The 576,716-nt window shown below is 42.1% G+C and overlaps 2 protein-coding genes across 6 annotated transcripts; one reads left to right on the top strand and one right to left on the bottom strand.

Moving 5' to 3' along the window:
- Nucleotides 1-116,929: 116,929 nt before the first annotated feature.
- ADARB2 (adenosine deaminase RNA specific B2 (inactive)) lies at nt 116,930-558,997 on the top strand. Of its 3 annotated transcripts, XR_007772813.1 has the most exons (11): nt 116,930-117,341; nt 400,727-400,813; nt 409,429-410,336; nt 467,231-467,345; nt 495,056-495,224; nt 502,558-502,709; nt 524,312-524,480; nt 540,242-540,423; nt 551,392-551,570; nt 554,982-557,799; nt 557,834-558,997. XR_007772813.1 is itself a non-coding variant. In XM_050942240.1 (10 exons), the coding sequence occupies exons 1-10, from the start codon at nt 117,242-117,244 to the stop codon at nt 555,156-555,158; spliced, it is 2,238 nt and encodes a 745-aa protein (XP_050798197.1). In that variant the 5' UTR covers nt 116,930-117,241; the 3' UTR covers nt 555,159-557,838. The 3 variants fall into 3 exon arrangements, 2 of the variants coding, with proteins under 2 accessions (XP_050798197.1, XP_050798198.1); XM_050942240.1 differs by having other exon boundaries at nt 554,982-557,838; XM_050942241.1 differs by lacking the exon at nt 400,727-400,813 and having other exon boundaries at nt 554,982-557,838.
- On the bottom strand, nt 159,886-163,604 carry LOC127045761 (spidroin-1-like). 3 transcript variants are annotated; one of them, XM_050942245.1, is made up of 5 exons: nt 163,403-163,604; nt 163,206-163,349; nt 162,204-162,519; nt 161,415-161,519; nt 159,886-160,887 (listed from the first exon to the last, which is right to left on the bottom strand). In XM_050942245.1, exons 1-5 carry the CDS (start codon nt 163,591-163,593, stop codon nt 159,964-159,966), a joined length of 1,680 nt encoding a protein of 559 aa, XP_050798202.1. In that variant the 5' UTR covers nt 163,594-163,604; the 3' UTR covers nt 159,886-159,963. The 3 variants fall into 3 exon arrangements, with proteins under 3 accessions (XP_050798202.1, XP_050798204.1, XP_050798203.1); XM_050942247.1 differs by lacking the exons at nt 161,415-161,519; nt 162,204-162,519 and having other exon boundaries at nt 159,886-160,519; nt 163,101-163,349; XM_050942246.1 differs by lacking the exons at nt 162,204-162,519; nt 163,206-163,349 and having other exon boundaries at nt 161,415-161,556.
- Nucleotides 558,998-576,716: the final 17,719 nt, after the last annotated feature.

Raw genomic sequence — 576,716 nt, 5'->3', positions numbered from 1 at the left:
CACATTTTTGAGCTCCACAGAGCTTCTTTAGGTCTGGGAAATGTACTCAGAGTATCATAGCTAAACATCAGGTGGAAACAGATTGTTCAGCATAAAAGTTAGCACATATTTCAAGGCACCATGCCGGTGAAGTGGCCCCTTAACCGCTGTCCAATCATAAGGGGAAAAGGGAAAAAAAGGCTGGGGAGGGAGGTTAAATTAGCTACATATTGTCGTAACAAGTCATAAATCTAGTATCTTTGTACAGTCCGTGTTTTTTGTACCTAGTAAAGTTATTAATTTAAGCTCCCAGGCTCATCTTTTCAAGGTATTGTGCATGTTTCCTTTGAGGATAAGGACTGTGAGGTCAGATATAGAGTGATTGCTTTGTGAAAAGTGTTCACCCATTGGCGATATAGTGCTTCAAAACAGGAATAAACCTTCGTCTGACCGCACATCTTTAGTTGTCATCTACAGCCCCACACTGGAACCCATATAGGGTATCATCAAAAAATTACAACCCATAGTCAACCCATCCTGAAAGAAATCTTTCCTGAACCCCATCATCTGGCCATCAAACAACGCCCAAACCTCTCCAAACTCATCATCAGAAGCAAACTCCCCCCAGACCAGGACACACCAACTCAAAGCAGCACCAGACCTTACTAGAACAGATGAAAAACCTGCAGGCATATCTCCACTGCTACAATGATCAACTGCCCCTGCCCAAAACACACCTTTCAAGATCATGTCTATCACAAATGTGGTGTACCTCATCCAGTGCACTGAATGTCCCAATAACAGCTATGTGAGTGAAACCAGACATCACTATGCTCTTTAACGAACTCTCACAGAAAATGATAAAAGACAAAAACACCCTGTCACCTGTGGATGAACACTTTTCACAAATCAATCACTCTATATATGACCTCACAGTCTTCATTCTCAAAGGACACCTGCACAACGCTTTTAAAAGATGAGTTTGGGGGCTTAAATTAAAAACTTTTCTAGATACTAAAAATCATGGACTGAACAGAGAGACTGGATTTATGGCTCATTACAACAATCTATAACCCACTTAACCCATCCCCCATCTTCTTATTTTTTCTATGTCCCCCTATGACTGCAGAGGTGTTAAGAGGCCACTTCAGAGTGCACAGTCCCTTGAAATATGTATTAACTCTTTTGCAAGGAGGCATGGATCAGCATTCACGTTGCACTCTCCATTAGTACCTGACCCACGCTAGGGAAGCTAATGATTCAACCAGTGGACCAAATTTGATGATGAATCCTGGTCACATGCCACCTGAGGCAGGTGGCACATATGCTAAAAAGATTCTTATGCTGTATCTTGTCTTTAGCTGTGACACTTTGAGTACATTTCCCAGACCTGAAAAAGAGCTCTGTGTAGCTCAAAAGCTTGTCCCTCTCAGCAACAGAAGTTGGTTTGTACGAGGAGACTTTGGCAAACCAGTAAAGTGCCTAAAACCACTATGGCTTATTGTTAAAAGCAAACTATTAAACAGTCTCAGATTGACCAAGGCAGGAGGGGGGGGGCGAGGAGTTTTGGGTGCCACAGAAAGGGCAGCTTGACCCCGTGTCCGTCCTGGTAAGAATTGTGTTGAAGTTGCTGATACATGCATTTTAAAAGAGCAGAATGTGCCCCAAGAATGTCTATTGGGGTCTCAAGGCTGCAAACTCTGGAAAAAAAACCCACCTGGTTAATCAATAATCAGAAGGAACCTCTTGCTTGATCATTGAAACTACTTACTTAACAGGGTTTCTTTAAGGGACACGTCGTTCTATTACTAATGTATAAATAAGAGGAAAAAGCTTGAGATAGTGGGACTCATTTGGGGACTCTTTTTGGACTTTCCCTCTGGATACATCTTGTGGTCCCTGCAGGCAGACAGAAGATTTGGCCACCGGAAGCCTGCCGCTGTGTCACTCGAGAGCCACACTCAGCTTTGGTAATTATCAAGGGTTGGGGGTGTTTTACTAATCTTGTTGCTGACATGTGTAAGTGCTTGAGACTACGTAAAGTTTAGCTTAAAGTGTAAGCACTCTTGTGTTGTCCTGTTTGTGCCAGCCATCTATCGGTCAGACAGTCGTGTCTCCCCTGATTTATTTCCTGACACCACCTCGCACAGAGTTAAAGTTACCAAGAGCTTTGGGTTGAAAGAACCCCGGGTAACAGTTCAATAAAAGATATTACCTTACCCACCTCTTCTCTCTAATATCCTGGGACTAACACAGCTAAAACAAGCCTGCATATTTTATAAGCAAAGATTGACCTGAAATGCAGGGGTCAAACCAGATCCAGATTTTCCATCCCTACGTCTGAACTTAATGGGCATTCAGATCCAAGTTGTCAGTTCAGTCATTACAGAAATAGAGATCAGCCATAGAATCTTAGACTCAGATCAGGGAGATTTCCAAACCATCACTCTCAAATTCATTGGTGGGTTTGACCAAGGTGATCTTTACCAAAAAGTCACTTCCATGAAAGGTTTATTACTAAGGGCTTCTCTTCACCTACAGCACTGCAGCAGTACAGGTACAGTCTGCACCAGTGTAGCACTTTAGTATAGACACTCCTATGCTAATGGAAGAACTTCTTCTGTCAGGATACACTGCACTCAGGGTTGTGAGTCCAAATTTCTATGTGTCCTGGGTGCGGCCAGAGAAAGTGGGATTTTCAGACTGAGGTGGAGTACCAGGGAAGTTATGTCAGCTCAGAGCATATCTTCACTAACAGGCACTCATCCAAGATTCTCTTTGGTGCCATGTTGCTTTTATAGATGCTGCTTGTGGAGGACATCTGAGTACTTCTGTTGACAGAGAAAATGACTAATGAAAGAAACACTTGACAAATGAATGGGATGGAGATATCCAGTTTATTTAAAAAAAAAAGTATATTGGGACCCGGGAAAAAAGTGGAAATGTAATGGAGAAGAACGTAATGCTAGGTGAGTGGGAGGTGCTTTATTTTTTTCTCAGATGTTTGAAACTTGGTCCTGAGTCTGGCAGAAACTATGTCTGCATTGCTATCCATTATTTATTATTTATTATTATTATTAATTATTGTTATTATTGCAGTCAAATGAGGGGCAATAGTCACAGATCAGGACCTCATTGTGCTAGACAGTGTCTGACAAGGACCTCACATTCAAGATACAATAGCTGGGTGACACACATAAATGGGTGGGAGGCACAGGGTAGGAAGAAGTGACAGTATCTCATGAATGTTTTATACAATAACCAGAGGTCCCAGCTCACCAGAGATGAACTACTGACTATTGAAGTAACAAGAGTTTTCTCGTGAACTTCTAGAAGTCAGAATTTCACCACAGATATCTAGCCATTGATAGAAGGCTGCGCTCTTCAGCCCTCACAGAAGAGATAAACTGGGAGATTCGGCAGCCAGGTTCTGCAACCTGCTGACTGGGCAGGGGCACAAGCCTGGGGCCATATCTGAGGGATGAGGGACAGGGGATTGAGCGCGTTGAATGGGAGGGGGCAGCAATTGACAGAGGTCACTTTCATAGATGACATTGTAGGAAGAACATGCCAATCTAGGAATTAGGCAAGCAGCTGACTGTCTGACTCCACTAAGGATTCTCTTGTGTAGTCAGCCATGCTACTCAAGGCCACAATTACAGGCTCAGAGAGAGCCATTGCACTTCGATTCTCTGTACCTGCCATTTGGTCCATGCTTTGTGCTGATGCCTCCTTTCCTGATCTGAAGAAGAGTTCAGTGTAAGCGTGAAAGCTTGTTTTTCTCACCAGCAGAACTTGGTCCAATAAAAGGTATTACTTCACTCACCTTGTCTCTCTAATATCCTGGAACCAATATGACTACAACACAACATACAGCCTTTAAAATGTGTGTTTTAAAAGCCTGAACACAATGTGCATGTGTTAATTAGACAAGCTGGAGACATGTGATGTGTATTTACCCAATCAGGTGCAGACATTCAAAAAATCACCCTATTAGCTGGCAACACATCATGTTTCACATGGTAGCCCCTCTGCGTGTCCTCCCACACAGCATGGTTTAGTGTTAATTGCTGCACCACCCAGTGCTCTCTGAGCTTTCAAATGACCAATATATGGGTGTCATAGAAGCAGAGATCAGCCAGATTTGCCAACTCACTGTCTCACTTGCTCTTTAAACACTGGTACAGTCTGCTGCCTGCCACACACAAACCTTTAACTTTGACTAGGGCAGTGGGTTCTCAGTCTTTCCAGACTACTGTACCCATTTCAGGAGTCTGATTTGTCGTGTGTACCCCGAGTTTCACCTCACTTAAAAACAACTTGCTTACAAAATCAGACATAAAAATACAAAAGTGTCACAGCGCACTAGTACTGCAAAATTACTTACTTTCTAATTTTTACCATATAATTAGAAAATAAATTGATTGGAATATAAATATGGTACTTACAATCAGTGAGCCTGTTTTTCACTTGTGAGCCTTGTCTGAAGCCCAAGTCCCATCACCCAGAGCTGAAGCACATAACTTAGCTTTGCAGGGCTCCTGTGGCGCTGAGTAATCATCCAGCTTGCTGCCCCCTACTGCCAGCCCTGTGCCCTTGCAACCCCCCTAAACCTGTCCCAGGATGCCCCTGGGGGCTGCAACCCCTACATTGAGAAACAGTGATCCAGATGAGTTGAGCACCCTCTGGAACACCTCTGAGTAGCTCCAGGGGTACATGTACCTCTGGTTGAGAACCACAGGACTAGAGGACGCCAAGGTGGCAAATTGTTTTTAACAAAATTGCAAACATGAGAAAAAAAGTGAGAGAAAAAGCATCTGGGCTATAGCATGGAAGAACAGGGTCAAGCCCTTGCTTCTTTCTCTCTTTACAATGAATTCCCACTCCAGACAGCTTGCTTTCAAAACACCAGAAAACTAGCTGAGTCTGCAGCAAAAAACAGGGTGTTAATAGGGAGCACCAGTAAGAAGAGAGAGAAGCAAAGATAAGGAAAAGAGAGAAGCAGGCTCAAGGACGAGTGAGGGAATAAAATGCCTGATGTCAAATCCAGTGGGAAGGGAATTCAGGGAGTATGTGACCCCCTCACTCCCCACCAACATTCAAAGAGCTCATAAGATAAACCAACCAAGATACTAGTGTGGGGCTGGTTACTGTTCATTTCAATGGGAACCTGCAATGTCTCTTGCTAGCAGCAGGTGGTGCTGTGTCAGGTTATAAAAAACAGCACTGATAAAATGGCCTCTGCAAGCAAGTACTGCTTGCTGGCTTCTCCTGGACCCAGAGAGAAAGTCCTCCCTTCAAGTAAGAGACACTTTTTCTTATCCTATAGAGGCAAGAAGAAGGAAGCAATTTCTGCAGCTGATTTCTCCTTATAGTTTTAATGGGGCTTGATACTGGTTTCAGTGAAGGGTAGCTATAAATTACATTTTATTTGGATTAAATCCTGAATAACTCTCCCCTGGGGGCTGTTTCATCCTCATTCGTGAATAGTTCAGTCAAAATCCCCTTGTACATTTTCTCTGCACTGTGCTGTGAGCACAGCAAACCTCTGTTAGGTATCCACTGCAGAGTATGACCATTTTTCTGGACAATGGGTTAATGGGTGGAAAGTCTAAGGAAACAGTCTAAGAAGAATGGGTCACTGCTAAAAGGAGGAGTACAGAGGAGCAATTTTTCTAGCTGTCATTTTCCAGTCACTCAGGGCGAGTGTAATGAATTTCTCATTTGTCCAGGCCTCTAGAGCAGCCAGGAAGTTTTCAGAAAGCCCCTTTCAATTCCATCCCACCCTCTAAATGACCCTTCTCCACAACTCAGTTGTCTCAATGTGTGCTCAAGCAGCTCCATGATTGACATCTTGGGGCATCCTTTAACTATTGTGAAAAGCTGATCATGATTGGCAAGAAATGTTGAGGAGGGTCCTGGTAGGCAATTGCAGATCACGGATGTCTCTAGTAGATTTGCTGGTCTGAAGGAAGAGATAACTTGAATGATGTCTAACTCTGTGCTGCCTCACCATTTTCCAAACACTCTTGCCCACGCCTACAGGATATATTACTGGACAAAGCAGGCAGTACAGTGAAATTTACTATAATACTGACAAGGTCTGTTTTCCAGTTCTGGGTTACAGCTCATCCATGAGACAATTACACATATGTGTGGGAAACTAAATCTCTGCAGAAAAGCAACATTTTGAAGTAGCAAATCCCACCCAGTAAAATTATCTCCAAGAAGATTACTAACTTTGTAACATTTCAACATTAAAAGAATTAGGGTAGGGGTAGGCAATTATTTTTTGTCATGATCCAGATTTCTTAATAAAGGTATAATCACGGTTCAGACTCCAGAGAAAATAATAATAATAATAATAATAATAATAAATAATAACAATAATGATATTAAGTAAAACAAAAGATTTCAAGGTGTATTCAAAAGCATCTGGCAGACCAAATTTTGCCCACGGTCTGCCTATTGATTTACCCCTGAGCTAGGGTAATACTTCAATATTCCCCAGCAACCAGTAGCTCCCTTACTCCCATCCTAACACTCTTCACTTTCAGGAAAGGTGTGCCCTGGAAATCCCAACTCTCCAAGCAGAAGCAAAACCCTTGGGCCACTCAACTTTTGTCACCACAATTCTCACACTACATTTTCAGAAGATATAGGTGCCCACAAAAAAAGATCATATCTGAAAAAGCATATACAGACCTGAGCTACCAACATTAGACTTTGACCATATTTTTCAAAGCAGCCAAAGTAACTAATATTTGAAGGTGACTATCATTGTGTCAGAAGTTAGAGTTAAATATGTCAAACAGTGTCAGAGGTGGATTAAGGCAGCATCCTTCTATCTGGGCCTGGTAAAGGAGACTTTTGCGCAGCACTCAGTGACTAAGAAATAGGTGCTAGAAGGAATAGATTAAGGAGTCATTTGTGGGATGGGGGACAGGGATGAGGAATCTGCACATTGAAGCAATAATTCGGAGGACTCCTGACCCCCAAGGAAGCATCCTGCAGAATGTAATAGAAAATGCAAAGTGTTCTGGAGATATTTTGAAACTATAGAATTGAATAGAGGATTATGTCCTTTTTTTATCAATTTCTATAGAATGATTTAAGAAATGTACAGAAAGGTTTTCATTTTTCTCTTAGTAGTAGTATTATACTAAAATCTGTGGGGTTTTGAATAATTTCTATAGAACCTTGTTGGTTTAATCTCCATTAAATTCAATATGGATTATTTCCAAAAGAGAAGATTTGATTTCTCCTGGGCCCATTTAACACTGGGAATCCCTCTGTTCCCTACATTGCATTTCTAAAGCAAAGCAAAACAAAACATAACAGGAAGGTACATAATCTAGGAGACCCTAATGATAAACTAACAGGAGTTCAATTTTACCACTATTTTCATCAGATGCTAATTTTGCATTTACAGACTACAATTTATTGGATAGTGGTCTGTTTTCTTTCTTTTTTTATCATGAAAAAAGGATTTTGTAGTCACATTTATGATACCAAATGCTCTCACATTTTCTAATTAAGAGCTTTGTTCAGCAAATTGTCGACGTTTGCACATGGCAACCACAGGAAGAACCGTGTTGTGCACACATAGAAAAGGCTCAAAGAGTGGTGCTGCAGACTGTTACCATCACATAAACTGAAATGTGTACAGTAAGATTTTTGGGACACTTTCTGGAACATCACTGGGACTTCCTTCAGCAAAACAGTCTTTCATTAGAACATCCACCTCAGAAGTACCAATCCAATTCTTGCTTAATTTAACATTATAGCCTTGTTGTTCTGGTGGTTGGAATTAGCAAATTTTCATGTGTAGCAGGAGTAGTGGGGGCATCCTAGGAACTGGGTGAAGTTTTGCACATGAAATGAAAGTGACTTTTCTATAGAATGAAGCACCCACAGCGAAGGAAACAAATTACTTTTAGCCTGGTACTACCTGTAACTCTTGCTAATGGCAAAAATTTTCACTAAGTAAATCCCAAAGTACAAGACTGGAGGAGGCTGGTGTACATGTGTTGACTGTACAAATAATGCTTCTCAGAGTCCTTGAAAAAAAATGAGGGATGTGTTTCTGAGCTGTGCAGTTAGAGGGAGCTAATGCTCCTTATGTAGCCTTTTTTGTAGTTTGTGCAAGCAGAACTCATGAATTAACCCCCCAACACACACACCGCTGCACATCTCCCAACATGGAGATATATCATTGGCTTCAACTGGAGCATTATAGTAATGGAAAGCAGGGAAGAGCCACTGATGTAAATGAATCGGTTACAGTAAAGATTAATACAGAACTTCTGTTGGCGTTGCTGAAACATGGAAGAAATCTGATTTAACCGGACGCACTTATGGAATAACATTCTTAAAGATGTGCTCAATGGTGATTTTGACTACTCAGCTATATCTACAGCTATTATATTGCTGGAATGGTTATGGGTTTTGGGGTGAATTTGCAAAGTGCCTCCTTTCCCTTTTTGCTGTGTTTGGGTACTACAAAACAAAAATCACATAGCAAAAATGCTGAGTTCCAATTCCTCTTTCCTTGGTCACCTCTGCTCTTGCCCCTTGTGTGGCGGCAGCATTCTAGAATTGTAGTTTGGTCATCTCATCATTCCTTTCCACATATTCTCCTGTCGGGGCGCCCCAAGGACAGCAGGCAGGCTGCCTCGGGCGGTTTGCCTGCGGAGGGTCCGCTGGTCCTGCTGGGCCTGCGGGAGGTCCATCGAAGCTGCAGGACCAGCGGACCCTCCGCAGGCAAGCCACCGGAGGCAGCCTGCCTGCCGCCCTCGCGGCGCTGGCAGAGCGCCCCCCCCCCATGGCTTGCTGCCCCAAGCACATGCTTGGCGTGCTGGAGCCTGGAGCCGCCCCTGTCTCCTGTGCAGTTTTGAAGTATTTCAATTTATAGAGCTTTCACTTCCCTTGGGAGACTACTTCATGGTCTAATATATCTCACTATTTGGGATTTTTTTTTTTTGGCTGTCCAGCCTAAATTTTCCTTTGCTTAATTTTTGCTCCTAGTTATACTTCTTTGTACCACCCTAAAAATTAATGGATCCATTTATGCCAAGGCCGGAAATGATGATTGTGATCATCTAGTCTGACCTGTAACTCAGGCCATTGAACTTCCCCCAAATAATTCCTAGAGCAGATCTGTATCTATATATCTCTATCTCAATAGATAGATAGATATTAGAAAAAACATCCAATCTTGATTTAAAAACTGTCAGTGATGGAGAATCCACCACGACCCTTGGTAAATTGTTCCACCGGTTAATTACTCTCTGTGTTAAAAATTTATGCCTTTTTGCCAGTCTGAATTTGTCTAGCTTCATAGATTCATAGATTCATAGACTCTAGGACTGGAAGGGACCTCGAGAGGTCATCGAGTCCAGTCCCCTGCCCTTATGGCAGGACCAAATACTGTCTAGACCATCCCTGATAGACATTTATCTAACCTACTCTTAAATATCTCCAGAGATGGAGATTCCATAACCTCCCCAAGCAATTTATTCCAGTGTTTAACTACCCAGACAGTTAGGAACTTTTTCCTAATGTCCAACCTAAATCTCCCTTGCTGCAGTTTAAGCCCATTGCTTCTTGTTCTATCTTTAGAGGCTAAGGTGAACAAGTTTTCTCCCTCCTCCTGATGACACCCTTTTAGATACCTGAAAACTGCTATCATGTCCCCTCTCAGTCTTCTTTTTTCCAAACTAAATAAACCCAATTCTTTCAGCCTTCCTTCATAGGTCATGTTCTCAAGACCTTTAATCATTCTTGTTGCTCTTCACTGGACCCTCTCCAATTTCTCCACATCTTTCTTGAAATGCAGTGCCCAGAACTGGACACAATACTCCAGTTGAGGCCTAACCAGCGCAGAGTAGAGTGGAAGAATGACTTCTTGTGTCTTGTTTACAACACATCTGTTAATGCATCCCAGAATCACGTTTGGTTTTTTTGCAACAGTATCACACTGCTGACTCATATTTAGCTTGTGGTCCACTATGACCCCTAGATCTCTTTCTGCCATACTCCTTCCTAGACAGTCTCTTCCCATTCTGTATGTGTGAAACTGATTGTTCCTTCCTAAGTGGAACACTTTGCATTTGTCTTTATTGAACTTCATCCGGTTTACCTCAGACCATTTCTCCAATTTGTTCAGATCATTTTGAATTTTGAATTCATAAAATTCTCTTCCTTCAATGAGGCATTAAAATTCTGATCCCATGCTGCTTCTCATGCAGAATTTAAGTAGGAACATGAAGTGGAACAAATGACTTTCCTGTTGTAAAAATAAGAGAATGAGAAAACATGTATAGAATGGGTTAAGCCCATATCGCTCTAGGGAACTTACATGGTGTCCATTACTGTAGTATCTGAGCACCTCACAGTCTTTAATGTATTCATTTTCATGACACTTGTATGAGATATCCCCATTTTACAGGTGGAAAACTGAGATGCTGAGGTTACATACCTCACCCAAGTTCATACAGGAAGTGTGCGTCAGAGCAGGGAATTGAACCCAGATGTCCCTGATCCCAGGCTAGCACTTGAACCAGTGGACCGTCCTTCCTCTTGTTTAAGAATATAATTTTGTGCTTCTCTGTCATCCTGTTATTTTTTAAACACACATATAGCAACATCATTAAAAAATACATAATCAGTTTGTAAACAACATGTTTCTATTAGGCATGATGTGAAATGCCTGCCCATGATCTTGGATATTACCCATTTGCTAGTGGTACTGTTTTCTCCGTGCCCTAAGGGTTACGCATAAGGATCTATACAAGACATTCTGGCCCAAGGATCAATTCAAATCACACCTGAGAAATACAATAACATAAATAAATAGGTGAGGAGTCAGACCCCTTGTCTTACTGGAGAAGCCAAGGATAGGATTGAATTAAACTGCTGTCTTCTATAAGTGGTCTCTTCAGTCAGACACATTGGCTGGGCAGTGGGGGAGATGTACAAAAGATACCTATGTTATACTTCTTCGGTTGGTAAAGCGCCTTTGTCTCTAGAAAAGAACTCAGCCACTACAGAAATAAACTAGAAATCAATTCAGATTTTGTCAGTCTACTCCAGCACTGACTGGCATCAACAAGCATAAGAGTAAATGATTTGGGGGCAAAAAGTATTAAGAGAGAAAAAGGCCAGTTGAGAGAATTAAATATGTTAATATAGATAGTCCCATTTAGTTTATTTGTCTAATACTTAGTGTTTAGTAGTAGGCCAATATCTGACTCGGTTTAGGAGTAACAATTGGGGGTGGAGGGTTGCCATTTTTTAAGATTCTTTTCTTTTGAAATATATTGGAAATTGACCCCTCTGAAGCCCTGAGTTTCTGGGGCAAGCTCTCTGTGAGAGTGTCTTCTGGTAAATCCATATACAATTTCCAACCCTGCAGAAATATTACATTTCAAGTATTTTCAGTATATGAAAACCTGTTGTCAAACAACTACTACTACTTTGGGATTTCATTGGTTTCAACATAAAACTGGAAACCCTACCCACTGTTAATTCTGAACAACAAAATTGCTCAAGTGCGTAGAGTTGTAATAAGAGCGCTGCAAAGCTAGCTTGTGGCGTGAGGCTGGCTTCTAAGTTCTGAGATACATCTGAATAAGATTAATTCACAATATAATATGACTTGTATTATCTTTATTTGTTTCAACCCTTGTCCATTCCTTCCTTTTCTTTTCCTTTGTCTTTTTTCTTCATTTTTACGATTTTCTAATATGGATTTATAAACTCTTCAGGACCATTTCTTTTTCTCTACAGATGTCAAATTGCAGAGTTCCACATAAATAGTGAATAATGTTAAATTCATATTATTATGATATTATTATTATACAATGGGACCATGATCTCCCCCAGCATTTTTCTTTAGATTTTCTTCAGAGATGCATGTAAAACTCATTCCAGACTAGAAGGGGAATGGTGTACATCAGCAGTTCCCTTTCCAGACATTCCTGTGGAAAACGGTTATGGTTACTTAGCTGGTTATGTTACCTTTATCTGTAGAACATCACTGTAACCTCCCTCTCTACATTAGGGTAAACCACCAGAACATGTTAAACTGAATTGTGTAGCAGATTCAAACTGAACTACAATTTTCATAACAATACCTGGCCCAAATCTTTGAAGGAGTCTGATTCTGCAGTAGTGTATATTGTGGAGGTTACAGGAAAAGTTATGTATGCTGTCATAGTTCTTAACTACAGATGCTTTGGCTTATCAAGGCCAGGTTGTGGGCAGCCAGAGCTAGTGGTCAGAGCCTGAGTCAGGAGTCAAGAATCAGCTGGGTCAGGATATCAGGAGATCAGAAGCAGGAGACAAACTGGACATCAGAACCACACAGAGGTCAAGAGACAAGCCAGGTCAGTATGCCAGGAAGTCAAGCAGGAACAGAAGGCACAAGGTACACAGTCCAGGGCAAGGTTGTTCCCAGTTGTTCAGAAAGCTTCCTGTTGCTGGCTTAAGTAGGGTCAGTCTGGTGGGCCAATTGGCTTCTTTGAGACTCTGCCAATAGGGCATCAGGGTGGACCCTCAAACTGGTTAGAACTTCCTGGGTCTGCAGTTGTTAACAGGCTGCCATGTGGAGGGTTGAAGCATGCCTATTCCTGTGGATGTGGGTTCAAGGGTCATGATAGGGCTAAAGTGAATATAACAGGAATAAGGTGGCTATGCACGATTGTTTGGGGCTGATGATCCTTAAAATAGTCTAATAACTGCTTTTTTGGCATTTGATACTGCTGGAGTGGCATTTGCAAGGCTCTCATGGCCAAAAGTGGTGGATCCAGCAAAGAGTAAGAGTTTTTTGTACTAAAATAATTCAGACATTACATACTCTCTTTGTGTACTGTAAGTAGTGGGGCGTAGGAGGCATCAAGATGATTTCCAGTAAATATTTTCCAGTACAATTATTCTGTTATTTTACTCCCACCCACCACTATCATTTTCTGAAATTTGTTTCATTCTGCAAAAAACCAGCTTTGTCGCGTCTTTTCATTTTCCAGTGTCAGTCCTCTGTTTAATAGTGTGAGCTAGTGGGTTGGGGTAATATACCCTAGGGTTTAATAACTGATATAGATGTAGTCTTCTAGAATATCTAATAATTTGTCTACTTTGTGTGATAATACGTTTGTACTTCATTGAAATTTATATCTGTGTATTCAAAAAGGAAGTATAGCTGCTCTGAAAAAAGACGCTGGACTTTCTACCTGGAAGACTTATTTCTTTGGCCTCAGTTTCTGCAATCAGCACTTAAAATAATTGTCTCTTAAGAGTTTTTTTTATCTTTGATAATGCATAAAGCATCACACTTCACCAAATTATTGTCTAATAAGCTTGTTGCAAGAACCTGCTGTATGTGCTAAGAAGTCTCATTAGTCATTGTATAATAGTTTGATGTCCTCTGTTGCAGAAATCACTGTTTAGAATTTTACCTTCAAGTAGCAAGGCTTCAAGTTGATGGTCTTGAAAAATGCTACATTCTCCACATTTTTAAAATGAAGAGTAATTTCTCTAAATAGATAGGTTGTTTTTATATTTCTTTTCTGGATAATTTCATTCTTTCCCCCTTTGTGCCTTTTTTCCTCCTTTCATTGATGGTTATCAAGTAGTATAACACTTTCACGTATTTTCCTGAACTCTGAATTATTTGACTACATTCTAAAGCAGGTGACTCAAACTCAAGTGACCACGAGGGCCACAGGAGGGCTAGTTCATTGGCCCGAGGGCCGCATCACTGACACACACCCTCTCCCTGGCCCCAGCCCTGCCCTCTCTCTACCCCTTCCATGAGGCCTGCCTCTTCCCACCCCTTCCCTCCCCCCATTCCAACCCCTTTCCTGATGTCCCCACCCCAACTCTGCGCCCTCCCTGGCCCCAGAGGGTGCATGAGGGGTGTGGCGGAGGCTCAGGGCAGGGAGTTGAGGTGCAGCAGGGGGTTGGGGTGCAGGCAGGGGGCTCAGGGTGCAGAAGGGATATGGGATGTAGCAGGGAGCTCAGAGCAGGGAGCCGGGGTGCAGGGGGTTGGGGTGCAGCAGGGAGCTGGGGTTCAGGCAGGGGGGTCAGGGCAAGGAGTTGAGGTGCAGCAGGGGCAGGGGGCTCTGGGCAGAGGATTGGGGTACAGAAGGGGTGCGGGATGTAACGGGGTTGAAGTGCAGGCAGGGGGCTCAGGGCAGGGGATTGGGGTGCAGAAGGGGCGTGGGATGCAGCAGGAAGCTCAAGGCAAGGAGTTGGGGATGCAGTAGGGGGCTCAGGGCAGGGGATTGGGGTGCAAAAGGGGTGTGGGATGCAGCAGGGTGCTCAGGGCAGGGGATTGAGGTGCAGGCAGGGGGCTCAGGGCAGGGAGTTAGGGGGCAGGAGGGCTTCAGGCTCTGGAGTGGCAGCGGCACACACCAACGCCAGGGCAGGCTGCCGGCCCCAGCCCCAGCCCCAGCCCCACTCCGGGAAGTAGCTGAAGCCATGTCCCTGGGGCCCCTGGGGTGGGAGAGATGCAGGGCTCTGCGCACTGTTTGCCGCACCTCCAGGTACCTCCCCTGAAGCTCCCATTGGCTGCAGTTCCCTGTTCCCGACCAATGGGAGCTGTGGGGTGGGGGCAGTGCCTGGAAGCCAGGGCAACACACAGACGGAGCCCTCTGCTTCTCCCCCCAGCCCGGCCACAGGGACGTGATGCCAGCTGCTTCAGGGAGCGGCACAGGGCTCAAGGGGGGCAATCCTGCGGCTGTAGTTTGCCCGCCTCTGGCCTAGAGGTAGTCCAGGGGGGCAGGCGCAGGCCGCTTGGTGGGCCACAGGAAATAGCCTCATGGACTGTGTGTTTGAGGCCCCTGTTCTAAAGTGATGTACAGAGCCATGCTAAAACTTTACTAATCTCGAATTATCAATCACCCCGTGATGGCTCAGTCTCCATGATGGCACAGTAGGGTATTCTAGTACTCTTCTTGTATTAAAGCAGGCAATAGATGTATGGCATTGTTATCTAATAGAACTCCAGTTCCCATGATCTTGGACATGAAAGCTTATACTTCATCCTCTGAAACTGCCTGTGGCTTTAGTAAATAGTTCTAGCTTAGGGTTTGTCTTCACTACCAGGATGAATTGCCCTAAGTTACGCTACTCCAGCTACGTGAATAATGTAGCTTAGGTTTACTTACCCTGATGTCTTCACTGCACTGCGTGGATGGGAGACGCTCTCCGGTCAACTTACCTTACTCTTCTTGGGAGCTTGAGTATCGGAGTCAATCAGAGAGCACTCTGCTGTCGTTTTAGTGGGTCTTCACTAGATGCAGTAAATTGATACCCGCTGAATCGATTGCAGCAGTGTTGATCTCCCCAGTAGTGAAGACAGGCCCGTAGTTAGCCAAAGAGCCTACAATGGCACGCACATACTTTTTGAGCTCTTTCACCAACACCTCTTGTTGTCTGATATCCGTGTCTGACCTTCATATTTTTATTGTACCTGCATCATTTCCAGTGTATTTTATTTATTAAAATGAATGTTGTATGATGCTTTGTTAAATGTTCCCCCAAAATTAGCTACAACTTTCATACTTATTACTCAAGAGCACTTTTGCATATGTTCTAAAATACTTCTTACTATTTGTATAGTATGCAGAATAACTGTCAGACCCAGAATTATTGCTTGTTGAAGGTAGTATTTTGTGAAGTGATGCAGAGATCCCACTGCTGCAATGTAGTACAGTTATTCACCCACGAAAACTCATACTCCAAAACGTCTGTTAGTCTATAAGGTGCCACAGGATTCTTTGCTGGTAGTACAGTTGGGACTCTGGAGGGCCAGAGCCAAAAGCATGGAGGAGGAGTGAAAGGGCAATTGCTCTCAGCACCTTCATACACCCTTAGTTCAAGGCAGACTTCTAATAGAAACTCTGCTCAGGAGCTATCACTAGTGGAATCCGTACTAAGTTGTCCTTTTGTGCTTTCAAACCCCATGTTGTTTCGGAAGCAGTGCCAGCAGAAACTTCCTGGCAACATGTCTAGTGAGATGGCTGTGCTACCTTCAGGAATCATAGAATACCAGGTTGGAAGGGACCTCAGTCATCTAGTCCAACCCCCTGCTCAAAGCAGGACCAATCCCCAGACAGTTTTTTGCCCTGATCCCTAAATGGCCCCCTCAAGGATTGAACTCACAACCCTGGGTTTAGCAGGCCAATGCTCAGGGGAACCCAGAGAGCAGTGGTTCTTTGCACTGTGTGTTTATAGGACTGAACCCACAAATTGGAGTCGGGAAAACCTATCTCCCGTGGAATAATCAGGAAGAAACCATGTTGAAACACCTTATTTCCTGTGCTAGTTCTATGGGATGTCTCCTCTTTTCTGTCTGTGAAAGGAACCAGCCACAACAGATAATCTTTGTGATACAGAGGCCGATTGGTGCAAACTGGCAAAGGGATCACTACTCTGTCAGCAACGCCTGAAAGACCTGACAAACTCACTACACCCAACAGATGGCTTTCATAGCATTTATCCATTAGTAGTGTCTTGTGGGGTGTCAAATGAAAGCTAGTCTCACACGGGTCATTAATGGCATTGTGAAATGTATGTACTGATGATATTTGAACAGCTATGTATGCATGCTGGAATTATGTTTTAAAATCTAACCAGGCAAAGCTGACAAACAGGGTTTTTTTCCAGAGAGGAGATCAGATGCCTAACTTTCTGTCAAATGTTAATGAAGCATTGTAAGGCAAATCTGTATATGGCTTAAACAGGGATGGGAAGATAGCGGACATTAAACCACAAGGGTTGACTTGTCTCTGGGATGCAAAAACAATTAACTTTAGGGTAAGATATTATGTTATCTTGCTCTTGAGGCGGTAACCAGACAGTGCATTACTTATGCCCATGAAAACAGGATCTTTACTAACTTTGGTTGAAAAGCTGAAAAAAAGGTCTAGGTGAGAAATTACTTGGCTTATTATAGTTAAGTCTTAGGCTAGTAGAAGCATGTGATACTTTTGGTTTATATGTAACCTGTAGTTCTTATTATTCTTGCTCACAAGCTCTTAAAATCTTAACCTCTATTAACAAACGTAATCTTGCTTTCACTTAGCTCACAGTGCTGTGTTGTTATATTGGAGCTGACCCTCAGTTGAATCAAACAAGCTGGTGGTATATACTACTTCCCTGGTGCGTGTCCAGTGACAGGGGCTGAGCACTGCAGGAGGACACTTCTGAGATGTTTGGGGACTAGGGTGAACCAAGTGTTCACCTACAAGGCCAAGTGGGGGCTGGCAGAGCCCAAAGGAGAGTGCCTGAGTAGCTGAAGTGCTGGCAGTGTCAGGGAGCTGACATCCAGCTATCACAAGAAAGAACACCTTTCACTGGCGGCAAGAGGGTAGCACAGTGACCCACGTTGTGGGCACCCTGAAAAAGTCTCACAGCCTTAAGGCTCTATTATCAGAGAAAATTCTCCAGTTTGTACTTTGTATTTCTGATCTCCATTTTGAATAAGCAAAAATCACTCCACCCTGAGCTGGACACTGCAGACCCTGAGCATGCTCAGTAAGAACTTAGGAATTCTTTAAAAAAAATAAAAAATAAAAGAGGTAATCTGGCAAAGAGCCAAATGGCTGTGGGTGTGGCTTGGCAGAACTGCAGCTCTTGCGCATGTGCAAGATTGGCAGCTATTGAGCATGTGAAAAGGCATGTCAAAAGCAAAGACCAAACATCTAATAGTTAGGAGCCTACCAAATTCGCGATCCGTTTTAGTCAATTTCACAGTCATAGGATTTTTAAAATGGAAAATTCAATGATTTCAGCTATTTAAATCTGAAATTTCATGGTTTTGTAGTTGTAGGGGTCCTCACCCAAAAGGGAGTTGTGGGGGAGGGTTGCAAGGTTATTGTAGGGGGGGTTGCAGTACCGCTGCCGGTGGTGGTGCTGCCATCAGAGCTGGGCAGCTGGAGAGCGGCAGCTGTTGGCCAGGAGCCCAGCTCTGAAGGCAGACCTGCCAGCAGCAGCGCAGAAGTAAGGATGGCATGGTACAGTATTGCCACCCTTACGTCTGCGCTGCTGTTGGCGGTGCGCTGCCTTCAGAGCTGGGTCTCTGGCCAACAGCTGCTGCTCTCCAGACATCCAGCTCTGAAAGCAGCACAAAAGTAATGATGACAATACCGCAACCCCCTAAAATAACCTTGTGACCCCTCTGCAAATCTCTTTTGTGTCACGACCCTCAATTTGAGAAATGCTATGAAATCTGCATAGTTTAGGGTAAAAGCACACAAAAGACCACATATCACTGGGGGTAGGACACCAGATTTCACAGTCCGTGATGCATTTTTCAAGGCCGTGAATTTGGTAAGGCCCTATCAATAGTACAGTACTACTGATCATGTGTAGTAGGGGTGACAGAGAGGTCAGGCAGTTAAGCCTCTAGCTGGTCAGAACCCACTCATACCAGTCACAGCTTGTTTTACAGGCCAGAACTATCAATCAGAATTCTGTGGGAATGGTCAAGATTGAGCATGTGCAAGTGAAGTAACTGGAGCTAAGAACAGGAAGCTACATGAAGAGAGTTAAAATGTAGCATAAAAGGCCAGCTGCCAGCAGCACTTTCGGAGTCCAGAAGTTGCATCTGAGAAGGAGAGAGCCCTGCAGGAAGAGCTGGGAAGCCAAAGAAAAACTGCTGGAGAGAGAGAAAAGAAAGCTGGAGCTGACTCACCGGGAACCAAACAGCAGCAGCAGCAGTAATTGGATTTTTTTTTTTAAAAAAAGCAGCAATGGATTTATAAAGTAAGCTTAATATTCTTGCAATTATCATTTAAAGTCAGTTTAGGATAGTACATAGTATTTAATATGTGTGTGTTTTGAGAGTGTGTGTGTGTGTGTGTTTTAATTATGTTTTACTTTAAAGCAACTTAAGAGCTGCTATCAGCAATTTCTTGCAAACTGGCCATTTGCAACAACTTGCTTCACTTAGTGTCATTAGGCAGGTTAGTGTAATCGCGACCCAAAACTAATTTTTTCAGGATAACAGCTCCGTCTGTAAGAAACAAGAAGGCAATAGAGGTATACAGTGCAAAGCTATGGCCCAACCACTACTCCAGTCTTCTATGCTCCCCTCTTGGTTAGGGTTACCATACGTCCAGGTTTTCCCATCCTCCCTCCATCCAGGCGGATTTTTCAGGCAATGTCTGGGATTTCTGTGGAGCAGATATTGCAGCTCAGAAAGAGCTGTCTCCATGTCCCAATTGGTCCCTTTCCTGCAGCTGCAGCTGCTGGATCCTGCCCATCCAGGCCCTGGCTCCTGTGGAGGAAGAGAGGCGCAGACTGATGATCTGGCGCTTTGTCCCGGGCATGCATCAGCCATCCTGCCACCATGACAGGGAACGACAGTGCCACCATCTCAAGAGTGAGGCCCCAGGTACTCCTCACAATATGTGCACACATCCTCCAAGATCCTCCAGATACTTCCTTCAGCACCCCCAAATGCCCCTCCCAGTACACACATACCTCTCTGCACCCCCAAATACTCCCTCAAGGAACCCAAATACCCTTCCAATACACATACCCGCATCCCACACTCCAAATATCCCCTCATGAACCCCCCAAATACCCTCCCAGTACACACACCCCCTTCCTATATCCTCCAAATACCCCCTCCCAATAAACAGTCCTTCCAGCACCCCCAAATACCCCTTCCCAGTACACACACTCCTTCAGCACCCCCACCTCACAGTACACACACCCTCCACCCCCCCCAAATAACCCCTCCAACACCCCCAACTGTACCCCCCTCTAGCAATCCCCAGACCCCCTCCGGCAGTGCCCTCTTTTTGTGAACCTGAAAGATGGTAACACTAATCTTGGTGAAAGTGCAGAGTCTATGCCCTTTGATTCCTCTGCTGACTCCTCAGGACTGGAGAAGGAAAATGAGAAAAGGAGGAGGAAAGGGAGAAGAAAAGAAAAAATACAGTCAGAAGAGGGGAAAAGTAGTACCAGTGAAAGTTGGTTCCAGACCAATGGATGAGTCCCCTAGTAGTGTATCTCCCCAGCTCCTAGTTTCTGGGGTAGGATCTGCCATTAGTCATTTCCCTCCATGATCTCTGTCTCCCTTGGTCTTCTTGTACTCTGAACATTAAGGAGACAGATTCAGAAATTGGCCATTTAGATGTTGTGTTACAGATTGCTTTGACCTCCATTTAGTTTTACCTCGTTAGAAGAGCATGCTTTGTTTAAGTAGCAATGAGGTTATTCATAAGTAATTCAGTACCGCTGAGAGAAAAAACAATTGTAAGAACATTAAATTTTCATTAACCATGTTAAATGTAACCTGACAGTCAAATAGTCTCCAGTTGTATGGGTTTTAGAGCAATATTACTTTAAGTAACAGAAGAAAGCAGGATTAGGCAGTAAGGAATACTTACATTGCTTAAGATGAAGGATAAAAATGGAATCTTTTTAAGTTAGCATGCTCTCAGCGGGGGTCCTTGATCACTCACAAGGCCATCTGCAGCTCTTGATATAATGTAGGCTTGGCATGAATACTCCATGGCAGAGAGCGAAGCAGTAGAACAGTAGTTTGGACAAAAAATAAGGTTCCTTGTTTCTCTGTAAACTAGAGGGGCACACACTTTGTACCTTCTGTAGGTTGAGCACATTGCAAATATCAGGGACTCCTTGCATTCCTTAATGTCCATGACCACCACTCCGCAGGTCCCCTGGGTGCCACCATCCCATGCCTCTTTATTTCAGGGACTCCCTGCAACTCTCCCAACCCCTCCCTGACACCAGGGGCTCTGTATGCCCCCATTTCCCCTCACCCCCATGGCCGGGGCATTGTGTTCCCTGCATACCCCTCTCCCCATCTCCCTCCCTGCATTTACCAGGTCCCCAACTATGTGTGTATGGTATGTTTAGGCAGCAGTGAGGGGAAGTAGAGAGATTCTTCTGCCTGAAGCAATGAGGCAGTCTGGAGGACTTGATTTTCCCTATGAATCAGGCTCTTTTGGTGTTCCAGTTTACACCAAAATCAATAGGCTTGAGCCCATTACCTAGTACATTCCCTGTGCTATTGGAATTACTTGGCTGCCACCAGCTATCACATTACAACAGGCAAACAGAATTATTCCTGAGGGAATTCTGCATTGCTGTGCGCATGCATATTTCATGTGCCATGCATATTTTTTTTTTTTGCAGAAAATAGCTTCTGCTGAAAAGTTGCTGTAGGTGGGCCCTGTGACACTAGAACACAGCAGCTGCTCCTGGCAAGCCTCAGCCAGGATAGGGAAGAGAAAGAACCTGCCTTCTTCACAGCACCTGTCAGGCCAGGTCAGGAGATGGACAGTGTGGGGATACTGGGAAGTCACAGATAAGGGCTCATAAGGGCTAGTGGGGCAGGACAGACTGGGGCAGGGGCTGAATGGAAGTGGAGGCACAGGGCCACAGGGGGCAGGGATGTGCAGAGCTACATGGGCAGAGGGGGAGGGGGTTCAGAGCTATAGGGGAAAGAGGGATGGCTGAGTAGGGGCACAGAGACACATGGGGACAGGGACAGATGTGCCTGACTGAATGGGAGAAGCTAGGGGTCAGCCAGGGTCTGCATGGGGATGCTCTCTAACAATCTCTCCCCACCCCACCCCCAAAACCTGTTCCATACTTTTCCCACCCATACCCAACAACCCCTCAAGTTCATACCCAGGCTCCATCCCAGCAATTATTACCCCTTACTCCCCAAAACCTTCACACTGTCTCTGAAGGGTGCGGGAAATACAGCTCTGTACTGTAGTTTAAATTAATTATTACTCAAAGTTCTTTATTAATATGCCTAGTAAGGAATCTATTTGTCAGAAAAAATATATATCCTGAATATTTTCCAGACATACTTGCTGACAGACATTTGAAATAAATTGCCAAAATAATTGAAACTGGTGTGATTATATTTGACGAATACAATATGCAGAATTTTACAGAATTTTAAAATATTGTGTGCAGTGTTTTTAATGTTTTGGTGCAGAATTTTTAATTTTTTGGCATAGAATTCCCCCAGCAGCAAGAGAATACTGTTGAGTGTAGGGCCTTCCTTTGCTTGGCAGACTAAGTTTCTCTTTGTTACCCTGTACACCTCTACCCTGATATAATGCTACCCAATAGAGCACGGGTTTGCATACAACACAGTAAAGCTCTGACACACTGCTCTGAGCAGCATGTTAAGGGTGTTGGGCCAAGCCGGGGTTGAGGGGTTTGATAAGGGGCAGAAGGTCTCGGGGGCAGTCAGGGGCTCTCCCCTCCCCCAGGGTCTGGGAGGCAGGAGCTATGGGAGGGCACTTTTGGTGGCCCCACAGTCCCAGAGTGGCCCGGGGGATTAGCGGGAGGCTGGGAGCAGCCCGCTCTGCTTCCCTCGCCCTGGCCCCAGCCGTGTCGCTCCACTCTGCCAGCTCCCAGCCACAGTGCTCTGCTTCCTGCCGCCGGTGAGTGCAGAGGGCATCCTTTCCCCAGCCGCCCCCCAGTGACACGACTGGGGCCGGGGCAAGGAAAGCAGAGCAGGCTGGGGCCGCGTCGCTCCACTTCCCGCTGCAGATGAGTGCAGGGGGGCATCCTTTCCCCAACCTCTCTGTACTCACCGATGGCGGGAAGTGGAGCACCGTGGCTGGGAACTGGCAGCATGGAATGGACTGGGGCCAGGCTGCTCTGCTTCCTGCCTCTGCCGATGAGTGCCTGTCAGGGGGCTGGGAGGGGTGGATAGGAGTCGGAGCAGTCACGGGACAGGGGGGTTGGGTAGGTGGTGGGATCCTGGAGCGATTAGGGACAGGGGTCTCTGGAGGGAACAAGGAATGGGTGGGGGCAAAGCAAGTTTGATATAATGCGGTCTCATCTATAACGCGGTGAGATTTTTTGTCTCCCGAGGACCGCGTTATATCAGGGTAGAAGTGTATTTACTCTTCCATTCAAATCCCTGAAATTCTGGTAACTATTTTTCAAAATGGGGTGCATATATAACAGATGTGTGTGTCCCGACTTAACCGATGCTCAATATTTAGCATTCACCCAGGTACAAGTATGGAAAGAACTAACAGTTCCGTTATTACTCTTGCAGCCAGTTTTTATGGTACTGATTCGTCTGCCTAATTATAGAAAACAATGTTATAAAAGTCCCAAAAATGTGACTAAATGTATTATCACTTTGACTTCAGTCACAGATAACATGCATCCAACGAAGTGGGTATTCACCTACGAAAGCTCATGCTCCAATACATCTGTTAGTCTATAAGGTGCCACAGGACTCTTTGCTGCTCTTACAGATAACTAGACTATGATGCTAAAAGCTTTGAAGGTGTTCTGTTATTTACCAGTTCTTCCTTTAAAATACAGCAAATAATGGCCGTTCAGAATTGGTTCATGCTAAAGTTTACACCTGAGTACAAAAGAAGTCAAGCAAAATAAATAATCTTCAAACTGTATATAGTATAAAAATGCTGCTGGCTGAAAACAAGCAGAATTTGCCTGCATATGGCAAAAAAAACAGCCTAGATTGTCAAAATTAACTGAAAAACCTTCATTCCTCACAAAGAGCTACATTCAGGTTCTGACGTAATCGAGGCGAACTCCATTGACTTAAATGGACCTGCATCAACAGATACCAAGTCTGCATTTGACCTACAGTCTGCTTTTCTGTTACTGAGGTAGCTTTAAACTAGGGATTGTCAAATGGGCTTGATCCAAACCCAAATCAGCTTTGAAATATTCTAAAGTTCAGTTACAAGAAACTTGCAATATAACAAAAAGAGACTGTGGCCACTAGGTCTATTGACTTTCACTTCTTTGCAATTAAAGGAAATGAGAGGGCCATGTTTCAAAATGTGGCCTCCAAATTTGCTTCAACGATGTTATGAATCACTTTTGGATACCCCAAAATCTATATTTGTGCATGTACAGATACAATAACTAGACAGTTAATGAAATCACCAGGAAGTCTGTGTGGCCCAGAAAGACAGAGATGTACAGTTCTTTAATCCTGTTTGCCTGCCACTTTCCCTTGAGAAATTCAGAATCCCAGCGGTTTCTTTGAAACTGAAACCTGGATATGAAATAGGCTCCTCCAATCAGAGAACAATAAGAAAAGCATTTGCATCATGTGTTCAAACACAATCAACAAACAACTTGAATATTGAATATCAAATATTAACAATGAACTGTCTGCATAGAGGTTACTGCAGCTGTTGGGAAGATGTGAGGAACTGATACCTTTGAACTCTTAAAATGTATGTATTAAATGAACTGTGGAAGGACCAATATGAAATGATTTTCATAGTAAATACAACTATTTTTAAATACTGAAAAACAATAATTAAGTTTACATGTTGGTTTAAAAAGCTTTTAGTTTCAAGGGATGTGGGTGGCTTGGACTCCTCCCATTCTGATTAGTTCTGACCCTGCCTGAGATTGTCTAACCCTCATGTCTACACTACAAAGTTAAGTCATCTTCATATATATTGACATCGAGTCTCCGATTTAAGCAAGTTGATCTTGCATGTTCACACTATGCTTACTGTGTCAGCGGAATGCATCCTTACTAGCAGGGTTTGCATCCTTCCATGGAGCACTGCTCTGTGGGTGGCTATCCCACAGTGCACGTAGCTGAGTGAAATTTTGGGTTGGGCTTGCAATGCCTTATGGGACCAAAATATTGGCGCAGGTGATTATGGGAACATGGTGTTAGCCTCCCATAATGTGCTTACTTCCCTCCCTCCGTGAAATCAACGGCAAACAAACCAAGCCTTTTTTGATCCTGTTTTCATAAGCCACAGTCACTACCCTTTACACAGCCAATACATGTGATGCCAGGCAAGGAGCCCTGCTGGAAGACATAGAGCGGAGCAATTTGCAGGTGCTGGCGATAGTCATGCATCACCTTGACATGGCTGAGTGCCATTTCTGGGCCCTGGAAACAAGCACTGACTAGTGGGACCACATCGTTATGCAGTTATGGGGTGATGAGCAGTGGCAGCAGAACTTTCAGATGCATAAGGTCACTTCCCAGGAACTGTGTGAAGAGTTTTCTCCAGTCCTTACGCACAGCAATATTAAAATGAGAGCTGCTCTGACAGTGGAGAAGCAAGTGGCGATAGCTCTGTGGACGCTTGCAATGCCAGACTGCTACAGGTCAATGGGGCATCAATTTGGAGTGAGTGAATCTACCATGAGATCTATTGTGATCCAAGTTTGCAGGGCAATCAGCAGATTTCTGCTAAAAAGGGTAGTGACTGTGGACAATGTGCAGGACACAGTGGATGGTTTTGCCGCTATGGGGATCCCTAATTGCGGTGGGGCGATAGACAGAACACATATCTCTATCTTGGCACCAGACGACCTTGCCAAAGAGTACATAAACTGAAAGTGGTACTTCTCAATGGTATTTCAAGTACTGTTGGTTCACAGGGGCCATTTAATTGACATCAACACGGAATGGTTGGGAAAGGTGCATGATTTGCACACCATTAGGAACTCCAGTCTGTTCAGAAAGCTGCAAGCAGGGACTTTCTTTCCAGACTGCAAAATAACCGTTGGTGATGTTGAAATGCCAGTTGTGATCTTGGGAGACCCAGCCTACCCCTTGCTCCTGTGGTTCATACTGGACAGCAGCAAGGACCAGTTCAACCATAGTATGAGCAAGTGTAGAATGGTGGTAGAATGTGCCTTTGGACATTTAAAAGATCACTGGCATTGTTTGCTTACTAGGTTAGACCTCAGAGAAAGCAATATCCTCATTGTTATTGCTGCCTGCCGTGTGCTCCATAATATCTGTGAAACAAAAGGAGACAAGTTTTCGCTGGGGTGGGGGGTTGAGGCAGATTGTCCAGCAGCCAATTTTGAGCAGCCAGACATCAGGGCAATAAGAAGAGCACATCAAGGGGCTCTGCATCTCTGTGAGGCTTTGAAAACCAGTTTCAGCAATGAGTCAGAGTAATCTGACACTTATCTGTGTTGTTCCTTACCAAACTGTCCCCTCCATTGCATTTTCTCTCCTGTAAACTCCACCCTACAACCACGCACTGTGTGTTGAATGAATAAAGAGCCTTTTCTCCTCAATCCATTACATTTTTTGTGCACATAAATACACAGACAGCAAAGAAAAGTAAGACAACCTGAGGCAAAAGGGCTGATAACACTGTGTGGGAGAAACAAGGAAAGCTTGCTTACACATGTACTGCAATGACAATCAAAGGTGTGAGAATGGGTGCCTTCTGGTCCTTTTACCCTCCCCTAGTATTGATTGCAAGGATACTGAACTTCTCCCCACCATAGGACATTTGGGGGAGGAGGATGTAGAACTGGGCGATGATGGCAGCAGCTTCAGCATAGGCTGCAGAGGGATTCTAGCACCCATGTGCCTTTCTTGAACCTCAACTGGATGCCTCAACATGTCTGATTGCTCCCTCATAATCCACAGCATCTCTTCCTGTGAGGCATGTTCTTGTTCCCTGCATGGTCTCCTGTCCTCTCTGTCCATGTCTAGGTTTTTGGACAGTGTAATGCTCCGTGCTCTGAGCTACATCTTGTCACTCTTGGAGGCACCCATTAACTCACTGAATATGTCCTCCCAGGTCTTCTTTTTCCGCTTTCTAATCTGGGAAAGTCTCTGTCCCAGTGTGGAGGATGCACTGACAGACAAGGTTTCAGCTGCAAGGAATACAAAGCACAATGTTGACAGTGCATACATTCTTTCTGGTGCAAGGTTAATTTTTTTTTTTTTTATAAAACAAACAATCCTCAATACACTTCACTGCAAGCCACAATGTAATCACAACTGCTGGCTGTTGCAAGAATCAGTTTGTTGCTCCAGCCATGGTGATTAAGGCCACAAGGCATGGCCGGAGGTCTTGTGCTGCTGCTTTTGTGAAGACATCCTTGGGATCACAGGTTAGAACTTGAGAAAAGCCCCCTTTCCTCTAACAACCTGGATGGTGCAACCTGGATAGTTTGTTTTTTACAAAAGTGGCACCGGGTTAGGGGGAAAGGAGACAAACACACACACCCTTTTTTTTTCAATGCTGTTTGCAATACATGGTGATCCCTTCCAACCACAACCAGGGCATGTTTGGGAAAGCGTGGTTGTGTGATCCAGATTTCTTCAAACAGGGGCAGATTACTTATTAAATGGTTTGCGGTTTAAGGGCTAGCATTGAAAATTTCCCCCATTCCCCCTAGGTTACCTTATGCAATATCACTCTCCTGAGCATAACAGAGGAGGCAAGGGAGCAATAATGCCAGCAGAGTTAATACTGGAGTGGCGTGGGAATGTGTCCTAACGTGGTGGACGAAATAAGGCAGCCCTTCCCAGATACCTTTTGTAAAGGGTTGCAAAGTACCTCCATGAAAGCTTCCTAGAGATCTCCATGGAGGATTCCCAAGCCATCCGCATGCACGTAAACAGTCTTTTTCAGAGCGCACCCTCTGAGTAGCTGGAGTGGCCACCAATACCCACTACCCCTACTTTTTTGTTCAGATTAAATATAACAAATAATAGCATGTAACCCCTACAGTTTGATTGAAAATGTGTGCTTTCCAGAGATGCCTTCCCCAGCATCATGCTCTGCCACCAACTGGTCTTGTGACGTGATGGGCTCTGGGGTTAAAAACAGTTCTTGGCTGTCGAGGAGGATGGATCCTCTGCTTCCCTGCCTCTCATGAATCTTTAGCGCATCTGGCATGTAAATATCTTGGAACGCCAGCTACAACAGTGCCATGCAAATGTCTGTTCTCACTTTCAAGTGACATGTAAACAAGAAGCAGGCAGCATTATCTCCTGCAAATTGTAACCAATCTTGTTTGTCTGAGTGACTGGCTGACCAAGAAGTAGGACTGAGTGGACTTGTAGGATCTAAAGTTTAACATTTTTTTTATTTTTGAATACAGTGGTTTTTGTACATAATTCTACATTTGTAAGTTCAACTTTCATGGTAAAGAGACAACTTGTATGAGGTCAATTGAAAAATACATTTTTTTTTGTTTTTTACGGTGCAAATATTTGTAATAAAAAATAAAGTGAGCACTGTGCACTCTGTATTCTGTGTTGTAATTGAAATTGATATATTTGAAAATGTAGTAAACACCCAAAAATATTTAAAATAAATTATGTTCTACTGTTGTTTAGCAGCGCAATTAACTGTGATTAATTTTTTAATTGCTTGACAGCCTTAGTGTAGATACATGCATTATTAACTCAACCTAATGCAGCTTATGTTGACCTAACTTTGTACTGTCTATACCAGGCCTAAATAGCTATCACAGTGTCAGTTTGGGAGGAAAAAGAATTTCTGGGATTATGGAGATACTTAAGATGCCACAGCAGGTTTAATCTTCCCCAGCTTCAGAATATGTTATGAAATTGTGAGGGAAGAAATTTCAGAAGATGAGATCATATTGTCCACTATGGCATTCCCTTAGTTTGCTTTTAAGAGCAGTGGAAGATAGGAGCATGTTCTAAAAGAGGTCGATGGTCACACATCCTGCCCCCATGCATTGTTGCCCTTGTGCTGCTCTGGTGGTGCAAGAGGGATAGAGCTGCCCTAACCATTTAGCTAGGAATCCCTCTGATGGAGTTCAAACCCAGGTGGTGAGTGAATCCAGGACAGTTGCCTCAATACCTCCTGCTTACCTCACCATCTCTAGCATTGGAGGTAGGGTTGCCAAATTTGGTTTGATGTATTCCTGAAGATTTCATCACATGAAATAATCTTCGATTAAAGATTAATCTTTAATTCCTGGTGACTCCAGGACAATCCTGGAGGGTTGGCGACCTTAATTGGGTGTGTTCCTGGATGGGAGGACGTGAGTTAGAACAAAGTGCATTTCAGTGACCTCCTACCAATAGAAAGGCTGTTAGGGGCCGCTCCAGTTGGCACAATTTAGAGCAGCCTAGGGTCTCAGTTAAGCTGGGGGCAATGAGGGCCACATCATTCCCAGCAGGGCCATGGATCAGGATCAGAATAGTGCCTTCAGCCATTTTCACATACCCCCAACCTGGGGTCTGTGCCAAGTACTATTTGGTCTGACACAGATATCTGGCCCTTTGTCAAATACTATGTAAATCTTCTTTTTCAATATATGGTCCAAATCCTGAGGTCCATGCATTTTTCAATCTGTGCCTATTCTGGTGAATTCTTATTTGTGTCAAACTCCTGTTGACATAAATAGGAGTTTTCATGGGTATCAAGTGAGTAAAATCCAAGTGAAGAACAATGTTCCCTCTAATTTTTTACATTCATGCGTGGAATGAATTTTGTTATGTGCACAAATATGGAGGTGATGTATGGCAGGGGTGGGGTCAAGGGGTTTGGAGTGTGGGAGGGGGATCCGACCTGGGGCAGAGAGCTGGGGTGCAGAGTGGTGAGGGCTCTAGCTGGGGGTGCGGACTCTGGGATGGGGCTCAGGATGAGGGGTTTGAAATGTGGAGAGGACTCAGGGCTAGGACAGAGGGTTGTGGTAAGGCAGGTGAGGTCTCTGGAGTGGGGCCAGGGATGAGGGTTTTGGGGTGCAGGAGAGGGCTCAGGATTGGGGAAGAGTGTTGGGATGCTGGGGGTGAGGGCTCCAAATGTGGGTGAGGGCTACGGGGTGGGGCCAGAGATGAGGGTTTGGGGTGCAGGCTTCCCCATGGCTACAGTGGGGAGAGAGGACTTCCTCCATCCATCTCTCACTGCAGCAGCCGAGGGCTGGGGGAGAGGTGCCTCTCCCTGACCACTGCAGCCCCGGGGCTGGAGCCAGGGGAGAGGCACCTCTCTCCTCTTGCGTAGCTCCTGCACAACTTAGAGGGAATTTAGGTGAAGGACCTCCCATTTTGAATAACTAATTAGCTACTAAATCAACTTGGAATTTTAATTTGTGGATCGTTAGCACTTAGAATACTTTTTGTTAAACTTACGTATTAGTAGTGACGTTTTAGAGAGCACATTGTATCAGTTGAAATATCTACATATGTGAGTAATGCAGAAAACTGAATCATAGAATCATAGAATATCAGAGTTGGAAGAGACCTCAGGAAGTAATCTAGTCCAACCCTCAAGTAAATCATCCCAGCCAGGGCTTTGTCAAGCCTGACCTTAAAAACCTCTAAGGAAGGAGATTCCACCACCTCCCTAGGTAACCTATTCCAGTGCTTCACCACTCTCTTAGTGAAAAAGTTTTTCCTAATATCCAACCTAAACCTCTCCCACTCAACTTGAGACCATTACTCCTTGTTCGGTCATCTGGTACCACTGAGAACAGTCAAGATCCATCCTCTTTGGGACCCCCTTTCAGGTAGTTGAAAGCAGCTATCAAATCCCCCCTCATTCTTCTCTTCTGCAGACTAAAAAATCCCAGTTCCCTCCGCCTCTCCTCATCGATCATGGGCTCCAGCCCCCTAATAATTTTTGTTGCCCTCTGCTGAACTCTTTCCAATTTTTCCACACCCTTCTTGTAGTGTGAGGCCCAAAACTAGACTCCAGAAGAGGGCTAACCAATGCTGAATAAAGGGGAATGATCACGTCCCTCGATCTGCTGGCAATGCCCCTACTTATACAAATCATACAGATTGTACATTTCTGAATACATAAAGCATGCCATGAGTAGATGTGTTTGTATACAAATATGTCAGCAGATAAAAGCTGATAATGTTCTGAATCATTTCAATACATATATCCTCCAAATCATGCAGCATACCTGGATGTATCAAAATGAGGTCGATGACAATCATTTGCTCCCAAGTGCAATAGAAATAAGATTTAATGTTTTGCCACTTGCTGAATTCTGAACCTTTCTCTTTTTGGAATGAGAAGGATGTTCAAAAGAATGTATATCATATTATAATCTCTGTATACTCTGCAGTTCACATTCACTACATAAAAGCCCACAAAACTAAGTAACCTCATAGTTAAGGGTGTAAGGGTGCCAATCCTGCAAGGTGCAGAGCACCTCCAACTTCCGCTGATTGCAAATGATTGCCATCACCCTTGTGTTGTATACAATGGGAGCTGGCGATGCTCAGCAAATTGCAAGAGGTACAAGGCACATTGCAGGATAGAACCCTAAAACTCCCATTACTTATACACAATAGAATTGTAGCTTAATATTATCCTAAGGTCAGTCACGCTGCTGAAAGGTTTGGGTTCAGTTACTAACTAAGAATTCCTTTGCCTTTGCAAGTTTGTTGCATTCTTACTGTACATTTGAAATAGGTTTCACAGTGAAAATTAAATATTTTTAAAGTCCCTTTTTAAAAGTAAATCTATTTTCAATTCTTTATCAAAAATGATGTCAAGATAGAGTTTAAGGTTGAGAATACATATGAGTGACTTAAGGGTGAATACAGTGACACTGACTCTCCCCCAAAAAAGCCCTGGGAATTCAGAGTTAAATTAAAAAGAAATCCAAACATAATGAAACATATGGAAATGCACAGCCAAGGCATCCAAAAGTCTTAACTTTGCCCTTTTTATGACATTTTTGCAGTAACCATTCAATTCATGATCAGTGCATTTTGGTGTTTGTAGTTCCACAAACTGTAAACTTCACTGGCTTCTATTTGCTACCCCAGGTGGAGTTCAAGGTATTATTTTAATTTATAAAGCCCTTAACAAGCTGGGATCGGATCTCCCTCTCACCCAATGCACTACAGGTTCTCCAGCTGGAACATCTTCATTATAGATGGAAAAGTGTCCTGGGAGGGCATTTTCCAAGAAGGAGTCCTCCTTTTTCCCCTCTGGTCTGCTGTAGCCGAGAGTTGATAACATTCTGATCATGTTTCAAAGCTCACCTTTTCTTGTGGGTATCTGGAGAGGAGTTGGGTTTATGGAATGAGATAGCAGGATTTTTTTATGAGAAGTGTTGTTTATGGGGTAATATTTTGTATTGTTTGTGAGTACTTTTACTTCCTTTATTTCACTGTGTGAAATAAGAAGGTAAATTTTGTAGAGCTCGCTTAGTTTAAGATGACAGCTCAATTTAAATAAGTGGATAAATTATCTTTAAACATTCTTACTCTGGACCTGCAAGCCTGCTAGAAGCTCCATTGGATGGGAAACCAAAGGATTATTTTATGAAGAACGAAGTGACAGTAAAATATCTGTTAAAAACATGTTTTTGTTATTAGAGGACTAAAAAATGTAACTGTTGGCAATTCTTCAGCTCATTCTATTTCCGTTCTTCTTTTTCATTCTATTGGACAGTGTTGTGACATAATTACAGATTGACTTCAGCACATAAAAACTTTCCAATAAATTTCAGTCTTGTTTCAGATATTGGCACAGTACTGGAACTGCTCTTGTGAGGGTTTGTAATGATGAAGTGTTGCTTCAAGCTAACTGAGATATGCTTTCTTTTATTGTCTTACTTGATTTATCAGCAGCCTTTGATACAGTTGAGCATCGGGTCCTATTATGTTGCCTTTAGCACCTCATGAGCTTTTCTGGCTCGGTGCTGGCATGGTTTACTTCTTATTTAATGGAGCACCATCATTACAATTATGTATCACGTCTCTCTTACCATCTTGATGCCTAAAGCTTTATTGTGCAATTGGATTTTGATGATGCAATTTGCCATGACAATGCTGCAACAACTGTAAAATCCTCACTATTGTGTGTTAATTTTTGTTATCTATAACATATGCACGACATGAGTGGAGGTGATAGATGTGTGAGAAACTGTGGAACTATGCAATACATTTTATGATAATATGACCTATAATGAAACCTGGAACTTGAATCTAGCCCTGAAAGGCTCTAAGATATATATAGCATTACAGATGTGATTTTTTGTGTGTAGAAAAGCTATTTTAGGCTATTTAAAGAGGTACTTTAAAATGTATTAGTTTTATTTTTCTCTCCTCTGAGCCCTGTGTTGGACACATGGTAGTGAAGTACTGTTTTTCAATAACATATATGGCACCTACCAAATACAGTGTTTATATACTCATTCATCCTATATATATAGTATGTATGTGGACTAAGCAATGTGTTTGTAAGGATGAATGTGTGGGGATCAGCAGGGTAAGGTCTGCCACATCCCCAAATCTAGGGCTAAGATAGAATGCTATTGAGAAGTCCTCTGTGCCTGGTACTTCAGCCTACTTTCAAGATGCATATTGATAACCTGGAGAGCGTTCAGAGAAGAGGCACAAAATGGATTGCTGTATTTTGAACCCATTGCCTCTTGTTCTGCCTTCTGTGGCGAGAAACAACTTTTCTCCATCTTTTTTCTGGCAGCCTTTCATGTATTTGAAGGCTGCTACCATGTCCCCCCTTAACCTCCTCTTTTCCTAACTAAACGTACCTAGTTCCTTCAGCCTTTGCTCATATGGCTTGCATTCCATCCCTTTGATCATCTTTGTCATTTGCTTCTGGTTCCTGTCCAGTTTCTCTTCATTCTTGCTATATATTGGTGACCAAAGCTGGACACAGTACTCCAGCTGAGGCCTAACCAGCGTCTGAATAGGGTGTGAATAGCATCAGGCCCCACTGACTTGAATTCATTCGAATTGGTCAGAAGATGTCTAACGTGTTCTTTACTTATCCTGATCTGCATCCCTTCCCCTTTATCGTCTATGGTAACTTTGCTAGTCGTCCAGTCATGTGGTGGTGGTTTTTTTCTTTTCCATTACCAGCTCACCTTCTCCATTGAGCAGCGGACCCACACCATCTCTGTTCTTTCTTTTTTGTCTGACATATTTGTAAAACCCCATCTTGTCATCTCTAACATTTCTTGCCAGCTGTAACTCGTTCTTTGCCTTGGCTTTCCTGATTTTGTCCCTACACATTTGCTCTATTCCCTGTTTGTCCTTGGGGACACAGTCCTTCTTTCATTTCCTGTATGTATCCCTTTTGGTTTTTAGATAGCTAAAAAGTTCCTTGTGCAGCCACATGGGCTTCCTGTGACTTTTCTTATATTTCCTCTATATATCCTGGGACCAACAGGGCTACAATAATGCAGCATAAGAGCCATTATACTTTATTAATAAGGAGAGTCATAATTTCCCTTTTGAATCACATCTTAATATGCCATTTCTAGACACAAGTCCCTATTATTCATTGAGAGATCTGGGTACATATTTGATTCAGGTTCTACTGGGCAGCTCAGATGATGTTGGGCACCCTATAAAAACTTGGATATATAGTCAGGCTGGAGAACCTATTTAACTTCCTTACTCTCACTTACTTGGGGGACTTTATATTCATTCCCACCTCCCCATCCCACAAAACATCACTACGTTGTACTACAGTATATTAGTTAAAAGAAAACAAAAAACAAACCTCCACAACCATTGTATATTATAGTACCAAAAAAGTAACTTGATTTTTTTTCTTAGCCTTTTCTTCTCACTGTTAAAGGAATCCTGCAGGAATAGCAGCCAATTCCAATTATTCAGTGAAGAATTACCTAGTATTTCAGACAAATCTCGCTCACCTACAGTTATTGGAGAACTTACTATCTTTAAAAAAAAAAGGGCTAGTTGATTAACTCAACACAAATGTATATGTAATTAACCCATGGAACTCATTGCCTCATGATGCTATTGAAACAGATACCGTAGTAACATTCCAGAGTGGGTTAGACCTTTAAATGCTGAGCAGCAGCATTTTCACTTACACTGAATCTGAATCCTTCTGATAACGACACCATGTATCAGGTGTCACTAACATGAACATGCTCCTCCATCTCTTTCTATTGAGCTACTTGCCAGGATGGCCACCTTGTTGTGTCTCTGAAATTAAGCACCAATAGGTTGTTGACTTATTGCTCAACCTCTAACCTGGAGGACCAGTGGACTGTTTTTTGTCTGAGCCATGCTCTTTGACCTATCCTTGGGTGACCCTACCGGGATTTAAACCTCCTGCCGGCATAGCACACAAAGTCATTGGAACACACAAGCCTTTCACCATGTCAAGGTGCAGTTCCCAGGGAAGTTTCACTTACATTTGTGAAATTAAATATGACGAGGGATATCAGTCCTCATGCTTCAGAACATAAAGTGATCATGGGCTCAGGCTAGGTAAAAGGTACTTTCACAGATTAGTAGCTCACAACTGAGTATGTTAAGGCAGTTGTTCTCAACCAGGGACCTGGGGCCCATAAGCAGGTTTCAGGGGGTCCACCAAGCAGGGCCAGCATTAGACTTGGTGGGGCCAAGGACAGAAAGCCGAAGCCCCACCACCTGGTGCTGAAGCTCAGGGTTCCCAGCCCTGCCACCCAGGGCTGAAGCCAAAGCCTGAGCAACTTATCTTTGCAGGGTCCCCTGTGGGGTGAGGCCCCGGACAATTGCCCTGCTTGCTACACCCTAACACTGGCCTTGGCTTTTATATGCAGAAAAAACAGTTGTTGTGGCAAAGACAGGCCATGGAATTTTTATAGCAGGGGTTGGCAACCTCTGGCACGTGGGGTAAGCACCCAGGCAGGCCAGGCCAGTTTGTTTACCTGCCACATCGGCAGGTTCTTCTGAGCACAGCTCCCACTGGCCGCAGTTCGCCGTCCCAGGCCAATGGGGGCGACGGGAAGCAGCACTGGCCGAGGGATGTGCTGGCCGCAGCTTCCCGCCATCCCTATTGGCCTGGGACAGCGAACCGCAGCCAGTAAGAGCCGCAATTGGCCGAACCTGCCAGGTAAACAAACTGGTCTTGCCTGCCAGGGTGCTTACCCTGAGGAGCCACGTGTCAGAGTTTGCCAACCCCTGTTTTATAGCATGTTGGGGCGGGGGGGTTCAGAAAGAAAAAGGTTGAGAACCTCTGAGTTAAGGGGTTGCAGTGCCTTCCTATGAAGAATATGGCATTGTCTACTCTTGTAGACAGGATACTGGACTAGAAGGGTCATTAGTCGCTTACAGTAGTAATCATAACATATTGTAATGGCAATATGTCAAGTCTCAGGATATATTTTCAGAGGGACTTTTGCAGTTTTTCTAAGATGCAAATTCTGTCCCTGCCTTTGGTCTAGCCTATATTATACCAGCATAGCTGTGTCGGGCAGATGTGCAAAAAACCACACACCCTAGCGATATTGCCAGGCTGACGAAACACGGAGTACCTATAATGGCAGTCATTTCGAGAGGAGATGAATTCAGCCAGCATAGCTAACATAATTCGGGGAGGTGATGTTCCTATACCATTAGAACCCCTCCTTCTGTCATTGTATGCTGCAACTACACTAGGAGGCTATGCCAATATAGGTTCTGTAGTGAAGAAGTGACATAAGTGGCTACATAGGATTCCTATGTAATAGAACAAATATATATCTGCTGCTTGGAGGAAGAGGGGGCTAGATGTGGGTGGTCGAAGTAGGGGTATATGAGTCCCTCTGCACATCAGTGGTTGGGGATAGAGCATGGGTTAGCCAGGGAATGAAGAGAGAATATCTGTCCTTCACAGACTTGCTCCATGGCCTGTGGGGGAGGGAAGGAGAGGGTGCTTCCTTCAGCACATCAGTGTAGCACCCAGCCTCGCTACTTGGGCGGTTTTGAATTTTCCCCTAAATTATATTTTTATAAAAATATATGGAATGAACATAACATTTTCCATCACCATCACTATGATCATTCTTCTTGTGCTTTGTGTCCCTTGCTTCCATCTTTAGTCCAGCACACTAAGTCTCTTCTCTTGGGTGTTGGATCTAGGCTCTACTGTGACATAAATAACAAGAAGTTAGATGAGGTTATCTTGTGTGATAGGATTCATGAACTCAGATTTTAAGCCCAGAAAGCACCATTATGGTCAGAAAATCTAGTCTGCAACCAGTCATAGGATAAATCTGCTTCTCTCTATTCTCATTAGAGATGGGCTAATGCCATAAAATTCAGCCAGATTTACAGGGTATTTGGATCAAGAATTTTGGTATAGGTTTGTCTGTGCTTCTTCATACTTCCCGGTTTCCATTAGTTTGTTGAAATAGATTTTTAAAATGTGGGAAGAAGCCCCTTTTGAAAGGACTAGCTGTTATCCTTGTGAGGCCCATATTTCCAAGTGTAGCAGGGCAAAGCAATGTGGAATCCATTCATTAAATGACACATGAAGCGGCAAGAGCCTTTTCTCTGTATTGCCTGCAATAAAATATATTCAAATCACTCCATATTTCATTAAAATTATCAGTGAAATGATTTTCATCTAATGTTATTTCTGCTTTTAATAAAAAAAAGGCCGCACAGAATGAATAACTGAACATTTTTTCTCCCTTTCTTTCTCTTTTACAGCTATGATATTGAAAATATCCCACAAGTGAGGGAATGACCCATAAATTGAGTTATGAAGGTCATATTCTATGAAGTGCAGCTATTTTCCATATTTCTGCAAAGGTATGATCAGTCCCATTGGGTATAAACTATTTTAGTTCATGGTAAATGTGAGGACTATGTGCATTGAGCTTGATATAGAATTGTTTACAGTAGGCTGTATTGACTTTGAAGTGCCGGTTTTGAAAGCCTGTATGTTCTTGGTTCTTGTTTTTTCAAAGTATATGAAGTATATTAAGCCTTCAGCAATAGGCTTTACTGAAATTGTCAAGTTTAAAGTAGTTTTGAAAGCTTTTTTTGGATGCCAGAGCCGTGACAATTAGATTATCTTACTGTGATGCTGCCCATTGTTTGCTGATTAGAAGAGAAGCTTTGAAACCAGAGACATGATTAAATCAGAAATGGTCATATGAAGAAAAATAATATTTGGGAGACAGATTAATTTTATTTCTTTTGATCTTAAGCTTATTGTGAACATAGATAAATGTAAGCTTTGCTGCAAGTATCCCAGATGGGTGTCAGATACCCTAAAGAAATTGGGAGGAGGTGTGTAGCTAAGCAAGAAGAGATGAGTATTGCCTCCTGGTTGTGTACTCAGAAACAAAGGTAATTTTTAGGAATATGTATAAAATAATTATAATTACAGTTGAGGCAAAAATAGTTGTCAAAATAGTACAGCAAACAAAGGCTGGTGTCATGATGAGACAGGCACCTTGAAGGCTCTTTTTTACTTGTAATAAAATAATCGGTCCAGATTCTTTCTCTTTTACTTTTGAGCATTAGCATAATAAAAAACAGGACATATCAAGGAATGGGCATCATTATGAACTATTCCCTGCAGTAGAGTACTGGGAATTAATATAAAGCACAGGGTTGATCACATAATAATGCCCATGTGCATTTTTTTTCTTAACAGCTTAAATATGTGCTTAATTATAAGCTTCCCTACTGCAGAATTAGTGAAGAATACAAAGATAAAGAAAATAGAATTATTTAATTTGGGTCAAAAAGTTTAAAAGAATAAACACAAAGTACAGGCACTTTTTACATACTACTGTGATTTGAAAACTCATAATCATAGTACATTTCTGTATCCGCTACAGATGTGTTGAAAGTAAAGTACAAAACTTAAATAGCATAGGAGAACTCAAGCTGTGGATGAAATGCCACACTGAGAGAAATTATTTTAGTGGCAACTTTTTTTCTAATTTAAACTAAATGTTAAGCCTTCGATGATCCTCCTGAACTAAAAAGTAATTCTGTCTGTGTTGAGATAAAGTGGAAGCGGAAAATAGTTCCAGATTTTCACAGGTTGTTGTTGATTTAGATGCTTTAGTTACCTTGCTTGTTCTGTTTCAATGCCGTTTATCAGAATTCTTTACAAACCACCTTAATTGCTTTCTCTTGGATCAGCCTATTTAGTTACTGCCCCTCACACGCTGCAGGTGTCGCCTTAGAGATAGCAGGGTTCTGGCCTCATCAGTGCCCTGCCGAGACCTTTATCAGTTGCAGGCAGTGAGTTTTCTGATTGGATTAAAGATTGATTATATTCTAATCACGCCATCTAGACAGGCAGACAGGCAGCTTGTGGTCAATGGGATCTTGTAATCAGTGCTGGAATAATGAGATGCATACAGCTGGGTTTGTTGAACATCAGATTTCGGCCCACAGCCGCTGCTGTGTTCAGAAAGAGACCATTTACATCAGAGACGTATTTGAGAAGAAATGGGATAGTCGGTTTGCCAGTGGGAACTTTACTTTAAAGTATTTCCCAAAGCATTCAGGCTGCTGTTAGAATGACAATAAGTGCCTTAATTTCCAAAAGCTATCTGCAAAGGTCTCCCCGCAAAAAGTCTGCTAAAATGGCTGCAGCCTCCAAGTTGTGTACGTAAAAGAGCCTAGAAGACATCAGAAATGTGCCATATCCCACATACAAACACAAACAAAACACATGTGTCAGACAAACACAAAACAGGGTTTGTTATGTTGAGCCAATTCCATTTTACCTTCCTCATGAAAGTAGCCCCACTGAAATGAATGAAGTCACCCTGGGGTGAATTTGTCACTGATGTCTCAACTCATGAGAGAACCATGAAATCTTGAAGTAGATTTGCAAAGAATAGAGTATATGTAAACATAAGATATTTGGTTTTGTCTCCAATGATGATTTATGCATTGATGTGTGCTCAGTGGTATGTATTCAAGGCAAAGATTTCTCCAAAAAAGGAGTCTACAGCTTGGAAACTTTGTTAGCTGCATATTGTTTACATATATGTTTCTGTGACAGTGAACTATGAGTGTCCAGTAGCTAGGTTCAGGACCACCTCTTGTTTGTTTACTGTATTAAAATTAATTGTCTAAGTTTGTTTCACCATCATCTGCCACTACTTCAAACAGTGATTCTGCTTTGGGTGATCTTGGTTTTCCAGTTTTGGGGAAACCTGTCTACGCTATGAATCCTTTAGGGCAAAAATCAACAGGTACATGGACCAGGAACCACTTTTGAAGAAGATTGATACATCCTTACACTCTGTTGTAAATGAATCAGTAAAGAGAGTTTGGCAGAAACCTTGCACTTCTCTTCCCCTGTTCTGAGTGGCTGAGAAAAAGTATATCTTACCTGCGTCTGACGAAGTGGGTATTCACCCACAAAAGTTTATGCTCCAATACATCTGTTAGTTTATAAGGTGCCACTACACTACACTACACTAGCCAATTGCAAAAGCAGTTTCTCCTCCCTTGGTTTTCACACCTCAACTGCTAGAAGAGGGCCTCATCCTCCCTGATTGAACTAACCTCGTTATCTCCAGACTGATTCTGGCCTGCATATTTATACCTGCCTCTGGAATTTTCCGTTACATGCATCTGACGAAGTGGGTATTCACCCACGAAAGCTTATGCTCGAATATATCTGTTAGTTTATAAGGTGCCACAGGTCTCTTTGTTGCTTTTTGCAGATCCAGACTAACACGGCTACCCCTTTGATACTTGACAGGACTCTTTGTCACTTTTTACAGAGCCAGACTAACACGGCTACCCGTCTGATACTTTACATCTTACCTTAGGATTCAGGCAGCTGTGTATCTGTCTCATACATACAAATGCACATGAGAGCTTTAGCAGTCAATCAATAAAGCACATTATGGTGAGCAGTACTTCTAGAGGAAAATTCACTGCTGGGAATTCAAAAATCCAGGACATCAGTACTACTATATGTAAGGTTATATACTTCTGGAAATGGCAGTCCAAGCAGTGATGTGATATCATCTTTACTTGCCCCCTGAATAAAGATGAATAAATATTTCTGTATACAATATGGCCTGAGTGGTATCCTAATGTTCAGAGATATTTACCCAAACTTTGGAGAAACTGCACAAGAAAAAAACTTAGGAAAAGAGATTACACAGGATCACAAAATAGCCCTGTATTATACTGATGTACATTGTGTCAGAGCATGAACTGTTTAAATATAGAGTTTTAAAACTGTATTTCAGCATTTGTTGTAAACATCAGCACTTATTGTAATCTGTTGAAGGTAGTGATTATCTTGTGCACTCAGTTTGCACACTATAATTACAGTACCTAATCCTAATCATGAAAGGAGTCTGTTACCTGCCAGAAATTTAATATTTTATTTTTAAAGGTGCGTAACTGCAAAATCTTAGCATATCAGTAAAATGCACAGCAAATGGATAACTTCCTCTAGATTTCTCACTATAGAATAAAAAGGTTCACTTTTACAAGTTTGTCATAAACTCTGCACTATCTTAATTCAGCATGCCATTTAATTCTGTGGATTCTGCCCTTGATGAATAACAAGCATGAAGTCAGTTGGCTAAATTCTGAAGTCCTTTCTCAGACAAAATACCTTTTGGCTTGAAGGAGTGATTGCTTAAGTAAAAACTGAGCAACAACCTCAGGTTTTGGTCCCAGGATTGGGCTCAATAGATTCTTGTTTGCTGTAGAAAGCTTGAATGCAATATAATCATAACCATCATCCCCCACCACCCGCTTAATATTGATACTGATGGACTAATCATTGTCATAACATTTCTTCCCAGATCTGAACCTTAGCGTCCAAAATATGGGTGTTAGCAGGAAAACCTCCAAGCTTAGTTACCAGCTTGGACCTGGTATCGCTGCCACCAGCTAGGAATTATACAGTGCCTAGCTCACTGTGGTCTCCCTAAAACCTTCCCTGGGGGACCCCCAGACTCAGATGCCTTGAGTCTTCAACAAAGGGAAATAACCCCCTCCCCTTGTTTCCTTGTTACTTCCTCCCAGGCTCCCCTCCCTGGACGACCCTAGGAGATTACCTGCTTCCAGTCCTGGAAACACAAGTACCGAGAGATCTAATCTCTCTTCCCCCTCACCCAGAGGGTATGCAAAGTCAGGCTTAGTAAATCTAACACAAAGAGATTTTCTCCCTGACTTCTTCCTCCCACCAATTCCCTGGTGAGCTGCAGACTCAATTCCCTGGAGTCCCCACTAAAGAAAAACTCCAACAGGTCTTAAAAAGAATGAAAAAGGACATAAAAGGGTCTCTGTATCTAGGTGACAATATACAGGGTCAATTGCTTAAAAGAAAAATGAATAAACAGCCTTATCCAAAAAGAATACAATTTAAAACATTCCAGCAACTACACACATGTAAATACAAAAGAAAACAATATAAACCTATTGTCTTACTATCCTTGTACTTACAACTTGGAAACAGAAGATTAGAAAGCCAGGAGATAGAAAGATCACTCTCAGAGACGAGAAAAAGAACAGACCAAGAACAAAAGACTCACACCCAAAACTTCCCTCCACCCAGATTTGAAAAAGTCTTGTTTCCTGATTGGTCCTCTGGTCAGGTGTTTCAGGTTACTGTTGTTACCCCTTTACAGGTAAAAGAACATTAACCCTTAGCTATCTGTTTATGACAATCATTCAGAGAAGAAATTAGGGGGGCATTTTAAATATCTAAATGTGAATGCAGAATATAACATTTCCTAATCTTTGTTCTTTTTAAACTTGAATAACCTGGTACAGACTTCATGTGCTCTCTTTGCTGAGCTCAGCTTTTCAAGCAGAATAACTTGAACTGTATTTTACAATAGCATCTCTTATTCAAAGAGGTGAATTTTTTCCCCTGAATTACATGTGTGCAATCCTACTTAAGATCATGAGATTTCTTGCCTGTGACTGCCAGTGGAATTTGGTCTAGTATATTTTAAAACAGTTTGAAAAGCAATAAACTAGACACTGCAACTAAGGTGGCTGTAGAGGCAAAGGTGGCAGCTCAGCTACTAAGCAGTCATTAAAGGTAGCAAACATTTCGCCTGGGACAGCAGGAGCTCTTTCACTGAGGAGGGAATCTTGTACAGAAGAATATCACTCTTTCTCCTTTCCACCATGGGAGTTTTGGTAGCCAATTAGCAAGGCTGACCTTTCCTGGCTTTCAAATGTGACTCCATTATTGAGAAGACCGTAGCTCACCCAGATACTTTTGTGGTATTAACATGCTATCCATGCTGATTGTGCTGCTTGCTGCCTGTGCTCTGCTACCCAGTGCATGGTTCTACACAGCGTGCAAAGGATAGGTTGAAGATTCTGTCACTTTGAGATGCGCCGTCATCGATAGCCAGCTGTCTCTGAGGTGAAGACGAGAGCTGCTGCTGGGAAGAGGAGGAGGAAATAGACTGTGTCACACTCTCTAACCTGGAGATGAGGGGCAGGAAAGCCACTTCATCTCAAATGATCACAGGGGAGCCCATTTCCCAGAACCTCTCCAGCACTTCTACTACTTTTAGAAGGCATCCACGTGAATGTGCCTGTGTATTGGCACAGTCATGTAGGGAGGAAAGTAATGGATCCCCCTGATGGCACTGGCTGCTCGAGCAGATTCCTGAGGGGAGTGCATCAGCAATGACAGCTCCATGCTATCCTCTTTGGAGAGTCATAAGGAAGGAATGCTGTAAGCTGGACTTTGAGTTAGGAGCTCTGGGGGCAGTGACATTCTCTACCTCTACTCTGAAACAAGCAGGATCTGTCTTGATTCCCACTGCAGGCAGGAGCACAGCTGGCAAGGGTTCTTGGTAGAGCAGAAGGTTGTGATTTTATTCTTATTTTCAGAAACTTTGACAAAACTTCCTGGCAGCTGCTTTGTCTTTTGAAGGTAATCTCTAGAAAGAAAAGGTCTAGAGTAGGGGTAGGCAACCTATGGCACGCATGCCAAAGGTGGTATGCAAGCTGATTTTCAGTGGCAGTCACACTGCCTGGGTCCTGGCTACCCATCTGAAGGGCTCTGCATTTTAATTTAATTTGAAATCAAGCTTCTTAAACATTTTAAAAATGTTATTTACTTTACATAAAACAATAGTTTAGTTATATATTATATACTGATAGAAAGAGGCCTTCTAAAAATGTTAAAATGTATTACTGGCACGCAAAACCTTTAATTAGAGTGAATAAATGAAGACTCAGCACACCACTTCTGAAAGGTTGCCAACCCCTGGTCTAGAGACTTTGGCCTTTTAATGAAAGCTTAGGATTCTACCAGTTATCTGGCAGATTAAAAAGTGTATTGGGAACCTCTGGGCTGTTCTGACCATCCTAATAACTTCCCAGATGAGGCTTTACTTTTTCAGAACTGTTCCTGTGTGCTAGAGCTCACCACAACCTCATCAAATAAACCTCATTGTGAGATTTTAAAGATAACCTGGTTTGTCCCATCCCCCCAAATTAGAAGTTTCGAAACACAAATTACACTCTATTTTATTGAAGTTCCACCCAAATCAAAGCCTGTTGTCCAAATTACCTCAAAGCACTCTCTTCTGTCTATGGACCACACATACAAAATTTGAAATAGAATTGACCTCCTCTAGGGACTTTTGGAAGGGTTCTAGAGTGACAAAATAGGTCCAGTCTTTAATTCTGGAGATGCAACTCTCCATAATATATAGCATATACAAGATTGGACAGACTGATTCTAGTATAAGAACATAAGAACATCCTGTATATTTCTGCTGTTATATCCAATGACAGGGCTTTTGACATCCTGGGAAATAGATCACAAAATTAGAAAGAAAATCCATCTGGTGAATTGTCAGTGGATAGTTCAAATGTCTGAAGAAAATGATTATCATTCATTGGTATGAAATAATCATTCAGTGCTAGTAATGATCAAGACAAAGAGGAAGTAAACTTTAGCAAACTGCTATGACAGCCATTGGCAAAAATCTGATAGTTTGTTACTGTGCCTTTCACACCCTCCGAGAGTGAGTGCCAACCTCAGGATAGAGACCTCAATCTGGTTGTGTGTTCTATAATTAGCTTTTACCAACCCAGTAACAAGTCAGAACTCCTAAAGCACTATACCAGTCTTACCATGGAGTCACAGACAGTCCTCTTCGGCATTCCAGTCTATCGTGCCATCCAGGCAAGCTGTACTAAGAGATAGTTGGTTGTCTTACACCAAAGATCACAAACAATACAAGTTGCTTCCAGTCCTAAGAGACCAGTCACTTACCCTAGACCAATCTGTACCACAGAACTCATACCAAAGGTGACATTTGTAGACAATCCTATAGTAAATTAACTAAGGTTTTATTAACTAGGGAAAGGAGGTTAGAGAATTATTTACAGGTTAAAGCAGGCAATATGAATACACAAATGAGTTACAGTCTATCGTTCCAAAGGTGACAGAGCTGTAGTAATTTCTCAGCACTGAATGTCTTTTAGAGCTAACTCAGGTTAACCCAGGATCTCTGCCCTGTTTCCTAGCTCCAGCCCTGTAAGAGTCCAAACATCAAAGAGAGAGAGAGAGAGAGGAAAATTTTTTTTGTCATCTAGCTTTTTTTCCTTCTTTCAGAATTCAAGCTGATGGGATGAGCCTTTTTGCCCCTTTCTCAGTGTGATGAGGCAATTGACAAACCTTTGTGTTGTGTTGTCCCGCGATGCCCCATTTGGATTTAGTAGTCTATCCTGATGGGCAGGAGATAACACCTTTTGTAAGAATTCAGTGTTTTGCATTAGGTGAAGTGGTTTCCCTGTTTGGTGAGTTCCATAGTTCCGAACAGACATTTTACAGTTATGGAGCAACTTAAGTATTACCTTATAGCATGGGATATGGACATTACAAGCAGAATTAATACATGCAGCAACTTACAAGCATTTCATGAAGTCTAAACACACTTGTAGAAGTCCAGTACTCATTTTAACCATGCTAACACTTAAGTGAGCTGGACTGGTTTCCAGCAATGAATTTGTTAGTGCTCAACTGAAGCCTAAAGCCTTGGCAAGAGCTGGCACGTGGTCTGCCAGTGTCACAATACCTTTGGTGGTGGGAGGAGGGGCAGGGATCATGAGAAATTGTAGCAGAAAATAAAGAATGGTCTTGCTGAACACACATTTTGTATTTAATTACAATCTTCTCAAGGACAGAACACACATCCATTGGATTCCAGGAACAAAAAAAGGACCCGGTTCTGCTCCATCATAGTGTACAGTTTAAAGCCTCATAATGAAGACATATACAGCACAAATTTTCTTTAAAGTTCCACCTCTTGGAGTAAGAAGCATCTCAGAATGAACATCCACAGATAGGTCATAACATTCTTTTATAGAGGGAAACCACACACACAAATGTACATTACTTATTTTTAGTTGTTATTCCGCATAAATCAATACACATTTTGCAATGTAACTTAGGTTCAGAAGAAATGGAATTGGAAGTCAATGCAAGATGTGAAAATGTGCCATAAAAATGATATTGGTAGTGATCACTAACCCCTAATAGCATAGTTGAAGGTTAATCTAAAGGTTGTCAAGAAGAGAAAAGTTGCTCATCATTTAATGTTCTGCTGATGAAGTCACAAAGTAATAATATCAGTGGGGATTCTGAAATTGGTACAAAGCATTAGGCAAGGCGGAAGATGAAATGATATGGAAGAAGTTGTTGAAGATAATAAAGTAGCAGTTTCGCAGCTGAAGGAGGAACGGTGGAGACTTTCAACTCAATAGATAATAGGACTGAGCTAGACTGTAAGCATAAAGCATGAACAACCAACCTGCTAGAAATAAAACTTGGAGTTAACAAGGCAGTATGCTAACAAGTACTGAGAAATCATGTGAAATGCTTCAAGGCATAATAGGATTTGCAGAGAGGAAGTGAATAAGGTAGTGAAGAGCTCTGTTAAAATTTCAGCTGAAAAGAGCTCAGGATGCGCATTTTGTATTATGAATGGAAAAAAATAGTAAAATATTAAAGCTAGGTAAGGTTTTGAAATGAAACCACAAAACCAGTCACGATCTGATTTAATGTGGTGCATCCGGACTACATGTATCCGACGAAGTGGGTATTCACCGACGAAAGCTCATGCTTCAATACATCTGTTAGTCTATAAGGTGCCACAGGACTCTTTGTTCTATTCTGAGTTAAGTTTCTCTAAACCATCTTAATTATGTCCTGTCCAACATAACCAGTGCAGTATGCAATATTAAGCTTATCCATTGTTTCCATGTTAACATTTAAATATATTATGGCAACTGTGGTGCTGGTGAAGTAACCCAGACTGATGTACAGACATGTGTGCAGGTATGGTTTTCCTTGCATGATTTAATTTGGACACAATCTCTCTATTCATTTTCACGGATCAAGGCCTCTCTGATTAGAAAAACAGCTACTATGCATATGCTTACAAGGAATTTGGTGTGTTTGGATTTTGGACTTCATTTCTTGCAACTGATGGAATTTGATTCACCTTGATAGGCAGTGCACCAGAAAAATATTCACCCCTCAGAGAGGCCAGGTATAGCTGAACCAAACCCACCAACTAATCTCAAGGCCATCTCACTACTGCTAGTTTCATGCTGCCAGTGGTTCCTTTTTCTTCTAGGAGCCTTACGCCTTCATTCCCTACAAGACCCATCAGTTCCTTTACAACCTGTGCTCTGGACATCTGTAGTTTGATTCTTGTCTGGACACTGCACTCTTTCCTTCACTCATTTTTTTCTGGCTGCATGCTTTGCAGATCAGTTCCACTAGCTTGTACAGCTCAATACTGATTTTTTTCTGTACTGTATTGTACTTACATAGTTTGTTTTTTTATTATCCTACTTTATCATATGTCATTTCATTTGCTGGTTGCAACTTACTGCTCTGAGAGTTGGTGTGATAAATAAGCCCACAAATTTACCCTTGTTGTGAGCTCAACTAAACAGTGAGTGCAGGTTCATAAGATGTCAAAGTAACCTATAACCACAAACATTGATGGGAAAAGGTATGAAAGGGAAACAGACTGAATTAGTACAAACAAAAAGGCCTGCTAATATAACCCAAGGATTGTGTAAAGAAGAAATGTTTGGAACTAGAATGCAGCGAACCAAAATTGATATGTTAGAAACTAGGACTAATTGGTGGACAGAATAATGTGGGGATGGGCTATGCCACCCATGACTCCCTTTTGAGGTCCTTAAAGAAAGAGACTTTGCGGAAAATTGACTACTGGAGTGAGGTTCACTATCTTGACTGCCACCACCACTATCTCCTGGAACCCTAGACCTTCTTTGTCCTTATCCTGGGAGATGTCCTGACCAGATGGGGCCTTGAAGAGATATCCAGATGACATCACCTCCTCCTAAATCAGGAATATCAACTGGTATGTGAGGCTCTGCCCCTCCCCATGTGTCATTTTTCTTCCCCCACCTTATTTCTTCTTTTTCCTATCCCTCTCCTTTTCCATTTTGTTTAATAAAAGTCTGCCTTAGCCAAGACTGTGTATTTTGCAAAACTGATATAAGCCTGTGACCAGGAAGAGGCAACTAAAAACAGTGTCTTACACAGCATAGGCGCAGACTCTGTGGGTGCTCTGGGGCTGGAGGGGCCGTGTAGCAGAGTGGGGGTGGAGCACCCCAAGGGGAAAGCTGAAAGTCAGCACCTGTGCTACACATTCCAATGCTGGTATGTTTGCTAGGTCTCAGTGTGACTGGTAGGACCATGTGCTCTGCTGATGTTTCTCCAGCAGTGAGGTTGTAAATGACAGTCAACATCAGAGACAGAAGCTGCATTTTCTATCTTTGCTGTTCTTTTCTCTCTCCTTCTGAGTGTGTCTTGTTTTGTCTTCTAGGATACGGAATCAGACTTTGACAATAACAGCAATGACAGCTCCAGACTGTCTCTACTAACTTCTTCTCTTTTCCTCGAAAGGACAGCTACCACCATTTATATGCCATATAAGAGTTTGTCAAACAAGGGGTTCATTCTTGCTAAAAACTCTTGCCAGTTAGAGACAAAAGGAATAGGGGATGTTGTTAAAATGAAAACTTTCTTTAATACTTTACATTTTAAATGTTTTACTGTTTTCCTTTTCTGTATCTTCAATAAAAGGTTAAAATGGTTTTTAATGGTTGCTTTGCTATGGGTGCTAAGCAAGCTGAGGTCTGTGAATACCAAACCCTAAACCTTGTTTAAAACAGTTTGATGTTAGACAGCAACTGGGTTATGTTAACATCTTTGGGCCCCTGTATTCCATCTAAATTAATACATTAACGTCATCTTCACACTTGTGTTATTTCCCAGGTTCCTGAGAATACTTTTTCCTCTTCCAACTTCCCTGTCTATTCCCTTCTTCATAATACTGCCAGAATTTATTCTGCCATTGATCCTTTACCTCTGTTTGATACCCTGATTAATGCTTTTATAGCTTCCCATTTTAAGTGTTTCCAATGGGCTGAATCCTGAAGTCCTGATGCTGTCAAAGTCTCTTTGAAGTCAACAGAACTACTTGAGTGCTTTTGTGCTATTTCGGATGCATAAAGTAGCAGAATCAGGCCCTTTGGAATTCATTCTTGGCACTTTTGTATCCCCATTGACTTGCCATTCTTTCTCACCTTCCCTCTGTCTGAGCCAATGATTTGTTTCCTAGGGGTACATTTGCCAGAGAGTTTGGGATGCTGAAAACATCCCTGCTTACCTCATAAATGCCTGGTGCCCAATCAGGCAAAAGCATAAGCAACTTACTAGACAAGAAGAAGGCCAGAGGATGATCTCTATCAGGGAAAAGGCATGTCTGCTATGGTCAATACAGAAAAAAATAGCAGTACTGTACTTAAAAATAAATTATATTGTAAGACATGAAACTAGATTGGCATAACAGCTGTTTTCTCTCAAAGATACAGTGATGTGTGTAAGAGACAGCAAGATCTGGAAGACTGAGCCTGGATTTTCTGCCACCTTAGTATTTTAACTGAATAATTTATCTCACATCACTGCACTCTTCAGAGAAAACCTTCCTTTCTGAATTGTTTTGAAAATCCCTCCTGAATTATTTTAAAGGAGATCACAAAACAGAGAGATATAACATGGCACGGAGACTACAGAAGGCAAAGAAATATTCCTTCTTTAAAACCACCAAATAGAATGCTCATTACTTTTCCACAATAGAATTCCACATTTTGTCATCTGCTTTTTATTATACAGTAGGCATTGAACTTAGTTTAATAATTCCAATTGTTACTCTAGATGAAAGCTATCTGAGGTACTGACTTTCCAGTTAGAATAGTTTAGGTGATATTAAGATGATAGAGCATGAGGGATGACTAAAATGAATTATAACTTGTTCAAACAAAATCCAATTCATTACTAGAAACAGGACTGTGTGGAAAAGCCAGTTCACCTCACGTCTTAGTGTTAAAATGGAGACAAGTTCAACCAAAATGTCACACTGAGTTCAGAATGAGAGTTTAATATTACTGTTTTCAGTATAAAATGTGCATAGAAGCTCAGTAGGATAACATGAATTTTTGTTTAAAAGGACAAGTTTTCTAAGGCAGTAGTCTAAATTGTTCCTCTCTGTTGTGGTTATAATAGGATAATCCATAAGAGCCATCAATAAAGATCTAGGACAACTAAATGCAATGGTGAAATTTCATTATAGAAGCCTAAGACATGACATATGTAGTGCTTATTGGTTTTGGAGCACAGTGCTTACACAGCAAACATAACCGACAAATTAATCTAGGAATTCTTTTTTTAAAGCAGTTATGACACTTAATTATGCAGCGTGCTCTCTATTCACCACTGCCATAAATATTGCTACTTGTCCTACAGCATGGCACGGCCGTGTGTTGCTAAGCAATTCTTGACATTAATGGAGAGAAGTTAAATAAACATATAGGCTGCATAGAAATGCATGCATATGTAATCATGCAATCAACAAGAGTCCTCCTTAGCTCGCAACAACAGCTTAAAATAGTTGCTCTATATTTTCTTTGCAGTAGTTGGTTTTTTGCTTATTTGGAGCTCCATTCTGTACTTACTCATGCTGAGCAGCGTGTACTCACACAGATAGTCCCATTGAAGCCCAGTAGGGCTTCTCTTACATGAGTGCAGGTTGAAGAATTAGGCTCCTATGGAATTATTTTACATGTTTCCTGGCAAAATATTTTCAGTCTCATCCAAAAACGTATGGAAAACTGGGTTTCACAGAAGAGACAAAAGTATCAGCTTGTGGGTACAGCAATCAGTGCTATTAACGTCCATGTGTAATGTATCCTAGAACCAGATTGTGTTTGGCACTTCTGTAGTGTGCAGTAGGGGTGAAGTACAAAGGAGCCTTCCTCTTCCCTCAAGTAGGCCCTGTGAGGGCCAGGCAGAATTTCCATTTCAGCAGTTTGGGCAGGGGTGACTCTAGGCATTTTGCCGCCCCAAGCACGGCAAGCTCCCGCCCCAAGCCTTTGGCAGCTTGCTTGCGGGAGTTCCCCGGTCCCGCGAATTCGGCAGCAGCCTGCAGGAGGTCCGCCGAAGCCGTGGGACCAGCGGACCCTCCGCAGGCATGCCACCAAAGGCAGCCTGCCTGCCGTCCTCGCGGTGACCGGCAGAGCGCCCCTTGTGGCTTGCACTTGGCGTGCTGGTGCCTGGAGCCGCCCCTGAGTCTGAGGTGCACAAGACTGCTTCCTTCTTGCCTCCTGGGTTCACAGCAGGGATGAGGAGAAACCATGCTTCTAGCTTCTAATAGGCAGGCCACAATCTGACCCTAAGTTAATTTACTGTTTTCTATTGAACTTTTTAAAAGTGTCAATGGTATAAATTGAAATTTCCTATCATAGGTAGAAATCCTTTTCCTGTTATGTCTGGCATGTAAGGATGAAGTCAAGCAGTAGGACACCACACTACTATCCAGTAGAATCAATGAGGTAGCCACTGTTTCAACAAGTAGTTTGCTTGTTCAAGACAAGAACTGCCAAAAGTGACACATTTCTGAGGATATTCAAAGTTCATTCTCTTTATTCCAGCATAGAATTGGTCCCTAAAGACTAGCTAGTGCTATTCTAGTTCATTCCTCAGCATCTGGATCACTTAAGACCATTACACACCAAGGTCTGTATGTTTTCTAACACAGAGCTTCTAATGTGCAGTAATTCCACTTCCAGTTAATATCTTCTCAACTTCAGAATCTTTAAAATCATGCAAGTTCTCCAGTATTTAATGAGGACACTGTGCAACCCTGAATAGGAAAATAAAGTCAGGAGAAAATATATGTATATAAAAACCCAGACTTTCAAAAAAGCTGCTCATGACTGTTACCAAAGAAAATGGAAATTATCACCTGGTTTACAATATTATTTGACCAATGTGTTCATTCATTCTTTTCGACAAAATGAATGTTCTGTTTAGTGGAAAATTGCATGGCCGGCAGGAATGAGAATGATATCAGCTCAAAATCTGGCCTACTATATATCAGAGCAAACACGAACCACTTTCGTATTTAAGTGAAAGGCTGGCAAAATGATTTAAATGCAGTTTGCATTGGTTTTAATATCACAGGTCATCATAAACATTTGCCACCATTTGCGTGAATTTTATAAAATGCTAAATACATTACCTCATAGTCTTATACTGTATATCACTACACTCTAGGCCACATACTGGTCTCAATTACACCAGGCTAAATCCTGAGTAATTTCTTTGAATTTATTCCTGCATTCACAGCAGTGTAATTGAGATCAGATTCTGGCCCATAGCTGTACCACAATCGTGCCTCAAATACCAAATTCTACCTCCAATTGAATGTGGTTACACCAAAGGCAACTAGATTAGGAAAATTTGCACCTATGTGACTACACTGGAGCAATCTGTTAATACAGATGAAATGAAGCTTGTTCCAGTATAATATCTGTCCTGGCCAGGGCTCTGCCTACCCTGGAAGGAGCCAACAAGACAGCACTGAGTCAGAGGGCAGGCATTGCTTTTACAGGCAGTCTGATAATAAAGTGCTCAGATACTGTGGTGTGGTGGGTGTGAATATACGAACTTGGAGGGATGGATGGATGGATGGAGAGGTAAATAATGCTGTAGCCAATCCATTGCCTGACAGTTCTCTGCCCATCGCCTCGCTGAAGGTGTTATGCCTCTCAACATATTGCACCTGAAAGAAAATCCTACCCTAGTGTTTTGTGTGCTTTCTATGGTAAATGTGAATGGCTAGCCAACTACAAAAGCAGTTTCTTCTCCCTTGGTTTTCACACCTCAACTGCTAGAAGAGGGCCTCATCCTCCCTGATTGAACTAACTTCATTATCTCTAGCCTGCTTCTTGCTTGCATATACATACCTGCCTCTGGAAATTTCCACTACATGCATCCGACGAAGTGGGTATTCACCCACAAAAGCTCATGCTCCAATTCGTCTGTTAGTCTATAAGATGCCACAGGACTCTTTGCTGCTTTTACAAATCCAGACTAACACAGCTAGCCCTCTGATACTTCTATGCTAAAGACGTTAAAGTATAGTATATAAAGTTCCATGTCACTCTATAGATCAATGAATTCGTCTCAAAATTGCAAAGATGAAAGACTGCCATTTCACGCACGCAGATTTAGCCCAGCAAAAGATGCTTTTAGCTCTAACACCTAATATCATATAGAAAATATGTATTAATTGCAAACCTCCCGCCTCCTATATATTGGATTTGAAGTCTTCAGTGCCCTAAAAATTCCAAATAATTTTGTCTCTGAAGCTATGGCACACCATATGATCAATTGATTGATAGATAGATTAGATAGAAACAGAATGTTGCTTAGTGTTGGTTCTTTTATTCTGTTTTAAAGATATAACAATGAAATACCCTGTGCCCAGGTAGCTCAGAAGAAGTAAAAATTCTCTGTCATGTTACAGAGATTTTCCCAAAATGCAGAGACAGTTTGTCCTGCAGTTTCTTACTGTCTCCGGGATCAAGGAAGAACTATGAGAGGAACTGAGCATGTGTCTGACTCTGTGCTACCTGGGGCTACCCCTGTAATGATACAGAATCAGATCATGGTAGTACCCAATGTTCTAGAGGCTTTCCAGGCACAGTCATCAAGACGATTCATTTCTTGAGATAAAGTAGGACTCGGGTGGTGGTTTTATTGGTTGCAGTTTCTTCTTTCCTAACATTTCTTATAAGAATGCAGAAAATTGGAGCTATCAAGCCTTTCCATTTGTAAAAATGAACATGTAATGTGTTTGTCATCAGGATGTGCCTTTGGGCAAGGGTACTGTCTCCTAGAGAGCAATCTTTAGGCTATATATAGGAGACATGGGTTGCTGAAGTTCATGGGGACTCTCCAAGGAGATAAGTCTTGTAATATATTAAAGGATCTGATGTGCATACACCTGGTAAAACAGTCCAATCACTCAGTTCAAGCTTTAGTCTCCAAAGGAAACTTTACAGGGAAACTCAATGGGAGTGATTTACACTAGTGGGAGTGATCTGAGGTGTCAGTAAAACACTACAGGACAGTAAAATGACAGGAGTGGGCAGTCCATCCTTAGGGACTTTATTTGAACTAACAAGGTGTAAGAAACTCTAAAGGGAACTTTAAAAAAAAGCTGGTTAAAAATGTATGCAAATTGACTAACAATATAAAACCCATAATCTAACCTTCGCTCCTCAAAAACCCTCAAAATTCGATATGTTTTCCATAAAAGGTGTGTGTGCTTCCTAACTTGAATCTGGAGTAGATGGATTTGCTGGTCTTGAACATTTATAAGTCAATTATTTGTATTTGTTTTCAAATGGCATTGCAGCAATCTCTTTCAGGACTGCATAGACTAGAGTTGCTGGAGGCTCACTCCTTTTCAGACATTGGAGCAGAAAGAAATCATGCTTTTCCGTTTGGACCTGGAATAAAAATACTGTTCTCTCTCCTGACTGAGCTCTCCCCACCATTTTAGATGTTTGTTGATGCTGCCAACTAGATAATCACAGCCGCTTTTTTCCAAGCCTTTATTGTTTTTCCTTTTCAGGATTTCAGCAGCTAATTCTAGAGGCAGGTTACTCATAAAATGAAACTTCCTTAAAAAATAAAAAAAGCTAACACGCTGCTTTTTGTCATGCCGTGAGGTTAAATGTACATGAACATTCATAAACATGTTGTGAATAGAGCCTTCAGCAGTGAACCAGTTTCCCAAGACTTGTCTTGTCAGCCATGTGAAATACTGTCACACTTAAGAAAAACACTTGTATAATTTTGTTCTGAAAAAGTCTTCAGATTTAATTCACAGATTCCAATGAGTAAAAATTCTCTTCGACTTGTTACAGTAGCTATTCTTGTATAGTACTTCAAATATTTTCTACACTGAGAAAATGCACTTTCCTTTAGAAGTTAGGGGCAAATTCCTGTAAAAAATTCCAATAAATGATGGAAATACATTTCCTGCTGTTATATGCAATATGTAAACTAAGGATCTTCAATTTTAAACTAATCACACTTTTCATGCTAGTGATAATAATATGTTTTTAAAAAGCAGTTGATACATCACCTTGGAGTATTGCAGGAAAATAGTTTTACAAAAATTGCAGTTTCAGAAGATGTCTATCATTTATTGAACTAGCAAAAATAGACGGCAATTCAGCCTATTAAAAACCTCTGTAGATAGTGGTATTCTGTGCTTGTAATGAACCCAAGCCTTTGCTGCCACTCCACCATGCATAAACCTTGGGCAAACGAGGAACATTTAGAAATTTAATTTATCTGATATGAAATTAACTCCATGGTATCTGGAGATACTAGGATGGGTTACAGTGCAAGTTTTTTCTTTGAAATCATTGTTGACCCCAGTAGTTTTAAACCTGTGATCCGTGGACTCTTAGAGGTCTTCAGACTATGTCTAAGGAGGCCATGAAAAGTTGTCATTACCATAGAATAGTGGTTTTCAACCTGGGGTCCGGGGACCCCTGGGATCCAAAGATTATGTCAAAGATTTCCAAAGGGGTCTACACCTCCATTCAAAATTTTTTAGAGGTCTACAAATGAAAAAAGTTGAAAATCACTGGTCTATCCTAAGCTAAAATTGGTGATAGTACCAACAATATTCAATAACCAAAGTCAAAAGTGAAAGAGAAACTTAAAGATTAAAAAGACAGGCTTATTTGGTTTGCTTAAGAGTGAGAATGGTTTAGAAAAAGCATATATGTTACAGCAAATGCAACAATCCATTAACTCAGTTAATATTGTCCTAAGGACTCCAACTAGGGTGACCAGATGTCCCGATTTTATAGGGACAGTCCCGATATTTGGGGCTTTTTTATATTGAGCTCCTATTACGCCCACCGCCTGTCCCGATTTTTCACACCTGCTATTTGGTCACCCTAACTCCAACTGAATGCGAATCTGAAAGGTTACCATGTATATTGTTCAACAAATCTCCAAAAGAGCGTTCCCAGCTTCTTTGTATAAGCACACATTAGTGCAAATGTGTGTGTTTTAAAATTTGTGCTAACATCTATTCCTTTTTCTCCACTTAAACATTAACTCCATTCATTCATTGATTAAATGAAGTAGTCAAGAGTTAAATGAAAGGGTTTGCTTTCTGTTGAGTGTCATAGAATAAGATTGCCTCAGTTATTCCAACAGATTAATCCTGTGCAATTCTCTCACTGCAGGTAAAGCAGTTGAAAAATAAAATCATAAGAAGGAGACATGATCACAATTGACAGAGGAAGGAGGAGGAGAATATTTCTTTATGCTTCAGAAAAAGGTGCAATGTTATGTTGGGAAAGGTAAAACTTATCTTCAGCACAGCTTCTTTTCTAACAGTCCAAATCCTTAGTCCTGGAACCAGTGCTGTGTTTTGACCTGCAAAAGCCTGCAGCTATATTTAAAATATGTAGTATTTTCTTTTCCTGATTTTCTAGGTCCCACACTCTCCTGAGAGCTGATTCCTTCTAGCCTCCCTCATGGGATTTGGAACTGTTTAAAATGGAATTTAGGCTGAAAGTGGGAATAGACTGTAGCTAAAATAATCAAATATTGTACTTTAATGTTGATATTATTGCAGAATTTCTGATATTTCTAGATAGACCTGTTGAAAGGTAGTTTGGCCACCGAGGATGGGCTAGGAGACTCAAGGGTTCTTCCCTATGTTCCAAATTTATTTCACATAGACCACTAAAAGTCTTTCAGAGGGTAACAAATTATGTTAATAATTATCCTGAACTGGTGAGCCTGTATTGGAATGTTGGAAATGCTTTGTAAACATTCTTAGAATTTTAAGAGTATAATTTGGAATTATACTTGAATGGATTGTCATTTTTATTACACTTCTCCCACCCACCCCACCCCCACTATCATCACTAGAGCTATGTCAATAACTAACTTTTTTGGCATGTTGGCAGTTCCAGGAATTTTTTTTTATGTAAAATAAATATTTTTTTTCTGAATTTTTGGAGTGTGACACTGACAGGCTATCCCATAACAAAAACACAGATTAATTCACTTGTGTGTGGATATCAAAGAAATGTCAATGTTTCTGTCTTCACTTACTTATAACCTATTGTTTAATGTCACATTACATTATTTGTACCCAATAATTAGATAACCCTAGATTAAAATGTATTGTGGTGTTAAGATGTAAATGTACTGGATGTGTAAACTTCATGAAAACTAATGAAGGATTGTTTCTGGCTATCACATTGTGTTTGCATTATGTTTACCCGTCACATGAGATTGGAGCTTTGGAAATGTAAAAGATTGCTAACTTCAATGCATGAGTTGTGTTCAACAGTGGAAGTTCACAGACTCAGTCTGCATTTAATCAACAAAGGAAGAGGACATGCTGTGATGAAAACACTTGCCCCATTGCTTTCCATGGAATGCGAATATAAGAATGGATCCAGGAATCAATCCTGTATCTCTGAGCTGTTTAGACACTTTCAAGGAGCATTCCAGGTGAGATCCCCAAAGCTATTTTGGGGAACCCTGACGGACTTATGGAAAACTAGCAGTTCATTACATCTCTGCTTTCATTTTGGACTTACAAACTTTGACTGTCCTGCTAATGCATTTTACCTGCTTTAACCTTTGAATAGGGTTGCCAACCCTCCAGGATTGTCCTGGAGTCTTCAGGAATTAAAGATTAATCTTTGATTAGAGTTTATGTTATGTGATGAAATCTCTGGAGTTCATCCAAACAAACTTGGCAACTCTACCTCTCAATAACTCTCATTTCTTTTCTTAGCTAATAATCCTTTAGTTAGTTTACTAGAGAAATTGGCTACCAGCATTGTTTTTGGTATGAGATTAAGAGTATGTGATATTTGATATTAAGGACACTTATCATAAAGTCTAGTTTGTCTGTGTGGCAGGGTAGGCTTTAGAGCCTCAGAGGGACTGTTTGTGATGCCACGGTAAGATTACAATATTGATCCATGAGTGCACTTTTGTTACTGACTTGGTGAAGTCTCAGAATAGAATATGCCACCAGTGTGAGGTGTCTGCCTTGTTTTCTCACAGTTAAACCCAAGATTGGCACTCGCAGTTATGGGCCGCTTCAGACAGCATGATGTGGAGAATCAAAAATAATTTTTTAAAAAATTGTTAAAGGTCAAATTAAATGTTTTATGACTGGGCACTTTTAACCTTTTTTAATAAAAGCAAAGGAAATGATGGGTTAGCTCTGCAAAACTAGAGGGGTAGTTTCCTCCTTTATACTCAATAGCTGAGGATGTGGGAGACCCGAGATTAGGTGTCTGCTCTGAATCAGGCACAACAGAGACGTGAAGTTGGGTGAGTGCGCTAACCACTGGGCTACTGCTTATGGTCTCTCTCAGTTGAAGCAGTTCAATGTTGTAAAAATACTTAAATATGCATTGGGCCAGAGAGAGTAAGTGAGAATGACTCTAGGTAGCCTGTCAGTTGGGCCTTTGATCTGAGATGGTGGACAGCTGGGTTCAAGTTCCTGCTCCAGAGTGGGGATTTGAAGCTGGGTTTCCCACAACATAGGGGAGTGCCCGAATTGCTGAGTAATTCAGTAAAATAGCACAGCATTACCTTCTCCTCCAGTTTTGTGAATGGTTCCTGAGACACCTTGGGAATCTAGCCAGAATTTTATTTTATTTTATTTTTTTTGGCTGAAACTATTTGGCAAATTTTACCGAATTTGAGAATCGCTTCAGTCTACTCCAAACTGCATTTTTCGACAAATAAACATTCATCCGAAAAATTTCACCCCACTCTAATCTTCAGCATGTGTGCTGCTTTGCAGAGGAGCTTTATCTGATTCTTTTACAGCTGAAGTTCAAATGGTTCCAAACTGTAATCTCTCTGCCAGTTGTTAAAAGAGATATCTGTATATATCTCTCCCTCTCACCTTCACCTCCTCCCACCTTCTCATGCCAAGTTTCTGTATCTCCCTGGATAGTAAAATGCTGTCAAGATGAAACAAACAGTACCCTGGGCTCACAGCAGCTTAAAGTTTGACCCATGCTGGGCAAGAGGCATCAAACCTATATAGGGCACTTCAAACAACTCTTAAAGGAATGTATAATAAGCATCAGCAACTCCCTCAATGACGTGAGCCATTTCTTTCCAGCATCATAAGGCAAAAAGGAGCCTGTTATAATATCACCAGTTAATTATATGGCTCCTCTCCTCAACAGACACATAAAAGAAACAGTGAAGAGCAAAAAGAATAGACTGCAGCAGTGACAGATTGAGACTCTTCTTGTTAAATTAAACCTGTTCGAAGATACAGTGTATTAGAGTGGACAGCAGTGATAATGGGCACTGTTTCTTTAGTGTGTCTATGTATAAATTAGCTACCTTCAATTTCTATTTGGCCAATAAAGCTTCTGCAATTTTGCTTCTAGTTCCCTATACACTACAGTAATTACACTTGTGATTTTATTTACTTCTGACGGCAAATATGAATAAATTGTGTCACATCACTTTGCCCATGTTCTGCCTGGTCTCTCGTTCCATTATATGTTGTGTCATGTCCTATACTCCAATGATTCTAAGCAACATGATGCCTGTGGCGAATGTGTCTCTCTGTGACATATTTCCCTTTTGATCAGGTCTTTAAACATTAGTCTACTGTGATAGACCCAGGCCAGTTGGGTACAGCAGAATAGCAGAAGGCAGATATACTGGCCACTGGATTAACAGTTTTCTGTTCCCTGACTAACCAGAGCAGGGGCTGCTCCAGGCTAGTGAGAACACCTGACTCTAATTAACCTGCAAAGAGTCAGGTGAGGCAATTCAGTTAATGTGACCACCTGACTCTAAGGCCCTGCTGATACTATAAAAAGGGCTCACTCCAGTCAGACAGGGAAGAGCCAGGGAGCCAGAGGTGAGGAAATGCGGCTGAAGGACTGGTTACTGAAGACACCGTCAGACCATCATTAAAGGAGCCCTAAGGTAAGGGTGAAGAAGGGAGAAGCAGAAGAGCTGTGGGGAATTGGCCCAGGGAAATGTAGCAACTCTGGCAGTGAAAGGTTGGCTGCCAACAACTGCTACCATTAGGGTCCCTGGGCCGGAACCCGGCGTAGAGGGCGGGCCCGGGTTCCCCGCAACCCACCACTACAGGAACATCTCCAGGGAGGGGAAGTCAGGCCCCTGTCAGGACAGGAGGCTGAACGGAGACTGTAGGAGTTCTCTCACCAACCTCCTTGCAGGCCTGTGATGAAAAGGGCTCAGAGAGCCCTGTCCCTAGAGAGAGAAGGGCTACGTGGAGGGTCACAGTGAGCCACTGAGGCTAGCATAAACCGCCTAGAAGCGCAGGACCCACGGGAGCAAGGTCAGAGCTCTGCCACACTACCTATTTTCTGAAAGAAGCTTCAAGCCCCAATAGAAATAGAATATCTATAGTATCCATAGAATGTAATGGTGCTTTGTCACTTCCAAAATTACTTTTGTTTGCAGTGTTGTTAGAACGATGTTGGTTCGAGGATATTAGAAAGACAAGGTGGGTGAGGTAATATCTTTTATTGGATCAAATTCAGTTGTTGAAAGAGACAAGCTTTCATGTTTACACAGAGCACTTTAAATCAATTTGGAGTGACTTAAAATGTTGTTAACTATTACCCCTTTGTACTTTTTATAGGGCTCTCCTTTCTTAATCATAGCACCATGCCATCATTACTGAAACTAATTCTTCAGTGGCCCTTATGCTTTGTAGCTTAATTGATTTTTCTCTTCCTAATTCCTGTTTTTACTTCCATTACAAAGCCCACCAGGATTCCCACATGGGCAATGGATCAGTGTTTTCAGACAGCTGTGTAAAAGAACAGAGCATTCTCAGGGCTTTCAAAAAGTAGCCTAAAAGTAACACAAAGATATCCAAAGACAGCACAAAAAATAGGATACAAAGCAAACAAGAAATTTCATTTTGCCAATTGAATGTAAAAATTGTGAAATCCTGTGGTAAGTATATTTATATTGTACCTCCTTTTCTGGAACTACATTTTCAGAATTAATTCTAACAAAATGTACAAAATTATTACTTTTGGCAGATAAAATTTTAAATAAAAAAAATCATTTGAAATATATGGTAGTTTCAAAAGTCATAGAACATAGTGTGAATCTTTACATAAAAGTATTATGTTAGTTTTTGTTTGTTTTAAACTTCTCTTTTGAACCTTTGAGCAATTTTCAAACTGAAGGAAGGTAATTGGAAGAGCAATATGCAATCATTACAAACACCAGGCTCTTTTTTTTTTTTAAAGACGCTTGAACGCCTGTGTAGTAGACACAAATGAACATATTTCAGAAACATTACACTTCTTAAGATTCTGACAGTCCAACAAAAGCACCTTCCAATTTTTAAATAATTAGCTCTCCTAGTCTGAGATGTGAACATCTGGAAATCAGAACTTTACTCAGCAAACATCAACCTCCTTGTGCACCTTCAAAGCACAAGAACAGATGCTGCTTACCATTTCTACGTAGTATAGTTTGGAACATATTATCAGTAAGTAATACGCTCTTTCTGAATTGGAAAATACAAGTAGGGCAAACTAATGTGAAATGACAGAGGGAAATGAAATGCCATATGAACAAAATTGTTAATGCATAAAGCTCGTCTTAACAGGAAGAATATACATATGTGGTGTGTGTGTGCGTGTTTTCTATTGCAATCGTTATTGGGCAACTGGGCACTGTTTTTTATTCTTTCCTATATCATACGAAACAGTCAATTAAATTAATAGGCAATAAATTTAAAACAGATGAGGAGCTATAAATCCAATGTATTATATGTAGAATTCACAGCCAGATGATATTGAGGGAAATCGTTTATTAAGATTCAAAAGACTCAGACTCTTCAGCTCAAGTCTGCAAACTCTGAGCACAGAACTCAGTGAGAGGTATGTTTGTGGAGGGCTTCTAAGACTGAGCCAAATCCTGAAGCCTATATTAATCTTTACACAGCAAGCTCCCAGTTTGCCTGGGTTTTGTTAATCCCACCAAATCACTTCTCTGATCCCTGTTTTATATATTTGGCTTTTCTTTGAGGTAAAAGAGATAATCATTTCTAAACTGAAAAAAATGCAAGATTTAATCCTAGTTCTTCTGCATGTACAGATTCTTCTATCTCCAGCTTTGGTGATCCTAAAATTACTTATGTTTCAAAAAAGAAAAAAGAGAGCGAGCGAGAGAGAGAGAGAGAGAGACCATTAGATATGTAACAGCATTGGATTCTTGTCACCTGAAGTCAATCAGAATTCTGTCCCTAACTTCAGTGAACAGACAATCAAGCTCTCAATGCCCACAAGATAATCATATGACAGGATGCATCCCTTTTATATTTTGTTAATACAGTTAAATAAATTTTAAAATGGGGATTGGAGTCTTGGTGTATTTCTTAATTAGTTGGTGAAAACAATTCATTCCTATTTAAAGTTCTGGTTCTGCAAACACTTAAGCATGTGTTTATCTTTAAGCATGCAAGCTATTCTATTTGCATGTTTAAAGCTAAGCAAGCTTGTAGGTATCTGCAGGATGAGGCCTTAATTAATTCTAATATTTCTTTATTATTTCTTATGTAATTATATGAAATAGCGAACTTTGTATCCAAGTATATGACCTTTAAAGAAAAAATAGATCTCTGCCTCATTTATATAGCAACATTCATCTGAAGAGAATTCCATCTGTTCAAAATAGGAATATTACTGTTTTCATCATGATTGATATGTGGGTATTTTTAATATTATTTCCTAAAACTCAATAAAAATAGTATATTATTATTTGCTAAAATGCAATAAAAAAAAAAGTTGATGGATAAATCTCCATCTTCCACAGGCCACTCATTATGAACTGTTAGTTTCTAGGTAGGTTGGTTTTTTTCTTTTTCTTTTTTTAATATAAGCTAATTTCCAAAATCTCAAAATAAATGACTATGAGTTGATTTAAAAGTAGCACGGCTCACATATCTCTGTGTCTGGATCTGTATAGGTTGTTCTCCAGATCTTCAATAAGAAAAACAATTTTTGAAGCTAATTTAGTGCATATGAGTAGTGTTATATTGACAGCACTAGGGACTAAGGTCTAATCCACAGAACAGGGAGTAGCAATGCAAGTTACCGCAGACCACTTAATACAATTTTGCTTTGACTTAGAAGAGACTACATCTCTGGTTTCTGTGCCTATTCAGTAGTACACCGCTACCTCGATATAACACCACCCGATATAACACGAATTTGGATATAACGTGGTAAAGCAGTGCTCGGAGTGGGGCGAGGCTGCACACTCCGATGGATCACAGTAAGTTCAATATAACACAGTTTCACCTATAATGTGATAAGATTTTTTGGCTTCCAAGGACAGCATTATATCGAGGTAGAGGTGTATTTGTCCTCTCGGGTGAGGCTACCAACTGAGGTGCCTATTAGTACCCATTGTAATTAGGTTTGTGTTATCCATTTGGATATGTCAGAAACAGATTGATATCATCAACTCATTTTATGGGCCTCTGTCAGCCATCAGATGTAGCAACTGACCAAGGTCAGATTCATACAGGTGATGTTAAAACAGAGAGGAATGCACCTTCTCCCCTCCTCTTCTCCCCTCCCCAAGAGGTAATACAGATTCAAGCTCCGTGAATCTAAAACAGAGGAATTCCACCTTCCTCCTCCCTTCTCTCTCCCTTTCTCCCACCAATTCCCTGCTGAGTACAGACTCAATTCCCTTGAGCCTCAACACGGATAAAAAATCAATCAGGTCTTAAAAAAGAAAAGCTTTTAATAAAAGAAAGAAAAAAGTAAATGTTGTCTCTATAATCAAGATGGTAAATGTTACAGGGTCTTTCAGCTTATAGACACTAGAGAGAAGCCTTCCCCCCAGCACAAATACAAATTAAAATCCTTCCAGCAAAATACACATTTGCAAATAAAGAAAACAATCAAAAAGACTAAACCGCCTTTCTACTTGTACTTACTACTTGAACAGAAAATTAGAGAACCTGTAGGTACGTCTGGTCACTCTCAGAACCCAGAGAGAACAACGGACAAAGAAAAACACAAAAACAAAGACTTCCCTCCACCGAGATTTGAAAGTATTTTTGTCTCCTGATTGGTCCTCTTGTCAGGTGTTACAGGTTCACTGTTTGTTAACCCTTTGCAGGTGAAAGAGACATTAACCCTTAACTATCTGCTTTTGTCAGGTGTTCCAGTTCACTGTTTGTTAACCCTTTACAGGTGAAAGAGACATTAACCCTTAACTATCTGTTTATGACACACCCCCTAAATCGCAGACAGTGGGGAACCTCACTGGCGGTGATTTCTTCCTAGAACTTCAGAATAAACAGATTAATACAACACATGCACCTTTACATATACTACTAAGAATGTAAACTACAAGACTTTCTACATTTTAAGGACAATTTTTAACCAGTGGATTCTGGGAAACTTTCACGAGAGAGTGCATTAGCTACTTTGTTAGAAGCTCCTGAAATGTGTTGAATTTTAAAATCAAAATCTTGGAGAGCTAAACTCCATTGAAGAAGTTTTTCGTTGTTCCCCTTGCAGTATGAAGCCACTTTAGCACAGCATGGTCGGTCTGTAGCTGGAACCGCCGTCCCCAAATGTAGGGGCGTAGCTTTTCCAGGGCGTACACAATGGCATAGCATTCCTTTTCACTGATGGACCAGTGGCTTTCCCTCTCAGTTTCTTGCTGAGAAACACAACAGGATGGAAGTTGTGATCCGGTCCTTCCTGCATGAGAACTGCTCCTACACCACGCTCAGATGCATCTGTGTTTACTAGGAATGGCTTGTCAAAGTCCGGGGCCCTTAGCACAGGGTCAGACATGATCGTCGCCTTAAGCTGGGTAAAGGCCTTCTGACACTCATCAGTCCACTTAACTGCATTCGGCTGGGTCTTTTTGGTCAGGTTGGTCAGGGGGCAGCGATTTGGCTGTAGTGTGGTACAAATCACCTATAATACCCGGCCAAGCCCAAGAAGGATTGGACCTGTTTCTTGGACTTTGGGACAGGCCACTTTTGGATAGCATTCACCTTGGTCTGTAGGGGGTTTATGGTTCCTTGACCCACCTGGTGTCCCAGGTAAGTCACTCTGTTTTGGCCTATTTAACACTTTTTGGCCTTAACACTTAGTCCTGCCTGCCTGATGCGCTCAAAGACTTTCCCCAGGTGTTCTAGGTGTTCGGGCCATGAATCCAAAAAAATGGCCACATCATCAAGGTAAGCAACTGCATATTCTCCCAATCCTGCTAGTAGACCATCTACCAGCCTTTGGAAGGTGGCGGGTGCATTTCGCAGCCCGAAAGGAAGCACATTAAATTCATACACTCCTGCATGGGTGATGAATGCTGACCGTTCCTTGGCAGGTTCATCTAGCGGTACTTGCCAGTACCCCTTGGTTAAGTCTATTGTAGATATGAACTGGGCACGTCCCAACTTCTCCAATAGCTCATCAGTGCATGGCATTGGATAGTTGTCTGGACGAGTTACCGCATTTAGCTTACGGTAGTCCACGCAAAAGCGTATTTCCCCATCTGGTTTGGGTACCAGACCCACTGGAGATGCCCATGCACTGGTAGATGAGCAGATTATACCCATCTGTAGCATGTTTTGGATCTTCCGTTCTATAGCAGCTTGGGCATGAGGAGACACCCGGTAGGGTGGGGTTCTAATTGGGTGAGCATTACCTGTGTCAATGGAGTGGTATGCCCATTCAGTCCATCCTGGGATGGCTGAGAACAATGGGGCGAAGCTAGTGCACAGCTCCTTGATTTGTTGCCGCTGCAGACGTTCCAGGGTTGTGGAGAGGTTCACCTCTTCCACGCCACCATCAATTTTTCCTTTGTAATAGACACCTTCAGGCCACTCAGCATCATCTCCGCCCTGGGCTGTAAACTGACAAACCTGTAAGTCTCTGGAATAAAAGGGCTTGAGAGAATTAACATGGTACACTCTGGGCTTTAGGGAGGAATTCAGAAATGCTATGAGGTAGTTAACAGCTCCTAGGCTCTCTTGGACCATGAATGGCCCTTCCCATGATGCTTCCATCTTATCGGCCTGTTGCGCCTTCAAGACCATAACCTGGTCTCCTACCTTGAAGGAATGCTCTCTGGTATGTCTATCATACCAGGCCTTTTGCTCTTTCTGAGCATGCTTTAGGTTTTCTTTAGCAAGGGCTAAAGAGTGTCAGAGGGTGCTTTGTAGGTTGCTTACAAAGTCCAGAATGTTAGTTCCTGGAGAAGGCGTAAACCCCTCCCATTGCTGCTTCACCAACTGTAATGGCCCCTTAACCTCGTGGCCATACACAAGCTCAAATGGTGAAAACCCTAAACTGGGATGTGGTACAGCCCTGTAGGCAAAAAGCAGCTGCTGCAACACTAGGTCCCACTCATTGGAGTGTTCATTCACGAATTTACGTATCATGGCCCCCAAAGTTCCATTAAACCTCTCCACCTGGCTATTGGTTTGATGGTGGTAAGGGGTGGCAACCAAGTGATTCACCCCATGAGTTTCCCACAGTTCTTTCATGGTCCCTGCCAGGAAATTTGTCCCTGAATCTGTAAGGATATCGGAGGGCCAACCTACCCTGGCAAAAATGTCTGTTAGGGCCTGGCACACAGCTTTATCCCTGGTGTTGCCTAGAGCGACTGCTTCCGGCCATCGGGTAGCAAAGTTTACGAAAGTCAGTATGTACTACTTTCCTCTGGGGGTCTCTTTTGGGAAAGGACCCAGAACATCCACAGCTACTTGCTGAAATGGGACCTCAATTATAGGGAGTGGCTGGAGAGGGGCCTTGACCTGGTCCTGGGGCTTTCCCACTCTTTGCCCATCTCACAAGACCGGACATACTTGGCAACGTCCTTGTCCATCCCCTCCCAGTGGAAGGACTTCCCAAACCTGTCTTTGGTTCTGTTCACCCAAGCATGGCCACTGGGATGATCATGGGCTAAGCTTAAGAGCTTTCCCTGGTACTTAGTTGGAATCACCAACTGTTTTTGCGGATGCCAGTCTTCCTGGTGTCCACCAGAAAGAATCTCCTTGTATAAAAGTCCTTATTCTATAACAAACCGGCATCGGTGAGAAGAGCTGAGAGGTGGTGGGATGCTTCGTGCCGCTGCCCAAGCTTTCTGAAGGCTGTTATCCGCTTCCTGCTCAGTCTGGAACTGTTACCTTGAGGCTGGAGACACCATTTTTTCCTTAGACTGTGGACTTCGGCTTGGTCCCTCTGGAAGCGATGTAGGTGATGGAGTTGCTTCCGTTGCTGGTGAACCACTCTCCGCTGGTACACCAGGTGGTATTTCAGCCTCTGGCTGAGCCTCTTGAGTATGGTTGTCTGCTGCTTCTGCCAGTTTAGGCTCGCTGGCGCCCTCTGGCATTGGGGTTGAAGATGCGTTTGCAAGCGCTGGCATCAGTGCTGGCAACGGTCCTGGTGCTGGTTGCTTTTCCAGTTCCTGATCTGGGACTGGAGGCACTGTGGCTGTTGCAGTCGTTGGCAGGGGATCCGGGTCCATTACCTCTGTCTGGGTCTCTGATAACACAGACGGGGCCTCTGTGGACGGCTCAGGAACAGGGCTGGGTCTGGAAGCTTGCTTGGTTTGGCTGCGTGTAACCATTCCCACTCTCTTGGCCCGCTTCACCTGGTTGGCCAAGTCTTCCCCCAGTAGCATGGGGATGGAATAATTGTAATAGACTGCAAAAGTCCACATTCCTGTTAAAGCGCTGTTAAAGCGCTGCTGCAGTAATGCTTTAATGTGGCTGTGTAGTCGCGGCACTAGCGCTGGGAGAGAAGTCTCCCAGTGGGGAGAGAGGTCTCCCAGTGCTATAGAAAACCCGCCTCTGTGAGGGGAATAGCTGCCTGGTGCACCATCTACACCGGCACTTTACAGCGCTGAAACTTGCAGCGCTCAAGGGGGTGTTTTTTCATGCCCCTGAGTGAGAAAGTTGCAGTGCTGTAAAGTGCCAGTGTAGACAATGCCTTAGTTTCTCCAAGAGAAGGTTAAGCAGTGATTGGCTCACAATCTACAAGTATGTACATGGATGAAGAGATTTCTGATAGTTGTGGGCTGTTTAATGTAGCACGAAAAGTCATAATAAGATTCAGTCATTGGAAGCTGAAGCTAGACAAATTCTGACTAGAAATAAAGCTCACATGTTTAACAGTGAGAGTAATTAACCATTGGAACAAGTTACCTAAGGACTTGGTGGATTCTCCATCACTTGAAGTCTGTAAATCAAGGCATGTTATTTCTCAAAAAGGAATTGGAATTGCTGTCTGAGGTTCTATGGCCTTTGTATACAGAAGGTCAAATTAGATGATTGTAATGGTCATAAGATCTTTTCTGAGCTTAAAATCTATGAATCTATGCACAATAATCCATTACATAATGAGGACTCCGGTGGTACCTTAAAGACATCAACAGATTAATACAGTACTATATTTAAAGTCAAAATTATATTCCATTGTATTCACAAGGAATAGGGGAAGAGAGGCCCTCTAGGGCTCCATGTTAAATAGCTGTGAAGTTATAGCGTTAAATAAAAAATGTAAAATGACACTTCCCAGGTGTTACAATGTGGTTGTGAAAATGGAGATGTTTCACTCCAAATAACTGTGAGTGACATTATACCCTTGATTTTCAAACAGAACTCTCAGTTCAGTGGAGACATGTTCTACAGAGCTGGCAGCATAATATGGCCCTTGGACTTGTCTATACTTACAGCACTGCACTGTAGCAGCGCTCAGTGAAGACGCTCTGCTGTCAGCATAGGTACTCCACCTTCCTGAGAGACAGTAGCTATGTTGACAGGAGAAGCCCTCCCGTCAACATAGCCTGTCCACACTGGAAGTTCGGTCAGTATAACTATGTTGCTTAGGGGTGTGGAAAATCCACACTCCTCAGTGACACAATTATATCAACATAAATTTGTAGAGTAGACCAGGGATTAGTTAACTTATTTCTTATCTCACACCAGTTTTTCAGTATTGTCACTCTGACCTTAGTTTAGTTGTGACTGATTCTCATCGGTTAGTGACAGAAGAATCAGGTTTGCAGAGCACATCTTTAAAAGCTGAGAGTTGCCTGGCACAGTGCTGATTGGAAGATGAATGAAGGGTTAAAATCCATGTGCATCTTATATAACAACCTGGTATATGGATTGTTCCAGCTCTTTTCCAAACCTGAAAGAGCAGAGTTTGGTCAAGAGACCAGAGGCCTAGCAAATAGTTATCAGCTAAAAGAAAGCTGGGGAAAACAAGATAATTGCCTTTGCTAAGATATGCTTGGTCAGTAGAAATGCCAGATATTGAAGCAATAACTGAATAATTATATTTCATCTAATGTTTCAGATTGAACAAAGGATCCCTTTTCCTATTGTGTCAGTCTCTTCTGTAGGGAACGTTCTTCCCACAGATCCAACCTTGAGTTTATGAAAAGTTGGCACATGTCAGTATAAGATATGGCATTCTTCCACCTCCCTTCCCACGGACCAATGCCCTGCCTTAAAACATAAAGGAGACAATCTGTATTATCCTATACTTTCACTGTTTCTTTGCTTTAACCCCTAGGAATGTACCTGTTGGACAATCAAAGGAGTTGCTCCATTCCTATGGACCTCAAATCAGAATTCAACATATATATTTTATACTAATAACATTTTATCAAAGTATTAATGTTAACTTGCTAACTTGAGACCATGGGCAGAGACATTATGTAACCTTTTAACCATTGGCTTATGTATTATCTTGTCTTGCTGCAAAACCTATCCCGGGGTGTGGAACTACCTACCCTGTCATTTTCCCCCACTCATGGAAAATCTATGTGTTCTATTGTAATCAATTAATTGACAGTGTCTCTGAGCCTAAAAAGCAAGATGACACTCCGCTAGCGCTGTGCATAATAAACTCCTATGCTTGACCTCTACACGGTGTGGATTTATGTCCTTCAATGAATATTCAGTCTCAAAGAGGGTAGTGTTGATAACTATCACGATTTTTTGGTATTTTTCTCAGCTATTGGAGTCATTTAATTATACAAAAAATTCAGCTTTCTTTTACTTTAAAAAAAAGTATCTAGCCCTCGTTGTTGTGGACCAAAGCTTAAAAATGTGAACCCTAAAGGCTCAAACACCAGAGGGCAAATAAAAAGACCCCCCGGCTTCAAAATCATGACATTTAAAAAAAAATTAAAAAAAAATACAATCTCATTTTATGGGGCTTGAATTTGGTTGGAAATACAGAGATGTCAACTGAAAGCAACACTAATGTTATAGAACAACTGTAGGGTCCTCAAAAGGGATTTAGTTTCTGGTTGACGTGTGCTGAACATAGTACTTTTGAAGGCCTTCTAATACTTTATTTTACAATCCAGTGTGAAATCTAAATTGTACTTGTTTCCTTAGAAAATTCTCCAGTGCTATTCATAAGAAATAATTGCTAAGTACCGTATTTGGGAGCTCATTTGAAAGAGTTTACAGCAGTTGATTAATTTGACTTTTCCAATATTACCATCTGTGGCTAAACTTGACTAGCAGTCCCATGGTGAGCTCTTATCAGACATGCATTCATGTTTTCCTGGCCCATGGCATTTTTACTGAGGACCAGAAGAAAAGTTTCCATATGCATGGGAGAGATTTATATCTCTGGGAAGAAAATGCAAAGAAAACTGGTGAAAAGTAAGAAAGGGGAGAAAGAGTAGTTAGGAGAGAGAGAAATATAGGTTTTAAGTTAATACGCTGGGACAAACACTAACCCATTTCTCATGTCATGCAATTAAGGAAGAGTTTGCTATGTATTTACAGAGTATACAGTAAGAGAGACAAACAAATACCTTGGAAAAAGAAGGATCAATATTACATACTGAAGTAACTGAAGATATTATATCAGTAGTCACCTACCAAATTTTAGCATATACTAAGCACATAATAACTAGAAGGCCATATCCTAAACCAGAGTAAACTAGTGCAGCTCCATTGACTTCAATGGAAGGTATGGTATTAGCCAATGTAAGCCTTTCTGCAGAACAAACCTAAAGATGCTAATCACCATGATATCAAACCAATATTTTACTGTCGATGCATTATTAATGAGGCTGTGTAAGTTTCAAACTTAAGAGTGGTGACAAGAAAGGTGGCTCTACCAGAATGACTCTGCTATTGAGAAGAGAATTAGACAACAGTGGAAAGTTCATTCAGAAGGAAAGAAAATTAACTTCCATGTTAAGAGCCAGTTTCTTAGTGCCATGATGATATTTTAGGGAAAGACCAATCTCTCTTTGTGACTTTCCAAAGTGTCCCAGAAAATGAAGTGAGTGCGGGAGAGATTGATAAAGAAGAACTGGAGGGAAAAGTGAAATCTGAAGATAAAGGAAGAAGGAATATTACAGATTTAAAAAGAGAGAGGCAGACAGAGACAAAGTTTTGATGCAGAACTTCACCGTTTTCAGGTTGTCAAAGTTTTCCAAAATATGAATTCTGACCATGACCATGAGCGCTCTTCCGCCAACAAACCTCCCGGAGCTGGATGTACCGAAAAAGAGCATTTACACATGCTTACTTTTAGCAACAAGGCTGTGTACACAAGCCCAGAGCTAAATAAGGCTCCATTAGGAGCCTTTTGTTTTGTTAAGTGCTCGCTAGAGCTGAAATCACTTGTGGTAGGGCAGCGTTCTGCCCTGGCTGCTTCAGCAATGAAGTTCACCCACTAGAAGCTGCAAATTGCTGAGAGCTGAAAATCACTGAGATCTGGGGGGAACCTCAAGAAACTGACCTACAGAAGTCACAATAGAGAAGCAGGTGGCAGCCAGAAAGTGACTGTGTGCAGTGCAGCAGCCAGCAAGGCGGCCGGCGGAGTGGAACGGCAGCTGGCAGGGTGGCCAGTGGAGTGGCGAGTGGCTGGCGAGGCACCCGGCAGAGTGGAATGGCGGCTGGCGGAGTGGAATGGTGGAGCTGAGAGTGACTGGCGGGGCAGCCAGCCAGAACAAGTGCTCATATGGTGGAGCAAGCAAGGTGCCTTCTTCCCCCTCCTCCCTCCGCCAGTGGGAGGTGAATTTACAAGATGCACCTCCGAACCCTGGGTCCTCACTGACCAAGGACAATTCCTGTGAGTGGAGTGTGTTGAAGGAGCAGAGAGAGGCATTGTAAAGGAACTCTTGGTTGTAAAACTCAAGAACATGAAGCAGAATACACTGCTGCATGCATCCTGGGGTGGGTGTCCTCCTCACAGTTTTATGTTTATGAATCCTGCATGTGGCATTTTTCCTAATGTTTGTGAGACCAGTTTGGGGAGAATCACAGTGAGATCCAAAGAACTGCAGCCTAAAACCCCAGTCAGATGGCAATGGGCTGTGGGTCACTTCCTGCCCTGAGAGATATGATGGCTAGTGGCCTGAGACCAGAGAGGGCATTCCTTGAGCAGGCCATGGGTGGCTGGTAAAGGTACAGTTACCCTGAAACTGTGACACATGAGCTATTACTGTGCAGAGTAGAACTTGCTCTATGTTTACCAGCAAGATACAATTCAGTGCAACAAGCGTTCAGTACAATGAACAGTGGGGGGTGGGGTGAAGAGAAAAGGCAAATGAAATAGATACTATCAAAGCTGTTCTTTTGCTCAAAGTGAACAATAAGATTTGTTCTGTGATTCATAAGAAATAATAGATTTATTATTGTATATATATCTCCTCACTATATGTTCCATTCTATGCATCCGATGAAGTGGGTTTTAGCCCACGAAAGCTTATGCTCAAATAAATTTGTTAGTCTCCAAGGTTCCACAAGTACTCCTGTTCTTTTTAAATCTAGGAAAGATCTACTTCCTGTAGCAGAAGCAGCTACTGTGTAGTCTGCTACCAAGGAGAGAAACACACTGTGCTCTCTCATTGAGACTTTTGTTCATTCGTGTTTTCCTTAGGGCTTGTCTACACTGGCACTTTACATCACTGCAACTTTCTCACTCGGGGGTGTGAAAAAACTCCCCCCGAGCGCTGCAAGTTTCAGTGCTGTAACATGCCAATATAAACAGTGCACCGGCACCACGGCAGCACTTTAATGTTGCCAGTGAAGACGTGCCCTTAATCTGACACATAGGATTTTACAGCTTAAGGTATGTGTGTATGGAAACATAACAAACAGCACTGCAACATCCTAGAAACTGTGTCTCAGCAATTTTAAACTTTATAGTTCTTTAATACTCAAAAATAGTACTTCTTAAAAACAAGCTAAAAACAGTGTCAAATTCCCGTTAAATTAATTCTCTACTTTGCATGGTATAAAACCTATTGGGGAATGCATTTTTAAGACACTGCTGCATCTGATTATTAGCTTAAATTTAAGAAGATAATATATACTTCACCAAGTGTTACTTTATCACTTGTTTAGTGCTAAAATATAATCCTATTCTATATAAATGGCCGGATTATAAAGTAGATCTGCTCCTGAATTGATCAAACATATTTTTGTTCCTCTTTTAAAACACTTGATTTGCTTTATTTATGTTGTTGTAAGGATGGTGTGCATTTCTGAGTTGCAAATGTTTCTTTTTAAAGTTCTTCCTTTGGACACTCTGAAGGGGCAAATGGCAGATTAGGTTTTTTGTTGTTTGTTTGGAAAAGAAGTTTTCCATGAATAACAAAGCAAAAACTGTAGCATGAAGAATGTCTTGAATGGCCTTCTAGCATTGTACAAACAAACCATGAAAACCTGAAATAAAAGAAAATAGAGTAAATCTGTTCAATCTGGCTAAAATCAGGTGTCGGATCAGTTTAATGTCCAATACATCCTCTGTGGGATTATATGTGTCATCATTAAAAAGTCAGTTATGCCCATTCTATGCATGGCTGACCACATATAGTTCACATACCATGGAAAGGAAATTGTTGGCAAATACTGACTTTGTAATGGCAAGCAGTATTATATTCTGCATAGTGATGATGGATTTGCTAATCTAATAAAGTTTTTCCATAGTTAAGATTCAGGAGGAGGCATAGTGACAAATCATTACATATTTTATCACTGCAAAATCTGCCTTCCAGATTGTAAAAGGTATCTTAACAAGGGAGTATGGTGAAGTATGTAATTAAACAGATTCAGCAACATTATTTTGCTTATGTCCATGTGTGCATTCACACAGTCTGACATTCTCCTGAAGTTTCTACCTCCCTGACCCCTGGTTCCCTTTTGTCCTTTTAGTGGATTGTGCTTGTCAGGGAAATAAATACTCTGTTACCACCACAGTACTGTAATGCTGTAAAAATTTTTCCTGACAAGCCACCTTACTGATGCTGAGTGCTACTTACATCTGGAATGTATAAAATAACAAAAGAAAACAACTTCGAAAAAACACACTGTATACAAAAGAAAGAGGACTTGCCTGTACCCTGTGGGTCAGTTCCTTCTGCCAGCAAAGCTTTCCAAAATCTCTTGATTTCACAGTGATGCATTCTGGAGGCTAACGCAATCATACTAGAATTTCTCAGACCTGGGGCTCTCAAAAGAATTCTTACAAGGTTAGGTTTTTTGTCAAGTGCTCTGGTTGAGGACTCGGAGGCATTTAATGTACACAAAGAGGATACTGCCATTTTCTTTACAACGCACCTTGAAGGCCTGTATTTGTGAACTTCATTACTACAGCCTCTCTTACTCTGATTTACATATACTACAGTCGCTGTTTGAAATTGCTTTCACAAAATGACTGCTTCTCTAGTGGAGCTAAATTGTCAATGTCCGTAAGAGGCTTCTTTATTTAAAGGGCAAGCCTCACTCTGTACCCTTACACAGCCCATTATCTCCCACCTCTTTTCAGTTAGTTATATAACCAATCTTTCTAAATCCATCGACACTGCAAAATGTTACCAAGTTATCTTATTCCCCCACATGCAATTAGCACACTGAAATCACTGCAACTGAGGAAGATGTTTCTTTTGTTCACTTTTGTTCATGTTCTTTCCACAGGTACTAATGCGAAGAGTGGAGTAGATGGTACATCTGAGAGAAGGGTACATCTGAGAGAAGGGAGCAGAAGGAGACTCCACCGATTGAAAGGCACGAGATGCATTGTCCTAGGGATGGGGGTTCCACAACCACCACTCCCAAGAGGAGGAAGAGGGTGGTGGTGGTTGGGGACTCCCTCCTCAGCGGGACTAAGTCATCTATCTGCTGCCCTGACTGTGAAAACCGAGAGGTCTGCTGCTTGCGAGGAGCTAAGATTCATGATGTGACAGAGAGACTGCCGAGACTTATCAAGCCCTCGGATCGCTACCCCTTCCTGCTTCTCCACGTGGGCACCAATGGTACTGCCAAGAATGATCTTGAGCGAATCACTGCAGACTACGTGGCTCTGGGAAGAGGGATAAAGGAGTTTGAGGCGCAAGTAGTGTTCTCGTCCATCCTCCCTGTGCAGGGAAAAGGCCTGGGTAGGGATCGTCGAATTGTGGAAGTCAACAAATGGCTACGCAGGTAGTGTTGGAGAGAAGGCTTTGGATTCTTCGACCAGAAGGAGGAGTGCTAGGCAGAAATAGGCTTCATCTAACGAAGAGAGGGAAGAGCATCTTCGCAAGAAGGCTGGCTAACCTAGTGAGGAGGGATTTAAACTAGGTTCACCAGGGGAAGGAGACCAAAGCCCTGAGATAAGTGGGGAAATGGGATACCGGGAGGAAGCACGAGCAGGAGAGTGCAAGAGGGGAGGACTCCTGTCTCAGACCAAGAAAGCAAGTTATCTTAAGTGCCTATACACAAATGCAGGAAGCATAGGAAACAAGCAGGGAGAACTGGAAGTCCTGGCACAGTCAAGGAACTATGATGTGATTGGAATAACAGAGACTTGGTGGAATAACTCACATGACTGGAGTACTGTAATGGATGGATATAAACTGTTCAGGAATGACAGGCAGGGCAGAAAAGGTGGGGGAGTTGCACTGTATGTAAGAGAGCAGTATGAGTGCTCAGAGCTCCGATGTGAAACTGCAGAAAAACTTGAGAGTCTCTGGATTAAGTTTAGAAGTGTGAGCAACAAGGGTGATGTTGTGGTGGAAGTCTGCTATAGACCACCAGACCAAGGGAATGAGGTGGACGAGGCTTTCCTCTGGCAACTAGCAGAAGTTACTAGATCGCAGGCCCTGGTTCTCATGGGAGACTTTAATCACCCTGATATCTGCTGGGAGCGCAATACAGCAGTGCACAGACAATGCAGGAAGTTTTTGGAAAATGTAGAGGACAATTTCCTTGTGCAAGTGCTGGAGGAATCAACTAGGGGCAGAGCTCTTCTTGACCTGCTGCTCGCAAACAGAGAAGAGTTAGTAGGGGAAGCAAAAGTGGATGGGAACCTGGGAGGCAGTGACCATGAGATAGTTGAGTTCAGGATCCTGACACAAGGAAGAAAGGAGAGCAGCAGAATACGGACCCTGAACTTCAGAAAAGCAGACTTTGACTCCCTTGGGGAACTGATGGGCAGGATACCCTGGGAAAATAACATGAAGGGGAAAGGAGTCCAGGAGAGCTGGCTGTATTTTAAAGAATCCTTATTGAGGTTGCAGGAAAAAAACATCCCGATGTGTAGGAAGAATAGTAAATATGGTTAGCGACCAGCTTGGCTTAACAGTGTAATCCTTGCTGATCTTAAACACAAAAAAAAGCTTACAAGAAGTGGAAGCTTGGACAAATGACCAGGGAGGAGTATAAAAATATTGCTCAGGCATGCAGGACTGAAATCAGGAAGGCCAAATCACACTTGGAATTGCAGCTAGCAAGAGATGTTAAGAATAACAAGAAGGATTTCTTCAGGTATGTTAGTAACAAGAAGAAAGTCAAGGAAAGTGTGGGCCCCTTACTGAATGAGAGAGGCAACCTAGTAACAGAGGATATGGAAAAAGCTAATGTACTCAATGCTTTTTTTGCCTCTGTCTTCACAAACAAGGTCAGCTCCCAGACTGCTGCACTGGGCAGCACAGTATAGGGAGAAGATGACCAGCCCTCTGTGGAGAAAGAAGTGGTTCGGGACTATTTAGAAAAACTGGATGAGCACAAGTCCATGGGGCCAGATGCGCTGCATCCGAGAGTGCTAAAGGCGTTGGCAGATGTGATTGCAGAGCCATTGCCCATTATCTTTGAAAACTCATGGCGAACAGGGAAGGTCCCAGATGACTGGAAAAAGGCTACTGTAGTGCCCATCTTTAAAAAAGGGAAGAAGGAGGATCCGGGGAACTACAGGCCAGTTAGCCTCACCTCAGTCCCTGGAAAAATCATGGAGCAGGTCCTCAAGGAATCAATTCTGAAGCACTTAGAGGAGAAGAAAGTGATCAGGAACAGTCAGCATGGATTCACCAAGAGCAAGTCATGCCTGACTAACCTAATTGCCTTCTATGAGGAGATAACTGGGACTGTGGATGAGGGGAAAGCAGTGGATGTGTTATTCCTTGACTTTAGCAAAGCTTTTGATACTGTCTCCCCATAGTATTCTTGCTGGCAAGTTAAAGAAGTATGGGCTGGATGATTGGACTAAGGTGGATAGAAAGCTGGCTAGATCATCGGGCTCAACGGGTAGTGATCAACGGCTCCACGTCTAGCTGGCAGCTGGTTTCAAGTGGAGTGCCCCAAGGGTTGGTCCTGGGGCCGGTTTTGTTCAATATCTTCATTAATGATCTGGAGGATGGCGTGGACTGCACTCTCAGCAAGTTTGCTGATGACACTAAACTTGGAGGAGTGGTAGATACGCTGGAGGGTAGGGATAGGATACAGAGGGACCTAGACAAATTAGAGGACTGGGCCAAAAGAAACCTGATGAGGTTCAACAGAGACAAGTGCAGAGTTCTGCACTTAGGACAGAAGAATCCCATTCACTGTTACAAACTAGGGACCGAATGGCTATGAAGCAGTTCTGCAGGAAAGGACCTAGGGGTTACAGTGGACGAGAAGCTGGATATGAGTCAACAGTGTGCCCTTGTTGCCAAGAAGGCTAATGGCATTTTGGGCTGTATAAGTAGGGCACTGCCAGCAGATCGAGGGATGTGATCATTCCTCTCTATTCGATATTGGTAAGGGCTCATCTGGAGTATTGTGTCCAGTTTTGGGTCCCACACTACAAGAAAGATGTGGAAAAATTGGAAAGAGTCCAGCAGAGGGCAACAAAAATAATTAGGGGTCTGGAGCACATGACTTATGAGGAGAGGCTGAGGGAACTGGGATTGTTTAGTCTGCAGAAGAGAAGGATGAGGGGGGATTTGATAGCTGCTTTCAACTACCTGAAAGGGGGTTCCAAAGAGGATGGATCTAGAATGTTCTCAGTGGTACTCGATGACAGAACAAGGAGTAATGGTCTCAAGTTGCAGTGGGAGAGGTTTAGGTTGGATATTAAGAAAAACTTTTTCACTCAGAGAGTGGTGAAGCACTGGAATGGGTTACCTAGGGAGGTGGTGGAATCTCCTTCCTTAGAGGTTTTTAAGGTCAGGTTTGACAAAGCCCTGGCTGGGATGATTTAGTTAGTTGGAAATTGGTCCTGCTTTGAGCAGGGGATTGGACTAGATGACCTCCTGAGGTCCCTTCCAACCCTGATATTCTATGATTCTATGATTCTAGATGGACCCTGGGAGAGTAGATCACCAGAAACATCAACAATGATTAAGGATAGTCTGACAAAACCTCCTAAAATTCTAAGTACTCTGTACTGTAAACAAACAGAATCAGACCTCCCATAAGGATATAGCATGGCCACAATTTTCCATTTTTTCCCCTTGAGTCTAGAGTTTGGTTATGTGTATTAGTTCATTAGCTCTTCTTCTGTTGTATTTTGCAAGCCAGAATGTGTTCCTTACTGCCATGGGACGTGTACTCAGGAAAAACCTCCTCTCTCCCACTGTCATACTGCTGCATAGGCACTAAAATGGAAATTGGAGTTGGATCTCTTTGGTATAAAAAAGCAGAGATGCCAGCAGGGCATTTTCCCTGATGGCTCCAGGAGTCTGGAACCTACCACCCGCTGGATCTGAAATAGCACCTGACTTGTCAAACTTCCAATCATACTGCAAAAGCCATCTATTTGATAGGTTTGGGGGATAGTGTTGAGGTTATATATCCCTGAGAAAGAAGAAAAACATAGATGCTGACTTCATGGGTGCTCAGAATGCACCAGCCACCCACTGATCAGCTGTTTGGCGGGTGGGGAGGGGGCAGGAAGAGGCAGAGTGAGGGTGGAACCTCTGAGGAGGGGGTGGAGCAGGGGCAGGAAGAGTCAGGGTGAAACGTGGGGCCTTGGGATAAGGGATGTAGTAGGGGTGGGGCCTAAGGGTGGAGTATCCACACAGAAAAATTAACTGTTACAGTGCCTTTAGTTGTGTAGCTGATGGGTTAGTTGCCTCTGGTGGGTGATGTTGATGGTGCCAGATAGTGCCAACCTGTCGAATCTGTGCAGAACCTCAAATAGCAGGTTTTGGAAGCTGGGACAGCAGGAGAAATATGAGAGAGCAATGAGAAAGAGGACAAAAAAGAAGCTGACAGAGGATCAACTGGTTAACTAGTATTTTTAGTATGATGCTGTTTAAATGGCTAGCAAGCAGCTCTGGTTCTTGCTACTGCTGAGCAGTGTTCTTGCATAGACTTGTTAATAATACTATCTTTGTTTTATTACTTCAATTTCTTTTACAAAGAGCTGTGGATTGCACTCTCCCTGACTTTCCCTGATAAGCCTGTGTGCTAAAAGGAGTACAATGAGACTATTGGTGCAAATTACTGAGCAGATAATGTTGTCTGACATTAAGGTCAGTAGTGTTGTTTGCAATGGGGAAGGTAGTTAAATTTAAATAAAAGATTGTTCAAATTAGAGAGACCCAGTATTATTGGCCAGTCACAAAGGATAAAATTATAAATATGGTAATAAGTCCTTCTACCACAGTATGTTACTTTGTTGTTATTGAAGTACTGGAGAAATGTAATGCTGGTTAAATATATTAAGTTGTTTTCAAATTATTGTCTTATGTTTTGACTTATTTTAAATTTTTATTCATGCAGTGTGCCACACTGGAGAAAATTTCAAAAAAGATGTCAATTTTTTTTATTATATAAGTAAAATGTTTTGCTTTTTCTTAGAGTTTCTCTTGAGAATTTTGAGAAGAAATTTAGAAAGTATTTTGCATTCAACTCATGCAAAACAACTTCCTGGGAGCAGGTCAAGTTCTTCCTATGCTTCTGCTCATTTGGCTTTGACAGTGGAATGTACGTGCAAACCCCAAAGTGGAGGAGGTAAGTCCTATTTCACTGGGTTTCTTATTAGGCAACTTGAGAGACAAGTCCATTTTGCATGAAAGTCTAGGACTGAAACAGTCTTACTCTGGCCACGATGAAGTTTTACAAGATTTAGAGGGACATTATAGTAGTGTCACTCTTGGCTTCCCTGGTAGCATAGAGAACAGAACTGTCACATTGTCTATCCTAGGCTCCTATAATTCCCCGATTATGACTTTTCTCCTTCCTTTTTGACAAATGAAACAAAAATGAGGTTTGATGAATATTGCTTTCATATTTGTGTGTGTGTAATTTAAGTAAAGGTTTAGGAGCAAGATACACACCCACATTTAATAAATCCTTGTACTGCAGAAAACTGGGGGGAGGGGAGAGGGGGAGACAGATAAATCAGAGAAGTGCCGAAACAAAAATCCCTTTTCTGCTAGTTCTCAAAACTCAGGTCTCTAACACTTGGCCTAACAGAGCTGTCCCTTAGCTGATGGCACTAGCAGCTAAAGGATGACGTTACTCACACACAAAGCCTTAGACCTTATATGTTACAAGAGGGCTGAACTCCTGTGATACTTTGCCTGACATAGTTCAGAGAATAAGCCATGAGATTGAGAAGTAAGAGAGCAACGTTTTAATTCTGTGTCTGCCGCTGACTTGCAAAGTGATTTGGGGCATATTACTTCGTCTCCCTGTGCCTCAAGTTCCATATGTGGAAATGGACACAATGATTTCCAAAGATGGGCAAAGTGCTTCCAAGATCTAAAGGTGAAAGGGGCAGAGCATTATTGGAATAGGGACACTGGGGGTCCAAAGTCACAATCTGACTGGACTTGTCTGATATCTCATCATAGGGGAAGGAAGGAAAGGAGGGCGTATAGAGCTGAAATATTTAGATTTCTGTAAATTGTTGGACTTTGTCCCACACAACATTTTGATTAAGAAACTAAAATGATACAAAATCAGCACGGCACACATTAAGTGGATTAAAATTGACAGGTCTCAAAATATCATTGTAAATGGGGACTCATCATAGAGTAGGTGTGGTTCCTGCGGGATCCCTTAGAGATTTGTCCTTGGCCATACACTATTTAACATGTTTATCAGTGAACCTAGAAGAAAACATAAAATCATTGCCGATAAAAGTTTGCAAATGACACAAAGCCTGGAGGTGTGGTAAATAATGAATCAGATAAATCACTGATATAGAGCAATCTGGATTGCTTGGTAAACTTGGCACAAGCAACCAATATGCATTTTAATGTAGCTAAATGTAATATGTGTAAGTGTACACATCTAGGACCAATTAATGTAGACCATACTTACGGAATAGGGGACTCTGTCCTGGGAAGCAGTGACTCTGAAAAAGACTTGGGAGTTATGGTGGATAATCAACAGAATATGAGCTCACAGTGTGCTGCTGTGGCCACAAGGGTTAACATAATCCTTGGATGTATAAACAGGGAAATATCAGGTAGGAGTAAGGAAGTTATATTATCTCTTTATTTGGGAATATTGTGTCCAGTTCTGATGTCCATGATTCAAGGAGGAGGTTGAGATGGTTCAGAGAAGAGCCACAAGGATAACTAAAGGATTGGAAAATGTATCTTACAGGGAGAGATTCAAGGAGCTCAATCTATTTAGCTTAATAAAGAGCAGGTTAAGGGGTGACTTGATCACAATTGATATGTATTTACATGGGCAGCAAAACTTTGATAATGGGCTCTTCAGTCTAGCAGTCAAAGGTGCCACATGATCCCATGCCTGGAAGTTGAAGCTAGACAAATTCAGACTGGAAATAAGACATATCTTTTCAACAATGAGGGTAATTAGTCATTGGAGCAATTTACCAAGATCTGTGGCAGGTTCTCCATCACTGTCAAATTTTAAATCAAGATTGTATATTTCTCTAAAAGTTATGTTCTAGTTCAAACAGGAATTAATTCAGGGAAGTTGTATGGCCTGTGTTATGCAAGTAGGACTAGGTGGTCTTAGTGGTCCCTTCTGACCTTAAAATCAGTGAATCTGTTAATCTCTCCAACCTCAAACTGTTCTAATTTATATTGGTTATGGAGCAGATTGAGAATCAGGGAGCCATAATCTGCTCCCTGATGGCCATCCTTCTACTGTGCCAAGAGTTTGGTCCATATTGTATGTATATAGGTTGACTAATGTACTATGTGCTTTTATTTTTGAAGTTTTATTCTATTAATGCTGAGTGTATTTATTCATACTGTAATACTAAGAACAGGCCAACTGTTATGTAAGTTTCAGTATATGTATGGTTTATTTTAGGTTTGGCAGACATTGCTTTCTTCCTACCAGCATCACCTCCATCATGCACATGTTTAGTATTAGCCAGCTAGTTTCTTATCTCAGTGCCTTTTATCCAGAGGGGTGGCTGGTTGAGAGTATTTCCATGTGTGCACCTTATGCAATTGAATCTCATCTCCAAGACATGCATAGTTGTGATCTGAATGATGTTTGAATCCCGAACCAATAGTTTTCTATATATAAATCCAATATTTGTATATTGTTCTGAAATAAACTTGTAATTCACATACCTGTGCTTCACTTCAATATGAAAGGCTACTTATATTGACTTCTCTATTTATATTGTTTGTGTAGCCTGCCGGAATGACACTTCTCAGCTCGTTTGCAATAATCCATCAGAGTCTTTCTTGGAAAGCAGGAATTTATTTTGGAAAAATAAATTATTTTCTTATGCATATACTTGACTATTTAAGAGGTGCATCTTGTTCCTGCCTCGTGATCTACATTCCAATTCTATTTCTCAGGTGTTTGAAGTTTAGTGCGTGTTAGTCATGCCAGTCAAGTAGAAGGGAAAATACACTGAACGGCTCTTAAGTATGCTCTCTGTCCCATAAGATATACTAAAATGACTTACATAGCTGGATACTCCTAGCTAGCTTGTAATCATTTGGAATACACACCTTTTATTTATGTCACTTATTTAGGCTAAGAGTACAAAAATTGATATAATTTCTTTAAATTTTCAATAGACTAAGAGCTATTTGATTATATTATTATTATAATATATCCCTGTTTTAAATGCCATGTAGAGCTAAGATATTTTTAACTTTAATTACTATTTAGGTACAATAAAATATACACAATTATTATTTTGTGACTTTAATGAATTCGATTTTTCTAGCACAATTTGAATAGGCCATTGAACAACCATACACTAAAATACATTAACACCAGGTCATCTGCTTTGCATTTCTAACAATAAGCCCACATTTTCGTAAAGGGTAATCTTAAACCACACTTATTTCAGTATTACCAGAACATCTTTATCTTAAATTTCCAAATGTTACAACAGTAGAAGATGGTTAAGAATTAGACAATAATTCTTCATCTCTCAGTGATTTATAACACAAAGAAAGACCTTTCCTTGAGACACTGTGAGCGTGAGGGGGAAGTGGTTTAAGAGGGCAGCTTTTCCCCTTTCTCTTTATTTACTCAGCAAGGCCATCATGTTAGAAAAGGTTGAAGTTTTATGATTGGACATTTGGCTGTGTGTATTCAACACACACACATGCATACACCTTTCTGTATATTGCGCGTGTATACACAGGTATAATATAAAATAAAATGTATGTTCTTGGAGTTGTTAAAATAGAGAAATAAAAGGAATGAAAGACTAGGATTTCCATAGTTCATATGAGTTGAATTATTTATTTTTAGTAGCACCCAAAATGTGCTAGATAATTCCCAAAAATAGAAGAAAGCACACTCCTTGTTCCAAAAAACACACACTTTAACCATGGGTAAGTAAACGGCCATAGGAAGAAGGGAAGGAATAAATATACAGTAGTGTTAACAAATACTTGAAATTACACGCATGTGAAAGAACAACTCCTTGGTCTTCGGCCTTTGAGTTTATTTGCTAAAAATTTTACTGACTTTGGCTTTGGGGTTTTATTTAAGGCTGTAGCTAATACTGATTTAACAGGAAGTACCTTCAAGTTGTTGCTATTATAGTGTGTAACTTTAGCACCCTCGTGGCCAAGATGGAGTCCACTCTGCAGGCAGCTCTGGCCAAGAAAAGATGCATGCAGGAATGCAGCAGAGAAAGTCTCTTCCACTCCAGGGTCACCTGTTCCAAACCCCTGGGGTGAACTCCCCTTCCCCCTCCCCCCCCCATGCCAAACTATACAATGAATATAGGAAAGGGAAATATTTATTTACAGAGGGATGAAAATAGGAAACCAATAGGGAAAAAGATATGAGGAGTGGTAAAAACTTGGGCAGCAGTGACCATGACATTGTTGAGTTCAGGATCCTGAGAAAAGGAAGAAAGAAGAGCAGCAGAATACAGACCCTGGACTTCAGAAAAGCAGACTTTGACCCCCTCAGGGAACTGATGGGCAGGATCCCCTGGGAGGCTAATATGAGGGGGAAAGGAGTCCAGGAGAGTTGGCTGTATTTTAAAGAAGCCTTATTGAACAAACCATCCCTATGTGCAGAAAGAATAGCAAATATTATAGGAAACCAGCTTGTTTTAACAGAGAAAATCTTCGGTGAGCTTAAACACAAAAAGGAAGCTTACAAGAAGTGGAAATTTAGACAGATGACTAGGGGGGAGTATAAAAATATTGCTTGAGCATGAAGGACAATGCACAACTGAAGTTGCAGCTAGCAAGGGATGTGAAGAGTAACAAGAAGGGTTTTTACAGGTATGTTAGCAACAAGAAGGTCATGGAAGGTGTGGGACTCTTACTGAATGGGCGAGGCAGCCTAGTGACAGATGATGTGAAAAAAGCTGGCATACTCAATGTTTTTTTTGTCTTGGTCTTCACAAACAAGGTCAGCTCCCAGACTGTTGCACTGAGCAGCATAGTATGGGGAGGAGGTGAGCTGCCCTCAGTGGTGAAAGAACAGGTTAAGGTCTATTTAGAAAATTTTGACATGCACAAGTCCAGGGTCCGGATGCAATGCATCTAAGGGTGCTAAGGGAGTTGGCTGATGTGATTGCAGAGCCATTTGCCTATATGTTTGAAAACTCGTGATGGTCAGGGGAGGTCCCGGATGATTAGAAAAAGGCTAATGTAGTGCCCATCTTTAAAAAAAAGGAAGGAGAATCTGGGGAACTACAGCCTCACCTCAGTCCCTGGAAAAATAATGGAACAGGTCCTCAAGGAATCCATTTTGCCTTAAATGGGGCCAGGATTCCACTTCAAATTGGTAAATGAAAATAGAAAAATTTACCAAAAACACAAATTGCCTGTCAACCATCGGAGGAGATAACTTAAAAAAAATAAGTGCTAATATTCTGTGGGCTTCCTTTTCCCATACCATTATATCTTCTCCTCTTTTCTTGTTCCATGCCCTTGTTAACTAAGTATTCGACTCTAGTGTCTGGCCCAGGATAAGGAACTATCACTTGATGAAATCACACTGTAGTGCTAAGTAGTAGTGCTTCTGAAAATCCTCAGTTTGCTCCCTATTAAGAGCATGTAGTGTTCTGCATGGTGCTAGAACCCCAGCACCTTAGGCTCTGAACACAGACCTTTATTACTTTGAGTTTAAAAGGGCACTCTGTTGGTTGATAATATTAGTATGTATTCAATCCATATGCAGACTAGCCACGAGAGAGAGAGCAACAGATTTAATCAGTGTTTTTCAGTGGAGGCTTGTCCCACGTATCTGAGGTGCACTGTACTCCAAATACCCATAACACCATGGATCATCGCTGGAGATTGAAGCTGTGACAATCAGAACCAGAAACCAATTCCATTTCCCAATGAAGTCAACAGGAGTCTTTCCACTGGCTTCATTGGACTTTGGCTCAGACTGGAAGTGAAGGAATTTAACTCGAAAGTAGAGATTCTCGTGAGGTAAGTCCCAGGTTCTAGCATCAGTGATCGTTAAACTAAGTAGTTCAGAGCACTCGTGCCACAGGAGTTTTTCCCCACATCTCACAATTGTGCCTGAGCACCACATTTGCATGTTCTCATCCACCATAGTGAATAATTGTGCTTGTATTGTGCTGTAATTTTCTGGGAAAATCTGTGACCTAAAAGCTCCTGTTACTCTCTTGTTTTGTTTTATTCAGAATAGCCAGAAACCATTTAAAAAAGGGAAATAAGATGGTCTGCTGTTCATAATGTTCTGTTACCTTCAGATCAGTGAGTTGAAAGAGCTAAAACCAGGATAAAAATTGAGTAATGTCCTGCCTCAGCACAGAAGGATGGACTAGATGAGCCCTGATGATCCCTTCCAGTCCTATAGTTCTATGATTCTATCTTCCAGTTCTATAGCAGTCATTCCAGATGGGGGAAAAAAAGGTATTTTCTATTGGTTGGAAAGCTGCAGCCTTATCAGGCAGGTTTTCAGCAAATTTTGATCTCTATACATTAAGGCTGACAGACAGGCATCCCAGTTTAGATACTAAAATAGCTTTATGTAGCCATGTATTCCCAGCTGACCTTTAATCACTTTGAGATATACACCTTTTATTTATAGGCATATGAAATGCATACAATTCTTAAATAGTATTAAATGGACTAAGAGTTATCATTATTATTATTACTACAAAAAAAGCTTTTATACTTCTATTTTTAAACTATGTAATTCTGTGATGCTTTGCCATTTAATTAATGTGCCAGTACAATAAAATAACACACAAAATCATTATTTCATGACATTAATGAAGTCTACTTTTCCAGCACAATTTGAATAGGCAATTGAACAACAGTGCACTAAAACACATTAAAACCAGGTCATCTGCTTTGCATTTCTAACAATAAGCCCACATTTCCATGAAGGGTAATCTTAAACCACATTTTTTTTACAGAACAGCCAGTACATCTTTATCTTAAAATTCCAAATGTTTCAACAATAGAAGATTGTTAAGAACTAGACAATTATTTTTCAGCACCCATTGATTAATGACTTAGTCTATGACACAGAGTGAAAGTGTAGAACAAAGGAGTCCATTATAATAATGCATAGGCATTAAACCATCTTCATTAATAGGGTCTTTTTGGATTCTGCTTAGCATAAAACAAAATATGCCATAAAGAAAGTGAAGTATTAACTTTAAATATCTCTTTAAACTCAATGAAAGGGAGGCCTAAATAGTATTCCTGCAATAGTCTTTAAAATGTTTTGTTTGCTTCTGTTCACACATGCCCTCCAAGTTAGAGTAACTGAGGAAGAGAGCCCAGATTTTAGCATCGTCATGGGTAAGATGTATTTTTCAAATAAATTTACAGTTGTTAAAGTACAATTTTTTTTTCATTTTGGGATACAGTATTTTAGAATTAAAAGCAAGATACAATAATAACATATAGTCAGATTGTTCCATGTCTAGTCACATTAATTAAGTCATAATCCTTACTTCTTTGTGGCTATTGGATGCTGCTACTTAACTTTAATACAGGTATCAGAATATGGGCCATTAAAACAATTTACTTCCTGTGATTCAGTCATCTAAAGTACCAAATCTGGAATAATCTGGAAATAAATCACAATAATTCAAACCATTTTAAATAGATCAGACAATTGTGCTCTTATTCAGATGCACCCACATGACTCCAGGAGCTGTCTCTGGCCACCACTTGCGCTATGTTGGCCCTACCTAGCTACTTACACATAGGCTTAACTTTAGTATCGTGAATACTCCTATTGACTTCTGTAGGATTTCTCTTCACAGCAGTAAACTTAAGCACATGTGTAAGTGTTTGCAGGATCGAGACCTCACACTAATTAAATATATTCATTCTTCTTGTTCTGTTACAGCAAAATCCATGGTCGATCTCTTCAGACATTAGGATAATTTTTATTTACATATAATAGTTTTGTGCTCAGTTCTGTCCTGACTCTGTGCCCCGTGTTTTTAGTAAATATTTTCTCTTGGAGATTCCTCTGAATCTTCCCAGGCCAGGACCTTTGTTGTAACTTTGACCAATGTTAACGGCAAGGCACTGATAATCCTTTGAGAAACATCTCCAGAGGATCCCTTCTGATATTCCCAAATTTCACAATCTCTAGCCCTTATGAAACGGGGCAGGATGGATATAGAGTAGGTCAACCTAATGTGACAGCTTCCAAGGAGATTTGGGGAACTGCCAGGGAGCAGAGAGGGGGAAATAGTTTGATGTCACTTCCTATGCCTTTGTGATAGGGGGTCAGAGAGATAATGTTCTCTCCAGTCCAAAGAGGTGAGAGCTCCTGAGGTGGAGGGGAGTTATGGAAGGAAAAGGCTTTACCACCTCTGTCCTTTATGGAAGGGTTGCTTTAAGGCACTTGATTAGTCTATCCAAAGTATGTGAGATCACTTTGGGTGATTTGGAGAGTGATAGGTGGCCAAGAAGGCGATGGAATCCCTGGCCTTTGTAGGGAGGTGGAAAAGATATTGATCATTCTGGAGAGGCGAGGAAATGTTTTAGGAACTGATATGTATAGGAGAGAGAGGAAGGGACTGTTCTCTTATGAGAGTCAGAGACTTACAGAAGTGGGTAATTTTTTATGGCAAGGGGACGTTTTGTAGATACTACAGGAAGGAGAGTTTTGAATTCTGGATGTTGCAACTATGTCATGTCTATATGAAATTCTTACTACTTTGAGATTGGTGACTGCACTGTTTTTAGCAGGTCAGAATTCTGAGTTTATAGTTGGCAGTCACGGAATAAAAGGCACTTTGACCTATTTTGGTTTTGACTAGTTTTACTGGGAACTAGTTTTACCTAGGACTCCATTGTGCTAGGCGCTGTACAAACACAACTATAAAATCATTGGTGACCATATTTAATATGGATTTCATACCAGCTTTTAAAGTATGTTTCCTTCTTGATTTTTAAAATTTTGAGTGCCAGATTGACAAGCCTGGAAACTGTTTATCCACAGAACACACACTTCTGCAGCCTATGCTCTGCTGCCCTGTTTTCCCCACACAGCTTTCCCATCTATAAAGTCAGAGAGTAGATGATTCTGAGGCTGATGCAGGGAGAAATCCTGGACATGGGTGAAGCCACAGTAAGGAGCTACAGAAACTTAGTATCATTGATTTAGATACCTAAATACGGAATTTGGTGTCCGACCTTAAGCACTATTGTTGTTATTACTTTATTATACATTGGGGTCAAACACTGAGCAATCATAAAGTAATAGGTGATCCCTGCCCCCCAAGGGCTTACAGTCTAACTACATGTGACAGTCACTTAGGGAAAAAGAGGCATAACATATAAGCAGAGTAATCAGAGTAATAATTTGTCAAACAATAGTTTTGAAAAGATTTTCGTCTTATACGCAATTGTTGTAGACTCAACGTAGAAACTGGTTCCAATTGATGAAGTTTTTATTTTAGTTTCATTTGGGTAAGGAACAGCCACAGAGCATTTTGATTTTCTGACTCCAGTTTCATTTGGTATTATGTCATATACTGTACAATACTGTATATCTAATAATAGTAATTACTGTTATTTTTGTTATCTAGACAGTTCTAACAATGCTTTGATGAACTGGTTTTTGTTGTTGTTATTGTTGTTTCTTTTTTGCTTTGATTGCATTTAAATAAGTGTAACTGATAAAATATTTACTGACAGCTTACCTGGCAAGGACATACATGGTTCAAAAAACATGAGTCACTGTGTAATTTGTACATATTTAATAACATTAATTTGTTGGTCAATGTTTAACAGCATAATGTTATATTATGCATCTGTTAACTTATTCAGAAACAGTCATGCTATAGCTTCTAAATTATCAGTTGGGTAAAAAAATAACAACAAAAATATTCCCCAACTTTATTAGGTTGAAACTGATGCAGAATAAAATTAACATTAATTAAAATGTATTGATATCACAGAGCAACCCATTATTTTGGACATGAATACAAAAGAAAATTCTTTTTGCTGCAAAAGTTTTATTTTCTTTTTACACTCCCTCAAATGCAGTAATTAAATTGTTTTAAAAATAGCAGAGAAGCTCATTGTCATGGGTAACTCTGCACTCTTTCCTCAACTGTTTTGGTGGTTATTGTTCTGAGCAGATGTCTTTTAGGTTTAGATTTTCTTTTCTGTTCTGTTCTTTTCCATGGCCCCATACTCTACAGACACTGTAGCATGTGCATAATTTTGCTCTCATTTGAATCCTCTTTGTGCTCCAGGGAGGCACAAAGTTATATGAGCAAGTTAAATATGGTCTCAGGTGTTCAGAGGATTGACACCTGTGTCTGTACATACCACATTAGTACAGGGCAAACTGGGAAAGGTTCAATTCAGATAAGTAAAATCAAGTTCAGATGTTTCTCTCTACTATCCCAGCTGCTTAAGGTAAGACTGGAATTGTTACAAGAATTCAGGTATTCACCAGCTTAGGTATATCTGAATGTGGCTCAAGACGTGTCTCTCTTCTGGTATTTTGACCCTTCTTTTTCCACTCTAGTCTGATCAGCACTGAAAAACAATAGATCTTTGTAAACCTTAATCTTGGTTCTATACACATTTTATTTAAATTTTGATTGGTTTTTGTCCTTCTCAAGCTAGTCCTCCTGTCTTTAGTACATAATAGAAATAGACAAACTGGATTTAAAACATTATGAGCTTTAGGGTGTTTCAGATCTGAGTCTATTTCCAGGTTCAAACTTGTGACCATCTCCAGTAGATAACTCTTGGCATAGAATCATAGATCATTAGGGTTAGAAGGGACCTCAAGAGATCATCTAAGTCCAACCCCCTGCTCAAAACAGGACCAATTCCCAAATGGCCCCCTCAAGGATTGAACTTACAACCCTGGGTTTAGCAGGCTGATACTCAAACCACTGAGCTATCCCTCCCCCTCCTTAGCATATTGTAACTAAAAGGCATTTCCAATAGGAACTGGATCTTACGTATATTTTGTATGGAATGTTAGCAGATGCAGGGTCATGCTTTTATGTTTTGCTTTCGTTTACTTACATTTTTGTGGTCAACAGTACAGTCAAAGTGCATAGAACAGGTTGATCCTAGACAGCAGCCAGCATCCTCACAGTGCCCCAATCCAAACCTTGAGGGGCTACTTCTATATCCAGTCTCTATCTCCATTTGATCATCACTTCTTTGCTAATGCTGTCAAACAGTCTCTCATTTAGTGAGACTTAATTTTGAAGCTGTGGGGGAAAGCTGTTGCTTTTGTGTTGAGGTGCAGCCTTTGACATTTTACAACATTCCTCTACTATCTAGAAATAGGCTAATTGAACAACAGCAAGAGCCACACTCAAAAGAGCTGACCCAGGCATGTGTACTTTGATTTCAGCACCTTCAAATCTTAGGCTACGTCTAGACTACCCGCTGTATCGGCGGGTTAAAATCGATTGCTCGGGGATCGATATATCGCGTCTCATCTAGACGCGATATATCGATCCCTGAGCGCGCTTATATCGATTCCGGAACTCCACCAACCCCAACGGATTTGCGGAATCGACAGGGGGAGCCGCGGACATCGATCCCGCGCAGTGAGGACGGGTGAGTAATCCGATCTTAGATATTCGACTTCAGCTACGTTATTCACGTAGCTGAAGTTGCGTATCTAAGATCGATTTCCCCCCGTAGTGTAGACCAGCCCTTAATGAAAGACAGAATTGCCCTGAAATCTTTGTTTCGGTGTGTCTGAAGATTCCTCCTGTCTTTCACCAAGTTACACAAGAAGCTTTTCTTCTTAAGCATTCATATTCACTACAGATGACCTACTTCTGCAAGCTGTCTATGCCTCCTCTTCCAGAATGTTCTCCTCCTGACACAGTTCAGTGCAGGTGTCAAGAGGATGCCCTCACCTGGTGCCCTTATTCTTCTTTTGTTTATTTTCATAGTAGGCAGAGAAAGGCAGAGATTTTTTGTCTTGGTCTATCAACGTAAACCAGCTTATGGTATCTGAATTATTGAATAGATGCAGGCAGCAGGGCTTTATTATTTTTTTCTATTGCAATAGCACCTAGAGATCCCCAAAAGATTGGGACTCAACTGTGCTAGTTGTATAAATGTAGCAGAAGAGACAGTCTCTGACCCATAAATCTGCAATCTAAATTTTAATCCTTATTGATTAACTTATACATTTTAAGATGAGAAGGGACCACTATAGTAATGTAGTGTGGCCTCCTCCATAGCACCGGCCAAAGACCCTCACACAGCAATTTCTTCATCAAGCCCATAACTTCTATTTGAGTTACAGCATATCCTTGAAAAAGATATTTAGTCTTGACTTACAGACTTTAAATGATGGAAAATTCTATTACTCTCCTACTGTGTGTTTCAAGTTATCCCAATACATAATTGCAATATGCTTTATTTAGCACTAAAACCACCATATACTAAAAGGGAGGAATACGCTTGGAAAACAAGCAATGCTGAAAGAAAGTAGAGGTGATGGTGCACAAGTGATGGAAACTAGAGGTGATGGTGTAGTCGTGGGCTTACAGTCTGATGTGACAGTAAAAAAAGGCTAGTGCTATTTCGGGTAGCATATGAAAAGGCGTCACACAGCAAAATAGGAAGCTTACATCACAGGACTTGGTGTCAAAAGTTCAGGGGTTTAGTTACCGTTTGAGCAAGTCACTCAGGGCCTTTGTGGTAGGGGGAATAATACACATAGGTATTACTAGAAGTGAGACCGAATGAAATATAACATGGGATATTTATGCTGAATGTAAAGGAAAAAATTCTTCATGGTGAAATGTATCAAGCTATGGAATAAGGAAAATGGTGGAAAGCCAATTATTTGGGACATTAAAACTAGACTGACAAAAATTCTGGTATTATACAATAGGAACAATAGTGCACTGGCGGAGAGATTGAATGACTGAGCTAATAGATAGATCTGCTGGGTTCCCATCCTGCTCTTACTGAAGACTGGCCATAACTCCTGTTTACTTCAGTGGGATCAGAATTGGCAATTAGTAAGCTATGGGAGGGCAGCCATTTGAGGGAGACATGATCCCACATCACAAAGTCAGTGTATCAGGCATGAATATTTTTATTTTCTTTATTAAAAAAGATTAAAACAACATTGGAAAGCCAATAGAAACAAAGATGTCTTGTCTATGTTTGGTCAATTCATTTCACATTTGCTTGTGTGTGAGAGAGAGCGGACAAGCGGTTTTTACCCCTTTCCAGTAGACTAGTTAGAGTTTGAATAGAATCTGAATCTCTGAAATAAAAGGCTGATATGTTATCCTCCAACAAATAGAATCAGGACATCATAGGAAATTCTCAGATTACTCCTGTTTTGTCTGGAATACATGCCTACTGAAAAAACCAAGCAAACTGTAAACCAATTCACAAAATCCTTATAATTTTGGGTCATATCCTAACACAATAACTACATTTGACCTTAGCAGCTTTACCCAGCACAAGCAAACAAGTCTTGAATTATTGCTCTCCTGCAATGTAACAATTCCATTGCTATGACCCCTGGTGTCTTGCAAAATACAGTAGAACAATAATTGTCAATCCTTCCTATACAATGTGTTGCATTTGACAGAGGTTAGCATTAGCTACCTGACCTTTGGCTGGTACTCAACGAGGTAATATCTCTTCTCCAGTTCAAGTGATAAAATGTTAAACAGAATCAATTTTGGCCACGCTTTTCTGCAGATAGAGACAAACCCAATTTTTACACTAAAGCATGCTTTTAACAGACTGAAAAGAGATGACAGTATTTCTCAAACTACATTGGTAAAGACACTATTTAAATGTAAAAAGTTTAATTTTTCTTAAGAAAAGTGGCGTCATTCTTCTTTCCAATTTGTGGTATGATTAATTTAACAAAACTTTGAAGTATACAGGCAACGAAGGAGTTTGTTACAGATCTTATATGAGTAATGCATAAAGAAAAAAGGAAGGCTGACTCGGTATGGATTCACTGTCAGCTTGTGAGAACATAATCAGACAAGGAAAGAAAATACATAAGCATGGGGGGTTGCACCTTTTTTTGGACTGTGCAAGGTCAGCGTTTGCAGTTTCCGTTCCAGGCTCTGAAGGGTAGTGTGTTGTAGTGGGCACACACTTTTCTATCTATCCCCTCTCCTCCCAAGTTTGACCCCCTTCTGCTCCTTCCCTTCCAACCTGTCTCTGTCCCACTCCTCTCTCTTCCTCAGTCCCATTCTCCTTGCCTACCCAGTCCCAGTCTCCACTTCTCAGGCTTCTCATCTCAGTCTCCTTGTCCCACCAGTCCTTGTCTCTCCCTCCGAGCTTGTTGACCAAGTACCAATCACTCCTGACTTCCATTCTCTCTCTTCTCCACACCGGGTCCTAGTCTTATGGCCCAGCAAGTCCCTTTCCCCCTCACCCAGCTCCTCATCTGATCTGTCTCTTCTCTACTCTCCACTGGCTCACAGTCTTTCTCCCCAGGCTCCTCGTTCAGTCTCAGTCTCCCCCACATACACATCCTCTCAGGCCATTTGTCCCAGTCTTTTTTGCCTGCTCCATGGCTCCTTTTCAGATTTGTCTCTCCTCCTCCTCCATTCCCACCACTTGCTCCTAGTCCCAGTCTCCTTGTGCAGCCAGTCCCAATCTCCCTCACTCATGTCATCCAATCTCAGTGCTTCCCCAGCCACATGGCTGCAAGTCCTCCTTCCCTTTTCTCTCATCTGCTCCCAGTTCCAGCCTCCCTGCCCAATCAGTCCCAGTCATGCCTCCCCCTCTCAAGTCTCACCAGACTCCTTGTTCCAATGTACTCCTCTCCTCGGTTGTCTACCTTTTGTCCCCTTTTCATTCAGATCAGATGACTTCCTTCTCCGTGCAGCTTGGGCAATAGCAAGTGGGGGTGGCAGGGACGGGGGAGGAATTTTTCAAAATAATTCAGTTTGAGGCACAGAAACCTCAACCCATATGATTACAGTGTGGCAAAGTTATACAGAAGTTTATAATGGGAAGTATCCGACGACCTGAAAAACAGGCAGTGCTCCAGCCTCACCAATAATAATACATGTATAAAAGTACATGGTTGTGGAGAAAAGCTGGGAAGCATGATCTAGGGGTACAATCAGAACATAAGTAAAAGGAATGCAAAATATGTTGGTTTGTTTTAAAGCTCATTATTTTTAAGCCAATATAATGTTATAAAATCTATTATCTTGCTTGCTTTTATTTATTAATTTTCTGGGGAGACACCTCAAGTAAATATTTTTTTTTACTCAATCAATGAAACAAAATGCTTCTCTTTAAAGTATTTTTATTTCAAGTCTTCATAAACATATTTTCCGTTTTAGGTTGATATCCATCTCTAGCACCTACTTGTTAAACTTTCAAATTAGTACCTTTGTGCTTTGTTCTTGCTACCTTTTATTCTTAGGAGCTCCCTGTAAACATCCGCAAAGCTACCTCATGATCCCCCATAAAACTCTCCTGTACTGTGATGCCTGCACAAAACTTCACAACAGCTTGGTGCTTGTGTGCTGAGACCACTGTCTGTCATGCTGACCAGTAGTGTCTTATTGTTTCCTTGTGCTCCCCTGTCTGTTGTATCCACCTGTTATCTTTTGACTTACACTTAGATTGTAAGCTGTTTGGCACCTGGTCCATCTATCTTTTGTGCTTGTAACACCCATTGAAGTCAGTGGAAAGACTCAGATTTCAGTGGGGTTTGGATCAAGTCTTCATTAAATGGTAAACATGCCTAATATAGAAACCAGCCTAAGCAGAAGAATAGCTGTTATGGGTACTTTGCCTTAAAAGAGCTTTGGATCAGGCCAGATGTGAAGTAGCAGTTGTTATGGCAACTACTCACATTTCTTACTGAATGATTCTGGTCTGGTATTCATGTGTTTAATGCCTATTGACGGCAGGCCCTTAGTAATACAATAAACTGTAATACATGATCTATGCACTGTATTTGCTTGTATATGCATGCCCAATCCTACCACATGACAAGCACCATCAGCTCATATCATGGGTAGTGGGACTTGAAAGCATTTAGCATCAAGCAAGAGGAACATTTCACCTTGCAGGATTGGGTCTTAAAAGTAATAACATGTCTGGGATATTACAACTTCAGTATCATAGAAACCAACCTTTTTGTCTATTCTTTTTTGATCATGTGTTTTTATTTTGTTCTTGGACCTTGCCCTGTTGAAGATCTGGGGAATGTGAATGCACAATACTGTTACACTGAAGGTTGGGTGAAATCTTGTTGAAGTTGGTCGGTGTCACAGCCACCCTTCTTTCAGGAGAAAGGTAAGAAGTCGTCAGCTCCTTTTTAGAGCAAGATAAATGAAACGATAGGAGCCACCACTTAAATGGACCACATGCAAGGCCAGTCAGAAGCTGAGCTATGTGCACAGAGGGGTTTCCCTGGGGACTGAATGCAAACATAGGGGGCTGGATAGTGTTTGTGGAAAGGCGTTTGTCTGTGTGCAGAAGCAGCTAGAGAACAAGCGGAAAGAAAGCCAGGAGACATAAGAGAAGCACCTGTAGAGTGACCATGAGAAACAACCAAGAGAGAGGGGTTTTGGGGTAGAGAGCTATCTGGAAAGAGATTTGGAATTGTGAGCACAGAAATGATATCCTGTTGATTGAATCCTGCTACGTTCAGTGGAACAGGACTTTGATGTAATCCTATTTATTTACATAAAATGTACACACAGAAATTCCTGACTCCATCCTCAGTTTCTCCTCTTAAAGGAAACAACCACAAGAGCACAAATATTGGCTAAGCGCTTGGATTGAAAAGGGGTAGCATTATTAATGAACATTTGGTGCCACTTAAGGCATGGGAGAGGGGTTGGTAGTCAACAAAAGATATAAGCTGTCCTTTTTCGCAATAAGTTTCAAGAAAATTATGCAAAAAACAAAATAACTATTTTCATTTTCAATTAAATGGGCAGCTGGAAATTATAATTTTGGATAGTTATTTCATTTCTTTTATATGTTATATGTGAACCCCATAATTGTTCATCTTTGCTGCATTGGTGTGTTTGAAGGCATTTATACAATTTAGGTCAGGGATCGAAAACCTTTGGCATGTGGCCCACCAGGCATGTGGCACATGGCCCTGGTAGGCCGGGCCAGTTTGTTTAGCTGCCACATCAGCAGGTTCGGCTGATCACAGCTCCCACAGGCCGCAGTTCACCACTCCAGGCCAATGGGAGCTGCCAGAAGCTGCGCAGACCGAGGGATGTGCTGGCCGCCGCTTCCCGTAGCCCCCATGGGCCTGGAAAAGTGAACCGCAGCCAGTGGGAGCTGTGATCAGCCAAACTTGTGGTCATGGCAGGTAAACACACCGGCCCAGCCCGCCAGGGGGCTTACCCTGGTGGGCTGTGTGCCAAAGATTGCCGATCCCTATTTTAGGTACATTTATTTTCTTCTACAAATAAAGAAGATATTCCTAGAAATAGGAACTATTTTGTGGAGGTACTATGGCTTGTATTATGCGGGAGGTCAAACTAAATGATCACAATGGCCCCTTTTAGCCTTAGAATCTATGAAAGAGAAACCTTTTTCCATGGTCTGTGCTTGGTATCAAAAAGCAACCTCCCATTGTGTGCACAAAACTTTACAAGCACAGGAACTCCTGCACATGTGCTCTTGGTCTAACACATGTAAATTTTGATCATCCATGTGTACATAACGAAGAAGTGTGCTAGTATTTATGCTAGAAAAGTGTGTACACTGATTTGTCACAGGCAAATTTGCACACACACAAAAGGATACCCCTTTGAAAAGCCTGAAACAGAAAAGGTATTAACCAACAGAGGTAAGTGTACACAATTTAATGACAGATGAACTATAAAAAGGCTTAGAGTTTGAGTTTCATTCAGGAAAGCCCTCAGATACTCAGCCATTTATCTAAAACATGTCCAGACTATCTGCACTTCTTGAGCCTGCAAAGCTGAACTGGAAATTGGACAAGACAGGCTTTTCTGAGAGATGTCTAGTCTTTCCTGTTTCTGATTTAGACAGCTAGACCGTGATACCATCTTTCTTTACGCTACTTTGACACTTCAGTTAGCAGTCCTGACTGAAACTGGGAAGTGCAGCAATGCACAGAAATGATAATGGAAGCCTGGGATTAATTTGGGGGAGCATTCTATTTTATTGTAACCAGAGCACTATCTTGTTTTCATAGGGCCAGATCCTATACCCATTATGTATTCCGGGTAACCAGGCTCTGCTCTAAAATCCTTTCTCCCACTCAGCTATGGAGCAATAAGAAAGCTGCTCTACAGTCTTTACTGCAGTCTTAGGGCTGTCATTCTCCCACATTGCTGCAGTCCTCTGTAGGGGGAATGACTAGCAGATTTCTGTGTTTGTTGATTCCGCAGCCTTGATCCATTTCTCCCGTGACACATCTCCAAAAAATAGATGCCTAGATTTTAAGGGCAGAGGCACTATAATGATCAACTAGTTTGACCTCCTGCATCACACAGGCCAAAGAACTTTACTCAATAATTTCTGCATCAAGCCCATAACATATCTTTTAGAAAGAGATCCAGTCTTGACTTAAACAAGAACAATCCTGTGAACTTGTCCAAAGCAAGCTCTGTGCCATATCACTGGGAAAGCTTCTCAAATCCTATAACCTTGTGCAATGCATCTGTCTTGGTTCTGCTGAATCTGTGGGTCAACCAGGCCAAAAAATAAAAGAGGTCATGCTTTTTAGAAAAGAAAGGAATGAACAGCCTGGATTTACTTTTCTTGAATTAATTTAAATTTGTAGCTAGAACTATCAGTAAGAAAACTAATTGCATTTGGATTTTTTTTTTAATGGTGAGACTATACAACTACAAGAACTGATTGAAAACTAAGTCACAAAATAAATACTGATCTACACCCACAGCTCACTAGTAAAGAAATTGAGAAAGTGGCCCATTTAATGTATGTTTTAAATAAATGAGACAAATATACATTCTTATGGCTAAGATGGGTGAAGAAAACTATAAAAAGGAACACCTGACATTTGGAAGGGTGGGAAAAAATATAAATGGCAGAAAGTATTGATCGCTGATAATGAAATATCAACTAAGTTCACAGAATGCTTTATGTTACCTCCTCCACTTTGATCAGGTTCTAATGTTAAATTTAATCTGTAAAGCTATAAGTGGGACTCAGACAAAAAAACTCAAAGACCTGAGGTTGTTGAAAATAACTGCTGATGCTTGATTCAAATGTCAGAACAAAATTATAGAAAGGTGCCTCCAACTACCGTATTCCAAAATGAAATTGAAAATCAATGGATACACTCTCCCCAGGAATTTTAAGGGAATAATATTCTGTATAAAAACTGTATGTAGCAAACAGCCACATATATTCATATTTGTTGGATAACCATAAATTATAAATACTAAATAATGCTCACATATCTCCTGTGAGCTCCTGGGGCCTATTATCTTTGATCCTTTTGCTTTCGGAAAGAAAAAACATGTTAAGCTCCCTACAACATACATATTTGGTAGGGACGAAACACAAAAAGTTTTAACAAAACATTGAGTTTTTAGGTTCCCTTTATGGGACTGGTCCAGATGTTTGGGGTTGTTTCAATGATAGCCCTCTCAATTCCTAACAAAACAGAGTATTGGTATTTTCCTTGGTATCTTGTCCACTTGGGAAGTGGTCACTGACACTATAGATCAGCTGTTAACAGTGCGAATTGCATTGTAATGCAGAACAAATGAGGGTTGAATACATGCCCTCCTGGTATTTAGCAAGGCACCGCTGCCACTTACAATTACAAAGGACAAGAGCAAGAGACACTTCAGCAGCGGGAAAGCATGACCTGAGAGCTGCAGCTCATTTTGCACTGCACTTACTCAATACAGCACTGCCCTATAATTTCCTATAGCATTGTTATCTGTTAGCCGTTTACACAGTCACACTTTCATTATGTCCCTAGTTGCCAACATCAGCCGCTTGTCACATCTATTGATTGCACTCAAACTCCAATTTACATGGATCACTTGGGACTGTCTTCAGAAAAACTGATATCCCTTCAGATGAGTCTGCAGCTTTCTACCAGGTACCTCTAAGGCACAACAAAATGTCCTGTGGAAACCAATGTGACTTTAAGCAGCACCAGCAGCAAGTATGCCAACATTTGTCAAAATCCAGGCTGCTCCTTGCTCCCGCTAAATGTCAAGGTGTCATTCTCTTCTTGCTATGTGGTATATTAATTGTGAAGTTGCTTAAGGCCATGAAAGGTCAGCAAGGTTATCAAGCATGTGGTTTGTAAACTTCCTATCTGCCATCAACAATAATGTGACTAACTTATTCAAGTAGTCTGGGTAAAGAATTAAATGCAAATGATATCATTACAAAGAGAAAAATGCCCAAGTGTTGAACTGCTGTTATTAGTTGTTTGTATTTCAGTAGCACCTAAAGAATCCCATCAAGTATCAGGTCCCCAATATGCTAGGCATTGTACATACACAGAACAAAAAGTCAATTCCTGCTTTAAAAAATCTTATACCTGAACTACTGGATGCATTCAGGCAGTTGTGATTGCCACCAATGTATCTCCAAGGAATTCAGTATTCAGATGTGTGTGTCATTTACTTTGTTTTCATATATAGCACTATTGTGTGCAATAACTTAGGGATTTCAGGAGAGACAGAGGCATAAGGAATGTAAAGGAAAAACAATTTTTGGCAAATCTCAGTCAGTATTGAATTATCTTGTGTATTTCCCTCCTGTAATCAAAGTGCAAGTACAACAGAACAAGGATACAAGTTTGATTTCTGAATCTGAGGGTCTCCCACACTACAACCAGGTAAAGTGCTGACTATCACTAGGTGAACATGTGATCAAGATACTGTTGCATGTCTCAGGTGTGATGCTTGTTCTGAATCTGTAATACACTGTGCATAATGTGTGTCCACGCTGGTAGAGTTGCGGGTATTTCACTAGTAGCCTAAGAGACATAATTTCTGAAGCTGCTCATATTAAAAACAATGTCAAAACTCCTGTTGTCTTCAACTGGAAAGAGGATCAAGTCTATACATGGTAAGCAAATGAAGATATATGCCAAAAGCACTATTTAAAAGATTGCATTAACAAACCACTATGACACATGCAGGGCCGGCTCTAGCCATTGCACCGCCCCAAGCACGGCGGCACGCCACGGGGGAGCGCTCTGCCACTCGCTGGTCCTGCGGCTCCGGTGGACCTGCCGCAGGCTTGCCTGCCGATGCTCCACCGGAGCCGCGGGACCAGCGGACCTTCCGCAGGCACACCTGTGGGAGGTCCACCGGAGCCGCCTGCCGCCCACCCGGCAACCAGCAGAGCGCCCCCCGCGGCATGCCGCCCCAAGCACGCACTTGGCACGCTGGGGCCTGGAGCCGGCCCTGAACACATGAATTGCAAGTGTATTAGGAGGTAGGAGGCTGAGAGCTGTTTTAAAGGCTAGTAATTCACTTGCCTTCTCCCTCTTGCACCATATATTTCAATGAGTGTATTGTGAGATTTAGATTCCAGAAGGACTAGGAGGAATCTGAAGTGTCTGACCCAGCTGGATAACAGAATCCTCACTATGCCAAGCAGGCAATAGATGGTGTAGGCAACTACACAAACCTTTTCAAATCATCTCTACAAGGATGGAGTGCTGATAAAAGTTTGCAGTGAAATGTTCCTGAAATTATCTGTGATGGAGTAAAATCATGCACCGTTTTGCAAGGGACATTGAATCAATGCCTATTACTAACCGGTAAAATGTTAAAATCTTTCAGTGGTTATAGTAAGAACAGAAAGTGAAGGAGGAAGATTATAGTGAGCCTGGTAAATTTTAACATATAAGATTACAATCAAATAAATTCATCCTAATAGTCTGGCCTGTTTTGAACAGCACAGATATATTCCTGACATGTCGCCATGCCTTCCCTTCAATTTATTACATTGATAAACATACTGAACCATTAATTCCATCTGTTTTTTGTTTTCTGCTTTTTCTTCATGCTGTCACACATAGCTCTGGGGATATGACATTAGTGGTTAAGAACGTCAGTGCTTGCAGGGAAAAAAAAGGCCCAATCCTGCTAAAATTGAGAGTCTTGCCATCATATTTAATAGGAACAGGATCAGGGACAAAGACCTAAAAATATTAACCCTTAGAACAGGATTAGATTAATTCTCAAAAAGGGCAATGGGAACAAACATACTCCAGTGTAGCTTTAAGTAATTATACTTTTTTAAAAAAGGTAGTATATTAAGGACTCACCTTTCAAAAATTAGAAAAAAAAAGTCTACATTAAATGTGAATGATAGTAATACATTATGTAGTGGATCACGGTGGATTACAGTAAGCCATTACTTCTGAATTCCTGCACAAATATATTGGTAAAGTATTATACTTCTCTTCCCATTCAGAAGGTCATGAAAGTCATCAAATTCTGAACCTGGACACTTTCACTGTTCCTGCATTATACAACAGCACTGTGCTGCTTTAAAAATTTACAGCTGAGGTCAAGGCCAAAGGAATCAAATAAGCCCATGCAAGTAGTAGAGTATAAAGGTTTATGATGAGGGGTCAGTTATGACAGTTGTACTGTATAATGCCAGCAGGCTAAACATGGGCTAGCTGGTTGCCCTGTACATTTGAGGTCCCATGTAGCTGATATTAAACATCACTTCCTGAACTGTGGCAGACAAATTTTTAAAAGTAAAAAAGGTCAAAAAATCCACCTTGGTAATCAGTAATATTTGATGAATGTGCATGTGCTGGGGGTGAAATCTTAGCCCCACTGGTCAATGTCAAAGCTCCCGTTGACTTCAGTGGAGCTAGAACTTCACCTTGTGTATATGAACAGAGCAACACAGGCAGATAAAAATAAAATACAGGGAAAATATTGTAGGAACTACTGAGGGCCTGACTGGGCTTTGAATCAAGCCCTCAGTAAGAGACATATTTTCCATCCAAATTCCCTTCCAGTCTCAAGGAAGCCAAGAGATTTTTATCACCTTTCTATCACAGTGTGATTAAGCATGCATCCAATACCGTAAATGTTGTCCAAAATTATGTTTTTTCAATATTTGTAGGTTTTAACTGAAAGTTTTTATGTGAGTTATTTAAATCGAAGAACAATGGTGAAGATAAAAGAGCAGAAGATCTTTTTCACTGTTTGCTGAAACTAATAATTCAGTGTCATAAGTGATGATGTAGTGAGTCAGCAAACATGAAATATTTCTAGGGAGCCCTTTGTTCTGCTATTTTTTTCCCCACCCAGTGCCTCTGGTTGTCAACAGGAAAACATAAAATAAATTTTCAGATTCTAAATAAGGCGCCTTTAGGTATGATCCTAATACATCTCCTTGCTGAAAAATTGAAGAAAATTAAGTCAAGCATTGATGTAGAATTTATTTTTCTTGAAAGAGTTTAGCTTGGAATCCTAGGCATTTAAGAAAGATGATACTAATGAAATTGATTCAGTACCAGGGTAAAATAACGAGAGTCATGTTGCACTGAAAGATTTTTGGTTTTAGGGGTTTGTGGGAAGCTTTTATTGTTTCCATTAATTTAGATTCACACCCTTTTTTGTCTTGCTTTGAGTTTGGAGTTCTAACAACCTCAAAAAAAAAAAAAGGAAGAGAAACTCAAAGACAGTTTGTTTTGCTGATGGAAGCATTTAGTGGTACCTGATGTCAGAGCACTTTGTGATAAGAGTAAATATAACTGAGTTTAAGAAACTCTGAAAAATTAGAGATAGGCCTGAGACAAAATTCAAATTCAGATTCAGATTAAAATCCTCCCTTGCTGCCAACCTGGGAAGAGTTCATCCCCAGAGATTTGGATCAGGCCCGTCTCTATTGAAAGTATGCAGCATGTAAAGAAACATTAATTATTTTAAAATAAATGGTGTCAGCTTCACGAAGGTTCTTTCTGATACTTGTGCTTTGGTAGCTGGTTGTCATTATCTCAGTGCAGAACTGTGATTTATCACTGGTTTGACATGTAGACTTTGTTACGGGCTGAATGCTGATCCAGTGAACAAAGCTCAAGTAAAAGAAGTTTGGATAACGGCGCGGGGGAAAGAATCCTCAGCTCAACGTAAACTTCAGCCTCCTACTTTAGCCTAGGAGATGGACATAGGCCCCTATACAACCAGCAAGCCATTGCAGCGCATTCACGAGCCATGTCTGTGGCCCTCCCACATCGCCTTTCTCCTCTGGAAATAGAGACCAGGATTCTCCATTGAATAATGTTATTTATGTGGTTTTAAAATAAAATGTAAGGCTTTCGTCCAATTATTGAGTTTTGGTTAAGGTGATTGATCAGGTTTCAGGGAAGTGTCTTTGAAGTGACTTGGAATTTTCAGGTGATTTGTTCCCTCTCCCTCTGACTTTTGGAGCAGGTATGACATGGAGCTGGATTAATCTTGTTACTTGATGATCTGCTTTTATCCATGCACAGAAGATAAGTGTCCTGTTTCATTATTTTAGACACATCGTCAGCCTTTGATACTGCTGGGATTTTGTTGACCTGAGTGAGGATCCTGGCTGGGGTGAATGGAATTGCTCTGGAAGGGTTTAGCTCTTGAAAGCTCCCAAAGGGTGTTACTGAGCAATAGGTCATCTGCCCTGAGTGTTCTGTTATGCAGGAATTCTGTTATCCCTCCTGTTCAACATGCCTCTGGGGGAGATAGCGTGGTGATTTGCGATGCAATGGCATAAGTATACATATGACAAGCAGCTCTAGGTCTCTTTTCCTACAGACACAGATGGTGCAGTGTGTTTGCTTTCCTGATGCCTCGCTGAGATCAGATTTGGATAAGAGCAAATTAGATGAAGTTCAGGCCAAAGAAAATCCAGGTGACACTGATGTGGTAGGGAGTAAAAGAAATATCTAAAGAGTGTTGAATGAGCTGTGTTTGCCCACATTTTTGAGGCTGTGTGTCTGCATGCTCTTCAAGAGCTTGACAGTTTAGGAAATCTTCTTTTGATCTCCAGTTTCTCCTGCATTCTCAGTAGTGTTGGTGGCTGAAATCTGCATCTGGTGAGGTGATTGCAGTCACTTATCTCTAACGTTTGTTTATTTGTATTATAGTAGGACCTAGAAACCCCAAGCAAGATTAAGGCTTCATTGTGGTAGGTTCTGTATGCACACACCGAAAGAGACAACCATGGCCCTGAAGGGTGTATAGTCTAAAGCAGGTGTCTCAAACTCAAATGACCACGAGGGCCACATGAGGACTAGTATGTTGGCCTGAGGGCCGCATTACGGACACCTCCCCCTGCCACCCTTGGCTCCACCCCCACTCCACCCCTTCTATGAGGCCTCACCCCTGCCCTGCCTCTTCCCACCCCTTCCCTGCCCCCATTCCAACCTCTTCCCCGAAATCCCCACCCCAACTCCGCCCCCTCCCTGTCCCCAGGGGATGCAGGAGGGGTGTGTGATGTGGCAGGGGCTCAGGGCAGGGGGTCAAGGTTCAGGATGGGCAGGGGGCTCAGGGCAGGGGGTTGGGGTGCAGGAGGGATGCAGGGTGTGGCAGGAGGTTAAGGGCAGGGGTCAGTGAGCGGGGTGCAGCAGGGGGATCTGGGCAGTGGGTTGGGGTGCAAGAGGGGTGTGGGGTGCAGCAAGGGGTTCAGGGCAGGGGGTCGGAGTTCAGGAGGGTTGGGGTGCAATAGGGGGCTCAGGGCAGGGGGATCAGGGTGCAGGAAAGTTGCAGGTATGGCAGGGGGTCGGGGTGCAGGAGGGGTGTGGCAGAGGGCTCCACGCAGTGGGTTGGGGTGCAGGAGGGGTATGGGGTGCAGCAGGGGGTCGGGGTGCAGGACGGGTGCGGGGTGTGGCAGGGGGCTCAGGGCAGGAGGTCGGGGTGCAAGAGAGGTGCGGTGGGGGCTCAGGGCAGTGGGTTGGGGTGCAGAAGGGGTTCGGGGGGGAGCTCTGGCCCAGCGTGCACCAGGGGCAGGGTGGGCTCCCTGCCTGCCTGCCCACCCTGCCCCCACGCCCGCGCCGCTCCGGGAAGTGAACATGGGGAAGGGAAGGGTGCAGGTCTGTGTATTGCTGCTGCTTCAGGCACCGCTCCCAGCAGCTCCCATTGGCCGGGAACAGGGAACCGCAGCCAATGGGAGATGCTGGTGGCAGTGTCTGAAGCAACAGCAATATGCAAACCTTGCGCCCCTCCCTTCCTCGGGTTCTGGCTAGCGCAGGGGCAGGGCGGGGATGCCCTTCCCCTGGTCCACGTCGGGCTGGAGCCATTCTATGTAAATGCTGGGGGAGAGTGTGGAGGGGCCGCAAGGAGCTCGCAGGCTGCAGAAAATCACCCTGTGGGCCGCATGTGGCCTGCGGGCCACGTATTTGAGACCCCTGGTCTAAAAAGACAAGAGACAACGGCTATGTCTACACTTGCCATTTAAAGCGCAAAATGTCCCTTTTTTGTACTAAAACCCTGGGAGTGTCTACCTTGTTAATGACTCAGAAGTTTCACCGCAAAAAGAAAACCATTTTCACGAGAGGCATACGGCTCTTACTGCTGATCTTTTTGTGCTGTTGTGAAAGTGAAGACACATTCTACCAGCATAAACACTTTTTGGTCTCCAAAGGATATCCCACAGTTCCAAAAACAACCACTCTGGCCAGCATCTCCGCTGCTCTGATGCCAGGTAAATGGACATCCACCCCTCCCCCTGTAAGCCCTGGGAAGTTTGAAACTCTCTTTCCTTTTGCTTGTAGGTGTGGCGGGGAAAGCAGCCAGACAGCAGGGCTTTTTAAAAAAAAATGCCACGAAAGAAACAAGGAAGTAATGAGGCTGCTGGGACATGAAACAGTGCAGCATGGGGCACTGAGCAGGATCCCAAATGCCTTCCGCTCACCCCTCCTCCCCTTCCCACAAGACCTATTGAGAGAGCTGCACTGTGGGATAGCTTCCCTACTACACTGCTCTCATCAGCAATGGAAGTGTTGCTAGTGTAAACACTCTCTGACGCCTGAGGAATTAAGTGAGTACACAAACCAGCACTTTTCTTTCACTGGTTCCCTATCACTAGTGAAATTTACAGCTCAAAAACTCTGCAAGTGTAGACATACCCAAAGGTTGGGAGAAAGGAAATATTATTATCCCCATTGTATAGATGGGGAACTGGAACACAGAGATTTAAACTACTTGCCCAAAGTCATGCAGGAAGTCTGTGGCAAAACTGGGGATTGAACCCAGGTTGAGAGCCTTCCTTTAGTTATCCGAGCCTTCTACTATCTACTTTACATAGGTCAGAGGATTTCTGCTATCTACTTTACATGGGTCTACTACTGAAGACCATTCAGAAGCTACAGCAGTTGCAGAATGCCTCTGCTTGTTGGTGTGGGCAGGAGGACCCAAAGATGGCATTGGTTCTCTATTCTTGAATCAGTGCAAGTTGTTGGCTCTGATCTATAAAGCTTGACATGTTTTGTACTCTTTTTGCCTGAGACATTGCCTTTCTCTTTTGAGTTACCACAGAGAGCACCTGTGATCAGCTGGGACCCTGACACTTTTCAGAATGAACATCTAAGAGCTGGTGGGAAGGCATTTACATTGGTGGGATCTCCGTTCTGGAACACGATTCCTTCTCAGCTCTGTCAGAGAGTCTTTGGCATTCAAGGCACAATGTGAGGCTCATGTCATTCATTATTAACTGTCATTATTATTAATTTTGTCTTTTCTAGGATGATTATGTGGGTTGAATAAATTCTACTGTGATCATTTTTATAAATTAAAATATAAGAAAAAACAAGGCAGATGGTGATGGTGGTGGTGTTTAATCAAATAATCTGTGGGCAAATATGTGTGCCATCCAGTTTGCCTTTAACTTTAGGACAAGTCTACAATAGTTCATTATTAAAACACAGTAGAGATATTTATATGAGATGCTGTCGGTCAAATGAAACCAGTCCAAATTAACCCACGTCTGATTCTAAACTATCCAAGTGTGAACAGAAAACAGACACAATAGTCCAGCTTGGCAATCAAGAGACAAATTTTCTTATACGAAATTTACACCAAAATGACATAGCCATTTAACAATTACAGGATAACTTTCCCAGATCATCACATGGAGAAATATAATACACTGAGATTGTTTACTAAGTAGTACTCGTCTCCTTTACAGTCCTTTGCTCCTGATTCTAGACTTATCCTGTGGTGAACTTGACCAATACTTGTGCCGCATGGAGCCTCTCTGAAAATAGATTCTGCTCATGGGGAAATCATTGCAGGATCAGGGCCTGAATCACTTTATAAAATTGCCATGATATCATATAGATGTACAAATGGTGAATAGTACCTGCATACAGACACATCATATCATTTGCACGTATACTTTGGATGTGTGCGCTCTCTTGCATACATATTTCTGCTCATGATTTTGTGGTGGCTCATATACTAGCTCTATCTGAATGTTTTATTATTACAGCGTGTTTCCAAAATTCTTGTTTTTAAATAATTTTTAAAATAAGCTGGCAGATCGTAATGGTTCATTTTATTTTAAGTAATAGAACATCACTACAATAGCATGAATCTGGCAGGGAGTCTCAGATGATGTTATTGCAGTTTAATATACTTCAATCATATTCTTCTTAAATATCAGTCACTAACAAAGTTAAAACAAATATGGATTGAAGAATAGTGACAGGTGCAGGAGGTCTGAACGAATCATTTGTGATACTGAACATATGCCTTACTCAGGTCTGCAGACTTAAACTTTGGAGAGGGATATCCTTACTATAATAAATACTGCAAACCTAAAACATCACATGCCTATGATTTGGTACTACATTTCTATTACTGCTATTGTACAACACTACATTATCTCTGCAAAACAGATAATTTATTGCATGATTTTAATATAAAATATTTCTGTGGTTCAAAAGAAATGGTTTGCTATTGTAATCTGTGCTAGCAGCATTTGGTTTTGTAGATGGTAAAATACTTTTCTACCAACTTTGCAAGACTGGTTTTCATTCATATATTAGCAAAACTGTTTTGTTTTTTTTCCGGGGGGGGAGTCACGGGAATTCCTAGTCTAATGTTTACAAGATTTCCAAAGCAAAGATATTAGGAAAAATAAAATATTTTACACTTAAATGGCACTTTCATTATCCCCATGTGGTAGGTTAGTAATCACATCCCTATTCCACTGATAAGGAAGCTGAAAATTAGAGAAATTAAGGCTAAGATTTCAAATGTTTTCCAGTAATTTTGGATGCCCCAGTTGTCTCAAAATGAACATCCAAAAGTTGAGATGGCTAACATGAGTAGACACTTTATCTTTTCCAAAATTGAGCCTAAGAGAGTTGCCCACAAATTATCTATGGCAGAGACCATGCTTCATCTTACTATTAACGATTTCAAGAAATTGGCTAGTATTTACATTAGAGAAACAAGGTGGGTGAAGTAATGTCTTTTATTTGACCAACTTCTGCTGGTGAAAGAGACAAGCTTTCAAGCCACACAGAGCTCTGCAGGTCTCTGTGTAGCTTGAAAACTTGTCTCTGTCACCAACAGAAGTTGGTCCAATGAAATATATTACTTCACCAAACTTGTCTCTCTAATATCCTAGGACCAACTCGACTATAACACCACTGCAAATATCATTTATATGTTCCACTGCCCTCTGCTGGATACAATTATGAATACCTGGCTGCATGTCATAGACTAACAGAGATTCATTATACTTTAGTTCCACTGGTAGGAAGCTCTCTCTCTTTATGAAATTTCTGAATGCCCATACTGTGCAACACTTACACCAGGTGGACATTTCCAGCACATGATGAATTTGGAGGATTTAGGAAGACAAAAATGATTTTATGTATTTCAAGATTCGTAGCTGTTTGTTACATACTACTTTTCACTGAAAAAAGAATAGGAGTACTTGTGGCACCTTAGAGACTAACAAATTATTGTAGCATAAGCTTTCGTGGGCTACAGCTCACTAGCCCACGAAAGCTTATGCTACAATAATTTGTTAGTCTCCAAAGTGCCACAAGTACTCCTATTCTTTTTGCGGATACAGACTAACACGGCTACTACTCTGATACTTTTCATTGGTCACTCTCAAATCCCGTTACAAATTAATATAAGTATTGCTATCCCCCTTTTTCATATGGGGAAACTGAGGCACAGAGGTAAAGTGATTTATGAGGTCACATAGCAGGTCTGTGGCAGAGCTGAGAATGGATCCCATATCTCCTAGTTCAGCATTTTACAGTGCCTCCTCATTAGCCAGAGTGATGATGATGACTGTTAAAATAGACCTTTACACAGATTAAGCTGCTCAGGCTAGAGACTGACTAAGACAGTAAAATTTGGATCCAGAACGAGATTTCAAATGTCCTAAAATTCAGGAGCGTTTGAGCGCAGGGCTTTGGTTTAGCATGTTATAAAGAGAAGAAGTATTAGCAAAGTTGAAGCTGATCTCTAGTAGCAATTTAGTTACCCACAGCCCCAGTGGTGGATAATAATTTTGCTGCCCCTAAGTCCTGAAATAATTGCTGCCTCTGGCCCCATATGAACTTATTAAACATCAATATTTTGAATATCAACAATATTTTCACTTTTTCTTCACTATTACTTTCAACTTTTTTTCTGTCTCACTGTCGGCACTAACTGATACAGCAAAGGAATCTATTTTGCACATTTTTGCTATAATTTCATTTTCCCTTTCTTTTGTATAGCATTTTTTTTTAACTGAGAACCGCTTAATTTCTTGCTTCCAGTCATATTATGAACGTTTAGGATTCTTGCAAGTATGTTTACTAAATGGTGTCACTCTGTTTTTGGTGGTTTCAGTATGCGCTATGATTGGTAGAATTGCGGCGTCACTGATGCTATGATTACAAAAATGCTGCTATTATAAATTTGCTGTCCCTGCAAATTTGCCACCTTAGGCCTAGGTCTTGTTGGCCTAGATGATAATACTCCGCTGCCCAGCCCCCAGATTCACAGCTGTTGGAGTAGGGGTAGATCTCTGTTTAAATGTTTAGAAAGTGTTGGGCCTATCCCTAGCTGTGGCTGTTGTTTCATGGTCTCTTTTACTGCTCAAATTGGCATTTATGTAAACGATAACTGCGGTTACTATTCATGATGATTTGTAACCTTTGGGAACTAGGTACTTTCCCCATTAAAGAGACTATGGTCTTGAAAATTGGATCTCTCATCAGGCAGATCTGACTCATCTTGCTCCCTTGCATGCTATACTATATACTGTTAGGAACCTGTTTTTGTATAAGCCATGGGGCCTTTAGGAAAACCCAGCAAAGAAGACAGTCACAAGCATAAGAAGGAAGGGGGAGCTTATTGTGGGAATTTAAACTAGTGTGTCCTTGCTCCCCAAGCCAGAAGCAGCTGTGGCTATACCCTGAGTTCTATTCCCTTAGGTTAGTGAAGGGTCAAAATCCTTTAAACACAACCTCCACCCATCTGAACCCAGTATAGCTCAGATTTCCTAATGTTCTTTTAATATGCAAATCAGCATAACATGGGGACTTGTTTGCATTGAAACAGTTACCTACAGAGTGACTGGCAACCTGTAAACGTTAAATGTGGATCCTCACCCCTCTTTCTTCCCTCCCACTCCTTGATGTCTGGCCTCAGACTACAGTGGCTTTCACTGCAAAGAGTCACGCTGACAGGCTTTTCAGGTGCTTGTAAGTAGGACAAGAGTGGATTAGAGCAAGCATTTTGCAGCAGAAGGCTCTGGAGTCTCTCCTGTACAGCCTTAGGATTGCATTTTGTCCTGTTTCAATGCCCTTGAGCATCTTTTATCTTCCAGTTTCTAAGGTCCTGATTCTTCTTTTCACCTTCATAGGCACAAGGGAGCAAAAGCAGGCAGAAATAGGAGGGGATGGGAAGCATAAAAGAGAGGGAACAGCAGCTCTGATGCATACTTTCCCCCCCTCCCCAGGAGTCCTCAGAAGCCCTCCTCTGCCTCTGAAGAGGACACATTGGGAAGCTGTCACTCTCTGCAATCTGTTGACCTTGGAACCACACAAAGATCTCTGTAGGAGCTAAGGAAGTAGCATTCATTAACTCTCACTTTGTGTCTGTGTAACCCACATGCCTTCTGGGTGTGGTGTTCTGTCCCATCTAGTGGCACTGAGACCGCCTAGAGAGAGAGATAAAATGAGTCTGCTTTACCGCTTTAGCTAACAGGCAGTTGGCTTTTAGCTCATGCAGTAGAGCTTCATGCACTAAGCTCCAGAGGGCCCAGGTTTGATCCCACCGACGACCAGGGTCTTCTTGTCATTACATCTGCACCCCCACATTGGAGCTGGAGTTTGCGTAGAGGAGTCATAGTCAGTCATGAAGTGGCTCAAGAGGGATCATCTAGTCTTCTCTCACCTTCAAAGCCACCAACATCCTAATGCTAAACTTAGCAATCAATATCCACTCCACACAGCTTGTAAGAAAGGGAAGGGAAGCCGAGGTGAACCATAGAGAGCCAGCCATAGTACAGAAGTAGGACTTCATTCCTGTGCAGATTCCAGCATCTACAGGTTTTGGAGATTCTGCCCCGCTTCCTCTACCATTCATTCAGACTCTTCTTCACAGAGGGGAATGCCCAGTGGAGACACTGCAGACATGGAGGGTCCAGGAATCCCCACCATGTGAGTTTTGCCATGAGAGGGAGCCCCAGCCATTGGAAGCACTTGCCCCATACATTATTATAAGGGTCCGTAGTAACAGGGTGCAGAATTTTTCTGGTTTTTTTTGAAAACCAAAAGCTTTTCAAATTTCAATAACCAAAGAGCTTAGACAAAACCAGATTTTTTTCCCCTCACAAATATTTTCATGTAATCAAAAAAAATCATCAAAAAATTAAACACAAGATTTCTGACCAGCAGAGGCAACATGTGGCAGGGGATGGGGGCAGCATGAAGGATAATGTGCTCCCCAAGATTGGCCTGCCAAAGGCAGGGAAGGAGAGGGGCTCTGTCCTTCTCTTCCTGTGCCTCTTCCCCGCCATGTTCAGCCGCTCTCCCTGGCAGCCAGGCAGGGAGCAGGACAGAGCGACTTCTGCCTGAGAAAGCCTGGCTAGGAGACAGCGGTAGCCTGCCGGTCTTTGCTGATGGAAACAGGCCTTAGCATGCTGGCTCTGTCCCCAGCAGCAGGGTCTGGGTGGGGGGCAGCCTGCTGTAAACATGCCGGGGGGGAAAAGGGGCTCCAGCTTGCTTGGCCTCATCCCCAGCAATTGTGAGTCATGATGGTCACACAGAGTCCTGCTAAGATGCAGTCAAGATCTCTCTCTCTCATATTTTAGCTATTGGTTACTGCCTACTGGCAAATAAACTACTTGGTCTTTTCTTCAGTTCTTTTAGTTTGAGAGCCCCTGTGTGAAGAGGTGAATTGCATCACATCTAGACTGTATTGAGGCTTTGGTTTGTTGCGGTCACTGTTGGTGGGTCATTCCCTGTGCTGAAGGAATGCCTTATAAGAATTTGAGGCTAAGCTCTGTCAATCATGTGTTGTACTGGCTGCAGTCAACTATAGAGATGGGTCACATAGGGAGTGGCTGTCCTTCAGATAACATGATGCTGACGATGAAAGAGCATTATATATGAGGACTGGCACCTTGAAACATATCCTTCAATCTACTTCAGCTTGTGCAGGTTGCAGTGCCTCTGTGTCGTGTGTAGGTTTTGTTTTCCACATGAGGCATGCTGAGGTGTGGTAGATGAACTGCAGCTTCTTGAGAGCTTTGCCTTTAGCTCCAGATAATGCAGTCTGAAAGAGTCCAACCTACAGGTAATGGACAAAAGGATCACTGTAGTTGGGCCCTCATCTGAGAAGAAAAGACAGTCTCCTTGTTAAACAATGGAATCTGGTGTTACTGGTAATTGCCATTATTTGGGTGTCCAGTAACAGGAATGATTTCAACAGAACCCCAAGGCTGCATACTGCATTGACCATTCATGGGCATGAGACCGCAATTGAGAGATATTGTATTTACAACATTCTCTATTTTGTACTAATATTTCTTGGGTTTTTCCTGGGTTGAGCCCAAGTTACTTGACTTTCATCCAGTGGGATATTATCTGTCTGGGATGAGAGAGAGAGAGAGAGAGAGAGAGAGAGAGAGATGTGTGTAATTGCCCTGGTACATGTCACCTCACAGTTTCACTTATAGGTTTCACATAGAAGTTAAATAGAAGTGTGGAGACAAGATTGAGTTTAGCTGGATGAGGAGCCGACGCCATCCACGATAACATGAGAAGAATGAGCATACGCATTTAAGGAATTCTGTCAATTCTAGCAAGTTGTGCAACACCCTGTAATAATGGTGTCAAAGGCAGATGGTTGACTGATGAATCTTCACTTCCATCCATAGCCACAAGGAGGTCGTCCATCAGTATAACCAGAGCTGTCTTTGTTCTGTGATCATTCCTGGAGTTGCCTGGAAGGGAACTATGTTGTCATTAGCAGAGCTCAGATGTTGCTCAAATTGGCTTGCTGGTGCTTTCTTGATAACTTTGCCCAGGACTGAAAGATGAGGTAGTGAGTAGCAGTTCACGGGTTTTTAGGACCAAGTGACAGCTTTCTGAGAATGGGCCAGACTGTCACCTTTTTTGGGTTGGGTTGGTAGAATGCCCTCCCTGGAGACTAACAATACCACAAAGACAGCCATTCCCATAGCCTGGCAAAACTCCAGTTAGAAGTAGAATAAAATTGTGTAAAACACTTTAGAACCTTAAAAGAATTATTCAAATTTGAATTAACTCTTAGAAATAGATGACTGTCCAAGAGTACTCTTTTTGTTTTTAATTAGGATGTGCCTTTCTTTTAAAGCTCATAACCAATATTGCGCACATACAACATTTAAATATGGAAGGTAATTGAATGCTAATTTTTATTTGTCTATTCACGGATCTGATTTCTACAGTGCTCTAAAGTGCTGTGTGTTAATTGGTCCACATAAACCCTTCTGGTGTGCGCTACATGTTCTCTAGTGTGCTTTAACATAGTGCTCTTTCAAAAAGTGTGCACCAGCAGGGTTTACATGGACTTATTAACATCCAACATGTTAGTGCGCTTTAGAAATCACATCCCCATACAGAACATTATTGTATCATGATAAAGTACTTATTTTCACCACATTAACAGAAGAGGACAGCACTGGTCACGACTAGAATAACTAGAAGAGAGATTAGAGAAGGTCTAGAGTCAAAGCCAAAAAGACCAAAAAAGTTACTGGTTACTCCCACGTATTTTCCATGTGCCTCCAGATCCAGAACATGGAAGTAAGTTGTTTAGGGACTTGTTTAGCTGAGCTCTCCAAGAAGCCAAACAATTCACTGCCCTTGCATGGTGGTAGACGTGTGTATGTGTGTTTTCTGCATCACTTGTACAATATCCTGCAAAAGGCTCTATATGCGTGGACCCATACTTCCACAAAGAGACCCTTTCTTTGACTTCAAGGCAGTATTGGTCCAAACTTGCAGACCCTTTCAGAGGATCAAGACTTTGGGTTGTAAGGCCATCAGGGCAGAGACTGTTTGTTTTGTGTCTTGTGCAATGTAGATTACACTGTCTGTGGATAATCAATACTTTTTACGCAGAATGCAAAGCCCAGCTTTACAAGACCTGCTTTTAGAGGATCAGATAGAGGGCTTGTCACATTGCCTAGGCACATGTGAATCAAATTAAGACCTTTACACAGAATTTATTTGATTTTATTAAAGGTTTAAATCAAAACATTAGTATCATTTTATGTTCTCTTTATATATTTAATTTTAAAAAATCTATGTAGAGTTCAACCTCGTCTAACCAAAAAGTTTCAGGGGCACAAAACATTTGAATATACAGGGGTCTGAATAACAGGGAGTGTTACAAGCTAAGCCTGGGGTGTAACCTAGACGCAGACAAGAGGGAGTTTGAGATTAAAGAGGTTCCAATAAGCAGGGCTTTACTGTACTCCTATGGCTTACTGCAAATGGAGCAGACACTAAGGACATTAATTATTTAGCATAACTTTTTCTCTAATATTATTTTCTTCTGTGTTAGCAGTCTAGGGTTCCAGATTCATATTCTTTAATCACATGACAACTAAGAAGGGAAATGCCCTTAAGAAAAAGGTTCCTTGTCACTTAAATGGGCGATCTACCTGCTGTGTAACCTTTTATTTTCTTAAGAAATATGCACTGTTTTGTGGTCAAGCTTTTCTAAGGAACGCTGTTGCCGTCTTTCTCCTCCATATGAGCCCCTCTCTACCAGTTATCTTCATTGCCTGGTTTCCTAAACGAAGTGCTGCAGAGTGTAATATGTCCATTTTGAAATCAGACTGAGTTCCAACACACTCATTTCTTTGCTACACTCACAGGGAAGGGCAAAAGAGCTATTTGCCCTTCATCATGAATTTAGCAAACAAATATGCCTTTAAATAACTAAACATGCAATGGGAATCTTGCATAAGATTTGGGGGTACAGTGTTTCTTCAACAGTAACCCAGATTATTCCCCTGGAAGCAATAATCAGTGCAATAAATGAACTAGTTAATAACTATTTGGTTAGGGGAAATAGTCCCAGCATTTCTGTGAAGCATAATATTCTCTGTCCATATGGTCTATAGCAAAAAAAAAAAAAAAGCCTTGCAATCCCTTTTGTAGCATCCCTTCTTGTAAACTGCCCCTTAGGCTTTTCCCAGATAAACTGGCAGTATGTTTTTATTCCCTACAGTGCAGTTCTCCCTTCCTTTCTATCAGGTTCTAGGCATATCCGTCAGCCCAAATGGGAGCTGAGTTTGCAAGCTGACAAGGGATGGAGAGGGCTGGTGGTGCTGATGTCAGAGCCAAGAGACAGTTGTGATTGGATCTAATTAGACTTTGCAGCAGCAAATAGACAAGCTCCCTGCATGATTGGCTTCAAAGTGGCTGGTGCCAAACAACTAGCAGAGGTGCAAAAAGTAGAAGCAGTGCATTTACAGCCCTGATAAAGGAAGGCAGCTGGAGTGAGAGCTACCGGGCTCTTGAGCAGCTTCAGTGTATACCTTTCCTCAGTTCTCACTACAAGCAGTTAAGCATGTTAGCTCAGAAAATCAGAGACACTTAACCCAGCTGATGCCAAGCGACAGAGAATAATTAGAAGTAAACACCAGTCAGTACTAAAAAGTGAACCTTATCCACAGATCTATAAAGCAGCAAGAACCAGAGGTGAAAATATACAAGAAAGAAAAGACTCTACATTCTTGTTTACTGAACTACAGTTATGACATCAGTTCTGGGGAACAACAGAGCTTCTGGAGGTCCAAGTAGTCAACTAAAATGCAAGTCCAAAAGGAGGAGAAGAAGGAGATCAAAGAGGAAAGGTAAGGTTTGCTTTCCCTCTGCCTTTCTTTTCTTTCATTCTCTCTGTTCCTTGTTCTCTCTCTCACAAGCTCTCTGGGCTGCTGCTGTTTGTTGTCTTTTTATTTTGGATAGATGCACTTTTTGTAGCCTCCAGTATGCTGTCTACACAGAACGCTGGGTACAGGGGTTGAGAAATACCCCACAATTTCATGTAGGCTGTAACAAAGAGAGCCTTGCAATTGCTGGAAGTAAGGGGATGCCTGTAAAAGGGGAGGGATTGTTATTTTGTTAAAGGAAAAGGGAAGTGTTTTCTTTCCACCTTTCTTTGTACTGGATTGAATCAGTTTAATTATCCAGGTTCTGCAGCGCAACTCAACAATCCATGGCTAGTGCTTCCTTTGACCCTGTGAGAGGTAATGTTATCACATGATTCTTAATGAAATAATACATCAAGCAGTCCCAGAAATTAAAAAAGGGAATAAAAGGAAGCGAGACTTTTGCCACTTCTTTTTTTCTCCCAAATACAAATCACCTTCAGGTTCAGAGTTGTTCATACAACTGACACTGGCTTTCCAATAACATGGGACCAGTTTTTATTTATCTGAGCATTTCTCCTATGACAATTATGAACTGCCTAATAAAACTCACTTGCACATATCTTATAAAGCAGAAATTTAGTATGTAAAAGAGGAGAGAGGATACACCATCTTGTTGGTAATGAAACAAGCTGGAAATCAGTGTGGGGAGAAAAGCAGTTTTCTGACAGGTTGTACTTACAAACTGTTATTTTCCTAAGCTTGCTGTAGTAAAGTTAATAAATGCATTAATTCTGATCCACTTCTCTAACCAAACCTGCATTATAGAAATGCTAGATTAGTAATTACTCTAATCCAAAAAAAAAGTGAAGCTATAGAATGTCATGGCAAACTGTAAGTATGCCTTGGATAAAAGCTTTTCCCAAGACAGTCTTGCTTTCTCGTAGAGAGGGAATAAGACACTACTGCCATATTCCTGGTGCTTTGCCTGAGCAGTTAAAGTTAAGATACTGTAAGTACTTGAAAGTAAAATGAAATTGATTTAATAAGCAGAATGTCAGAAATGCCCAACTGCAATTTGTTAGACTATAAAGATGCTAATACAAAAGGATTTACCGGAGCTGTAAATTCCACCTAATACGTAATTGTCATTGCTTCGGAGGCCTAAGATAAGTTTCTGTCAGCTAGCTCATCAGCTCAAGCTGTTCTTTTAAAGCGTTTGAGTACATTATTTCTTCTTCAGATTCTGGAAATTAACCAGACAGTTTGGAAGCCCTAAATGTCAATTATCCATGTGTCTTTTAATTATTGCCTCACATGAAAGCCATTGGGCGCGCATCCTGATAACTTTCTAGAAAGGCTTCAAAACAGGCTTTCTCTGGCGACTTGCAATAACTAGCCAAATGCTAAAAGGGGAACTCTGCATAATTGGATTGTCACTATTATATGTTTACCAGAAACTCCATCTTTTTGTTCAAAATTTTAGTAACAAATAGTGCCCTAAAAGTACCGGTAAGTAAAACAATCAAAAGTGTACGTGAATGTGTACTTGAAATAGAAAAGCAACCCTGACATATTTCAACAAATCTTTAATATTTTCTAATAGCTCATGCCAAAGGGGCTTCTCCAGTTGTGCTTTATGCTGTGTCACAAAAGAAATATTATCTAAAGTACCAAGCAAGGGAAAAGTCCACCCCACAATTAATGTGGACTAAATCTGTTAGTTTGTCAGGCTCTCTGTTTTTACCTAAACCTAGCTCTACTGACTTTGTAATAAGTTATATGTGCTTAAGCAAATCTACTTATCTGGACGTTAAAATTTGGCCACAGACTGTTATCCTAAACTTGGGTAGAGAAATGAATCAATAATTTATTTAACTATAGAAGGTTCAAAGCTAATTACACTTGTTAGTTTTGTTTCTAAGACAACAGAAAAAAGTGAAGAACTTTAATAAGGTGCCGTTTCCTATAAACTCTGTGTTTTTGCTGAAATAATATGGAAGTTAGACATCTTCTTCAGACAGCAAAGTTGCTAAATGATAACTATTTGCAGAATGCACAACTGGAATTTGATAGAATTCCTGAAAGGATTTGATACATTTGTCCAATAGTAGATAGACAACTTTCAGGATCTAATTTCTGATTCCTTGGAATATGTACATTTGTAACGAGTTTCTGAATATTTTAACTGGTTAGCATATGAATTGTGTTATTATTCGAATTTCCCTGCCCATAGGCTCATAGTGCACACTCACAAAAATTCATATGCACATGAATATATGATGACAACTTAAGGAAAACCCAATATTAAACCTGTTGGATCTGTTTTTTAGGTCACACCAGTTTCCATACTGATTATATGTTTTTTCTTTTACTAAGACTAGTCAATTGCTGATAAAGGTGTTGTTAAATGCATCAGATACATTGAGTATTCAACAAGAAAAAAAGAACACATCTTTTACATGATTAAATATGGGTCCCACTGTTTTTCAGATACTGCGCACAATGTAATCTATTTTAATCAATTGAGAAAACCTTTTAGAAAGGATTATACCAAAGGTTTATGCATTTAACTATTTTCCAGGGTGTGTTTTACTATCTACAGTAGGTACAGTTTTGGCAGGTGTTATTGAAGAAAATAAACGGGGTCTGTGACTGTGTGCGTGCGTGTGTGCGCATGTATGCTTGTGTGTGTGCATGTATGCTTGTGTGTGTGTGTGTATGTGTGCACACAGAGACACTCACTTCAGTGATAAATTTTAATTTAGTAGAAATTAGTGTGAGAAAATGAAATATATCTGAAGACACACACTCTTCAGGGGACATTACAAACAGATCATTTATTGAAATAAATTCATTATGCCAGCTATATATTACATATATGATGTGTTTATATACCAGGTTAGTAAGTTGTACTACTTTATAAAACACTTAGACATGCTTTGGAATAGAAGCCAGTATTACTCTCTATTTGATGCCATTCTTCATCTCTTTCTGATTTTACTTTCCAGGTTTTTGTTCACTTTCTTACACTGATTAATGTGCATTTTAATGCAATGCCTTATAACCCTTTGCTGTGTTTTTCATTGATCCTGGCACCATGCTTTAGGAATTACATTACCTCAGAGACAGTTACATCTGAGGGAAACAAATTCCATTCTACAAAAGTTAAATTTCTGCATTTATTTAGGATAAATATAGTGAAAGGGACATACTGTCACAGGGACAGGCACTATTTCTGTATATGTAAATCAGGCAGTGAGGAATGTAACTACCATCTACTGCATAGTTTCAATGTTCAAAGATATTGTTCAGTTATTATTTAATATTCCCTGTATTATGTTTATAGTGAATGAGTCTCAGGGCTTAGTTAAGACCCTAGTATTAGTGGTATAATCAAATGTCTATGCAGTGTGTATCACATTACAAGTATATTTACATAGAAATTTAATTTAGTTTTGCACTACTTGCAGAAAGTGTATTGGAAGGCTAAAATATTTTGATATTCATAGCTATTTTGTAAGCAATTATGGTTAGGAATAGTTGCAGTATCATTCAGAAAATAACAATTTTAACTCTTAATGGTAAGTAAATATCATAATTTCTCAAAGGGCAGATGTAAAATAAAGACAGATATTTGCCAGAATATCAGCATGCTAATTTTCTGTAAATTACTAATGGCAGGTCTGTAGCAGTATTAATTTCAATCCTTTAATCTCTGTCTCTTAAGTGAAATATGCTTAATAGTTTGGATAAATCCATGTTAACAATTAGCAGCTTGTGTCCCTTTGCAAAACAACAAAAAACACCTTGCATATTCATATGTGTACAAGTTTGAAACATAATAGATTATAAAAAGATATTGGTAAAATTCACTTCAGAGCCCTGAACAAATTCTGTGCAGAAATAGGAAGGGAAGGGCAAGAACTTTAAAAAGAAAGTTTGTTATCAGATGAAAATACTTTAAAAGGGACTAAAATAAAAGAGTTGTAACATGCTGATCATGCTGTAAAAGGCCAAGCTTTCCTCATCTTGGTGGAAATCAACATTTGGAATCTTAACATGAAGTTGGTGGGTTGGAATGTACCATTGCTTTGTTATTTTCCAGTACACGACAGCAATTACATTTACTCATTGTTTGAGTGTGATTTCTTCAAAGCCATTGGTTAAACTTAATCGTATAAAAATGGAGTGAATCACATATAAACACAAAGTGAAATGCTGCAATAGAGAGAGAGAGCTGAGCTCAGTATTGATATTGAGGGGCAAGAAATAAAAGTTGGCAAAATAAACCCAGTAAGTGCAGCGGACGGTGAGAGAGCCAGGATTATGATGCAGTGAAATTCCAGAAAAAATTAATGAAATAACAAGATTGTGCTAAGGATGGAAAGAGGAAGTCAGCTTGATTCTTCATCACCCAGCAATGACAAAGTAATAAATGAGCATGTTTCATCTTGGTTCAGGGACACAACTCCTTCTCCACGACAGGATTGTGGCATGCTTCAAGATGCGCTCTGCTTATCTCATACCCTGACAGCTCAAGAGGAAGGGACTGGATTTTGTGATAAAATTAAATTGATTAAGCCTTTATCCATCTAATTTTCAACCTTTTTTTTTTTTTTTTAACTATTACCTCCAATTTGTAGTGATCCGTGTAATGACAGCAATTTGAGATTGCATCAAGGGCATTAGCTACGATGGCTGAACTTAAATTTAGAATAAAAATATGGGATTCACGCGTTGATATCTAAATAGTGGAGGATTTGGTTATAGCAGAATTGCCTCTTCCTAGCAACAGCATGTAAGTGAGGGGACAGTAAAATTGAGCATTTTACCTTAGCAGAGAGAGCAAAATATTTTGGATTAACATTAAAATGTTTATGTAAAGGAGAAAAAGTACTAGCATATAAATCAATAATATATCTACACTGTACCTGTGCACTCCCTGTAAATAGCTATCTTCATTTTTTCGAACAATTAGAAATTAATTCAGGGGTTTTGCTTTCTATTATGGCCATTCAAAATCTCTTAAAGACACCCACAAAGCATCACAATGCAGAAAATGACTGTATGTCACTTAACATCTGTCATTCCTCTTTGTGAGTTGAGCAGGTGAATTTTCCCACGCAGTTCTCCACACCCAGGCACACAAATTCCAGTTTGTTAAGCGAGATTAGTGCCATTTTTAAAACATTTACGACAGCCCTTTCTGAAGTTCTACTGATACAAACGGGAAACACTGCACTAAAAATTAAAGGTCAGTTGAAATTGCCTAATGAAATATCAAAGCCACTAAAGGTCTGTACAAACAGTTTTATTAGCTTTACTTCCATTTATGTCTGTACGTGATAGTAAAAGAAAAAGTGAAACATTAGAATATCTAATATCCACTAATTGAACTACTTGGAAACCCTCCTGGCCAGTATTCTATAGGTTTTGTGAGTAGTAATGAACCTAAATTGATTCCTACGTTTAGAGCCAACAATCTCTACAACCTTCCAGGCAGTTTACAGTCTTTCCTTTGTAAACTATTAGTTATCCCGACAATAAAGCTGATATGCATCAGCAGATACATCAGTCTAAAAGGGTCCATGATAGACTTGACATTTTTTATGTATCACAGCCTGATTTCCCTGTAAATTACATAAGCTCCAACAGTAAATAAAGTGCTTATATTTCTTCCCTATCTAATCTTCGTTCCCTGTTGGCTGCATTGTTTAAAATTCAGACAACCTAGCAGAGTTTGCAAAAGCATGTTGTAATTGTGAATGTAACAAAAGAGCACTTTGTTACCTCGTGGAAGCAGCTTATCAACTCATAATAGTGACTAAGCCCTTGTAATTCATAAAGTAACCAAATGTGATACCTTTAGTGTACAAGTGATCTGATGGCTTGTTGTTAAGTTTTCTTAATATCTTTAAAAGGTGTATGTTTTTCTTTTTTACATGAAACAAGAGAAAGCATTTACTATTTATTTGACTCTGAATTAACCATAAAGTCATTCAAGGCTAAGAACTGGACATCCTTGTGAACAGCTTAATGAAAACTTGTGCTGAGTGTGCAGCAGTGGTGAGAAAGGCGAACAGAAGGTTAGGGAGAAAAACGAACAGGGTGGAAAATAACACTTAAAATATTACAGCGCCATTATGTATATGAATGGAACGCCCTCGGCTGGTATGCTGTTTAATTCTGGTCATCTGGTTTCAAAAAGATATCACAGAAGTAGCGGGATCTAGAGATGTGTAACACAAAGAATTAGTGATGTGGAAAGTCTTTCATCTGAAGAGAGGAAACATGAGACGGGAGATGACAAAGATATACAATCAATGAATGGTAGTAGGGAAGGTAAATCAGGTGGTCCTCTTTGCGTATTCTTATAATACAACACTGAAACTGAAAGACAACACATTTAAAACTGATAAAAGGAAATATATATTTTATATAACACATAATGAACCTGCGGAACTCACTGCCTCCAGATATTTTTTACTTCAAGATCTTAATAAGATTTTTTTAATCCTATGTATATGGATACTGGGCTTGATCCTGCACAACTGAAATCAGTGAAAAATTTGCCATTGATTTAAGTGAATGCAGAATCAGGCCAGAATGAGAGCATCCATTGATGAATTAATAGGATTTTTTTTTTAAATAGGAAATATAAATCCTTGTTTTTGCAAAGCACCAGCCACTAACTAAAGTGCCTGGATAGGTTAGGAGAAAACTTGCCCTACAGGAAAACTATTCCACACCTGTTCACTGTAGTGTTTCTTTCACCTTACTCTGGTGTCTTGGCCATTGTCAGCAATAAAGTACTTCAGATTTTGGTGTTGTGGAAGGTTTAAAATGCCAACAGTAAAATAGCTAGAAAAAACATATGGTTAAAATGACATGTGTGGGCAGATAATGATTTCTTTTTAAGCAAAAGAAAACCAGTGATATGAAATGACAGCCAGATATTAGTATTATTTCTTTGTATTATCATAGTACCCAAATACAGTAAGTCTTTTATAATCTGTATATTTACATCAGTGGATTAGTCTTGCAACCCTTAAATAGTCTTATTTATGCAAGTGGTCCCATTGAACTGAGCATTGGGACCCAAAGTAGTTTTAAATGCATCTAATTTTGGATATCTCACACCTGCTAATATTGTTAGGCTGTCCTGAGAGTAAAGGAGGTTGTTGGTTCTTTTTCTTTCCTGGGGTTCAACAGTGGTTCACAACTAGATTTCAGTCTGAAATTCGCAGAACAAAGGAACTTTACCATCTTTAGATAATCTTTGCTCTCTGTAAGAGAAACTTTGTTCAAAATTATTAGTGGAGTCACGGCTCTCTCACTGTTAATGAAACACCAGCATGAAGAGTCAAAGGTGTAGGAGGAAAAAAATGTTGAATGTGACAGACTTTATATCTCCATCCTTGTGGAAAGAGATTTACACCAAATTAATTTAACATAATTGCCTGGTTCTTACCTCTTCTTAGAAGCTGAAAAATGGCTGTTTATCCTTTAAATGGTGATTGGAGGGGAAAGGGGGGGAAGGCAGTTAGATGCCATGGGAAATATGAACCAGAAATAAATATCAAACAATGGCTCTGACATCCGCACTGATGACACATCACCCTCATACCAGGCCTTAAGCTGCCACACTGCTTGCATTGTAATCTCATAGTAAGGTCCTGCTCAGCATGAGCCAGGGTAGTAGAATTGTGACTACTGTGTGTGTGTGTGTGTGTGTGTGTGTGTGTGTGTGTGTATATATATATATATATATATATATATATATATATAAAAATGGTCTCCAGCTGCTCTAGACGTCTAGACATGCTAAATTGATGGGTATCATAAACCCCAGGTTGTATTAGGAAATAGCTCTTAAACACGGTGGAAGCCAAACAGTTCTTATTATTGGTTTGTATAATATTATGTTTAAGAATTTGATGTATACCTGTAGATATAGATAAAAAATATAAATTCACACATAGAGACATAGTGTGTGCATATATACACAGACATGCATATCTATAATAATCCCAAATATATTGTAGTTAAAACAAATACGTGAAACCATCCAAAGAAAATAGCAAATAGAAAAAAAAATGGAGAAATAAATAAATGGAAGGAACTCTTTCTAATCACAGTTTCCAAATTCTATCTACAGTATATGAAATGAGTACATTTGCTACATGTTTTTTATACTGGGTTACTAGAGACGATAGCTAATTTAAACAGGTTTTTTTCTAATGAACCCAAATTTTGCAGACCCAGAAGTTGAATGAAAACATTTAACTTTAAAAATTAGAGGATCTGGTTTAATCTCCTTCATGTGCTGATCTTGTTTCAGCTGCATCTATGGCAAAATGCACACTTCAGTGGGAACAGAAGCAGACCCTAAGATTGTGTTTTGTATTACATTCATCCTATATTCATCTTCTTATTACACCTATTATACCTGCCACAAAATACATATAGATTCCTGAGTAGTTTATAAGTAAAATAAACTTTCCTTTAGCTGATATCCAGGATGTATCTTCCTTTCCCCTTGTCAATCACTTCTATTCGGATGTTGAAATTTGTACAAATGGTAAGTTAGGGGTGGAGGGGTCACAGCTGTCTGTATTCTCTCTATCCATTGTTAAGCAGCAGAGACAGTAATTAAATTGCAGCTCAGCTCTTGCTGTTTATATCTTTAAAAGTTTAAAAAGAACAGTGTGAGCAGAAAATGTTCCCTAATGTCATTGACAGATTTCCTCGAGCTACTAACTGCTACGCAATGTATTAATCGATCTGTGGCACAGCATTTATTATGCTAAAGCATCTGATATATTTGTCTCTAAAATCTGTTACTTTAAAATCATGATATTTGGCTCATTTTCATCACAGATCACTTTAAAATGACCAATTTTACAGGCATCTGCCATACTCCACAAAGATTTATTTTATTGACTGCAGTAGTCACAGAAAATACCTTATGTGCATTTGGCTGAAAGCCATGAACGTAGTCACTTGATGATAAAAAGCAAAAAAATCCTCATAATACAAATTCTCCAGTATTCCACACATGCTGAAATGGGAGGTACCTAGTATTCAAGTATACACACTACTTCAGTTCTCCTAGCACAAGCCAAGAGCAAGATTGCTTACATGAACTTGTGTCTTAGCAATAGTGTATAGTAAAACCATACCTTTCCTCTATATTCAGTTACTAAGAGAATGGTGAATTTGTAGATCTAAGCATGTCTGGGACAAATTGTAAACTGTGAGGATGAAACGCAGTCAGACACCACTTGTCATGAGTATCCTGCTCTCAATGGATGACAATTTATTCTCAACCCAGATGCGTTTGTTAAGGTCTTCACCTACTTTGATTAGTGAGAAGTGAAATTGAAATTAGGAGTCTTTGCTTTTATAAGTGTGGTTTGCAAGAGTAATAAGACTAATAACGGCTTTTACAGAACACACTTTAACAGATGAGTTAGTGCACATTTTGTTAGCCAGATGTTATGTTCTGAATAAATGGCATCAGATTCCAAAAAATAATATGCAGTGATATGCTAGAGGGCTCGTGGCAGGACTCCTGGGAGTGCCTTGTTAAAATTGCACCCTCAAATTGGAAGGCAGGTTGGAGTGTTTTCCCTGCCTGACACCGAGACTATCCTCTTTCTTTAGGTAATTCCAACTCATCCAAGCCAAAAAGGACTCTTACTGCCATGGTTAATAAAAATGCATCATCATCATCATCATACTCGGTACCTGTGCTTTTAATATTCAAAGCACTTATGCAAAAATTATCAGATTAAGTCTCACAATTAGAGAGGCAGACTACCTAAAATTCACAAGTGAGGAAACTGAGCCAGAGTGGTCCATGGACCTCAGGGCCTGGATCAGGTTTAGAATTCAGGAGTTTAAAAAACACTCAGTTCTGTGCCCTAAACCCTTATTCACATTTCAGAAGCAATTTTTTGCCTTTGAAATGAATCAAATTGCACCAAATTTTCTCCATGGAACAGCCATTTCAAATTAATGAAGTTGACCAATGTGCCATACTGCAGTATCAATATTCACAATACAGGAACAGAGTATAAACAAGATCAGCAAATAGATATATTATATTTCTTTTTTAAGCAGTGTTGCCTTTGTCTTTGGTAGTGCTTACACAAGTGATTTTTTTTTCAAATGGGAAAACAATGGGTAGGGGGCCAGATCCTCAGCTTGTGTTATATTAGTGTAACTCTTTTAATTAGGGTGTAGCTAACTTTTTCCCACAATCACTACTGCTGTACACGTGGGACAAAGTTTATGGAAAGCTGAGAGAGAAGATATTGTTGGGAACCACTTCTTCAAATACTAGTAGCATATCACAGGCTTTTTGTAAGACTAGTATATTTGAGTAACATATGTTTTCCCTTTTCTGATGTTAAAGGGGAATTTGTATACAGGACTGATTGAAATGGTTAGAGATTTTTCTAAAACACATTGAAATGAAATGATTAATTTAAAAGGTGTAATGACTCTCAAGTTTATCTAATTTTGTGCAACATTTATCAGAAATCTTCATAATCCCTACATTTCTTCTTTGCCAGCAACTCACTCTGCCTATGTGTGCCCATTTCCTGAAAGATCACTAGGTTGCTGGATTGTTAAGAGCAGTTTCCATTATAAACTGTGTACACTTCTTAGTCATAAATAATTGCTATGAGCTAAAACATGGCAGGTAATTCAGAGATCAAGAACAAATTTGAAAAGAATAAGCACGCTGATTTTGTAGGTTACAGGACTAAAAAATTACTAGTATCTGCTGTTATTTTTCATTCTGAAAACTGAAAAAAAGTCTTTTTTTTTTTTTTTTTTTTTAAAGACCAGAGAAGTTGTGGTTTCTTAGTTAGTGACTTTATTTAGGAACAAAAAAAGGCATAAAAATAAATGTCACCAACAAATTCCTTTCCTTCATTTATTTAGACATATTCTCAAGAATTTGTAGTATGCTGACTTGAGCTGCATGTGAATTCGCAAAATAGAAACTGTCTCAGTCTTTCGCAGTAATGACTGAAAAATAAAGTCGAAGGATAACTGTAAAGGCTGCAAAGAAACCATTATTGTCACAATATATAGTTATTAAGCAAAGCCTATGTAACCCTTCAGACACATAAACTGCATGATTTTATTGTCTTTCTCTTCAACCAGGCTCCACCAAAACATCATTCTCTGTCATCCCCACCTCTTGTTCTTGTCTTACATGTCTACAGGTCTGTGGGACCAGGGTTTGTGGACTCAATATTTCCAAACCTGTTCTTGAGTATCCACATTGCATGTAAAACTGGGTTTACAATTGCTGGACCCAGGTCTCAGAGCCACATCAAAGTGTCCAAACTGCGCTATGCAGACCTTTTGACTTGGGTCTGCGGCTTGAGCTGTGTCCATACTGCAAAATGAAAGAGCTAGCCCCTTCTCTCCCCAAAGAGTCTAAGGACCTGGGTGCTTGCTGACCTGAGTCAGACTGAACTGTGGATGTGGATGGAAGGGGAGCTTGGGCTCAAACCTGAATCAGAGCCCAGACCTAGTGTGCCATGTAGACATATCAAAGTCCAGCCATACAAATCATTACTCACGGAGAAAACGTATTCAAGCAAATATTGGGAGTACTTATGAGTGATTCTTAGATTGTTCAGTGTCTTCAGGGCAGGGATCCTGCTATCTGGTTTTTCAGTGCCAGACTGTTTCAAGCCATTATGACCCTGATTCAGAAAAACACTTCAGCATTTTCTCAAAAATCCCATCCTTATTTAGCAAAGTACTTAAATACTTGCCCAAACCCCTTTGAAGTCAATGGGACTTAGCGCAAGTTTAAAGTTAAGCATGTACTTAAAAGCATTGCTGACTCAGGGCCTGTATAGGTAATAAATCATAGTGATTGTCCTTTTGGTAAATAATTCAGATTTTTAAATATTCAATATATATATTTAATAGTGTATGTTTTAAAAGGCTCCTTCATACAAATTTTCCCATTCATGCACTTATACTACATGAAGGATTCACTTTTCCCTGAAAACCTACTCTTTACAATAACAAAAGAAAGATTGAAATAGTTCCCAATAAAAGCAAACGAATTGCAAGACAAGGGGCTGACATTCCTTCCTCCAGCCTCCCCCGTCTGTGTCTGTTATATAGCCTCATATTTGCGTATATGCAGCAATAGTGAGACACAACAGGGTGAAGGATGGTTCATCAAGTTTGACTTTAAGCCACCTCGCTGTTGGTGGTTTGCAGCATTACATTATTATTGCCTGTGCTGGTTTGGTATGGTTTTACATAAAGGTACGCTTGTCCACCTGTGCAGTCAGACACAGACCTACAGACAAACAGTATCCTTTTACTCTAGTATACCGCAGTGCATTGTGATTCAGATTATGCTGATTCACTGCATGAGTTTAAAAAAGAGGCTTTTCAGTAATCTTCAGTGTATGTTTTGTATGTTCATACACATATAGGTAGACAGACATATTATACCATATACTGTTATGCATGCAGTCAAGCATGCACGCAGTCACCCAATCTGTACACACAAACATACTGTGAAGTTAACAATATTATGGTGCCCTGACTGAATATAGGAAGCGGGCTTCATTCAATTCCGAGACAGCTTCTCTGTGCTGAATATTACATAAATTTCTCCACAACAGCTTGTTTCAGAAACTTTCTCTAATAATGTAGATTAAATTTAAATTGTTTCTGCTGCTTTAAATGGATATTCATCAGATAAAAGCCCAGACAATTATTATGATAGTTTCTCTAGCAGGTGGAGTATGTTTTAGGATTTGATGGACATGGGATTTGATGGAGTAATCTCAGTGAAATTTTGTGGATTATTTTCATGATGGGGGTTAGCATAAAAAGTGAGAATGTAAGCAGATTTTGAGGTGATTTCATTATGTTTTTACATTTGTTTCCTTTTATCATTTTAAACCTAGAATAAGTTCATGCTTTGAACAAATGTAAGTCTTTTAAGGCAAGCAATGAACCACACAAATAAATATATGCCTAAGCAATATATTATAAAATAACATTAATCATATGCAATAATGTTTCTAAAGTAATTGATTTTATTGCATTTATTTTCTTAAACAGTAGGAAGACCCCAAAGAAAATGTTATTTTATACTTTTGCAAACGTTACATTGTGTTATATGTGCTTGTGCAGTATGCATATTACAATACATATTTTAGTTCATAAGAAGTCGCTAATACAATTGATAACATACACATCGTGGTCTGTTGGAAAATGCAAATAGAAATCAAAGCACAACTTCACTTTTTTTTTTTAATTGAACAGAAAAGAAAAAAGAAAAGAAAAGAAACAAAAAGATTGGTAGCAAAACTGAGCCAAAGAGACCTGAAGTCTGATCCCATTCCCATTGAAATCAGAGTTTTTCCACTGGAACAGGATCAGGCTTTATTCCGATCAGGAATCCTGTCCCATAGATCATGCTCACAGCTAGTCGCATTGTTTTCAATGCAAATTGACTTCAGTGGCAATACTTATATAATTAGTGTCAAATAAACTGGCATTATAAATAATGGGTCACTGCCAAATTAGAGTTTCCAAAAGAAACTGGAAGTTAGAATTGCACACGCAAGAAAAGCCCTTTAGTCCATCTCTAAAATGTACGGTTAGAATTTAACATTCCAAGGGGTTCAAAAATACCCTTGGATAACACACAAGAAGTTCTCATACTAGACTCCACATCTGTTAATTGCCTTGTTGCCAAATATCAGTAGTAGCGTGGTATCTGATTTAACAGAAGTAGACATATTAAAATGCTATTAATTTCTTTACACTGTTTTGTTACCAATAAAACTTCAGAGCTATGGATGCATGTTTGTAATTAATTTCTATTAAAACTCTTATACAGAGACACAGTAGTAATGTGCATATTAATATACACAACAGCATGTGCCCCAGCAATGTTTATATTAACCTACATGCATATTCATTTACAGGGGCTGAACTCAATGAGAGTTTTGAGATTGGCTTCACTAGGAGCTGGATCAAGCATATACTTTTTAATTTACATTGGGCCAAATTCCAAGGGTAGAATTTGGCTCATCAGGTTTTAATTATTTACCATTAAGCATATGTGATGATCTTCCCCCTCTGATGTTACTACTCTCACACTCCTGCATTGTATGAGCTCACCTCCAGCTGCTTTGCTGTGTCTCCTATTTTGTTTTTTAAAGCTTGCATTTTATTTCTTTATGCAGCTATGATAATTGATAGATTAATTAACAAACCTTCAGTTCAGAATTTTCCTATCATTCTCAAGCCATTTATAACCTTAGCCGACAAGTCGAGATTGAAAGTCAGCCTTGTAGTTAATCTCGTCATATTCTTCCTGAATATTGTTTCTGCTTTATTATGCTGGTTATATTCTCTTACAATGAAAATCACCCTGATGTGAAGTCCTCCCATCATGAGGCCCTGATCCTGCAATTAACTCAGTGCAGACAGACACCTAGTGGAGCTCCATGCAGGTACAGGAGACATGTGCAGACTAAATTGCAGTGTCGCTGATCTCAAGTGTTCAAAACCCATGATGGAATTGGCTTAAACTTGTGAGATTGTAAATAAGTAATAGATTTGGGGTTGGTTTTCTGCCTTCGGGCTTTTGAGGTTTTAGGGCATACTCACAGTTTTCAAGATTTTCTCTGAAAACACGAGGACTAGAAAAAGGAAAGCTGTGATTCTCACCTAATCACATGCTTCCAGTAGGTGGAGCTTTAAGGAAATCACCAAAATTTCAGTGAGACTCCCAACACTACTGGGAGAGTTGGCAACACTGAGTTTGGAGCCTAAATTGTCTCCCAGTGATATGAGATGGTGGGAAAAGGCAGGACAGAAGTAGGGCAGCGGGGGAAGTGGATCTCTGCACCACTGCACCCTGGAAGAGAGAGCTCCACCATGACTATGAATATCAGGATGCATGAAGGGGAGCACAGCAACCACTATTCCATCCCACGGACAGCAACTGTAACCACAGAAGGACTGCCCTGCATCTAAACGACTCATGCCTAAAAATAGTGTGAGGGGCAGAGTGAGGGCAGCCAGCTTCAGCAGTGTTAGTGAGCATGCTCAGTCCCTGTGAGCATGCTCAGTACAAGCCAAGCAGCAAATTGGGGGGGCACATGACCCTCCATGCCCCGCCCAGTGCTTCCCCTCATTCACCCCTACAGAACTCGCCTCCATTAAACTTGCTATATAACTTCTTTGAAACAATCGTGATCTAAAGGCTGGGTGTTTCAAACCACTGGTTGCCATTGTGTGTTTGCAGTTGAAAACTGTGGGACTGGAAACTCTTCCTTCTGATCTTTTCCAGCTCACTGCACAAAGGGAAGCATGCGAGGTAAATTCTGGCAAGATGCTGTACATTCCTATACAAATGGAATAATGATGGAAAAAATATTTATTTGCCTGTCCCTTATTCTGAACTAGTCACTGTTTCAATCTGCACCTAGTAACACAGAAAGGATGTATTCCTCTGAAAGTGACCAGCTGTCATCAAGCATCCCATAATTTATATAGCAATTATTGTTTACTCACCACTGAAGCGAATACCCTCATGGACTTGCCAGTCCAAGGGACTCAGTCCTTCATTTCAACATGACCTGGGTCAAATGTGTAGCAGTCAGACTTTTTCATAATAATTCTTAAGTACAAATAGAAAAGACATTGATAGCAGTTGTGATACTGCCAGACAGCAATCCACTGAATTATTTTGAAATGATTCCTGTTTTGTTATTCATACAGTCTGAGCCTATAAAAATCTCTTGTGATAGTCTGTGCTACTGTGTGCAGGAGAGTTCACAGAGGCAGCCTGGTTCCCCGGCTTCAGCTGAGCTCTACACAGCAAGGGAGGGGAGAGCAGGCCCTCCATGTGCCAGGACTGCGCACTGCTCTGATGAACTCTTGCACATAAATTCTGGAGAGCATTGTGAATTTTAAAGGGGCAGGTCAGGGGGCATCTCACTGAGTGGTTACTGGGTCTTACTACAAAAAGAATGGGGTAGTTTCCTGAGAAGTTTCAGCAATACTGGTTGTGGGAAAGAGGGGACCAACAGGCTGTCCCCCAAAGAAGCTGGATGCCTAGAGGTGGGTGAGATATGTGGCTGTGTCCTGAAGCTGAATTTATGACACTGTGAGTGGAACACCCTCCTCCTCAAATGAATGATGAAGAGAATCAGGAAATCCCCTCCCTGTCCCCCCACAATCCATGTTTATCACGTACATACACACGTCCTCTTCACTTTGAGCAAAAATGACAACAGTGGCAGCATAGCCTCACAATGACACTTCTGTGTTCTTAATTCCACCCAACAGAGACAGTTCTCAGTGCCTGTATTTCCTATGCACAGGGGAAAGCTGTTTTAACATTATACTTGCAGAAAATAAGGATAGTTATTGTGAATTGAGACAGAGGCATTTTAAAATCAATTAAAACAATTCCAACATCCTAGCTGAATTCTTTTCTTTCCAGTTTAGAGATACAGGTGTATTCACATAATACAAAAAACAACAGGGAGTCCGGTGGCATCTTAAAGACTAACAGATTTATTTGGGCATAAACTTTTGGGGGTAAAAAACCTCACTTCTTACCCACAAAAGCTTATGCCCAAATAAATCTGTTAGTCTTTAGGTGCCACCGGATTCCTTGTTTTTTTTTGTGGATACAGACTAAAATGTTTACCCCCTGATACTTTACATAATACAAAGATACATAACTACCCTCTTTTACAATATTGTCCCAAATACTGGCCTCGTCATCCCCTCTCTTCGTCCTTCCCTCCCTCCTGTAACATGCAAGGGCCTGCTCTCCGTGCACTACTGTGTAGAAGTTGGCTAAAGCAAGGCAGCCAGGCTCCCTCTATAAAGATTGTGGGTATGAGTGGAGAGAAAAGGCTACACAGTTGTGGTAGAGTCTAAATCTCTCAATTTCCACCGAGAACAACACGAACACCAGTTATAGCTGGAAGCCAGTTACAGCGCCATCAATTTCTGCACAGATGATTAGAGCAGCCTGGCAGTTGCTCTAACTTGTACCAGTTAAAAGTGACCCCTAAAGAGTGGGACCATGCGGAGGGAGGTGTATTAGCTAGATCTCCTGCTCTATTCCCACATGTACCAGGGCAGTGGTTTTCAATCCTTGGGGGTCTGTAGACTATGCCTAGGGGGGTCTATGAAAGGTTGTCATTACCATAGAACAGTAGTTTTCAACCTGTGTTTTGCAGACCCCTGAGGTTCTGCAGACTATGTCTAAGATTTCTATTCAAAATTTAGTAGGGGTTCACGAATGGAAAGAAGGTTGAAAACCATTGTCCCGGGGTTATCGCCAGCTGGAGAGTTAAGCAGTCAATGCACCTTTTCCGCCACCTAGTGGTGTAAGGGGAGCAGAATATAATATCAGTTCTGCTTCATTGTCCTTTTAGATTACAAACCCCTTCAGCCTGTAACATGTCTTCTTCAGTTTTTCACCTAGTGCATTGCTGATGCTCACTAAATAACTGCGGTAGGCTGGTGTAGAAAACACGCCAGCGGAAAGGATCCAGGTGTGTCAGGAAAGGAACTTATGTAGGCAAAGAAGATTGCAAAGTACCCACACTCTGAAGATGGTGAAGTTTGGACTTAACGTTATATTTCCCTCCTTATAAGGGTTATCTCTAATGTTAGGACCTAATTTATCTCCCAACCGCACAATTCTATTGCTTTCCCACTGTTGTTGTTATTTTCCATTGGTTGTTTCCCACAGAAATGCTGAATCAGGAAAATGATGGGTGGTAACTGCTATTTATGTTAAAGAAATAAATCAAACTGCATACAGGCCATGAATATAGCAAAAACCATCTCGGGAGGGAGAGAAGGAGGAGATAGTACTTTGTTCTTTTCCTGTATTTCTTTTTTTGCTGACATGATGCAGGGGTTATTTACAAAGTTGGCATTCCCCAACAAGTATCACGCACTGGATTCTGAGATACCAGTTTCCCTCATGACTGTAACTGTGGTATCTCAAATACAACTATATCGTACCTGTAGGGAAATGTGACATTTTAATTGAAACCACTGACATATATAAATAATGTGACCACTGTTTATAACTTTGAAGTGTAGTAGCACAGTAGAACCTCACTCATGCATGCTACATACCAAATTTTATGAATTAGCAAATAAACAATATTAAAAACCCAACAAGGATACAGTGTCACAAGTTTATTTTATTTACTTTAAAAAGTGTAGGTATAGTTCTTTATACTGTTGACCGCTCCATGTGGTGGAAGGTTGGATGTGTATGCCATCTTATGCCATATATTGGCTGCAAACACATATTTACGTGTCTGTTTAGTTTCTGTGCTTTCAGATGTCACCATCCTTTATTAATTATTTGTAGTGTTCATGGTATTCTTGTAAAAGTAGAGCCTGACCTTGCAACCCTTAATCTCAGTAGTAGGTTTTACACATGTAGGCAGTCCCATTGAGTGGGATTATTGGATGAGCAAGCATTGCAACAACTGGCCTCTTACCATAACGTATTTTGTGAAAGTAAAATATGAGATCTCTGCTATTAAGCCTGGGGTGACACCTCCACATTCTTGGTTGGAATGATCTGTTTTGAGTAGTGAAATGAGACCTAAATTATAAGCTCTTTGGGGAAAGGACCATTTTATGGCCATGTGTATATACAAGATCTAGAACAATGGAGGTTCTTGGTGCTACATCAATATAATTAATTACTACTACTAATGAAAGAGTTATATTATGCCACATAAGAGACAGGCAATTATCCAGCTAATGAAACCTTCAATGATTATTTTTTATTTAAAATATAATAAAGTCTCTTACTCTCTGTGCATACTCTGCAATTTAATGTGATGAGCCCAATAACTACTGAAGAAGAAAAATAGGGAATTGGGGAAAGTTGTACTTGATACTTGTAAATTAATAATGCAAAAATAAACAGAACATTTAGAACATGGAAATCAAATCTGCTCTTTGTTTTAATTTGTTGTATTTGCTAGAAATGGCTAGGATTGGAAAATGATTACTAAGAAGCATATTGGTATACTGTATATTTCAAATCACAAAAGAATGTTTAATTTAAAATAAAATCATTAACAAAAGAATGCATCAATATATTAATGAATAGGAATGAAATGTTTCTGATGATGCAAAAAAAATAATATAGTGAGTCATTAGCATTGGTGCAACTAGCTTCTTTTTATAATTCACAGTTACATATCCCTATTAACTGTAAAATATTCCCAGATTTAGGACACACTGTCCTCCACAAAATGCTTAGCTGGGAAAGGTTATTAACATTGAATGGGGACTGTTCTCTCAGGATAGCTGCAGCTAAAATGACCAGGGAAAGAAATAGCACAACTTCTCAAATTAGCATAATTAGTAATTATCTCTTAATAGCCCCACTTGGCTTTGGAGACTTGGCACTTGAAATTCCACTTAAAGTTCAGTGAGGAAAAACAAATTTCACGCTGAAATGTCTCAATAACACAGCTGAGCTGCTGAGGTAATCGTCTGGTTTAGGTAAAGGGAAGAAGATGAACATATGGATAGCTAAGATCTTTTCTGTAAGTACTGTGTTTGTGTTTGCATATGTAAAGCACTCAAGACTTGATTGTAGAGTTGCGTCCTTCTCTTTTGTGGAGGGAGTAGGGATGAGTTAACTTTTCCATATTTCTCTTTTAAGAGGAAAAAAAGATTAGAGTAATAACAAAGTAAAATGAAGTAACCTTATCACTTCGGCATTTTGCAGAGTTAACTGGAAAAGATAATAAGCTAGGACAAACAAACTAAATGGTGGAAGAAAACAGCAGGCTTTATTGTAGCCAGTGGCAGAACTAATCCCTTCCCAAAGGGCAGTGTTCTTGGACATTTTACTCAGGACAAAGTCAAATAAGCGATAGTAACCCTAAGACTTTTCTTTTTGTGGCAAGGAAACAGATGTGTCTCTTAAGATGCTTTTGGCTGAAAGAAAACAAACGCTGAAGAAAAATATTTACAATTTTTATATAGTTGAAAGCTAGTCCTCTTTGTCTCCAGGCAAGGAGTAATTTATCAGCTGATTCTGATCTGAGCAATCCTTTGTTATTATTAATATGTGTTTGATTTACATGCTGCACAGCTGGTTTGGAGCCCCTAACGAGAACAACATGTACGCAATCAATGTGGTGCTGTAAACTAGTTGTGAATACGAAAATAAGTTTCCTCACTTTAGCCTCTTTGACAGATGGACAATCCATGTTAGGAGCCATCATGCTGATAATGGACCTATCTGGGTTTCTTTAAAAAAAAAAAAAAGTGTCAGATTTTGCTGAGTTTAAATTGCCTGGATCTGAACACATATGGAAGGTGAATTGCGCTTTCATTTCTCAGCAGCTCAGCCTCCTCCAGGTGAGTCTGGATTTGCCTTTGAGAAAAAGCCTGAACTCTGCAACGCCTATAGAACAAAAGGCTCCTCCATTGCTCAGAAATAACTCTCCCTTACTGCCAAATCGACAGAAAACTAGAAAATGTGAAGATAAACTAGTCAGAAAAGGCTGACAGCTGTTATAAAACTGATAGGCTGACACTCTTGTGACCAGAGGAGGAAAGAAGGCTTGGCTTGGAAACTCTAATTAAGCCTGGCCAAGGTCCATTAGCTCATCTTCACTTGTAGCTTCTCAGCCTCACACCCAGTGGATCACCCTTATTATATAGGGTGCTAGGTGAGAAATGCGATTAAGCAATCTGCTAGTCCTGTGTTTCAGAGGAACAGTCTCTGAAAGTGTTTCAAATCCTTTATCAACCAATAAAATTCATTTCAAAATTCAGAAAGTGTATGAAAGGCGAGAAAAAAAAAAAGAAATGGAACTGGATCAAAAGAGATGAAATGACATTTTAAAAGTATGGAAATAAGGGGCTTGTTGAGTCTGAATTAACAGCATAAAGAAATAAAAAAAAAATGCAGAAATCTGGTAAAGGCAGATGAAATATTTGCAGTCTGAAGAAAAGCAGGAGAATATAGACAATGTCGTAAGGAGACAAGCACATTCCCTTCCTTCTCCACTCACATCCATTCCCCGAATGGGCACTCGACAAATAAATTAAGCTTAAGCACTAATTATGGAGAGAGACCAGACAAAAAATCTGATGGATATCTGAGATTTTGCAGAAATATCTTCTGATATGCTATATGTGGGCCGCAGCTGAGAAGAAAATCCTACCAAAGGAAAGTGCCCCCTCCTTGAAGACAAGCCTCTTTGTTGAATGATTGATGTGTTTCTGCTTTCTATCTTCTTTATGGTATCAGGAACCGGAGGTGTTGTTTCAGGACCAGAGCTATTAAGAATTAAAAAAATAAATATAATCTGTTAACTCCAGTTTGACGTAGCACATGATTCTCTTTACTCCCCAAAAGAGGATTTTGTGTGCCCAGTTTTCAAAATAGGCCTATTTCATGGTGACCACTTCACTTGAAGAACCCTCTGTGCTCAAAGTGGGTAATGGTCGGCACATCTTGGTAGTATGTAAATGCTCATTTGAAGGCTGGCCTTATGGTTAGGGTACTAGACTGGGGGCCACAAAATCTGGGTTTAATTCTTGGCTCTGCTACACACTTCTTGTTTGATCTTGGGTAAGTCACTTAATCTCTCTCTGTCTTTGTTCCCTGTCTGCAACAAGGAGATAATTAGGGTCCTACCAAATTCACCGTCTATTTTGGTCAATTTCATGGTCATAGGATTTTAAAAATCGTAACTTTAATTATTTCAGCTATTTAAATCTAAAATTTCATGGTGGTATAATTGTAGTGGTCCCGATCCCCCCCAAAAAGTTGTGAGCGGGGGGAGGAGGTCGCGGTACTGCTATCCTGGTTCTGCGCTGCTGTTGGCGGTGGCGCTGCCTTCAGAGCTGGGCAACTGGAGAGCGGCGGCTACTGGCCAGGAGCCAGTTCTGAAGGCAAAGTCACTGCCAGCAGCAGTACAGAAGTAAGGATGGCCTGGTATGGTATTGTCACCCTTACTTCTGTGCTGCTGCCTGCAGAACTGGGCCCTCAGTCAGTAGCACCACTGTCCAGCCAGCCAGCTCTGAAGGCAGCAGAGCAGAAGTAAAAATGGCATGGTACGCTATTGCCACCCTCACTTCTGCACAGCTGCTGGTGGGGCACTGCCTTCAGAGCTGGACACCTGGCCTACAGCCACCCAGCCTGAGGGCAGTGTAGAAATGAAGATGGCAATACTGCGACCCCCCTAAAATAACCTTTTACCCCCCTGAAATTCCATTTTGGGTCAGGACGTTCAATTTCAGAAACACTGGTCTCCCCTGGGAAATCTGGATAGTATAAGGTAAAAGACCAGATTTCACAGGTAGGAGACCAGATTTCATGGTCTGTGAATTTGGTAGGGCCCTAGAGATAATATTTCCTTTCTCCCACCCTTTGGTGGCTACCTGTCAAGGCTTTCTCTACACTACAGAGTTTTGTCAACACAAACTACACTGATGGTCAAAAACTGGTATAATTACGTTGCTTGTGCATATTCACACAACGCTCCTTCTGTCAGCAGAGTGCATCCGCAGTAGGTGCTCTAGCATTGACAGAGAGAGCAATGTATTGTGGGTACCTATCCCACTGTGCTACTCGCCACCTTCTGCAGTTATGGTGGAATGGGTGGCAGTATATCATTGGTGTGGAACTGTGTGTGTGGAGCTTGCCCCAGCACTGTGGCACAAAGACACCAAAATGAGGGCTGCCCTCTCAGTGGAGAAGCACATGGTGATTGCTGTGTGGAAGCTGGCGACTCCAGACTGCTACCAGTTGATCATGAATCAGTCTGGAGTTGGGAAGTCCACCACTGAGGCTGCATTTTTGCAAGTGTGCAGGGCCATTAAGTGCATCCCACTCTGCAGGACTGTGACTATTGGAAATGTGCATGAAATAGTGGATTGTTTTGTGGAAATGGGATTCCCTAACTACGGAGGGAAGGTGCTTCAATTTTGGATCCAGACCATCTTGCTGCAGAGTACCTCAATAGAAAGGAGTACTTCTCTATGCTATTGCAGGCCTCTGTGGATCACTATGGCCATTTCACTGCCATCAACGTAGGGTGGTCCAGAAAGGTGCATGACACATGTATCTTCAGGAACACTGACTTGTACAGAAAGCCCCAAGCAGGGACTTTCTTTCTAGATGAGAAGATTCCAGTGGGGGATGTTGAAATGCCCATAATGATCCTGGGAGTAGCGTACCCCTTACTCCCATGGCTCATGAACCCTTACAGAGGGAACCTGGGTAGCAGGAAGGAGTGCTTCAACAGTAGGCTAGGCAGGTGCACAAAGACCACAGAATGTGCCTTTGGCAGATTAAAAGCATGCTGGCACTACCTTTATGGCAAGTTAGACCTAAATGAGGAAAATATTCCCAGGGTCATAGCAGCCTGCTATGTGCTCCATAATATTTGTGAAGCTAAAGGTGAAAAGTTTCCCCCAGGGTGGAGTGCGGAGGTGAATCACTTGATTTTGAGCAGCCAGATACCAGGGCAATTAGAGGGGTACATTGTGGAGCTATTCGAATCAGGGAGGCTTTGAGGCACCATTTTGACAATGAGCTCCGGTAATGTGGCTTTCTGTTAACTTGCTGCCTCGCATAAAATTTTCATGATACCTGACCATGATTTGTACTCCACAAATGATCAAATTGCCACTGTGTATTAATTACAGCAGCAACCACCATGTGTAGGAGATAAATAAAGATTGGCTATCTTTCAGAGAGTATGTTTTTATTAAATACCAATTAGCAACAAACACACACAAAAGGCTTGATGGGAAGGAAGATAATGAAAGGCAGTGTAGGCTCTCATAGCTGTAAGTCCAGCTATCAGTTTGGAAACTGGCCGAAGGAGTGGAGTGAAAGGGATACCGAAACGGGTCAGGAAGTTGCAAGGAATATGTGGGCAGAGTTTGGGAAGGGCATGGAAAGCAGTTCTGTATTGGCTGCTGGGGGGGGCGAGCATGTATGAATTCAGTCTGCAGTATGATAAGGGACTTAACATTTCTGTTTGCTCCTCCATCACTTTTATCATCTGCTCTTGGCCCATTAAAATATGCTCCTGGCTCTCCTTTCTGTCCTGCCTGTCTATTTATAAGTTTCTTTTAAAGTCTCTCTCCATGCTCTGCATTCTTGTTTTTCAGTGTCTGATGATTGGAGCACCTCTCAAAACATGTCCTCCTTTCTCTTTGTTTTCTTATCTGGTAGAGGCACTTTGCCGGTGCGTAGGGGGTTCCCCTGAAGGCCACATCTGCAAAAGCGCAAGAAATAATAAACAGAAGCATGATTGTTAGTGCATGCACAGCATCGAATCATTATAGTAAAATGCACCTTTTAAAAAATATGAATCAGTTTCTCACTGTCCCTTGGAAAGCGCACAGCTCGGCAAATGCCCAAAACATGATGAGTTGGGCACGGGGGCAGGGAGGCCACTCAAGATGAGGCAAAAGATCTTGGTGTTTTTTCAGAGGAATCACTGCAGGCAACTAGGGACAATAATGTAAATTCTGCCACCATTTTCCACAGGCAGGGGTCAATGAAGCTGATATCTCACTCCTGAGGGTAGGCAAAGCTGCAAGGGCTCATCTCCTGCATGTGTACAGCTTCAGACCGGGTCCCTATGCTGCCTACCTGTGTGCCACTTTGGTCCCTAAGTAAATGATTGCCGATTGGCATGGAAAAGTTTCCTACGGGGGAGTAGGGGGGAGAGGAGGGGAGAAAGTGGCACATGACTCCATGTAACCCCCTCACACACACACCTCGCCTCTGTTTGTGGAGGCAATGCCCCCCGCACCCTAACAAACTTTACCTAGGCAGAAGCCAGTGTATCTGGGTGCAGGGCAGCAGAGTTCAAACTGCTGACCAGAGCGGTCAGCAAGGTCATTGTGGGACACCTTCTGGAGGCCATTTACAGTAACATAACCAAGCTCAGTGTCTACACTGGCATTTTGTTGATATAACTTTGCTGCAAAAAGCTCTACACCTCTCATCAAGGTGGTTTTATTTTGTCGGCAAAGCAGGAGAGTTTTGTCGGCAGAAGGAACATTGTTGTTTGTACACCTCCACTGTTTTGTTGACGAAAGCTGACTTTTGTTGACAAAACTCTGTAGTGTAGACAAGGCCTTAGACCAGGGGTAGGCAACCTATGGCACACGTGCCGAAGGCAGCACACCAGCTGATTTTCACTGGCACTCCCACTGCCCGGGTCCTGGCCACCGGTCCAGGGGGCTCTGCATTTTAATTTAATTTTAAATGAAGCTCCCTAAACATTTTAAAAACCTTATTTACTTTACATACAACCATAGTTTAGTTATACATTATGAACTTCTAGACAGAGAAATGTTAAAATGTATTACTGGCACACAAAATCTTAAATCAGAGTGAATACATGAAGATTCAGCACACCACTTCTGAAAGGTTGCTGACCTCTGCCTTAGACTGTAAGCTGTTTAGGGAGTGGCCCATTATGTGTATGAACAACACCAAGTACAGCTGGGTCCCGGTGTCATTTAGGAGCAGTAGGTGCTATTGTAAATAATAATAAATAATAATTAGCACATTACATCTGACTTCTGAGCATTCAGGAAGATATATGTGTTATTTTGCAAGTGTAGTTTCAGAGACTACTTCGATATCTGGCCCCGAATGGCAAGAATTAGTTATATATAGCACCATTCTGCAAAGTGCTAAGCATCTTCAAGTGAGGTGCTGAGAGTCCTCGCCTCCTACTGGGATCAGTGGGACTTGAGGGCACTCAGTAGCTTGTACAGGATTGGACCTTTAAAACTGGGATGGATTTGAGGACAGAACCAAGAAGAGGAGAAACACACAAAATTACATGAACAGAGAAATGCCTAAGGATAATTTGTTCTTTTAAAAAAAAATGCCATTGGGTCATACTGGCTTTGCAGGAAGCATTTAATTGCATGAAGATGATGCTGGCAGTCTCCTCGTTCCAATTCCCTTCTCCAACTCCGAACTATCAATTCTGGCTTATTTTGAATTGCTAGTAATTCAGCACAAGAAGTGTCAATAAGAATATACTGTATATTACTTTTGGTCTGCTTTCAAACAGAGTTAAGTACAAGCTATATTTTCTGAAAAGACTAAGAAAATATCAGTATTTTAACTGAGAAAGTAAATTAGGAAATTGAATAGACCCTATAAGGCCTACTCTTCTTTGTCTAATAAAAGTAGGTCAATGTTTTATACTGTTCACATTAGTGTCATTAGTTTTAGTTCTACTAATAAAAGCTAATGGCTGGGTAAGCATTAGTGGGTAGCAGAATATCAAATAAGAAATTATAATAATAAAAAAAAAAACTGAATGGCAATTTTTTTTAAAAAGCACTACATTGTTGGAATGTTCCTATACAATAACTTACATTATACCTTCTAACACCCTGATTTAGAAATTCCCATATGCACCATAATGAAAGTGCAAATGAACTGGAACATGATAAAAAGTCTTGTATGTCTTAAGCTTCAGGTCAGCCATCAAACACTCAGCAGATGCTAAACACCAGCTTTATCTTGCAGTCCTTTATACATAACTTCCATTAAATTCATGCAGAGTTTTGTCAGCTGTAAGACTACAGGATCTGCCCATAATTTCTATGGTACTGTTCTTGCCATAAAGTAGTTCCTCTTATGGCTCCTCTTCACATTAATGGTAGCCAAGTGCTTGTGTAATGCTGACAGACCCCTGACCGTTGGTGGGCGGGATTGAACCTGGGACCTCGGGAGTTTAATGCAAGAGTCTCTGCCACATGAGCTAAAAGCCAACTGCCTGTTAGCTAAGGCTATGGAGCAGACCAATTTTATCTGTCTTGTTACGTGGTCTCAGTGCCACTAAATGGGACAGAACACCACACCCAGAGGTGTGTGGGTTACACTTGCATCAAAGGAAGAATAGCACCATGAAAATTTAAAAATGCTGGATGGTAATTGTGAAATGTGTACCTGAAGTTGATGAACATAAAGATGAGTGTAACAGAAAGTCAAAGGGAAATGTACTGTTAGTATGTTTTGGTTTTTTATATATAATGACATTGGGCTTCTTCCTGAAGTCAGACGAGTATTACACCACTATTGCTAATTTCAAATATTTGAAAATCATGAGTCTGGCTCAAAAATCATGCTATTTAAAAGAAAAAAAGCATTGGGTTCTTTTTACTTAGCTTTTGAGCCTTTAGATATGCTTGGGTCATGTTTTCAAGATTTTTTTTCTGCCGCCATGAGGTCTAGAAATTTACTTTTTTTAAGAGAAGAAGCAGCTGAGATCCTGCTGTCTCACAAGACTCCAGGAGCTGAGGCTTTAAACAAAGAATCAAGTATTGTGGAACTTGCAATCAAATCATGAGAGCTGGCAAAATGGTTACTTCTGGTCTGTATATTAGGAAAATGAGGTATGGAGGCAAAGACTAACAAATAGAAGCCAAAAGTTAGACTCCTAAATCCATATTAAGACACCTAAATAAATGGCCTAGTTTTCCAAAATGTTGAGTAAGCTGCAGCTCCTGCATTGAAGCTGCTGAATACTCAAGATTTCTTATTTCTGAATCTAATTTTCGGTTGTTCTTTTTAATATTGGCTGGAAATATTAACTTAAATGAGCTGCTCAAAGTCACACAGGGACTGTATGAAAAAGCCAGGACCAGGACCCATATTTCCCGACACACAGCCTTGTGTCTTAACTGTGAAAACCATCCTTCTTATCATCCATTTATCATAATTACTGTTTTGTAGTACTATGTCTATGACAAAAGCCCAAAGGTTTATGTAAAATACATGTTGTTTTCTCAATAGAAAATAATAATGCAGTAAAATACATACATCTAGTTGTCCAATTGTTAAAATGCACTTTCTTTACTAAATAGATTGCTGTTGCTCCTGGGGGGCCATTATAATTTATTGTGCCAATATTTGACTCTTTCCTCTTGCTGGTGAGCTGGTACCTTCCCACCACTGGGCAAGACAAACTGGATATGTAATATCTCATCCTTTTCAGTACTCTAGAGTAGCTGTGGGTGTATTTCAAGGACATAGAGTCTTCTTGACTGATGACAAAAAGAGACAACTGTTACTGAGCCAGGAAAGAATCTTCTTGGCTAGTGGAAAGTCTTGACCTCTAAGAATGCACAAAATATATTCCAAAGTGATCCCCAGATTCATTTGGTCCCCATATCAAGAGGATAATTGTATGACATGCCTAAATCTGTACATAAATAATTCTTCATACGCCAAGGGAAACATTTGTCCTCAGTTCCTGTTTATTCTTTCAAAGTCACACAAATTCTGTATTACGTACTGAGATAAGGACCCCCCTTCTAAGTAATTTAAAGCCTTATTAGCAAGTGGAAGGGCTGTGCTTGCTTTTTCCTTTCAGTGATAAATTCAGCTCAAGCCTTCTAGGCCATGAGATTCAGAATACACCCAAGTGGCAGAGGAGTGTCAAAGTTAGAATCAGGACTCACAATTTGTCAGACCACTCTGTTTATTAGCGCAGCGCTCCGCCAATAACATTCAGAATATGTGAGTGGCCATGCAAGGCCCAAACAGTCTTATTTATACAGATAAAAGAGCGGGAATTTAGACAAAGGGACAAAGAAATCAAAACAGTAAAATTCACCTGGGGCACTGCATGCATATCCTATTTCCTTACTAACTGTTATCGATCTAAGACTAATGCTTCACCAATTGTCCTTAAACGGTGCAATTGTTCTATGTTAATGTCTGTATTCCTGACACCTGGTTGCAACATTTCAACAACTTTGCTTAAAGGTACAGACAGCATTTCTTTAATCCTTTCTATTCTTACTATATAATTCATTCTACTTTCACAATCCCTCCTTTTGGTCAGGCGTACGCCATGACCAACCCTTACTGAGTTCCACAAATTAACCGTTCCTTATCTCTTAGTTCATCAGCGATATTCAAAATCATCATATTAGCACTCTGTTTTGGGGCAGCCATCTGGGTGACACAATTCTGGATACAACAGGAGATTAACGGAAAGCATACAAAAATCACTAAGATTCCAAACAGGATAGTTAGGGCTCCCTGAAACAATCAGTTTCCTATGCCAGAGAAATTGAACAGGTTACTTAGCCACTTCCATAAAGAACTCAGCTCTTCATTAGGAAGATATGCGATTTGTTCTAAGTTGCTAGCGTGATCTATTACCTCATTGGTATTGTCAGGTATAAACACACAACATTCTTTTCCAATGAGAGCACAGGTCCCTCCTTTGGCCGCCGGCACCATGTTTAATGCTTGACGGTTTTGGAGGGCAACCTGTCTGATCACCCCTGTTTCTTTGGCCAGGGTTTTTAAACTTTCTCCGGTTTCATTTGCCATCATTTCAACCACTGCTTGTAACCTTAGGAGTCTCTTTGCGTGGTGTATTACTCCCCCAAGTGGGATAAAGGAACTGCCAATAGCCTCTTCCCAGGTGTCATTACTGTTCCATATTATGTTAAACGGACAAGGTCCTCCAGTGAGGTCTGGGGAATTGAGTGGGATAGCTAGGACAGGAACACCAGTTTGAGAGTGGACTGGGACATGGCTGCAGACCCAGCATTTAGAAATAATAAGGGTCTGAGCTATCCACACTTGCTGCTGGATAAAAGAATTGTCATTGTGGACTCCCCAGACCTTAAGACACCAGCAGCCGAAGAACAGGCACCACCAGAGGCGCATGTTGGAGGCAGGGCCCTTCTGGTCCTGACAACCTCAACTGAGGGAACTGCAGTTACAGTTTTATGTCCAGCAGGCGCTAGGCTCACTACTGCTTCTTCTTGGGCCTTGCTTTATGTAGTCATCTGCTTCTGGCAACCCTTACGAGAGCGTAGATTGTAAGGTATTGCAGGCTGTTCCTCTACGTCTTCTTCTGGAGTCAAAAAATTGACTCTGCGTGGTCCTGAGGTGGTGTTTGGTTCAGTGGGGGTGGTGCATTCTTACACTGCGAAGCATGTATCCACTCTGAGATGCCAGACAGTTTAACAGCCGTCCCTTGACTCTGGCTATAACAATGGCCTTCACACCTTTTCCTGATGCATACATTCCTCATTCACACAAATAGATTGAGAATACAAACAGTAGTATTTTATATTGAACAAAAAAAGCATTGCAAATTAAACCTTGCTAAGTTTTACAATTGATAACTAAGACAAAGTACATTGAGACCCAGGCCTTCAATGTTTCTCTAATTTACTTAACATAGACACAATAGAGAATCCTGTCTCTTACTATCTAAATTTTAAAACAAAGAGTTAGAGGGGGCCCAATTTGTAATGCATATGGGAAAACAGAATCTTATAGTCCCAGGGGGTCATTTATTTCTGCTATTTAAAAAAAGTGGCTAGCAGGATGAAATCAAATTATACTTTAATTCTTATGGGACATTATAAAATCCTGCTCCTACATATCCCCCTTTTGACACTAAGATTATTAATCGCCAGTGTCACTTCTTATTTAGTCCACGTAATAGAAAATACTGGGAGATGATTTGGGCCTGTGGCTTTAGCTTTGCACACATTTGTTTTATCCATCAGCACATTGTAAACATTTCAATTACACACATACAATTTAAAACCAAAAACACAATTAGGGGTAGTAACATTAGTATGCCAGTAGTTGTGGGAAACCATCCAGAAAATATGTTATACCAATGGTAAGCTATGATGTTTTTCTGTAGTGGCAATTCTTAACATGTCCCCATTTGTGTGTATAATATGAATGGTCCAGTAGGTTGCTAACACTTTTTAAACACTTTTCCCCAAGAATTAACACATACACATAGCCCATTATACAGTACTTTGGATTATCTGAAAGACAAAAATAACATTTTTCTATCCCTTTTGGGGTGGCATTGATTATTACTTAAAAGATTCCTTTCTTTTACAAATACCCTTGCTGATTGCAGGCAAAACAGAGGAATTACCCCATTTTTTTTTTTTTTTTTTTTTTTTTTGTTCTATAGGCAGGCCGGGTTTTAATGGCTTTTACTTTTTAAGGGTTATGCGGAAATTATTCCACTGTTTAGTTATTAAATTCATGAAGTGGTGTACCTCAAGTTTTTCCTCTTATATAGCAGACCAGGTTTGTAATGTTTTTTCCTGCTGTGTTAAAATTTAAGTTTATTCACAGATAATAGCTGAGAAGCATCATTACCATATTACTTTAAAGGATTTTTCCAAAAATCATACACTCTAACTTGTTACAGGGGTACTTACTAACATTAAATTTATTTCAATGTTTAATATTAACAGTAACATTAGCATCAAATCTATTAAAGGTATCTAGTTATACCATGCTTTTTATGTAGGCAGTTTGTTTGCTGACCAGGTATGTTATTTATTTGCAGCTTCTTTTGTGCTGGCAGTTCTCACCTTTCTTTATCAGTTAGGTAATTTGCATCAACACAGGCTTGACTTTTGGATTCAAAGCCATCAGCAGAGCTCAGAGACTCTGGGCTTGTCTACATCAGAAAGTTGCAGCGCTGGTGAGGGAGTTACAGCGCTGCAACTTAGGAGGTGTACACATCTGCAGGGCACCACCAGCGCTGCAACTCCCTGTTTGCAGCGCTGGCCGTACTCCCGTTTTGTCTCGGGTGTAGAGGATCCAGCGCTGGTGATCCAGCGCTGGTAATCAAATATAGACACTTACCAGTGCTTTTCTTGACCTCCGTGGAATAAGCAGGTATCCCAGCATACTTGAGGAAGCCTCTGGTAATCAAGCTGGTCTCCTTCCCCGGTTTGCTCTCGCGTTCCCCGAACAAGCAGGTCTCCTTCCCTGCGGTTTGCAGGGTGGTTCCGGGAAACGCGAGAGCAAACCGCGGCGAAGCTGGTCTCCTTCCCCGGTTTGCTCTCGCGTTCCCCGAACCCCCGAGCAAGCAGGTCTCCTTCCCCGCGGTTTGCTGGGTGGTTCGGGAACGCGAGAGCAAACCGGGAAAGGAGACCAGCTTCGCCGCGGTTTGCTCTCGCGTTCCCCGAACCACCCTGCAAACCGCAGGGAAGAAGACCTGCTTGCTCGGGGGTTCGGGGAACGCGAGAGCAAACCGCGGCGAAGCTGGTCTCCTTTCCCGGTTTGCTCTCTCGTTCCCCGAACCCCCGAGCAAGCAGGTCTCCTTCCCCGCGGTTTGCTGGGTGGTTCCGGGAACGCGAGAGCAAACCGCGGCGAAGCTGGTCTCCTTTCCCGGTTTGCTCTCGCGTTCCCCGAACCCCGAGCAAGCAGGTCTCCTTCCCTGCGGTTTGCAGGGTGGTTCGGGGAACGCGAGAGCAAACCGGGAAAGGAGACCAGCTTCGCCGCGGTTTGCTCTCGCGTTCCCCGAACCACCCTGCAAACCGCAGGGAAGGAGACCTGCTTGCTCGGGGTTCGGGGAACGCGAGAGCAAACCGGGAAAGGAGACCAGCTTCGCCGCGGTTTGCTCTCGCGTTCCCCGAATCTCCCTTGAAGCCGCCCAACAGCACTGCAGTGTGGCCACATCTAACACCACTTGCAGCGCTGGTTGCTGTAAGTGTGGCCACTCTGCAGCGCTGGCCCTATACAGCTGTACTAATACAGCTGTAACAACCAGCGCTGCAAAATTTTAGATGTAGACATGGCCTCTGTCTTAACACACAGGGATCTGAAAAAGAAAAAAACAGCCTATTGTGGCTCTTTTTGGAGCCCTAATAGGTTTTTAATTCAGCAGCATGTTTCATTTGCATTTCTTTTACCCCTTTTTACAATATACACCGCACATGTCCGAGGGAAAATGCACATTCCTTCTATACTATAACTTTTTGAAAACATTAGCCATATCAATTTTTACATAAGGTGTAACTGTTTCTTTTGTTCTTACAGAGTTTTCATGTATCCTTATCAAAGTGATAGTCTGATTCCACAGAGCCATTTTAAGGCTCAGTGTTTTTAACATTGCTTCTTTTTGTTTTGTGCACCTGACCTCTGCTGTTGCTTCAGAGGGTCACTGTTAATTTCTTATTCTTTCACTACAGCTCTTATCTGCTATTGTTACAAAAAAAAAGAAACCAAACAAACAAACAGACTCCAGAATCTTTACCTATTCTCCTGATTTTGACTGCCCTATTGCAGCCATGACTTGGTCTTTATTTAAAAACATTTTAATTTTTGTAAAGAATGAAGTTACTCCTTAAGGGTTAAATGCTAAATCCCAAAGCCAAACAACACTAATTGCCTGTGTCTTGCAAAAAGGTCTGTCAGTTTTGCAACTTTGAATTAGAGTCAAATGAATTTGTAGTGGCATTAAAAACAAAAACAAAATCAATTTATCTTACCCCTACAAAACAGGAGTTTTACAAACCAGATGTGCTGGTTTAGATTCTTAGAACTTTACATATTTTCACAGACAAATAGATACATACACTTTTTTTTTTTCCTTAACATTTCTTTACACTACTTTGTTTTTACATAGCTGTATATATATTTGGATGATTTACAGGCATTCTTCTGGAAAAGGGCCCATTTTCCTTTCAGAATGGCTGCAAAGAAAACAAGAATTCTCTCTTTAACATGGTCCTTTTTAACATTTTCCACAAAGTTTAACTGCTTAATTCTCTCCAGCCTCTGTAGAGTTAACTTTTTACTCTCTTCCCTTAAATCACTTGTTTATGTCCCAAAATGACACCTTTATCACCTCAGATTTCACCATTTTAAGTATTGTTCCAGGGATTCATGCCTGCACTTACTGCTTTTCTTACTCCTGACACTATGCCCTTAGGGCTTCCAACCTGTTTTTCAGTTTCTTTATCTGTTGCTTGCCTGCTTTTCTGGGCCCGATCCTGCTTTTTTTTCCAATGAACCGTTTGTGAGTGCTATTGTGGTCACTTCACAATTTTGAAAGAAGTGTTCAAGGAAAGGGACCAGGAAGGGTGGGGGCTAGTTGAGGAGTCCCCCCTCTTGCTGAATTGGTAGTGGAACACTAACGAATCAGTTTCTGAGGCAGAGAAAGGGGAGCAGAACAAGGAGCTTTTTGTCCTTTTTACAATGAGATGGGAGTATGAAGGGGGTTGGATCGATCCGAGGTTTGGAGAACGGGGTAAAGAGGAGCGCTCGGTCTGGTGGTGAGAGAGGAGGCTTTTAATAAAGCTTTTAACTTATTATTTGAATAATTGAGAGAGGCCAGTTTTGATTTTGTCCACCTATGATTTGCCTCTTCCCACCACTGCATGAAACAATTAACCTCTCCTTTAGCCAATTTAGTTTTAGGTTGGCCGAGTTTGTCCTTTAAGACGTCCATTCAGTCTTTGTTCCAAGATTTTAACAGTGGCCACTGAGTTTTGGGATCCCCCTGAGTTAGCCTAGACCATTTTCCCAGAAATTTACAGGAGTCTGGACCCTTTTTACAGGAGTCTGGACTCATCCTAAATACATAAAATGAGCCGGCGTTCATTTAGGGAACTGTCCCGAATTAGACGTCTGGTTACTCATACAGGAGGACTTCACACACCAATCACACAATTAGAAAATTCGGGTTCGTCAGAGCGATGCCCAGTGCAACACACAAAAGGAGCCCACAGACTACTGCCTCAATCGCCCTTGCTTTCACACCAGGGGTTTTACCCAAAGTGCGGTGCGGCTGCAATTGTGCAGATTCCACTCACTCAGACCGCGGGGACAGGAACCCCTTGGTCGGCCGATCCCCAGACAGAGACGGCACCCAGACTCAAACACTCCACAAGAGGACAAATAGACACAGAGACAGGACAGTCCTCAGTCCGGACAAAAAACAGAAATAATTACCTGACCAGATTGCTAATGTCAGATCCCGGGATCCCTACCAGAACAGAGTGGGAACCAACAGGTTCGATGGCGTAGACCACACTGTGGCTGTGCGCCTTTCCGCTCTAGTGGGGGACCGCTTGGGCCAAATGCCCAGGTACCGGCTGCCACAGTCATCCTACAAAAACAGTCAGGAATCACACAGCCCCAGTGAAGACGGTTGCCATCTCGGTGGAACCTCCAAATTGTCAAAGTTAGAATCAGGACTCACAATTTGTCAGACCACTCTGTTTATTAGCGCAGCGCTCCTCCAATAACATTCAGAATATGTGAGTGGCCATGCAAGGCCCAAACAGTCTTAGGGCTTGTCTACATCACAAAGCTGCAGCGCTGGTGAGGGGGTTACAGCGCTGCAACTTAGGAGGTGTACACATCAGCAGGGCATCACCAGCGCTGCAACTCCCTGTTTGCAGCGCTGGCCGTACTCCCGTTTCATCTCGGGTGTAGAGGTTCCAGCGCTGGTGATCCAGCGCTGGTAATCAAGTGTAGACACTTACCAGCGCTTTTCTTGACCTCCGTGGAATAAGCAGGTATCGCAGCATACCTGAGGAAGCCTCTCTGGTAATCAAGCAGGTCTCCTTCTCCGGTTTGCTCTCGCGTTCCCCGAACCCCCGAGCAAGCAGGTCTCCTTCCCTGCGGTTTGCAGGGTGGTTCGGGGAACGCGAGAGCAAACCGCGGGGAAGCAGGTCTCCTTCCCTGCGGTTTGCTCTCGCGTTCCCCGAACCCCCGTGCAAGCAGGTCTCCTTCCCTGCGGTTTGCTCTCGCGTTCCCCGAAACCCCGTGCAAGCAGGTCTCCTTCCCTGCGGTTTGCAGGGGGGTTCGGGGAACGCGAGAGCAAACCGCGGGGAAGCAGGTCTCCTTCCCCAGTTTGCTCTCGCGTTCCCCGAACCCCCGTGCAAGCAGGTCTCCTTCCCTGCGGTTTGCTCTCGCGTTCCCCGAACCCCCCTTGAAGCCGCCCAACAGCGCTGCAGTGTGGCCACATCTAACACCGCTTGCAGCGCTGGTTGCTGTAAGTGTGGCCACTCTGCAGCGCTGGCCCTATACAGCTGTACTAATACAGCTGTAACAACCAGCGCTGCAAAATTGTAGATGTAGACATACCCTTATTTATACAGATAAAAGAGCGGGAATTTAGACAAAGGGACAAAGAAATCAAAACAGTAAAATTCACCTGGGGCACTGCATGCATATCCTATTTCCTTACTAACGGTTATCGATCTAAGGCTAATGCTTCACCAATTGCCCTTAAACGGTGCAATTGTTCTATGTTAATGTCTGTATTCCTGACACCTGGTTGCAACATTTCAACAACTTTGCTTAAAGGTACAGACAACATTTCTTTAATCCTTTCTTTTCTTACTATATAATTCATTCTACTTTCACAGGAGCGAACTGAACCACTCAGCTCAGACTGAGTCAGGTGAAATCGGCACGTAGAGTTGTAGGCAGAATGGCAAGAATTGTTCCAGTACAGGTATTTCTGAAACTAAACCAGAAAGGGCAGTCTGCAGTGGGGAAAGTGTGTGCATATTGGTGGGATTGTTAGCTTGAGGGTGACCAGATGTCCCGATTTTGGGGGCTTTTTCTTATATAGCCACCTATTATCCCCCACCTCCATCCCGATTTTTCACACTTGCCCTCTGGTCACCCTAGTTAGCTAGCATTTGAAATGGAGATGGTGTCTGGTGGTGGCTGAAATGGGACAGGGATAGAATCTCTGCAGCAAGCAATGGTGTAGTGGAAATGAATACATGGTGTTAGTGCTCTAGAGCTGGAGTACACAACTCTGCATGCAGACAAATGGAGACTCGATCAAGACCTCTGTGGAAATTGGGCCCTATTTCCATCTCTTCCAACCCTGCCATTGCAGTGGAACAACATACCCACAGTCTAGCAGAGACTGCAGCGTAGCTGGAGGGCTGGCTGGCTGACAGCCAGACAACATGGGGTTAATGTTTGTGGGTCTGAGGAAGCCACTGAAAGAAATGGATGAGATTATTTCAGCACCTCCTTGATTAAAAGGATGTGCCCACTATTAGTAGTTAGGGGTCACAAGCTGGGAGTCTTGACTAATCCCTCAGCTGTTTATGGATATCTAGGTAGCAGTGACTGCGAAGAGTACATTTTACCGCCAGCGCTTCTGGCAAGAAGGTTGAGGTGCTTTTTATTTCTGATGTAGACTTCACCATGGGTATTCATTCCTTTGCCACCTGAGGCTAATTTACTAATGGGTTCTGCTAGGAGCTACACAGTCAAACTATTCAGAAATTGTATATAGAGCAGACTGTGACTGCCCCTTATTAAGAAGTATTTCCAATGGTGAGCGTGTTACTCCTCAACTCTGGTTTACACAATCTCTTTGATTTCCAAATGACATTTAAGATGTTGGTTTTGTCCCCCAGTGATGGGATAGTGTGCCATCAAGAGCAGAACTCCTTGTGATCACTCCACCCCACCATCTGGCTTTGTTCTTTATGGCTTCAGAAGGGTGCAGTAGATACATATAGAAACTCCAGGGTCCTGGGATTGAATGTTGATTGGGGAAGGAATTTGGAAACTGTACTTTAAAGGGCCTGAAACCTTGCAAAGCAGACATGGCAAGGCTCCCCTCACCCAACCGATTGGGAAAAAGTTGGAAGAAGGGGAACAGCATGAAGGCTGCCTTTTCCCTCAAAGTAGACAGACACTGACAGTGGAAGGCTGGCCTGCAGAGCCTTCCAGATTGGAAGACTAATTGGGAAGGGTGTTCAGCTGAAGGGAGCTGGCAAAAGCCTTACAGCTGACTAACCTAAGGCAGGAGGCCTGAGAGACAAACCCCAGGCCCAGAGAAAGGGCTGAGGGGGAACTCCTGCTCAAAAGAGAGAGAGATTGACTGTCTGAAGGTAAGGGGCACAGAAAACTGCTAGCAGTACAATCCCACTGCTCCAGGGAAGATCTGAGACTCCATCTGGAGAAACAGCTCTCTGTAGCTGGCCACAGGAAAAGCTGGGAGGAACCACCAATTTCGAGGCAGGGAAAACAAAGCCTGAAGATCTTGTGAAGATGCTAGTGTGTGAGATAAAGGTAGGAGCAGCACAAGAAAAATGGCAGAGGGATTGAAGGATCAGTTAGCCACCTACACAGGATCCCTGGTCTGGAATCCAGAGGAGAGGGTGGGCCTAGAGTCCCTTGCCTCTCCCCCAGACCAAGAGGGGAAGCATGGCTGTCAAGAATAAAAGAAGCCAAGAACAGGAAGTACCAGATAGAGACTGATTTGAAGGCCATTCGTTGTTGAGTTTCCTATTTTCTGGATTTTTCTGTTAATCCCTGGAAAGGTAATGGACAGAGCAGACCTGGCCATGTACAATGACAGGGCATTGTGACACCAAAACAACTACAAGGAGTGCTAGACTACAAAAAGTGCCACAACACTGCATCTGGTCACACAGAAGTCCTGTGGAGCTGCGGGGGGCATGATGGAACCTACCCTCTCCCTCATGAGCCCTAAATGATTTGGGTCCTGATAATATGGAGAATGACTCTCTCTCCTTTTGATACTGGTATCAGCTGTGGTGTACAAATTAGCTGTCCCCTGGTTAAAATGAAAGGGGACCAATGGCAGTGTGTTCTCAGTGAGGGTCCTCAGCTTTGGAAATATCCCCTTTCAGCCGTTGGTCTGTCAGATATGGATGTTGATAACCTTCCAACCATTCTGGAAAAGGTGCTGGTTTCCCAAGAGCTTTTTCTGGAGTAGAGGTTTGATTGGCTGGGAATCTCTGCTTGGGACATAAGGCTACAGTGATTGAAAATAGAGGATTAGGGTGCAATTGTTTGTGTTTCTGAGGCCCAGATCCTCAAAGGTATTTAGGTGCTTAACTCCCATTGATTTCAATGTGTGTCCTCAATTCCTACCGAAACCTCATTGGTTTGCCAGGCAAGTGCCTTGCATCTCACTGCATCAGCCTTTAAAATGATGGCACCAACCCAGTCCATGACTTTGGGGTGGAATATAGAGAACCAAATCCCTTATGCACCCCTTACGCATTTCTGTTTGCTGGCTACATGCAAATTAAAAGAACACAAAGGAGGCCACATTTAAAGTTATTGACTCATTTTTGCAAGTAATAGTAAACATTGCATAATATAAAGGTATTAAAGAGATTTGTTGCCATATCAGCTGTTTGAGACAATAAACCTCTCTAGTGAAATTACCTGCTGGACATGAGACCCCTTAAACTAGCTGCAGGAAGCATAATCCAAGCTTTTATGCAATGTATAACAATATGGAGCAAAAGTGAGAACACAAATAGATCACTTTTTCTTAGGTAAACATAGTTTCACTTAAAAATCTGTTCAGGTATATGATTCTGGGTTGTGTGCGGTTTTTCGTAGTGACCTAAAAATATTGGAATTTGAGAAGAAAAATCTTATCAAAATAATTGTATATTCCAGGATAGATCTTTCCTACCCTTCTGCCCCAAAGTGGGTGAGGAACTGAATTGGGATCCAGGACAGCTGGATTCTATTATTGGCTGGCTCTGCTGCATTCCTGTATACATTTGGTCAAGTCTTTTTGCCTGTCTGGATTCCTATAAGTAAAATGGGAATAAATCTATTAATTCTTGTGAACTGCTCAGATGCAGTGATGCAGGCTGTTGAAAAGTTAGTCAACAACAACAAAGCTAGCTAAAGTGCAGGTGTGTTGTGAGTTGTCTTTGTAGGGGGAAAGCAGCAGTGAGATCCAGCTATGGTTCCGATAGTGGGAGACACCCATATTCTCCAGGGTACTCAAGTTGTTAACCCCATAGAGCTCCACAATTAGCATGAAGGCGCTTACAACACATGGTATTGCAGTATACAGTAAGTAGTAAACCATACACTATCATTCCAGCCTGTTGCTGGGGAAATGAGTAGAGGTTTAGGCCCTATAAACGGAGTCGGGGGATGTGGGGAATCATGTGCAGCTGCGGTCTCAGCAGCATTGTCCGAACCAATCATTGCACAATATGCATTTGGAGCATGAACGTTGGCTTGCAAACAACAAAGAGTAGTTCAGTGTATTTTAAATGGGCATTTTTTGCTTGTGTTACTCAATCCTTTTGGAAACTTGACACTGACATCTGTTTCCTTATCAAAGAATATGGATGTGTGTGTGTGTATGCGCACACATATATATATATATACTGGTTTAATAAGGAAGGTTTGTGCTTTGTGGGCCCGATTGTCAAAGGTCTTTATCATCTCCAGTTCCCATTGACTTCAGCTAGATTTGTAGGTGCTCCGTTCTTCTGAAAATCAGGCCTTACAGGTTCTAGCCTTCTGAATTTGATGCTCTCTCTTTAAGGAAACAAACAGCACTGAATCCTTTATTTTGCTGGGGGGAAATACTCATTTGGGTTTAAACTTTCAGAAGGGTGCTCAACATCCTGGGAGACTGGGCCCAAAGTATCTCAGCCCAGGGACAAACACATTCTGTAGAAGTTTTTAAACAACTGGTTTGCTACAATTATGACTCTATAAATCATGAGTGGTAGTTCACTTTGCAGCACTATGAGTTTTCAGATCTCAATAGAAGGAGGAACTGATAAATACTTCTCTGTTCCAACGTATAGTCCATGTGGTAAAGGGCAATTGTGTGTGTATATATAGACACACAAGTTAGTGTATTGAAGTATGCCATTTTTAAGACTCTGTAAAAATTGGGCAACAGTTTCTTACATAGCTCAGTAAAAAAAAAAATTTAGACATTTTGATTCAAGGAAGTGGATAAATCCTGAGGCAAAACTCAGGTGAGGACATTTTCTCCTGAGGTACAGTTCTCAAATTATCATCATTATGAATCTGCCTGTACCTAATTCCTGTATTAACCAAGGATCATTGGTGCCTGGTATCTTGCAACAAATATTCACATCTAGACTGGGTATCCCAATATGAGAAGCAAATTGGTTGCATTTAATTTGGCATAAAAGTTTGAGTTATGATATCAGAACTCTGATGTTAATCTAGTTAACAGTCAATGTTGCTCCAATTGATATGTGCTCACAATTAGAAATCATAGTGTTAGCTGTAAAATCTCAATGAAAATCTTACTTTGCTCATTTAAGACCCAGTTCCCCTTCCCATTACTTAAATGGGAATTTTCCTACTGATTTATATAGGATTTGATCCTGCAAAGAGGCATGCAAATACTTAACTTTACATGAGTAGTCCCACTGAAATCAGTAGAACAATTTGTGCTTAAAGTTAAGCATCTGCTTAAATGCAGGATCTAGTTATTTTCTGTATATTACTGTAGATAAACATTTTAGGTGAATAATAATTAGAGCAACTGTAAATAATGATATAATGTAAATTACAATAACTTTAAGAGGAAATACCTTACTGATAGTGACAGTACTTCATATATAACTATGTAAGCCTTTTTAGTTCTAAATATAGTGCATACAGTAAGAACAAATAAACAAGGAATTATTCATAATACAAGGCCAAATTCTGGCCCTCTTTGCTTATACCCTCAAAATGGATGCAACATAATATTGTAAAAGAAACTGGAGTCATGTGAGTGTGACAAGTAGTGTAGGGACACAGCTCAATCAGGGAGCTTGAGCTGAGGCTTTGTCTACACACACAACTTGCACCATTTTAACTAAAATCAGTTTGCAAATGGAGTTAGTAAAACTGTTGCAAATTCTTGTGTGGACACACTTTATCAGGTTCTCAACTGGCATATACAGATTTAGTTTAATTCTCTACATTGATATTAAACCAATTGAAAAACTGATTTAAGTGTGTCTGCAACAGTTTAACTGAATCAATTGAAATGCTGATTGCTGTGAATCTGGTGCCAGTATTGAGAATAGGCCTTTAAATGCCTGAACCTCATACTCTAAGGGCTTGTCTACATCAGAAAGTTGCAGCGCTGGTGAGGGAGTTACAGCGCTGCAACTTTGAAGGTGTACACATCTGCAGGGCATCACCAGCGCTGCAACTCCCTGTTTGCAGCGCTGGCCGTACTCCCGTTTTGTCTCGGGTGTAGAGGATCCAGCGCTGGTGATCCAGCGCTGGTAATGCAATGTAGACACTTACCAGCGCTTTTCTTGACCTCCGTGGAATAAGCAGGTATCCCAGCATACCTGAGGATACCTCTCTGGTAATCAAGAAAACTCCTCTGCCCTGTGCTCACCTGACCCCTCCTTTAAATCCCCCGGGAAATTTAAAAAATCACCTTCCTGTTTGCCAGTCACAGCAGCTGGAAGCGGACGTTGATGAGGAAGCTGAGGATCGTGCTCGTGGTAAGTAGATTGCAATGCTCTGTCCGTCCCCCACCCCCCCCTTCCAAGCGGGAAACCTGCCCTGCGGTGTGCTCTGTCCGTCCCCCACCCCCCCTTCCAAGCGGGAAACCTGCCCTGCGGTGTGCTCTGTCCGTCCCCCACCCCCCCTTCCAAGCGGGAAACCTGCCCTGCGGTGTGCTCTGTCCGTCCCCCACCCCCCCTTCCAAGCGGGAACCGTGTCCTGCGGGGTGCTTCTTCCTCACCGATCCCCCCTTCCAAGCGGGAAACCTGCCCTGCGGTGTGCTCTGTCCGTCCCCCCCCCCCCCTTCCACGCGGGAACCGTGTCCTGCGGGGGGCTTCTTCCTCACCGATCCCCCCTTCCAAGCGGGAAACCTGCCCTGCGGTGTGCTCTGTCCGTCCCCCACCCCCCCTTCCAAGCGGGAACCGTGTCCTGCGGGGTGCTTCTTCCTCACCGATCCCCCCTTCCAAGCGTCAAACCTGCCCTGCGGTGTGCTCTGTCCGTCCCCCACCCCCCCTTCCAAGCGGGAAACCTGCCCTGCGGTGTGCTCTGTCCGTCCCCCACCCCCCCTTCCAAGCGGGAACCGTGTCCTGCGGGGTGCTTCTTCCTCACCGATCCCCCCTTCCAAGCGGGAAACCTGCCCTGCGGTGTGCTCTGTCCGTCCCCCACCCCCCCTTCCAAGCGGGAAACCTGCCCTGCGGTGTGCTCTGTCCGTCCCCCACCCCCCCTTCCAAGCGGGAACCGTGTCCTGCGGGGTGCTTCTTCCTCACCGATCCCCCCTTCCAAGCGGGAAACCTGCCCTGCGGTGTGCTCTGTCCGTCCCCCACCCCCCCTTCCAAGCGGGAAACCTGCCCTGCGGTGTGCTCTGTCCGTCCCCCACCCCCCCTTCCAAGCGGGAACCGTGTCCTGCGGTGTGCTCTGTCCGTCCCCCACCCCCCCTTCCAAGCGGGAACCGTGTCCTGCGGGGTGCTTCTTCCTCACCGATCCCCCCTTCCAAGCGGGAAACCTGCCCTGCGGTGTGCTCTGTCCGTCCCCCACCCCCCCTTCCAAGCGGGAAACCTGCCCTGCGGTGTGCTCTGTCCGTCCCCCACCCCCCCTTCCAAGCGGGAACCGTGTCCTGCGGGGTGCTTCTTCCTCACCGATCCCCCCTTCCAAGCGGGAAACCTGCCCTGCGGTGTGCTCTGTCCGTCCCCCACCCCCCCTTCCAAGCGGGAACCGTGTCCTGCGGGGTGCTTCTTCCTCACCGATCCCCCCTTCCAAGCGGGAAACCTGCCCTGCGGTGTGCTCTGTCCGTCCCCCACCCCCCCTTCCAAGCGGGAACCGTGTCCTGCGGGGTGCTTCTTCCTCACCGATCCCCCCTTCCAAGCGGGAAACCTGCCCTGCGGTGTGCTCTGTCCGTCCCCCACCCCCCCTTCCAAGCGGGAAACCTGCCCTGCGGTGTGCTCTGTCCGTCCCCCACCCCCCCTTCCAAGCGGGAAACCTGCCCTGCGGTGTGCTCTGTCCGTCCCCCACCCCCCCTTCCAAGCGGGAACCGTGTCCTGCGAGGTGCTTCTTCCTCACCGATCCCCCCATCCAAGCGGGAAACCTGCCCTGCGGTGTGCTCTGTCCGTCCCCCACCCCCCCTTCCAAGCGGGAAACCTGCCCTGCGGTGTGCTCTGTCCGTCCCCCACCCCCCCTTCCAAGCGGGAACCGTGTCCTGCGGGGGTGCTTCTTCCTCACCGATCCCCCCTTCCAAGCGGGAAACCTGCCCTGCGGTGTGCTCTGTCCGTCCCCCACCCCCCCTTCCAGCGGGAACCGTGTCCTGCGGTGTGCTTCTTCCTCACCGATCCCCCCTTCCAAGCGGGAAACCTGCCCTGCGGTGTGCTCTGTCCGTCCCCCACCCCCCCTTCCAAGCGGGAAACCTGCCCTGCGGTGTGCTCTGTCCGTCCCCCCCCCCCCCTTCCAAGCGGGAACCGTGTCCTGCGGGGTGCTTCTTCCTCACCGATCCCCCCGTCCAAGCGGGAAACCTGCCCTGCGGTGTGCTCTGTCCGTCCCCCACCCCCCCTTCCAAGCGGGAACCGTGTCCTGCGGGTGCTTCTTCCTCACCGATCCCCCCTTCCAAGCGGGAAACCTGCCCTGCGGTGTGCTCTGTCCGTCCCCCACCCCCCCTTCCAAGCGGGAACCTGCCCTGCGGTGTGCTCTGTCCGTCCCCCACCCCCCCTTCCAAGCGGGAACCGTGTCCTGCGGTGTGCTCTGTCCGTCCCCCACCCCCCCTTCCAAGCGGGAACCGTGTCCTGCGGTGTGCTCTGTCCGTCCCCCACCCCCCCTTCCAAGCGGGAACCGTGTCCTGCGGGGTGCTTCTTCCTCACCGATCCCCCCTTCCAAGCGTGAAACCTGCCCTGCGGTGTGCTCTGTCCGTCCCCCACCCCCCCCTTCCAAGCGGGAAACCTGCCCTGCGGTGTGCTCTGTCCGTCCCCCACCCCCCCTTCCAAGCGGGAACCGTGTCCTGCGGGGTGCTTCTTCCTCACCGATCCCCCCTTCCAAGCGGGAAACCTGCCCTGCGGTGTGCTCTGTCCGTCCCCCACCCCCCCTTCCAAGCGGGATCCGTGTCCTGCGGGGTGCTTCTTCCTCACCGATCCCCCCTTCCAAGCGTGAAACCTGCCCTGCGGTGTGCTCTGTCCGTCCCCCACCCCCCCTTCCAAGCGGGAAACCTGCCCTGCGGTGTGCTCTGTCCGTCCCCCACCCCCCCTTCCAAGCGGGAACCGTGTCCTGCGGGGTGCTTCTTCCTCACCGATCCCCCCTTCCAAGCGGGAAACCTGCCCTGCGGTGTGCTCTGTCCGTCCCCCACCCCCCCTTCCAAGCGGGATCCGTGTCCTGCGGGGTGCTTCTTCCTCACCGATCCCCCCTTCCAAGCGGGAAACCTGCCCTGCGGTGTGCTCTGTCCGTCCCCCACCCCCCCTTCCAAGCGGGAAACCTGCCCTGCGGTGTGCTCTGTCCGTCCCCCACCCCCCCTTCCAAGCGGGAAACCTGCCCTGCGGTGTGCTCTGTCCGTCCCCCACCCCCCCCTTCCAAGCGGGAAACCTGCCCTGCGGTGTGCTCTGTCCGTCCCCCACCCCCCCTTCCAAGCGGGAACCGTGTCCTGCGGGGTGCTTCTTCCTCACCGATCCCCCCTTCCAAGCGGGAAACCTGCCCTGCGGTGTGCTCTGTCCGTCCCCCACCCCCCCTTCCAAGCGGGAAACCTGCCCTGCGGGGTGCTTCTTCCTCACCGATCCCCCCTTCCAAGCGGGAAACCTGCCTGCGGTGTGCTCTGTCCGTCCCCCACCCCCCCTTCCAAGCGGGAAACCTGCCCTGCGGTGTGCTCTGTCCGTCCCCCACCCCCCCTTCCAAGCGGGAAACCTGCCCTGCGGTGTGCTCTGTCCGTCCCCCACCCCCCCCTTCCAAGCGGGAAACCTGCCCTGCGGGGTGCTTCTTCCTCACCGATCCCCCCTTCCAAGCGTGAAACCTGCCCTGCGGTGTGCTCTGTCCGTCCCCCACCCCCCCTTCCAAGCGGGAAACCTGCCCTGCGGTGTGCTCTGTCCGTCCCCCACCCCCCCTTCCAAGCGGGAAACCTGCCCTGCGGTGTGCTCTGTCCGTCCCGCACCCCCCCTTCCAAGCGGGAACCGTGTCCTGCGGGGTGCTTCTTCCTCACCGATCCCCCCTTCCAAGCGGGAAACCTGCCCTGCGGTGTGCTCTGTCCGTCCCCCACCCCCCCTTCCAAGCGGGAAACCTGCCCTGCGGTGTGCTCTGTCCGTCCCCCACCCCCCCTTCCAAGCGGGAAACCTGCCCTGCGGTGTGCTCTGTCCGTCCCCCACCCCCCCCTTCCAAGCGGGAACCGTGTCCTGCGGGGTGCTCTGTCCGTCCCCCACCCCACCTTCCAAGCGGGAACCGTGTCCTGCGGGGTGCTTCTTCCTCACCGATCCCCCCTTCCAAGCGTGAAACCTGCCCTGCGGTGTGCTCTGTCCGTCCCCCACCCCCCCTTCCAAGCGGGAACCGTGTCCTGCGGGGTGCTTCTTCCTCACCGATCCCCCCTTCCAAGCAGGAACCAAGGCATCCCACTAACATAGGAGAATTTTAAGCAAAAGTACTCACCCCATTGCTAGACATGTCTTAGCTTTCTTGAACTCTACAGTGTTATGTGAGGTATGTGAGAGGGATGCTACCTACAGTTTCCAATGTCCTTCAAAAGTTGATAATAAACAATGATGCCCCTGTGTATTACATGTCTCTATCTCTATTTTTTCTAGACAACTCGAGTAATGCGGCTGTGTCACCGGCCTCACGTAGATTGCAGAATTTGAGGCGCAATCCTAGGAAATCAAAAGAGGAGCTGATCAAGACCGTTCTGAACCACTACAACAGGGAAAGTAGGAAGACTGAGGAGTGGAGAAAAAGTGTACAGGAATGGAGGCTGACTGAAAGCAGGAGACAGGAATTGTCTGCCAAAAGAATAGCCAGGCAGATGATGAGACTCCTGTCTCGCCAAACCAAGTCTTTTGAGTCTCTTGTAGCCATGCAGGCAAATATATACCGTGATAACCCACAGGCTTCCAAAAGCAATGTTCCTTGTCCCCCTGTGTATCCTCAAAATAGCTTTATGCAGCACCCAGTTCCTTATTATCATCAGCTGCCCCCAACACCTATAACATCACCTAGTAACCAAGATATGTTTAATTCTTACCCAGTGCACTCCACCCCCATCATTCTGCAGCAAAGTAATGGTGAGTTGCATCAGACGGTTACAATTGAGTAAAATAGGAAATAGTAAAACCTCTGAATGTACTGTGAACCACCCATACCCCCTTACCTGTTTTTTACTGTATGACAAATAAAAGGTTTTGGTTTGTATTTCTTTCCATATGTTTTATTGGTGATAGAAATGGTTAATTATACACAGCAAGGTAAAGCAAAGCACAACACATGCACCAAACATTACTGCTGGCTCTCAGCATCAAATTGCTCCCTTATAGCATCCCTAATCCTTGAAGCCCTTTCCTGGGCCTCCCTATTAGCCCTGCTCTCTGGCTGAGCAAACTCATTCTCCAAACGTATAACCTCGGAGGTCCATTCCTCACTGAACCGTTCACCCTTCCCTTCACAAATATTATGGAGGGTGCAGCACGCGGATATAACTGCGGTAATGCTGCTTTCCATCAAATCTAGCTTCCCGAACAGACTGCGCCAGCGAGCTTTCAAACGGCCAAAAGCACGCTCCACAGTCATTCTACAGCGGCTCAACCTGTAGTTGAAACGTTCCTTGCTCCTGTCAAGCTTCCCAGTATATGGTTTCATGAGCCATGGCATTAATGGGTAAGCGGGGTCTCCCAGAATCACGATGGGCATTTCCACGTCCCCTACTGTTATATTGTGATCTGGGAAAAAGGTCCCGGCCCTAAGCCTCCTGAACAGGGCACTGTTCCTAAATATGCGTGCATCGTGCACCTTTCCAGGCCATCCAGAGTAAATGTCAGTGAAATGCCCACGGTGATCCACAAGCGCTTGCAGAACCACAGAGAAGTACCCCTTGCGATTAATATACTCCGATGCCAGGTGGGGTGGAGAGATAATAGGAATATGCGTCCCATCTACTGCCCCTCCACAGTTAGGGAAGCCCATTTCTGCAAAGCCATCTAAAATGTCCTGCACGTTACCAAGAGTCACGGTTCTTCTTGTCAGTGTTCGATTAATGGCCCTGCAAACTTGCATCAGCACCATTCCAACGGTGGACTTTCCCACTCCGAACTGGTTCGCCACAGATCGGAAACAGTCTGGAGTTGCCAGCTTCCAGATTGCAATAGCCACCCGCTTCTCCACAGAAAGGGCATCTCTAAATCTCGTGTTCATGCGCCGCAGGTTGGGGGCGAGATCATCACAAAGTCCCATGAAAGTGGCTTTCCTCATACGAAAGTTCTGCAGCCACTGCTCGTCATCCCATTATTGCAGGACGATGTGATCCCACCACTCAGTGCTGGTTTCCCGAGCCCAAACGCGCCGGTCCACGGAGCAGAGCACGTCTGTTATTGCCACTAGCATTGTACTGTCTGCATATTGATGCGATTCAGTACCATCGTCCGACTCCTCAATGTCAGTCACACGCACATTTAGCAGCCTAAGGATTAGATCCACAGTAAGGCGAGATGTGCTGGCAATAGTCATTAGTAAGGTATTCAGTACCTGAGGATCCATTCTTGAAAGATAATGCAGAAAAACCGCTTTAGAGTCACAATGCTGCCACAGTGCTCCGCATGTGTACCAAAGCAACGCTGGCTGTTGGAACAGGAACAGGAAGCAGAAGGAAAATCACACTTCCTTCCCCTTCCCACAAGCCCCAGCGCCGCTGTGGGACGAGGTGCCCTGTGGGATAGCCGCCCACAATGCATCACTCCCAACAGCGCTGCAGTGTGGCCACATCTAACAGCACTTGCAGCGCTGCTAGCAGTAAGTGTGGACACTCTGCAGCGCTGGCCCTATACAGCTGTCCTAATACAGCTATAACAACCAGCGCTGCAAAGTTTTAGATGTAGACATGGCCTAACTTCAAAGCCTCTACACAGTAGAAGCAATGGAGCGCAGAGAGCACAGTGATTCTGTGGGTTTCAGGGAGAACCAGAATAAAGTGGACTGGTTTGTCCTGAAAACAATAAGGAATCCAGTGGCTGGACTCCTTGTTGTTTTTGTGGCTACAGACTAACATGGCTATCCCCTGATTCTTGGTTCTTCCTGAGTTTCTTTTCCTAGATGTGGCTTTTCTAGTGTATGCACAAGACTAACTCACGGGCCAATATTTCCTACTAACCTAGGCAGTGAAATTCCACTGACTTCCCTGGAGCTGCATCTTGTATCACCAGGAAATTTGGCAATAATCTTTAAACTGTCAGTAAAGTGGGGTTTTACAAATCTTCACAAAGGGACTCTGCCTCTTCAATTCTACTGTTAACTTCTATCCTTATGCCAGTGGGACAGAGAGGCCTATTTGTGCCAACTGCTAATGGGTTCACTATTCTTTACAAACGTCTCAGATCTGATAAACTCATTACACCAAATACACCACTTTGGTGGGTTTTATCAATGAATGGCAGCATGTGGGGTCACTACTGAAAGCTTGTAACTTATCGATGCTCATAATCATTGTGAGATGTGATTTAAGGAATAATGTAACTATCTTGAAAATGGTCTTAGAATAAAAGTGAGTTACCAGGCAATCGTATGCCTCACTGATGACCCATTCAAGCAGGAGAGAGTTGTCACCACTCACTGGCTAGCTGATCATGTCAATGAAAGACAATGGAAAGCAATCAAAGACAAACTATAAACACTGAAACCACATGAAAGTGAAGAGGAATGATATGACAGCGAGAGGATCTCCCTGTCTATGAATAAAGACAAAAACCGGATTCAGTATATCACAGACACTCTGTATCCATTCCCTGAGGGGAAATTCCTGAAAGACTGGCTCCATGGCGCTAGCAAGTGCTGCAAAAGACTAAACTTTGGGGTGAGACTCTATTAGTAGTTAGGAAAGATTAATATTAATAAATGTAGACCCTATTAGGTAACCATTTGTTTCCATCACTCTCATGTGTTTCTATTTGAATCTCTTTTCTGTCTTAAATACATTTCTTTTTGTTTTACTACAATAGAACTCAAGTGCTGTGTGTGATACAGGAGCGATGGCTGGTAAACTGGGGTCACTTTTCCTTTTGAAATGGAGGAGCTGGGATTTCTGTGGGTATCCAGTTCTTGGGGGCTGGATGTCACAGGGGGACACTTCAAATGGATTTGGGGGCTGAGGTGCATCTATTGTCAATCTGCGGGGCTAGTGTAGCCCAGATGAGAGTGCTTGAATGGCTGACTGGCTGCTTGTGTTAGGGAGTTAGCACTCAGTTGGCATAGGCATGACTCCCTTGTTCTGAAGGCATGTGACAAAAAGGTGACTCACAGCCCTGGGTGGCCTGAGAAGCATCGCTGCCACATGTTAGGTGTGCATGAATTCATTCTGTCATGGTGGCAAAATCCTTTTTATTTGTAAATTTCCCATGGATATGGGGTAAACATAATGAAAACTGTTTTCTTAACTTCCTTTGTTTACTGCCCCAACATTCCATGTAGGGAAAATATACCTATTGCCCATGTAGATGTAAGATTTGAATCACTACAACATTTATCCGGAAAGGCCCTTAGAAATCAGGGGCGAGTGATGCAGTTGCTGTTCTAACATGACGGATTGCAGTGTCAGGGGACCTCTTCCCATGTAAGTGGCACTGTATCCAATTATCCCAATAACCTAACTACACTGCAAGTTTCCATTACTAATTACAGGAATCTCATATTTTGAAACAAAGGGTTCGTAATAAAGCACTTTATTTTCAGACAATGTAGATCAGACTCCGGTTATTAAATATGAGCAGCAAATAGCACCTGGCAACATACTTGCATCATTAGATACCATTATATGCCTCATTCCAGGACATTTATGCATGTGCATAGTCCTGTTGAAGTCAATAGGATTGCTCATATGTTTAAAGTTACACACATTGCTGACCAGCTGTCCTGGATCAGGATGTAGTGACCACCATTGTCCACAGTGTGGTGATAGCTAATGGATGTATGGGCTTGGCCAGCATTAGTTCTATATGAGCACAGTGTAGGTCCCTGAGTTCCTCTCACTCAGGCCATGTCTACATCTAAAATTTTGCAGCGCTGGTTGTTACAGCTGTATTAGTACAGCTGTATAGGGCCAGCGCTGCAGAGTGGCCACACTTACAGCAACCAGCGCTGCAAGTGGTGTTAGATGTGGCCACACTGCAGCGCTGTTGGGCGGCTTCAAGGGAGGTTCGGGGAACACGAGAGCAAACCACGGGGAAGCTGGTCTCCTTTCCCGGTTTGCTCTCTCGTTCCCCGAACCCCCGAGCAAGCAGGTCTCCTTCCCTGCGGTTTGCAGGGTGGTTCGGGGAACGCGAGAGCAAACCGGGAAAGGAGACCAGCTTCGCCGCGGTTTGCTCTCGCGTTCCTCGAACAAGCAGGTCTCCTTCCCTGCGGTTTGCAGGGGGGTTCGGCGAACGCGAGAGCAAACCGGGAAAGGAGACCAGCTTCGCCGCGGTTTGCTCTCGCGTTCCCCGAACCCCCGAGCAAGCAGGTCTCCTTCCCCGGTTTGCTCTCGTGTTCCCCGAACCCCCGAGCAAGCAGGTCTCCTTCCCTGCGGTTTGCAGGGTGGTTCGGGGAACGCGAGAGCAAACCGCGGCGAAGCTGGTCTCCTTCCCCGGTTTGCTCTCGCGTTCGCCGAACCCCCAGCAAACCGCAGGGAAGGAGACCTGCTTGCTCGGGGTTCGGGGAACGCGAGAGCAAACCGGGGAAGGAGACCAGCTTCGCCGCGGTTTGTTCTCGCGTTCCCGGAACCCCCCTGCAAACCGCAGGGAAGGAGACCTGCTTGCTCGGGGTTCGGGGAACGTGAGAGCAAACCGGGGAAGGAGACCAGCTTGATTACCAGAGGCTTCCTCAGGTATGCTGGGATACCTGCTTATTCCACGGAGGTCAAGAAAAGCGCTGGTAAGTGTCTATACTTGATTACCAGCGCTGGATCACCAGCGCTGGATCCTCTACACCCGAGACAAAACGGGAGTACGGCCAGCGCTGCAAACAGGGAGTTGCAGCGCTGGTGGTGCCCTGCAGATGTGTACACCTCCTAAGTTGCAGCGCTGTAACTCCCTCACCAGCGCTGCAACTTTCTGATGTAGACAAGCCCTCAGAAGATTATATTGGAACATACACACATCCTGCATTTCCTGTTTAGCCATATGGAGAGGGCCGGGTAATTGTGACCCCAGGCTGAGAGCCCTGGGGGTTGAATGGATGGTACGGCTTGTGAAAAGGGTAAATATAAACACCCAAGGTTGAAAATCAATGGGAGGACGATTGGACAAAGCTGCCCTGGCAACTTAAATGTTCCCTTACATAGAACAGCTGATTTCCTTTGTGCTGTGGGCATTCTTGTGCCATCCTCTGAAAAAGTGATGTCAGAGCTTTTCCATGACATCATCCTCTGCTGCTTCTCTTAATTTGCTCACGTGTTCCTGTGATCTTTAAGTGGCAGTGTGGCTTTATCCAAAAGAGTGAATGGACCTGAGAAGAGGGGCTGTTTCCATGTTATAAACACAATTACACTCTTGCCATTTCAAACTGCATTGACCAGCAGACTCATCGTAAGGGCACCCTCAAAGTGAGAGAGATCTGCTCTTGCACCTTTGCCGTAACTGTGCCAGCATTTTTTCCCATCACACACTGATCCACCAAATTTCTCACTACCAGCTTTCATAACAGTTTGTGAGTGTAACTCTAAACCAGACATCTTGAGCATCAGCTCCAGACTTCCCTTATTATCCCAACAATGTTAAACTTGCTCCAAGTTTCATACAAATTAGCAGCTCATCAACTCTGTTATTAACCAAATGCGGAGCAGCTGCAGTGCAGTAACCATGATTACTGTAAAACTCCTTCAACTTGAACGTTCTTGCTCTTCTTCCTGTCATTTTACTCAACTGATTAGCTCCGTCCAGCTTATACTATTCATTTACTTTAACTGTCGTCAAAGGCCTCATACGTTTCTTCATGTCTGCATCTTTTGGACTTGGCTGTAACTAGCACTTCTTCAAATCATATATTTAACTAACTCCACTTGCCTTAATAATTTAGAATATCATCACTAGGTAATAAATGTCCATTAAAAAGAAATATTTTAAAAGATATACAAACCACAGAGTCTAATAGCAGTGAAACACTGTGGATTATTTCACTGACTCCTTCTGGTCAGATTCAGTAAAAACTGAACCTGGCTTCAAAACAAACCCAGAAAGCAGTGTTTGTTTTTTTTTTTGAAGCTTAGGCAGCCTTGAATGGGTTTCTGAGGGTGTGGAAACCAGACAGAGTTTATAATGAACCTCACTTCCTTTATCTCACTCAGGCATTATATGAATGTACATGGTTCAGACCACTCAAGCCAAATGATGTAGTTTTCACTCGAGAGAGCAAAGCTCTCAGTTCATCTTGGATTTAACATGGATGTTTGACATTTGATAATTAATTTGCTTCTGTGTTATGTCCCCCTCCGCTAGCCCCCCATTGGATTGTGCCTGTAGACTAGAAGCCCTTCAGAGCAGAGATTGTCTCTTATCTGTCTTTTTAAGGCTCTCAGTAAAATAGGGTCCTTGTCCTGTTTACGCACTGTCATAATATACATGTTGACTACCATCGATTACTTATTATTGATAACTAAATAAAAGTGTGGAAAGGCCACAAAAGTTCCTTCAAGGCAGAGGACAGGCTGTGGTTCAACTATGTAAGAGCAGGAAGTGGCAGGAAAGGTATGCAGCAGATCTAGGCTCCAGGCCAACTGTGCCTAGGCCACTGTGGAAGAGGAGGTTTGAGGGGCAAGCTATAAGACCTGTGGACTTGCAGTTGGGGAGATCCAGTGGCCATGAACAGACATGTCTGGCTGCATAAGGAATGTTGGTCATAGAAGGACTGTGGAATTGTCCCATGCACTGTCCACAGATTGAAAATGCTGGATTTCATACACAAAGCCCATTAACTTTGCCTTAGATTGGGGGTGGAAGGAATTTTTTAAAATCAGTCAGTCAATGAGTAGCTTGTCCTCAAAAGGAGCACATGGTCATTTAGCTTGTATGTTTAAGCTTGTCTCTGACTGGCTGAAGCAAATAATGTCTATTCTCTAAGCCAATCAGAAATTAATAGCAACTAATGGTACTATAGCACCTCTCCATCTACTGGGCCAACATCTGTTACAAAGAATGTTGAAATCTGCATCATTTAGTATAATAGCAATTAAATCATTATAATCACATTATTAAAGGCTCAGTGTCTCCTACTTTGAAACAAATATCTTGGCTTCACCTCTATATTTTTATTCTAGCAGGAGACCATTTCCTTGTTACAATATTCTGTTACAATGGTATTACCTCATCAGGTAGAGCTTTAATAAATCATGCAAAGGACTTTATGGGGAAAAAAATAATCTTTGGAGGGTAATTAATGTCCAGATTAGTTAGAAGGTGGGGAAGATGCAAGGAGTCTTCCTTTCCTGGGGTGTCATCCAACTCTAAAGGAGAGGAGAAGAGATGGAGCCACATACCAGTCCCTTGGGGTGCAGCTACACAGCCTGTGACAGCCTGCAGCAGCAAGCCTCGTGCCTGGGTTGACAGACTTGGGTTTGTAGGGCTTGTGCTACCACAATAAAAAGACCTGTGTAGACAACACTTTGAAGTCGTGGCTTGGGCTGGATGCTCAGGGTCTGAAGCCCACCCTGCTCCCAAGGCTTCAGAGCCCAAGCTCCAGCCTGAGTCATAATGTCTACCAACTAGTTCTAGAGCCGTAGTGCAAGCTCTGCAAGTCCCAGTCTGCTGACCTGCGCTGGGAGGCTTTTTGCACCAGGCTGTGTAGACGTACCCTCTGCTCGTGGATGTTTGCCCATCAGCTTCACCCACCCTATGAGTACCTATAAAGCAGTAGTCATTGAGACCACATGCCTGCCCTGTAGTGGATCTTAATGTTTGTTATAAGCCCCAATGGCTTGTTCTTCCTTTCCTGCCACAATAGCAATGGTTCTTGAAGTCATCATTCACTGGAAGAATGCCAGACCCAAGGGCAAGTGTGTATTTTCAGCATAGGAGGGGAATGGGTAACACAATGTGGGGGCTTTTGTGGGGGATGAACTCTCAATTGAGTAATGTATTTGTTCTTGGTTTATGGCCTGTCATGCTCCCCTTGAATTCAATGGTAACTTTGCCATTGACGTTAGTGAGTAAACCGCACAATCAGTATCTGGTCAATGTTGTTAGCAGGTATCAGGCCACACTAATGGAGAGTGGTGGAGGTATTTGTCTGGTTTTTTCTTTTTTTTTTAAGCAAAACATATTTCTCTTTCGTATTCAACAACTGGATAAACTCCTCCACCTGTTCCAAATTGAACTAATCTAAACCAGCTGAAATGGTGACAGTATGTGCATTTCACAGGATAATATCCACTGTTGGATGATGCAAATCTTCATTTTCATTTCTGTCTTTGAAATAGAATGGAATTATTAGTCAGTACCAACAGGGAATCCATTGATGCCTAAACTGCCCTGCTCTGACTGCTCTATTTTGTCACTGTCTGTCTGTGCCCCTTTGCAGTGTGGACATTGACCTTCAATGGCCTGCCCATTAGAAGTAAAAGTTCCACTGTGCTGATCCCATGAGCTGCCTTCTGTTCTCATTTACACCACTTATATGCTGACTTCATTGGAGCCAGTCCTGATTGATGCTGGAGTATGAGAGATCTTATCCCCTTTGGGTAGCATTAACTCATTCTACATCTGAGATGCAACCAATTTTTTTTGATATTTTTTTGAACCAAGCCCGAACGTTTATCCTTACAATGAGCACTCACTGTTTTGTGCTTGTCTGTCATGCTAGTTGCTTACTGTGTAGGATGCTGTGCATCCCCTAGGCCAACCCCTGAGAAGCACTTGGCTGCAAGATACTGTCGCTCTGGGTCTTGTAGGTGCAGAGGCAATGTGGGGGGGGGACACAGGAGGGCCACTTTCACCCCTAGATTTGCTGCTTGGCCTGTAATGAGTAGGCTCACACAGACTGGGCATGCTCCGTAATATCTGCTGAAGTCCCTGTCCTCACTCTGCCCTCACCCCCATTATTGGCAGGTACAGGTTGTCTCTGCATGGGCAGTACATCCTGCGGCACCTACTGTCCACAGTGCTCTCTGGTTGGATTTCTGCAGGGTGTTCTAGGATCACTATGGGAGCATCAGCAGCTCTAGGCTCTGCAGAGCCAGGTTCTAATCCCCAGGATATTATGCAATAGAAATTTGTATATAGACCTCAATGTGAGCAGGATTGTTTTTTTTTAATAATCAGTTAAGTAATTTCATTACATATTATTGTCCATATGGTACCAGCAGAAAGCAATGTAAAAAGTTTTTCCCAGTTCTGCCAATAATAAGGAAAGGATTAGCGTAGAAATGTAGGACTCAATGGTACTTGTAATGCACTGGGTTTAAGAAAATTGCAGATGGTGAGGAGTTGCACAGTGAGGTTGTGGGAAAGGGAAACTATGCCTCTCAGACACTTAGGTCCAAAGGCACAGCCCTAAAGGTTATATACTATCTAGTTCCCTTTTTCATCAGCCAGCTCCAATGGTGGATGCAAGGGACAGGGCAGCAGAGGTTGTGGGGCTAGAGCCCCACTTCTTCCTCACCTTTCCCTGCCCTTGAAACAGTCCTTTGTGCAGCTCAGAGGCCTGCAATTATGTCCTGCAGATGGGGAGCAAATTATAGGGGGCTCCTTCTACCCATATGGGGATGGCCACCATCTGTCCTCCACAATAATTAGCAAGGTCACATATAATTAATCTTGAAGAGGTCAAGAGTTCCACTGTGTATTTCCTAGTCACCTCGATTTTAACCAACCATGCAATTCAGAGCGCAGATCAAGCAACAATAATAGGAAATGGGGGAGGAGAGGAAATCAATAATTTAAGCTAGGAGAAATCATAATCAGTTTTTTGTGTAAAGCAGCTCCACAGACATGTAGCCCCAGAGGACATCTGAGTATATGACAGATCTCTGAAACTCTAGGCTCCTTATCTATATGGGATACAGATCATGTCTCATGCATTATGTGAATGAGATGTGCAGGTAATTCTCTTTCTCCCTAGGGGATTGACTGGGATGAGTTTTCATTGAAATGATAGGGTAGCATTCTCAGACATTTGTTTAAAGATTGGTTTTGGTCTCTTATTCCCAGGTATGGTAAGAAAATGTATGCAACAGCAAGGCTTTCATATCTGTAGAAGAGCATGAGAGAGAGCAAGAGAGGACACCTTTAGTTACTTATCTCCCCAAATCTTTATAGCTGCTCTCCTATCACATTATGCCTGAGCGTACGTTTGTTTCTGTATTGGATCCAATGATAAAATATTTTGGTGCTCAGAATATTGTGTTGTGCATCATTATCTCTCTCCATTCCTGCTGGACCTTAAAAATAATTTCTTACAAACTCGCTTACTCTGGCTTCTCACTCTCTTGTAATAGACAGTGACCTTTTAAACCGCTATGCCTATGGGTGTGTGTGTGTGTGTAAATTATAGCGTTTAGTTCCCTAGATGCTCCTTAGCTGTCATAAAGAAGGAAGTTTACAATGGGAAAGTGAATGAAGCAAGCATGTTTTTAACCATATGGTAATTATCTGCTATCTGTGCAAAAGACATAAAGTGTTGTTTACCGGATATGAAAAGAGCATCTGAGAAGGGATTCCCTGGGGAGGGAGTAAGGGAGATTTGGCACAGTGGCTGCTCTTCAGATGGCTTGTAATAGACCCTATAAATTTGAAATAAGCTGTTGTTAATCAGTGAAGATTGGAGACGGTTGGCACATAATGTTTCAGCGTTAAGGGGCAGGTGACTGTCTTGCCAAGCAGGCATTTTCTAAAACTGTAATTGAATTATGCAGTTGAGCTTTTAAAGTAAAAATGAACAAAAATGTGTAAAATGAGGTTCTAACTCTTTGAAGTGAATCGTGCATTTAATGAGTAAGAAGAAAAATCCTTAGTGGTGGATTTTTAGGTGTCATAGCGCGACAGTGAGGAGAGCTTCCTAAATTATGGGATCTGATTTTTACTTTTTTCTTTCTTCCAAATGAGCTTAATTCAGCTTCACATCTCTCCATTTGCCCATGATACATACTTATGCAATATGTTTCTGACAACTTTACTTAAAAGGGAGGGGAAAATGAGTCACGCTTATAACTATAACTGCAATGGCACAAAATTCAGAATCATTTAACTTCAGTACATTAAGTTATTCAGAAAAATTGCCAAGCCTCATTTGAACAAATCTCCTTAACCCAGTTTAGCATTTTAATACCAAGGAAAATTAGTTATGAAATTCCAGCAGCACCATTTGCATTGCTACATTTAAGGGGGTCCTTTAAACTCTCCAATGTTGCCTACAATACTTCTCCATTAAAAATGCACTCAGTGATGAAGTTTAGCATGGCAGGTCTTAGCCACCGGGCACTTATTTCCTTTTCTTCTTCTCTTTTTTTTTTTTTTGACTTGACATAAAAAAATAAGTTATTCTGTCACATGCCAAATTCTGTGAACATTTACTATTGATTGTAGTGCTTGCTACTGTGAGTTGTCCCGTTGAAGCAATGGGAATACACACTGTAGTAAGCACTACATTTGGAAATGAGCATTTGCATGATCAAGTCTGAAGACACTTTTTCATCTGGAGGTAACTCCAAAATGTTTTATTTAGAAAAAAATATCATCTGCAATCTATTTATTGTTAATAATATTTATTGTATAGATGATGATAGCATCCATAATGTATATGTCTGAGCTTGTTAAGTTTACGTTCATTGAGAGATGTCCGAGAGGCACAAGTTATGTCTACACAGCATTTTGGAGAGAGCCTCCCATCTCAGGTTGACGGACTGGGGTTAGTGGGGCTTGTACTTGCACTCTAAAAATAGCTATATAGACAACACTTTGAAACTGAGGCTTGGACTGGTGTATGGCTCTGAAGTCCACCTCTGTCCTTAGGCTTCAGAGCTTGAGTTCCAGCCACAGCCACAACTTCAAAGCACTGTTTATATAGATATTTTAGAGCAGTAGTTCTCAAACTAGGGCCGCCGCTTGTTCAGGAAAAGCCCCTGGTGGGATGGGCTGGTTTGTTTACCTGCCACGTCTGCAGGTTTGGCTGATTGCGGCTCCCACTGGCCACGGTTCGCTGCTCCAGGCCAATGGAGGCTGCAGGAAGTGGTGCGGACCAAGGGACATGTTGGCCATCCTTCTTGGAGCTCCAATTGGCCTAGAGCAGTGAACCATGGCCAGTGGGAGCCGCGATTGGCTGAACCTGTGGACATGACAGGTAAACCAACCGGCCCGGACCGCCAGAGGCTTTCCCTAAACAAGCAGCGGCCCTAGTTTTGAGAACCACTGGTTTAGAGCACTAGCACGAGCCACATTCAGGACCAGATTAACCTTTTGTGAGCCCCTGCATGTGGACTGTGGCCCCACCCCCCTGTGCTCTGCCCTAAGGCACTGCCCCTGCTCCACCTACGCTCTGCCCCGAGGCTCTGTCCCCACTTGCACAGAGGGGAGGGGCCAGAGAGGAGTGAGCAGAGGTTAGGATGGAGAGGAGCAATGGTGGACAGGTCCTCGGGGTGGGAAGAAGCCGCTGTAAACCCAGAACTGGCCCCATTAGTCTCCTAGTCTGGGAGGCTTGCTCCAAAATATTATGCAGAATGGGATACTGGAATGGTTTAAAGGAGACAAACGAGCTCTACATCTCCATTCCTAGCCTAAGCCATCCATCTGAGCAGATGAGAAAATGGTATATAGAGAAAAAGAAGAGGTGGGAACCCAGGACAGAGCCTTGTGGGATACCATAGAAAGTAAGAGAAGGGAAGAAGATGACCTACTGAAAGAGACTAAAGAAAGACTCGAGAGGTGGAAGAAAAAGTAGAAGAAGGAAAGGTCATGGCAGTTAAAGCAGGGCAAGATGTTGAGCATGAGGGTGTGATTGACAGTGTTGAACGCAGCGGAGAGATCAAGAAGCTTACAGGTGGAGCAGGGGGTGGGAGATTTGGACAGGAAGAGACCATCCCCTCAATATTTGTTACCATCCCTCATTATGTCACATCTCAGTGTTGAGTCAGATCCTCAAAACCCTTATTTGTACAATTAGTCCCATTGACGTCAATAGGGGACATTTACTTAGTTGAGGATTACTCACAGGAGTAACTGTTGTCAAGACCAGGCCCTAAAGATGGACCAGACCTTCCATCAAGCCCAGTATGCTGTCTTCTGACAGTGGTTAATGCCAGATGCTTCAATGGGAATGAAAAGAACAGGGCACTTATCAAGTGATCCAACCCCTGTCATCCATTCTCAGCACCTGGCAGTCAGAGGCTTAGGGACTTTCAGAGCATGGATTTGCATACCTGACCATCTTAACTAATAGTCATTAGTGGACCTATCCTCCTCGAGCTTATCTAATTCATTTGTGAACCCTACTATAGTTTTAGCGTTCACAACATCCACTGGCAATGAGTTCCGCAGGTTGACTGTGGGTTGTGTGAAGAAGTACTTCCTTATGTTTGTTTTATATCTGCTGCCAATTAACTTCCTTGGGTGGCCCTTAGTTCTTGTATTATGTGAAGAGGTAAATAACACTTCCTTATTCACTTCTCCATACCATTCATGATTTTATAGACCTTTATCATAGCTCCCCTTAGTCATCTCTTTTCTTGTATTATGTGAAGAGGTAAATAACACTTCCTTATTCACTTCTCCATACCATTCATGATTTTATAGACCTTTATCATAGCTCCCCTTAGTCATCTCTTTTCTAAGGTGAACAGTCTCAGTCGTTTTAATCTCTCTTCATACAGATGCTGTTACATACCCCTACTCATATTGTTGCCCCTTGTATCTTTTCCATTTTTAATATATCTTTTTAAAGATGAGGTGACCAGAACTGCATGCAGTATTCAAGGTGTGGGCATACAATGGATTTCTATAGCTGCATTCTGAGATACTGTCTTATTATCTGTCCCTTTCCTAATGGTTCCCAATGTCCTGTTAGCTTTTTTGACTGCTGCTGCACATTGAGTGGAAGTTTTCAGAGAACTATCCACAATAACTCGAAGATAACAACTAATTTGAACCCCACCATACTGAATGATACTTGGGATTGTGTTTGTCTGTGTGCATTGCTTTGCATTTATCAACAATGAATTTCATCTGACATTTTGGGGTCCAGTCACCCTGTTTTGTGAGAGTCTTTTTTAACTCTTTGCAGTCTGTTTTAGCCTTAACTATCTTGAGACATTTTGTATCATTTGAAAACTTTGTCACTCACTGTTTAGCTCTTTTTCCAGCTCATTTATGATTGTTGGACAGCACTGGTCCCGTAATAGATCCTTGGGGGACACCACTATTTACCTCTCTCCATTTGGAAAACTGACCATTTATTCCTACCTTTTGTTTCCTGTCTTTTAACCAATTGCTGATTCATGAGAGTACCTTCCCTTTTATTTCATGACTATTTAGTTTGCTTAAGAGCCTTTGGTGAAAGACCAGAAAGCTCTTGAAAAGGAAGTCCAAGTACACTATATTCACTGGATGACCCTTGTCCACACGATTGTTGACCCCCTCAAAGAATTCTTATAAATTGATGAGGAATGATTTCCCTTTACAAAAAACATGATGACTCTTCCCCAAAAAATCATGTTCATCTATGCGTTTGACAGTTGTGTTCTTTATTATAGTTTCAACCAGTTTACCCGGTACTGAAGTTAGTCTTACTGGCCTGTAATGCCAGGATCACCTCTGGAGCCTTTTTTAAAAACTGGCATCACATTAGCTGGCCTCCAGTAATCTGGTACAGAAACTGATTTAAACAATAAGTTACATACCACTGCAATTTCATATTTGAGTTCTTTCTGAACTCTTATTAGTGTTTAATTTATTCCAAAACCTCCTCTACTGATACCTCAGTCTGGGATATTTCCTCAGATTTGTCATCTAAACAGAATGGCTCAGGTGTGGAAATCTCCCTCGCCTCTTTTGCTATGAAGAATTCATTTAGCTTCTCTGCAATGGCCTTGGTTCCATGAATGTTCCTCTATCACCTTGATCATCCAGTGGCCCACTGATTTGTTTTGCAGGCTTTCTGCTTTTGATATACTTAAAACTTTTTTTGATAGTTTAAGTCTTTTGCTAGTTGCTCTTCAAATTCTTTTTGGCCTGCCTAATTATACATTTGCACTTGATTTGCCAGATTTTATGTTCCTTTCTATTTTCTTCAGTAGGATTTGACTTCCAATTATTAAAAGATGCCTTTTTGCCTCTAGCAGTCTCTTTAACTCTGTTGTTTTAGCCATGGTGGCATTTTTTGGTCCTCTTTCTCTTTTTTTTTTTAAATTTGGGGTATACATTTAATTCAAGCCTCTATTACTGTGTTTTTTAAACGTTTCCATGGACCTTGCAGGCATTTCACTCGAGTGACTGTTCCTTTTAATTTCTGTTTAACTAGTTTACTCGTGTTTGTGTAGTTCCCCTTTCTGAAGTTACATGCTACTGTGGTGGGGTTCTTTGGAATCCTCTGCCCCCACAGGGATGCTAAATTTCATTGTGTTATGGTTGCTACTACTAACCACTTCAGTTCTATTCACCTTTTGGACCGGATCCTGTGCTCCACTTAAGACTAAATCAAGAATTACCTCTTCTTGTGGGTTTTCAGGACTAGCTGCTCCAAGGAGTAGTCAATAATTGCTTCTAGAAACTTTATCCCTGAATCCCATTGTCAGGCTATGCCGAAAGAATGACAGGAGACATTAGATATGGGTTTAATCAATCCGCAACTTTATTATTGATGGATATTTGGGACTAACCGGCGGATAAACTGTGTGCAGTGCAGGTGCAAAATTTATGTCCCTCCATCAGATTCACTGCTGGACCTTGCCAATTCTTGGGGGGTGGGGACTTCCACAGCTCCTTGCCTATTTATCCAGGTCCCTCCAGCGATTTTCTTGCCAGGACCTTACCAACCATGCCCCCTCATAGAGGGGATTAAGGTGGACTATAATGATGTGGGGGTTGGCTCCCTGCTGTACCAGTCATAGGAGTCCCCAGCTGCTCCCAGCTTGCTCAGTTACCAAGCACCACTCCTTAATTGCTTTTACAAGCAATTTTTTCATTCTTTTGTGCCTTAAGTTATGGAGTACCTGCATTGAACATCCGCTATACACTTAAATAAAGAGTTGTGACATATGGCATACCACCTGTCATGCTATACATGAACAGAGCCCACCTGAACCTGCTGCAAGGAAGGCGAAACCCTCCAAACTGCACCTGGCCAATACAATGGTAAGGGAAAAATTCCTTTCCAGCCCCACTTCATGGGGCGGCTAGCGTAATGCCCACAGCAGATATAGCTAAACAACCGGCATATTTGTTACCTAATTAGGGAGGGAGGGTAGGTGCTGCCCAGCCTGTTCTGAGTAAAGAAGGCGGGGGGCAGGCCGCCTGACCTTTTAAAACCCCACATTCCTATGTGGTGAGTTATCCACCATGCTGACTGCTCTTCCAGCAGCTTTATGTCTTCGCTTCCGGCCAGCCAGCCAAACTCCTCCCTGCTTAAGTGCAAGGTGGTGATCCTGAGGTAACATGTTCCCAATCAGTACGGGAATAGTTGAAATCCCCTGTTATTATTGAGTTTTCTATTTTTATAATCTCTCTAGTCTCTCTGCACTTTTCATAGTCACCATCACCATATTGGTCAGATGGTCAGCAGTAGTATACTCCTACTGCTATTATTCAAGCGTGGAATTTCTATCCATAGAGGCTTTATGATACAGTTGGATTCACTTAAGATTTTTACTATATTTGGCTCTGCTTTCTTTCATATATAGTGCCACTCCTACACCAGTATGACCTACTCTGTCATTCCTATATGTTTTGTACCCTAGTGTTTACTGTGACTCATTGATAGCCATCATTCCTCCAAGTTTCTGTGATACCTATCTTATCAATGACTTAATTTAATACCAGGCACTCAAGTTCACCCATCTTAGTATTTAGACTTCTAGCATTTGTATACAAGCACTTATAAATTTTTTAGTTGTGATGTGATGTTCATGTGATGTAAGTGAATAGGACTCTTTTTTTTTTTCATTTGATGGTTTCTCTTCAGTTCCTATCTGTACTTTATCAACTTCTGTCTTCTCCTCTTTACTGGGATATAGAGAATCCCTGTTAATAGATCCTCTCAAGCACTGCACATAAGTCTGTCTAAATGTTTCAAAGAGATCTGCAAGTTTCGTATGCCTCTCTCTGAACCTCACTCCTCGCACCTGTCAGATTTCCCCCAGCCCTTAGTTTAAAAATTGCTCCATGACCTTTTCAGTTTTACATGCCACCAGCCTGGTTTTGTGTTTTTGTGGAGCCTGTCCTTCCTGTATAAGCTCCTCCTTTCCCAAAAGGTTACCAAGCAAAATAAAATAAAACACGCAAATCTAAGCCTAGTACAGTAGGAAAACTGAATACAGATAAAACCTCACCCTCAGATGTTTCAATAAGCTTCTATCACAGACTGGACGCCTTCCTAATCTGGGCACAATCCTTTCTCCTGGTACAGCCCTTGTTCCAGTTCAGGTGGTAGCTAGGGGATTTCTTATGATTGCAGCCTCCTTTGTTCTGTTCCACCCCCTTATATAGCTTTGGCACAAGGCGAGAATCTTTTGTCTCTCTGGGTCCACCCCCCTCCCAGTTCTAAATGGAAAAGCACCAGGTTTAAGATGGATTTCTGTACCAGGTGACATGGTCACACGTCCTGTGAGAGCCCAAACCTTCATTCCTCCCAGCCTGACTCACAGGAAGGCCAGCCTGACAAACAGAGCCATCCACAGTCAATTGTCCTGGTTGATGGGCTCCATCAAGATTCCAAACCACCATTAATGGCCCACACTTACAATAGGTCCTCAAGGTTCTATTTTATATTTCTAGTTTCAGATACAAGAATGATACAAATAGGATGACCACACTCAGTAGATTATAAGCTTTGTAATGATACGTTACAAAACACCTTTTGCATGAAGCATATTCCAGTTGCATTATATTCACACTCATTAGCATATTTTCATAAAATCATATAGAGTGCAACATCGCAATGATGTCTTTTATAAACTTCCTGATTGCACTTTTACTCAGTGTCCTGTACAATCTGTTGAATCATTTATCCACATCTCAAAATAGGCCACCTTCTCGGTCTTGATAAAGCAGCAACAAATTGCACAGAGCTGTTGCTATTTCACCAAGTACATCTGTTAAGAACCATGTGTCTTTACCTAATTTGGGGAATAATATTATTTCATTGATGACATGTCAGCTTACACATTATTTAAGGTGTAACAGCGTTCAAAATTTTCTGTTTTCCACAAACACATAGCAAACAATTTCAGTTCTCCACAGCTGCCATTCAAAGTATTTTCAGTCAAATGCATGAGGGTTGAGCTCTTCTGACACTTCTCTTCACTTCTGAGGAGAGATGAGATGCATCACTGCTATTTGTGAATTATCCCCCTCACTCCCCTCATATCTGAATTTTTTCTTGTATTGGGATTCATTGTCTGAGCTCAGTAGTGTCATCTAGTAGCGAGAGTCTGTGGGGCTGGCAGCAGGGGAACCGGGACCCTCCCTTCTCCACTAGGTTCCAACCCAGGGCACTGTAACTGTCAGGTTGGGTATGTGTCCTGGGGGTGGACACCACCAAGCCGCCTTCCTGGGTCACTTCCTCCCATGCCCTCTCCCCTCCAAAGTCACAACAGCATCTGCTTATGTACTTGCAAGGGGGCAGGGTTCAGCCAGGCAGTGATCCGGAGGCTTTTCTACTTCAGTTTCAGCCAATTGTCCCCAGGCTCCATGGGGCCTTCGGCAGTGGTGACTAGTTCCGGCGGCATGAAGCTCCTGCAGGAGCTAACAGTGGAGGACTGCTTCCTTCCTCCGACTGACTTGGGCTACTCCCTTTTGAGCTCTGCTTCCATTGTGAGCACAACCAGCGGATGCTGCTGGGTGGGGCTTCTGGACCAAGATTTGCTTCTGAACCCTTGGTTCCCTGGTCTGGGGCTTATATACCCCCATCTCACCTTGATAAAGGCCAAAATGTGAGAACCTGTTCTGGTTTCCTACGGACAGGTTGCAAATTTTTCCTTTCTCCCCCATTCTAGGTATTCTATTGCTTATATCTTAGTATAATGAACCAGAAGCAGTGTTTTAATGTAGGTGAATATTTTTGTGTACAACACGTTCCTGCATCTGACGAAGTGGGTATTCACCCATGAAAGCTCATGCTCCAATACTTCTGTTAGTCTATAAGGTGCCACAGGACTCTTTGCTGCTAACACATACATAGCAATCCAGTGCTCTCTGGTCCAGTTCCTCAGCTGGTGTAATTTGATGTCAATAGAGCTATTTATACAAACTAGCTCTGTTTGTCTTAAAGCTGAGAGGCAGCTCCTCAGCTGATATAAATTGGGATACCTCCACTGACATCAATTTACAGCACCTGAGGAACTCCCTCTTAGTTTTTAAGACAGAGTTTAACAGTAAATGAAAATGCACTTTTGAGACCATTCACTTATAAGTTCTTTAGGTTATTGGATTGTTCTGAAGTGCTGTGAGATACTCAGGGGTGAGTTCTTCTGACAGGCCAGGCCAGCAGCATATTCTTCACTCACCCCTTGGTGAGAGAGAACATCTTGTTTTAAGCAGTGGCCTGTCTCTCATCGGCTCTGGCTGTCTTATGAATGATATGAATAGACACCAAAGAGAGTCCCATTCTGTCCTGGGGTGGAAGCAAGTGTGAACAATGATGGGGAAAATTGTGTGCGTATGTGATGGCTGGCCTGTTAGCTAACACACTAGGGATGGAACTGGGAACCTCCAAAGCTAAAAGCACAGGTAGTAGGTGCTTCTGTACTTGTCCGTCTATGTGTAAATTGAGTCTTGTATATTTCACAACAAATGTGTATTTACATCTGAGCAAAAGGCCAACAAGTTATTGCAAAGCCCCCGGAGAGATTCTCATAGGGAAAGCAAGCAGCAGCTGTTGCCCTTTTACAACTGAAGACAGGGGAGTGCTGGAATTATATATGGGAGTACAGAGGTACAACCAGTTACCCTTCACTAAGGGGACAAGCTCCCAGCTGGCTTGTCTTAGGAATGGAGGATCACAGCCGATCTAGCTGTTTGATGCTGGGAGAGAAACTTTGGGTGAGCTAACTTTTATGAGACAGGAGAATGTCTTGTTTAGTTACACTTAAGCTCTAGAAAGCATGTCATGATTTTATTTTATGTGTAACCATTTGTTTTCCTTAATTCTACTTGCTTCTTCTCGATTCTCTGTTCATTGTTAAATAAACTTCTTCCTGTTTTTCTATAAACCTATTTAAGAGAAGTTGTGACCTAAGGTGTAACTGTTAAGCTGAGGTGCATGTGCTGTTCCTTTGAGAACAAAGGATCTGGGAATTCCGTGAGAGTCTAATGGATCAGGGGCTGGGCACTTCGCGGGGTGCTCAGAGTACTCAGGGGTTGTGTGTGGCTATTACTAACCTGTACAGAGAGAGCGGGGCCTGCGGAGGCCTGGGAGGCAGTCCTTGTGTTGCAGAGGCTGGTGTAATTGGGGAACTGACCTACAGCAGGCACAGACAAGACTTCTTCACACTAAGGGCAGTTGGTTTTGAGGTGCATCCCAATCCTGGGTACCCCTAGGAAGCATCACATCCTCCCTGTTTCACTTTCCCAGTCTCTTACCATCTTTCTCTGTGCATTTTCTGTTTAAAGTTGTGCTCCAATTGCTTCATCCAAAGTCCACTAAGCCAGTGGGAATCATGCCACCTATTTTGGACCAGGCCCTAGAGTCTTACAATAAGTCCAGTATTCAGAGTAATCTCTAGGCTGTGAGATGGTAAATGGATGCACTCATTGCTTAACTTTATACACATCGGTCGTCTCACTGAGTTCGGTGGAACTACTCATGTGCAGACAGTTAAGATTCAGAAAAATGGCAAAAATCATTGTGGAAGGGTTCGTTTTTATCCTTACGCTGTTTGTTACCAAATGCTGGAATGTTCATACTCTGTCATTCCTGTAAAAAGAACAAGTGTTTGAATATACAGGATGGAAAGTGTGTGATTTTGTTTTGCAGTAGTATGTGTTAAATATGGTTAAGGCGAATTCCATCTCTTCTTTGCCAAGATTTGAATGCAGATGTGGGGCATTAACATAGTGGATAATTGGATATTGCAAATGAATTATCCAAATGCAGTGACTAATGAGATAATGTCCCTAGTTGATACATTCTCTACTCTTCTATCTCTAAGCAGAAAAGGGAAGGGAAAAAGTGGTTTTAAGAAGTGTTCCCTTGAATTTATGATTTACATGATCAATAGCTGACTAAATTATTTAGTCACTAAATATGTACATATATGTATATGCACACACACAGACGATACTTACATGCTTATAATGGATGCATGATATATAATAAAATAGCAAACTGTACCAATAGAACATTAACAAAGGGGCTACTGTCCCAATTACAGAATAAAATGGAATTTTTCCTGGAAGAGTTTTGCTGGTACTGAGATAAGATTTTTAAAAAATCAAGTTAATGAAAATCCGATTCAGCTCTCTGAAATGAGATCCTTAGCCAGTATAAATTGACCTACCTCTTCTGCAATTGGGGGAAGCCTTGTCAATCTCCAGGAACCAAGGATCCGGACAAAGATTGACAATATATCTTCCCTTCACTTGTGCTATCCTCTTTTGGTGTCTTTCTGCACACTCTTGGTTTTGGCCTCCCTTCTCCCATCCCATTTATTCCTTGTTTATGTACGTATGTATTATGGTAAAGGGACCTTCTCACAGGTATTTTGATCAGTAAAACCTTATTATCTACTATAGTTAGTACAGAAGATGTTTCTGTAACTTCTTCCATGTTAATGCCAGATTTATAACAAAGGGTAGGATTTTCAGTAGCTCCTCACTGTGTTTAGACGCTTAACTTCCATTGCTTTCTTCATCCTGAGTGGCAAGGCATACTCTCCCCACTCCCTCCCAAATTTGCAGCAGTTGCCAAAATTATGGCTGCAAACATAGGCAAAAGAAAGAGTAGTATTGACTTCATATGGTGTAACCAATAATCCTGTTTCTTATTTGTCTATAATGCATATTAACAAAAAATTCTTGATATATTTTGTCAAAGATTCTACAATTGCAGTAAACATTACTTTAAATCTTCAGCTGTGAAAACTAGTTGTTTTTTTGTCATCAGAGATATACAAACTGCTTAGTTTGCACATCATTGCTTCTAAATATGGAATATATTTTCCTGTCACCATTATTATCAGAATTAGGATGTTTCCACTGGTAAAGATGTTTCTTAAGTGCTTGACATGTGATCATGTGAGCTGTTTTACTCACAGTCAGTAGGAAGTCTGGGTAAAATTTTAGACACATTTTCCCTACATGAAAAGATTTTTATAGTAGATATAAAGCAGGTGCTTATACTTGGCTTATCTAAGCCAAAAAAAAAAAAAAAAGCAGCTTTGGGGGGGTTAGTTCTGAACTACCTGTACTTCAGTAATTATGTGGCTTCTAATTTAATGTTTGATTTATCAATGTGGATCTTCAGATCAGATGGTTCATGTAATCTGTGGTATCAAATTAAATTCTCCTTTATGGGAATTTATGCAAATACTTTCTATGTAAAATTTGCTTGTCCCAGAATGTGTTTAAAAACTCCTGGAAGTACCCAAAAAAAAAAAGTTTACTGGATTTTGGGCATCTTGAAAATGATATATAACACTGGGTATAAAAGTCCTAACAGTGTTAACTATTTGAGTTCACAGGACGTACAAAGCACAGTAAATCTATCAAAAGACTCTCCTGGCAGACTTGTGTATGCCAGATGGATGTACATGCTGTTACATTAATTTTAATGAGTCTGCCTTAAAAGACGTGCCTAGGTGTGCCAAAGGCATAGTGTTAATATGCCTTAGAAAAACAGTAGTGCTTTATTTGAAGGATTCAGGGGGAAAGAGGGTAATGGTAACAGAAAGCTGTTAGATGCAAAAGGATATTTAGAAGGGTGATGGGCCGTAAAATATATATATATATATATATATATATATATTAGTAAGACTATTGTATCTTTAAACACATTGTGAACACAATATTCCAAAACTGAATTTCCATAGAGATTTGTAAACTGAGCCAGCAACTGGGTAATAGTTGGAAATGTATCTAGTAATTCTTTCTTAGGGTTCTTAGGTAAGTAACCAGATGCCTTCTCCTGAGCGTTTAAAAAAGAAGAGTGATTTTAAGTTTCTGGTACATTCACTGAGCTGAAAAGTAAATGTAAAACTATGACCCAAGAGAATGTTCATGCCAGAATTGATTTCTTTATGGCTCTGTTGTGTCACCTATGCCCTATTGCAAATCACTAATCCCAATCCCATTAAAATCAAGTTTTGCCTTTGTCTTCAATGTGAGAAGGTTTGGACCTATAAAATAAATAGATCATATCCCATAAGGCAGGTGCCATAAGATTACTGCCATGTCCCACAATTAATTTCTGAAAGAGGTAACATGATCTTGTGTACAGGTTACTGTTCTGGGAGTCAAGACACTTGGGGATTATTCCTAATTCTTCCACTGAATTTGGTCACTTTGCTGCTCTTTTTCCGTCTTGTCCATTCAGATGGTAAACTCTTTGGAGCAGCAATTGGCTCTTATTGTCTGTCAGCTCAGTGCCTAGCAGGATGATATTGGATGAAAGCTCCAGGTGCTACTGTAATGCAAATGATATCTTTGCTGGAAATAACACTCAGTAATTTAATTATGTTGAATCATGTTGAAAAAAAGCTCAAACCAAGATCCAAATGACAAATTTTACCTAAATTTTACTTTCATCACATCCTAAAGCTTGTAAAACAAAATATTAAATATGCAACTTCCATGACTCAGTAATGGGCTCTGAAACCTTTGCAGTCTCAAAAAAATGTATAAGAGAACAATTGATGAATTTTATCATATTACACAAAAGTTGCCCAATCTCTCAAAATATGCTTAGAATGGAAAGAGGAAGCAGTGTTGCATGCGGGAAATGTCACATTGAAATGAGTTCCATTAAGAGAATGTCGTGAGGCACATCTTGGAGAGATGTAGTGACTGCTGCTGCGTTGCTGCTATAGCAGCAAGGACATCATTATGAAGGATAATGTTGCAATTCAAGAAATATGCACGTTTAAAAAATTTGCACACGAAAACGAACAGCAGATACTTCGGTGTTGGCTTGACAAGAACCAGTCACAGGATTGGTTGGGATTATGAAGAAATGTCATCCTCCTCTAAAGAATATTGATTACCCCATTCATACTGAAAAGTATCAAAATATATTAAATGGTCTGGTCAAAGTAAATTATTTCAGGAAACCATTACAAAAATGCAATTTATTTTTCAAGAACATGACTGGTATTCAAGGCACAACGGTTCTCTATTTCGGTAGGGGTAAGTAACATATCTGCCAGTTATGGTTTGGGGTTTTTTGGTTTGGGTTTTTTTTTAGTATTTCAGCACACTTATTTCTATATAAAATAATGGGATCCCAGTGTCATGGGAGGATAAGAAGAGCCATATTAGAAAACTGGCAAAAAAATCAAGAGAAGGAAAAGAAGTCCCCCAAAATGCAGAGACTAAAAGAGCTATTTAGAGCATAGATTAAAGTAGGAGTGTCCCAACAGAATTTGGGAAAAGGATACGTCTAAGCTGATTTCTCCCTATAAAGAGAATATTATGAGCCTGATTCTTTTCTCACGTTTTTTTTTTTTTTTTTTTTTTTTTTTTTTTACTAGACGGATATATATCTGTGTAATTACAGAGACAAAGTGAGTGAGGTAATATCTTGCATTGGACCAACTTCTGTTAGTGAGAAAGAAAAGCTTTCGAGCATACAGAGAAATCTTGTTCAGGTCACTTCTGTGTAAGCTCGAAAACAGTAGCTGGTCCAATAAAAGATGTTACTTTACCCACCTTGTCTCTCAAATACCCTGGGACCAACATGTCTACAACAAAACAGCAAACAGCTTGTATTAGTGTGAGAGAAGAAGGATGTTTTGTGTTCCATAGTAAATACTGTGCAGATGTACTGAACCAGCTTTGTGTGGCTGAATACATTATCATTAGTCATTTTCACCAGTTGCTCTTAATGGTTCTAAGGAGCAGTTAGTAAAATTAACCAGCAGTACTGCATGCAAAGCCATCACAACTGAGATACAACTTGGCATCATTAGTGTCTGGAAAAACAAAAGAAAGGAGTAGGGAGGAGAACTCATGGTGATAAAAGAAATGTAAAGGTGTTTGGAAATGAGAGAGAAGCGATACACAGGCTCTTGTTTCAGCTAATTACAGAAAATAACTCCGCTTCTTGCTCCAAAAAGAATTTGGGGGCTTTGATTTACACAATAAGTGCTGGGTGTCCCTTGCAATGTTTGATTAATTAAGAGTGTGTGCATGGAAGAGAGAGCTTTAGAAGACCAATTCAAATAGTATATCATTTTGAAAGAAATGTAGAAGTTTGTCACTTGTCTTTAGCAATAATCTTAGAAACATGAACATACCTGGCATTTAAGAAAGGAGTTCGCATTTGGCACTTACGTATTATTTCTTCCAGAAAGACAATTATGACTTTTTTCTATAATAGCCTGTAGAGTACTTACACTTCTTGGCTATTACTGTTAGTTACTTATTCTTTACCTCATTTATTGTATTTTAGTAAACACACAACAAGTGATGTAGATTAAAACCCCTGCAGACTTCAAATGTGTCTGAATAAAATGAACTATGAATTTAAAAATGGTTGCCAATTGGGGTGGTATGTAAGTTTTGTTTTCCATTGGCATGACCACATCATTGAGTTATAACACTGGGGGGGAAATGATCCCCCTAATTACTAAATGCATGTTTATCACCCTAAAAGAAGGGGATGTTTTTTACACTTACACACACACACACACACACACACACACACACACACACACACACACACAGAGCAAGTTGTGGTCTTCTGTTGATAAAGACAGGATTTAAGTCTGATTGGCAGAGGAAACCCTGGGGCTAGCCACTGAAGATGGCCATTATCATTTATTAAGCAGGTGTTGAGATGAATTGGTCCTTTATCGTAATGCAGATTTACAGTGCATTAGGCAATCCATTTTTCAATTTAGTGTACTGCCTCTGATAAATTAACAGATGTCGATTGATTTTTTCCCTTCAGTCCCCCTGTTTACACCTGACAGCCAGTTCTTTATAGCTGAGCAGTTATTTGAAGTTATAAACATTATAATTAGCAATTTTTTAATTAGGCTGACAATTAACAGGAGACTTGCAAAGCTGCTAATTTGACATGTCATACTCTCCACAGTGTTTATGTTAACCACTACTTGAGTGAATTCAATTGAACAGAACCATAGTGTCTGAAAAATCAATCTCAGAAGAACCCTTTTTCCCACTTGGCTAGCATTATGGCACTTCAGGCAGAGAAGTGGGACTCAATGAAATTTTATAAGATGACAATTCCAACAATTGAAGTTTAAACAATGTGACCCTGTTAACTCAAAGCTGCTAGTAAGCACAACACCCCAAGCACAGGAGCACACTCATTTGTTTTAATCCCAGTGTGCTTCAAAACATTTTTTTAAAAAACAAAACAAACAAACAAACAAACAAAAAAGCGAAGATAAACCTGGTCTCTGTGATTAAAACAGAGTAAAACAAACAAAAAGAAAAAAGAAGAAATCATGCATTGCATGTTATGAGTTTCTATGGTCATTACTAATGTCTGTTGTAGTTTTGAGTTATCTTATTGGAACAATAGATGCATTTCCATAGGGCAACACCCGCGCAAGCACTCCGCCTTATGGCATGGTGTGGCATTTTAGGCTGATTGCCTTCTCCCTCCACCCCCCACCCCACCCCCACCCCCGTAGGTTTAAAATGATTTACTAAGATCTGGGACTGAGAAGGATGTCAACCCTCCAGGTTTGTCCTGGAGTCTCCAGGAAGTAAAGATGAATCTTTAATAAAAGATTATTTCATGTGATGAAGCATCCAGGAATATATCCAACCAAAATTGGCTAGATGCCCCCTTTCCGGGGTGTCATTTATTAGCTCCTTTTCCATAGTACAAGGAAAACCCCTCCTTGATAGCCCCTCAAGTCCAGCCCCTCTTTTGGGCTAATGCTGACAAAGTCCTCTCCCATTGACGGCAGGAATAATAGGCCAGGAGAGGCTAAGCCTCCCCTAACCCAGGCCCTGGCCCGGGCCACACTCCACACTGAGGCCTTGCCCTCACTCCCACTCCCCTCCGAAGTCTGCAGGGGCTCAGTTTGGGCTGGCAGCCTGGAGCTTGTGGCTTGGCCGGCTGGTGGCCCAGGCTGGCCTGGGGTCAGAGCAGCTCCTCCAGCTATGGTGGGAGGCTCAGGAGTCTGGCAGGCAAGGGGGGCAGAAGGGGCTGGGTGGGGGGTCCTCAGGCGGAAGGGGCAGGTCCAGGGGACTAGCCTCCCCAAAGGGGTGGGGGTTCATGCACTGCCCATGTCTTCTGCCAAAGTCAAGAGTTCCCCAGCCTTCGTCTTGGAACTGTGTTATGATTCAAATGTCTTGCTCTCCTCTCAGAGCAGGGTTAGTCAGAGAGTCCTCTAGCTCCTTTCCTGGAGGAGGGTTATTCTTCAGGTCAGCTGTAGCCCTTTGTCAGCTTTTCCCTAGCAAGACCCTTTTTACTCATTCCTTTCACCTGCCAACCTGGAGAGGCTCAAAGACTCTTTGTCCATCAAGATATTCACTTAAGGAATAATTCTTCTCTAGGGTCTCAACTCTTACAAAAGTTTCCATCCTGCCACCATCTACAGCATGAATTCTGCTAAAATCTAGCATAATGTTGTGCAAATTATTTCAGTTTTCCAACCTTTGGAATTGTGGGAAAGCAATGTCATTGATGTGAATTGTTTCTTTGAGGGAGAGGTATCAAGTGGTTTGTAAGACAGCATCTTCACTTAGACTTAGGCCCAAAAAAACTGGAATGAATGTACCCATGTGTCCATTTCTGTGAACTAAGTCACATTTTTAAGGCTCACTTTTAGTGTAAATGGGTCTGTTTTGACTGAGATGTCTCTTAGTTCCTAGAGATAATCTCCTTCCCTGTTACTTATACACTCTCTCTCTCTCTCTCACTCTCACTGCACCAGTGGTTCTCAACCTTCAGCCTGCGGACCACTGGTGGCCCAACTGGCACAGAGCTGCAGCTCATGTGACATCTTCAAAGACATAGAGGTAGGATTCAGTGTGGCCCACATAACACACTGTGGGCCACATATGCAGCCCACAATGGTAAATATGTTGAAAACCACAGCTTTAAACAGTTGAGGTTTTTTTGCCTCTTCAAGTCCTGCAAATCCAGATGGTTACTGCTTCATTTGCCAGCTGCTTCATTTGCCTTCCTATATTAGCTACTACTCCTGCTCCCCTGGTCCTTGCTCCTAGCAAAATATATGCTGAGTTGGACTCCCACACCTACCTTGGGTGGGGGTGAAGAGAGGGCTCCAGCAGGAATTGAATGCACAGCCTGCCACTACTCCCTTTAATCACGAAGTGTCATGGGACTCACTGAATCCAGACATCCACAGGATCTCAAAAGAAGGGGCTGGAAGTGACACACTTACTGATGTTAGGCCTGAATAAAGATATAGCAGACAAAACCAGGTATGCCAATCTGACCAAAGTTAGGCTAACAGAGGTTTGTGGGTAATCCCTGAGTGGAAAACACTGAGGCCTTGTCTACACTACAAAGTTGCAGTGCTGGTGAGGGGGTTACAGCGCTGCAACTTAGGATGTGTACACACCTGCAGGGCATTACCAGTGCTGCAACTCCCTGTTTGCAGCGCTGGCCGTACACCCGGTCGTGCCTCGGGTGTAGAGGATCCAGCGCTGGATCACCAGCGCTGGTCATCAGGTGTAGACACTCACCAGCATTTTTGTTGACCTCCGTGGAATAAGCAGGTATCCCAGCATACCTGAGGAAGCCTCTCTGGTAATCAAGCAAACTCCACTGCCCTCCAAGCAGGTCTCCTTCCCCGCGGTGTGCTCTGGCGTTCCCCGACCCCCCCTCTAAGCAGGTCTCCTTCCCCACTGTGTGCTCTGGTGTTCCCCGACCCCCCCTCCAAGCAGGTCTCCTTCCCCGCGGTTTGCTCTGGCGTTCCCCGACCCCCCCTCCAAGCAGGTATCCAGCCCCGCGGTGTGCTCTGGCGTTCCCCGACCCCCCCCTCCAAGCAGGTCTCCTTCCCCGCTGTGTGCTCTGGCGTTCCCCGAGCCCCCCTCCAAGCAGGTCTCCTTCCCCGCGGTGTGCAACAGCGCTGCAGCGTGGCCACATCTAACACCACTTGCAGCGCTGGTTGCTGTAAGTGTGGCCACTCTGCAGCGCTGGCCCTATACAGCTGTACTAATACAGCTGTAACAACCAGCGCTGCAAAATTGTAGATGTAGACATACCCTGAGAAGCAGCAGCATGTCTCACAAGCACTGGGAAAAAGTGAGATAAGAGAGAAGCTGCATTCCTGGCATAGTACTAGATGTGCTGTGTTAGGGCAGCTCCTTCGAAAAACTGATAAGAGCCCTAGTTTCCCAGCCTCCTTGTTTTCACTCCCTGGTTTTGTTCTTTGTTTGTTTTTAACTGCCCTACATTTCTAACTTTAGGCATGCATGTATACTAAAGGTGTCTAGTTTCTAGTTGTTAAAAGAAGGGGGTGGGTTGCTCCAGTAAATAATTTATAACGTGACGAAACTGTCTATATAGGCTTATACTAAGATGTAAAGAGCAGGCTGGTTCTCTCTGGAGACGAGCTGCTCTCTATTGATGCGTGCACTTGTCAATAAAGAGCTTTTGATCGGACCTTGCTGGTGTTGCCTGTCTCTCTCGCGATCAGACAACTAACTTTGCTGTCTGGGGGTTAGAGTCCCTGACACTGACATTATGTGGACTATCATGGTGGTGGAAGGGAGAGCTTCTACCATGGTATGTCTGTGATTTTAGTCACTTTCTAATACTTGCCTTCCTCCTAGAGGGGCTTGTGAGGCCTGGCAATTGAGGGACAAATCCTGAGATCCTTATTCATTTAATTTTATTTATTTATTTATTTATTTATTTATTTATTTTTACTCAGTCCATCCTTCGTCATACTTGACAAGGAAAGGCTGAATAAAAGGCTATGTAAAACATCTCAGGATTTGACCCAGAATTTCCGAAGCACTTTGTGTGAAATTCACCCTCTACACAGAGGGCTACTGCAAGACCTATGCCTCACTTAAATTCTGCTTAAGACCTGTGTTGAGGCCACTGCACAGGGGAAGATTTCACCCTTTCAGACTCTTGCATGAAAAGTACTGAGGAGCTGATGTCAATTGTCATTGCTGCACAGGACAAGCTCCAAAGGAGCTATGGTAATTGGCACCAGCTGAGGATCTGCCCCTAGTATAAATATCATATTTTCTCACCTGCCAATAATGACTTTCTTAACCGCTTATATTTCTGGTCAGTGACTAAACAGAGAGAGTTTTGACTTCATAGCCCAATACATTTTATAACACAGAAAATGTCAATGCTGCTTTCTCTCTGAAGTAATTAAACAAATAGTATGTCTTATGGTTCTATTGGAGTAAATGGAGAATCAATAGCAAACGAGTTGTAATTAAGTATGTGCAGTGATAGTATTAGCATCTTGCTGCTTACCATTTTTCAACACAAATGGGCTTAATTAGTAATGTGGAGAATCCTGTGTTTGACATGCTGAAGAATTCATTTTATGTGAAATGTTTCTTGTTCAGTCCACACAGTGAGTCAAGCATTGAGGCCAAAGAGGCGCCCTTGCTGTATCAAATACTTGAGTTTCTTCTCTCTGGACAAATAAGGTATCAAGAACCGCAACTAAATACCCTTTTAATGAACAAAACAAATGATCTCCCTTGAGACAGAGACTCAGGAAAAAAAAAATCTAGGGCTAGGCAAATGCGAAGAACCTATTGGTGAGAAAACTTGTCCTCTTTCTTTTCAAATGTTCTCCAGGCTAGCAGGCTTCATTTAAAGTTAATGAAAAATAGAATTAAAGCAGTTTTCTTTGGGAGCTCAAAATAATTTAATATGCTCAAATATGGGATATATTCAGTTATTTGATGCCGTATTTCCTTTTTGTTTTTTGTTATTTTTATATAATTCAAGTGCCATCTTTTGTCTCTTTTGCTGTGTATTTTCTGAGCCAAATTCTGTTACTCTGTACTGTAAAGACAATCTAATGCCATTGAGATCAGTGGAGTTACTTTGGATTAGCAGTGTGAGAGAGCAGAATTTGACTTTCCCCCTATACTTTTTTTTTAAATCATTCTTCTGCTGAAATCAATAGAATATTTGTTGTTTGGGGGCTCAATATTTGGTTCCTCCTCTCTTTTTCTTTCTCTTTATTCTCTTTACATTTTTGTTTTGTACAGTATTTTGGTTCGAGTGCACCCTCCTCTTATTCGTATCTGTCTGACTTCAGAACTGTCTTAACACACTACAGAAAGCAGAGACTGAGACTAACTCAAACTGCTCCACTGACGTCCATACTTAGAACACGTTGGATTCCTGGTAATTTATGGAGCACTTTTTTCACTGTTTCTTCTTTGAAAACCTAGTGGGTGTGTATAGGCTCACACTGTACAGGAAAGCCAGCCTCAAGGTGAGTCAAGGAGTCTTCTGATCTCAGCTTCAGTTGGTGTGGTTTTTTTCGTACTTTCACCTCTGGTATTCCCCTCTAATTGTTCCAAAACACAACTGTCAAAATCATTTTCCTTTTCTATCATTCTGAGCACGTTTCCATCTCTACTTAAGTCTCACCAGCTCCCATCCTTCTTCCAGATCAGACTGAAGCATCTTCTTTGTATCTTTGAGTATCTCCACAAGTCCATTCTTTCCTGCATCTCTGCTGCCACATCTGCCTGGAGTAGCCTCCTTATCAATATCCACCAAGCTTCTTTCATTTTCTTCAAGAAACTTTTTTAATAATCCAACTCTTCCATGAAACATTCAAATTGTAATGACTAGACACTTTGAGTCTAATCTGCCTTGTTTTTGTAGACAGAATGGAAATGAAGTTCTAAATTTTGGAGATGTTGAAAAGAAAGTAATGGGATTTGGAAAGTTCCAGATGTGAGATGAGAAGGAAGCGGAGGAGACAAAAATAACTCTAAGGATGCAAAGTTTCACTACTGGAAGGATAGTGGCAGGAATTAAGGGAAGGGAAGAAGTCTTAGGAGGGAAAATCGGGATTATTTTTGTGCCTGTCTGAATTTAAAATGGTGTCTTTTCATCTAAGAAGCATTATCAGAAACACAAATGGACACTGTTGGGGTGGACAAACAGAAATGGGAGCTTAGACCATAGCTGAGTCTGTGGGAATAAAAGTCACCCAGGGAGAGAATAGAAAGTGAGAGAAGAGCACTGAAGAAGGAGTCTGAGAGCACTGACTGAGGGAGGGGGAGGTAGGCCTTGGAGGTAGATGAAAGCAGAGAATCAAAAGAGCCCATTGCGTTGATGGCCCAACAAGGAGAACTGGATCAATAGTGCTAAAGGTAGCAGCTAGGTCAAGGAGCTAAAGAAAGAGGATACAATAGTAATACATATGTCACTGGAAGAGCTTAACCCCTAGTGGGAACAAACTCTACAGCCTTAATGCAATTGTATACACTGAGAGAAAAAAATTATTTTTTCCCTATAAGTGCCAACAAGTATGGGGGATATTGATGGGGAGAGGGAATGTTTGGACCTACTGCACAGAACAAACTGATTAACGTCAACACATCCTTCTCAAGTTCCTGAGTAATGTCAGAGAGGGTCCTGTCCCACTGGTAAAAAGGAGATGGAGTAGACTCTGTCTGCTAATGCATATACCAAGAAAAGGATGTGAACAACACGCTAATTGAGAAAACTATTTATTTTGAGCTGTTTATTTAAGCACAGGAGGATTCCTAATGGAGCCATCAGACCCCGCTCATTGGCTAATAGTTTAATTAGGCCCATCTGGTGGAGGCTGTGGAGAGAACTGTCCCAGCTCTGATATTGGCAGAGAGGTAATTAGTCATTCTATGGCCCAGTGACTGGCACGCTAACATCTCTAAAGCCAAACAGAAGCTCAGCAATCTGTCTCACCTGAGAATAGCTGAGAGCTATTGGAGGCATTTGTGTGGCTCACCTTGGCACACCAAGGAGAAATGACACTGTTCCACAATATCCTTGAGATAACCTCAACGAAGAAATTGGGGGGAGAGTTTCTGAAAGACAAGTTAATCTTGCCTTCATCAGCCAAACTTAATATAATGAAAATCTCTCTCCCCGCTCCCCCACCTCCCAAAAATGCATGTAAAGGGTAACAGTGTTCTCTATCAGTGTTTGGTAGGGAGCAGCCTTACTTCTGAAAACTTTCTTGCTATGTAAAAAGAATCCCTGCAAATAGAGTAAGGGGATACAAAGGCTTCACACCAATGTGACCACTGTCTTTAGCTGAGTTGGTGGTGGGGCCGGCTCTACTGCTTTTGCCGCCCCAAGCAGCACGCCAAATTGCTGCTGCTGACGGCGGGGGCAGTCCGTGTGCCGTTAGGGCAGCACGCGGGTTTCCGTGGCTGCGGCAATTCGGCGGCAGCTTCTGTCTTCAGTCGGAAGACAGAAGCCGCCAAATTGCCGCCACGGGCAGCTGAACATAGAAGCTGCTGCCGAATTGCCGCCGCCACGGAAACACGCATGCCGCCCTAACGGCACACGGACTGCCCCCACTGTCTGGCGGCAATTCGGTGCGCTGCTTGAGGCAGCAAAAACACATGGGCTGCCTCCCCTTTCCAATTGCCGCCCCAAGCACCTGCTTGGGATGCTGGTGCCTGAAGCCGGCCCTGGTTGGTGGGGAAATGTGTGGGTTAATTAAATTAGAAGCAGAAAGCACTTTAGAGTAGTAAATAACAACTACTGATTTAAAGACTGAAATCAGTGTTTCCTTTTTAGCCTGGTGTTACAGTAAATATTACTGTCTGAGGTGGTAAGATGATGATATGGCCACCATTTTCTATTCAGTGGGTGTACTTGAGAAAACATGGTTTAGTGCATAAAAAAGTTGTATTTCATGCCCGTTTTTCCAACATTATTTATGAGAAACCATTCCTTATTCTTCAGTTCACTCTAATATGACCCTCTCCCTTTACTGAAACCTGTAAAAAGCAGTTAATTTGTCAAATATTTTATCAACTTTTTTTACAGCCTCGTAATGTGGATGCTGACTAAACTAAAATCAAGCACAAAGCCTGCTCAGTGCAAACTTAGCAATTTCCACTATAAATGACACTTAGAGAAGCTGAGTAGCCTCAGAGGAGATATCATAAGTTTTAAAAAAAATAGCAGCAAGTCAATAAATCACCCCCTTTAAGAGATGTCAGTTCTCTAAGCTTTATATAAGAAAAGAAGGCAAATACTCAAAGAGTAAAAGAAACTCATGCTTACGAGCTTTAAATGTATTCTGCTGATGCTGTATCTTCTCTTCTGGATCGAACAATACATTGTGATTTCTTTTTAGAAGATTGTTTTAAGTCATAACCTAGTATTATTTTTTTCTAAACACCCTAGAATTCATAATGGAATATTTTTGTTCTTATTAACATTTACCCTGTGTTCCTCCCTTACAGTTACAGCCTTTTGATTATATAGACTCCTGAACTTGATGGTCTAGAAAGAACTGTTATAATTAATGTTATTAATTGGGCCTCTACTCTGTCTTGGCTTGGACATGTATGGAATTGTTGGTACATATTACACACTTCACAGGTGCAAACACCTATGTGTTTATTTTAAAAATCACCTGTCATCTATATGTGCAAGCAGAGTCGTCTGTAAGGGGTTGTGGGGCCCGGGACATAGGCATTGAGTTTCTAATCTGCCGGGGGGTGCTTCCTGCCAGCTCCGTCCAGGCCATGACCCCACTCCACCCCTTCACCCAAGGCCTCGCCCCTGCCCTGCCTCTTCCCCACCCAGCGGTAGGTGCTGATCGACAGGTCCCACCAGCGAGCAGGAGGCATGGGGGAGATTCTGGTAGGGGAGCTCCCCCCCCCCCCCCCCCCGCTAGCCATTCTCCTCCTCACCCCACCCACCTCCCACCTCACCTCCCCACACACCTTCTCACTATTCTATAGAAGCGTTGGGCCCTCCAGAGTGTGGGACCCGGTGCAGTCGCCTCGATACACTGTACCCCAGGGATGGCTCTGTGTGCAAGCATAAGAATTGGCACCCATGTACCCAGTGATTCCCAGTGGGTTTGCATGTGCAAACTGTGCACTTCATGTGTAAAAATACAATCAACACAGTTTTGCAAAAATCCATTAGTCCAATTGCCTGGGCAAGCAACCTTTTTATTGGGCAAGTAAACATCATTCATTTTTAGCATTCTTATTAACAACATCCTGATAAGAATCAACAAGTAAATTTTGTGCTTGGTCTAATAAATTGTTAGAATGATTATGCAATGCTGAACAAACTCACCCAGTGCAAATATTTACCAAAAGATTATCTAGTCTTAAAACAAATCTGACTAATCTATTCTGAATGTGTATGTTGAGTAAGCTAAAAGCATAGTAACAAAAATGCTTTGAAATGCAGGAGTCATACTATTCACTGCAACCTCTAACCAATGTTCTCTTGGAAGTTCACTCTTCTGTGTCCTGCTACATTGGGAAAACAGCATTGCTTACAACAACATTCTCAGCTGATTTACAGGATGTCTGATAGAAGCATTCTGACTACTAATTTATGCAAATTGTTTTGTCTTTACTGTTATCTTCTCCTCCCGTTCATTTGTCTGTTTATTTACTCTTTGCATATTGTCAAAATCCTAGATTGAGAGCCCTCTGCAATAGGGATTGTCTTTCTGCTACTTGTCTGATTTTTGATTTGGGACCTCAACTGCGACTGAAATAGAAATTCTTATTAATAATAACTATAAATGAATACAACCGAACTTTCCCAGTTTGTTACTTATAAAGATACTCCTGGGGAATTCTGTGCCAATACGTGTGTTCAGAATTCATGTCCTCTGCAGATTTCTTTGCTTCCTCACAGAAAAATGATTTTCTGACAGTGAAGCAAAGGGAAGCTGCAAGAGCTATCACACACACCCTCCCTAGCAGCACAAGTGCATCATTTTGGGCACCTATAGGAGATGACAAAGAGGTAAATCATTGCGGGGCTGGGGTCACCCGAGCTGGTGGCTCATACTTGCACCAGGATCAGCTACTAGTCCCGGCTAGGCTGGAGGTGGAGAAGGACAAAACTTCCTCTTCCCCTGCAAGGATTGGATGGGCCTGAGTCACACCCACCCCAGAAATCTCCCCGTCTGCAGAAAGCTCAGCATCCTACCCTGCTTCCTGTCCCCATTGCTGCTCCCCCATCCACTGTGCAGTCAGACCCTGACCCCACCACCACCATCAAGCCTCACCCTGTACATCCGGAACCCACCCAGCCATCCATACCTAAACCCCACCCTGATGAACCTCAACCCCTGCATCTAGAGCCCCCCTGCATCCAGACACCACTCCTGCACCAAGACCACTCCCCACTGAGCCACCTGCACCCAACCCCCAATGATGAGTGACACCCCTCTGCACCTGGATCAGCCCCACAAACCTAGACCCTCACCCCACTGAGCCCAAATAGCTGTACCCAGGCCCCCACCCCCTCAAGTCCCACTCCCCCAGCACCCATACCCCCTCATTGAGCCCCACACACCGTGCTTAGCCCCAACCACCGTCACCACGAACCCCTTGCAAAGTCCCATTGCCCCTACACCTAGGAGCCCTCTCAATGAGCCATTTTTTTGTATCCAGATCCCCCCCCCCACCTGGACCCCCCATTGAGATGCCCACACCCAGATTGTCCCACACAGAACCCTCTCAGCCCCACACCTGGATCCCGCCCCCCACATAGAACTCCACCACACCTAGATCCTGGGTGGCTGAGTCTGCCTGCTCCACACCTGGTACCCTTGGTGTGGAGGGGCAGGGCCCCAGGGTGTTTCTGGGGCAGGCCCAGCCCTTGCGCTGCGTCAAGGTTGGGTACAGCCTCACTGCCGAGTCCCTATCTTGGAGGGGAGGAGGGCTGCAAAGTGATCTCCTACCTCTGTTCAGCCAGTGGCCTGTGCTCTCCGCAGCCAGGCTGAAGCCTTCACATTTATTTATTGACAAATAAAACTTGCAGAATTTTAAAATATTGTGCACAGAATTAAATTTTTGATGCAGAATTTTTATTTTTTTGGTGCAGAATTCCCTTAGGAGTATAAAGAGCATAAGCACCACATCTGACTTGCAAAACTTGTAGCAGATTCCATCTGTCATCATCTTTACTACAAATGTGGTGACTCAGAGATAACAGATCCCATTATCTTATCTAAAGATAATTAGGGTAGCCAGAAGCTACATTGTAGAAATATGGGTATGTCTGCACTGCAGTTAAAAACCCAAGGCTGATCCTTGCCAGCTGACTCAGGCTCTCAAACCTTGAGCTAAGGGGCTATTTCAGGGATGGGCAACCTTTGGCATGCAGCCCGCCAATGTAAGCCCCCTGGTGGCCCGGGTTGGTTTGTTTACCTGCCGTGTCTGCAGGTTTGGCCGATCGCATTTCCCACTGGCTGCAGTTCACCATCCCCGGCCAATGGGGGTTGCTGGAAGCGGCGCAGGTCGAGGGATATGCAGGCTGCTGCTTCTCGCAGCCCCCATTGGCCTGGAACGGCAAACTGCAGCCAATGAGAGCTGCAGCTGGCTGAAACCTGGAGGACCATGGCCCAAAGGTTGCTGATCCCTGGGCTATTTCATTGTGGTGTAGATATGCAGGCTCGACATCTGGGACCCTCCAACCTCACAGGTTCTAAGAGTGCCCAAGCCCAAATGCCTAAACCAGGGGTTCTCAACCTTTTTCTTTTGGATGCCTCCCCGTCCCCTAACATGCTATAGAAACTCCAGGGCCCAGCAGGGGAGAGGGGGTCTCGGGGCTCTGGGCCGGGCGGGGGAGGGAGTACCCTCGAGCATAGGGGTAGTTTGACTTCTATTGGGGGGCGGGGCAGGAGCCAGCTGGGCTCGAGCCAGCTCCGCACAGCAGGATCTGGGGAGGGAACACCACCTGCATCCCATGACTCACCTCAGTAGGTCCCCCGGCCTTTCTGGGTTGTGAAGGGGCAACCAAATATTATAACTCAAAGGTAGGGGGCTCAGCTCAAAAAGTTTGAAAAGCTTAGGGTGCAGGCAGGGTGGGGAGGGCTGGCAGCTGTGGGCAGGCACAAGAGTAGATCAGGGTACAGGGAGGAGGTGTCTAGGGGCTGTGTGCCAGGAGGGCTTCCCTATGGTCCCTATTGCCAGAGGGCTCTGCCAGCCACAGAACTGGGTCCCCCTGCCCAGGGGACTCTTATCGGCTGTATGAGTAAAGGGGACTGGGACCTAAGGAGCAGCTTCAACCCCGGGCACCAGCAGCAGCAGGAGACGAAGGAACTCCATGCCTGCCTGCGCCACGGCACCAGCAAGAGGAGCAACTGCCTTGCTCCAGCTTCCTGTCTCCGACTTGGCCAGGGGGCAGGGACAGAAGGAGGTGGGGTTGGGGTGGAGCTGCCCTAAAAACTGCCTTGTTCTGTACTGCGATTTGGGGGGAGCAGTACCCCCCCCATACCACCCAACTCTACCCATGGGCTTAGGGCTTCTGCCCCACGGAGAGCACCGGGGCTCAGGCCTCCAGAATTCAGCCTCATGGCTTCAGCCCCTTATGAGGTGCTGGAGTTTGGGGCTTCAGCCCTATGAGGGGCACCAGTTTCAACCCCATGGCTCCCAGCTTCAGCTATGCAGGGGACAAGCCCTGCAGGGGCACACCGAGAATCGGGGTTTCAGCCCCGAGGTGGGAGCTTGGGCTTAGGCTCTGCGTTTCCGCTGTGGGACCCGCCTGAAAGGGCTTGCGGATCCCCCAGGGGGCTGCAGACCCCTGGCTGAGAACCACTGGTCTACTCTACAATTAAGGAGCCCCTTAGCACTATCCCAATCCCAAGTCAGCTCACAAGGGCTGGCCACTGGTATTTAACTGCAGTGCAGACACACCCTGTGTGGACTGTGCTAGCCACACCAGCTCGCTTCTTGTGGCACAGGCGTTAGACTGCGTGGGAGTATTTTCTGTACTTTCAGACCCTCTGAAGTCATTGCAGTTTCACATGTATCTCTTTGCAGAGTTGTCTGTAGCAGCTAATTAAGACTTTGCACCCCAATATAACAGTTGTAGATTGATAATGGATTACAGTAGTCTGTCCCGTAGCAGCAACTGCTCCAAAGTAGAAAGGGAAACCCTAAGTAATCTAACTTTGAGTGTTTTTCTTCATAAGAATATGAGAAAGGAAGACTTAAAATGTGTTCATTCAAAAAAAATGTAATACAAAAGAAAAACCCCTCAAACTATCAATTTATCTTTGTGACGGACTATATGGTTATTTATCTTTTTTAATTATGCGTCCAAAGGAACATGAAGTGGCAATAAATAACATTAGGCAACAAAGGGAACAGCCTGGAGAGCTGATTGTAACTTGCTCACCCCACCCTTTTTATGTTAACCTCTATAAAAGTGTGTGTGTTGGCGGGGTGGGGGGGGCGGTTGCTGGTACCATTTGATATATTCAAGATGCTATATTTCTGGAATCAAGTGAAACGCAGCTGCTTGCTGGTAAAGGGTATGCAGGATACGGCAGGATTACATTAGTATGATGCATGGGCTGTTACTCAGGGACCAGCTAGTTCTCAAATTTAGTACCAGATACACACATGGTCACACCTGAGCACATCTAAAAACACTGCGCCTCCACCTTAGCCTGCGATGATTATATTAGCATTTGTGAATATTCTCTGTTTTAGTTTTGTGGAGTTGATGCTTCTTAAAAATAAATAAATAAATCCCTATAACTTTAAATTTTAGAGGCTGCCAAGCGCGAAGAACATTTAAAGCTGCAGTATCTTTGCTTTAGCGTGTGGCAGTTTGCAGAAAATCTCGCCAAGCTTTCCAAAAGTAGTGCGTCATTTTGTGTGCTCCAATTTTTGGGTGCTCATTTGGGGTGGGGGTGGGGGACTCACAGGAGCTGATTTTCAGATGGTTGAGTGCTTATCACTTTCTGAAAGTCCAAGTGTCACAAACTGAGCACTTCAAATCACTAGTCACTCTTGAAAATCTTGCCTCCGGTGTTTGGGAGTGCGGGGCCAAAATTATACCATCAGATATGCCTGTGAAAATACAGCCCAACTCCACTGACTTAAACAGAGTTAGTTAATATATGCAGTGAAGTAACCAACAGCAGAATTTGGCCTTAAAGCCTTTCAGTAATCATGCTGACAGTAATATGACAATTTATCATGCAGACAAGTCTCACAACTATATCATAATTTCAAAAGCTTAGCAGTCCTTCATATTTAGTTCAGCAGTGAAGAACTGTTGAGATTTTCATGTGTGTTTTGTCTTTGCAGAAATGGAAGTAGGAATATGGAACATAGATCATCCTCCACATTCATTAGCATTTTAATGGCCTCTCAATCGTTAACAGATATGATGTAGCTACTGGAAAGATAAGGCTGCACTTTGATTTACTTCCACACTTTCCAGTCCCTGTAGTAGTCAGTCATATTTTGTTTTACTAAGTGTAACATCAGGCCTCTGAAATAAATTCTCAATTCTTTGAGAAAAATAATAATAAAGAAAATTTGAGGCCAAAAAACACCAATTTTCACTCTCTCCAGTTTTCATTGCAGAATGAAAATTCTAATCTCAATTGATATTTTTGTAGCATTCATTGAAAGTCCCTGTGGAACAAAAATAGCAAAGCAATCTGAAAATTAAAGTTGAGAAACTTTTGCAAAATATAATATGAAATAATAGCATAAAGTAGCAGTTGCTGTAATGATTTGTATAATGACCCAAAACAAAGACTAATGTAGTAAAATAATTGTAAATAAAAAAAATCACATCATTGTTTTTAATGTATGCCTCATCTTATTTTATTAGGAACTGAGACTATTTGAGTGGGTTTAGTGCATAACAAACACCTTTAAATATGGAGATGACCAACTATGATATAGCTATTTACTATTTGTATCATTGCAGCACCTGGGAGCCAAGTATTGGCTCCAAAAAGTGAGGCAGAATCAGAAAATACCCGAGCATCGTACTTGGAAATGCTTTTGGCATCAAAAATGAGGGGAACTACTTAAAGTGAGCTACAGTCCCCGGAGTCATGAAAATGAATATGTTTTGGAGTTATATACTGGCAATAGATATTTGCCTACCATCCCTAGTTTTGTTGCCTTGACAATCCAACATCCTCTCCCAGATTATTATTATTATCTTTACTGCAGTGGCAACCACAAGCCAGAAAAAATAATATCACCTTCTCAAGGACTAATAGTACCATCAAAACAGTCAATGGGAGTTTTTACCGTCCACTTAAGAGGACATGGGTTCAGGACCAAGACCTGTACAAATTCTTGAAAAAGAGGAAAAACAAATAATAGCATTACACTGGCAGAACAAACTAGGTTGAAACTTTTCTTCCTGTTTCCCATCTCCTTTCAGGCCATTGCCCAAGGACAACAGGAATTAAATGGCCCAGGAGTTTTGTAATGGGATAGGAATATGCTATGATCTAGTAGCTGTTTTGTTATCTAGTCCACCTTCAGTGGGAGTTGAATTAGACTCCTGTCTAGCTGGTGATATCTCCGCCCATTTCTCTCTGGACTGGTATGTGCATCACCAAAGCACCACTGCTTGTGGTTGGGTAGAGTGCCCTTGTAGCCATCTTTGGAAAGGGATGTAAGTTTGAATGCTCAGAGAGAGAAACTAACCCACAAAAGGTCCTTCCAGTTTGAGGTGCCAAGTAGCAGGTCAGGCTGCAGAAGGTTCCAACATCATTACCTGTGCTGTGCCTGTTCTGTGGTTAAAGAGAGGATTTCAGTTTCCAGAAGTATTGATGCAGCATTATCATGGCAAGATCCTGTCAAAGCTGTGGAGGGGAGGGGATGGATGGCGTGTGGAATAGGCACATTTTTTCTTTAAAAAAGCAAAACAATGAAACCAAGCAGCCTGAAAAGTCACCTTCCATGGCCTGTGTTGTACAGGAGGTCAGACTAGATGATCTAATGATCCCTTCTGTCCTTTAAATCTTCTTCATAACTCAGCAGGTAACTCTAACACACTGGTGACCTTAACACTGGATATCTGAGTCTAGACAACTTTTCACGTTTACGTCTGATATATTCAACCCCTGGTTGAACTGCGACATCATAACTGTCTAAATCAGCAGTATTATGTTCCCACGGTATGATTGCTTTCTCTGCAGTGGCGGCTCCAGGCACCAGTGCTCCAAGCACATGCCTGGGGCGGCAAGCTGCAGGGAGTGCCCTGCTGGTCCCTGCGAGGGCGGCATCAAGCAGCCTTTGGCGGCGTGCCTGCAAGAGGTCTGCTGGTCCCACGGATTCAGCGGTAATTCAGCAGCGGGTACGCCGAAGCCGTGGTACCAGTGGACCTCCCACAGGCGAGGCAATCTGCCGAATCCGCGGCACCGGGACTTCCCACAGGCACGCTGCCAAAGACAGCCTGCCTGCCGTGCTTGGGGCAGCAAAAATGCTAGAGCCACCCGTTTCTCTGTAGCATAATGGGTCAAATTACGCTAGCTAACATATTTTACAAAATACTTATCTTAAGATGGTATCAGTTAAGCGCTGTTAGAGAGTACCCGGAGTGCACCATTCATCATTTGGAGAGTGAGATCTCCTGTCACAAATTTAGATCTTAAAAATGTAAAATGCTTGTGATGGAGATTTCCACTGGTCTACAAAATCCTCACTTTCATCAGGAGAATAATTTCAAATGCTTCACAACCATTGTGAAAAATATGGGCCAATAGTGTGTCTCAAAACTCCATTGAGCTGAGCCACTGAAGACAAGAAAAATTGCATTTGTATTACTATGAACATTATCTGTCCATTCAGCACTGATACTTTGCAGGAAAAGACAAAGCTGCACTGACAGCTCTAGGAGCAGCCTGCACATTTCTTTGTCACTGCTTGTGATAACCCATGGCACCCCACGCATATTGTGTGTGTTTTTAAGGAAAGACTTGTGTGTTTCTTCCCTCTGTCCCTCTCCCTCCTTTCCCTCCCCGCACTGACCCCCAAAGCTTTGATAGAAACTTGCCGTGATAGATGCAGGTGGCAAAAAATAGTGTGTTTTGTGTGTAACATACAAGCAAGTGAATAATTTTCTTCCATAAGCAAGATGCCAAGGGACAGCAAAAACCTGATGGTAGTAGTAGCTAAGGTACAGTGATGGAGTGCTGCTCCCAACATACTAAATCATTGGCAGAGCAGCTTGGCACACTTGCAAATGCTGCTGCAGTATCAGAAAAAACCCTAGAGAAATACTCCCTGCATTTAAAAATTATACTTTGGATATATGTGTTTCATACAGGGAATTTGATAATTTATCCCTGCAGCGTGAAAACAGTGCAGTAATAAATGATGGCCTTGTTATATTAGCTGCCTCTATTTCTGTCTCTTGGATTAGTCAGATTTGTTCGCTCTAGCCAGGATTATACCATATATCACCACACTTCTGCACTCTGCTTGGGGTGTGGGCAGTTAAACAATTAAATAACCAGTGATTAAGTGCAGCACTAGAAAGCATCTCATCTAGTTCAGGTTTTACTAGTGACAGCATTAATGTAACAGCCATTTCTCTCTGGAAAGAGTTTGTAAGAGCATGGCAAATAAGGCAGCTCTCTCCAGAGTAGAGCTTTGACTTCTGTGGAAGTAGTCAAGGCATTGCAGAGTTTCCTGTTTTACTTCTAGAATAATGTAAGCTTTGTTATTTTTATTGTCCTTATGACCACAGTCACTGTTACCAGCAGCTATTTCAATAATCTGTAATGAAAGCCTGGCCCCATTTAAGTCAATTGGAAAATTCAGATTACCGCCCTGGATCTTTGCAAGATCATAAGTCACTAGCTAGCCAGGTCCCTTGACTATGTGCCTTGCTCGCCAGGTGACCCAGTTTACATGCTGACCTCAGAAATGCTGCTCTTGGGATCAGAGGACAGTAGGTGGAACTGGAAAGAGGGAAGGTGGGAAAGGTCGAAAGCGGGAAGTACTTGTTGGGTGGAGTTTCACAACAGGTAACTAGTGCTAGAAATAGAATCCCTTCCCTGGAAGGCATGAAATGTTGTTTGATTGTGGGCAGCAGCCAATCATGTGGAGGGGAAACTGAAAGACACAGATAACTAACGTGTGGTCTAGTGGATGAAGCCCCACACTGCGAGGAGAGTGGTTGAAATCCTGGCCCCACTGACGTCAATGGGAGTTTTGCCATTTACTTTGCTGCCAGGCTTTCACCCCTGAACTCCAGCATTGCTCTGTTATGGAATCATTTTGTCTTACTGCACACAGTTGTGTTGTGACTGAGGATATGTCTACACTACAGCCAGGACTGATGCTCTGAGATCGATCCACCAGCAGTCGATTTAGCGGGTCTAGTGAACACCCACCAAATCGACAGCAGATCACTCTCCAGTCAACCCCTGTAGTCTACCCCTGAGGAGAAGAGTAAGGTAAGTCAACGGGAGAGTTTCTTCCATCAACCCCCCTGCTGTATAGACCCTGTGGTAACTCAACCTAGGATAAGTCGACTCCAGCTATGTTATTTACATAGCTGGAGATGTGTAGTGTAGGTCAACTTACCGCGGTAGTGTAGACATAGCCTTAGGGAGCAAGGGTGCTGTGCAAAGGACACAAAGCAATCTCTGCTGCTGGTGTGATGCTGCTCATGCAGTGCAAAGAGAGGGGAGCAATCAAGGGAGACTGGACTCGGAGATGCAAAACGATATTAACAATACAATCAATGAAGTTTAAATTCTGAAGTTAAGTTCATCCATTGACTGTTAATTAGATGTCCTAAGAGGACACACTTATAACCCAGTAGGTTTGTTTCCCTCACGCCAGTGAGAAAACCAGATTTGGGGGCTGCTTAAATCTTTTCATCTGGATGATGATTTGCAGTCTGTAGCCACACACTCCTTCATTATGTAAATAGGTAGGACAAATGTTCCCTCTTTCCCGCTCCCACCCCTATTTAAATGCACTATTGTGAACAAAGACCCAGTGCAGTTGCAGGACTGGTATTAGATTGTTCACACCATTAGTTTAAATGAGATTCAATTGCACTCCATTCAAACCTTGTCATTGCCTTTGCCAAACTTAACATCTCTTTTAAGGCTATTTGTCTGCATTTCCAGACGATTTAAAGACACCTTGCTGCCTGTAAAGGATGAATTCAGATTTCATTAATTAAACATTACTCTTTGCTGGGCGTTTAGGTCAGATTCCTATTCCATCTTATTAGTGCTTAAACCTGCACCTTTGAAATAGGATGCCAAATTTTGGGTTGTTCTTTTTATAAACATTCATCACTTGGCATCATCCTTTGAAATTAGCTAATCTTAGTGTTTCTTTCTGTTATGTCTGACAAGTGGCGACCAGATATTAAAGCAGAGATCACCAATTAGCAGAGTGCCTCATCCAGTTGCTGGATTTGCTGTGCACACTTCGAACTCAAACCAAGAGCCCTGTAGTCCGTTGGCAACAGCTCCACCAATTGATCCAAACTGGAGCCATGTCCTACCCTGGCTAGCATGAGCTGTGCTTTGCTTATGTGAGCTGGAAGCTGCATTTTCCATAGCTTGAATTCTCCACTTTAAAATCTAAACTCTGTCCACCATTATTCCCAATGTAAATTCACATCTCGTATCCCTCACAGTACCTGCAATCTTGTGTGATTCTTTTTCTGAAAATCCAGGCTATAAATAGTGTTGTCCTGTCACTTTGATTAATATCATTATAAAAGTATGGCCCATCCCTTTCCTAACAGACCCTTGTGATGGGGGTTGTAACCCACACTAGCATGAAAGGGGTTAAGTAGAGCTAGAGAGCTCAATTAAGATGCCTGATCGCACATGGAACGTCGGCCAGCCCCAATTACTGATGAATCCTAGGAGAGTTGGTGGGAAGGAAGTTGGTAACAGAAAAGAGCTAGGAACTGCAGTTGCTTTCTGATCAGAGAATGGAAAGAGCCTGAGGACAGCAGAAGGGTGTTTAAGTTTATACTTTAAGTTAAGGATTTTGGTTAGTGGGATTCCAGGGAAGAGCCTTGAGGGTCCTGGCCCTGAAAAAAGGGTGAACCTAGAGAGGTTGTGAGGGAGAAGCCAGTGAATGCTGGGTAGGAAGAAGTCCATGGAGGCAGGAGCAAAGAGATGGAGCAGTCCTTAATTGATGTTTTTAGGATGCCTGGGCTGGAACTCTGTGTAGGGAACCAAGGCCCTCCCACTATCAGCCACTAGTGAGGTGGTGTTGAGTTGGAAGAGAAGGACAGAGAGCCCTGAGAAAAAGGAGTAGTGAACCCAGGGACCAAAGTCAGGGCTGAAATGCTGATAGAAGTTCTTAGAGTCTGGTTTGTTGGACTCTTTCCAACCCCAGAACGGATGGAGTTAAAAGTGTGACCTGGGCAAAGAACTGAGTCACAGGAAGAGGCAGACCACTGAGAACTGAAACAGCCATCAGCGGGAGATGTTGTAATGAGGGTCAAAGCAGCCATGCCATGTCTCGACCACAAAGAGGCACTCTAGTGGTTAATCCAACTCTTCTATGTGCATTCTACTTTTAGTTATATAGAGTGGAGTTCAACTCCGTCACAGAAGCCATAATCCATGCCCTGTCTGCATACGGCAGGAATGAAAAGTTAGCATGTGTTATGCTGTGATTCATCGAGCAGCCGCCACCACCACTTTGCTTTTTTTTCAATCCTTCCTAAAGACTCTTCCAACAGTAGTGCCAAGTGTCATGTGTTTGGCAGCCTTGCTATGTGTTCTCACATCTCAGCTTGATTTTCATGCAACCAGCTGAGCTGTTGAAAGGCTGTAGGCATTTGCCTTTTGGCTGCTACAGACATCTGTAATAGTTGATGATTAGGCAGCCAGGAAACTCCTCTCCTTGCCCCCTCTGTTAGATGAAAGCCCAGAATAAGCAGCTGGGAGGCAGAGGTGGTGGCTTAGGCTGGGAGAATGTAGTAGGTGCAGTTGTACCAGGTGAGGGTCTAATAACACTCCCAAACTCCCTCCTTCCCCACTTCAGCTAGCTATGCCAGGATCTCCACCTCCAGGAGTCCCTGTTCTCACCATGAGTCTGAGCACCACCTGCTTCCCCCTCTGCCCTAGAAATCCTACTAGCTGGTTGGGACTCAGGAGAACTTAGTTCCATTTGTGGCTCTGCCAAAACTTTCCCATTTCACCTTTTGCCAAGTCATACGCCTCATGGACCTCCTTTCCCTAGAAATAAACCAGAGGCAATACCAATTCCTTTCTCCCATCCTTTGTATGTCTCTTCTACTGAGATTGTAAGCTTTGTGGGGCAGAGACTGTATTAACCGTATGTATATACAGTGCCTAGCACAATGGGCTCATGATCTCATATAGGGTGACCAGATGTCCCAATTTTATAGGGATAGTCCTGATTTTGGGTTTTTTTTCTTAGACAGACTCCTATTACCCCCGCCCCTTGTCCCAGTATTTCATATTTGCTGTCTGGTCACCCTAGTCTCATATAGGCCGTGAGGTATCACTAAAATACTAGTAAATAATACAAATTCAGTGACTCAGTGTTTTCTGTGGAGGTAGCTAAAGAGCTCCTTAACATGGTTTGTACATGTGTCAAGGTTTTGAATTTATGCTTAGAATGTCACACAAATGTTAGTGCGTCACTTCTGCTGACACAGAGTGTCTAATAAAATGGATTTTATAGAGAAACAAGGCAGCCTGGGAAATAGATGGCATCTGTCCAAATTCAGGTCTCAAGTACAGAGGCTGGTTTAAGGGTGACTATGGGACCTTCAGCTATACTTGCTACAGCTGTTGTACAATTTGAGTTAACTCAGTGTCAAATATATGAAGATGCATTGTTTTGGGGGGACAGAAGGGGGAGGTTTTTTGCATCTAAATTAGTTTTCTGCCCTAACAGCCTACCTAGGAAACTGGTCGGCTTTTTCAAACAATCAAGTCTCAGTAACAATTAATACAAAAAACAAAAAATACTACACGTTTGAAGTTATTTTCCTATGTTTCAGTGTACTTTCTGCACCACTCTTACCTTTATGAATGATTAGACATCTGTTTGGGTTTTTTTAAATTTAGTTTCAAGTTTAACATAGTGCTTTCAGAATCGTAATGGCAACTAATGAGACTTGTGAAGAAAGTCTTTTACTGTGGCAAAGTGCCAGTATAGCAAGGAGTGGAAAGCTGAGATTCCTTTATCCTGTTTATGACCTGACTCCAAATGATACACTCTGCTTGAGAGATGGTAGTTTAATGGCCATTATTATCAAACAAGCCCGAGCCTCCTTTGAAGCTGTCAGCTTCAAAATCAACTCCAGTCGTGTATCTTCATTTGAAATCTTTGCTGAGCTTTTTATCAAAGCATGACCCAGACCTGCTTTCCAAACACCTTCCTTCTCTTGTACCAAGCGAACTACTACTTTTCCCCCTCATCTAGCATGCACAAAAAATGCTTTCAGGCTCAGAGAGAGGCAGTGGATGTTAAGAACATGGTGCAGCGAGAAGGAATATGCTAATTAAATTACTTATGCGCTTTAAAGGGATTTGCTTCCCTTGTAGAGTGTGCATCTCTGTTGGCATGTTAATTCAGTTGTAAAGTAAATTATTTACACTAATTATTAATAAATCATTAACAGCACATTTTTGAAGTATCCAGTTCAGATGCTAAAACCTAAATCTCTGATCTGTACAGAAACAAAATACTGCTGATTTATTTTGTGAAATAGCAGGACTTGGCTATTTCTGTCCCTCACTCAGAAATATAAATGCTGTGCCCTGGGGTTGATGACACGATCTACAAGTGTCCTCCAACCCCAGTCTTTCAGCTGCTAATGTTGGAACCTGATGCACAGGCATGCCTAGCAGCCCTCTCTCCATACTTGACTACAAAGGACTGAAGTGCTTGTAAGGGTTTTGCAGGCTCTGAGAATTTGGTATTTGAAATAACTTCTTTGTGGAAAAGGGTTAGGGAACTTTTTAGGAATCCCTTACTTTTTAACCCTCTGAGTTTTAATGTGAGTTAGATCAGTCCTCCCTGCTTCTAAACTACCACAATTGGTATGTTTTTCTCTCTGCACTTTATTGTCTAGCCCAGCTGATGGCAGGATATTTGTGTTCACTTACCACCTGATCCTGCAAGGTGCTGACCATCCTCATCTCTTGCTTGGCCTGCTCCCATTTGTTTGCTGTTTATCATCCCCCCTCCCCCAGCATAAACTTTGGTAGGTGCCTCCTAAAATAATATTCCTGTGCATAGAGCTTGCAGTAGGGAGGAAGTCGGGGGAGATAGGACAGAGCTAACATCAGAAATATGGGGAAAGGTGGTGACTTATGGGCCCGTAGAGGGAATTAAGGTGCCCCTTAAATTCCATGTGCGAACACCTCATATTGCCAGGCTGTGAACAGGGGGAGCTGTCTATGGCATTTCTGCTCCCTGCCCACACATGTTGGAGGAGAGTGGGTGCAAAGGGGCATGAAATGAATGAAGCCTTGACCACACACATGCTGTACCCCAACATGCTGGGCAGCAGAGAGGATCTGGTGCAAGTAATCATCTGGTGGCATGGGCCAGACACAAACTAACTCTCTCCATCCCCTCCCAGGGGCAATGGGAAAACTAAAGACAGAAACGAGTCTCTCAGCCTCATAGTTCCTTCTCTATGCTGCTTTTTAGTGATAATAAATGAAGGCTCAGTCTTCCCATTATGTGGTAACTCAACAGGGACTAGAACACACAGACTGGCAAAGTAGGCCTTTTTCTAATTAATGGAATAAAATAAATAATGTATTGGGTTAATTTCTTGTTAGCTTCAGAGAAGTGGGGCATGGGGAGGGACTTCAATGAGGAGACATTGTAACAATGAGAGCTGCAAGGGCTTGGTACCTCATGGCACTTGACTGTCCATTTGTAGCTCACCGTGAACACTACCCCCCAGTGAGATACCCACACAACACTGCTGTAGTCTGTAGGCAACAGCTCCACATGGTTAGCTAGAAAGGAATCTTCTTTTGGCTGAGCCCAGAGGAGCGCTCTCTAACTGGGCATCACGCCTTGCAGATCTTACACGCACAGGTACGTCTAACATTAATATGAGTTACACTTACACTACAAAGGAAGGATGTTTCCTCATATCAGATCCCAGATCTGACTTTCTAATTACTGGAGCTAGTGGAAAAGGAGGAGGTTATCTATTATACATGATAAACAATTCTAATCTGTCCCCAAAGGTACAAGCAGTAAATGATTATAATTGTTCCTAGGCAATGAAAACAAGGCAACTCCAGATTCCCTCATAACCAATGTCAAACCCTGGGCAACACGTATCATTTATACAGAAATTTCTGATTTGCAGAAAGACAGGGAGACAAGTTTCTGGAGAAACTGTATGGAAATGGGGTATTTGGGGGGGTGGAAATAGATAGGCAAATCACCAATAGATGGATGTTAAAAAGTCACTAGAAATGCCAACCTAAAACTACAGTACTGAATTCTGTTAGGGTACATTTACACTACCCACTGGATCGGCGGGTAGTGATCAATCTATAGGGAATCGATTTATCGTGTCTAGTGTAGACACAATAAATTGATCCCCGATCACTCTGCTGCGACTCCTGTAGTCCACTGTGGTGAGAGGCGGAAGCGGAGTCGATGGGAGAGCAGCGGCAGTTGACCACACGCCGTGAGGACGCAAGGGAAGCTGACCTCAGATACGTCGACTTCAGTGACGCTATTCTCGTAGGTGAAGTTGCATATCTAAGATCGGTTTCCGCCCACCACCCCCACCACCCCCCAGTGTAGACCAAGCCTAAAAGAGAACATACTTAGACTCCTTAGAAACCAAGTAGGATGTAGGCTCACCAGCAGACAGGATCTGAGAAAAGAAATGTAAAAGTATTTGTTCTTGCCTGATTAGACATCAGACTTTTCTGAGCTGTCCCTAGTTTTCTAGTAATCAAGACTACATTGGGAAGTCCCAATATACCCAGTCCTAGGACTGTAGTGCAATAATCCAGTGCTTCCAAATTTCAACAGCCCATTAAAAAAAATGAGGCTCGCATGATTGCTAGGGTTCAGGCCAAAACCAGTTATCTGAAAACAGTGGGAAGATGACAACCCTGTGATCCAAATGGAATTGAAAAAAGCATGAATGGAAAACCTGCCTGTGAGAGGTATGCACCCAGAGGACAAATACAAGGACTGTGGCAACCATTCTTAGACATTAATTGAAAAATAGAAATTAGAGGAAAAAGAACACCTCTTACGTCCCTGCATACCGATGAAGAACCAATTATTGGTTCTGAGCCTGTGAGTTGCTGAGTGCCTCCAGCAATTAGTAGGCAGCCAGGGTGCTCAACACTTCACAAGAGCTGTTTAAAATCTTGAAAGATCAGGCTCGTTATTAATATGAAACTCCTCATCTTAGAATATTCCTTCAGCTACAACTACACTATTGAGGTCAATAGGAAGGCTTCAATAACTTCAGTAGAAGCAGATCAGGCCTGTGTATGCATTGGAGTTGACTGTCACTGGCCCTTGCATGCATATTTGTAGTCTCCTCCTTATGTGCTCTGTAAGGGCCAGCCACAACTGCAGACCATTTGTCATGGGCAGCACAGTGACTCAGAGGTGGATTAAGATTTATCAGAACCCTATAAAATTGGGACATCTGGTCACCCTAGAGTGAACCAATGTGGAGTGTTGTGGCCACTGAGGCTGAGCAAGTAGCAGTGGGAGCTGTGCTGGAGGAGCCCTCCCTGTCTGGTGCCTTGCTGCCTGTGACCTTCCCAGGGCTCCCAGCCATCTCTCTTCCCACAGAGGGCATCTGCAGGCCACTGGGGAGGGGGCAGGAAACTGGACTGGAGCCCCCACCCCTGGGTTTCACTGACAGCAGTGTGCCCTGGGGGCAGAGACATGTGCTGGGGGCTGCTCTCAGGCACCCTGACCCCCAACCTGGGACAGGTGGAGGGTCCAGGGTTCCCCACAGTGTCTTGGGTATCTCTTACCCCACTGCCTGGCTCCAGCTTCTGGCCTGGCCAGGAAGCAGGGCTCTGGGGGAGAAGAGGAGGAGCAGGGTCACAGTTCCAACATCTGTGGCCCCCCTACTTCTACCCAGGTTCTGGCTCTCCTGTGGGGGACCCCCAAATTGGGCCCATACATTAATCCCCCACTGCAGTGACTGCTCCACGCCTTGTGCCTGGAGGGAACAGAGAGGGAGAGCAGGAGGGGCCATGACCTAGTTCCTCTTCACCATCCTGGAATGGGACTGGGCAAGGATGCTGAACCATTCAGAGCCACCAGGAAAACACAATCTCTCCTCAAGTTCTTCATGGGACAAGATGGCTCCATCACACTGACTGCAGAGCTGGGTCTTAAGGTCATAGTCTAGGCCAGTATATATAAAAAAAAACACACCAATTTGCAAAACACAGATGAGTGTTATGTATGAGAGTGAGGCACTGGTTAAAATCAAAACCTCAGAGCCAAACACCCACAATGCTGGGATTTTCAGTAGTCACACCCAGTTCTCATACATAAACACTGTTCTGTATTTCTGTAGAACCCGGATCAGGATGTATACACAGTTACAAAGTACAGTGATATTTCCCTTGCCAAAATGCAGCCGGGGGGGAATTGACACTCATAACAAAATATTTTACATTTAAAACAAAACAAAACCTCCAAGCACGCCTCCCAACTCCAGCTTGTGTCGCATACACTCACTTGTCCCTGAACGCTTGGCTCCAAAGCACTGAGTTTCAATTCACATAATCTTCAAGGATTCAACCTATCAAGAGGAGTAAATGACTCTGCAGAGGAGAAATGATCCTGCTTTGCTGAAAAAGTCCATCACATTTTCACACAAATGTAAGTTTTAGTAAAAACAAAAGAAACCAAAATATAGTGTTTACAGGTAATATGTATTGATCGGCCTAAATATATTAGGATTTGGTATGCAAAAAATGCCATAAAACTGGCACTGTACTGTATTGGTTTCAGTAACAAACCAGTTTCAGTTAACGTGTATTGGGTCCTAGAGAAATGTTTAAACTATCCTTCAAGGGTTTAAATGAAATTGGCTTCTATAAATACGATTTGGTTTACTTAAATGCATCCAGCTGTGACAAAGAACTGGTGGGAGCACAAATAAATCAGAAGGAATTAAAATGCATTTGTTTTGAGAAGTGACTACTGGCTTCAGTGAAAAGCTTTATTGGGGTTAGTGAAAACAGTGTTTTTTAATGAATCTTTGCTCATTTATTTAAACTATATTGTTTCCTTGTATCTGTATTGGTTCCACTAGTTAATGAAATGAATTCAATTAAAGGGATTCAGCAAAACCAACTCCATTAGAAAAATTAAATTGACATCAGTTGTGTAACACCTAGGTTCATGATGCAAAAAGAGTAATCCCATTGAAAATAAAATAAACACAATATAAATCCAATGTATTGGATAAAATATAAATTAATTGAAGGGATACGCTTTGTGCATATATTGTGTGTTTATACTGGATGGTATCTAATCCTAGGCATTGATTCAGTGTGTGGTACTTAAGCATGTGCATAACTTTAAGGATGCGAGAACATACGTGCTTAAGCGCGTTGTTGAATCAGAGTGGGAAATGCACCCAACCTTCTGCACTGGAGTTTGGGTTCAGAGAGGCATTAAGGAGAGGAGGAAGATAAAACAAGAGGGAAACAAATGGTAGTTGGCAAAGGACAGTTATGCAGTGAGATGTGTTCGTGTGATGTTCTGTTTCATTTTTTTAAGGTAGATTTAAAATCTACGAAGAACTTGTTTTGTTTGGGCCAAATCCTGTGTTCTCCTCTCAGTTTTTATTCACTTGCCCTAGCTCTTATCCAAAACAACTCACTCTCTGCTTAGAGAGGGATCTGGTGTGTTACTTTGCAATGAATTGATAGGCATGTAGCAAAAGTCTATTTGTGTATATGCCTTGATGCTCGTTTAGGGTGTGACCCCCTCCATCCTTGCTGTTTGCCCTCCTCTGGATTTATAAAACTAAAGACAGTTCTTCTGGACAGACATGATACAAGCTCTACAAGTATTAAACCTGAATAGCCATAATCCTGTTGATACCTCATGGAGTTGCTTTGGCTTTTCCTTTCTGAGAGAGGAAGGGACAAGGGGTAGAATCTTCATCCTACTGAAATCAATAGGGTCTTTGCCATTGGCTTGAATAAAGCCAGAATTTTACCTACAGAATGTCAGAAGCTTAAATCTGAGGGCTGAGATTTTCAAAGCACCTCAGCTGTAGTGAAGAGGTAAACCAGTTTAGGTAATTAGGTTAGCATTGAACACGTTTAGCTCAGTAGCTCTGTAGCTCACTCTCCTCACACTCTGACGGTCTCCAACCCCAAGCCCTGTTGCATGGTGGTTGTCTGAAGGCACTTCTGCTGTCTCTGGAGAGCAGCAGGGCAGGGGAAGCCTACTGCAAAGATGCCTCTTCCTCTCACTTTGGGGCTTTCCTGCCCCACCTTTCCTTCCTACACACCATGTAATTGAAAGGGACTCAGTGGTCTAGAGCTGTCAGAATTGGAGCACTTTTATTTCAGACCGAAGAGGTCTCTACAGCTCTCCAAAGAATTCAGGGCTGCATTTTATACATTTGAGATCTTTTCAAAAAATACCTGGTTTGGCTCTGTGCCCGTTTTCCCTCTCTATTTTTAACCATTGGCTACACTGTTGCTAAACCGTTAGATATCTTAATACAGAAGATAATGTCCTCAGAAAGCAGCAAAGAATCCTGTGGCACCTTATAGACTAACAGACGTTTTGGAGCATGTGCTTTCGTGGGTGAATACCCACTTCCTCAGATGCATCTGAGGAAGTGGGTATTCACTCACGAAAGCTCATGCTCCAAAACGTCTGTTAGTCTATAAGGTGCCACAGGATTCTTTGCTGCTTTTACAGATCCAGACTAACACGGCTACCCCTCTGATACTTAATGTCCTCAGAATTATCATCATTACTGCTTTTTTCCTAAATATATGTGTATCAACTTCTCATTCTGACTATAATACTTTATTCTAAAAATCAGCAATCTTTCAGCACAGTTATTTTTCATACACTTGCACTGTATATAGATTAATGCCTAAAACCCTGAGTTGAGTTACTTTCTCTTCCGCTGCTTTCATGTGGCTTGGGTAGTTAGCAATGATTACAAATTTATGTTTAGATTTGATAGCCAGAACGTTGCTGCAGCAGTGAGCTGGTGAATGTCCTTCAGGCCCCCAGAAAAAGAATGAAAGGGACTCAGATATGATATGCTCCATCATTTGTGACTGGTGAATGCAGTTGCATAAAGGTGTATGCCTCATTTTCCATTTAAAGAGGATTTGTCCACATCTCCCATGAGATGTCCTGATGCAATTCAGTCTGCACCAGTCTTTCTGACATAATCAAAACCTGGTGGTTTCTTGGCATGGTCATAGAATATCAGGGTTGGAAGGGACCTCAGGAGGTCATTTAGTCCAACATCCTGCTCAAAGCAGGACCAATCCCCAGATTTTTACCCCAGTTCCCCACTCAATGGATTAAACTCACAACCCTGGGTATAGCAGGCCAATGCTCAAACCACTGAGCTATCCCTCTCCCCCAATGACAAGCTGTTTGTTTTGAATGGTCGAAACGCTCCATGTTGCTCTCCATTGAACCTCAGCATTGAAGTTGAGCGTAAGGGTCTTGATGCAGTTCCATAAAGGGTTGAAGGATTTTAATCTTGTCTTTGGTGGGTTCTGCGGGTCATCTTGCAACGGAATCCATGTGTTTGCATCGACATGGTTGAGAAAATGAGATGTCTGGACAGCTCTTCTAATCTGTTGAGGCTGGATATGCGATATGCTGAGTGGACATCACAGATACCATAGCACTTCCTATAAAGCAGGAATTTATCCTGGCATCCCTAGCCAAAATTTTTCCTCCTCATCCCTCTTGTATAATGTGCCGTGGACTAATTGGTTGTTCCTCCCATCCGCCAAGTCAGTATTTCAGTGGTCGTGTATGTATATAAAGGGTTCTATATCAAGGGTGCCTATGTTACCCTGTTAGGTGTAAATTATTCAAATAAAAAAAAATTGAATAGTGCCACCTGATCAGACGGTAACTAGAGGAAGCCCTAGGAGTCATACTTGCATTAATTGCAGATAAGCTTAATTAGACTCTCACACCCTAAGAGAGGAGGAAGAAAGTAGGTTTGCTTGGAAGCTTGGTAAATAAGTTCCAGAAACACAAGAGCTGTCATGTTTGTTTTGTGGTCTCTTTTGTTTGCTATCAGTGTCTTTTAAAGACTGTTCACCTATTTAAAGGAAAAATGGACAAAGACTCTCCAAGTTTTTGATTTTGGTTGCACCAAACAAATCTGTAAGTAGATTTGAAATGCCAAACTGTTCAAAACAGGACTCTTGTTGAATTTTAATCAGCTGCATGATTGGTAACCCTGGTTTGCCATAAGTACTCCACAATACTTTGTATTTTTAATATTTTTCAATAGACTGACTTACCTTGTATAGTCTCATAGGTGGATTAGTTCATAAAAGATTCTTATTCTTAGTAATATTATATCAGCCATATAAAGACTTAAGGTACAGATAGTAAAACTGTAGCTTTACAGAATTTTATTTCATGTTACTTGGTTTTATTCTATATCCACTAAAATATTTATCAGGTGTCTAAAACTAGAAATCCACACATAGCGTAAAATTCAGGCCGTATTAAAATCAAACGGCAAAACTCCTGTTGACATCAATAGAGACAGGATTTCACCTCTGAAATATATACCAAGGAGGAAGCCTATGCTAACGTTTTATTCTTGTTCATGGATGAGAGCTTGGTTTGAAGATAAATCTACCAGCCAGTATTATACAGCTGGAACATTTAAACTCAGAGAATGGCATTCCCTTCTTCCTAGAGAAGTTAGCATAATCCCTGCATGACCAGGTGCCTGGAATGGGCCTCACTGCCACAATTAGGGCAGACTGCAAAAAATAGGGCAGACAATCCCAAGTGGTTTACTCTATAATCTATAATCAGATTAACCAAACCAACAACTGAATAGCTTCTGCAGTACCACACTTGTTAACCAGAAGCCAAACACAGTCCCACTTAGGCATTCCAGCCCTTGGCTCCCATCCAGCTAAATGGGCTTAATATGGTGAGGAGTTATTGAAAACCTATTTCACCGTATATGAGGTTCTTACTGATCCCAGAGGATTAGATACACATCCCTAGGTCAATATGAATTTTAGATCTTTCCCAATGATCACGTGATGCCAGTCCTTTAAAACTAAAAAACTAAAGGTTTAATAAGAAAAGAAAAGTTATAAATTGCTATTAGATCGTACAGATACAAGTGATTTTTCAGTGTTCATAGATCAGGATCATAGCAATATGGAATAAACTGCTAGCTTGCAAAAATCTCTCTGGAATTACCCAAACAGATTGAGGATCATCAGGCCTTGGTTAGAGCTTCCTTGTTAGAAATCCAGTCCAGAGAAATGAAGACAAAATGAAGATGTCTCAGGTGCCTTTTTATATCCTTTGCCATGTGTATGGAAATGTACTGTCCCAAGCAAAGTCCACAGCCCCTGTTTGTGGAAATTACTGGCCCAAGATGGAGTCCAGGGTCACATGAGCATATCACATGTCTTCACACACAGTTTACTGAATCACAGGGAGTGGACATTGGCCACTTGGAGTCTGAGACATCTGCAGAAATACCTAGTGGGCAGGAGGAGTTTCTTCAATGGCCTATTGTTAGAGTGAAATGTTCTTAATGGGCCATTAACACATAGCTGTCTAGCTTTGTGTGATAGGGTGGAGAGACCCTGTCCAGTGCAGGGTGAGTTCATCCTATCCTTATGTCATAAACAGATAGCTAAGGGTTAATGTCTCTTTCACCTGAAGCACCTGACCAGAGGACCAATCAGGAAACCGGATTTTTTGAACTTTGGGTGGAGGGAATTTTGTGTCTGAGGTCTTTGTCTGTCTGCCTGCTGTCTCCGAGCTTTGGAGAAGTAGTTTCTGCTTTCTAAGTGTAAGGACAAAGAGATCAGATAGTAAGTTATATGGTTTCTTTTCTTTGGTATTTGCATGAATATAAGTGCTGGAGTGCTTTGATTTGTATTCTTTTTGAATAAGGCTGTTTATTCAATATTCTTTTAAGCAATTGACCCTGTATTTTGTCACCTTAATACAGAGAGACCATTTGTATGTATTTTTCTTTCTTTTTTATATAAAGCTTTCTTTTAAGACCTGTTGGAGTTTTCTTTTCTGGGAAATTTCAGGGAATTGGTGGGAGGAAGAAATCAGGGGGAGATCTGTGTGTGTTGGATTTGCTAGCCTGATTTTGCATTCCCTCTGGGTGAAGAGGAAAGTGCTTTTGTTTCCAGGACTGGGAACAGAGAGGGGGAGTCACTCTGTTTGGATTCACAGAGCTTGTGTCTGTGTATCTCTCCAGGAGCACCTGGAGGGGGGAAGGGAAAAAGGATTATTTCCCTTTGTTGTGAGACTCAAGGGATTTGGGTCTTGGGGTCCCCGGGGAAGGTTTTTCAGGGGGACCAGAGTGCCCCAAAACACTCTAATTTTTGGGTGGTGGCAGCAAGTACCAGGTCCAAGCTGGTAACTAAGCTTGGAGGTTTTCATGCTAACCCCCATATTTTGGACGCTAAGGTCCAAATCTGGGACTAAGGTTATGATACCTTAAAGCTCCCCTCAGTCTCCAGACCATGAGACTTAAGGGCAAGAGTCCATAGAGATGCCTTGATCTGCAAGGCTTTAGGACCCAATGGCTGGAGTGTATGGAATCACGTTGCTCCAAAGGACAACAGGGTCACTTGACCTGCGTCCAGGGGTAACCCTTCTCTGCTGGGCAGTAAATCCTAGCAACCAGAGTCCACAGGGGTAACCCGGGGTTTGAAAAACAGTAAGGTCTGATGGCCAAAGTCAGTAGAGATACTCTAGGTCTACAGGGAAGTAAGACCTAGCAGTCAGAGTCATTAATGATACTCTGGATTCACCAGCAGCCAGGTCTAGTGGCCAGAGTCCATAAAGTCACCCTCTGGGTGGGGCTGTATGGCCTCACAGCTGGAGCCAATAGGGTCACTTTCTGAGTGCGGCTGTATGGCCTAGCAGCCAGTCAATGGAGATGCCCCTCTAGATGTGGCTGTACAGCCTAGCGGCCAGAGTCAACAGAGATGTCCCTTCAGGCGCAGCTGTATGGCCTAGTGGCCACTTGTAGGGGTGTGGTGGCCAGGTAGGGGGACCCAGGCCCTCTCTGGCAAGTGTGTCCATCACTGGGTCACCGGGGATCCGTCTGTAATACGCTGACTGGCCTCAGGACAATGGCTTGTCCCCCGCCCCAGGCTACTTCCTACCTTTTCACTCTTATCGGCAATCTGTGCATCTTCAGGGTCTCTGGGTTCTTTGGCCAGTGCAACCCCCTGTAGCTCCAACTTCCCTGGGGTGTCCACAGATAGCTGGACATCTGTGTGGGTCTCAGTGTCTCTGGCTTCCGGGAACTAGGGCTCCAGTGGTTCCTGGGCAGGACCTGGCCAGCAGCATCCTTCCTCTCTGGCACTCAGCAAAGACTGAACCATGCTGCTCCCTCTTATATGGCTGCTACACTTGGAGCATGCTCAGTAGGGACATGAGGGAGGGGCTTCCTCTGCCCACAGTGAAGAGTCAATCCTTCCCTGTCCAGTGCAGGGTGAGTTCACCCCGTCGTCACACCTTGATGTAAATATATTTGGGGGCTGTCACCCACAAATACAACCGATGTGTAAGATACAAATACATAGCCAATATTCATAACTTTGGATATAAAATAATAAAATGAACAGGATAATCATACCTAGCAAATCATAACTTTTCTATTGACATACTTTGTACAAGATTTGTTACATTTGTATAACAATGGTAGCAACAATGATACAAATGGTCATCTTTCATATACACAACATCACACCCTGGTGTTCACAGATTCATAACATTTAAGCCAGAAAGGACTTAATCTCCTGTATATTGCAGGCCACTAAATTTCATCCAGTTACCCCAGTAGTGAGCCAAATACCTTCTTTGACTAGAGAATAACTTGTTTGGTTAAAACATATCTCCACTAAAACATCCAGTGTTGATTGATCTAAAGATGACAAGAGATGAAAAATCTACCATTTCCTTTGGAAGTTTGTTCCACTAGTTTATTACCCCTATTAAAAATGTCACTTACGTCTAATTTGAATTTATCTGGCTTCATCTTCCAGCCACTGGTGTTGTGGACTCAGAGACAAATGTCTTGTAGGCCTTGCAATCCAACTGTCACATAACTGATTTTCATGAACAGAGCAAAGTAATAAAGTTGTAAATTAGCCCAGCTAAGAATTGAAGAAAAATTCAGGAGCAGGAAGTGCTCTTGAAGATAAGAAGTAATTTTTTATCCTTCTGTTTATTCTATTATTTCTTACTGATCTCTGCATCAGGCTAGCGGATACAGTTAACTGTGACTTTTCTCTAAGGCAGCACACTGGTGATGCTAATAGTGAGAAAATGTATTAATCGTTTGGCCTGTGGCACACTCAGCACTCATTCTCTCTAGCATGCTTCCCTTTTTCTCAACTGGATGGTAATTGACATATAATCTTAGTATCTCTACGAGGTTTAACACATAATCTCACTGTCTCTGCTCCATAAAGATGTACCTGTAAACCTGATGTCTCTGTTGCAGTAGGCATAGTTTACGTGCAGCTACAGCTGCCATGTTCATGTAATCTCATTGTATCAAAATATGTGTGTGTGTGTATGTATATATATATATATATATATATATATATATATATATATATATATATATATATATATATATATATATATATATATATAAATAAATTCTCTCTGGCTATGCATCTTCATTTGCATACTTTACTTCTCTTTAAATATTTTCTGTATTGCTCTGGTAGCTCTTCCAATTTGGAACTGACTAGAATTTGTTGGACCAAAAAGAAGGAACAAAAACCAACCACTTCCAGATTCTTTCTCCTTCAATGTTACTTAACAAAGCAGTAGCAAACTTTGACTTGGGGCCTGATGTGAAAACACGTATCTTTTCCCTTCCCAAAATATTCAAACTGGCTTTTAAAATTGAGGCGTTAGTGGAATGTATTAACTACCAATTTAGAATTTTTCCATGCCGTTTCATAGAGCCAAAGACAAGAAGTAACTCCCCCAAATGTATATTTATTACTGAAATGAAGATACCATAACTCAACAATCTGATATTAAAAACTAAATGGATGCTGCACTTTCCCACAAAGAACATGATGGGAGATGTTTAACTTGTTGGGTACATAGGAAATAAATCACTCAAGTCAGGCCAACCAGTCTGGATAGGATAAGTACTCACCCAAACTTTTGTTCAGAGTAACGCAATGTGACCATCTTAAGAGCTTTGAATAAATATGGATGCCGTTTTTTTTCTTCCACACACACTTCTTAGTTCTGAGATTGGAACTGCTGAATTAGAAGAGAGGTCTGTCACGATATTTCTAGCTTGCCTGGAAGCAGCAAGTAATGAAAATATTACCCCAAAAATCTTTTCTCACCACATTTCCAGCCCAGTTTGCTGACTTTTGAAGTTCACACAAGGCTTGGTCAAAAGCCCACTGTAGTTGATGCAAAGACTCCCATAGACTTCAATAGGCTTTTGATCAGGCCCAGGGTACTATATGATGAATGTGAGACTAGCATCTGAATTTTGGGGTGTTTATTCAGCTAAAGTGAATCTCTGAGTTTCACTCACCCCTCAGTGTTTCAGTATTCCCAATACTTTACTTCACTACGGTACTTATTAAGAAGATAGATTGAGGACTGTTATTTAGGAAAAGATTGTCACTCATCTTGTGTGGGCTACCCACAATGCACATGACAGCATGTGGTGGGTGGAGGAAGAGAAGCTTCCTGCATGTGGACTGGAAGTAGGTCAGGGGAGAGAGGAGGATTGATTCCACTTCCTAATATGCTTGACTACCTCTCCTGCTGCATTGACTCAGTGGTGCTAATCTTGTGTTGGCATAGACTATCTGTACTAGTAGCAGATTACTTCTGCCATGTCCCCAGGGGCAACAGGTAAATGGAGGACTATATCTTAGCTCCTCTGATTTACAATGTGGCCCCTTGGCTGCTTCTGGGCAGCACAATTGTGTCCTACCTCACCTGGGGCAACTTGTTAAGGGCTAAATTGTCAGTTAATTTTTGAAGGTAGTTGAAAAGCTCATTAAGGGTGACCACTGTAAATAAAGCTACATTGGCACAAAAGTTGTGTGTGTCATGGTAGAGTTAGTGTTTGAAGTATTTAGCCAGTTACAAAATAGAATGACTGGCAGACCTCATTAGCAAATTGGCCCCTTTTCTCCTAGTTTTGGTAACCCAATATTTTCTGTTTTATGGAAAACATCCTGGTTTCTTAACTTTTGTTAAAAAGTTCTGATTTTTAATAATAACAATAATAATTAATAATAAAAACTCATGAGGGATGCTCTAACAAATTTTGACTAAGAGTGCTATACCAAAAACCTTGAAGTATGAATGCAGCCCCTTTCACCTTGCTCCCTTGTCTTGTGCACCCTAGGGGTCTGCTCTGGGTTTAGGTGGATTAAAAAATGACTTTTGGTGAAGGCTGGATACGATGTTGAAATCTGTCACCATCTTGGAAGCATTTTTACTGTCAGTGATGGCTTGTCAAATCTTGGATACAGCTAACTTATTCTAAACATCTTAATGAAAGTATCTGTTTGTCTTTCCTTTATGGAGCAGCAGCTTATTAAGTTCTTCTCTATGCCATTACAGGAGCAGAATTTGAAAATGTTTTGAAAACATCCCTTAGAGCCACACAACAATAATTAACAGCATAGCAAGTGCTGAGCAGCAAGTAGCTGATAATGACAGAGTCTAATGTCGACTGAATGCAATTAATCATGGATACTACCCATAGAGCTTAGGATTTATACTCAGTTATTATGAAGCACTGATGAGGTCCCTTCTCGATCCTTCATAATGTATGTATTAAGAGTATCTTTTCTCCATAAGCAGAAGAAAGCAGAAGGAATGCTTTGAGACTTGTATTTTTTAATGTTTACTATCTCTCCATTATGCAGTTAGTCACTGCTATTCTCATAGGATGGTGGTATCATGGAGAGGCAGCAGCAGCTCATCCTTCTAATCTTTCCAGCAGACATGACAACAGGCAATATATAGCGCAATCCCAATGTGACTAATAATCACCAGCATTTTGGTTAGGAGGCTTTACCCAACCTAGAAACTGAGGCAAAACAGCTTACCCCCAGTACCTGTTCATCTTTGCTGAGGTTAAGTCGTCGTGATCAAATATTCTACAATGCGTATATGAGTGGCTTCATAATTTGTATAAAAACTGCATGATTTCTCTTGCTCTGTTACAATCATCATATTCCACTAGTACAGTGCAGCATTATAGCTAGAGCCCTACCAAATTCACAGCCATAAAAAAGGCATCATGGACTGTGAAATCTGGTCCCCACCCCCGTGAAATCTGATATTTTGTGTACTTTTACCCTATTCTATACATATTTCATGGAGGGGACCAGTGTTTCTCAAACTGGGGATCCTAACCCAAAAACGAGAGGCAGGGCAGGTGCAAGGTTAATGTGGGGAGAAGGAGGTGACAGTATTGCCGTCATTACTTCTTCACACCTTCAGAGCTGGACAGCTCAAGAGAGGCAGTGGCAGGCCGAGAGCCCAGCTCTGAAGGCAGAGTCACTGCCAGCAGCAGCACCAAATAACGGATGGCATGGTATGGTGTTGCCAGGACCGGCGCCAGGGTTTCTCGCGCCCTAGGCGCACGGCCACTTTGCAGCCCCCCTGCGCTGATCCCGCGGCTCCGGTGGAGCTGCTGCAGGCATGCCTGTGGGAGGTCCACCGGAGCCGCGGGAGCAGCCGACCATCCGCAGGCATGAGTGCGGCAGCTCCACCAGAGCCGCAGACCAGCGGACCGTCCGCAGGAACATCTGCGGCAGGTCAACCAGAGCCGCCTGCCGCTGCCCCGGCAAAATGCCACCCCCTCAATAATCCTGGCGCCCTAGGCGATTGCCTAGGCTGCCTAAATGGTAGCGCCAGCCCTGGGTATTGCCACTCTTACTTCTGCGCTGCTGCCTTCAGAGCTCGGTGGCCGGAGATTGGCAGTTGCTGGCCAAGGGCCCAGCTCTGAAGGCAGCAGTGCAGAAATAAGGGTGGCAATACCATACCTTGCCATCTTTACTTCCGCGTGCTGCTGGTGGTGGTGCTGCCTTCAGAGCTGGGCTCTTGGCCAGCAGCCCCACTCTCTCTCTGCCCAGCTCTGAAGGCAGCACTGCTGCAAACAGCAGTGAGGAAGTAAAGGTGGCAGTAGTGCGATCCTCCTACAATAACCTTGTGCCTCCCCACCTCCCATTTTTGAGTTAGGACCTTTATAGGTACAACACCATGAAATTTCAGATTTAAATATCTGAAATCACAAAATTTATGATTTTTAAAACCCTATGACCATGAAATTGACCGAAATGGACTATGAACTTGGGAGCGCCCTAATCATAGCTATTTGGCATTTGGCAATTGACTAGAATCTTAATCCCAAAGTGAGTTCATAGCAACGCAAAGGAGACTAGAGCCATCATGTTGCAAAGCACTCTCAGTAAGACTCAAAATACTGTATGGCTGGGTAAAGAAGATTCTCCACAATTTTAAAACTGTCCAAACCTCATTCATACCTAGTTTCTGATTTATTGCCCCACCTAATCTCAGATTGTTTGTTTGCAAATTACTTTTGCATTCAAAAAAGAAAATAGCATAGAGCAATGGCTCCCAAACTGGGGTATGTTTTCCCACCAGTCCTTGTACTGTAAGGTTTTTTTTTTTTTGGAAATGGTATCCAAATCCTCTCCTGTCTATTTTTCACTTAATTATAAGGCTGGGATTTGGAGCAGCCCAGACTCCCTTACTAGTCAAAGAGTGCAGAGAGCAGAGTTTAATGGGAAGATGTGGGCTTTGGTACAGCAAAGATCTCAGGGGTTGTTGATGTAAACTATTTAACCATTTGACTACTGTATCCTGCATATGTCTACTAAAACTCACCAAAAGTTCCACTGCTTGAAACACATCAGCTATAGCAGTGGTTCTCACACAGGGGTACGCATATCTCGGGGGGAACACAGAAGTCTTCTAGGAGGTACGTCAACTCATCTAGATATTTGCCTATTTTTTAAAAAGCACTAGCGAAGCCAGTACAAACTAAAATGTCATACATACAACGACGATTGTATGCAGCTCTATATACTATACACTGAAATGTAAGTACAATATTTATATTCCAGTTGATTTATTTTATAATTGTATGGTAAAAATGATAAGCAAGTTTTCAGTACTAGTGCGCTGTGACACTTTTGTATTTTTCTGTGATTTTGTAAGCAAGTAGTTTTTAAGTGAGGTGAAGCTTGGGGTACGCAAGACAAATCAGACTCCTGAAAGGGGTACAGTAGTCTGGAAAGTTTGAGAACCACTGAGCTATGGCACAGGTATCATTCATTCCACCAGACTGCAAAAGAATTCAGTAATGAAGCTCCTGTGATGAAAGCAATAACCTACAAGTCCAGCGAAGAGAGGATTAGTAGAAGATAATGGGGCTAGAAAGAATTAATTCTGTTTTGATAGTTGTTGATGGATTCTCTAGGACTGATTCTGAAGGCATGGGGATGTTGAAACTGCATTGACATTAATGGGAGTTCCACATGTGGCTGCAGAATCAGACACTCTAAACACATTACCAAACTACCTACTGAAAAAAAGGGTTGTTTTTTTTTACCATGTACAGTTGGCCTGTGGAACTCATTGCCACAACAAAGGTTGGGATTCTTTTAATTGAAAGGAATATACATACTTGTTCTTGTAGGAATAAGCCAACCTCCAACTGAGGGTTCTAGGAACAAACTTCCAATATGGTCAGTTATTCATAATTGTACACCTGAGTTTTCTTGCACTTACCTTTGACATATCTAACACTATCCATAGGCAGGGTACTATGTTAGACAGACCAATAGTCTGATGTGGTATAGCAACTCCTCTGTTCCAAATGTATTTCCTAAGTAAATCAACCCCCAGAAAAAACAAAGGTGGCTAACAAAATTCCTACAGTAGCTCTAAAATGTATAATACTTATTCATGGTAACATCATCTTAGAGTTCTTCTATCACTCTTTAGAGAGTGATAGATGGATATTGCTATACTAATGCAGTGCTTTTAGAGAGGAGTGATTCCCTAGTGACTGATTTCCACAGCTAAATAGAAAAATGCAACCCACAGTAAATCCAGTCTTCAGACGAGATGTAAAACGGAGCTTCTGAGAGCTTGTAATAATTAAAAAGTCCATAGAAGTTTTTAGAAGAGTAGAAGGTGCTTGTTCCATTGTCCTGGTCAGCTTTCATGCTTGAATATTACATTCCGGATACCTAATTTCCCCAACATTTTTAATTGGATTAGCTATGTTATTACTGTTGCAAAGTGTGGCTATATGTTATGAAAACGCCAGAGGTGGCTGTATTTCACTGGTGAGTGGTATACGTTTTTGGCTGTGAAGTGAATTCATCTCAAAGCACTATTTAAATATCTTATTTTTTGGTCATTTGTAGTAGCAGCCAGTTAAACTGCTAGCTATTTGGAGTGGAACCATTGTTAAAATAAAAAGTCAAAGGATCCACTTGCCAAGCTGTGAAAGTTGGGTTTAATGGGGTGGGGGTGTTTAAATCTGTCTCGTTGCTGGGCTCAACACACCGCTACACTAACAACTTTGATGTTGTGCTTGCTAGTGTTGTATGGTGAGATCACTATTGGGCTTTCATCGTTAAAAATAGTTGCCTTTTTTTTCAGATCGACAGATGAAAAGTGCTGTACTGTATGACAGAATCAGGTGGCTAGACCTGGAGATCTCATAAGTCCTAACATCTTTAAATTCATAATTCAGAATAACATAAATGTAAACTCTTAGTGCTTGGTGCATGAAAATGAATCCAAAAGCAGAGGGCTTTCACTGCGCTTAAACTCCTCCACATAGAGAGTTTTATGGGTGCAGTACTTGTTCTTGGGGCTCTTTGAACCTCCTGGGTTCTGTTCATTGCTTCTTTTTATTAGATTTGAATAGACTGGTACAGCCAGGACCAGCAGAGCTGGCCAATGGCTGGGGTACTGTATCCATGCTGATGTGGATCCCCGCACTCCAAGAAGAAAGGTGTGACCTGACTTCTCCATTTTGGACTAGGTCTGTAGGAAGCTCTTGTGGGACTTGTAGAGGTGGATGTTATGCCTATCTTTGTGTCTGCCTTTAATAAAGCTAGAGACCGTTCTGGGGGCCATAGTAAAACTTGTCTCTAAGTCAAAACAAACTGGAAACTTAAGTTCTCACTATCCCTTCTCTTTCTGTTTGATGTTCATTTGATGTTCCCCTCCTTTACTTTTACCCTGTGCTTTAGCCCATTGATTAATACATCACTGCAAATAAGGATTCAGCAGAAGAAAGAAATAACAGTAATTTAAAAATGAAACTTTCTTCAAAGCTGTGTACAAGATTAATTTTTGTACATTTCAAGCAACCTGCTCCATAGTCAAGCTACACATAAATTGCAATAAGAAACTAAACACAGACCTCCACACTACTTACCTCTGAAAATGCAATGCTTTGCCTTTTATTCACTGAAAACTATGAATCAGTGTTTTCACAGTTCTAAAATAACTAAAACCTGCTAGTTCATAGCACTAAATGTATCTAACTTGAGATAACTGACATCCATGCACATAATAAACACTTGTAAGACGTGAAAATGAGCTTACACAGTAGTACAACTGCAGGTTTCCAACAGCCATTTTTAACAGTGCAGCTATGTTAGACATATTAGTGGTGTATAGATTTGATGTCTGTTGCTTAGCTTGTTAATTTGAGGCCCAGTCATACCAGAATTCAAGACCCTGTGAGTTGTGCCATAGGTTTTAATGGGAGAAAGATCAGGCCCATAAATGATATTTGTGTAGACTTATGCCACTTGCTCAATTTGCATTTCACATCTCCTTTCCAAACTGTGGCTTTCCTGAATGTTCCTGACCCTTTACACAAGACAGTATTTAACCCTTCTGCCATCAGATGCTACTCTTCTACCACTAAAAAATTGGCAGTTCCCCACACGCATTCTGTGAGAAATGAGCTTTTTAGTTTTGAAGACCTGTGAAAATTTCAAAGAAAAGTCAAACTTTCAGTTTTTACAAAACAGTTAAAAATATCCATTTTTTGCTAGCATTGCAGATTTTTACACCTGTTTGTACTCTATAGTAATCAAATTTGTAAGCCTGGAGAAATAACTACTTGAATATACAGTGTTCCCTGTGCATGCTTAACCACTTCTATGCTGTTCTCAAAGTACCTTTTTCCAGTATTGAATAGGAGTGGCAATCTATGTTTTACTCTTATCTCAGTTATTAGCTTTGTACATGAAGGCGTAACACGTTAATCATAAAACAATAGTTAGTAGGTCGTGTTTTCTGATTGCTTTGGAAAACTAAACCAAAAGATAGTTTTTCCAATAAAACATCTGCTTCTGGTCAAACAAGATTACATTATTGTAAACCTAATGCACATACATGTTAATATTTTACTAGAATCAAAATAATTAGAAGGAACACCTGCTTTTAAAAGTTATTGTTCTGGATGACTGGGCATTGTATTCCAAAAACATATATATATATGAAGATTACTCCTGAGTGAAAGCTATAAGGGGCTCTTGTCTCAAAATGAAATACTGTTGATAAAAATTCCCCTATGTCCCCTGCGTGACATGATGGTCCAGCACAGTTGCTGTTCAGCAAGGTGTGATGTAAAGATCACCACAATCTTGGAAAGTCCCAATGAAGAAGAAATGCTCATCTTTATTATTCTTTACTTGAGAAAAGAAAATCTTGTCTGCTTTTTTGAATTTAAGATGAGCTTCTATTTTTTTTTATTATAGCACTTTTATATTGGCTAGAATATAAGTTATCAAACAATAATACAATGGTCGAGAGTTGAGAGTGCTAAGTAGGCCAGCCAGTGTTAATTGTTCTGAGGGCTGCTAGGTTGTGAACACTTGTCTACTACACAATGGACTGACACAGCAACTATAGGTACCTAGTCTGGAAACAACACCTCTTTGGTCATTGGTCACTGGTTGCCTAGGTCGAATGAGACCCAAAGTTGAAAATCCTTTCAATTTGTTTTGCTTGCACTTTCCACGCATACAACCTATTAGCCAAATCCTTGCTCAGTCCCTGCTAGGGCAGAACTCCCATTCTAACTTCAGGAACTGGCACTGTAACACTTATCCATTGTTCCTGACTTCTCCATTATTAAGGCACAACAGAATGAGATCCTTACCTCCACTCTAAACACAACTCTGCTACGTATTTCACCTTATCAGAAAGGTCAAGGATTTAATGGTTACGGAGCCTGAAATACCTACTGTGACAAAGTTCCTCCTCTACCTTGGTGGGTCCTGCTCTTATTGGCAGGTTTGCTCACCTCAGTGATCTTCCCCACAGTCTGGATCAACTCCTCCTGTGTCTGATCAGGAATTGGGAGGTTTGGGGAGGAACCCGGGCCCGCCCTCTACTCCAAGTTCCAGCCCAGGTCCCTGTGGATTGCAGCTGTCTATAGTGCCTCTTGTAACAGCTGTGTGACAGCTACAACCCCCTGGGCTACTTCCCCATGGAATCCTCCGAACACCTTCTTTATCTTCACCACAGGACCTTCCTCCTGGTGTCTGATAATGCTTGTACTCCGTAGTCCTCCAGCAGCACACCCTCTCACTCTCAGCTCCTCACACAGATTTCCTCTCCTCTAGGTCCTCCCCACCTGACTGGAGTGAGCTCCTTTTTAAACCCAGGTGCCCTGATTAGCCTGCCTTGATTGGCTGCAGGTGTTCTAATCAGCATATCTGCCTTAATTAGTTCTAGCAAGTTCCTGATTACTCTAGTGCAGCCCTTGCTCTGGTCACTCAGGGAACAGAAAACTACTCAGCCAGTGACCACTATATTTGCCCTCTACCAGACTCCTGTACCACACTGGCCTGGGTCTGTCACACTACGCACCTGTTAAAGAAATTCCTCCAGGTTAAAGTTGTGGAACTGCAGCTTACACTGCTACTCTCCATCTTGCATCACTCTGTGAATAAAGGACTTTGATCTCTTGGAATGTCAAGCCGGTCCATTTCACACTCACTAGAAAAGGAACACTGTTTGCTTATGGGGAGCAGCATCACTGAAACAAACAGGACTAATTCTGGAGTAATACAGCACTCAGCATGAATGAGTCAGAATCTGACCCAAAGTATAAAAACATCTTTAAAATATCCATATTGATTTCTGTCTCATGGTGGAAACATCTAGCCCCACTTGGTGCAGCAAACTGACCTTGCACTGAGCCCTATCTAAGTCAGGCACTGCGTGCTCCAGTAGCCTACCAGCAAGAAGCCGCACGATTAGAGCCCTGGGCATTTTGCTGAATAAGAGTCCAAGTCATGTATTGTCTATTTGCCCAACATAATAACTTCTAAATGTACAGGGGGAAAAAAATCTTTAAAATGGCCATACCTCTTTGGTTGTACATGAAGAAATATAAGCAATTTGAATATTAAATCAATTTATTTATTAAATCCCAAACTTGTAAACTTTCCATTCTTCATAGGCTTTTTCCTTTTACCTGCAACGTCTTAGAAACAAGCAAACCAAGTATTGCTTTTGTTTAAGCAAAGGCAGTTATTCCAATGCCAACTTGTTGTAGGCTAAATGTCAGCCTGGAGCAAATAGTAACAGCCAACTTGTGTCATCCCTTGAAGAAAATGATTTAACTGGGCAACAAACTGTTGTAGTCATGCTGCACAAAATTGGTACACATTTTAAAAGGAGGGTGTCATCATGAGTGTAATTATACCTAAAGTGGCATGACTTCACATTCATATCTGTGGTGATGTCACAACCATGTCAATGGCACATGAGTGCTGAAAAATGGAAAAACATCCCATTAAGAACCAGATGTCTATGTTTACCAGATAATCTCTTTTCTTGTTTAAAGGTTTATTGTGATGAGATTGTGTGACCTGCAAAGTGGTAGGAAGAATTTAATGGTAGACTGAAAAAAGGGTGTGTGAAGGAGGCAATCCTTCTTCCTGTAAACAAGGAGCAAAGTGACTTTCTAGGTCTTTTTTGAAGGAAATCCCTCTGTTTTGAGCTAAACCGTGGAGCAATCAAAGTAAATCCTGTCTCCAAATAATCCATCCCATATTATACAAATAATCTATCACAGGTTCTGCGTGGGGAAAGGGGACTGTGGAAGTCTTGGTTAACTCTCTGTAGACCTTGAGCCAACCCAGATATGATTGATTGACCAAACTGGTGTATGCCGTTAATGTACTATCATGACTGTTAATTGCACTCTGAGTGGTGCAAGATTCTGTATCTCTGCTTGTCTGCAATAGTATGGATCAGTTTAATGATGGTTGCAACAGAGACATTGGGGTGGGATGGGGAATAATAAAAGTGAGGATCCTCTGCTCAGTTTAGCCTGTTGGGCTGCCTAGGCTCCTATTCTTCATTCACTGCTAGAATCTTTCACTCAATACATTACTGAGGTCATGTGGTATTCTGGCCGTTGGGAACAAAGCATCTTTGTAATGATGATAAACGTTCAAAATACCTTCCCATTTCAGATGTTCTTATGTTCATCAAACTGCAGTTACCCATGAATTCTTTCCTGGTTATCCCACACTTTGTCATAGCTGGAACACCATGTGACACCCCTCACCCTTTAGCTTGTAACTCTTATATTTCTTTTGCATGCCCAGTACTGTGAAGGAGACACATAATGCTGCCATAGTCCACCTAAGGAGGATCCTTGATTAAGTGGATTGTAACTATACCCTGATGGCCAATCATGGCATTCTGCTGGGGTCTCTCTGCAAAGAGAACGTTAGGATCTTGGTAAAATACACTCTACCCCATATATCTTGCTGTCTTCACTTTTTATCTCATTGCTCAGTGGTCATGAGCAGCAGAACTATTGCAGCCTGCTGTTACAGTCATAATTTGTGTTTCTTCCAAAAGAATCACACTATTTGCTGCTACATTGCATGAGCCTCTTTTCTTAAGAATCACCAAGAAGCTCTTGTACTATTCACATGATCCCCATGTAGCAGTGGAAAAGAGCTGGAATCCCAGGCTTTAGTTCTGATGTCTGGAAAGGTCTCCCAGATGAGAACTTGGCAAAACTTTGGGTGTCATTGATGAATGAGCCAGGAGTGTATTCTCAACACTCCAACCATGGGCAAAGTTTATCTGGAAGTTCCTAAGGGGAAGAGTATAATAACCTACTCAAGATAGTGAATCAAAAAGTAAGACCATGTACATCCTAAAGTATATTGAGACTCAGAAGATCAATTTTTTAAAATGTACTCTTCTTATAGTTTAACAAGGGCTGTGTCATTAGAAAGTCAGATTGATTGTGTAAACATCAGTTAAGCTTGAAAGAACATACTCAATGAGCGTGAAATTCACAAGGGCATAAATCTATAACTCTGTGTAAAGTAGAAGCTGATGATTATTTCTACTCTTACTAGCCCTAGAGCTAGCGAAGGAAAGATCTGTGAATGGTTCTGGGAAAAACTAAAAAGCAGGTGCTAGGAGTATAAAATTTGGGACGTTATTGGAAAAGTAATCACAGGGAACTAGGGGCAGGCATGCCTACAAATGCTTTTCCAAGATGGAGAATTTGGGAGACTTTTCCTCATTCCAAATATTCACCCCAAAATCTGAAAATTCAGAAAGCAGCACGAGATGCCAAAATAAAACTGAAGAACCTGGGAATGTGAAATTTCCAGAGTCACTAGAGGAAATGAAAATCTTCAAGGTGCCTCTCACATTGCAACACAACTTTTTATCCTGTCAGCTTGATCTTCCCCTCTTGTTCCTGGGGGTGTAGTAACTTACCTGAAACTACCACCCTGTCATGCTCACTGGGCTGTGCTGGCCAGCATGGTGAAAGTCTTGAGCCAAGGCTCTGCTCATTCCTCACCCTTCCCTGTCCACCTATTTGCAGTGGCTGGGAGTGAAAGTAAGCAGTCATACAGCACCTGTTAGCCCTTCCTGACAACACCAAGGTCCAGCTAGCATAAGGGGCATGGGGATGTCAGGTGTCCCTTACTCTGCATGAGCATGCAACCCACCTCAGTCATATATTCAGAACTTACACCTGTTTTAAATATCCTGCACATAGCTTTAAATCTCTTCCTATGTAACTTCTTAGCTTTTGACACATGATCTATGTAGTTCTTTGTATCCATCTTGCTGCCTGCATTAAAAGCAGTGGTCTTTAAGCCTGTGCTATTACAGAGGGCCCTGCACCTGGACATCCAATTAGAGAGTAGCGTGGAGCCAGGATGGTCACAGATGAGGTTGTAGAAACGTAGGGCCCCATATAGACTGAAGGCAAGTCCACTTTATAATGTTTCTCACAACAGCATTGACCAGCTCGAAGATGAACAGCCAATGCTGTTAGCATGAAATGGAACAACCCCTTTACAAAGTAAGGAGAAGGGCAGCACTCACACCATCAAGTGGCTCTGCTGCTAATTGCTTGCCTTTAAAAAGACTGATGGATGGAAGGAATAATGCAAGTGATGTGTATTTAAACCAGACATGAAATCACCTGGTTATTTCCTAATTGCATTCATTTGTATGACTGAAAAAGTTGTTCTCAAGATTGCAGACAGCATTGTATAAAACTCAGCAGTCAATTTACCCCTTTCAGAAGGGCACAGGTTCCTGCCACAGCGAAGAGTGAACATTAAAATAACCATTGTGTAGGCCTAGGAAGAAGGTGTCACACGCTGAAGTAAAACATTTCATTGGAGGAATGAAAAGACAAATTCCCGCTCATCCAGAAACTCACTCAAATGTCATATTATTATATGTGCTTCTAATCCTTGGGATCATGCAGGTATTACTAGCATAAGGACAATCTGGGAAGCACATATCCCAGCTTACATGCTTCTCAGAGAGAGACAGATTCACAAAACAGAGAGGCTAAAACAAATATCAGGGAGGAAGGTGTGTGTGTGTGGGGGGGGTAGTAAGGGGGATGAGTCCTAGCCTCCCATGCTTTGATTTTCCTATTCCAGTTGTATATTTATATTGCAACAGATGGACCACAAATGGTTAACAGTCAAAGACAAAACCCACTGTGACCAGCAGGTCTCTGTGCAATCATCAGTAGAACTAGCTATTCTAGCCAATTTAATAGCTTGAAAATGAACTCATTAGTGGTCTTTTATCAGTGGAAAAAAGTCTATTAAATCCGGATGTGTGAAGAAGCAGTACAGAGGCTCATTTCCATCCCACTTGTGACCTGAACAAATCAGAGAAATGCTTTTCAAGGAACAGGGTCAGGCTTGACTGCAATAAGATATTTTCTACACACAGCACCAAACTTGTCTCTTTCCTTCAGGTTTGCAATGCAGTTAATTTTAATTTACAGTCTGTTGTTTTCCCCTCCCCCCATCTGACTCCACCACCATCACCATCATCCATAATTATGCAGGCTGTTTACACTTAGTGAGGAGAAAATGCAGTTCAGTCTGCTGGATTTCTGATATACCTGCATAAAACATCCCTCTAATAAATCTGCACTGCACATTACTTCTTAATGACCAGGGCTTAACAGAAAAGGCCAGATCCTCAGCTGTGGAAAATGGGGATAGCTCCATGGGAGTCAATAGAGTGATGCTGATCAAGGTATTTTTTGGTATGTTTAAGGAAGGAAGTTCAGTGATCAGAACCAAACAAGCTGAGCTTGGCGCCATGTGATGCACACCCATGTATATTGCATTCTTCTTGCCTCCACACCTTTCAAGCTACTAATATCCAATTGCGGAACACTCTGACAAAGACTCACAATAAGAGACACATGTCACATGGGAAGCTTAACATGCTCAGGAATTCATTTCTTTAGTGTAAACAATTATTTCTAGAAAATGTCAGTTTTGTGATTCTTTATTTCTGATTTAAGCAATTTTCAAACATAAAAGTGGTGGGCGCCCCTTATTTGTGTGGGACACAGGGAGCTTTGAGTCTGAAATGAGTGATATCCCTTGGAATAAGGTACAGCGGACGGGAATTGCTGTCTCAGAGCTGGTCTACACTAAGGGAGGGGATTGATCTCAGATATGCAACTTCAACTACATGAATAACGTAGCTGAAGTCGAAGTATCTTAGATTGAGTTACCTACCGTCCTTAAGGCGCGGGATCGACATTCGCGGCTCCCCCTGTCGACTCCACTACCGCTGTTCGCATTGGTGGAGTTCCGGAGTCGACAGCTTAGTACTAATGTAGGCACGAGGACGAATGGGTACAAACTGGATATAAGGAAGTTTAGACTTGAAATTAGACGAAGGTTTCTAACCATTAGGGGAGTGAAGTTCTGGAACAGCCTTCCGAGGGAAGTAGTGGGGGCAAAAGACTTTTCTGGCTTTAAGACTAAGCTTGATAAGTATATGGAGGGGATATTATGATAGGATAGATTAATTTGGGCAATTGATCTTGGATTATCACCAGATAAGTCTGCTCAGTGGTCTGTGGGGAGATGTTGGATGGGATGGGAACTGAGTTACTGCAGAGAATTCCTTCTTGGGTGCTGGCTGGTGAGTCTTGCCCACATGCTCAGGGTTTAGCTGATCGCCATATTTGGGGTCGGGAAGGAATTTTCCTCCAGGGCGGATTGGCAGGGGCCCTGGAGGTTTTTCGCCTTCCCCTGCAGCGTGGGGCATGGGTCACTTGCTGGTGGATTCTCTGCAGCTAGAGGTCTTCAAACCAATTTTGAGGATTTCAGTAACTCAGTCCTGGGGTAGGGGTTGTTATAAAAGTGGATGGGTAGGGTTCTGTGGCCTGCCTTGTGCAGGAGGTCAGACTAGATGATCATATTGGTCCCTTCTGACCTATGAGTCTATGAGTCTATGAGGAGCGCGTTCGGGGATCGATATATTGCGTCTAGATGAGAAGCGATATATCGATCCCCGAGAAATCGATTGCTACCCACCGATATGGCCGGTAGTGAAGACGTACCCTCACATCTTTCATTTAGCAGCTGTCCACACTGAGTTTTGAGACATTAGTACTTACCACAGAGAAAGGTTTAAACACAGGTCTTAGTAGAAAGCTGGTAGGTTTAAATAAAATACCTGTGTATGAGACTAGTGAATATGTATGTCCACTTAAAATATTTCTTACATGTAGTACCTCCACAACTGTGTTCTAGTTTATACGTATCTATATAATATCACTTCATCTTGGAGACAACATTATTTAACTGTGCCTAGAATAGGCTTTTTCCCTTTTTCCTTACAATTGTTTGGTCAAAAGTTAAATTCATAATGGAATTGGATTATTTTTAAGATTTAATTCCAAACACTTTATTCACATGTATTTAAATTTATAGGACTTAATAAACTTGGATTACTTAATGGCCTCTCAGTCCTGCTTTGCAACATAACCCTATTATTCCAGTCTTTTGGTCTCCCATGAATTGAAAATCCCAGCCATGGTGAATTCCGTCCAGAGTATGCTGTGGTTTTGCAATAAATCTGTGAACTATTTTGAGACCACCAAACTCATTTACTCTTGTTTGTTAAGCCAGGCATGAATTGCAGCTCTCCGGGGATGAAAAGTTACTTTCTTAACCCTCCCTATCACCTAGCGACTAAGGCAACGGTTTTGCTATAATGAGTAACTCTATAACAAAACCATAAGCAAGGTGTAATCTGATTCCCTTGATTAGTCAAGTGATAGGTGGACTCAGAATGTGTTTGAATGTATCCCCAAAAAATCTATATGTTCAGGTCTTAGATTAACTGTATGTGGAATACTTTCCTTATCTGTTCTAATTTCTCCCCATTTTTTTCTTCCTGCAATTCCACTGAAAAGCTCCGCAACCCTTCCCTCCACTGTCAGCTTGCTCTGGACCCAGTGACACATATAAACGATTCTCTTCCATTGTCTTGCATGCCACTCACCTAGGAGATATACAAAATCCATGAGATCTGGTGTCATTATTAGCTAGCATGGTAGACAGCGTAGAGTTGCTAAAGGCCTGTTGTAGATTTTATGGTCTATCAGCAAAGGGGACTTGCAGTCATTTACTTGTCCAAGCTGACCTAAATGTATAACAGTTTGAGTTTAGGATTTTTTCTTAACTAAACTGGTGTCACCTCTGCCTAGAATAGAGAATCCATCTTCTTGGCTCTTAAAAGGTACTTCTGCCTTCACATGTGTCCACTAAAGGTGAGACCTCAAGTGATAAAAATATAGCCATTGATTGCAATGAGATTTTTCCCATAGTATACATAAGGCACTGCCTAGTTTAAGCTGCTTAACTTTGTATCTCATTGCACCAGCATCTGCATCACAGGCTGTTGTGAAGCATTGTTACCTGTATACAATCACAGTAGAGCATTGTTCAATCTTTTTATTCACTGTAAATCTGTATGTAAAATTCCACTGTGCATTGTATAGCACATCTACAGACCAGTAACTGCACTGAATGTATTTGTTGCTATGAAGTAATTTTATGTTATCTGAAGTCCTATTTTTATATTACAAAGTCTTTTTCCACACATCACTGGGAATGTTAAACTTTCACAAAGCAAAGGGGAAAGAGGCATTAAAATAGCATGCATACTGATAACGTGCTGCCTTTTGTTCCATTGCTCTCACACAGTATGTACTGTACAAGGAAAGAACATGGTCACCCATCCCCTCGCTAGAGAAACTGTCATTCCTAATTCATTTCTACAGAGTACTTCAGCTGCCTTAAGCAAACTAAAACAGCTTTAAAGCAAAATTAATCTAGTTTGACTGTAGCAAACTAGCTTTTTCTAGAAATATAAAACATCCTTTTATTAAGAGGAGGAGGAGGTCAGGCTTCTTCTCTAGGCCCATTCAGGGGGTCTGCTGGTAAAATCTTCCCAGATCCCTCAGTCTCACTTGTGTTGAGGGGAAAGCAGCTTGGACAGCTATTGCACATGTGCATGAATAAAAATGACTGGTCGAGCCCTCTCAGCTGCTATTCACAATCTGATTGGGTCTCAGTCCAAGTTAGCATAATCTTACATAAAGTATTGTATATTCCTCCAGCTGCAAGTAGAAGTCTGCAATTTTCTCCTTGCTTGCAAAGGAGAGAGACAGGAGCCAGTCAACCAATCAAGGGCTGGGCAGCCATGCCAGTCCTGGGCGCCTCCTTTACAAGCAAGGGAGATGACAGGAGCCATTCAGTCCCAGCATGGGAAGGCTGCACATGCCGAAATAGTGGCTATGGAGAGCTTGTACCTCAACTGTCTCCAAGTTGCAGGATGGATTTAATTTTCCTCATCTCCACAATTCCCGTTGTGACTCTACAGACCTTCACCCTTTAGATACTTAGCACATATGTAAATTAACATTTTAACCACTTCTTAGCACCCCAAATAGACAGAGAGTGGTGTTCAAAATTATGCAAAGTGATTGTGAATGCATCTTTCTTCCTTAGCATGCAGGGAGTTCTATTAGTGAAGGCTTATATTTTGCTGTCCTGTAAAGATGGTTTAGAACGGTGTCAGACATATCGGTGCTTTAAATATATATCCATAGAAATTACTATAATAATCTTATGTTAAATTCATATGTGATTTTATTTTGTTTCCAATTTCTTCAAGAAAAATTGCAACACTGCTTGTATGTGATGATGCTCATTACGCATTACTGTGTATCAGCTTGTTGGAAATGTCAGTAATGCCATCAACCAAAATAATAGTAATAATTAGCCAGTGGCTAATGTTTCAATCACAGATCTTATTTTGGCATCTGATACACTTACAAATAATTTATAAATCTTTTGAAAGATCACAGTTTGTTTGTTTTTTGGATGTTGTGTAACGGAAATCTGCTTCTCTTTGCAATATTTTTTGCTTCTTTTAAACCAAGTGAAATACTTAATGTCAAATTCTGAAGTCCTTACTGATTTGGACTTCATGAGGAACTTTGCTTGAACAAGAATTGCAGGATTTGACCTTAAAAATGTCTGGAAAAATGAATAGCCAAAATCACTTTTTAATTTTTTTATTAAAAAAGATGACTCCCTTTTTCTTCTTTGTTTACATTACTTCTGTTTAAAAGTGCTAAACTGTTACACTGCATATATTTAAACAGCAAAGAAAAGGGATTGGTAGAGAAATGGCTGCAGCAACTGTAGCTATTGCACTTGCATATACAGCCATTAGAAGTGAGGTGAACCGGGTATCCAAAGGCTTGAGATGAAGAATATTTTTAGTTACAGATTAAAGAGAGATTTCACCAATGAAACCGTGCACAGGTGAAGAAAGTAGTTTTCTAAATCTTATATGTACTCCATAAAAATGATTACAAAAGAACTATTGCTCAAATCATATGCATCTGAAGTGAGGATTTTTACCCACGAAAGCTTATGCCCTAATAAATCCGTTAGTCTTTAAGGTGCCACTGGACTCCTTGTTGTTTTTGGGGACACAGACTAACACGGCTATCCCCTGATACTTCAAATCATATACTTCTCTATAACTTTAGATAACCATGTGTAGAATCTCGTAATACGTATACTGATTTTATTGTCATAGGGCCTTGTATATCTTTTCACTTGGACTTTTATATCAGATCTCTTCTGTTTAACATAATTATTTGAATAATTATGTATGCAACCCTAAGCCAGACATTTTCAATCTGCACCACATCCTCCCTTAGGTGCAATGCAGGAAGACATCTGTCTCTGAAGTTAGTTAGCTGTACATGCCACCAAATGTTCACGGTTGCTACATATTAAGTTTACAAAACATCCAGTGTGTCATGTAAGAACCATTTACTGTGTATTTTTGATGTGAATGTCTTTCAAAGACAGAGTGCTACAAGATGCTACATTTGTCTAGAGGTTGGAGAATGAAAAGTATGATTTTATATTTAAGAAATCATATGTGATCATATCCTCAAAAATTGTTTTGTAATGCATATGCATGAGGGGGGCAGGCTTAGGGTTCAGCCTTCAAGTGTTTGTTTAGTTAACCTAGTGTCAGTTTTGTATCTTTTTTAATTGTTTTATTTTTAGTAATTCCAGATAACAATAGGCTGGACTTCAAATACATTTCTCGAATATTGACTAACCAATGGATGCCAGTGAGCAGTCCAAGTATGTAACATAGTGTCAATATTTAAGGAAAAGTATTACTCTTACGCATTGGGCTGGATTCATGAGGGACTTAGGTGTGGCAATGCTCAGCATTGCAATGTCTAACTTCTAGGTGCGTAGAAAATCACTAGTATTCACAAAGCCTGACTTAAGTGCTCAGGCTTCCAATATAATGAACGAAGGGAGCTAGGCATCTCAGAATGGGGTTCACAAATTATACCATGCTGAGTGGGGAGCTGCCAAAGCTAGCTAGTAGGAAAGATGTGTCCTAAGCCCTAGAGTACTCACCTGCAATATGGGAGTAGGGGGACTGGATCCTGGATCTTCTACATCATGGGTAAATACTCTCACCACCAAGCTATAGAACAGAGTTTCTCAAACAGGCATCACCACTTGTGTAGGGAAAGCCCTTGGTGGGCCGGACCAATGTGTTTACCTGCCCCGTCTGCAGGTCCAGTCGATCGCGGCTCCCACTGGAGCAGCGATCCACAGCCAGTGGGAGCCGCAATCGGCTGGACCTGTGAACAGGGCAAGTAAACACACAGTATAGTTGTTCTTTAAAATGGGGCAGAATAATCCTAGAAATCGGAAAGGAAAACACTAGATTCTTCAACAAATTAGAAGCTTAGCGAGGGAGAGGAAAAAAATCTCTGTCTCTCTCTCCCTGCTCCCTCAACACGCTGCCTTTTAGGCAAGATCTTTCAGTGATATACTGTCCCCTGGTTGTTTTCACTTGCACTATGGAGAAGGAATTAGGAGAAGCTGAAGGCAATATTATTCTACCAATCTGCAGATTACTCACTGTAAGTATTAATATGGCCATGTATAGAATCCTAAATATCTTGCTATGATACTAACCAGATGACAGCAGCATCTGATAATGACTTACATTTCTTAGCTTGTCTAGTGTCACAATTTCCTTATTCAGATATATGAATTTCATAAAACTACCATAGATAGGACAGTAAATATAATAGCTGTGATCTTGAGCTGCTACTATCTAACTAAATGGAGCTTTGTAGAAGTCAGTGCATGATGATTTTGATTTACAGAAAGAGAGAGAGCATAGTTTTCCTATAAAGACTTTTGTTCAATGAAGGATATATTTAGATGTTTGCTGCACCTAAGGATCAGGACAGTATTAATGTTATATTGCATCTGTTGAGTGTGTTCCCTGTTAGTCTTTTATTAATTGGATTGGTCACTGTGTTTCTGAATGTTCTTCTAGTTCCTGCAAATGATTTTGGCATAATTGGTTCACTCTGATTTCATCCTATTTGTTTTTTTTTATAACAGCTTGGATGTCTTGGATAACAGTCTGAAAGGCAAGATGTTTAGTTCACAAACATTTATTGCAGCACACAAAGAACATGGACAAACACAAAAGCAAACTTTAAAGCTTGTATGTATCTGATAGTAAATTACCCAGGCTTTACCCAGGGCTGTCCAGAGGATTCAAGGGGCCTGGGGCAAAGCAATTTTGGGGGCCCCTTCCATAAAAAAAAAGTTGCAATATTATAGAATACTATATTCTCATGGGGACCCCTGCGGGGCCCAGGGCCTGGGGCAAATTGCCCAACTTGCCCACCCCCTGGGTGGCCCTGGCATTACCTGAGCCAGATCTCTGCAACCTTTTTTGTATCATTGTCCTGTGGATAAAAATCAGCAGTGGGAGCACCTTTCCCTCAGACATCCTTCTGATTGGCTGGCTGCAGGCAAGATGACCTGCTGCAGGGTTATAAGAGAGCTACTCTCTGATTGGCTACCTGCAAGTCAGGTGATCCATTTATGGGGCCTTAAAATTAAGCAGGGGTGGAGGTCCCAGGCCTCAGTTAAAATGAACACCTGAATCGGACTCTAATGCTGAACTGTTTATGGCAAAGTGAGGCTGTGATGCTAATGAGTAACTGAGAGCTGGCCTAAATGAGCTGTGTAATTCCTCCCTGCTCCCTCCCACACCATTTCAAGCTCTTTATTTTTTATTTTTATTTCATTTTTTTTTTGCATTTGTCTGTGTCCTGTTGCCCTCCACAATAAAGATGAGGGTAACAATATTCCGCATTGTGGAATTGTATACAGGTTGCGAGGATTACCTCTGAGTTGCAGTATCATATATATGTAAAAATGCACCTCTGAGAGGATGCTTATTAGCAGTTTTTATAATGTGAGACTCATTATAGTGTGGTTCCTTTTATACTGGAATTTTTTTAATTTTTTGTCTTTTAACCAGAGGTTTGAAATCTGTTAAAGAATTACATCTTTGCTCGTGCCATTTATTAACTGCATTTAGCCTATGAAGTTTGCTATGAATAACAAGACTGAAAATAATGTGGGATGTGTCATTAACCAGGCACAGGAAAGAAATGGGTGGAAGATGTGGCCTAATAATAGTTTTGGTTTGGTTTGGTTTTTTGTTTTGTGTTCTAGTGGTTTCTCAGGAGTGTACTAGTCAGCTTGAATAGAATATGAACGAACCTCAAACATCCCCCAAAATTCAAATTGAATTAGAACTGGAAGCAGAAATATTTAGCAGTTCCATAAACACATAATATTGACAGGTGTCAGCTGTTCCACATGAAGTGGCTCCAAACTTCAAGGCTGGCAGCAGCATTAGTGCTCAACTTTCAGCTCTTTCAAACATCATCCACTACCATTTACACCAAAGGAAAATCCTCATTTGCTATAGTAGAAATAAGGTTTATTGTTGCGTTCCATCCAGTGGAGAGTGCCAGTCAAATCATGTGAGGTGAGTATGACATTCAATACAGCAGAGTGTACTGGTACACATATACACTACTGCACCATCACTGTGTAGCGTGGCCTGTATTTTAGAAGTCCTAAAATACCATGTTGAGAGTCTGTTACTTGGCATGCTCCCTTCTAAAAAAAAGAGCCAAAAGAGGGAGCAAATTAAAGTGAAGGAAATCCATGTGGTGTATTTGTGAAAAAAAGAAGATTCAAAACTGTGGCATGGTCAGAGTATTGGATCACAATAGGAACAAAATGGTATTGCCAAAAGTGCTTGATTAATGGGTAATAAAATAGCAAACATAATGACAACGTCTTGATTGTCAGAGATGCTAAGTACCCGCAGCCCCTACTGAATCCAGAGCTCTTATGAATTTGTCTTTTATGGACTATTCTTATCAGAGTTCCCTTGATGCATTTTTTTCGAACTTCTCCCTATTCTTATGTGTTGTTAAATAACCTCCACACTTATTTTGTGTTGAAGATGTTCAGCACGTTTCTGGAATCACTTACGACCTTGTTGGATTGGGCCCCACTTTTGTTGCTGATCCCAGTCTCCGTCACTTTTTTGTTTCGTCACTGAGTCATTCTATCAGCTATGTAGTAGTTACAAGTTGTATCTACTAAGTACTCTGAATCTTCTCAGTTCTTGGATGGCACTCAGCATCAGCATTCCAGAATCTCATCTACTCTACTTCACACATATTCTCAGAGCAGCAGATCTGGTAGTGCCTAGAGAACTGTTCCTATTTAAAAATATGTTTGGATACTGTTTTCAGTCCTTTTACCATACATAACTTTATGGGGATTTTTAGTAGTGACTGACTTGACTATTTTATTTTAATTGAACATATGCATGTTTGTGTCCCGATGTCTTTCTTATTGTAGGTTACTATCTAATGAGCTCTAATTGGCTTAGGAGCTGTGGTAGGTAGATACTACCTCCTACATTTAATATGTGTTGCTATGGAGATAAGTTCTTCTGTATCTGACAAGTGACAAAGAAGCCAAAGAAGGCATTGGCAAAATAGTTCAAAGCCTGGAAATGTAACATTAAAAAATCTTTTGCCACTGCACTAAATAATTTATTTTGCTCCCATCTTGCTGTATTGTTTTATCTGTTTCTGCTCTTTGCTGGAACTACTATTTTTACATCCTTACTCCAGATGCAAGAGCTGGCAGGCAAATCCTACTGAAACCTACCCCAGTTCTGCTCCATGAATTTGATTATACATTGCTCACTGATGTAGCTGGCATTTGGCTCCCTTCTCTCCCGCAGTGCTCCCTAGTCAGCAGAGACTGAAAGGTTTTTTCCTTCATCATCGTCCTAGCCACCAGTCACTTAGACTTTCCTGATTCCCCCATCTCCCAGCCCAGTGCACGGTGCTCTGGGAATTGTATCTCCTGGGCTCCTGTAGTTTAGAAGCTTGTCTTCTTGTGGGGGTTGGAGTCTCACTATTTCAGCATGTCCTTGGTGCTTCTCTGAATCTCTCAGTCCTTTGCTTATGTAACTGGATCAGTTTAGCAGTTTAGGTGTTTTTTGTTGTTGTTGTTTGCATTCAGTCTGATTGACCAGCTAAGCCATTTTAAGTGCTCTCTTGCCTTCATTGTAAAGGGTCAGACTGTGACCAGTTCTGCAAAAGTGTTTGAGAGAGAACACAAGAATCCTTTCCTGATCATCACACCAGCCCACTGGCTCTCACCCTGAATGGGACAAGGGACACTGTACCCTTGAAAGATTGTTGCTGAAAGATGTGCTCTCGCTTTGCAAGAGCTCCTGCTAGTATGTGTCTCAGCAACTGCTGTGGGCTGTGGCTTAAAACTACAATTTATCCCTAAGTTTAACCTTCTTTCCAAATAGTGACTGGCTTAATTTTAGTACAATCATATTTGATATTTCTCTTCCCAAATATAGCTTCCTTATTGCCTGTTAATATTAATTTAAGATGCATGAGCCAAAATAAAAAGGAAAAAAAATGCTAGGATTGCATCTAAGTTTGACATATGTAGAATGCAATCTTTCAACATGTTCAAAATTTCAGCCCTTGGGTTGCTCACAAAGCAGTTACTATGAGCTTTGAAAGATAATTTTGCACAATTTCAGGGTTTCTTGAAAGCATTTTGCATAGGGAAATAGAAATATGAAAAAGGTATTGTGGAACAAAAGTTCTAAACATTTCAGTTTGGAAATATCAACACTTCAGATTAAAACAGTGTTTTGACAATCCTTAATCAAAATGGATTTTTTGGGTAGGTTTTTGTTTTTGTTTAGGGGAGGTGGGGTGGTTTATTGAACAACATTGAAACATTGTGGTTTGAGTCCATTCAACATTACACAACATCTGCCTTCGGTGCTCAATGCCTCCAGGGAGTTGTAGTTTGGGGGCAAGAGGCACCTGTTCCCTGCATGGGGCATCACCATAGTCAGACTACATTTCCCATGTTTCAGCTGCAGTCCTGTGAGTCCATGATGCACACCCAGCTTCATTTCAATTTTGTGGAAACTGCATTTTCTGTGAAATCATTTCAGTGGTAAATTCCTGACCAATTATAACACTGGGACATATTCACACATGATATAACTCTTTTGGATTTTGGAATGCTTTTGCCCCATTACCTGCACGAGCAGATAATCTATTCATCTACAGCTGACAATACTAAATCATTAGCAGGAAGGTTTCACTTCTTGCATTGAAAGGTTAGAACTTGATGACAAGCAAATGTATTTTTATAAGCTCTGCTAACCAATCAAAGTTATGACTTCTTATTCATTTCAAAAGATTCTTCCCTTGCAGTAGACTTCTTGATTATTAAATTATCAGCATAACTTAGTTATAAGAAAGCACCTATGTGAGTTTTTTTAAAAGCAACACAACAGAAATGAATGCTCATGATGTCCATATTTGAATATACTTACTCCTAAAGGGACACATGGAAACCCGGCAGGAGCTGATGCAAATCCCAATAGAGTCAATGGGAATCACATCTGCTTTCACCTGGGTTTATATCATCTATTCAGTATCCTTCAGCAGTTGTCAGCATCATTTAATTCGGTAGCTGGACTTGACTTCAATGGGGTCAGGATTTCACCCATCGAAGGGAGTTTTATAATTGACTTCAATGGGACCAGGTGTTCATCCAATATTTTTGGTAGCAGAAGCTCGCAGAGAACAAGTGCAGTCAAAGTAAGCCGGGGGAGATGGTTTTGTCCACATGTGAATGAAGCACTCCCGGAATACTTGACATAAGAAACAAGGCAAAATTCCTCAGGTATGTGCATGTCACTCCCATTCACTTCAGTTTGGTTTGTGTGTGGCTATTTGGGAGCCAGGTTATCCCTAAAATGGAATGTGGCTATTTGTAAAAGTGCCCAACATTCTTCACTAGAAGAACCTAATCTCAGAAACAGCAAGGAAGGCCAACAGCTGAGTGGGAATAATTGCATTTGTAATATCCTTCCTTTCCACCCTTGGGAGGATGCTAATGGCTAACGAGTGTGCTCTAGAAAGTGAACATTGTTGTTTTCTTCACATTTTTCTCTCTTTATTTCACTTCTCCATCACTTCCTAGCAGCAGCCAGGGCCGGCTCCAGGTCACAGCACGTCAAGTGCGTGCTTGGGGCGGCACGCCGCGGGAGGCGCACTGCCGGTTGCCGGGAGGGCGGCAGGCGGCTCTGGTGGACCTCCCACAGGTGTGCCTGCGGAGGGTCCGCTGGTCCCGCAGCTCCAGTGGAGCATCTGCAGGCACGCCTGCAGGAGGTCCACCGGAGCCACGGGACCGGTGAGCTGCAAAGCGCCCCCCGCGGCGTGCCGCCGTGCTTGGAGCGGTGAAATTGCTAGAGCCGGCCCTGGCAGCAGCCATGTCCTTGGTATTTTACCATTAGCCAAGAGGGCAAGAAACACCTTCCACTAAAACTATTTGTAAGTAACTAGTTTGTGAAGTATTAGACATACAAGTAGCTTCATCCAACTTGCATGTTTTCTGCTAAGACTTTTGGGACAGTGGTGGTGATGGAGTTGTAATCTACAAGGGCTGAGAAGTTATATACAATTTCCACTTTGAGTTCTTATTGCTTGCTAATTACAGCAGAGGAATTGATTGACTGAATGCTTTAAATGATCCTGAAGACCATTAATCAGTTTTGGTTCCAGTTTATTGAATCTTCTGGCAGCTTCCACATGCATGGATTGCCTGGGAGATTGCAGCAGGTGGGCTAATCCCTTGTTTAAAATTGGCTCAAATCCTACTATTGCCATTTTGTCATCTTGGGTAACTTTGTATACAGAGAGCTGGGGAATTAGTCCATGATGCGATTTCCCAGGGTTCTATTTTGGTCCCTCTGCTATCTTATGTCCACCTGCTTCCTCTTGGAACTGTGATTAAATGGTACAACTTGATCTTTTGTTGCTCTGCCAGTGATAATTTAACAGTGAGCTAGTCATACTCTTCTGATTATGCCATGGCTGCTTCTGTCCTCTCCTTATCAGATGTTCCTTGATGGGATTAGGATTCAGTCCAAATAAAGATTCTTTGGGTTTCAACAAACTTGAGTAGAAACCATGGTATATTCCTCTCCACCCACCAACCCACTTTGAATAGCCTTATAAGTGTCAAATATCCAAGATATACTACCTTGATGTTTTGATAATTTGGGGCTGGATTGTAGACTTCTTATGTCGAGGTGCACTTAGATGAACAATCCCATTTCGGTCAATACTCAGCCTAAGGACTACACAATCTAGTTCTGTGCTGGGATGGTTTACCCACTCCACGTGCCTATGGATGGAGGTACATGTGGGGAGTTGCAGAATGTGAAGAAATTAGCATGGTGCTCTTTATTGAGGTAATTCTGCAAGGTGTTTATAGTAACTATGGAATGTAAAGTTGGCTGCTGCCAGATATTCAACTCAGTGTTTGAGCCAATGAGATGTCTATTATTTGATCGTTGACTATTAGAGGTAAATATGCCCAATGGTCTGTGATGGGATGTTAGATGGAGTGGAATCTGAGTTACTACAGAGAATTCTTTCCTAGGTATCTGGCTGCTGAGACTTGATCGCCATATTTGGGGTCGGGAAGGAATTTTCCTCCAGGGCAGATTGGCAGTTTTGGGGGGTTTGTTTTTTTTTTTGTTTGTTTTTTTTTTTTTGCCTTCCTCTGCAGCGTGGGGCACGGGTCACTTGCTAGAGGATTCTCTGCACCTTGAAGTCTTTAAACCATGATTTGAGGACTTTGATAGCTCAAACATAGGTTAGAGGTTTATTACAGGAGTAGATGGGTGAGATTCTCTGGCCTGCATTGTGCAGGAGGTCAGACTAGATGATCATGAGGGTCCCCTCTGACCTTAAAATCTTTGACTCTATGATCTCAACTCCCACTGACTCCATAGGGACATGGGTGCTTATTAGGGTGACCAGATGTCTCAATATTATAGAGACAGTCCCAATATTTGGGGCTTTTTTTATATATGGGCTCCTATTACACCCCACCTCCTGTCCCGATTTTGCACACTTGCTATCTGGTCACCCTAAGGCTCATGACACCATACTGCAAGATGCTGTCTTAGCCCTAGTCTAACTACAAGGTTAGCTGCGTTAGGTCGATCTTATAAGCAATGTGTCTACACAACCAACACCGTTCCATCAACCTAAAGGGCTCTTAAAATCAACTGCTGTACTCTTTCCCGGTGAGGGGAGTAATACTAAAATCGACCTTGCTGGGTTGAATTTGGGGTAGTGCAGACGCAATTCAACAGAATTGGCCTCCAAGAGCTATCTGAGAGTGCTCCAATGTGACTGCTCTGGACAGCACTTTCAACTCCGATGCAGTAGCCAGGTACACAGGAAAATCCCTGGGAAATTTTGAATTTCATTTCCTGTTTGGTCAGTGTGGTGAGTTCAGCAGCATAGGTGACCATGTAGTCCCAGAATCACAAACGAGCTCCAGCATGGACCAAACAGGAGACACTGGATCTGATTACTGTATGGGGAGAAGAATCTGTGCAGGCTGAACTCCGATCAAAAAGAAGACATGCTAATATATATGCCAAAATCACACAGGGCATGGTGGAGAGAGGCTACAACAGGGACACACAGCAGTGCCGCATGAAAGTTAAGGAACTCAGGCAACCCTACTAAAAGACAAAGGAGGCAAACGATAACTCTGGGTCAGAGCCCCATACATGCCACTTCTATGATCAGCTGCATGTCATTCTACCATTATCCCAACGCTGTCCATGGACGCCTGCAAGGGGGAATCTCACACAACAGGGAGGAGGATTTTGTGGATGAGGAAGAGAAGGAGGAGAATGCGCAGCAGGCAAGCAGAGAATCCATTCTCCCTGGCAGCCAGGACCTGGAGCCAATACCCTCTGAAGGCGGGTTCCCGGACCCTGAAGTCAGAGAAGGCACCTCTGGTAAGTGCACATTTGTAACTACACTACAGGGTTTAAAAGCAATAGTGTTTAATGTTTGATTTACCCTGAAGAATTGGGATCATTTGTGGCCAGTACAACTACTGGAAAAGTCTGTTAATGTGTCTGGGGATGGAGCGGGAATCCTCCAGGGACATCTCCATGAAGCTCTCCTGGTGGTACTATGAAAGTCATTGCAGAAAGTTTCTGGGGAGGGCTGCCTTATTTCGTCCTCCACAATAGGACACTTTACCATGCCAAGCCAGTAGCAAGTAGTCTGGAATAATTGCAGCACAAAGCATGGGAGCGAATGGTCCTGGACTTTGGTCACATTCAAGCAACATTCAGTCTTTATCTTTCTGTGTTAGCCTCAGGACAGTAATATCATTCATGGTCACCTGGTTGAAATAGGGGAATTTTTGTAAGGGAACAGTAAAAGGACCCCATTCATGCTGGGCTGTTTGTGCTTGACTAAAAGGGATCATCCCTGAGAATAGCCACGCGGTGGGGTGGGGGGAAGGGGCGTGCTACACATCCACCCCAAAACCGCAGCCCCTCCTTTTAAATAGCAAACCCAACCAGCTTTGCCTGCTATGGGAAAGGAGGGTGCTGCAGTTTGATGCCATTCCCACATGTTATGAAGGCAGAAGAAGCCAACCCCGCATACCCTTTGGCTTGCCATGGCTGCCTGGAAACCAAATTCTGTTGCCTAGCCGTGTGTGATGTGTCACCATACCAGCAGGCATTCAATATTAAAGGCAAAATGCGACCTTGTACCTAAAGCAGATGTGCTGTCTCCTGTGAATTGCTTGATTCACTGTGAAAGAATCTCCCTTTTGTTCTCAGAAATGTATCATCTTAAATTTTATTCTTCCTTTTTATCCCCCTGCAGGTGCAAATGTTCCTGTGCTCTCCCTATCATCTCCGTCCCTGAGGTTATTGCAGATTAGAAGGCAAAAATATAAATGCAGACGCAGGAGGTGATGCTGAGGCTATAGGGGAGCAAATGGACATGATCAGGCATCTGGTGGAGCTGAAGGAAAGGCAACAAGAGCACAGACCGCTGCTGCATCCACTGTGTAACTGCCTGCCCTCCTCCCCAAGTTCCATATCCTCCTCACCCAGATGCCCAAGAACACCATGGGGGAGGCTCCGGGCACCCACCCACTCCACTCCAGAGGATGGCCCAAGCAACAGAACGTTGTTGTTCAAACAGTTTTGATTTGTAATGTGGCTACAATAAACAATGTGGCCTTGTCCTTCCCTCCTTCCCCACCCCACCCAGGCTACCTTGCCAGTTATCTCATTTTTTAAAAAAATTAATAAATAAAGAATGCATGGTTTCAAAACAATGGTGATTTTATTTCTTTTGCCAGCTGTTATTGAAAAGGGAAGGGGGGCTAGCTTACAGGGAATTAAAATCAAGGAGTTTACAGGGTTTGCATCAAGGAGAAACACACTCAACTGTCACACCGTAGCCTGGCCAGTCATGAAACTAGCTGTGCTCTTCTCATTGCCCTGGTGTCTGGCTGCTCAAAATTGGCCTCCAGGCAATTTGCCTCAACCTCCCACCCTGCCATAAATGTCTCCTCCTTACTCTCACGGATATTATGGAGCACACAGCAAACAGCAATAACAATGGGAATATTGGTTGCACTGAGGTCTAACCTAGTCAGCAAACAGTGCCAGCGAGCTTTTAAACATCCAAGGGCACAATCTACCACTATTATGCACTTGCTCAGCCTATAGTTGAACTGCTCCTTACTACCATCCAGGCTGCCTGTGTATGGCTTCATGAGACATGGGAGCAAAGGGTAGGCTGGTTCCCCAAGGATAACTATTGGCATTTCAACATCCTCAGCAGTAATTTTCTGATCTGGGAAGTAAGTCCCTTCTTGCAACTGCTTGAACAACCCGGAGTTCCTAAAGATGCAAGCATCATGCACCTTTCCTGGCCATGCCACGTTGATGTCAGTGAAACGTCCCTTGTGATCCACCAGTGCTTGCAGCACCATTGAGAAGTACCCATTGCGGTTTATGTACCGGTTGGCAAGGTGGTCCAGTGCCAAGATAGGGATATGCATTCCGTCTATCACCCCACCACAGTTAGGGAACTCATTCCAGCAGAGCCATCCACTATGACCTGCACATTTCCCAGAGTCACTACCCTTGTTAGCAGAAGGTCGGTGACTGCACTGGTTACTTGGATCACAGCAGCCCCCACAGTTGATATGCCCACTCCAAATTGATTCCAACTGACTGGAAGCAGTCAGGCATTGCAAGATTCCACAGGGCTATCGCCACTCACTTCTCAACTGTGAGGGCAGCTCTCATCTTGATATTCCTGCACTTCAGGGCAGGGGAAAGCAACTCACAAAGTTCCAGGAAAGTGGCCTTATGTATGCGAACGTTTCACAGCCACTGGGAATCATCCCATACCTGCAACACTGTGTGGTCCCACCAGTCTGTGCTTGTTTGCCAAGCCCAGAATCGGCATTCCACTGTATCAACCTGCCCCACTGCCGCCATGATGCCCAATTGCCACATCCCATACTTTCAGGAACATCTGTGTCCATGTCTTCCTCACAATCATCCTCCTGCTGGTGGCTCCTCGCCAGGCTATGCATATACTGCAGTATAGTGCGTGAGGTGTTTACAATGCTCGCATCAGCAGTGGTGAGCTGAGCGGGCTCCATGCTAGCCGTGCTATGGTGTCTGCCAGTTCATAAAAAAGGAGCGAAACGATTGTCTGCCAGGGGACTGGGGGATAGCTACCCACAGTGCACCATTCCTTGAATCGATGCTAGCCACAGTATTGAGGATGCACTCCACCGACTTAATGCACTTAGTGGGGACATACACAATTGACTATATAAAATCACTTTCTAAAGATCGACTTCTATAAAATCGTCCTAATTTCTTAGTGTAGACATGCCCTTAGGGTTAAAACTAGTTCAAAATTCTACTATGTCACAATGGTGGTGTTTCTTTTCTTATAGTAATTGCTAAGAACTGTAAAATGGTTTCTAAGATGGAAAAGAAGATTAGGGAAGAGGGGTGCATCTCTGATGAGGTTGAGCACTATTGAAGGAAAAGAGTACCATAATGTTGATATATGTTTTGTATCTTACATGGAGGTCCTTCATACTTTCATAAAGTACTTTCTCCAAATACCTCATCTCTAGCCATTATTTGCTGATTAAGTAGGAGCACTTTGTGTGGTCTTAATTCACCATCCCTTTGAAACAGTTTTCCTCATAAGCATCAGAGAATCCTGTTCATGCGTTTAAATCAAAATAAAAAACACTCATGGGCCTGCTTCTCCTTCCGCTTATGTAGGTTTTATGCTGGCATAAGTGCACTGAGATCACAAGTTACTTCTAACTTACGCCAGAATAATCAAAAGTAGAATCCAATGCCTATTTTTGTTACTACTCTTTTATTAGCAATTTTCTCATTTTTCTCTTTTAAGGAACAATTCATTGGCATTTTGCTCTGCATTTTCTGGGGCAGCATGTTTAAAAAGTGCATTGCAAATATTTTCATTATTGGCTTCTTCATTTTCACACAGCTGTCACCCTCCTGATGGAGCATGGCAAAGTAATTGCAGTTCTTCAGATGGAAATGCTCCAGGAATCGTATTTGTTTATTAAACTTCTTAAAATAAATGAAGGAATATTAGAGCTAATGAAAGGTGCCATATTCAGTCCTGGAGAATTAAGTCTTTTATCCACAGAACAGGTACACTGTAGACCAGTGAAGTATCTCCATTCTGGTCTGAGGAACTACTTCTGTGAATGAGTGAGTGAGTGTAGTCTAGTATCTATATCCATTTTTTTTTTAATTTGGCTTCTACTTGCACTGTCAATTAGTGCTGGTTTTGGTGGTGGCTTGTTGATGTTGAGTTGGATTTTCAAAAACACCTAGTTGAGTTAAGAACAAAAGTTCCTTAAACTTTCAATGAGACTTGGAGTCTTCAACCACTTAGGTGCTTTTGAAAATCCTAGTAGTGGACCTCTCTCCTCTAAGCACCATGCTGAGATCATCAGCAACTCATTTAAGTTTAGTTAGAACAAATTTTTCTTGATGTGAAAAGATAGCAGGAGGGATGGAACAAAAATTATGGGCCTGATGTGCTCTTGATCCTTCCAGCTTCATGGAATCTGACTTCCAAGAGGTTACTTGGGCTCGACATTAGCATGAGAGAAGAATCTGATTATATAGCTGATTAAGGGGTCAGATTTTATACATTTCAAATCTTGGAAGGGTCATATTTTTAATGCATGAATTAGGAAGATATGAAGTAGAATAGAGCAGCTATAAGTAAACCCTGAACATTTAGTAGAACAATGAGTTTTAAGATGCATAAAACATCTCTGTTTAGGCAAGTTCAAACTAATTTTATGAACTGTTCACCCAGCTCTACTTTCTGTTTCTATCTCATTTTATTTACCAGCTAAAAACAAATATAGCAAATATCTATAGCAGTAGATATCAGTAGACCTTGAAAAATACATTAAAATTGTGCCCATGGTTCCTCCTTCTTTCCATATATCACAGCTAAATTGAAACACTGCTATATTTTTTGAGCTGACAGCTTTAAAGAAAAGATGACATGAAGTTGAAACTTTAAGAAACAATGTATTTTGGTTCTTTTTAAGAAGTTTCAGCAAGAATATACTCTAAGCTACAGCCCAAAGCACTGATAACAAAAGCCACCTTCAAACTCAAGAACCTATTTATACCAAATCCCTTAACACTGTGTGTTGCCTGTTTCTGTAGATACTAATTAAAGTTATAAAACTCAGAGCACATATGGTCAAGAACACTCATAATGATTTCAGATTGAAAGTTGTTGTGATGGGGTGTTCACCCCACACCAACCTTGTAGGAGTTAAGATGGCTCAGAAGGGGCTAATTAACTGTATACATGGGGAAAAGTCATGCTTGATTGATAAACCCTAATTGCAGATGAAGCACAGCTGGGAGAAGGATTATAAAGAAAGGAAGTTGTAAGCAGGAGGGAGTTCTGGGGGTAGGGAAGTGTGTGTGCGCATTCAGTTGCTCTCTGGGCACAGAGAAGAGAGTAGAAGGAAGCCCAGTGAGGAGCAAAAGCCCTGGGATCCTGTCCTTGATGGAAGGACTTTGTAGGGAAGAAAACCTGTGAAAGACAGAGTAGGAAGAAGCCCAGTCAAAGAGCAATGAGGTTTGAGACTGTGTAGGCATTGGCTGCTGGTATAGGGTCACTGAGCTGGAACCTGGAGCAGTAGGGGGCCTGGGTTCACCTACCAGTCACTGGGAAGTGGCACAGGACTGCTGAAGGTAGGATCTGGACAGTTGGTGTGGTGGGATATAGAAGGTGAAAATTACATAGTGACTTGGCTGGAGGGATGAGTCCTGAAGAGAGAGCATCCCAAGTCCTGAGAGTGAGCAATGAAAGGAGTTAGGAGGGGAGGCTAGATCAGAGGAATGCTGATCCCCAGACCAGCCACAAGGTACCCCCTTCCAGCCATGAGTGAACTAGGTTGCAGGTGTATTGTATTTTTATGAACTCTTATTTCTCTTCATTCCCCCTCTGTGGTTATGAATGGTACTTTAGTCCTCTACAAGATGGACAGTACCAAATTGTACGTTGGATATATTGGACTAAATTCTGCTCTGTGGATAGCAGTGGAATAGCGACCAGCTCCAGGGATTACAATGGATTTAGTCACTATTTCTACAGGTCTATCTGACAATGAAATTAATCCTACTGATTTTTAGCTAGATGGGCCCATGCTACAAAGTAGGGCTTTGTGTTTGAACCTCACCAAAACTTGATGGCATGTGGATCCAGTATTTTGATCAGGCCCATCCATAATCGAATGGCCTTTCAAAACGTGCAAGTGAACACCAGCTTCAGAGAGAGACCTTGGCTGATGGTGTATTTAAATGTGGATTTCCAACTTACAACAAGAAAAGTAATTGCCTCCCTTAACCAAGTCAGCAAACAGCAGCTGTTCTAACAAAGACCAATGCACAGGAACTGTTTGAAATTATTAGGAACAGTTGTTAGAACTGTCTCACAGCAGTTTGCTTATGGTGTCGATTTTATGGCATTGTTGTTGGTGTCAAGATAGCTTCTTGTTCAGAATCCTCTGTGGCTGGTGCCAATGTTTGTTTTTATGGAAAATGTGCAAGGACGCACTTTAGATTTCCTGGGTCAGAACCTTATCTTAAACTGAGCTACCATAGGAGAGAAAAGCCACCAACTGTATCTGTTGCTCTATGAAAAATTCAGATTCATGCGGTGTGAGCCTTGTTGCACACTGCAGCTTATGTGGAGGCTCTGGATCTATTCAAGTGTGTTGCTATTGCCTTCAATAGAGCCAAGATTTCACACTTTTTGGGCCCTTGGTGACCAAGCGAGCGTGACCCAATGAGCAGTTAAGTGAGGGGCAGGTCCGCAGCTGGTGTAGACACACTGAAGTCAGTGGAACAGTGCTGATACCAGCTGATGAACTGAACCTGAAACTCATCATCCCTTTTCTATTTAGGGATGGCAGTGCCTGCTGAGCCCTTTCGAAGCTGGTGCTCTTGTGTGTGGTAATGAGTACAAACTTCACTCCGTTTTAGAATAAATAAATTAAAATTAAAATATGAAAATGCTCCTGGAAATCCACATTTAAATGCACCATCAGCCTGGCCCCTCCTCTCAAAATCTGCCCTGCTTTTGTTGAAATGCTAGCAATTTAACCTGTTGCACACAACACGAACTATCTGCTCATCTTCTTTCTCCTGTCCTGATGTGACAGGTTTGCAATAACAATGCAGCAAGAAAAACTGGCTTGATACCTCACAAAAATGGACTTTTATGCAGGATTTCTAGCACTTCCTGACTTTTGACATGAATGGCAACCCCCCCAAAAATACAAAACAGCTACCCAAATGGATTTAAAACCCTCACCAAAAAAAGGCTGAGGTTTAGCCCAGCTCCATGTCGGGGAGAAGATCCAGGCTGTTTCTTAATCTCACTGATAGCCATTCCCTCATTGTTATGTGAACTGGTAACTGGCCAACTCTTCTAAATTGCTGCTGCATGCATATCCAGGAAGATTTTGCTGCCATTCCTGAGACACTGGGAACTCTTCTCCCAAAAGCTGTTCACAGGGGAAATGTCAGTATCATAAATGCTAAGAGGGTAATTCAGGATACAAAATCTTTCCACCTTAGTTCAGTAGCTTGACTACATCCCTGCTTGATATTGTGACATAAACTATCACGGCTGATGGCTTTTTGGTAATCTATATGAAATTAGAGGACCTCAGACTTGTTTCTTAAAGACAGAGATATCTGCATTAAAATCACAGCAGAGACTCTCACCTCTGAATCGTGGTCTGTCCAGGTCAGATTTAAGACACTTCGCTAGGGCCAGCATGAGGAAAGCATATCCTAGTGCTGCCCCCTTTGTGTCTGCTGAGTAGAGAAATTCAGCTTCCTGTGCTACCAAATACCTTTGCAAACATGAGCATTCATTTTAGAATGTAAGTGTAACTAGAGAATGAAATGCTAAATTGGCTGAATTTGTAAGTCCCGCAAAGCACTGATGTCTGCAGAAAATTGGTAGAGTTCAGTTTGGAAGGTGCACTGTACATTTCAGTTGCTAATTACAGAACTATTTCCTGTTTTTGGAGTTAGTGTGAGTTCAGCAACAGTGGAGGACTGAAGACAGGGGAAATAAATTCTTTACTTTGGGACCTGGTCTACACTGGGGGTGGGGGGGCCTCTATGTAAGATACGCAACTTCAGCTACGGGAATAGCGTAGCTGAAGTCAACGTATCTTATTTCGACTTACCTCCCATCCTCATGGCGCAGGATGGACAGCCGCGGCTCCCCTGTCAACTCCGCTTCTGCCGCTCACCCTGGTGGAGTTCCGGAGTCGATGAGAGCACGTTCGGGGATCGATGTATCACGTCTAGATGAGACGCGATATATCGATCCCCGATGGATCGATTGCTACGTGCCGATCCGGTGGGTAGTCCAGACCTACCCTGGATCTAGATTGACTGAGTTGTTCTGTAATCAGAGTATCAGTTCTTTGAACAGTAAGATTATGATGAAATATCACTGTTAGTGCACTAGGGATGTCACTATCGCTATTGATTTTAAGACTATGGTAATGGGCAGCAATACAAAAAACCCTAAGATAGATAGGGAAGGTAATGTGATGTGTTTTGCAAAACTATATGTATGATAATGAAAATGTACTATTACTCTTAAGTACAGTTGATGTATCTTCCTTACACAAGACTTTAATGGATTCCATTTATCTTATCTACACATAGTAGTACTGTGCAATACAAGATGCGTTGTATGTGTATCAGAAGCCATTAGGAAAAAAAAAAGTAGGTTATATCATATTAATTAGATGTATGTGATGATGCAACTGAATTGTAATAATCATACAAAAGCAGAGTTAAGGCTGTGCATTCAGCCTTACTGCTGGTATTTCCTGACTTGAATGCTTAATCAAACATCATTAATGCCATTATTATTATTTGCATGTAATTGTCTAGTAAATCTAGACGCCAGCTCACAGAAAGTATTTTAATTTCACCCCTTTCTCCAACACTGTTGAGCTAGTGGCTGTCGATGAGCGCACTTATATACTGTACATACTTAAGAAAAACATGTTGCTCCTTTATATTGTTTAGAAGGCATTTTATATCTAATAGAAATAATATTTTGCATAATTCCAATTCTAGTTAAAAATGCAGTGGTTTATATACTGATTCTTTTCACCAGTGTTTCACTATAGTTATATAACTCATTAAAATGGTAATAACAATAGAAGAATCATTCAATTTATGCCTCTGTTTTACAACTGAACAAAAAACACTTGACATGGTAGTCACATCTACTGGAACCTTTTCATTCCTGCTAAAATCATTTAGACGCATTCCTAACTTTAGCCAAATAGTTGGGATGTGCCAGTAAGGCAAGGCCTGCTTCTGTCTAGAAGTAGCATTCGGTGGATGATAAGAGCAGATACCCATTCTGAGTGGGAAAGAGAATCCTTAAAGCACAATGAGGAATGCCTCATAGAAAACCCAGCCCTCCGTGGCCAGCTGACCCCATCACCACTGAAACATTGTCACTGCATTTTTCACATTCTCACTTGAAAACTTATTGGATTTCTAAAAGTTGTATTGGACAATATCAAATACATACTAATTTGTATTACAGGAATGCCTACAGGCCCCAACTGAGATCAGAGTTGCATTTAAATTCCATTCATACCCATAGTAAGAGCCAGGCCTTGCCCTGAAGCATCTACAGTCTAAACAGACAATGGGTGGTAGAACAAGGACATTATTCCCATTTTGTAGATGGGAAACTGAGGCACAAAGATTAATAGACTTGCCCAAGGTCACAGAGATACAGTCCAATGCCTTAACTGCAGCTGAGAGGCAGATGCATGATCACAGACTACTCTTCACTCTCACATCTGCTCCCTGTGGGTTCTCTCCTGCCCCCCAACTGTCTCCTCAAAAATAAGGTTATCACTTACATTGAAGACTTGTAACAAGCTACATGAGCATATCCACATGATGAATTAAAAAACAATTCATGGCCACAGTTCCTTGCAGAGGACACTTCAACTATTTGGAAATCCAGATGCTTGAAGTTGCTGTCTCTATTTTCTGTGCCTCTGAGAGATTAATTACCATCTATTCACAATCAATAATTAAATTAAACTACAATGGAGTTATTTTGCATCACATCTTTCATACATACTTTTCTCCAAATGCTTTACACGTTGTGGATTCAATTACAGAGTAGAGTTGGTACAATAATTATATACAAATGTTTTTCTCTGTGAATTTGAGCAATATTTTATGGAATAGTTGCTCATGGATAATGATTTTTTTTCATTGCTTGGTCACCTGTATAAATACTTGATGTATATTCTTAGAATAACACTTGCTGTGAATATTGATGTTTTTAAAAATTGTAAAATACTTTTTCATAACTTGGCTATCACTGACAGATATTGAACCATGAAATTGTAGCAGGAGAGAAAAAATGAGGGATAGTCATGGGGATTTTCAGCTGAGGTGTGAGTTGAGGGAGAGTCAGTAAGACAGATGAATAAAGCAGAGATTTCTTCTGACAGCAGGAGCTGCAGTGGAGAAACTGTCACCAGCAATGGTGAGATTTTGCAGAAGGACAGAAGAATCTATATTACTAGATGAGTGGAATGACTAGGGAGGGGAGTAGAGAGAGTCAAATTCCATGACATAGATTGGAGGAAGATGTAATTTTTAATTGGATCCTGAAATGAAAAGAGCTAGTAGAATTTCCCAAGATGAGGAGTGATGTGGTTGTGAGCTTTTGAACATGAGGAAAGGCAGAGAACAGCAGTCTACACATGCAGAACAGCTAGTAATTAGGCAAGTCATGGAGAAAGAAATTGTACTAGTCAAGGTAGAAAGAGATGAAGGCATGTATGAGAAATTCAGATGAAGTAGAGTCAAGGTGGTTGCATTGGTGATGCAAAGAGAATTGTTCTACAATAGCATGCAGGAAGTAGAGCATAGTGCTTTGTTTTGCTTCTTTAGTAATCCTAGAACATTCTGCTCTTAGTGATGGGAAGGTAAATGGTGAGAAACTGGTTCATTTGGAGAGAGTTCGGAGTCCCATCGTGGTACAATGCTGCAGTGGAGTCGAAGGCAATCAGGTGAAACAGAAACTTACTTTAATATTAGTGAAGAAAAAAGCTTTCCTACCTTAACATCGGAGAAACAAAATCTGAATGGCTGACGCCAATAAACAGTTCCGCCTTTCTCTTTCTAGGATATGATCCTGCATGGGGTACAAATTTAATTCCAATAATAATAATTAATGTTTACATAATGCATTAGATGTTGAAACACTGTACAAACATTGGGTCCATTGTGCCTGGTGTAACTCCAGTGACTTCCACAGAGTTACAGAAGGTATGAATTTGATCCAAGAAGTAATTTTAAGTCTACAGGTTATTGCTGGTGTTTGGGGTTTTTGTGGTAGTTAGGCCCTGGGACAGCAGAGAAGGTTCAAAATATGTTTTGTCCTTTGGGATGAATTGGTTTGGACAAACTGTTCCTCAAAGCTCTTAAAAATGAGATTAAGGAGTGGAGGATAGAGGTTTTTACCCGTAATGGGGGAAATATTCAATGACACAGATGGGAGTTAGACACCTGACTTGCATTGAATTTCAATGACAGTTATTCACCAAATTGCCTTTTATGCCTTTGACAACCTCCTCTATTGTGTTTATCTTGAGTACAGCTGGATGTACCTGGAAAAACATCCCCAGTAAGGAAATGTGGTCTCTTTTGGGGAGCCTAAGCTGGTCGAGTTTCAAGGTTGGGCTAAGCATAGTTAAAGCTAGAGAATCGCCCAGTGGAAATTATATGCATTTTTAACAGGCTGTATTGCTTTGGTATGTCTTGGGAAAACTTTTGTTCTCTTCCTAATGAAACTAAGTAAGGGCCCAACCCTAAAAGGTGCTAAGCCTGACTTACTCGGGAATTGAAGGATGCTCAGGACCTCAAAGGAGATGCTCAACACCTTGTAGAATTGGGGCTTAAGGCTAGAAAGCCCTTTTATGTGATTCTCTATGCCACTTCTGTTTCTCTGCCACAGTCGCTAGTCTGGCCTCAGGCTTCTCTTACACACCAAAGGAGGAGAGAAATTACTTTCTGAACAGGCAATGATGCAGTGATCTTGCTCTGAATGTCACCTAATGCATCAACCACTTTGTAGCGTCTCACGCATGGATCAGTTTACACTGCCCACAGGCTTAGTGGCAGAATTTTTTGCCATTTCTTAGGGGACTCATTCTTCATGGCAAGCCTAATGAGCACGTTCAGGCTAGTGATGATGAAGTGGGAGCCTAAGGAGCCAGCCTGCAGAGCTTGGCTTACGAGCATTCAGCTCTCTGCGACCAGGTCAGTCCAGCTCTCACACTGACGGAATATTCACAATGCTCTCTCCTGACATGAAAATACAAAAATACTTACCAGCCATGATATCGCACTGGTGATTTTTAGATAACGGATTAGTCAGCCATTAACATAAAGCAACATATATGCTCCATCAGTGGATGTACCATGTACCTGATATATCATGTTCCAGTGGGAAGTCAGCACTTCAGAGGAATGGCTGTGTTCTGCTACAGAACGGAGGCTGGAACAAAACCCAATAACAAAAGGGTTAAAGAATGACTAATTTTATTCAAAACAATGGATGAAGAAGCAGTTGTACTTGCACTATACATTTAGGTGCGTGTTGCACTGCCGTGTAAGGGAATACTGTGCAGATCGGTATGCTGTGGCTAGAAGAATATGATGTGAAAGAGAACCTGTGAGATGAGGGAGCCTTACTATGACTAACCAAGCCTGTTCATGAATAAAAGTGGGGTGAGCATCCAAGGAGGTGTGCTATATACATGCATATGGAGAAGGGCAGGAGCTTTTGTTTGCTCATTCTCTCTCCTATGTCCTATGACACTCCTGTGTGCCTCCACAGTGTGCTCCCTGGTTGGAGAATGCCAGAATCATTCATGCTCCTATACTCACAATAATGGAATTCAGTTAATTCCCTGTGGTAGCTAAAGGATCCAGAATGTAGACAGGCTCCATCACTTTCTTTTTGTCCCAAGGTGCTAATCTACTATGTAATCTATTTCCACATCTCATCCATCATATAAATGAAATGTGGAACAGCCCCATGTTTCTTCAGGAGGCTATTAGACTGCTAAGGCAAATATTTCAGACGTGATTAGATTAAGTATGTCTACATGGACCTCAGATTACAAATGTACTCTTCACTTTACTTTTAACTTTGAATGTAGAGAAACCTGATGGACCATCATCAGTGATGAACAGAAGCCTCTTAAAAATATTACGCAGTGTTCTCACAAGGCCTGACATAGTAAGGTCACTAACATGATACAATAATGCTGTTGTGTCAGTATTTCTACTTACTTCTATTTTCAGGGGCTTATAAATCTCTGATTTAAAAAAAATAATTATCTGAGCTGACACCTGGTAGGCAAAGTTTTGTGTGAAATATAAGGGTTGGTTTCAGTTTAAATAATTTTTTTGTAGTTTCCAATATTTTTTTAGTTATCTCAGGCAAAAAAAGAACAAACAGTTAAACAATACTTTCAACTTAGCAGGCTAAGGGATAAATGTTAGGGCTCAGTTCTGAGAAACTTTACTGATGGGGAAGCTGTCATTATTTTTGTGAAGACTAAGCTGTGATGGAACAATTTGTGAGTGTGAGGAAGAGCTTTCAGGATCCAACCCTAAATTAATGTGCTGATCATCTCCTGCAAGGTTCTGATGGTCTTCAACTCTCGCTGAAGCCATAGTTTATAGGGTATGTTTGCAAGAGGTTAATATGCTTTTTCTGCTTGTCCACATATTGTTTCTTTGCAAACTGACAGATGCCACACACTGGTACACGTTCCGATATTCAATGTCACAATTAATTATGCATAAGGAAAAAAATATGCAGACTTTTGGCTAAGTGCTGAAAATTCCTGTAAGCCGTTTTTATGGTATTGAGCAAGCATGCAACTGCCAAAAGTAGTTCTGTAATATATAGAAATATTTAGTGCATTTTATATTACTTGATTATGCAGGTACTGTCTCTCTCCTCTCTCCACCCCCACTGTTCTTTTCGAGTGGCATCTTTAAGACCAATTATTCTCTATCATTATTGTCTGCAGGAAATCCATCTTACATTCCCCCACTGTAGAAATAATCAGCAGTAACTATGCAATATTAAGCTGCTACCTTTTTAATGAGCTAAGCAGCATAACCACTAATTTTGGTAACTTCCCATGTGACAATAAAAATACATTAACTTTTATTTTTAATAAAGGCAATACAAAAACAGCAGAATTACTGTACGGATAGAGAATAATCATAAGCATATGTGTGAATGAATTAACATCACCTGTTAATTTTAATACTGTTGATTTGCATTCATACAGTCACAATTTTTTTTTTACTTGAGCCTTTAATTGGAACGTTACCTGCCAATGTTTAAATAGGTGGGGTGGGGCCACTCGATAAAATTTTTATAAGTGGCTAAGTCCCATTTTCAAAAGTACTGTGTAGACTAAGGACCCTCAGTCATGGAGGGCCAGACTTGCAAAAATGTTTAGGCACTTGATTGATGCAGGAAGGTGCCTAGGTGCTTTTGAAAATCCCCCTAACTTTTTTTGAAATCAGTAGGCGTTAAAAGCTTTTTGGAAAGCTGACTAAACACCTAGCTGCCTCATTAGGCACCTAAATACCTTTGAGAAACTGGCCTTTAGAAGCTTTTTTGAAAATGGCCCTTGTAACCTTTATGTTGAAATTTTCCCAATTAATATCAAGTTGTTAATGATAATAGTGCAATAAAACCCACCTTAGTTTTCAGGTTTGAGCCTCTAGGTTGGTTACAGAAAATTTACTTAGAGGGCCACTAGGTGACACTTGAAATGATAAAACCAAACATTTTTTTAATAAGGAAAATGATTAGTTAAGCAAACAGGCATGCAATTACTGTGTACACAACACTACAATTATAGTATCAGAGGGGTAGCCATGTTAGTCTGGATCTGTAAAAGCAGCAAAGAATCCTGTGGCACCTTATAGACTAACAGACGTTTTGGAGCATGAGCTTTCGTGGGTGAATACCCACTTCGTCAGATGCATGTAGTGGAAATTTGCAGGGGCAGGTATATATATGCAGGCAAGCTAGAGATAACGAGGTCAGTTCAATCAGGGAGGAGGAGGCCCTGTTCTAGCAGTTGAGGTGTGAAAACCAAGGGAGAAGAAACTGGTTTTGTAATTGGCAAGCCATTCACAGTCTTTGTTCAATCCTGAGCTGATAGTGTCAAATTTGCAGATGAACTGAAGCTCAGCAGTTTCTCTTTGAAGTCTGGTCCTGAAGTTTTTTTGCTGCAGGATGGCCACCTTAAGATCTGCTATAGTGTGGCCAGGGAGGTTGAAGTGTTCTCCTACAGGTTTTTGTATATTGCCATTCCTAATATCTGATTTGTGTCCGTTTATCCTTTTCCGTAGCGACTGTCCAGTTTGGCTGATGTACATAGCAGAGGGGCATTGCTGGCATATGATGGCGTATATTACATTGGTAGACGTGCAGGTGAATGAACCGGTGATGGTGTGGCTGATCTGGTTAGGTCCTGTGATGGTGTTGCTGGTGTAGATATGTGGGCAGAGTTGGCATCGAGGTTTGTTGCATGGATTGGTTCCTGAGCTAGAGTTACTATGGTGCAGAATGCAGTTACTGGTGAGAATATGTTTCAGGTTGGCAGCTTGCCTGTGGGCGAGGACTGGCCTGCCACCCAAGGCCTGTGAAAGTGTGGGATCATTGTCCAGGATGGGTTGTAGATCCCTGATGATGCGTTGGAGAGGTTTTAGTTGGGGACTGTATGTGATGGCCAGTGGAGTCCTGTTGGTTTCTTTCTTGGGTTTGTCTTGCAGTAGGAGGCTTCTGGGTACACGTCTGGCTCTGTTGATCTGTTTCCTTATTTCCTCGTGCAGGTATTGTAGTTTTGAGAATGCTTGGGGGAGATTATACTTACGCTGAAAGATGAAATAGTATATCAATGGGTCATCAGTCCCCTGCCAACAGAGTGAAGTTCAGTTTTATAATCCTGGAACTTAATGGCTACCTTTTCATGTTAATTGGAGCTCCCCTGCAATTTATGAAAACTGTTCCTTTTATAATTTATTAGAATACTAATTAACATTAAATTGCCCTTACTGTAAATATATTTCCACCTCCTCATTGACTCTATTCATTACACATTATTTAAATAAACACCTAGACCAATATCCTTTCCATACTATCAATATAGGTAGCATTTTAATAACATTCACCATTCTTAAAAACACTCATTAAAAATCTGCAACAACCAGTTATGGACATAACCTAACCTTGGGTCACATCCTTACTAACTTCAGTTTTCTTACTCTAGCCTTGTTCTTACATCTTTCTCAGTTTCTCACACTCGCAAGCTCAGTTTCTAGTACTCGTCTACACTTAGGCTGAACTCCTAATTTCTATTTACCATAGGCTACAGATTTAGGCTTCTAAGTTACCTAGGTAATCTTAAAATTTCCCCCACTATGTCCACTCTATAACTTGTTTTTAACACATACTTTAAGGGCAAGATTTAAAAAAAATGGGGGACTAAAGTTAGACTTCTAAATTTAGGCTTTAAAATAAGTTGATTAGATTTTCAAATATTCTAAGTCAGTAGTTCCTAGACCTTTTACTAACACAATCCACCAACTGCTTTTTGTCTCTGTGACCTAGCACTGGCACTGCAATCCCAGCCCAGTGCCCAGGGGAGATCCCCTGAGGCTGGGACTGGAGAAAGAGCCTGTCCCACATTCACCACACAGTTGTGGTTGCTGTCCTTAGGTGCTGAGCCCAGCTCCCCATCCTGGGTGTTGTGACCTGGCACACAGGGTTGCAGCACTACTTAGGTTTAGTCCAGTTCCCACACTAGGCCAAACCTGAGTGGCTTTGTGATCCTGTGCACAACACCTGGAGTGGAGAGCTGGGCTCAGCCCCATGGGACAGGAGCTACTGCTATGGAGCAAGTGCAGGTTGAGCTCACTCTCCAGCCCCCACATCCAGGGCCTCCCCCAAAACTGGGCCTGTGAAAATGTATGTTTGCCTAGGCCAGGACTCAGTGGTGGGTTAATTTGGCCCTGGATGTGGCCATCCACTGTCTGGTTGGGACCCACCATTTGGGAAACAATGTTCTAAGTAGTTGGTAGCTCCCACCGAAGTCAGCAACTTTTGAAAATCAGGTCATTTTTCTTGAAGTCTAAATAAAAGAATTTAGGAGCTCAACACCCCCCTTACCGCCACCGCCCCCACACCACCACCACCAACCTTTTTAGATAATCATACCCTAATAACTTTTCAACACTAACTTCCAGTACGATAAACTTTCACCCAAAAGCAGTCTGACCCCCACCCTTCTCCCCACCATAAAGTTGGACATTTGCTGTCTTAGGAGGTCTTGACACAAAATACAAGTACAGCTGCAAATGTAAAATTCAGTGAAGACCATCTTAAAAAAATACTAAACAATAATTCAGTTTACAGGTCTCTTAATGCAGACCTACAGTAGAATACTCAGTTCTCACACTTATCATTCCACTGGTAGCACATGCTGTAGCATATTGGCTTCTTGAACATAAACTAGCAAGAAAAATCTTTAGACCTTGAAACAATGGAAACAAAATTCTCAACACTTTTTTGTCAATTTGTGTACCTTGGAAATTCCATTAAGGCTTTCACACAAATCTGTTCTGTTTAGTCCTGCCAATACACACTTTAAAATGCCTCTGACTACACAATAAGCTGTGATAATACACAACCGTCTATATGATAGACTGCAGTAATTCCAACCATGATTGCCACCATCTCACACTCCCATGAGATTTCATTTTCATCTTTGCTAATGCTACTAGAAATAATGGGCATAAATCCTGAAGTCTCAAAGCAAGCACAAATCCAGGTGAACTATATGGTAGTTTTGACTGCATTAGGACTCATCTTCCCATTATATTCCTACAACAGATGAACAATAAACCTCATCATTTGACTTCCAGTCACATGGTCTCGTCAATTACTGAGACTCTTTAGGAGATGATGAAATTGATGTATAGAGAGCTTAAAGGGCCATATTAACTTACAATTTTCATCTTTTTAAAAGTTCCTTTAAAAATGGTAAAGAAGTTACTTTTGGGTACTACGCCTGCCCCCTGGTGACCCTAACAAATTTTGTAGTTTTTAACAATTGCATCGAGACTGTACATAAACTGCTCTCAAATACCCTATTGAACAAATTGAAAAGATTTCAGAGATTCTCAAACCTCATTGCACCTCGACCCCCTTCTGACAACAAAAATTACTACAAAACACCCACAGTGGGGACCGAAGCCTGAGCTTCAGCCCCCAGGTGGGGGGCTTGTATCCTGAGCCCCGGGCACCAGGGCTCAGGCTTTGGCCTCAGCCCTGGGCCCCAGCCAGTTTAATGCCAGCCCTAGTGACCCCATTAAAACAGGATCACGACCTGTGGTCCCTCTAAGCTGCACAGTTGCATGGCTGCCCAGGAGTGAATCAAGTGCTGTGCACTTGATTAGCAAAGCTGCGCATGGTGGCACATGTGCAGGTGCCCCTCCCCCCGCTGCTCTGCAGCCAGGTTGCTCCTATCCTCTGCCCTGGAGCCCTGGCCAGCTGCTCCCGGGACCCTCCTGCTTGCTGTGCCGAGCAGGGGTTGTGGTTTAATGTCAGGGTGTCCCCCCCGACTCCCCCTATCCGTGTACCCCATCTCCACAGAGCGGGGAGGCGGGGGGGAGAAAGGACACAGGGCTCAGGAGCAGGAGCTCTCAGCTACTGCAATCTGAGCCTTCTGGTGTGAGTGCCTTAAAGAGACGGTGCATGGTCTCTCATGGACTTCCCCAGCAGCCAGCACACACACACTCTCTCATACACATACACACAATGTCTCTCATACACACACACACTGTGTCTGTGTCTCACTCACACACACTGTCTCTGACATGCTCACCTCCCAACACATTCTTTGTTTCTACTGATGGTGCACATCTGCACATTACCTCGATACTGGTGCACATAATAACATTCATTCCACGCCTGGATGGAAAAAATTAGAGGGAACACCGGTCACGACCCACTTTGGGGTTCCAACCTACAGGTTGAGAACCGCTGGATTAGTGAAAGCAAATTTTCTCTAATCATTCAGTTATAATATATTAGGAGTTTCTTGTAACAATACTAGACAACATTTTCAGTTAGAACAGTACAATTTGGTTTTTCACTTGATGAGGACACTGCAAGTGACGTAATAAAGATTCCTCATGAAGTTGAGAACAAAACCTCAATCTCCTGATGATGCAGCCCTGGCTGGTAGGCATGAGACCGCCCTTTCCATCTGACAAGAACGAAGGGGTAGATTGAGGACAGCATTTCAAGCTTTTCCCCTGAAATTCCATTCTTATGTCCCTCTAAGTCCAGCCCTTAGCATTATTTGAACCTAGTATTTTGCGGTCTAAGTGATACTGCACTGTAGCGTGCCAGCACAGTGTCCTTTAATGGATACAACACTGAAAGAAATTGACTCCATTAAACTGAAGTACGGCCTTTTAATTCCCTTTGGTTGTGAGCGTTCACTTATCACTATCTCACAGCATCCTACATCCAAATCAAACCTGCCAGTTGCTTAGAGCTCTAGTTGTATTTAATTTAGTTAGTAAAAAACAAAACAAAAAACTCCTAGACTTTTCCCTCCCAATTGCAGACAGTTTCCTTTCAGGCGATGCTGAGTAGGCGTGTTTTCTTCTGATATGAAAGGGCAGTCAATTTGTAAAGGGGAACATTAAATTTAGGACACTTAGTTAGTATGACTGAAAGCAAAATGAGGGCGGAGAGGCAAGGATCTGACATAGAAATGTCAGTATATACAGCGTAAAGCAGGTCATAATTCACCTTCTGTGTATGTGTGCATGTACTCTAGCAGAAGTGATACAGATATTGTCAATTAGAAGCAATTAATAATTTTCCAACACTGAGTTAACAGTTAAGGTGTACTGGGTTTTAGCATTTTTTTTTTCTGGAAAAATTCAGGTTTTCTCTTCTCCCCTTCCTTGGCCAAAGTTTTAAATCTGAAAAACACAAGGTGAGAATTTTCAGACTGGAACACGGGGGATCTGGGTTTAATTCCTGGCTTTGCCTCAGAGTTTCTTGACCTAGAGCAGGGATCAGCAACCTTTGGCACATGGCCAGGCACGGTAAGCACCCTGGTGGGACGAGCTGGTTTGTTTACTTGCCATGTCCACAGGTTCAGCTGATCGCGGTCAATGGGAGCCGCAATCGGCCAAAACTGCGGACGCAGCAGGTAAAGAAACCAGCCCGGCCCGCCAGGGTACTTACCCTGGCTGGCCAGTGCCAAAGGTTGCCGATCTCTGACCTAGAGCAAATCATTTAATTCATGTCCCAGCTTTCCTTCTGTAAACTAGAATGGAGGAAAGGGAGACATTATTTATCCCTTTCTCAGTCTTCTCTATTGCGATTGTAAACTCTTTGGAGTAAGGACCTGTAAGTGCAATGCCTAGCATCTTGGAGTCTCCACATGCTGCTGTAATTCAAATAACTCAACTGTGAGGTCTATTTTCCCCTTAGTCTGCTTGCATGGTCACCATTAATACTGAGTAAATTAGGCACATTTACAGAGGAGGGAGGAATAGGTCCTTCAAACCTCAGACACCCCAGGAGAGGATTGCATTAGGCATTTAACAGAGGAAACAGAAGACTATGTGTTTAAATAAGGGAAGATTGACAATGCCGCAGGGGAGCAGTTATGGCTTGTCACCTTGAGATAACCAGATAAGTGGTGGTGGTCTAGTGTAGGAAGGATAGAAGGGTCTTGAGGAAGTTCTGCCTTCCAAGATCTGTACACCAAAGCCTGGCACTCTACCATGCCTTTGGGAGCAGTGGAACTGAGCATTTGCATGGGAGATCATCTCCATAGTGGAATTCAGCACCAGTGCAGAGGTCTGTGCATTATTTAATTCCTCTTAAGCCCTCAAGGGAAACAGTGCATGCATATAGGATTTAAGTGCATAAGCTTTGTGCTGGGTCTCGGCCTGGGTGAAAGTTTCACCTTGTGAATTTACTACAGATGCAAAATGCCAGACTGATAGCTCTTCATACTGGAGTCCTGTCTTCACCCAGACAACAGAGAGAACGCAGCCAGCAGCAGTTCAAGGATCCCCTGTCTCTCCCCAATCAACTGGCTTAGTGATCTCATGCGGAGATCACCTCCAACAATGAGAATCTAGGTCAGTCTTCCTGACCACTCTCTCCTCGCCCTCTCTGCTGAGATGCCAACAAGGAAGGAAGTTAATACCAGTATAGTGATTTCCCCACACCTACATACGGGCTGTGAAGCATGCTCCTGTTCTAGCAAAACTAACAAATCCTTAAAAATAACTAGTTTGGTAGTTCTTAGAGGCCCCAATTGAGAGCAAGGCCCCGTTCTGCTAGGTGCTGTACATACACACAGTAGGAGACAGTTCCAGGCCCAATTTACTGTCTAAATAGACAAGGCAGACAAAGACTGGGAGAAAAGAAGTATTGTCCTCATTTTACACATGGGGACCTGAGACACAGAGAGAGTGCGCCTTGCCCAGGGTCACACAGGAAGTTTGTGGCAGAACCATGGAACTGAATTCAGGTCTTCTGAGTGCCACCCTCACTCCTCCCCCTTTTCCCCAGTGCCTCTTGCATGCTGCTGAACAGCTCATCACCGGAGGTCAGGAGGCACTGAGGAGGAGCTGATTGGCCTGGTCCGCTGGCAGGTGGGAGGTACTTGTGGAGGAGCTGATCTAGGGGCTGCCAGTGGGTGCTGAGCACCCACTATTTTTTCCCCATGGGTGCTCCAGCCCCAGAGCACCCCCGGAGTTGGCGCTTCTGGTGCTGAGAGTTAGAAACTTGTTCTACCTATTACCTGGGATGGCTCCCCAGATTATCTGATTAGGTTTCAGATGCCTCACAAGCCCTTGGGATAATCAGTATTCTACCAAATAAGGGTGGAAAAATTCAGACTGCAGTTTTGATGTATGAGGACAGAAAACATTAAAGAAATTATACACACCAACACTCTGTTTGGCATGGACTCTTTCTTTCCCCACGATTGATTTGCAGTGGTGTCTTGTAATTTATTCATGCGAGGAAACTATGATGGATGATATAAATTATTCTGTCTTTCCCTTTTGACTTAAATAATAATTGTCACTATCTTAGGGCAGTATGGAACTATAGGGATAAGACAATATGCTGCATTGTGTTGTAAATTATGGGTGTGGGGGGGGGGTTAAGGAAATGACAGTTGGGAAACAAAAGCTCACTATTGAGCAAGGATCTCCTCCTGAAGGAATGAAAATGTTAGTTTAAGAAAATTATTTGCCCCCCATATGTTAAATCTGTATGGTATGGAGGGATTATATCAAATGCACATTAAAATAAAAGATGATCAAATTTAGACTCCAGTGGTCCTATTTCAAACTTTAGTTCCTTGCAAGAAATTAAAAATCCATGGGTTTGATTTTGAAAATACCAGTTTTGGAATAAAACCATGTTTCCTAAGGCTATCTGCTCTGCAGCTCACTAGGGAGGGAGGTTTAGGAATAAAATTAAGAACTGGAAAATAGAATATAAAATAACACAGAGACAACCACTCTGTATCTTACTGCACCCCAGTTCATCCTGGGTATAAACTAGCTCTCTGCAGTGGTCACACCAATGATGAATTTGTCCCATTACATACTACAAATGACATGTATTTATCTTATTTCTAAGGAACCATTTCCATGCACCATGTTTTATGATGTACAAATAATAATAACAGTAGCACCTCAAGGTTCCAGCAGTGATCCCGTTATGCCAGTCACTGTATGCACATACAATAAGAATCCCTGCTCCAAAGAGTTTGCAATCTAAATAGACAAGACAGGAGGAAAGAAGCATTGTTAATAGGAGAATGAGGCACTGAGGGATTAAGTGATGTGCCCAGGTTCAAATAGAAAGTCTATGGTGCAGCTAGGATTTGAACCCATATCTCCTGAATCCCCTTCCAGGGTCTTAACCCAAGATTAGCCTTTGTCTCTGATTGGACTCTGACAACATATGTTCCCAAGGAGAGCCAGGGAAGAACATGCTATAGGCTCATAGTGCTTCCTCAAGCTAAAGCTTCTTCCTAAAGCTACATAAACACTCATTCTCTGTGAACATCTACTCCTAGGATACTTGTCCAACTTCAGATTTTAATATAGCAGATTACATTGTATGTTTCATAGGACAATGTTTTGGACTGCAAATCTTTCATGCATACTCCAAGCAAAATGTGGTCTCTGGACGGGCATAGGTACGAGACTGGCTCGGGTTCTTTCATTTTGGTTTGTTGTGAAACTTGTCATTTGGTACGCCAAACAAGTCAATGTGCATAACCCTGACACTGAGGAAGTTCATCCAAACCCATGCATGTTTGAGATGGCTCTATTACTTCCCACTGCTCTGTTGGTCAGATAGCTGATGGGTTGATGATCCTCTCCATCACCTGTGTCTCTGTTACTCAAAGCATCAATGGCACTAAGATTCTCATTTTCCTTCCTTACTCCTCACAACCCTTCCAAGTGACCTAAAGATTCAGTTGCTACTGCCACTGAACACAGATCCAGTAACTTAGAAATTTACTCTCACTGCAGCAATCTACCAAAGGCACCACCGTGTCAGCCTGACTTGCTCATTCAAGGCACTTCTTAATTTACCACGTTGTCCTCTGCGGGGGCTGCCAGCTCATTATCAGAGGTGGAGGTTGTCAGGGAAGTAATGGCTTTTCAACCCAGTGCCACTGCTGTTGAAATGGGCTTCATGCTGAGTCACAAGAGCAAATGACCTTACCTACAAGATCCAGGTAGAGAATTGAAGTGCTTTGAGGGATCTATAATAAGGAAGAAGATAAAATTAAAATACCTTTTAATGTTTTTGGCTGAAGTAGTGCCTCAGGTGCCCAAAAGACAGAACTGCAGCTGTTTTAGAAGAAGCTGCCTGTCAGCTAGGAAATGGACATTGTTACTGCTGCTACTCATGGAACAAAGAACGCCATTGGAGAATCATAGTATGTGTTGGGAGGGGGGACACAGGAATTAAGGGGAAGAGGCAAAATTCTTCATATACTCCCTGACTACCTATAATATCCAGAATCACTGTCTGTGATGTGAAGGGTCCCTTTGGCCCAATTCTAAGGGCCAATTGACCAGACTCCAACATGTGAAAGAAAAATCCATGTTCCAATGCCTAATCTGTGCCATGAAAACAGAGTGCCTACTAACAAAAATACACCAAAATTGTCTATAATAACAACATAGAAATGGACTGTAAAACCACTCATGATTTATGGGGAACCTATTCTTATGCTAGTGCAGAAAACATGCATATACTTTTACAGTAATCAGCACACACCAGGGGTTTCCCATAGTACCTGCAAACTGCTCAAGCTGATTTGCACAAAATTTAATTTGTGCTAATCAGCTCGAGGCGAGGGGAACGCAAAATTAGCTTGACATGTTAATTTTGCATTTTTGCAGCAATGCCTAATTTGGCTAACCCTGCTAGACCAATTTTATATATGTGGGATGTGGAGTGTGTGTGTGTGTGTTTCAGTTGTCTCAAATAGAAGTACCATGCTATGAGATGTTTCCACTTTTCCTTTGTATGAGAGGCAATCCTTTCTTGTGTCTCACATTTAAAGTATCATGCTTTCTTTTAGCTACAGTCTGCTGATGGTGCTAATGTTTAGTGACAGTTACTCAGTACTAATGATCACCTCTGGGGATTTTCAGAGTGCTTGCTTCTTGCTGGTCATTGGTGAAATGTAATCAATAAATCTGCCAGACATGCTTTTCATGTTGCCTTTCCTGTTGGAATTGAATGAGCACCACTGTTAATGATTTGTGATGGAGTCCCCTTCCCACCAAAAGTGATCCCGTATGGGAAAAATGCCAGTTAAATTGGTCTATGAAACATTGTAAAATGGTAAATAAATGAAGGGGAAACAAATGAGTATTACTTACCTTGGGGTTGTCCCTGGGTGTAATTCTTGCCTTAAAGGAGGAAGGAATAAAACTTATTTTAAAAATAGCTGTTCCAGCCTTTTTTCCTTTGCTTTTTCCTTTTCTGTTGAGTTGTTCCAGTCTGTGTCTCTCTCTTTCTAACTCATACCAATACACAGATGAGATATTTTCAATTTTTGTATTCCAGCAGCTATGTATGCACATTTTTCATTTAAAAAAGAAAGAAGCTTCTATGTGTTTTCTCTGTAAGTGAGCTCTGTAAGAATGTCTTCTGTCTTTATTGTGAGTGTTAGCAATTAAGAGTTAAAAGTAAACCATGTGTGATTTTTTCATCTGTCAGTTCATTATATAAATCACTGTACCTAGTAAACTGACATTTATTTTTAATTATTGATTAGAACAGTAATTTTCCAACCTTCTGACATCAAGTAATAAACAACATTTAGTCAGATGCCAAATGGCTTTCTAGAAATGAGTATACTGTGCCTATGATTAAAGCATTATTAACTTTGGGTCAGATCCTGAAAAGAACCATGTACTCACTACTCCCATGAGAAGTTAATTTTGTCTTCAAATGTCAGTAGGCATTAAGGGAGCTCAACAGTCAGAAGAATGGATCCTTATTTATGTGTTAATATGCCATCTAATTCCAGTTTTGCTTCAGCTTATGTTTCAGTGCAAAGGCTAGATGCATCTTCTGCTATCCTCTTGCTGCAATAGGAGGAGGCTGCCTGCATATATGTCCTTGTAACACCCGGGCAAACAGGCTCCAATAATTTTAACGACACATATGGTTTCAGCCCATTGATTTGTTTACTCTACTGCTTCTTTGGTTCATAAATGGTAGACAGGAAAGGCCATGCCCTTGTGTAATTAATTAGACTCTTTAAGGGTTAAACCTGTTAAAAGTCTGATTTCTGCAACTAAATCCAAATGTCAAAAGTAGTTAAACTTGAAGAAATCATGATTTTAAAAAATTTCCCCACGTGGCCAGCCACTATCTTACCTTGAATGATTGCTGCTGATGTTACACCCTGGACAATCAGAAGACAATTGACTCATATATTCAATGATGCTTTCAACCAGCTTCCTAATAAAAAGCTTTCAAATGGCTTTTTAGCATTTCTCTCCTCTCTCTCCCATAATAGCAAAGAATCCATTTGGAGTGTCTGGCTCTTGTAGGTTATTGCAGATCCTGCATGAAGCAACATGCATTGGCGATGTCTGCTAATTTGAATTAGAAATATGTGTTTTACCACCCTGACAGTTAGGAACTATTTTCTAATGTCCAGCCTAAACCTCTCTTGCTGCAGTTTGAGCCCATTGCTTCTTGTTCTATCCTTAGAGGCTAAGGTGAACAAGTTTTCTCCCTCCTCCTGATGACATCCTTTTAGATACCTGAAAACTGCTATCATGTCCCCTCTCAGTCTTCTCTTTTCCAAACTAAACAAACCCAGTTCTTTCAGCCTTCCTTCATAGGTCATGTTCTCAAGTCCTTTAATCATTCTTGTTGCTCTTCTCTGGACCCTCTCCAATTTCTCCACATCTTTCTTGAAATGCGGTGCCCAGAACTGGACACAATACTCCAGGTGAAACCTCAAGGTAAATTAGAACTGCTTTAAAAATTAGATTTATTGAATAACCCTCCCATAAAGAGATCATTTTAATTCTATAAATGAAAATATTTTAACCCAGACATCTGTGAAATCATTTCAAAATAATCCATTGAGGTAATGCAACCCCAAATTTAACCAAAAATTGAACATGAAAAGCAGATGGCCCTATGTATGAGGAAATCTTCACTTAAACTTAACTATAGTGATCAATAATAGGCTACCTTATGAAATATGTAACATCTGTATGTTCTAAATCCCTCATCACTGCAGTATATAGGTGTGTTTGAGTGTATATATATAGCATATTATTGTAAATAATTTATTTGATGGTTTTTAACAACTATTTGTATGGATATTTAATGCTGGTTGGGAAATGAGGATTTTTCTCCTATGAAAAACTTCAACTTTTTTTTCAGCTTTTCCTCAAAAATACAAAAACCTATCTAATTTTTCAATGAAAACTCCAACATTGTCAACAAAACCAAAAAATTTTCACCAAAAAATATCCATTTAGTTGAAAAGCTATTTTCCTTTGGGGGTGGGGGAGAGGCAAAAAGATGGGGGAGAGGGAGAGAGAATTGCCTAGTGGTTAGGACAATAGCCTATGACTTGGGCAACCTGGATTCAAGTCTCTACTCCCCCACAAACTTCCTGTATGGTCTTGGGAAAGTCTCTCTACTTCAGTTACCTCACCTATGAAATGTAGTTAATAGAACTTCTCTGTCTCACAGGAACATTGTGAGGACTGATATGTTTAGAAGATTGTGAGGTGCTCAGCTATAAAATTTTAAACCAGCTCTAGCTGCCACATGCTAGCTCCCAACCCAAACCTTGTAACAAACAGAGGATATCCTTAATCAGCAGTTTTAACAGCAAAAACAGTTATAAATAAACTGTGTTTGACTTTCAGCAGTGAATTATGCTACAAAGCACTATAACAATCTGATGTGATGGCATCTAATTTAACACAGTAGTATCTGGGTGCTGACAGAACACTTAGATCCACTGGAAGATTTGCTATTAATTATATGAAGAGCAAATTATGTGAAAACAAATCTTCCAGCTGGCTCTAAATACTCTGTTCAGATATGATGGTGCTATAAAAAAGCTTTAGATAGAGAACATATAATTTTTCTGAGACTTTCCATTCCTCACCTGGCACAGAGGTCCTTTTTAAAACATGTGGTAGATTTCTAGGCCTCCAGGTAGAAACAACCTTGTGTTTCTCCTGAGGATAACTGGTAAGAAAACAAACATGCTCTGCTATGCTTGGGGTGTTTCTGAGCAGCAGCAGAACTGCACAAGACCTCTGTGGCAGGTATGTGATTGGCAGGGGCACTCTTTTCTGTTCTGTCACATTTCCTTTTTCTATGCAGGGATCAGTGTTGCCAACACTTAAGACCGGGCATAGTAATACTGAAGTCAATGAGACTGCTCATGGTAGTAACCTCTATGCTCAGTAGAAAGTGTTGACAGAATCAGGCCCTGGGACAGCAATTTATCATTTAACACTCTCTTTTGTTTTTTATCATTCACATTTCAATCGTGGCACCATTACTCGTGTAACTGGCACAATTAACTTCAGTTGCTCTACTCCCATGAGTAAGGGTTACTCATGTGGGTAAAGGTTGTTGGATCAGGCCTCTGCATTGGATTTATTCCAAAGCACTTTACTTTGGTTTGCATCATTTAAAGAGCCTTTTAGACATGATAACGATTATAGCATTTGTGCAGACTGATAACACTTGCAATACTGCAAACCCCAAATTCAATATTTCCTTCAGTGTTATTCCAGTTTTCAGTAATTGCACACACACCAATGTATTTTGAATAGATTCCAACAACTTTTGCACCATGCAACTTGAGGAAATGTAGCAATTACAAAGCATTAAAGCTGAACAACATATAACTTTCACATGCCAAATTGACAGAAATCACTGCATGCATTTTATTATCAAACTGACACATATTGTGTAATTAATAATTAGAACAGTAATTCCTCGAAGCTGCCTGCCACTACAAAGGACTAAATTGTGTACTTCACGTCTCTGGAAGACTGTTCTTCTCATTGTTCTACACGAACAAACTGACTAGTTAGTTAATGGACACTGGCGGTGGATTCTGTAGGAGACCTTACGAGCAGGGAAGGATGGTGGCCATGACACCGAGTCTTAAAGATGAGGTGAAAAGTAGGAGGGAATATTTCAAACTAATTGTTCCCATTTGTACCTTGATATATTGTTTTTTTTTCTTTTACTCCTATTAAAAGTTGAACTGAACTTTTCTTTACGATATAGCCTTCAACTGGATTGAGATGAAAAATAAAAAAGTGAACAATTTTAAAATATGTGGGCAGTCATCATTAATTCATTTGGTGCTTGTTATGGTACCATTAATCATGATTAATATATTGGGTAATAATATAGACTTCCACTGATAATCTGGTTTGCTTCTAATTTTATTTCAAGAAAAATAATTGACTGCTTAAGACTTGACCTATTCTCCCTTGTTCCTCAGTCTTTTAGAAGCGATGGCCAGGGGAAAATGGATCACTCAGGTGGTTGGCAATGGCACATGGAGCTTTTTATTCCCTAGGTTACACATTGAATGTAGGCCACAGCAAAAGTGATAATAGTCTAATGACTCTGTGAAATAATTTAGTGGTCTCAGTCCAGCTGCTGGCAAGCAGGTGTTCATGTCACAAAACTGCCTTAACAATACTTGGCATCCTTGCTGGCAGTTGCAGCAGAGGGTTGAAGAATAAAATGCAGCCTGGTAATAGAACTTACTTCCGGTCTGTTAAGATAGGCACTGCACGTCAGGGTTGATACACTCTGAATGGAGGGCACAAGATTGAGAAGCTTGCATTGTTACTACTGAGAATGTGTCTTTTATGTGAGTAAAGGATTTCAGTTTCCATTGCTGCCAATCCAGTCCTTTTCATGAGCACTATTATTTTCTTAAGTGATGGCCAATTTTATTGCAATATATGGTGTCACATGTATTGGCAGCAAAGAAGTTTTATTATAAAGGCTGACTCTTTTGGCTTGGTGTGGTTTTGGAGTTTCATCCAGTGCTATCTTCCATCATCATGGAAACCATACATTTTAACATTGCTCTGCAGTTTGAGCCAGCAAATTAAACTGGAACCTCTTCCCTAAGCATACTGATAATGAATGAAAGTTCTCAGTTGCCAAAAGCTGGGAATGGGCAACAGTGGATGGATCACTGGATAATTACCTGTTCTCTTCATTCCCTCTGGGGCACCTGGCATTGGCCACTGTCAGAAGACAGGATATTGGACTAGATGAACCATTGGTCTGACTCAGTATGGCCGTTCTTATGTTCAGTTACTTTGCAGAGTATAAGCATGAAAGTTTCTGTCTCCTGATTAATTTTTGGTTGGATCTATGACTTTTTCATTGTATTCCATATTTCAAATGTTTGTCTTTATTTGTTAGAAAATAAGTTTTGTGTTGAAATAGATCTTTCTCCTAACAAGTTAATGTTTCTCTTCCCCCCCACAAACACACTTCCATATGAAACGTATATATGCAAAGCTTTTTGTGTGTGATGTACATGGTTTGGGAGATTAAATATATTTAACAAGGGGTAATATCTGTGGAATACTGCAGTGCTCAATCATCCCTCAGTTAAGATGAAGAACATTACAGAAGCTTTACCTGATCTCTGTTTTAGATATAGTATATTACTAAAAACTGAAAGCAAAACCAGAGTTCTGCTTGTGGACACTACTTAAGTAGCAGCTCCTCTCCACCCGGTTACTTTCTTTAATGCCAGTCTGCTTACAGGTTTCGATGGACAGGTCTGGGTTCTTCTGGATCCTGCCACCCACTCAGCAGGGTGACTCTTCTTTATTTTTTCCTACAAATTTATATGGAGGTGCCTCCACCCCCTCACTCCTTTCTGGCAGAGTCACCAGGGCAACTTGGGAGGAAAATTGTAACCACAGGGTAATCCCCACTTACTTGCCACGTAGCTGGAGACTTCCCAGACATAATACAAACACATACAATATATTCAACACAATAATTATATTAAACAGGAGACAAATATAACTTAATAGGGTAAAACACTGTTCTTAGGGTCATTTGTGCCTATGTTGATAATACCCGTGACTTTCCCCAGTCACGTGACCTGATGTAGCAAATGTAAAATCAGTGTCCCATTGGTAGGTATACTTAGTTGGGGCCCCTGATGACTTATGACCACAATATCTTCTCTGCAGTGGTTTAGCAGTGTGGCTGACTGAGTTCAGTACAGCCCAAAGGACTCACAAATGGGAGAAGGTGGTAAGTCCCTCCACAGGTTTAATACACAGCAGGTTATAAAATCCCCAAACGCATACTCCCTGGCTTGAGGACACAGTTCAGGGAGTAGGGGGTCCCCAAAACAGTTTTCCTGGTGCACTCACAAACTCCATGAATGATCCTCAGGTTCAGAAATGACTCTGGATTCCTCAGTCACTGCAGAGGGCCTGATCTCTGCTTGCAGGGATCCTTTTCAGGCAGGAGTCAGGCTGCTTCTGGTCCTAGGATTTCCCCTCACCACAAAGGAGTGCAGGGCTCAAGGTGCAGGTTACACAACTGTACTGAAATCCAAACTGTAGTCTCCTACCCCAGTGTCCAGACACACTCACAGCAGGCAGCAGCCCTGGACTAGCGGCCAGAGCAGAGCTGACCATGTGGTGTCTGGTCTCAACTAGGGAGCTGGAGGGCTAACTCAGCCTGGCTGGGGAGGTTTCCCAGGAAAACTCTACAAACTGGGAGCCATCAGTGGAGAGGGAAAAGCCCAGCTGAGGGATCTTGCTTTCAGGTCCCTAGAGGCCAGTTCTCAGGGGGAACCCTGCATGCAGACCTGGGACTCACCAGTTCCTCACATAGCCAGTCCTGCCCTTGCCCTGGCTGGCTCCAGACTGATTCAGAAATGGCTTCTCCCCTTTCCTGAGCTCGCTGGGAAGGGGGATCTCACTCCCTATTGGTTGCTGGACAGACTGAGTCTGCCTTGGCTCCCCCTCCCTACCAGGGACAATGTGCCTTTCTCTGCCAGCAGACAGAGCCCCAGGAATCTAGGTAATCTCCTTGGGGGGTACATTTAGGGTATGTCTACACTACCCGCCGGATCAGTGGGTAGCAATCGATCTAGCGGGGATTGATGTGTCGCGTCTCATCTAGACGTGTTACATCAATCTCCGAACCCGCTCCCCGTCCACTCTGGAACTCCACCAGAGTGAGGGCTGGTCCACACTACGGGGGGGGGAAATCGATCTTAGATACGCAACTTCAGCTACGTGAATAACGTAGCTGAAGTCGAATATCTAAGATCGGATTACTCACCCGTCCACACCGCGCGGGATCGATGTTCGCGGCTCTCCCTATTGATTCCGGAACTCCGTTGGGGTTGATGGAGTTCCGGAATCGATATAAGCGCGCTCCGGGATCGATATATCGCGTCTAGATTAGACGCGATATATCGATCCCTGAGCAATCGATTTTAACCCGCCAATACGGTGGGTAGTCTGGACGTAGCCTGAGAGGTGGAAGTGGAGTCGATGGGAAACAGCAGCCATCAATCCTGCACCGCAAGGATGCAAAGTAAGTCAATCTAAGTCGATCTAAGATACATCGACTTCAGCTACACTATTCTCGTAGCTGAAGTTTCGTATCTTAGATCGATCCTCCATGCTCTTTAGTGTAGATCAGGTCTTAAAAATAGGAAAAGAAAAAAGAATTAAAAGGAAGTGGGCTGCTTAAATTTTAGTCCAACCAACCCAGTAGAGAAGCGGTGTGGTTTTGTAGCATTAGTTCATTTAGTAATTAATATTTAATAACTTTCTGTGCCAATTGTATTTAAGTGTTCTATCAGCAAGATTTTGTATCCTGAAAAATTAACAAAGGTGCTGATATAGGGGATTGAATCACCCCTATGAGTGCAAGATGCATTTTTCATATACCCCTCCTGGGGCCAGCTGTTCCTGTGCCACTCCAAAAAATATCCACCTAGGGAGGATGGTGCTGCCACCTTCCCCAGACCGGGGCAGCTTTAAACTCTGCCCAGGGTTTGATTCAGTAGGAGCCCCACTAATGGAAGATGCTTGGGAAGGGTGGTGAATCAGACGTACCCTGTACCAATGGGAACCATAGGTAATGGCCTGACGAGCCTAACTGATGTCACTCCCCATCAATACTCCAGTCCTATTAGGTTGAAAGAGGAGTGTGATGCTTCCTCTCTACTCAGAGTGCCCTGTGTCCTGCTCACTGCTTCTCCAGTACAAGTTGAGCTGGCTCAGATTAAATGTGGTGTAGGTGGACTCAGCATGGGGAGAGTAAGATTGTTCCTTACTTCTCCCTTGCACATATGAACATCTCTAGCACCGGATTGGTCTCATTGTGACACTGGGTTGTGAGTGAGGGGCAAGAGCCCAGGATAAAAAATAACATTTCTTCCTTGTTATTGAAAATGTGTTGGGGTGGGGTCGACTTTTATTTGGTCCCTACACAACAACAACAACAACAAAAAGTAGTAGCTGCCACTGCTCAGATTAAATCCAAACTGCCTGTTAAACCACTAATTATCAGCTTGCCTTGTGGGTAAAATGGTACTGTTCAATGATTGTTTTTTGTTCGCTTGTCAGCTGCAAAAAACATATTATCACAGCTTTTCAAACCAGCCAAAAGAAGAGAAATTCTGTAAATTGCTTTCTAAACGTAGTTACTTTAGACCTAATACCTCTCTGCAGAGTGTCAGAAATTATATAATGCTATGTTGCATGCAAATTGTAGTTAACATAGGTATTCCAATTATTTGTTTTACATTATGTAATTTTATTGAAACGATTTCCTTTGTCGCCACTTTATATGTGGCTCAGTTTGACACATCCAACCTATCATGTAAAAAACGCATTTTATCAAGGCACTGTAAATAAAAGCAAAAGTTGTCAAATGGTGCTTAGTGCTCTGATACCATTATGAGATGAGAAATAGAAACCTCTTTCTAAGGAGGGTAATTTCGAGATTGACTGACTATATTTGACAAACATTTTTTATTTAATCTCTGTGGATAAAGGTTCAGGAGATCCTTCATCCTCATTGTGTCAGTTACTGATAACATGCCACCAGACGGTATCGGAGCTCACACCCTGGAATGCTAGTGCAGGTATCATTATGGTTATAACTGTGTTATAGCTAGAATGACTGAAGCACCATTCCTCCCATGCTAAAACTAGAGAATACATTTAATACTTAACACATTTACTCAGACACAGCTGTTGGATTTTTGGTTACAGTTACAGTTCCTTTGCTTTCCATTTTGGAAATGATATCATCATAGCATCATGTGAAACCTAGTCTACCAAAGCAATGGGAGCATAGGGGAAAGATTTCCTCTGGTGACTATTAAAAATCTGATTTTTATCCTCTCTTCCCCTCTAACTCCTTTCTGTATGCAAGAACTGCATAATTCTTGAAATAAACAGTCTTTTGTGGGCCAGTTGGTCAGTATAATCTACAGTAAATATATGTGACTATTTTTGAACTACTAAGTCACATGCCATGCTCATTTTCATCCCATGACTGCTTACCTAGACATACCACTGTTTTACTATTTCCTCTAGGTCTTCTTTTGCCATGTCATCTGCATATAGCATCTATTGACCTTTTCCTGGTGAGACCGTCCTGCTGAAAAAGTCTATCATATACTAAACAGCAGTGGAGTGAGGGCTGACCCCTGATGCAGAAGTAAAATTACACACATGCAGGATCAGGACTAGCTGTTCTTTGTAACAATTATATAATGATTTTAAATATATTTGACGTAATCTGGAATTGTCCTTTAACCCAAACTTGGAAAATTACCATGAAAATTTACCAGCCCATGGAACTAAATGTTTGCACATGCCAAAAAGACCTTGATGCTTTATTTGCCCATCAGAAAATATATTTGCCCTAGGTAAGTGAGTGAGTAGGATTTTACAAAGCTGCTCTAATCTGACTGTTGACTTCAAGTAAGCTCTCTTTATGATGGTGTGTGTCGTTCATTCTTTTCCTCAACAAAAGCCGACAAAGGCAAGGCATTCACCTTGCGAGTTTCCCAAAGTTCTTCCAGCTCTAATCATTGCCTGTCCTTACTCAGTGACAAATTATGACTTGGCTTCTATTGACTGAGAAGGGACCACAAGGGGTCAAAGGCAAGGAGATTCAGTGAGGCCAGTCATCCAAGAGAGGAAAGTCACACCTCATTAGTAGGCATGCAGGTAGTGGAGCTTTAGATTTGTTTCAGGCCCCTTGCAAAGGTGCTTTGACAGCTTGAGTTATGTTGACAGCCTCCCCTCAAAGGGGAAGAGAGTGTCAGGCAGAAGAGATGAAACATGTTTCACTGTCACCCTCCACACAGAATAAATGGATGGCCTAGAATCTTGCCATCAGCGACATTCCCATCTGGGGAAAAATGGAAGAGTTGAGTTTGATGTTATAAATCACCATAATTTGTTACAATTTCCAAAGACAAATATGACAGGGTGGAATTACTTTGCGGTGCTGAGACAGTCATTTGCAAAAGCCATAAAGTGCCAGTATAAATCTAAGGATGAGATATATTTAATCTGAGGAAACAGAGCACAATATCACCTCAGTATATTGTGTTTACCAAGAGCTTAGCTGCACTGATGCTATGGTATTGCGGGTTGTTCATTTCATTTTACCCTTTGAATCAAGCTGACTCTTGTATAAACATTCCAATGACTATAAAGAATTTTTCTATATATTTTTAAATTTGCTCTGTTGAGTGAGGGAAAAATTACGGTTTTTATGTCACCTGAGAAAAATGTCTGATGATCAGTTTTGACAAAACAAATAGTTTCACAGGTTTATAAGCAGGATCCAGAGAAGGCAGGTGTTCATATTTTCATAAAATGAGGAATGTCTCCTCACAACTATCCTGATTTAGTGGCTCTTACAAAAATAAACCCTCAGTTATATATTCTTGTGTTTAAAAGTGCATCTGAATCACTTACCATCCTCCCCACAGCCATAGTTTTGAAACTGGCTTTATTTACACCATTGTTAACAAACCACGAGAAATATTATAAATGGTCCTTCCAAATTTTGACCATTCAAAATTTGGGGGCTAGTGAGAGGTGGATCTTTGGGGTTATTTTCAAATTGAAACCTGTTTAAGAAACTTTTGAGGTGTTATTCACCTTGTGTTTAAACTTCAGAACCTGGAGCCAAAAACTTCTATTCCCAACTTCAGTCCTTACTGCTGGTGAAGTTGCTTAACTTCCTGTGCCTCACCTGTAAAATGAAGATGATGTTTACCTTCCTCACAGGGGTATTTTAAAGATTAAGAAATGAATTCCTGTAAAGCACTTTGATTACCTTAAATGGAAGGTGTTCTAAAAAGTACTGTCCTATTTAAATGAATTTTCTTTTTAGTACCATTGTTTCCTTACATTTCCCACATGAGAGAGCTCTGGCCCATGTTATAAAATGAATTTAAAAAAAAAAAGAGACAGAAAGAGAAGGATTCTCAAATGCTGATTTGGCACTTTCAGCTAAGCCCTGTCTGAGCCCCTGATTTTTACTTCCATAAATTCTGATTTTGGTATGTCAGTGAATAGCTGATGATCTGTTCCTCTATTCCACACTTGGGCGTTACCAAGAGAAAGGCGAAACATGTTTCACAGTTACATTCTATACAGCATAAATAAAATCCCAATAATGAAATGTAATACTCTGAAAATCCCATGGTGTGTAAAATAAGTGATAAGTGAACTCACCCACCTTAAAATATTCTCTTACCTGGAGCTTTCAATGTGTTAGCCTCCAGAGGAAACTATTAGGTATTTTAAGCATGCTGAAATGACAGTAACTTTAGTAAATGCTAACAAGAAAGGGTTTAGTGCCTTTTGCCTTGCACCCTACAGATCATGCAGCATTCTCCGTGGTCCCAGCATTTGAAACTGAAACCAAGAATGAGCAAGGGAATGAGAGAGATCACAGAAAGAAAGGGTGGAAAAGTTTGAAAGTAAAATGTTACCAGAGTGTGTTGATCTTCGTTTGTAACTTTCCTTTAAATCCCCTCATTTTCCTGCCCAGTGCTGACCTATAAGTCATGTCGCCTCTCCTAAAGGGTCTTCAATCCCTTTTGCTCTGATGCACCATCTTCCTTGTGACAGTGTGCCAGAGAATTCAAAGGGCCATTTCTACACACAACAGGAGGGAGAAGTAATCACCCTGAGGTGCAGCAGAGGTTTTAATGGCAGGAGATAAGGGCGCAGGTGGCTTTTTCCAACACAAATGGAACTCTGTAAGTGTCACCTGGCCCGTGCACTGCTGTGCAAACTGCTTTCCTGCCAAGCCCACCTCTCTACCCCCTCAAGACTCAAACAACCTTTAACTCGATGTTTGTTTAGGTTATTTTGTTAAGTCTTCAGTATTTCAACAAAAAGAGCGAGAGACAGAAGTACTTGAAATTCTATCACCCTTCACAGGCTGTTGCCACGCAGTGTAAAGCTGTGTTCAGTGTGGAAATGGTTTGGGGGCAATGTCAACAAGAAGGAACTCTGAGAGAGACCTGGGAAAAGTACATGAGCTGCTGCAAGCTCTTTCCTCTCCAGTCAGTCAGGATAAGAAATGTGTGTGATGTGTTGCTAGTAGGCGAGCGTGTGTTTCCAAAAGTGGGCTAGATCCACTGGCGGCTGAATCAGTTTACCTGCTCAGTATCCGACCTAGAAATCTATAGAATTCTTATTTCTAAATCTGTGCAATATTTTCAGTCACACAGCTCGTAATTATCTGCTCTGCTCGGTCTTGATTTCCCCCTCGCCCCCAAAGCTTGAAAACATCCCAGGGTTCAGGAAACGAAGAGAATAGCCAGTGTATAATTTCTTTAAAATTAGTAACATTGTAATACTGAAACCTGTAACATTGTAATTCTTTTTTGGGTGAGTGTGGTCAAGTGGATTAAGCAACAGGCTGGGAGTCAAGAGACCAGGGTCATTGTATGACCTTGGGTAGCTATTTAACCATTCTGTGTCTAAAATGGAGATAGTAATGCTTACCAACATATGCAAAACACTTTGAGTTCGATGGGTGAAAAGTAAGGCTAAGATTTTGTCATGGTTATTTTTAGTAAAAGTCACGGACAATAAACAAAAATTCACGGAAGCCATGCTCTGTCTGTGACTTTTGCTTCTGCAGCTCCATGGTTTCCCCTGCCATTGTAATGGCTGGGAGCTGTGCGGTTTCCCCTTTGCCTGTGGTGGCTGGAAACTGCAGCAGGCAGCCCCCTTTGCACAGCATCACGGAGCTGCAGGGTGACCATATTTCCCACAGAGAAAACGGGACACCTCCAGCCGCTCACCCGAGGTGCCCCCGCTCACCCCCCACACGAGGCTGTCACCAGTCATTGGAACCCTGAGGAGAGCACCCTCAGGAGTCTGTACCCTGTCACTGGAACCTTGCCAGAAGCCCCGTGAGGAGGCTGTTGCCCATTGCTGGAAACCTGCCAGGCCCTCCTGGCTGCCAGTTCCAGTCCCTGGGCCCCTGGGGTTGAAGCAGAGAATGTCATGGAGGTCTCTGGAAGTCACAGAATTCCATGACTCCGTGAAATAAACATAGAGTGCTATGGAGAGGGAACCCACCTCTAAGCTCAGTGCACCATGTGCCTGAACTCTCTTTTTGTCTGGGTGGTGATAAAAGAGCTAGTGACCTCAGCAGCAGTGTTCCACTTGTCCTTGGCACTTTGCAGCTGGTGATGATGGGGAAATGGAACCCAATGGAGAAAAGCATTATCCCAACTCAATATCGACTCAGGGCAGAGTTGATACCACCTAAGCTGCTCTGTACCTGAGTCCTTAGAGATGGCCTGAAGAAAGCCAAAATGTGTGCAGTTTATGTGGATTCAGTAGTCTGATTGTTGATGCCTCTCTTCTAATTAGTATACTTTGGGTTGGGTTCCCAACTCCACCCAAGCTCTGCTTGGGTGCAGAGGAGAAGAGAGGCTTTCAAGGAGCTAGTTACAGATCTCTTATCCAGCAACAACTGGAGCCAGTGAAAGTTAAAGTTGCAGGGGACCTGCTGTAACTTAAACCAGTGATGTAAGATCCTAGTGGAGAATAGTGTAGCCTCCACCCACACACACAGTACAGCCCTTTTGTCCCCTGACATGCCTCCTGCACTGAGGGTGAAAGAGGCTGCTCCATCCCGTCCTCCAGCCTTAGGCCAATACTCTCTGGAAATTCTCCTCTGACCCTTTAAAGCCAGAATCTGTCCTTGGTGTGCAAAATAGATGGTGCAGACCAAAGAGCCTGGCCCTTTTGTAGGTTCAAAGACAAAGATGTTTAACTTTGTGATTCTCTCTGAATGGATTACACCCTTACCCATGACAAAGCACCCCGAAGTGTGCCTGCTGCCTAGCCTTTAAAACAATGAGGACAGCAGGAGCAGGGAGGAAAACAATGAGAACAGGAAAGGCTTGGTCTGAAAGAGCTGGTAAGTGGGGAGTAAGAGCAGGCAATCTAGTATAGTGCTTGGAACTGGCAATCAGACTTCAGATACTTACTTGAGCACAAGGATTTCCATCATGTTAGGCTGCTGTGGAGGGCAAGCAAGTGGCAAAAAGTCCTCCTTGCAGCCCTTTCTCTCACTGACTCAATCTGTCGCATGCTGTTAATTCGAGACCTAGAAGTTGTGTAGCCATTCTGAGTGTCGGCCAGCTCACACTGATCAGCTCAGTACTAACGGGTGCAGTCTGCTGTACAATATGAGCTAAGTTAGTGTTCATTTTCTTTGGGGAATACCTCTCCCCCTCCTCATTTAGCAGTTCATTGAAAGAACAGTTTATTAGAAAAGAGTATGCAGGAGCTAGACTACAGACAGCAGATCATATCATAGTAGGTGTTTTAAGCATGCTGAAATGACGGTAACTTAGTTTTAGAATTAAAACAATAGTTTTAGAATTTCAGAAGAGGACAGTTTAATTGTATCCTTGGTCAGCATGAAAGACAGCCCACCAGTGGCCAAACCATTGTCATATTTTTTGTAGGCATAATAGAAAATGTGAGTATATTCTGGATATATAAACACAATAGTTTTAGAATTTCAGAAGGGGACAGTGTAAATGTATCCTTGGCTATTCAGTTATTTTCATTTGTGTAGCATGTTTCTCATAGAATCAGACAGCTTATATACAGAAAAGACCTCTTAGGTCAGCATGTCCATTCCAACCTCCTCCTCCACCCCTGTAGGGCTGTTTCTTACAAATTCTTCTCCGGTTTTCAGTGTCTCAAAAGGTGAAGCTTCCACCATTTCCCTTGGGAGATCATTCCACAGTCCAATAGATCTCCCTATTAGCAAGTGTTCATTATGCTCAGCCTGCGGTACCATGGATCATTACTCCTTCACTTTCAATTTGTTTGCCAGGACTCTCTTAGTAACAAAATATTGCATCTCAGAATAATTCATTTATTCCTTCTTCACATACTTTATATGTTTTTAACAATAAATCTAAATTGCAAAGCATCTTAAGCAACAGAGTTGTTTGCATTGCAATATTTAAAACTCATAACAGCACTGCATGAGGGGAAAAATAGATCCATGTTATACTTAATATAGTACCATCCTTGAGAACTGGGCATTGCAGAGACATTGATATATAACATAGGTAATAAAAATTGGGCTTTTATGTATTTGGGAGGTGAGGCAGAGGCGTATATCATCAACAGTGGCAGACCCCTCTAATAAATAAGGGTGGTATGTATTCAAGAGGAACATTTAAGGGAAAGGAACATAATCTACTGTCTGTATTTTTTAAGTGAATGTAGTGCTCTTGAAAGGTGCCAGACTGAAAGTCCTCTATCTGTCCACAGAACAGATACAGCACGGGCAGCTGCAATGCAAATTCCACATTGTGTTGGGGTATATTAACTACACTCTGGCTATGACAGGGTTAAGGGGAGCCAGAGAGCTGAATTAGCCCACTATACGGCATCTGAAGGAGAGATAGGTAATTAAGGATTAGACCCAGTTGGGGTCTAAAGAAAGGCTTGCAGGGCAAGAGGGAGAGGAGAACCAGGAGAGAGGTAGTTGGGAGTTTCTACTCTCTGGGAAAGGAACCACAGAGGGGCCTGCAACAAGTAGTTAGTACCCTGGGACTGTCCCTAATGGGAGAGGACAGCTGAGGAGATGTATATTTCTAAAGCAGGCCTGTAAGAAGAGAGCCTCCAGGGAAGAATCCCTGAGGATTGAGTGGCCTAAGAGGAGCTGGGTCTCCATGGGTTAAAGCCCTGGGAGACAGTGCTCTGTAATAGAGTGGAGAAGAACTCTGTGGCGTCCAGGAGATGGATAAAGAGTCTGTGGAAGTTTGAGCCCAGAAAGGGAGGAAGAACATAAGAATGGCCATACTGGGTCAGATTAATGATCCATCTCACCCAGTATCCTGTCTTCCGACAATGGCCAATGTCAGGTGCCTCAGAGGGAATGAACAGAATAGGTAATCATCAAGTGATCCATCCCCTGTCACCCATTCCCTGCTTCTGGCAAACAGAGGCTAGGCACACTTCAGAGCATGATTATATTCCTTTAAGTTTTGAGTTGAGGCATTGTTCCCCAGAAGGGTTGGGACCATCAATGTGCCAGCACTGAAGGGCCAAGTCAATGCACAGATCTCTGAGCAGGAAGGCAAGGCAGAGGGCTACGATGCGAGGTCTTACCATGGGGAAGCATTCTGAGATGGTGAATCTGTGAGACATACACTGTAAAGAGATGGACTGGATGATGTCATTCGTCTTCCCCTTCTCTAACCTCTATGTGTCTACGGATGTCTGACGTGTCTAAGTATGTGCTAGATACTGTACAAACGCAGAACAAAAAGGTGGTCCCTTCCCCCAAAAAATTACTGTCTCTGAATAAGACAAGAGATAACCAATGGAAAAAGCCAGACATACCAACAGGGAAGTACAAGGAAACAGTGAAATAATATTGGTCAGCATAAAAGACAGCCCATCAGTGGCCAAACTGTTGTCACATTTTTTGTAGGCATAATAGCAGAGATGAGTTTTCACCTTGCTTGTATTCACTCCAGGGCATGAACAGATATAGTAACTAGCTGGTGTGGTGTAAAATGTTTGGGGAGGATGAGCCTAGGAATTCCTATGACTAGCAGTAAAAAGGACTGCTTCCTTTACTGCCATATTTGCTAAGGCAAATGTATTTTCTAAAGCACATAAAACCCAGGTAAGGCTATGTTAACCTTATTAATTCATGTTGTATTTGGGAGTCCTGAGTAACACTCTCAACAATGATTACTCCTGATGTAGAAGTATTGGTTCTGCCCTGCCCTACTTGTGCTTTTTTTCTCGCATTGTACCTATCTAATTCTAGGAGACCAGATGTTCCCTAAAAAGTAAGAGAGGCCCAAATCCTCAATGTTATTTAGGTTCCTATTGTAGCAGAATTTAGGAGCCTAAATAACTTTGAGAATCTGGGCCTAAATGTCTATTTAACCCTGGGGCAATAAAACAGGTTTTAAGAACACTTGTAGGGACTTCACTATTGCTATCAGTTTTACATGGAAGGCACTTGGGTACAATGGTGATGGACGCAACAAAACCCTAGGACAGGTAGAATTTCAGAACTTGCACGGCTCAGTCACTATCCTGTTTGGCCAAAAAGATTTACTGCATATATTTCATCCTGCCTTCTATGTGGAAATGGATGCATTGCTGAGGTTATGTATGGATTAAATTTACAATTCCAGTACAAGGGGGAAAAAAGCCAAAGAGAGAAGCAATTTTTCTCAAGGGGAATAATGAAGAAGGATAAATAATTACAGCCCACATTTCTGAGCTCTAGAAGATTAAGGCTGCTGTACATATGACTGTATTGAGAATAAATGATTTTAGAACAATTAATTACAAGAGCCAACATCTCAAGAACAATGATGAAAGCAAAAAATACTTTGAAAAGGATACAGGGCTCGCAGTTGCAGCTGAACAAGCCAAAGAAGTCGGTAAATACGATTCCTCCCAATACTGGTACATGAATGTGGAAAGACACACAGAACAAGGCTGTATGTGATATGACAGGCTTTTCTTTGTCAAAAATAGAAAGCAAAGTCTAAGTTTCATAGAGCTTGAGGCCAGAAGGGACAATGTAATTTCACAACATTCCCCAGTGGTGGTACATAGACATTGCATGGAAGTGGTGACCAGTCTGAGACCAGTGGAAGTCTGTATATGGGATCTGTTGAGGAGCTCTTTTCATTCTAATCCTTTGGATTAGAAATCAGTATAAATAGCCCAATGGGTGTATCATATAATACACTATCTGTTACAGGCAAAGATCAACTTAAGAATCAAACAGTGCAGACAATGACACTTTATCCACAAATAATGTAAACACGTCAGCTACCTTGTTCTTCAGTGTAACAGGATGAGGTACAATACACTGGAGACCATTCAGAAGTTTCTCATTTCCTCGCAGCCACCTGACAGCTAAACAATATAATCTACTTTGCAATATATTGCCTTATCGTGGGAATTGTATCTCAGTATGTTGCAGTAAAAAGGAATTATTTGAATGGTCTACATCTCCATTGCACATATCTGTCACGTTTTAGATGGCCATTTAGATGATGTTATTGCACTGGATGAGTTAACATAGGAGACTGCTACAGATTACTCTTTTAGTCCAGCCCTGAAACTGACAGCAGCTGAAGACTGGCAAATGGTGCCTTGGGACTGCAGAATAAGATCCCATTATTATGACAGAAGTGAAGATCTTTCCGAGGATGGCACCCAGCCGGCAAAGGTGACTGAAGAGAGATCCCAAAAGCATTTCACTCTAGTAATGCAAAACTGCAGTAGGACAGATGCATTTTATACCATGTGATTTCCTGCTTAATCCATTCTGGCTAAACTCTAAAGATACAAGAGGCTGCTCAAGAATAATTTCTCCATTTCTGACAGAGGGAGAACTGTTTGGAGAATCTGAATCCTTTGTGGTTTAATCATAAAGCAACATTCTCAGGTAATCCAGAGCATAAAAAATGAGTGGACCCAACTGCATAAAAAGAACTGCTGATTTGACAAGGACTACAGAAGGAAAAAAATAGATTTTGAGTCATGAGACGGTAATGAGTACATTAAATAAAAAAAAGTCCAAAAAAGTTATTTTGGTTTCAAATACATAGATTCAGATTGGCAGAAGAACAGCCAGAGCTTCTGTCCAAGAGGCTGGGTGGTCCAGTGGCTAGGGTGCTACCTAAGAGCTTAAGATACTCAGGTTTGAGTCCCTGCTCTACTGCAGACTCCCCGTGTGACCTTGGGATAAGTCTCTTTGTGCTTCAGTTCCCCAGCTGTAAAATATGAGCAATTGCACTTCCCTACTCCACAGGGTTGTTATGAGGGAAAAATACATTAAAGACTCTGAGGTGCTCAGCTACATGGCCTTTTTCTCCATAGTAAGTACCATAGATAGGCATGGAAAGAGATATCTAATCGCACTCTTTGGTGGATTTCAGAACGTCATAAGGATTAGGAATCTAACTTTTTGCCCATTGACTTGGATGGCAACACTTCTGTGGGTACAAGATTTAGCCCTTGACCCAATCACTAGATAGTTAAAAGCTTATGCAAAGAGGTTAGAAGGAAGTGAAGCATTTTGAGTAGACTTTGCGTGTTTGTGTGTGGTTCTTTAGTGAGAGGAGTTCTTAGATAATTAGAAATATGGGTATAGATTACATATATATCCACAGTAACTGTTTGTAACTGGCTGAAAAAGTGTTTGCGAATAAGGGTATGGCTACATTTGGAATTTCAAAGCACTGCCCCGGCAGCGCTGCGGGAGCGCTGCCACGGCAGCACTGCAAAGTGTGAGTGTAGTCGGAGCGGCAGCACTGGGAGACAGCTCTCCAGCGCTGCATGTAAACCACATCCCTTACGGGTGTAGCGTGCAGCGCTGGGAGCCGTGCTCCCAGCGCTGCCGCCCTGATTACACTGACGCTTTACAGCGCTGTATCTTGCAGCGTGCAGGGGGGTGTTTTTTCACACCCCTGAGCGCGAAAGTTGCAGCGCTGTAAAGTGTGAGTGTAGCCATGGCCTCAGTAAAGTTTTAGGTTTAGATTTTCAAAACCACCTAAGTGACTTAGGAGCATGTTTGAATATCCCTCCCTTTAACCTTATTTCTGTGTGTAGATGACTTCTGTTCATGCTGTCTCATAATACATATGGGTGCTCAATGCAGCAAGTTCAAAATGGATTAAAGGAAATACCACTTCCACACAATGCAATGTTAGCCCATGAAGCTCACTGCCAAAAGATATAATTGAGGCCAATATATAGGATTTGATATTTCTGTGGATAATCAGAGTAACCAGAGTTATTCTAGCTATATTTTTTTTCAAAAAAGAAGAGTTTTGCAAATAATACAAACCCTCATGCTTTACAGCATAATTCAACCTCTAGTGGAGGTTAGGAAGAAATCTGCCCTGGTCAGAAATATGCCATAGCTTTCTGTTTTCCAGGCTTCCAGTACCTTGCTCTGAAGCATCTATTGCTGAGATAGGATCCTGGACTAGATTGGTCAGTGATCTGATTCCATGTAGGATTTGCTATGTTTTTATGTTCTTTTGTGCTCTTCTAATCCAGTGACTTTTATCACATCACAGTTAAGACCCTCAAAGAGTAGTTCTCTTTTGCTATAATTCTGTGATGACACAACACATATTATTGTTGATCAAACAGTACTGTCTTTCAGGAATATCAATGGGATCTTGAGTCTTGCTAATTACACAGCCCAGATGTCTTTATTATGACTAAGATCAATAAATACTGAAAAATGTAATTATAGTAGATGGAACCTGCTTTGAAAAAGTTGCCAAGTGAGATGTTTTCCCAGATTTGGTTTTTAAAAAGAACTTCAATTTAAAACATTTCTAAATATTGATGTTGATTTGATTCTTTTTGTAATCCAAAGGAAAATAAACAATTTCCAGCTACAGTGAGCGGTGTTTTCAGCTCATGCTCACAGCTGTCTTTCACATTCATAAAACCTGTACAGGACATAAAACTCCTGCCCCCTCAGCCCAGATACCAAGTAAATATCTTTGTGTAAAGTAACTACTGTGACAGACCCAGGCCAGTGTGGTACAGGAGTCTGGTAGAGGGCAAATATACTAGTCACTGGCTGAGTAGTTTTCTGTTCCCTGAGTGACTAGAGCAGGGTCTGCACTGGAGTAATCAGGAGCCTGCTAGAACCAATTAAGGCAGACAGGCTGATTAGAACACCTGCAGCCAGTAAAGGCAGGCTAATCAGGACACCTGAGTTTAAAAAGGAGCTCACTCCAGTCAGGGAGGGAGGAGCTAGAGGAGAGGAAGTGCATGTGAGGAGCCGGGAGCAAGAGGCACAAGGAGCTGAGAGTGAGGGTACGTCTACACTACGGGATTATTCCGATTTTACATAAACCGGTTTTATAAAACAGATTGTATAAAGTCAAGTGCATGCGGCCACACTAAGCACATTAATTTGGTGGTGTGCGTCCATGGTCTGAGGCTAGCGTCGATTTCCGGAGCGTTGCACTGTGGGTAGCTATTCCGTAGCTATCCCATAGTTTCCGCAGTCTCCCCCGCCCCTTAGAATTCTGGGTTGAGAGCCCAGTGGCTGATGGGGCAAAAATCATTGTCGAGGGTGGTTCTGGGTAAATGTCGTCAGTCATTCCTTCCTCCGGGAAAGCAATGGCAGACAATCATTTCACGCCCGTTTTCCCTGGAGTGCCCTGGCAGACGCCATAGCACGGCAACCATGGAGCCCGTTCACCTTTTTTTTTTTACAGTCACCGTATTTGTACTGGATGCCGCGGACAGAGGCGATACTCCAGCGCTACACAGCAGCATTCATTTGCTTTTGCATGATAGCAGAGACGATTGCCAGTCGTTCTGTACCGTCTGCTGCCGGTGTAAATTGGCAATGAGATGACAGTTATCTGTCCTTCTGTACTGTCTGCTGCTGTCATGGGTGCCCCTGGCTGAGATCGGCCGAGGGCGCAAAGGCAAAACTGGGAGTGACTCCCCGAGTCAATCCCTCCTTTATGGTTTCTAAAAATAGAGTCAGTCCTTTCTAGAATATGGGGCAAGTGTACTAGAGAGACAGTGTATCAGAGAGCACAGCTGCTCCATGTCAGATCCCACAGAAATGATGAGCTACATGCCATTCACGCGGGGTGCCCCTGCAACAACCCCACCCGTTGCTTCCCTCCTCCCCCAACCTTCCTAGGCTACCGTGGCAGTATCCCCCCCGTTTGTGTCATGAAGCTATAAAGAATGCAGGAATAAGAAACAGTGACTTGTTAGTGAGATAAAATGAGGGGGAGGCAGCCTCCCGATGCTATGACAGTCCAGGCAGGACATTAAGCGGTGCGCAGGAGAAGAGCCCAGCATCCCGCTGCTATGATAGTCCAGGCAGTACAGAATCTTTTCTTTACACAGGAAAGGGAGGGGGCTGATGGAGCTCAGCCCCCAGTTGCTATGATGAAGACGGTTACCAGCCGTTCTGTCCCATCTACTGGGAATGACCCAGAATCATTCCTATTTTTGCCCAGGCGCCCCCAGCCGACCTCACCTGAGGCAAGCCAGGAGCACTCACGGGCTGATGGTGATGACGGATATCAGGCATATTGTACCATCTGCCACCAGGGAGGGGAGAGGAGCAGATACTGCTCTTTGCTGTTGCAGCATCACGTTTACCAGCAGCATTCAGTAGACATAGGGTGACACTGAAAGAAGTCAAGAAACGATTTCTTTCCCTTTTCTTTCACGTGGCGGGGCGGGGGGAGGGGAGTAAATTGACGAGCTATTCCCTGAACCACGCCGGACAATGTGTTGGAACCTACAGGTACTGGGAGCTCAGCCAAGAATGCAAATACTTTTCGGAGACTGCTGGGGACTGTGGGATAGCTGGAGTCCTCAGTACCCCCTCCCTCCCTCCATGAGCGTCCATTTGAGTCTCTGGCTTCCCGTTATGCTTGTCACGCAGTACTGTGTAGCCTGTAGATTTTCTTTTCAAACGCTTTGGCATTTCGTCTTCTGTAACGGAGCTCTGATAGAACAGATTTGTTTCCCCATACAGCGATCAGATCCAGTATCTCCCGTATGGTCCATGCTGGAGCTCTTTTTGGATTTGGGACTGCATTGCCACCCGTGCTGATCAGAGCTCCACACTGGGCAAACAGGAAATGAAAATAAAAATTTCACAGGGCTTTTCCTGTTTACCTGGCCACTGCATCCGAGTTCAGATTGCTGTCCAGAGCGGTCACCGTGGTGCACTGTGGGATACCACCCGGAGGCCAATACCATTGATTTGCGGCCACACTAATCCTAATCTGATATGGTAATACCGATTTTAGCGCTACTCCTCTTGTCGGGGAGGAGTACAGAAACCAATTTAAAGAGCCCTTTATATCAATATAAAGGGCCTCGTAGTGTGACGGGTACAGCGTTAAATCGGTTTAACGCTGCTAAAATCGGTTTAAACGCGTAGTGTAGACAAAGCCTTAGAGGCTGTGCTGCTGGAGGACTACGGAGTACAAGTGTTATCAGACACCAGGAGGAAAGTCCTGTGGTGAGCATAAAGAAGGTGTTTGGAGGAGGCCATGGAGAAGTAGCCTAGGGAGTTGTAGTTGTCATGCAGCTGTTACAAGAGGCACTATAGACAACTGCAATCCACAGGGCCCTGGGCTGGAACCCAGAGTAGAGGGCGGGCCCGGATTCCCTCCAAACCTCCCAAATCCTGATCAAACACAGGAGGAGTTGATCCAGACTGTGGGGAAGATCACTGAGGTGAGCAAATCTGCCAATAAACGCAGGACCCACCAAGGTAGAGGAGGAACTTTGTCAGACTACATAGAAGTTTCAGGGGAGTGGGATTGTGAATCCATTCCCCAAATCCCAGGCAAGAAATCCCAGCAACCTTCTTGGCTGGAATAAGGCCCCAAGCCTCTGTGCACCGCTGTGGGGTCAAGATTGGGGTCTCTGGGCCTGCATAAATTTGGATGTAGTGACTACTCCACCTCTATGATCCTGCCTCCATCTCCCTCTGCACTGGTGTATGCAGACCTGGAGTTAAGCCCATCGCTTAAAGTTACACCCATGTTTAAGAGTTTTCCTGAATAGGCCCTTGAGTCATTCCATTTCAAATTTAGGCAAAGTAACCCTTGCGCTGAAAGCACTTTGCCAGCTCTAGTAAGAACTTCATTTATACAGGATCCACTAAGATGCAATTTCCTTTAGCATCAGCGGTGCAATCAGAAATGGGCTGAGTCCAGCTTTCAGAAAAATGTGTGTATATATGTACCATGGATGTTTGTTACATGGTGGCTTAGCTGCCCAGAAAGAAGGAGGAAGAGGAGTGAGGTAGTGGCAGGGGGAGAGAGGCCTTTTTTTTCCAGTTTTTTTGTTAGGGATATGTATTAACTTTGTGGAATCACTGAAGCACATTGTAACTGATGTATGAAATGAGAAATCTTTGCCCACTGCACAGAGAGAGAGAACATGACAGGCTGTGCATTTTCTACTGGGTTATTTGCTGTGCTAATCAGCTTAGACATAGCCACAGAACCCCACCAAGCTCACAAGTTTCAGCCAACAGACACTAACAAGGCAAAACTCGAGTATTTGATTCTATGGGATGACTTGGTGGTTTAAGCATCTGATCTGAAATACCAAGAATTCCTGGAACTACAGGTTTAAATCCCAGCTGTGGTCAACTCAAAAGCATTTATTTTGAAGGAAATAAATTGAGTAGTGGGCAGTTTAGCGTGAGGATCTCTTACAGATGAGACCTTGAAAATAATGGAGATCCTGGCTGATCTGTATAGAAAATTAAGTCCATGGTATTTTAAAACAAAAGAAATCCAACGACCTTGGTTTACTCTTGTTGCCAAAAAAATGTCTTCTCATGACCTGAGCTTTCCCTGTTCTTGCTACTTGTGTGTGGTTTGGTTTTACTTGTGTACTTACTGACCCTGGAAGGTGCCTCCCCCTCATTAGCCATTGCCTTGATTGTGTGCTGCAAAGTAGGTATCATTTTCTGTCTATCCATCTTGCTAAGGACCAAAATGTGATAACCTGTTGAATAGCACCCTAATCCACAGGCAGCCCCACTGTTTCCACTGACCTGCTCTAGAAATGAGCAGCTATTCCAACTCAGTAGGAAGATGAGCATCAGAATGTTGTGTTCTCTTCCAGAAAACACAGTAGTGACTTTCTACTATCTAATGCAGGGGTGGGCAAACTTTTTGGGTGGAGGACCACATCTGGGTTGGGAAATTGTATTCAGAGTCATGAATGTAGGTCTGGGGCAGGGGGCTGGGGTGTACAAGGGAGTGTGAGGTATGGGAGGGGGTGTGGTGTGCTGGAAGAGGCTCAGGGAAAGGGGATGGGGTGCAGGAGGGGTGCAGGGTGTAGCAAGGGACTCAGCACAGGGGATTGGGGGCTCAGGGCAGGGGGTTGGGATGTAGGAGAGGGTGTGGAGTGTGGGAGGGGCTCAGGGGGTTGGGGTGAAAGAAGGGTGCAGCAGGGGGCTCAAAGCAGGCGGTTAGGGGGCTCAGGGCAGGGGTTGAGGTAGGGGTGCAGGAGGGATGCAAGGTGCGGGCTCTGGCCTGGAGCTGCTTACCTCAAGCGGCTCCCAGGAGGCATCAGTGTGCAGTGGGGCTAAGACAGGCTCCCTGCCTGCCCTGGCCCGCACTGCTCCCAGAAGTGGCCCGTATGTCCAGCAGTGGCTCTTGGGGGTGGGGTGGGGTGGGGCAGGCTGCTTCGCTGTGTGCTGCCCTCACCTATGGGTACCACCCATGAAGTTCCCATTGGCCACAGTTCCCCATTCCCAGAATATGGGAGCTGTGGGGGCTGGTGCCTGCTGGCAAGGGCAGCTCACGGAGCTCTCTGCCTCCCCACCCCTCACAAAGAACTGCAGGGACGTGGTGCCGTCCGCTTCCGGGAGCGACGCAGGGCCAGAGTAAGCAGGGTGCCTGCCTTAGCCCCACTGCGCCACAGGGCTGGCAATCTCGCGGGCCGGATTGAAAGCCCTGATGGGCCAGATTCAGCCCGTGGGCTGTAGTTTGCCCCCCCCCCTCTGTTCTAATGGTTGAAAAACAGGAGATTGTGGGGGGAAATCATGTCAGTTTTTTTCAAAAATGTTGAACGTCATCAAAAAAGGGAATATCAGAGGGGTAGCCGTGTTAGTCTGGATCTGTAAAAGCAGCAAAGAGTTCTGTGGCACCTTATAGATTAACAAACGTATTGGGGCATGAGCTTTCGTGGGTGAATACCCACTTCGTCGGATGCATGTTGTCATTCACCCATGAAAGCTCATGCTCCAATACGTTTGTTAGTCTATAAGGTGCCACAGCCCAGATTGGTAGGAAATTATTATCCCCCTGCGCTAGCTCAGCTGCACTAACTGGCACATTGGTGCAAGAGCAGAACCAAGGTTCCATCCGTTCCTCACCCCTCCCTGCAGGAGTATCAGGCGCCTAGCTCCTATTTAATGCCTCAACACATGCAGTAGAATTGGAAAAGAGGCCACACAGAGGCATGGAGGGCTCTTATTTTCCGACACATAGTCACGGAGGTTGGGGCATGATCTGACCCTAAGCAGGACCCAAGCTAGATATGACTTAATAAGTTTTAAAAAAACAAACCTGTCACAGAATTCCAACTGGACATGACCAGGAAACCAACATGGACAGGGGCACAGGAGTGATGTGCCCCACGAAACACAATAGGTCATTACATTTTGAACTAGTTCAAGTGGTCTTTTAGGTCTAGCCCCAGTCAATAATAATAATAATAATAATTCAGCGGCCCTAAGTTGTGCAGAAATGGAGTTCCAGACTTTAGTCCTTCAGCTCTTAGTGTCAGTTCTATGGGATGAAGAATCACCACATTACTGAAACCCCAGATTATCTGAACCTAAAGTTTTAAGATGGTTTGGAATGGCCTCTAATGCTTCAGGAAATCAGACAACACCTCCACTGCAATTCAGTGGGACTACTGAATTGCCCCTACTTATATAAAGGAAAGGCCTGATCCAACTGTCATTGGAATCAACGGGAGTGTTTCCACTGACAGACTGCAATGACAGCAGGCTCAAGGCTTGAAGAAGACTTTTCAAGTCTGATTAGAAATAGTACCTAAGTAGCCAAACAAATATGTTTAAATTGTTGCTGACTTTGGCATAACTAAAATGTAGTTCTTTAGAGACTATCAGGCTACTCTGTATTACATTTGTCCTTTAAAAATGAGAGTTTTGATGCTCTCTACAGGGCTTCACAAAGACTTTGCTCAAATAAAATCTGTAGAAGGAAAAATGTACAGTAGTTTTTTTTGTAATGAAAATAAGGAGCTATCTAAGTGGCAGAAAAGTGGCACAATTTTATCCTTCTGAAACAGATCAATTTGTAACTGAAATTATTTAATTTCTGAAATGATTCTGTTTCTATTTTTAAAGTTAGCTGTTGCTTTTTATCTCACACATTTTTTCAAGCCATAGCTGTGAGTGACAGGATCTCTTGTGCACTCTGTGTGGATGACTCAAACTTTGAATTTAAAATTTGGAGATAGAAAATCTTCCTCGAGTGAGATAAGGAGCTGAGAGCTTGAATCCTCAGATTCAACTTTTCACTCTTGCACAGAGTGGGCTTTGAGATGTAAAGAGGAGAGAAGCATAAACCTCCAAGTGCTGGTTTTACTTACCCATTGTAAATTAATATTGACTGTCCAAAAACTCAGCCAGTATCAACTGGACCGTTGAACAAATGTTTTACAAAAGCATTCTCAGATGCAGTATTTAGGTACCATATAATGATATTTTAATACAAACTCCTATGAATTTGAATTTAATATAAGTTCTTCTATCATCTCTTGTATTAAAATTCACACCATTTAACATGTATTTCTCATAACACAGTTGAGAAAGTGGAATGTCTCTGGAAGGAATTTTTTGCTGCTGAACTCAGAAGATGTTAATGTTACTGGAGATGGTTTTAAACTATAGTCATTGATTCCAACCCTTCTGACTTTGAAGGTCAGATCTCTGTAGAGCAGGTTGCCTTAGCTGTGAATTTTATAAGCTGTACAACATGTACTGTGCTTGTGTTGAACAGCAATTTTCAACAGGCTGAAAATCTGTCAAATGCAAACCAGCATTTGCTAAATACTTAATAGTGCTTCATCACAAAGAAGGCTATTTTCCAGGCCAAGTTTCAACCCTCAAATGTTTTGACTGTTCACACTCCAAAAGGCTGTGAGAATATTTTTATTCTAAGGAATATATTTCTCACGCTCTGCTTGGGGAAGGTGTCAGACACACAGGGCAAAACTCCTTTTGACTTCAATGTGAGAGTTATCAGACTCAGATTCTTCCTCAACTCTTTTTAGCTCCAGTGTGTGTTTGCCTTTTTACGGCTCTGTCCGCTCTATAGCGATGACTGAAAGAGATCCCAGTTACAGTGCTGCCATTTTGTAGCAAAGACGAAACCTCATCTTTCAAACGTTCTCGTGGTTGCCATCTTCTTTGGTGGAGGCCTGATCCAAAATCCATTTAAGTCTATGGGAAAAAAACTCCTCTTGGTTTAAACAGTCATTGGATCAGATCAACATAAGGGGGAAAGAGAAGCTGACTGGCAAACTTTTGATGAACTAGTTAATGTTAAAGCAGCAAAGAATCTTGTGGCACCTTATAGACTAACAGACGTTTTGGAGCATGAGCTTTCGTGGGTGAATACCCACTTCGTCGGATGCATCCGACGAAGTGGGTATTCACCCACGAAAGCTCATGCTCCAAAACGTCTGTTAGTCTATAAGGTGCCACAGGATTCTTTGCTGCTTTTACAGATCCAGACTAACTAACCCGGCTACCCCTCTGATAGTTAATGTCAAGGTGCATACTTTCTGGATCTGATAGACTCATAGACTTTAAGGCCAGAAGGAACCATCATTGTCTTCTAAACTGACTCCTGGCACATTTGCAAGCCACAGAATCTCCCAAATATTCATTTATCATCTCTTCTGGTTTCCTTTCATTACTTACTCCCGTATCTTCATTTATCCTGTTCTACAGCTGAATCGCAGCCAGTCTTATTCCTGCTCATGTTTTCTTTCAGCATAAAAGCTGATTCTCAATACACTTTCAATATCCCCATTGCTCTTGGGTAGTTAATGGCACCATTGACATGACAAATTGGTTTTCTGTGGCACCACCCTTGCTCGGCTTGCATCATCAAAGAGCTGTCCTCACAGCATGAAATGTGCCAAGAGACAGAGTACAGAGAAGAAATTCCAAACCCATGAATTTCTAAGTTCCAGGTGATCATTATTACCCATTACTGTCTCTGTTGGCAAAAGGTGATCCTCCGAAGCTGATGCTTAGCTTAAAAGATTTTTCAGTTAATAGACATAAGGGAATAATAGATGCAGTGCCACATTATTATACTTTTGTTTAAGGTCTATAGTAAGAATAAGGTGAATTGATGATTGGATGCTGATATGTTCAGATCATAGATCTCAGAGGTGGACAAGACACAGTAGGCTATTTAGTCCACCTTCCTGCAGCCACAGATTTCTCATTACTGAATGTTAATGAATGTCGTAGTCATTCATTTGCTGAACATTTCCACTAACTTGAACATTCACTAGTGATGAGTGAATCCCAAAAGGTTAGCAAGCTCATTTTCCTTTTGGTTAAAATGCTTCTCTGTACCTTTTGTGTCTGCTAAATTGTTCTAGAATTCTCATGAGACCAGGCTTCCCTGGGAGATTTCCATAAATAACAGGTTCAGATTGAACTGGAAATACTGGGAGAATAGCATTTTTCGGCAGTTCATTCCCTCCCATTTGGATTCAGGAAGTGTTTTGCAACTAATTTTACCAAATCCCAATCTAAAAATGTTTTGACCAAACTGAGCATCATGCACATGTTTTTCTTGGGTTTCCTTTACTGAAATTGGTTCACCTTGAATACTGCATGTAGATCTGTTTGGCCCATCTCAAAAAAAGACATCTTGGAATTGGAAAATGTACAGAAAAGGGCAACAAAAATGATTAGGGATATGGAACAGATTCCATATGAGGAAAGATTAATCAGACTGGGACTTTTCAGCTTGGAAAAGAAATGACTAAGGGGGATATGATGGAGATCTATAAAATCATGACTGGTGTGGAGAAAGTAAATAAGCAAATGTCACTTACTCCTTCTCATAACCTAAGAACTAGGGGTCACCAAATTAAATTAATAGGCAGCAGGTTTAAAACAAACAAAGTATTTCTTCACACAATGAACAGTCAGCCTGTAGAACTCTTTGCCAGAGGATGCTGTAAAGGCCAAGAACAGGGTTCAAAAAATAACTAGATAAGTTCATGGAGGATAGGTCCATCAATGGCTATTAGCCAAGATGGAAAGTGATGCAAAACCATGCTCCGAAGTATCTCTAGCCTCTGTTTGCCAGAAGATGGGAATAGGCAACATGGGATGGATCACTTGACAATCACCTGTTCTGTTCATTCCCTCTGAAGCACCTGACACTGGCAACTGTCGGAAAACAGAATACTGGGCTAGATGGACCATTGGTCTGACCCAGTATGGTCATTCTTATGTACCTGCTTCCCTGCATCCTCAACTGAGACAGGAAATGAACCTCATAACAGTTACTGTAACTGCATTTGCTGTGAGTGAAGTTTAACCTTATGTAGAAAGCCAACACAAGTTCTGTGCTCCCGTTACAGTCCATTAGCCTTGTGCTGGTGCTCTTGGCACAGATATGAAGTCTTTGTGAGCTTGGGCATGTTACTTAGTTCCTTCATTCCGTAAGGATTTAGGCACATGCTTAACTCTATATACTATCCCTTTAAAATCAATGTCTACAGTATGTCAAGTTAAACAGGTACATAACTCTCTGTAAGATCAAGGGCTATGACCTCTCTGAGCACCAGTTTGCCTCTTTTTTGAAATGGGTAAATATTAATGCCTATTTCACAGGGCTATTATGAGGTTTAACTGCTATTCATTAAATGTTTTGATCTCCTTTGGGAGGTGGGGGGAGGGGGCAGAGGGAAGGAGCTATAGAATTGCAAAAAATATTGTCTTTCCACAATGATGCTTAACTTCCTTTGGCCACAGTCAGCCTCATTAAAATACACCCCAGGAAATTCTCCCTATTTTTTCTTTGCTTGCCAAGATTTTATATTTGACTTTAATCTCAGAGGCCTGGAACTGCAGTTGGTGCAAACTGACATAGCTCCACTGAAGCTGAGCTGATTTACAACACAGCTGAGGATCTGCTTCTAAAATTTATACTTAGAAACACGTCTCTTTCTCTACCCTTGCTAAAACGAAGCCAGTCATACATTTAGGATGAAAAGAAACACTGCAAATTAAATTTAGTCTGTGGCCTCTAACATCAGTTTTAACAAGTTCAACTTATTACAGGTTTCAGTAGGGGGAAAATCACTGGGAGGAGGAAAAAACAAATTCCAAACTTTGACAAAAGTAGTTCATAAACCCTGTGGCATCCAGTTGTTTCCATGGTTTCACATCATGTGCATGAATTTTTAGGGTGCCGTATCACATGTGAAAGCAGCCTAGAAAAAAATCCTCCACCCAAAGGCCTTTATTTCACTTCTCTTTTCCCTTTTTCAGCTGCTACAGCTGAAAACCTCTTGAGTTTAATTTGGATTTGAGCACTTCAAAGACTGCAGAGATCCAGGTCCTGATCCTGCCCCCACAGATGTCAATAAAGAAACTTGCATTGACTTCAGTGGGAAAAGGAGCAGGCCCCTGATATGAGACTGAGTAACAATGGCTTGGTATGATTCACTTTTCCCCAAACTCCCCAGAAATAATCTAACATATCCACTGTGATGCAACAAATTTATTAAAGGCAAATAGTCATCTAGTGCTAGAAATCCTTCAAAGTACAGTGTTTTGACTAAATGACATTTAACAGTGTTGTAGCTCTAATGGCAAAGAAAACAGTAGCAGCTCAGTACTTAAACCTCTGTCCCAGGGTGAATATCACTTTCAATATCCCGTTAAATTTCTTTGAAGTGTTTGTACCTAGGCAGCCTCAGTGGATTTACTCAGAATTAGTTAATAGTGAGAAAGCATTGAACTAAATTTATCGGTTACAGTCTCTCATGATCGCATAAAAAATAAAATTAAAAGGAATCCTCTATAGAATACTTTATCAGGCTTGGTAATGGCATCATCTCTGACAGTGAGGCAATAAATGCATATTAGTGACCCCCAGATGAAACATGTTTACCGGTGAAGTCAAAGAGATTGATCATTCTATCTGTGAAGTGGCATTTTAGTTCTATGTACTGTTACTGTTAGTCACAAAAGCACATTGGTCTGCTAATGTATGGTGAAAAATAAATGTGTGAAACAGGATAGAATTATCAAGTCCTTCTCACTCCTTCCAGGAGACTTGAACCCATTTTGCTTGCAGACTGGTCCAGATCACACAGTCACCTGTATTTCTCATATTTATTAATAGTATTTGTATTACAGTATGGCTGAAAGACCACAACCAAGATCCAGGGCACCATCGTGCCAGCCACCATCCAGACACAGTCTTTCCCCCAAAGAGCTTCCACTCTAAAGAGACAGGACACACAAAGGGTGGGACAGGAAACAGAGCCACGAAAAGGAGAAGTGACTTGTCCAAGATCATATAATAGAGCAGAGGCAAAGAACCAATGTTTCCTGAAGCTCAGCCTTGCACTGTATCCAGAAGACCATGTCATGACTTGTTTTCTTCAGGATTGCTGAAGTCAATACAAAATCTTGGGATGTTTTTGATTTTATCTTCTCATGCCACTGACACCCCACCTGAAGTCACAATCCACAGTGGCATAAGCAGAGAGACAAAATTCCCTTTCTTGTTCCCTGTTTGGAAGCCCCTTTCCTCCAGCAGGTCCTCCTGAGATCCAAATGCAACTCAGGATGTATTGTTTAGAACATAGAACTCCCATTCTCATTGTTAGTGGTATGTAAATGGCACTTGGCTCTTCATCATGCTCATCTCAAAATCATTGTCCAGCAATCTCAGCACCAGACTATAATAAACTCCTGGAAGAAATTAATCCCAAACCAGACAGTGGTGATGCTGATGAAGGAAAAAAATGCTCTGAAGAAACCGTCAAGACCAAAACATCTCCCTCAAGGTGAGGCATCTGCTGTCTGAACATTAAGATGGTTTGGGATTCAAAGGGTTCTTGGATGCTTTGCTGCTCCTGGACATCAAAATGGTGTCAGTAGCCAAAAATGCCTGCTGCCATCTTTGGCTGACCAACCAGGAGGCGATACTTCTTCTTCCTGTCATCTGAGGATCAGCAAGACATGTATTTGTTACCTCTAGTCTCAATTATGGCACAACACCAAACCTGGATATTACAGAAAACATGATGGGAAAAAAAGCTCCCAGTGGCCTAATCCATGGTGGGTCATCACCTCAGGCACACAGAATGATAAGACCATATCAACCCAGTGCATCACATGCCATCTTTAGCTCCCTGTTTGCTACTATGTCTAGGTTTACATCCTATGGGCTAACATACTGATCTTTAGGACTCTCAAGAGACTGAGTCTTGGCTATTGCAGAGACTCCCATCTCTGTCCCGCAAAATTATCTGAACATAAGAATGGCCATACTTGGCCATACCAAGGGTCCATTCAGCCCAATATCCTGTCTGCTAACAGTGGCCAATGTCAGGTGCCCCAGAAGGAGTGAACCTACCAGGCAATGATCAAGTGATTTCTCTCCTGCCATCCATCTCCACCCTCTAACAAACAGAGGCTTGGGACACCATTCCTTATGCATCCTGGCTAATAGCCATTAATCTGTCACATTAATTGCAGTCACCAGAGATAACAGAGTTAGCAGTTGCAAGACCAAGATTCAAGTAGATGGAGACAAGGCCTTATCAATGGTTGGCCCAAGTATGGATGCTTTGGATTGACCCAAGAGTTCAGTGTCCCACAGGGAGAGGTAAAGGCCATGCTTTTAAACCACCTTTCCTGTAATAACACTTCCAAGAATAACTCTGTGTGGGGAGCAGGAAAGAAGAAGATACAAGTGAAGGAGGATAGAGGAAAACAAATAAAATTCAAGTAGCCATCAAAAGGATCTTTAGGAGGAGAAAGCACTACTTCTGGCTGCTTAAATGTTTTGATGCACTGGTTGTGATCAGTTACCCCTATAATTGGTGCATAATAAATATCCAGACAGATCCTGTGGGAGGGAGGTGCAAACTCAATCCATGCTGGGAAAAATTAAAGGAAACTCCACCTTAGTAACAATATCTGGAGAGAGGAGAATTTGGCTCAGACATCCTACTAAAGAGCAAGGGTAGAGAAAGAGACATGTTTCTAAATATAAATTTCCCCCACGCTTCCATGAGGCTTCTGCTTTAACACTTCCACTGCTGTAGAAAAGTGTGGCACTTCATAAAAGCATTTCACCCTTTACAAGGGGGAGGAGAGATTTGCTAGCTCAGACAAGTGTCACAATCAAAGACAATTTTTCACAATGAATGCAAAAGCTTCATTTAGTTTCTGCCTGACAATAATATTGGTCCTACTTGATTCAGGTGCTGGAATTCAGATCCTTACCTGTCTGTGGTTTTAGGTTTCTACATCAAAGATCCCTTTTTAACCACATTACCTATTTATACACTTCTTATTGCTTTGCAGAGAAGGGTCAATGTGGCTTAAACATTAGATTTATAACTGATCTAAGTGGCAGAAAACCCTGGCTTTCCCAATACAAAATGATTTTCAGATTTTTTTAAGCAGTACTGGAACCAGAAAATAAATGAATCATTTAGCTGGGACTTGTTCAACCCAAAGAAAGAAGCAAGGGATGGATAAAGGCAAATCAGGAACTCTATTTAAGACTCCAAGTCAACAAATCACGCATTAAATTCCTCAGTCCTCCCATTTCCCAGAAGAAGGTGACCAGAAATTAGAGAGAGAGCTCAGTAATGTTCTATGTTTCTCTCTTTAATCCAAAGTGATGTTCAGATCTAATAGCTGACACAGTGGAAAGCTAGAAAATGTCTAAACTGGGGTTTTCAAAAGAACCTAAAGGAGTTAGATGCCCAACTCCAAATTAATCTCAGTGGATTTGGATGTCTGGGCACTTCAGGACTCTCTGAAAATCCCAGTCCTGGTTATATTTCAGGATGAACCACTATATATGTTTTGTGTTTGGCCTTGGAAAAGTCACTTAACATCCTTATGTCTCTGACTGTCCAAGCAGGAACAGATTCCTTGGGAAATGTGTGGACCTGTCTTTTCAGTGAGTGAGAAAACAAGGGTGGGTCCTCTAGGGACAAGAAAGGGGAGACAAAGAAAACCAGTGAGAATCAGGGGATAGAGGTGAAGACTCTGAAGGGAGAGGGACTGGAGTGGAGAGATAATTTTGAACATCTGAGGAGGAAGGTCAAGAAGGAAGTATGATTTTCTTTAAGAAACACTGACATTTTGTTGGATCAGGACTTAGATTATAGCAGTGGCGGGCAGCCGGCAGGCTGCATGCAGCCCATCAGGGTAAGCTGATTGCAGGCCGCAAGACATTTTGCAGATATTGACTGTCCACAGGCATGGCCCTCCACAGCTCCCAATGACCGTTGTTCACCTTTCCGAGAAGTGGCGGACCACCACTGCATTACTTTCTATATGGAGAAAAAACATGGAGAAAAAACAATATAATGATGGACTCTTCAGTCCATCACAGAAAGGTATAACACAGTTCAATGCTAGAAGTTGAAGCTGGACAAACTGAGACTGGAAATAAGGCATAAATTTTTAACAGTGAGAATAATTAACCATTGGAACAACTTACCAAGAATCATGGTGGATTCTCCATCATTGACATTTTTAATCAATAGTGGATATTTTTCTAAAAGAGAGATGCTCTAGGAATTATTCTGTGGGTTGTTTGTTTTTTGTCCTGTGTTATACAGGAGGTCAGAGTAGATGATCACAATGGTCCCTTCTGTCTTTGGAATCCATGAATTTATTGAACTCTTTATTCTACACTTAAGGATAATATCACATAATAGACTCTTGCATATTTTAGCTCATTTCAGAATGCAAGAGCCGGGATTCTGTCCCCACTGAGCTTATGTTTTGCCTCTAGATCAAAAGACTTTTCTTGCCTCTTTTCTGTTCTGGGTTTTATATTTACTGAAACAGAATTTTAAAAAAATGTAGTCGTATCTGATTTTTCAATCTTTCTCTCACCATCTGACATTGTGTAGTAATAATAATACTGTGCATATCTTAAGATCCTGAATAAGAGGCACTAAAGTGCTTTTTAAAAGGCAGATAAGTATAAGTGTTGTTCCTTGACTTTAGCAAAGCTTTTGCTACGGTCTCCCACAGTATTCTTGCCGGCAAGTTAAAGAAGTATGGGCTGGATGAATGAACTATAAGTTGAATAGAAAGCTGGCTAGATCATCAGGCTCAGTGTGTAGTGATCAATGGCTCCATGTCTAGTTGGCAGCCGGTATCAAGTGGAGTGCCCCAAGAGTTGGTCCTGGGGCCACTTTTGTTCAATATCTTCATTAATGATCTGGAGGATGGCATGGACTTCACCCTCAGCAAGTTTGCAGATGGCGCTAAACTGGGAGGAGTGGTAGATAGGATACAGAGGGACCTAGACAAATTAGAGGATTGGGCCAAAAGAAATCTGATGAGGTTCAACAAGGACAAGTGCAGAGTCCTGCACTTAGGATGGAAGAATCCCATGCACTGTTACAGACTAGGGACCAAGTGGCTAGGTAGCAGTTCTGCAGAAAAGGACCTAGGGGTTACAGGGAACGAGAAACTGGATATGAGTCAACAATGTGCCCTTGTTGCCAAGAAGGCAAACGGCATTTTGCGCTGTATAAGTAGGGGCATTGCCAGCAGATCAAGGGACGTGATCATTCCCCACTATTCAACATTGGTGAGGCCTCATCTGGAGTACTGTGTCCAGTTTTGGGCCTCACACTACGAGAAGGATGTGGAAAAATTGGAAGAAATACAGTGGAAGGCAACAAAAATATTTAGGGGGCTGGAGCACATGACTTATGAGGAGAGGCTGAGGGAACTGGGATTGTATAGTCTGCAGAAGAGAAGAATGAGGGAGGATTTGATAGCTACTTTCAACTACCTGAAAGGGGGTTCGAAAGAGGATGGATCTAGACTGTTCTCAGTGGTACCAGATGCCAGAATAAGGAGTAATGGTCTTAAGTTGCAGTGGGGAAGGTTTAGGTTGGATAATAGGAAAAACTTTTTCATTAGGCAGGTGGTGAAGCACTGGAATGGGTTACTTAGGGAGGTGGTGGAATCTCCTTCCTTAGAGGTTTTTAAGGTCAGGCTTGAGAAAGCCCTTGCTAGGATGATATAGTTGGGGATTGGTCCTGCTTTGAGCAGGGGGTTGGACTAGATGACCTCCTGAGGTCCCTTCCAACCCTGATATTCTATGATTACTATTTCCAATATCGAGAGCTTTGGTATCTGATTGTTAGAGCTCCTGAGCACCTGGAGCGCCTACTTAAGTCAATAGCACCTTCTGAAAATCAAGCCTTAAGTAACTTATCAGATGAGTCTTTGGGAGAACCAGGGCTAAAACATGCCAGTCATAGGCATTAGCCACTAGACCATGTATCTCACATAAAAAACCACAGGCTAGTTCCTTATCAGCAGTTACTTGACAGAACTGCTTTGATTTCAGTTAAGCTACATCATTGTATTTCAAAAAATTTAATAGTTGGGTTCCACCCTTAATGTGCTTCAGTGCAACTAAAGACATCAGTGGAATAATGTGTTTAAGGGAAACTATTGTCGCCCCATATGGTGTTGATGCTACACAAAGAAGCTGAGATGCTGTTAGCAATGTTCACTGACAGATCATCCTTCCTCGTGTGTTTTTGAATCAACATTTCGCCCCTCATTTTCCAAGATGCATTATAAACAATCTTGCATTGTCTTTGATTTTGTTGATTGTTGTTAAGTAGAATGCCTGTAACAGTTGCAATGCAATGGGGAATGGGAATGGCAGCAGCAAAGTTGATGACACAGTGGAAAGCTGCCATAACTGATGTAGCAGTGATAATCCACTGAAATGACACCAATTTATTTCTCTGTTTTTCCAAGAGTATTATAAGTCTGGCTTTTGCTACAGTATGTGAGTAAAACAACCCCTCACTAAAAGTCCCCAGGACAATATGTTTGTGGCCTTTACAAATCATAAGTCTAGTTTTGTTTTCTTCAGCTCAGAAATAAACCTAGCATAGCTTTTGTCAGCTAAAGGTCATCTGTCAACTAGAGGTGCTGGGCCTTTACTTTCCTGTCATGGGGAGAGAAATTAGCATCCACAAGGTAGGTCATTGCAAGGATGCACAATATTAGGGACTATTTTCCTCAAAGGCTGGCTGAGAGGTTGTAGAATTTCCTTTCAATATTTGGACGTTCCCACAGTTAGGATAGCTTTTGTCACCTCCAAGCTAGATTACAGCTATGCATTCTGTCAAGCGTTTGCCCTTGATGGCCACTTGGAATGCACAACGCAGGTTGGTTTTAGGTAGAGTAGGCCAACATAGGCACATTACCCCAGTGCACTAACTATGAAGCACAGAATAGCTGTTGCATGACCAGTGCCCAGTGCAATAGTTGCAGTTTGCTGAGGACTCCTTCTGTCATTCTCCAAGGTTGAATAATAGTTGCTAGAGGCTAGTTGTTCTATTTGGAGTGTTCACCTTTGTTGTTAGAACTGCTCAGCTGTGTGTCGTAGACCTTTTACTGCTAGAGGCTTGCCTTAACTCATGTAGAAAGGTCCTAGGCTTTTGGATGCCTGCAGGGATCTACAATGCCATGGCCTACAATTCTGTGATAACTCTGAAGCCTCCAAGTGGTCATAGATGTCTAACAACAAATGACTTTCTTTAGCATCTGTAGATTGGTACTGATATTAAGGCTAAATTAGTGTTGCTCAGTTTGTTTTCAGCTCATGAGGGCTTAGGGAAAAACACAGTTTTATAAAAGCTCCCCTTCCCGTTTGGCATTTTATTTCCTTTGTTGTTAGACATAGATCAAGTTTCCTTCTAAAAATACTGATGGCCAGAAGTGAATAAATATTAATAAAAATATGCACACTATTTATTGTATGAAGAGTTCTGTTGAAGCAAAGTGTCCTCTGTAAAGAGGGAAAATATCAGAGGCATGGATTCTAAGGTACCCATCACTGGGGTATCAAAGTGCTGAGTTCAGGATAACCAGCTTGCATAAACCCAACACACGCTGCTATAACAATGGTTACAGTACAGAGAGATCTGCTCTGAGGCAACTTACATTGTCAACATTATAGTGTTACTATCTGTCTCATAAACAAGAAAATCTTGGTTTTCCACAGGAATTGAAGTTGTGAACCTGTCGTTATTGGGATTTTCTATTAAATAACTGTTCTTTGGGTAATCAATCCATTAAGCCAATTTCTAAACATCTGACAAACAGTTGATACCTTCAGGGGAGTACCTTACTTCCTCCATCTTTTCTGTGGGGTTTGATCATGACATCTAGCTGACTGGTGAGGGCACTCAACTGAAGAAGGGGGTCCCTTTGTTGACTCCAAAAGGCTTTAGATCAGGTCTGTTGACCTTTTAATGGAAGCTTAAAATTACTGTCTTCCTGTTTCTGTTCTAATGACAATCTACATTGATGCTACCATACTTGTGCTTTTCAAAAAAGTTAAGAACCAGGACAATTCTCTGACAATGATTTCAAAATGGATGGGAAATGTAGTTTTGAGAAGCGCTTATAAAACAGGAGTGCTTTTTCTTCTCCTAGAACTCACTGAGCTGCTTTTCTTAGATAATTTGTATAGTATTTTATTCCTCTATTGTACTCGTCTGTTTGTTTGCATGGGTTGCAGTGCAGTCATATTTTTCAGGCTACGACTTCCTTTCTCTTTTGAAGAGGAATAAATGGCCGCAAGGAATAAAAGCAGGTTTTTCTGTGCTAATTTTCTGACTATTTAAATGTAAATGCATGCCACTTAAAATAATTCCGTCTTATTCCTGCCAATGTGTTCATATTAAAAGAATAAATATATTTTCCAAATGACAAATTTAGGGAAAATGTGGCTATTCTTTTAATGTAAATACACTGGCACTGCTAATACGGTTTGCCCAAAGTTAGTTTTGGAGGAGATGAAGTACATTCAGTTACTTGGATGGATTAACAGGTAGATTTTGGTAGCTGGTTAAAACTCATTCATTCATTGTGCTGGTACAGACCAAATCCTTCATTTGTATTGGCAAGAAACAGCCCTCAAAAATAAGTTCAACCAAAATCGCTTCTTGTGGGATGGTGAACAAAACCAGAAAAAACATGGCTCCAAAGCAGGCCTAAGGCACCTTCCCCATAGAATTGACTCCAAGTCCTCCCTCCAGTGGTGAATAAAGAAGGCTGATGAGTGTTACAAACAAAAATCACTTTCCTCCTTTCAGAGGTCAGGACTTAGTTGCTTATGATAAAACTTTTTGCATTTGTATACTGCCTCTAGCTGAGCTTTGCAGTATGCTTTACAATCATCAGTTAATTTAGCTTCACATCACTGATGTGGGTAGTTTCACACCTACTCCCATCCAGTAGAGGGCAATGGCTTGAATGTGGAACTTTCTCTCCTTCCTTCTCAATTTCTGTTACATTTTAAAGCCGATGTGCAATAAAACTATTTGCAGCAGGCAATATATGCCGCCTCCTCAAAAGGTGGCTTGAAGTAGAAGTATAAATAATACACAGATTTTAAAGCCTTGTGTTTATTTCTTTAGTACATCATGTTAAGAGTTAACACTGGAAAAGTGTATCAGAAAATCGTCGATGTGCATGATACAAAAATCATATCACATACTTTGAATATAAAAGTGGAGATAAAGGAAGAGGAGAACCAAACGTGTGTGTGCGGGGGGAGTATCACAGCTCAGTGGGGTGCCAGGAGGAATACAAAGTTGAGCTTTTGGGATCTTTTAAACTATTTTGTTAAATAGCATCACCCCAAATTTATTAAAATAAGTCAGTGATTCTAATATAAAGGTTCAACTGTCATAGTCAAAGCACTTGAAGAAGGTGCCTGGGACTAAGGGGCCAAGGCTGCTGGGGAAGAAGAGACTAATACTGATGGGGAGAGAGTTCCTTTAATCCCCTTGGGTTTATATAATCCACCCATTAATTATTCTTTTCAGTGACACCGGGGTTCTGTCTGTGCTAATAGAATTCCTACTTCCCCAAAGTTTGTAGGAGTCTGGAATAAGCTAGCAAAAAGGCGGGAGTTTCCACCACACACAGCCTTTTAACATGTTGGGGGAGAGGACTTAATTCCTTAGAGTGTGTCTTGTTGGGCCCCAGCTATCCTTTCTGCTACCATGAGTGGATGAGCAATGGGCCTTACCTGTGCCAAGCTGGGGAGTGCTGATTCTTCGGCAACTGTTCCTCCAAACTAGAACTAGTTGCAATTTTCCACTTCTGGTTCTTCTGTGAAATTTTTATTTTCAATAAGAAAAGTCTTGAAAATAAATTGGCTTCTTTTTGTATTGTCAATCAGTTCTGAAGCTGGTCTGTATTGTTTTTTTGGTTGTCAAAAGATGGGGGCCAATTGTTTTTCTAATTTAAAAAATACATAAATAAAAATATGAATTTTTGTACGTTTTTTTCCAGAACCCTCCACTAGAGCCTGACCGAGTCTGGACTTATGAATTTTGGGAGCGAGGTTGGTGGTTACTGGATGTGGAGCAGGGGACCAGCTGCTGTGATTAGCACTGTCCCTTGCTGCTTCCCATATTTCCATTTGGAAACTGCATTGGGATTTAACAGTATGTCAGGCACCATTAATTCCTGCTGGGTTACCCAGGCAGCTGCTTCTATCAACTTTGGGAGGACACAACCATTGGTACTGTATCTCCCTCTGGGGCCATTTGAGAGTGGAGCCAGCAGAGCAGCATGGAAAGTCCCCCACCTCTCTGCCCCTTCCCACATCACTACCTCTGTCTCCATGGAACTCAGGCTTCCTTTTCTCATAGTTACCTAGGCTTTGTGGGGTTGAGAAGCTGTGGTCTATCCCGTCTTCCTATCTCATTCTCCCAACAAAAGCCCCCAACCTGAAATCACAATAGTTAGGAAACTCCTGTAGGTCAAGTCTGCTGACTCCTCTGCCCCCTCTGTCCATGGGTTTTTCTGTTAAAGGGTATGAGTTGGCCCTTGGTCATGTCACATCCAAGAATTACAGGTTAGTGTATTATGGCTTGACCACAGGCTTCATCCTTCCAGCTGGTCACTTCCGACTGGTAATCATATTTCAGACATACACTGCAGCTCATAACTGTGCAAATGCAATTTCACAGTGCAGTCCTGAGGGCAGGTGCCACTGAATTCAGATTGTCCATTTCTAACACTTGTGCAGAAGAGCTATTGTCCAGACCAGCCTTAAGATATAAGATGGCTAAAATGAAACAATTATTTTACTGCTAATCAGAATCCACTGATGATAAAATGATGAGTGAACACAGCTACCCATGCAGAAAAATGCTAGCACATCTTTTCTTTAAAGTCTATACTGGCAAGAAAGGGACAATCTCTATAAACTAAACCCATATCTTGTGGCATCTTCGATAGTACGCAATATTTCTCACCTAAGAGAGAACACAAATATGTTTATAAAGCTAATAATATAGTGTTTGTGTCATTATTAAATCACTTGAAAATTGCACACTACTGTTGTTACATGGTTACTGTAAATTTGCCATATTTAAAAGGAAACAGAGCTTAAGGGTAACATAGGGTTGGGTGATCTGCCAAACTGAAAAGAGCATTTAACAGGCTTTTAATCCATTTCATAGGTTATTGTCCCCATGAGTGCTGTTAGAGTTTGCCAATAAGAAAAATGAGAACAAAGGATTATTTTCACTTACAATTCAGCAGCTCATAGTATTACTATGTCATTGGTAAACAAACACAGGTGCACTAATAATTGTATCCTTTAAACATGCAGTGTGCAGTAAATGTGTGTTAATTTAAAAGTAAACAGGCTATAGGAATTAGAATGCTAGTCCATCAAAGGTAGCAGATTAAATACTCACAAAGCTGAGCCCCACCAAGGGACACATGCTTGCCATTTGTATGTGGTTTTGTTGATCTCTGCTAGATTTCTCTAGTCTGCTTGTACTGGGGAAAAAATGGATGTTTGAAGTAAAACTATAATTAAAATCAAAATTAAATCTCATCCTGTTTCCCTTTTGAAGCCTAATCTGAGGATGGTCTATAATACTAAATATCCTGTTTCATACCTTAGAGATAGGCAGCTACAAAAAATAACCTGCTACTCACCTCCACTTGTCTCGCTCTAATTAATGGAGTGCACAATGTTATCCATAAGAGAGAAATTTTATTTTTCTGCTCACTAGCTCCATGCAGGATGGATGGATGGATGGATGAGCAATTCCTTTCACACTGTGATAGACGGACAGATGGTCCAATAGGACACTTAAAGTTTTGACTCCAGAACAATGTCCTCTGGTGTTAGCAATGGGGAGCCTCTAGCGTCTCTGTTATGCTTCATAGGCACAAGACATGCAGATATGGAGAGAGAAACTTCTAAAATTAGACTGTCCCCAGGAGTCATTCCTGCCTTCAACCGTGAGATGATTTCTGCTCTGAGGTGATGCAGGAAATGCTGGTTAGTTGTCCTCATTCTCACTTATCAGAGGGGTAGCCGTGTTAGTCTGGAGCTGTAAAAGCAGCAAAGAGCCCTGTGGCACGTTATAGACTAACAGATGTTTTGGAGCATGAGCTTTCGTGGGTGAATACCCACTTCATGCTCCAAAACGTCTGTTAGTCCATAAGGTGCCACAGGACTCTTTCATTCTCACTTGTATCTGAAAGCACTTTGAGGCCCTGGGATTGGGGGCCAGTTGTGCTAGGCACTGTACAAACATATAGTAAGTGACAGACAAAGGTTGGGAGAAAGGCAGTAGTACTATTATCCCCCTTTTACACATGGGGAACTGAGGCTCAGAGAAATAAGGGGTAACAATTTCAAAATGCCTAGACTCATTTTCAGAACTGTCATAGGCAATTATGAGCCTACGTTTCATTGAAAGTCAATAGGGCCTAAGCTCCAGAATGACTTAGGCACTTCTGAAAATGAGATTTATGCTTTAAAATCACTTTGGCCTTTTTGAAAATGTTACCTAAGGGACATGCTGAAGGTCCTTGAGGAGTTTGTGGCAGAGCCAGAACTCACTTCTGAATCTCAGTCCACTGGTTTAACCACAAGACCATCCTTCTTTTCTAAGGAGCCTTTGAATCCCCAAGTTTCTTATCCCTCAGACAGAAAGGGCTGGATTTTTTTTTTTTGCTTAGGTGGTGTTTTTAAATATTCTGAGCCTTTGAAATTGGTTCTGAGTGGACTAACCATCCAAATATTTTTTTTCTGAACAATAAAATTCAATGCCAACCTTCAGCCTTGTGTCCCAAGCTGATTTCTGTGGCTGAGGAACTCAGGTACCATAACCCACTGTTTGTGCAACAAGAGACATCCAAGCACTAATAAAGAAAATGAATCTGAAAAGCTGGTTGGTGCAGAGGCATCTCTGCCAGACTCTGAATTGTAGCAGCTTCTGCTGATGCCACTATATTAACAGGGTCATAGCTCTGGTGACAGAACCACTGGGTGAAGCTGAGTAATACTGATGCTAACATGGCAAATGATTCAATACAGATCATTACATATACTGGATGATGCTCACACCAGATAAGTGTAAGCCTTTGTGTGAGCCAGCTCCCCTGTTTGTTGTTGTTTTTTCCGGAGAGGATTTAAGTGATTGAATGCTAGAGATAGGGAGGCTCAGACGGAGTTCTGGATCAGGTGAGAGTGGCTGATCTGGTAACATGACGGGGTCATACTTGTGTTCTCCACTTAACATGAAAACAGCAGCTCTGCAAAGAGGGAGAAATGGGTCCAGGGGGAAGTGAACTGGGTTGTGAACTGGTATGCCTGGAGCTTAGTTTTCCCCTCATGCCATTTACTGGACTATATGTTGTGGTCTGAGGACTCAAGTGCTTTGCAATTCTATAGCACCTTTCATCTGAGCATCTTAAAGCTCTTGGCAACCCTTAAGAACCGAGCCTTGCATCACCACTTTGAGAGAAGCAATATTAACTCTGTTTTAAAGATTGGGAAACTGGGCTGCAGGGAGACGAGGTAACTTCCCTAAGGTCACACAGTAGGTCACTGAAAGAGCTGGGAATAGAAACCAGGCATCAGCTTGTCTCCCTGCTCTAACCACTAACCAGCTGCCTCCATGACTGAGTTACATTACTTGTCATAAGGGCCGGTTCCAGGCACCAGCTTATCAAGCAGGTGCTTGGGGCAGCAACTCTGGAGCGGGGCTGCACTTTCAGGTATTCGGCGGCAATTCGGCAGAGGGTCCCTCACTCCCGCTTGGAGCGAAGGACCTCCCGCTGAATTGCCGCAGATTGTGATTGCGGCTGCTTTTTTTTTTTTTTTTTTTTTTTTTTTTGCTGCTTGGGGTGGCAAACCCCCTGGAGCTGGCCCTGCATGCCAAGTGATGTTAACACAGAGATAGGCCCAACCACTTCAGACACCCTGAATGCTGAGGATTAGGGGAGTATACTCCAACAAGCAATTTCTATGCTAAGAAGTACTATCATTAGAGCTATGAACAGAGGGGCATTCAAAATACTATGTACAAAACACCCATTGAGTGTTATGAGCCCAATACCATATGTGCACAAAGTTAGTGTTTAAGTACCCTGCTGAACTGATGCCGTATTGCTCTATAGGCTCAGGTCAGATCCTTAGCTGGTGTAAATGGGCCGCATGCTGTTGACTTCAATAAAACCGTGCCACTTTACTCCAGCTCCGGATCTGGTTTGTAGCTCTCACAGTAGGGTTCAGCTTTTTAAAAGCCAAGGCTTTTCTGCTTGTCAGAAAAGCAGACAAAAGCGCTGTCTATAAGCAGAACTCTCTCTGAGCTCTGGTAGCTAGTTCAGTTTTGTTTTTCTTCATGGACAGAGACATATTGTGGAGTTGGGTGGGGAGAACTCATGTCTAAAGCTTTTAAAAAGGTATTTTTAAAGTATTTTTCAGCTTCAAAATGTAAGCGGCTTATCTAATTAGTGGAAACTGAAATGGGCTTTCCTTATCTTGGTATGTAAGTGCCCCTTGGCCTGGTACTAAAGAGTGCTTAGCTGAGGATGATGAGCTAGCAGTTTTAGCTCATCAGAAGTGTCAACCTCATCGGGCAGCTCTGAGGCCTATGTTGGAAATGTGCTGTGAAGCACCAAAGAGGAGCCACATTGGGGCAAGGCGATGCAGTGACTCAATGCCCTTTTCTGCTTTCTGGAGTCATCATGGCAGATCACCAGGGAAAAATGAGATTTCTGGCTTCAACTTAGGCCCTCCCTGTGTACTCACAGCACAGATCCTTCAAACACACTGGCAGTTTCTGATGTGGGAGAAAAAAGGCCCAAGTCTGGCATCATGAGGTGTTGCAACTGAGGAGTGAGGTGCATTGGCAAAGCTGAATGGAGATGTTTGTATACCCTCTGCCAACACTATGCCTGACTCTAGCCAGGGATATTAGCCCTTTACTTTCATTATTTTTAAATTCACTCACAAATTCCGTTTTTGCCTAGCCAAACACGCCCAGATGCCACTGTGTTCTGTGTATGAGGATTATTGATGAATGCAGGGCAGACACCACATGTGGCTAGATAATTAGAGAGAGCCAAAAACAATGAAGATACGTGGGCATGGATAAAGCTGATGAATAGAGCAGCAGGGGTCATATTTTCAACACTTCAGATTGGACTTGCATCTTGCATTAAAATTTTAATGGGAACTAGGTGTCTAAGTCCTGTGCATTGTGCTGAAAATCTACCTCTATATGTTTTAAAAATGAATTGATTTCTGAAGGTACCCTGCAACTCGCTGGATATTAGCAGCAAATAATAATCTTTGGGAGAAAACATATATTTCACACCGTTCCACAGCTATAGTAATGCTGTTAGGCATTTGTCTATTTTTACACCAATTCTGTAATGCAATCCCTGAAGGTCACTCTTTAGGAAAGGCGTTAATTAAGATTTCTGCCTGCAGCAAATTATGGGAACTATAATATATCATGCTGTAGCAACCCAGATACAGATCATTGGCTACCCTGATCCAGTCATGTGCTATGAACAAATATTACCATTTTCATATAGCTGAGGATCATTTTGCAATGCGCTTAAAAATGCAGTGTTTTAGTTTTCTTAAAACATCTATGAGAAGACAGAAAAATCTTTCTTTCAGGCCAAATACATTGTTCAGTTTATGCGTGAAAGTCAAATGTAGACATGTATACATAGCTGGCTAAGGCTTTTTTGCATTATAAATATTAAAAACAATACTGTTTAAAAGGTCTAATCTGTTTTTATTTAATTACTTTCCTTCCATCTGTTTTACTCTTCCTTCCCTCTGGACCGCCAAGGTCTGCTCTTCCTAGTCCAAGGACAGATCCTCTTTACCTGCCAGACCTGGGCATTCATGACTGATGTGATTCCAAATCAAGACTTACAAATTTGGGGCCTGATTTTCAGAGGTGCTGAGCATCCATAACTCCTACTGATGCCAGAGGGCTCAGCACCTCTGAAAATCAGACCATTAGTTTCCAGGTGTTTGTCTCTGCCTGCTTTCGGCCCTGATCCTGCAAGTGCCCGTGTGTGGGCAGACCTCTGTGCTGACGCAGAGCCCCACTGAAGTCATTCCCGGATCCACACAGAAGTCATTGCTGGATCAGGGCCATATTTAGTGACTGCTCTGACACCCTTTTTTTTTTTTAAACAAAAGAATATCTCAGCTGAGATATTTCTAGCTGTGGATCTTCTGTGAAATTAGAGGTTTTTACTTTTCATTGTACCAATATCAAGATAATTTACTTGGGATTCTTCAGTCTCTAGTGGATAAGGGATTTACTACTCAGATAACATACCTGGGAGGATAACTTTGAAAATATCAGTGCACTTATCAGTAGCCAGGGATCATGGGTTTTGCTTGAGAAATTTTAATCATGCTAATATAGGAGCAGAAGGGGGGTGCATATTAATAAGGATGGATCTGTGCATTTGAGTAACATATGGACTAAGCCTTCCACCTGAAAACCAAAGGGTTAGCTTGCACTGGGCCCTTGAGCTGGGTGCATAGGGGACAAAAGGGTGCTTTCCTTCTCCTACATATTCTGTGCCCCCTTGCCTTCCTCTTCCTCCCTCCCCCCATCCTCAGGCTACATTGACACTGCCCCACATATGGCTTCATCTGCTATTGGAGCTAGGGGCGTGATTCCCAGATCACACAGAGTTACGTGCCCATGGGGTTCAGGCAGGTGTGTACTCTGGGCAGCCACCCTATACTAGTGTTCCCCGATGCTCATGCTACTGCAGCAATACTACTGGTTTTAGCATGGTAGGTCAATGAGTGCTAGTACAAGTGTGTTGGAATTGCACTGTTAGCTCCAAGTGCAGATGTAGCCATTCGTGGGCCAGGCACAATCAGTCTCGGAGTCAAGACACCATCCCCACTCTTCCCACACACGGCCTGGGGCACAAAGAAGGGAACGTGGTAGTATTCTCCTGAGTGTCAACACTGAGTAGCTCCAGGAGGCTTCGTGCTACCACATGCTTGTTCTGGAGTGATGTGAGTCCCCACACTGCACCCAACTTGGGCCTGTGTATGAATTATCTCCCATCTGGCCCAGTGAAAAGAAACCAAGCCTTCTTGTAGGCATGAAAGGTTCACTTATCTATTCCGACCCTCGCCATCTCTTATTTCATTTGCCACCTCAGCACAGCTGGGGCCAAAGCAGGCGTGCTGAAGGATTGAGGGAGAGAGCCTTTTCTTGCTGCATTTCCTCCCTAACTAGAAGCAGAACCCATCCCCAAGAGTCTGTTCATTCGTGAGACTTCCATCCCAATGTTTTCAGCTTCTTGCTCCCCTTTTCCTGTCACCATCACACTGCAATAGTTTTTTCTCTGTTGTTCCACCACAATATCCATAAACATAGAGAGGCAGCTGCTACAAGACGAATCATGCTGCACTTCCTCAGGATATCCCTAGAAATCTGTACAAGGTATATCCATTGGGTGTATGGCTGTACAGCTGGATCTTTCTGCTTCCATCACTCCTTTGAAAATCATGGATCCCACCCTATTCACTGTGGCCTTGGGTATGCCAAGAGTATTGCACTCCAGAGGTTCAACAAAAGAGAAAATGGTTACAGCTCCCTGCCAGGGCTCCTAAAACATTCCATATTGCTGCAACGTAGTAGTAGCGCTGAGGGTGTACAGAAAGGGAAAGTCCATATTTCTATCCAAATGAAGTCTCACTGCTGCTCTTCACAGCTAGATCACTGTCTACTGCCTTAATCTCAAAGATCAGTGCTTGCCCAGCTGCCTAATATATACATTTGATAGGGATACTGCCTTCCACCAAAAAAAAAATCCGCCTCATTTTTACGTTAACTAGTTCTTTAAAAAAAAAAAAAATCTACCGCTGATCTTGAAGAGGTTTAATTTTTGTATTTTATTTGAGATCAAAGCATTTTTCATTACAAGCTGACAGTACAGCAAAGAACAAGTTAGTGTTTTAGCCTTGTGGCTTATCGGAGGCCAGTAATCAACTGCCACTAATAAGAGACTCGATATCATTTAATATCTTGCTTTTATATAGCGTGACAGCATATATGGCCTTGCAAGTCCATGAGTGAAAAATGGCAGTAGGCCTTTAAAATATACATGCCTTCTGGTCTGTATTTAGAGGTATCCTTCCACTCCCTGTAAAGAAGGTATCCTTCCCCTTCCCTGTGTTACATGACAGTAACAGACGATGGTGGCATTTCAAAGCAATCAGGAGTGCACCAGGCTAACTTGCCTGCTTTCCCTTCTTTATTTTTATTCCACTGTGATGTGTTCAGGATATTTTTTAACTATAATGATGTATTGCGAAAAACAGAAAAATATAAAATCTTCACATGAGCAGGAGGCAGTTTACCTATGACTTTCTTATGTCACTTTTCAAACAAATTTTCTAGGGTTTTATTTTTCCCCCTCCCTTTACAGCCAAATGAGAGAAATATAGCCTGCACATGAGAGATAATATTGTCCTGGGAAATATCCAGTGGATTAATGTATTTCTACTGAAGCTAGCAGGAAATTGTGTTTCAGTTTGTGCTTATGGGCTTATTGTGAATACGTCATATTGAGAACAATTTGCTAACAAGAAATATAGGGTGTTAAAAAATAGGAAGGAAACATAAACTGAGAAAGTCAGATTCTATAATAGGCTTGATGTGTATCTGCATTGTTAATAGTCCAGGTGCCACATTGCTGACTCACTTCATTCTGGTGAATAGCCCTATATTTCATAACGAAACAAAAACCAGTTGTAGTCTCCAAGTTATTTATGTTCAGTATCTCATGCTGTCTATATACATTATTCCAGTGGTGTTAATTTGTAAGCACCCATTTAATGACATAATTATGGGTAAATAGCTGTATAGCGTGGTTAAGTGGTAATGTCTGTATGATACGATGCAATTAAACTTAAAACAATGTCTACCTTTAGACACAGGAAACCTCGGTGCATGGAAGAGAGAGACTACAGATAGGTCTGACTCTGCGACATCATTGCACAATAAATGGATGATCGCAGTGAAGCAGAGCCAAAAGTGAGCTGTGAAGGGTCATCAATAACTAGAGGGAGTAAATGATGTATCCAGAGTCAGCCACTTGTATGTGCCATTTATACAGCAGTGGCTTGGATTTTGATGGGCAATGAGGTCATTTTTTGTCAATTTTGATGGAGCCACGTTAGTGTTCACTTGCTGGGTGTGATACATACTATTGATAGGGTATTAAACGTAGTCATTACTGCCACAGTGCAGTGAGAGACTTCCACATCCACCTCCTATATCACGTACCCTATGAGCAGGAGCAACCCAGGGATTTTGTCAGCTTGTCCAGCAGCAAAGTGATCGGTGTGGCTCCTAATTAAAGTCAAACTGCTGCGCCTAGAGACAAAGCTCTGCCCACACACAACAGCTTGCAGAACTGGGACCTAAACTATATTGTAGTGTAGAATTAGGCCAAGATTCTCAAAAATGACTAGGGCCTGTATATTTGGGCCTGTATATTTGAGTGTCAGCGTGAACCACCTGAAAAGAGCCTGATTTACAGAAAGTAGTGAACACTGTTCCTCTGAGAACCAGGCCCCTAATCCCAAGACATTTTTGAAAGGTGAGGCCTGTTTGTATTGTCTGTTGTAAACCAGTATGAGTTATTTCAGCTGCCGTGCAGTAAGAATGTGCCATCCCCTTAGTTCAAGAACATGCACAGCATAATATAAAATGGTACTTAAAGCCTCTTGGGATGTGTGGACTAGGAAGGGGCTAAAGTTCTCACTGCTTCACTCTATAGGTGAAAGCCTTGAGTAAGACTTCTAAGTGTTGGAGGCTTTTCTGATTCTTATTCCTTCAAAACGGAGGTCAGATAACAGGAGAGAAGGTCAGAGCAAGTTATTACAAACAAAGTGTTTTTAAACATCTTTATCTCCCCTGATATGATGCCACTTTGTAGGCAGGAAAATGCCAAAGAATCCCACCACAGTAACAATTAACTTCAAAAAATGGAATGACACAAAAATGAGGAAGCTAGTTAAATTGAAATGAAAAGGAACAGTCACAATAGAGAAATGCCTGCAAGCTGCATGGAAAATTTTTGAGACACCATAATAGAGGCTCAAACGAAATGTATGCCCCTAATAAAAACAAAACAGTAAGAGGACCAAAAAAATCCACCATGGCTAAACAACAGAGTAAATGAAGCTGTTAGAGAAAAAAAGACATCCTTTAAAATTTGAAGTTAAATCCTACTGAGGAAAATAGAAAGGATCATCAATTCTGCAAGTCAAGTATTAAAGGATAATTAGGCAGGTCAAAAAAGAATTTGAAGAGCACCTAACAAAAGACACACATTTTTTGCTGTTAGTTTTTGTGAATACATTAGAAGCAGGAAACCTACCAAAAAATCACTTAGACCACTGAATGATTGAGGTACTAAAGCGATATTCAAGGAAGAAAAGGCCATTGCAGAGAAGCTAAATGAATTCTTTGCATCGGTCTTCACTGCACAGGATGTGAGGGAAATTCTCACACATGAGCCATTCTTTTTCTGAAAGCCAGCAATAGTTGATGTAAGAAATTCAGTATCTACACTGACACTGCATCAATACAACTGTGTCAACCTAACCAATACGTCTCTCACAGAGGTGGAGATAAGTCAGCATAGCACACAAGTTACATCAGTGGAGCAACATTTTAGTTTGGATGCTTACAGAGTTAGGTCAACATAAGCTGCCTTGCATTGAGAAACTGGCTCAGTGTCTCTGCTAATAAAAGGTGGAACAGATTGTTTAGCATAGCATCATAGAATTGGAAGGCACCTCAAGAGATCATCTAGTCCAGTCCCCTGCACTCAAGGCAGGACTAATGATCTAGGTGTTTGTCTAACCTGCTCTTAAAAATCTCCAATGGTGGAGATTTCACAACTTCCTTAGGCAATTTATTCCAGTGCTTAGCTACCCTGTCAGTTGGGAAGTTTTTCCTAATGTCCAAACTAAACCACTCTTACCGCAGTTTAAATTCATTGCTTCTTGTCCTATCCTCAGAATCTGAAGCCCAGTAAAGTCAGTGAGTTTGCTCTTCCTCTGGGAGTATTTGACTGAGATTCTACTACTGTAATAGGATCTTTATTCAAATTTGTCAGCAATGTAACTGTCCACACAGTATTGGCTGTGGTAGCGCTTGCCTTATGTGTCACTATAATGCTGCTAGAGAGTATTGTGAAACAGTTTTCATTCTGACTTTCACCATTCTATGCTGATTAAAGGCATTGGAAGTTTTCATCATATTCTTTTCCTCATATTAGGCAGTTTGGAAAATCTATTTTCATACAATTATAGAGATGTAGAATTGGAAGGGACCTCGAGGGATTTTCTAGTCCAGTTCCCTGCACTCAAGGCAGGACTAAGTATTATCTGGATCATCTCTGACAGGTGTTTGTCTATCCTGCTCTTAAAAATCTCCATTGATGGAAATTCCACAACTTCCCTCGGCAATTTATTCCAGGGCTTAATCACCCTGACAGTTAAGAAGTTTTTCCTAATGTCCAACCTAAACCTCCCTGGCTGCAATTTTAACCCATTGCTTCTTGTCCTATCCTCAGAGTAAAAGAAAAAAATTTTTCTTCCTCCTTCTTGTAACAACATTTTACATACCTGAAAATTGTTATCATGTCCGCTCTCAGTCTTCTCTTTTCCAGACTAAACAAACACAATGTTTTCAAACTTCCCTCATAGGCCATGTTTTCTAGACCCTTAATCATTTCTGTTGCTGTTCTCTGGACTCTCTCCAATTTGTCCACATCCGTCCTGAAATGTGGCACCCAGAACTGGACACAATACTCCAGTTGAGGCCTAAACAGAGTCGGGTAGAGCAGAAGAATTACTTCTTGTGTCTTACTTACAACACTCCTGCTAATACATCCCACAATGATCACCTTTTTTGCAACAGCATTACACTGTTGACTCATATTTAGCTTATGGTCCACTGTGACCTCCAGATCCCTTTCCGCAGTGCTCTTTCCTAGGCAGTCATTTCCCAGTTTGTATGTGTGCAACTGATTGTGCCTTCCTAAGTAGAGTACTTCGCATTTGTCCTTATTGAATTTCATCCTGTTTACTTCAGACCATTTCTCCAGTTTGTCCAGATCATTTTGAATTTTAATCCTATAAGTGCTTGAAACCCCTCCAGCTTGGTATCATCCACAAACTTTATAAATGTACTCTGTATGCCATTATCTAAATTACTGATGAAGATATTGAACAGAACCAGACACAGAACTGATCCCTGCGGGACCCCACTTGTTATGCCCATCCAGCATGACTCTGAACCACTGATAACTACTCTCTGGGAACTATTTTTCAACCAGTTTTGCACCCACCTTGGAGTAGCTCCATCTCTGTTGCATTCTCCTAGTTTATGTATGAGACGGTCATGTGGGACAGTATCAAAAGCTTTACTAAAATCAAGATATACCATGTCTACCACTTCCCCACTATCCACAAGGCTTGTTACCCTGTCAAAGAAACCTATCAGGTTGGTTTGACACGATTTGTTTTTGACAAATCCATGCTGACTGTGATATATCACATTATTATGTTTTAGCATGAGTAGTTAACACATATTTCAAGGACCATTTAAGGAAAAGTGGTCCGTTAACACCTCTCCAGTTACAGGGAGGAGAGGAGGTGGGAGTAGCAGCTAAAGGGAGGGCTGTAAGTGGGTTATAGGTTCAATTTATGGCTCATCTCTATGCAGTCCATGATTTTTAGTGTCTAGCAAAGGTATGAATTTAAGCTCCCGGGCTCATCTTTTGAAAGTCTGATGCAGGTTTCCTTTGATGATGAGGAATGATAAATCAGATATAGAGTAATCGCTTTATTAAAAGTATCAGAGGGGTAGCTGTGTTAGTCTGGATCTGTAGAAGCACCAAAGAGTCCTGTGGCACCTTATAGACTAACAGACGTATTGGAGCATGAGCTTTTGTGGGTGAATACCCACTTCATCGGATGCATTCACCCATGAAAGTTCATGCTCCAATATGTCTGTTAGTCTATAAGGTGCCACAGGACTCTTTGCTGCTTTGTTAAAAGTGTTCACCCACAGGTGAAGTCGTGTTTTTGTCTTTTATCATTTTTCTGTGTGAGTTCATTTAAGATTGTAGCGATTATCTGGCTTCACCTATATAGTTGCTCTCTGGCCATTTAATCCACTGAACAAGATGCACAACATGTCATGATAAGCATGTGTAGAACCTATAATTTTGGGGGGGCATTGATCATTGTAGCAGTGGAGATATGCCTGCAGGTTTTGCATCTTTTGTTTTGGCAGGGTCTGATGTCACTTTGAGTTGTTTTGTCCTGGTCTGTGGGGTGCTTTTTTCTGATGATGAGCTTGGAGGAGTTGCGGGAGGTTGTCTGAAGGCCAGAAGATGAGGTTCAGGAAAGATTTCTTCCAGGATGGGGTTCCCACTGAATATAGGTTGTAATTGTTTGATGATATCCCATGGGGGATCCAGTGTGGTAGAGGGTGACAGCTAGGGGTGTGCAGTTGGAGGGGGTTTCATTTCTGTAAAGTGTATTTGGATAGCCCATTCCATGTTTCAGTCTATTCTCTGATGGACTGACCTTGCTTGCTGAAGGCGGTTTTGAGTGTGTTATGGTATGTATCATGGACTTCCTTCTCGGAACATATTCTATGGTATCTGAGTGTTTGGCTATAGGTAACAGATTTCTTGGTGTGTTTGGGGTGCTTACTGGATCTATGAAGGTAGGTGTGGTTATTCATGGGATTCTTGTATATAGTTGTCTCTGTGGTTCCATTATTGAAGCTGATTGTGATGTCCAGAAAGTTGATGCTCGTGTGGGACGGTTCCAGAGAGAATTGAATGGAAAAGTGATGGTTGATGAAGTTGTGGTGGAAATCTATGAGGGAGTTTAAGTTGTCTCTTCAGAAGATGAAAATAGCATTTAGGTATCTCAGGCATTTGTCCAAAACTACTTCTTCACGGTGGCCTATGAAGAGATTGGCATGTTGAAGAGCTATTCTAGTACCCACAGCTGTTCCCAGGTTTAGAAAATGTTTGCTGTTGAATGTAAGATTGTTATGGGTGATGATGAAATGGATGAGTCTGGTGATGTGTTTGGGGTGTATATCTGAGAGTTGTCCATAGTTTTGTAAATATTTGAGGCAGGAAGATATGCCGTCATTGTGAGGGATGTTGGTAAATAGGGAGGACACCATGCCATGGTGGCAAGGATGGTAGTCTAAGGGAGGTTATTAATTTTGTGGAGTTTTTGGGAGAAAGTCATTTGTGTCCTGGAGGAATCTGGCCCTTTTTGTGTTGAGCAGTTTGAGGATGGTTTCTGTGAGTTCTGATATTCTTTAAATAAGAGTGCCTGGCCACATATGATGGGTATGCCTGGATTCCCTTGTTAGTGTATCTTGGGAAGCATATAGAAGGTCCCTGTGCAGTGTGGGTTTGTGGGGGATGAGTTTTTAGAGTTTCTCTTGGAGTTGTATGAGGAAGGATTTGATGATAGCCTTAAATTCCTGGGTAAATTGTGATGTAGGGTCTTCTCTAAGTTCATTATAATAGGTGGTGTTGGACAGTTGTTGGTTGGCCTCATTAACATAGTAATCATGGTTGAGGTCTAAATTAGCTGTTACCACTCAAGAAAGAGATCTTGCAATCATTGTGGATAGTTCACTGAAAACATCTGCTTTGTGTGCTGCAGCAGTCAAAAAGCTAACAAAATGTTAGAAACCATTAGAAAAGGGATAGATAATAAACCAGAAAATATCATAATACCACTATGTAAATCTATGGTACGCCCACACCTTTAATACTGCATGCAGTTCTGGTCATCCCTTCGCTCCTTTCCTCCTCCCCAAGAAAAAGGTATATTCAAAATGAGAAAAGTGCAGAAGAGGTAACAAAAATTATTATAGATGTGGAAAAGCTTTCACATAAGGAGAGATTAATATAACTGAGACTATTCAGCTTAGAAAAGAGACGACTAAGGGGGGATATGATAGAGGTCCATAAAATAATGAATGGTGTGGAGAAAGTGAATAAGGAAGTGTTATTTACTCCTTCACATAACACAAGAACCAGAGGCCACTAGATGATATTAATAGGTAGTAGTTTTAAAACAAATATAAGGGTGCACTTCTTCACACACAGCAGAGCCAACCTGTGGAACTCATTGCCAGGGGATGTTGTGAAGGCCAAAAGTATAACTAGGTTCAACAAACCTACGTTCAAGGAGGATAGGCTCATCAATGACTGTTAGCCAAGATGGTTAGGGATGCAACGCCGTGCTCTGGGTGTCCCTAAGCCTCTGGCTGCCAGAAGCTGTGACTGGATGACAGGGGATGGATCACTTGATAATTTCCATGTTCTGTTCATTCTCTCTGAAGCATCTGGCACCGGCCACTGTTGGAAGACTGGATACTGGGCTAGATGGACCATTAGTCTGAACCAATGGGACCTCTACTACAATTAGTATATGAGAAACCAATTAAGTTGACCTAGAGTGTCAAAAAGTAGCCAGGCTCTTAGCACTCAATGTGGAGACAATTTCATGGCAGTCAATAGCAGTAGAGCTCAAAATGAGCTAACAGGGCAAAAGGAATGAATATAACAGTGCTCAAGACTCAGCGCTATAATTTCCTTAACTTTGCAACCAGCCTAGGGAACAGTGAAGCATAACAAGCAGCCTACAACAGGCTGGTACCATCTATCTGTGTGGCTTCCTGACTGTAAATTCTTTAGGATAGGGACTGTCCTCGTGTTTACCATACGGCACCAAACGCATAGTCAGTGCTAAACAATGAAGCATTGTTCACTGGCATGTCTATTCTGATGGGAAAATCAGTCCAGTTATGCTAAATTGAAGGGATGAGACTTTCTTTGTGCCTTGTCCAAGCTCAGTACACTAACAAGGGCAGGAATATATGGACACAGTCACAGACAACAACCGTGGCTCAGTCTATAAATGTCTGTTGGCAGACTGGGGACAAGTAGCAACCGTATGTGTTTCCCTTTAAGAATGATGGACTGTGAGGATATGTTGTCAGTCTGCCCAAGAGAACCTGCTCTTTGTGTTGGTGTTCTGTCAGAAAAGTCTCTGCTGAGTCAATCTTCGATACAAGGGAACTAGTTAAAGGGGTGCCATCAGAGCACTGAACCACAGCACTGCAGTAAAACCTTTTGTCTGCTGAATTAGGATTGGGCTCGGTAGGAGCCGAGCCATGGAAGCATTGCAGAGAGCTTTTAGTGACAACTGTATCAACTGAATTTTGATCTACTTCATTAATTGACAGGATTTCTCCAAGTCAGACACTCCAGCTTCTCAAAGGGGTTAATTATGAGGATTTTCAAGCTGTTTTCCATTGTTATTAATGTTTATTTGTACTGTGGTAGCAACTAAAAGCCCCAAATGAGAGCAAGGCCCCATTGTGCTTGGCACTGTACAAATACATAGTAAGAGACACTGCGTGCCCCACAAAGCTTGCAGTCTATATAGAATGAGGTGAAAGGAAGTAGTATTTTCAGGACTCATTCAGTAACCAGCAAAGGACCTAACTGCAAAACAAATATGTGCAGTGAATATTTTGACTAGCTATAGAATGGACTAATCTGGTTGGCGCTAGCAGAAGCCCCAATGGTGGAATAAACCCAGCTGTATGGGTCATGATTAGTCATTCAACGATTATTGTAAAACTAACAAAATCATTTTATTAGAGAAACCGCACGTCAAACCGTGGCTCTGAATTAGGTAGCTGTGCTGCTTGAGTGATCTAAAGAGCTTCTCCTTTGGCTTAGTGTCTTCAATGGGCCCACAGTACACCAAGAAAACCTGATATTTAGCTTTACCACACTAGACAATTGTCCATTGTTGCCGACGTACATTGGCTATCCTGATGTTGCCCCTTACCCTTACAGTAAAACAGGGACTAACGCTAATGCTTAGTGAGCAGTTAGTACATTTCACAGTATCTTTTTTTTTACTGTAAAACTCTAAGCTTTAAAAAATATTTACATTTTCCAGTCACAAGCCATTATAGGGAGACTGTGGGGGTGGTTGGGGAGGGGGGAAGAGAATTGTTTCTGACAGCCATACTATGCTGACATATTAAAAACATATTGGCTGAGAAGTGACTATTATAAATAGCTGGCATTGTAGCGCAATACATTAGTGGGCTAGTCTTTTGATTCCTCTATAATTATAGAATGAAAGCTTCAATTCCTGCAGTGGGTGAGCATTTAAAATTACAGCTGAGATGGTAAATTACTGGTCCTCAATGTCTCAGTCAGACAGATTGCTTTCAGTTCATGAAGAGGAACTCAGCGCTGTGTCAGAGCCAGATTCCCCCGGTGAGCTTAATGTCTTCTATTTAAAAGTATCAGATGAAGTAAAGGAAGTAGTAGAAAATCTTACAGTTCACCAGCATAAACACTCATTTTTATTTTCATAAACATGCAGTGCTGGTGTTGCCTCAACAACGCTTACACTATTTGTATTGCTTTTTGCTTCACACATCCTTAGGAACAAAGCTTATCAGCTAAGAGCCTGGTTTTATTAGTTTCACTGGACGCTGTTTCAGTAATGGGTTTAAGTCTCACATGAAGGTACTGTGATGCCTTTTGTACCTGTCAATAGAGCCTAGTCTCAAAAGCGCCTCCTACCAGTGGTTATGCTGTTGGAGACTACCAGACAGAAAATTGCAACAATAGTTTCTAATTCTTTCTAGCTGTAATCTGAGCAAAGGAGCAAGAATGGATGTCAGTTTTCATCTACCAACAAATGATTGTCCCTTAAAGGTTGACAACACCAAATAAACAGACATCAGTCGTATGTGTCAGAATCACAATTTCAGAGCAATAGAAGATTTCTGAATAAAATACTGATTTTTTTTTCTTGTAGGGCCAAACTTGACAACTATGTAAGCGAGTGCAACTTGAGTGACTTCAAAGGAATTGCATCCATTTTTACCACAACAGAATTTGGCTCATAGGCCAACATTTTCAAACCTGGATGCCTCAAGAGATAAGCATCTAAATAAGGACCCAATCCAAAGCCTAGTGAAGTCAATGAGAATCTTTCAAGTGGGTGCTGGAGAAGTACCATAAAAGTGGTTTGATTTTAAGAAATGCTAAACAGCCACACAGCCCACAGGGAGCTGCAGGTCCTCAGCACTTTTAAAATCCAGCCAGAAAAATGTAGGTGCCTAAATTTGGATATTGGAACCTGACTAGGTTTGAATCTTTTGGAGTGTGTTTAGACAGGTGATCAACTGCACGTGTGTCAGCCTGAAATAAATCTATTATTGGACTCTTTGAGAACAAGCAGTTTTGATATAAACGTGGAAGGCTACAGCACTCAGGGTATGTTTGTGAAAAAGTTAGTCACACCTCGTCACTACTGTTGTTCAGTTTCAGCAGAGAGGCCAAGGATTAAATGAGAATGGTGACCAAATTACTTTCTCAAACATCTAGGTCAAGGCTGTGACACACTGGCACAGCTCCATGGGGAAAATTCCTCTGTCCCTGACTATGTTGTATTTATCACGTGTATAAAGAGGAGCTGACACATTACAGCTTTTTATTACATTTGCTTCATATATATAAAAGAAAAAAAACAGTGACTTCATTCTAGCCCTTCAGATTGTGGGAAGCATTTTCAAAAGTGTCTAAAGCCCGGATTTTTACATGTGTTTAGGCACTGCTTCACTCTGTGTTGCAAGGCCTGACTGAATCAGGAGCCTGCATATTATTTTCAGAAGTGATTTGGGGCCAGTCCTATTGATTTTTCAATAAGACTAAGTTCCAGATTTTCAAAGGCATTTATGTACCTAACTCCCACTGATTTCAATGGAAATTAGGCAACCAAATACATGTTTGAAATCTGGCCCTAAATCACATTCAGAAATAGGACTTTGGCTTCTATGTAATTTAGGCACATTTGAAAATGTTATTTTGTCATCTCCATAGTCAGACTTCTACTTTGTGAATGAGCAGCACTTAATTATATTTAAACAAAAGCTTGGTTGAGGACGCACACTTTCCAGGATGTCTTTAAGATTTTCCCAATAATCTGTGTTCATATGAATCTTACGTAGAATATCTAAGAGTCACAATGCCAAATTACTTATTAACCTGGATATTTTATCAGAATGTTTCGGGTTTTTTTTTTAAATATACATGCACACAAAAATGATACAGGACACAAATATGGGGAGTAGGGGAAGATCCCTTACCTTCAAAATCTAGAAGATTTCAAAAGTAACACTATAAATAGCTGGATGCAGCCTTTTTCCATAGGGAAACACCCTCTTTTGCACAGAAAGTTTATAGAATTGTGATGGCCAAATTGTTGCCAAATCGTCTGAGACACAAAGATCGCATGCATGGATTCTGATTCTAGAAGCATAACTCCCATATGGAATAACTTGCCATACATTCCTCACTACCCACTACAACTAGCCAGACTCACATTTGAGACCTGATTTCCAGCAGTGTCCTGGACACCTATTTAGATGTGCACAAGTGCATGCCTGCTTTACTTTACATGTGCACTATTTGATGTGTGTGTGAGGTATAAGGCCCAAAACACATGTCAGGCTGACCTAAAAAGAAGCAATATCTTCTTTTGTAAACATTTTACTTTGGCTATTTAATGTGGCAGCATTTTTCTCTTTTGCTATAAAAATGTGTGCTACCAGGACAGCCAGATTATCGGCAAAGGGAAGCACACACTGCATATATGAGCCCAATCTAACAACAAGAGATAAGCCCCAAAGCCTGTATTAATATATTGAAAAGCAGCTGGTACATATTTAAGAAGCACCTGAGAGGCTTTTTTATTTACATTTAACATTTTCTATTTTAAAATTGTCAAGGTTTTTTCCCCGCTCCGAACTTTATTATACAAATGTGGGGGACCTGCATGGACCCTTCTAAGCTTAATTACTAGCTTAGATCTGGTATGCTGCCACCAGCCAGAAATTCAGTGTCTGGCACACTCCCTGTCCCCCCCTCAACTTTCCTCTCCCTGGGCTGCCTTGAGAGGCTTCACCAATTCCCTAGTGAACACAGATTTAAACTCCTTGGATTTTAAAAAAAGGAGGAATTAACCATTCCCCCTCCTTTCTCCCCACCAATCCCTAGTGAGTTCAGACCCAATCCCCTTGGATCTTAAAACAAGGAAAAATCAATCAGGTTCTTAAAAAGAAAGCTTTTAATTAAAGAAAGAAAGGTAAAAATTATCTCTGTAAAATCAGGATGGAGAATGCTTTACAGGGTACTCAGATTCATATAGCCCAGAGGAAACCCCCCTAGCCTTAGATTCAAAGTTACAGCAAACAGAGGTAAAAATCCTTCCAGGAAAAAGAAACATTTACAAGTTGTGAAAACAAAAATAAGACTAATCCGCCTTGCCTGGCTATTACTTACAATTTTGATACATGAAAGACTGATTCAGAAAGATTTGGAGAGCCTGGGTATACGTCTGGTCCCTCTTAGTCCCAAGAGTGAACAACTCCCAAAACAAGAAGCACAAACAAAAACTTCCCTCCACCAAGATCTGAAAGTATCTTGTCCCTCTATTAGTCCTCTGGTCAGGTGTCAGCCAGGTTTACTGAACTTCTTAACCCTTTACAGGTAAAAGAGACATTAACCCTTAACTATCTGTTTATGACAAAAATGCTAGGAGTTTTAAAATGTAAACTAATCCTCTCCTCCAACAGTAACATTTTAACGGCCCTTCAAGTTTTCCAAGATCATCTCAGCTGGAAAATCTGTTTTCTAAAAGAAGGGTGTCTAAATGTTCCATCGCTCAGCAACCTGGGCATTTAAGAATTCAGAGAAAAACTGTTTAGAATTTCCAGAAAACCAGAGGTACCTGGAGCTAAGGGAAAAATTAGTCTTGAATTATTCCTTCAACTAATGTTATGTTGATGCCTCCTTTCTGGAGCATAAAATCTACTTTTATGAAACCAAGTGATAGGAATCATAGAAGCCTGATATTCCCCGGTCTGATGTGTATGCAAATATGTGTTTGCTTTGCAGGTGCATCTCTATTTGCCCACACTTCACTACACATTCATCTCACTGGTTTTGTATCTAAATCAGGCATTTGTACATACACATCTGGTAGTGCACATGTAAAGTGAAACAGGCATGCATTTGTGCCCATTTAAATGAGAGCTTAGGATACTGCTGAGAAATTTGTAGTGATTTCATGAAACCACAAGTGGAATTTGCTAAAGCTTCATACTGGCATTTTTCTTTTCACTTATATTTTGAAGTAAAGCTGTGAGGAGAGCATCACACACACACACACACACACACACACTCTAAAACAATTGAATAATCAAATTTTTGCAAGTCAAAACTTTTTCCCACCCAACCTTTTGGTTTCCAGTTTATTTTTTTGTTATCGTTTGTTTCTCTTTTTTTCATTTTATTACAGGCAGAAAATCCATTTTTCTGCAATTTTTATGGAGTTAGTGAGGGGGATGAAAAGGACAAAATCTGCCAATCAAATTAATGGCTTTTCACCTGGTGAAAAAGTTGCCAGTTTTGCTGCTAAGAAGGAAAAAAGGTTGAATTCTTGTTTAAAGACAGTAGAGCTCCCAAATGCATGAAAGTTGTTTATGGACTTTTGCATCAAGGAATTCTAATATATGGAGATATACCTAGATCATAGAACTGGAATGGAGTCCAGTCCTCTGCCTTCACTAGCAAGACCAAGTACTGATTTTGCCCCCGATTCCTAAATGGTCCTTTCAAGGATTGAATTCACAACCTGAGGTTTAGCAGGCTAACACTCAAACCACTAAGCTATCCCTCCCCATCTCCCTGCTCAGACACAAATTCCTGTAACTAAGATAATCCCAAGTCACAAAATGTGAACAAACCAAAATTTGAAGCTGTTCAGATCTGGGTTGCTGTTTTGCCGCATTATGACTATGTGGGCTATTTGAAAAATTTGTGTCCACATCTGGTTTCATATTTCAACTCGTCCCACAGGTCTGGATATTTGGATCAAGAATGTTGCTTAGGATCCATCTCTGCTATGCACTGTGCTTGTAAAAAGGAATTTCTAGATCCTTTTTACAGCCCACCACCAGTTTCATATGTCAGGAACATTTTCATAAGTTTCAATCTCCCTGACAGTGAATGGGAAGCTTTCCCTGGTGAGTGAAAGGACTTATTCTAGATAGCCTTCCAAGCATGTATGGGGTGGAAAGTGGTGATGCTATGGTGCCTTCCTGAGTTTGCAGATAAGCAGTGTCTGTATCATCTGCTACTGAATAGCTTTCAAAGGCGATAATAGCATGAAACTGACTAGACAATGGTCAGTTTCACTACTGATATTCAACACCCTGTGGGCAGCATGAAAGTAGGCCATGCCATTGGCCTTGGCACTGAAGCTGCTGCCCATAAGGTTCACCAGTGGTCCTTCCACAGCCCATTCTTTTGGATTGACCTCTATGTAAGCAGGTTTCTAGTAATTTTTTAATCTTTGTGATGTAAACATTGGAAAAATAGCACTCCTCTTAATCTGACTCATCTCATTTTAGAGAAAGTAACTTGATTTCTTATTATCATTGTTCAGATTTGACTTTCATTTTATCTAATTGGATACCTATGTTTAAAAATCACAAAAAATTGATCAGTAAATATCCAGATACACTTTATTTCAATGTTTTGAAGCCAGGATGGGTAAGGAATGGTGTCCCTAGCCTCTGTTTGTCAGAGGATGGAGATGGATGGCAGGAGAGAGATCGCTTGATCATTGCCTGTTAGGTTCACTCCCTCTGGGGCACATGGCATTGGCCACTGTCAGTAGATAGATACTGGGCTAGATGGACCTTTGGTCTGACCTGGTACGGCCATTCTTATGTTCTTATGTTATGTTCTTATCACAAACCACACAAAAATTTCTTGTAGATTGTGATGTGTCTAAAAAGTTTAATGACATAACTTCATTATATTAGATTAATGTATTGTCCATCCCGTCTATTTTTTCCTATAATGATTAAAGCCTTCTCCCACTAAGGTCAATTAGAATTTTGTAAGCGACTTCAATAAGAGACGGATTGACCCCATAATAGTATTTTACACCTAAGAGATGGTGATTATGCAAGACTCTCCATAATATATATATAAAAGTTACATGTTTCTAAATCTTAACACAACCAGAATTTTATCAGACTGTCAAACTTTAAAAAGAAAATGTTAATTATTTTCTCTATTAATCATGTCTGCTTACATGTTTCAAATCTATTTTTGTCCTAGTTTAGAGAAAACACCTGCAAACACAACAAAGCTTGGTTATCTGTGAAAATGTAAAACAGGAGCTGGGTAAAACTATGTGAACTTGTATAAATTTGGCACTTCTGTGGGACTTTCACTTATATGCTTACAGTTCATTGTTGCTAGCAGATTTATATTGAGCAGGAGGTTAGTACAAAATTCTTGCTTTGTAGATTGGATTGATTTGGGAGAAATCTGAGTATAGGCACACTCTGTTCTTGCTGTGGAGACTTGCAAAGATTCATATATATCTGTCAGAGGCATAACAGAAACTCTTGCAAGGCAGTTATATATTTTTGTGTATGTAGGTTAATGAAGTGTGCCTTCTATCCTGCAGCCAGTTGAGGTTTCTTATAGTGGCATTAAAAAAAAAACTGACCTAAAAAATGAGCCTGAAGCTATGTCAGTTCTTCATAGCTAACTCAGAAACACTGTAGGATCAGCTTTATGAGCACTTCAGCATTTGCAACTTTAGCTTTTCACATCCTCACCTTTCATCAGTGGATGATGCCCCCATTAGTATTCTCAGGCTCCTGCTAAGACTTTTACTTTCTTGTGATCCTACAAAGAAAGTATCTTTCAATAAGGCATGTCCAGAGGTGCAATTCCAGGAAAACCCTTAGGGACGAATCTGGCCTAGACACCAAGCAAAACATGTGCCCTTTACTGAGTCCCAAAATCCTGGGATTTATAAGAGACACGGTGCTATCTTCTTTAGTGTGGAGCAGCAATTTCTCCTTTGCTTTTAGGAAAGCTCCATATAGAAAAGCTGAGCCTAGAAATAAAACCCATGGCTGACCTTTCTTCTTTTTCCTTTTCCTCCATCCTCGCTATGGTTTTACATCCTGGAGGTCTGAGTGTTCCCGTAGCACAGTGCAAGGGCACTTCCAAAGCTACAGCTCTTAAGCAATAAACAGGAGGTGTTGTTTCGGAAGTGGCAGTCATCTAGAAGGGCCCAGGCAAAGAGGAAGGAGAGAGGACCTCTACATTGAAATTTGTTGTGAGTTGGGAGCCTGGGGTCACCCAAGCTGCCATCCCTGCTATCATGTCTTGTTAAAGAAGTGAAAATAAAAAAAAAACACTTCCACAGGGCACATATGACATAGCTAGATATTAAATGGGCATGACAATGTCTACAGATTGTCAATTAGACAATGAGAGGGAGGCTCAGAAACAAAAATATCTCTCCCTTTATTACAATTAACTTTCCGTTCATAAAGTACTAAGTCAATAAATTAGAGTGAAACTCTCTTGATCTACTAGTAATTATATATTTGAGGTTATCCCAACTATTAATTATCCAAGAAGAGGCATATTAATATAATAATCAGAACTGAGTTATGCTCTCTGGGAACTGAATCTCCGTATTATAAATGTATTCTGTTCCTGGACATTCTAGTGTTTTACTATTACCGATACATGGATTCACATCACTCTTCTAGGAAGATGTGACTGTCAGATTTTTTAAGAGGACAAGAAAATTTCCACCATAAGTAAAGGGCGTTATTTTATTGCAATTCAAATACCTTAATAAAAAGAGCAGTTTTAATTGCCTTCAGTACTAAAATGGTCATCCTTTTCTTTGTATACAGAGTATATTCCAAGATGGGTTGCATGGTTCGGAATTGTTGTGCCATGCCTAGAGATTTGCAAATTCCCTATCACAATAACCTTCTTCTGTAGTTATAATAAACTGGGGAAAGGACAAATAGCTTCATTAAAAAGAGCACCCAGTAACGTAAAATGCAGGCATTATGAATAATTCCCATTAGAGATGTTTAAAATGTCACATTATGGTGAGAGAAAATTTTAGCACAAAGAAGCCCAGTGCTTTCTGAAGCTATTAACCAGAGCTTAACTTTCCATATAGAGCCAAAATTCAGCTCCATCTCTGTTACCTAGAATCAGCCATGTATTTTATTTACCAGCCAATTTGAACTGGGTTTGTTTTCATCGTCTCAGGACGACAGTAGCTGTTTACTTTATAAATGTATAAAACTAGTCAAATATTGTAACCACTGGCAATACCAGTCACAGTAAATTAGCCATTGTATTTTCTAATCTATTACCTGTTCTTTAAAACGTTATAAATTAACATTTTAAATACAAAGCATTGCTATTTTAAAGGAATATTTAATGATTAAATTCCTTCCAGGTGGTGCTTGATATGCATCTGGCAAAAGAGTATGGAAGCATCTGCTCCTTAGCAAGTAGCTGCCTTTTCACCTGTACGTCCTTACTAACAAGCATCTGTTGGCTGGCTGCATGTGTAACCAGGACTTGGATTTTGCTTATAAATAAATTGTATCTGTGAAAATCGACAGTGTAGGGATCCTCTCCACAGAGAGCCGAGGGGAAAAAAACCTTTACGGAGTTTCTTTATGCCTCTCTTTTACAAGCAGCAAATGACAGCCCTCATTTAAACTTCTGCTGCTGCTTCTGGGTTAAACTAACAACACCCTTTGTTTAAAAAAGTTTTGGCAGTAGTGAGCATCAGAAAATGCATGCAAAGCATGACTGCAAGTAGGGGAAACAACGGGAGCAGGGGGGTTGGTTTCAACGTGTCCACAAGCTGTCATAAACAGATAGTTAGAGGTTAATGTCTCTTTTACCTGTAAAGGGCTAAGAAGTTCAGTAAACCTGGCTGACACCTGACCAGAGGACCAATAGTGGAACAAGATACTTTCAAATCTTGGTAGAGGGAAGTCTTTGTTTGTGCTCTTTGTTTTGAGGGTTGTTCGCTCTTGGGACTAAGAGGGACCAGATGTCAATCCAGGCTCTCCAAATCTTTCTAAACCAGTCTCTCATGTTTCAAAATTGTAAGTAACAGCCAGGCAAGGCAGATTAGTTTTATTTTTGTTTTCTCAACTTGTAAATGTCCTTTTTTGCTGAGAGGATTTTACCTCTGTTTGCTGTAACTTTGAACCTAAGGCTAGAGGGGGGTTCCTCTGGGCTATACGAATTTGATTACCCTGTAAAATATTTTCCATCTTGATTTTACAGAGATGATTTTTACTTTTCTTCTTTAATTAAAAGCTTTCTTTTTAAGAACCTGATTGATTTTTCCTTGTTTTAAGATCCAAGGGGATTGGATCTGGACTCACCAGGGATTGGTGGGGGAAAGGAGGGGGGATGGTTAATTTCTCCTTGTTTTAAGATCCAAGGGGTTTGGATCTGTGTTCACCAGGGAATTGGTGAAGTCCCTCAAGGCCACCCAGGGAGGGGAGAGTTTTGGGGGGACAGGAAGTGCTCCAGACACTGACTTCTGGATGGTGGCAGTGTACCAGATCTAAGCTAGTAATTAAGCTTAGAAGTGTCCATGCAGGTCCCCACATTTGTACCATAAAGTTCAGAGTGGGGAGGGAACCTTGACACAAGCATAATTAAAGTTATATGCAAATGGGTGAAATTCAGCCCTACATAGAGATCCAGCACAAAGTCTATGAATACGTTTGTTTGGTACATGGTGCCTTCTGCTGGCCCTCAGCATGGGGCTGAAGCTCAGTTAAGAGGGATTCAGTGAAATGTCCATGTTTAAGCCCTGGAGCCTGTCCCATAGTCACCAAATGCAGCCATACCTGGGCTTGTGCATACGGCTAGAAGTCAGAAATGTTCCATTCTCTTACTCCTGAGTCTGCACTCATACATGTGAAATTGCAGCCCCTGGGGGATAATGTCTGCATGTGGAGGGGCCAGAAACCCTACATGCAATAGGCAAAAGTAAAGGGGAGGAAATGTAATGAAGTAGTATCAATTCCTTCCCCCTTTTTTCCCCGCTTGAAATCTGTGGATGCTCCGATGCCACATTTACAGATCCTTGAGTTCAGTCAGAGCATGGGGTGAGAGGCACGACCAGTGGGAGGTCATTCGTCTGTGGTTTTCCCCATCTTTGACCAGGTTATTTATGCTGAACCCTTCACCATGGTACCTGAGTGCCTAGTCTGATGCTGTCAGCACTATCTCCCCCGTCTGGAAGATACTAGAAGCAGAGGGCCCAGCTATGGCTGCAGGCCAAGTTCTCAGGACATCACACCTCCCAAAGGGAGTCATTTAATCAAGGGGTTCGGGGAGTACCCCTGTGCTTCCTCTGTTCCTCCGTTCCCTGGAGCCTAAGGAGTGAGGTGCTCCCCCATCTCTCTGATGGCCTTTGGAAGCCATCCTTTGATTGTTATGCAATCTCTCCCCAAGCAGTATGACAACTTGGGAACACCGGGATGATATCCTAACCTCACGGAAGTCAATGGGAGTTTTGCCCTGGACCTCAGTGGGGCCACGTTTTCACCCTAAAGATTGAAAGTTTCCAGTTGCCCCCATGTTTTATTTTCCTTGCAGATGGAATGAATTGGGTCCTAGTCAACTTTGTGTCATGAGTGCAGAGGAGCTAGGTACTCAGCTACTACCCTGAATAGAATAGAAGAGGCTCAACAGAATGCTTAGCACACACCACATACCCACAAGGGAGTGAAGAAAATGCCTCTTGCTATCCTTAATGCCAGTGCATGTGACTCCAGTGTCCCAGAGCTGACCATCCATCTCATTCAACCCACTTCCCCTGAAATCTTCTCATTGCTGCATTTTGATTCTAGAAGCCTTGGAAACAGAGCAGTGCTTAGAAACCAGGGCAGCAGGCTTCTAATATGAGGCCATGTGCTGCTCCAGTGGGAGCTTTCATCTTCAGTGCATGACACTTCCATTTGTACTTAAGTAAACAGAAACCCAGCAAAAATAACCGGAACAGTCCCATGTGGGCTTCTATAACATGGCATCATCACTAATGTCTAGCATCAGAGTAAACTGCTTATAGTCAGCTGAATGGGAAACCGTTTCATTCAGTCATTGTTTTATTAAAGCAGTTTGTGGGGGGTAGATTTGTGTTATCAGTTCAGCTCAGCACAGATAAGCTCTGTCAATGAAATTGACAAAAGATATATTTGGATTCAGAAATCCGGTATATCCTTTCCTGTCTTTTTCCTTGATAATATGGCCAGCGTGCTCTTGTCTTCATGGCATGTGAAAGTTGAACTCAGGCTGCTGGTCTCCAAAACATACAATAATACAAATATTTACACTAATAAATAGAAACAAAACAGATAAAAATCTAACCATTCTCATTACCAGCATAACTTTCTTCCCCATGCTAAATTCTATTAAAGCAAAAGTACATACTAAACCTTTAAGGTTACTTTAAAAAATAGATTATTTAAATGCAAAAATAACATCTTTTTTGTTAAAGAACATAAGGACATAACAATGGCCATACTGGGTCAGACCAAAGGTCCATCTCGTCCAGTATGCTGTTTTCCAACTGTGGCCAATGCCAGGTGCCCCAGAGAGAATGAACAGAACAGGTAATCATCGAGTGATCCATTCCCTGTCACCTATTCCCAGCTTCTGGCAAACAGAGGCTGGGGGTGCCATCCCTACCCATCCTGGCTGATAGCTGTTGATAGACCTACACTCCATGAATTTATCTAGTTCTTTTTTGAACCCCGTTATAGTCTTGGCCTTCACAACATCCTCTGCAAGGAGTTCCACAGGTTGACTGTGCGTTGTATGAAAAAATACTTCCTTTTGTTTGTTTTAAACCTGCTGCCTATTAATTTCATTTGGTGACCCCCTAGTTCTTGTGTTATGAGAAGGAGTAAATAACACTTCCTTATTTAGTTTCTCCGCACCAGTCATGATTTTATTAGACCTCTATCATATCCCCTTCTTAGTCGTCTTTTTTCGAAGCTGAAAAGTCCCAGTCTTATTAATCTCTTCTCATATGGTAGCCATTCCATACCCCTAATCATTTCTGTTGCCCTTTTGTGGAACTTTTTCAGTTCCAATATATCTTTTTTGAGATGGAGCAACCATACTGCATACAGTATTCAAGATGTGGGCATACCATGGATTTATAGAGAGGTAATATGAAAATTTCTTTCTTATTATCTATCCCTTTTTTAATGATTCCCAAAATTCTGTTCGCTTTTTGCTGCTGCACACTGAGTGGATGCTTTCAGAGAACTATCTACAATGACTCCAAGATCTCTTTCTTGAGTGGTAACAGCTCATTTAGACCCATCATTTTATATGCATAGTTGGGATTATGTTTTTCAGTGTGCATTACTTTTCATTTATCAACATTGAATTTCATCTGCCATTTTGTTGCCCGGTCACCCAGCTTTGAGAGATGCTTTTGTAGCTCTTCGCAGTCTGCCTGGAACTTAAATATCTTGAGTAGTTTTGTACCATCTGAAAATTTTGCCACCTCACTGTTTACCCTTTTTTCCAGATCATTGATGAATATGACTGGTCCCAGTACTGACCCCTGGGGGACACCACTATTTACCCTCTCCTTCCCACCCTTTGTTTCCTATCTTTTAACCAGTAACTAATCCACCAGAGGACCCTCCCTTTTATCCCATGACTGTTTACTTTGCTTACGAGCCTTTGGTGAGGGACCTTGTCAAAGACTTTCTGAAAATCTAAATACACTATTTCCACTGGATCTCTCTTGTCCACATGCTTGTTGACCCCCTCAAAGAATTCTTCTAGATTGGTGAGACATGATTTCCATTTACAAAAACCATGTTGACTATTCTCCAACAAATCATGTTCATCTATGTGTCTGATAATTGTGTTCTTTACTATAGTTTCAACTAGTTTGCCTGGTACTGAAGTCAGGCTTACCGGCCTGTAATTGACGGGGTCATCTCTGGAGCCCTTTTTTAAAATTGGCATCACATTAGCTATCCTCCAGTCATTTGGTAGTCCTGCAATTTCACAGCTGAGTTCCTTCAGAACTCTTGGGTGAATACCATCTGGTACTAGTGACTTATTACTGTTTATTTTATCAATTTGTTCCAAAACCTCCTCTAATGACATCTCAATCTGGGACAGTTCCTCAGATTCATCACCTAAAAAGAATGGCTCAGGTTTGGGAATCTCCCTCATATCCTCAAACACGAAAACCGATGAAAAGAATTCATTTAGTTTCTCCGAAATGGCCTTATCATCCTTGAGTGCTCCATTATCATCTCGATCGTCCAGTGGCCCCACTGGTCGTTTAGCAGGCTTCGTGCTTCTGAGGTACTTAAAAAAAATTGATATTAATTTTTGAGTCTTTGTCTAGCTGTTCTTCAAATACTTTTTTGGCTAATTATATTTGTGTACTTGATTTGCCAAAGTTTATGCTCTTTTCTATTTTCCTCACTAGGATTTAACTTCTACTTTTTAAAGAATGCCTTTTTGCTTCTCATTGCTTTTCTTACTTTGTTGTTTAGCCACTGTGGCTCTTTTTGGGTTCTCTTACTATGTTTTTTAATTGGAGTATACATTTAAGTTGAGCCTCTATTATGGCATCTTTAAAAAGTTTCCATGAAGCTTGTAGGGATTTTGCTTTTGGTGCTGTACCTTTTAATTTCTGTTTCACTAACCCCCTCATTATTATTTAGTTCCCCTTTCTGAAATTAAACGCTATAGTGTTGCACCACTGTGATGTTTTCCTCACCACTGGTATGTTAAATTTAATTATATTATGGTCACTATCACCAAGCAGTCCAGCTATATTCACTTCTTAGACCTGATCCTGTGCTCCACTTAGGACTAAATCAAGAATTGCCTCTCTTCTTGTGGGTTCCAGGAATAGCTGCTCCAAGAAGGTGTCAAGAAATTTTATCTCTGCATCCTGTCCTGAGGTGACATGTACGCAGTCAATATGGGGATAGTTCAAATCCCCCATTATTATTGAGTTTTTTATTTTAATAGCCTCTCTAATCTCCTTGAGCGTTTCACAGTCACTATCACCATCCTGGTCAGGTGGTTGGTAATGTATTCCTATTGCTACATTCTTATTATTCGAGCATGGAATTGCTATCCATAGAGATTCTATTGTATAGTTTGGTTCATTTAAGATTTTCATTTTATTTGATTCTATGCTTTCTGTCACATATAGTGCCATTCCTCTCCCCGACCCAGCACGACCTGTTCAGTCCTTCCAATATATTGTGTACCCTGGTATTACTGTTTCCCATTGATTATTCTCATTTCATCAAGTTTCTGTGATGCCTATTTTATCAATATCGTCATTTAATACGAGGCACTCTGGTTCACCAATCTTATTATTTAGACTTCTAGTATTGGTATATAAGCACTTTAAAAACTTGTCATTTTTTACCTGTCTCCCATTACATGATGTAATTGAATGAGACTTTTTTCATTTGACTGTTTCTCATCAGATTCTGCCTGTATTTTATCATCTTCCATACTTTCCTTCTTGCTAGGACATAGAGAATCTCCATTAGTAGATCCTCCCCTAAGGGATGTCTCTGTCCAAACCATGTGCTCCTCTGCACCTGTCTGCTTTCCAGCCCTTAGCTTAAAAACTGCTCTACGACCTTTTTAATTTTAAGTGCCAGCAATCTGTTTTCATTTTGGTTTAGGTAGAGCCCATCCTTCCAGTATAGGCTCCCCGTTTCCCAAAAGTTTCTCCAGTTCCTAATAAATCTAAACCCCTCCTTCCTACACCATCATCTCATCCATGCATTGAAACCCTGCAGTTCTGCCTGTCCAACTGGCGCTCCATGTGGAACTGGAAGCATTTCAGAGAATGCTACCATGGAGATCCTGGACTTCAATCTCTTACCTAGCAACCTAAATTTGGCCTCCAGGACCTCTCCTATCCCTCCCTATGTCATTGGTACCTACATGTATTGCGACTATCAGCTCCTCCCCAGCACTATACATAAGTCTATCTAGATGTCTCGAGAGATCTCCAACCTTTGCACCAGGCAGGCAAGTCACCATGTGATTCTCCTGGTCATCACAAACCCAGCTATCTATGTTTCTAATCATTGAATAACCCATTACTAATACCTGTCTCTTCCTAATAACTGGAGTTCCCTCCCCCAGAGAGGTATCCTCAGTGAGAGAGGATACCGCAACATCATCTGGAAGGAGAGTCCCAACTTATTTCCCTCTGCTCCAGTTGGATGTTCTCCTTCCCTGAGACTTTCATCCTCCTTAACAGCACAGAGGTTGTCAGACTGGGTATGGGACTGTTCTATTGTGTCCCAGAAAGTCACATCTATGTACCTCTCTGTCTCCCGTAGCTCCTCCAGTTCAGCCACCTTGGTCTCCACAGCCCGTAAACGGTCTAAGGGTCAGGAGCTCCTTGTACCAAAGGCACTCATACGCCACCTGCCCAAAGGGCAGGTAATCATACATGCTGCATTTGGTGCAATAAACTGGGTAGACCCCACTATGTTCCAGACTTCTGCCTGTATTCTTGTTATTCCTGCAGCTTGTTCCTTTGTTGTTGTTTTGTTTTTATCAGGGAGTGTTTTTTGGCTTAAGTTTAAAGAAGTTTAAGGAATGTTAAGTGTATGTAGCCCCCCTTCCCCACACTCCGACCATAAACTCCCTCGCAAATCTCCCCTGTTAGCCGCTCCTGTTTGTTAGCATTTTCTTTTTGTTTTGTTGAAAAGAGCACATATCTCCAGGATGGGCTGTCTTTTCCTCAACACTGTCTCAAGGCACATATCAAGGTCACCAACATTTCAAAATGTCATTCAGGGTCTATTTGGGCTGCTTTAAATCCCATATATTTGATCCGTCTGAAATTGAACCAACGACTGCCTAAAAACTAATAGAGCTTGCACATCAGTGATGAAATAATTTGAGTTTGAGTTGCTGGGAAGGGTATTTTTAGTTTGCAAAATAAAGTCTCAACCTGTGTGGGGGAATGCAGAGTGAATACTAAAAGGTGTGGTTGAGGATTTGGGGATGTTGTTACCTGACTGGGTGAATGTGTCTGCAAGTTACACCGGAGAACTAGAAGTGAGGGCTCCCTGGAGCTAATTCTTAACTCTGCCACTGAGTAAGTGAGTGACCTTTGACAAGTTACTTAACCTCTCTGGGAGTTGGTTTTCTCATCAGTAGTACGGCTATATTATGACCTACTTCATAGGGGCATTTTAAGACATTGAAGTCAAAGGGAGTTTTGCCATTAACTTCAGTGGGGCCAAGATTTCACACATCATACTTTTGAGACCTTTTGGATTAAAGGTATTATGGAAGCATAAAGTAGTAGTAATAGTCTATTTGTAGATGTTAATTATCTCTTTCTTCTGATGCACTGTTTTGTGCTAAATCTCTGGGCTGTAATCAATCTGGACACGCACGCTTTCTTTCAGACAACTTTGATTTTATCTTTTGTTAGAAGGAGTGCTTCGCTGATCTAGAGCAATGAAATTTCCACTCTCATCATTCTTAACCATGTATTGACTCAAAGGTCTTTCCAGGCTTCTGAGTGAAATATAAGTACACGGTTATACAATTAAAACCTTTACAAGCTTTTTAACTCTCTGGGAGTTATTTTAACTCTCAGAGAATTATTTTCAACCTGTGATCCGCAGATTCCTGGGGGTCTGCATACTACATCTAACATTTCCAAAGGAGTTCACACCTCCACTTGAAATTTTTAGGGTCTGCACATGAAAAAAGGTTGAAAACCACTGACTTAGAGTGACCAAGTCATTCCATGTATGAAAGAAAATACGACTATGAGAGTCTTTGTTACTCATCAGCTAGAACTGGTATAGATAAAATTTGCCAGCTCAGTTTGACACTTTGTAATGTCTGGTCTCTCGAGACAGGTAGGAACTTCAGTTCAAAGTAGCATGGGGTAAAGGTGGCATTACAAATTTTGGTCTTTGTTGCTGTGGTCTTATCATAGAGATTTAATTGAAAGTGAGTGAGCAAGTTGCTGGATCTCATCTCTTATCAGTAGGAGTCCTCAGAGGCCAGGTGACAGCTCTAGTTCTCATTTTCTTGTCCCAGTGCTTTCAGTTTGTGAGAAGCACATTGCTGAAGCCATCGTAGGCTTTCTGTTCAGATTTAGAGTGTTACATCTCATTCAGAAACATGATTTCACGTTCCACAGTGCCAGACTGAGGAGATAACATTTCTACCTCATTGGGACTATATCCACTTTTTCATGGTAACTTAGATGGTCATGAGTCAAATTCTCAGCTAAAGTAATCGAGCATGGCTCTGTTGATTTCAAACATGTTATACCATTTTACGTGAGCTGGGGATCTGGCCTTCATACCTGGCAATTTGTGAGGAATCCCTTTCTGGTCACAGCTTAGCTACTGGCCATTATTTTATGAAATAGGAGAAGCTTGTTTTTGTCTACAATACTTCTTGGGTTTGTTTTAACAGAAAATTCCAGAAGTCCAAACCTTCTCTCCCAGAGTCTGTTGAGAAGATGTGATTTCATTATCATAAGGTTTGCCTTCCTGTTGCTTGTTTTTGTGTATTTCAACCGGAGGAAGCTTTGACACCCAACACACAGTCTGGGTCAGACAACTCCTTTATCAGAGGTTGTGCCCCAGTCCACTTTGTCCTTCGGTTTTGAGTCCTTGTTCTATAACAGGCTAGCTCAAACTGTACAGTTTGAATTTTACTTATGCTAGATTCATTATTATTTATGAACTTACAATGGCATAACAAATATAAACATATAGTAAAAATCTTAAATGAATCAACCAGTATTATAGAATCTCTTCGGATAGAAATTCCATGCTTGAATAATAAGAATATACCAGTAGGAATGACCAGGATGGTGACAGTGACTGTGAAATGCTTAAGGAGATTAGAGAGGCTACAAAAATAGAAAATTCAGTAATAATGGGGAGGGTTCAATGATCCCTGTATTGATGGGGAATATGTCATTTTAGGATGGGATGCAGAGATAAAATTTCTAGATGCCATTAATGACTGTTTCTTGGAGCAGCTAGTCCTGAAAACCACAAGGGGAGAGGCAATTCTTGATTTAATCCCAAGTGGTGCACAGGATCTGGTCCGAAAGGTAAATATAGCAGAACATAGCTTAGTAATAGCGACTATAATGTAATTAAATTTAACATCATTGTAGGGGATAAAATACCAAAGAAACCCACCACAGTAGCATTTAACTTCAAAAAATGGAACGACACAAAAATGAGGAAGCTAGTCAAATGGAAATTAAAAGGAACAGTCACAAGAATGTAATGCCTGTACGCTGTGTGGAAACTTTTTAACAGATGCTCAAATTAAATGTTTACCCCTAAATGAAAAAAACAGTAAGGAGGTCACACACAGAAATGCCACCATGCCTGAACAATAGAATAAAAGAGGTGGTCAAAGACAAAAAGACATCTTTGAAAAATTGGAAGTCAAATTCTACTGAGCAAAATAGAAAGGAGCATAAATTCTGGCAAGTCAAATGTAAAAGTATAATTAGGCAGGCCAAAAAAAAATTGAAAAGTAACTAGCAAAAGACACAAAAACTAATGCCAAAAAAATGTTAGTACATCAGAAGCAGGAAGCCTGCCAAATAATCACTGGGGCCACTTGGTGATCAAGGTGCTAAAGGAGCACTTCAGGAAGATCAGGCCATTATGGAGAAGCTAAATGCATTATTTGAATCAGTCTTCACGACCCAGGATGTGCAGGAGTTTAGGTGACAAATCTGAGGATCTGTCCCAGGTTGAGGTGTAAATAGAGGAGGTTTTGGAACAAATTTGTAAATGTAATAGTAATTAGTCAACAGGACTAACTGGTATTCATCCAAGAGTTCTGAAGGAACATGAAATTGCAGAATTACTAACTGTGATATGTAACCAATCACTTAAATCAGTTCCTGTACTTGATGTCTGGAGGATAGCTAATGTGATGCTGAGATTTAAAAGAAGCTCCAGAGGTGAACCTGGCAATTACTGGCCAGTAAGTCTAACTTCAGTACCAGGCAAACTGGTTGAAATGTTAATAAAGAGCAGAAAAATCAGACACTTAGCTAAACACAATATGTTGGGGAAGAATCAATGAGCTTTTTTAAAGGGAAATCATCCCTCACCAGTCTATTATACTTTTTTGAGGGGTCAGCAAACATGTGGACAAGGGTAATCTGTGGATATTGTGTACTTGGACTTTCAGAAATCCTTTGACAAGGCTCCTCACCAAAGGCTCTGAACCAAAATAAGCAGTCGTGAGATAAAAGGGGAAGTCCTCTCATGGATCAGTAACTAGTTAAAGGAAGGAAACAAAACATAGGAATAAATGATCAGTTTTCACAGTGGAGAGAGGTAGATAGCAGAGTGCCCCAAGGATCTGTACTGGCACCAGTGCTGTTCAACATATTCAGAAATGAACTGGAAAAAGGGGTAAACACTGAAGTGGCAAAGTTTTCAGATGATACAGAATTACTCAAGCTAGTTAAGTCCAAAGCTGACTGTGAAGAGTTACAAAGGGATCTCACAAACCTGGGTGACTGGGCAACAAAATGGCAGATGAAATTCAGTATTGATAAATGCAAAGTAATGCACACTGGAAAACATAATCCCAAGTATACATACAAAATGATGGGGTCTAAATTAGCTGTTACCACTCACCAAAAAGATAGTTCTCTGAAAACATATGCTTAGTATGCAGCAGCAGTCAAAAAAGGCTAAGAGAATGTTAGGACCCATTAGGAAAAGGATGGATAATAAGACAGAAAATATCATAATACCACCATGTAAATCCATGGTATGCCCACACCTTGAATACTGCATGCAGTTTTGGTTACTCCATGTGAAAAATACATGTTAGAATTGGAAAAAGTACAGAGAAGGGCGGCAAAAATTATTAGGGGTTGAGAACAGCTTTTATATGAGGAGAGATTAAAAAGATTGAGACTGTTCAACTTTGAAAGGAGACAACTAGGAGGAGATGTGATAGAGGTCTATACAATCTTGAATGGTGTGGAGAAAGTGAATAAGGAAGTGTTATTTACTCCTTCACATATCACAAGAAACAGAGGTCAGCCGACAAAATTAATAGGCAGTAGGTTTAAAATAAAAATACGGAAGTACTTTCTCACACAAAGCACAATCAACCTGTGGAACTTATTGCCAGGGGATGTTATGAAAGCCAAAAGTATAACTGGGTCCAAAAAAGAATTAGATAAGATCATGGAGGCTATTAGCCAAGATGGTCAGGAATGTAACCCTGTGCTCTGGGCATACTTAAACCTCTGACTGCTAGAAGCTGAGACTGGATGAGAGGGGTTGGATCACTTGATACATTTCTCTGTTCTGTTTACTCCCTCTGGCACCAGCCACTGTCAGAAAGCAATATACTGGGCTGGATGGACCATTGGTCAGACCCATTCTTCTGTTCTTAACTCATCTCCGATAATATGTCAACATCTTAGTTATTCTAGCACTATTTTCTTATACAATATCATGGTCTTGTTATTATTTTACCTTTAAAATATAATATCAATCTGTCCTTTGGTTAGCCTGATAAATATTCTTAGTTTTAGGACTGTCCACTTTAGAAAGTATGGAAATAGAGATGAAGAGATGAACAAAATATTTCACAACTCTTTATGATTAGCGGCATTTACCTCAAAGGAAGACTGTGGAGCTTCTTTTAAGCAAGATTGTCCTATTTATGATTTACGGGTCCGGTATCCTTGTATTCTTATTTTTATGCCTCCGGTGTTCACGCAGATAATGGGGTCAGTGCATATAATTTCAACTCTTTCAAAAGAATTCATAACCCCTTTCAAGCTCTTGTTCACTGCAAGTCACTTGCATGCCAGTTTTGGTAATAATCAGCAACCTAACTTGACAATATGCTAATATAATTGTTGTTTGTAGCTTAGTAGCTGTTATATCCTTTCACCTTGAGGTCTGATTCTAGATTCAGTTGAGGCTATTAAGAACTAGCCCTACTTACTACACATAATCGTACAGTGAGCAGTGCTGTAGGTAAGGGTGTTTGAGGGTTTCATAATAAAAACCTGTTTACAGAGGTCTATAAATTGTTGATGTCAATGTGTTGCAGCTTGATTGTTGTAAAAACAAAAGTGAATGGGAGGCTGCACCCTGTGGCATATCTTTTAAATAAAGTTTTACAAAATCTATTAGTGTTTCTTTTTTAAATGGCAGCACTCTCACTGATCTTCACTTTTTTATAATTTGCAACCCCAAATCGTCCACAACTAAGGTTGTACAGCAAATGTTAGAGTGAAGTCCCATGCTGATAAACATAAGCATTTTTACAAAATGTACCACAATGTACATGATTCATGAGGTAGTAACACGAGGGAAACAGCACCTGAGTGTACACGTGTATTCTGACTTTTTTGATATGCATATTTGTATACAAATGCTGAAAGTTTGAGGGCTACGTAAATTAGCATAACTCCACTGATATCAGCCAAGCTGCTTCTCTTTACACCAAACTAAGGTTCTGGGCCTCAGTTTCCAAAGGATTTAGAATGACAGAAAATATGTTATGATTTATTGGGCCAAGTTTTTATCTGGTCTTAAGAAAGTTTTATTTCTATCCTGTATTTGTACTGTACCTGGGTGAAAATAATTGCAGGTGGAAGGTAGATGCCCACTTATCTAACTGTGCACCTTTAATCAGGTATGTAACTATTGAGACAGGTGAAATTGTGCCCATAAATAACTGCAAAAATTTCAAGGGCCATGTCAGATCATAGTCACATGGGAAAAGGCATACAAAGTCATCAGATCCATCTCTGTCCTCCAAACACAAGGCCTTGTAATAGTGAGTTGTTATGAATGGGAGTGACTCATATGGATCATGAGGATATGACTGAAATTTGCTCCAAAGGGCAAGTATGTGGAACAGTTTGGTATGTATAAATAACTGGTGTTTGCATATTTATGTCAGGCTCTTAAGTCACTAGAATTTTGTTTTTGAAGAACAGAACTAAGAGAAATCAAATGAAATCAAATGGGCCTGCATGATCTCTGTATGTAGAAGTCCTATGGAAGTCAGTGAGGGATCTGCATGATGAGGCCTTGTTGACTCTGGCCCAATATAAGTACCCAAATTATTAATAACCAATCCAGCTTCCAAATCACACAGGTCAACAGAAACTCTCTTTGTCTGACCTGGAAGTCAAATGAATTCTTTATTGAATCTGGCCCTGTATGTCTAAGATACCACATAATTTGTAATGTACATTTCTAGATTTAATCATAATAACTTGCTTTTATACACAATGCACAAGCATCACAAATTCAGTGCATTTTGAAGTGTATTTCTGATTATGTAGGTTGTGCAGGAGTGCATCAAGCACAGGGGTGGCTCCAGGCCCCAGCATGCCAAGCAGGAGGGCGGCAGGCGACTCCGTTGGATCTCCCGCAGGTGTGCCTGTGGAGGGTCCACTGGTCCCGCGGCTCTGGTGGACCTCCCACAGGTGGCACGCCTGCGGGAGGTCCACTGGAGCCGCCTGCCGCCCTCTCGGCGACCGGCAGAGCGCCCCCCCGCAGCATGCCACCCTGCTCGGGGCGGCGAAATGTCTAGAGCCGCCCCTGATCAAGCAGTCCTATTAGTGGCATAGCTGACCTGTGACATGTAACCCGATGAATGTCTCCTGCCACCCAACCTATTTAGTAATGGGAGAGATCAGGTCAAAGCACTTCTCTCAGCTATAGCAAAATTAGAATCATTAGACTTGAGGAGGAGAGGGGACAACTTAGGATTCCAGGATGCATACTAGTCATCAGCTAAACTACTTTTGAGATTGAGAGGCTTCTTCAAAACAGGACATGAATTTAAATAAGGATTTATTATCTGAGGAGTCTTCTAAAAATAAGAATTGTGTAATAACAATAAATTACAAAAAGCAGCCTCTAAAATCACTCATCCAATGCACAAAAGTTCTAACTATCTTTGCAGACACCCTTTTAAGTAACTGGAAAAAATACATTAAGTAGTCCATTGTAAGAAAAACAAAATGGTCCATGTTTTGTAGAGGAAATAAAATAAGCTGCCGGGGGGTGGAATGGGTGGGAATGTATGTGGTTTTTCACTCTTCTTCAGAATTTCTACAAATATATGGATTACCTTCCCGGAAAAAGTGATATATGGGGCTAAGATTACTAACTAGTCTGTAACAAATGAAACCAGGTAAGAACTGCACAGATTCAAATGATTGTCTGTTAGGCTTGACAGTTTGTACTTAGCAGAGTGCTTCCACTGACACTACCAAGTGAGCTTAGAAACTAGGCTGTCACGCAATGTAGGGAGAAGTTTTAATCATTAAAGATCTGTACAGAAGGAGCATTTGTAACCAGTCTGCCCTCTTCAGCATTGCCTAACTGACATCATTTGGCTTGTGTTCACAGTAGTAAAATTCCTTTTTATAATATTGCATCATTTTATTAACACAATATTATAAAATGTTTACATTTATCCTTAAACACCATGATTCAATATAGGCTGCGCTAGGACACATTATATTATGGTGGTGCTAGATTAGATACACATTTCTGTGGTAATAACTCAAATTTTATAAAAATAAGAAGAAATGGAAATTGGTGCAATGACTTTAATCCATTGATACAACAGTGTTTTGCCTCAAAATGGTCTGTGTTTAAATTACATGCATTCTCAGGGAAACTTTTCTTATATATTTAGATGCTAGCCTTCACATGCAAACACCAAAAATGTTTCATTTCTAATTTTGTGATATTGTTATTTTAAATGGTTGCTGCAATTTATTATTTAAGGAGCTGTAATTTAAAGATATGCTTTCTGAGAGGGTTTTTTCTTTGTTTTGATTTGATTTTAGTTTTTTAAAATTAAGGCCTTTATAGGGCAGAAGAAAAAACACCCTATGTCATTGGTCTCACCCCCCCTCTGAACTTTAGGGTACAGATGTGGGGACCTGAATGAACACCTCTAAGCTTAACTACCAGCTTAGATTTGGTCTCACTGCCACCATCCAGATTTCTGAGTTATCTGGAAAACTCTCTTCCCCCACAGAACCTTCCCCTTCCTGGATAGTCTTGAGAGACTTCTCCACAATTCCCTGGTGAGTCCAGATCCAATTCCCTTGGATCTCAAAAACAGGGAAAAAATCAATCAGGTTCTTAAAAAGAAGGTTTTTAATTAAAGAAAAGAAAGGTAAAAGAAAAAAATCTCTGGGAGACAGCATACAAGCTGATCTCACAGACAACAGATTTAAAACAGGATGTTCTCCTGGGCAAAAACCTTAGTACACACAAGAATACCCAAATTTGATTACTCCCCTAACTGCACAAAGACAAGTTACAAAAGAAAATAAACATAAACCTATTTATTCCTTTCTAAAACTTACTACTCTGATAAGAGCCTGGTTCCTTGATCTTTTTCACTCCACCTGAAACTGAAACTGAATCTGACTCTAAACGAAAAAAAACTTCCCTCCTTCCTTTTGAAACATCTTGTTCCCCCATTCGTTCCTCTGATCAGGTGTCAGCTAGGCTAGGTGAACTTCTTAACCCTTTGCAGGTAAGAGAGACATTAACCCTTAACTATCTGTTTATGACACCCTACGTGTTAATATAAACAGGAAATCTTTTTGAAAGCTTGGTTCTGATCCTGCAATAATAAATAGTAAATCCCTGACCACTATAATCTATACAGATCCATGCAAAATTGGGGCCAACTACTCATAGAGCATAAAGAAACTTTGTTATCTGTTTGTGTTATGGTTGCTCACAAAGGTACCAGCCTTGACTGGACCCTGTTGCGCTAGGTGCTGTACAAACACATAGCGGGCAGAGATAGGTCTCTGCAGGTGCAAGAGTAAGCCTGTTGTCCAGTTAGGGAGCATACCGTTTAAGGTCCTTGTGCTCGGAAGCTACTAAGTTACGGCTGGGCTTGCTGGTTGTCTTGTCTTGTTACACTCACAATTAGCTTTGTTGGAAATTGAAAATGTGCTTGTCAAGTTTCCAGTGAACCCTTTTGTTTAACAGTTTGAATTTTCCCTCACACGGAAAGGCCCTCCCCAGCACTCAAGTCCTACATTTGCTCTGGGGGAGAGACTTCAGGCAGCCCATTCAGGGTCCATTTCTCTGCATTTCTTGGGCACAGAGAGGGATGAGCTTGGCTTCCACCCAAAGAGGCTGGTACAGAGGGTGCTGTTTGAGAAGGGGCTAATGGATCAGCAGTCTGGGCAGATCCAGTGTCCCTAACATTAGGTGTAAGTGGTGCAGGGAGTCTTACAGCCATTATTCCAGCCTCTACGATGTAGAAGCAGGCACAGAGGGTCAGTGTTGCAGCCCCTTGGCCCTGGGTGGTAATTGTTACAGTAGAGCCATTTCAGAACCAGACACCCATTTCTAGACATTGTGCAAACACAGAGGAGGACATGATCCCTATTCTGGAGGTCTCTCCCCATGTGCCTTGTGCACATCATTTGCACGAGCCTGACTGTTCTGTAAATTTCACCTTATCTTCGCTCTTTGTGGCTGCTGCCATGTACCAGTTCCAAGCAAGTTTTGTTGAGTAATATCACACAGCCTGGCATTTCTTCTGTGTCCCAGATATCTGACTCCCCAGGTGCCAGCAAACTAAGGGTCAGTGTGTTATTCCAGGACACCTGTCATACTCTGGAGGTGGCTGGCTGGGGTTTCCCAAGTGCCCCTTGTTGAAATTTTACTACTGACCTGAAGGGAGGGCTGAAGTGATTTTCCTGCTCATAACAAGGTTCACCCTACCTTTAAAGTATAAACATTTCCAACAAAGTGCCCTAATAGAATCTAACTCATGCTTACACAGTGTGGTTGTCTGTCTGCCTTTAGTGGCTGGCCCACATGGAGGTTTATGAGTCTGTACAGTCTTTTTGACAGATCTTGATCTTTTAGCTTAGGCACTGGGGACTCATGGTCTGAAATCCAGAAGTCCCAGACTCCATCCCTAATGACAACTCACAAAGAGGCATGAGATTACATACTGTACATTTGTTTTCCAAGTGGATCTGCTGCTCTTCATCTGGCCCACCCCCCTAAGTAGCCTTCCTGTAAAGGTTGGAACAGAAACCAAGTGCCAAGCACACTCTGTGACCATTAAACCAGCTGATATTCTTGCACAGTCCCTAGCAGGCCCCTTAACTGGCGTGGTGGGCCTCATGCTAGCTGGCCACAATGAGAGGGAATTTCATCTCTAGCACACAGGTCAGTGCAGAAATGCTTTGGCTGTACATTAGCAATAGAGTAGTTGATATCTGCATGTTTAAAATGAGACACAACCATGGCGGCCATGCTTGCGTGGATACAAAGACGGGCTTTCCCATGCGAACGCTGTATGAATTTATGAAGTGCAAGTCACACGTGAACCGAATTGACGTTACATTTGGCAAAATGCTGTGCAAAGCACTATTGGGAGAGTTCATCCAGCTTTACTGCACAGTAATCTTTTTAAACCATATTCATAAGAGGGCATAGAATATTACAGTATTCATTTTTAAATCTAATATAAAAACTGTGGATAGAAAGCTTTTACTTTCCTAAGAAGCAAATGTCAAGGCTCTTAGCAAAAGAGACTATTTTTTTCTTCTTTCTGAAGACTGGTGCCTTTTCTCCAAAACTTAGTTGCATTGGCAGTGAGTTATAGCTTAGGAAAAGTATAAAATGAATCTTGAAAATTCCTTCATTTCTCAATTTATGGGAAGTGAGATGCTCTTTTGATAACTTTTCCCTTAACATCTCTAATAGCAGACAATACAGTTGTTTATTCAAATGAACCAAAAATAGTCAGTCCTGCTGATGTATTTATCCAAATATGTAATGACCACATTTTCCAAATTGCACCAACACAAATATGGTGAGATTATTACAAAGTGTCATGCAGCAAGAAATATAAGGCTTGGTGTAGAACATCTTCTATGACATCCTTCTCCAGTATATAGTCAATAATAAATCAATGTACTGCAGGGTTACATGAAGCAGCTGCATTTTCATCACAGAAAATAAGATCTTTTCACTTAGATGAAATTGGTGATTTAAAGGAAGAATGTAAAACTTGAAATGACATTTAAGGCACATCCCATCCCCTGGGGAAATTTAGATGTACCTGGGTGCATGAAGAGAACTAATACTGATTTTTTACCCCACAAAGCTGTTCCCAATTCTTTGGGAGGCCAAAATTAAGCGTTAGGTCCTATTACCATATTTATTGTAAAGAGTTGGAGTGAAATCCTGGTTCCATTGATGTCAATGGCAAAACTCCCACTGACTTCAATGAGGCTAGCATCTTGCTCAATAGCAGCCTTGGGCCTATGCACTTTCATAATGGCTCTGGCACTTAATAGCCCTTTGGCTGTCCTCTTTACCTGAAAGTGTGGACATCTGCTGGGCATGAAAAGCGGAAGGCTAGTCATAAGTGGAGAAGGAGCTGGATAGTTGCCCACATGTTTTATTTCACTTAGTGCTTTTCAAAATCTGAGGCTGCCTTGCGTGTTAACAGAACCAACTAGTAAGTCAGTAAATACCAAATGCCCTTTGCCCAAGATTGGGATCAATGTTAGATTGCTGATTAAAACCAGACAAATCTTAGGATAGCAAGCAGCCGAATGTTATCCTTACTGAATGACAACTGCCATTTCAGCAACCGGTTTTACCCACCGGTTTGTGTGACTTTTGAAGCAGAAATAAATACCTTCACCTACAATCTGTAATAAAGATCCTTCAAAAAGTTGGTTTTAGACTAATCTCAAAAAATAATGAAAAGTGCTACTGGAAAATTGCAGGTTGCTTACTATTGTTCCCTAGTGTTAAAAATACTCAGTAAATGTATGGACAGTTCATAAATGTAAGTGGCTTCTGAAGAGCTGCTTATATTTGCATAAAAGTATTCATTCTGTTCATAAAAAATGCTGAGAATTTTTAAAGATTTATTTCCATTGTAAAAAGATGTTATATTACAAAGGCTTATGATTGGTGCAATGAACCTAAAATATCTTCTTGCCTTTTCCTAGTTGATAAATCATTCTAGCCAATTCAGCTAACATTTACTTGGTTAATAGGACATATATAACCAAGCAAAAAAGTGAACTCAGCAACCAAAATGTAACAAAATAACGCACATAGAGAGCATTTCTAAGCTACTGTGGAAGTTACCCATTCTATCAGGCAAAGCAAACTGTTTCTTCTGTGTGTGTGTGTGTGTGTGTGTGTGTGTGTGTGTGTGTGTGTGTGTGTGTGTGTGTACATAAATTAAAATTTTGCTTCAGAGTGCAGCTGAAAATGACATTGAAAATATAACCTCTTCACAGGTCAGATTAAAAAGTCACAGATCGATTCTCTTCATTGTGTGCTTTCCATTTGTCCTTCAGACTTTGGCTAGATTTTAAAGAATTAAGATGTTACAGAAGAAGAAAGGTCAGAAACAAAAAACAAAAAAAAACCCACATAACTCAGTTCTTCCATCATGCACCAACTTCACTTTGCAGTACTTTTATCTTTCTTTCATTTTTCATGGAGATCTAATGGCAACTACAGAAGCAAAATAGATAATTTCCATACATGCTGTGGTCTTATTTTTTGCAGCAAGCAGAGATTTATAAAAAAAAATCTTAGCACACTGATTCCCACCCGAAGTAATCCCTGAAGAAATAAAAGGTTTGCAAAAAAAAATCTGTCACAACAATTTTGCACTAATGCAAACACCAGTAGAGAAGTAAGGAATTTTCAGATGAAGTTTTATTTGGTTGACCCGGATGGAGTTTCTGTATGACATTAAAAAAAAATGTGGCCAGGGTTGTGATGGTCTATAAAGTTTAAATCAAATTGGTCCCTTGATTTCTGCTGTGTGAATATATGTCCCCTGGATGTTGATGAAATACCAGCTCATTGCATGTAGGTCACTGTTAAACTATCAGACAGCAATGTCAATCTGTAAGTCCTGACCTGGATTGTGCCCCAAAACTATGGGGATGGGCTCCTTTTATATACTTATAATAATTTTCAAACCAAGGTCAAGAAGTCAAAGATTCAGTGTTAATCTTTTTTGGGGGAGGGGCAGGTGGGGGGGGGGTGGAAGGAAAGTATCTTTTTTAAAAAGTTGGAATAGTAGCATTGGAATAGTAGCATTTTTGTAGGAAATCAGTGTCCTGTACAACTCTTCTGTTCCCTGCAACAGCTCTGAGTGTCCACTGAAACTATTTTCTGGAACATGATATCATTTAGCACACATCAAGGCTATGTGTTTAGCAGCAGTCTGAAAAGTCTAAATTGTGTGAGAACAGCTCATTATCAAATTAGGCCTTCTGTGAAATGAGCCACATTATGGCTTGTCTAATCCTCAAACCGTTCAGCGCAAAATGTGCTTTGCAGTTGTAGAAGGGTGTCCTCATTCTTAAGGCTTCTTTCAGCATATCTGCTGTCGGCTTATTATGCAGCTTGATTTTTTCTTTTTGTAAACAGAATAAAAGACTTGTCTACAATATGCAACATCAATGTAGATGGTAGACAAGAAATGGGTACAGGAATGGACGGCACATTGGTAACATGAATGTATGTTCTAATTTATGTATTGGCAGTACTGAAGAAAATGTTTTTCCATAGCGACCTTTTGATTGCAAATTATTGGCTTGATTCTGCAGCCCTTATTCACGGAAAACAGCACTGATTCTTCCAATATCATCTGATGTCATGCTACTGCCTAGAATTCTGTTGGCTATTGCTCAGTATCTTGCTGACAAAGCTGTGTGAGAGTGAGTCTTGGAAATCAGTCTAAACTAGATTTTGCTATTTTCCTCACCCACTTCCTTGTGTAGTTTCAATTAAGTTGTGCTTAATTTAATTCTTTACAAAAATCAGTTGTTACTTTTCTAACTTGCCTCTGGATTCTTTAAACTGAGGTTTTCAAAGCCACTGTGGTAACTATGTGACTCCACATTGATGAGGTAGCTTTGAAAATCTCAACTTTAAATAACTCTTATTTCAAATATTATAGTTTGCTGTCATCTATTGGATATAACAGAGGACTTAGAATGGGGAAATTCCCAGAGGAACTCAGAGGGCCAAATCCCTACCTGGTGTAAATCAGCATATATTGATTTACAGTAGCTGAGAATCTGGCCCAGAATGGCAATCAGTTTTATTTCCAGATACCCAAAAACCTGGTAGGCTTTTTGAAAGTCTTTTTTCAGTTATTAAGGTGATAAGCTAGAGCAGGGGTAGGACAACTATGGCACGTGTGCCGAAGGTGGCACACGAGCTGATTTTCAGTGGCTCTCACACTGCCCGGGTCCTGGCCACCAGTCCGGGAGGCTCTGCATTTTAATTTAATTTTAAATGAAGCTCCTTAAACATTTTAAAAACCTTATTTACTTTATATATAACAATAGTTGAGTTATATATTATAGACTTATAGAAAGAGACCTTCCAAAAAACATTGAAATGGCACACGAAACCTTAAATTAGAGTGAATAAATGAAGACTCGGCACACCACTTGTGAAAGGTTGCCGACCCCTGCGCTAAAGTGAATACACAGGGCTTCTCTAGTCTACACTGTCTCACAGTTTGGAATATGGGGGTGTGAATAGCAGTGTGAACCAAAGTGATGGGCTGTAACTTCCCTGTGTGGAAGCTGCAGGCATGAACAAAAAGGTTCCTAGTTCACATTAATGTAAACCTAGTAACAGGATTAAATTACTGCAAACTAGGAACTGTTTAGTGCGCACCTGCTTATTTAGAATAGCTTAAACTCAGCTTCCCCACTGTATTGGATTATTTCAGAAGATCAAATCATGATGACCCAGCTCAACTCTTTAAAAAGCTTTTCTGAACTGTCTGCTTTATTGCCTTTTGAATACACATTTGCTATAGTAACTAGTTCAATAAATCACATTAGAAGTATTCAACTGTAATAGATTAAAGTCTTTAAAATACCCCAAACAGAATATGTTTGAGAAGTCTGTCCCATTTTTTAAGAGATAAAGTAAAAATGATGACTCCAGTCAAGATCTGATTCAGAAAGTAAAATAACATTCAAAGTAGTCAGAAAAAATAGGATAGATTGCGGAGAGACAAGTTGCAAAATTGAGAGCTAACACTGTAAATCTTGTATGATAAAAAATAAATAAAATCAGAGTGGGAAAAGATAATATCGAACATTTTGATTCATTGAAAAGGGAGTCAAGGTAAAATGAACATAAAGCATACGTCACAAACTTTTCTTTTAAACAGAACAAGGAACTATAGAAAAACACGTCTAGCAGTTTAACATTTTTAATGTACTGATCAAACACTATTAAACTTTGTGCTTCCTTTATGCTTACTGCTTCTTTCTGACAAACTCATCTAGTCATGTTATGGCTCCTGTTATAACAAACCAAACATACTGGTGTCAATTTTAAAATACAAAGGAGCAGAGCAACATGTTCATTTCCTGTCCTTTGACTCCTAGCTCTATGGTCTACCATTTCAAAGAATACTCACCTGGATGTAATGACAGTTGGGTACACATGCATGCAGAGTTAAGATAAACAGAGTGCCTTCTACTCAGGTGATCTGGTTTCTTCTTGCAAACACAAAATATCAGAGGGGAGATTACACTGAAATTTCAGCTTGTAAAAAAAAAAAGCAATCAATCCACTGTTGATGATACTTGAGAACAGCTGGTGGTTTCCACCAGTTACTCCCAAGTGGCCAGCAGTCGCAATTTGTGACTAGCCTTGTCTTCAAACATCTCAGGGCAACCAAAATGTGACAGGATGACAGATAGTCCTCTCAATAGATACTGACAAACAAATTAGTGCAAAGATGCTTTTCATAGCATACCAGATGTGTTGAGTTCTATCATATGGAACAAGCAGTGAAAAACTGTCTATGTCCCATCTGTGCTTTTTTTAGTAATCACCGATGCACTAGTTGTGGAATATAAGGCACCGTAAACAGTTTGTCTGTGTTTTACACATGAAATAAATGGACAAATCCAGGTCTTGGCCTCATCATCAATGTTTAAAACTTTTGTATTTGCAAGAATATCTTACATGCCCAGGAGTTCTATTCAGTAGTTAGGGAACTGTCCATTGGCTGCAATTAGTTGAAAAATTATGCCAGTACCAAACAAAGGTTTATGTAAATCAGTTAAAGACTACAAAATTGTGCTTTGTAGCTGAACAACATGCTAAAAAGCTCTAACTTAAAGAACTGCTATTTGGATTTACATCATTTAGTGTCCCAGACTTCTCTCTCCTCAGATTGTTAACCTAGATTTAATTGAGAAGGGCTACAACTGAAGCTATATTAACAGCGTTATAATAGACATGATGGGAGCGAGGGGTCTTGATGTTTAAAGGACACTGGGAACAATAGCATATACATTGCCAGCTCTACTATAAATGAAACCAATATCCTCTCATAAAAATGCACTCTCTGTTGGGCATCATTCCATAAAGGGTCACATGCATTGGGATTGGAGACGTGTAATATAGGGCAGGATTGGCTCCAAATATCCACAGTAAAACAGCATATATGTATGATTAGGGTGACCAGATGTCCCGATTTTACAGGGACAGTCCCGATTTTTGGGTCTTTTTCTTATATAGGCTCCTGTTACCCCTGACCCCTGTCCCGATTTTTCACATTTGCTGGTCACCCTACATACGATGGAGGTGCCTAGGTCTTGTGTTCTGTACAGGTGAATTTCACCCACTATTTATGCTGAAATAAAAATATTACATATCCTCACCCTACCCCCAAAATAGTTTCTTATTTTTAAAATATTTAAAATTAAGAAGACACACTGTAATTGTTGGAAGAGCCTCCCCAGCATCCTGACATCATCATTTACTCAGCTCTGACACTTGGACTCTTAGGTCCTGGTTCATCTCTGTGCCAGAGTTAAACCTAGCACAGGGAGCATGAGAGGAAGCAATGTGCCTGCCTGATTCCTTGGATTGCACTAACTTTTTCCTTGATTGCAATATCTCTTTCCGGCATTGTGACAGTTGGGAAATAGCTGGGACACAGGAATGCCCTGGCTTACACTGCCTACCCCAATGTGCCTTCAGCACTGGGGACTCCTTGAGACTCCTTGACTCCTTTGCATCAACCACAGAGCACTGAAGAATTTAGCCCTTAATATCATTTATCGTTGGCTGTATTGCCATTGGCTGTTGGTCTCACTTCATTCCATCCATCGCCACTTGCAGTCCCTCAGCCCCAAGAGACACCTCTTTCCCTTCATGGTTCTTAGCCTCCTTTTTGTCCTCACTGCTCTTCTCCATCTCCCTTCTGTTTCCACGGATCTTCTGAGGGGCAATAGCCCATTTGTCTAAAAGATGCTTTCTTTTTTCTTATCCCTTTTTGATGGGCATTGGTTAAACAATTGCAAATCCACCTCCAGTTCATGAAATAACCACAACTGTAGTAATAAAGTCAAAATATGATTCTCCTGTAATATAGTATAATCACTCCCTTTTCTTTATTCCTTGCAGATGGTGCACCTCTTAGCACAGACAGTGTGTTAGCATGCTGATTCCAGATGAATAAAATATATTGACATCTTTGCATTCTCTCTCTCTTTATACATAAGTGTGAGTTTGGGCGTGTGTGTGAATGTGTGTATGTAACATTATCCTTGCCATTTAATTTTCCCTGCTTTTCATTTTGATTCCTCTTTTAGGAGAACAAGGACTTGTCATCCATCTGGGATTTTATTCTTCATCATGTAAAAATATTGCTTGAAGGCCAGTTTCTGCTTGGCATTAAGAGACTGAAGAGCAGCCTAAAATAGAATTTTATAAACCTCTTATATTGAAATCCCCTCAGTTGTAAGTCTACTGTCTCAGTAATTAGATCAATACACCAGAATAACATAGGAACTAATTATATTTTCCATGTGGTATGAACATCCCGTATCAAATAACATGCGTCAGTATCTGTCATTCTCCCATTGTTGTAGATAACTGTAGATGTAAAATGATTTATAACAGCTCCATGAGAAGAAAAAACTACTTAAACAAAGAAAATCTAGAATGATGCTGTATGGACTAAGGGATAAATTGAAAGTATTTTCCAGCAATAGGTAAGGGGTTTTTTAATTCTCATTTGATCATTGACAGAAAGCTTCTGACTTGATTGTGAAATGTTTTCTCTTGTGCTTAAATTTCATGCCAGAGATTATTAAAAATTGACTTTGCAGTATTTATTTTATTTATCTACCCCAGCCAGACTGCGCTTAACCTGTAGATTTTGTGAATTATTAAATTATAAAAGCAATTTGTATTGGATTTTACACTCCAGCTAGGTCTGCAGGGATGTGCACCTCCATCCTAATCCTGGAGCTGAAGCACTTTGATTCATCTTTAATCTAAAGACTTTTTAAAGTGTGTGTTCCAAAGATGTAAGACATAACGATAATCTCCAGTGTAATGCTTAACTAACTGCTTGTTAGTTTTAACATTTAGAAGCATATAATAAAAAAGAAAACTAGTTTCAATAGGTTAACCAAGCCATAATGCTGCAAAACATAATTCATTAAGGCAGATAACAAGAACTATTTTGGAACATAATGAAAAGCTAATAAAGGTCACTGTGCCTACAAACACATATATATCACTATTAATTTAACAGTACCAGTGCCAAATACATATGCATTTCAAATATGGATTGGAGTCTTCTTAACTGAAACCTGTTGGAGTTGCATAAATTTTAAAATGTACAGTCAGTTAAATAAATCTCACAAGTTTAAATTAAAAATGGGCCCAAGCTACAAATTTTGAATCCAGATCAAGATCCATATTTTGAAGATGGTCATATCTGGAGTGCTTGGATTGGCCATTCTATTGATAAGACCATTCAGTGTCATAAATGGGTCCAAAATTTTGACCACTTCACTAGAATTTGAGGTGTTTGGATCCTGATTTAAGTTTTTAAAAATATATAGCCAAAATTTTCTCAAGTAATGTTTGAGTGTCTCTATTTTGGGGTGTCCAATTTGCTGCACCATGAAGTAGTCTGATTTTCAGAAAGCTGTGAACCACTCTCTTAAAATCAAGCCTTTCTAAGGTGTGTCAAGTTTGGAACCCCAAAATTCCAGCAACCAAAATCAACAATCACTTTTGAAAATCTTGGTCTATAGCTGTTCATGGAACAACAACAACAACAACAAATCTTGCACTTCATTTACATTGAAAATAAACACTAATTTTGTTTTTGCTTAAACCATTGGATTTCTAAAATATGTTTGCTTGTCTCAATAATTTTGCCAAGAATCATGCAATTGAGATGAATCATCACATTTCCCAAGGCATGCAGGTGCAGGAACAGAAAGAGGCATTGAGTAATAACACAATGAATGCATGCATATAAATGATAAACATTCAGTTAAATGACAACATGACTGGAAAGACCCCCACATCAAACCACTGTATTTAGCTACTTCCGTAAATGCATGTTAAATGCTGAGACCTGTCAGTGTTCTGTCTTGTCGGACACCCCAGATTTGAGGTGAAGTTGGTTTATTCTTAAAGAGGCACAGGCAAGGTGAATAGATTCAATGCTTGACCTACCTTTTTTGCTGCTGATTGCAAGATCCATGTAATTATTTATGTGAAGTACTTTTAATGCATCGCCGCTTTTTCTTTCCCTCTCCTTTCTACAAAACAGAACAATAAATTCCAGCAGCCCTCATGAGCACCCTAAAATAACTAGTCTGTGTGTAAGCACAATAAAGGGAAAGCAAGTGTAGATAAAGAAACCTTTCAGTTTCAAGCTTCTAAATAGTTCAATGGGAAAGCGGTAAGATTGTTACTTCGCCTTGAGAGCAACTGAGAAAAGAAGATGTACTAAATGCCACTGGCTAAATCCTCCTGATCATTTTTAGTCTTTACAGTCAAAATGGGTTGTCTTCCTGAAAGAGATGTTCTTGTTCATCCATAAATTACTGAGTTGGATGAAGGAATTATTGGGTAAAATTCTGTGGGCCTTTGTTATACAGGAGGTCAGATAAGAGGATCATAGTGGCACCCCCTTGAGTTAAAAATCTGTGAATTTCCCCTACTCATGTACCATTTATGCCTCCTGCCCTTCTAGGCACAACTCTACACCTACTATCCTTCTGGATGAGGAGGACTGACTGATACACTGTCGGTGGCTTTTACTACTTAGCCATTCAAGGGTGACACAAAGCACTTCTGCATCCTATACTTTAGGGAGGGAACATATTGCCTGAACAGTAGACCCAGCACTGGCTAATGTAGCATACAAGACAATGAAAACAATAATATTTAGATTGTCAATTCACAGTACTGTTACTGCTAGCTAATTTGGCAGGAGTTAGAGCCTATGTTAACCTAAGGAGTGTTTTAAGTTTATTGTTAGATCAAAAGCTAAGACAAAATGCTTTTTCTCTGACATTTTACTTATTGAAAACAATTGTGAAGGGTCTGTGTCATGTATAGGGGACCTGTTCTTGAAATTTTGGTTTATAAGGGCAATCCCAGAAGGCAGATGCGTGATTTGGGTATTAGTGTTTGAAATCTGCACCTACAGCTGTACATATATTAATTATACAGAATAAACCTACCTCTGTCATAGTCCTCATTTGAATCAGAACTGTAAACATATCCACTCAGGTCAGCAGATAGCAGCCCTTTCATGTGACAAAGAAATAACTTTTGATAACTTCGTGAGCTTTATTCTTGTGGGGTGACTGGAGCCAGATTATGGTCGAGATGTTTTAAAACAGTGCAGGGGATTTCAGACATGTTTATTCCACTAAAATGAATAGAAGATCTGTGGCTAAATCCCTTGGTCTGCTTTGAAAACCTCAACTCAGGCTAGCTCTTCTGTGAGTTTTATTAGAGGAACCAGTCTACTGCATCTTGCTGTTGACAATGGTGTACATTGACAGGACACATCTACACAAAAGTTTATAGATATTATCATTCAGATTAAGATATTACAGAAAAGCTGCTGTCAGCATAGTTCTCAATGGAAAAGTTGCAAAATGACCTCCCTCTGCACTTAAAAACAAGTGTTGCTTCATATTAGCATATAAAAACTCTTATTTATTATAATCTATCTAATAATGATGATGATTTTATTACAGATACTATATCATAATAGAATATTTTAAGGTATATGCTTTTTGAGTCAAAATTGCCATTTGCTATATGTTCATACAGTGCCGAGGACAGCATGTTCCACTATCACAGTATAAATCTTTAATAATAAATAACACAATTAATAACATATGTTGCTTATAAGAATGTCAGTATTACAAATGTATCAAACCATTTTAGTTCAGGAACAGTGGTATAGTCCTAAATCTGAAGCTACTGGAAAGTCACTGACTAAAAGGGGCAGAGAGCAGAGGAATGAGCCTGGGGGAATGGCAGAGGGGGTTTTAGGGCAAAGCGTGGAGGCTGTCTAGGGGCTCAGGCTAGCAGTGTCCAGTGCAGAGGGTGAAAAGGCTAGGGGAGTACAACTATTGTCCAGGTCACATTTCCCCAGACAGTTAACTCAGAAGGACCTGGAGTCCTAGGAATGTTTCTCCCATTTGCTCCTGGAAAGTGATGCCTCCAGCTCCTGGCTTAAATTTCAAAGGCACCTCAGCTACCCTCCCTTTACCTGAGAGGTTGGGGCTCAGTGGAGTGCTCACTTACCAATGCAACAGCTTGTGCTGGCTGTGCTACAACTCAGATACATACTATAGATGCCACATGTCTAGAGTCCCTGCCCTGGCCAGGAGGAGTAAGAACCCAGGGACCTAGAACTGGGGTCTGTAGGGCTTGAGATAGGTGCTGCTTCATCTTCGCCACCAGGGGCCCATGCAGGGGGACCACCAAGAAGAACTAAGAAGCTAAGCCTTGCAGGAAGGCCAGCCCTAAGGGGTATGAGCAACAGCACTTTGTGGTGCTTTAAGTGCCTGGCACTCCTCATATAAATCAGGAAGCCATTTCTGAGAGTTGTCCAAACAACACAGACCTCCCGTGTATTTCTGCCTTAGATTCCACTCACTGCTTCTTACTGTGACTTACTTTGATCTGACTTCCAGCTCCCAAACCTGATCCTGGTTTACTGTCTCCAGCTTAAGATCACTGCTGACCCTGATGAAGGACCTTGGCCTAGTCCGACCCTGATTCTCACTTCACACTCTCAATTTGGTAACAGACTCTGACCTTGTGGTTTTGAGCTGACCTGGCCATGGGCTGATTCTTGATTTCTGGCCCCAGTGCAGCTCACTCTGTGCCCACAGGCCACCTACAATCCAGCCATAACAAATTGCTTTGACCACCTCCAGACTTCCCCCTTCTGCCAATCCCTCTACAGATGATGGAAGAGGCAGGTCCATATCTCACCTGAGTTTCCCAGGGGGACAGGGGAGAAATCCCGAGAAATGAGCTGCCTGCTTGCAGATGGAGAACCTCTTACTGAAGGCCCAGTTAAGACAAACCATGGCCAAAGTGCTGGTCCTATGTCGGCAGCTGGCTCCTTCACAGACTCGTGATATGCAACTCATGTCAAAAGTACAGACCATTTTTGAGAGCAACCCACACATTCACAAGGAGAGGCACCTGCACTGCAAGCTCAGGTGGAGCACTCCCCTCCCGAGCAAGGCCCTGTGGTGCTTCTACCGGAGCAATTTGATGGGGACCACTGGAAATATCAGAGTTTCCTAAACCAATGTCAGCTGCTTTTTCTACACCCCACAGACCAATAAAAGGCAGAGCCAGTGATTATCCTGCTTATGGGAGAAGTGTTAGATTGGGACTCCTCGCTGTTACAACAAAACAGGCCAGTACTCCAACTGTTTTCTGCCTCTTACTAGACTGTGTGCAAATGGCCAGGATTTTCATGAAGCTGGACCTTCCAAGAGCTTACAGCTTACTGCATGTAAGAGCTGCAGATGAGTGAAAAACCACCTTTCATACCTGGTAGAGACACTTTGAATATTTAATAATGCCATTTGGCCTCACCAAAACCCCTGAAACTTTCCAACACTGTGTGAACGATGTGTTCAGGGACATATTAGATCAATATGTCATCATTTATCTCGACAATATCCTAGTGTTCTCAGAGAACCAAGAACAATACTGTTAAGTCCAGTCTGTTCTAGAAAGGCTGTGGAAGCATGGGCTATATGCAAAACTGGAAAATACCACTTTGACCAGTCTTCTTGTGAATTTTTGGGCTACATCATCTGCCCAGGGAGCATTCAGTTGGATCCCCAAAAGATAACAGCAATCTGTGACTGTGTAGCTTCCTGGAACCCCTGTGAATTACAGCACTTCCTGGACTTTGCCAATTTCTATCAGCACTTTTATTGCCAACTTCTCAGGCAAAATAGCTCTCCTGACTTCACTTCATCACCTGAAGCCCAGCATGCCTTCATCCAGCTCAACTCCATCTATAGGAAGGCCCCCATCCTAACACACCTTGCCCAAGATAGTGGAGGCTAAGGTAGTAGTAGGATATTTGTATAATCTACCTCCCCTTACCTGGTAAGAGAATTTCATAAGGCTTGTCCTGACAAGCCTGGCCCAATTCTACTCCAGAGGAAATAGCCCTAAAGAGAGGGATGTAAGGATCCATGGGCCAAAAACCTGGGTTAGGGGGGATTAGAGGTAGCTGCTGTTTCCTCATTGCCAGCAGGGGCCCAGGCAAGGTTGCCAAACAGGAGGAACTGAGATGCTAAGCCCTGCAGGAAGTCTCACCCTAAGGGACATGAGCGACAGCCCTCTGTGATTCCCTGATTGACTGGCACTCTCCATATAAACCAAGAAGCCATTTCTGAGAGTTGAGACCTGTGGGGCATAACACATTATTCCTCAGAGATGCCTCAAACTTGATCTGGAGGGTAGTTCTGTTTCAGTGGATACTTCTGTTTCAGTGCTCAATTGCTCCTTAAACTCTCTGGCCTTGTCTTCACTCAGGAAAAAAGAGTGTGTTCTTAGCCTGTGTTAGCTAACACAAGCACATATTCACATAATTGTAAAACTCACTTCCAAGATTATTCTTGCAAACAATAACAAAACACCCTGTAAGTATACATTCACGTGAGCTTTTTATTTTATTTTATGTTTGAAAGAATATTCAATTATGTGAATGTGTGTTTTTGTGAAGAATATCATGGAAGCTTTCCTCTTCCTATATATTTCAATGTCTCAGTCATCTAGCCGGGGATGGAAAAAAATACAGTGTTACTTAGGTGACCAGTTATGCAGCATGGGTAGTGAACAGTTAAAGCAATTAGTTTGCATATGGTAAAATATGTTTGCCCAACACATTGAAACAAGTTCATATGACAAATACATCTGGAAAAATGAAAGTCTGTTTGCAGAAAATTTGCAAACAGAAAAAAAATTATGCTACCAAACAAATCTTTAGCAACAGTTCTCCCAGTTCTAGCCACAAGACATGCAGTTCCATAGCTCTAGATATTTTAAAAACATGCACAAGCTGATCCAGCCATGTGGATCAGTTTGCAGGATTGGGGCCACAGAGAGAAGGGCTTTGAGTTCATTGCTTCTACTAGAGGAGTTGAGGAGGGTTTTATTCAAGAAATATATTCTTGCTAATAAGTCACTTAGAGATGTTGCTGAAGTCAGATTACAGCTTGTAAATTTTGTCACCTACTGCATGAGGAACAAGCAATGAGACTGTTTGCATATAAATCATCCGTGCTAGACACAACTGCATATAGCTTGTAAACCATTTATGGAGACTGAAAACATACTAGACCCTGAAAGAGATCCCTGAAAGAACCCTTCCCCTGAACCTTTGCTTACTTGAGATTTATTGTACATCTACTTCTGGAGACAGATTGCCATCTTTTTATGTTTCAGTTATTTAAATTAATAAATAAAAAGCAAATCTGTCCATTAAGTGTCAGCCAAGGCAAAAGGGTTTCAGTTTCCTTGGGTTTTGAATGTTCTGAAGTATCAAGTGCCTTGGAAAGGTCAATAAACGTAGTGCTTCCCATGGCATTATAGCCATGATCCCATAACTCTAAGTAGGCTGCAGTGCCTGGGATTTTAAATTCAAACCAGCATGTTATAAAACAAAGCAGTACGTAGCCTCTCTTCCATGTTCTAAGTAATAAAAATGATAGTAATCGTCAGTTCTTTTACATTTATATTGTGGCAGCAGCCAGAGGCATCAATCAATCATTGTCCTCAGTACTGTTCAAACATATAGTAAATAACGGTCCCTGCCCCGGAAAGCTTATGCCTAGAACTGGGTGACATTTCCCAGATAAATATTTTTTTGACAAAAAATGCAGTTTTGATCAATCAAAAACTATTCATGAATTTGACACAAATTGTTGTGGTCATTCACCAAATGCAGCAGAGGAGTTGGCAGTAGTGGTGGTGTTGCTACCCCTCTACAAACCCTGCTAAGCTTTAGCCTGGTGATTTAGGGCCCAGTGACCCAGGTTCAAATCTCCACTGTAGAACAGAACCACCATGGACTTTTTTTCCAATTTGCCAAAAAAAAATTAAAAGTTCAGATTTGGTTCAACCCAAACAGAACATATTGATTGATTGATTGATTGTGATTTTACAGAACTACCACTGAATCAAAAAATCGCCTCTCTGTACAGCTTCTGGCCCCTTTAGACCATTCTGACAGTGTGACGCATTTGGAACTATCTCAGCTTATAGATTGCATGAGCTAGATATTCAGCAGCTGGTGTAAATCAGTCTAGCACTGCTGACGTTCATGGATCTATACCAATGTACAGCCGCTGAGGAGCTAGCCCTGTGACTGAGATACAACTCTGAATGAGCTAAGATGTACTCATTGGCACTGGTAGGGTGTTCTCCATGAAGACTGACATTCCTTAGTCAGGAGAGATGGTTCAAGAAAGACGTTTAGTTTAGTGTCAGTTTACAATATCTTTACCATGTATAAGAATCTGACATATTTTAATTAGTACACTTGGAGGCCAAACTATGCCTTTGTGAATATGATGGCTAGATATATAGTACAGTACAGTACGAAATATAAAGTAATGATTTGCACTTTAAGTGGATTAGTACAGGCTTTTATTGGTCGCAGCCTGGAGGGCCAGGGTGACTGTTGTTTGTTATTGTTTCACTTACATTGATGAGTCGCTGTTATAATTGAGAGGCTAGAATTTAGATAGAAAAGCAACTGGATCTTCAAGTGGCTAAACTGCATCACAAGTATTACAAAATCTGTGGTGTTGCCATTGGCCTGTGGATATTAAATGTATAGAAGGTTCCATCTTTTGAAGTCAATGTAAAGCTGAGGTTCTGATCACTTGTGATCATTTTAAAAGCCCGTGGTATATTTAGCAAGAGTAGGGTTGCTAACCTTCATGTCTTGGACAAATTCTAACCTGGCTAATTATAGTCCACCTCCCTGTATTTCCCCTTGTGTTTAAGACAGATTCAGTATTGTCACTTTCTGTTCTAAACTGCTTGTTTTATTACAGTGAACTGGTAAATGTCTGCTGCTTTCCAGAGGTGGCTGCATTTCAGTGCTAGGGGAAGTGATTCCTATACTGTTATAGCTCCATATATAGGAAGGCTAAGTACTTTGATTCTATGGTGACGCGTACTGTAAAAAACCCTAAAACAGATAGACATGAAGTAGGAAGGGATAGTGGCCTTCCAGATTAATTCAGGGAGGGCATTTCATGGAAGAAAATATGGAGAGGCTTGTGGGAGGAGCAGACATATGGGTATGAAAGGTTGCCGCCATTGGCAAAGCAAATGGGATATGACAGTAGGGCGGGCAGAGTTGTGAAAAAACTGAAGATGAGAGTATTAGAAGCTTGAATTTGATGGAGTTGCAACGAGTCCCTTTTTTCACAAGGAGGTGTTTGTGTGATGTGAAACATGTTTATTCTGGCTCAGGAGAGAGCTGTCGTATGGTACATCCAGTCCACATGTCAGATGCATCCCCTGTCAGCCTCCTCACTGACAGGGGATGCATTAGCTACCAATAATCCAGTTTTGTGTCTGTGCAGATCATAGTCAAGTAACTCCTGGCATGACAACAAAGCAAATCTTCTTTTCCAGTGAGGCAGAGGGAAGTTGGCTAGTAAGAGAAGAAATATATATTCAGCATATGATTCATACAACTAAATATGTTTGAAGACTATAAATTATACATTTTCCCTACTCAGGGGTATTTTCCGTGCCTGAGGGAAAGATGCTTGAGAAACTTTTGGTGCTTTCAAATGAAAGAACAGAACTTTGGAGCTGTCTTTCAATCTCTAGCTAAGTTCAAAAGAGAAGTGATAAATATGTACCGGTGCCGCCCCAGCTATTAGTTGAACTAGTGGAGCCTCTAATGAAGCAAAGTCTGGGTTGAGAGTCTTCATCTCTGTTATGTATGAGACGTCCAAAAGACTCATATAATTAGCAATGGATGAAATGGTTTTGGGGAGGATGGAGGTGGACAGGAAATAATTATCCCCCTCCCACTCCCCCTTTCCAGAAATGGCCCTGATCTGTATTTCTGAGTTTCTTCCTCCTTCATCTACCCCCAATTTGTTTTCACTTCTTGTTTCTAGGTGGAAATGGGATTGGAAATGTCAAAATTGCATGAAAAGGTTTGTTCTTATGGCATTCTTTTCATCATAATCTTGAAGAACTAAGAAGTGTGAATAGTCTGTGTCATGGTATAATTCCCCACTCTGAACCTTAGTGTCCAAAAGATGGGGTACCAGCATGAATTCCTCTAAGCTCAATTACCAGCTTAGTACTTGTAGCACTGCCACCAACCAGGAATTCCAGTGCCTGGTACACTCTGGTCCCCCCAAAACCTTGCCCGGGGACCCCCAAGACCCAGACCCTCTGGATCTTAACACAAGGAAAGTAAACCCTTTCCCTCACCATTGCCTCTCCCAGGCTTCCCCTCCCTGGGTTACCCTGGAAGATCACTGTGATTCAAACTCCTTGAATCACAAAACAGAGAGGAAAATCCACCTCCCCCGCTCCTTCTCTCTCCCCCTCCCAGAATCTCCCTGAGAGAGAAAGTAATCCTAACACAGAGAGAAAATTAACCTTTCTCTCCCCCAATTCCCTGGTGAATCCAGACCCAGTCACCTGGGGTCTCACCAGAATAAAAAAAAAATCAGGTTCTTAAACAAGAAAAGCTTTTAATTAAATAAAGAAAAAAAAAACAGTAAAAATGATCTTTGTAAATTTAAGATGGAATATGTTACAGGGTCCTTCAGCTATAGACACTGGGAATACCCTCCCAGCCTAAATATACGAGTACAAATAAAAATCCTTTCAGCAAAATACCAATTTGAACTCCTTCCAGCCAAATACACATTTGCAAATAAAGAAAACAAACATAAACCTAACTCGCCTTATCTACCTAGTACTCACTATTCTGGACATATAAGAGACTGTATCAAAGAGATTGGAGAGAAACCTGGTTGCACATCTGGTCACTGTCAGAACTCAGAGAGAACAACAACCAAAAACTAACAGCACACACACAAACTTCCCTCCCTCAAGATTTGAAAGTATCCTGTCCCCTGATTGGTCCTCTGGTCAGGTGACAGCCAGGCTCACTGAACTTACCCCTTTACAGGCAAAAGAGACATGAAGTACACCTGTTCTATTAACCCTTAACTATCTGTTTATGACAGTCTGTTTAAGTTTATAGGATCATAGGATTAACTCATGTAAATCAATATAGTGCCACTGACCTCAGCAGGTATGAATCTACATAGGTCCATTGACTTCAGTGGATCTACACAGTTTCACACCAGCTGAGGGTCTGGCCCATGAAATTCTAGAGCAGGGGTCAGCAACCATTCAGAAGTGGTGTGCCGAGTCTTCATTTATTCATTCTAATTTAAGGTTTCACGTGCCAGTAATACATTTTAACATTTTTAGAAGGTCTCTTTCTCTGTCTATAATATATAACTAAACTATTGTTGTATGTAAAGTAAATAAGTTTTTTTAAATGTTTAGGAAGCTTCTTTTAAATTAAAATGCAGAGCCCCCCCGGACTGGTGGCCAGAACCTGGGCAGTGTGAGTGCTGCTGAAATTCAGCTCACGTGCCACCTTCGGCACCCATGCTATAGGTTGCCTACCCCTGTTCTAGAGGCTTATTCAAGCCAAACTGAGCTCCAAATCATTTTAAGTTCTCCTACTGTGAACCAGACTTCTAGAAAAAATAATTACTAATTCAATAGCTCCCACTGCTTTTACTTCAGATGCTAGCAATGCTGTGTTCCAGCTAATCATTGGTTTAACTACTGAATCAAGAGTTTTCAAACAGTCTCTGTACACAGAATATTCGAGGTGCAAAAGAAATTTATTCAATATACTGTATGGCAAGTGCTTCATGTAGGCTTGCCCATGAGTCAATGCATGAAGCAACAATGACACGCTCTGGAGGAAGCTTTCGAGCTAGCCATGAGGTCCTAGCTTCCTAACAGCTGCTACTGTAAATGGTGAAAAAAAAATATCTATTTTAGTTGAGAGTCTAAATGGGGGAGAGATAGCTCAGTGGTTTGCACATTGGGCTGTTAAGCCCAGGGCTGTGAGTTCAATCCTTGAAGGGGCCATTTTGGGTAAAAAATCTATCTGGAGATTAGTCCTGCTTCAAGCAGGGGGTTGGACTAGATGACCTCTTGAGGGTCCCTTACAACATTGATATTCTATGACATACACTCTTAGTCCTCTAAAATGCAGAATCTGGGTTTAACAAACTAGGCAACCCAGTCCAGAGATCACCATTATGCTCTTCTTGTAGGGAGCTGAGCAGAAAAGAAAACAATAAAAAGTAAGTCGTGCTTCCCTGCTAAGCTAATCAGCCCTTTTCAAGAAGGGAGGGCTGTGCCAGCTGCAAATCAATGCACTAAATCAACTTGGTGCTTGTGTGAGTACTGTTACAGTGACAGCTGCTAACGAGGGAATAAAGAAAACTGTTACTGGATATTTAGTAGACTTTTAAGTGCTTGTGTAAAATAACATTTAATTTAATGTGAAGTTATAAATATAATTGAGCTTTATGGACATTGCAGCAGGGAAGCCAAGAATGGTCTATCCCCTTCCTCAGCTCAAAGAGCTATTTAACTCTTGTTGAATCTTAGAATGTCCTTATCAAACTGCAACATTAAAGAACTTTGGAGGGGGGAGGATTTTCCTTTTGTAATTCATTGGTTGTGGCCACTTTTCCCTGAACTGTACCACAGCCTGTTTGAGAAGGAGCAAACATTTACTCATTTATCAGAATAATAATTAAATACATGGCATATTATATAGTTTTGAACATGTTCAGATCATGGTACCATACAAATTCACATTCCATTGCGAGTTAAATAATTAGTTAGTACTATCCCTATTTTGCATCTGGGGAAACTGCACTAGAGGAGCAAAGTGACTTGCTCAAGGCCCTATAGGGAATCAGTGGCAGAGCCATTATTAGAACTAGGGACTTCCCTCTGTTTTACATTCCTCCTTTTAACATGCACTGTACAGCAAAACCATAAAAAACAGGACTCAGTCCAAAGATAATTAAATTCTTGTGTTGTGGCCCAGGCTCATATTTTCCTACTGGGTGATGTCAGAAAAGTACTCTCTTAAAGGAGACAAACTTAAAAAATGGCTGTTCAGGGGTTAATTTGGGATTTTGCTCATCTCCAGTACTATCAAACATATCTTCCTAGCCCTATTATCTTTCATTTGTGGCTACTCCTTCTGAGAGGCCCTTCATGAATGCACTAATCTGGAAAACAATGGACAGGACTTTGGGCTCCATGAAGTCAGATAGTGTTACAAGTGGGAACTTGTCTGGGGTTTAAACTGGGAAGTCTCTGAAGCTCGGGATGTGCTTCCTCAGGTAGGGGAAGCATGTTACCCACATGCCTCCTGGGTGTGGTGCTCTGGCCCCTCTAGCGGTGCCAAGACCACAGAGAGAGAGAGTAACGTTCAGTCCTGTCCACCAGGGTCTGTCAGTGTTATACACAGTCCTACATTCACAAGGGGTTGGACAAGATAACTTAAACTGTCCTATCCCTAAATTTTCTGTTACCCATCGTTATGACAGTCCTCCAGGAAGGAGGACTCCCCCAGGAAGTTCACCAGTGTTGTTTTCAGATTACATATTAGGTGGTTGCTATTAGTCACACTATTTTTCACTGCACACCTCACTTTTTCAGCCTTCTCAGCCCTCCGCCAGCTTAGGACGTAAGAACCTGGGATCCCTGCAATTCACACTCAGGAGCATTGCACTGATGCACATGACACTGTCAACTAACTGTAGCTACCAAACCAGCCCAATGTTGTCATTTAAACTGTAGCCTTGCACTGAAACACTTTATATAAAATACATATGGGCAAGCAGTGGAGTTCCTCCTCTTTATTTACATCAATCTCAAATCACTCCAAAGCACTGCCATCCTTGAATGTGCTAACTCTGACATGCAGCACTTCTGGGAACACCATAAAAATGCCAGCATAGAAGCCGTGGCACAGAAATTAAGCTACCTTATCTTTGGAGAATTATTAGAGGGTGCTAACTTTCAAGGGTATGTTGTCAGCACTGTGCAGAAGGAGTTAGATGTACAGCCTCCATTATTATTGTTAATGGGAATCAGGTGTCAAACTTCCTATGCATCCCTCTGAAAATTGAACTCTCTTTGTAAGGCTTTGCAAACTTTTCTCTTGCTTCTGTAAATTAAGTAACAGATTTGCAGCCATCTGATGATATGATGAGTAAAGATAGAAGTGGTGTGATTTGCAAAAAAAAAAAAATACAACCAGTTAGTAGAATCTCATAATCAAGAGGCAAAGAACCTAAAACTTCCAAAGAATATGCAACCTGAGACAAGAGCATCGATAACTATTAAGAACCAGATCTTCAGCTGGAATAAACCAGCACAGCTCCTTTGAAGTCAGGTTTACGCTATCTGAGGATCTGGCCAATGATCTAGCCTAGAATAGTCCAACAAAGTTATAGCTTCATGTTCTTCCAACACCTGTAAAGTAATTGTTTGCTCTTAACAGTTTTACACTTTGTGTTAAAAATATGTCTAGAATTTAGCAGTAAAACCATTAACATTCTGTCCTTTAAAAGAATGAGCAGCAGAAGATTCTCTCATGTTAAAGAAAAGGTCATGACAAGACCAGGTTAGGGTTAAATATGCATTACTGCAAAAATACGAGAGAGAGAGGTCGTACCTTCCTGGTTTGTAGTAGATAGGGGATTAAACTGAGAGCCTTTAATCACTAAACTCTTACTGTTCCTTTCTGAAGCAATACAATCATTACATAGCACACAAGTAGTAACAAGCAATTTCTTTCCTGAAAACTATACTAATCAGAGCAGAAATGAACAGCAAATGCAATGGCAGGGAGTCATCTGCCCACAGCTGGGTCTATTGGCAAGTAGTGGAAAGGTGCCATTTCTCAAGGGTACCGTAATCATTTAACAGTATGAATTGGTCATCCAAGTCCCTTAGGTAGCTTGGAAAATACAATGTTAAAAGTCTATTTTACAAGTTAGTAAATAATACCTTTGGGAAACTAGACAAGCAAAAGCGACTTTAATCCAGCTGATTCCCTCCAGTCTCTGACAGCATAATGCCTGTGTCAGTCAAGTTTCATTCTAAACAGTGAGAACTGTGGCTTTTTAAAGAGTGAAACAAATACTTGTCCACTCATTAGGAGTGTAGTGGGGTTCACTTAGGGGCTGTCAGGCCATGGGTCAACAGTTTCCAAAGTCCTGGGAGGCCTTGTTGGCAATCTGAGGCCCTGGTGGCCAGTCTGTTCTTTTCCAGATCCCTCCTTCCCTCCCCCCAGTTGGACTAGGGAGATAGGGATGGGTAGGGAGACCTGGGCTCTCCATCTCCACCAGGTTCTGGCCCATGGCCCAAGAGAGAAGGGGTGTGGGGTGTTTCTGTCCCCTCTAGTTGATACCTCAGACCAGCTTTCCCATGACCACTTCCTACTCTCCCGTCTCACCCATTAGTGCTCTCTTGGGCTGTGACCATGCTCCAAACTTCTATTTCCATTCTCATGGAGGGTTGTTTAAGAAGTCTCAGTGATTCAGATAGTCAGCTGGGGCTTCCCAGCTCCTTTTGGAGTATTCAATGATTTCCCCCTTGTCAGGGAGAAGGGGAGAGAAAAAAAAGGGGTCAGGCTCTGGATGCCTGGTTGGACCTTACCCGCAGTCCATGTCCTTCCTCTGTGAATTCCTCTGTCCAAGAAGGTACTAACTGGTTTCCTTCCTGTAGACAATCTTTCCTTCACTCTCTCCCGCTTGGTTGCCAGAGTTACTTTTTAAGCAGGTCCTCCATTTGGAGCATGCTGTACAGTTGCTGAGAGGTGAGGCCTTCTTAGCCCAGTGCTGCTCCATAATTCCTTTAATCTTAGTGAGGGGTCTGTAAACCCAATCACATGGAGTAATTGGTGCCTCTTCTCCCTCCAAATGCATCCCGTCTGCTCCTTCACCATTTATCTGAGGAGTGTTTTCTTGTTTCCCCATTTATTATTACTCTTTATGTGTATCATTATTTGAGTGCTATCAGTGTAGGCTCTATACACATCAAATGAGAAGTGGTCCCTACTTCAAAAAGTTTACAATGAGTCAAAGACAATGTCGTTCACACAGACTGAGAGGAAGTCTAGAATTGAACTAGTATGGCTATCCTGGGGGAACGACTGAGTGGTGGTGGTCCTTGCAGATTGGAGCAATGCCTTCTGAATGGGTTTCATTGCCTGTGGAATCAATTTATTGTTGAACTGTCCTATAGTTCCAGGAAGGCAGGTTTGGGAGTAGAGCTATGCCAACCTAACCCCTAGCATAGACATAGCTATATAGGCAGAAGACAAAAACCCTTCTGTTGCTGTAGGCTGCATCTATACTGTGGGGCTTTGCCAGCATAGCGACAGCACCATAGCTCTGATGATCTAGTCTCCGTAGTGTAGACATGGCCTTTGTTTAAACACAGAGTTGCATTGGTTGAGCTTAAGATGCGTTTTTAAACCAGTTTAGTTAAACTGATATTAAAAGCTTGCATGGACACTCATTTCAGTTTAAGGCAGCCTTATTTCACATTAGTTTAATTTGATTAGGAACAGGTTTAAAGTAGCCTGAAATAAGCCACACACAGTGCCAGCTCCAGCTTTTTTGCCACCCCAAGAGGTGGAAAAAAAAAAAAAGATGAACCCGATAGAGCTGCCACCAAAGTGGAAGACAGTGAGTGAAGGACCTGCCACCGAATTGCTGCCGATCTGGAGCGGCCTGATTGAGCCGCTGAAGTGCCGCCGCCGCCGCCGATCCGGACGTGCTGCCTCTTTCTATTGGCCACCTGAGGCACCTGCTTCCTTTGTTGGTGCCTGGAGCTGGCCCTGGCCACAGTTAAAGCAAATTAAGATTGACCACACAGGAGGTTGAAACAATTTAACTAAAGCAGTTTAATGCAGACAGTGCAAATTTGCGTGACAACACAACCATGTGACTAAGAGATTCCAAGATTAGCCTAGTTAACCCTAACATTGATCAAAGTAGTTACCACAAGTAGGGTAATTATGTAGTGATTTGCCTGCTCTGTATATACAGATGCCCTTCCCTAACACTGATTGATATTCAGCTGGCTCACAATCAAATGATATTAAGTAGTGTTAATTATGCCCCTTTTTTATGTGTTTAATAAAGCTACTGTCCCTCTTTTGCTGTTCATGACATGGCTCTTGCTTGCAGAGTTTGGAGCAGTGATGGCTTTTTAACAATTGTTTGCTCATATGCTCTGTCTGCTTTAGAAAGGGTCTGCCCCCTAAAAGGAAAAGAAAAAAAATGCTCACTTGCCATATTTTATTCCTCAGCTGCACAGAATGCAAAAGGAAAATATTTTTAAAAGAATGCTCAAATAAGGTAAGAACCTTTCAAAAACTTATTTGTAAACTGCCACTTTGCAGCCAGAGTCAGATCACTTAGAAAATACCTAATACTGTGTAATCCTTATGCAGACGAAGGTACACATACACTGATAGTAATGCAGGGTATTTTATCTCTGTGTGTCCCCAGGCTAGGCATCAGAAGAGAAAAACACTCTGAAAACAAAATTAAATAGTTTTAGATCTAATTTTACTAGGCTGAACTAGATTTCAGATTGATTTCTGTAGAATTTAATAGAGCAGCACACTCTGATAGAAAATCCATCTACCACATTGTGCTTTTTACTTACTTTGCTGTTTACTGGAAGTATAAGAAACTAATATTTCACAGTGCAATGTGTTTCATTCTGTAAATGGCCTTTCATTTTAAAGGCGTTTGGAATGGCTGTTATGGAAGGCTGAAGTATAGCCACTGAGATTTGTCTACTCAAATGCCTATTAATATTCATATGGTGAAACTGCTGCTAAAACTACCTTTGTCATTCTGTGAAATGATAAGAACTGCAGGACAGGCCATCATAAAAAAAAATACTATTCCAAATGCTGTATAGTTAATAGTTTTCTTATTGTGGTCGGTATTTGGTTTGGCTAGTCTTCTCGAATCACTGGCTAGGGGCCCATTATGTGAGGGGATTTAATCAGTAAAGCATATCCCAGTTGAAGTTATTCTACACTTTGAGTCATATTTGTACATTCCATTTTCCAGATTATCATGGATTGTTTGCAGGATTTGGTTGTGGTGCGTCTCCACTTTCTGCATATCTAACTCCTAATTAGAATCATAGAATATCAGGGTTGGAAGGATCTCAGGAGGTCATCTAGTCCAACCCCCTGCTCAAAGCAGGACCAATCCCCAACTAAATCATCCCAGCCAGGGCTTTGTCAAGCCAGACCTTAAACACCTCTAAGGATGGAGATTCCACCACCTCCCTAGGTAACCCATTCCAGTGCTTCACCACTCTCCTAGTGAAATAGTGTTTCCTAATATCCAACCTGGACCTCCCCCACTGCAACTTTAGACCATTGCTCCTTGTTCTGTCATCTGCCACCACTGTGAACAGCCGAGCTCCATCCTCTTTGGTTGCTATCCTGAACACACAGTGAATGAGCATTGGTCCATGGCCCGAAGCTGAGGCCAAGGTGCCAGTAGTGGTTTCCTGTCATGCAGACACCAGGGCCCAGAGCCTCAGCTGCAGGTAAATAGCAGTCAGTGAAAGAAAGTCGAGGGGATGCAAAGGTTTCCTTTTGTGCCCCTTGCTCCTGAGACTGTCTGGCAGCTAGTCTAGTTGCTGCTGACTGTTCTGACACCAGGATGTGCAGCAACACTCCAGCCGCTCCGCTTGTTCCCCAGCCCCACTCCCTGCCTCAGGAGGGTTTGGCATGTCTCTGCCACTTGAGGATTCCTCTAAGCAAAAAGGAATCCTCCAATGACCATCTGAGCCAGCTGAACAGCAGCCAGAGTATAGGGCAGCTCTTGTCTACTAGGGGCTGGATTTTCCCATAGATTATCCAACCGCTTATTCAGATGGTAACAACTTTTGGCTTTGTAGGGCCAGATTATTAAAGGTGTTTAGGTGCCTAAAGATGTAGATAGGCACCTAATTGGATTTTCCAAAGCTCCCATGGGCTTTAGGTGCCTAGGTGCTTTTGAAAATCCCACTAGGTGCTTAACTGTTTCTTTTGGTGGCTAAATATTTTAAAAAATCTGGCCCTCTCTCTGCGTATACAGTGTGCCCAGCCATTTGATAGCATTATCAGTCAGGTGAAGAGCCAGTAGCCTGCCATCAAAGTAACTCAGCCGGCACTCATCAAGGTTATGCGACATAGTCTGAAGTTGGCCACGTCTACATTGTAGGTCGTTAGAGAAACCCCATTTGAAGACATTAGCCGCATGATTGTCAGCAGCCAAGCACAGCATCATTAATTGGACCCTTAATGGACAGGACTGGAAGCCCAGAGGTAAAAAGCTTTGTTCCTTTACCTGTTTCCAAGCCATTTGAAGTTATACATTTAATGTTCTTAACAGCACTGTCATACAACAAACTGTTGCTTATCTGTATTGCAGTAGCTCCTACCTGCCCCAGTCATGGGCCAGGACCTCACGGTGCTAAGCACTGCACAAACACAGAACAAAAAAATAGGCCCTTCCTCAAAGAACCAAATACATCAATAAAAAAGCAACAGTTCCTTTTATTTACACCAAACTGCTGTATTCAATCGACCAAAGTGGAGTTCCAGCTGAGGGAGAGGATAGACCCTTTTATGCACTGTGATGCATATTGAACAGCTTCTAGCCCCTACTTCATAGGAAACCTTCACAGCTTTGGCATTCGATCCTCTAACTTCTGACTTGAAAGGGAGCCCTCCTAGTACAGTCAAAAACCTTCCCCTGAAATGCTGAATATCAAAATGTGCCACAGGTTTGTCTTCCCTTTGATAACCAGATGAGACAAAAATGTGTTCTGCTGTTTTATGTCTTAATTTCATATCCCTGCTGAAGCAGAGGGGGAAACACATCACAGCTGATGAATTTTACCTTTTATAAAGTTCCATTCCTAATTCACAAAATTCCTTGGTTTCCTTCCAGAGAAAAATGTCCTAGGCAAAGGGCAGCAGAGTATATGTCACTGAGGGTTTGTCTACACTGGACCTGGACGTGTAATTTCCAGCTCAGGTCGACATAGCCACTCTCATTCTAATCAAGCTAGCGTGCTAAAAATAGCAGTGTTGCTGTTGGATAGGTGGCAAGACAGAACAGTCCAATCTGAAACCCTGGGTACATGCTCAGGGTGGTGAGCCCATTCCACTGCTCACACTGCCATGGCTACATGGCTCATTTTAGCTCACTGGCTCAATCAGAGCTAGCATGGGTATATCTGCTTGAGCTGGAAATTTCCCTTCTAGATCCAGCGTTAACCTGCTTTGTATTTCTTTATCACCTCCTGGAAAAGATTTCCCTCCAGTTCTCGCATCTCTTCAGCAAATGTGAGAAATCAGTGCAAATACGCTAGATTTAAAAACTAATGATTAAAAGCAGATCTTGAGCAAATTTATGCACAGATGGCCAACTTCTCAGCTGTTGCCAAGCAGCTTTCAGTGTGTCTGAGGGCAAGGATAGCAAACTGGCTTCTAGCCACCTTTGTACCAATGCAGTGCAGAGGCTATTTTTCATTGGGTTGATCCATCAACCCCAGTTAGAGCATAATAAGCGTTGGCTGCCAGTATCCCCAAGGCATCATGTCAGTCAGGGATTACCAGGGAAGTATGGATGTCCTAGGCATGCCATCTTTCCCCACTCATACCCTGTGTACTAGCTGAGAAGGAGCTGCTATAAGGATCTAGACTCAATACTGAATTCACTGATTTCCTGCAGCAGTGAATTCCACAGGTTATCTATATATTATGGGCCAACCCTCACTTTTCTATACCAAAAAGTGCTTATAATTGAATACTGGAAGAATCCCCCGAAATTATTCAGTTGCTCCTATATTAATGTGCTCTGATTCCAGCACATAAGTGCCAGAAAACATGTCAGTCACAGGACAGGATTATCTGCGAACCATATTTGCCAGTTTCAGAGGCGTGCACGTGTTTCAGAGGCATAGGGTCCCATCTTCACTGGCTGGTACATTGGGGCAGCAGAGACACAGACAATGCTCATATGATGAAGGGTGCATTATTTCAGCTTGTAGCCCAAATGTTATCTGGCTGCATCACATACACACACGGTCTCTGGGCAGAACCCTCTTGATGTTGCCCTGGCTTTGACCCACAATCCCTTGTTAGGCCAGAACCTTGCGACATACACAAAACTGGCCATGGCTGTTATTGTTGTCACATGCTGTGACCCATCTCCCCCGGTGTTCCAGGCATAGTATGCGTATTCTGTCCTTGCACAGTGGTATGAGGCATCTCAGAATCTGGCTCTGTGAGGGGAATTTTTTCCTTCTATTTGTTCTGAATGTGATGGACATTAATTTAATCGATAACTCTAAAGTCTTTGCATGGAACCCAAATTTTTGTGTCCGCACTCCCTGTGCGTGTGTCAGATGTAGCGCTCAAAGGGTTAATCCATTCTTTCTCAGCTGCTGCTAAATTCCACTCTCTGACCACTTGGTGTATGGGACAGCAGAGTAAACTACTTGTCTCTCTCTCAGCCTCTATGAGCTTGACTGTGAACTTGTTGGTCATATTATTATGGTCATTAATGATGTGTATTACACTAGCACTTAGGGACTGCAAAGCGGGATTTAGGGACTCGCTGTGCTAGGAATTGTACAAACAAATTACACAGTCCTTGTCTTGGAGAGATCTCAATCTAGGATTTAGCAAGGTGCAACTGGTGAATAAGCAGACAAGCAAAGGGAAGGACCAGGTAACAGTGAAGAGAGGTGTGGGTGCATACAGTAGTAGTCTCAATGGTAACAGAAAGACAGCAGTCTGACTGGTACTAAATGGCAATGATTTGTAGGCACTGCAGTAAAGGTGAGTTCTAAAGATATATTTAAAAGAGGATAACGTGGTGAGCTGCTACATGTAGTGTCTGTGAGACAATGGTACCTGGGCGATTTTACTGCAGCAATCTGCGGGCACAGTCTGGCAGTGCATACAGAACAACTTGCAGCTCAACAGTGGGGTTCTGAATTCAAATTTAAAGGTTGAGATCAATGCCAAGTGATGCCAATCCCTACCTAGAAAACAGAGTGAAATTCCCATTGCAATAAGAGAGGCATTCTGGTGGCTATGCAAGTTGCAATTTAGAAAGCTGTGAGCCTCCTGTAGTAAGCAGTGTAAGTTTAAAAGAGATTGCTATTTCTCCTGCAAAGTTTCCTCTTGGTTTTTTTCCTTTTGGTAAGGACTCAGCTCTTTCTGTCAATCACTATTAGCTCATTCAAGTCTGAACTGACTGAACACATCAGAAAAGAGGAATGAAATCATCTCCTGGTGTGTGGGTTTATTTTATTTTATTTTCAGAAATAAGTCTAGGTTAACATGAATGTAGCAATGTGAATATTTGATTTGCTGCATGTGCAAGTTAAGAGCAAAAAGTTATCAGCTGTCTTCAGGGGGCTTTACAGCTGAGTTCACTTTATTGTATCAAAGTTGACCCATCCCCACTAATCTCATACTCCGTGTGAATCGAATGCATTACGGTATGGTTTTTAATGTCCAAATTGTGTTTTTTAAAAGAATCCTATTTAAGAAATCTCCAACATTCAAAGTAGCTTATGGTAATCAATTAGAATATGAAAATGGAACTAATTCTGTAAAGCATGCTGAACTGGCAAACTACTGGTAGCCATCTGTCTAATCCTTGTTGTGTATTCAAAAGTCACATTTTAAAACACAATTATTAACAGTGGTCATTAACTGCCAAGCAAAAGAGCACACCACAAATTTCCATTTGGAGATTAGCTCCCAAATACTTAGGGAGATTTGGAGTAAAACTTGCAGTGTGTTTCCATTCCTCCCTTATTGCCTCAAGGCAAGAGCAGGTTTCTCTCTGCTTAGGTAAATAAGGCCTGATTTTTTAGAAGTGCTGACCCCGCCCCCAGCTCCCATTACCTTCATTCTACTGCCTGTGGGGGCAGGGTGAAAGTAACATTAAGCACTTACCAATATGGGGGCAGGGCCTCAGGCAGAGGGGTGGGGCTGGAGGTCAGCATCCCCCAGCCAACCCATCTTTGATGCCTGGCCCACACCGCCCAAGGCTCCAGCGATGATTGAAAGGGCCCGGGGTCCCTGCCTCTGTCACAGCAGTGGCAACCAGGAGCCCCAGGTCCTTTTAAATCGCCGGCCCTGGGGCAGCTGCCCCTTACCCGCCCCCACACCCTCCATCAGGAGCCCTGCCAGTGGGGAGGGGGGGAAACAAAAGGGGCAGCGATGTTAAAGTTGGCTGCATACAGGCTGGTACCAGTGACCACTTCTTACCAGTACCCCATACCAGCCCATACTGGCTTACTTGCACCCCTGGGAGGGGGTCACAGTAGTTCTGAAGATCACACTGTCTTGGCGTGATTCACGATTATCAGTGCCAACCATAGGGCAGACCATGAAAAAAGAGAGCAGACACCCCAAACAAGTGATATGTTCTATAATTAGATTTCACCAGCCCAGTGAACTCCTGGATCACTGTAAAAGTCTTACCATGGAGTCACAGATGGTCCCCTTGCACACTGCAGTCTGTCTTGCCACCCAAGCAGGCTGGATGTAGTGATAAATGGTCACTTACACCAAAAATCACAAATTATTCTGGTTACTCCCAGTGCCACGGGACCAGTTACCTATCCCACATCAATTTATAGATCGCACACCAAAGACAATGCTAATCCTATAGCAAACTAAGGATTTATTAACTCAGAAAAAGAAATGAGAGAATAATTTATAGATTAAATCATGCAACATATAAGTGCAGATGAATTACAATCTGTGGTTCCAAAAGGTGACAGAGATGTACTAATCCATTCACTGAATGTCTTTTAGGGCTAACCCTGTTTGACCCTGGGGATCTCTTCTTTTGTTTCTTAGCTCCAGGCGTTGTGAGAGTCCAAACATCAGAGAGAGAACCATTTCTTCTTATGAGCATCTTTGTCTGCCCTTCCCCCAGAGTTCAATCCAATGGGACTCTTGCACATAACTTCTTGGGACAATCAACAGATTTTGTCCTACAATGGCCCATTTAGTCTTGATAGTCCTTATTGATGAGCAGGGGACCCACTCTTCCTGCCGAGGTTCACGAGTTCAGAGCAGGTATTTTTACAATTATAAAGCAAAACTTTCATAATACCTTATAGCGGGATTACAGACATTACAAATAAGATTAAGGATGCAGCAACTTTAGCATTTAGATTCTATAAAATGCTTTAACATATCTTTTCAAGTCTGACTCCTGTCTTGAAAAGGCGAGCTGGTCTGGCTTCCAGCTATGAATTTGTCAGTACTCAGCTGGCGCCTACAACCTTGGCAAGAGCTGGCACTTGGTCTGCCAGCATCACACATGCCATATTGTGTGATACCCTTTAAAAGTGCGGCTGTGTTAAGAGTGTGAATGCTACCCTGCAACCAACTTTTTGCTCAACTGGTACAATGACATCATACAGAAAAAAAAGAAGATCTTGAGGTCCACACATCATTGCATTTACACCTCTACCCTGATATAACACCTCCCGATATAACACAAATTCAGATATAAAACGGTAAAGCAGAGCTCCAGGGAGGCGGGGCTGAGCGCTCCGGTGAATCAAATCAAGTTGGATATAACACGGTTTCACCTATAACACGGTAAGATTCTTTGGCTCCCGAGGACAGCGTTATATCAAGGTAGAGGTGTAGTTTGAGTGCAATCTAACCAAATGTGGGTTGAGTCACTAAAGCACAACCTATTATACATCTCTGGTTGTATCTACACTAAAATTTTCCCTAAAACTTCCAACCAGTGCTAGCAAAGATGGAAGCTCTAGTGCAGATCAGTCAACTGTGCCTTATCCTTTGTGTTATCCAACCTTTCTCGGAATAGGTCTAGACAATGGCAACAACAGGGCTGAAACGGAAGAGATAGCAGACAGGCATGTGCCGAGAGGAAAGGAAGGAAGGGTCAATAAGGACTGATGGGTTGGGAATATGTTTGATGTGTTCAGTCCTGCGGCCACCAGCAAGTGGCTTCTAAAGATTTTCAGGGAAACACCAAAACCCTTACACATTTTTTTAAAGATATGACTTTAAAAAATATCAGATCATTCTGTTTAAAGGCTGAGTTGTCAACAAATTGAATTATTTTAAATTAGCTAATTGTGAAACCATTCAGGTTGACAATATCCCATTAAATGATAACATTCTTTGCAACTGTCTATAACTCTAACCCTCATCTTATTGGCTCAGCACTAAGCCTGTATTTATGAAGTGTGGATCGACAAACCACAGGGCAAAAGCCACATTGCAAAAGGACAGAATCTAGCAGAAGTTTGGCAGCCCTTTGTGATACATTAAAATCTGATGAAAAGTTTGGATTAAATGCTGGTCTTTTTCAAACAAGCAAAAAAAATGTTGGCTCATAGTTTTTGGTTTGTTTTTTGTAATTTAAAAGGATGTTGTCAAAACAGTTTGCATGATTTTTTTAAAAAAATAATAACTGCTACTGTTGGGAAATATCTCTCAAGAAATCTGAGGAAATTGAAATCTGCTTTCTTTCCCAAATAATTTTTTTTTTTGGTTTGGTTTGTTAGTTTTTTGTTTTTTCTTCCATCTTGCCATGCACATGGGATTTACACTGAGAGGGCAGATGGTTGTGTGGTTAAGGTCCTGGACAAGAGCTTTAGTCATTTAGCTTTGTGTGGAAGGATGGTTGTGGCAGATGCAGTTCTATTCCTGGCTCTGCCCCAGATTTCCTGTGTGACATGGGGCAAGTCTTATTACCTTTTTGTGTCTGCATTCCACCTCCCACCTTTTGTCTCTTTTGTCTATTCCCAGTGTAAATGCTTTGGGGCAGGGACTGTATCTTACTGTGTCTGCCCAGTCCCTAGTACAATGGGACCCTGATTTCATTTCTGGGGTTGCCCCTGTTTGACCTGAGCAGCCAGTTAAAGTCTGGGGAAATAGGGATGTTACATTTGGAAGTAAAAATTGATGGAGTCTAGTAATTTCTTTGATGGAACCTTGTTTATTTATAAGCCATGTACAGAGTCCTGCTTTTTCAATTGCAGGAGGAACCAAGAACAGAAGCTTAAAGCCCCAAGCCTCTTTAGCCCAAGGGACCCAAAAGTTCTCTCCCTAGCTTTCCCCAAGGTCACACTGGATATGTCTACATGGCTATTTATCCTTAAAGTTATGTTAATTGAAGGGTGAGGTCACACCTATCAATCTCAATAAGGTTTTGACTCAACCCATAACAAGGTTTCACCCAACTCATAACAAGGATCTTCTAGGTTTTATTCTAATGCAAGTAAATAACTTATTTTATGGACTCTCATGAATGTTCAGTTGCTGGTGCTGCATTCTGTTTTTGTTCTATGAGGAAAGGAAAGTTAGTTTTCTTTTTTCTTTCAAAAATAAAGAATTACATCAGCTTTACAGACAAACCTAAAGTAAAAATAGGAGCTCAAATTTTGTGCTTGCAGATCTTGAGTCTCCCTTTGAAAGGACGAGTAAGAGCAGAAGAAAGTGGAAAAAGATAGGAAGCTTTAATGGTATTTCTCTGGGGAGCCAAGATACTTTTTCAGATCCAGCAGCCTCCTTTATTCTTATTCATGAGATTTCTTCAAACTGCCAGAGATAAGACTAATTGTGATGGACATTAAAATATATGAGGACTTTAAAGTGTGAATGCCCAATTCCCCTAATGTTGTTTAGAAACAATAAACAAGAATAATACTGAATTTAGCCATTGACAATAAACCTAAATTAGTGTTACATGGCACATATATGGTAATAGGCAATAACTTACAAGAGTTGGAAGTGCATGATCATACCGTAAGATATATCTCCAAACAGATTATTTCCTTGTAAGCACCTCAATTTAATTATCCTGCCATCCGTCTCCTCCTCCTTCACAGACTGAGTAATTTGTCTGCATTAGGTGCACATAGCAACCCTTCCTTTCTTACATCTTTCATTCAAGAAACCTCCCCTTCTTCTTTTTCAGACACATAGTAAATCTTCTGTTCCTCAGCCAATGGGTTTAAATCCTACATTCTAATCTTTATCATCTTTATTGATTGAACCATATTCTTGTGTAAATTGGGGTCAAGTTGTATCTGTGATATAATTAATCCTTCCATTCTGATCGGCAGCTCTAAGATTGGTGGCATTGTCACAAACCACTGCAGTAAGGCTCTGTTTTCAGCTATGCAAAAGTGAAGAAACAAGGAAGATCTTTGGGGAAAAAATATTAGAAATCTGAGATGGCTAAGGGGTCTATTAAAATAAAATGTGGAATTTCATGTTATATTACAAATCAGGCCCATCAGCCAAACAAATGCTTGGGCAAAAGAGGTGTCACAGAATGCTGTCTCATATAATAATAATGCATTAGAAAACTATACTTAACCCTTACATAAATACAATGAATTAGCCAGTGCAACTGGATGGGGCTTAGGACAGTGGGGTCCTGCTCTGTGACTGGAGCCTTTAAGTGCTATTGCAATACAAATAATAATGAAGCAGAGATTCAGAGTTATAAACTAAAGGGGCTGCAGCTTCAGGAATGCAGCATCGCAGAAAGAGAGCTTTCTAGAATAGACATGGGACATATAATTTGGCATGATTGTCATCAGTAAGGATAAAACCTAGAATCTTCAGCATCAGTGTCACATGCCCTTAGTACCTGAGCTAAAGGAATAACTCCATTAGCTGTGAGTAAGAAGCAGCCTTTATTCTCAGTGGAGGCACTTTGATTTGGTGTACGCCATCCTTTCTATTAGGCAAGCTGGTCCTGAATGGCTGAGGTCCACCAGAGTTAAGTCTCAGCAGGGATGCATTTTATAATGAACCGTTTCTTCATATATACAGCATCACACTCATTGCTGGAGATCAAATCAGAGAATTCAACACAAATGGGCTTTGGATCAGCTGCAGAAAGCACAAGCCATTACCTCTTGAGTTAAAGAAGTTACTCACTCGACTCAGGTGTGAATGCCAGCAGGTTTTAGCTTCACCAGGGCCAGGGACCAGAAAGAGGGACAGGATCTCACACAGTAAGTGAGTGTGTTACAGAAATATCACATTTCTCCCTGATATCACAAAGCAGAGTAACACCTCAGCACACATTATTCCATTTGGGGAAGTTTCTTGGCTAAAGCATGTGAACTTTACTCTCTCACTTCATCACATCACTGCAATCCCTTAATGAAATTACAATTCAAGCTGGATGTTTCATTATAAATTATAAATTAACATAGGCTAAAAGGTTCATGGACTGAAAATTCTTATGTGGAGAGACTGTTTAGTGCTCTTAAAGCAAGAAAGAACAGTCATCTTGTACTTGTAGCTGAGTTGAGCAGCTTTGCTGGTTACAAATGTCTATATGCAGTTTATTTTGGAGTCTGATCACACCTTTTAATATGAGACAAGATTGTTTGCAAACCTAGGCAAAACAAGGCTGACAAGCCAACAGAATGAGTTTAAAGAGACTCGTATGTCAGAATACACTGTGGAATGGTAGCTAAACAAGGAATCATATCTAAAATTATTAGCCTTATGTTTCAAGGAAACTCGTACTAAGAAAAATAAAAGTTTAGGAAATGTTTCCTCTCAAAAGAGAAGTTCACATTCAAAACTATTTTCCAGGCCTACTTAGACCAAGTTATTCATTATTCAGTTTTTGGTGAATTTCAAAACAATATGGTACAAGATATAAGTAAAACGGCCCAATATGGTGTACAGCACCATTGATTATAATACTGTAGATGCTTCAGTGAATAATGAGCTTTGATACGTTTGACTAAATAGCATACACATCTGCAATGTAAGCAGGTTTAATGTGTCTCTATTAGTAAAAGTTCTTTTCCAATATACGGATATGGAAAGAGATTCTCAGCATAGCAATGTTGTTTTTATTGAAAGTGCCCAGTTGCCATAGTTTTAAGATGGAGCTTGATAAATTTATGAATGGGATTATATGATGAGGTTGCCAGTGATAGCAGTCAGTATAAATGAGACTATGGGGATTAGCAGGATTCAGACAAGGCTGGATGTTTGTTTGGATAATAAGAACACCCAGAATCACAACAGGAAGGATTACAAAAATAAAAATATGATTTAGGGAAGAAATATAAACCTTCATGCACTGGGGTATGAGTCAACCTCTCAGTAAGAAAATTTCCCTGTAGGTGGGTCATTCTATAACTTCCTTTAGCAGGCTCTTGAAACCTACCTCCTCTGAAGCAGCTACTATTAGCTAGTGTCAGAAATAGGAAACTAGACTAGATGAAGTAATGGTCTGATCCAATTATGGCAATTCCTATAACCCTATTCCTGCAATTGACTCCTATTAGCTGTTTTTTTTTCTCCAGGGAGAAATAATAGCAGCCCTCTGTCCCAACTCCCAATCTCCTTTAATCAGCATAGAATGGTGAAAGTCACAATGAAAACTGTTTCACAATACTCTCTAGCAGCATTATATCGACACACGAGGCAAGCGCTACCACAGCCAATACTGTGTGGACAGTTACATTGCTGACAAATTTGAATAAAGATCCTATTAGAGTAAAACCTCAATCAAATACTCCCATAGGAAGAGCAAACTCACTGACTCTGCTCACAAAACAACACTGACTTTACTGAGCTTCAACTTCTGAGGATAGGACAAGAAGCAATGAGCTTTAACTACAGTAAGGGTGGTTTAGTTTGGACATTAGGAAAAACTTCCTAACTGTCAGGGTAGTTAAGCATTGGGATAAATTACCTAAGGAAGCTGTGAAATCTCCACCACTGGGGATTTTTATGAGCAGGTTAGACAAACACCTGTCAGCAATGATCTAGATAATACTTAGTTCTGTCTTGAGTGCAGGGGACTGGACTAGAAAACCTCTCGAGGTCCCTTCCAGTCCTATATCTCTATAATTCTATGAAAATAGACTTGCCAATATGAGGAAAAGAATACAATGAAAATCTGAATGTTTTTGGCTTTGGTGAAACCCTGATTTTATAAATATATTTCCTATTTTTTCCCCTTTTGTTCCAGAAAAAGTAAGCATATTGTCAACCTTCATCACGCCCTTCAAGTATTTAAGTCCTGGTGCCACCAATATGGAAGATGAAGACAATTTAAGTAAGCAGCCTCTATTCTTCATATAGAGATGAATGAGAAAGTGAATTGAAAGAACTTTAGAGTGCTGGTAATTTTGGGAGCAAGGTGATTTAGCAAATATGCAACTGCTGAGACCAATCCTGAGATCAGTGCAAACTTCCCTGGTACACGGGGCATGACCTGGTCCCCAATGAACATGGGGTTAACCTCAGCTCAGCTTCCCACTTCTTGCACAGATGCTGAAGGAAGGGCTTTACATTGGGTGTGTAGAGATGGGAGAAAATTCCTATGGGAAGGAAGTGCTGGGTCATAGGAGTGGGGAGTTCCTTTGTTTTTTTTACTTTTATTAATTTGCTTTGATTTATTCTTATATGCATTATCCCTAAAGGAAAAAACTTCATTGACTGACTCTGTTTCCCCTCACTGCCTTGCACTCTCAGGGATTTCAATGGGAGTTGTGCCTGAGTAAGATCTTCAGGATCAGGGCCTTTGTCTAAAACCTTGCTCTCTCCTTTTCTTTTTGTTAATATTAACTGAAAAAGAAAACAATCCAAGTCTAATTGAATGGGGATCATTCACTAGATTTGGGTTCACTAGATTCAGCTGAGTGGTGGTTACGAGGTTCTCCAAGAGCTAGTCTTGCTCCTGCTTGGTGGTGTTGAAATATGCTTTACCAAGGACTGTTTGGATATAAGAATGTCAGCAGCCACTATGTACTGAAGGGGAAGTGAAGTAATTAAAATGTGAATGAGGCTGGGGGGAATGTGTGTGGTTAGAACTGAATAACCTTAACCCGCTCTTTACGTTTAACACCTAGCAGGGATTACCGCATATCCTCCAGCCGTCTTGTTGTAACATATTTCGAGGCACATAAAACAGAAAGGGAAGCTTTCCAAACCAAATGAACACCTCTTTGCCTTTAGAATCCCCTACCAGATGGGTACCTCTTCCAGCCAGAAACAATGAAGAGTTGCCCTATTATAACCAGTGGGTGGAAAAAATGGATGATTCTCCATATTGTAGCTAATCTGCCTTGCCTTGGACATGAGGCTGCATGGGCTGGAATATTTACTGAAGGAATATGACCCTTTATTGTGCACTGCTGAGGAACACGTGTACATCATATTGTGCTTGCTGACTGTTGTTAGCACCTTGACTGGCAGGTATAACATAAACCAGCAAAGGCCAAAAAGTCTAGAAAAGCCTTTAAATCCTGGTCCTAAGGAGGCTACATTTCTGCAATGCTGTATGAGAAGTGCACACAGAAAACATACTATGCACACGATGAGCTGCTGCAGGAATCTCCTGTGGAACGTTTCCTAAATGTGCTACTCAGTTATTTTTGAATAACATAGTAAATTTGTACAAGCCAAACATTGAAACCCCATTTTCTCATTCTGCAGCAGTACCCAGGCCTGCTTGCCGTTGCACTGGCTTTAAAATTGATGTTATGGACAACATAAGCTTTGCTTCCTCAAAGAGAAATAGCAAATTTCATCTTGTCACACACTAGTCCTCTCCTGGTTCCAATATCCTATAATAACATTGGCAATCACAACAATTTTGTGTATTCATATGAATTACACACCATTTACTGATAGGAAAAAAAATGCCACCTACCCCAATCAAAGAGCCACCAAATGAATTAAGTGACTTGTTCTGAATAGGAGGTTTTATATTGTGCCAGTACTTCCACTAAATGGCTGGGGGGTGTGGCAGGGGAGATGCTTTAGGAAGAAATAAATCTATCTTGCAATGATGTACGGTGGTGGTCTGGCTTGCCCATTATGGCTCTTTCAACCTGAATATCCATGGGCCGTATCAAACTGCTCAATCCAATCCAGCTACAGTTGCAGTCAGCGAAAAGATTCCCTTTGGCTTCAACAGGAATTGCAACAGATCCAAAAAGAATATTCCACATCCATTTGGGCCTTGTTTACACACAAACTTGCACCAGTTTAACTAAAGATGTCTTTAAACTGGTACAAGTCTGTGTATAGATACTCATACTTTGGTTCAAGGGGTGAAATAACCTGATAGAAAAACATCTTCAGGCCACTGGCTCCTTTAAAATGCCATCTCTGCTGGACTGAATGTCAGTCCCAAAGGAAAATTAATCTGAAACCTTATGGCAAAAGTCCATCCTACAACATCATTCCCATAAGCCAGATGCCAATGTCATCTACGGTATCCAGGCTCCACACAGTGTGATCCTGCCTCTGGGAAAATGGCTATGCCAACATAATACCATTGCCCTGGATCAGGGAGCTAGCTTTTTGGTTTTTGTCATAGAGATGCACAGACCTTCTCTGTGCAAGCAGCAATGGATACATTTCCTGTTGGATCAGGCCCTATCAGACCATGATACACATATATTTTTGGTGATTGTGCTGGCACTAGAGTCCCGAAGGACACTGAAGCACATATTTAACTATGAGCATATTGGCCAAGATTCTCAAAAGTGTCTAGTGATTTGGGGTCTCTCCATTTTTTGGATGCCCAGTTTGAGACATCTTAAAGGAATCTGATCTCCAGAAAATGCTGAGCACCACCCTTTGAAAATCAGGCCCCTTTAAAGCATCTCAAGCAGCCCAGCATGGAGGAACCAGAATCACTGGTCATTTTTGAATATTTTAGCCATTGACTTCAATAGCCTTTCTCATGAGTATGTATTTAGGCCCTGATTCATGAAAGCACGTAAGCATGGACCTATGCCAAGCTCTATTCAGAACAGCACTTAAATACACATTTAACTTTATGCATGTGCTGATGTGCTATTCTGAACAGGGATGCTTTCCTGGGTCAGAGCCTAAATGCTGCGCTGGATCAGGGCCAAAACTTATGTAAATAAATTACCTAATTGGTAAGAACTATACTAGTGCTTAGGCACGTTGTAGTTATTACAAACAATAGATGACTCAGTGGTAGGAAAATTTTCAGTATGGAGATGCTAAAGGAGACAACTTTCACTTTTCACAAGTTCCTTCATAATTCTCAGCTTTAATTTTAAGCAGAAAACTGGTATAGTTATCTGGGAAACAATAGGGGACCTTTTAAAAGGATTTTTTAAAACTGTAGGTGCAGCCATTCTACCGCATATTGTTATAATATCATTTGGGGTGAATTATAATATGCTTTTAAACCACCTACACCTTACACGTTAACAGGAAGGTTTTCATCATCAACAAAGAGAATATGTATTTTTTCCCTCTGAAGCATAGTTCCTCATATATACATCTAACTGGTAATTAAAAGTGTGTGTATTTTTGATTTCTACAGTTAGCTACAAGTTTATTATACCAACTTCAAGAATATGGATCTGAATATAATTGATTTCTGTAAATCTCCAGCAAAATAATTCCTGTTTCTTTTTTTTTTTTTTCCTTTTTTTTTTTTTGAGATTTGGTAGTTTATGAAAAGGTTGTTTGGTTGGCTGGGGAGATTGCCCTATAGTGCTGTTGATATACTAGTTGACTGGAACACAGGGGTTTGACCTCCAGATCATCCTTATTGTTTTGCTGTGAAATGCCTCATTTTCAAGTATGTCAGAAATGATGGAGGTGAATCCCTTTAACCTCTGTGGTCAATACAATGGAGATGGACAGCAAATAACATGATCTATGTGAGGAGGTCAAAAGGGAGGCAGATATTAAAATGCAGACAGCAGAAAATTAAAAATAAACCTAACCTTCACTGTTCAAAATGCAACAGTAGCAATCTTAGGATTCCTAAACATTTCTAAAGATAATATTGACTTGTGGCCCTCTTGTACCTAGGCAATCGTTCCTTATTCCTTAGCTCTTGATATAATAAATATCTTGCAATTATCTCAGATGTTTACTTATTGTGATTTGTTTTTAAAAGAGGTTTTCCATAGTGAAGCTGCCACATTTCCCCCACCCACCCACCTCCCCCCAAAAAAAAGTTTGGCAGCAGAATAACCTTCAACAGGAACAATATTATCTCTTCAAATGTAGCGTGGAGTATCGGATGGCTAGTTCTTCAGAGCCCTTATGACCCAGAGACATAGGCAGTGTCATTATTAGTGATGCATTGTAGTTCCGAAAAGCTCTTGATGATGCAGACTCCCCAGGTTAACTCTACTGTGCATAATGACCAGAAAGGAGAAAGAAATTAAACGAGATACAGAAAAGTGAGAGAAATATGCACAAATAAATACATTTGATAAGTGCTCTCTTTTCTCCCATTCAATTGTTGAAGCAAAAATAAGATTGCAGTGTAAAGGATAAAGGCCTTCGCTTGCTTGTGCAGTCTGAAAAAGAACGATGAGTAAAGTTATCTGAGGGGATCTTACAAGGCAAACTCAGATTTTCTTTTTATCTTTCAGAATAAAGTAAAAATTATTACTATAAATCTCTATTTTTTTGTTTCTCCTTTTCCAAAAACCGATAATTCCATTATGCTGCAAACCTTTCAACTTAGGAGCACTATATTTGATTATAATTTTTTTTATCAAATATAGATAATGTATTTTGGAGACTCAAGAGCCAAGTCATTCTGAGAGATAACACGGATGAAAATGATCCACCATTTTGCATTTTTCCCCATGTGCAACCTCTGACTTGCCCCTTTCCTTTTAGTGCTCTTCGTTTCCAAAATTGCTTGTGATTGTTCTATTATGGCTGCTTACAGTATTTATCTAATGTAGTTTGGTGTCATTTGCCTGCTTTGTCTGATTTTCACGAGAGAAGTACATGTGCCACCATTAGAGATGTAATCTTGTGTCTGCTGCACAGAGGTCTCATGAAAGCCGCATTTCAAAGATCTCCTATTTCAAAGGTACCTGAAAGTATAAAGTAATTTAGCTTTATCCATCTATTGTTGGATGTCATGCAAGTCCATCAGGCATATGGTCTTTCTTAGAAGCTTTACTCCTTTGTAAGAAATAAAGGAACTTTCTGATTGAATTTAGATGGCCACTAATTTATATGACATGAATGACAACTGGCCTGATTCTGCTCTCTTTGAAAGCAATGGGGAATTTAGCTATTAACAGGAATTTCAGGATCAGGCCCTCTATGTGATTTAAGTTTTGTCTGGCCTAAGGTAATTTGCATCACCAGCTACCTCAGTGTTAGTCCATAAGGTAGACATACTGCACCAGTGCTAAACAAGGTCTGTGGGCTGTGCTAATGTCAATCACTCCAATAATTTTTGGGGCCAGCGCCATCTCACACTGCTGTCACACAACTACACTGAGGGTTTGCACTGACATCACTGAATTTTCTAGTTGCACTGGTGAAAAAAAAATCATAACCCACTACTCCACAACCAACCCACAACCCAGGATAGATAGTGCCAGAGACAAAACTTTTAGAGCAAGCAGAGAATGTTTATTTTTGGTTCATTGCGTTTGTGAAGGTGAAGGACAAACTGTGTCTGTTCACAAACCCATGGAGCAAGGATTATAAAATAAAAGAAACAAACAAATGGGAAAAGACAATATGAATTATAAATACAAATAACCCTCTGAATTTTCCTATTCAGTGGTGCATAATCAATACAAATTCCTTTCAAACCTGTATATAGTGTGAAACAAAAGCTATCTTTCTTTTCATGCCTCCTGGATTCAATATCATTATGTACAGTAATTGGGTCTGTAAAAACCCTATTAGGAAAAGAGAGAGAAGAGGTGTTAAATACAGAACCAACCCTACTTCTCTTAGAAAAGCATATCTGAGACAAAATGTTTCACAGCTTTTAAATAAGAAGGAATCTTCAAAGAAGGATAGCTCAGCCTTAGGAAGGTGGTGCTATCTATGGAAAACCAGCCATGGTGGGAAATGGTTAGCTATTTCAGTGGTCCAGGAAAATAAGACACAGTTAAGACTGACTTGTTCCCCCTCCCCAATTCAGAGCTTCCATAAATGAGTTTGAACTCTAGGAGAAGAGATCGAGTTATCTCAGATCATCTCTTATTAACATGACCTTTTCAGTGGCTTGTTTCCAGTGAGGCTGTTTTTGTAGCTATCATATTTTATATGGGTGAATTTTATATGGCAAGATTTTTCTTTTTCTAATATGACTCTTTTTTTTCACTTTAGAAAGTAAAAAAGGAGCTAATCACTAAGGCCCTGATTTAGCAGCCCATGCCCATCCCTACTAAGCAATGCACTTAAGCACCGTGATGAGACTTAAACATAGGCTTGAAATTTAGCATGTGCTGAAGTGCTTTGCTGAGTTGCAGTCATGGTTGTTGTGCACATAGGGATGTTGTGCAAATAGAGACCCCTGCACGCACAGTAAGTCCCATTGGCCTCAGTGGGTATGTCTATACTGCAATTAAAAACCCATGGCTGACCCGTGTCGGCTGACTCAGGCTCACAGGGCTTGGGCTAAGGGTTAATTGTGGTGTAGACAGATGGGCTCAGGGACCCCACAAAGGGGAAAGGTCCCAGAGCCCAGGCTCCAGCCTGAGCCCAAATGCCTATAAACAGCGCAATGAGCCTGAGCCCTGCAAGCTTGAATCAGCTGACACACGACAGTCGTGGGTGTGTAACTCAGCTGTAGGAATACCCAGTGGGGCTCCACACAGCCATCCACCCTCACAGAACAACCTGCAGGATTGGGACCTTATTGTTTTGATGGAAGAAGTTGTTCAGTGTTTAATCAAAACACCAGGATTTGATCCACTGCCGTTTTGAATACGAAGCAGACTCTGAGGGTTCATATGTGTCTGTAAGGCACAGCCAGAGCTGGGGGCGGTGCAAAGTTGCAATGCTCCAGCAGAAGTTCCTCCTCCCCTTAGCAAACAGCTAGCTTCCCACGCCCCTGCACAGCCTCACACAGTGCCGTAACAAGGGCAAGGCGAGTGAGGCACTTCCTCGGGCGTGCAAAGTGGAGGGGTGCAGCTCTACCACGATTGGTGAATCTTCGGTGGCAGCTCTACCACTGCCGCTTCTTCAGTGGCAATTCGGCGGCGGGTCCCTTGGTCCCTCTCGGAGAAAAGGACCCACCGCCGAATTGCCACCGAAGAATGAATGAAACGGTGGCAGCAATTCAGCAGCAGGTCCTTCCCTCTGACAGGGACTCAGGGACCTGCTGCCAAATTGCTACCAAAGAGCCAGGAGCCGGCCCTTGCTTTGAGCGCAGAAATTCCTTGTTACAGCTCTGGCCTTACAGCTCTGTCGTCCAGAGTTTAGTGGAGGCAGCATCACGGCCACACTCCTTTGGGGTTGTCGTGCATCTAGCGTACGGTGAAACTTTGGAAAGGCCTCCTTGTGTAACACTAGCGGAATCAGGAGGGAGCGGTCTCTGCACTCCCCTGAACACAAGGACTGTAACTGAGCCTGGTCCTTATGCAGATTTCCCATGAGCCACAGCTGATGAAATACGGACAGCCAGGCATAGAGATGCTCTGTTTTGTGTCAGGGATCAGACTGGCAGCTGGACAGCCCCTCAGTCTGGTCCCACAGTGAGCAAACTTCGACTGGACCAGGGAATATGGCCCACTACATTTTGACTCCTAGGGGAAGAAGAAGGGAATAAATTTAAATGTACTAGTCAGAGATGGCAGCAGTACAGTGAATCGCTTCGTGACAGAGCATATGTTTTTCATTGTTGCTTGTTTTTTCAGTTTGCTACCGACCAAGCCCCAAGGATGCTTAAACTTGATTGGGTCAAACTTGGTTCTCAGTTACAGCGGCAGAGCATGAGCGCAACTGAGAGCTGAATATGGTTTGTTGGCTCTGCAGTTAGAAAATGCTCCCTCTGTCTTCGCCATTGCCCCACCACCAACATTGCTTCATTGTAGATGCTCCTTCCTATTGCTTTTCTTTGACATAGCTCATCCTTTACATCAGTAATTACTGCCAACGTGCAGCTCTGGTTTCTCCAAGCCTGATTTGCACTGATCTAATATTTTTGCATTATTAGTTATTGCTGTTGCAGTAGCAAAGAGTACCTGCTATTGAACTTGACAGCAAAAATCTCACTTATTCAAACAAGGATCTTAGCCCTGGAGAATAGACTAGAACAAATGATAGCCTCAAGTACTGGAAAAGGATGTTTGATCATCTCTTCGGCTGGGTTTGTGATGTAAGTAATACAAAGGTCTCTGTTGTGGCTAGAGCTGATCAATTTCTTCACTGAAAATAAATTATTCAGTGAATTTTCCCATTTTTCTGTTTGTGAATCATTTGTGAATCAATTCTGATCTGTAGCAGCATGTTTGCTGTTTGTAAGCATTGGCCTATGTGGCTAATTTGAACAGATTTCAGCACAGGGGTTTTTTACAAGCTATTCACGTGTACTATTAATTATCCATTTTGAGTGTTTATCTAAGTAACATGGCAGAATTTATGCTACCTCATTGGATAAGAGAAACTTTTTTAAAGGTGGCTATGACTAATACACGTGAGGAAGGAGTTATTGGACCAATAATCACTCATGACATTCTAGGAATTCATCAATATTGTAATAGATAAACCAGTCACCATCCAAATACTCATGAAGAACTATTAATGTGATCATACAAATATCAGCCTAGTGAATGGGCCATGTTTATTAATGAAAACATCTGTGAATCTCTTTTCATGCTATTGTGCCAGCTCTAGCTTGACATTGGATTCCTTGATGGCAACAGTAATGTGGGTTTTCTGTTTGTTTACTGACAGGTACCAGCAGCGCAGAAGTAAAGGAAAACCGAAATGTTGGCAACCTGGAGGATCATCCGATATCCTCTAATGACAGGTCAAGAGTGGGCACACCTAGCATTAAAAGGAAAAGACCATTAGAGGAAGGCAACAATGGCCATTTCTGCAAACTCCAACTCATCTGGAAGAAAGTCTCATGGTCAGTGACACCAAAGAATGCCCTGGTCCAGCTACATGAACTTAAACCAGGTTTACAATACAAAATGGTTTCCCAGACAGGCCCAGTGCATGCTCCAGTCTTTGCTGTTGCTGTAGAAGTAAATGGGCTTACATTTGAAGGTACAGGACCCACGAAAAAGAAGGCCAAAATGCGAGCTGCAGAACTAGCGCTGAAATCTTTTGTTCAGTTCCCAAATGCATGTCAAGCTCACTTTGCCATGGGGAACTGTTTTAACCCATCCACTGACTTTACATCTGACCAGGCAGACTTTCCAGATACTCTGTTCAAGGAGTTTGAACCGTCTGCACACAGCGAGGACTTTTCGGTCTATAACCCAGTTAATAATGAATTGCTTTCTACTGCTTATCGGCATGGGAGGTTACTCTGCCACACATTGGATTTAATGGGCCACACTAAGCAAAACAAGCACAAGATGGCATCCACAGCTGAGAGCGAAAAGAACCCAGTGGTGTTGCTAAATGAGCTGCGATCGGGACTGAGGTACATCTGCCTTTCAGAGACTGTGGAGAAGCAGCATATCAAGAGTTTTGTGATGGCAGTGAGAGTGGATGGGAGAACATTTGAAGGCTCAGGACGTAGCAAGAAGCTGGCAAAAGGCCAAGCAGCACAAGCTGCGCTGCAGGCCCTCTTTAACATTCGGCTGCCCGGTCACATTCCCAGCAGGAGTAAATGTAACCATTTGCCACAGGTGAGAGTTCTCAGGTAGCTGCTACTAAATGGAAGGAATTCTTAAGATTAATGTGATTGTTAATGTTCTCGCTGTAGTTCATGAGTGATCGTACATACCATTCTTCCTAGTTATCGAAATACCATATTACAGCAAACCCCTTTCTTCGCAGGAACAGCCTTACGCCACACACAAAGGCCTATGTGCTTACCTGAAAATCATTAGGAGAAATTTACAGGCTTTTCCATAGAAAGGATGGACAAACATGGAGAAAATAGAGGGAATGTCAACATTTTATCTTACCAGAGATAATTATTGTATTGATACATGTAACGAAGGTACTTTTTGTAATGATGCAACATTCTTCTAAGAAAGGAAACCATAAGTAAAAGCTAATGGGATATCTTGTTTCTTTTCTATAAAGTTACACTTTCTGGAGAGGAATACCATTCTGCAGAGTTGCTGGTGATGAGGAATGTGCCTTTTCTCAAGCCTGATCTTTAGACAATTCTGCCACTTGCAAAGCAGATAGATAGATAGATAGATAATGTGTATATATAGCTATATAGAGATAGATAGCAGCTGTGTTTGTCAAGCTTCTAACAGAGAGGATTGCAAAGATTCATACTTTTTTGGAGGTAGTAGAGATATAGAGATAGATGGCAATATATAGATCAGAGGGCTATGTCTTGTGAATCAAACTGTGATGGTTTGTCACATGCTAAAGACCATCATGGTGCTATATTCTCATACTTGTATGAGTTTGCTGGGTTCAAAGAAACTGATGTTTTCTGGACATGGAGAAGCCCTACAGAGGTCCAAGTGATTGCTTAGAATTGTACCAATAGTTTTACTGTACCAGTGCTAGAGTCCGCTGCCTGCATTCACTAATGCTATGGAGAATGCTATGCTGTGCTACATGAAACTGTCTGCATATAAAGGGAAACAGGGAGTTGTTTAACCCTAGAGGTTAAAACAGAGGATTGGGAATCAGGAGACCTGAGTTTCATTCCCCAATCTGCTGCTGGTTTACCACTTAATGCCAGTTTCCCCATCTATCAAAAGAGGATGTTCCTTTGCAAAATTTTTAAGACTCTCAAGAGCTACGTAGATGAAAATTAGTAGTAGTTGTTATCATTAGCATTGGTAAATGAGAATGGCTTTCCAAAATAGACCATGATTTCCATGCCAGTATACCTTCTAATTTATACCAGCACACTGCACTCTTGTGAAAGAATCACTTTATTTCAGCAATATAAATACAGAAAACCACACCACCATCACAAGCATAATAAATAATTGGGCTTACACAGTGTTTCATGTCCTTTTCAAAATGTTTGGCAAACATTTGCTGTGGGATCTTCCTCACAGCACTCTTCTTATTAGGAAGAGTCTATACTTCAGTGCTACTCAGATTCCAGTGCTCAGGCTAGTGGCATGGGGCTCTTCTGCACACAGGTGCAGCCAGTGATAAGACTAGCATCAGCATGGACTCCGAGGGTATGTTTTTCAGAATCACTCAGTGTTGGTCTAACTCTGCATCCATTTGAAGTCACTGGGAGGATTACAATTCTTCACATGCATAGCAAATCTCCCCTACACAGTGTCCTACGCTAACCACCTTTGATCACATGTATAGTAATGTTTACTTTTCTGAGGCATCAGCCCTGGGGCCCATCCATACTTTTTCAAGGATGTTTCCTTCTTGTCAATAGAATATGAAGAATAATCCCAGATGCCTTTGTGCTTCTGGTTATAGATGACTTTGCTACCCACAGAGAATTTTGCTGGACTATCAAATATCTGCTGTGTACTAACAACTCCACTGGAGGCAGGAAGTTGATTTGTCATGTTCAGAAATGACACCAGCTTGCATCATTACCTGTCAATACAACAGGGTGTACCATTCCCTAAGTAGCTGGCCCCATGAGCATCTTCCAACCCGGAACGGGTGTGGGCCAAGGGGCCATGGCCCTCCCACTTTTGAAAGTGCACGTTTTGCCATAGGCCTGCCCCCTGCCTCTCCTCTTTCCCCCAAGACCCCACCCCCGGCCAGGACAGAAGCTGGAGCCCAGCCCAGGTAAGAGCAGCCTGGGGAGCCGATTGCCTGGGTGTAGCCCTTCGGACCCTGAGGCCTACTGCCTGGCCAGGCTGGAAGTCAGAGCCAGGTCAGTGTAAGAGCCGTGTGGGCAGCTATGAGGAGCCATGGACCCTCCACTTGCTCTGAGTGGAGGGTTTGGGCAGGGAGGGGACAGGAGCACTGGCCAGGGGCGGCTCTCCAGCCCTCCCCTGGCCCCGGGCAGGTGGAGGGGCCTAGGATCTCCAGCCCAGCTCCAACCTCTGCTTTCTACTGCTTATCAGCTCCAACCCCTGGCTTGGCCAGGAGGTGGGGCCTCAAGAGGAAAAGGAAAGGCAGGGTGGGACCACAGAGGGGGCAGGGCCTCATGCACCCCCCCCCCAAACACACACTTTTAGGACAAATACGTCACCACTGCTTTCCACCTGGATTGTACATCTTGCATGGCTCGGGAATTATATATCTTCCTCTTGTGTCTTTTCTTCTTCCTTAGACCCACTCCAACCCCCCCCCCCCAGCTTAAGCTTCTGGAAGGGAACATGGTAATGAAAAGGTGTCAGTGAGCTCTCTCTGTCAAACTTTCTTTTGGATTGTTATATACTGTGCCGCCAATAGACTAGTCTGGCACTTTTAAGCCAACATTCAACATGTCAGCTCAAGGTACCATTAGTACATTGTGAATTTTTCTAACATCCCACTAATCATGTCTACCAGCAGTGACTTATACTGTTCACTAAGGGCCTGATCCAAATCCCACTGAAGTCAATAGAAACAAAAACAATGAGGAGTCCCTGTGGCACCTTAGAGACTAGCAAATTTATTTGGGTATAAGCTTTCATGGGCTATAACCTACTTCATCAGATGCATGGAGTGGAAAATACAGTAGGCAGGTATAAATACACAGCATCTGAAAAGATGAGAGTTGCCTTACCAAGTGCAGGGGTCAGTGCTAACGAGGCCAATTCAATCATGGTGGATCGGCCTCGTTAGCACTACAAAAAGTAATTTCCCCTCTGTTGATATTCATCCCTTCTTGTCAACTGTTGGGAATGGGCCACATCCACCCTGACTGAATTGGCCTTGTTAGCACTGATCCTCACACTTGGTCAGTCAACTCAAAGTACCAGCTATTCCCCTAACTCACCAATCACTCTTTTTCTGTGCTTTATCTTTTTTTGTATGGAGATCAGAAAACTGACTCATTGATCCTTGGGATGGGCAAACCAGATCAGATATAATGAGAATCAGCTACAGCGGTCACCAAAGAAGTCATATATTTTGTGAAATTCAAATATAAATGGTGCCCCACTGTATTCCTTTTTGCATGTCTTTGCACTACAAGCAAAATTCTGCCGTTGAGTTCTCTGGGACCTTGATTTTTGAGCCCTTCGTGTCTGCAGCCTGTCTGGAAGCAGGAAGTGCCAGACATCATGTGAGTCTGTACTTGTGCTATTTCTAGCCCAATTCTGCCACACCTTGTGCAGTGGTCCCCAAACTGTGGGGCACCCCCCCAGAGGGGTGCTGAGGAAGGTTTTGGGGGTGCACAGCAGGTTCTGGACAGCTCCCACTGGGGGTGGGGAGAGAGCACTGTTCTGCTCTGCTCTTCCCCCCAGCCCAGCTCCGGCCCTAGATGCAGCTCTGCCCTCATTCCTTCTCCTCCCCCAGGCCAGCTCTTCCTCTAGCCCCAACTCAACCTCCATCCCCAGTTCTGCCCCCAACTGCGCCTTAAGCCCAAGCTCCTCTGCTGAGCCAACTGTGCCATAATTGAGGGGGAGCACGGACAGATTCCATTACTGGAAAAGGGGAGGGTGCAACAGGAGAAGTTTGGTCACCACTGCCCTAGTGGTTTGCAATATTTTATCAGTGTTTGGAGAGAAGCATCAGAGCTTTCCAGGCACTTAAGTGAATAGAATCTCAGAATCTTTTGAAGTTTGTGCCATTCTCTGGCCACTCACTGAACAAATGAGCAAAGGCACTTCAATGTAAAAGGTGTCCCTTAGGGCCTCCTGGAGCCACATTCTTCAATCTGTACTATCCTCCTTTCTCAAGGCCTGATCCTAATAGGTGCTGCACGTACTGGAAGCCACCAGAGTTGTGGGGATTTGTGCTCTGTCAGGATCAAATTCCCTAGGCTGAGCACTGAAGTCTAGTCCTGCTGTTCTTGATCAGCCCATTCTCAGGCAAAACAATTAAGTGCCAGAATAAAGAAATTAGGGCAGCAGAAATCCTCAGGAGCAGTCATGACCTAGCTTGCCTCAGCAGCTGCCTGTCCTATTAAGTGTCTGCAGAGACTGAAATGTGCCTCTATTCTCAGCAATGGCTTAAACCTTATTGGTTAACCTGGGCCAAAGCTAAATATGCTGCCTCTCCACCTAAGGGTAGGACATAAAAGCAACCAATAGTCTGAATCTACATGGAATATGTTGGTCATGGTGTCCAAGCAACCAGAAAGGATCCACTGAATCACCCAGCAGAGTCAAAGTAGGATGAGAATGGAAACATTTCATGAAAAAATAATTGTTTCCTTTCTCTCAATCACTGAATGTTGCCCCTTGTTTACTATTGTGCTTGGTCTTGACTCGTATGGCCCATAAATGAAGATCACTCCTTGGACTATCAACTTTTATGGGAGCCTGAGGCTTGGTTGTTGGGTTTTTTTTCCCTTTAAAAAACTGTTATTCCTACTCCAAAATTGGAGTTAATAGTGAAAAATGCTGATATGGCATCACCAAGTCTGCACTGGTAGAACCCAGTATATTCCCTGTCGAGAAACTGTGGGATACTTGTAGGCTTTTGTAGCGCAGTGTGCTCTTTTCAGAAACATCAAGGTGACCCCCAACTGCACCTGACCAGTTTCCAGATTGTTTTTCTAATCTTATACTCCTCCTAATCTATCTCACTCAGTGTAAACAGCATTCAACTGCTGAGAAGCAAAATCATTAATTAATATTGCCATAACAAATTAGTAATAGAGGGTGCTCAGATTTCAAATGGACATAAATTAAAAATGAATAGGTGTGAAAATCGCATTCACTCTGCTTTGAAATTGCTTAACTCTGCTCCTGCTGGTTTATATCAAGTGGAGTCCAAAGGATGAACTGCTAGTTTATGTGTTTAAACATAACCTCATGCGACTGTGCATTGTCTGTGTGTCACTACAGAGAAGCAGAGAAGACTGGTTTTCATTCTGCAAATGAGGTTAACAGTTTGAATCCGGTTAAATCCCATGCTTGCCTAAAGCCTCATTTACAGTCCAGAGCAATCTGAGTATCCCTTTGTACTGATCCTTTACACTGTGCAGGTCAGAGATTCCTATTAGTCAACTTAAGTAACATCTTAGCACACAGTGTCATGTGGAGAATAATCACTGTGTATGGAAAAGACCAATTGCTCATTCCCTCTGAGTCATTTCCTGATAAAGGCCTGTTTCTCTCTAAGCTGCAAACCGGACTTCTTTTTCACATCGGATCAGTTGTTCTCTATCCCGCTCCATTATTTCTCTAACCATCCTTGCTGCCAGCTTTCTTGCAGTCATGCCCTCACACCAGTGGTGCAATGAAACCAGGGCTCAGGTTGTCAGTGATAGATTTGATTCTGGTGCAAAGTGAGACGGCATGTAGCTGGCAATGTGTTCTCCGAAACTGTGCCAATGTGCCTTAGATGAACAGCTTTGTCTAATCAAATGATCAGGCAGATATTTTTAACCTTCTCCACCCCCATTCTACACAAACAAAGGCAGCAGATAAGGACTTAAGATGCTCCTAACAGAGAGGCAAAGTGGGTAGGGAGGACTGGAAGAATGCTGCTTGAGTTTCAAGCTCCTATCTCTGCCTGTCATCAGCACACACACTCTGTGGGGAAAGTTGCACAACCGTGGCCAGTTGAGACATTTATAGGATTACAGTTTCTTAATGTAGAGCAACTGAAATGGAGCCAACTTGGTGACACAGCAGTAGTGGACTAGGTATTAGTAGTAGTATATTTGTGTTGCAGTGATACCCCAGAGCCCCCCTCATAGACCAGGACTCCATTGTGCTAGGAGCTGTACAAACACAGAGCAAAAAGATGGCCCCTGCCCCAAACAGTTTACAATCTAAGTGAGAGGCAAGGTGGGTTAGTATCAGAGGGGTAGCCGTGTTAGTCTGGATCTGTAAAAGCAGCAAAGAGTCCTTTGGCAAGGTGGGTTAGGTAATCTCAACTTTTTGATCCAGTAAAAGATATCACTTCACCCACCTTGTCTTTCTAATATCCTGGAACCAACATGGCCACACCTGCAAACACTTTAAGTAAAAGACAAGAGACAACAGGTGACAGGGACAGAGAGACAGGGAACATGAGAACAATGTAGGAGAATTAGATGAAGAGAAGTGAATGCTGAAGGGTATCTAGGGAAGAAGGACATCTCTGGGCATGGCACATTATCTTGTCAGGTAGCAGTGTCAGTTTTAGGGGGGGAGGGAATGTGTTTTATATTGTAAGTGGCAAAAAGGTAACCACAAGCTGCTGAATGAATTAAAGTAGCCTGGTCAACAAAGCACCTAGGCCAAGAATGTCCAGCCAAAGCAGCATGTCAAAACTCTACATAAACAGAGGTAAATATGGCCATGGAGGTCTGGTTGTCAAAGGAACCTGTCCATGCCGTTTGTGACATTTAAAATAGCATTCCATAGGTATCACCCAGACAAAGTGGTTTTTCAGGTCCAGGAATCCATTTGCTGCACCCCCTGATGGATAGCTGCCTCACTGCCCATTCTGTTCATGCTTTGGGCACTCCATATTCTCCCATTTTCCTCCCCACTGGGTGTATGTTTCCTTCCTACCACCTATTTCCCCAGTCTCCTTCCCCAGATGTTCCCTGCCATGGTTCTCTCCCCCAACCCTCTGCTGCCACTATTTGCACAGAGAGGGAAGGACTGCAGCAGTAACCTGTAGAGCAGAGATGCTATAAACTCTCCCCTGCTCATAGCACCCTCTACAGGAGAAGATTCTAATTGGGCTGCTAGTGTGCTTAAAGTTAAGCATCTGTGACAACTGTAGCACCAGCTAGATGTCAGACAGAATGCCACAGGGCAATTAAACCAACAAATGGGGACAGACGCGTTTGGAAGAGTGAGATAGCAAAACCGAACAACTTAACAGAGAAGCACAAGTGTACCACTTGCCTAACTAATGCCAGATGGTTAGTGATTTGTAATAATAATAATAATAATAAATAATAATAAATATTTAAATGTTCATGGGCATTTGTGGCTCTTTATAAATCATATTTTTATCTTCCAGGGGAAAATGTACATGAACTAAAGGAATATTTTTCTCAGATATAAAGACCTTACCTTACTAACTAGCAGAAAAGATCCATAGCTTTCTACAATACACTGGTAAAATGCTGGATGCTCAGTTTTTCTTTGATAATTAAACTGACAAGTGCTTTGTGATGGAAGCATATGTAGAATTGTTGTCAAATGACTCGTCTGCCAGTGAATGCTGGGTGCTGGCTGCTCTTGTAGTGTAATTTTTAAATCATTATTCCATCCATCCATCCCAGCAGCCAGCATTTGCTTTCTTCTCCTCAGAATGTATATTATTTATTAAGTGAAGATAGTAAGACACAGTATGGACCCTGCTAACTTTCACGATTTACTAGTCGGAACCAAACTCTCCTATCCGGGGAGCTGATATTAGAGATTACCTGATTTGCGGAGAACTATTATTTGTATGAAGCATTGTGGTGAGAGAGTTTGTTGAGAATGATTAGGTCTCGGGCAATGAGCTGGGCTAGTTATTGCATAAAAGCTCAAATCCCAGTCCAGTGTCATCATCACATAAAACTTCCTTTAAAAGCAGCCACTCTTACAGCTGTCAGAGTCCAAGTTGTTGCTTTTCTGGCTCTGTCAGTGAGCAAGGGACACGTCAAAAAGCTCCTGGCAAGTTGGATCTCATTAAAGCTCCAGCTTCCTCTTGGACTTGTGTCCTTTACATTGTTTATGATCCTTCATTATTATCTATTTAGCGGAAGCTATGATCATTTTGCTCCACTAAATGGGAGATGTAATAACTAGCGCTTGTTATGAGCCTCTCTCTGGCTTGGTTCTATACAGACCCTTCTCTGTTTGAGATAGACTGTTACAGTCATTCCAAAATTACATTCTTTATCTGTTTATCACTGATAGTCACCTCTCAGAAGCCTTAATTGTTCAAACGGCTTCTTCCTTCCAGAATGCAGAGTAGCAATTTGAATCAGGCAACCTCTTGTTTTATGATGACTGACTCCCTCTTGTGGCACTCCTGCCAACTGTATGCAATGCATTCTGCTGCTTTGTAATGAGACTGATTGAGAAAACAAAATTACAAAGCACCTAGGAATGTTCACCCTCTAAGATCATTCCAATACGTGAATATTCAAATAACTTTCTTTTTAAGATGACGCGTAGTCACGCACAATAGTAATTGTGGATCGGTTCATTGTTACAGCCTGGTAGGGAACTTTCTTAATTGTTTTCTTTTACAGTCTTTTACAGTAGAGTTCAGATATTAGAGTGTCATTCTTTCATCATTTTGGACAGCTCCCCGACCCTTTGGCCTCAACCAAACTACTCATGCAACATTACAGTATAAAAAGGGCTGTAATTAGGAATATATACTGTAGATCTATCAAGAGATAGACCCTTTGGGTTTATAAGCCCATAAAATATACATTCTATAGCATATATTTATAATCCTTATTTTTAGGAGGATTGATCGCCAACAAACCCAATTAACTTTGGAGGTGAGAGTGCTCAGCCCTCTGAAAGTGAACCTTGGGTGTAGAAATATATTGTATCCAGTGTGATCAGTCTATGTGCATATGCACAGCTGCAGATACATTTGTTCAGCTAACCAAAAGTACAGAACATATTATCAGATAGTGAAGTCTTTTGTTGTTCAGCAAATGCTTTCTTTATCTGGATAACCTAGGAGTGGGCACACAGTTTCAAGAGACAGAAAATTAGATATAAGTAGTTATTTTCTTTCTCATAGATAGATTATGAGAACATTCGTTAAAATAAAATATTTTTCAAAACTATTGAAAAAGCTAGATAGGAAATAATTTTGTATAACCTCTAATTTTCAAGTGGAGCAAGAATTCTGTTACTGGGATTGGAATTTAGTTGGCTTATATGTATGCTTTTTGTATGCTACACCATTCAGTTAAAAGAATGAATATTCTCAATGCTACCCCCCACTATCACATGATACAAAGCAACTTCTTTGAACTCTGCTAAAGAAACACATTAATGTATACATCAACCTTTGTTCCTTCTGCAATGTTCTCTCCCTCACTTTAAACACCTCCTCGTTATTCTGAGCCAAATTAGTATGTTTTTTTCCCTTTGTTCTTCTTATTGAAAAGTTAGATTTTTGCTTAAAGCAAAAAAGTGCTGAGCCTAGACAACTGTCTCCTCATTCAGTGTAGAGGGTCTGGTAAGATTGCAGCCTGTGGTAATTGCTCTTATCCCATCAGATCCCGTGCAGACTCTAGCCAAGTAATCAATTCTGCTGAAGGCAAAAGAAGCCATTGTCATTATTTGTTATATGGGGATTCTGCCTTGAAGCCAAGTAGGAACCAAAGATGCCAGCCACAACTACAGTTCTTCCATGGGGAAGCGGAATACATCCCTTGGTATAAATTCACCATATACTTTTTCTTTTTTTTTCTTCTCATTTTGAAACTAAGGATTGTCTTCACCTACCTGACTTATAAAAGAGAGAAAAGGGTGGAAGGAGTGTATAGCTGGAATATATGTGTTCAAGTCAAATGAACCGTGAGAGGTTATTTCTCACCGGTCCCTATTTGTTCACAAGATCGGTCAAAGAATTACCAGAATTTCTAGTTTCTCTGCATGTGGCACTTCATTGTTCAGCTGCTATTATTAGATGCTCTTTTATGAACTGACAGTGATGAGCTGCCAAAATCCTAATAACCGATTCCCTACCGGGTCTTCGGCAGCATTTCGGCAGTAAGAGGTCCTTCACTCGCTCCGGGTCTTCGGCAGCACTTCGGCAGTGAGGGATCCTTCACTCCCTCCGGGTCTTCGGTGGCACGTCGGTGTCCGGTCCTTCAGTGCGAGTGAAGGACCCACCGCGGAAGTGCCGCCGAAGACCCGGAGCGAGTGAAGGACCCACCGTGGAAGTGCCGCCGAAGACCCGGAGCGAGGGAAGGACCCACCGCGGAAGTGCCGCCGAAGACCCGGAGCGAGTGAAGGACCCACCGCGGAAGTGCCGCCGAAGACCCGGAGCGAGTGAAGGACCCACCGTGGAAGTGCCGCCGCAGACTCGGAGCACCGCCCAGTGAATACAAGCCCCATGTGCCTCCAAAAACAGCCTGCCCCCCCAATCCGACCTCCACCCATGTCCTGCCCCCAACTGCCCCCTCAGAACCTGCAACCCATCAACGCCCCTGCTCCTTGTCCCCTGACCACCCCCTCCCGAGACCCTCCCCACCCTAAGTGTCCCCCAGGACCCCACCCCCTACCCAACTCACCTCGCTTCCTGTCCCCTGACTGCCTCGACCCCATCCACCACCACCCCGACAGACCCCCAGAATGCCCACGCCTACCCAGCCCCCCTCGTTCCCCGAGAACCTCCGCCTCCTCCAACAGCTCCCTGCCCCTTATCCAACCCCTCCTCCCAGCCCCGTCCCCCTTACCGTGCTGCTCAGGGCAGCATGTAAGGACGCTATGCCTCCCGCTGGAGCTCACAACCCCACCCCCTTACCATGGTGCTCGAAGCAGCAGGAGCTGCAGAGCTGCCCAGGAGCAATCCAGAACACTAGCACCGGCGGCGTGGCGCACTGAGGCTCTACGAGAGGAGGGAAAACGGGGGAGGGGCCAGGGGAGCCTCCCCAGCCAGGATTTCAGGCGGGCCGGACAGGACGGTGCCACGGGCCAGAGTTTGCCCACCCCTTTAACAACCGGTTCTAAACCGACTTCTAAATTTAACAACCGGTTCGCGCGAACCGGTGCGAACCGGCTCCAGCTCACCACTGTGAACTGTGCTCTGTTACTCATGAAAACAATTATAATCAACTCCTTCCCTTCCTATGCTGGTCACTGCTTTATTAGATTAAATATGATGAATAATGTGCATCTCAAAGGCCTTGTGGGGAGAGTAGAGCCGGCAACATTGGCCTCATTTCATGTCTGATACTTTTTATCTGAATCAACAGCATTATACTTTTTAGGTACTCCCAGCATCACAGCTAAATGCAAGGTGGAATGGATTGTTTAGCATAAGTAGTTAGCACTTATTCTAAGGGGCCATTCAAAGTAGGGTGGCCTATTAACACTTCTACAGTCATGGAATAGAAAGAGGGGATTAATGGGTTGCAGAATGTTGTAATAAGGCAGAGGTGCCCAACCTACTGTGTACATGGCCCATCAGAGCATTTCATAAGGCCTGCTGCCTGCTTCAACACAATATCCTAACAGTCAATTCATTAGCATTCTGTGTTCTTTCCTTTTTGTTTCTGTTTTCTGTCATTCTAATACGTTTTGTGCACTGATTTCTTTATATGTTTTTAAATAGATAATACCGTATATAGAAACAACCTATCTAAATACATACAAATCAAGCTGAACTTAACATATAAATCAATACAGGTGACTTTAAATCTTACTAAAATATGTAGAATAAGTTTGGCCCACACAAGGTTATGCTTAGGTTTATGTGGCCCTTCTATGTAATAAGGTTGGGCACCACTATAATAAGCCATAAAGCCAGTGTCTCTGTTCAGGCCATGATTTTTGTCTAGCAGAGTTATGAATTTAAGCTCCCAGACAGGCTTAAATTCCCAGACGAAAGTCATCTACATCCATTGTACGTGTCATCAAACCCATGCTAAATTGACAGATGAAGCATGAACTACCCAAAGAGCAAGATAATGCCCATGACAACTTCTAACGAAGGATAGTTATAATAATAATGGTGGTGACATTATTATAGCAAGGTGAACTATGTGTGACTCATGCCTGAGAGGTCACCATATTGATACCTAGCCACACTTATGTCCAGGACCATTATCATCCAAGACAAAGCTATGCATCTGGTGCATGCAGGTAGTGACTTGTGTAACATATGTCAGTAGCCTCAGAGCCCACACCCAAGTTTTTGTTATCCCCTGCCAGGGTTGGAAGCACATAAAAACACAGCTGTATTTTGCTGCCATGTGTGGCAAAAGTTGTTCTACCTGCTGCGTTTAACTGCCCAGCAGTCATACAAAACACAGTCCTTACCCTACTCGTACAATGGCACTAATGTTGTCTTATTATTATAGGCTGGTATGAGAGAATTGCTGATAACAGTCCAGTATCTCACTGTCTTGGAGAAAGTCTCCCCTGTACCTGTACTAGTTTGCCTTCACTCTGAAACACTGTTTAGCTGCACTTGTTGATGAGGTTGGGTTTTGTCTGGAGAGTTCGTCATTGTCAAGCTACCAGCAACGTGACATGAATTGCTAAAAGAGTTTTTTGCCCAGAATGTGCCTGTCTTTTCCAAAAACGAGTTGTTCTTTACTGCCATACCCTCTGAACTTCATTTATATCCTATTATCCACACATCTCTGTGTTCGGGATGCCAAATCCAGCAATACTTAGGCAACCTTCTCACTGATTTTTATAGGAGCTTTGCCAGAATAAAGTCTGCAAGATATTGCCCAGGACAAGCATCCAAGACTGGCCCTAGGCACCAGCAAACAAGCACATGCTTCGGGCAGCACTATTCCAGGGGCGGTAGGAGCCCTGTAGCAGAAGAAGCCCTGCATGTTAGTGGTGAAGGTGTCCCTGAACTCGAAGTAATAAGCCAGCATCACAGTCCCTGCCATGATCACCATCTGGAAGTAAAGCTGGTGAGGGCAGAGGGCACAGGCACTCTGGCTCCCGCGGCCTTGGCAGCCCCCCTCCCTGTCTGCGCGCTCCGCCCGCTCCCCGGCACCATCCACCGTGGGAGGAGGCAGCTAGTCCCAGCCAGCAGTGGCAGTGGCACCTGGGCGAGCACATGGGACGCACAGGAGGCTGGTTAGTTCCAGGCAGCGGCTCAGTTCATGGGCTAACACTGGGCAGCTGCACGAGCACAGTCCTGGCACAAGCCCATGTCCATGGGCAGCTCCTGTCAGGCAGCTGCACCCGGGCACAGGCTTGTGCACTGGGGGAGCAGGCGGCGGCTAGACCAAGGCAGCAGTGCCAGCTCCATCTGGGCACATGCAGGGGAAGGCGTGTCCCCTCGCTGGAGCAGCCCCTGGCCTTTGGAACAGGGAGCCCAGCTGAGAAGCGGATCCAAGGGTTCCCCTCTCCAGTGGCTCTGAGGACCCAGCGTTCGAGCCAAGCCCGCCCCCGGGCAGGTTCCTGACGTCTCTGCCAAGGACCAGCCTCCCACAGGAGGGAGGGGGGCGGGATTCCCAGTCACTCCAAGCCCACCAGCTCAGCTCGCATGAGCCCAGCTCCGGGCAGGCAACGTAGCTGCCGCTCCTGGGCTGCCAAATCCGCCACCCTTTCCCCTCTTAGGATTTTGTGTCATTGTCCAAACAGCTGGAGCAATAATTGTCCCTGCTGAGCAACCTTGCGCACAGCCTCTACCGCCGCCTCCTCCACTTAGCTACTTGCTAGACTTGGCGGTGCAGAGCTGTCCTCCACGCCAGAGATGCCAGCCTGTGAGAAACACACACACACTGTCAGACTCCTCATCATCTGCTTTAACCTCGCTTTACAAATTGCTGTATGGGGATTCCCAGGAGTTTAGCAAAGTGCGCTGCCCCCCCCCCCCGGCCCTCGCAACCCTGCCCAAAACTTTGCCCTATTGCAGTTTGTTTGCAAGACAAGCACTCTTTAGTGCCAACGCTGGGTGCAGCTCGCGATCAGCAGGCAGTGGGCAGCTCCCTAGAGGACCCTTAAGACAGTCCCACCAGGAGCACTCCAGTGGGCAGTGAGAGGGAGGGAGAGCCTCAGAATGGACTGAAAGCTCCCCAGAGCCTATTTCACCACCAGGCTTATCGAATTTTAATTTAGTTAACAAGGTTGGACTATAAGAGGCTGATCCCGAACCCACTGAAGTCGACAGTCCTCTTTCCATTGTCTTTAGTGAGCCTCTGATCAGACTCTAAGCACACACTTTCTATGCTCCGCTTCTTATGTGAAAACATCATTCCCAGGACAAATATTTAACGAGATGAGCATTAAGAATGTTTAAATTTCTAATAAATGCTCAGAAACCAAAATATATTTCTCAATAGTGCTATAACAAGTACTATAACAGCAGTACAATGGTTAAATGCTTTTACTGTGTTCTTTAAATGCTTTATATGCATATTTCCTTCATATAAGCTGCTCCAGCACATGAATAGGATCTTAACTGAAAGAGGACAATATATATTTAACTTTGGTAAAATAAAACAAATAAATACTCCATCCTTTGGGGAAATCACACTTACATATAAATGGAAAAAGGAGTCTTATTTAAAAATGCATTGGCAAATTCTTTTACGGATGTACCAATATATTCTTCAAAAAGCTATGCTCTGAGATCAGATCTCCAAAAAATAAATACAGATAGCAAGTAACTTTCAGGTTGTGGCCAAAAGGACAAAAGCCAGAGACTATAGTCAAAAAGCTCAAATGATCTTTTACAAGGCCACACTGTTAACCTTAAATCCATTTTAAACTTTATTTGGCTTTGTTATTACAATCAATCAGTCTGATCTCAGTTGTGAACCAGATTTGACAGTTATTTTTTCCCTCTCCTGCCAGAGCAAAGGAACCTCCGCAGATTTTGTGTGTGCTTTACCTTTTTTCCTGTGCCATACTAACAAGAAATACTCCCTACAGAAGGTCTGGCTTAGCATAGCATGGAAATGTGGCACTGGAACAGCAATAGAGTTGGCAGATTCTGTCACTTTGGTAAAGAAAGTGCTGAATAGGAGAATATATTTAGAAAATGGGGAAAATTATTCTTTCAAACACACATACAGCTTTGAGAAAAGTCAGATTCACTTAAACTGAAAAGTTGGACTCAGAATGTAAATTATTCACAGTTGATTAGACCAAGACAAGCGTTTCTCAAACATTTCTCAATGCTTAAAATTAAATGAGTACACTAGTAGGAAATTGTTTTATTTCACTAACTACAAATTGTCTGTTTTCATTTTTTAAATTTTAAACAGTCAAAAAACAAAAACAAAACAAAAAAATTGCAAAGTGCAAACGTGTAAAAACAAACAAAAAAAAAGTGTGGGGGGGGGCAGCCAAATTTTTTTTTTGCTTGGGGCGGCAAAAAACCTAGAGCTGGCCCTGCAAGCATCCTAGCACTCTGTGCTACTATTTTCTGTGCTGGTGGCAAATTGCCCTTGTTCCTCCATGTACAGGTTTTTAAATGCAGAGGACAACTTAGAGCCCTTAGAAAATGTATTTGTCTAAATTAACACACTTAGTCTAATTGCAAATTTACCAAAGTTCTGAAAGCGAAAGCCAGCAAACCTCCAGGTTGCCATAGAAACACCAAACAGAAAGGACATGGGGTTTTTACTTTTGGAATAGAGTTGTATTGGTGGTTTTGGTCATAATGATAGAAATTGTTGTGCTAGGAATTGCCCACTGCTCTTACAGGATAACACCTTCAGCTCTGTGTTTTACGTCTCGACATTGAGGGAAATTAAAAAAGGATAGGGATGTGGACGCTGATGCCACCATGTGCTGTAGGACACTAACAGGGAATAAATGAATTGCATTGCCGCCAAAAACTGACAAGCCAGAGTGCATAAATTTGCCTCTTTAAATTCTGCATTCATTAAAAAAAAAAAAGTAATCTCAGTAAAAAGATTTACTGGTCTTTGACATGGTTATTTTTGCAATCTTTCCTACTCTGAATAGACTAGAGCCAAGAAGAATGTACATTCACAAAAAAATACATAGTTACCTGGAGTTTCCCTTCGATATGTCTATGCATTTACAAGGAACAGAGACCCAAAAAACAAATACTAAGTCCAACATCTATCTTCTATGTATCAGAAATCAAGAAAACAAGCTCTTTTAAAGTGGACAGTTGAGGTTCTTAAAGAGAGGGTCATATAACTACCCGACAGCCTCATTATTAAAATGAGCATAAATCAAGCATAAATCTAAGCAAAGATGCCAGATTGCCTATTATGAGTTACCTGCACTAGGGTGCCCAGATAGCAAGTGAGAAAAATTGGGACGGGGGTGGAGGGTAATAGAAGCCTATATAAGAAGCCCCAAATATCGGGTTTGTCCCTATAAAATCGGAACATCTGGTCACCCTCATCTGCACAGATGAAAGGGATCAATTAGTCAAGCATGCTGTAACAACAGGTCACAAGATAAACACCAATGAAGTCAGATTGATCAGCAGAAAAAAAAGCATTGCAAAGACAAGACAGAAGAGGCTTCCAGTCTGCCTTTGACAGAAATTGATCTGAGTAAATTAAACACTTATACCACAGTGGTTAGCAGCATTAAGAAAAAGGTAAGATGGTGGTGTGGCAAGATCAGTGCTGCTGCTTTATCTGTTACTGAAAGGCTAAAGTGAAGCCTTCTCAGCTGCAAATACAATTGGGTTCTGGTGGAAAAAATGCAACTAATTGAAAAAGATGGAAGCACTTTTCGGGGGGAGGAAGGGGAAATAATCAGACATCTTAGGTGAAAATTCAGCACCTTCTGCATCTACAAAAACCTTGAGTCCCACTAGGGAAAATGTGGGAGTTGTTCAGTAGAGTATTGAAGCACAGGGACAAAATCTAAGCTTTGTTTAAAAGAATTCTGTCAGATATATGGCGGAGGGTGTGCTATGATGGTAACTCAGCTGTATTTTATCTCCCATGCTGAGTATCCTAACCAGTGCTTTTATTTCTTTAGAAGTACAGATATTGTCTTTGCATTTGCTTAAAAGATCTGGGTTGGTTTGTTTGTTTTTCCTATCATGAAACTAAGAATATTAACTGGACAATTTTTAAAACAATTCTATATTCCATGGGCCAAATCCGCTGTCAGCTCCACTGGTATAAATCCACAAAACCCCACTGAAGTTAATACCATAACTCCAGATTCACTTGGGTGCAAATGAGATCAGAATTTGGCTCTATGGATTTATAGTGAATAAAATATCAAACTTACTCTGAAATGTGTTGCAGCCATTTCTCATTCCATCATGCAGCTGATAAATACCTAATCTCCAAGTCAGCCCTCTATATTTAAATGTGCACAGCAAAAAGTTTAGCTATCTCCAGCTGAACTATTTCAGTTGAATATCCTTAGTTCATTGCTTCTGGTTCCTATTAAATACAGTTCAGATAAGGTCCGTTTGTATTCTAGTAGTTCTTCACACCTTGCTTCCACTCATGTTAAAAGGTTCTGTTTTGGACTAGAATAACAGTCTGTTGGAAAAAAGTATATGCTTTAGTGATGAAATGCTAAACAACATTAAGACTGGAAGGATAGTGGATTATTATTCTTTCAATGCACTTCTGACTCTCATTAACTCTACTGAGAATCCTGAGTTATCCCATTGAATTTAATTGAGTGCAGGATGAAGGCCAAGATGAGGAGGCTACATCACTCACCAGTGGTAGCGCAGTCAGGCATGAGGGATAGGGCACCCACTCTCGACTGTAGATCTCTTCAGTAACTACGCGCTCTATTTATGTAACTACCCCCTCTTTAAAAGCTGCCTTCTCTTTTGGCTCTAACTGTGTTGCAGCTTCAGAGTAACTCAGTGCTGGAGACTCCCTGTTATATGCAGTGACAGCCTTAGGCCTACACAACTTTCACACAGATCCAAGCAGGGCTTCACTCTCCAGGGACCCAGCAGCACAAGCTCAGCTTCATCCTGCAAAGAGCTCCATCGGTGATTCCGTTTCTGTGGCCCTGTTTGACTCCAATAGATTTCCACGACTCTCCTCCTCTGGTCCCTGCTTAGAAAGTTGAAACAGGAATTGGTGCTATATCCTGGCCTCCCCAGTCCCTGTGCATGTTGGCTTCACTGGAGTTCCAGAAATAAAATGAAATAATTTTTAAAAGCCTAGCTCAGGGTATGTCTACATCTACCATTTTGCAGCGCTGGTTGTTACAGCTGTATTAGTACAGCTGTATAGGGCCAGCGCTGCAGAGTGGCCACACTTACAGCAACCAGCGCTGCAAGTGGTGTTAGATGTGGCCACACTGCAGCACTGTTGGGCGGCTTCAAGGGGGGTTCGGGGAACGCGAGAGCAAACCGCAGGGAAGGAGACCTGCTTGCTCGAGGGTTCGGGGAACGCGAGAGCAAACCGCAGGGAAGGAGACCTGCTTGCACGGGGGTTCGGGGAACGCGAGAGCAAACCGGGGAAGGAGACCTACTTCCCCGCGGTTTGCTCTCGCGTTCCCCGAACCCCCCTGCAAACCGCGGGGAAGGAGACCTGCTTGCTCGGGGGTTCGGGGAACGCGAGAGCAAACCGGGGAAGGAGACCTGCTTCCCCGCGGTTTGCTCTTGCGTTCCCCGAACCCCCCTGCAAACCGCGGGGAAGGAGACCTGCTTGTTCGGGGGTTCGGGGAACGCGAGAGCAAACCGGGGAAGGAGACCTGCTTGATTACCAGAGAGGCTTCCTCAGGTATGCTGGGATACCTGCTTATTCCACGGAGGTCAAGAAAAGCGCTGGTAAGTGTCTACACTTGATTACCAGCGCTGGATCACCAGCGCTGGATCCTCTACACCCGAGACAAAACGGGAGTACGGCCAGCGCTGCAAACAGGGAGTTGCAGCGCTGGTGATGCCCTGCAGATGTGTACACCTCCTAAGTTGCAGCACTGTAACCCCCTCACCAGCGCTGCAACTTTGTGATGTAGACAAGCCCTCAGGAGTGTTTGGGGTCATACTTATCCCTAGCGATGTTGATGGGATAAATCTGGCACCTGACATATTTTAGAACAAGATATACAAATACATACAATTGCCTTCACTGTGTCTTGGAATTAGTTCTAAGACATTTCAGTTGATTACTTCAAGGTTTTATCTGTATTTTTCTAGTTGCCAGATCAGTTGCTATTTTACAGCTTTGTATCTAGTGCTCTATAACTCTCACTCTGTTTACATGAATAGCAGGTGGCAGCAGAAGCAGAACCAATAGTATTGAGATATACTGTATATGTATTACAAAGGTTACTGCAGTTGGAAAATAGCTGATGAAGACTGGAGGTAATGAACTGAAACATCCGGAAAGTAATTCCTTGCAGCACTACAGACAATAATATAACTTCACCTGACATGGGTAATCCTCAGTAGAATGAGGAAGTATAATTTTTTCTGGAAGAGAGTTTTGTGGTCCACTGAGAGTTTGAGTGAGATATGGGCTATATCTCACAAGTGAAGAATGGCTCATAACTCAGGAGAGGTGGAACCTAAACGGAGTCACAAAGGTCATTCTTATTTTATCACAAGCAAAATTATGCCCTGTATATCACATCTACCTTTCATGCATTTGGTTATAGAGATAACTCTTACTGTAACAAACTGTTGCCATTTTTATTAGGAGGTTTTTATTTTCTGATGGGTTTTTTTGATGCATGTTTTCGAAACAAACATATACAGAACATTTGCCTTCTGATACCAAAGCAGAGCTCCTTTTTACAGAGGCACATACATTGTATAAAACGTGGGGTGGGGACTATTTTAGTTGCTGAGTATTGAGCAATCTGCTGTTTTTGTTTGTTTGTTTTGTCTGGGGTTTTTTTAAGCATTTTTGTCCTCTTTGGGAAGGTTTTTTTTCAGCTGCAGTGCAGAGACTGGAAGGGCCAATACAGTAATCAGAAGAGTTTGCCAATCTGTCTGTCTTCTCTCAAGTGTCCAGTCTGCCGCGCAGTCTCAATATTCCTGCAAGAGAGATTTTTGTAGCTATTTTCTCACATTAATTCTCCAATCCTAAGTCTAAGAGCCCACCATTTCCCACCCCACCCCCATTCAAGTCTCTGTGTATCACGGTGCAGTGGAAACACCACTTTCTTCAGCAATTGTTTTTATTTGTAGTGGGCCACACGTGGAAGTCTCTGCTCAGTTTTCACTCAGTCCTTAGTTGTCATCAGTGGGAGTTTTCCCTAAGTCAGGGCTGAGCATAAACTGTAAGGGCCTCCGGGCTTGTTTTGCTTTTGTATACAATGGGCCTGATTCCCCCTCTCGCATAAAGCTATTTTAAAGCCTTTGGAATCACACCAATGTAAGACTGGTGCAACTAGGAGAAGAATCGGCCCAGTCAGTTTATATCTAACTCAGTACAAAGTAAGCAACACTTTCATTTGTGTCTTTACCTTTAAGATTTTTTTTTAATATAGCTACAATTTATGAAAATAGTTCTTATTTAAAAGTCTGTGCAATTGGCTTAATTCTGTGTAATCCCCATTGAAATGCATGGTTTAAACTGGCATAGGATTTGGTTTGATGTGTTTGAAGCAATACAAATTCAATGAGATACCTCTTGGTGTATAAGACAGCTTTGTCTCTGTTTTTCACTTAAAATGGGATTCTTTGCTATGTAAAAACACAGATATATAGGGAACTCCTAGGGCCTGACTCTGATCTCACGTCAGTGTCAATCAGGAATAGCTTCATTGACGTTAACAGAGTTACACCAAAGTCCAAAAGAGGTGGGAGTGATACCAGAGTCAGTCCCTAGGCATTCATTTGGGGCAAGCTGGGTAATTCTAACATTTCACAGTTTGCCCAGTGTTGTGTTTGTGGCATCAGAAAGGTACTTTACTATAACAAGTAAATGGGCATTATGGAACCAGTGTGTCATGAATATAGGAATTAGCAAGGTGAGGAGGGGAATAGATTTCTTCTCCTATCTGGCATGTATGTGGGTTTCACTGTACTGATTATAAATATTGAAATGTTTTCCTTTTAATGAGATTGCCACTAGTAGTCCCTTGTCTTGTGCAGCATGATAGTGAGCAGACTGTGTGGCTAAAACATGGTATTAAAATAGTGAGACACAGCATGATTGAATTACAGGAAGTGCATTCTACAAATTTCCCTGTGGATGCAGAGAGTGCACCTCTGGGCCAGTCTGTGTAAAGACTGGAAGCTGGAAATCTAAGGGAAATAATATGAGCAATTGATTGGTGGTGTTGAAGGGGGCAGGCAGGGAAGGGGCATCATTTATCCTATTTATATGTATTGTGGTAACCAAAAATGTGATAATCTGAGTTTAAGCTCATTCTGGTAACAGATATAAGTGATTTCTGTGCTTTTTAATGCAACAAGTTTGCTAGGATGACTAAATGTCACGATTTTATAGGCACAGTCCCAATATTTGAGGCTTTTTCTTATATAGGCACCTATTACTCCCCATCCTGATTCTTCACACTTGCTATCTGGTCACCCTAATGTTTGTTGATGAATAAACTAAAAATCCAATTATTTCTTGGCTCAAAAATAAAGAGGGTAACATGAGAATTTGAATTGTTGCATTCACATTTTTTCTGCGTAACTCACTTCTGCCTCTGATTTTTCTATAGCTTTTAAATTTGGGATTTTTAGTTGGCAAAAGGTAGAAAGATGAGAAATGGTTCATGACAGGTTCTGTTATAAACTGGAAATATACAGTAATCTAATGATGATGTTGATGAGTTTACTGTTGTACAGTTGCTGTAAACTGTAATCTGTTGAATAGTGATGGGGCAAATGCTGAAGTTCTTACTCAGGCAAAATTCCCACTGACGCCAGTCAATGTAGGTGCTGAATTAAATGGTGACATTTGTACTGAGCTGCTGAGAACAGTGTTTCAATGTGTTAGAAAGGGAGGTCAGTTTGCAATATGTCTGAGGGTCATATGTGTAATATTTCAGTAGGTGTCCTGGAGGCAGTGTGATAAGGGAATTGAATAAGAAGGTGACATTGAAAACAAGGCTATAGGAAGAGGATAAAATCACAGTACTCAAGAAGACCTTGGGTGAAATCTTGGCCCCCTGATATCTGAAGTCAATGGCAAAACTCTCATCGATTTCAATGGAACCACTATCTCCCCTGACAGTTTTACGAGAGTGCATTTAGTGAGCACTTGAAAACTAAAAGATTGAGATACTGCAATTTAAAAACAACGTCAATGGTTATTCATCATTAGCTGCCTGGTTTCCATTCATGGCTTGCGGGTCTAATCAATAAAGCATAATCATCTCCTCCATTTATAAGGTGATACTTGTTCTATGGATAGAAAGGCCATATGAAGAGGACATAGACATATGTGTCAGGATCAGTTCAGGGTTTAAACTGTTTATAATGCTTTTTAATCTCAATGCAGATATCTCTGAGTGGTCAAAAAAGACAATGGCAAAAATGTAACTTGACTGTGTAGCAGGCTACAATTTTGCTTTTGTTTTTTAAAGGGACATTGTCAACTTGAAATCTAGTCAATGAGTTTTAAAGTAGTGTCAGGCACTGCACCTGCCCCAAATCTCCCTCCCAAATTTTGTGATTTCATAACAACATTGTCCTATTTTTCAAAAAATGTTTCTCTCTCCTTTGTTGCTGTATAAAAGACTCAGATCAACAAAAAGGACAGCTGAATAACTAATGAGGGGAAAGAGTGAAAATGACCATGCTCAAACTGATGTCAAATGCAGAAAGTGCACAAATAGAATATTTTTTCTCTATTCTGTGTTGGTTATAGCACAAGTTAATGGGCTAGATGCAGAAATTACTGGGTGAAATTCTATGGGCCTGTGTTATGCAGAAGGTCATATGGGATTATCAAAACAGTCTCTTCTGACCTTAAAATCTCTGAATCTCTGTCTTGTGAGTTGCTTTACTCAGTATCAGGTAAAATAAATTTTCAGACAGAAACATGATTTTTAACTTGATAGTGTCTCTTTAGTTGTGATGTTTAACAGTTGGAAATATTCATATTAGTAATGAAGCAATCTTGACAGTGCAAATGTTGATGGAATGCTTCATAGTTACAAGTCCTGGTTGATCAGTATATACAGTATCACACTCTGATTGCAGATCCATATTCTGCTAGTTATATCATCTGTATTTCACTTCAAACATGTTTTATTATGATACTTTAAAAGGGAGAATGGAACATTTTATCATATTTTCCTGCCAACCCTCTTTCATCCTCCCCCCTTCAAGAATTGTTATCTTCTATCTTTTACTTTGTATTACTGCATTAGCTTCACCTGTTGGCGGGAAAATGAATGGATTTGAAGTATATAACAGATTGACAGCAAATCATGGCATGGATGTTCCCTTCAGAATGACAGTTATACTCTATAAGGCATAGTGACTAAATAACTCATTGTGAAAAACTCCTTTTCATAGACAGTTGTTAAATTAGAGGTATCACAAAAATGGAATATAAGAATTATCTTCTACTCCATGGTCATTTTTCTTTGGTTAAGGATAGTCACCTCTCTTTTGCCTTCTGCAAGTAGCAAATGTAAAAGGGGAGCGAACAGACCAGGTTTAGATATCACAACCAAGCCCACTAGTGTCATTATAATGTATGGTCACTCAGCATTTGCATTATAAGCCCTGTTTTCCAGGTGGGCCATGAAAATTCCTCAAGATCAGGGCTCGGCATACAGTTCACTCTTATTCTGGGGAGAAATGATCTTTTCTTTTTGCAATTTTGGGATCAAGCGTGTTCATTTTAAAGTTTACAGTAGTCTGAGCTAAAAAATTAGCAATTTCAGGTGATTTTTGTTGCTGCTGTTTTTTGTCAGTGCTATAACTCAGAATCCAGGTCTGAGTTTGCAGCTGGGCTTTTGCAGGTGTCTAATATGAAATAATAATGCCTCTGGATGTATTGGAAACAGTACGTTAAAATGACAGGTTTGTTTTATTTAGAAAAGCATCTACAGCAAATGGTCAGCAAATGTAATAATTTGACTGCACAGACTTAGTGCCAAAGCCCAGTGGTCTGCTGAGCCTCATAGACTTTCATTAATATTTTGGAGCCATTGCACTCTTCTCATGTCAATAATCCATCCCTAAAAGAGTCTCATGAATTCTCTAACATACAGAATGGTTATGTATTATTAACTGCTTTTTCTTTACCTGCTTATAAGTGAGATCCATGCAGTAATAGTTACAGATGGTCAAGAAAATAATGACCATTTTAAAAAAATCACTGTAGTACAGATATGACTAGCTCTGAACCAGTGTAAAGACAGCCTTGTTAGAACAGGGGTTTAGTGATTGCTTCTTTAAATCCACATATATCAGTTTATACACCTATGCCTATCCAGTTGTGCATCAGTAATTTACATGTGCAAGAAATATATATATAATAAAACTAGCTAACCTGTAGTCTATGCTAACACCCTTTCTTCTCTAAAAAGAAATAAAGAATCTCATCACACAGTCCACATCCCCAATCGGAAAAGGGCCAGCCAAGCTAAACAGATCGGCTTTGCTATGTGCCCTGAATTCTCAAAGACAATAAGGTCTGTCCAAAGCAATCTGAAGAGTCCTTCATGGAGAGCTCTCTGACCACACACACAGGGCCGCCCGGGGGGACCAAGTGGGGAATTTGCCCCAGGCCCTGGGCCCCACAGGGGCCCCTTGAGCCCTGGCCCAGCGGCAGTCCGGGTCTTCAGCAGCATTTCAGCGGCGGGGGGCCTTTCAGTGCTGCTGAAGACGCGGAGCGACTGAAGGGCCCCCCGTTGCCGAAATGCCGCCAAAGACCTGGACCGCTGCCGGGTGAGTACAAGCACTGCAGCTTCCCTGCTTTGTCCCAGGCCCCCTGAATCCTCTGGGTGGCCCTGCACACAGACTGCACAAACACCACTAGGGTCTCTGAGCCAGGAGTGTACTGGCACTTCTCAGCTGTTGGGGTGTGAAGAGAGAGGAAGCAATCTCTAAGGAGGTGTGTACACTGGGCCTGGGAGCATGGTTCTGCTCAAGCTATCGCACTAAAAATGGCAGTGGAGTTGTGGCAGCTTGGACTAGCCACCCAGATAAAATCCTGCCTGACCCCTTGGATCTGCACTCGGATGGCTAGCTTGAGCTCCCAGCTGCAGAGTAGACATACCCTAAGAGAACTTAGGCCCAGGTCCTCACTTACTGTGCAACAAAGGAAATGACATACAACTGAATAACCTGGTGCTCAGGTGTATTTGGAGTTTCTAACAGATCTACATGTTCTGGCTGCAGAATGGCGGGAATTCAGTAGTTTTATCCCTCTGGTGATTTTGCAACAGTTTGTCTATTTTTAGTGCCCTGTGTGTCAGCTGAGCGTTCCTCAGAGCTATCATCAGTAGTAGCACCCACAGAAGAAGGCAATAGTATTTTTTTCTGCCTCTGTAAGTCGTGCATTCACATGTTCCCCTCCCTCGCTCTGCCCCAAACATACAACCATTTTTAAAAAAACAGTTGTTACAATTTGCTTTAATATGTGGGGTAACATTTTGCCTAAGTGACTTGCATCCCTAAGTCCTGGTTTTAGGGTCCCAAGAGTTAGGTCGACTTAAGACAGCTTACATTGACCTAACTCTTTAAGTATGTACATTAAAATATAACTCCCACCAATGTAATTTGCCCACTACACTAACTTAAGAACTCCACCTCCACAAGAGACATAGTGTTTAAGTCAATGTAGTTAGGTCGACCTAGTGTCAGTGTAGAGAATGCATTACTTATATCGACTGTTGCTGCCTTTCAGAAGCTGTTCCACAATGCCCCACACTGACAATTAAATCAGTGCAAGCACTTCTGGTATAATGATGCTGAGTATAATGAGTATAATGAAACAATATTGTCCATCCATCAATTGAGAAAAGTTATTTGTATTTACATACATATATATATATATATACAGAATACATAATGTTGTGGTGTGGCATAAATATTTCATTGGGGCACGTTTTGGATGTAACTTATTCATTGCTTTACAACTAATTAATGCAATATCTCCATCCTAATTCATGCCAATCAAACCTTTATACCACACCACACTGTCATGTTTTTTCTGTTTTCCCCGAGGATCCCAAAGCACTTCCCAAACTATAGGCCTGATTCAGTATGGGCTTTGATTGCAAGACACTCAGTGTAGTCAATGTGAGTTTCATGCATAGAAAGGTTGCAGAATCAGATGCTACAGCACCACTGAGATGCAGCCACTTCTGGGGTGGGAATATGGAAAGTAACAAAATAACTAGGTTCTAGCACTGTAGAAAGAAAAAAAATCTGCCAAAATACTGTAAAAATAGCCATACAATTATTAATATTGACACAGTGACAGAGGTTTGGTTGTTAAGGTTGTCATCTGAAAAATCTGTTCGTAGATTTAACAGGCTGTTAGAGGAAGGAAATAAGGTAAACATAGCCAAAGTATGCTGCAAACCAAAAATACATGAAGAGCAATAGAAATTAATAGTCAGGTATTTTGTGAAGTCTATAAGAGGCAAAAAGTCGGTAAAATAAGAAACAGTGCCCAGTTCTAAATGGAGAACCATTTTATTTCCCTATGGTACCTATACTCATAAGAATGATTTTCTTTCCAGTTTCAGCACTGACAGAATAGGAGGATATGGTATAAATCTTATATTGTGGTGTTAACGGGGAGAAAAATATCTTTGCTGTATTTTTACACACACATACACACACACACACATATACACACATACACACACACTGCCCCCTTTGCAATGGCAGGAGGAACAGGCAAAGCATTCCTTTTGGCAACTGTTTAGTGGTAAAAACAGAAGTGGGTAAATTAACCTAAGATAAGCTCCAAATGAGAAGTGGGTAAACTTGGTTTACCTAGGGTTACCCTCAGCTACCCCACTGTTTTTGGACAACCCATCTTTTAAAATAATTATTTTGCTGAAAATTCAGTTGAGTGAAAACTCCATCAGGATGAAGCCAGGTGTCATTTTATTGAGTTCAGGCCTAAGAAAGAGAATGGAAAGAGAAGAATTCAAAAGATTTCTTTGACAATAATGTTGCAGATGACGAAAACTTTTATAGCACTAACTTATTGGTGATTGTTTTCATTAATAAGAATAAAAAATGCCCTTATGAAATATTATCAAATAGTCTATAGGTCTGACTCAAAACCTATTGATGGGAGTTTTTTCATTGACTTCAGTGGATTTTGGATCATATTCTAAGGCAGGTTATACTCTGACAAGTTTATACTACAAAGAGTTTTCACCATTCAAAATTGTGCTCAATGTCTTGGCTTTACAAATAATTTGTGGAGGAGGAATTTTTGCTTCAAAATTTAAACTAGGAAAATTTGTTGTTGGGTTTTTTATTTTTTAGGGGCGCTGTCTTTGGGGGGCTATTTTTGTTTTTGTTTTTTTTAAATGAAGCCTCAAGGCTGAAAGTTAAAGGCTATAACGTAAAACCTTTAGCATTAATTGCTCCTGAATGTTTGTGAGTACCCAAAATCCTGACATAAAAGCTTTAATTTCTATGCAAAGTAGATAGGATGATTGAGTTATAATTAAAATGATAATTATACCCTTAATGCTCTGTATTTGACTTTTCAAAAAATGTTATGCTCCAAGAAAAGCTATTTAAAGATCAGAGGGAAAATGGATGAAAATGAATGTATTCAAGGCATTCTACATCTTTTAAAATCCTGTTATTGATTTTTACATGCTTTCATGTGTAGTCTGAAACATTTTCTTCATTTATTTTGGTCGATGAAAATAATAAAAAAAATCATTGGAATGTGAATCGTTTAAACATATGCAATATTATACAAGTGGATATTTAACATGAAAAATATTTGAAATGTTTTTGTGGGGATGGAAATATTCACAATATGATGACTGAAAATCTGACCTCTTCAACCTCAACCAGTCAAGGCCAGGGAAGAACCAATTGGAATCCAGCAACCTGTGATTCCTCCCTCACTGGCTCAGGATGTGTCACTCTCCTTTCTGCACACTCCAAACATGACATTTCCTTTGATCCCTTATTGACTGTTTAGAATTAAAAAGAGCACCTAAAGCTATAAATCAAATGTCAGATGTGGCAGCCTAGTGGAACCATATCCATATTTCATATTATATGGCTTGCTGGGAGGCTTTACAAGCATTGACCATGCCAAAAATAACACCCGATATGCTTTGCTCTCACTCAGCCATGATGTCTGCCCAGAACTGCAGTCAATGAATCATGAATATTTGGTGAGACTTTATTTGGTGAGACACCATTATATATAATGTAAGTCAGGGTCTAAATGAGGTCTCCCTGCCATCTGTTGATGAACTTGGGGGAAAACTTCAGGAGCAGACCATAGTATTTGCATAGACACACCTACTTTGCCTAGGTAATCAGCTAGCAGATCTGCTTTGCCAAAGTGATCAATTTTGGCTGTTTTGAGTTAAAATTCACTTTCAGTCTTGAATGCAGGGATGAAGAAATGTTGTTATATAACTGAAGGGCCACAGAACTGTACTTAGTATACCCTCATTGAGCGGGGTCATCCTAACTGGAACCTCACTCGCTAAGCAGGGGGTAGTGATTCTAAATCTAAGTGAAAGTCAGAGGAGGTAGTGATGCAAGTGCTCTTTAAAGAGGATCAGCTAGTTCTCCCTTTCCAGTGGTTAAAGACAAGGGCTGATCTAAACTGAGTTCCTGTTTCTGCTCAATGATTACAAGAGCTGGAATCACTGATGAGCAAGTCTAGGAAGCTAAGCCTCAAACCTAGTATAAAGACAGCATTGTAGTGAATGACAATGCAGCAAATACAGCAGCAGTGAGGTTTCCCCACTACCCAATGAAATCATTTAGACCTGAAATCAGTAAGAACTGGATTCAGTGATGGAACCTGAGAACATGCTATTGTAGCTCGACGCAGAGGCAGCAGCGTGTAATGGCAGAGATAGTGGTGAGCAGCTGCAAAGATGGCAGGCATCGGCTGGCAGAGAAAGCAGAAGCAGCCTTTCTTACCACCTCTTTCAGGGTTGGGAGATGAGCCGATGTGAATGCAGCACTGAATTCTGGGATTTAACTGACTTTGGAAAACTGACTGTGAGGGGAGTGCAGTGGAGGGAAAAGGGAGTGATGTGTTAAGGGAGCATTCATCTGTCAGACTTTCACTCCACAAGGTGGGAAACTGAGGTAAAGGACACTGCCCAAGATACCATGGCGTAGGTGTTAACTTATACTTTGCGTACCTTTCAATCGTTGTGCTTTCCCAAATTAATGTTGGGTTCCCTTTCTCTTTTATCAAAAGTTTTCTTTTGTTCTACACAGGCTCAGTGTTTGTGAATGGGGAAGTATTTCCTATTAGAAGCACCCCAAGGTGGTGTTTAGTTTTTTCAGATTTCTGGGTGGGAGTTCCAAGTCAGTTCTGGTTTGTAATATTAAGATATTGAACCTGGCCCTTGTTGCTGGCAACACCACCTGGCAGAATGGTTACATATACACAGGGCTTAAATTCTCATTGAATATTTCCAAGAGCCCCTCACATCTCCCCTCCCTTCCAACATGTTATAAAAACTCCAGAAGGGTTGAAATTATTTACCAGAGCTTCACTCTGGAAAGCTCCAGCTGAATTTAAGCCCTGGACACATACAGAGAAAAAGAGAGAGAATCTGTAGCACAATCAAGTAACAAGCAAGTTCTATTCTTTGCAAGCACACACTGTTGCCTGTGCAATTAATATCTTCAAAAGTGGATTAACCTTTATTCACCCTGAAGTTCATACTGCAATCCTTCCTATTGTTCAAATTACACTTTTCTGAGCAAGGTATAGACATTTACTGTGCAATCAGTAATGTTGTGTGAGTATCTAAGATCTTGTGTGCCTGCTCATTCTGCAGCATTCATAGTGACAAAGGTCTGCAATCTATCCCTCTGTCTGGTACACATCTAGTATAATCTGTACTTCATCAATCCACACCCTTTACAGTCTACACAGAAGATCAAAAATCTCTCCTCACTTCAAGCCTGTCATGTCAGAAAAATTATTGTGTGTGCAGGGGAGGACGTGAAGTTGTGTCAGCATATACAATATGGCACGTGATTATATTATATCCTCTAAAGTTGGGGGGGAAGTGGAGCATATAGACCTATCCTTCCTTTTTAATTCTCCATTCAGACCTGATCCTCTGTTCACTGACATCAATTTAAAAATGGGCTTTGAGTCAAGCCCTCACTATTTTCCAAAATTCAGCTATTCGAAACAAATCTCCTGGCCATTATTGTGAATTAGCCAAATTCTACAGAATGTTTTGTGAATATCTGAATGAGATGGGTCCTAGCATCCCTGCCCTACAGCCCATATTCACTCTGTTCATGGGCTTGTCTACATCACAAAGTTGCAGCGCTGGTGAGGGAGTTACAGCGCTGCAACTTAGGAGGTGTACACATCTGCAGGGCATCACCAGTGCTGCAACTCCCTGTTTGCAGCGCTGGCCGTACTCCCGTTTTGTCTCGGGTGTAGAGGATCCAGCGCTGGTGATCCAGCGCTGGTAATCAAGTGTAGACACTTACCAGCGCTTTTCTTGACCTCCGTGGAATAAGCAGGTATCCCAGCATACCTGAGGAAGCCTCTGGTAATCAAGCTGGTCTCCTTCCCCGGTTTGCTCTCGCGTTCCCCGAACCCTGAGCAAGCAGGTCTCCTTCCCTGTGGTTTGCAGGGGGGTTCGGGGAAAGCGGGAGCAAACCGCGGCGAAGCTGGTTTCCTTCCCCGGTTTGCTCTCGCGTTTCCCGAACCCGAGCAAGCAGGTCTCCTTCCCTGCGGTTTGCAGGGGGGTTCGGGGAACGCGAGAGCAAACCGCGGCGAAGCTGGTCTCCTTCCCCGGTTTGCTCTCGCGTTCCCCGAACCCCAAGCAAGCAGATCTTCCCTGCGGTTTGCAGGGGGGTTCGGGGAACGCGAGAGCAAACCGCGGCGAAGCTGGTCTCCTTCCCCGGTTTGCTCTCGCGTTCCCCGAACCCCGAGCAAGCAGGTCTCCTTCCCTGCGGTTTGCAGGGGGGTTCGGGGAACGCGAGAGCAAACCGCGGCGAAGCTGGTCTCCTTCCCCGGTTTGCTCTCGCGTTCCCCGAACCCCGAGCAAGCAGGTCTCCTTCCCTGCGGTTTGCAGGGGGGTTCGGGGAACGCGAGAGCAAACCGCGGCGAAGCTGGTCTCCTTCCCCGGTTTGCTCTCGCGTTCCCCGAACCCAAGCAAGCAGGTCTCCTTCCCTGCGGTTTGCAGGGGGGTTCGGGGAACGCGAGAGCAAACCGCGGCGAAGCTGGTCTCCTTCCCCGGTTTGCTCTCGCGTTCCCCGAACCCCCGTGCAAGCAGGTCTCCTTCCCTGCGGTTTGCAAGGGGGTTCGGGGAACGCGAGAGCAAACCGCGGTGAAGCTGGTCTCCTTCCCCGGTTTGCTCTCGCGTTCCCCGAACCCCCGTGCAAGCAGGTCTCCTTCCCTGCGGTTTGCAGGGGGGTTCGGGGAACGCGAGAGCAAACCGCGGTGAAGCTGGTCTCCTTCCCCGGTTTGCTCTCGCGTTCCCCGAACCCCCCTTGAAGCCGCCCAACAGCGCTGCAGTGTGGCCACATCTAACACCACTTGCAGCGCTGGTTGCTGTAAGTGTGGCCACTCTGCAGCGCTGGCCCTATACAGCTGTACTAATACAGCTGTAACAACCAGCGCTGCAAAATTGTAGATGTAGACATACCCCATAGGTCCAGCACGGCCCCACCAGGGAACGGCCCCACCACTGTGTGTCCTGGCATATGTATCCCTCGGGTTTCTGTCTCCCTCTGCTAACAGAGGGGACACTTTGACCCTAAAGTAGGAGTCTGGAACCACAATGACAGGAAGAAAAAAGGCCTGAATGGTACAAGGGGAAATGAGTAATAAAAAACTAACAAGATGGGGAAGTAAACCTTGGGGAAGAGAGTGGACTAGAGGTGGAGTTTAAGGATGGGAGCCTAATCAAGGGGAAATAAAGGTGAGAGCAAGGAGAGACGGCCCAGGTAACAAAGAAGTAGAGCACTAGAGGGAGACAAAGAGAAAGAAAGACGAGGAAATGTTCTGGAAGGAGGGAGAGGAGGACTGTTTCCTGACTTTATTTTCTTCCTTTCTCATGCAGGATTGTGCAGAAATATTTGTAAAGTGTTCACGTCTTTTGAATTGAATCTATTTAAATTTATTCCATTCTTTGTTTAATGTGGTTTTTCACAGTCTGTCTTCCTTCCTTAATTGAGAGCTGATGTTTGCATTCGCCCTGCAGTATGTTCTGAATGACTGATTTTTAGTCATTGAGAGTTTTAGAAATCGTACTAGTTAGCAAAAGATATGTTATGGGTGTACATCAATGCCAGTTGGCCAGAAAAAAAAGTGTTGGTAGGCCTCATTGATAGCCATTAGCTATTCTGAATATCCCATATATTCTGAAATTAAATGCAGAAGTACATTTATATAAAAGCTTTGCATTAAAAGTTTCACTGGTGAAATACAAGAAGCTTCACATTTAAAGTGTACTAAAGGCCTGATGCAAAGCCCACTGACTTCAATAGATTTTTGATCAGATACTAGATTTTTATATATACATGTCACTTTACTACAGTCTAGCAGAAAGGAGGAGATAAAAAATGGAGGAAGAAAAATTATCCTCAATTATTATTCTTGCTGGAATTAAAAATTTATTTCTCTAAAGTATTTTGGAATATTTAAAAAAACCTCATACAGTAGGCTAGATCCTTAGCTCATGTAAATGTATCTTAGTTAAAGGAACTTGGCCAGTTTAAGTCACCTGCGGCTGTAGCCCACTATATATATTACAGCTTTGCAAAAATATCGTGAAATTTACCAGTCCAGTAATGAATGGAATGTTCTTTCCTTAAAACATGTACTATGAACGTTATTATTATTAATTATCTCATGCCAGTTCATTTTTTGACATAAAATTGAAAAATATTGCAGTTTTTAAGTGATTATTTGTTTTTGGTTTTTGTTTATTTTTAACTAAACTCCTAATAGCATGTTGCCATGTCTCTCCCCAAAGGTTTTGTGGTGCTTGTTAATCTCTGAAGAGGTTCTTAGGATATTTTATTTTTGTATATATGTTACTGAATCTTTCTAGAAAGAGATAATAATGTCAATCAGTTGTGCTGTGTAGGCCTCAGTCTCCATTAATTTGTACTTTGGAGGCGTAATCTATATATCTATACCAGTGTAAATTTAGGAAGTATTCTATTCCTTCTTTGCACTGATATTAAATGATGACTCAGGCCTGAGGTCTCCTCATTATTCCATGGGAATAACAAGTCATTGATACTAGATGATCAAAGATTGTGCATAGACACAATGCTCGTCACATCTGCAAGCTTCCCTTTGGCAGCTGACGTACAAATGTGTGTCCATCATGGTGTTCTGCTGGGAAAGATGTGTACCTTTACTTGGCTTTCTCAACCTGCTGTTTTGTTTCTGGGGAGTAAGAGAATATAGACACCTGCTTTCTGAACAGCACTGTTAAAAGCTGCTTTCATCTCCGCTGTGATGAAGGACAGGACACACACAGCACTTCTTTCCAGACTGTTAAGGCAATCTAGAAAGCTGAGATTAGTGCATCAGCCTGCTCATTTTGAATCCAGGAGCAAACAAACAGGGATATTGTTTTGAGATCTCATTTTCCCTCATTGTTAAATGATTATTGTTATCCCTGGCTGCATTTATCCTACAAAAGAAATATGTTTTCATTTTGTTTCTTTGGCAAAGGCTATGGGGAGGATTCCCGGTGCTAATGCTGTCCCTTAGTATTGATATTCTAACATGCTAATAGTAATAATTTGCACTGAGGCAGTGATTTCTGTGTTGAGGGCGTGGCATGAGCTGTAACTAGCTGATCCTCACAACATTCCTGTGAGGTAGATAGGTGAGTATTATCATGTCTATTTTATAGTTAGGGAACATGAGGCAGAGAGGTTAAATGGTTTCTCCAAGCAAGTAATTAGCACTCATGACTTCAAATTTCATGTATCAGAGGGGTAGCCATGTTAGTCTGTATCCAGAAAAACAACAAGGAATCCGGTGGCACCTTGAAGACTAACAGATTTATTTGGAGATAAGCTTTCGTGGGTAAGAACCCCACTTATTGAAATTCTTCAAATTTCATGTGTGTTTCTCTAGACCCCAGTGCCCCAAACATGATCTCAAATACCACTGGTGTGGTGGGGTCATCAGCATCCATCTTTAAAGCATTAAAAAGTCCCCATTTATTAATAACAACACACAAATAATATAAAGACAAAAGAAAAGAAAAATCAGGCACAAGTCATACATCCATATCTGGGACCTTTAACTCAGCCTTGTGTCCCTTTATTGTACCTCACATAGTATTCTCCTCAAGGAAGGACTCCAGCAATCTGAACTCCTTCTGATATCTCCTTTTTTAATACCCTGGAGAGGGTTCCCATCATGCTCTGCCCTTAAAGAGGTCCTTACACTTTCTCAGTGAGAGCTTTACTCTGCTTTCCTTGCTCTCTCTGATGAAGCACTTTAAAGGCAAGGTAGAACAGAATAGAACAGAAAGCCCTTGGCCAACGTTTGGATACACAAAGGAAAGAAGAGCCTTTAGGCCCAGTACCCTATTGCACTACTGCATGTTAAATGTTGGTAAAAGGTCAGGTTGTAATAGCAAGCCCTGTGTGTATTGTAGAGACAATGATGCATCAGAAAACTCATATTCATTGGAAGAGGAGATAGTTTGGTTATGAGGACAGAGAAGAGGTGGAAGCTTAGAAAAAACATTCAAGAAGACGTTTTTTTGCTTGCTTGTTCACACTGGCTCGGACACAGGGCCAGCTCCAGCTTTTTTGCTGCCCCAAGCGATGAAGCCGGAGGAAAAAAAAAAGAAAGCTGGGATTGGCGGCACTTCAGCAGCAGCTCTACCGTGCCGTTCATTCTTTGGCAACAATTCGGCGGTGGGTCCTTCCTTCCAAGAGGGATGGAGGGCCCCGCCTCCTAATTGCTGCCGAAGACCTGGACAACAACATCCATCACATTTTGCAACACAGGAAGCACTCTCCACTCCAAATTCTCTAATTCATTCATGATGCAGAACTGAATGATATTTCTTCTTATGTGTGGATAGCTTTGAGAATTCTGCTCATGCTGCCGGTCACAGTCGTGTGTGGTGAGTCTGGCTTTCTCAGGCTCATTAAAACATATCTTTGATCAACGATGACTGATGAGAGACTGACATCGCTTGCTATTTTATCACTTGAAAATGCCATTGGCCAGTCTTTGGATCTCTCTGACGCAGTGCTTCAGTTTGAGAGGGCGAAGGCAAAAAAAGCGACCTTTTGAACTTAAGGACTAAGGTTGACATTCCAAGACTGCCATCTGCTGTAACACTATGTAATACCATACTGATCCGCCCAATGTTGATGCACAATTAAATGTCTTGGTGTTAGTATATTTATTCTTAAATACTAGTATATAGTTATTCTTAAAATTAAAAATTTTCTATAAGCTTAGAGGAAATTAATATTTTTATTTGCTTATGTCATAACCTTAGTCCCAGATTTGGACCTTAGCGTCCAAAATATGGGGGTTAGCATGAAAACCTCCAAGCTTAGTTACCAGCTTGGACCTGGTACCTGCTGCCACCACCCAAAAAATTAGAGTGTTTTGGGGCACTCTGGTCCCCCTGAAACCTTCCCTGGGGACCCCAAGACCCAAATCCCTTGAGTCTCACAACAAAGGGAAATAATCCTTTTTCCCTTCCCCCCTCCAGGTGCTCCTGGAGAGATACACAGACACAAGCTCTGTGAATCCAAACAGAGTGACTCCCCCTCTCTGTTCCCAATCCTGGAAACAAAAAGTACTTTCCTATTCCCCCAGAGGGAATGCAAAATCAGGCTAGCAAATCCAACACACAGATCTCCCCTGATTTCTTCCTCCCACCAATTCCCTGGTGAGTACAGACTTAATTTCCCTGAAGTAAAGAAAAACTCCAACAGGTCTTAAAAGAAAGCTTTATATAAAAAGAAAGAAAAATACATACAAATGGTCTCTCTGTATTAAGATGATACAATACAGGGTCAATTGCTTAAAAGAATATTGAATAAACAGCCTTATTCAAAAAGAATACAAATCAAAGCACTCCAGCACTTATATTCATGCAAATACCAAAGAAAAGAAACCATAGAACTTACTATCTGATCTCTTTGTCCTTACACTTAGAAACAGAAGACTAGAAAGTAGAAACTACTTCTCCAAAGCTCAGAGAAAGCAGGCAGACAGACAAAAGACTCAGACACAAACTTCCCTCCACCCAGAGTTGAAAAAAATCCGGTTTCCTGATTGGTCCTCTGGTCAGGTGCTTCAGGTGAAAGAGACATTAACCCTTAGCTATCTGTTTATGACAGCTTATATATGACATGAATAAATACAGATTTATAGATCCGAGTGTGCAAATTTATCATTTTATGCGACAGGGATAAATCACGCATGCAAATCATGCACTGCAGTTATGAAATGGGCTACAAATGCAATAAAAATAAGGTATTTAAAAGTTTAAAAACTGGGAGAAGGAGGCGCCGAAGACGCTTCTTGCTTGGGGTGTCATTTGGTCTTGGACGAGCCCTGGCTATGAGGCTCAACTGGGAAGCATTTTGAGACCATCTAATGGAAAGTACTGCTGTGGATGGCAGAGAAAGCTAAAATGAGCACAGCTTTTTTGAAAGGCCTTTCTGTCCTTACAGATGACGACCCTAGAATCAGGTATTCCAGCTCTGTGACCTCACAGAATGCTACCTGCATTGCAAAACACAAAATGTGCTCATTTTAGTTGTCACTGCTGTGTAGGCACAGTATTATTATTATTAATTATGATTATTAATATTTATTAAATGCAGTAAGTTACCCAGCATTTCTCTGTCAGAAGTTATAATAGTTTTCATTTCTGAATAGACACAAAAGTAATTGTGCAAGTCAGGCCAGCAATGTTCAAGCTTGGCAAGGGAACTCAACGGGTTTAATGTTTTGTCAGCTGTAATCTATGAGAGTAAGTCTGATGGTTTTAGATGCTTGTCTGAGCTTTCCTTATATTTACTATCCCCTCTACAGAACCGAACAGCATTCATTTGTAGCATGTAACTACTACTATAATTCTATTGCAGTGAGGGGACAAACAAATTGCTCGTGAGGAAGCTAAGCAGCACATTTTATACACACATCTTCCCAAGCTGTTCAAACAGCATAAAAAACCAAACCAAACTACAACCCACTGCTGGCGGACACTTTGCCAACCTGTGAAAATGTACTACCCAGATTAATTATCTGACAAAGACTAGACCTGAGATGTCAGCACGAACCGGAGGAGTGCTGTGTGAATAAGAAGCAACACAGAAAATATTCTAAAAGGGATTTGCTCAAGTACCTTGCCTGCACCAGGCTTTTTTCTGGAAAAAAAAAATCACCCCTCTTGCCACTGTTTATTATTTATTTGTATTGCAGTAGCACCTAGGAGCCCCAGTCATGGATCAGGACCCTGCTGTTAGGCACCGCAAAAGCCACAGAACAACATTGCTGCCCAGAGTGGAGCTCCGCCAATAATAGCAGTGTCGGTAGGGCAAGCATAGTTGCCAATGTTTTAACCACTGTGTCAGACCTATTCTATACGCTTTATCTAAGATGATGGTTAAAATGCCAGTAGCTGTGTGAGCCTCATCATGACTAGAGCTTCTACCATTCGTATCACTGGTGAAGCCTCATCAGTGTTAGCAACAGTGGGCCATTTTCCCAGCAAGTGTACGCACAGCCAGCCTGGCCTAATACTCCTTTGCACTTCTAACAAGAAAGAATTTGACTGGGTTATGTGTGCTCTAGTGGAGAGTCGATATGGTTCTGGCATTTATGTTCCTGCAGTGAATTCAAATGATAATACTGATGGTGATATTTAGTTATGAAACAAGAAATAACATAAACAATAGCAATTATAGAAGTGCTAAACAGCCAAAAATAAAAACACTGCAGCATCAAGGCCAAATTCTGCACCAGGTTACATCTATATAAATCCAGTTAAGCCTTATTGGGTTCATTGGGGTTACACGGAGGAGTTAAAGTAAAAGAGAACAAGTGCAGCACAATTCCTACTCCCATCCCTGGTTTGAGGGGATGAGCCCTCCCTCACAGCTCCTCTTCCTCATTGGTTGGTGTAATGAGAACTCTTCTTCGTGCCTCAATCTTGTTACTGGGTGTAGCTGAGAGCAGAATTTGCTCTGTGCATGGCGTCTGAAATTCAAGTCTTATGCCCAGTTCTTCCATTAGATAGTCAAGGAAATTTAAATATAGTATATTGCAAACCAAACAAAGCATACTGGTCAGTTTTCAATACAATGTATGTTTATTTTTTAACAGGGTTTTCATCTTTCCCCCTAAATAACTTTATGGAGATAAATACAACAGAGCAGACAGTATACAGTAGATACTGTAAAACCAGTGATGTAAAGTGAATAGTATTCCCATAGTATAAGTATGAGTTCATCATTTTGGGACGCACTCATATACTATTGTGAGGGGTATCATATCAGAACCAAGAATGATGGACAGATAGTATTTTCATTAAAAGATTTTCTGTGGCATGGATCTCCAGAGTATTTGAGCCCCTCAGATATATTAATAAATTTGAATGCATCTCTTTATTATAATCCCCATTTTACAGACGGAAAACTGAGGTACAGAATAATTGTGAGACTTGCCCAGGGTCACAAAGGGCATCTTTGGAAAACCCAGGAACTGAATCCAGAAGTCCTGAGTGTTTTCCACTGCTGTAAGGTTAGATAGAAAGATTTTTTCTGCTCATTCAGTTCCAGTAAAAAATATCACTGGAAATGGTATAAATACACAAAATCGGTTTGGTGGTCTCAATCCTCCACAACACACAAATCAGTTCCACAGTTGACTGAAATTATTTCACACGTTGGCAAGCTCATTGGAGAAGCTAAAAATTGAAGGGAATGGAGACAGAGCTAATTTTTTCAACACTAAAGGTGGTCTCACCCAGGTTAGACAGGCTAGTGTATGTGCAGCGTCACTCACATATTGAACCTTTTCTGTCAATAATAGAGGTCATTACCCACCAGGGATATCAATACATCATCTTGCAGAGATACTAAATCAGGGATTGGCAACCCGCGGCATGTGACTCACCAGGGTAAGTCCCCTCGCGGGCCAGGCCGGTTTGTTTACCTGCCATGTCCACAGGTTCAGCCGATGGTGGCTTCCACTGGCCCCGGTTTGTCATTCCAGACCAATGGGGGCTGCAGGAAGCAGCACGGGTTGAGGGATGCACTGGCCGCCACTTCCCGCAGTCCCCATTGGCCTGGAACAGCGAACCGCGGCCAGTGGGAGCCATGATCGGCTGAACCTGCGGATGCAACAGGTAAACAAACTGGCCCGGCCTGCCAGGGGCCTTTCCCTGGCAAGCCGTGTGCCGAAGGTTGCCAATCCCTGGACTAAATGCACAAGATTTAAAAAATTCAAATAAATAAATAAATAGGACCTGCACATGCTCATCGTGGACCTAGAGAGACTTTGGGGTTTGCAGGCCCTTTGGGGGCTTGTCTGCATTAGAAATTCTTATCATATTAGGACATGTTAATTGACATGATGTTGAACATGCAGTGAAGACAAGGCTATGTCATGTTTAACATTATGCTAGTGTCAAAGTTAGAATCAGGACTCACAATTTGTCAGACCACTCTGTTTATTAGCGCAGCGCTCCGCCAATAACATTCAGAATATGTGAGTGGCCATGCAAGGCCCAAACAGTCTTATTTATACAGATAGAAGAGCGGGAATTAGACAAAGGGACAAAGAAATCAAAACAGTAAAATTCACCTGGGGCACAGCATGCATATCCTATTTCCTTACTAACTGATATCGATCTAAGGCTAATGCTTCACCAATTGCCCTTAAACGGTGCAATTGTTCTATGTTAATGTCTGTATTCCTGACACCTGGTTGCAACATTCCAACAACTTTGCTTAAAGGTACAGACAACATTTCTTTAATCCTTTCTATTCTTACTATGTAATTCATTCTACTTTCACACTAGCTAGTCATGGTAAACTATTGTTGTTCTATGGATTTCCTGTGTCTCCACCCTAAATTTAGCTATGACCAGCTGACATGATATTCAACATGACTTGTCCTTGTCTTCACTGCATGTATAGCATAATATTGGTTCATCAACATGTGTCCTAACAAGGTGTGATTCCTCAACGTAAATAAGGCCTTGGAGAGATGTAGACAGCGCCTCAAGAAATGAGAATGCGTTTCAAGACCCAGGATAAGAGGGAGCCCTGTGGAACTCTGCAAATTCACCATTTGTCTATAGAATTCAGCACAAAAAGTTTCATCCTGTTATTTGATGCAATTTTGCATCTTCTCTGCCAAATTTGGCTTTATTAACAATTTAGATTAAATGGTTATTCTTGAATAAAAAATCTGCAGAACTACAAATGTTGGCATGTTTTGACTGGTATGGCCATAGCTGATAAAGGATAGTCCTATTGGTACCCATTTCTGCTCAAGAAAGCACCATTTGTTACCAAAAACTGATACTGAAAAATTAGCCTACGTTTGCTCTTTTTTAAAAAAAAAAAGTCTGACATATTTTTGAGTTTGTAATGAAAAGAGAAAACTGATTAATTTCACATTCCATTCCAAGCATTTCACACATTTCTCAAGCCATTCACAGTAAGTGCTGCCTGTTCTCTCCCTATCTGTCATTCTAACTACAAATCCGACAGGAGTCAATTTGCTCCTCAGATGAGCTGGTGTCCCATATGAAAGCACAGAAAGTTAAAAGCTAGTTAGGAGAGGAGAGAGAGAAGGGTGGGTGGGGGAAATATAGGCCATACTTCTAGTCTGGAGGAAATGCCTTCCTTAAAGTATAGAAATGATCAGCCTATAATGGAAAGTTACCTGGAAAACTATACTTCAGCAAGTTCCAACCCTCCTACCTTACATCCTCTTTACACTCACATGTACTGTGCCTTATCTCCTTCATAAACTTTCTAGCAGGCTGCACTTGGGCCTGATACTGCAAAATCACTGTTTCACATGGGACTCCTTTCACTAGTAAGGATGATTCGCACAAGTAAGGGACGGCAGGACTGAACCCTGGACCCATAGATATTCTAACTCTTTCATGCATCTGATCTCATATTATTTGTTATTTTTATGACTATTGCAGGCTAGTCTAAACCTTGTGTATGTTCAGAAATAGGCCTGATTCCACAGTCTGTGCAAGAGCAACCCAGGGTTTGCACTGATTGAGCAGAACAGTGTTTGATCCCAGATCAGTTCACCCAGGTGTGCAAATCCCACACATCCTTTTCTTTGGTAAGATGTCTGCACCCGTGCTGTTGCACTGATAGCTGAAACAGTACTATTCACAGGTGTAAAAAATGAAAACTTTTCAGTGCCAACAGCGCTTAATGTGAGGGTTTAGGAGGTTCACAAGGGGCTGCAGATGTGGCCAAAAAAAATTAATTTAATTTAAAATCAAGCTATGCCGCTGAGGGGTGTACTTTAAGCACTGTTTTACCGCAGCTGCTGCTTCCAGATATGCTAGACCCCCTCCACACACAGATACTTTTTTTTCAGTCCATTTTAATCCCTCAGAACCACCCTCTGCCCACAAAATGCTGAAAAGCCATGTCCATTCCTGTAGCAAAACTGTTACTCCACCCATTACACCTCCACAACTGTAAAATTTCTCTCCACCCAGTAGGATTTATTTTCCTTCAGTCAGTGGTTCACAGACAGCTTCAAATTAACTTTGTGTTGAGTGTGGGGGTGTTGATTTGTATTTTCTTCTTCTTCTCCAAGTCTTTTGTTGTGCATTTACTCGTGCTGAAAGACAACGTCCTGCTGACACTTAGAGAAGCATCAGTGAGTAAAGTCTGCTGTACAGGCTGCAAAGCCATCTGGACTTTCTGCTGAAAAGGTTGGACATGGATTTAGGCAAGATTTTATCACATCTGAAAAAAAATCTGCAGACCGTACATCTTCCAAGGTTGCTGTCAGATTTTTTATTTTTTTTATTTTGTCAATTGCAAAAAAAAAAATAGACAAAGTGGGAAGGCAATAAGCATGGAGATATAAATCTCTAGAGGTTTTGTCAAAGGTAGTGGAGTATAAACAAAAAATAAATTAGTTTTGATTTTATCAGAAACTGGACAGACTTCTATTCATATAATAGCTTTTCTGAGATTCTAGAAGCTGCCTAGACAGCATTTCCAAATAGCTAAACACAGATTCACTCAACACAAGCAGAGAGTTTTTTCTTTCTAAAAGCTACAGAGGGTTAAAAAAGTATTCTCTCAGGAAGGAAAAGGGGGGCTGGGGAGACAAGAAGACATATATGCAATGAAAGAAAACTACAGGAGCTTTGAAATTCTGTGACTTTTTTTCCCCTGGTTGATCAGCATAACACATTTTCCTACTTTTTCCAGAGAGTTCAGCTCTTGAGTCAAAAAGTGTTACGTAGCTTAGCAACGTCTGCTTCAAAAAGAAAAAAAAAAGAAAGAAAGTAAAAAAGCTTTTTTGCAGGGTAGTTTTGTAGTTTGAAGAAAAGGTAGAGCAAGGCTGTATGTCAGAAATAATCCCTTAACAAGGTGTCTTGTGAGCAGAACAGGAGATGGCAAGTTACTGGCTGTAAATTATTGGCGTGCCCTTTAGGTTATGTGCAAGTTGGTAAGTGTGCTAACATCCAGCAATTGCCTTAAAAACACATACCGATGACACAACTTATGTTTTCCAAATTCCAGATGTTAAGCACTGCATCTGCTGGTAATTCAATTTCCTCTGTACTAGTGCCATTTGAAATCTTGCGAGACTGTTATGTTGATGGGACATTGGCTGCACATTGGAACCTAGAAGTGTGACATTAGAGATCCTCAGGTGAAAGGTGCCAAGTTTATATACTAATACACCTCTAGTCCAATATAACGTGACCCGATATAAAATGCGGGATGGCTCTATGTATTTTGCCACCCCAAGCACAGCAGTCAGGCGGCTTTTGGCAGCACACCTGCGGGAGGTCCGCCAGTAACACAGATTCAGTGGCATGCCTGCAGGAGGTCCACTGGTCCCGCACCATCAGCGTACCCGCCACTGAATTGCTGCGAAGCCACAGAACCAGTGGACCTCCTGCAGAAACGCTGCTGAAGGCAGCCTGACTGCTGCCCTCACGGCAACCGGCAGGCCACCCACCACAGCTTGCCACCCGAGGCATTCGCTTGCTGCACTGGTGCCTGGAGCTGCCCCTGATAACACAAATTCGGATATAACACAGTAAAGCAGTGCTCGGCGGGGGTTGCGCACTCTGGCAGATCAAAGCAAGTTCAATATAACATGGTTTCACCTATAACACGGTAAGATTTTTTGACTCCTGAGGACAGCGTTATATCGGGGTAGAGGTGTATCTAAAGAAAAAAATTCTTCCTCCAATTTTTTTGATCAACTCCTAGGATCTAGTGATCAGAGCACAAAACTACAGGACTTCTGGGTTCTATTTTCAGCTCTGCCACTAACTTACTGCAGTTTGGGCAAGTTACTCAACCACGCTGGGCCTCAGTTTACCCATCAGTAATGTGGAAATACTGTAATTGTATTGTACCCACCTCACAGGGGTCTTCTGAGGCTTAATTAATGTATTTGGAGAGGCTAGTTAAAAGGTGCATTATAAATGCAAAGCATTATGTTTTACTATTGCTTTATTTGTTTATTCATTTATTATTTGTCTTTGTCTTCCCAAGAAGTTATAGTCCTTAATTTTGTACTACAAAAATGTGGCTACGGTGGGTAAGGCCCATATCTCATAACATACTTAGGCATGTCAGTTCCAGTCTTAGACTCCACTGTGAGCCACAAAACTCCCACTCAACTGTAGGTGCCTAAACTCATCCAGTGCTTACATTTTTTTGCAGTACAAGTTTCCTAGCTGCCTAGGGCATCTGCACTGCTGCCTCACTCTGGGCATCTGGGTGCCTAAGCTCCAAAGTAATCCATAAACTAGAGGAAGATATTTGTCCATCCACCTGTCTCACCCGCAGGGCCTGATCTGGTAGATGCTCTCAGAAGTCACCTCCCAGATTGGGTCCACTCAAAATCTGACCACCTCTAGAAGAAGAGGTGGTAGTACCTCCCTTGTAACTTTTAGTCCCGTGAGGCAAGCACTCACCTGGTCACAATACTGACCTTCCTTTGTGGAGCCAGACCTAAATCACTTATGACAAGTATCTGCAGTAGCTAGGATGGCAATCTCCCACTCTTAATGTAGATCCAACGGGTCCTACTTTCACTAGGAATGCTGTGATAGATATAATGTAGATATTGCACTATTAACGGCCAAATTCAGTCCACCACTTCCACATACATGTAAGTAGATGAGAAAAGGTCATCAAGTGGGGTATAGCTGTTATGCCCCATTATGAGTTATCCCAGGATCAACAGAATTCATACTCAATCACCTCCCAGAGCTGGTGCTCAGAAGCAGGTTTCTGAGGCAAGGGTTAGTGCCAGGGGAAGACATCATCAAATTTTAGTGCAGGTGCTCCCAGATTTGGCCTTATCTGCCATACAGAGATTATGACTGCTTCTGACAAAATTACCTGAGCAGAGAGTTCCATATGGGGGTGCAGGCAGATCAGAATATGGACTCATATTAATGCTGCCTTTTCAGCTTTAGGGTCAGATCTTCAACTGGGGTGAATAGACTTAGCTCCATCAACTTCAGTAGAGCTATGTGGATTTATACTAGCTGAGGATTTGTACATTAATGTGCCCCAAAATCAGTGAAGGCCTGGACTTTGCCCTTGGTGACTTAAACAAAGACCTTTCACACCCCATGAGATGCCATAGGATTTTAGTACCATGTGTTTGGGAATTTCTCCTCTGCCAAACAAGTATAGCCCCAGTTGAAATAATGGCCCTGACTCTAGCTTTTAGCATAGCTCACAACACAAAACCACCGCAAATAATCTTGTTTGTAAGGAGAAAAGCCCACAGCTGAGGTAACATGAAATGTAAATTGCCTTAATACCCCTCCAGATCAAGCAAGAGGTCATTAAGAAGACTAGAGGAGGATTTCTAAGATCACTACACAAAATGAGAGCATGCACCTTAATAACTAGAAAACACAGAAATCCAGTGTCTTTATAATGACTGCCTTTCAGTGGAGTGTGTGTCTCGCCATGTAGCAGTTATGAAGGGTGCATTGTGTGATCCCTTGCTGGGTTCAGCAGTTTAGAATAGATGAGATTTGTTTTAGACACTGTCTGCCACCCTTCCATATGTAACAAAGCATATGTGTGATGTGAAATGCTTTTAATAGTACAGCTTTTTAATGAGAACCATGAACACACGGGGTTTGATTTTCAAAGTAGTGCTCATGGGATTTGAGAATACACTGTTCTCACACTGCTTCAAAATTTACCCAAGAGCCACTAACTAGTCTGATTTTAGTGTTGGAGCAGACCTTGAACAGCCAACAGTATTGTTTGTGACAAGGGTATAATACTACTGTTAATTTCCGAAGGATGTTTTAGTGCATGTGAGAAAGACAAAGCAAGGAAATGGAAAACTGAAAGGACATTTCTCGGATGAAGCATCGGCTTTATTAAAGAGATAGGGCTTGTAATATGAATTTAAAATCTAATTTTTATAGAGTATAAAAGGCTTTTTACAGAGTTAGCCATTCCCCAATGCTGGTAGCTTTATAAAGCTTTTATCTAGTTAAAGGAAACTCATTCAAGCTAATTTAATATTGGTAGTGGTACAACAGCTTGACACCTGAGGCTTGTCCTAAAGCAGTCACAATGTTGAGAAGTGAACACTGCTTCATTGTTTTGAATTATTCAGCATTTACAGCCAACCTTATATATGTCCCTGTAGAAAAAGGCTTTGGGGTTAAGGATCAGTTAAAAAAAGAAAAAAAAGCCCACAACCTTCCATTCTGGCATTTGTTAGCAGGTGCAGTATTGACTTTAAGAATGATTTTGCAAACTTGGCATGGACATTCTTCATTACCTAAGCAATACATGCAAAACTGTACTCAGAACTAGCAGAAGCTGGTCTCCTTTAGGGAACAACTGCTTATTTCAGTGGAGAAGCTTGTTTCTCTAAATTTATTGAAATGGTACTCGTTTTGAAAGCAAGCCGAATACAAACAGTAATGGATCAATCTCAAATGGAGGGGCTCATCCATTAGCATCCTAGCATTAATGCTCTAATGTGAATTTAAAGATTCCAATTAAACCTAGATGCAAAATGTTTTACAAGTAAATAGCAAACAGTAGTTTTTGGAAGAGGTGGGAATTTTGGATTTGACAATATATTTTGTTAATATTCTCATTGGTATGGGTTCCATTTTTTTCAGCCAGTCCAGAGGTATATGAAACAAATAAAAGATACATATTAAGTCTGATTGATGTAGTGTAGTCAGGGGGATATTTTTCAGAAACAGCATAGTTTATTTACTGAACTCTTAAACTAAATTCCTGTTTGGTCTTTGTACTTCCCATTCTTGCTGTATATGTTTCCTTTTAGATGTTCATCAACAGCATCTTTGGATAATCACATTTACTGAAGTACATCTATACTCACCTGATATGTGTGTGTTTATATAAAATTAAAAAACTAATGTATTACAGCAGCAATCTCATCATAGTTACAGTTGAATCTTAGTTTCCAAATTTCCCCTCCTACTCCAAATACCTCAATTAAAATTATTCCTACTTCAAATTTGACATGAGTGGTCTCTGCCAAGCAGATAATTTTCCCTACAGTTTGAAGTTCATGAAAATCATTCTTAAGACAGAGTCTGCAAACATTCTCCTAGTGCTTTTTTGCCACATTCTACCAGCTGCAAACAAAAGGTTTGTAGGTGAGATTTTAAAGGCGGCTTTTCAAAGGATTTTAGTGAGCTGTGGTGCAAAGAACCAAGCTTGAGATGGACAAACTAGTAAGACCAGGCTTGTCAGGAATCAGCAAATTCTTAAGGTTCACTGTGGCTGCTAATGACCTTCAGGAAGCACACAGTGGATATGAACTTCTTCTAGAAGTTGGACAGATTGCTTTTTCAGGTACAGTTTACAGCCATATGCCCATTCAAAGAGTCTCATCCAAGAGTCAGTGAATTCAGTGGAAAGCCTCCTATTGACTTCAGGGGGTTTTACAAGTAAATAGCAAACCATAGTTTGGACCAGGTGAAGAGTCAGGTTCCAAAGGTTCACAGGAAAAGGGTCCTCAACACTCCTCTCATTTCCTTCTCCCACTCCCATCTTTGTATCTTTTCCATCCATATCTTCCTGCATGGAATGACCTCCCAACCACAGGGAGTCAGCTTCCCATCTTCTTCCCCCATAAAGCCCTATTTTTTCTGTAAAGCCCACAAATTAAAGTAGTCGTAGTAGGAATTTACTAAAGTGACTCCTTCCTCTGGGTCTTCCAATGTTTGTCAGTCTTGTATTTAACTGTAAACTCTGCAGTGCAGGGACTCTCTTGATCCTAGAGTTTCATCCAGCACCAAGCACATTGTTGATGCTTAACAAATAATCACTAATGATATAAAAATAAATAGACTAGATTAGTTTATGTGGAAATATCTCTGCCCTGGAAGGGACTGAGGAACAAGCAGGGTAATAGCTCCTTAGCAGGAGAGGAAAGATTGTCCAAATAAGAACTGCTTTGCGAGCAAGAATTTTTTGCCTAGTCCCAGCACAGTTAGCTGAGACAGCAGAGGTCAGATGAATAGATCAATGCCTCACATGTGCAGAACAAATACAGTTTGTTTGATGATTGCAGAAATATGCAATTTACCATGAGAGCTGCACCACATATATAGTTAAAACACTCATAATAGGTCTACTGAACAGTTTTTCTTGCTGTAGGGATTCTTCTGGGCAAATCAATGAAAGCAGCTCATCTTTTTTATCAATTTTGGTCTGAGAAACTTGAGGGTGTTCAATTTAAAAATACATTATTTTTTATTAAAGCTTTGGTTAGAAGTACAATGCAGGGATATGTAACAGGTTGCATATGTGCACAGCTCACTCTAATAAATATGATTAAATAGACTCTCCTGAGTTGGGATGTACACTGGATGTGTTCAGCTGAAATGAAAATATATATTCGGACAAAATAAAATAATGTCCATGTGAGATAAAATAAAGTCCCTCTCCTCTGGTCCCTGAGGGATAAACCAAAGCCAGATATAATGATCGATACCATATAGCAGTTATGATCAGACAGAAATAGTCATTGCACATCTCCAGGAAAGAATCACAATGCGCTCCCTGGCAGTGTCCTGTCCCTTCAGTAGTACTGTATAAATGCCTCTGCATGTTAAAGAAGGGCAGAGTTATGAAGGGAAGCAAGGGAATATCCCTATTTTACATAAGGGGAACTGAGGTAAATTAAATCAGTGTCACAAAGGAAATGTGATTAGGCTCAGTATTGAACCCCAATCTCTTGAGTCCTCAGTCTACTGCCCTACCACTCAAACCACCTTCCTTATAGCCTGGCTGTCTTTTTATCTATCTATTTCTTTGGTTTCTATCATCAAAGTATCTGAGTGCCCTTCCACCTGCACATAGAATTTCCACTCATGCCAGAAGACAAGGATGGAAAGCAGCCTATGACCCTTTACCATCTTTTCTTCTCAGACCTGCATCTTCCAGGTGATATAGTCCATGGAAAGAAGCTGACTAATTAATTGGCTCAAGGATACTGGTGTTAGGAGATAAATTTCCAGTCAGCTATGGAAAAGTTATTTCCAAGCTCAAACCAAAGTGTGCTGGGTAGCTATTTGCTACATACCCTGACCACTTTGTCTGCCATTTACCCCTGTTCCACAAAGGGATGATGAGATGTATGATTTAATGTCAGATACTTTAGAAAGGTATCTCTTTATAATTCAAATCCTCTGCGCCAGTTTTTTCTTCTATTGGATTCACGAAGAAAAATACTGATTCCTACTTTCAAAGAGGGTACATTTTCTGCAGCTTCTGTTATCAGTGAAGGAGGTTGTGAACCTAATTCCCCATTCCCCGTGCTCAACATTTACCCCCAAATGTCAGTAATTTACTGCAAAATAGAATACTTGGGAGACAGGAGTAACAGAGCCCTTTGTGATATCTGTTTAGTAGAATATTTCATCCCACCCATATGCAAATCTAACCTTTCTGATATTTCAACCCTATAAACCCAAAGACAGGATTTCAATAGAAAATATTTACGAAAGGCTTTCTCCTTTATAATCTATTGATTTTAATATCCTTACCACTCCTGTTGAATGTCAGTTTTACCCTGAAGACTGCCCCTGCAAACTTGAACACATTTAATTATTTATACCATTTGGAATATTAGTGCTGAGAAATGAATAAAAGTTTTCGGTTTTGTAATGTTATGATCTAAAGTTTGGTTTTCTCTGCAAAGAATGCTGGTAATTTGATATTGCAATCAGGAGTTACAGAAGGGTACAGATGACACAATTCAGCTTGAAAAGGAGTGACATTTATTTTACACCTTATTTATGTACAGTAACAAAGAGCTCTTTAAATCCAGTGTTCCATTTTAGAGTATACTTTTGCAGCTACAGATTCAGAATTATCTGTATTCTTTTTTTTTTTTTTTAAACTAGGCACCTAACTGAAGGCTTATTTCTGCCATCAATTACACATATGCAACCTCCATTGATTTCAGTGCTGGTGGGTAAGTGTAACTGACAGCAGAGTTTGGCAGATCTAGTTTGCCTTACACACATCACTCGGCTCATTGACTAATGCAAGCAAGGTTTTGATGCTGAAGCTTGTTTCTGGCTTAAATTTTCTGTTCATGTAGAAAAATCAAACTATGGAACATATGGAAGCTGTGATTTAAAAAGCAGAGAGCCCAAAAAAATGTGTTCTGAAACCTAGTATGGGAGTTTAAAGAATTTGGTGAATTAAAGGTTCATTCTGCTAGAGAGCCAGATTCTGTCGCCCTTTGTCAGTGGGAGTAATACCTTACTTTGTTGATTTCAGTGGGACTGCTCAGTGAGTAAGGTATTACGCAGTGTACATGTGACAGAATCTGAGTCCTGATTCAGCAAAGCGTGGTCTTAAATCCCACTGACTTCAAAGGTTGAAAGTTGAACACATGCATAAGCACTTGGCTAAATCTGCATCCTAGCACACAGGACCTAAAGTAAAGCCCGCTGACGTGTGTTCTGTCCACTGACTTCAGTGGATTTTGGATGAAGCGCAAAGTCTGTAGAAAAGCTCATCTCCTAGCTATAAGTGCTATACATAGTGCCCTTCATACCCCTAGATACACCTATACCTAGTGCCCTTCATTCACCTACATTCACCTATACATAGTGTCCTTCAGGAATTGGACCCTGTATCAATAACTGTGCATTCTTGTGGATTTTCAAAGCACTGAATGTCAATAGTCCCCTCTCCCCCCCAAGATTTATGCCATTACACTTTTAGTTCAACTACATGCTGTCTTGCTGGCTGTATAGTTCACAATGAATATTTCTATTTTCTTAAGTTTCTGTATCTTCCTTATGGCCTGCCTTTTTCACCAGCTGTGTGATTGTCATACGGAGATGCCAAGATCTATTCTGCTCTTTCATTTAATCAAGAAGGGGACTCTTGTTTTCAGTCCTGATACATGGCAACTGTAACCATGGGTGTCACCAAATATAGAGTTTCTCACAGATGCGTTTCCAAAAGCAGAAATGTCAAAGACTGGCCCCCAGGCCCCGCCTCTCGGTGTGCTTGATTTTAAAACTCTTTTGATAGCAGCCAACTTTTCCTTGCCAATATTCCTAAGAATCTTGGTGATGGAATTGTCGCCAGGCTCAAGTTATCCTTTGATACTTAGAATTTCTTGGCTTTTACACCATTGGCAAGTTACCTAGCTATATACCTGTTAGTAATTTAGGACTGTTGTTTAATTGTAAAGCCATGACCAAGAAAGTTTATTGGCTGGAATACCACGGATGTCTGTGAGCTGGAGGGGATAAGTCTGTACAGCACTTACTTCCACAATGTTCATCCACTGTTTATTAAATCCACAGTTTGGGGTTGGTTTTTGTTTGTTCGTTTTGTTTTAATGGAAAGATTCAAACCTAATGTGGGGCCTGACATAATGCCACTGAAGTCAATGTAAAGGCTCCAGTTGACTTGATAGATCAGGCCAATGATGCTGTTATGGTAGTTTATATTTCAGTATGTTGTAAGAGTGGGAGACCACACATTCTAGGACTGGGAATCAGGATTGTGTTCTATTCCCAGCTCTGCTACAAAGTCACTGTGTGGACCTGGGCTCAGTCCTGCAAGGTACTGAGTACTCTTGTAATGTATTACATACACTTAGTTCTCATTGGAGTAAATAGGAACAGGAGGGCATTCAGCAGGACTGACCCCTTAATCTCTGTATACCTCATTTTCCCCATCTGCACAAATAGAGATCATGTTGCTTATCCACCCATGTGAAGTCTTTTGAGATCTGCAGATGAAAATTTCTATATAAGTGACAAGTATTAGCATTATACTGTAGCTCTTCGATTGCCTTTTAGATTAGGTCTTGCACTCCTGCCTGATGTTTCTGACTCTTACTGTATTTTACAAGGACTGGCGTATGTCACTCCATCACTTCTACATTGCATTAATTTTACTGGCATCCTGTTCAGCAATTTATTCCCAAACAAAAATACTCTCCTGACTTATCTTAGCTAAGAGGCTTCACATTTAATGGATTTCCTATTCTTTAAAGTCCCTGGTCACTCTTTGAGATCAGTGAATGCTAAATTCCTTATTGTCCCTGAATGTTATATGAAGTCATGCCATTCTTTTGCCTTTACTGATTCTCTTTGCCCCCTGGCTTTAGAATCCACTGCCAAATGAGGTAAAGAACGTTCCGAGTTCTGGGATTTCTAAATCCAAAGTTAAAAGTTATTTGTTCTTTTGAGCATTTTTAAAATGAGTCTTTTAGGAATTGCATGTGCCTCTAAGCTAATTAACTCTTAATGAGCACAAAATGCCTTGGGATGCTTATATGGAGGGCACTGTGGAAATGCAGACAAGGATTGGTCTGTAATACTGTGGGAGATTAAATGGATGATTTGAGTCTTTTTAAGATGATGGTGCAGATTGTTTCACTGAGACATTCCCTTTTTAAAAAATTCTAAATGAAGCTGATCAGATTTGCAGTCCACCCTATGTGAACCCAACCATAGCAATCTGGGTGCATATTTTTATTTTCCTATATGGCTTATTGTTTTTTTAAATATGGAAAAAAAGATCAGAAACAGAGTTTTACATCATGAAAACCAGGCAGTATTAGAGTGGTCACCATAGAGAACTGGAGTTCAGGGCAACTGGGTGCTCCTCCAAGCTCTGAGACTGATGCTCTTGGGCCCATCATTTATCCTTTCTGTGCCTTTGTTCACCCATCTGTAAAATGGTTACAATTGTATTTATATTACAGATTTGCAGTGAGTCTTAATACACGTATGAATATTTAGTGTTTGGGGATACTTTAATAAAGGTACTAATGTTAATATTCATAAGTGCCAAGTATTATTATAATTCATAGATTGATAGTGTGTACGACCAGAAGGGATCATTAGATCATCTATTCTGACCTCGTATATATCACAAGCCATTACATTTCATCCAGTTACTCCAATATTGAGCCCAATAACTCAGGTCTGACTAAAGCACATCTTCCAGAAAGGCATCCAATTTTGATTTCAATACAGAACGAGATGGAGAATCCACCAGTTTCCCTGGTAGTTTATTAGGTGGTTTATCACCCTCACTGTTAAAAATTCATACCTAATTTCTCATTTGAATTTGTCTAGTTTCAGCTTCCAGCCATTGGTTCTTGTTATGCTTTTCTCTGTTTGATTAAAGAGCCCTTTGCTAGTCCCTATTTTCTCCTCATGAAGGTACTTACTTATACACTGTAATAAAGTCAGCTCTCAATCTCCTTTTTTAAGCTAGACAGGCTGATTATTATTATGGTAGAGATTTTCCAAAGCACAAAAGTGAGTTAGGCTCACTGCTCCCATTGACTTTCAATGGAAGTCAAGTGTCTAACCACCTTTTAACTTTTGCTCAAGTGACTAGGGTGACCAGATAGCAAGTGTGAAAAATCAGGATGGGGATGGGGGTAATAGGAACCTATATAAGAAAAAGACCCAAAAATCGGGACTGTCCCTATAAAATCGGGACATCTGGTCACCCTACAAGTGACACTGGGTTCCATCCCAAATAGTTTACTCAGCAGATGCTACTTAGATTTGCAGACTTTAAGGGTGTTCATGTGCACCAGAGTTATTACTAACAATATGAGTTATTTTATTATTAACATGCATCCACGTAGCACTGCTTCACTTCTTCACAGAACTAAAATAGCTCAGAGTTCAGATTTCCTGTCACTAGTCTGAAGTGTCAGGTGCCTAAATATATGTGTGTTTATATATATATCAGTACTGATGATCTTTTGGCTAACATTAAGCTGAGAATGTGACAAGATCCTGTCTATTACTCTGCAAACATTCCATGGCATGTTTGCAGACAATTCTTAGCACTTATATCACCTTCAAAATACTTCTCAAATATTTCCCCTTTAATGCTCGCAACAGTCACCTGAGATTATTAAGCATTATTATCAGCCATTTTATAGACAGGGATATTAAGAGATGGACAAGAGAAGAAACCAAATGAGAGTTACACAGAAAGTAGGATGTAGAAATCAGGAACATCTGCAATCAGGAGTGGCGGAAGGTCCCAAAAAGTGAGGGGGCCACCAGCTCCTGAATGGTGGCCCCACCCCGCAAGCCACCCCTTCTCCCTGCAGTGCTACCCCTGCCCCCCAAGCTCCTGTCCCCGCTCTGCCCTTCCTCTCCGAGCCTCCACCCTCACACTACCCATTCCTCCAAGACCCCTCCCTGGCATTATCCCTTCTCCCAAAGCCCCCACCCTCACCCCTTCTCCCTGAGGCCCTGCTCCCACACCGCCTCTTCCCCAGAAGACCCTACCACTTCCATCCAGTTGCTCACCCTTACAGCCGGTAAAAAGTGGTGGGTGGTATGGCCCCCTATTCCAGTGCCCCTGCTTGAAATCCCATGCTCCACTAGAATGAGGGCCACTGAGGATACCCCTACACTGCAGTCACATGGTACGATTGTGTAGACATTCCCAAACTAGCTTTGAACTTGCTAGCTCGGATACCAGAAGAGTGAAGCTGCAGCAGCCAGGGCTTCAACGCAAGCCAGGCCCATGTATAATTACGAGGTTCAAGGTGGGCTTGGACAGGCTGCACTGAAGCCTGTGTTGCCGCAGCTTCAGTGCTCCAGTACCCAAGCTAGGTCGAATAAAGCTAGCTCAGGTATGTCTACACAAACTTCAATCACACTATGTCATTGCAGTGTAGAATGTTAACCCTGACATGCTGACCACATTCCAAGTGAATTAGGCACATAGGTCCCTAGTTAATTAACTAAGGTATATGGGTACATGACTAAATCTTTGAATGTGCTGATTTTTGATGCACTGAGCATCACAGCTGTATTAATGATATCTATAGTTTTTATTACTGTTTAATACTTATACTTTGGTAGTGCCTAGAGACCAACCACATCAGGGACTAGGGTTGCTAGATGCCCAGTTTTTGACCGGAAAGTCTGTTTTATTTGGACTTTTCCCAGAGATGCAGTTTAGCCCAATAACAGTGAATGGCAATAACTGCCCCTTAATCAGGACAGTGTTCATGAAGACTCTTCTAAATCGACCAGATTGCTCAGTGATTGCATGATGCCAATGAGACTCCAAGAGATCTGAAGCCAGAGCGCAATTCTAAGCTTGAGTCTTGTAAACAGAAGTTGCCAATTGAAAGAGTTTTTGTTGTTGTTTGTTGCTGAGAAAAACTTAGGCACCTAATCAGAGCAGCCAATTAACAGGGCTGACCTGTACAGTGCTTCAGATAAGAAGATCAGTGTAATCTGCTGATGGGCCACAAAACAGTTTGTGTACATTGACCGTCTGCCCGCACGGCCGCCAGCCGCTCCCAGTGGCCATGGTTCGCCGTTCCCAGCCACAGGTTGCCCACCACTGGTTCTGATCTATTTTCAGTAGCCCCCTCTCTGTGGTTGTGGGTGAAACTCTCTCAGATTATTCAGACTGGAACTCTTAATGTGGCTTGGAGCACTGAACAGAGTAGGAACCGATCCTGAGAAAGGCTGAACACCCTCCTCTCACTGCCTATTGATTTCAGTGTGGCAGTGGTGCTTAGCACATCTCAGGGGCAAGCCCCGCTGCTGCCCAGTGTAGCCCATACCAACACAGTGCTGCAGGGCAGGGGTTACTGCTCTTTTGCAGGTACCATCCTTTGTGTGAAACATAAGAAGAGGTCCCTCTGGCTGTTTCTAGTGGCTATCTACGTGGACATTAAAAATCTTAGGATACGTTTCTAAAAGAGTTGGCGATAACCCCGAAGTCATCACTTCTGTTCTCTTAGTTTCACTGGGCCATTAAAGGCTCTTCTTAAATGTGGAAAAAGGAGCTTCTTGTGGCCTCTCAGATGCAACACAGAACTCAAAGGGCATCTCAGACTTTGCTTGGCTAGGACCCAACCAAGGGACAAAGTAACTTTTCTTTACATTTTGTGAAGCGCTTGAAAGCTTTGCTAAATTAACATTCATGAACAACAAAAATACAGAAAAAAATCACTTTGAAAATTAGGTGACTGCTCCACTGTTCAGCCCACTGTTAAATGATTTGCCAGGGAAAAGAAAAACTTTTTCGGACAAGTAAAATGCTTTCAAGACTGGTACATTTTTCTATGAACTAGCCCTGGGCCAATTACAAGAAACAAAATTTGTCAAATTCTAGGTCTTTTTCTTGAGTGCTAAGGATTTGATTCCAAGCCTAGTCAAAGTGAGGCTTCCTATTGATTCAGTGGGCTTTGAGTCAGCTCCGAACATGGACCTTCTCAGGATATGTCAACACTGCAATAAAAACACCCGTCGCATCAAGACTCTGAGCTCAGGTCAATTGACTTCGGCTCATACGGCTCAGGCTGCAGGGCTAAAAATAGCAGTGTAGACATCCCCAAGCCCAGGTTCTAAAGCTCACTCCCCTCATGGGGTTTCAGAGTCCAGGCTCCAGCCTGAGACCAAACATCTACACTGCAATTTTTAACCCCTCAGCCAGACCCCTGTGAGCCCAAGTCAGCTGACCTGGGCCAACCTCGACCATGCTGTATGTCTTTTGTTGCAGTGCAGGTGTACCCTTAGAGGCAGCTAGTAGTCATTTATGATATTGATAATCTCCTAGGGCAGGGGTTCTCAACCTTTTTCTTTCTGAGGCCCTCTCAACATGCTATAAAAACTCCACGGCCCACCTGTGCCACAACTGGTTTTCTGCATATAAAAGCCAAGGCCAGAATTAGGGGGTAGCAAACAGGGCAGTTGCTGGGGCCCCATGCCACAGGGGGCCTCCATAAAGCTACATTACTCAGGCTTTGACTTGAACCCCTAGTTATGAGGTTCAGGCCCTGGGCTTCAGCCTCAGGTGGCAGGGCTTGGAGTGGCGGAACTTCGGCTTTCTGCCCTGGGCCCCAGTCAGTCTAATGCTGGCCCTATTTGGCGGACACCCTGAAGCCTGCTTGTGGCCCCCCGAGAGCTCCGGTCCCCTGGCTGAGAACCACTGTCCTAGGGGATCATTCTTTTTACCTTTTCGCTGAGGTAGGTGGAGCTTAATTCTAAAAGGGCAATCTCAAAGGCAGAAGGCTGGTTATTAATCTCCAGACACACCCAAGTGCTTCAATCAAAGAAAGTGAAAGATTCCTTCTGATTGTGTCTTTCAGGAGTTTGCTGATTCCATATATCAAATGGTTACACAGAAGTTTCAAGAGTTGACAGACAATTTCACTTCCATGCACGCACGCCACAAAACCCTTGCAGGAATTGTGATGACCAGAGGTAAGATGCCCTTTAATTTCATTATTTTATTTTATTTTATTTTATTTTATTTTTTTACTTTCCTGAAACATTCTTCATGAATAAAGAATGTATTATTTACCCAGTCCACAGTACTAAAGAATCCCTTTACTCCAACACAGAAAAATATACAGTAATGAGAGAAAACAAGCGTCAAATATTTAAACTTTGAGCAGATGCACAAAAAATGTATTGACAGTAGAAATATAGATACATTTATAAATATACCATTTTCTCTTTATTCATGGAAGGAAATGCAGATCTGGCTAATTTGATTTCTTCTGACAGGAGTTCCTTTAATTATCAATAATAAAAATATTAGCTCTTTTATTTGTTTGTTTGTTTATTATTTTAGAGCTGGAGCCATTTAGTCATAGATCTAATTTAAGACTGGCAGGTGAAAACAAATCTCAGCCCATTTCTCTTCCACTCTAAGTAAGCCCAGAAACCTAAGGCTTTCTATTCTGCTCGCATCTAAACAGAGGAAATATTCAGTGAAGAGACTCTCGGATGTTCAGTTCTGTTAGCCTCTAAACAGGGGATGTACTCAACCTGAGAGCATATACTACAAAGACTTCATCAGGTGGATAAAAGCATTGCATAAATGGCCTTACTTTGTTTGTTTGCATAGGAGTGATTACCTCGTTTCTGGGTACCTTATGATATTTATGAGAATGTCACCATCCCAGATAGTGCATTAAACATCATTCTCACTCAGAAGTGTGGAGCAGTAGATAGACTTTAGATATAAAAGGGAAAACTTGGAGGTGAGAGAAATGTATAATTAATCCAGGCTTTTCTGTTTTGTTCCTTTCAGCAATTACATTAGCCGCAGTCAACAGGGGCAATTGTGCGTATTGCAGAACAGCAGGCTGGAGATAGGATTACCTACCAGGTCCTTTCAAACTACAAATTCTACATCCTATAGACTAACACATAATTCCATGTACTTGTTGCCTCCTATTGAAAGGGAAAGCATGAGAAATCAGCGTTAGAATCACAGAAATTAGGGACAGAGGTGGCCTAATAGTCTTTTCTACCGTTTCTCAATGCAGTATTGCTCCCCACCTATATTTCCTACTACTTTGACCAACCTACTATGATTATTGTTGTTTATATTGTGATAGTGTCTAAGAGCTCCAGTCGTGGACCAGGACCTCCATGGTGCTAGGCGCTGTACAAACAGAGAACAAAAAGATGATCCCTTCCTTACAGTCAAAGTAAAAGAAATGAAGGGGGATACAACAGTCAGATGGGGGATCACTAGGAAACAATAAGATAATACTGGTTAGCCTGTTAGGCAATGGTCTCAGTCTACCAACTGTCTAATCAATATCAGGTTTTTTTGTAGGCATTACAGCATAGGAAAAAATTTAAAGGCCTTGAAACAGGACAGTGAGGGAGCTTTGCATGTGTTTAGGGGAGCTCTTCCTGAGCATGCCGGGCCTCAAAGGAGAAAACATGAAGTTGGTTCTTTGAAAAAGTCTAGTTATTGGTGTCCTGAGTAATGTGGCTTCAATCACTTCAATCACTTCCACTTGCATCCAACAAAGTGGGTATTCACCCACAAAAGCTCATGCTCCAAAACTTCTGTTAGTCTATAAGGTGCCACAGGATTCTTTGCTGCTTTTACAGATCCAGACTAACACGGCTACCCCTCTGATACCTTCCTTTGGGAGACTGCTCCACAAGTGAATCAATCTCATCATCAAGAAGCTTTTCCTAATATTCAGCATACATTTTCCCATTTATAACTTCATCTCATTCATACCCATGGTTCCACCCTAAATAACCCTTCTGCTTCCTTGGGAACCAATCCTGGCTCCACTTAAACAGGCACAGTAGAGCCTAAAGTACCATAAACAAAGCCATTTGGTCCATGCATAACCAAAATAAACATAGGAGTAGGAGGGATGTAGTGGAACATGTCCACTGCCCACTCCAGCCCAACAGTTGCTGGACATGGTCAGTTTGTACTGGTGGCTTTGCTTCCTTGTGTGGGGAGGGTGGGGAGTTTGAAGAGTCTTTCCTCCAGCTCCTTTTGAATTTAATATGAGTAAAATCCTTTAACTGGGATTTTATTCTCTTGAACTTCACATTTCTTCATAGTCAGCACAAATCCAAGAAACAAATATATTTGATTTATCCTCATCGGTCTATTCCTCCAGACTCCTCATTATTTTAATTGTTTTCCCTCTGAATTCTCCCAGTTTAAATTATCTCCAATTTGTCATTAGATTTTACTGGTCCTAAGGAGCCCCCCAGACTGAACTCACTGCTATAGGTGTGCTAAAGAGAAGATACCAAGCCAAAAGCAGCCTTATCTGGACACATTCCCCATGAAGATTTGAGTCCCTTCTTGCATGAGCATATCTGCAAACCCGTGGATATGGAGGATTATTTGTCATTTGTGAAACTACATTCTCTTCTGCACTTGCAAGGTTGTGCTCTTTTCCCAGCCGTCATTCCCAGAGGTAGCAAGGATCATGAAGTATAAGATTTCAAAGGTGGTAGGGGTAGATTTCACTCTATCAGCAGACCTATGAATAAGTGCAAATCTCTTGTGTTATTAACATGGAATCTGGCTGCTACCGTGGAGAATTGTAAAAGCTAAGCAAATAAATAATAACGGCAATAAAAATAACTCTAGTAATGTCTTATTGAATTTGATGAGATACATAGCTCCCTGCATCCAAAACTCATTCTGTTTTTCACCTCATTTCAATTTAAAGTCATATGGCTTATAAATAGAATTTTCCGTGCTTGTGCTGTTTTCAGGCAAAACTTGTAAAAAAACACAATGTGATTGTGGGATAACTGCCGTTGAGATAAAACAGCAGCTCTACAAACAAAACAAAAGTGCAGCAAATTGGTTCTCTTTTCCTGAACTCTGGCTTTTTCTGCTTTTTCAGATTACAGGGGAAACCAAAGAGAATTGCAGTTGAGTGCTCATGCTCCAAAACGTCTGTTAGTCTATAAGGTGCCACAGGACTGTTTGCTGCTTTTACAGATCCAGACTAACACGGCTACCCCTCTGATAGTTGAGTGCTGTGTCTGAGTTATGTTTTAGCACCAAGGGCAAATTCCTAGCTAGAAGGAAGAGGGGAAAAATGTAAAAAATGATGTTACTGAGTGGCTATGAGTTTTCAGTAGTGATAAATTGCTCGTAGGAAAACAGAATTTCCATCCCACAGGAAATTCTGACATTTCAAAATTTGTTTTCATCCCTAATGTTGATGAAATGTTGAAATCTTGAAATATTTAGCAAAATGGAAATTCCAAAATATTTTGATTCAAAAACCTCAAAACGACCTTGTGAAAGATTTCATTTCCATAATGCTGAAATATTGTAATGTAATATACATGAAACAATAAACTCAAAGCAAAATGTTTCAGCACTATTAGAACAAAATGTTTTGACATTATCCGAGTGAAATATGGCAACATTATTGGTATGAAACAAGAAAATTGAAAGAAATCATTTTGAAAGTGTCAGATTGGTTGAAATCAGCACATTCCCATGAAATATTTTGATTTTGACAAAATCACATTTTCCAATGGAAAACTGTTTTGTGAAAAAAAAATCAACCATCTCTAGTAATAATATAATCCATAGAGAATCACAGAAAATAAAGATCGATCCCTCCAGGATCTTCTGAAATAAATTGTTAGGTTTATTCATTAGTGTAGCACAATATTAATGTGAGGGCCTTATTCTCACCATTTATTTACACTGATTTAACAAAATGATTTGTCCAACTCACTTTTACTTCAACTCAGAAAACTAGAAAGACAACCAAGACAGAACTGTATCAAATACACACTGTCAACTCAGAATATACATGTTTAGTACTTGCTGAGCAGTTTTTCAGAGGAGGTGGGTGGTATCAAATGCATATTAAAGAAAGGATGGCTAAATTATCTGGAACAAATTCACATTATGCTGTAGAATAGCATTGTGCAAAACATTATCTAGAGATGGATATGAACTGGAACAGATCCCAAATCCCTCCACCTTTCAGGAGGTTCAGACTCTGATCCAAATGCAGCATGTCATAAGATGATGTGAACCATTTTGCACTTCGCGAATGTTGGGATCTGGATCTAGAATGAGCTTTCCATCTCAGAAACATCCCTAATGTTGAGAACAAATTTGAAACTGAGCCCACGTTCATTGAAAACTTGGGCCAGGTTCACTAATCTTTCTGTGACCCTGGGCTTCATCTTTCGACAAACCACATGCACATGCTATCCGGCCCAACATCCCCCAGCCTTGCTGAGTTCTTCTGGAGTGGGGATGGACTAATCACCTGGCACTTTAGCCCTTTCTGTCCAACCCATACTACATATCTGGGCGGTATAAAAATTGCTGTGATGGCAATAAAATGTCATCCTTATCCCTTCGGTATTTTGACATTTGTTTTGGTCTTGTCCTAGATCTATCTCTGTGCTAGAGCTGTGCAATCCACCACCTGCACATTGCACTATGCTGGGAGGGAAGGGCAAAGGGGAATGTAGATGGCACCTTTGCCAAAGAGCAGGGCTTGTTCCTCTCCACCCTTCTCCCTGTACCTCCACATTTTCACTATTGTAGACCACAGGAAGAATGAGGCCACATTTTCAACACTAGTGTTAGTTTATTTGGAGTGTAAAGTGATATTCGTATTCTAGAGGCAAGTGTAAAACAAAGCTAAATTGATGTTTTGTTCAAGTGGAGAGTTAAAATGGGAGGATAATGCCAAACTGGACCAGTGGAGGAACTGTTCATTGCGTCTCTCCTCTGCCAAGCCAGCAGCACCACTCTGGGAAGTATGAGAGCAAGGGAGGCAGGAAAGCAACCCAGGAAGAAAAAGAAAAGAGAAGGAGACTCAAGACAATCTGCAGTACTGAGCAACATTTCAGCATGCCACCGCCCCATAACAGGGGAACTCTCCCTCCGTGTGTGTCAGGCTTGGGGGAGGGAAAGGGAGTCTGTGAACCTTCTTGATAGTTCAGTGCTTAAGATAAAAGCAACCTGGTGCATGGGGCTGCAGCACCAATGAGGTTTGGCTCAGCACCTCCTGCTGCCCTAGGCAGAACCTATGCCACTGCCTAGTTTGTCTATAGATAGAGCATCCCCTGGAGGAGATGAATGAGCACTCCAACAGGAGGAACTTTTCCACTTTTTTGGGCAAACTTCTCAACAGTCAGAAAACATCAGTCCAAAGGGGTTCATGGCTAATCAAGGTTTGGAGGAAAGAAGATCCATTTCTTTTGAGAATTTGATGGTTTAATTAAGGGGGAAAGGGAAGTTACTGTTAAGTGATGCTTTCTGGTTTACTGCAATCAAGTTTTGATTGGCTTCTCATGGGAGTGCTTCTGTGCATTTATATTCCTCCTTTCCATTTAGGGCATACCACAGGCAAAATGCCTCCTTGTGCACCATAAGGGTGGTGTGCCTCTTTCCCTGTGGTCTGTACAATTCTGTTTCTTAGGCATAATTTGCCGATTATGAAGACCAAACTATTGTTATATTTTTGTGTCCTGCAGAAGGGACAAGAGATTAGCCTTGTGGCTTTGTAACATTTGCTATGAGACACACACAACATCAGAGAACATCCGCACTGTTATTCAACCACTAATAGTTTTCTTTGTGGACATTAACAAATACACGTGCATTTGATGGCCGCCCATTTGGCTTATACACCAGGGAGTGAACCAGGAATGTTCAGAGCTAAAAGCATAGGCTGCTACAGCTTGAGTTAAAGAGACAAGGCTTTATAGTTCTAAGCTGCTACAACTCGTATCCTCTGTGGATTAGCACAGAGCAGAACCTGAACCACACACTCTCCAGGGGGTTACACATACACTTGCTCAGTACCTAAAATTACTGGACAAGATAAAAAATATCTGTCACTTGCTCCACGGATGATCTGTTATTGCCAAAATCCCTCTTTCATGAAAAAAAAATCTTAGGCCTTGTCTACATTATAGGGAAAAGTCAATCTAATCTATGCAATTTGAGTTACATGAATAGTGTACCTCAAGTCGATGAGCTTAGATCTACTTACCGCCAGGAGAGCAATCTGCTGTCGATTTAATGGGTCTTCACTAGACCTAGTAAATCAACTGCCGATGCATCGATTGCTGCATGTCAATCCTCCGGTAAGTGTAGACAAGCCCTCAGAATTGATACAAACAAGATGAAACTGATATTTAATACTATTTTCCCATTGTGTTTGATAAACCTTGACAGTTTAAATACATTTGGAAACTTTTTTGTCATCTTTCCTGCTAAAAATGAAGCATTAAGGAAGTTCAGTGCTCTTCACGATGGGGGACATTCATGGGAAAATGCTATAAGTTGATTTCTCAATTCAATTTTGTGTGTGTGTGAGAGAGAGAGAGAGAGGCTGACACTCACTTTGATCTTAAAAGCAAATAGGGATGTCTTTTCAGTTATCTATATGAAATAAAGATGAACTGGACAAAAGAGCCCTAAACAGCAATTTCATGCTTCGATGAAAGATGGGACATTATCATCTGTTATCTCATGGAATTGATCTTAATAATTGCTAAGCAGAATAACAGAAAAAAAGGGAAAGTTTGCAATATGTCGCCATGGATCTTTCTAGTCATATTAAGATTAAAAAAACCTGCCCTCTAACTACAATCAAGAATATTGATGGGCAATTAATTTCTGATCCATACTTTAAACAGGGAAGACAGAAACTAGTAAAATACAGCAGCAGATTTGTAACATTTTCATTATAAATATGCAGGATCCCAAAGCTGATTCATGTCAAAAACTGGCATCATCGAAACTGGGTAGGCCATCTGCACACATTTTACAAACCTATCCCACAAACAATATCCCAGAAGAGTATTAGAGTCTGGGTAAATTTTTCAAAAGCCCCAAGTTATTTAGGCTTCTCCATCCCATTTTCAAGAACCGACTTAGGCACTTAAGAACCTGCATACCATTGACTTTCAATGAGAATGGGGAATTAGGCATCAAACCTGTTTAGGTTCTTTGAAAATCCCACTAGGCGCCTATCTACATCTTTGGGTGCCTAAATATCTTTTAAAAAATCTGGCCCCATGTCAGTTAGGTGCTTTTGAAAATTTTACCAACTCTTTAGAAGTGCTTAAACTCTATGGTGATGGGGCTCTACTTAGAGATAGACAGCTAGGAATAGATTAGATTAGAAACCATGTACCCAGCTTTGTTTTTTAAAAATCTATTTTTCTTTGGATATGAGCCTTATCCTATTCATCTGCAGCTTAGTGATAAGTACTCCAAACTCTGGAACTGAATGGCTGAATCCCGCAGATCTGAATTTCACAATTCCCTTATATAGTAGGCTGAAGAGGAACCCCAGACCCAAACACTAGATTGAGTTTTTAAATCTGGGCTCAAATTAAGATCAGAATTTGACAGTTGATACAGTGTGAAAGAGAAGATGTACATCAAGTAACATTTTAGCTTTACAATCTTGCTTAGGAAATGTAAAACATAGCATATCCCAGAGCTTTATTTTCAGAAGTATAAGAAAAGGCTCCAACTAGGCAGAAGGATCAGCACCTAAGTGGAAGGAAACCCTTGTGATGAAACTCCAGCCCATCCAAAACTTACTTGAATTCAGATTTTCTTAACTCCAAAACTCATTGAAAAATTCATTTAGGTTTGTTAACCTGGGCCATATTTTCAGCAACCAGGGCCCAGGGTTTCAGTGTGGAAGAAGGGGAAGTGTGGCAGTCTTGACCAAGTTTCATTTTGAGTTAATTTGAACCTGAAGCCACACAAACTCAAGATTTAAAAAGCTAGGGGAAAAAAAGACCTTGTCTACATACAAAAGTCCCCAGTGCATATGCAGTTATAGCAGTATAATGGTGCTAATGGCAGTACAGTTTATTCTTATGGATAAAGAGAAATAAACTATACTGGTAAAATGCACCTTTACTTCAGTAAACTGGTGTCCATACTAGGGGGTGTACTGGTATAACTGTATAATTACAAAAATCATGCCCCTTTCCAAAATAATTATATCACTGCAAAAACTGTGTGTGGATCCGGCCACAGTTTTGACCCACTCTATTTAGCTAATATTGTTGATCATTTGTTGGAACAGGCATAGTAAAAGAAATGTATAAATAAAGTCTCTAGTGCTGGGCCTAAATATGTAAGCTAATGGCCAGATCTAAACTTCAAACTGTAATCAAACTGGTCACACTTGGGAAAGTTTAGGTCCCTATCCAAACACTGCAACTCAGGCCCATCGCTGAAAACAGTGATGTTCAGGGGCAAATAGAAACAAATAAAGGACAAAGGTTGCTTTTAATATTCAAAAGCTTAAGAAAATGATAAATACATTTGAAAAAAAATGTTTGAAAATCCGTTCCACCTGTGCTCAACAGCGAGCTTGAGTTAAGGATTCTGTTTTCCCTACTGCAGGTAAGGATGATGATCTTACCACCACATAAAGAAGTGTAAGAATGTAGCTTTGTTTACTTCGTTTCTGTAGGAGAAACACAAATTTCTGAACTCAGGTATTGGCAGGAAAAAATGTTTCAGTTCACCTTTAAAGTAAAATGAGGGTGTCATGGTATAATCCCCACTCTGAACCTTAGCATCCAAAAGATGGGGTACCAGCATGAATTCCTCTAAGCTCAATTACCGGCTTAGTACTTGTAGAGCTGCCACCAACCAGGAATTCTCAGTGCCTGGTACACTCTGGTCCCCCCAAAACCTTACCCGGGGCCCCCCAAGACCCAGTCCCTCTGGATCTTAACACAAGGAAAGTAAACCCTTTCCTTCACTGTTGCCTCTCCCAGGCTTCCCCTCCCTGGGTTACCCTGGAAGATCACTGTGATTCAAACTCCTTGAATCTTCACACAGAGAGGAAAATTCACCTTCCCCCCTCCTTCTCTCTCCCCCTCCCAGACTCTCCCTGAGAGAGAAAGTAATCTTGACACAGAGAGAAAATTAACCTCTCTCTCCCCCTTCCCTCCTTTCTCCCCACCAATTCCCTGGTGGATCCAGATCCCATCCCCTGGGGTTTCACCAGAATAAAAAAACAATCAGGTTCTTAAACAAGAAAAGCTTTTAATTAAAGAAAGAAAAACAGTAAAAATTCTCTTTGTAAATTTAAGATGGAATATGTTACAGGGTCTTTCAGCTATAGATACTGGGAATACCCTCCCAGCCTAAGTATACAAGTACAAATTAAAATTCTTTCAGCAAAATACAAATGTGAACTCCTTCCAGCCAAATACACATTAGAACTCCTCCCAGCCAAATACACATTTGCAAATAAATAAAACAACCATAAGCCTAACTCGCTTTATCTATCTAGTACTCACTGTTCTAAACTTATAAGAGCCTATATCAGAGAGATTGGAGAGAAACCTGGTTGCACGTCTGGTCCCTCTGAGCCCACAGAGTGAACAACAACCAAAATCTAACAGCATACTTAAAAACGTCCCTCCCTCAAGATTTGAAAGTATCCTGTCCCCTGATTGATCCTCTGGTCAGGTTACAGCCAGGCTCACTGAACTTAACCCTGTACAGCAAAAGAGACATGAAGTACTTCTGTTGTATTAACCCTTGACTATCTGTTTATGACATGGGGCTTGGCTGTAAGTCTCTACATGGTTTTATCCCTGAGGAGGAAAATTGTGTTCAGAGTCTCAAAAGATTGGGAGACGGGGATGGGGAAGAGATCCCTATGTTAATGTTGACTCTGTCAGTATTAACTTAGGCAAAGAATCCTGTGAATTTGGTGAGGGGACCAAGTGTGCAGACCACCTATTCCTGGTCTGGTCTGCCTGACCCCCTGTAGATTTTCAACACCATAGAGGGGCAGGAAAAGGGAGAATGGTGCTACGCCTACAGAGGTAGTATTGTTCCTTTCCACGCTCCCTAGGGGCACATCCACTAGGATTTCATCCTTTCCATCCACAGAAGGGAGTAATGAAATGGACCATAGAAATTAGAACTGGAAAAGACTGCTAAGTCATCCAGTCTATTCCCCTGCAAGTGCAAGATTGTTTCCTGTAGTACATTCCTGAATGTTTTTTCCAGTCTAGATTGAAATGACTCAATTAGCAGTGAGGCTTTCAATACTATCCCTGGGAGACCATTCCCATGTAATAGAGCTCATTGTTAATAATTCTCTCCCATTATTCAGCCTGCCATTTACTTGCCATGATTTGATCCCATTGCTCTTAGTTATGACTCCTTGTACCACCCTAATAATACCCCCCATTCAGTTTGCATCCTTCAAATACATGCAGACATTTATCCTATTCCCTTAGTTGTCAATTAGCAGTGCTATACATATTTAATTATTTTAACCTGTTCTGAGTTAGTCTCCTCCACAGCCTCTTAATCAGTTTTGTTACTGTTTTCTGATCTACCTCAAGTTTGTCAACATCCTCATCTGGCCAATTCTCTGTCTTATAGTGCTCTGTGACCCAGACCTAGCTGCTTCCTCATTAAGAATGACACTTGCTGAAATGAAATGCATAGAGTGAGGTAGAAAATGTACCTTAGGTCTGTTCTTTTTCAGACAGCCACAGATCTGAGCCAGCAGGTCAGAATGGGCTTCGTTCATAAAAGGATTTTGCTTTAAAATGAATTGGATTTGAAGAGCTCATTTCACAAAGAAATGTCTTGGTAGCAAGGGCTGTTTAACATGTCTTAGCAATATCAGTTCTCATACACCGAGAAGTCGGCTCTTGTTACGTCATGCTGCGATCTGAGTTCAGGACAGAGAGGAGTGAATCCCTGTTCCATCTCTGACAGGGGTTGAGTGTGTCTTCGAGATGGCCCTCTCCAGCTAGCTGATAACGTCCAGCTCTGCACAGCAAAGGAGGGGCTACCCGAGCGCATGACCTGAGTGTGGAAAGAAGGGAGAATAAGCCAGGGAGAACATGTGAGGATCTGTTACAATTTGATTCTTCTCTTTAGACAGAGGCCTGGGCTACACTTGAGAGTTACAGCGCTGTTGGTGGCTTTGTAGCACTGTAACTCACACCCCATCCACACTGGCAAGGCACATACAGAGCTGTAACTCCGTGGCTACAGCGCGGCTTGTACTCCACCTCCCTGACAGGAATAAAGAGTATAGTGCTGCTGGGGCACCAGTGTATACAGGGAATAATCTTAGGCCTTGGCTACACTGGCGCTTTACAGCGCTGCAACTTTCTCACTCAGGAGTGTGAAAAAAAACACCCCCCTGAGCGCTGCAAGATACAGCGCTGTAAAGCGTCAGTGTAAACAGCGCTGCAAGCTAAACCCCATGAGGATGTGGAGTATGTGCAGCGCTGGGAGAGCTCTCTCCCAGCGCTGGCGCTGCGACTACACTCACACTTCAAAGCGCTGCCGCAGCAGCGCTCCCAACAGCGCTCCCGCAGCAGCGCTTTGAAGTTTCGAGTGTAGCCATACGCTGCGTACACTGTGACTGACCTCCGGAAGCTTCCCATATTCCTTTTAAGTGAAGGTCCCACTCTTCGTTTTGTTGTGAACTCTGGGCTCTCTGAGCTGCTTATCAAAAAAACAAACACAGCTACTGTTTGCTGTGAATGAGCAGGGGCAGGGGGGCTCCCTTTGGAACACCCACAGCTAGTGTTTGCTTGAAGGGAGGGGGAGGGAGGCGGCTTGAGGAGAGAAGCAGCACGGCGGGCGGGAGGAGGGGGTCCGTTTTGGGGAGCAGCTGCTTATCTTGTCTGTTTGCTTTCAGTGAGTGAGAGAGGGGTTGGGGAGGGGGTCGGAACTTGCAAGGCAGCCTGCTGACACAGTGTCGGCTCCAAAAATCCACTCTCTCTCTCCCCCTACGCTCCCTGTCACACTCCACCCCACCCCGCCTTTTTGAAAAGCACTTTGCAGCCACTTGAACGCTGGGATAGCTGCCCATAATGCACCGCTCCCTATGCCGCTGCAGATGCTGCAAATGTGGCCACAGCAGTGCACTGGTAGCTGTCAGTGTGGACAGACTACAGCGCTTTCCCTACTCACCTGTACAAAGACAGCTTTAACTCCCAGCGCTGTACAGCTGCAAGTGTAGCCATACCCAGAGAAAAGTTCCCCTTCTCTGCTGCAGAAGCAGCTGCCATTTTGTGTTCAGATGTCACCTGCTACATAGGAGATACACGGACAGACTCCAGTCTTTTAATCTGCTCTGTGTGGGTAGATCCCTCTGTCTGTGCAAAGCCTCCACGACTTCAGTGAAACTTCGAATAGGCACACGGCTTGCTGGTGCAGTTCAGATTGCAGGATTAGAGCCCTGGTGTGCTGTCCCGTGGAGGACATACAGCATTTTGTCCTTTGTTGTCTAGATGTTCTCTTATAATAAACTTAAGGTCATTCTGACTGATAATATATGGTTGCTATGGAACAACATAACGCAAAGGAATGCAGGATTTGTCGAATGCTACGTCAGTAGCTTCAAAAAAAATTCATTTCCTAAAAACAAGCCAGAAATGGAACTGTCATCCTCTTCCACAGTGGATAGAGAATGAAAAATAAATCAGTGTGTGATCACAGCTCTATTAAGCTGTTTCAGAAATGATTCCAAATACATTTAACAATAGAGAATCCTTTTGATTGATTTGTTAAAAAAAGCAAAGAAAGAACACAAAATTATTGCTTATCAGCAAGAGAAGCAGCACCATTTAAAATAACATGAAATTGTACCCTATGCATTATTCACGAGGGCTGACTTTACACTATCATTATTCCTGGCTTTGCGTTTTAGTGAATAGTAGTTTGTGTCAGTTGTCTCCTACCTAATAAAAGAGGTGGATTTTTTTCTTAATTAATCAAGCCTGATTTATCTGTTTTTTTTTTTAATTCAAGACGAACAAGTTTCTAAAAGTCTTTACACTATCATGTTGAAAAGGAAGATAGATTTCTTTCTTGCTAGTAGGTCCTAAAATGTGCAGTGAAGTGCATGCTTACGCAGTAACTTTTCTTTATTTTGGGTGCAAATATTAGGCATCCAGATAGAGAGCTCAGTTCAGAATTGGTGTTAGTAGATGCAACTCGGTTGACCTCAGTCTGAATTAATCAATTGACTATTACACAAATCACTGACAAGCAGGCACTGCTTTCTCTAATACACACAGTGGATCTAACTCAGATTTGGAACAGTGCAGATTTGGTAGGCTGCAACTACATTGATTGCAAGATCTGTTGACTGTTGCACCCAATTACACCTTGTGACTTTGAGTTTTCTTTTTAGGTGTTGTTTTCTGGGCCCCAAATTCTTCATTATGGAAGGTAGCTATCCCATATGTGAAAACAGTGCACCAGACCTTCAGCAGGCGTAAATCAGTGTAGCACTACTGAAGTCATTCGAGCTATGCTGATTTAGACTAGCCGAGGACCCGGCTCATTGCTTTTACTGGTGGAGTTGTCCCTAGCAGCTGTATATAGACATACCTTACATTTATTATAGTAATTTTTTTAAAGCATAACTCATAAACTATGCTGCCTATAGACTCTGAGTTGTCAATCAGTTCCCCACATCTGGCTCATACTCTGACCAAACCTTTACATCTTTCCTTGTTTACTGTCTCCGCCTGCTCTGTCAACGTCTTACTGTAACATTTCTATTGGTATAACTGCTGTGTGTTGTGAGATATGAGTAAAGAAGTAGTGTGGCCACCTATCATGATTTTATTGCACGTCTCATGGTATTTGATATTTTACATATTGGCCCAGTTCCTGAAGTCCTAGGATCTATGTCTTCGTTTTTTTTAAAGTAAGTTTCTCGCCCTAATGGTTGTGGAAAAAGGCTGGAAATCATGAAACCTAAAGGCTCAAACACCAGAAGGCAAATAAAAAGATCCCAGATTTTTTATTATTTTAAAAATCTCATGACGTTTGGGTTCTGGTTCATGATTTTTGAACACTTGGGGTTGACAGTACAGAGCACAGCACGTTATAAAACCTGCAGACATTCTCCTTTATAATGACATTCCACCCCTTCTCGCAAGCTGAACAGAAGAAAGCCAGGTCAGTATTTGGGTGCTGTAAGAAGTTATGTTAATAATTCAGGGAGTGGCATATTGGATATTGATGTTGGATTAATGGTAATACTTCACTGTCATGGAATCATAGAAGTCATCAAGTCCAGCCCCCGGCACTGTGGCAGTACCAAGTAAATCTAGACCATCCCTGACAGGTGTTTGTCCAACTTGTTTTTAAAAGCTTCCAACAATGGGGACTCCTCAGCCTCCCTTAAGCACCTTTTCCACAGCTTCACTTCCTTTATAGTTAGAAAGTTTTTCCTAATATCTAACTTAAATCTCCCTAGCTGCAGATTAAGCCTATTACTTTTTGTCTTACCTTCAGTGGACATGGAGAACAATTGATACAGTCCTCTTTATAACAGCCCTTAACATATTGAAAGACTTATCAGGTCCCTCCTCAGTCTTTTTTTCTCAAGACTAAACAATGCCCATTTTTTGTAACCTTTCCTCATAGGTCAGGTTCACTAAATCTTGATCATTTTTGTTGGTCTCCTCTGGTCTTTCCAGTTTGTCCATATCTTTCCGAAATTGTGGTGCCCAGAATTGGACACAGCTCTCCGGTTGGGGCCTCAACCAGGGGCGGCTCTAGACATTTAGCCGCCCCAAGCACGGTGGCATGCCGCGGGGAGCACTCTGCTGATCACCGGTCCCGCGGCTTTGGTGGACCTCCCACAGGCGTGCCCACGGAGGGTCCGCTGGTCCCGCGGCTTCGGTGGAGCCACGGGACCAGCGGACCCTCTGCAGGCATGCCTGCGGGAAGTCCACCAGAGCTGCGGGATCAGCAGACCCTCCATAGGCATGCCGCCAAAGGCTGTTTTCCTGCCACCCTCCCAGCGACCGGCAGAGCACCCCCCGCGGCATGCCGCCCCAAGCACGCACTTGGCATGCTGGGACCTGGAGCCGCACCTGGCCTCAACACTGCCAAGTAGTGTGGGACAATTACCTCCTGTGTCTGACATTCAACACTACTGTTAATATTCCACAGAATCATATTAGCCTTTATTGAAGCTGCATCACACTATTGACTCATGTTCAGTTTGTGGTCAACTATAACTAGGACACTACCAAATTTGCAGCTATGAAAAACATGTCACAGACTATAAAATCTGATCTCGCCTGTGAAGTAACATAAGAACGGCCAGACTGGGTCAGACCAAAGGTCCATCTAGCCCAGTATCCTGTCTTCCAACCGTGGCCAATGCCAGGTGCCCCAGAGGGAATGAACAGAATAGGTAATCATCAAGTGATCCATCCCCTATTGCTCATTCCCAGCTTCTGGCAAACACAGGCTAGGGACACCATCCCTGTCCATCCTGGCTAATAGCCATTGATGGATCTATCCTCCATGAATGTATCTAGTTCTTTTTTAAACCCTGTTATAGTCTTGGCCTTCACAACATCCTCTGGCAATGAGTTCCACAGGTTGACTGTGCATTGTGTGAAAAAATACTTCCTTTTGTTTGTTTTAAACATGATACCTATTAATTTCATTTGGTGACCCCTAGTTCTTGTGTTATGAGGAGTAAATAACCCTTCCTTATTTACTTTCTCCATAGCAGTCATGATTTTATAGACCTCTCTCATATTCCCCCTTATCCTCTCTTTTCCAAGCTGAGAAGTCCCAGTTTTATTAATCTCGACTCATATGAGAGCCATTCCGTACCCGTAATCATTTTTGTTTCTCTTTTCTGAACCTTTTCCAAGTCCAATATATCTTTTTTTTTTTTAGATTAAGTGACCACATCTGCACACAGTATTCAAGATGTGGGTGTATCATGGATGCATATAGAGGCAACATGATATTTTCTGTCTTATTATCTATCCCTTTCTTAATGATTCCCAACATTCTGTTTGCTTTTTTTGACTGCCGCTGCACATTGAGTGGATGTTTTCAGAGAACTATCCACAGTGACTCCAAGATCTCTTTCTTGAGTGGTAATAGCTAAATTAGGCCCATCATTTTATATGTATAGTTGGGATTATTCACTATGATCTGGTCTTTTGTGTACTTTTGCATTACAGTACACCAGGGGTCGGCAACCTTTCAGAAGTGGTGTGCTGAGTCTTCATTTATTCACTCTAATTTAAGGTTTCGCGTGCCGGTAATACATTTTAACATTTTTAGAAGGTCTCTTTCTATAAGTCTATAATATATAACTAAACTTTTATTGTATGTAAAGTAAATAAGGCTTTTAAAATGTTTAAGAAGCTTCATTTAAAATTAAATTAAAATGCAGAGCCCTCCGGACTGGTGGCCAGGACCTGGGCAGTGTGAGTGCCACTGAAAATCAGTTCATTTGCCACCTTCAGCACCCGTGTCATAGGTTGCCTACCCCTGCACTACACAGTGTTTCTCAGACTGGGGCTCCTGACCCAAAAAGGCACGGTAAGCCTACTGTAGGGGAGTCATGGTATTGCCACCCTTATTTATGCTCTGCCTTCAGCGCTGGGTGACCATACAGCAGTGGCTACTGACCAGGCACCCAGTGCTGAAGGCAGCCCCACTGCCAGCAGCAGCGCAGAAGTAAGCATGGCAATCCCATACCATGTCACCTTTACTTTTCTGCTGCTGCTGGCGGTGGCGCTGCCCTCAAATCTGGGTGCCTGATTTGTCAAGGTCCTTTTGAATTTTAAACCTGTCTTCCAAAGTGCTTGTAACCCCTCCCAGCTTGATGTCATCTGCAGATTTCATGGGCATACTTTCTATTCCATTGTCCAAGTCTTTAATTAAAATATTGAATAATACTGGCCTCTGCGGGACCTCATGAGATATGTCCTTCCAATTTGACAGCAAACCATTGATGACTACTCTTTGAGTATGGTCTTTAAATCTGTTGTGCACCCACCTTATCATGATTTAATCTAGACCATATTTTCCTAGTTTGCTTAAGAGAATATCATGTGGAACTGTGTCAAAAAACTTACTAAAATTAAGGTATGTCATATTTACTGCTTCCCTCATCCACTGGGTCAAAAACCCTATTAAATAAGGAAACGAAGTTAGTTTGGCATGATTTGTTCTTGACAAATCCATGCCAATTATTCCTTATAACCCTATTATCCTCCAGGTGCTTACAAACTGATTGTTTAATAAGTTGCTTCAGTATCTTTCTAAGTATTGAAGTTAGGCTGAATGGTCTATAATTCCTTGGGTCCCTCTTGTTCCTCTTTTCAAAAATAGGTAGTATGTTTGCTCTTCTCCAGTCTTCTGGGACCTCTCCTGTCCTCCAAGGGTTCTCAAAGATAATTGCTAATGGCTCTGAGAGTGCATCAGCTAGTTTCTTAAGTGCTCTATGATGAATTTCATCAGACCCTGCCAACTTCAATACATCTAACTTATCTAAATATTCTTTAACTTGTTCTTTCCCTATTTTGGCTTGCATTCCTTCCCTCTGGTTGTTAATACTAATTGTGTCAAGTATCTGGTTATCATTAACCTTTTTAGTGAAGACTGAAGCAAAATAGGCATTAAGCACCTCAGCTTTTTTGATGTTATCAATTATTAGCGCTCCTTCCCCGCTAAGTAGAGGACCCATACTTTCCTTTGGCTTTCTCTTGCTCCTAATGTATTTAAAGAATCTCTTCTTACTGCCTTTTGTGTCCCTTACCAGGTGTAACTCATTTTGTGCCTTAGCCTTTCTGATTTGGTTCCTACATACTTGTGCTGTTCTTTTGTACTTCACCTTATCAATTTGACCACATTTCCTTTTTCTTGTAGGATTCCTTTTTGATTTTCAGATCATTTAATAGTTTGCAGTTGTGCCTTTAATATTGTCTTCTTGAGGAACTGCCAGCTCTCCTGAACTCCTTTTTCCCTTAGATTTTTCTTACCATGGAACTTTACCTGCCAGTTCTCTGAGTTTGTTAAAGTGTACTTGTTTGAAATCCATTATTATTATTCTGCTGCTCTCATTCCTTCCTTTCCTTAGAGTCATGAAATCTCTCATTTCATGATCACTGTCACCCAGATTGCCTTTTACCTTCAGTTTCGCATCAGTTCCTCCCTGTTGATCAGAATGAAGTGTAAAATGGCTGTCCCCCTGGTTACTTCCTCCACTTTCTGGAACAAAAAGTTGTCACCAAAACATTCCAAGAACTTACTGGAAAATTTGTGTTTTGACAAGTTACTTTCCCAACCGATGCCTGGGTCTTGAAAGTCCCCCATTACTCCCAGGTCCTGTGTTTTGGATATTTCTGTTGTTTGTTTTAGAAATGCCTCGTCCACCTTTTTTCCTGATTTGGTGGTCTATAGTAGACCTCCCACTATGACATAACACAGAGACTTTACACATAGACTCTCAACGGGTCTACCTCCCACCTCCTTCTGGACCTCATGTATAATGCAACCCCTCTTCCCTTTTTCCCTGCCTGTCCTTTCTGAACAAGCTATATACACCTCTATACCATTATTCCAGTCATGAGACTTATCCCATCAAGTCTCTGTGATGCCAATTAAATCACAATTTAGCTTATGTACTAATACTTCCAGTTCTCCTTGCATTTGTGTATAGACATTTAAAATGTTAATCAGATTCCCACCCCCCACTGATTACCTTCTTGTTGCTCCTTTGACCCTATTGTCATTTTCCACATCTCTCCTCCCATCCTAAACATCTAGCCCAATGTTAAAGTCACTATTTTTATACTTACCTGTTGGTTTTTGTCATCTGCCCCCAGGGAACCTAGTTTAAAGCCCTCCTCACTAGGTTGGCAAGTTGGTGAATGAAGATGCTTTCCCCCTTCTTGGTCAAGTGGACCCCATTTCTTCCCAAAAGACTTTCTTTCCAGTACAGCATCCCATGGTTGAAGAAGCCAAAGCCCTCCTGTTGACACCTTCTGTCTATTGAAGGACACAGAAAACTGAGGTCCTACACCCTTTGATTTAAGAATAGGTTTACTAACTGCAGTGTAATTGCCCTATTCCACCAGAGGTAATTATTTTCTGGCTTCTAAACCCCCTCTGTAGTTTCAATAGGATACAATTCTTCTTCTTCACTTCCTAAACTTTGGTACAGTGTTTCTTTACACTGTTAAAGGATTGCTGAGCTCAACTTCAAAGAGGCAGCTGCATTTCAATAGTGGTTAAAGAGACCCTGGTATAGCTCTCACCAATCTCACAGGAGTGCTATGGGGCTTAATTTGTGTTTATAAAAGCCACTGCGATCTTCAGATGGAAGGCACTATATAAGCAGAAAGTTGTATTAATTAATGGAATATTTTTGTGTGAGAAAATCAACCCATTACACTTATAGCATGTATATTTTGCATATGTACACACAATAAAGATCCTGTGGGGAAATCTATTTTCTCTCCATGGATACAACCTAGTTTATTATAATTTGTAAGATTTCATTGATTGATATCAGGCTTTGGTAAAAAGCCATGCCCTAGCTCAGTGTTTTTCTCTGAGGTGCTTGTTTCTGATTTTCTCATACATAGTAATACTTCCAACATGGAACCTGTTTATCAAAGTGGGAAGAAAAGGGTGGAGAAACTTTTAAAATGCTGCCCTGTGGAAAGTAAGGACAGATTGAATATAATCCTCAAATTAACATAATTTATCAACAAATTGGAGAGAATTCAGAGAAGGGAAAGACATGATTTAGGGACTGGAGGAATTGATTTACAGCATGAGGGAAGATTAAAAGAATGGAGCTGGCATTTAGTGTATCTATCAATGATATAGCACACACAATCTGCTTGGGGGAAATTCCTTGCAAGATAAGGTCTCACTTGACAAGACATAAATTAGTCAATAGACTCCTGGCCTCTTAGCATACAATATAACATAAAAATACCTAGTCTTTTATACTGTACTTGATGCACAAAATAGCAAAATGCTTTACAGAGAAAATTAGTCATAAACTAGCCAGAAAAGATTGCTTTTAAGGTACAATTGAAAAGGAAAACTGCCCTGACTAACCAAAGTAATTCAGGCACCTGATCCTGCCATTCTGGTACAGCATATAACCCACGGTGAGTATCTGTTATAGATCCCCATCTGTGCCTGATCTGCTGACATGATACAGCCTCAGCTGGAGAGAACTGGTCCTTTAGCACAAGCTATTGTAGCTCATGTTTGTAGCTCTGGAGGTCCCCACTTCATTCCCTGCTGTGTTGGCCAAAATAGCTGCCATCACACAAAGAATCTGTAAATTAGAACTTAATCAAGCTCTATTGGAATCGGGGCAGTTTTCCCATTGACTTCAATGCATGCTGTGTGAAGTCCAGAGAATGTATGTGTCAGAACCCAGAGCCCTGCGACCCAAGTCGAACCTGATGGGACCCAACTAGAAGTGTTGAGTCCAGGTCAGGTCAGGTGGGAAAACAAACAGACCCTCTCAGGCTTAGGTCAGGAGGCCGTCTCTCCACCTGCCTGTGGGATCAGCATATGCACTGCATGCTGCGGTCCGGAATGTGCGTACCTGCTGAGGAGTAGCAGAGCCTCTAACTCCACAGCACATGCAGCATGGAGAGGTGGATGGCAGGAGCAGGACCTGCAGCCACTGGCACACGCAGCTGCCACTGCTCTATCCCCCAACAGGAGCAGAGAAATATCCCTGGGGCAGGAGGGAGCAGCTCATGTTCAAGGGGAGGAGTTGGGGTCAGCAGTGTGCCCTTGTTGCCAAGAAGGCCAATGGTATATTGGGCTGTATTAGTAGGAGCATTGCCAGCAGATCGAGGGAAGTGATTATTCCCCTCTGTTGGCACTGGTGAGGCCACACCTGGAGTACTGCATCCAGTTTTGGTCCCCCGACTACAGAAAGGATGTGAACAAATTGGAGAGAGCCCAGCGGAGGGTAATGAAAATGATTAAGGGGCTGGAGCACATGATTTACGAGGAGATGCTGAGGGAACTGGGGTTATTTAGTCTGCAGAAAAGAAGAGTGAGGGGGGATTTGATAGCAGCAGCATTCAGTTACCTGAAGAGGGGTTCCAAAGAGGATGGAGCTAGGTTGTTCTCAGTGGTGGCAGATGACAGAACAAGAAGCAATGGTCTCAAGTTGCAGTGGGGGAGATCTAGGTTGGATATTAGGAAATAATATTTCACTAGGAGGGTAATGAAGCACTGGGATGGGTTACTTAGGTAGGTGGTGGAATCTCCATTCTTAGAGGTTTTTAAGGCCTGGTTTGACAAAGCCGTCGCTGGGATGAGTTAGTTGGTGTTGGTCCTACTTTGAGCAGGGGATTGGACTAGATGACCTCCTGAGGTCTCTTCTACCCTAATATTCTATGATTCTATGTTCCATGTCAGACTCAAACCCCCTGGGCTCTGGTTTGATCGGCTGGCCTTTTGTCTGGGTTGGGCCTTTCAGAGAAACTGGGCCTGATCCCATGCCTAGGGCATCCAACAGGAATTTTCATAGTGACTGAAAAGGGTGGGGGATCTTTCTGGTTAGAACTTCATTGTGCTCACATAAAGGGTGGAATCTTGGCCTCACTAGAGTCAAAGGCAAAATTCCCGTTGACACCATCAAGGCCAGGATCTTACTCATGGCCTGATCCTCACAAGTTCTGACGACAGCATCCATTGAAGTTGTGAGTTTCTGTCACCACTCATCACCTTACTAGGCTGGGCCTGTGCTCAAGCTGGGGGACTCATTTGCAAATATATTTTACCAATAATTTACCCACTAATTTTTACATATAATATTTTGAATCAAACATTTGGCAAATTCTTTCCCCCTTCACCCAGCTACCATTGTGAAAAGAGTTGAATCCATTTTTCAGCCCACATGCTGACACAGCTCTCCTATTTCCTTTCCCCTGCTTCATTTCCTTTTTAAATTGAAAACTATTAGGAGCATTTAGGCAAATAATAGAGACCTAAGTGTCGGCGCCTCTTATAAATTGCTCACTAGTTACTTTTGCCCTAATGTCTTCTCAAATGTTATTTCATGCCAGGCTGTGAAGGGAAGAAATGCTTGAAGAACTCTGACAGTTGATGGGTCAGGAGTCAAGGTCATAATATAGAAGTTCATTTCATCTGATTTTTCAAATGATCTGACTGTAGGGTTAGCAATGGTTGGCATCTTTAATCTGGACCTGGTCTAGGTGTACAACTGCTAAAAGCGTACATGTTTAGTTTTTAATTGAGGATGTTCTCTTAGCTTGTTTCCCATCAGCAAAGATGTGGACTCTTTTCAAGAGCTATATCTTCCTGTCCAGAGAGCTCTGTGTGTGCATCTCTCAGAGCTGAGAGAAGTAGAAATAAAGCAGAATTGAAGAAATAATACTAATGAAAATGTTTGTGGAACATTCATTTGAATAAATATCACAGATTCATTATGAAAATATTTGATACCCTTTTTGGCTGGTTTTCCACAAACATTCATAGGAGTGATTGGGATGGGGGAGGAATAGAACCTGAGGCTACCCTCTAAGGCAGCGTTTATCAAACTGTGGGCCCAAAGTGATTCACAACTCCATTTTAATAGGGTCTCCAGGGCTGGCTTAGACTTGCAGGTGGTCAGGACCGAAGCTGGAGCCCCACCACCCGGGGCCGAAGCCAAAGCCCAAAGCCAAAGCCTCAGGGCTTCAGCCCTGGGTGATGGGGCTCAGGTTATAGGCTCCCTGCCTGGGGCTGAAGCCCTTGGATTTCCTTTGGCCCCCCCGCCCAGGGTGGTGGGGCTCAGGTGGATTCAGGCTTCCCCCCTGCTGGGATCATGTAGTAATTTTTGTTGTCAGAAAGGGGTGCTGGTGCAATGAAGTTTGAGTACCCCTGCTGTAAGGGAACCCTAAAGAGCTATTACACCAGCATGGGATCGTCAGATTGTGCCACACATCCGCTCCACCTCTTTACAATCCCCACCCATTCTCTGTACTGCTACCATCAGGGGGTGGTGGCAAATAGCCAGTGATGCCAGCTCTGTGCTACCCAAGGATTCCACCACACTCTGTGCCTCTATTTTCCTATAAGTAAAATGGGGATAATAATGTCTCTTTGTTCTGCTGCATGTTTGGAGGTTAGATTAATGAACCTTTACAAAACACTTTGAGATTATCAGGTAGAAGGCACTATAGAAATGCCAAGTATTATTTAAGTGAGAACAAATACAGAGGCGGTAAATAACAATTAATAATTAATGTTGATTGTTTACCAAAATTTTTAGCTAGAAGGCCCAAGCTAACTATACTGCAAAATCGACAAATATTGGCTAAGCTATACAGAAGTGTCTCTCCAGTCTCAATCATTGGCACCAAAAATTTAGGTTCAGCAGCTGAAAATACTACACAGAATAACAATGTGACAAGTCTTTCCTCCGTTAGAATGTAAATGTGACGTCACCAAAGGGCAACCAATATTGTATTTGTAAACAAGTTCACCTTGTGTTCATGGAAAGCTATATCAAGGGAATGACTTTCTGTTTCTATCCATATACATAATAAAGCATGCAAGAGAAGGATTCATTTGCATACATGCTCCTGAACGCATCAGGCACCTGTCAGATTGTCAAAAGTTTTTTTCATTATGCCGGATTCCCTCACACGTGGTGTTCAGCAGTGGTACATTGGTCACAGAGCGCTATCCCCATTTGGCTCCTCACTGATGTGTGGCTATTTCAGTGCTAATGCATAAGTCATGTACATCTGTGTTTCTGGGTGTCTTGGTGCTGCAACGTGAGTGAGGAGCATGGGTACTATTTCCACTCATTGGGAATAAGACACGTTGGAAGATCACTACATCTCTAACAATGCACAAGGCCAATTTTGTGGGATCTTGGAAGCCAGCTCCTCTAGGAAAGGTCCACAGTCATCTTGATGTCCTTGATACTTGTGATACTTGATATTTGTTTACTTTGTGACAGCAACATGGGCATATGTGTGGGTCTGTGAAGGCATATCACCACACCGAGTGGACAAGTATGTCCATTTCTGTGGAGACTTCGGAGCAGTATCTAATTCACCCAAGGATGAAAAGTTTCCTTAATATCAACAGTGGCCCTGATATTGTTATGTGGGAGGGTGTTGGTGGCCAGCGAGCATGTTTCTGATCTACATTCATCAGAGACCTCATAGAAGTTGATGGATACGCCAGTCACTTCTTATTCAGACTAAATGGAAGAAGCAGTTAAACTCCTTTGTGGAGTAAGGTAACTAAAAGAACAGAAGCCCCTGCCCAAGGCACTGGGTCCCATGTGAAGGCCTAAGCAAGAAAAAGAAAGAATATAAAGGCTTCCCTGAGACTGATTGCAAACACAGGGACTGGGGCATTGATTGGTGGGGCTGTGTGTGTCAGAAGGTAAAAGGAAGCAGAAAGTCAGGAGAAAGTGAGAAAAGCAGCTGATAGCATTGCCCTAAAAGGGAGCAGAGTTAGACCTCCATGGGAGTGGTTAGGAGCAGACTTGAATTTCAAGAAAATTGCCTGGCTACAGTCAGAGACAGAACAATGGACTAGATGGACCATGGATCTGAAACAATAGGGCAATTCCTTAACTGTGACATGAGTGCCCCCATTTGGAGAGTTGAGGTCAAAGTTGTAATGTACATACTGCAAATATCCCTTTTTGTAGCATGGAAGCCACGTCTCTGTATCAATTTTTTATCAAAAATAACAATAAAAACAAACACAAATATTTGTTAATTCTTTCTCTTCACTGCATTTTCCAACATCTCTCCTGTGCCTCTCTCTTTTAGCTTGTGAAAAAATTGTCTCATATTTCCAAACACTTTGTCATTAGACTCGAAACTACAGTAACAATATTAATTGATAATCACAACACAGATAAATCAACTTCCACAATGATGTGCACTTTGCAGTTACTGTCTATAGCACCTTCCATCTGAGGATCACAAAGTGCTTTAGAAACCACAGTGAGTTAAGCAACTGGGAAGTAGTTTTGCCATTTTACGAACTGGGAAACTGAGCAACAGAGAAGTAAAGTTTATACAGGAAGTCTGTGGCAGAGCCAAAACTGCAACCCAGGTCATCTCCTGAGTCCCAGTCCTGTGCTTTAACCCTTTTATCTTATCTGCAACTTACTGCTGCTTATCTTATATCCAACCCAGGGGTCTTATGGGAGAACATGTCCCTAAGAAGCATGCTTCTAATCCAGAAAATCATTGCATTTTCTTGTTTGTTTCACTGCTCAATAGATTTCAACATACAAATAAGTAGCTGACTATATAAGATGAATCTCAAAACTTATCACACCTAAAGAAGGTCACAAAAAGGAGACCAAAGCAAATGTGCATACAGAACAGTATGCATTCTCCAGCAAAGTGTTTCAAAGACAGAAGCACTTGGCCTGCGGTAAGACTGTTTCCATTCACAGCACAGATATATTTGACCCGAGGCTCCCTGTCTTAATCACAACTCTGTTAAATCTTAATGTTTTGGATTGCTGTGCCCTGTGTGTATATATAGTAAATGTTTACAACTGTCAAACATGGATTAAAGTTCTTGGGATACTTGACCAAGCCTTGGTGATATCTCATTTGACCAGAACACATTCTTTAGAGGTAGATTTATTGTTGCCTTGTTTTCTCTGTCAGTCAAAAGGGGCATGTTCTGTAAAGTTCACTGCAATCACTTAAGTGGGCATTGGTTCAATGCATTTTTAAACTGTTCTCCCCAGGCTGTACTGGAGAATAACACTCCTGTCCTGGAGAACAACATTTTAGGGGTTGTCATAAACAGATAGCTAAGGGTTAATGTCTCTTTCACCTGGAAAGGAGTAACCTGAAACACTTGACCAGAGGACCAATCAGGAAACAAGACTTTTTCAAATCTGGGTGGAGGGAAGTTTTTGTGTATGAGTTCTTTGTTCTTTGTCTTCTGTCTGACCCTCTCAGCTCCGAGAGTGATCTTTCTGTCTCCTGGCTTTCTAATCTTCTGTTTCCAAGTTGTAAGTACAAAAATAGTAAGACAATAAGGTGTATATTGTTTTCTTTTGTATTTACATGTGTGTAGTTGCTGGAATGTTTTGAATTGTATTCTTTTTGAATAAGGCTGTTTATTCATTTTTCTTTTAAGCAATTGACCCTGTATTTGTCACCTTAATACAGAGAGACCATTTTTATGTCCTTTTCTTTCTTTTTATATAAAGCTTTCTTTTTAAGACCTGTTGGAGTTTTTCTTTAGTGGGGACTCCAGGTAATTGAGTCTGCAACTCACCAGGGAATTGGTGGGAGGAAGAAGTCAGGGGGGAAAATCTCTTTCTGTTAGATTTATTAACCTGACTTTGCATACCCTCTGGATGAGGGAGGAAGAGGAGAGATTAGCTGTCTCTCGGTACTTGTGTTTTCCAGGACTGGAAATAGGGAGGGTGGAGTCCCTCTGTTTAGATTCACTGAGCTTGCTTCTGTATATCTCTCCAGGAACCCAGGGAGGGAACACCTGGAGGGGGGAAGGGAAATGGTTTATTCCCCTTTGTTGTGAGACTCAAGGAATTTGGGTCTTGGGGTCCCCAGGGAAGGTTGTTGGGGGGACCAGAGTGCCCCAAAACACTCTAATTTTTTGGGTGGTGGCAGCTTTACCAGGTCCAAGCCAGTAACTAAGCTTGGAGGTTTTCATGCTAACACCCATATTTTGGACGCTAAGGTCCAAATCTGGGAAAAATGTTATGACATGGTGTGCAGCGTTGTGGGATAGATAGAATCCAGAAGCCAGTAGGAATATTATATTTTTCTTTTCTCTGCTAGGGGCTTTTAAGCAGAGAGGGTTTGGTTTTAAAAGGAACCAGAGAGAATTTTTTTTTCTGTTCTCTCCTGGCAGTAGCTTGCATATTAAGCAAGGAACCATTAAGCGGTGACAAACGGGTCTTTTGTCAGACAATATGACTCCCATTGACAGTCAAGTTCCAAAAAAGTCTTGTTTCCTGATTGGTCCTCTGGTCAGGTGTTTCAGGTTACTCCTTTCCAGGTGAAAGAGACATTAACCCTTAGCTATCTGTTTATGACAGGGGTGAAACCCGGCTCCATTGAAGTCAACAGGAGTTTTGCCATCAACTTCCATGGGGCTAGGATTTCACCTCATAGATCTACAAGTTGTGGCTATTTTTAACAAAAAAGGAGTGATCACAGCTTCCCTCTCCTTTAATATTGAGAGGAGCCCATGGAGATTGTAGTAGATCCCAAACAACAACGTTCCATCTAAGTCTGAGCAGAGACTCCATTTCAAAATCCTGTGGGTCTCAATATTGGAAGCACTGATGTAGAGGTGCATGTGGAAGGAAACCAGACAAAAAGTAGGATCTCTTTGTTCTCTGATATTTTTAAAGAAGAGAAGCTCCAGAAGTGTTACTTGCATTTTATTTAGCACTTCCAGTACACTAGTGATGAAAGCTAACATTATAGGGAGTGTGTGTTCCCATCAGAAAATGTCTTCAGCAGCTCATAAAACCCCAACCATTTATCAGCACTGCGGGAGAGCTTTATTACCTACTTACAGCATGTGCTTTTCTATGATGTAGTTATTGATTTAACAAGTAAACTTTGTGGCAAGATTTTATTCAGGAATTAGCAGTGCAGACTGAAATAGAGCCTGTATTATTCTAATAGCACTGAGATGTGAGGGTACTGCATATTCCAAAAGCCATATAATCATTTTCATCAGCATCCCATTAGGGCTGTCTCAGCTGCCACATCAAAATGGGGGCTGCAAGAACTTTAACAATTACGATGTCTCGCTAACCCTCAGGCAAGTTACAACTCTTTTGTTTTCCTTTCTGCAGGCTTGGACATCAGGCAGGCTCAGGTTATTGTGCTGTCATCGGGTACCAAATGTATAAACGGAGAATACATTAACGATCAAGGGCGCGTGGTCAACGACTGCCATGCAGAAATTCTGGCAAGGAGAGCATTTGTTTATTTCCTTTATTCTCAGCTGGAGCTACACCTAAGGTAAACTGAATTTTGTTGATGCCTGGGAAATATATGGTCTTCTGTGGAACAGATCTGTCCTCTAGATGCCTGACTATACGTCATTGTTTATGAGTCTTTAGCTGATGAGTGGCCAATATACTCTACCAAAGAAAGCAGAGTTAGATAGTCTATTGTTTTGGGTTATGAGCTCTTTCATTCCAACTGATTTTCCTTCAGCAGCTATTAGATATGAATCATAAAGTCAAGTTTTATGAAGTCTGATGATTTTCTGCAAATTCTTTAACCACAGGCCTAATAATAACCCTCGCTGGTCAGAGATTCTTATTACAGGCATTTTCCTTCCTTGCTGAAGCTGAGTTACCTCAAGAAAGTGATTTACGTCTCTCTCTCTCTCTCTCACACACACACACACACACACACACACACACACACACACACACACACACACACACACACATTTGAACTATATTGATCATTAATGCATTCATTAGCTCACTAGAGAGCCACTGCCTGTTAACAATATAGCAGACCTGCTATGAAAGAACTACCAGTAGATATTATTGCTCCTTCTTTGTTTTGTTAAAAATGTCATAGCAGGGAAAGTTACTGGAAATGATTCTGATGTGGATGCTTCTTTGTTGCTAGTGTCTTCAGCCTTTCCCTTGCAGTTGATATTTAGATTATTCATTTTTATAGTCATTAATTATCCATTCCTATTTCTTAACAAGTTCCCTTCTACTGCCACAACAATACCAACCTCAGCCTTGGTGGCATCCTTGTCTAATTCTTCTACACTTCCCTGGGTGCCTGGATCACCCTTTCTGAGCTGATCTGTAAGACCCTACTTTCTCCACGTCTCTGCTCTGGACTGACTCTTTTGCATTTTGGTAATTCCTAGAACCCTCAATGTGGGCTCATGGCCCCATTGTGCTAAGTGTTATCCACGGGTGTATCTAGCAAGATGCCTACAAGAAACTAACAAATAAGGAGCTGAAGCTGTGGGTGGGTAGCGTATATTTTTATCACAAAGCTCCAAAGAAACAACAACAAAAACTCTCTGTTGTAAGTTGTACCCTCCATTTTTTGTGTTCACAGGCCCTTATCCAAAGCCTATTAAAGTCAATAGAAAAACTCCCATTGACTTCAAAGGGCTTTGGATTAGGCCCCGAAAACTAAAGCATTTCTGAGGGTATGTCTACACTACCCACCAGATCAGCGGGCGGTGATCAATCCAGTGGGGGTTGATTTATTGGGTCTAGTCTTGTCTAGTCAGTCTCCTGAGCACTCTCCCATCAACTCCTGTACTCCAGTGCCACGAGAGGCGCAGGCAGAGTTGACGGGGGAGTGGCAGCAGTCGACTCACCACAGTGAAGACACCATTGTGAGTAGGTGTAAGTACGTCTACTTCAGCTACGTTATTTACGTAGATGAAGTTGCGTAACTTAGATTGATTACCCTCCCCCCAAGTGTAGACCAGGCCTGAGATGAAACTGTGTCTTCCTGCACACGTGGGAGAGCACCTGTCACATTGTGGGGACAACCATAATAGTCATAATAATATTAGTAAATTTTCACTTCTAGCTACGAGGAGAAGATGTTAAATAGATGAGGATGGTCTAACGCTGTAGGGGAGACAGACAAGACCCTTGAGGGGTTTAATCACAAGTAGCATTCTCTCTCCTTCACTCTGTATTGTTTTCATTTCAAGTTTACATTAAATTATTATGTTTTCAGTAGTTAGCAACCGCAGTACTTGCTTTATATTGAAAGCTGTACCTGTGTCTCTTGGCTTATAAATGCTACCACCATATTTTAAGATATTGTATTGATCCACCTTCGTAGCACATTCGGTTATATTATATTATTTCGATTGATGTTACTTTTTTTGTAAAAAGAATTCTAAGTGCAACACAAACTCTGCTTATGGCAACTTCTTCAAATGTTTCTGTTCAGGAAAGAACCAAAACCGCTTCTCCCCTGACCTGTACACACATACAAAAAAAACATCAAAAATGGTGAAATCCCAACACCTTTGAAACACAGAGCTGAAAATATTGTAGAGTCAGGTTCTGCTCCCTTGCTATCCATGTATAAATCAAATAATCCTTTTATATGTAAGAATAATATGAATATATATAATCTTGTTACATACTCTTCATGCCAAATGTTCATTATTATATTAAGGAAATGCCAAGCTATCATCAGGAGCTTTGTCACAAGTCAAGAAACTGTGGATGTTCAAGTGAAATCCTAAGTGGGTTTTTGTAACAACTTCTACACTTTGAACTAAATGTTGCTCCCTCTTCTACTGGTGTGGAGGTTCTCCTGGCAGACAAACCCGATGTGATTCTCTTTGCACAGCTTAGGGAAGAGGTTGTGGAGGAGGGGGATGTACAGAGGGTCTATATGCCATATGCAGAGCTCAGCTCAGGAATGATTCCCTGCACCCCATTCATGGGCAGACTAGACAAGACAGATGATTCTCTGCTGCATAAATGCTCCCATCCTTCCCTATGGAAAGGACACGTTAGTGTTTTGATGGCGACCCTACAATCTTCGTCACCATCTGTCCATCACCCAGCCCAGCTACTCAATTTTGTCTATGAAGGCTGGACTTCACCAATGGTGAATTTATTTTATGAGTTTTTAACAGTGCTCTGTTTTCTTAATAATGGGACCTGATCCTTAGTAGAAGTAAATTGACATAACTCCATTGACTTCAATGGGACTTTAACACATGCTTAAGTGCTTTGCAGACTCAGATTTTTATCTAATAGTCTGTAGACGGGCTTCAAAAAAGCAGGCACTGGGATGCATGAGGAAGCAACAATAGGGATGGAAGAGGAATAGATAAATGAACAAGGACACTGTACTGTCTTCTATATTTGATACAACTACAAAATTATAAAAATGATTCAAATTACAAGTACAAAATTTTAATTCCTCTTGTTTTTGACATTAGAAATACCAGTTCTGTTTGTTGTCTTTTGTGGTTGTTGAGGTTTTTGATGATTAAAGGCCTGGAATGGGAGCTTTCTCATTTCTCAAGTGAAGAGATAGGCATGTTGAATGTTTCACAAACAGAACTTTTCTCTCTAAGTTTGTCAGCAGTTTGAATTAAATAGATGTTACAAAAATTCTTGGCTGGTCAGATTTATTTTATTTGTGACAGTCACAATCCCACTAATTCTCTAGATGTCTATGAAAAGACTAGACTTTTCCAATGTAAAAATAAAAAGCAACAAAAAAAACTTTTTGGATGCCTTCTTTATACATTATAAAGAATGAAGAAAGGCTACAAACACTGTTTTATACCAGTGAACTGCATTGACTTCAGTTGAGTTACTTCTGATTTACACTGGTTTGTGAGAAGGAGAATCAGGGTCTATATTTTCATTCTTTACAGATCATCCTTAATAAAACTATTATCTGCCTGTTGAAAACATTGGTATGGCATAGTGATCTTGCTAGTAAAAAGGCTTTGCAGTTCCCAGGGAGATAAGCTGCACTGGGAGCTAATGCATTTTCAGCCAATCAGATTGCAGCCTCTGTCCAAACCATACTTTAGTTTATACGTGATGAAGCATGTAGTAATTTTCATCCAATCAAATGAAATTAGCTGCAATAAAACCAGCCACTTGGCCATAAATTTAACTCATACCTTGTTTTCATCCCAGTGGTCTCTTAATGGACTTGACTGCTTTTCTGTTAAGCTTGCTGTTAAGGTACCTGTGGGAGACCATACACATTTATACGCTGTAATTGGTCTGCAGACTTCCCTTACCTACATTTCACAAGCATTGTTTGCCCAAAAATAACTCCTGTAATTTTTTCAGAGAGTAAGAACCTGATTCAGCAAAGTATTTAACATCTGCTTAACCTTAAGAACATGCTTAAATCCCTTTGAAGTCAGCTTTAAGAACATGTTTAAGTGTCCTGCTGAATAAGGACAGGCTTAAGCACATATTTAGAGTTAAGAACATTCTTTTGAATCAGGGCCTAAACATTGAAAATAGGAACCCCTACCTGTGTGTCAAAATTCCCAACTTCTGCTATTTTGCTGCCAGGACCGGCTCTAGCCATTTCGCCGCCCCAAGCACGGCAGCACGCTGCGGGGGGCGCTGTGCTGCTCGCCGGTCCCGCGGCTCCAGTGAACCTCCTGAAGATGTCCCTGAGGAGGGTCCGCTGGTCCCGCGGTTCTGGTGGAGCATCTGCAGGCACGCCTGCGGGAGGTCCACCGGAGCCGCCTGCCACCCTCCCAGCAACCGGCAGAGCGCCCCCCTGCAGCATGCTGCCCCAAGCACGTGCTTGGCGCGCTGGGGCCTGGACCTGGCCCTGTTTGCTGCTACCAATTCTGCTCACCTGCAGGCCTTCCTTCACATCCCAAATACTATACATGAAAGAAAGAGAGTGCATAACAGTGAAATGCATAGGAATAGAGTCTACCTTTTAGCCACTACCTGCACTGGAACTGTTGTACTGATAGCAGAACCTGAAGTCATGATGCTTGTGCCAATACAATGGAATTCATTCTTTCCTGTGTAGTTATCTGTGCCTGTGCAAAGTAGGTGTAAATCACATGCTGACTTAGTAATATTTTAAACCCTCTGTGCACTCACACTACACAGGTGTAAATGACTATGCCAGGGGCTAGGTAATAGGGAATCTGGCCCAATGTCTCTGGGAGAAGAAGTGCATTTGACAAGGTAAACTGTTCTCCCACTGTCCCATTCTTATGAGCATCACTTTTGGCTCTGGAAACCCCTCGTCCTAGCACACTGAGAGCACAAGGATAAACCTGCACCTGGACCCAACACAAGTATGCATGGTGCCCAGGGAATCCACCCCAGTCATTCTGCTCCCAGTTTTCATTAAAAAGAGAATCATAGTTGTCTCAGTATTAGAGATGCTCACCTACGATGCAGGGAAAGATCTGAGTTCAAGATCAACCGTAGAAATACGACCCCACAGGCTGGTTAGGAGCCTGGAGATAATAATGCTTTCAGAATCCTGGAGCAAGACCCAAGCTGCACTGCCCTCCAGCTCTGCTGACTATTTTTAAAGCAGCTATATATCTCCCATTAGCCACAGACACTTTTAGACACTCAGAGAATTGAAGAGGAATAGGGTTAATCAGTGAAAAATAATAGAACAGGGTGAGTGATGATGAACTCACTTAATCCAGCCCAGTAAAGGACTATTCCAACATACCTACTATCCTACCTAGCAACCTAACAACTATTTCTAAGTTGCATCTGAAGAAGTGAGCTGTAGTTTACCAAAGCTCATGCTGAAATAAATTAGTTAGTCTCTAAGGTGCCACAAGTACTCCTGTTCTTTTTGTTTCTAAGTAGCACAAGCTTTCTTCCCCCACCTCCAGTTTTACATAATAATAGCAGGCATTAAGACTGTTCTGCTCTGCAGTCTCACAGCTGATTTTGTAGTGAATTATTTAAAGGCAACAGTGATTTCTCTGAAGTCCAAGCAGCAGGTCTTATAGGTATTTTATTATTTCAGGTGTTTCTATCAGGGCGATAATGTAATTAGTGTGGTTGGGAATTCCATCAAAGCAGGAAGAAAAATGAGAGTGCTGCATGTGGCAGTCTCTCCTCAGGAAACCTTGTGGTTCACTTTTCCTACAGGCAAGGTAATGTGCCTGTAAATTTCATCTGACAGAAAACGTATCATAGCCTCCAAAACTGACAAAACAACCAAACCATGGAAGAATGACAGCCATACAGCTCTAATGGTGCACAGATTGCACTGGGAAAAAAACAAGCAGGCCCAGCAAGGAACAATCCTGCTCCCATCTTGGGGAAAAAAAGCATCCCAGTTACACCAACCATAGGCAGAGCAGCAGAACTACCCTGCACAAAAAGATTGCCCATATTTCAGATTAGATGGGCAGAAATCCTGTTCCATGTAGGAGAATCTTCCACATACACACCCGGTTCTGGTCTCAGATATGCATACAAACTACCCATTGACTTCACTGGGTATATCTGAGGGCAGAGGTGCAATCACAGTGTGAGAGGCTTGTCATTTCTCAGCTACACTAATCACATTATCAGCCTAAACATTATAATCTTCATCGCTAAAAGGTGTTTGATCCTATTGTCTGTCAAAAAAAATCACTGCCTTCAAACAATCCAAAGGGAAATCACCTGGGATGCTGCACAGGAAAACAGCCATAAAACCTGCTCTTGTTTTAAACCACATTAGTGAGAGGAATTTGCCTTCCCTGGCAACCTTTGCTAGGGTGGCAGGTTGGCTAAGTCCAATGTGTCCTCTTCTAGCTGCAGAGCCACATAGAAAATAAGAGCTTACTACTGCTACTACCTAACTGAGTTCGTTTTGTTAGCGAGACAAGGTAGGTGAGGTGATATCTCTTATTGGACCGCCTTCTGTGGCTGGAAGGTATAAGCTTTCGAGCTATACAGAGCTCTTAGGTAGGTCTGGGAAAGGAAGCAGAGTTTCTGAAGTGCTCCAAGTAGCTCAAAAAGCTTGTACCTTCCACCAACAGAAGTTTGTCCAATAAAAGATATCACCTCACCTACTTTGTCCCTTTCATATCCTGGGACCAACACAACTACAACAGCACTTCAAACAAGAATTAGTATTTTATCTCAAGTAGTAGAGGTCTGTGTTTTTGGTGCACAGGGCCCAGGTTCTTTCTTCATTACATCAGGTAACTTGTGATTTCCAAAGATTTCAAAACAGACCAGAGAGCCACTGTCAGTCAAGAATCAGAGGTCAGTTGCAGAGGGGGTTCCTTTAGCATTCACACTTGGCTATGGATGAATAGGGAGGAAAACAGAAGACCGGTTTTGGATGTCTGAAATCTGCTATTTTCTTTTCAGGATTTCTGCTCATAAATTCAGGACACTGCTATATGACCTCAATTCTGCAAAGCATTTAAGCATGTGCTTAAGTCACCTCAACTTTCAATGGGATCTGAGCACATGCTTAGGGATGTGATGAATAGGGATAATTTGTTAAACCTAAGGGAGCTGTTCTCCTTTGATATGTACACGTAAGTCCCATCAGTAACAGTGAGATTTATGTACTGTATTTGCACGTTCAGATACCTTCTATCATTAGAATAAATTCCAACTAAGCAAGCCAAGAAACACATCAACAGTTCCAGGACCTTTCGAGCACCTCATTTACTTAGAGCAGCTTATTATTTTTCTACCATTGACAGTAGCCAAAATATGATGAAAGGTGCTAATAAAACAAACAAATAAAAACCCCAAAGGAAACAAAGCGAAACAAAACTACCACTGAGAGAGCAGAAATGTTTCTGATTTGAAATGTAACAAATGACCCGGAACTTCTTTTGTGATCATAGCAAACGGCGAGAGGACTGGGAGCGATCAGTCTTCATGCGATTAAAAGAGGGAGGCTACAGGCTGAAAGAAAACATTCTGTTCCATCTGTATGTGAGCACTTCACCCTGCGGAGATGCACGCCTCAACTCCCCCTACGAAATCACAGCTGACTGTAAGAGCCATTACTCCCCCAACCCTACCCCTCCCCCTTTTTTTAAGACAGATCTTTGTTCCTTTGTTTGTGGATAACATATTTCACTAGAAAGCACAGATGACAGGGGAGTGCATCTGTCTGGATCTCCGTATGTATGTGTTGTGATGGAAACTGTGTGGATGGAAATGAAAGCTGGTTGAGGCATCATGAGACTTCCGTGCCTGCCTGCAGCTCAGTGGCTGTGCTGGAAGAAAATCCCACTGGCCCTAGTAAATAAACATCTTTCATGTAAAGACCTGAGAGATCATCCCAGCCGTTGTCCTCTAGTGGAGCAGAGCATCCCAACTGTGACTGGGTTTGGCAGTTTCAGAGAGTCACAGAGTCACAGGGTTTAGATTGTACAATCATAATAATTTCTTGTGATTATCAAAAATTGTCTGTCATCCAGTGATCCCAAAGTACTTTGCAAACAGCTTGTTGTTGTTGTTGTTGTTATTATTATTATTACCTAGTTCTTATATGATGATTTTCATCCAGAGATCTCAAAAGCACAGTAGTTTCTAGAGGCCCTACCTGGGACCAGGGTCCCATTGTGCTAAATGCTGCACATATACGTAGTGACAAACAGTTCCTGCCTGAAAGAGCTTATGAAACAGACAAGACGGAAATGAATGAAAGGGGAAACAGGAACACAGAAAGGTGATGTGTCACACAACACCCTTGTTCAAAGTATCTTGATCTTCATGTTGCAGGCAAAGAAACTGAGGCACAGAGAGGAAAGATTTGATCAATCTCACACAGCCAATCATTGGTATAGCTGGAGAGTGGTGCTTCTCCCAAACCCCACTTACAAACATATTTATTCATTTTTAAATATTATTTTCCTGGGAATGGAAAGTTTCACACCTGTAATGATGTGTGGAACATCAAGCCTACTGAGCTGAAATAAAAAAAAACAAACATTCCTATTGGTAGTAATATTGGTTCTACTTTGAAGAAGGTGGAAAGATGTCCTGGACTAGGACTCAGAAGACCTGAGTTCTATTTCTGGCTCTGCTCTGGCCTGCTGGGGGACCTTAGGCAAGATACTTCAATTCCCTGTATCTCAGCTTCCCCATCTGTAAAATGGGAATAATGATACTGGTCTCCTTTGTACAACACTTTCAGACCTACTGATGAAAAGTGCTATACAAGGGCTATGTATTAATTTATTATTATTTATTTCTATATTCTGTTGTGATGTCATGAAAATATAAAGAAGAGAAAGAAAATGTCAAAAAGTCAAACAAAAAAACTAATTTCAAGTCTCTGGTAATGGGGCGCATGGTAACTAAAGTCAGGAGTAATAATATTTGCTTAGAAAATAGATTTTTAAGAACAGAAAGTGCCTATGATTTCAAAAGTGACCATTGATTTTGATGCCTCACATTTTTGCTGCTCAACATGAGCCCCTTAAATAGACCTTATTTTCAGAAAGCGTCTTCTGAAAATCAGACCTCTTAAAGCTGCCTTAAACTGGGCACCCAAGAATTTAGGCACAAAAATGACTAGTCAATTTTAGAATGTAGATTGTTCTCAAGAATTACAAAAAGAATATGAAGGACTGAATTCTGCCCTCTGATGTCTGAGAATGATGGGATTCCCCTGACTTCAATCAAAATGAGGCATGAAGATCTAAGGACAGGATTTGGCTTTAAATCTAATTTATCCATCTTAGCATTGCTTTGCTTGCAGAGCTAACTCAAATTTGGGGTAACATATTCAGATTCGGGCAAATTTTGACCTCTTCATCTTTGCAGAAGCATTTGCAAATTCCACTACACAATTTTGCATTGATGCATCCATTAATGCAGCTCAAACAACGCCCCCAACCAATGGGCAGGTGAAGTATGGATAAAAGCACAATAATAAAATTGTACATTATCCATAATGACATTCTCTCTTTATGCCCTCTCTTTCTATTGATTTGTCTCCATTGTTTTCACTTGAAGATATGCAGGCTGTGTTGTAATTCTGAAGAATCTGTTAGTAATTCAAGAAGAAACACCTCGTCCCATCCTCACATGAAAGGAGGATTGTTCGACAGCTGAATTCCAACACTGATTATAGATATGCTGCCAAATTCAGGCCTGGAAGTGCAAGTCCATTTGGTGCATAGATCAATTCAATAAACACATTGCTTCAACAGCTGATAAAAACTCTTTATTTTCTACATTTGTGCTTCCAAGAAACTTCACTTTACAAAAATTGGGGTATTGATAATATAATATTTAGCACTTGGATAGTGCCCTTTAAAAAAAGCCTCAAAAACAGCTAATAGTTTGGCAAGATTATTACACCCATTATTTTCCAGGTAGGAAAATACACAAAGAGGTTCACAGCGTGGTTCAGTAGCAGAGTCAGGAATAGAACCAAGTCCTGATTTCCAATCCACTGCTCTAAGCACTAGATCACTGTACCTCTCTTCCCTGTTCTAAAAGCTTCTGACATCACAGAAGAGATGTAATTGCTCAAAGATTGCCCAAAGCTGTCCTTAAGTTAGACAAGCATTTCCTTTTAGCTCACACTATCCTGAAGACATCTGGGAAGACAAGCATTTTATAGTGTTTATCATTTAGATCTCTCTGTTTTTTTTTACAAAGGAATAACCTTTCTTTTATCCAGTAATGACAAGAAAACCAAGATGAATGTTGTTTCTTTCTTATACAACAAAGAGCCAGCACAAGAACTCAAACACCAGTGATTATTCTCTAAAGATGCATTAGTGTTTAAAAACAGTGTCTCGCCATGCACTTTATGGTTTTGAGTAGGAATATGATAAGCCTTTATCAGTATGTGGAGTGAGTGAAATCCATTCCTCAAATCTTCTAAAAATTTCCAGCATTATCCACCGTGACTTCCACAGCACCCTCAAATCCCCTTCTTATGTGCCTTTTTATGGTAAGAGAAGAGATAAGTTTGCATGAACTCAATCACATTCTTAAAATGTATGGCACTGGGTAACAATTAATGACAGATGTACAACTTTGACACTTGGGTTATGTCTGTACTACCACTTATGTCTGCAAAACTCATGTCGCTCAGGGGTGTGAATATTCTAACCCTTGCGCAAGATAAGTTACACTGGCATAAGTGGTAGTGTGCACAGCACTACTACCACCAACATAGCTTCTGCCACCCATTGGAGGTGGATTAATTATGTCAACAGGACAGCTCCCTCCCATCGGCATAGAGCAGCTGCGCTGCTGTAAGCTCTCTAGTGTAGACGTAGCCCAGGTGTTTGTAACTAATGGCTGTAATGCAGGCTGTACCTGAAGGAGGAAAGATCAAATGAATCCCTCTTAAGCGTGACTGAAATGAGATAATGAGTGATCAGAGCAGAAGAGAGTAAATCTGTAGAATGGCATCATTGTTTTTCCTAGCTCAGAGTTGAGTTGGTCTGATTGTTGATGTATCTTCTACCAAGAAGGGACAATCACTCACTTGTAATTCTGAAGATATAACTCCATCAGGATTCTGACTCCTGATTCCTTAGTGTGAGACCAGCAGAACTCTCTCAGCTCTTACAGAACTTTGATCCTTTGATGGCAGCAGTGGTGGGATAAAGTGAGGGCCATTCTCCCCTCAGCCACCATGTTCCACCCCCTGCCATGTGTTAATGCTGGCTCCCTGACATTCTTGTCACTTCTGGAAGTGAAGCTCCCAAATGATAAACCAATTTAATCATGGCCAAAAAATGGGCCTCAACAAAAATAAGATACAAGGTGTAAATGCTGGTTCACTGTACATAAAGATAAACCCCAAAATCTGAGGGTGAATGATAATCCTGTCAGGATAATATCTTCAGAGAAGCAGTTAATTTAATCACCAGTTACAGATAAAGTATAAAACTTTCCTTTCCCTCAAGATACCCACAATCCGCCAGGATTGACACTGGAGGAGAGTGAGCAGCTCTGGAGAGAACAAATGAAAAGGCAGGTAAAGCTGCTATCAGCAGCAACACCAAGGGCTATTGAAAAAGAGACTAGGAGGGTAATAAAAGTTTAACCTATCTGTCATGGTGCCTGGTATGTGGCTCACAACTGAGGGGCCAATCTCTGGTCAGACTGTCAGAAAACAGGGCAGACACCCAAACTGGTGGTATATTCTATAATTAGATTTCACCAAGCCAGTAACAAATGTGCACCGCTGGAATACTGTCTCATCATGGAGCCACAGGCAGTCCCCTTAGGCACTACAGATGATTTACTACTAAGACTAGCTGGACTTAATGATGAAAGGTTATTAAAAACAATATTCATCATACATTAGGTTCTTACAGCCCCAAAGAGCCAATCACGTACCCCAGGTTAAGGTGTACTTCAGCTCTCACCAAAGACAATGCTGACAGCCAATTTCTTTAGTAAATTAAAGATTTATTAGGTGAAAAAGGGAAATGAGAGTCATTGAGAGATTCAAGTAGATAAAATACATTACAGGTGAATTAGAGTTTGTAGTCCAAATGATGCAGAGATGTAATGTATGCTAGTTTTCCATAAGTTCCTCAGCGTTTCCCAGAATGGCTTTTGGAGACCTCTGTCTTGCATCTGGAACCCCCCTGTCAGTGTTCAGATGGGTCAGAGATATGGAATCACTCTCAGTGTGCCTTTTTGTAGCTGAAAACAGTTTAGCAAGCGTTTTCGTCACCACGTGGGCCTTGCTTTGTTGACTAAAAGTAGATAGTCTATGGATCTTCCACTGTTCTTCATATAATGACCCATGCTTAGAAATCAACAACCTTCTCATACAAAGTTTTAAGGCTTCAGTTCAGGTTGATGGGCCATTTAGAGATAATGTAAGCATAATGTGATAGCCAGGAACAATTCTTCATTAGATTTTACACATCAAGTAACTTCACATCTAAACATGTAAATACAGGCCTTTTGACCTAATGTTAATTAAGGAGAGTTGTATAAAAGTAATTACAGAGTTACAGGACATGAAAAAGGATATAGCAACAACAGGTTAATTGAGTTACACTAATATACGTTAAACAGGATGTAGGTAGATGAAGACAAATACAATTAACATCTATTCTAACAAGTGAAGTGCCTAGATATACAATAGGACCTTTTAACATTCCTTTGACGTTCACCCACCAGTGAAGTGGTACACTTAACACTTCTCTGAAATCTTGACCTGAGCTAGCCAGCTGCCAGCACCACACTACATTTAAACAAAAGGATTGGGGTGATCCAGGTATTTAAGGCCAGTCATACTTCAGGCCCAGATAAATTTGCTGAAACAATTTAAAAAATATTATAAAAATCTGTTATGAAAAACATGTTTTAATAGGAACAAACCAGCATGTCTTCTGTCAAGAAAAATCTTGGTGTCTACACAAAATGGTGATTAATAGCCTAATCCAAAACCCATGGTAGTCAAAGGAGAGATGACCATTGACTTCAGTGTGTGTGGCGGGGTGGGTAGGGACTGACCCCAAAGGAGAATTAGTTGACTTCATTTATTTGGACTTTCCAAAAGCCTTTGACACAGTCCATCACCAGACATTACTTCTGATCAGATTACTACATGACTACTTAGTAATAAAGAATTGTCATGAATTAGAAATTGGTTAAAAGAGAAAACAAAGCATAAGTAGTCAATTTTCAACATGACAAATGGTTAGTGGCAGTTGGTGCCCTTAGGTTCCATATTGGATCTGGTGTTGTTTACAATATTTGTCAGTGATCCGAAAAAGAGGAGTGTCTATTTTTGTATCTGTCAGTGACATAATTTGCAAGTGACACAAAATTATTTAGGTTAGTCAGGACTAGAGAAGACTGGGAGGGACTCCAGAAAGCCCCGACGAAGTTGATGGCACATGAAATTCAGTGTTGACTAATTAACGATAACCACCTAGGAAAAAGTCCTGGTTAGCATTGTGGACCATTCAATGAAACACAAATGCTGCACAACATACGTACTCAACACATCCCCATGATGGACTCAGAATTTGCAATAGGAAAGGTTTTGACATTGTGAAAAGCTAGTGGGGCAATCTGACAGTAGCTGACCAAGTATACTGTCTAGCTAAGTACCCAAACACAAACAGTTTGAAACAAGTACTTCATATTTTGGATACCAGGCTCCAACCTTCATATCACTCAGCTATAAAAAAGAGACAACTAAGTCTATAGAGAGAACTGACCCAATACAGATAGGCACAAAGCATCTCTCTGTCAAAAGAACACATATGGGTTGATAGAAAGCAGTGCAGTGCAGCTTGCAGTAGCTAAAGCTTCCCATATAATGTACCCTTGCTGTGTGATTGTAAAGTTGCTTATTTATGTGACCTATTTATATGCCCCCTGATTATCATTGTATCAGAGTGCCTCACTGCCTTTAATATGTTTATCTCGTGACAACCCTGTGAGGTAGGTGGCCCTACTGACTGTTTGGCAGGCTTCCTGCTTCTGATGTACTTAAAAAAAAATTGCTGTTGGTTTTTGAATCTTTGGCTAGTTGCTTTTCAATTCTTTTTTGGCCTGCCTAATTATACTTTTACGCGTGGCTTGCCAGAGTTTATGCTCCTTTCTATTGTCCTCAGTAGGATTTAACTTTCAATTTTTTAAAGGATGCCTTTTTGCCTCTAACTGCTTCTTTTACTTTGTTGTTTAGCCACGGTGGCACCTCTTTGGTTCTCTTACTATGTTTTTATTATTATTATTATTATTATTATTATTATTATTATTTGGGGTATACATTTAATTTGAGACTCTGTTATGGTGTTTTTTTAAAAGTTGCATGCAGGCTCTTCACTTTTGTGACTGTACCTTTTAATTTCTATTTAAGTAGCTTCCTCTTTGGGCCTTCAAGAGTTGGCATTTGAACATAGGTCTCCAAATCCTATGCTTGTGCCCTAACCAGTGGGCAAACTTTCCAACCTCTTCCAACTACCTTTTCACGCACTCTCATGTTGACCCTTCTACATACACATTGCTAGGAATCAGAGGACCTTGTGACCACCTCTCCTTTTCCAGTGCCCCCTCCTACTTTGTTTTAGTTGTGCCCATTGTACAGACAGCTGCTATCATCCCTGGACTGTGCTTAGGGGCAGTATCCCAGCACTGTTTTTTGCAACATACTTCACTGCTTTATACAGAATACAGTGCATACATTACACCTTTCACTACCTGGGAAACTACAGAATAATCAGGTCATTGATGTGTCTTGCAGCTTCTTTGATTTGTTCATTGTTTTCATGAGCCTCCTTTGAAGTAAAAGGAATCACTCAAAAAAAACCCTGAGTCAGTGAATCCTTAACTTCCCAAACTCTCTACCTCTGGCAAGTTTTTGCCTCAGCAGCCATCTTTCTTCCAAAGTGTGCACTCTCTCTCTACATGGATTGACACAGATAGATAGAATCTGCCTGAGGGCTGTCTCCACTCTCATCCCCTGGGCTGCTTTGCTATCTCTTGCTAACATGCCTTGTGCCATTGACTCCTTGATAGCCCAGCTCGTGTTTTATCCCACACTCCCTTTAGGTCTGAAACACACCATTGCATCTGCTCCATGGGGTCTTCCTCCTGCTTGTCTATTAACCTACAGCTGTGCTGGAACTCTGATGCATACACATTCAATAGAGCTCCCATCTGAACTGGATCCACAGGCAACCATATAAGCTGGATCATTGAGTTTGTGGGTAATTTAGAGGTGTGATGTGAATTGGATTTTTCAGTGGGAATGGGAAAGAGAAGAGAAAAGCACATGGAAAGACACAATCCACATGAAACCTTGAATTCATGTACTCCACAGATGGAGTTGTGATTTTAACAACTCAAGGGTCCAGCTGCTGATCTTTTTACCCCATCTTCAACGAAAATGCAAGCGCCAAACTCTGTTTCCTCCCATTGACTGAGCTGTTCTGGAGGAGGCAGCCTGGCCAAACCAGCCCTGCTAGAGTTAGTAGAACTAAGCCAAACTTTTGTAGGTTCAGGTTTGGTCACCTAGGGGACAAACATTGCATCACAGTATGGTCCTCAGATCAGGAACCCAACCTCAGCACAAAAGCAGCAGAAAAGGGCCAGCCTTACCAGGAGGCCATATAAGCCAATCCATCTTCCAGCGAACTGGACTCAAAAGGCAGTGATCACCATGGCCCATCACTTCTCCATGTAGATGTTCAACTACTCTTCAGGGAAAAGTTCCCCAAACACCACCTCTTCTAAGCTGACATCAAAATGCAAATATCATCAGCTTGTGATGCTATGTGAGCCACAACCTGTGTCCAAATTTTTTGGAGTTTGGTCAGTGTTTTCAGAAATGCATGAGAAAAATTGTCAGCCTCTCCTCTACTCATACCAGCTGCTGTTTGAATAGTCTGCTCCAGAATAGGCACCTTTCACATTTGCAGTGCTATTTTCTGCTAGGAAATGTTTGTTTCTTGGAGAGGCAAGGAGGAAAAGGTTCCCATTTCAAGACAGAACATCTAAGGGCTTGGCTACACTGGAGAGTTGCAGTGCTGGTGGTGGGTTTACAGCGCTGCAACTTGGTAACTGTCCACACCTAGAAAGCACATCCAGCGCTGCAACTCCTGGCTGCAGCGCTGGCTGTACACCTGGTCTGCTTGGGGTGTAACGATTGCAGCGCTGGTGATGCAGCGCTGCTCATCAAGTGTGGCCACCAAAAGTGCCGTTATTGGCCTCCAGGGTATTAGGAGGTATCCCAGAATGCCTGCTCACAACAAACCGGAAGAATGGCTGAACTCCGAGCTCCCCCGAGCTGCTTATCTAAAAAACAAACACAGCTGCTGTTTGCTCCAGCGAGCGAGCGGAGGCAGGCAGGGGAATTGCTTTGGAAGGGTCACAGCTGTTTGCTTGAAGAGAGAAGTCACACAGCAGAGGGGGAGGGGGAAGTCCATGTTGAGCAGCTGCTTATGTGGTCTGAAGGCTATTTAGGAGTGCATAATTTGCATTTAGTGAATAAGAGAGGGGTGGGGGAAGGGGTCAAAACTTTTAAAATGATTGAAGGTAGGTGCTGTGTATCTTTCAGTCCTTAGAACTTGCAAGACAGGGAGCTGAGAACAGTGTCAGCTCCAAAAATCCACTCTCTCTGTCTCCCCCACGCTCCCTGTCACACTCCACCCCACCCCCCTGTTTTGAAAAGCACGTTGCAGCCACTTGAACTCTGGGATAGCTGCCCACAATGCACCACTCCCAACAGCGCTGCAAATGTGGCCACACTGCAGCGCTTTCCCTACACAGCTGTACGAAGACGGCTGTGACTCCTAGCGCTGTACAACTGTAAGTGTAGCCATACCCAAATAGCAGCTCACCTCTCTGATGACTGATTCGATACTGTTCAGTGGTAAGAAAACAAAAAGAGGTTCTTTGTGGTTTAGAATATACTACCCTCAGGGCAATCAATGTATAGGTGGGACACAGTCATTTTAGGTGGGGCGCTATTAATCTGAGCTATACACCTGCTCAATAATGATGGGCACTTCTCACTTCTCTGTGCTTTGCTGTGATTGCTGGGCTGTTCAGTTAACCAGTGCTGCTGCTCTGGAGCCTGCCTCCCCCCACTTCAAATGTAGGTTACTTGAGTTAACTCTGCAGTGAGGATGTAGCCAGCATAGTATTCCCTGTAGTTAGCTCTCCCTGATGATTGTGCCAGTCGTTCTTAGCTGGGAGCAGAAAATGACTAGTTTCTGGCTCAGAACAGCTGACATGGCAGCCTTGCAGAGCGTGGCAGCAAGTTAACAGCTCTGTACAGGCCTGCCCTCGGTCCTAACATAGCATAGCAGCTCTGCACGCAGCAGAGACTCTTCAGGCAAGTCCCAGTCCTAACAGAATTCTTAGGGCCTACCAGAGGAAAAGTCAAAACAGGGAAGCAATACTGGAAGATACCTGCTGGCTTTATTATTGGCATTATCGTGACCAAGGTAGCTCTGAAAGAGGAAGACTGCTGTCATTGCATGTTGTGAGCTGGTAAGGAGTCATGGGCAGTCAGACCTAATGATCAGAGACAGAGTCTGCAGGAGCAGGATGGATCTCAGCTGCACAAGGAACTCCCTGTTCCTGCGCAGGGTATATATAGAAAGACCCCTAGGTGTGACAGGGTCCCCCAGGTGCAGCTTGGACTGTGGGACCCTTACAGTGCCATAACAAGGATGAGGTGAGTGAGGCACCTGCCTCAGGCATGGAAAGCTTAGAGGCGCAGCTCTACCGCGATCAGCAGCGCTTTGGCAGCAGCTCTACCGCTGCCGCTTCTTCGGAGGCAATTCGGCGGTGGGTCCCTGAGTCCCTGTCTGAGGGAAGGACCCGCCGCCAAATTGCCACCACCGAAGAGCCTGGAATCACCCTTTGCCTCGGGCACAAAAATTCCTTCTTACGACTCTGGACCCATGAGCCCTTCGAACCTACCAACTTGGGTTGCCTCTCACAGTGTGATGCTGATGTCAAGCTACAAACTTCTGACAGGCGCTGCACTTACACAGACATCCACAGGCAGGGACTCACCCAATTGAGTTATATGAATGATTTCTCAATCGCTCATGAACCATCAATACAGAGGCATCCCAGCGCCCCAGCATTGCACCCCAGAACTGTACCATCTTGCACTGATCAGAAACATGCCCAGGGTAAGCTCATTACCTAGTTCACCACTCCATCAAAAGGGCAGTGGACGTGCAAGAACCATTTTTAACATGAGCTGATATTTCCCAGCTGTTTTAAGTAAAATATACAACAGCTTTATGAGCTACAGATAGATTTTAAGTGATTATAAGTGGTAGGCATAAAGGTTAGAGATAGTTACATTAAGAAAATGAAAAGTAAACAGGCATTCTAAATCTTAAACTTGTTGTTTAAGCAAGAGTTGAATAAAACAGAGTCTCATCCTGACAAGTGGTACAAGCAGGTTACCCAATACACCAGCTGGTACTACCTTCCTGCCTGGGACCAACCTTCCCCAGTTCAAAGTCTTTCCCCGGTTCAGATGTTCTTCCAGGTGTTGAGATGGGGCATAGGCACTGACTCCGTGGATGCTCTGGGGCTGGAGCACCCATGGGGAAAAAATGGTGAGTGCTGAGTACCTGCCAGCAGCCCTCCTCTCACCTCCTCCCCCCAGCGCCTCCTGCCTGCTGCCAGGCTCCCACCCCTCCTCGCACCTCCCAATGCCTCCCATCCCTTCTCGCACCTCCCACCCACTGCATTCAGCTGTTTCACGGTATGCAGGAGGCTGGGAGGGACAGGGGAGGAGCGAGGACATGGCATGCTTAGGGGCTAGGGGTGGAATTGGGCTGGAAGAGGCAGGGCAGGGGTGGAGCAGGGGCAGGAAGAGGCAAGGTGGGCGGGGGCTGTGGGGGAGGGGTAGAGTGGGAAAGAGGCCTGGAGCAGAGCCAGGAGTCAACCATGCCCCAGCAATTTGGAAAGTCATCACCTGTGAGATGGGGGTGAGGGGGAGAGGCCAAATCACTTCCCCTCTTTTATACTTTCTTCCAGCTTACTGGAAAGATCTTTGCTGTGACGTAGGGATCAGGCAGTTCCTATTGGTCAAGCAGTCTCCATTGCCTACCTGTCTTCTCTAAAGAGTCTCTGGGATAGTGGATTCTTTTTTTGATGGGCATTGATGAACCATTAACACCGTCTGGTTATTGATGGATACTCCTTCGTTGTAACTGAAAGGCTGGTTGTGGGGGTTCCCAACCTCCCAACATATTTCAGTAACACATATAGCAATGCCTCATAACTTCACAATGATAGTACATACAATCCAACAGGAAATTAACGCTCAACAGATCAAGACTTTTAAAATGATACCTCACAAGGTATAGTTTGTACAGAACATACCAAAATTATATCACCATGGTGAATATAGAGGTTCCAGGGTGTGACTTTGAGGTACAGAGTGTCAAACCAGCACTCTACCAGCCAGGGTCCAGGACTGGTGTCCTCTGTCAGGGTTCAGCTTCTGCCTAGCAACTGTTAGTAGGTCTCTGGGTGACAAGTTAGAGTTTACTTGCCCCTAAGAGTTCTGTGGGACCAGGGTTTAAGACCTTTGGTTCCTGACAAAAGAAGCTAATGGGTATAAAGCATTCAGTATCAGATAGCCAGTTTAGGCAACTGTTGTTATTACCTCATCTTTGCTTAGCTCAATCACTGTAGCTAGTATTTTACTTTTTATTGGCTTGTAACTTTCTTGGCTACTGTTTGGTTTACAGGTTTTTTGTCCATATTATAAATAATATTATAAAGTAAGATTTCTTTTAGGAGCCAGAGTGTCTGTGTGTGTATGGAGGAGGATAGGGAAGGTAGGGGATTCTACCACCTATCCTGAGAACTCTGGGTAGCCTCAAACTTTAGTTAAAGACAGTCAACTAACATTCTGTGGACATGCACAACCGATGTAATTAAAGTGGCTTATGATCGTCCACATAACTTAAGTCGACTTTAAGTCTGTAGTGTAGACATGGCCTAGGATTTGACCAGAGCCTTGGAAAGCTTTCATGTAAAGCAAAATCTGTTTGTCTTGGTCCAGGCAAATGGATTTCCACAACTATAATCAGATCCTAATTTTAATAGAATGCTTGAATCACCAAGGGGAATTGCACTGTATTTATTGATTCTGTTTTGTTTCTAGGTATTGCTGGTTTGTAAAACATTACATTCAGAAGCAATGTTCAGATGCAATATAATGGCTACATTAATCAGAAAAAGGCCACGGCTGAGGAGTCTGCAGAATAGTGGGAGGAATTTTCACACAGACAAGCTATTTGTCCAAGTATTTGTCTGGCCCTGAAACAGTTATTTGTGAACTCATCTGGGGCTTCCTGCAGAGTGGATCAACAATATGCAAAACAGCTCATGACAAAGAATGCTCAGTCCCATCCCCTCAGGACTTGGGAATACTACTAGAGTCACAAAAGCAGAATGCAGGCCCTTTGCTAGATCCACAAAGGGATTTAGGTGCCTATCTCACCCCATGCATTGTGGAGGGAGCCTGGGTGCCTAACACAGGGCTGTGGATTCCACTAGGCAGCAGGGAGTCTAAACATTCGTTGTTGCAATGCTGAGTTGAAGTCCCCCTTGTGGAGCTAGCTCCTCATGGGCAAAAGGTCCCTTGACAAACATTATTATTTTTGCTTTGATTCTAATGCATCTAGTCTGCCCCCTGGCATCAGGGTATCTGCTTCTGTCCAATCCAGGACATCCTGAACTCAAAAATCCCTTTCCGTTTCAATCTTTAAAAAAATATATATGGAGGTTAGTTTCTTCTTTCAGGGTTTGCCAGTCATTTGCCACAGTGCATAAGCAGTAGGAGCGTTGCTGTCAATCATCCAAGACAAAGCATTTTGTCCAGTTTAAAAAGACATTTCTAGCACACTGGTTGAAACCCAGTGTAGTCTTAACGATGTGATCACACAAATAGCCACATTCCATTGATGAAAAAAGGAAGGCCTAGGCCTGAGTCCGTGGCAGTTGCAATTGGAGTCACAGCTAAAGCTCAGCAGCTGAGGCCAGACGCTGATTGCTGCCTGGTAGGATTTTCAAAAGTGCCTAGGCGCACCTAAGAGAGACCTAAGTCCTATAAAAAAAGACAGACCTGATCTGACTGTTAATGCTTTTGAGTGAGAGTAAGAAACAGATGGGGTCTAAATGGTGATGAAAGTTACCTACCTCACACAACTGTGTGAAGATCAATAAAAAAGAGAAGAAGGAGGATCCGGGGAACTACAGGCCAGTCAGCCTCACCTCAGTCCCTGGAAAAATCATGGAGCAAATCCTCAAGGAATCAATTCTGAAATACTTAGAGGAGAGGAAAGTGATCAGGAACAGTCAGCATGGATTCACCAAAGGCAAGTCATGTCTGACTAACCTAACTGCCTTCTTGGCAAGATAACTGGCTCTGTGGATGAGGGGAAAGCAGTGGATGTGTTATTGGTTGACTTTAGCAAAGCTTTTGATACAGTATCCCACAGTATTTTTGCCAGCAAGTTAAAGTATGGGCTGGATGAATGGACTATAAGGTGGATATAAAGCTGGCTAGATCATCGGGCTCAACGGGTAGTGATCAATGGCTCCATGTCTAGTTGGCAGCGGGTATCAAGCGGAGTGCCCCAAGGGTCGGTCCTGGGGCCAGTTTTGTTCAATATCTTCATTAATGATCTGGAGGAAAGCGTGGACAGCACCCTCAGCTAATTTGCAGATGATATTAAACTGGGAGGAGTGGTAGATATGCTGGAGGGTAGGAATAGGATACAGAGGGACCTAGACAAATTAGAGGATTGGGCCAAAAGAAATCTGATGAGGTTAACAAGGACAAGTGCAGAGTCCGTGCACTTTGAATATAAGAATCCCATTCATTGCTACAGACTAGGGATTGAATGGCTAGGCAGCAGTTCTGCAGAAAAGGACCTAGGGGTTACAGTGGACGAGTAGCTGGATACGAGTCAACAGTGTTCCCTTGTTGCCAAAAAAGCTAACGGCATTTCGGGCTGTATAAGTAAAGGGCATTGTCAGCAGATCAAGAGACTCAATCATTCCCCTCTATTCGACATTGGTGAGGCCTCATCTGGAGTACTGTGTCCAGTTTTGGGTCCCACACTACAAGAAGGATGTGGAAAAATTGGAAAGAGTCCAGTGGAGGGCAACAAAAATGATTTAGGAGGCTGGAGCACATGATTTATGAGGAGAGGCTAAGGGAACTGGGATTGTGTAGTCTGCAGAAGAGAAGAATGAGGGGGGATTTGACAGCTGCTTTCAACTACCTGAAAGGAGGTTCCAAAGAGGATGGATCTTGACTGTTCTCAGTGGTACCAGATGACAGAACAAGGAGTAATAGTCTCAAGTTGCAGCGGGGGAGGTTTAGGTTGGATATTAGGAAAAAAATTTTCACTAGGAGGGTGCTGAAGCACTGGAATGGGTTACCCAGGGAGCAGGTGGAATCTCCTTCCTTAGAGGTTTTTAAGGTCAGGCTTGACAAAGCCCTGGCTGGGATGATTTAGTTTGGGATTGGTCCTGCTTTGAGTAGGGGGCTGGACTAGATGACCTCCCGAGGTCCCTTCCAACCTGATATTCTATGATTCTATGATGAACGCTTACCACAGAACTTTGAAAATGAAAAACACTAGAGCTATGTATTATTATTATTAATAGTAATAATAATTAATAGATTTTAAGGCCAAAGGATTGTGATGAGCTAGTCTGATCTTTAGCATAACACAGAACATCACTCCTAGAGGCCATAAAACTTCACCCAGTGATTCCTTCATTGGATCCCATAACGTATAGTTTAACTGGAACATCTTATGTGAGAATGCCTTGGCCATGAAACCTGTTGATTCCAGGAATGCCACGTCACATAAGACTAGAGTTGGTTGTAAAATAGAAAAATATTTTGTGAAAAAAATTCATTTTCTGTTTCTCATGAAATTTTGCAGAATATTTTTATTAATGTGTTAACCAAACTTGCTATAGAAAGCTTTCAGTTATTAAAAAATCATGTTTTCTTGGTTAAAAATTAGGGTTTTGGTAAATGAAAAATGACTCTCATGATTTTACTAAAAATATTGATGAAAAATAGTGTGGAAATTTTCACAAAAAAATTCCAGAATGTTGACAGTTTTACCAGTAAAGTTTCATTTGTTTATAAAAAGGTGAGTCTTAGATGGAAAAAACTTTTAGACAGCATCCTGATCCTGTGGAACTGGGATTAGGAGTCTAGTGGGCCTCTAGCTCCTGTTGACTTTTGCCTTGTTGGCATCAGAAAATCTCGATGTGCTCCGCCTGTGCCAAAGCTGTAAAAGAGTTAGCTGATTATCGGTGGCGACCATCTGATGCGTCTTTCTGACTAGCAACTAATCTCACAAAGAGTTCGTTCCTTCTGAGGCACAAATCCTAAATGGCAGCTAGAATTTTGACCAGTCTCCACACTTTGCCCCATGGGGGCTGCTGCGCTTTCAAAGCGATGGTGCGGCGCATCTAATTTTAGATGAGAAGAGCAATTAGTAATTAAAAATAATAATCTTGAAGCATTCAAGTTGCACTCTTCTTGATTGGTATCTCCAAGCCACATGCATAGAATCTTAATTCCTCTGACATTGCGATTTCTTCTTATGTGTGCTAATACAATTCTCATCCAGAGCCAGGCTGGGTTCTCAGCACGGAAAATAATAATTGTAGGTGAGACGAACCCTACCCTGACTGCAATAATTTTCATTCCTCTGAGCCCTCAGAAATAATTTACAAGCACAATAGCCAACTGTTTGTGGTTTGATGGCAATAATTTGTTTTACGAGATCATTAAGTAGTAGCACGTATTTACCAGCTAAGAGGCACTTAAGGGAGAGTATGTGACATGACACACATTTCTTAGGATAGATATTTCCCACTATATTACGTTTGGTCTCATAAGCATAAAGCCCCATGTGAGACAGCAGCTTGTTTAGAAGTTGTTCCAAAGACACAAAAGGCCCTAATAATTAGTATAAAATGCTGTGTCTTTATCAGTTAGCTTCACTCTAACATAAGTCCAGCTAGGATGAGCATTTCACACGTTTCTATGCTTTTACTAATCTAAGGAAGAGAAAAGACATTGGAACAAAACTGAGGTCCCACGCTTCTAATACTTATGTGTGAAGGCATTGTTTGATGTAACTAAATTAAGACCTTTCAATAGACCATAGTCCCTAGTAATATTTTCCCATTCCTGGCTATTAGTCCTAAACATCGCTTACAGACCATACATGTCAAGATAAGATGAAAACCACAGTTCAGTAGCAACCCATTTAAAACAGATGAGGAGAAATAATGCAGCAGTTTCCTTTTCTAAACTTTCAGATGTTTATTCATGTTGATCCTCTCCCGTGAACCTTTCCCATCACTGTTTTTCTATATACGTGGTAGATTGAATGCCATTTGTCCAGGATTCGCAGATAAGCAAACTCCCAGGAACTTCAGTGGAACCAGGATTTCATACCTGAAACCAGGAGCAGTGGAAGCTCCCTAAAAGTGGGGGGCCACTGGAGCCCAAACTGTGGCCTTGCTCCCTATGCCTTGCCACCCTGAGGTCCCCCCATACCTCCCACCCCTGCATCACCACTTCCCCTGAGGCCCTGCTCCTACACTGCCTCTTCCCCCCCACCAAGACCCTCACTATTCACTCCTCTCTGCCCCCTCCTCACCGTTGCTCACTCTTACAGTGGTGGGGCCATGGCCCCCGCTCCCCCCTTGTTCCACTGTCCCTGCCTGAAACTACTGATAGATTGGAGATTATGGATCAAGTAGAAGGATTTGAGAAAGCTCTCTTTAAAATTAGTGCAAAGCGAAAGATAAAATACCTCAGGTAACAGCCTGAATAAAGTCAAAGGATGCCGAATTATCATCCAAAAACAGGATTTCAGCCAAGAAAGACAGAGAGGTGGGAAGAGGGTTAAGGGTTTTATCTTTAGCTGATAAAGTCATGATCCTCTTTTTCCCAGTAAATATTGGACTGATTTTGGGGATGATCCCCAAGAATCTCCATGAGCTGTAATAACGTTGTGATAAAGCTCTCAGCCTACATTTCAGACGTGACTAATGATTGGCTGCCACAGTTTCTGGGTGCCCAAATTAAGACATCAGAAAGGGGCCTGATTTTCAGAAAATGCTGAGCACCCACCATCTGCAAATCAGGGCCCTTAATAGTTTCTCAAGTGGGCAGCCAAAAACTGGGACACACAAAATCACTCTTTGGTTTTGAAACTGTAGGCCTTTTTCTCCTTATGTGCCTGTCTCTAAAGCAAGACATGACCAAGAACACTGACCATGTCTGACATTCCAGCCAATGAAGAGCCAGAGGTACTCATCCATAGCAATCAGTGTGTGTTATGACCCCCCACCCCAACCCTAATATACGTCCACAGAATACTATAGTACATTTATATAATAATACCTATATCCAGCATTGTCTTTAACCTGAAAAGCTCAAAGTACTTTTCAAACATGAATTAGTGTTAATTTAGGGTGACCAGACAGCAAATGGGAAAAATCAGGACAGGGGATGGGGGGTAATAAGACCCTATATAAGAAAAAGACCCAAAAATCAGGTCTGTCCCTATAAAATCGGGACATCTGGTCACCCTATGTTAATTAGAGATGATGTTACTACCATACACGAAAAGTCATACTCTGCCATCCTTACATTGAAATCCTGAGCTCTAGTTGCATAGAAAAGTGCTACCCAAAATGAGAAGGGGTGGCAGAACTTGTATGAATTTCTAATTACTATTGAACTACGAAGTCATTCGTATGCCAGGACTCCTTTTTCCATCTCTTTGTTCCTAACAGCCTTTATGAAGCTTTATAAACCATATTGATGAATTGAGAGTCCAGCCTCCAAAAATGCAAGATAGGCTTTTTTCCCCCACCCTTCTGGAGGAAAAAACAGCCTCCACTGAAGCACGGAAATAGAAAATGAACCTCGGAGGCAGCCACATGTGAATTTCAGACAGAGACTTACTTGTGTGATTCTGTTTAATCACCATCCATTTTCTTTGTACGCTTCAGATATACATAAACATGGATTTTTTTGTTTTATATACAACTCATTTTTTCACATGCCCCTGGAAAACAACACTGGAGCAAGGATTGCACCCCAAATTAAATGGATGTTAGGACACTATTTTAAATGTGCATTGTCTGTATATATGTACAAGACTGAAAGTAATACTCCAGCACCTTTTTATTTCCAAAATTCTCAGGGGCTGTTTTTTATGTTTAATTTTATATCTAGCATATCTCATAAATTCACTCCAAATTATTTTAAAATTTGTACTCTGTAATTTTGGTTTGAATCGACATTTTGTTCTGATTGAAGTGACATCCTCAGCTTTCTTCTCCCTCTGCAATTAGTTGAGATTAAGCCGTTGGAAAACCAGCATGGCAAAGCTCAGAAATGTTCAGAGTCACTGATGCTTTGATCACACTGAACAGGAGAGCAGCAATAGACTGTAGTTTGTAACTTCAAGGTGCATAAATAAATATATCTCGGAGATATTTTTAAGTGATCTGTGGCAAAGAGTGTTCCAGCAAGTGGCATCACATTAATGTCTAGCAAGCAGAGTGCACTCCAAAAACAGTCCAAAACTTTAATGTAAAATAAAGGGATTCTTTGTTCAATATTTATATTTGCATACATTGCTTAATGACATGGTAAGAACTAAAAATGGGCTCATGTTCCAAAGATCAGATCAGTATCCAACCTTTAAAAAAGATCAGGGTATGGCTTTTAATAAAACATTGTTTTCTTAATACACGTTAAAGAGCAGCATATTGGAACATGTGTTTTGTTTATTCTGGTGGGGCAAACATCTTGGGACATGCAGCGGTGCGCAAGGGTTTAGTCGCACAGCAGCCACTGAATTTAATAGCCGTTGAGCAGCTAAAATCCCTTATCAATTCTTTGGAAATGTATCCCAGGGTGAGTGTGCACAGGCCATGGCTGCATGAATCCTATCAGCTAATTCTGTCTGCTCTCCCTCTCCCTAGGTAGAATTTGTATAAGAAAGTAACAAAGTTTGAAGATTGGGCCAGGCCATGTAAGCATTTGAAGGGTGAGATGTTTTGTGTGATCTCTTACATGTACTAAACTATGGAGATCTATGAAAATCTGTTACTAAATTACTGGTACTTCCAATCCAGGGCAGAAATGCCATAAAAACAGCCATTGTCATAGTATTTTGGCCCTTCCAGCTCCAGTCCTGAAGAGAACTAGAAGGGATAAGTGAGCACAAACATCAAGTTTAATGGGAAAAAAACATTTTCCAAATGTTTTGGAACTCACAGAACTGTTGGTCTTGATTTCAATTCAAAAAAATGACCAGCAGTTATTGGAGGGGCTGGTTCTTATTTTCCCTGAACTGGATTACTCCTCTTTAATTATCTCTGCCAGCTCGGTCTATGGTGCTTTGCCCCTGGCTAGGTAACATTTACTTAGCATAATCAAAATTATGTAAATGAGGGAATATTCCCCTTGTCATGCAGGCACTAAAATCTTGAGGCAGCTGCATCCCAGCCCCCTCCATCCACCCTTGCTAATTTGCAGGCTTTGACATACAAGAGTGAGTAAAAAAGGGGGTAGCAATTTGGTGTCTGTTTTCGACTGCTTGACTCTCAGAGTGAGAAAGGAGAACTATGGCTGCAAGGGAAAGAGGCTGTGGTGTGGGAACTGGTGAGGGTAAGAGGATCCGGAGCACAGTGGGGATGATGGGGAGGGAAAGGCTGGGAAAAAAGAGAACATTTCTGAAAGGAGGAGTTGTGGAAATAACGTAGACAGACCCTTAAAGAGCTGGGCTGCATCAGAGCCTGTTCTTGAATTAACAACAATATTTTTAAAACACAAGAAAATGAAGAGCGAGTGATCACAGGAGGATCAGACCATGTAGCTGCTGGCAGGTCACAGCTGACATTGCTGTTCTACATGTGTTTGCTGCACTTGCTAATCCCAGTGTTCTGAAGCAATTTATTTTTCCATTGCTTTTTTGTAAACAATCCATTGGCACCAGCCAAAGTCAATCAATTGCTTCAACTAGCGCTAACAGTGCAGGATACACTGTAATAAAGCAAACACATTGAAAAATGACAGAAGGGACTCGAGCGCAGCTAGGGAATGCACACAAAGCCAGCTGCTCTCTGCCAATGGCATGATCAGCCCAGTGACTTATCACACCTTGATTTTATTCTGTGTGATGAACAAGGTCCACACAGACCTGAAACCTGCTATATACATGCATATAACAAGGATAATCTTACTTAGCAAATCCTAACTTTTCCATTGACATCTTACATGACATACTTGGTACAAGATTTGTTGCAATTCTGTAGCGGTGGTAACATGAAAGCGCTTTACAAATTTGACTCTCTTTTGTACAAACTACACACCTACAGGTCTCATTTTGCACATTACTGAAATGCAGCTAGCGCTGGGGTGGAGCATGGCAACTGTTTAACAGAACCTATCAACACCACACAAGAGTGTAGTACAGCTCATCCAAGGGAAATGATAGGCGGAATCTTAGGCAAACGGAATATAATTACCCAAGCTTTACTTTGTCAAGACACTAGGTTGGAAATTTTTAGGGACATCAAGCCTGGACTTTAGTTTTACATCTTCTTCCAGGATGTTTCTTCCACTAGCATTATGCTTGGGCATTGCTTCAGAACTGAGTCAGAGAGGAAAAGCATCACTCACACTGGTTCCTCAAAGCACCTGAGTTTTCCCAAACAAGTATCAAACTGGCCTGACCATGCTTAGCGTACAAGAGCACTGCACAACATACTGGAGGGATAAGAAATCAGTATTGCTTAAAAAGCCTCTGCGTTTTTTCGAACACGGTGGTGACTGTGAAAATTATCTCAATTCTTGCTGTGTTAAAACCACAGATTTATGTGAAAAGCTGACAGAGCAAACCACTGAAAATATCCATTATACTGCTCCCATGGGCTGCAACCTTATCCAATTTCCTCTTTGATTTAAAGGACTCCATGTGTGGTTCCATGATGCAAGCTGAGGTGTCACAGGCATTTTTATTCATCTCAGGAGACAATTGTACAAACATTTAATTACTGTCTTTCTATCATCACTTTTTTCTGACCCAGTGAACAGTACCAAGCACATAGTAAGAAAGTACCGGGGGCATCTACGAACGAAGATTGAGTCTGGAGAAGGAACCATCCCCGTCCGATGCCATAATGCAGTTCAAACATGGGACGGTGTGTTGTTGGGAGAGCAGCTAGTCACAATGTCTTGCACTGACAAAATTGCCAGGTAATGTGAGCACCTAATTTATACATTATAAAACTGGTTGCTGTGTGGAAATGAGGTTGATGTCACAGAGGACTGTGACTAGTGGTGGGGAATAAATAGCAGGTGCTGATAAACCCTAAGGAAACAATGACTCGCTTTGCATGTAAATGTAAGGCATATAAATAGGATGGAATGTAAATAGAATTTGTTTTCCAAATTCTCTGTGGGTCATTAGCTGCTCTTTAAAGTGTGACAAAAATATAAAACATCTCTTGCAGGATTTCACCAATCAAATTTCTATATGCAAATTAAAACAAAATCAACTCTGTGCTTATTGGATGATTTACCTCTGAAATTTCATTTGCTTCCTATTGCATAAAGTTCTGTAAATGATAAGAATGTTTATGGTTTCTAAAATGCAATTTCAAAACTCTGATGTCACCACCATAATAGGAAACCTTTTGATGAAGAAATAATCATGATATGTGATTTCTTTGCCCAGGTGACTGTGATGGGTTTTTTGTTTGTTTGCTAGCTATACTCAGTAAATAGAATGTATATTTACTAAGGCCCCACTTAACTTGTGATACTGCGAAAATTGTGGATTCCACAATATTAGGCTTTCGCTGCAGTTTTGACAAGATCCCCACTGTGCACAGGGCTGACAGTGGGAGCCCCGGGCAGCCAACAGCATAAGCCCCCACTCTGAACACTGAGTGGTCAACCGCATAATAATCACAAAAAAGAAATAATGGACTTAATTACCGCAAACAATAATGTCCATTATTACTTTTCTGCAATTTTCCATGGCTTGTCACAACTCAGCTGCAATATTTTGACTATCATCCCACAATTCAAGTAGGGCCTTATATATACGTATATTAATACAGAAGAGTTGCCATTAAAAAATCAACATTTGCTAACAATTATTCCACAGTGGCATGCGAGATACCACAGCTATTTCCCATTCTAAGTTTAGGGTAGTAACTATTAGCAAATGTTGATTATTTTAAATGACAACCACTCTGTGTGTGTGTGTATATATTGAATACACATACACATATGTAAATATATATTATTATATATGCATGTACATTTAGTATACATATATGTTATGTATATTAAATGTACATACATCTCTACTTGTAAAATACATTCCATTGCAGCTATAAGAACTGTAAATATTATGGGTCAAATTCTCTGCTACCATTTTATGTATATGACTTCAATGGAGTTACAGCAGAAGAGAATTTGGCCATAAATATCAAGGGCCAATGTGAGCACAATGCTAGAAAAATACTACTGCTTAATGCACTTGCCCAAATTCTCCGCTGAGCTTTTCCTATGCAACCCATCTGAAGTCACTAGGGTTGTACAGGCACAACTGAGAACAGAATTTGGCCAAGAATGTGTGTGTTTCATCCAATCATAAAATGCTAACAGAACAAATGACAGTGAATCAAAATACTCGCTCTGCAATAGGTAGATTAGTCACAAAATAACTTCTGTTTGCATGACTGCGGAAAGGCCTCCTCTTCTGTAATATTTTCGTGTATTCACACAGAGATAAGAGAAAACTTAAAACTCAGAGTTTCAGCAGAACTCTCCCTCTGCTTTCAGATACAACTGGGCTTTCTAAATCCAGAGCCAGACAGACTACAAAAACTAAACAAGTTAAAGTTTCTGAATTGAAATTTTGCAGTCTCTGTGGTTTTGAATGTCAATAGACAGTAAATTAAATATCAGCTCTGCAAGCAGTATTCTATTTGTTATTGATGGGAATGTCAATTTTAATATAGACTCTCGGAAGCTGAGTTTTCTCCAGATACATGTTCTTTCATCCAGTATTATATCTGCTTAGAGCTTTCACTGAATTCTTGTGTACCTCCATGTAACTGATTGTTACCATGTAACGAAATGGCATGAAACCTGTAAAGGAATACTACAGATTGCCAGGTAATATTTTTACATTATCAAAAGAAAACATACAGCCTCCCCCTTTGCTGTGCTCTGATTGTTGCTGTAATTATTATTTATTCACACAGCACCATAAATGTGCATGGCACTTAGACAAAATACCCAGTATTCCCTGCTCTGATGAGCTAAACGAAACTATAGCTTGATGAGTGACAATTACAAACACTGTAGGTAGGGGTAAGGGAAAACAAATAACATTGTGTACTTGCTGTGATCTGTACAGCAAGTGTTTTGGAAGTTATGAGACTTACGTGTGATACCATATCTTTGAAGGGCAGGCTTCATGGAACATGTGTGTTTTAAGGAGGCACTCAATAAAGGAAAGGGTGGAGGCATGGCAGATGGGGTGAGGAAATGAATTCCAGTGCATACGAGGCTGCTTGGAAGAAAGTCCTGGAGCAAGAGTGGGAGAAGGAAACATTGAGAGGAGTCAGTCATGAGGCTTGGGTGAAGCAAAGGGAACAAGGGTAGAGTGAAAAGAGGGTATGGCAAAGAGGTAGGTTAGTGCTCTGTTGTGAAGGATCTTGAAGATGAGGACATGAAAACTGAATTTGATGTGGAAGATAAGGAGAAGCCAGGAAAAGGGAAAAGCGGTGACAAAGGATATGAAGAGAAGCTGTGTCAGAGAGGTGACAATGGGTATGAAAAGAAGCTATGTCGGTGTGGTGAGTCAGGGTATAATTTTTCCAGAAATTGGATGGCTGATAAAAACAGGGGTGTGAGCAAAGTAAGAAGCAAGGAGGATTGAGAGGAGCGATGTGGTGGTAATAGAGAGAGAACAAGAGGATCAAGAGAGCGACTGAAAGTCAGAGCCTCTAAAGGAGGGTGTGATCAACCATAGCAAAGAAAAAGGACAGGCCAAGAAGGATGGAGATGGAAAAGAGATTTTGAAGCTTTACAGTGATGGCTTTGGAGAGGGTAACATCAGTGGGGTAGAGAGGGTGGGAGCCAGGCGGAGGGGTTCAAAGGGAGACATGGTGCAGGGAACATCGAGGTTAATGAAGAAGAGAGCACGGAGGTGAATGGAAGGAGGGGAAAGAGATGCTAGTAAGAAAGACAAGAGGAGTCAAAATAATGTTGTGGGGCGTTACAGTGGCGCATTTGAAGGAAAAGGGGATGGTGGTAAAGGAAAGAACAAAGCACCAAGTACTGAGAAAAGTCTCATCATCTCAGAAAAGCTCGTTTTCATCTGAGACAGTGTACTGTCCCCTCATCAGCACCCCAGCAAAATGGATTTTTCTTCAACAACCCCCATACTGAACAAATTACAATTGAGTTTTGGGTGCTCCTTGGGGCAGTTTTATCTAGCAGTGAGGGAGTGGGGGATGTGAACCCTTCTTGAACTAAATACCAACTTTCAGTTCACAGTGTACACAAGCCCATGATCAGTTTTGTTCACCCTGTGCAGGACCTGAGATCGCTTTACCTCACCTTTGCATTCCTCCAGTCCCCAGGGCTGCTTTCTACATTCTTCACATAAGGATACAAGAACTACAGATGGGAAAGGAATCCAGTGAATGAGAAGAGCATTGGTTTAATGCCTTCTTTATAGTCCCCCTCCTAGAGGGAAGCTCAGTAGGAGGTTATTATTCAATACTTTTGGACTCCAACTATTCACCATAAAATGTAAACAGCTCAATCCCCCAGTGACTGCAGGGGCTGTGGTGACAAAGGAACCTGTTCACACATTATCTGGACTTGCCCTACAGTAAAAAGAACTTCCAAAAATGAACCCATTTGTATAAATAAGATTTTTGACAAAAATCTTCCTTATACTCCTTTGATTATGTTGCTTGGAAAAGACCCTCAGGAGCATTAGGCTATTAGAGAATGTTCTCCATTGAGAACCTTACTAGTAGCTTCTAAAATATGTGTCATTTTGTACTGGCTGCAAAGGACTTAACTACAAGAATATCAAAGATCGCAGCTTTGGAAAGCGTTACTGAGACACAAATTATGTTCTTTCCTCCTCACAGGATATCCACAAGCAGAAAGTGGTTTAATCAGATTTATTTATTAATCAAAAACATTTAGCAAATTCTTTTACCATTTTAAAAAATTCTATTTTTCAAGCACAATATTTTCTGCAAGAGCTAGATACCTAGAATTTGCTATTTGGGTTTTGTTGCTTAGTTGTGATTGATGAATGAGTTGTATGGTATTATGTTTATGCCCTGATTGGGTAAATGCACGAACACTTCTGGTGTGAATCCTCATGTGTTATTTGGTTCATGCAGGAAATTACTGAATTCAATTCTCTGACCCGTGTGATGCAGGAGGTCAGGCTAGATTATCATAATAATTCATAGATTCCAAGGCCAGAGGAGACTGTTGTGATAAGCTAGAGTAACCTCCTGTATAACATAGGTCCTAGAAATTCCCCAAAATAGTTCCTAGAGCACGGGTTGGCAACCTTTGGCATGTGGCCCATCAGGGTAATCCTGGCGGGCCGCAAAACATTTTGTTTACATTGACTGTCCACAGGACACGTGCCCTCCGCAGCTCCCAGTGGCTGCAGTTCGCAGTTCCTGGCCAATGAGAGCTGCAGGAAGTGGCAGGCCACAGGGACATGCTGGCTGGGAATGTGCTCCTGGGAACAGCAAACTACACCCACTTGGAGCTGCGGGGGGACGTGCCTGCAGATGGTCAAAGTAAACAAAATATCTCGCAGCCTGCCAGCAGATTACCCTGATGGGCCACCTGCCAAAGGTTGCCGACCCCTGTCCTAGAGCATATCATTTAGAAAAGCATACAATCTTGATTAAAAATTGTAAATGATAAAGAATCTTCCACAACCATTGGTAAGTTGTTCCAACGCTTAATTACTGTAACTTAAAAATGTATACCTTCTTTCCAGTCTGAATTTGTCTAGCTTAAACTTCCAGCCATGTTATACCTTCCTCTGCTAGACTGAAAAGCCCATTATTAAATATTTGTCCCTCAAGTAAGTACTTCAAGTCATGCCTTCACTCTCTCTTTGTTAGACCCAAGTAGCACAACCTATTTAGCTTATCACTATAAGGCATGTCTTCTAATCCTTTAATCATTCTTGTGACTCTTCTCTGAACCCTCTCCAATTTATCAGCATCTTTCTTGAATTGTGGGCACCAGAATTGGTCATAGTATTCCAGAAGCAGTCACACCAGTGACAATGCAGAGGTAAAATGACCTTTCTACTCCTACACAAGAGTCCTCAGTTTATTCATACAACAATTGCATTAGCCCTTTTGGCCACAGTGTCACACAGGAATTGTGTGATTATTCATGTTCAGCTGATTACCCACCACAACCCCCGAATCTTTTTCAGAGTCACTGCTTCTCAGTTATGCTCTAGACACCGCCACCCCCCATCCCACCCTCATCATGTAAGCATAACCTACATTCTTTTTCTTAAATGTATACATTTACGTTTAGCCGCATAAAATGCATATTGTTTGCTTGAGCCAAGCCTACCAAATGATCCAAGCAACCTATCCTCCTCATAATTCCATTCCCCCAATTTTTGTGTCATCTGCGAACTTCCTGAGTGATGATTTTATGTTTTCTTCCAGGTGATTAATAAAAATATTAAATAGTATAGAGCCAAGAATCGAACCCTGCAGGAACCCACTAAAAACACACTCATTCAGTGAAGATTCCCCATTTACAATTACATTTTGTGACCTACCAGTTAGCTAGCTTTTAATCCATTTGAATGTGTGCCACGTTAAGTTTGGATCATTCTATTATTTTTTTCAAAATGTCATTTGGTACTAAGCCAAATACCTCAGTGAAGTATAAGTATATTACATCGACACTATTGTGTTTATCAACCAAACTTGCAATCTCCTAAAAAAGGTTTGTTTTCCATAAACCCATCTTGCTTGGCATTAGTTATATTACCTTCCTTTAATTCTTTATTAATCAAGTCCCATATCAGCCACTCTTTTATCTTGCCCATAATTGAGATGAAACTGACAGTCCTATATTTACCTGGGTCATCTTGTTTACCCTTTAAAGTATTGATACAACAAGAGTTTTCTTCCAGTCTTGTGGAACTTCCCTGGCATTCCGAGATTTATGGAAAATCAACATTAACTGTCCAGCAAGCTCCTCAGCCAATTCTTCTAGAACACTTGGCTGCAAGTTATCCAAACCTTTAATTTTAAAATGTCTGACTGCAATAGCTGCAGTTTAATGATCCCTTCTGGATTTATAATCTATGAATTTATATATGTATATTTAAAATTTGGTTTCTGTGACTCCTCACGTAACCCATACTAATATAGTGTTGGCCTAGGTTGTCCTCAGGTGGCCAGGCCATCTAAAGGTTTTATGAGTCTCATAATGCATGCTGAAGAGGTAGAGGTTCAAGATTTTTCAAGCTGCAGGCTGTAGAATCAAACACCCCATTGGCGCAAGCACCCTTACTTACCCTCATACATGAGACTCTGAAATTTGTTCTCTACAAGCACTGATGTCACTAAGACACACACACTCACATCTGTGAAAAGAGAATATGAAAGGAGCAAATGTATTGCAGAAGCAAATTCTTTTAAAAATTCAGCCAGTTCTTTAAGGAAAATGTTTTTGCAGTCTTCACCCAGTTCTACTTGGTGCTATGCTCAACCTCCAAAACACAGACTTTGGCTTGGTATAGACACCTTGGGACAGCACTGCAGCCCTGGGAGAACTGTAATTTCTCAGGCTCATCATCAAAACTGAAAACTCAAAACTTGCTTAATATTATGGTCCAGATTAAGCCTCTCTTTACCTTGCTGCTCCCATGCAGAGGCCAAGTACAGAGGAAATCCAATGCAAGGTGACTACGGGGTTAATGCTGCTGCAGATGTTAGGGGACCGAGGAGGAAGTATGGCTGTGGTAATACCCTTCTTCCATTCTGGCCCTGCTCTGCAGAGGAAAGCAGATGATGACCTGAGTTTCCTGGGAGCTTCGGGAAGAATTGTGCCTGCTTCAGGTGCAGCCCTTGCCAGAGCAGCCTCAAGAGTGTACTTTGGCACCATCCCCACTGCAGGGCTGTAGCTGAATGCCACAGTCCTGCCCTTTCTGCATAACAACAATGTAGAGGGATCAGTTCAATTTTTTTGTTGGGCTTGGATACATTGTCATACATTTTTTGCATGTATTTCTCTGGCTCTTCAGGTATCTAAATACTTTTAAAAATCTGGCCCCCTAGTGCAATTTTCAAAGGCACCTAGGCACTTCACTCCCATTCATTTCAATGGGTGTTTGGACTGAGGCACCTTTGAAAATCTCATCAACCCCCTCACACATTTAAAAATCTGGCCCTAAGTGCTTACTGCTAACTCTTGTGAACATCTGGCCCTATGGGTGCTGAGATCTTCTGAAAATCTGACTATACACACACAAGACCAAATTCTGCAACATACTGTGTTTCACTCCGAACAGCAGAGCAATTCCAAAGTCCGTCCCCCCAGTTCCCAGTGCAGATTAGATTGTCTCTATTTCTGGCAGAGATAACCTGTTTGAGGGCATGTTGAGCAATGGCCAGGCCAGGGCATAATCATGTTTAAATGCATGGACCCTGACTCCTAGGCCCCATTCAGAACCATCCATTTGAGGCTCCCCTGGCAGAGCACTTGTGGAAGGCCTGCAAAGCATACTCACCACACACTTTGTGGAGACATTCCCCATTGAGCCACAGTGTTCCTGGCACATGCTTAGAAGTAAACACCAGTCAGAATTCAGCCCATGTTGCACTCACTCTTGACTTTAGATCATAAACCATTTTTTAAATTATTTTCTTTAAAAAAGCATCCTCAAAAGGTCAGCTTTAAAAGGCTGCATTTTTGTGCCACCACGTTATGCACTGAGCAGTTACTTACTATTTCAAAAAGACTCCGAAGTTAAACCCAGGGGCTAAGTGAGATTTATAACATCTGAATTATACCTCACCTGTACAATGACATGAATAGCAGCAGAGTGCCTCCAAACTTCATGTTCGCCATTGTCAGTCTGTTCTTGTTCCCTGGCTAAGATTCAAGGGTCCTTCTGGCCCATCACTAGTGAATAGATCTGAATATCTATTGAGGGAAGTATTCATAATAGCATAAGATAGTAGTGATGTTAAAGAATGGCGTAAGGATTTAGCAATAGGTAGAGTGACCAGATGTCCCGATTTTATAGGTACAGGCCCGATTTTGGGGTCTTTTTGTTATATAGGCTCCTATTATCCCCCACCTCCTGTCCCAATTTTTCACATTTGCTGTCTGGTCACCCTAGCAATAGGGCTCCAAAATAGAACTTTACAAAGTGATTTGGACAAATTAAGCCGCATTTAAATGTACCATACAAAAATGCTAAACTGCAAGTCAGTGATAGATATTCACATTTTTAGATCTAGGGTTAGCCTGTCGACCAGAGACATTATTAACAGAAGACTGAGCCTGGCACGGTAACTCTTAAAAAAAGCTACTTCAAAAGCTGCATATTAATGTAAATAAAACTCAATTAACACAGCTAGCTCTTCAGTTAGAGACAATTTGTGCACACAATAAAGTCAATTTGTAATTCTCTCTCTTAACCCTTTTCTGTGTGACTGAGAATTCAACTTCAGTCTTTCATGACAAGGAATATTCCAGAAAAATAAATGTATATACACACACACTGCTAAGAAACTGATCAAAAACTAATGCGCTAGTTCCAGTTTCTAAACCAATAGTAGCTAAATAGTCATATTAATAGGAACATGATAGGTACTCCGCTGAATATAGACCACCATGGGTAACAATTTATATGGTGCAAAAGCATAACAGGAAACTTTGGTAATAATGTCTGTGGTACAGTAGGTTAATGGTACACTGAGCAGACAAGACTTAAAACAGTTGATAAGAACATGAAAAATGCATCTCCCATAAAAGCGATAAACAAAGAAAGCTTTCAAATTCACAAGTGATATTATTTATAGTTGTAGTTTTCAAAGGTGCCCAAGGGAATCAGGTGCTTAGTTCTCATTGACTTTCAATGGGAGTTGGGCACTTAATTCCCTTATGTGCCTTTGAAAATGTCAATCTACATTTCTCTTAATATTTCACTGGGGGCAGTGGGGAGTGGGAAGTTAGCTGTTTCCTTTAACAATAACAATAATATTGTTAGGAAAAAGTTAGGATTTGAGTCTCCACTCATGCTGTGAATCAGGAGTAGCTCCACTGAAGTCATTGGAGTAACATCAGTGTGAGATAAGAATCGGCCCTAGGTCTTCACAGCACATCAGAGGTAAGTAAATATTGACTCCAGGGGAACTATATCCATTTACACCACTGAGGATTTGACCTATTGTCCCTTCTTCATCAGTGTGCTCTATTTTTATAACCTATATTGAGAACCAGATCGTATGTGGCCCTTGAATAAGTGCAGAAGTAGGAAGTAGGGCACAAAGAGCCTTACCCCTCTGTCTGCCTTCCCTCTTACACGCACCTTCACACAAAGACCAGGCATAACAGCAACCCTTGCACTGAGATGCAGTCCGGCAGAGCTCATTCTGGGGATACTCCACCACCCAATGCAGACCAGTGCCTTCAAAACCCATTACATTTTGGTTAGCTTACACAGGCTCCATCAATTTCAGAACATGACGATTCTTTGTAGTGTTGTTGTAGCTGCGTTGGTCCCAGGTTATTAGAGAGACAAAGTGGGTGAGGTTATATCTTTTATTGGACCAACTTCTGTTGGTGAAAGAGACAAGCTTTTAAGAACATAAGAATGGTCACACTGGGTCAGACCAAAGGTCCGTCTACACACACCTCTCCTTCAGATCTGGGAAAGATACTTAGCTGTGACACTCTGAGTACCTTTCCCAGGCTTGAAGAAGAGCTCTGTGTAAGCTTGAAATCTTGTCTCTCTCTCCCGCAGAACTTAGAACACGACAACACATTTTTCTCAGCTGAAATGTGCCCCCTGCTGTTCTGCTCCCCCAGTTGAACAGAGAAGGTCTATGAAAGTAGCAAAGTCTTCAGCATGCTCTTACTTCATAGCTTCAGATTCGCCAATCACTCCTTCTTGGCTTCTCTTCTCCATCACACAGCTCCATTCTGCTGATTTGCTTGAAGTAATGGAGAAGGAGAGGAGGGAGGAAGGTAAATTAACAAACTGAAGCAACATTAGTTGCATGCTTAGAACATGTTTTTTTTCATTTCACCAGCAAGAGAAAGGGACAGAGTTGTGGAGGGAGAAGTGCAGATGGGGAGGGTGAGCCAAGAGAACAGAGCATCCCAGAGGATGAAATAGAAACCACTTAGGTAGGGGAAGCAATCAGTGAATAAGGAGAGGGGGGAACACCAGCGTTTCCTCGACCAAGTACTGTCACCCTCCTGGTGTACAGCATATCCTGGTTGTCTGCCCACCACCCCAAAGTTGGCCATAATTCATTCACTGTATACCTAGTGTACCTGAAGTGCACTGGGATCCTTTGGGAGAAAAGGTGCTATCTAAATGTAAAACACTGTCATTATGTACACTGAAAGATCATGGATGTGAAGCTACACCTACCACAGTTGTGTCAGCTTCACATATACAGCAGCATGAAGGTGCTGCAGCCAACTCCTGTCCCAGGCTGTCAGTTATATCACAACCGTGATGAGGATTCTGATGTAATTACTATTTATATGTATATTTTCAAGACTCTCTCTGTTAGTGACTGACTGACCTAAGCACATGCAAACAATTCCATTGCGATTGTAGTTGGAGTCACCATGTAGTTATGATTTGTTCTGAGCAAGGAGAATGTGTCATCTAATTAAGGAAAAGCTGCCTGCTCCAAGATCTCTGCCAATTCTTCTTTGGCATTTCAATGACTGACATACAGGCAAAAATATATTTGTTTAGGGATTATTGAAAACTGGGCATGGAATTTTGTCTCTGCGAACACTGCAATAATATCAGCGGCTTGAACAAAAGGACTTGAGCGAAAGCCCTAAACTCAGAAAAACTCCCCAGTTTAAGCTCAGGCAGGGGACATTTGGTTTTATTGATCTTCTTTGCTAAAGATTTTTTTGAAAATCTGTGACTGTGTGAGAAGTGGGTTGATTTTCTTATTGGAAAGGTTATTAAACAGCATACAGAGTATAAATTATCTGCTAGGTGTGCCCTTGAAAACAGCCTTTACAAATCTTGCACACTTAGAAATATTCAAAATGATCCACTATATATTTCTTCTTAGTGAGGAAAGTTACTTTGATATTTGGAGGGCCTGAAATGTAACACTGCATTTCCGCTGAATAATAATGTTATTTGGAAAAGCTGTATTTGAAGCAAGCACTTTGTTACAGATGGGAACACAGCTACTTTCATGCACCTACAGTAGATTACATAGAAAAAGCTCCTTCAGAAATGAACATATATTGATATTTTTACTGCCACTCAGACCAGAATCAATCCCCGCAATTTTCCTATAAGTCATCCTGTAGGTGTTCAATTACCAGAGAACTGAGCTGGTTGCTAAAACCAAGTGTACTATAAATACATGATAGCCAGATTAGGGATTATACAAGCAAGAGGCTTCTCCCAAATATTTGTCATTTGAATATAGTCCTCATGAAAATTAATGGACTAGCTGCCCTCAAGCATGAAGTCCTCTTCTTAGCCAGAGAAGAGTGCAGCACAAGTTATAGCAATGCAAACTTCCAACCAGTGTGCCTCTGCTCTGATCTGTGACAGAGATGGGAGTGCTCAAGAACCCTAGTGCAGAAGTCCATCTCTAATCAGGACACGACTCAACTTTAGGTACCTATTGACTTCAGTGGGACTTAAGCAGGTGCTTATAGTAATAGTGCTCTGCTGAATAGGAACAGACTTAAACACACGGTTAAATACTTTGCTGAACTGGGGCCAGACCTGAGAGCATAGTTCAATCTTTACTTTTTCCATCTGTGGGATTTGTGTGGAGACTGCCAGTCAGGGTGCAAATTAGTGCTCATTTTTGAGATGTGGACTTCGAGTAGGTCAGCAGCATCAGTCACTGAACAGCCATCAGGTGATATTTTGGTTGCTGCTATCAAGGCATTGATCTGAATCCATGACCAATAGTGGAAAAGCTCTTTACCTCATTATGATTACATTGCAGCCCCATGACAATCCAGTTCCCATTCCCAAGTATTTTGAAAAGGAAACACCAAGCTTTACGTTCTTTTGTTAGCAAGGAGAACCGTTATCTCAATGACATGAAAATAGCGAAGCATCTTTTTTAATAGACAGGGAAATGTGTACACAAGTCAGTCCTTATAAAATGTAATGGAAAGCTAACGGAAGCTAAATCAGGCCACAACTTAGACTGGCATAGAAACACTAAGCCTGCAAAACATGAGATCATCTGAGAGCTGTTTTTAAGACTTAGTGGACTAACTAGCCTGCTAGTTTTCATAGGGGGCTGGCACTGGAAAACAGTCAAGAGCTGCCTTCCCCAGTGAAACTTGCCTGCTAGGTGAGTAGGTCTGTTATCAGGTCTCTCTCTCCTCCATGGCACAGGATACAGGTGATATTCTGAAAGGACCTTAGTTCTGGGATAATAAATTTACACTTTGTCTTCACATTTCAGGCACAGGTGCTTGTCTGAATTTTTCCCTCATTCTTTTAGTTGCTTTCTCCTCTCTTTCTGTGTATTTAGTTATATATAAATATCTTAAAGTTAAGGTCCGCCTTGGGGGATCCACAAATCATATTGCCTTTCTAATGCTATTGCTGGGATGTCCTTGGCTGGATGGGTGGGACAGTCTTGTCAGGCAGAATAAACACAGCAATGGGCTTTAGGAAGCTCTGAGTTCCAATCCCAGATCTTCCTTTAAATAACTCTGTGGTCTTGAGCAAGTAACTTCACTTTTCTGCCTCAGTGTCCCAGGGGAGATAATTATATTGATCTACCTCTCAGGATCATTGTGAGAATTAGTGAATGTTTACACAACACTTTGAACACAAAGAGCTGATCTGGTCACACTTATACCATATTTTCCATTGCTGTAATTCCACTCACTTCATAGACTTAGTCATCCCTAACAAGGATGTCAGCAAGATCAGAATTAGCCATATAAATCTCTGTAAAGATGCTACAGGTTGGTATTTAATGCAAATAATCATCATTACTATCTCATTATTTATTATGTGAACTCACTAGCCTATTTTTGTAAATAAGACCCAGGTAATCTATTTATAATATACATATTGGTGATATTTCAGTCTTGCGGAACATATGTTGTTTTTCTGTTTTCTCTTTTCTTTTCAAACAAACATTTTGGGGGATTGGTTTGGAGGGAGATTATAAAAGAAAATGTCATATATTGAGAACGACGCTGAGATCTTGCAAGTGTTTCAGTCTGGAAGGAAGAGTTGCTGTCTAATATATTTGACTCTGATTCAAAGCCAATTCTGAATTCAGTGCTGTTAACTGAACTCTCTATTTCCTAAGTTTGCATTATTAATTTTGCATTGCAATAAGATATGCATTCAAAGAGTCAGATAGTCCCTTCCTTTAAAAGTGACATTATTTGCAGAAATGACCACACTTTTTTTCCCCAAATGAAGTTATGCAAATCTGATAGACTAAAGTAAATGTTTCATAAAACCAATGACTGTTTAAATTGTGGGACTAAATTGTTTGTATATAAATATTACCTTTTATATTCCATTTGAGTTTTATGTAGATGAACACATTACTTTAATGACCTGCATTTATAGAGGGAGAGAGGGAAAGTCTCACTCTGAAATCCTCAGCAGCCAGATGGCTGCCTTTTCTTGCATGAGATTAAAAGATGTTTCTCATTCACAGCCCTGCTTCTGAGGCAAATTAATATAGCCAGCTAAATTGCTTGTGTTTTTGGAATAAAATTTAAAGAGAACTTTTTTAAGCAATTGGTGTCACAGGTTTCTTGAGCAGATTGCTCTCCAGGTACAGCATGCTGGTTTTAAACATTCCGTAATTAATGGAAAGTATTCCGTGTTAATTGACTGCTTCAGGAAAGGGAAATATAATGACTCCTTATTAATCATGAAAAGAGACATACAGCACAGAGGCAGCGCAATAATTGCACTAACGGTTGAGAAATGTTAATTAATGAAAAGAACAATGATGTAAGAAATTAGCTATATAATGCTTGCTGCTGATGGAGAGTGTGCTTTAAACACATTATTTAGCATGTTAACCACTGGATGTTGCCTCAAATAGCAGACACCTCGAAACTTTTTTCATTTGGCTCTGGATCTCCAAATATTGTCAGCTTTTATAAGCCAAAATGCACTCCCCAAAAGCACATTTTTCAAAAGAGTTTCTAATTTGAGCTCAGTACTGCCCAAAATGAAGCAAAAAGCTTTGAACTATATTATAAGTGTCACCTAAGTTCAGGAAAACATGTTTGGGTAATTTAGGAAGGAAAAATATTTCTCATTAAACTGGCACTGAGCGAGACACAACCTGAGGTTTGCAAGTGAAGATAACTGTATCTTGAAATCTCTTTTTTCCCCTTCTTCTCCTTTCTGCTTTTTATCTAATTATATATCCTCTAGAGAATTTAGAATTTTGATTCAGTCTTATTTGTAACTAGCTTTATATAAAAGAATTGTACATATTAAAATGCAGAGCAGCTCTTTCAACTAATCCAATAGCAGTTATAAGGAGCTCAAAATCATTAGCAGTTGCAAGGCCCTAAGGTTTTCATTGTCATTCTTTTATATCTGTATTGAGAGCATCAAGGCAAGGCACACTCAGTCTGACTATATCAGAGTTCATCAAATTATTTGTTATGAATAAATTACCTAAAAAATGTAGCCCTTTTTTCGGTTCAGGAATAGACTTTGATTTTTTTTGAAGGTATTTGCTCTTCATAATTGCATGGCAAGCAGTCTGTGCAAACAAATGTCAGCCTGTGAGGTGTTTTCAAAAAACTGGTCATGACAGCTATGTGGTGTGCAAAGTGGTCACCTACGAAACATGGCATCGTGTCTGCCCCGTGACTGACGACCAAAACTTTTTTAAAGAAGAGAATAGCAAACAACATATGACCAATGGTGAATAAGGAATACAAACGCTTTTGTTTCCACTCTAACCCCACTTCTAATGTAAGAACATGGATATTTTTATGCAGGACAATTTTCGAAATCCACACAAATGTGTGTTAAGAATAAATGCAAAAGGGGCTTCAAATCAAATAGCCATTCCAAGGAGTGTGTCCAGCATGAGGCCTATAAGTCACACATAACTCCACTAAGTCAGCAGAGTTACACCAGGTTAATACCAGTGTGAGAGGAGAATCAGTCCTAGTGTTTTCCACTAGTTGCCCAGTGTGAGAAAATCTGGGGGCCTGATTCACTCCTAACTAGCTCAGCTTTATGAAGGAACAACTCCACTGAAATGGGTGCGATTGTACTAGCATAAAGCTGAAGTAATGCAGTGCTGGCTTAGACCTAATGAGCTAAATCTTCAGCTACACTATGCTTGGCACAACTGATCCAGGGTGTGAGGGATAACTCTAAACCACCTTTCTGCTTCCAATCCAGGGGTCATCAGCTCCACCCCTTCCTGCCCCACATGTTTCCGACATGCCACGGCACACTCTGATGCTTCAGCAGGAGGAGCTTTGTTCACTCCACACTGAGGGAATCTTCAGCTATATATTTACGGTAGTTTAAGGGGATTTAGCCAAGTAGAGCACCTGACCCTAAATGTTTATCTCTGGAATCAAAATGCCAAAGATGGGAAAAGTCTCCCTCACCCATGTGTTGACATTTTTTTTTCCTCACAGTCTCTCACAAGTTCATTTCTGTACCAGTATGTTTTATCACTGCTGTATTTCTTTTCCAGATGGAACGTTCTTGGGTTACAAGGCGCTCTCCTCAGTTACTTCATCGAACCCACATACTTGCACAGCATTATTGTGGGAAGCCTCTGTCACACTGGTCACCTTTCCAGGGTAATGAGCCATAGAATAGAAGACATTGGTCAGCTGCCAGCTTCATACCGGCATAATCAGTTGCTCCTCAGTGGTAAGCAAACACCTGCTTGAAAGACAAATGATCACCTTTCCCATCACTAATTGCACTGAACGTCAAGAGGAAAGTTAACTTCTTAGCATTTGTTTACACCACGTGTCCTCCATGCATCCAAGCGCATGTTTTCCTCTCATTCTCATTTGAGCAATAGCAATACACTGCTCCAGGCTACACTGGGAGAGGAATGATCCAGCTAACACAGCAGGCTCCCAGGGAAGCAATTTATTCCTAATGATAATCAGTAGGAAGGACTGCTGGTCAATAGGGACCACCATGATGCATAGCTGGGGTGACCATCTGGGTTACCTGAATATGTGCATAAGGGTCTAGTCTGGCACTCATTGAAACCAATAGTAAAGTTCTAATTGACTGCAGTGGGCCCAATCCAGCAGGGTGCAGCATGCCTACAGTTTCCACTGAAATCAGTGGAAGTTCAGTGCACTTAGCACCTCACAGGAGTTGCTCAGCACCTTGAAGGCTCAGGCCCTAAACTCTTACAGTGACCCATTGGTGGCCATGAATGCTACACAGCTTTAAATGCTTAAAGTGGCATTAGTACTTTAGCTCTTACAGCCCAATGGACTTCATTCCCCTTGTACTCAACCCTGCCTGCCCAACCCAGCCCACTCCTGACCCAGGGCCTCCTCAAGCTCCCTCCAGCCCAACTCCCACTTGCTCAGAAACATCTTCTCCCAGACTGAAAATCCTTCCACTTCCTAGCTAACATCTCCACAGCTCCGAACCAGCCCCTGCAGCTCAAAGCCCTCTCTCATTTGACACTCCCAGGCTCAGGGACACACACACACACACACACACAAACCTACAGAGTCAAAACACCCATCCTCAGGCTCAGGACCCTTCCCTCACCTACCTGCTGCCCACCATCCCCACCCCAGGAGAAGTAGCCTGCCTCCTCCCATCTGAGAGTCCCCTCCCCTAGACCCTCCCTACTCCATTCCTTGTTGCTGGGTCTGAACAGAAGCATGAGGAAAGGACTGCAGGGAGGTTAATGCAGGGATCTCTGTACTGTGAATCAACCCCACACAAGCCTTTATTCCCTGTTCCCTCCCGTGCCTGCAGTCTGTGTAGTCCAGCTCTGGCGCCATAAGGAGTCCCCTTGTGGCAGCAGGTGGTGTAACACCCTGCAGTACATCATCCACGCTACCCAGTAGTAATATTATTGGTAGGACGTAATCCTATCAGCACCCATAGCCTAATAAATCCTTATTAGCCAGGGCCTGATCCAAATCCAGTGATGTCAATGGAAAAACTCTCATTGATTAATTGGCCTTAGACAGCAGCCAGGATTCCCAACTATACTTAAGCTACCTTAGGGCCTGATCCTGAGAAGTGTGGACAACATCCTGCAGATTGCTGAGTGCCTTCCAGTCCATTTGAAGTAACTGAGAGTCGAAGGTCCTCAGCACCTCACAGGATCAGGCCCTTCAATCAGGCTCCTGGAACACTGGAGAACTGTGATTATTGGCAAGGATGCACTGAGATGCAAAGAGGATGACTGTGGTATGTATAAATGACTTTCCAGGAGTCTCTGCTGACATTGCAGCACTGACCTCAGTGGAATGACTTAAAGCACCTAAGTCATTTGAGTGCTGTTGGATAGTTTATCCTTTATCTATTTCTTATTCCTCTTGCTGAGTTTTTATGTTTCACATGCGTCTTTGAGATAAAATTAGCTTTGCTAAGCTTGAAGAAGTGATAGTTTAGCTAAGGGGGAAATTGGCTGTTTCACTGTGGGCTTAACACATTAGATTTGTACCACTTGAATGTTTGTTGTCAAGGTGAGTATGTCAGAGGTAGCTGCTTAGCCTGTTGTCAAACATTTGCTTTAAAAATCTTCAGTATAGTTAGACAAATATAGAAGATTGTCTAATACAAATATATAAGGAATCCCCATACATATTTCATCATTTTGTTTGAGATTACATTAATAACTATATGAATCCTGTTTATCAATGACTAGAGTAGAATGAGAACTGGCCTCTAAAGTGATTTTCATATACAGTACCAGCACATTCTCCCTTTAGTGGGGAAAATTTATCCCTGTGCAGAAGGGCATCACACACACAAGCCAATTAAGTCCTCAAAATAGGATTTAAGTGGGACTTATGTAGTTCATAGGTCTTGTGCTGGACCGCTGCACGGGGTGAATTTCACACGTTGTGACCATAATTAACGTATTTCATATGTTATTACATCAGTTTTACATAATAGTACATCAGTATACATGAGATAAGAATCAAGCCCATTTTCTAATAAGTCTCACTGGAAGTTTCCTATATACGAAGAAACCCCACACAGATTGAAAAGTGATTAAGAATGATAAGATGCTAACAAGGGAAATAACCACAGCCAGCCAAGATGATACTGGCAAGGATTTGGCTTTATACTGCATATTTATGTTTGGGAGCCAATGTCAGATGTTTTCATGGTGGTAAAGCTGCATCAAAGGGGTACCCATGTCACTTGCAATGTGTTTGTCTCATAGAACTTGATTTCTTCTTTCACTGAGAGTTGTCTTTGTTTGGAAAACTTTCTCTTTGCCTTTACGCTGTCCATGAATTTTCTTTAGACTGGGATCAGTCGTGGGGGAATCTGTCTCTCCAAATGATTTGATCTGTATTGCTTTAGTTAAGAAAAACATTGTTTGATACATGCTCATAATTCCTACGGACCCAAGCATCAGAAATACTACAGAGCCAGTGTCAATCCATATTAAATGTAGGTTGGTGTGATTTATGTTATGTGCTTCACAGCTGTAAAACTGTAGTGCCCAGAAGACTTCCTCAAATGAGAGGTTTCGAGGACAAAGTACTCAGTGAAACTAATGGCTAATGAAATGGGTGACTAGAAAAAGGCACATGGAATGCATTGGAACCCATAACAATCTCAAACTGGGCAGCTTCTACCTCAGGATTCCAATTAGAAATCAAACTGATAGGGATTAAAAATTATTGGTCCCCTTTGTTTATGAGGATACCAAACATTTTTGTTATCTCATTTATGCTTTAAGGTAGGCCATTTTAGTGAATAAAAGAGTTAAGGCCCTGATGAGGACAGCTGAGATCATTCCTTGCTACCACAGTAGAAAACACCTCTTTGATTTTCCTCACACACCAATTCCACACAAGTGAAATTCCATTGACTTCAATGGCATTACTCTTGATTTACATTTTAAATCTAACTTGTTATAAAAGGTTCTCTTACTGATTTGAGGGAGGAGAGGAAAGGGGAGGGGGAATCCTAACTCATGATAGTTAAATTCTTGGGGTTGCCAGTGCTGTGTATCCCATTAAGTAAAACAGTGTAGGCCCACACTGTGCCATCAGCTACACTTCTGCAACTCCTGTGACTCCAGTAGGGCAGAACCAAGTGTGATTCAGGGCACAATTTGGCCTAGTTTGTTTCAAAGACTTTAATATTAATAAGCTGGAGGGGACTGCCTCAATCCACAGGAGCCCCTTGTTAAAATGCCACTATCAATCAAAAGGCCAACCTGGACCTGACTCTAACAAGGTAATATCAAGGAGTAAGGGGTAGTAAGACTCCAGCCCCATCCCTTCCCCAGAACTTGGGACCCAGGTGCAGGGGGAAAAGAACAGAAGCCTGCTGTGCACTTGGTATTCCTCTCATCCCCTGAGCAGGTGGGTCTGGAGGAATAGGGAGTAGAGAGAGTCTTGGCTTCACCCACACTAGGAAGGAATATTCTACACCCAGTGAATGGCTGTAGTAAATGATCCCCTCCCAGGAGCAAGTGAGAAGTAGGGAAGAAATTGTGATTCTCTGAGTCACAATTCCTCCTTGGGGCTCCTCCACATTTGGGCATTGAGCAATGGTTCAATCTAACCCTAAAGAAAGGATTGGAATGATTTCCATGTCTCTGGTCAAGTTCACCCTCTCTCTGGATATGACTGAATTATCCTGCCAGAGAGGACTTCTGTCTGGAGCTCAGAAAAATATCTCTGGAGGTCATTTTCCCCCCTCTCTACAAATAAGATCCCCAACTTTTCCCACTCCCCCATAATGTATACCACAGGCAGAGAGGAAACATTTCTGTGGGATTAAATTATCCACTGTGCAAAACTGTGATTTATTAGCTAAAGAACACTCTGGCCTATGCGTCCCTCAATCACTGTAGATGTTCTCAGGTATGCAGGTGGGGCAAATCAAGCCATTTATTCCTATCTACATGGATCTGGAGATCACCTGATCACCTCACCATGTTACCCACCTGACACTGTTAACTGACACGGTAATAGGACCAGGTGAGGAGGTGATGTCTAGATCTGGGCACAGGGAGCTAAATTTCACCCATATGATTGGCAGACATGCATTGTCATGTACTATTGCCTTCATACAGCCTTTAGGTTTTTGGGCTGTTCGTCAGTAATATCAGTTTTTCCCCCTGAGTTTGTGTTTTTAATTGTGCTGTTTTATGCACTGGTTATTGCAGAGCTTCAACTATTGTTTAATGTCAGCTTGGTTTCGGCTCCCGTGGTTTTCTATGATCCCTTCCACTGTTGTAGCCTGCTCTCCATTGGCACTGATTGCCTGGGGTTGATCTGCATTTTTTTTTATTGTTTAAGGGATTAATTGTAATATATGTATGCAAAGCTCCTGTTAATTCAATTCAAATTTTTATTTTCCTCTGGTCATTGATTTTGCTGCATCTGTGTTTATTCTGTGACCTGTGGCTTTTTGCTAGACAGGGGCTGGCTGAGCATTTGCTGCCATATTTTTGGCACTCAGTCCGTTAAGCTTTATGGTAATATCTTGACAGAGACTGGCGCATAAGTGTCAAATACCAGATTCTGATCAGTTTGCATCTTGTTCTTTATGGAGGTATATGAATAGCACCCTTAAGTTCTCTGATATTCAGGATTTAAGCAAAAGGACATTTTTATTCCATTGCTTAGGTGAATTGGATTTTGAGATGCAGACGCATCAGTTATCTCAGAAAAAAACTGAAACTGGTATTAATGTGACATGAAAGTGATGGCGAACCCAGTGTGTGATTATGACTCAGTTTTAGTCTTGTCTAACGCCGTCTTCACGCTGTAGCTAGGATAGTTCAGTCACCTTGGTCATTCCTCTGGTGCCATCCATTCCAGGAAGACCTAAGTACCCAACAGCTGTATCTAGTGTGACCACTTTCATTGTATTATTTTGTTTTTTAATGGCCTCATTTCTTTCCCTCTACATGCTCAGTCCCCCTTCACTCTAGCAGACACTTGTTTTTCCATGTGGAGAGAACCATGCTGGACAATATTTGGAGCAGAGAGTGAGCAGCTCTCTATGACAATAATTCATGTCCTGCTGAGAGGCACACAGCTGGGAGGTGGGAACTGTTTTAAGTGGCAGAACTGGCACTGCTTCCAATGTTACAAGTGCTGGAAGCATTTTCACGCAGGAGAACTCCAACAGTACTACTGTGTTGGCAATGTGGTCCAATGAGTAGGATCCCAGTGTGGATTTTGTTCCCCACTGGGCTTGCTGAATGACCTTTGGCACGTTACTGAGGCCTTTCAAAAGTGGCCACTGATCTGGTGTGCCCCCATTTTTGGAGGCCCAACTTGAGACACCTTGGGATTGATTGTTTAGAAGTACTGACCACCCACAATCTCAGCTGCAGTTAGTGGGAGCTCCTGGAGTGCAGCATATCTGAAAAGCAGGCCCTCAGTGTCTTAAACTGCTCAACCCTATCCCTGACCTCACCCCTTCACTCCTGCTGTGCTCCCTCTCCCCCATTCCAACCCCTTCCCCAAAGGCCCCTCCCCAACTCTGCCCCCTTCCTGCCGCTATTCGACTCCTTCCTGAAATTCCAACCTGTCCCCGTCTCTTCCCCACCTCCTTCCCTGAGCGCACCACGTTCCTGCCCCTCCCTCCCTCCCGGAGCCTGCTACTGCTGTTTGGCAGCAGCAAGCACTGGGAGGTATGCAGAGAAGTTGGGGAGCAGCACGCTCAGGAGAGGAGGCGGAGGAGGAGGTGAGGTAAGGCAGGGCAGAGCAGGGAGCTTAGCTGCTGGTGGGTGCTGAGCACCCACTAATTTTTCCCCGTGGGTGCTCCAGCCCCAGAGCACCCACGGAGTCGGCGCCTATGACTGTGACAGGGGTTCCAGTGGAGACCAGCTGTGGTCACTCAGTTAGGGTGAACTGCAAAGAATGGGGCAGACAATCCCCAAAAAGCTGGTGGATATTCCAATAACTAGATTTATCAAGCTAGCCGAAAAGAGCTGCTTTATTACCTTACTGGTTACTCAGAAGTCCAAACAACACAGTTCCCTTAGAATCATAGAATCATAGAATATCAGGGTTGGAAGGGACCTCAGGAGGTCATCTAGTCCAACCCTCTGCTCAAAACAGGACCAATCCCCAACTAACTCATCCCAGCCAGGATTTTGTCAAGCCTGGCCTTAAAAACCTCTAAGGATGGAGATTCCACCACCACCCTAGGTAACCCATTCCAGTGCTTCACCACCCTCCTAGTGAAAATTTTTTTCCTAATATCCAACCTAGGCTTCCCCCATTGCAACTTGAGACTATTACTCCCTGCTCTGTCATCTGGTATCACTGAGAACAGTCTAGATCCATCCTCTTTGGAACCCCCTTTCAATAGCTGAAAGCAGCTATCAAATCCCCCCTCATTCATCTCTTCTGCAGACTAAACAATCCCAATTTCCTCAGCCTCTCCTCATAAGTCATGTGCTCCAGCTCCCTAATCATTTTTGTTGCCCTCTGCTGGACTCTTTCCAATTTTTCCGATCCTTCTTGTAGTGTGGGTCCCAAAACTGGACACACTACTCCAGATGAGGTCTCATCAATGCCAAATAGAGTGGAATGATCATGTCCCTCGATCTGCTGGTAATGCCCCTACTTATACAACCCAAAATGCTGTTAGCCTTCTTGGCAACAAGGGAACATTGTTGATTCATATCCTTATGACTTAAAGTGATCCAGACTCAGGGCTCCATCCGGGTCCCTAAGTCAAATATGATGAAGATTCCTGAAAATCTTCTTTCATCAAAAGGTTCTACCAATCCCAAACACCAGGGCCGGCTTTAGGAAGTGCAGGGCCCAATTCAAACATTTTCAGCGGGGCCCTGGCAGGGATGACTAAAAAAAAAAAACCTGTAAAAAAAAAAAAGCCTTTTATTTCTTCCATGTATTATTTACTTTCCATAACTATATAAATAATACAATTATATATTATGTACATTGCCTCATATATGCTGTTGATTGCTTATTAATGACCGCCATTTCACATGTGTGGGTCCCTGCCACTCCCTGTGGGTGTGCACATGTGTGGGTCCCAGTTGCTCCCTGCCCCCCTCATTGAAGTAGGTGTGCAGGGTTACTGCCCTGGGAACTGCAGGGCAGCAGTGGACATGAGGCTGGCTGGAGGCAGGACAGGAGCTGACTGGAGGTAGGGTCTAGCTGCAGGCAGGGCAAGGGGTGCAGGGCTGGCTGGAGACAGGGTGTGCTGGCTTCAGGCAGGGCCACAGGGGGATGCAGCAGGGTTGAGAGGGCTGGAGACAGAGGAGTGCGGAACTGGCTGGCTTCAGGCAGGGGGGTGCAGCAGGGATTGGCTGGAGACAGGGCAGGGGGTGCGGGGCTGGGTGTGGGCAGGGCGGGCAGGGTGCGCAGGGCTGGTGTGGGCAGGGCTGTGAGGGGGGCTGGCTGGCTTTGAGCAGGGCCACAGAGGTGTGTGGCAGGGGTTGGCTGGAGACAGGGCAGGGGGTTTGGCTGGGGCTGGCTGTGGGCACGGGGTGCAGAGCTAGCTGCAGGTGGGGGGGGGCAGGGCTGGTGCAGGCAGGGCAGGGGTTGCAGCAGAGGCAGCTGGAGCCCCCGCCCTTTAAATAGCCCCCAAGGCTCCCGCTATCCCAGGGCTCTGGGGGTTATTTAAAGGGCCTGGGGCTCCCCTGCTTCTACCCCCTCAGACCTTTTAAATAGCCGGGGAGCCCTGGAGAATACATGGGCTATTTAATGGACTCCGGTGGCTATTTAAAGGACGGAGTGGCAAAGGCAGCTGGAGCCCCGGCCCTTTAAATAGCCCCCAGAGCCCCCCGCTGTCCCAGGGCTTTGGGGGCTATTTAAAGGGCCCAGAGCTCCAGCCGGGAGAGCAGGGCTGCAGGGTAGGGCTTGCGCTCCGGCCGAGGCTCCAGCCAGGAGAGCGGGGTCACGGGGCGGCTTGCCCCGCTCCGGCCAGGGCTCCAGCTGGGAGAGCGGGGTTTCAGGGCAGCTTGCCCCGCTCCAGCCGGGGCTCCAGCCGGGGCCGCAGCGCGGCTTGCCGCGCTCCGGCTAGGGCTCCAGCCGGGAGAGCCGGGCTGCGGGGCTTGCCGCGCTCCGGCAGGAGCTCCAGCCGGGAGAGCCGGGCTGTGGGGCAGCCGCACTCCCGCCGGCACTTTGGTCAGGGGAGCGGGGCCATGGAAGACCCCGGAGCAGACCGCAGCCGGGGTTAGTAAAAAAAATTTAAAAGGCGCTTAAGACACGGGGCCCCATTCCAGTGAATCGGCCTAAAGCCGGCCCTGCTAGGACACATTACCTCCCAGCTTATTGAATATTTCAGTTCTTACCCAAATGCATGCTACAGCCAATTCTTATGGACTAAACTAATATTTATTCAAAAACAAAAGAGAGAGTATGGTTAAAAGATCATTATACATACAGACATGAGTTCAGTTCATTGAGGTTCAGACTCATAGCAGCAATGGTGAGCTTTGTAGTTGCAAAGAGTTCTTTCAGAAATAGTTCATAGGTTATAGTCCAATGTCCAAATATCATATTCAGGGCATACCAGCATAGTTGGGACCTCAGTCTTGTGACTCAAACTTCCCCCGATGAAGCTTAAGCAGATCTGAGATGACAGAATCAGGACCCATGGACCTTTTATACAATTCAGGTCCTCTTTGACAAGTTGAGAGTTCCTCGGGGAACAAAAGGTAAATAGGATGACTTTGAAGGAGGTCCATCACTGGTATTTAACTATAGAATTAACATAAGGCAATTTGCTTATTCCGGCACCATTCACAGATTATTTGCTATACATTTCAAAAAGAGATGAATACAGAGATATCTCCTGTCTTCAATTCATTTAAATGCTAGAATGTTCTTTTGATCTCTGAATTATCAGAATACAGCACAGACAGGGACTGTTGATTACACTGTCGACCCTACTCATACATATGTAAATACACAAAAATACAAATATTATCTCCCCACTTGTCTTTTAGGGGTTATTTATTTTGCAGGACAATTAACCCTTTCTGGCTATGCATCACAGTGACATTCATTGTTGTAATCTATCAAAGAATAATAAATGGAGTTTTCCAAAAAGCTGCAAAAACAATGCATCGTTGTTTGCACTCACTGTTGTAGCCTGACATTCATGTTGGAAGGTCAGATTGTCTGTTAGCTGGGCTGACAGTCCAGGCTTCAGTTTGGAAACAGAGTCATTCCTGGACTCCAATCCATATCTATTGCCAAGATAACCCCTGCCCACAAGGACAATCAACTGCTGGCCAACCACCAGGCTGGCCTCCTCTATCCAGGTTTGTGGGGTTAGTTATATCTATGGCAGATCAGTGAAAAAGAGAACAAGTGAATCCAAACATATTGCCAAGTCCCTGCATTTTCCAAATATCCTTCAGGCCACCATCTCTTTTCCAGGTGGGGTATTACTATCAGACCCAGAAGTTGGAGCTCTGCACCTAAAAGTCACTATTGAGCATCCTGGTCCAAAGCTCTCTTCGTGCCATTTATGTTGTGCTGGAAAATAAACCCAGCACCATCCTTACTCCTCTTATCTCCTTGGGCTGACTCTGCTGGTGATCAATTCCTGGCTCCTCGTGTCTTCAGGCACAAGAGAACAAGATACAGGAGTTACCATGAGGAGGAAGCTAAGCTACTTTGTCACCTCAAATGTTGTGTGGTCACAAAGATCTCCAGTATAAAGCAAACACCCAGACACGTTGTGGCCACAAGAGTCTGTGTACTGATGCTAGTAGGAAACCTGTAGTCATACATGGTGGGGCAAGGATAAGTTGTCTAGGACAGAATCAGTAGCTTCTAGACAAGTACAATGGTAACCCATATCCCTTGCACACTCACCACAGGATAGCCGTGTAGTGTCCACCGAGAACTTGGAATGTCTGAGACACATTCAAGGATAGGGCAAAATCTCGTGTCTGCAATAGTGACCATCCCCCGCACCAGGGGTATAACAGTAGTCAGTGGACTGACAGGCGTGTGGACCTTTGTTATCCTGCCTACATTATGTGTATGGAGCGAAGGCCTGTGAATTCAAAGTTAGTGCTGTGAGCCTTGGAAAGGGTTGTGATGACTGTCCCTTAGACAGTCTCTTATTAAAGTGTTTGTGCATATTATGTACAGGAACTGAAAGGAAGATTTCTTCCTTTCCATGGTAAATGCCAAGTTGAGAGACACATATTTTGTTGTTATTATGTCATATCTTTATTGCCTGCCATCCAGAGGCCACAGTTGGGATCTCAATGTGCTACTTACTGACCAAACTCAGTCCCCATCCGGAGGAGATCTTAGGAAGAGATGTGTTTATTGGGGCTGCCTGTTAGTTCTTTTTAAAAATTGGGTTTTACACTGAAGCCAGTTAGAGGAAGCCCTGTTCATTCAGCTATTATAACGCTGCTCGCTGCCATGCATTACCATGTAATTGCATTCCCCATCCTAAACATAAGGTTTGTCTGCTAAGAAAAAGAATCTACAGGAATGGCTGATTTATTCCATTCTTATGTGCCCTAAAGAGGTGCCAGTTAAGAGACAATAATAACAATATCAGAGTGCACAGTAGGTATGTGTTTGTACAGAGATATTTCATATTTTAACCAACATAGGCCCAGATTTGCTGTCTATGAAAGTTTGGGGCCACTGATATTAATGCTCTTCTGTCCTTCTGTTTATCCCTTGACAGGAGTAAGTAATGCTGACTTACGGCAACCAGGAAAATCTCCCAGTTTCAGTGTGAACTGGATAGTGGGTAACACGGACCCTGAAGTGATTAACGCCACAACAGGAAAGAGGACCTGTGGGGGCTCTTCGCGGCTCTGCAAGCACACGTTTTATGTTCGGTGGGCAAAGCTTTGTGGAAAGGTAGGCCTTGTAAACTACCGGGGATACAGCCTCACAGTCAGACGTGGGACTGCTGGAAGCTTCCCAACCATGGATCTGACCTGGTATTAGTATTTCAGCCTTGTTGTGAGGAAGAACTAAGAGTTCTGCTTTCTTGCTTCCCAGGGCTGTAGAGTCTATGAACAGAGACTGGGCCTTTGTCCCTAGCACAGGCTGATCCCTACTTTATAGCCAACCTCTTTGACAGTCCACGTGTAATGATGACAGCCTCCAAAGGAGCCCCAGTATTCCTCGTTAGTAGAGACTGAAAGCTGATGGAGATCCTCAGGAGTCATGTACCATGGAGATGGCATTAGCTGAATGGACAGGAGCATAGGGAGACCTAACAGCTGAAATAGCACCCCAAGTTGTACTGCAATAATCCAGGCAGCTTTCAAGGGGAAGTGTCCACACTGGTCATTCTGGACAGTGGAATGCTCCATTTTCAAACCAGTAATACAAAAATAGGACACTGTATTCCTTATTTGGGGGCACATAAATTGGTTGTTTGGTTTCCTATGTTCCATCCTGAGTACCCACATTTGAAAATTGGGCTCTGATTGTGACTGTTATTCAATATTGATAAATACCTCTAATGCCATTTCAACTTCTTACAAGTGAAGTACCCGATCCTGCAAGATTTGGAGCACCCAGAACTCCCACTAAACTCCACAGCAGTTATATTTAATGGAATTAAAGCTACAGGTTTCCCTCAGTTAAAATGGACGCCATGCCGCCATACCCTGGCTGCCCCTAGCCACTCTTTCCCATTGTTTTGTCAATACAGCAATTGGTAAAGGATCCCCTGAATGACTCTCTCTGGCATTATCCCTTTCCCTGGAGGGTGCTCACCTAAAAACTTTTTGTACCTGGGAAACTGCACAATCTGTGTAGGATCATCAGATAGGCACTAAGCTGCGGCTATTTCTGCTTGCTCCTTCCTCATCTTGACCCTCTGCTTGGAGTCAGCCTTGCTCTTCTCTTCTAAGGAGTTGCTAGAGGAAGAGGAAGAGCTGAGTTCAAAGAGCTGAGAGCTAGGCTCCACACTTCCACGAGAGAAGACAAAGGAAACGGAAAGGCTTAAGGGGAATGCTGCCTTTATATAGCCTTTGTCTCCTTGCTTCCTGGTCGTTATAGCACTGATTGCCAAGAATCATCCTGCCCTTCTCTACAGGATGGGAGAAGATTGGGACAATCCGTAAAGTATTTTGATTTGGACCAATTGGGCATTTCCTGAGCAGACAAAGCATTACTTGTGTCAGTTGGCATTCTGAGAGGACTTTAATCCAGCCACAGCCACAACCACTTGGAAGAAATGTGGTGAAGGGGAGGTGGTGTTCCTTTTTCTTATATCCTCTTCTTAGTTGCTTTTCCTTTATATCCCTTTGGTTTGTAAATGACACTCATTTTGCATGCAATTCCCCACAACCACCCCACTATATGGAGGTGTAAAGCCTCACTGTGTGGGTGTGAATTCCCACTCCACAAATCAGCAGAAGTACTGTGAATGGTATAGGTCTCTGGATCCCTGATTGCAAACAGAAGCTGGGTAGGGAGATGGAAGGAAATCCTGGACCAAGTTCCTGTGGCAAGGTCTTTTGAGAAGATGAAGGGCTAGCTGGGGCATCAGCAGTGCAGGAACAGTGGCTGTCATGGCTGCTGCTACAGGGACACAGCAGGCTGAGAGCTAGCTCTGGAGCACAGTTCCAGAGAGCACCCTAGGTATGTGGCCTGACCCCTGGTGAGTCTGCACTGAGATACACATGAGAATCAGCCAAAGCCGAAAGGGAAGGAGGCCCTGGATCAGTGACTGAGGGACTGTGTGAGGTGGATGTATGGTGTCCTTTGTGTTCCCACAAGTGGGCAGCCCAGGCTGTATCTTGCTCTGGCCCACAGAGATAGTGAGCAGGGAGCAGTACTACCAGAGCCCCTCGGTGAGGGGTTGACCAGTGGATCTGATCTGGGGGCAGCTGAGACCCAGCAGAGAAGGCCAGACCAGCACTGGGACTACAGCAGCAGATGCCATACGAGGCAGGGGCCCAGACTCAGCACTCAGAGCTTTCAGGCAGTTTGCACTTTGAATTGGTTTGTTGATGAGCAAGATGCCCAAGCTAAGTGTTTGTGCTGATAATGGCACTGCAGTGGCCCCTGGGTGAATCCCTGTCCCTCCAAAGGCAGCAGGGGGAGCCCCCCATACTAAGGCAAGGAACAAGAGTCTGCAAAGATAGCAAAGGGAGGCCCCATTTGGCACACTACTTTGCCACTTCCACCTGTTTTCTGGCCAACATACACCTGGCCTGTAACTTGCACCAGCATTTAGACCCTTTGCTGTATTTGGCTGAATATACCAATAAAAGCATTCACCTCCCCCTAAACTGAATGAGTAACGTTGGCCCAGAGATTTCCATAGGAGTTCGACCTACTGACTTCAGCCTGCATTTTAGTCTCTCTGGGATGTTTGCTCCTGGAGGTTGTGCTTTGATGCAGAGTTTTTCCTACAGGATGTAATTTCGCTGGTTGTAAGCACTAGACTTTCACTTGTACGCCTGCTCTGAGGCATTTTCCAGACCTTGATTGCTTTCATATAATGTCAAAGACTCACTGTTGACTTGACTGTGGAAGGTCAGAGACGGTCATTGATTTAGTCCTTCTGAAATACAAAAGGTGCTTTCTTCTTGTGTGTGTACTCAGGGTGATTGCTGGACTGTAGACGTGCATCTTTGTCTCTTAAGACAGTTTCTGGCAGATGCTTCAGGTTTTACTTCTGAATGTTCACTTTTGTTGAACTAGCTACGGTCCCTCTCAACAAGACAGCTTCTCAGCCATACGTTCTATGCAGCATAAATCCCCGAAGCTCGACTACTGCCCTTCCTATGCATGTTTCACATCTTTTATTATAACAGATTTAAAGGCAGAGGGGAGGAAAATCTTCCTCATATTGTCTCTTGGCATTGGTTTGACTAGCTCAAGCTCTGAACTGCTCCGCTTCCTTTATTGAAATCAACCACGTTCTCTTCTTTTCGGATTCTCATAAAGGTTATTTTTTAACTCTCCTCTAAGCACCTTAACTGACAAGCAGATTTTTCTTTGCAAAAACACCAAGTTATTTGCAGGTGTATATTTGCTGCTGGTTGCACCCACTTCAGGAAGGCAAAAACTGTTTTCCTTTTTTGGCATTTGCTCCACATTTTCAAGATAGGAACAATGTCTTGTGCCTTATACCTTCAGTGTTTTGTTGTTGCAAATCAAAGGCAAACAGAGAAAGCTCAGAGATAGTTTATTGCTTAGGAAATGTAGATGGGAAGATTATATGGCTGTTGAAGTCGCCTGTTTCTGCTAGCTTGTTGATTTGGTTTTTTATTTTTTTCCCTCTCCTCTGATTTTGTTCTGCAGCTGAGCACACGAATGCCAAGCCATGGAGACATGCCATCAGTGTACAGTGAGGCTAAACTGGTGGCTCAGACATACCAAGCTGTCAAGCAGCAGCTGTTTAAAGCATTTCAGAAAGCAGGTCTGGGCACCTGGGTCAAGAAACCTCCAGAGCAAGATCAGTTTTTACTAACTGTATAAATCATTCAACACCTTTGCTACATGACCAGATCAAATCAACTGGAGAGAAGGATGGGCAGAATGTGTGGGCTGATAGAATGGATGCAGTTCAATATTTAATAACAACCTCCATGAGAATGTTTTCTTTTAATTCTGTATTGGAAATACATAAACATAAGATGTGTTTGATTAATGCACTGAACTTGACTTTAGGAAACTGCTTTTTCATACTGATCCCCTTACACGGATCTACATGCTCAGATTATAAAATGTTTCTCACAAAGACGCTGCTGTTCATTGTTTGTAGTACACAGGATTATTATTTATCCAAGAAGCAGCTGCATTTCAGACTTGAGCAGGCCATGCATCTGACTTAAAATACAGTTTATCCAGTGCTCAATTTGTAATGAAAGAGGTGCTGAGGCTCAAGCAATTAGATGCCAGGACTCAAGCAATTTTTTTTTACTTTCATAACTGACCCAGCAAGTCCTGAGATGCCGGGGCTATGAACTGCCAAGCCTGGAAATGCTGGGGCTCAGTGCTGGCACAGACTAAGCACTGAGTTTATCTTCCCCCCATACCATCAGAGCAATAATGTTGCTGAATGATGGAAGATACTTTAGTTAGTGAATACATGAAAATACCTTCATACCCACAGTGTGACAGAGAGTCACAGGACAAGCATATTCATCCACAAGGAGTTGCGTATCCTCTATGCAAAAATTGTTCTGTCAGCTGCTTAATTTTAATACAGGGATTCTTTTAAACTGTTTCCTGTTTTCGGATCTGAGCATAGTACTGGGAGCCAGGATTTCCTGCTTTCTAAACCTGACTCTGACACTGACTCCTTTTGTGTCCTGCAGCAAATCACATAGGACCAAATTTTCACCCATAGTCCTAAGTTTTTGGTGCCTCATCTTTTGGAAGCTGCAAACTAAACAGAGTTAGGGCCTGATTTTTCAGAGGTGCTGAGTCCCACAATTCCAGATGAAGTCAATGGGAGCTGAAGCTCCTCTGCACCTCTGAAAAATCAACTATTGAATATTTGATATTGGATACCCACAAAAACCTCAGATACTCACTTTTGAAATTTGGTCGTTCACTGCCTCAATTTTTCCATCTGTGAAATGGGGAGCTTGTGGTAATAATTTATTTAATTAATGGTTGGTTATAAATCACTGTATAAATAAGACTCTGTCACACTTATATTGAATAGTACTTCACTCTGTAGATAGTCCCACTGAAACCATACAATGGACATGACTACTTCCAGAGTAAGGCTCTACACAGTGTGAGAAAGGTAGGCTTGCCAGTTTTGGTTTGATGTATTCCTGGAGGTTTCGTCATATGACATAATCTTTAATTAAAGATGAATCTTTAATTCCTAGAGACTCCTAAAGGATTTTCAGATTCTGGTCCTATGTAAGTACTAAATAGTCTTATTAAATTGACCACACATTCATTCGCAGTCTGAAATGCAGATTGTTTTCTATTATAAGAAGAATAGCTTTTTGCTGAAACATATCTTCAAAAGGAAGGACTGAGTCTGTTATTATTGCCCTATGAATCATTTCACTTCATCAGAATGTAAGGCATGGGAGATCTAAACGTCCATAATCCAACTAAACCCAGGGTTGAGAGTTCAATCCTTAAGGAGGCCATTTGGGGATTGCTCCTGCTTTGAGCAGGGAGTTGGACTAGATGATCTCCTGAGGTCCCTTCCAACCCTAATAATCTAAGATAAGATTTAACAGCAGAACTAACTGTCATACACACTGTATTTTTTTATTTATTTTGTTTGTTTGTTTTTTTAAATGACAGGATTTGCAGGTATATAACAACTTTTCTTTTTATTCCAGTGATTCTCTTTAAATCTGTATATAACATGCTGCTACTGATTTGTGATAATTGTCTAGATATTTCACCAGAACAGTCTAGATGAGTTACTTTTCAAACAAATACATAGCTCATATTTTTTCCATGTAATTTCCTTTACACAGGAAACTGTTCCTATCAATAAAGGTAGATGCTCTTTGTATAGCGTTTATCATATTTGGAGAGCCATATACCGTAAATACATTGTTTATTGATGCCCACAATAGACTAGCTACAGTATTTTGATGAGATCTTATTTTTAGATTGTAAACTACAAGATGTAGCTATAGTGTCTTGTATAAAAATTATTGTGATAAATTAGAATTTTTAAATTAGATAAAGCAGAGCTCTCCCCTTATGAAAACCTTTCCAATAAAATAATACATTCCATATTAACTACCAAAAAAGTCCTTAGAGTAGATATATTTAATAACCTGAAGTTGTTTCAATAAGTTAGGGGCAAGAAGATACTTTGTGGTAACCACTTTGTTAATATGACCCCTTCCAGGGTTACCTTTAACATTTCAAAATAATGTTACGTTCCTTCTGGAGATTCCATCTGTACTTCCAAATGTCAAACATTCCCGTGTTACCTTCCCATCTGGCTTTGGCCCTAGCTCCCGCTGGTGTTGATGGAAGATGTCTCCATTGACATCAAGGAGAGCAGGATCTGGCCCACAGCCTGCCAGCTTTGTGTTAGTGCAGAGGGAAGCCGCTTTGTGAAGGTAGCAGGGTACAGGTCTATGTAGTGAGTTACACACAGAGCTTGTGGCTGCTACGTAAGCAGGTATAAATGGGAGGAGGGTGGGCAAAGGGAGCAGGTATGAATGGGAGGAGGGTGGGCAAAGGGAGTCCCCTTGTCCCCATGCATGGGCTCCTCCAGGGCCAGGCCCCAACTACACAGTGGCTGCACTTGACGAAGCATAGGGTCTGCTTCCTCCTTTAGTCCCAACGGCCCAATACACTCCAATGCGGGTGGGACCATGGCCCTGCCTCAGCACGGCATGGGGCTGGTCTGTAGATGGGAGCATGCAGCACTTCTTGAAGGTATATAGCCCCCAGTGGCCCAGGGAACTCAGGGGAGAATTCTAGCACCCTGAGACAGAATTGCCCTCCAAGCTCCCCCCACCCCTTAGTCTGAGCTGAGCACATTTGCACAACGGAGTCAGTGCACTAGCAGGGTTCAAATCCGGCTGCCAGCATTTGAAAGGGCCCAGTGCTGTTGAGTCTGACCTCCCCAGCATGAAGAATACTGGGGCTCTGTCATTTAAACTGACTCCCTCCTCACGAAGGGTACTGGTAACCCCTTCTTGAACTACTGGCTCTCTCTACGTTAACCCAGCCTAGCCACACGAGAGACATCAAGGCTCCTTCTTAAACCAGCTGGGTTCAGCCCCAGCATGTTTCCAACCTTATGGATACATAAGGGCTGCAGGGTCTGGTATCAGAGCTAACACGACCACAAACTGAAGGAGCTAGTTATTTTAAGGATGACAAGACAGGTGGGATGGACTGATCAGGCCTTTGTTGCAACAAATACATTTTAAAAATCCTGGATTCGATTGCCAGACCTAATCGAGGCAGTGAGGACCGAGCTTGAACCTGTCATAAGTAGACATATGATACGTCCATTGAAGGTAGTGGAGTCACAGCTCCTCACCCCAGTGTTGACTCTGGGCCAAGCTGTCTACTGTTCCTCATTATATGCATCAACACAGTGTGCACCACATCCCAGCAGCACAAATTACCAACATGCAGCATTTCCTGAAGCAAAGGAAAACTTTCTCAATAGTAATTCTTAAGTGATGATTATGTACATAACACGCATGAGTGAATGGCAATACTGTACTAATGGATGTAAATTTGTAATATTTGTAAAAAAAAGACAACAGAAGAAAATAAATCTGAATTTACATATGTGAATTTGCTGCTAAGTTCTGTAAATTGCACTTCAGTGATACCTGATAAGTGAATGTTTCTGTTAAGTGAATAAAATACCAAGTAAAATTGTTTCTTTATTGTTTGTTATTTTTCACTATGGCCTAGAAATCATCTTCTCTTTATGTATTCAATAGTCAATATATTCTCCCTTTGACCTGCACAATTACAGTGCTTCATGGAGCTAAATGGTTGTACTGAGAGAAGATTATCCATCCTGGATGTATCTGGATTCTGTTCTAAAAGTGATGGGAATGGTCTTGCACTGGGAGAAGGATGAACTAGACCAATCTCTAATTTTGCCCATTCCAAGTTACAACTGGGGCTATTGTTTTAAGTATCTGTATTATAAAATTTTTACTTTGTCCACAGACTTAACTATTTTGTTCACCTATAAAGATGTCTAAATTATTCATTGCCAGAGTCGCTAGGTCTGAATGGGATTGTAAGAAACAGTGAAAATAGTCCAGAGAGACATTCTTCATCCTGCTCTTCAGTACAGGTATGAAATCTAACATATAAAGAAGTGCAAAGAGTGATTTCCCCTCCTGCAGAACTTGGAGGAGGCAGAGGGTCATTTTTTGTTTCACGGAAATGCAAAATTCCACAGAAGCTAGTGATTTCAGACACTTTTGCATAGCTAGTCCTTTCACACAATAGCATCTTTCTTTTTAAGCTAGGATTTTGCTGGTGGTATAACTGTGCTTTGGGGCATGTAGGTAGAAATGATGGCTACAGTGGAACACTTTCAGAGTCAGGTTTTCTCTGCAGTACCAAGTCACTGAGGGTCAAGTCCAAACTCCTAACTCAGGCAAAACTCCCACTGGAGTCAGAGTTTTGCCTGAGTAATGAAAGTGTCCAGCCTTTCAGTAGTTAGCAGGTCTTGTCTACATAGAAAAGTTGCACTGTTTTAACTGTACTGGTATAGTTAAAGGCTTACCACCCCCCTATTGTGGATGCAGTTATACCAGTATCAAAATTCTTGTACCGATACAGCTTAGTCCCATATAGGAAGTGGAATGAGCTATGCTGGCAAAAGGGCCTTTCATAAAGTTATAACTTCATCCACACTAGGTGTTGTGTTGGTTGTGACACTTTCTCAGGGTGTCCAGAACCATAGGTCACTAGCTAACCTCTGCTGCCTCAGCAAGAGAGAGATTTGCTGGGGCTAATTGGCTACCAGCTCCCTGTCACACCAGTCTGTTAGCCACCCCCCGACATACTTCTCAGTACTCTGCCAGTCTTCATTTTGCCTTGAAGGTAACACTTGGTTCACCCCAGTTCTGGTGAACCCTGGAAGAGCATTTGCCTGGAACAGCCAGAGACTGTCACCAGTCACTCACAGGAATTACCAAGTTTGCTATCTCCAAAGAGAGAGTGCACACACCAGCTTGTTTGATTTAATTAAGAATTCACGTTTTGCTCAATATTACAGTTTTGAGCTCTACTTATGATAAAAGAAAGAGGCGTTTATTAACAAAGATTTAAGTGATATTAAACTAGGACAATGGAAGCAAAACAAAAATATAGCATGCTGCTAAGAGACTAAACATAACTTTAGCAGGCTAAAATCTTTGTCTTTCCTGCAGCAACCTCTCAGTGTCACCAGCTCCCAGGGCCAGGATCCAGCTTTCATTGATGCAACAAGACAGAACAAGGAGTAATGGTCTTAAGTTGCAGTGGGGGAGGTTTAGTTGGATATTAGAAAAAACTTTTTCATTAGGAGGGTGGTGAAGCACTGGAATGGGTTACCTAGGGAGGTGATGGAATCTCCTTCCTTAGAGGTTTTTAACGTCGGGCTTGACAAAGCTCTGGCTGGGATGATTTAGTTGGGGGTTGGTCCTGTTTTGAGTAGGGGGGTTGGACTAGATGACCTCCTAAAATCCCTTCCAACCCTGATATTCTATGATTCTATGAAAGTGCTGTCCTTTCTGCTCCCTCATTAACGGACCATCAAAGGGTTCTTTCCCCGCGCACCCCCTTACAGTCCAGTAAACCTTTGAAATGTATCCTTTTGAATACTGCATGCAGATCTGGTCACTCCAATCTCAAAAAAATTGGAAAATGTACAGAAAGGGCAATAAAAATTTTTAGGGTAGGGAACAGGTTCTATATGAGGAGAGATTAATAAAACTGAGGCTTTTCATCTTGGAAAAGAGACAGATAAGGAGGGAAAGGATAGAGGTCTATTAAAATCATGGCTGGTGTGGAGGAAGTAAATAAGGAAGTATTATTTACTCCTTCTCATAACACAAGAACTAGGGGTCACCAAATTAAATTAATAGGTAGCAGTTTAAAGCAAACAAAAGGAAGTATTTCTTCACACAACACTAAATCAACCTGTGGAACTCTTTGCCAGAGGCTGTTCTGAAGTCAAGACTATGATAGAGTTCTTAAAAGAACTAGATAGATTCATGGAGGATAGGTCCATCAATGGCTATTAGCCAGAATGGGCAGGGATGCAAAACCATGTTCTGAAATGTTCCTCTCCTCTGTTTGTCAGAAGCTGGGCATGGATGACAAGCGATGGATCACTTGATGATTATCTGTTCTGTTCATTCCCTCTGAAGCACCTGGCATTGGCCATTGTTGGAAGGCAGGATACTGGGCTAGATGGACCATTAATCTGACTCAGTATGGCCGTTCTTTTGTATCCCTAGATAAAGATCTTCTCCCCTGCTGCTTGATCTCCGGGAAGCTGCTTTCTTATCTTCCTGTTAACTTGTTTGCCCTGCTTACCTCAGATGCATCTGTAATTCCCATCACAGGCACCGACTTTCCAAAGCACTGGGGGGTGTTCAACCCCTGGCTTTGTCCCAGGCCCTGCCCCCACTCCACTCCTTCCCTCAAGGCCCACCCTCGCCTCTTCCCACCCAGTTTGGCCCCCTGCCCAAGCACGCCACATCATCCCCCCCTGCATGCTGCAAAACAGCTGTTAGCAGTGGGCAGGAGGTGCTGGGAGGGAGGGGGAGGCACTAATCTGCGGGGCCCACAGGCAGGAGGCACTGGGGAGGAGCGAGGGAGGAGCTGATAGGAGGTCTGCCGAGGGTGTTCAGTACCCACCATTTTTTCCCCATGGGTGCTCCAGACCCCAAGCACCCACGGAGTTGGCAGCTATGATTCCCGATTATTTTAGGGTTACCCTGCTTAACTTACCTCAGACGCCTAGGCAAATAGGTAAATCAACATTCATTTGTCTGAGATAAACTTGGTTATCAATCCTGCCTCGTTACCAAATTTCATCATAGTTTCATCCATACACACTACTTCTCGCATGACACCCCTACATACATCTCACATTGCTTACGGTGCACAGTATGATGTAAGCTTTTATTTGCTATATTGCACACAGAGGTGAAAGTAAGCCAGTGCTGTCCGGTACGGCGTACCAGCAAGAGCCAGTACACCGTGCTGGACCGCATCGACTTCCACAGCAGGGATTGAAAGGGTTCAGAGCTCCCCACCCCTACGGGCAGCCCAGAGCCCTTTGAATCCTAGCCGTGGCTCCAGCGGCAGGGCTGGGGCCGGGATTTAAAGGGCTCAGAGCTCCCCGACGCTGCGGGCAGCCCAGAGCTCTTTGAATCCTGGCCACGGCTCTGCAGCTGGGAGCCCCTGGTTGATTTAAAGGCTCTGGTTCTCCCAGCCACAGCTGGTTCCCCAGGGACTTTAAATCTTGAGAGGCCAAGTCTCTTCTGGATATGGCCATGCCCACCCCCCCCCAGACTCCGGCAGTACCGGTAAGTCCTGTAAGTTACTTTCACTTCTGATTACACAACAGTCTTTATAAATAAATAGTATAACAGCAATGTGTGAGGTGTAGTGAATGTGTCAGGCCTGATGAGAGTTGCTGTTATAGAACGGTGATCCCTTTGCCAGTTGGCACTGAAGGGCTTTTTAGGTCACAATTTTAAAAAAAACACCTTATACAAACCCTAAGCAAAATAGTTAAATTGGTGCAAAAAATCTGTGTAGACCAGGCCTTCTAAATAATAGCTCCACTCTAACCAGAACTGCAAGCTTCACACAGGAATTCATTGTAACAATCTACAGGGTCCATTATTCCTCTCTAAGCAGTTTTGCTCCAACCACATTCATTTTAGGCAGGTTCCAACCTATTTTCCGTGCTAAAGTAGCTGTTCGGGCCATGCTCCATCCATGGCAGCTGCAGTGACATGATTTTGCTGCTGAAAACAACTGCAAAGCAATCACTGAGTCTGGGGTTAATCTCATTAAATTTAAAGGAGAAATAGTAGAATGGCAGCTAAAACATTACAGGCATGCAGCACAGCGTTATCAAGCACAGCTGATGTTTTTTCCAACTGTATCTTAGGGGAAAATAACAACATAAAACATGAGTAATTTGATATATTGTCTTAATAGAGGGCTTCAGTGAAGTGCCTGTTTCTCAAATAAAATAAATAAGTCCTGCTGCTGTAGTTAAGTCTTGGTAGGCATGATTGGGCATTGAAGAATAAAATGGCAGCATAAGAACTTTTTTAACCTTTTGATTCATTACTTCTGTGTCTACTTTGGAGCCCTTACTCCCGATTACTTTGGTTGGTTTCAACGTGAGCAGGATACACTAGTTCGGCTGGAAAGCCAGCTGAAGCTAAGGAAAAGTCAGCTCTCTTAAAGGGCCAACAGCATTTCTGCTGAAACCCCACAAAACACCTGCAATCCACACGTGTGCACATAAAATTCCAAGGGTTATGAGCTAAATAATGTGGCCTTGGAGAAAGAGGATTAATAATCACTGGCTTTTCGTCAGTGAAATCATTCTGCTCAAATGCTCTGTTCAGTCTGGCTTTCCTGGTAATTTCATCCCTCGCTGGTATAGTTTATGTTCTATTTTATCAACTCAAGACTGAATTACTTCCACTAGGCCATTTAAAACTGGCCTATCCCCTATAAGAAAATGGCCACATTCTTTAGAGTTTTGCCTTTTCACCAGAACAAATGTACTTTGAATCTGTAATAATCTAGCACCCCTCCCTGGCCCCTCCCGCAACCCAGAGAGGGTGCTCAGACAGTGTGGTGAGGAGCCCCATGTAAGTAGACAGATACATTTATTATACCCAGGGTGGCCAAAACAGCCAGAGATACAAGCTTATAAATCGTATGAATAGTGGTCCAAACTGAAGGGCTGGAGCCACAGGTGCCTACTTTCATTTTTCTGGGTGGGTGCTCTGCCTCGAGGTCCAGCCCTTCACTCCGCCTCTTCCTGCCCCTGCTCTGCCCCCTTCCCCAGTGCCCAACCCTTGCCCCGCCTCTTCCTGCCCCGGCTCTGTCCCCTTCCTAGGGTGACCAGATGTCCTGATTTTATAGGGACAGTCCCAATTTTGGGGCCTTTTTCTTATATAGGCTCCTGTTATCCCCCACTCCCTGTCCCGATTTTTCACATTTGCTCTCTGGTCACCCTACCTCTTCCCCAGAGCCCAACCCTCACTCTGCCTCTTCCTGCCCCCACTCCGCCCCTTCCCCCAGTGCCTCCCACTCTCTGCTGACCAGCTCATTAGTAAGTGGCTGGGCTTTTTCCATAGGTGCTCCAGCCCCAGAGTGCCCACCAAGTCAGCACCTATGTCTGGAGCTGAGGCTCAGCCAGTGCTACCTGTTGTAATGGGTGCCAGGTCTATACTACAAACTTACACCAGTATAACTACATCACTCAAGCATGCAAATCCATACCCTTGAGTGACGCAGTTGTACCTACCTAGTCCCGGTGTAGACAAAGCTACGTCGACAGGAGGGCTTCAAGGATTTTTTTTTCTTACAATAACAGCAGCCTTAGTGACTCTACACTGCACAGCTGATCTGCTTTCAGCTGATGCACTTTCACCTTTATAACTGAGAGACACCATTTCACTTGAACCCATAGTCCATGCACAACAAGCAATGCTTGGCCCTGATGCAGCTGCACTGACTCAGGAAAATAGAGGTGGAGTCCGTGTTGCCAGAGGCAAAACAACTATCTACCACATTAGCCTTGGCATTTGAATGTGATTACTGTGGGTCAGCACTACTTTTTCCTTAGCTGAACCAACAACTCTTTAACTCTCTATTAACAGTGAATATATTTGAAGATCCCTTTACTGTTACTTCGGGTATATGCTGCAAAAATTCAGACACTTTTTAGTAAGGTATTTATTTAATTATTTTTGGGTTTCTAAATAGTCTACTTAGTGCTGATGCTGAAATTTTCATCCCTTACTTTACTCTGGTATAGTAACAGGTTTCTGCATATTCCAGCATGGCAGCAAAATTGAAAAATTCCAGCGCACTACTCTGGAGGGGGCTTACCACATAAGGTCAAACTCTGCTCTGTTACCTCTGTGCAGCCTCCAAGGTAAAGAGCAGAGTTTGACTTTATGTGGGTAGCCCCCTCCAGAGCAGTCACCCAAGTGTAACAGAGCAGAATCCAGCTCACAACATTTGTTTAGGCTACATGAAAAAGATTGTTTACTTCATCATACTTGCATTTTCACAGAAAGTCTCATGATTTCATACTGTACCATTGAGCATCAGAGCAGCCTCATAGCATCTCGAGGGTAAAGATTAATCTGTGAAATAACATTAGGATAGTGACACTTTTCGGTGTTTATGGGATTTGGCCAGTGGTGCCAGAGTTTACACATGCTTCAAACTTCAAGTCACTTTTTGTTGTCTTAGCGTCTGGTTATTTTAAATTAATGCAATAAGAGTTGTTCAGTTACCAGTGCAAGAGATTCATACACGTCAAGGCCTATGATAATCTATTCTGACTCCAAAGAACCTCACCCCATAATTCCTGCAACAGACCCATTCCTTCTGTTTGAGCTACAGCCTCTCATTTAAAAGATCTCTATTGTATCCAAACATTCGTCCCAACATCAGCCCTTACAATAAATTGTCCGAAATTTCCCTAGCAGAGAACTGTGAGATTAAGGCCAACAGCAAGAACTCTTCAGTGTCACAATGAGAAGCGCTGACATAGTGCTTGATCACACACTCTGGAGCGTTAGGTTCTTTTTAGGCTCCTCTGCTGAAATTGGCATTTAGCTGCAGCTTAACGCAGACAAATGTAAAACAATTGGTTGAGGGACAATAAACCAAAACAAAAACACAGCTAAAAGGCAGTAGTTCTGCAGTTCCCCTCACCTCCTACCAAGGAGATTTACAATAGCCAAGGCTGCCCAGAGGGGTGGGCAAGTGGCGCAGTTTGCCCCAGGCCCCGGGCTCCACAGGGGCCCCACAAGCCCTGGCCCGGTGGTGGTCCGGGTCTTCGGAGGCATTTCGGTGGCGGGGGGCTCTTCAGTGCTGCCGAAGACAAGGAGCGACTGAAGGGCCCCCCACTACCGAAATGCCACCAAAGACCCAGACCACTGCTGGGTGAGTACAAGTGCTGCAGCTCCCCCGCTTTGCCCCAGGCCCCCTGAATCCTCTGGGCGGCCCTGACAATAGCTCCTGAGCTCCTGCAGCACTGTTTAGCTTGGTATTAGTAGGTTTTTTCTCAATACCCATTGTTGGCTGTCATTTCCCAGAGGGAGACTTATCAGCTCCACACACGGAAGAGGGATACTTGGGCTGCTTATAAAAAACTCCAGGATCCCTTGTCCTGATGGCTCCCTTGTCTTGCAAAGCTCAACAGCTCTGCAGCAGTCCTGGTTCCTACAGCTTTCCTTGTTTCTTCTATCAATGAAGCATCTAAACCCTGCTAGGGAACTGTTCCAGTTTAGACACACCTCTAAGCTCATAGGGTTGTACAGCCTTCACTGCACAATCACTTTAGGTTCAAAGGTGTAACCTGAAAATACTGTAGTGAAACATCTTTGCAGTGAAAATCTCCAGTTCTTGTTCAGCTCCAAAACAGACCCATTCCCCAAGACTGGACTCCAGGCACAACATATTTCCTCACTAGCTTGTGAAGCAGACAGCACCCTCATAAAATCCTATCACATTAAGCTGCCTTTCAACCCCTACTGAGTATGAGGCGTTATGGGAACTGGCTGGAACTGGCTAACATAGAATCTAGTCTATGCAACTGTCAGTCAGGTAGGTGGTGCTGGCTTGTAGCAAGAGCAGGGGAGCAGGCCTGAGAAGTCCTTGAGTTCAATACCCATGGCCCTATATTTGTTGCATGGTCATTTGCACCAGTGCAAAGTCATTGGTGTAAAATGCTACCAAATCAGAATGGCAGCTCTTTGCACACACGTTGCCAGGAGCCAGTGAGTGCACAAGGTCCAGGACTATGATCAATCGGACCCTTGGATACTATGACTGATTTGGCTGTTATCTGCTCACTATGTGACTATCGTCCCCAAAGCCTGACTAAGACAATATGGGGCCCTATATGTGCCATGACATGCCCCCTGACCCCTACCCTCAGATTCCTGGCTCCACCAGGACATGTGACAGAGGAGGTCCCATTCTGCCCCAGAAAGGCCAGCTGGGGAAGTGGCACCCTCTCCCTGTCAAGAGGGGCAGCATCAAGGGGTACATACAATGCAACAGGATATTCAACAGATCAAGACTTTTAAAGTGATACCTCACAAGGCATGTACTGTACAAACACGTATTACAATCATAGCACAGTGGTGAATATGGGGGTTCCAGGGTGCTACTCTGAGAAAGAAAGTGTCACAATGATTCATTCCAGAAGCTCCTAATCAGTTAGAACACAAAAAGTAACACCCCACCGGGATACATGGAACAGTTCTTCTCCCTTGTGTCTATGGCTTCAGGCTCTCTGCACATTCGAGAAGACATCACTGCACAGGCTACATTCTGGGTGCTTTTTCAAACTTTTCTCCTTGCTCATGAGAACTACAAATGTTGTTTGTTTTTTAATGAAAAATATTTTGATGTATTCACATGACTCTAGGAACTAGGGCCCTAAGCATGGGCCTAATAGCTGCAGCCTTAAGCCAGACCTTCAGAACATAAGAACGGCCGTACCGGGTCAGACCAAAGGTCCAGCTAGCCCAGTATCTGTCTACTGACAGTGGCCAGGTGCCCCAGAGGAAGTGAACCTAACAGGCAATGATCAAGTGATCTCCCTCCTGCCACCCATCTCCATCCTCTGACAAACAGAGGCTAGGGACACCATTCTTACCCATCCTGGCTAATAGTCATTTATGGACTTAACCACCATGAATTTATCCAGTTCTCTTTTAAATGCTGTTATAGTCCTAGCCTTCACAACCTCGTCAGGTAAGGAGTTCCACAAGTTGACTGTGCGCTGCGTGAAGAAGAACTTCCTTTTATTTGTTTTAAATCTGCTGCCTATTAATTTCATTTGGTGACCCCTAGTTCTTATATTATGGGAACGAATAAATAACTTTTCCTTATTCACTTTCTCCACATCACTCATGATTTTATATACCTCTATCATCTCCTTCCTCAGTCCCCTCTTTTCCAAGCTGAAGAGTCCTAGCCTCTTTAATCTTTCCTCATATGGGACCCTCTCCAAATCCCTACTCATTTTAGTTGCCCTTTTCTGAACCTTTTCTAGTGCCAGTATATCTTTTCTGAGGTGAGGAGACCACATCTATACATAGTATTCGAGGTGTGGGCGTACCATGGATTTATATAAGGGCAATAATATAGTCTCAGTCTTATTCTCTATCCCCTTTTTAATGATTCCTAACATCCTGTTTGCTTTTTTAACTGCCTCTGCACACTGCGTGGTGCAGAGAACTGTCCAGGATGACTCCAAGATCTTTTTCCTGACTTGTTGTAGCTAAATTAGCCCCCATCATATTGTATGTATAGTTGGGGTTATTTTTTCCAATGTGCATTACTTTACATTTATCCACATTAAATTTCATTTGCCATTTTGTTGCCCAGTCACTGTGTTTTGTGAGATCCTTTTGAAGTTCTTCACAGTCTGCTTTGGTCTTAACTATCTTGAGCAGTTTAGTATCATCTGCAAACTTTGCCACCTCACTATTTACCCCTTTCTCCAGATCATTTATGAATAAATTGAATAGGATTGGTCCTAGGACTGACCCTTGGGGAACACCACTAGTTACCCCTCTCCATTCTGAGAATTTACCATCAATTCCTATCCTTTGTTCCCTGTCTTTTAACCAGTTCTCAGTCCATGAAAGGACCTTCCCTTTTATCCCATGACAACTTAATTTATGTAAGAACCTTTGGTGAGGGACCTTGTCAAAGGCTTGTATACCTTCATGTATAATTGTACCTATCTGTAAAATTGCCATAATAAATACCCCCACAGAGATGTGATGAATCTTCGATTAAAGTATGTAGAGCTCTTAGAGAGCCTCAGATGAAAGGTACTATGTCAGGGCAATGTATGGCTATTGTTCCTACAAGGGATAAAGCAGGTCAGACCTATTGGTCTTTAAAATCTGCATGCCTTAGCCACCTCAGACCTTTAACATCTTCCCTAAAATTGGCAGCATCAGCCTGAGCCAGCAAAACAGCCACGACTGTAGCTGAAGCTGCCCTAGATAACAGAAAGAAATTATAGGCTTACGGTTGTGGTCTTTTAAAACCCAATACAGCTGACAAGCAACACTCCTGATCTGTGACTAGAATACAAATGGATGGTTGCAAATTGCTGCCTCTTTCTCTTTGGGCTGTTCAGTCTGAGCTGCGGCTACTTCAAAAGGCTTTGCATTCAAGAGACAATGAGTGGCTGGTGCTGGGATGAAGCTGCAGGTTTCAGGGCAAATTTCTGTCTGGAGAGCTGCAGGCAGATCACACCTCTGATTTTCTGCTTTCCCTACACAACCATTGGGTCATCTGCACCTGAAGGGGACACAGACTAGCAGAGTCAAGCTCTGCATGCAGCTCTGAGAACAGAATTGTACCCTGGAGCAATAAAGACATCAAAGGCCTCGCAGCCATCGCTAGCCACTGTTTTGTTTACTTTAAATTGACTTAAATGAACTAATATTTTAAATGGAAGTTGTTTTACACTATAGATTTGTAGGTTTCTTTAGGCAGTGAGCTTCAGCAAAGAACTTAAGAACATGCTTAACTGAATCTGGGACTTAGCACTTTACCAGGATATTAACTAATTAATACTACCAACAACGATGTGCTTCACTGTCCCATTTTACAGCAACTCAGTGATGTGTCCGAGGCCACCATTGTCAAAGACAGGATAATAACCCAAGACTTCCTGAGACTGACATCTGTGTTCAGACCATGTTGCTCTCTCAACCCTCTAAATTAATAAGAAAAGAAACTACCTATAAAACTGGGGAAATGCATGACAGGGCCTGCAATTGTGAGCTTTCCTTATTTCTCACGCCTCACTACTTGGCTGAGGCATACAGATAGCTCCCAGTAACGGCACTATTCCCTGTTGCATGATCTCCCTTACTTGAAAAAGCTTCTTCATAAGTCTAAATACCTCCTGTGATGAGAGTGAGGACCATTTGCAGAATGAGAGATGCTAACACCTCAGGAGGAGCTGGAAATCGACACGTCACAGCCCATCAGCAGCCTGTAAAGTATTCATCTCAAGCACATTAACAGAGCGAGAAATTGTTTCCTTTATTCATGTATCAGAATGGGATTTCAGTCTGGCTATTTTAGCAGAATTATAGCTCAGTAATGTCTTCTGATATGTGCTGAGATATAAGCAGTTGCATCTAATACGTTCCTGTCAATAGGAGAATTGGGTTTATTTGTGAATATGGTTGTTTGAAATATTTCTGCTCGGTATGAGGCTTTGATCTTTTGGCATAGTTTGCTGCCTACTTCCTACATGCCATTTTTCATTATGCTGAACTAAATATAAATTGAGAGGAAGGATGGATAGTCTTGTAACCAAAGAAAGGGAGTCAGGAGTCCTGTGTTCTAATCCACACACTTCTTATATGACCGCAGGCAATTTGTATAAGCCTCTTTTTTACTCCATCTAAAGTTTACCATCTTTAAAATCAATGGATACAAACACTGTGTATTGTAAGTGCCAGATTAATTACAGATAGAAAACTTTTGGGCACTTAAATGTATTAGGTATTATCTGTTAATGGACACCATTAACTGTTAATAGACATTATTAATGACCGCTTCTTGGAGCAGCTAGTCCTGGAACCCACCAGAAGAGAGACAATTCTTGATTTAGGCCTAAGTGGAGCACAGGATCTGATCCAAGAGGTGAATATAACATCCTTGTGGGAGGGAAAATTCCAAAGAAGCCCACCATGGCAGCATTTAACTTCAGAAAGAGGAACTACACAAAAATGAGGAAGCTAATTAAAAGGAAATTAAAAGGTACAGTCACAAAAGTGAAATGACTTCAAGTTACATGGAAACTTTTTAAAAACACCATAAGAGGCTCAAATTAAATGTATACCCCAAATTAAAAAAAATAGTAAGAGGACCAAGAAAGTGCCTCCCTGGCTAAACAGAGTAAAAGAAACAGTTGGAGGCAAAAAAGCATTCTTTAAAAACTGGAAGTCAAATCCTACTGAGGAAAATAGGATCATAAACTCTGACAAGTCAAGTGTAAAAGTATAATTAGGTAGGCCAAAAAAGACTTTGAAGAGCAGCTAAGACAGACACAAAAACTAACAGTAGAAAAAAATGTAAGTACATCAGAAGCAGGATGTACATCAGGAAGCCTACCAATCAGTGGGGTCACTGAACGACCAAGGTGTTAAAGGAGCACTCGAGGAAGATAAGGCCATTATGGAGAAGCTAAATGAATTCTTTGATTGGTCTTCACTGCAGAGGTTGTGAGGGAGGGTCCCAAACCTGAGCCATTTTTATAAGGTGACAAAACTGAGGAACTATCCAAGATTGTGGGTTCAATAGACTAGATATTGGAACAAATTGATAAATTAAACAGTAGTAAGTCACCAGGTCCGGCTAGTATTCACCCAAGCATTCTGAAGGAACTCAAATATGAAATTGCAGGACTAGTTGTGATATATAACCTATCACTTAAAATCAGCTTCTGTGCAAGATGACTGGAGGATAACTAATGTGACACCAATTTTTAAAAAAGGCTCCAGAAGCCATCCTGGCAATTACAAGACAGTGAGCCTAACCTGAGAACCAGGAAAATAGGTTGAAACTATAGTAAAGTACAGAATTTTCAGACACATAGATGAATATGATTTGTTGGGGAAGAGTCAACATGGCTTTTGTAAAGGCTTTTGCCTCAACAATCTATTAGAATTCTTTCAGTGGAGTCAACAAACATGTGGACAAGGGTGATCTACTGGGTACTGTGTACTTGGACTTTCAGAAAGCCTTTGACAAGGGCCCTCACCAAAGACTCTGAAGCAAAGTAAGCAGTCATGGGATAAGAGGGCAGGTCCTCTTATGGATCAGTAACAAGTCAAAAGACAGAAAACAAAGGGTAGGAATAAATGGTCAGTTTTCAGAATGAAGAGAGGTAAATAGTGGTGATCCTCCTCCCAGGTCTATGTACTGGAATCAGTGCTGTTCAACATATTCATAAATGATATAGAAAAGGGGTAAATAGTGAGGTGGCAACATTTGCAGAAGATATAAAACTACTCAAGATAGTTAAGGCCAAAGCTGACTGTGAAGAGTTACAAAGGGATCTCACAAAATTGGGTGACTGGGCAACAAAATGGCAGATGAAATTCAGTGTTGGTAAGTGAAAGTAATGCACACTGGAAAACATAATCCCAAGTATGCATACAAAATGATGGAGTTTAAATTAGCTGTTATCACTCATAAAAGAGATCTTGGAGTCCTTGTGGATAGTGCTCCTAAAACATCCGATCAATGTGCAGTAGCAGTCAAAAAAGGCTAACAGACTCATAATGCCACTATATAAATCCACAGTATGGCCACACTTTGAATACTGCATGGAGTTCTGGTCACCCCATTACAAAAAAGATATATCAGAATTGTCAACGGTATAGAGAAGTTCAACAAATACAATTAGCAGGTAGAACTGTTTCCATATGAGGAGAGATTAATAAGACTGGGATTAGGCAGCTTGGAAAAGAGACGACTAAGGAGGGATATAATAGAGATCTATAAAATCATGAATGGTGTGGAAAAAGTGAATAAGGAAGTGTTATTTATCCCTTCACATAACACAAAAACCAGGGGTCACCCAATGATATTAATAATCAGCAGATTTAAAAAAGCAAAAGGAAGTACTTCATCACACAATCAAGAAGCTGTGGAACTTGTTGTCAGGGGATGTTGTGAAGGCCAAAAGTATAACTGGGTTCAAACAAGAATTAGATGAATTCATGGAGGATAGGTCCATAAATGGCTATTAGCCAAGCTGGTCAGGGATGCAACCCTATGCTCTGGGTGTCCTAAACTTCTAACTGCCAGAAGCTGGGTATGGACGACAGAAGACAGATCACTCAATAATTGCCCTGTTCTGTTCATTCCCTCTGAAGTATCTGTCATTGGTCATTGTCCGAAGAGAGGATACTGGGCCAGATGGACCATTGATCTGACCCAGTAAGACTGATCTTATGTTCTAGAAAAATCTAATAGGTCTTTTCCAGCTCTATTTGCACGATTCTGTGAATTTAGTTTAGATCACTGAAGTTCACTCTGAAATTGCTAGCTTATCTGCTTCTATCTTCTAGGGCTACACACTTCTTTTCTAAGATCATCCTTCTGTATTAGTCTCTGAATAGTCATTTTTCACAGGAGAGCATTGAACGCTTTGGCATTTTAAGAAAACCATAATTTGTTACAAATGCTTGAGCTGCAAACAGTAACACTGCCCTTTTTTATTATTATTTTCAAAGCACCACATTATCATGTCTCAAAATAAATTAAAATGTCTCATGGAATTTAACATACTTTAAAGCATCAATGCTGGGAATTCCAATCAGTGTGCAGAGACGAGACCAGACTTCAAGACGATGTAATCTGTGTATACATGCCAGTGTGTGAAAATCTCGATTGCTGAAATTAATTGCCAGCTGTTCCTGGAAGCTCATCATCACCTCCTTCACCTTCACGGTCCTCACCTTTTGTTCACTACAGTGTTATGTCTTGTGCTCTGTAAACCATTTCCTGGATAGAATCAAGAAAGTAGCCCTTTGAGCAAGTGGATTTTTATACTAGCAAGAAGCCTACCATACCTTTGACTTCAAGCAGTTGATCCAGATTCTGCTCCGCCTTTCTTTCTGACACTAAGAGTTCTCTAAATATCCGTAGTCCTTTGGGGAAGCATGCATAAGGGCCCTGATCCTTCAGTAAGTTATGCTCATGCAGTCCCCACTGGCTGCATGCACAATGACTGGCCGTTTGGGGACCATGATGTGTGTCAGTTTCTGCAAATCAGGTATTCTGACTATATTTGTACTAGGGAGGGATTAACATGTTAGAGGTGAGGCATACATTTCTCAGTCTTTCTCTCCTTCTATAGAATAAAATAAAAGTATTGGACCTTCAGTCATTAGATGGTGCTATCACAAATAATGTGGAGTACTGTTTATCTCAATGTATAAACCGTTACCTCTTGAAAAATGCCTATTGTCAGCTGTGATTCAATTTTTTTAGTTGCTGGTCCTAACTTCAGTAATACTGACTCCCCATCTTAATCTCAAAAGTAAATATATCACCCCATTACTATCATATCTGAGCACTTCACAGTCTCTAATGTATTTATCATCAGAACATCCCTCATGAGGGCACTGAACTGAGGCACTGAAAGACTATGCTCAGTTCCACAAAGGCATTTAGTCACCTAGATTTTATGAAATCCTTGGGAGTTAGGCACTTAAATATCTTTGTACTTTTGTGTTGTAGACCAGGACATAGATGGCTAGACCAAGTGGTCAGAGCAGTGGTGGTCAGGAGACAGGAACCAGAGTTGGGGGTCAGAGTTGGAGTCAAAGCAAGGAATCAAGCCAAGGGGTTGGAGTCAGAGAAGTAGCCAGGGGTGGGGCACGGCAGCAGGGATCTAGAATAGGACAGGAGAGTAGGAATCATGGGTGGTGGATGGACCCCCCTTTGGGAAGGCTAGCTCCAGCTCCGCCTCTTCTGCCTGCGCCCCTACCCCACTCCACCCCCCCACCGGCCAGAGCCCCAAGACTGCCTCCACCCCCCACAGCTGGAGTCCCATGACCCCCCATGGCCAGAGCCCTGAGACTCACCCTTCTGCCCAGAGGAGCCCTGAGCACCTTCCAACACACCTGTCCGGAGGAGTCCTGCAGCCACTCCATGCCTCCCCTGCCTAGACCAGAAGCTGCCCATGGAAAAGCATCTCTCTGGTCCAGATAAAGCTTTTGCTATGCCCTATGCAGGTTCCCGGGTGGTTGAGGAGGCGCTACTTGCTACTCAGGTTCCTGGGTGCCTCAGTAATCTCCCTGGACTCCAGACAGATAACTGGTGAACCCAGGAAGCTGAATAGCACATACTGCCTCTGCAGCCATGCTGGAATTTGCATGGAGCTAATAAATCAAAAACTTCCCCCCAAAACCCCACAACTGGAAGTCTGGCCTCCCCAGGCCTATTATAGCCACTGCCCATGGTAGGAATCAGGAACAAGGCAGAGCTCAGGAGTCAGGTGAGAAAGCAGGGTCTGATATAGCAACCAGCCATGAATTCACTTAGTTACTCGGACAACACCCCTGTCTTTTTCTGGCTTAAATAGTGAGTTTGAGCCAACTGAAGAGGAAGATGTCTCCTCCAGTTGGGAGCTTTGTGGGCAGTGCCTATAGTTAGTTAGGGTCCACCAGCAACTTGCCCATTGGTGGCTGTGGTCAAAGGATTGTCAGGAGACTTCCTGATCCAAATGGGCGTGCATGAGCCCCCCTACGGGGAGGCTAACCATGCAGCCCTGCCCCTTCTGACTAAGGCCCAATCCCTCCTGGCCCCCGTCCGCTGGATCCCTGAGCACCCTCCCCCCCCGAAGGCCAGAGGAGCCCCAGCCAAACCACCCCAGGACACCAGCTGCCCTCAGCACTAGTACCAGGTCGCCAGTCACCCCCAGCACCGGCCTTACTGCTGGGCCACTGCCCCCCGCATCAGCCCCTGTGCTGGGCCACTGGCCTCCAGCTGGAACTGGGCTCCCACTGGCTTGGGAGAGAGGGCAGAGCCATGGGCAGGGCCAGGGCTTGGCTTAATTGGGGTTGGTCCTGCTTTGAGCAGGAGGATTGGACTAGATGTCCTCCTGAGGTTTCTTCCAACCTAATCTTCTATGATTCTATGATTAGGGGAGGCTTAGCCTCCCTTGGCCTATTATACCCACCACCCAGGCTGACCCAGGTTTGAGACCTGTGCTCCCTCACACTTAGTGACTTACCAAAGGTCAGACAGGAGGTATGTGTCAGAGCAGTTCATTGATCCCAAGTCTCCCAACTCTGTGTGTGCCAACAACTGGACCAACCTTCCTCTCTCACTCATTTATGTCTTAGGTGAAGAGATGACACACAAGCAAGTAAGAACATTACAAGTAACAGCAACCAACAACTGTGGTGGGCAAAACAATATTGAAGAACATCCATTTGTTATTCACCTAGACTCTCTTTCTTCCCTACAGAGTGCAATCGTTATGTAAAATTCTTCTTCCCTGGAGGTAGAGGCTGAAACGTATCAATCATATTACAGTTTTTAAAAAGCCATGGTTACCTGGACATCACCTGCACTGCAAGTAATAAATAGCATTAGATGCTTAACTAGTGTTGCTGTGTCTTGCTCACATGCACACAGTTGAACTGATCATTGCATTGGAGTTAGGAAAGTGTTTTCCCCATAGTGGTAGGGGTCTTGTGCATGGAGGAGGGGAATTAATCCTTCTTCTAATCTAGAGCATCAGTTTTCAACCTGGGCTTACAAGCAAGTTTCAGC

This window comes from Gopherus flavomarginatus, chromosome 2, assembly GCF_025201925.1.
Source record: "Gopherus flavomarginatus isolate rGopFla2 chromosome 2, rGopFla2.mat.asm, whole genome shotgun sequence".
Lineage (NCBI taxonomy): Eukaryota > Metazoa > Chordata > Testudines > Testudinidae > Gopherus > Gopherus flavomarginatus.
Note: the sequence above shows the minus strand (reverse complement) of the source record. Positions and strands in the feature narration are given on the sequence as shown.

Bases quoted from the DNA above. Each gene is read 5' to 3' on its own strand.
- LOC127045761 (XM_050942245.1), bottom strand. From the start codon at position 163,593: ATGTTAGTGGGATGCCTTGGTTCCTGCTTGGAAGGGGGGATCGGTGAG. The intron at 162,520-163,205 runs GTTTCCCGCTTG...ACCGCAGGGCAG, and splicing joins CAGAGCACACCGCAGGGCAG to GTTTCCCGCTTGGAAGGGGG. The intron at 160,888-161,414 runs GTTTCCCGCTTG...ACCGCAGGGCAG, and splicing joins CAGAGCACACCGCAGGGCAG to GTTTCCCGCTTGGAAGGGGG.
- ADARB2 (XM_050942240.1), top strand. From the start codon at position 117,242: ATGACATCAGTTCTGGGGAACAACAGAGCTTCTGGAGGTCCAAGTAGT. The intron at 400,814-409,428 runs GTAAGCAGCCTC...GTTTACTGACAG, and splicing joins GGAAGATGAAGACAATTTAA to GTACCAGCAGCGCAGAAGTA. The intron at 410,337-467,230 runs GTGAGAGTTCTC...TGTGTCTTTCAG, and splicing joins AATGTAACCATTTGCCACAG to GAGTTTGCTGATTCCATATA.